General features: G+C 44.1%; 7 protein-coding genes and 1 non-coding gene across 15 annotated transcripts; 4 read left to right on the top strand and 4 right to left on the bottom strand.

Annotated features, from left to right (window-relative positions):
• Window positions 1–24,887: 24,887 nt before the first annotated feature.
• On the bottom strand, window positions 24,888–98,380 carry POLR1A (RNA polymerase I subunit A). The gene is made up of 34 exons (XM_045979335.1): window positions 98,231–98,380; window positions 95,783–95,987; window positions 93,766–93,915; window positions 91,358–91,465; window positions 90,301–90,386; window positions 90,089–90,192; window positions 84,536–84,622; window positions 83,003–83,108; window positions 82,553–82,715; window positions 80,013–80,183; window positions 79,741–79,863; window positions 77,235–77,465; window positions 70,418–70,672; window positions 65,447–65,638; window positions 53,120–53,269; window positions 51,793–51,976; window positions 49,282–49,364; window positions 49,007–49,165; window positions 47,325–47,423; window positions 46,106–46,258; window positions 44,738–44,820; window positions 42,213–42,378; window positions 41,134–41,355; window positions 40,036–40,250; window positions 38,136–38,303; window positions 37,220–37,355; window positions 36,603–36,760; window positions 31,889–32,015; window positions 30,133–30,243; window positions 29,088–29,384; window positions 28,129–28,329; window positions 26,847–26,964; window positions 26,144–26,308; window positions 24,888–25,821 (listed from the first exon to the last, which is right to left on the bottom strand). Exons 1-34 carry the CDS (start codon window positions 98,305–98,307, stop codon window positions 25,721–25,723), a joined length of 5,154 nt encoding a protein of 1,717 aa, XP_045835291.1. The 5' UTR covers window positions 98,308–98,380; the 3' UTR covers window positions 24,888–25,720.
• On the top strand, window positions 80,932–129,691 carry PTCD3 (pentatricopeptide repeat domain 3). Of its 2 annotated transcripts, XM_045979340.1 has the most exons (25): window positions 80,932–80,936; window positions 98,744–98,856; window positions 100,809–100,861; window positions 100,966–101,002; window positions 106,787–106,832; window positions 110,247–110,315; window positions 110,717–110,821; window positions 112,377–112,500; window positions 114,524–114,639; window positions 116,250–116,317; window positions 117,472–117,559; window positions 117,957–118,017; window positions 118,681–118,766; window positions 119,640–119,784; window positions 120,441–120,491; window positions 122,525–122,614; window positions 123,116–123,144; window positions 123,990–124,096; window positions 125,474–125,552; window positions 125,645–125,735; window positions 126,540–126,625; window positions 127,092–127,240; window positions 128,480–128,521; window positions 129,120–129,278; window positions 129,540–129,691. In XM_045979340.1, exons 1-25 carry the CDS (start codon window positions 80,934–80,936, stop codon window positions 129,610–129,612), a joined length of 2,070 nt encoding a protein of 689 aa, XP_045835296.1. In that variant the 5' UTR covers window positions 80,932–80,933; the 3' UTR covers window positions 129,613–129,691. The 2 variants fall into 2 exon arrangements, with proteins under 2 accessions (XP_045835296.1, XP_045835295.1); XM_045979339.1 differs by lacking the exon at window positions 80,932–80,936 and having other exon boundaries at window positions 98,745–98,856; window positions 100,791–100,861.
• On the top strand, window positions 128,016–128,152 carry LOC123926278. Its single transcript, XR_006815206.1, has one exon. It is a non-coding gene; the product is annotated as a small nucleolar RNA SNORD94 (small nucleolar RNA).
• Window positions 129,692–130,111: 420 nt separating the features above from the next.
• Window positions 130,112–177,824, bottom strand: IMMT (inner membrane mitochondrial protein). 3 transcript variants are annotated; one of them, XM_045979336.1, is made up of 15 exons: window positions 177,647–177,824; window positions 162,742–162,815; window positions 161,514–161,703; window positions 156,498–156,609; window positions 154,645–154,782; window positions 154,187–154,282; window positions 150,205–150,341; window positions 147,377–147,480; window positions 145,989–146,124; window positions 144,751–144,880; window positions 142,859–142,873; window positions 141,312–141,535; window positions 138,642–138,773; window positions 137,527–137,656; window positions 130,112–136,343 (listed from the first exon to the last, which is right to left on the bottom strand). In XM_045979336.1, exons 1-15 carry the CDS (start codon window positions 177,689–177,691, stop codon window positions 135,730–135,732), a joined length of 2,277 nt encoding a protein of 758 aa, XP_045835292.1. In that variant the 5' UTR covers window positions 177,692–177,824; the 3' UTR covers window positions 130,112–135,729. The 3 variants fall into 3 exon arrangements, with proteins under 3 accessions (XP_045835292.1, XP_045835293.1, XP_045835294.1); XM_045979337.1 differs by having other exon boundaries at window positions 154,645–154,749; XM_045979338.1 differs by having other exon boundaries at window positions 154,645–154,746.
• Window positions 177,825–182,075: 4,251 nt separating this feature from the next.
• Window positions 182,076–192,033, top strand: MRPL35 (mitochondrial ribosomal protein L35). The gene is made up of 4 exons (XM_045979341.1): window positions 182,076–182,152; window positions 187,626–187,815; window positions 188,470–188,614; window positions 191,688–192,033. Exons 1-4 carry the CDS (start codon window positions 182,110–182,112, stop codon window positions 191,874–191,876), a joined length of 567 nt encoding a protein of 188 aa, XP_045835297.1. The 5' UTR covers window positions 182,076–182,109; the 3' UTR covers window positions 191,877–192,033.
• A 5,378-nt stretch (window positions 192,034–197,411) lies between these two features.
• On the bottom strand, window positions 197,412–300,922 carry REEP1 (receptor accessory protein 1). Of its 2 annotated transcripts, XM_045979901.1 has the most exons (9): window positions 300,769–300,922; window positions 252,113–252,185; window positions 237,277–237,353; window positions 230,314–230,434; window positions 227,446–227,559; window positions 211,031–211,208; window positions 207,038–207,073; window positions 201,763–201,914; window positions 197,412–199,509 (listed from the first exon to the last, which is right to left on the bottom strand). In XM_045979901.1, the coding sequence occupies exons 1-9, from the start codon at window positions 300,798–300,800 to the stop codon at window positions 199,438–199,440; spliced, it is 855 nt and encodes a 284-aa protein (XP_045835857.1). In that variant the 5' UTR covers window positions 300,801–300,922; the 3' UTR covers window positions 197,412–199,437. The 2 variants fall into 2 exon arrangements, with proteins under 2 accessions (XP_045835857.1, XP_045835856.1); XM_045979900.1 differs by lacking the exons at window positions 201,763–201,914; window positions 207,038–207,073.
• A 66,092-nt stretch (window positions 300,923–367,014) lies between these two features.
• Window positions 367,015–423,091, top strand: KDM3A (lysine demethylase 3A). 4 transcript variants are annotated; one of them, XM_045979330.1, is made up of 28 exons: window positions 367,015–367,082; window positions 367,692–367,907; window positions 375,252–375,407; window positions 376,498–376,608; window positions 379,737–379,839; window positions 380,545–380,669; window positions 380,959–381,031; window positions 381,144–381,232; window positions 383,907–383,959; window positions 386,312–386,372; window positions 387,226–387,389; window positions 389,281–389,801; window positions 395,625–395,829; window positions 399,167–399,381; window positions 403,528–403,680; window positions 403,817–403,912; window positions 404,300–404,427; window positions 406,035–406,230; window positions 408,440–408,612; window positions 408,989–409,225; window positions 410,491–410,662; window positions 413,055–413,142; window positions 414,039–414,169; window positions 417,727–417,846; window positions 417,928–418,067; window positions 419,712–419,888; window positions 419,967–420,101; window positions 421,265–423,091. In XM_045979330.1, exons 2-28 carry the CDS (start codon window positions 367,722–367,724, stop codon window positions 421,343–421,345), a joined length of 4,089 nt encoding a protein of 1,362 aa, XP_045835286.1. In that variant the 5' UTR covers window positions 367,015–367,082; window positions 367,692–367,721; the 3' UTR covers window positions 421,346–423,091. The 4 variants fall into 4 exon arrangements, with proteins under 4 accessions (XP_045835286.1, XP_045835287.1, XP_045835285.1 ...); XM_045979331.1 differs by lacking the exon at window positions 367,015–367,082 and adding an exon at window positions 367,254–367,417 and having other exon boundaries at window positions 406,083–406,230; XM_045979329.1 differs by lacking the exon at window positions 367,015–367,082 and adding an exon at window positions 367,255–367,417.
• Window positions 400,350–401,023, bottom strand: LOC123925801 (trafficking protein particle complex subunit 1-like). Its single transcript, XM_045979333.1, has one exon. It carries the CDS (start codon window positions 401,016–401,018, stop codon window positions 400,536–400,538), a length of 483 nt encoding a protein of 160 aa, XP_045835289.1. The 5' UTR covers window positions 401,019–401,023; the 3' UTR covers window positions 400,350–400,535.
• Window positions 423,092–429,216: the final 6,125 nt, after the last annotated feature.

The following is a 429,216-nucleotide window of genomic DNA, read 5'->3' as shown; positions in this document are numbered from 1 at the left end:
TAACTCTGCTTGGCAACAGATGTCAACTAGACTACTGTTGGATCATTTCTCCGTATGCGCAAATATTGCTTCACTATGTTGTACACCCAGAACTAATTTAGGCCTCAGTTAAAAACTTCAAGACAAGGCAAGAGCACGAAGTCCCAAACGCAGAAGCATTCTGACTATGGGGCCTGTGGGACTGTACTGGTCTCCCACACATAGGTCCCGCCCTGCTTTAGATTATATTTATTAATGCACATTGTGCGTGTCGAATCTCCTCACAGAGTTGACGTTTCCCCACCGCAGGCTGCTACACAAAATGCCTTGAGGTGACAGGTGGACGGGCATTTAAAACATTTGAATAGCGTAATAGTTTATATTTATTGTGAGGTGTATTAGAAAAAATCATGACTATCACAATCCATAATCTCGCAGCGATGCTCTGTCAGTTCGAGCTGCTATGACAAAACATTGTCAACTGGCTGGCTTACCAAAGACTCATCTCTCACAGTTCTGGGGGCTGGAAGTCTGAGATCAGGATGCCGGCACAGTCAGGCTCCGGTGGGAGACCTCTTCCTGGCTGTGAACTGCCCACCTCTCGTCGTAGCCTCTGGGGGTGAAAAGGAAGAAAGAGAGCTCTTTGGGGTCCCTTTTACGGGAGCACTGGTCCCATTCCTGAGGGGTCCATCCTCATGACCTAATCACCTCCCAAATGTCCCACCTCCTCATACTAGCAACATAAGAATTTTGGAGGGGCACAAACCTTCAGTCCTAATAGATACATAAGCTCTCTTAGAAACAAATTTATTAAAGGGAAAAAATCAGTTGCTCTGAAGAAAAAATATTAAGTAAACAATTGTAAATATGATACTCAGATATGGAAAAAAATGAGAACGGTCCTCGGAGTTTGAGAAACACCACACTGGACTGTGAGTTCTTCACAATCATATAAAGCTTGTCACATATGTCATACGGGCCTAGATATCCCTCTACTTGCTCCTCAGTCTCCCCGAATGTCCCCTTTAGGGCCAGCCAATGCCAAGCGAATGAATCAGCAAATCAACCAATGGCAACCTCGGCACCTGCAGCCTGAGCCTCTCTTTGAAAATTTCATTTCTAGGACTTTTTTTTTTTTTAAGATTTCGTTTATTTATTTGACAGAGATCACAAGTAGGCAGAGAGGCAGGCAGAGAGAGAGGAGGAAGCAGGCTCCCCGAGGAGCAGAGAGCCCGATGTGGGCTCGATCCCAGGACCCTGGGATCATGACCTTGAGCCAAAGGCAGAGGCTTTAACCCACTGAGCCACCCAGGCACCCCCTTTCTAAGATTTTTTTCTGATTAATCAACTTACTTGGGATTCATTTCTACACATTTTAGAAAAAAATGGCTAAAGAAATCCATTCCTTTAAGATATATAGAGCTCGTTTGGGAATACACTGCTTGCCTTTCGTTTTCAGGGCCTCTCCCTGATCCCTGGGGAGAGGGATCCCACTCAGAAAATCAGACCCTTAGAGCAGGATGCAAAGTGTCGTCTCATCCATGCCCTGGCTCCCAGTTAGCCTGGAGGCTGGGTCCTGCCTGTGGTCTGAGAGGACACTGGGTGACATGTATTTCCCCAAGAGCTCAGCCTGTAGGATTATCACGACAAGAAGACACTGGTTGATATTCTTGGAAGGTCCTGGATGAATAAGCAGCCAGAAGTTTTCATCAAAAAGTTACCAGCCCTGGGGCGCCTGGGTGGCTCAGTGTGTTAAAGCCTCTGCCTTTGGCTCAGGTCATGATCTCAGGGTCCTGGGATTGAGCCCCGCATCGGGCTCTCCGCTCAGCGGAGAGCCTGCTTCCCTTCCTTTCTCTCTCTGCCTGCCTCTAAACAGTCTCCAGCGTCACCTTTCCATCAAATTTTACCTTATTAGACAACAGAGCCACAAAATTTTAAAAAGGACAAAGACTGAAATGTTACCCATGACAAACATTTTGGAAGCAAGTTTCACTAAAATGGTGAAAAAGGAGAAACACAGATTTTTAAAAATTTAATTAATTTAATTAACATCTAATGTGTTAATTTCAGAGGCAGAGGTCAGGGATGCGTTAGTCTTATATAACACCCGGTGCTCTTTACATCACCTGCCCTCCTTAATGCCTGTCACCCGGCTACCTCCTCTCCCCACCCCCCCCACCCCTCCAGCAACCCTGTTTGTCTCCTATGATTAAGAGTCTCTTATGGTTTGTCTCCCTCTCTGATTTCGTCTTGTTTCATTTTTCCTTCCCTTCCCTTATGATCCTCTCTTTTGGAGAAAGACGGATTTGATGATTACAGGCCAAAACCACCATCTCCAGCTTCACCAGTGTTTGTCAGGTGACACTTTGTTTCTTGAATAATCATTAACATACATTTAAACGTGTTGTTTACTGTCGCTATTTAATGAATGACCCAAGAAAGGATGTTTCTCTCATGACGCTTTCAATCTACTGAAACATATCCCCAGTGTTTTCTTTCTTTCTTTATGAGAAATTATTTTGCAGGTTTGAGGCAAGCATATTGAATGAACTGACACATTTCCGGACTTATCCATCACAGAAATCGAGTATGGATGTACGTGCTCATGGTAAAAATTCAGACATTACAGGGGGATGGGTGACTCTGAAAGTGAGAGTTCCCCTATAGTTATGGTTTCTGAAAATAAGCAGTGTTTCCAGTCCTTGGTACATTCTTCCAGATTTTGTCCACGCTTATGTACACACAGCAAGAGGCTGTTACTTTTTGTGCTGTATAAAACTGCCTTTCCCTTGACTCTGCCTTGGACATCTTTTCACATCAGTTCATCAAGAGCTATGATGTGAGAGGACTCACATGTGACTCCTCAGACACGTATCTGTGGTCAGACTCAATAGAGCATCATAATTCCAGGGGATCTGCTGAGCTCGACTTTCTCCCCAACACCACAGACCAGGAGGGATGACATTCACCAATGCTTGGGAAATGGCTGACTCTTCTCGGAGACCATCCCTGCTCATCGCCCACAACCCATGACCTGTCCCTCACAGAGGAGCTGCTGGGGACCGCCATCATGCTGGCCAAACCCACCCACTTATCCCAAAAGGTGACTTTCTAGGCAGATCTAGTTTGTCAACGGGACACTCTCCTCACAGGAAAAGTCTGAGTTCTCGGAAAGAAATACATTTATTGGAAAGTATGCAGAGAAAACAGCGTAATCAGAATGACTACATGTTTAACGAAATGCCTACACAATAAACCATTATGTCACCTTCATTAATTGGTCAATTTACTATTTATCATCATTTCACGACATTTAAAAAATGAATTGAAAGTAACATTGGCCCATTTGCAAGAATTCTTGGGGAATCCATGAAGACTGCCAACAAGTAACATGAGTTCCTCATATCCTTATTATTTTTAAAAGCAAAATTATTAAAGGGGTGCCTGGCTGGCTTAGTCAGTGGAGCGTGCAACTCTTGATCTCAGGGTTGTATGTTTGAGCCCCACATTGGGTGTAGAGATTACTTAAAAAATAAAATCTTAAAAATATATATTCACACCTATCTGTGTATATGTGTGTGTGTGTGTGTGTGTGTGTGTGTGTGTACATAATAGTGAGGGCTGTGCTTGACATATGGATTACTCCTGGGCCAGAGTCTTTAGAAGTAGGAAGACCTAGGGCTGCATAGGACCCCAAGGAACCCTGTACTCAGCCAGGATCACCTTCGGCACACACGCGATAGGAGTTGTGCTGAGTTAAAAGGAAGTTCTTCCTCAACAATTTCTAAAAATGGTCCCTAGCATGAGGGCAGGAATATTAGTGGTCTGGGAACTAGGAGAATCAGAGGCAGAATTTAGAGAGTCGACAAAGGTGGAAACCCATGGCCTAAAAGCTTTCTTCAAGGCTCCCCTGGCCCTCTAGAAAAACATAAAATTCTATCATTAGACCCAATGCCTTTACTGGCCTAGATCCCCACTGAAATACAACTAACTTCAGGAGTAAGGTGCTTGTTTTCTCTTCCTTAAAAAAAAAATAATAATAATAATAACAGAAGTGGAACCTATATAATAAAGAGCACACATCTTCAGAGTCTGGCCCAATAATCTTTTAAATATATATCCCCCCAGTTAGCACCACTCAGAAGTGCATGAAATATTTCCCATCACTCCAAAAGGCTGCCTCTGCTTCCTCCCAGGTCAATTCCTCCTTCAAGGTAACCACCATTCCGATTTCAGTCACCATAGATGAGTTTTGCCTGTTTTTGAACCTCATATAGATGGAATCATACAGGATGTACTCTCTTGTGTCTAGTGTCTTTCTCAATATTGCGTCTGTGAGATTTATCCCTGTTGCTGAGAATGGGAATCGCTCTTTCAGGTGTTAGCAATGATGGATTTGCGTATGGCCAAACAGGTCTATCATTGTACGTCCCACAGTCCTCTTCTGCATCATGCGATCATCATCTCTCCCCCTCTTCTCTCACAACCCTCCGCTGTATAAATGGACAAGTAAATGTCACGATGTCTTACAATTTAGATGTGACTTTTTTTTCCTGGTTACAAAAGTTACATATGCTCATAGAAGAAGAAGAAGACAACAACGAGGAAGAAGAAAAAGAAGAAAAGGAGGAGGAAGAAGAAGAAGAAAGGGAGAGAGGGGAGAAAGAAAGAAAAAAAGAAAGAAAGAAAGAGAAAGAACGAAGGAAGAAAGGAAGGAGGGAGGGAAAGAGGAAGGAAGGAAGAAAGGAAGAGAGAGAGAAAGAAATTCTAGCTCTTGCATGGTTCACCCAGACACAGTCAATCCTTGGGCTGGTCAGTGGCCTTTGACCTGTAGTCTGGCTCAAAAAAATGAATTAGGTCAGTCACTTCTCCCTCTCAGGAATGTGACCTCTAGAACTCGGAGGGAAGTGGCACTTGGTGGAGACACTCACGTGGACTGTGTGTGGTGCCGCCCAGAACCTCCTCCAGGAGGGCAGGGCCTATTTTCCCCAGCTGCAGCCTTTTCGTCCCACCTGAGGACAATTCCAAATCCAAAGCAATTCCAGAGCTCCTTATGGGGCTGGCTGACGCCTCTGTGGAGGCTGTGCTGGTGCCGGATCTCCCCTCCCCCCAGCCCACTCCCCCTTCTCCCTTTGCCTGCACCCCCCATGAGCATGAGCCCCAGGGCCCACCACCATAAACTTTCTGCTCACTAGTCTCCACCTCAGTCTGTTTCCTGGGGGGACCAACCCGCCACAGGGCACGAAGAAAGGGTGATGAACGGTATCAGGTCTGTCCGGCACAGGTCCTTCCCTCCTGCTCCGAGTCCTGCTACATTCATATCCCACATCCGGACTTCTGTCCTCCTGGAGAATTGCTTACCTGACACTCAGTGTCTCCAAAGAAAACAAGATGAGTTTTGCAGAAAGGTAAGGCCAGATCTAGTATTCCCTAGCTGAGCCTTAGTTTCTTCATCTGTAAAATGGGCCTCCACCGGGGCCACTTCACTTCCTGTGTCTTCCCCCAAACCCCGCCCCACCATTTCCCTCCACAGCCCCCACTTCCACCATCCCTTAGCTGGTCTTTCTGATGCACCCTGCACAGTTCACCCAGAGCACTCGTGGTGGGACATGCAGCCGGCCACAGGTTCATACTGGGTTGACATTTGACTGAGGAAAATCAGAGAAACAGCTACTGTCACAATTAGCCATTTCATGAAAATGAGAATTCATGAAACTGAGATCATGGTTGCTGTTTGGAGCACTTTAGCAGGCTGGGCTTTCTGAAGCCCCATTTTAATTAAATAATGCCCTTCCCCTCCTCACTTCCTCCCACCCCTACCCAAAGTCAAACCTCCAGAGGTCTCCACCACCAAAGAGAGTCTAGATCTGTAAGCCTAATCCGGGGTCCTGTGATCTGTCAGCACCTCGTCCCCCAGCACATGGTACCAGGAACCCAGGCCCCCCACACCCTAGACCTCCCCGCCTCTGCGCCATTGCCCGGACTGACCGTGCCCACGGAAGTCCCGCTCCTATCGCAGCTTTTAGACAAAGCTGCAATTCTGAGAACCCCCAGGTCAAAAGCATTTTGCCTGTACACTGATGATAACGTTTGTCATTAGCTGCCTTGGGTTAAGGCTTAACTAGGTTAACTAGCTACAGTGCTTCTTTAGTTAAAGAGTTACCTGTCCTCCTGACGTGGTCTGTTAGCAATCGCCTCTCCTACTTCTCCAAACTTAGCCCCAGCACGTATCATTCCTACCGATGTGTCAGCGGAGGAGAGAGTTAATTTATCGGCTTAGCTTTGGGAAAATGCACAAAAGGGATTTGTGTCACCTGTTTGCCCCCGCCCCCAGATGAACATCTGAAGAATGCAGGCCTAAGTGAGGACCTTGTACAGTGACCACACAGAAAAGCCCCAAGTCTCCACCCTTTCCTGGAGTGGAGGGGGCGGTGAGTGGGCTTAGGAGGTCCCATAGCACAGCCCTTGGGGGTGTTTGCTGGGTATTGGCTACCCAGGGGAGAGGCTGGGACTCAAGGGCTCCCACGTACTGTCTCCATGGACACTTGTGGCCAAGTCAGTATCTGGGTGCCATGGAAACTGCTGCTGGGAGCAGAGAGGAAAAGCAACAGCCAGGCCACCCACACTAAGCCCATTGTCCCCCGAGCTAGCCCCTCCCTGAGAGGCTCCTTATCAGGCTCTCCCAGGCCTCCAGCTCCCTAACCGCCAGCCACACCAGCTTCCTCTTGCTGGCCCAGCCTGGGAAACCAAGGGGAGTCTCATCTGCCTCAGGACCCCCCACCCATCCTGTCCGCCCCAGTCCTGGTGATCTCGAAGGCAGCCCAGCAGGAAGGCCTGAGAGCTCATTTCTTAGCTCCCTTAGTGGGGAGCAGAGGACACCGGGCAGAGAGAAGGCCTGCAGGCAGTCTGTTCACAGGAGCACTGCAGCCTCTCTTTTGAAGCCCAAAAGGTGAAAATCTGTTGTATGGTTGGGTGGCTTGTGCCCTGACTGTGCCTCCTGGCCGAGAGGACAAGGCCAGGTTCTGGGAAATGGCTCTGGAACCGGCCTTAGGGCCCAAGAAGAAACTCATCTGGGTTCTACTCTAAGCCCCACCCATTCCTTTGTCCTCCTCCAAGTTCTGGAAGCTTCCCTGGAAGGCCAGGGCTCTCCAGTACCCCTCCTCCTGCCACCTCCCTCACACAGGCTCCCCGAGCCAAGGCCTAATGGCACAAATCCGCCACCAAGCAACATGGGAGCCAGAGAGGGACAGAAGGGGCAGGTGACTCTGAGCTGGGACCCCTCCCCCTTCTCATCTCCATTTACCATTTTAGCCAGCAGGAGCCAAGGCTGGGGTAGGGTAGGGCTACCCAGAGCCCGGGAGCCTGCCTCTTCACCACATGAGCTGTCTGGACCTGCTTTGAGCCCAGACTTGATAGTCACAGGTCAGGAGTCCAACAGATGCCCCAGAGCAGCAAACCTCATAGGGATTGGAAGCCCCCAACTCACCCCGAAGCCAAGTGAGGATGTCAACAACTAGAAGGGCTTATGATTACAGCACAGCCTCCCACCAGCGCCCCCCCCCCATTTTCCCCAGAGCACCCCCTGCCCAGACACCCGTAGGGCCAACAAGGGCACCTGCCTTGAAGAAAATACCTGAAGCTCCTCGGCCTCCTGGAGGGGGCGCTGGTCTGGATGGCGCCTGAGAGGAGCCTGGGCTTTGGACCCAGAGCTTGGGGGGAGGCTCCAATCCCAGCTGGGTGACTTGGGGCAAGGCATGTAAACTCCCTTAGCCTCAGCCTCACCACCTATGAAAAGAGCAATAGAAATTTCTATACACCTTATCGGGGTGTTGTAAGGGCTTGACTAGAGAGTAACTAAGAAGCATTTAGTGGAGCACACAGAGAGCGCTGGGTATACAGATCACACTGGGGGAGCATGTCGCCATTAATATCTATATGACAACCTTTTACCCCTAGAATTCTGGCAGGGAGTAAAGGAGCCATAGGGGGCAAAGGGAGAGCAGTACTCGCTGAAGCAGGAACCCCCCCTCCCCCATCCCCAGAGAGACCCAGAGGCCTCAGAAGGGCAGAACTGCGGGCAGCATGCACCCCCAGTGAGGGGCCGCCCTAACATTCCTGCTGGGACTTAACAGGGGGTGGCCAGTTAGTTCCTGGAATGTCCAAGAAAAACAAACTGGTTATTCTGAGTGAAATTGCAGCCTGGCTAAGGCGGGCTGGGTCTGCTTTAAATTAAACACAGCATTTCTGAGATTCTTTTCATCTCCTGGCCACTGTGGGTTAGTGGAGACATTACCTCACCTCACCTTCCTGCTCTGAGGTGAGGAAGCTGACAGGTTGTGAGCCTGTGGATGGGATGAGATTGTGGTGGTGGGGGCCGGGGGGGCGGTTGCTGAGAGCCTCATCCCGGGTTCCCAGAGGGGTGCGAGGTGAGCAGGCCTGGGGTACCGGATACTTGGGAATGTGGGGAGATGTATGAGGGGGAACTCCCATGCACAGTCAACCCTGTCCTTGGTATTTATGTAAGGAATTCCAGCATTTGCTAATACATTGCTTTCCTAGGAGTTCTTGAAACAAACAAACAAAAAACTTGGCAGTAGTCTGGCAAGTCCAGGCTTGGTCCCTTTGTCAACCCTTCGAACATTTAGGTACAGGAAGTCATAGCCACGACTTCCAGTTCCTCAGCAGAACTCCCACATGTTTTGCTTTCGCTGGCCCACTGAGACAATCAGGCCTGCTTCCCCACTGGGGGGCCTTGGTCAAGGGTGGAGCTCCCTTCTGGTTTCGGAAATTGCTTCTGGCCAGCTTTGCCAGCTTGTAGAGTCCTAGAAAATTCCAAAGTGTGGAGTCAGGCTGACCCAAGTGTGAGTCCCAGTTCCCTCAGTGAAGATGATCTAATCTTACTGGGACCTTCAATAGTCTCATCTTTAAAACGGGGGTTGTTATGTGGAGGAATGAAATGAAGTGTATTCAAGGTGCTTTTGTTTCAAATAAAGTATACCCAAAGTTCTTTGGGTGTAAGAAACTGAAACCTCCTGGGCGCCTGGGTGACTCAGTCGGTTGAGTGTCTGTCTTGGGCTCAAGTCGTGATCCCAGTGTCTTGGGACCGAGTTCTGCATTGGGCTCCCTGCTCTGTGGGAAGTCTGTTTCTCCCTCTGCCTCTGCCTGCTGCTCCCCCTGCTTGTGATCATATGCTCTGTCAAAAAAATAAAATCTTTTTTAAAAAAATTGAAACTTCCTCAAGCTGTTTTATGTAAAAGGGAAATTGTGTGGAATCAAGGGACTTTCATAAATACAGGCCACAAGGCCTCTCCAGAGAACGGGAACCAGGACCCCGAAAGGGGCTGTGCAGTCTCTCTGCTCCTGCTCTCCCTGCCTGGGGTGCCTGCTTCCCTCTGGGTCTGGGCACCAGTCTTCTGTCCCTGAGGACCTCCTTTCACTTTTCCCTCTACTCAAAGCCCCTCCTTAGCTTGACAGCATTTCCTCGTGCTAGGTCCCCAGTTAGCAGTTAGTGCTCAGTAAATGATGGCCGGATTCTAGTGTGTTCCTTTGTCCTGTGTATCGGTGCTGTTCTGTATATTGTTTGTCCCTCCAGATCTGCTCCTCTTTCTTGTCCGCCTTGCCCCGTCTCTGGAGGCTGAGCTGGATAAACTCTGCCCATGGAGCTTCCTCGCCTTCCGGTGCAGGTGGATATCAGTCCACAGTGGACACCAGCAGGAAACAGGAGCACAGGAGGGAAGAGCCGCAGGGCGTGCATTGTTCTAGGGCCTGTGGGGGATTGGAGGGGCAGTGGCGTGGCTGGTTCCCTTGTGGGAGGCCACAGCGACCCCCCCTTCAGCTACAGTCCTCGCTGGGTTCTTGAATCACGTCCTCTCCTTGTCTCTTCAAGTTCACGGTACTGGTGGCTCTTGCTCCATCCTCCCCTCATCTTTATCAATCATCCGTTCATTATATTCTTTCCCGTCACAGACTGGTCAGGGAAACACTGAGTTGCCATCTCTCTCCTGCTGGGACTCGTGATACAATCAGACTGTGGGGGAAGAGAGCTTTGTGTCCTTGCCCCACCTCCCACTCTGGCTCCTGCAGAAAGCAGGCCAAGAGCTAGAAACTCTTTGAGATAAACATTAGAAATAAGATGTCCAGAACTGAGAAGATAACCGGAATTCTGCTAGAAGTAAAAGGGAATACATGTGCAATAAGAAGAAATACTCCCATTGTAAGAAACTCTCCGTTTTCCTGGGAGAACGTGACCCCCATAAAAGAGTCAGAAATTTGCTACCAATTCAGTTACGGCCTCTCTCTTTCCTACGACCAAGATGCCTAAGGCCGAGCCTCATACAGGTTGTGAATAGAGGGTAATTTTGAATTGTCAATTTCTCTGCATTTTTCACTCCCAAGTTCATTGGATTGTTCACCAGAATCTGTCTTTTCCTTTCCTTTTCCAGTTTGGACTCTGTATATCTCCCTTTGGGCTTTGACCATGAGGTCTTAGCCCCTGACAGACATGTCTGGCTCTCTCGTCTAGGCTGCTCCACAGCTCACTGTCAAAGTTCCCGAAGGCTTTCCCTGGAAGAGGGCATTTTATCCTAAGACCTGAAGAACAGGACACTGCACTGGCCAAACATGGAGATCAGGAAGAGGTGAGGATCCCAGGCCCAGGAAAGCTAGTGTGGCCAAAGGAGGGCCAACAGTGGGGAGTTCAGTATGAATGAGGTCAGAGGGAGAGAGGCGTAGAGCTCAGTCGTGCAGGGAGCCCACTGTAGACCACACCTAACAGGCAGAAACGGAGGTACAAAGACTCCATGTTACTGCACAATAAACACTCACCAACATTGCTGGCGGGGAGAAGCCTCATTGAGAGTGAACCCCTTGAATTTTTCTCATGGAAGCAGCGCTGGTCACAGGATGAGTTTGACTGTAGACTGGCCCCATCCCAGGGTACTTCAGAGGACACTGGGCCCTCAGCAGGGAGGCCACTTCCCACAGAACGCAGGCGGTGTCGGGGATGTCCTCACCTCTCTGTGACTCCACTCCCAGGGCTCAGCGGCCTTCTTGCCTAGACGGGTAGGACCTCCAGGAGGACGGTGAGGAAATGGAAAGGCCAGTGGCCTCCCAGTGGTCCTCCTGGGAAGGTCTGCCAGGGTCCTGGGAAAGGACCACAAACTCTATCCAACCTTGGGAAACTCAGCGGGGCACAGCCTGGTTGAATGCTGGCCCTGTCTCCCAGCAGGCGCGATGTGAGACGGTGTCCATGGGTGAGGGGACAGGACCCCAAGTGAACCAGCTGCAGGAAGTCTTTGCTCTCTTCTCAAGGCTGCAAGCTCAAAGCAGTCGACTCTGCTGTCCCGTATGGCCCAAATACCCCTCCCTCTCTGGTCTCCTTCCCTGTGGCCCCTGCTCCTGCCCCCTGCCGTAGGCAAACAGGGGGACGCATGGGCCGAAGCCCCCACGCAGCCCGAGGCCTGCTCGCCTGTCCCCCAGCCCCACAGACAGGGTCATCACCGCCAGCCCTCCCAACACACAGCTGGCCCCAAGGGTGCTGCCACCACCACAGGCCACAAGCCCCTCGGGAAGAGGAGCACATCTCACAGGGTGAGGCGTGGGGCTGGCTGCATATTAGGGCCTAGTGGGGACAGAGGCCACAGCAGGCGCAGAGCAGGAGCGGGGCCAGGGTGGGCCGCCATCTACAGCAGCCTACAAAGGGCCCAGCCACAGGCCACACGGCCAGGCTGACAGAGGCAGCGGGGCCGAGCATGGAGACAGGGGTGACTGGCAGGGGAAGAAGCAGGCCCAGGCATATCCACTCAGATGCACACTCCCATTTTCCTGAGCTGAGTTTTAACAGAGGTGAGATGACTCCCCCATTTCTGGCCTGGACGGTGGGCTGGATGATTGGTCTTCGCTTTGACAGGAATGTGACCTCCTATAGGGAGAGCAACTTCTCAGCCTGGACAGACCTCAGGTTGCAAGCAGAGCAGAAGTCCCTGAACCTCACTTCAGCCCACATTCTATTGGTCAGGGCTAGGCACTGGCCAGCCCAGATTCAATGTGGCTAGGGACTCCTAGAGGGTGTGAATATAGGGAAGTGTGAGTCATTGGGGCTTTGTCATGTCCAAGTCCAAGTAACAGGCAGGAAGCAAGAAGAAGAGCAAGGCTCCAAGCCAGATTCGCTTGCCACTTGGGCCTCTGACCTTTGACAAGTTCCTCTGCAGCCTGAGGACTTCCTCTGAGCCAGAGATAGGGCTGGGTCATGTGATCATCCTCAGCTGCAAGGAATTCTGGGAACCTAAATATTTTAACCTGAGCACACTACAAGAGCCTTTAAAACTTGGATTTTTAGTAAGGAAGAAGGGAAGAATGGCTCTTGAGGAGTCATGAAGGGTGACTAGCGGAGTGTACTGCAGAACCTTGGAGGGGTGAGGAGGAAATAATGGGCACCGAGCACCTTTGTGGCAGAGAAACCACACACAGCCCTTTACACAGATCCTCTCAGAAGGAAATGGAAGATCTGGTTTTGTAGGTCAGGGGTGGGGCCCGAATGTGCATCTCCCACTAGTGCCCCAGAGATGCTGAGGCTGCGGAAGGAAAACCGCATTTTGAGTAGCCCAGAACAGGGGTACACCGAGCAAACAAGTAACCTCAGAATCTCAGAGGGTTAAATGACAAAGGCGTGTCTCTTCCTCAAGCTACATGTCCACTGCATGCTGCTGGAGCTCTGCTGTGCTGGTGACCAGGCCAGAGGGAAAGAAGTTGTGACAAATCACCAACTGGCTGTCACAGGCATTCGAGTCGAATGGCCATGACCAATGTCAATGTCAGGCGGGGAAGAGAAGCTCTTTCAGAGAACGATACTGCAGATTACCACAGGCTTCACTGAGGAGGTAGAATTTGACCTGATTAAGGCCCTGAGGGAGGAACCTTCTATAGAGAATGTGGGGAGAACTTTCCAATTGGGGAGAACTTTCCAGGTGGAGGAAATGCCGTAAGTCTCTACCACTGATGGAACACCTGTTAGGTGCTAGAAGCTTTCAGATTGTTTCCTACTCAGCCCCCACAAGAACCGGAGATATTTTTAGCCTTTTTTATGAGCAAGGAGACTGACGGTCTGACATCAGCTGAGCTGCTTGCTGAAGGTTACAGGGCCAGAAAGTCGGAGGCTGGGAAAGCAAACCCAGTGTCCGGGGCTTTCTCTCCCAGGCCACAGTGGACACGTGGAGGCATGTGTTTGTGTAGGGTGTTTACAGGATGGTCTGTATGCTACCATTGCCCTGGAAATGGTCCCAACATCTAGAGGATGGGTGTTGTTTTTCGAGGAGGAAGGATCATGAACAGATTGCAATTTTTATTATGGTAAAATACACAGAACATGAAACTTACTATTTTAACTGTTTGTAAGTCTACAGTTTCCATGGCATTAAGCACATTCACATTGTCGGACAACCACTGCCACCATCCATCTCCAGAAATTTTTCATCTTGCGAAACTGAAACTGCCCCCCTTGGACACTAACTCCGCCCAGCCCTTGGAAGCCACCATTCTACTTACCTGTTTCTATGAATCTGACAACTCTAGGAAATTGTCCTTGCGTGTCCACTTATCTCAGGGCAATGTTTCAGTGTTCGTCCATGTGCTAGTAGCATTGACACGTTATTCCTTTATATGGCTGAGTAATATCCTATTGCATGTACGTACCCCGCTTTTATCCACTCATCCACCGATGGATGTTTGGGTATTGTGATGAACACTGCTATGCCCATGGGTATGCAAATACCTCTTCCGGTCTTTGCTTTGAGTTCTTCTGTGTATGTCTCTGGAAGTGAACAGCTGGATTCAGAGGAATTTTTGACATAAAGGACTATGGGTCGGAGGTACTGGCGGACCTTGCTGGGGTCCAGAAAAAATGCTGCACACCAGCACATAGGGAGATGCCAACCCCCACCAGGCAACCCCAGCCCCCTCAATGCACCCCCCCAAAATGTTCTAGTTAGGGCCTGTTGTAGGGGGACAGGGAGCCCCACCCCCACACTATCTAGGCACAGGAAGTCTCTCTGCCTTGTTATTTAACTGTCCTGCAGGCGCAGAGATCTTGTCCCCAAGGAGACTGGAAGCTCTGGAGGGAGAACAGCCATCAACCCCTCTGAGTCTCCCTTTCCCTCATCTATCAAACTGAGGCCATGGTATTCGCCCGCCTACCTCACAGACTGACGGGAGGTTCCAGTAAACACATGCATTGAGGCACGTGGAGTTGCCGCTGCCTGTGGCCTTCCCGCCACCCCCGCCCAGGCTGCCCTCCAGGCTCCCCTCTTGCTGGATCAAACAGGGGCACTGCAGGGGTGATGTCTGGGAAGGCAGAAGGGCCTCTGGGGCCATTTCAATAAGGCCAGAAGAGCCCTAGGGCTGAGATAGTGAAAAGGAGGACAGCAGAGGTAAAATCATTCCCTGGTGACGGTTCTAGGGCAGTGGTTCTCAAACTGGAGCAGGACGGAGGAGCCTCAGGGTGCGCATTTGAGACACAGAGGCGGGCCCACCCGCGAGTTTCGCATTCAGGAAGTCTAGGGGCCTAAGAATCTGCATCTTTCCAGTTCTTGGGCATGCTGATACCGCTGGTCTGGGACCTAGCTTTGAGAGCCACCACTCTAGAAAATGGAGGAGAAAAAGCTGCTCGCTTTGAGGACCACGGACACATGAGTCCCTCCAGCCTCTTACCTCCTGACCTCCCACACTCCCTCCCTTTCTGGTTTTCTTCCTTCCTGGTCCCACATTTAATATTAAAGTGCAGCATCCGGACTAGGCTGACCAGATGGCCACAGGCTGCCGAGGGCCCCAGGCCTGTGGTGTGACCGGATGTGGCAGGGTCAGAGTGAGTCAGATAGCCAGCAGAGGGAAAACACCATGTTCCAAGCAAGGGGCCAGGGCAGCCTTCCAGGCCCTGTAAGAGCGCAGGGCACTGTGCAAAGCTGGGATAGCCTTCCCCTGGGGTCGGGTGTTCCCCGGGCTGCAGGACGCCGGGTGAGGAGCTGGTCGGTGGGACAGGCTGTACCCGGGGCGTTCACTCAGGCCAGGCCTTCAGAGACAGGGACGGAAAGCGGGCCAGGAAGCACAGTGAGTAGGGGCAGAAGTCCTGTGTGCACATGAAGCAGCCAGCCCTCGACCCTTAAGATGGCCAAGCTGTCAAATTTCCCCTTTGAATGCTCCCACATCCTTTGTCCCACCAGTAACCCAAGGTGAACCCTGCAGTCCACCTTCCCCTGGGCTCATCCACCAGACTTCTGTGGACCTTCTCTCCCCTCCCTGACCCGGGAGGGCCCCCGTTGCTCTTTTCCAGAAGATTGCTAAGCTCCCTGATGAGTGGAATCCAAGACATGTCACCCTCTGCCATCAGAACCGGGTGAACATGCCAGGAGGTGCCCCGTGCAAAGGCACAGCTCTAAGAGGGACACCAGCCCTGGGTGTCTGCGCTGGGATTGGATCTGACTCTGGGGCACTGCTTTCACATTCTCTAGATCTATTTCTTTAACCATGGAATGGGGCCAATGGGACGCGCACAGCAGGATGGAGGGAGTCACGTAAGATGACATCACAGAGGCCTCTTGTAACTGGTACCGGTCTCCTCTGTAGTGAAGAGTCAGCCTGGACGTTCTGAGAGTCCACGTGGTAAGGCGCAGACTTACCACATCCCAACATCCTGGGATGGGTCAGGCCCTCACCACATCTTAGATCCTTCAAGATTTACCTCTGCGTTTCTTTGGGCCATCGAGTGGAGCTCTTAGTTCTTTTAAGGTGGCTGTTGGTCGTTGATTTGTTCCAGTTTCGGTTCTTGTGAGTGACCAGTCCCCAGCTAGGCTCGCCTCTCCCAGCAGTTCCATCTAGACCTCTGGGAGGCACAGTCGAGAAGCGCCCTGTGGCCCGGGGTGGCATCTGGTGTCCTCACATCGACCGGCCACGCTCCACTTGGGTAGCGTCTTATGTGAAATCTCCTTCCGCAGGGTCCGAGTGGGGGTGGGGGGCACACAGTGCGGAGACTGAGACCCCAGACTCTGGGGCCACTCGCCCAGCTTCAAATCCTTATTCCTCTGCTTGTTGGCTCTGTCCGTGGACAAGTTACCACGAGAGGAGCCAACGGCACTCTGGTGGGGTCGGCAGGGGGGTTGGGGAATTAACGCACCTAAAGGAGTAGCTCATTGCCTGTGCTCAGTGAGCCCCCGCTGGGTGGACGGAGCAGGAGCTCAGGGTTCTTTGTGCTCTGCTTCCGACCCTTAGTGACTTTCTGCTGTTACCATGGTCCCTCCGGCACGTGGAGACTATGGTTACAGGCGGGAGGTCACAGGCGTAGTGTTCTTGAGAGTCCCCTTTTTCATCTATGGACCTCAGAAGATGCTCCAGCTGTCCCAGCTAAAATCTAGGGGTGAGCTTGGCCCCATGTGGCCTGCGGCTAACCCCCTTAACTACGGTGTTCTGCACTAACCTCTTGGCCTGTGTTATCTTATTCATTTAATTTGGGGGGGGTATTTAATGACAAAGAGTTATCTATAGCTATAATAAATAAGAGTTCTTTAGAATAGACAGTGAATGTCAATAGAAACAAACCAATTTAAAAAATGGGGAAAGGACACAAATAGACAGTTCCTAGAAGTGCAAATCAGGGGGCACCTGGGTGGCTCAGGTCATGATCCCAGGATCCTGGGATCGAGCCCCAGCGGGCTCCCTGCTCAGCGGGAAGTCTGCTTCTCCCTTTCCCACTCCCCCTGCTTGTGTTCCGTCTCTCTCTGTCAAATAAATAAGTAAAATATATATATTTTTAAAAGTGCAAATCAGAATAACCAACAAACGTGAAAAGCAGCTCAGAACTGTTAATAGAGAATTGCACATTAAAGTAGCAATGAGGGGCGCCTGGGCGGCTCAGTGGGTTAAAGCCTCTGCCTTTGGCTCAGGTCATGATCTCAGGGTCCTGGGATAGAGCCCCGCATCGGGCTCTCTGCTAAGCAGGGAGCCTGCTTCCTCCTCTCTCTCTGCCTGCCTCTCTGTCTAGTTGTGACATCTGTCTGTCAAATAAATAAATAAAATCTTTAAAAAAAAATAAAGTAGCAATGAGATGCTATTGTTTACCTATCAGGATGCCTAAGATTTAAATAATTCTCTTTTGTAAAAGATACATTAGCCCCTCCATACCTGTGTTTGGGGCAGGGTTTGTCAACTTTGCTATCACTGATATTTGGGCCCCGATAATTTTTGATTGCAGCGGCCTGTCCCGTGTGTTGTACACTGTGTAGTAGGATCCTAGCCTCTAGCCACTCAATGACACTTGCATTCCTCCCATCCCCCGTGCCAGTCTTGACAACCAAACATGTCTCCAGACATTATCAAATGTCCAGGGGGGCAAAACTGTCTCGGTCGAGACCTGCTTGGTATATAGATAAACACTTACAGCCGTATATGACTTTATGAACATTTACTTAATTTTAATCACTATTTTGCAAATAAGGAAACTGAGGCACAGGGATGCCAAGTAAGCTTTCAGGGTCACGCTGTCAGTTTAGGACCCCATGATGGGAGGAGGAGTCTGATTGCAGAGCTCAGCTTCTCACCGGAACTGCAGCCACACTGCTCAGCCACATTCTTGAGCTTTGCCTGGTTGACTCATGTAGAACTTCATGTTTCTAGGCAAGATCATGGGTGAGGGAGTTTTTATTGTGGTCCTGCCGAGGCTTGTGTCTGATACTGTCACCTGTCGCCCACTACTGGGCAGCCAGTCCAGAAAGCAGCATCCGGCAGGGCCAGCCAACCACATGAGCAAGGCTGACGGCAACTTGCAAGGAAAGATTAGGGCAAACAGCACTGGGCTTGACCCACACAGTGGCCTCTCCTATACTCGGGGGGAAGGTGGAGCAGCAGAGGTGGGGGTGGGCCCATAAGGAGGGGTAATGATGACTGCACTCCTGATTCTTTCTCAGTGTCATGCCCTTCCGTGCTCTTCCCTTTCCTCCCCACTCTGCAGTCTCCCCAAACCCCTGCTATAGCCAGCTGGGGGGGGGGCACGATCTTACCCAGACTGGTGGGGTGTGTGGGGGCGCATGTCATCTGGTGGGTTCCTCAACCTTTGGCCCTTGGTCACAGTGAGGCTGTGTCCAGCTGGCTTGTCTGTTGGGGAACGAGGCTGTGAGCTCTGTGAGGGCAGGGCCGGTGTGTTTCCTCCATCTTTGCCAGCAAGGTGCCGTGGGCATCAAGTTCCAGCCGGTGCAGGCTGGCGAAGGAGCGGCACAGTCAGGATATTTAGATTGGCATGTGCCTTCTGGACCCCTGAGTCCAAAGCCCTTGGCTCCTAGAGTCGCTCAAGGGGAGTCACCTGAACAGCAAAGGGGAGCTGAGGAGCTCAGCCCTGTTCCCTGTAACCGGGTTCTCGCTTTTCCCTGGGCCTGTGAACAAACCCGAGTTGTAGGGGGTTCTGGGCCGGAGGGAGCTCCCTGATTACCGCTCACAGAACGGGGAGGCAGTGCTGCTTAGAGCAGGAGGGGCAGTCCTCATGGAGGGGCTTCCCTTTGGACGCAGCTTCTTCTCAGGGTGTTTCTTGTAGGAGATATTTTCGGCTCCAGCGTCCCCTCTGCCGCCCCTGGGGGCATGCTGCAGGAAGGAGCTTCTGCTGGAACAGCAGCCTCCCCCACGGGCTGGGGGCACGTGCTCAGCTGTAGGCCTCCTGTTTGTGCCTGGAAGCACCACCTCTCTCTGCTAAGCCCCAGGCAGAGCAGATTGGGGCGTCCTTTGATCTTCACTCTATCGTTGCAGACACCTATCACCCATGGCGCCATAACAACTTGGTCACACATGCGCACACACTCTCCTACTTTCTGAGGGTAGAGAGCAGATCTTAAGATCTTACTTGGGAAGAAACTGGGGAAACTGGGTCTCAATGACTTGCGAAGTCATCCTGGAGACAGAAGGTGAGTGATCTGCACAATTTAGGGCTTATTAGGGCTTATTCTTTTTTTTTTTTTTTTTTACATTTTAAAATTTTTAAATAAACATATAATGTATTTTTATTCCCAGGGGTACAGGTCTGTGAATCACCAGGTTTACACACTTCACAACACTCACCATAGCACATACCCTCCCCAATGTTCACAACCCCACCCCCTCTTCTGACCCCCTCCCCCCAGCAACCCTCAGTTTGTTTTGTGAGATTAAGAGTCACTTATGGTTTGTCTCCCTCCCGATTCCATCTTGTTTCATTTATTCTTTTCCTAACCTCCAAACCCCCCACATTGCATCTCCACTTCCTCATATCAGGGAGATCATATGATAGTTGTCTTTCTCCAATTGACTTATTTCGCTAAGCATGATACCCTCTAGTTCCATCCATGTCATCGTAAATGGCAAGACTTCATTTCTTTTGATGGCTGCATAGTATTCCATTGTATATATACCACATCTTCTTCATCCATTCATCTGTTGATGGACATCTAGGTTCTTTCCATAGTTTGGCTATTGTGGACATTGCTGCTATAAACATTTGGGTGCACATGCCCCTTCGGATCACGTTTGTATCTTTACGGTAAATACCCAGTAGTGCAATTGCTGGGTCATAGGGTACCTCCATTTTCATGGAGGTTGAGGAACCTCCATGCTGTTTTCTAGAGTGGTTGCACCAGCTTGCATTCCCACCAACAGTGTAGGATTCCCCTTCCTCCACATCCTTGCCAGCATCTGTCATTTCCTGACTTATTAATTTTAGCCATTCTGACTGGTGTGAAGGGGTATCTCATTGTGGTTTTGATTTGTATTTCCCTGATGCCGAGTGATGTGGAGCCCTTTTTCATGTGTCTGTTGGCCATCTGGATATCTTCTTTGCAGAAATGTCTGTTTATGTCCTCTGAATTTAGGGCTTATTCTAAGGCAGTTGTTCTCGACCTGCTGCACGTTAGATTTTTTTTTTTTTTTAAGATTTTATTTATTTATTTGACAGAGAGAGAGCACAAGCAGGCAGAGAGAGGTGGGGAAGCAGGCTCCCTGCTGAGCAGAGAGCACGATGTGGGGCTCGATCCCAGGACTCTGAGATCATGACCTGAGTCGAAGGCAGAGGCTTAACCCGCTGAGCCACCCAGGAACCCCATGTGGACTCTTCCAGAGATCTTCTATCACCTTCTATAGTGCAGGCCACACCCCAGACTTGTTAAATCAGAATCTTTGGGACAGTGTGCTGGAATCTTTTTTTTTTTTTTTTGGTGTTCCAAGATTCATTGTTTATGCACCACACCCAGTTCTCCATGCAATATGTGCCCTCCTTAATACCCACCACCAGGCTCTCCCAACACCCCATCCCCCTCCCCTCCAAAACCCTCAGTTTGTTTCTCAGAGTCCACAGTCTCTCATGGTTTGTCTCCCCCTCTGATTTCCCCCAACTCACTTCTCCTCTCCATCTCCAATGTTCTCCATGTCGTTCCTTATGCTCCACAAGTAAGTGAAACCATACGGTAATTGACTCTCTTTGCTTGACTTATTTCACTCAGAGTAATCTCTTCCAGTCCCATCCATGTTGATACAAAAGTTGGATATTCTTCCTTTCTGATGGAGGCATAATACTCCATTGTATATATGTACCACATCTTCTTTATCTATTCATCTGTTGAAGGGCACCTAGGCTCTTTCCACAGTTTGGCAACTGTGGCCATTGCTGCTATTAACAATGGGGTACAGATGGCCCTTCTGTTCACTACATCTTTCTAGTAATTACCTAGTAGTGCAATTGCAGGGTCATAGGGTAGCTCTATTTTTAATTTCTTAAGGAATCTCCACACCGTTTTCCAAAGTGGCTGCACCAACTTGCATTCCCACCAACAGTGTGAGAGGGTTCCCCTTTCTCTACATCCTCTCCAACACATGTTGTTTACTGTGTTGTAAATTTTGTCTCTAACTGGTATAAGATGGTATCTCAATGTGGTTTTGATTTGAATCTCCCTGATGGCTAATGATGATGAACATTTTTTCATGTGTCTTTAGCCATTTATATGTCTTCTTTGGAGAGTGTCTGTTCATGTCTTCTGTCCATTTTTTGATGTGATTATCTGTTTTTTGAGTGTTGAGTTTGAGGAGTTCTTTATAGATCTTGGATATCAGCCCTTTGTCTATAGTGTCATTTGAGAATATCTTCTCCCTTTCTGTGGGTTGCCTCTCTGTTTTGTTGACGGCTTCCTTTGCTGTGCAGAAGCTTTTGGTCTTGATGAAGTCCCAAAAGTTCATTTTTGCTTTTATTTCCTTTGCCTTTGGAGACATGTCTTTGAAAGAAGTTATTGTGGCTGATGTCGAAGAGGTTACTGCCTAAGTTCTCCTCTAGGATTTAGATAGATTCCTGCCTCACGTTGAGGTCTTTCACCCATTTTGAGTTTATCTTTGTGTATGGTGTAAGAGAATAGTCAAGTTTCATTCTTCTATACATAGTTGTCCAATTTTTCCAGCACCATTTATTGAAGAGACTGTCTTTTTTCCACTGTATATTTTTTCCTGCTTTGTCAAAGATTAGTTGACCATAGAGTTGTGGGTCCATATCTGGGCTCTCTATTCTGTTCCACTGGTCTATGTGTCTGTTTTTGTGTCAGTACCATGCTGTCTTGGTGATCACAGCTTTGTAGTAAAGCTTGAAATCAGGCAACGTGATGCCCGTTTTGTTTTTCTTTTTCAACATTTCCTTAGCAATTCAGGGTCTCTTCTGGTTCCATACAAATTTTAGGATTATTTGTTCCAGCACTTTGAAAAATGCCAGTGGAATTTTGATCAGGATAGCATTGAAAGTATAGACTGCTCTAGGCAGTATAGACATTTTAACAATGTTTATTCTTCTGATCCATGAGCATGGAATGCTTTTCCATCTTTTTTGTGTCTTCTTCAATTTCTTTCATGAATATTCTGTAGTTCTTTGAGTACAGATACTTCACCTCTTTGGTTAGGTTTTGGAATCAGTTTTTTAAAAAGGTTTCCAGGGTCCTTTGTGGCTCAGTTGGTTGGGCAACTGCCTTTGGCTTGGGTCATGATCCTGGAGTTCCAGGATTGAGTCCCACGTCAGGCTCCCTGCTCAAAGGGGAGTCTGCTTCTCCCTCTGACTCTCCCCCTTCTCATGCGTGCTCTATCTCTCTTTCTCTCTCTCAAATAAATAAAATCTTTAAAACAAAAACATAAAAATAAAAAGGTTTCCAGGAGGACCCAATGCGGAGAATTGAAAACCTCTGTTTTAAGTGGATGTTGGCAAAAAGGGGGGCTTAATGGTGTAGGAACTAAACTATTTTTGACTCTAGCTACTTTGGTGGTTGCAATTGAAGAACCCTGTGTAAACAAGGCAGGAGAGAGAAAATGGCAGAAGGCTGGGAGACCCATGGGGGACCAGCAACCCCATCAGCTGACCGGCATGGCCTTGAGCACAGACAGCTACTGCCCTCCCCACCCTGCAGTCCCAGGCAACCCCAGTCAGAAGTCTGCAGGCCTCTCACACCACCAGTCTTTTAGAACCAGTCTTTCCTATTTCAGGAGCATTTTCTAGACTCCTATAGCCCCCCATTCAACCGTCAACTCAAAGGTTTAAGATTGGCAAGCAACAGAGAGACGCTTCTTAAGTGGTTCCTAAGTCTGCATAGGTACAGACCCCCCAAGCACCCCAGCATCTGATTAAGACACGACCTAAGTGAATCACTACATCTGCTATATAGCACAAAAGAGGAAAGAACAAGTATTGGCAAGGGGATGGAGAAATCGGAACCCTTGTGTGCTGTTGGTGGGAATGTAAAATGGTACAGATGTCATAGGAAACAGCACGGCAGCTTCTCAAAACATGAAAAATAGAACAGTCACTGCCAATGATCCAACAATTCCACTTCCGGGTCTAAACCCCAAGGAACCAGAAGCAGGGTCTCCAAGAGATCTGTCCATCCATGTTCACGGCAGCATTGTTCACAAGAGCCAAAAGGTAAAAGCAACCCAAGTGTCCATTGACAGATGGGTGGATGAACAAAACAGATACACAGTGGAATGTTATTCACCCTTAAACGGGAAGGAAATTCTGACACACACAATACTGAAGAACGTCGAGATTATGTCAAGCAAAATAAGCCAATCACAAAAGAGCAAATACTCTTTCCACTTAACAGAGGTAGGAGTCAAATGTGGAGACGCAGGAGGAATGGGGGGCTGGCCAGGGGCAAGTGGTCACCAGAGGAATGGGGGAGTTGGTGTTTGATGGTGACACAGATTCAGTTTTCTAAGACGAAGGGCTCTGTGGATGGATGATGGTCTAGTTACATAATAATGTAGCTACTTAATGCCACTGAATTACAGACCTAAGAATAGTTAAGAGAGTACATTTTATGTCATTTCACCAAAATTAAAACAAAATCACACAGCCTAGAGAAGTGAGAGGGGCACACAGTAAGAAGCCAACCTTTCACAGAAGGGGTTTATCAGAGTTGTGGACTGGAAGAGCCTTGACAGGGCCAGGGAGGAAACTGCTTAGGTTTTGTACATCTATTTGGGACCGAGGACAGTGGAGAGACGAAAATTCAGATCCAAGCTGGGAACAGGACAAAGCGCTTCACCCCCCCCCCCCCCCAGTTTTCTTCCTGGTTCAGATAGAAAATGTGGAAGCTTCATAAAGGAGGGTTCTTGTGGGAATGCCGGTAGTTTCTTGTGAGAACCCGAAAGAGAAAGATTAAAAAGAAGCAAAGTTATAAAGCAAGCAAGTAGGGAGGACATTGACACATGATGGGGTAGTGTGGGGAGGACACCCAAGAGCAGTGCCTGGGTCTGGCACCACAGGACTCTGAAGAAACTTGCAGCCACCATGAAGTCTGTGAACCCCACCCTACAGTCGCTCCCTGTTCTACTTTGATTAAAAAATGATTATGCACCTTGATCTACCCTCTTCATCAGATTTGGCTTGGACCTACTTGTGGTGCTTTCCAAATCATTTTCAGTGCACTGCATATTCTGAAGAACGTGCCATCTGAAACAGCCCAGAGCCCCCAAGGATGCTCAGAGAGAACCAGTGAAGAGAGCATGTGATGGCAGATGGGGAGCCCGCAGAATCCTGGCCTGCCGTGACCAACAAGCTCCGCAATGCCTGCTTACAAAGCATGTATATCCTGGAGCAGAAACACATGGAAAACAGAGATGCCGGGAAATGCACGATGGATCGGATAGAAGGGCAGGGGGTCATTGCCTCCCCTCCCAACACAGGTCAAGAGTCTAACTTCAGTGTGCAGTGTCCGCACCGTTTCTGCTCCCCCTCTGTACCTGCCACGTCCGAATGGGGCCGAGCCAAGGAACTTACCCACTTATGCCTAGCCATGGGGGCCAAGCAACCATGTGCTCCTTTGTCCAGTGGGTTATCTTATGATCTCCTGAGGAACCCTCTCCCACAATTCCAGTGGGAGTGGAAGTTACAGAGCCACAAATTGGCCCACTACCCCAAGCACACACGGCTTAACCTGTGGCACAGGATTCCTCTGTGACCCTTCTTTCTGGGCCTCTCAGAAGCTGTGCCTACTCCTCTGTACCCAAGCCCTAGTCAGCTGTTGCTGCCGCTTTCCCCAGCGTGGACACAGGAGGCCTCGTGTGGACCGGTCACAGTCTAGAGGGAGCAGCGTGGTCATTCTCCCCAAGCAAGGCCTCTCTTCCCACCTGACACACACGGGGGACCTTGCCACTGGCTTCTACTCTCCTGGCCACGGGGGCAGAAGCTGGCTCAGGAAAGGGGATGAAGCAGGGGCTGGCGGGGGTCACAGGCGGAGGCTGCAGGGGTGAGCTCTCCCCCACATCCTCTGACAGGAACAAAAGGGACCCAAGACATGGCTGTGCTGAGAAATCACAGTCCTGGGCTCTCAGATCAGAAATGGAGAAACCACAAACCAAGGGAAAAAAACCAAAAACTCAAGTCTTTTTAGTTTCTTTTTTTCCCCTCCCAATAGCTAGTTCCAGTGATGTTTATTACTCAGCCTGAGTTGGAATAACATTAGACAAAAATAGAAATGGCCTCTGGTTTTACAAAGCGTTTGTACAAGTCCTTTGATTTTCTGTTCATGCCAGGGTCCCCTGCTGTGGCGCCAGAGGTCAAGGGAGGCTGGAAAGCGCGGAGGCTGCAAGGCCTGCAGATTGCCAACCGGGTTGCGGCCACAATGCCAACAGCAGAGCTGGGGAAGATAAACCAGGCAATTTGTTCAACAGCCCGACTGGCGACTTAGGGCTCCACACATGGGGCTGAGCGGCTGGGGTCCTGCACCAGGCACAGAAGTTGGGTGGGTTGAGGCATGGGCTGGGCTTGGGCAAAGAGTCCTAGGCAGAGACTCTGTGGGAACTCTTACCCCAGGAACTGGCGTAGCCGTGAAGAAGAGGCCGTGGGGCCACGGCTCCAGGTTCCCTCCCAAGAGCTCCTGTACCCAGGACTCCTGCCTGTGGTCACCAGCGGCCCACAGCAGCAGGACATCACCTCCCTGCTTCAGTGCCCAAGAGGGAAAGGGCTGGCCACCTGAGAGGAACTCGGGATTCAGTGAATCTTGCTCCTATCCCAAGACAGCACTGTCTAGTTGAAGCTGGTCCACCCCAGAGGCCAGCTGCTTTCACGGATGCCCAGCGTCGCTGCTGTGCCCTGCACAGCCACTCTGAACCACCTTGGATTCTGCTTTCCCAGGCCTCTCAGGGGACGGGCAGGCCAGGCCCTCCCCCACGTCCTCCTGGCTGTCCTCCAGGCCGGGCAGATGGTATGTGGCAGCCACTATCTCAGGGGCTGCTTGAGCTCGAACAGGCCTGTCCCGCCCCTGACGACTTTCCCGACCACGAGGCAGGCAGAAGGGGACCTCAGCTCATCGTGCGATCCTGGAGACACAAGAGCTCTTGTTAGGCGGTTGACGGAGAAGTTGGGGTAGGTGAGGAGACAGATGGGGCATCTCAGAGGCCAGCAGGAGGTCCTGAGTCCTGGAGGCCGATGAGGTTACATGAGGTAGCACTGCTTTGCAGAGAGGAAGACCCTTCTCCCTTTCCTTCAAAAGGGCAGAGGTAGCTTTCCTTCTACTGCCCACCCTCCCCAGCTGCTTCCCCAGTGAGATTCCAAGATCTCACTCGAGTGAAAGACATGTAGAAAGGGGCCCAGAGCAGACTTAGAAGAGGGAAGGCCCAGGGCACCTGTCCATGCACTGACCCATCAAGGTGGCCTGCTTCAGGAACTGGAAGCTGGTTTCAAACGTCATCTGCTGCAGAGGGGAGGAGTTTGAACGAATCCCAAAGCGATTCAGCGGCTTGTAAACGCCCTCGAAGCACATATAGTCGGCGACCAGGGAAAGATGGCGGGGATCAACGGCAATGCCTGTCACATTGGCAGCAATAGCGGAAGGATTACACAATGACAGGGGAACAGCTGGGACAGCATCACCTGACACGAGCCAGCGCACAGGCTCAGATGTCAGACCCCCGGGCTCCACTTCCAGCTTGGTCACCTATTCAGTTGGCTACTTAGCCCCCAACCTCGGCAGGGCAGTCCCCCCTCATCCCTGGCCACTATCGGTGCAGCCCACTCTCCACCTTTAACCACTAGCCCAGGACACAGACTCCAGACCTGCAGGACACGGAGAACCTAACAGCATCGTTTCACTTGGGAGCCCAAATGTTGAAGGCAGGCTGGGACCACGTCATCAGGCAAGAGCTTCCTCAGAGGCCAGATGAGAGGTCGAGGGGATGGCGGTGGTAGGGGGGGAAGCCCTCAGTGATGGGACTGAAAGTTGTCCTCCCAGGTCACTGTCAGGGTCTCTCACAGGCCACATGCTCACTGTAGCCACATTTTGGCTCCCTATAGAGCTGGCCCGCCACACCAGGACCTTCTTAGCACTCCCCATGGCCCCTCTTACCGTACACAGCAAACACGTCCCTGATCTCCTTCTCGATCACCCGCAGTGCAGCCTCGATGCCATAGGTGCTGGCCATGGCGTGGATGTCATTGGAATAGAGACGGCGCAAGTCCAGAACCTAGGTAAGAAGGTGGGGCTGAGTGGGAGGGCCTGGCCTTCTGCTCCCTTCCATTGGCATGACCCACCCTGACCAAGCTCACTCCTTTTCTGGTAGTTAACCACAGCTGACGATGAGATGATCGAGAGGTGGCCCAGGATTAGTGAAGGGGAACAGTGCACGCAGAGCTATGGGTGGCCAGGCCCCAAGATTTGTCTCGCTGTCACCACCACAGCCCAGAGATAACTTGGTACCCGCTTCAGGTCAACAGGAAGAAAGATATTTCCTTGTTTATTTAATAGACAGACATGTTTCCTAGGATTGAGACTTCCTTTGGTACCTGAGGGAAGTTCTCCAGCAGACACTGAAATCCCTCTCCAGGACACAAGGGGCAGCGGCGGGGCAGCTCCGTGGGGGAAAGCCGGGCTTTGTCGGGGGGCTTGAGGCTCCAGCTTAGCTATGCTGGGGGCCCCGAGGGGGCCCGCAACATGGCAGGTCATCCTGGACCTGGTGGAGACCTCGACCTTGTTTAAACAAACCTCATGATCACAACAGAGTTCACCCTGCTAGGGGCTGACTCCCAGGAGGCACAAGGCCACCCTGCCCGTCCTCAGGGGCAGCAGGGGCCTTTGCAAGGCAGCTGTTGTGGGAGCAGTGTTCCAGGAAGGAAGAGCTTTGTCAGCTGGGTGCAGACCTGGGAGAGTGGGCTACAGGGGTCCCAGCACCTCAGTATTCTCTGGGGAAACTCTTGTGCCCAGGGGTTGAGAGCATCTCAAAAGGTTCTGAGAGACACAGCGAAGTGGGAGAATGAAGCAGGAACAGCAGGTGGGACAAAACATACGGGGCAGCTGTTCTGGGCCACCTCTGCTCCTAGGGCCTCCTTTGTCAGATGAAAGGAGCAGCTCCCAGCCAGTCACTCAGCAACTATTTCTAACAAATCGACTTTGGGGAAGTTCTAATTTCAAGGAAAAAAATGTATAGCCACAGTGGTTTGAGAAACCTTAGGTTAGATAACGTTAAACAGGTTTCTATACTACAAGTCCCAATGAGGCTCATGCACACGGTGGATCCCAAGAAGAGGGCCTGCGGACGGTGGCTGGGGCCTCATCCCTCAGTGGCCAGGCTCTGAGAGAGCGTACGGACCTCGTTCTCAGCCAGCAGACCATATGAACAGGGGACACGAACCTCCGCGTACTTGAACAGCTCCGGCAGATTGATTCCTTCTGTGTTTAACACAAGCTCCTTCTCGTTCTTCTTGTTGGTGGTTTCATTCAGGAGACACCTTGTGATGCCCTTGGTCGCATAGACGACGGCACTCTGGGCCAGGGACATTACCAGGGAGCTCATGTCAAAGTTAATCTTCATCAGAGGGAGCTTCACTGTCACCTGCAAGAGGAGGGCGGTTTGAGTCAGGGGAGGGGGCCAGCCTTAGCCCCGAGAAGGAGGCAGAGGCCCCCCAACTGGTTCCCCAGTCACCAGAAGCTGATACCTTCAAAGCCTGCTCAGCCAACACCTTGGGGAGGCTGGGTCGGCACCCGCCGACACTGGGTGGCAAACGGACGACACAGCGCAGCCATCTGCAGTCACCCAGACAAAGGTCACACCTTCACAACTGCTGCTGAAAATCGTTATCTGCTCAACAGCACCCGCGAGAGCCTTTTGATCACCACCACAAAGCGTCACAACTGCCGTCTTGTGTGGGGAACCTGCTCAGCGACTTTTATCTACCTTGCCATTTGCGAACCACTGGACTGGATCAAAGCAGGAACAAAAACATCAGTGAGTGTGCGGCCGTAAGCATCCTAACCAGCCAGCCTTTCAGAGGGCCCAGAATTCGGCGACCAGAGGCCGTGGGTGTGAGGAGCTAGCGCACTCCTGCTGGCCTCCCCAGCTCTGTACACTAACTGGTAGTGCTGAAGATGGAAGGACGGCGGGTGTTTACAAGTACCTACAGGGCCTGGCCCACCAGACTCACATATGCACACCATTCTAGAAGACTCTGAGAGAACTGGCCCATAGGGGATTTGAGTCAAAGGTGGAGGGATGGTGATGTGGAGCCCCCACATGCCCCCCGGCAGGCTTGGGGAGGAGCTGGGCAGCAGGCTCCTCGCTGGGGGTCTGCCAGGGTCGCGCACAGCACCCACCTGGCACCACAGGCTCTCTTCAGTGTCATACTCGTAGTCCTCTATGAACTGGTGAGCCTCCCGCACGGCCCGCACCCGGCGCTCCACGGCCTCGGCTCCCTGGGGCTCCCTGGGGCGGGCGGATTTCCGGGGCCGGCTGAGGGGGGCAGAAGCAGGCGAGTCCTCCTCCGGGCCTGAGCCCACCTCTTCATCCTGCTCCTGGGCCTCATTAGCACCGTTTGCAGAGATGCGCCCTTCCTCCCGCACGTCCTCCTCATCATCCTCCTCGACCTCCTCTTCCTCGCTCTCATAATCGACCTGGCAGGGTACAGGGCACAGTCTGTGTCACAGGATCCCGCATCTGTCCAGACTTTGCCTGCAGAACAAGCACCCCTGCAGAGGCCTTATTTGGCTACACCCATGTCTCTACTCCACCGGCCTGGGCTGCCTTCTCCTCTGTCCTGTCCCTCCCCTGCCAATGCCAGGGAGGGATAGTCCCAACTCCCAGCACCTCCCACCCTCCTCGAGCTCTCTCTCTCGCCTGTCAATTTCCTCAGCCCCTCTAAACTGCCCTCGGTCCTAGAAGCAGTCATGAGGTTGGTTTTTTTTTAAAGATTTATTTGTTTGAGAGAGAGAGTGAGAGAGAACAGCAAGTACAAACGCAAGCAGGCAGAGGGAGAAAGAGGATGTCAAGCACATTCCCCCTGAGCCGAAACCAAGTGTCAGAAGCTGAACCAACTGAGCCACCCAGGCGCCCCCACAAGACTTTTCATTAGAAAAACAAGAGGCAGCCTGACTTCACCTCCTTGCAAAAGCCTCTGGTCCCTGACTCTGATTCGATCCAGAGCCAAAGGGCAGCCCTGGGATGACCCTCGCCCAGTTCCTGTCCTGTGAACTTTATCTTCTCCATGGAGACATGTGCTGGGCAGGCCAGATTTGCTTCAAGGTTTGTAATGAGTTCCAGCATGATAACAAAAGTGGGGCCTTATGTGGCAAGCGATTATCCTGCAGGTGTGACAGAGGAGGGATGTGCCCACAGCCCCTTCACCCTGGCCAGTCCCCTCACCTCCTCTTCTTGCTTCTCCTTGCGTTTGGCATCAGAGGCATCGGCGTCTCCCTCCTCAGCTTCAGCATCCACAATGGGGCCCTCCTCTTCCTCATCTCCTTCCTGTTCTCCCTGGGGTTTGGGGACAAGGAGGGAAAGATGGGCTCCAATACCCAGTGCCTGGTGAATCCATCCACCTACCCATCCATCTTTTCTGCTCAGTCATCCACCCAGCCACCCACCTGCCTGCATATCTCGCCATCCATTCACTTTACCCCCACCTGCCGCCCTCCCAACCACTCCTCTAGCCATCCTTCCTCCTGGCCAACTCATCCATCCAATCCCTGCTCTGGGCCGGCCCTACACTCCCTGCCTCCTTCTCTTTAAGCATCGGTTTCACATGTACCGCTTGCAAAATCCTGCATTTTAAAACAATGTCAGAAAAGTAACAAGGCTTTCTAAGTCATTACAAGAACAAGTTATAAAATATTGTTCCAAATATTTTTGTTGCAAGTGGCGATGAAGATAGAGGACTGGCTTGGCGGACTATTGAGTATTTTAAAAACCAGACATTTATACCTTCTGACCCTGGCTCCTAATTTCTTTTTTTTTTTTTTTTTTAAGATTTTATTTATTTATTTGACAGACAGAAATCACAAGTAGGCAGGGAGACAGTCAGAGAGAGAGGAGAAAGCAGCCTCTCCGCGGAGCAGAGAGCCCGATGCGGGGCTCGATCCCAGAACCCTGGGATCATGACCTGAGCCGAAAGCAGCGGCTTTAACCCACTGAGCCACCCAGGCGCCCCTGGCTCCTAATTTCTCATAGTCTTCTGGGTGCCTTAAGGATAGACTGAGCAACAAAACCAAAAGACGACTGACAGAATGGGAGAAGATATTTGCAAACGACATGTCAGATAAAGGGCTAGTATCCAAAATCTGTAAAGAGCTTATGAAACTCAACACCCAAAGAACAAATCCTCCAATCAAGGATAGACTATGCAGCCTTTCAAAGACCATCCATGCCCCTCTGTGCTCTGGTTACCCAGCTGGGAGACCTGCCAGGCCAGAGACAGAGCATTCTCTCTGTTCTCAGCCAGTCCCTCATTGAAGGGGTGAGGAGAAAGGCCAGAGCCAGGATGCGACACAGCTGAGATCACAGAGCAAGGTGGGGGCAGCACTGAGTCTTCTCGGAGGGCCCTAGCCCCACACCACAAGCCAGGCTGGCTGCATGTAGCGAAAGCTGCTGTGGGCTCAGGCGACGCTGGGGAACCTGCCCCACACCGCCCCAGGGGCTCCTGGCAGATGATGTATCATCGGTCCTGCACTGTTCTGCCTCCAGTAGCTTCTCTCTGGCTCCTTCCTTTTTTATTCCTGCAGCCCAACTTCCCTGCCACTACTCTGTGGGCCCCACTTTACCTGGTCCAGGGAAGTTAAAGACAGAGCCCATGAAACCAGGAAAAGAATTCGAAAGCCCAGTGGGTACCGACACTTTGAGCCCATCCTCGGGATAAAAATCACGTATAGAGGGGCCCTTGAGAATACCCAGATGGATGACCCTGGGCCCTCACCTAAGGCCAATCAGACCGGCCCCCACCGTGACTCTGTCAGCACAGCAGATAAATGAAAACAGTACATGGAGAGAGGGGCCGAAACCAGGAAGGGGTTTGAGGAGTGCTGAAAACAACCCCAGAGTCTTCCCAGGAGAGAAGACTAAGGCAGTGGCCACCCTATGGGCTTCCCAGGCCTGGGACCCTCCCCTGTGCTGGGGACTCACTCACCTGACTCCTCTCTGACTCCCCAGCATTGTCAAGATCTCGCTGGGTGGCTCTCCGAGTGTTAACGCTTCTGAAAGCTGAGGCTTTATTATTCTTCTTTCTGAGGGATTCCATCAGAATTTTAAAGAACCTAAAATGAGAAGAATCCCGCACAGACCCATTCAGTACCCTCCTTGCAGGGGTAGGAAGTTCTGTCCGAGGGTCTCACAGCCATCTAAGGGCACGCCAGGGATTTACACGTGAGACAGAGATACAGCATCTCCTCTCGGCTTACTCTCCCCCATCCTGCTGCTGCTGAAGGGCAGAGAGCACATCAGAGAGAGCACTGCTCCACGGCCCACTGGGCCTGGTCAGAACACACGTCCTGCCACCCCTCTGGTGTGTGCCCTCCAGCCTGACAGTCGCTGGAGCTTGAAGTCCGTCATCTATAAAAATGTGTGTCGGAATCTGTGCTGTGCAGTCTTGTTTGAAGGCTTAGACCTGACCCCTGTCTGAGAACGGTCACAGGGTTGGCCGAGTGGGTGGTCCGTAAGCGGAAGGTGCTAGCGTGGCTGGGGCCGGTGTCTGATGAGGACAGCAGACTCTGTGGCAGGACTGGGGGTCTGGGCCACGGCCAGGACTGTTCCCCGGCCTGTTCCTACAGCATCTCCAGAAAGTGGTACAGCTTGGGCCTGACACCTCTGTCTCCTTGGGGCAGGAGACCTGGCAATTTGACGGGAAAACTAAGATTACAAGAGTTTATCAGAGTTTTGAAGACAATGAGGACTTAGTTTGTGGCCATAAATCATGTTGACAGGTTGGAACCAAACCAATTTAAAGGAACCAGCTTACAGCAGGGGCTAGGGGGGCCTTTCCTGGCCTCTCCCCTCTTCCTTCTGACTTTTCCATTTTTAAGCTCCCTTAAGGCCTCAACCCGTCCCCCACCCCTTGCTTCTTTTTTCACATAATCTCTTGCCTGTCTTCTTCTTCATGCTAGAACAGCATGCCAAAATGAGTTGCTTTTAATTATATTAAGTATCAGGTCCCTTACTTAGCCAGCCAGCCAGCCAGCCTGTACTGTCTCAGTGCCTATAATGTGTGTATCATATGCCCTGGGAGTAAATCAAGGGCGAAAATACAGAAAATACAGAAGTGCAGTCTTAATTTAAGTAGGCAGGTCAAATATTTACTGTTTGGCTTATTAACAGCAAAAGACAACTGTTCTTCCTCCTCGTTTTGTATATATATACATATATATATATATATATATGTATATATATATATATATATATATATGTTAACTTTTTAAAGTTGTGCGTGGTTTTGCTGAGGTTTCCACCTTTGGCAGAAAAGTCTCCTGGCCCTCCAATCCGGGGAAGAGTCTGGTCACCGAGTGCTGGGGATGGGGACAAGGGGCCAGACGAGGGAAGGCCAGGCTTGACTTGAGAAGACACAATCCAACTGAGAAGAGGGGGCAAAAGAGAGGTTTCTAGAAGGCTAGGCTCTGGTTCAAATCTGCATTCAGCCAGAGAATGGGGAGGAAGGTCTTGATCTCATTTGTATAGTGGGACATTCCTATCCCAACCCTAGCCTATCGCACAGTGAGGAGAGGAAATGGGACTGACAGGCATGGGGAAGGCCCAGGCCTGCTGCTTCCCTCCCCACAACAGGAGCTGCTCATCTCCTTCCATGGCTTTGGGGCTGCTACTCTGACTGCCCAGAATCTCCAGGCCAGCAGCTTTTTGGCCGGCTGTGTCACCCCTCCAAGTCTCCTCGCCCCCCTGCCTTCCACAATTGGCTCCCACCCCCACATACCCATCTGCTCCCACCACCCCCAGTGCATCCTCTGCCAGCAATTTCCCCAACCACTTCTCCACCTGCTGGAGCCGCACCCAACCCCCAAGCCTGGATCTGAGTGCAGAGGAAGTCCCCAAGGAGACCACCCCTCACCGCCATCACTGGGAATCCCTCCTGCCCAGCGAACAAAACCGTGGGAGAACACGACAGAAGGTGAAGAAGCAGAATGAACCCTGACCAGTAAGTAGCAAACAGGTTACCAGTGTGCCAGAATCCTCCTGAGGGCGCAAACACTTTGCCCTTCTGTGATTCTGCCAAGAGCAAGGGAGCCAAAGGCCCACAGTGGCTACTCTGTGCAGGCTTTGCTGTTTGTCAGAATGTGGCAACCGAAAGGGAACAGGAGGGATAGGCTGCAGGGAAACCTCCCATCCCACATAAATAATTGCAAACAGAGAATATGACCCCTGGCTGTCTCCAAGAGTGCCTGGCAACAGCCCCACCACCTGCTGCTTGTGAAGTCGGGTTCACAGGAGCTGTAACTGCACACCGCCAGCTTGGTCGTCTCACGGCCGGGACAGGCGGCCAGAACTTACCACCCGACTCCTAGCTGGGTGCTCCTTCTACTTCACCAGCCAGGGCCCCCTTTCCAGAGGACAGACACTAACATCCCAAGTGACAGATGCTGGTACAAATACTTAGAGAACCATCAAGACTTATGCTTCTCCATCTAGGACTGTGCCTCTGTGTTTTGTTTTGTTTTTGTTTTCTTCTCCAATCTACTCTGAGAAGAGTCTCATGATCTATCGCTGGGACAAGAAAAGGGAAGGGGAGAGGAGAGAGAAAAGGAAGTGAAGGAGGTGGGGGGAGGGATGGGAAGAAGGAAAGCGGGGGGGTTGTCACTCTTGGGAGCGCACTGACATTTCCTTGTGGTCTGTGAGAGGCCTTAGTGTGGCCGCTGTGCCGCCCAAGGCTGTCCAGGACGGTCCAAACCACAACCTGCTCACGCACTGCTCCTTCTCTCGTGCTGGAGTTGCAGAGTAGCTCCTCGAGACCTACTGCCGGTGGCTTTGTTTATCACAGCTTCTCAAGTGCACCAGCAAATACAAACTCCCGGAGCTGAAAAAGTACTTCACTTCTGGGAAGAAGCCAGGGCAGTTCCTCATTAAGAAAACATTTTTTTTTTTTTTTAAAGTGATGGATTTTTCAAATCCCTGAGATAAGGTAAGTAAAAAGAACTCTAAGCACAGCCTGGTACACGCCTCACGCAGACCTACCTGCCTGGCAGGCAAAAGCCCTAGGTGGAGAGAAACCGGGCAGACCATCCAACTCCGCCCGCTCTGGGTAATTCTCGGGAGGCCACGTGATCCTAAGTCCCATTTCTCAGAAAAGGGCTGCCTGGACGGCACAAACATGCGGCGCTCTTGGGAGCTATGCTCCTCCACGTTAATTAATGAGCCGGCAGGCTGGAGACGCATCTCCTGCGACGTGGCCCAGCATCACGAGAGCACTGGGTCTGCCTGGTAAAAGGACCTTTCTCCACCCAGGCGGATGGCAGTGCACGTGTTCCCCAAAGCCCAGCCAGCCATGATTTCACCCAGACTCACGTAAACTGGGGCAGGAGATGCCTGGCTGGGGCCCCTTTCCAAGAGGACGGGTTCTCATGCAGGCTCACCTGCCATAACACCCACCATCTTGACCACCACACGTTCAGAGGGCTGGCCTGAAGCCAGCTCACATCTCCAGGTGAGAGGAAGAAGAGGGTCAAGGGCAGAGCCCTTGCTGTCTCCTGGCCACGTTGCACCTGTGACTCATCTGTGAACGTCCATCACTCAGCGAAGGTTGGTGGGGTGACTGGACGCAGCGCACTCTGACTCTCTGCTGCCCCGGTGGGTCTCCATTTCAGGGAGGCTCCGGGAAGGCCCAAGTGCTCGTCTAGATTAGAGTCAGTGGTTGGTGGCCTGTGACGGAATCCTGCTGACAGATGGGATCTGTCTGGGCCTTACCAAGTTTTTGAAAATGGACAAATTAGTTGCTGGTATTTAAAAATTAGGAGACTTTTCTCATTTATAAAAGCAAAAGTAAGCAACCAAATAGCCAAAGACAGAAAACAATGGGAGACAGGGAGAGAGGCTTCTTTCTTTTTGGATCAGAAGATCTGGCCCCCTTGACTCACTCCTGTCTGCAAGTCAGGTTCTGCACTCTCCAGCGTGCTGGGGGTCTCCTGGCCCGCTTCCTGCGGGCCCTGCAGCCTCGAAGTCTGCAGCATGATCTAGGGTCAGCTGACGAGGCGGAAGTGCTTCCCTGGTTCTTCCTGGCTCACCCGCCCCAGCACGCCCAGCACCCTACGCTGTGTACTCCGCATGGTAGCCTGTGCGTTTCAAATGCCCAGCAGGAATGTGCACTCGAGAGAAGAAGGACGTTCATTCTCCCTACCAGAAGAGAACCAGAGTTTCTCTGGAAGAAGCTGCCAGGAACCCCAGGTACAGAATTGGGGTTTAAAAGCAGCACACCGTCGGCATACTGCCTGTTATGAAATAGAATATAAATGTACTGGGAACCACACAAAGCAGCCTGGAACGTTTTGCCAAAGATCACCCCGACGAGCTGGTCCGCCCTCACAGCAGCACTGCTGTGCCCCTGGGGCTCCCTCCTTCTTCCAGTACACGTCCTTCCACATCTTAAAGCCTCCAAACCCGAGAAGACAAGCCTCGTCAACCAGAGCGAAGAAATGTCTCAAGGAGTGGCGTGGTGAGTGTAGTCACACCCACAAGCCAGATCCGGAGGGAGGTCTCCAATCTGGGCTGCAGGACCTGCTGTTTCCCCCAACACTGCCCTTGAATGACCCATTTAGACAAATGCACCCAATCTCCAGGAGGCCTGTGGCCCGGAGGACTCAAGGCCCCGGACGGAGCCGAACCATAAATGCAGCCAGAGTCCTCACCTTGTTTCCACGAAGTGCAGGATGTCCTCGGGTCTCAGGCACTTCTCCTGCTGGTAGTACGCATGCGGCAGGAACTGAAACCGCAGCCGGTACATCTGAAACTTGTCCTGTTTGTCTCCGACACAGAACGACTCCTGGACATCAATTTTCTCCAACACCTTGAACCAGACAGACAGAGAGAATCCAGCTTGCCTAAGTCCCAGGGGACTGTGCGGGACAAATGGATTTTAGGAACTCAAGGGTTTAAAGGAATAGGAGTAGGGGCCACGGGCCAAACTCCCAGCCCCCAGAGAAACCCCACTGAGCTCTGCCACTGTGACTCCTCAGGGGACAGGGGCCCACAGCCGGTAGGTCACTGGCAGAGATGGCCTAAGGCTGCAGGCAGCGGGTTCTGGTGGGGCTGGTTAGCTACAGCAGGAGCATTTTTAAGGCACTCGATAATGCTGCAGAACTGATGATTGTTTACTGGTTCCTCCCTGCTCGACACCTGGCAGAGAAAGCTCCCTCATTCATGGGAGTCTGAACCTGGAGCCTGAACAGTCAGCAAATTCTATTTTTCACAGATGAAGCAGGTAAGTACCTCCACCACAGGCCAGCTGGATCCCAGAGACAGTTACCTCCCCTAAGCACACTCTGGTGAGCTGCTTCTTCAGGCTTTTCACTCTCTTCAGGGCTTTCTTGGTGTTGAACACAGGCACGCTCATCATGGGCGTCTTGATGTTGGCACTCGCCACCATGAGGATCTCCCTCAACCTGTCACAGAACAAAGGCACATCTCATCACAAGAGGTGCCTGGATTCCCTATTTGCACAAGGCCTTTCTTCTCAAGATGTTGGAGCTCTTCTGGGGTCTGAGAAGCCTGGGGATCTTGCAAGGAAATATGCTGGATCAGAGAGTCCCAAGCGCATCAGTTTAGGACAAGCTAAACTTGTGATGCGGGGATGGATAACCGTGAAGCTCCTGGTCTTGCCTGTGAGCTCTGTCAGCCCGCATGGCCCACCTGCATGGTGGGCTCTGGCCTCCTCCCCTCCACAGATTGAGGACCCTAGGGTAGGGAAGCTGTCTCTCTGCTAGAAAGTGGAAGAGCCAGGTACTGAATGCAGGTGGGTCTCCCACACCTTCCTCCTGCCCAGCGGCCATCACGCTGCTGTAGGTGAACACAGTTACCAGAAGGGCCACTGTGGGCCACAGTCTAGGTGAATGGTGCCCCCGGAACTGGGCAACCAGGTGCATGGGGCTTGTTCATAACCTCTATTCCTGAGTCCTGACCCAAGGAGTGTGACTTCACAAACATCCCAGGTAGCTGATACAGCAGTTGGCAGAGGGATACACAGAGATTCTAAGAGGCCTGGGCACAGATCCAGCCAGAGAAACCAGCCGGGCTCCAGGAAGTCTGACCCTAATCCCCATTTTTGACGAGATGCCTGTTTCTCTCCTTTCCACCCTCTCTCTCCCTCCTTGTCATTAAATGACTTCCTCTCCAGGAGTGGGCTTAGGACAGACCCCATGCTATGCACCCCTGCAGCCCCGCACCTCGGAATGCCCAGGGTGACGTTCATCTCGCCTCTGCCCGCAAAGTGGAAAGTGTTCAGGGTCATCTGCGTGGAGGGTTCCCCAATGCTCTGGGCGGCCAGCAGGCCCACGGCCTCACCCGGGTCACACAGCGAGCGCTGCCACTTCAGCTGCAGCAGGGTCCTCAACCTGAAATGGGGCAGGGGAGGGGGACGGCATGGGTTAGGAGTGCAGACATCACCTGTCTGTCAGGAGCTGTCAAGGCCACCCAAGAGCAGGGTGCAAGGCGCTATGAGCTCTCCTTCTTTCTGGGCTTGTTTTTCCTAAGCAAATCCTGCTAATCCTTAAAATCCCACTACCGACCCTGGGATGACCTAAATGACACAGTACAGATCCCAGCTGGGGGACTGAAGCTCTAGATGTCCCCGCGCAGACTATGCATGTCTGCCCTGAGGACGGCACGCACCTGCTCTGCACCAGCCACCGTGAGCCCCCCGGGCAGTGAGAATTTCTGAGCCTGCTCTTCATGTTTTCCTCTGTTAATTCTTTTTTCCCCACCTCCCACCGTACAAATTAGAAAGAGGCTCACTAAGCAATTATGGGGATACGGGGTCAGGGAGGAAAGGGGAGGTGTCTGTTTTCTTAATTGGTGCAAACGGCTGCAGGCCCCCTGGGAAACGTGCACACTATGCAGCTTTGTGATCTCTGAACCATTCTTCCTGTGAAAGCTGGTTCTCTCAGAACAGCTACGGGAATGCTGCACTATACAGCACATGGAACTTCACCCTGGGCTTGCTGCTTGTTAAGAGGTCCCCTGTGAGAGTGACTGAGAGGAACTGGCTCCCCACCTTGGCCCTGCGAACCCAAGGGATGCTCCGAGGGCTGACCTCTCCCCACTCCTGCTGCAGAACCAGCAGTCCTTCTGAAGGTCGGTGGCCAGTGCCCGGAGCTGCAGGGAGCCAGGTGAAGGGGGCGGGGCATCAGGGTCTTGGTTACAGGGAAAGCCCTGCCAGCCTCTGTGACATCCCAGCATGATTTAGTCTATCTGGGCCTCTCTGAGGCCTGACTAGAGGAACCATGTTAAGGGGCAAAGATAGAGCGTCTTCCTCCCCTCCAGTTCTTCCACTCCCGCATTTGCCTTGACTGATTTCCGTCTTCCGTCTGCAGTCCCCCTCCTGGACCCCGTGAGTCTCACAGGGTGCAGGACGAGCGGCCAGGCCAGGCCCATACTTTGGAGGTCTTCCAGCTCCGCAGGCCAGGCTTACTGAGCTGAGTGGAAAGGATCCCCGGACTAGGGGACTGCTCCAATTCCAACCCCAGAGCATGCCTTCCCTTGGGGGCACTTGTGATGTTTTAAATCCAGTGTGGCTTGGTGTTAGTACATGGCTGGCTTCCCACCCACCCAGACCACAGGATTTTCCCACTTTTTATTTATTGGTGAACAAGTCCAAGTTGAGGACTGCATGTGGTCCTTCTTGCTTAAGACTTTAGAATCCAAAGCTCAGAGAAACACCGGAGTCCTCACATGAACCCCTCAGGAAAGGCTGAGCGATGGTGTCACGGGGCCGTGAATGATTTGCCCTGGGTCACAGTCAGAAGCTGATGAATGGGGAGCAGACTCCCTGCCTCTCAGTTAGTCGTGACCACCACACCAAGCTCAAGAGAGAGGTCATTTCTGCAAGCTCCCATGCGGCAGAGCATGTTCCTGTCTCAGACCAGGCGGGGTGTCCACTCCTACCTCCCTGCTCTTGCCTGTCCTGGAGCCCTCTGGGCCTGCAAGGTTCCCTTTCCGTTTCACTTCCCTCCCTCCTGCTGGAGGCTCAAACCCAAGAGGCTGCCCTCCCTTCTGGAGTGGGGAAGGAAGTGCCCGGGAGGCAGTTTCTCCCTCCGCACATGCCCTGTAACAAGTCAACGTCATTACCTGTCAAGAGAAAGCTCTGATTTCTCATAACTCTTCTCTGCTTGAGATGCCCACTCAACACTGTAGTCATCCATCTTCTTTTCAAATGTTTCTGACACTGATGCAAAGTAGATGTCTGGGCGCCAGACAGCCAGACTGGGGTCAGGACAAGGAGCTGCCTTTTTCTGGTATTTTCTCCGACTCTGCTCATCTAACTCACCCCACATCTTCAAGATCTGAAAGGAAGTACAGGCCTCAGCCACATGGGAGGAAACCAGGAAGGGGCTTGTCTCCCTGGGACATCCAGTAGGATAAGGACGATCATAGGCATGGGCTCCAAACAGGAGCAGGGGAATGAGACAGAATCAGACGGCAATGAGAAATCCTCTCAACACTGAGGACCGGTGTCTTCCCAGCACGTGCTGCCTGACCATGACTCTCTGAGCTCTTTATCCTGGCTGTTCAAACACAGGCAGGGTGACTGGGTGACCATGAAAGTTAGCATCCAAACTGGCATTCTTTTTGAGTAGAATGGGGAACTGTCATTGATAATGTTAGCGTGAAGGGCAAAGCCAGGACATTCCTAGGCCAACCAGGACCTGTCTGTCCCTCACCTGGGCTTTCACACGCTCGATGCCTCAAGGCTATCCCACAGCACTGCTTCAAAATGTTCTCCTTGCCTCCTGGCTGCCAGCTTGGTTTGCTGACTGGGACACCCCAGCAGCAGAGGGAAAGATGGGAGAACAGCGAAGCTGGGCATTTATCCCCTGCCCTCTCTAAGAAACCTCTGAGTAGGCTGTGCCTCCCTACTGCCCACCTCATCCCACCCTACAGCCACCCTCTCCATTCCTGGCGGGCGCTCTCCCTGTTCCTGCCCACCTGGGGTGGCTGAAGACCCAAGTTACCAGCCCCAGTCAGTTTTCCCAAACCTTGCCCACACCCTTGTGAAGTCCCCTCCTTAAATTCCTATTTGAGGAATTTGTTTCATTTTGTTTCCTAACAGTGAATACAGCCAGATTATACTATGACACCCACTATTAGGAAACTACCCTGTTTCCTCAACCCCTGACTGAGGCCTATACGCTCCACACACTGAGGACACAATCACCCCCAAGTCACCTGGTGAGTCCCAAGGCTGCGGCCATTCTGGTTCCCACCCTCAAGGTTCAAGGCTTTCACAGCTGCTTGAATTTTCTGCGAATAATTCAAGAAGGCGCCTTTTCTCAGCAGGGTGTTGGGATGCTTGCTTTGCCATTTTTTGATGGCTCTGAAGTGACGGAGAGCTTTCTGAGGATCTGCTCTGGATAAAACCTCCTGGAGATGCTTCGATTTCATTATCACCTAAACAAAAACACACATACGAGATCCACGTCACACAACTTCACAGGACCACGATGGTCTGTGTGGGGCCCTCATGACGCCCCTCAGTGGGGCTGAGCACCCACTGCTGACCAGGGCCCTTGCTGTGTATCCTGGGCTTGGGAGCTAGCCGTTGGTTTCCGGAGCTGCAGGGATAAGAGGCGGGAGACCAGCATACTGAGAGCCCCTCCAGAAGCCAGGTGGGGGTGGTTTCTAGGGAGAAACGAGGAGAGGAAGTGATGGCCAAAGCTTTGGGACAGGCGCCAGGATGGGAAGGAGCCAGCGCCGGACCACGACCTTCAACTCTGCCATCTGCTGCCTGGCCATGGTCATGACGGCTTCAGTACTGGGCCACAAAATGGGGTGACCACTCAGTCACTGAGGACGGGCATTTCTGAGGCGGTAGGTACTTTATGCAACCCCCCCAGCCTGGGTGTCAGCCAGGCCTGCGTGCAAACACAGGCTCTGCTGCACGCCAGCTGGTTCTCACGCTCCGCTCCCTGCGGCCTCGGCTGCACAAGGGACAGAACACGTACTCCCCCAGGCCGTGGTGCAGATAAAAGCACACGATATCCATGGCGCACTGTAGCTTAGGGCCCAGCACCCGGCAAGTGGCCCCGGATGGCAGCTGCTATGCCACAGGCACGTGTGCCCTCTGCCATCTTGTGACGAAGGCCCCAGAGCGGGTATGAAAACATCAAGCACTTCAAAGCATCAAACGGTGCGTTATAACCTTTCCCCACCCTGCCTTGCAATAGCCGCCCTCACCGCATGGAAAGCTCAGGGTGCGAGGCCCACCACGCAGCTCGGGGCCCCACCACTGGGGCCGGGCCTACTACCTCGTAGTTGCTGGCGAGGAAGGGGAACTGCTTGGGCTGCAGGAACTGTGTCTTGGGGATATCCAGGCCGTCCTCCCCATACAGAAACTGGACCACGCTGCCATCACTGTCACGCACCGTCAGATCATACTGGACCACCAGCCCCTCCAAGTGCTTGATGATGCACCTGTGTGGAGACCAGGGCAGTGGATGACGGAAACAGGGACTATTGCTCTGCAGGTGGCTGAGCCAGGCTCTCACATTCCAGGTTCTGAGGTATGGCAGCTCCGGGCCAGGGTCTGCGTTTCCTCACGGTTCTCTGGGAGGAAGAAGCTGCAGCCACGTGACTGAGAGCCTGGGTGCCATTCCTCCGCCCTGGCTCCAATGTCCAGCCCCAGCAGCTGGGACTGCTGCCTGCCTTTCACCGCCCTGCAGCGAAGCACTCCCCAAAGACCAGTATCTTTAGGTCCACGAGGCAGGTAAGGCAGGAGGGATGCCACCCCACCCACTGCTTCCCCAGCATGGTTAGCCCGGAGATTGACCAGGGGAACGAAGGGGACATTGGGAACTAAATGCTGATGTGCTCACTGTAACCTGGCGCCCCTTTTCCAATGTTCCCAACGGTAGGCCGTCTCCCTCAACCTCTCTCCCTGCTACCTGGCGCTGGCTGCTTAGCTTTCTTCTGGTCATTCTGCCTCGGACTCTTCCAGCCATCTTACGAGGAGGTTTTCTAGTAATCACTGCTCCCCCAAGCTCCAAGCACAGACCTCAGTGTTAGTCACCACCATCTTCTTGGCACCCAGCCCGAGGCCTGGCAAGGCTGGTGCTGAAAATGCCGGAGGGCAGGCTGTGCCCTCTGCTCCTTACCCCAGGGCTCCAGCTCTCTGCACCAGCTATGGCCCTGCAAGGCTGCATAGCCAGGCCTGTCCTGACCAGCAGGCTTTGTCTTTAAAGGTCCACTAGATGCGGCTACTTGAATATCCTGCTGCTGACAGCCCCCACCACCCGTTTTCTCTCTCCTCTCTGTCCGCCGTGCCCTGGTGCTGTCACTCAGGCCTGCAAACTCAGCCGGGTCTGTCTGACACCCTCCTGCCTCATCTTCCTGCGTTTCAGCCCATGGCTCTGTCTTCGCCCCACTTGCTTCTTCCTTTCCATCGCTACTCTTGGGGGACAGCCTTCCGACGTCTGGCTGGATCTCCACCACAGCCCGGCTGGCTCCCTCCAGTCCATCCTGTCTAAAGCACTGCACATGACCTCTGTCCCAAGCCCCCACGGGCAGGTGGATCCCGGGGAGGCTCGTGCCCTTCCCCCCAGTGGCTGCCGCCCTTCCGTTCCAAGCGGGATCCCATACATCCTCCTCCTTCCCCAACTGCATTTAATTGGCCTCAGGGACCCCTGCCTCACACAGGGATCCCCCAAACCCAGACTTATTTGATCATTTGTTTCTTAGCTTTTCCTATGTTACACAAGTATTGTTGAGTGATTACAGAAATGGGAGGTGGGGTGTAACCCCTGCTCATGGAGGGAAATGGCCACGTGATCCCTGCTCCTGAGAGGGGAGTTCACCCAGCTGCCCCGGCTCCCCACCACCGACCAGCCACCCAGGGCTGCCCACCCCAAACCCGCCCTTCCCTTTCCTAGACCAACCCCATGGGCTGCAGCCTTGGGAGTCAAGGGGAAGGGGATCAAAGCATGGGATGCAGCTTTGGGGACTGTGGGACACAGAAGCAGGCGAGAGGACAGGGCTGGAGCAGACAGGGAAGCCTCTGAGGGCAGGATAAAGAAGCTCTGCCTCCTTGTGCGGCAGTCACCCGAGGTCCCAGAGAATGAGACTTCACACCATGCCTGAGAGGCATGGGGATTTCCTGTTGCCATCTCCTCCATTTCCTACCACCACTTCTCCTGGCACAGGCTCTCTGGGCTCACGAAGAACCACAGGCAGAGCTTCCCCAGGCTGCACTCCAAGAGAGGGGAGGCTGGTGCACAGGGACCTGCCATCCTGTCCTGCCAGCCACTCCGGAGTCAGGCCTTGTTCAGCTTTAAGCATCATTCCTTCCCACCTGCCCAACGGGTCAGTTAGAGAGGCTATTTACTCCCTTTCCTCCCACACAGGAGAGAAAACAAGCAGGTCTGGGCCGGGACCCCCCATGTGACACCTGCATCTGGGGAGACAGTAACACTAACTATAGACTCAAAGGCAGGGCCCCTGGGACCGGAACCCTCTCTGCACTGTCCCGGATGCTGAGCCCTCCCAGGGCAGACGACGAACTCCTCACTGCTCCAGGCCTTTCCTCGGATCCACAACCTCCCCTGGGGAAGCGGGGGGTGGGGGCAGAATGACGCACCTGCAGAACACAGGGACCTTCTGCATAAACCTCCGAGCTCATGTTCTATCGATCGGTTAGAAGGGGAAGAATGTCCACCATTTTCTATCTCAGGCACCCATGTTGGGGTCTTTAAAAAGTTTCTTCATCCAAAGTGACTGTAAGTGAACTGTCAGGGACAACGCACGAGATGACAGAGGTGACAGAGTAGGGTCTTTTTACCTTTGGAGGTAGCCGGAGCGGCTGGTTTTCACAGCAGTGTCCACTAGCCCCTCTCGCCCGGCCATGCAGTGGAAGAAGAACTCCTGTGGGAGAGGCGGGGCCGGGCCCCACAGGGGCAGTGAGGGCAGGGTGCTTCTGGAAGCAGCCACGTCTGAGATCCCGCAGCCCCCGGCACTGATGGGCCCACCGGCCCTGGTGACGTCGCCCTCCCCCATGGTTTCCTGTGTCTCCCCTTGCCCGGGAGCGGAAGGAAAGTGGAGTCTGGGTACAGGAGCCAGGAGCTCTCCCTGCACTCGCGCATTCCAACCCTAGCCCCGCACCTTACTTTCCAAGTGGAAATGCCACCAGGGCCTCGTCACTCTTCCATGCAACCCACATCCCTGAATTCTCCCCACAGTGTCACTGGAGGCGCACGGTGCTTTCCAAACGTTTTCACCCACCCACCGCAAAAAACACACTTGCAGTAGTCATCTGCAAATGTAGAGATACACACATGCACAGAGACAGAAAACTCAAAACGATAACTTTATGAAACTATCCCATCCGTTGGATGCTTTCTTCACCACCCCGTTCTGTTTTATTGCTCAAAGAAATGCCAGTCACTATCTATTACAGTGCTTTCATGATTCATTAGGGACCAGAGTTTAAAAAGTTCTGGTCTAGATCCTCTCTCCTCCATCCTCTGCCAGAGGCCATGGGTGATCACAGCCAATGTGGGACCGGCGAGGAGCAGTCGGTGGCCTTGAAACCAAGGGCCGGTCTGTTCACAACCTGGTCTTAGTTGTCTGACCTTACAGAGATGTCCCAATCAAGGAACAAAAGTTACTAACATCCAGAAAGCCATTTCTGACAAATACGAGGAGAAAAGCTTTTTCTAATGGGAGAAGTCTGTTGTTGACTGAGAAAGAACAGACATTTGTCACAGCTACTGCATTTTCCCACCGTGAAGGAGCCATGGGAGGAACCCCACGGTGGGGGTTCGTGAAACCAATCTCTATGATGCTCCCTTTGGCAACAGAGAGTACCCAGGTGAGGGGCATCCCCTTCTCTGGCTGCCTTCCAAGTAGGTGAGAAATGGTTTCGAGAGGGGTACGGCAGGAAAAAGTGGAGCTGGGATTAGTCTTACTCATCTCTCCACTTCTTGGCAAACACTGAGCACTCACTATTGCCAGGTCCCGTTAAAGCTCAGGTGTTACAATGGTGAACACACAGGGTTCTCGGGGGCTACAGGGTCTAGTGCGTCAGCAACAAATGGCTCGACATTTATTACTCAGTAGTCCTTGCTCAAAGTTGTTGGTAAAGGTCACGGGCCTCCTACCATTGAGCCTGGCAAAGAGAAGAGACATGAGGAAAACCCAGAATACATACAGGAGGCTTGATGCCAGTGAGGAATCTGCCAGTGACGAAACCGCCGGCCCTGGGGGTGAACTCATAAGGCTCAAAGCAGGGCAGTGACTTGCCAGATGCCATTAAGGGGGGTCTCCGACCTTCCAATTCGATTTGGCCCAGCAGGCATGAGATCTGGAAGAAAGGAAGCCCAAAGCAAACTCGAGATCCACACGTGTGTTAAAGCTTTGTCCTAGCAAAGGAGGGAAGGCCTGCTCTGGAAGGAAGGCTGCGTGGAAACTGGTTTGTGAAGTCCACGCTAGATTTTCACACAAACCAGAGGAGCTCGTGTTTCAAGAAAAGAACTCTGTTTTCATTTTGTTGACTCATCAAGATTTGACATGTCTGGAGTCACTTGTAAATGGGCTATGTTGGTTAAGGAAGCCATGTCTCAAAATCATCACGTTCTACCTGTAAGGGTCCCAAGGACCCCAATGGAGAAACTGAGGTCTGCAAGAAAAAGGAATTTATTGTGATCCTTAAATTCTAAGGCCAAAAGGGAATAAAAGCACTTCTTGATATTCATGGGGGTGAGGGGATTTCACTTCAGTCAAGGGGGCTTCCTGATGGCATTCAGCCTTTTAAGCCCATTCCTATATGGCTCTACACTCACCAAGGTCCTCAGGACTTTAAGAAGAAATATTAACATCTGTAAACACGCAGCCACCTGAGGAGGTGACAGGACTCGGATCAGGGATCAAGAAACCTCTAGGACAATGCCCATAATGTAATGATAAATGAAAAAAGCAGACCATGACAGGATCTCAGAGAAGACTGACCATACACATGCACGCATTTGCATTGGTGCTTGTTCCTAATGTTGAGGTGTTAACAGGGGTTGCCTCCTGTACCGATTTCTATATGCTTTTGTATTTTTTAGTACTTGTCCTAGTTTATATGGAATGTGGATCCTTTTAAAAAAATCAGAAAGAGGGGCACCTGGGTGGCTCAGTGGGTTAAGCCTCTGCCTTTGGCTCAAGTCATGAACTCAGAGTCTTGGGGTTGAGTCCCACATCATGCTCTCTGCTCAGCAGGGAGCCTGCTTCCCCCCTCTTCTCTGCCTGCCTCTCTGCCTACTTGAGATCTCTCACTGTCAAATAAATAAATAAAATCTTTTAAAAAAAATCAGAAAGAAATCTGAATTGCCTCCTGCCATGACCCCACCCTTCTGGCAAAGCAGCCAGCCTGCCTTTGCCCACACCTGCATGGTGTTCACAGTCGACCCTTTGGCTCCAGACTGCACCATCATCTGCAAGTTGTTTTCTGGGAACTGTCTGTGCAGGCCAAATGGCATGCACGCCTGCAGAGGAGATAAACACAGCAAGTCAGTGACTTCACGCCCTTCTGAAGTCCCAACGTAATCCCTAATCACAAGATAAACCCAGGATGCGGAAGCAATAAACTCAGACTATTTACCCAGAGATAAGTGTCAATCCCACTCGAGGTAAGAAGTCTCATTTGGCAATGATCCTTTCGCTAGACCCTCTAGAGAGAAGTCTAATCAGATGGCCCCACATGCCGCACTGTGCTGACACCCTCCGCCAAGAAGCCGGAGGCTCTTATCACTGGCCAATGGGGACAAAGAGGGAGAAGCAGAGGGGCTAGCATATCCAGTTTGTGATCCCACAAAGCAGTGGGTTCAAGAGAAAATCTGAGATGTACCCTTGTGAATCTGCCCGGCAGACACGGCCTTGGTTCCTGCACCCCTGGCAGGGAGGACCAGTGTCCATGTCACACTCACATTCACCAACACGCTGTCCGAGCACCACACGGGAGCCTGGCCTGGCCTCCAGGGCCCACAGACGTGAGCAAAGCCCTCTATGTGGAGCTGGAGGAGCTGCTAGGAGGGGCTCCAAGTCTATTTCAGCCTCTGCCTAGGGATACAGAGATCCAGAACAACACAGGACACGTGTGTGTTAGGGGAGGGGGTGGGGCGTGGTGCATGCGGTGGGAAGAGAGGAGCTGGAGGGACAAGAAACAATCCTGAGATGCTTCTGAGACAACGTCCCAGCATTCTCAGTCAAGCCCCGAAGCTGAGCCTCCTGGTTCTCTGAGAGGCACTAGGAAGCCTCCTCTGAAGAGATCCTCTCAAAGACGACGAGAGGGCTCGTTCTTGGCAGCCTAAGGGATGCCCAGAGCTGGTGAAGAGGACACCAGGCAAACACTGACTCTTGTCTAGCACTGGCCTTGCCTCCCCCTCCTCTTCCCCAGCTCTGGGACAGGAAGGTGCAGAGCCCAGGCTGTGGTCTTGGCCTGTCCAGGGACTTCCCTCTCCTTTCTCTGTTGCCCAAGAACTGGCTTGATGGAAAAAGCAGACGGGGACTCCAGAGTACTTCCGGAGTGCTCCCGCTGGGCAGAGAGTGTGGTGTAGATTAGCTCCTTAATCCTCGCAGCAACCCTATGAGGTAGGTGATCCTCATATCTCTATGTCCTGGTGAGTGAACAAAAGCACAGACTGGTTGTATCACTTGTCCAAAGTCACACAGCAAGTACATGGCCAAGCCAGGACTTGAACCCATACCTCCACCCCTGGCTCACCTATATAGCAAGCACCAGTGGTACTTTTGGTCCTCCATTTGGCTCCTCCACTAAATAGGGGCCCCAGAAGAATGATTTACTCCCCTTTGATGCAGTCACCCCCAAATCCAAACATTTGAAAAGAAAAAGTGCAAAGCATTCCCTCTCCTCATTAACTGGTTAAGAGAATGAAGTCCTTGATTCTTCAAAATAATGAATTCTACACATCCCACCTCACATCTCACCTAGTTAACTGTCAAACAGCCCAATTACTCCAGAGAGCCCCAAGTGAGAAGCAAAATGTAATTTTTTAAAAAACCAGCATTCAAAATGGTGGCAGTAAGTGCACACACTCGCTGGACTAACCTTGTTAATCTCATTGCTGTAATGGTTCACTTCCTCCTTGAACCTCAGATCAATCATGTTAAAATCCCTCTGGTCTTTGCCCAGATGGGCATCCTGCCATTTCCCTCGGACCTCATCACATGACGCAGCTTCTGGCAGGTTTAACGCAGCCCTGACAGCCTACAAGGAGAAAAGGCACAGGTCGGAGGCAGCAGCCAAGGGAGGAGGGCATGGGTTTCGTTCCATGGGAGCCCCGATCCTCTGCCACAGGCCGTAGCCTCCCAGGCCCTTCTCACCTGTGGCCCGCAGTGGGTGGACTCTTCAATGACCCTGTGTCTCTTTGCATCCGCCTTCGGCTTCACCAGAATGTCTTCCACGCCTGAGGAGTGAGACAGATAAGTGTGGGTAGGACTGAAACGGACCTGTCATAAGCTCAGTGAGGTCGTGGCATGGTGGGCACTGCCATGAACGCAGGCAGCACAGGGACAGCAATACGGACACGGATCTCCCTAGGGAGGGCCCGTCACCAGCTGTGAAGTGCTTCCCACAGGCGGAGCATCCTAATCACCGTTTTACACATGACCAAACGAAGGCTCAAACTTCAACTACCTGCCTTGTGTTACGTGGGCAGTGAGTAAACCCACAGCCATCTCACAAACCTGCGCTCTCAGCCAGCAGCTCTATGAACAAACACTGGATGAATGGGCTGGGGGTGAAGACGAGGTTTTGGGTAAAAAACTGGGAAGGAAGAGAGACAGGGAAGGAACAGCCTGGTTTTGATTCCCAGAAGTAACAAGTCACAGGGCATGTGGGCACAGGCACGCACCTGAGCCTGGGTGACAGGGACCACCACTGCAGGGTCTGCCCCAGGACAAATGTCATTGCAGTTAAACCTTCCTCCTGGCTCCAAAGGGCTGAGGAAGTCCTCACCTTGGGCAGGACATCCTTCTACTTCATCCTGCAATCAATTATTTCCTGTCTGTATGTGTGAGAGCCGCTGGACTCTAGAACTCCCTCAGCCACATGTGCATGGGAGGAAAATCAATGGCTTCACTGTTTAGAAGCTGAGCTAACATATCTGAACTCCAAATGCCACATCCTGGAGGCCTGAGGGACTCTAACGAACGGGTACGAGTAGGAGGGGAAAGAAACAGTCCCTTTGTGAGGAAGCTGTCATCACAGAAGTGGGTTCTTCCATGGGGTCGGCTCCTGGTGGTCTTGCTGTCCCTTCGCTGACCCCTGGCTGTAAAGGCTGGAGAAAAGGCGACTTCCCTTGGCCGCGCTTTCCCCAGAGCTGTGTCCAGCTTGGCCCCACTCCCTTTCTCCATCTCGTGGTCTCTGGAAGGCCTTGGCACTCAAGGGCTGATTTTCCCTGCACCACGTGCTAAGCAGAGCTGCAGGCAGGGCTGGGTTTGTTGGGTGTGGTCTTTTCACGCCCTGGGTGTGGCAGCTTCCTCTACTTCTCATTTTTAAAATTGTTTGTTCAAGGGCCCTCTTCACAGTAAAGTGAAAACCAGGAGACAGCCTAAATGTTTAATTATAGGAACTGGTTAAATAAACCGCCGTACCAGTACACCACTAGAATAATCCGTAGCTGAGCATGTAGGCTTATATTAGGAAATTTACAAATGGACATTTATAAATATATTCCATAATGGGGAGGAAAAGATCACCAAACTGTGCAAGGTAGGATCTTACTTTTTGCTGAATATGTTTATACTGGCAGGTCTGGAAAGACACACATCAGATCAAGAGAGCGGTCATCTCTGATGACTGAATGCTGGGTGACTTTCAACTGCTATTGGGTCTGTACTTACTTTTATTTCTCCACAATTTACCTATATCCTGTAGTTAGCAGGCCCCACTGCAGCGAGTGCATGAGCTCCAGCTGAAGCAGGCCCAGGGGTCACCTGGGGGGACTTCCACCATGTCCGCACACACACAAGTCTGCAAAGCGGAGTCCTACTCCCACTACTACAGTACTATGAACCTGACAACTCCAGCACTCGCCGCGGCTCATGCTCGACATGCAGCAGGTCCCCTGCTCCTCCCGGGAACACCGCAGAAAGGCTCAGAAAGTGACAGCACACTTGCCATCTTTCTCAAGTCCAACTTGCTAAAATGGTGTGTGCTCAAGCGCCTGGGTGGCTCAGTTGGTTGGGTGACTGCCTTTGGCTCAGGTCATGATCCCGGACTCCCGGGATCAAGTCCTGCATTGGGCTCCCAGCTCCACAGGGAGTCTGCTTCTCCCTCTGACCTTCTCCCCTCTCATGCTCGCTCTCTCAGCTAAATAAATAAAATCTTTAAAAAATAAAATAAAATAAAATGGTGTGTGCTCATTTCCAGGGAGGAGAGAATGTAGCTCCTCTGCCTAGGTTAGGATCGCCCCACCAGGTCTACCCCAACATGGTGTTTTTGACGGTGCCGACGGCCCTGTGCTGTGGGGAGGTGTGGGCAGTTCTGACAATAGGGAAGGCCCTTTGTGGAGCACAGAGTGCCCAGGGTATTCTGGAAACATACTCACAGGAGAGAATGGAGGTGGGTTTGAGTGTGAAAAATCAGTCTCAGGGACAGAAAACCATAGAGGTTGGGGTGGAGAATGGAATGGGGACTGAGGAGCAGGAAGAAACGTTGGGTGGGGGAAGGCACAGGAAAGGACCAGGTCTGTGACATGGTGGTGGCAACCGAGAGAGGACATGGTTATAGAAGGAGCCTGTCCCTCCCCCAGGAAGCTGCTAGTAGAGTCAGGGAGACATCCCAATGGCCGTGCTGGCCAGGAGAGGGGGGGGACCCCCAGGGCCACTCACCCAAGGTGAAACCTCTGTAGAGCTGCAGGTAGGCGGTGAAGAGGCGGGCCAGGCAGGTGAGAACCTTGCCGCTGGTCTCCCCACCATAGATCTCATAGCAGCAGTGGACCAGGCCATAGGCGGAGCTCCCATAGTGCGCCTTGTCCAGCACCCCACACAGCAGCTCCCCTTCTCTGATGATCACCTGTGGAGGGGACAACCACCAGTGCTGGAATGGAGGAGACCCCTCTTGTGTGAGCCCCTCCCTCCTTTTCCTATGTTTTATTAACCTTACTGTGTATGTCCCTCCACGGTAACCTGCCTCAGGTTCTTGATGGAAAGGAAGATGCAGGGAGTGATGAATCACTAAATTCTACTCCTAAAACCAATATTACACTATACTAACTGGAATTTAAATGAAAACTTGAAACAAAAAACAAACAAAAAAGAAATATGTAGCTTATAAGTGGAACTAATATATTTTTTCTAAATAAAGGAGAGGAGGACATAAAGACCAATATTTTTCAACTATGTTTGCTAGGGACTATTACCACCCCACCCCCCACACACAGATATTTTGCTTGTTTTCTTGTCCCCCTGCAGCACAACCCCACCCATACTGACTGGAGGTCAAGTACCCTTTCCAAGGACCTTATGACTAGAAATGAGAGCATCTGGAGTATAAACTCCATGAGCACAACCTTGGCCTAGGTGCTTCCTCCCTTGGACTCTACAAGTAAGAACAACATAAGCTTTCTAACATCTTCTCAGGCGTTTGCACTTTCCAAAGTTGGGTTAAAGCATCAGAAGCTAATTAAAGGAAGGACTGCTAGCTGCATAATGTAGCACACATTAAGCCCTTGATCTCTAAAGGGAAAGAAAAGTGGCAGCTTTAGTTCTAAATGGAATGTCTGCTACATCCTGTGACAAAGCACTTGTGAGCTGGGGACTTAAGGTTGAAAGTCTTTAGTGTGGGGCCACTATCTGGCTGGCTTACAGGAGCACTGTTTCCCGAGGGCTGGAGCTGGAAGGTGTGGAACCTCACAGCAGATCTGTGAACTTGAGCTACCAGGGGTCTCAAGGGAAAACATGGGTTCTGCATTTCCAAGTTTTGCAGAATTGAGTCCAGAGGCCTTCTTCTCCCCAAGTGGTTGGGAGGTTTATATGGAGGGTGAAATGCCACCAATCAACTCTGACCCTTTCTCAAACCAAGTGACACCCATTTGGGCACAACTCCCTCTCTTGAAAACCATGACGCCTGATTCTCCCTTTCTCTGTCTCTGTTTTATATCGATTTGTCTAAACCTGAGACTAGATGTCTCCAACCCGCACAGCTAGGCAGCCACACCTGGGACTCGCACATGGAGTCAGGGTTAAAGCCAGGAACAGGCCGAGGGGACTCCTGCACCCAGGCTTTGCCGCTGATCTTCGCCTTTCCTGATAAGCTCAGTGGGACATGGTCTTCCGGGATTATGTTTATGAGCAGCGTTGACACAACCTGGAAAGAAAAGAAAGATGATACTGATTGTGAGGAGAAAAGGGGAGCTCCCTTTTAGGACCACCTGTTCATCCCCAAAAGCCAGACAACTCCATTCTGATGATCTGTAGGTGGAGCAAGAAAACCAGACATTTCCACCTCTGTGGGACAAGGTGATCTCAGTTGTTCTCCACTTACATGGCGTAAGAGGGGGCTTAGGAACAGAAACAAACATACACCATTAAGAATTTCACTGGCACTCTCATTTCCTGAAATAAATTCTTTTTTTGAGAGAGAGAAGCAGACCCCCTGCTAATCAGGGAGCTCCACTCAGGGCTCGATCCCAGGACCCTGAGATCATGACCTGAGCTGAAGGCACATGCTTAACCGACTGAGCCACTCAGGTGCCCCTCCTAAAATAATCTTTAAAGTGAACAATCTTCTAGAACTGAAGATGAAGTCCCTGAATAGACCTAAAGGACGGAGAAGAAAAAAGTAAACTGCTGTGGGGTCACAGTAGAGAAAGATTTGAGTACGTAGTAAAAAAGTAAAAGCAATAACAGCAGGGTTGAGAGATGGTGGGGGTCACAGCGCTGTCCTCTGCCAGAGGTCAGCCCCAGCATGATGTCAGTTCCAGGACTGAGGCAAAGGCTGAAGAACACTCTTCAGAGGCATCCGTATCTCATCTTCAGGCCACATCAAAATGGATGAGTCACCAAAATTACGGTCAATAACATCCTCCCACAGAAGAGCTTTGACCTTCCGGTGGGTGCAAAGGAAGGAAGGAAGGGAGAGCTCTCCCTCTGAAGGGCTTCACACAGGAGGCCTGGATAATGTGACTGAGAAGCTTCAGGGATGAGAGGATGTTCCAGTGTCTCTGGTCCACCACTGACCGGTCACGTACTGAGGGGCAAAATGACTGTGCTCTTCGGGTTAGCATCACTCATTTGCAGGAGAGATAGAATCCACCTGTTCTTTCAGCAATGCTCTACTGAGTGCTTACAACAGGCCCGGTGCTGGGAAGAGTCACGAATGAATCAGTCTGCCTTCACTGGAACCTTCATTCCCAAAGGGGATTCTCCTTGGAGGAAAACAAAACAGGGGAGGAGAACCCCAAGGAGAGCAAGGGGGGAAGGGGACGCAGTATTCAGGATTTTCAGTAAGATGGGCAGGGAAGGCCCCGCCAACAAGGTGGTGAGGAAGTGAACCGTGCAGAGATCAGACCATGCACTTCAGGCAGGAGCTTTTAGTCTGAGTGAGAAGGAAAGCTGTTCGGGAGGTTCTGATCACAGGAGTGACACGCTTTGATTTTACTTTTAACAGGCCCACCTCTTCCAAACATATTCCTGGTCTAGACACGGAGGCCACATAAATTTCAGAGAATAAGCCTGCCGAGTGACACTGACAAGAAGGACCGGGACTTTAGAAGTGATTATTAAAGCTGAGTGAGGAGCTCCATGGGATAGTCTTTACGTGAGGAACACCACAGGATCCACTGATTATGGGACGGGCAACCTGATGGCTCCCACCCAGTTAGCTTTTACAGAACTAATACCAGAAATAAAGTCATTTGACTGGGATTAATCACGGCTACTGAGGGATTGGGGAGTCTTTCCTTACTTTGCTCCAGCTGGGTGCATCACGGTGGCCACCCACCCAACAAGCGGCTGCTAACTGGAGGTTGGGAGGGGCGATTTCTCAAGCAGCTGCTCCACTGAGAACCCAGGCGGGGGCAGCTGTGCCTGGGTACAACCATGACTCCAGAGCGGGGCAAAAGCAAACATTCCCAAAGATGTAGCAGGCAAGGTGCACAGAGGCCAGGGCAACAGGCATGCGGGTTAAGCAGGCATCAATAAATAGTTCTTTGTACACCTGCACCAGGCCCAACAAAGTGGTGTCTTTATGTATCATCTTTAAAGAAAGCAGACAACAGTCTGCCTCAACAGAAGATGACCAGTAGGGCCATGACTGCGCTCTCCAGAAGGGTAGCACTGCCAGGCAAGGGAGAGGAAGTAAAGGCAGGAGGGTGAGGCTTCCCTGCAAGGCTGACCACAAGCTGCACCTCAACTAAATCACCACAGCGTGGACTGGCAGGCTGGGCACAGTCGGGATAGGAAGTCTATGTGCAAGGTGCAAACACACATATCCAATCATCAGAGGACAAGGAAATACAACCCGCCATTTTGTCTATAAAAACAAGAATGCAGAAGAAGCAAAGCACTTGACAAACTCCAACAACCTTTCATGATAAAAACACGCAGCAGAATAGGAATAGAAGGGAATGGCATTGACCTGATAAGAAGGCACCTATGAAAAACCCACAGTTAATATACTCGGTGGTTGGGACACCTGGGTGGCTCAGTCAGTTAAGCATCCAACTCTTTTTTTTTTTAATATTTTATTTATTTGACAGAGAGAAATCACAACTAGGCAGAGAGGCAGGCAGAGAGAGAGGAGGAAGCAGGCTCCCCACGGAGCAGAGAGCCCAATGTGGGGCTCAATCCCAGAACCCTGAGACCATGACCTGAGCCGAAGGCAGAGGTTTTAACCCACTGAGCCACCCAGGCACCCCAGCATCCAACTCTTGATTTCAGCCCAGGCCATGACTCACAGGTGTGGGATCCATGCCCAGGTCGGGGTCCATGCTCAGTGGGGAATCTGCTTGAGATTCTCTCTCTCCCTCTGCCTTTCCCCCCACTTGCAGACTCTCTTCTTTTCTCAAAATAAATATGCTTTTTGAAGATTTTATTTATTTGCCAGAGAGAGAGAGTACAAGCAGGGTGAGAAGCAGGCAGAGGGAGAAGCAGACTCCACGCTGAACAAGAAGCCTGATGTCGGTCTTGATCCCAGGACCCTGGGCTCATGACCTGAGCTAAAGGCAGATGCTTAACTGACTAAAACACTCAGGCGTCCCTAAATAAATCAGATCTTAAAAAATGCATACATATATACTCAACAGTCCAAGACTAGACACTTTTTGCCTAAGATCAGGAACAAGACAAAAGATACCTACTCCCACCACCTGTATTCAACAATGTACTAGAAGTACTGGTCAGGGCAATTGGGCAAGAAAAAAAAAAGGCAACCAGATTGGAGAGGAAGAAGTAAAACTACCTTGGTTTATATATGACAAGATCTTTAGATGGAAAACTGTAAAGAATCCACAAAAAAGTTATGAGAGCTAGTAAATTACTAAGCAAAGATGAAGGATGCAAAGGTCAACATAAAATCTACTATTTCTATACATTAACAATGACAATCTGAAAATGAAATTAACAAAATAATTCTGTTTTAAAAAGCATCAAGAAAGAAAACACTCAGGAATAAATTTAAAGCAAAGAAATATAAAAGTCACACGCTGAAAAGTCTAACACAATGTTGAAAGAAATTAAAGAAAATCTAAATAAAATGGAAAGACATCATGGATCAGAAGACTTAATATTGTTAAAATGGCAAGAGTCCCCAAATCAATCTACAGGTTCAGTGCAATCCCTACTGAAACTCCAGCTGCAAGTTTTGTATAAATGAACACGTCAATCCTAAAATTCACAAGACCCTGAATAACCAAAACAATCGAAAAAGAAGAACAAAGTTAGAAGACTCACACTTCCAGATTTCAATACAACAAAGCACACAATAATGGCATAAAGATAGACATATCGATCAATGCAAGAGTACATAATGTGGAGCAATTAGAATGCTCAGGCATTGCTGGTAGGAATGTAAAATTGTACAGCTGTTTGGGAAAACAGTTTGGTAGTTCCTAAAAAAGTTAAAAATGCTCAGGCATTGCTGGTAGGAATGTAAAATTGTACAGCTGTTTGGGAAAACAGTTTGGTAGTTCCTCAGAAAAGTTAAAAATAACATTACCATATGACCCAGCAATTCCACCCTTAGCCAAGAGAACTGAAATACATCGTCACACAAAAACTTGTGCATGAATATACATGGCAGCTTTATTTATAATAATCAAGAGAGGAACAACCTATATTATCCATTTATCACCTAACAAAATGAGCTATTTCCATACAATGGAGTATCATCCAGCCATAAAAAAGAATGAAGTCCTTCTTCATGCTACAACATGAGTGGATTTTGAAAGTATTATATTAAATAAAAGAAGCAAGTCACAAAAGGCTACATGTTGTAAGGTATCAGTTACATGAAATGTCCAAGAGAGGCAAATCCACAGAGAAGGAAAGTAACTACCTTGGAATGAGGGAGGGAGGAATTAGGACTGATGATAATAGGTACGGGGTTCCTTTTAGGGATGATGGAAATGTTCTGGAATTAGGTAGTAGTGATTGTTGTACAATACAGCAGACATACTAAAAATCTTTGAATTACACCCTTTTAAAAATCATAAATTTGGGGCACCTGGATAGCTCAGTGGGTTAAAGCCTCTGCCTTCGGCTCACGTCATGGTCTCAGGGTGCTGGGATCAAGCCCCACATCAGACTCTCTGCTCAGCGGGGCGCCTGCTTCCTCCTTTCTCTCTGCCTGCCTCTCTAACTACTTGTACTCTATCAAATAAGTAAATAAAATCTTTTAAAAAATTCATAAATTTTATGTTAAATATGAATTACACCTCAATAAGAAAAACAGAGAAGTCAGACAAGTGGATTTTAAGCTTCTTTCTGTGATAACATTCTAGAAATGTTTAATTTACTTTCTGGTCATAAAGTATTATGCTAGGGAGAAAAGACCACCTGCAATGTGTTTTGTTTGTTTGTTTTTTTGTTTTTAGATTTTATTTGTCAGAGAGAGAGCGCACAGGTAGGCAGCAGAGGCAGAGGGAGAAGCAGGCTCCCCGCCGAGCAAGGAGCCCGATATGGGACTCAATCTGAGGACACTGAGATCATGACCTGAGCCAAAGGCAGCCACTTAACCGACTAAGCCACCCAGGTATCCCCTGCAACGTGTTCTTAAACTGAAGGGAAGGTAGCAGTATCTATGAGAATTATAAGTGGATTTTTTTAATACTAAGACTCCACTGAACTTTAAAAATGTTTTTAAAATTAAAAGGATTTCTTAAAAAAAAAAAAGTTTTGAAATGTATATATCCTTTGACTTGGCAATCACACCGCTCGGAACTCATCTCAAATACAAACCAAAGAAAGTGCATGAGTGTAAATGTAAGTGGGTGCTCACCATAGCACTAGGTAAAATAGTAAAAACTAGGTAACAATTTAAATGTCTGCCAAAAGAAAGTCAGTTAAATCAACTACGGTATATCCATATCACTGGATACGATAGAGAACTGGGCTAAAAAGAATGATGTGGATCTACATGGACGGATACAGAACAAGCCCTACAATATGTCATTAAGTGAACTAAACACATCACAAAGCAATTTTAAGAAAACTCCTGCCCATTAATTTAGCACACGAAGGCAGTTAAATGAACTTCTTGCCATATTCAGAGTAAGTTAGGGTGGTCCGAGTGAAAATACAGACTGCTTGAAATAATGGAATTCCCTTTCCTGGTGGCTCATTCAAAGTAAGCCATGTTAAAAATCAGTCAAAAAAGGTACATGTGGGGCGCCTGGGTGGCTCAGTGGGTTAAAGCCTCTGCCTTCAGCTCAGGTCATGATCTCAGGGTCCTGGGATCGAGCCCCGCATTGGGCGCTCTGCTCGGCGGAGAGCCTGTTTCCCCCTCTCTCTCTGCCTGCCTCTCTGCCTACTTGTGATCTCTGTCAAATAAACAAATAAAATATTTAAAAAAAAAAAAAAGGTCCATGTACTTGGTGGTCACAAAACCTCGTGCCTCAGGTACAAGGATGACACGGATAAAGAGGTTTAAAATACAAGTTCAAAACTGAATGTCAAATTTAATCATGACTCATGGTTCTCCTGAGTAGGTATAATATCTCATTCTTAATTACTTTCTATGAGAGTATGTGTGGACATGGAGAATAAGGTTGGGGAGGGAGGGAATTTTTCCTTTTTCCTTTCACATTACTGTGTTCTTGTTTAACAACAACTTCTGTTACTTCTACAGTTAAAAAGAATTTGAAAGGCACTTACCTAATAACTGAATTCAGGAAGGTTGCTGAATACAGGGACAATATACACAAATTAACTGTATTTCTACATCTACATAAATAATTAGAAAATTTAATAAACAATGCCATCTATAATAGCAATACCTAGAAATAAATTTAATAAAAGAAATACAAGATTTACATAATTGAAGGACATACTATGTTCATAACTTGAAAGAGTCAATACTGTAAATATGTTGATTCTCCCTAAAGTGAACTAAAGGTACAATGTAATCCCAATAAAAATTCTAGCAGGTTTTATTTTTGGGGAAATTTACAAGCTGACTTTAAAATTTATACGGAAATACGCAGGGCTAAGTATATGCAAGACGGTCTTGAAGAACAAAGCTGGAGACTTTTACTGTCAGAAATCAGTATTATAAAGCTACAATAACTAAGATAGTGGTACTGGTACAATAGAATCAAACAGATCAGTGGAACTAAACAGAGTCCAGGAAGAGACCCACATTTATATGACTAGTTGATTTATGACACAAGAGATATACTAAAGAGAAGTGGAAAAATGCTGGTCTTTTCAACAAATGATGTTATATTAACTGGAGAGCCATATGGGGGGAAAAAGGAATCCCCTACCTTATATCGCACATACCCACAAATACCAATTCCACGCAGACAAGTAAACCTAAGTGTGGAAGTAAAACAGGAGAGCTACTAGACAGTGACACAAGGGGATATCTTGATGCCCTCAGGAGAGGCACTTATACAGGATTAGCTTTGAACAGCACATGCTGGTGAATTATATTAATAAAATAGCTCTGATCATTAGAAAACAGCACTGGGTAAAAAGGCAAAAATTTGGCAATGGACAAACATAAGAAGATATATATAAAAAAAACTCTTATTAATAAGAAAATGGCATGGAATAGAAAACAAGAAAAGGACTCCAATAAGCACTTCACAAATGATGATCCCCTAATGACCAATAAGCATATGAAGAGGTACTTAACCTCACTTATCAGTAAGAAAATGCAAGTTAAAACCATAATAAGGTGCTACTACACACCCATCTGAATGGCTGAAATTAAACTAATGGAAACAAATGGTACAATAATTCAACTTCCGCTGAGCAGAAGTTACAGGAAGTAACGAGAATTCTCATGCCCTGCTGGTAGAACTGTAAAGTGCTATAAGCACTTTGGAAAAATGTTTATTAATAAATCTATTAATGTTAAACATAGATCTGATGATTCAGCAATTTGATTCCTTGGCATCTAGTCTACAAAATGAATGTGTATATTCAACAAAAGATATATACAAGAATGGTGATAACAACCCTATTTGTAATAGCCAAATGAAGACAAGCCACATGTCGCTGGAGAGTAAAAGAATAAATACATGATGACAGAGTTGCATAATGGAATACTACACAGCAATGAAAATGAATGAACTCCTGCTATGTGATACCATGAATGACTTACACAGAGATATGACTGACCATTCCATTTACATACAGTTCAAAAAAAAAAAAGACAAAAATGTAATTATAGTGTTCAAAGTCAGCTTAGAGGCCACCTTTGGGGAGGGGTAAAAATGGACTAGTGTCTGCAGGGTCTTCTGGGAGTGCTGGTGAGATTCTACTTTCTGGTCTGGGTGATTTTACAAAGGTGTATTCACTTTGTGAATGTTTACTGAGCAGGCAAATCCTTTTCCTTTATATGCTCTTTCAACAAATGCTGAGACCTCAGATTCTTAAACGGAGAGTAAAGCACTCAAGAGGCTGCCTGAAATGCCCTTGAGAAGGAGCCTAAAACTTGATGTTGGGGTACAAATAGAGCGCCTAGGCGAAGCTCCTTACCTCCTATTTCTAACATGGCTTTTCTCTGCAGAATCAGACTGAGCCAGCATCAAATTCTTGTGCATGGCAGTCATTCTTTTCTTTTACACCTACTTGTGAAGAAGTAACAGCCTGCGGCAGCCTCGCAAAAACACCAAAAAACCTCAACTGTGACACAAGTAAAACCTGGGCTTATTCTCTAGTTTTACCTAATTAAATGGTAATAATCTTGGCCCAGAAACACTGTAAGATGAAAATTATTCCCAACATGAACCAAAGTATTCCATCATTCTAATCTTTTCCATGCCACAGTTTTTCTCACTTATGTGCTTAACATGGTTGTGACAGTGAACACACAGAGATTGCTGTACTCTATTTTTGTTTTCAACATTAGGTCAGAAAAATTTCCCAGGCCACTCACTATACGGTCTTTTAAAACCACTATTTTAAACAGCTACATAATGTCTTCACAAACGGGTGTTCCACAATTTCCTTAGCACCAATGTTAAATATCCAGCTTTTTCTAATTTTCTACCGCCATCAATGATGGTGTAACAGGCTACTTTTTTCAAGTAGCTTTTTCTACATTTCAGACTGTTTCCTTTGGCTGGATTCCCAGATTGAGGGGAATCAACATATTTATGGCTCTAGATATATATTCTTTGTCCACTATTTAGTTCTATTTTGAACACATAGCTTAAGTTTAAACAAAATTCTAATAAATTCTGGACAATTACTTAAAACATCATCATTCACTTCCAAGAGAACTTCAGATGGCTTATAAGATGAAGACAAATAAACAGAAATAATAAAAATAATAGAAATAGAAATAATAAAGCAGACAAATACATACAGCCAACTAAGTCAGGGGCCAGCAAACTATAGCCTGTAGGCCTCATCTGGTCTACCACCTGTTTTTGTAAGTAAAGTTAATTGGATCACAGTCACGCTCATTCACTTATGTTTTGTCTATGGCTGCTTTCATGCTACAATGGCAGAGCTGAGTAGTTGCAACAGAGACTGTTATGACCTGCAAAGCCTAAACTATTTATTGTCTGGCTTACAGAAAAAGCTTACCACTCCTTGAACCAAACAATCCATACTTATAGATTTTAATCTTAAATTGCAAAATTCCCCATCTATTCTGTTAAACTGACTTCCACTTCTGGCCAAGCTAGAGCAACAGTGACCCAACGACTCTTCCACCAAAAACAACAGCAAAAGCAGACATGATCATGAAACAATGGTTTTTAAGACAGTGGACACCAGGCAATGAAGGACAGTGATCAGCAAAGACAGCAGACTTGAACTATTTATTAACTGACATTTTTAGAGCACTTCATTTAACAATAGCCAAGTATACATTATTTTTATGGGCTCACAATATTTACCAAGATACACCATAGTAAACATAATCTCACACACGAACATCGATAAATTTAAAAGAATTCTAGACACCCAACATATGTTTTCTTGCCACAATGAAATTAGATTGGAAATCCATAACAAAGATAACTGGAAAATCTCTAAGTATGTGGAAACTAAATAATGGACTTTTAATTAGCTCATGGATCAAAAAGAAATCAAAAGGCAAATTAGCAAGTATTTGAATGAAAATGAAAATACAATATAATAACTTAAGTGATGCTGCTTAAGCAGAATTTAAGGGGAAAACTTATGAAATGCCTATATAAAAAAAAAGGGAAAAAAGGTCTCATATAAATGATTTCATCTTCAATCTAAATGATGAGACAAATAAGGGCAAATCAAACCCAAAGTAAACAGAAGAAAAGAGAAATTAAGATCAAAGTGAAATCAATGAAATAGAAAACAGAAAAAGAGAGAAAGTCAATGAATGCTGGTTCTTTGAGAGCAAAACTAATAAATCTCTAAGCAAACTGATCAGGAAAAAAGAAAAAAGACACAAATCAGGGAGCCTGGTTAGCTTCGTCAGTGGAGCATGTGACTCTTGATCTCAGGGTCATGAGATTGAGCCCCACATTGGGCATAGAGATTGCTTAAAAAAAAAAAAAAGGAAAGATTTAAATCACCAATATCAGAAATGAGAGAGCCGACCCACCTATAAATTCTGAGGATAGAAAAGAATAGTAAAGGAATATTATAACTTTATGCCTATAAGTTTAAAAACTTATGAGAAAAATTCATCTAAAACACAAAGTACTGAGGCTCATTCAAGAAGAAACAGATAACCTGAAGAGCCCTATATGTATTAAAAAGATAGAAATCTAAGTTAAAAAAACCTTCCTATGAAGAAAAGTTCATTCCAGATGGATTCATTGGCTAATTCGACCAAACATTTAAGAAAAAAGATAATACCAATACTATACAAACTTACAAAAAGTTGAAGAGGAAATATTTCCCAACTCATTCTACGAATCCTGCATTACCCTATACCAAAACCAGGCAAAGATATTATAAGAGAAGCAAACTATAGATTAATATATGCATATCTTAGAGATATTGTGGGGTGAGTTCCAGACCACCACTATAAAGCGACTATAAAGATAAAGTGAGTCAAATGAAGTTCTAGTTTCCCAGTGAATACAGAAGTTATGTTTACGCTGTACTGTAGTTTACTGTGTGCAAAAGCATTGTGTTTAAAAAGCCAATGTATATACCTTAATTAAAAAATACTGCTTCACTCCTATGTGGAATTTAAGAAACAAAAGAGATGAATATAGGGGAAGGTAAGGAAAAATAAGATAAAAACAGAGAAGGAGGCAAACCATAAGAGATTCTTTTTTTTTTTTTTTTAAATATTTTATTTATTTATTTGACAGAGAGATCACAAGTAGATAGAGAGGCAGGCAGAGAGAGAGAGAGAAGGAAGCAGGCCCCCTGCCGAGCAGAGAGCCCAATGCGGGACTCGATCCCAGGACCCTGAGATCATGACCTGAGCCGAAGGCAGCGGCTTAACCCACTGAGCCACCCAGGCGCCCCCCATAAGAGATTCTTAACTATAGGGTACAAACTGAGGGTTGCTGGAGAGGAGGTGGGGGGGGCGGGGTAACCGGGTGATGGGCGTTAAGGAGGATACGTGATGTAATTAACAAGCACTGAGTGTTACATGCAACTGATGAACCACTAAATCCTACCTCTGAAACTATTAATACACTATATGTTAACTAAATTGACTTTTTAAAAAATACTTTAGTGCTAAAAATGCTAACCATCATCTGAGCTTTAAGTTGTAATCACTAATCACAGATCGCCATGACGAACAAGATAATGAAATAGTTTGAAATTTTGTGAGAATTACCAAAATGTGACATGGAGACATGAAGTAAGCAAATGCTGCTGGGAAAATGGCACCTATAAATGCAATGAAAAATGAAACAAAGCATACAAAACTGCTTGAATGCAGGGGAGCCACAAACCTTCAAGGAGTAAAAAACACAGTACCTGTGAAGTTCGATAAAGCAACGTGTAATGAAACGAGGTATGCCCGTATCCCTCACAAACACAAGTGCAAAAATATTCTCAACCAAACTTGAGCAAAGTGAACTAAAAAATACACAGATGGGGTAATATCTCATGACAAGTAAGGGCTCCCCCGGAACTCAAGGCTGGGTAACAACGAAAAACCAGTCAGGCCGCAGGTGCGCAGACTTAAAGAACTACTGAGCAGGAAGAGACCTGAGAGATTATCATCCTGAGCCCTTTGTATTCTAGATGAAGAAAGGAGGCCCACAAAGCCAAGATCACGCAGCTGATGAGGAGTTAGGCCTTAAGGCTAAACCTGGAGACCCAGACAACAGTAGAAACACACACACTGCTGTATTTCATTATTTGATCGCCACATACACCATTATTTCATTACTTCGACAGGAAGCACAGCATGACCTCTTAGGAGATAGGAATCCTGCATCTGAATTCCAACTCTGTCTCCTATAGACTTGGGCATGCCATTGAAGTTCTCTAAGGCCTCAGTACCCTCGTCTGCTGAGTGGGGATAATAATGGTCTCCACAGCACGGGCTGGCTGTGAGGACCACATAACGTAACAGATCTACAGAGCTCCAGTAAGGTCCTCGGCCCCTCCCAACAAAAAAATTACTACTACAGCCACCAATACCACCGCCTCTTCCCACCGTATCTGCATTATGAGGACATCGAGGACAGACACTATGCAGTCCACTCTTAGCAGACACTCCCCTGAAACCACCCAGACTCAGGAAACCCATCAAAGAGAAAGTCATATAGATCATACAGGCATACCTTGGGTTCAGTTCCAGAACACCCGATTTGCCATTTCTCTACGTCTGGTCTGGACTCTACTGGGAATGAAATCTTTTATATGAGTGGCCTGTTTTCCTTTTTTTATCCTTTCTCCCAATTACCTGCTTTCCTGTCCACAGTGGAAAGGGCTTCAGGATGGCAGGAGGAAAGAGCTTCACACGCCCCACCTTGTCTATGAGTCCTCGGTACAGCAGCTCCATGTACTGCTCCCGAGTGAAAAAGCAACCTCGAATGGTCATGTTTGCACCCGAAACCATGTGATCTTGGATCAACCCCGCCAATGGTTGGCCATCCTGCAAACCAGAACAGGTAAGAAAGAAGGCAAATGTGAAATTACATTTCTAATTCTTAATCATCCGCTTGGAAGCCATGTACCAGCAATAGCGCTCCCCTCTACTCCTGTATTGTCCTGCCCACAGCCTCACTAGGCCCCAGGCTTGAGCCTCCCATCTGGAGAGCAAACTGCCTCCCAAAGCACGTGACCTGGGCTTCCTGACCAGCTTCCTCCTTTACCAAATGCCCACTGTTCTAGATCAAAACAGCTCCAACTCATCCAGTTCCCCAAGCCTTCTTTCCATAACCCCATCTGGTTCTAGTTACTACAGTGTTATTTTTGGCATCTTTGCATAAATTTGGCCTCACTGAAGTTTGCTATGTTCTTGCTTTTATGTTTTGGTTTTATGCTTTAGTATTTTTCACACATTTCTGGCCTGGTTTTCCGCTAAATCAGTCATGCATTCAGTAAATATTTATTGAGAGAATACTATATGCCCAGACATTTGGGCTAGTCCTCCAGTCTACTCTAGTGGACCAAACAGATATGATCCTTTATGGTGAGGAAGAACGAGAGAGTCAGCAAATGACTGGACAAATACATTATCGCAAAGAATTTTAAATATCTTGGAGGAAAATAACAGACGGGTCATCATATAGATTAGAGGTAGGGGGATGATCAGAAGGATCTTTCAAAGGGGCAGTATTAGAACCCTGAGTATTACCGATGTAAGCGTCAGCTATCTAAGGGGTAGGGGTTCAGCCAGAGGAACCTCAAGAGGGTTGAGAGGCCTTGCTGTGCCTGATTATGGAAAAAAAGAATGTGTCTCTTTACAATGCAGCACATGGTCATGGTGGGGTCTTTAATAAAGGCTGTTATCTACCAGATGCCCAGACAAGGGCTTTAATGTAAGCCCCAGTGTGTTCATCTCATTTGGAACTTTTTAGAGACTTTCTGAACCCCAGTCTCCTGCAGCTTATCTGGAGGTCTGTGTTCATGGCAACGTAAGGCAGACTAATGTAAAAATAGCTGCGCCCACTGACATGCTCTAAGCAGCAGTGTTTGCAAACTTTGCAGTGTTTATGAGAACTTGAGAAAAATCTGTGCCTGGGATCTAAAGATTGTTATCATTTGATTACTCGTTAAATACTATCCAATGTTATGGCCAGGTTTCATAACTAAGGCTAAAGGAACTCACAGATGCAGCCATGGAGAAGTGCCAGGAATTTAACCACATGTACTAATTCAAAGGATAAAAAGGATGCTTGTCAAATAGCATACATACTGTGGCAAGGCGCTCCACATGAACTCAAAGACAATTATTACAGACAGGCTGAATAGACAAAGCAAGGTCAGATGGTGCACACAGCCTCTCTTACAAAGGCTTTGAGTTAAGAACATAAATAAAAAATTATACTCTGCATCTTGTTCCAAAGACAAGGTCTTATTTTGCTTAGTTGGGGTGAGAGGGGTTTAACCCAAACCAGTATTACGCATTTGCCTCATCCCACAGTCTTTGGGGGGCAGATATAGATTTTTCTTTTTGTTTTCTTCCTTTAAGAACATAATTACAAGTTATATGATCTATTCAGTGCCTTCCCTTCTCTCCATCCAGATTTTTCCATGACTAGAAAATCACCTTCTTGGCTAAATTGCTTTCAATGCAATAATCATGAATCGTAGGGAGGAATGCTGATTAAAGCAATTTACGAAGGGACTACTTATAATTCTGGATTTCCCAAATCCTGCTTAGGATCAGAAAGACCATCTCTCAATCAAAAACCCAGATAACTGTTAGCTATCCTATTCCACCTAATATCACAGCAAAATGACATTACAATTAATGCCTTTGGTCAGGATGCTTTGAGAATTAGAGTATTCCAGGACTTGAATTTTCTGGGCTAAGTGGATGGAGCCAGGAGACTCTCAAACCTTGTTAGTAAAAAAAAAACAAACCAAAAAACTTTCCACAAGGCACTGGCCCTCAAAAAATACAAAAAACAGAAGAAAAAACCCACAAAGAAACACATCAATGAAAAGTTTAACTGTTTTCTCAGGAAAGAAAGAACTGGTATCATTCACTTCCTATTTTAAGTAAGAAAATACCATGCAACTCTACTAAACACATAAACAATAAAATAAAATGTACTTTAATCAGGTACTATGGTTAATCAAGGAACAGAATCTGGAAGCAGAAGAAATAGGTTAATAAACAAAGGGAAATACAAATAAGGGAAAAAACTACCCCCTCTCTCCCAAAAAGTGTCAGTTCCTGTTCTCTTTAGGACTTTATCACCAAAGTAGTTTAAGACATGTTGCTTTTTTATAAACATGAGCAAAAATAGATCCCATGCCTTGGCATTTACACTAAGGATTAAATGAAATTTATCAAGAATCAAGAACTCTGTGCCTCTGACTAAAGAAAACTGATGGAAAGTGAAGTGAACCCTTGGGTCACCCCTTGGAAGTTTCTTCCCCCCAAGAATGTAATCCATTGATGTAAGCTTACTTATCTGTGTTCTGCCTATCTCTTGACCTAAAATCCGTGGGTAGGCAAACATATGCTGAGGCACATCTGGATTTAAACAGCTTAGCCCTTTGAAGGACGCGGTGTAAGCATGAAGTCCTTGTAGGACTTTATTCAATCAAAATGAAGTATGGAACATTCAAGTTCATTGGTCTGAGAACCTCAGAGCACCCCAAATCCCCACTCCAACTCTCACTGCGTCCAGTGCCACAAGCGAACTATCTGGCGCTTCCTGGTGGTGTCTCCCGTGGGGAAATGAGGCCCTGCCACTCCAGTCAGAGAGCCAGTTCGGTCCTGGCATCCACTTACTGCTATGTGGCCTCATCCCCCACCTTGCCTGGTAAGTGAGAGTAATGACCCATGATGTACATGGACTTGGGAGTCAAAGGTGCTAGGTTCAAGTTCCTGCCTCATCGCTGGCTGGCAAGTTACTCCTCTGTGTTTCCTCTTCTGAAAATTTCCTCTTCTGAAAATTCCTCTTCTGAAAACCTATCTCACCAGGTTGTTGGGAGGGCTAAGAGAACGTCTGCAAACAGCTTAGAGCAATGCCTGCTGCTCGGGAAGTGCTCAATGGATGGTGGCTTTTTTTTTTTTTTTTTTTTTTTTTTAAGATTTTATTTATTTATTTGACAGCGAGAGATCACAAGTAGACAGGCAGGCAGAGAGAGAGAGAGAGAGAAGCAGGCTCGCTGCCGAGCAGAGAGCCCGATGCGGGACTCGATCCCAGGACCCTGAGATCATGACCTGAGCCGAAGGCAGTGGTTTAACCCACTGAGCCACCCAGGCGCCCCTGGATGGTGGCTTTTACTGCTGCCTCAATGACAGCCACAACTCTTATTTGTGTGAAAAGGCAAAAAATCGGGGCGCCTGGTGGCTCAGTGGATTAAAGCCTCTGCCTTCGGCTCAGGTCATGATCTCAGGGTCCTGGGATCAAGCCCCGCATCGGGCTCTCTCCTCAGCAGGGAGCCTGCTTCCTCCACTCTCTCTTTCTCTCTCTCTCTCTCTCTGCCTGCCCCTCTGCCTACTTGGGATCTCTGTCAAGTAAATAAATAAATAAATAAATCTTTAAAAAAAAAAAAAGGCAAAAAATCAATTTTCAAGTTACGAAAATTATTATTCTAACTTCCAAGGGACCTCAGTGGGCCTTTCATCCCTCCTTCCTACATTAGCCCCTTCACTAATCCAGTGTTGGCTGAAGTGGGCAGAGAAGGGAATGAGAGTTAAACTCAAACAGCAGCTTCCCATGCTCAACTGTGTGGAGAAGTTCCATTTCTTCTGCAGAAGCGGGGCAAGACCCACGGAGGTGGAAAGCAGCAAAGCCCCAAGTAGCTGGGAGCTCCCTGTAACTTTCTCTGCGTTCTCAGCAGGGTCCTGCTGCAAGTTCAGTGCCCTTTTGTCTTCTCCACGTGTAAACATGGACACTAACAGCACCTACTCCAACGGCTGCATGACAGTGAAAGGGGAAGCCTCCCAAGTACTTTGCTAGACAAAGTGCTTGGCAAATGGCAGCCATAACTCCATGTTACTATTACTACTGGTTCTTTCACATTCTACCACAACCCAAGTGAATGACGTATAACTGTGAATCACTGTGATGCAAACGGCTGATAATTTGAAAGGCTCCAGGCCTTAGGATGGGTAGTGAGGAGTAAGTGATGTCCGGAACATCCTCTATTCTATTTCCTGCAGTCTGGCTCTATCCCTACTCTGTTGTTCTCATCAACACTCGATGGCTCAGGCCACTGCCACTTAACAGAATGGGTCAGTTGGCCAGGCAAGGGGCAGGGAAGCTGAATCCTTCCCACGTACCCCACCAGACAGCCATGACCACATGGGTCTGCTTTTAAGGATCAACCTCAGAGAGAGAAAGCAGGCATTCAAAGAGAAGACACTTCTATGGGCTAGAGGGATCTCACTGTGGGCCTTCGCGATTAAGTTGTCTCTTAAAACTCATGCTTGTCAGAACTCAAAGGATCAAAGTCATCTGGGGATCAGGAGGACCATCACTGCCGGGATGCTAATGCTTGTCGGTGGCTAATACATTTCAAAATCCAAACGTAAGTCCGGCAGATAAGACCTATTACACAACTACTGGTTTCTACCCTCTGAGCAGCCAGAGAGCTGAAAGCCCCACCTGGAAGAAGCCAGAACCCTCTATGCCATGGGCCCCTGGCCCTAGAGCTACCCACTGACCCCAGAAGCTGGCAAGAGCCCAGACCTGAATTGCCAAGTTGTGCGATGACCACGAAACGGCCTCAAGGTCAGACCTACCTTGGGGACTAGGTACTGCTGATCTGTGCAGGCCAGGACATGGGCCTCAGCCCGGCCCAGTTCACTCTGGGGGAAGTGGGCATTCATCTCATCTCCATCGAAGTCAGCATTATACGCCTTGCAGTTAGCATAGTGGAGCCGTAGGACTTTCTCGTCCGGCAGGATGCGGGCGTGGTGTGCCTGGATAGAGGGTCTGTGCAGGGTGGGCTGTCGGTTCAGCAGGAGGATGTCCCCATTCTTCACATGCCGGCACACCTGCGGGCAGAGCGGAGGAAAGGGGGCTGGTCAGTGACAACTTCAGTATCCTAGAGCTCACCTCGGCCTGCTGTGCATGTGACTTCTGTCCATCTCATGTTTTAGTCAACCAAATCAAAGCGGCATTGTTAGTCTGGAGTGAGGCCCTAGAAATCTCTGAGAAATAGCTAGAAGCTCAACCTCGCCCTGATCCTGGCTCTGGGCTCAGAGATACAGCAGGAGAGGAAGCTCCAGACCCCTGTCTCGGAGTCTCTGTCTTCTTCTGAGAGACATGGCCTTTCCAGAGTCGTGGATTCCTCTGGCTATTAGGTCTTGGGAGACAAAGGGACACATGTGAAGACAGCACATCTGTATGTTCAACTGTGAAACCCCTGGTCTGAAAAGGCCTGGCAGACCTCTGGATCTGCGGGCAGACCCACAGTCCCACGTGGGTACGTGATCCTAAATGCAAATCCCACGTTTTAGAACGACTTCACCCAGCCTCAAATGGTGGAGCCAGCACTGGAACATAGGGCTCTGACTCCCAGTTCAATGCCTTCTGAAGACTTTTTTTTGCACTTAAGACATTAATAAGAAATTTAAATTGCCACAGTCTTTTGGGAAAGCCATCTGACAACAGATTTAAGAACATTTAAAACTCATTTCCTTTTGGCATTTCAGAGGGAAAAAAGTGACAATGTAAGGTTATACAAACATGTATGATTAGGCAGCAGTGTTTACAGTGGAAAAACCTGGACTAACTCGGGCTGCCCCACGGAAGTGGCACGGGCATATACACACTATGTACATAAACACACTACGGAATGTTATGTGATGATGAAAAAACCCGAGTTAAATCTATACTAGTCCCGAAGTGATGGCAATAACATATTCCAGTAAAACAACACCATCAACAAAAAATCCACGTGCCATCTAGGGTGACAGGATGAGGTAAATGAAAACCCAACGCCAATTCCATACATATCTATATCCATCAGGGAAAAGGCTCCTGGGATCCTTACCCAGCCGTGACCATGGATTCCATTGGGCAAGAGCACATGGGGAAGTAAGGCATAGAGTACCTACCACCTTTAACCTCCACCCATCGTAGTGTTCCTGTGACAATGAGCATGTATTACTTCCACACTTTTTTTTTTTTTTAAAGAGATCTTCAACCATTTTTAAGGAGAGCAAGAATTACTGCACAAGTGCTATGCTCACTGTGGCGGGAATTAGAAAATACGGACAAACTTAGAGGACAGATGGGGCGCGTGGGTGGCTCAGTGGGTTAAAGCCTCTGCCTTCAGCTCAGGTCATGAGCCCAGGGTCCTGGGATCAAGCCCCGCTTCGGGTTCTCTGCTTGAACTCTCTGCTCAATGGGGAGCCTGCCTCCCCCCCTCTCTCTGCCTGCCTCTCTGCCTGCTTGAGATCTGTCAAATAAATAAAATCTTTAAAAAAACAAACAAAATCTTAATCTCACAAAACAAACTGGGGGTTGCTGGGGGGAGGTGGGGTTGGGAGAAGGGGAGGGGGTTATGGACATTGGGGAGGGTATGTGCTATTGTGAGTGCTGTAAAGTGTGTAAACCTGGCGATTCACAGACCTGTACCCCTGGGGATAAAAATACATTATATGTTTATAAAAAAAAAAAAAATTGGAAGGGGAGGCGAACCATAAGAGACTATGGACTCTGAAAAACAACCTGAGGATTTTGAAGGGTTGGGGGTGGGAAGTTGGGGGAACAGGTGGTGGGTAATAGGGAGGGCACGTATTGCATGGAGCACTGGGTGTTGTGCAAAAACAATGAATACTGTTACGCTGAAAAAATAAATAAATTAAAAAATAAAATAAAATAAAAACAAACAAACAAAAAAAGCAAAACAACTTAGAGAACAGAACAAAAACCACAAGGAATTCTATTTCATAATGATGGCCACCATTCACACTTTTCCCCCTTACCAATATGCCACTGGTCATGGCCTCCTGACAGGACAGCACTCCCCACAAAGCTGATTTCAGTGGAAGGCTCATTAAGCCTCATTTTGCCCTTCAACTCCCCTTGTATCAACTACCAGGTTTCCTAAATGATGAACATGAATGTTATTTTAAAAAGCGAACGCACGAAGGCAGCTGCTGCCCCAACGACTCTGCAGGCCCCCTGAGCAGCCCAGAGCAGTTATGGGGCCTGCTCAGACCCCTCTCACTCAAGCTCCCCCAAATCACAGCAGGCAACAGGCTGGGAATAACAAATTATTCTGTCTGGTCTCTTCTTGTGTTGCCCATATTTATGAAGCTGAACCAGAAAGGCAGCCACAGAGAGAGGCCAGAAGTGAACAAAGATTCTCCCCATCCTACACACACACACACACACACACACACACACACACACACACACACAAACACACAACACACACACTTTCAGCTGAGCTGAAAGTTTCCTCCAGGTCAGGAAAGTAGGGAGCAAAACACTGGAATTCTAAAACGCAGTCCTAAAAGCACTTAGCAATGAGGCAATCTTCCCGCTCCCCAAGGAGTTCAAACCTACCCCTCTCTGCTCCCACATCCATGTTTCCAAGGAGACCCGAACTCCTGTGGACTCCCATGAGGGTCTGCCCAGGGCACATCACAGAGCCTGAGCTGACTTTCAAGGTCTTATTTCTTTAGCCTCTCCAGAGAGAAACTGCCCAGACCTGTGGCCCAGGCCCAAAACCCCAGGATGGGCCTCGGATTTGAGTCTCGTAAATTCGAGACATCCTCCAGCATAAGCAAACCCCACAGCTGGGAAGGCACGCAGGCCAGTCTAGCAGGCAGCGGCCAATCCAAACAGAAGCCCTGGAGCACAGAGAGCTCCGCTCGCCAACCCAAACCTGAGGCCCTTCCTTTCTCTGCTCTCTAAATAAATACTGCAGTGAAAATTAGCATGCCCCAGTGCCCGGGTCAGAGTTTGCAGAGCCAAAGAGCAGCTTCTGGCAGGCTGCTGCGCTGGGAAATGAGACTCAGCCATCCTGGCCACCTCCTCCTGACTTACAAGGCCCAGAGGAAGGGACAGAGGTTTCACACTCCCAGGGGAAATGGGTCCTGTCAGTCATCCCTTCCCTTCCTGCCTAACCTGCGGTGTGTCCTTCCGGGGACCCTGGCTCTCTCCCTCCTGCTCACGTCCTCCAGCCCTCGGGCCGGTGCCAACCTACAGACAATGTGTTAACCAAAGTCTTCTAAATACACAAATAAATTAGAAGTATACGTGCATGTGATTACATAAGTAAGCACTGTGTGTAATGTTATTGGAAAATAAAAATAATCATCCTTAGTCCCTAGGTCCCTAGGTCTTGATGTAAGAACTGCTTTTCCTTCATGAAGTCCCTTCCTGTCTTTGCCCATGGGATTACCAGGTCTAACATGGCCTTCCAACCTCAGAGCCTCCTGCACCTCAGCCTGGATCCATTTGCCCCACGGGGGTGCCCTGGGCACCTCCTCCACATTGGGAGCTGAGCAGAACACCCGGCCTGCACCCTCACAGCATTTAGCCACTGGAGGGAGGATGAATGGTGCACGCACTGTGACAACACAATGCGGTGAGAAGGGGGGGGGGGGGCTGAGAAAGGCTGAGGGTGTGGAGGGAACACAACGGGGACCTCATACAAGTTTTGAGAGCGGCAAACTATAGCACACAAGTGGGACACCTGCTTTCGGAAACAGTCTTCCGGGCACACGGCCAGGCCCATTCATTTGTGCACTGCCCATGGGGGCTCCAACACTACAAAGGCAGGCTCATCAGCTGCATCAGAGCCTAAAATATTTACTACCTGGGCCTTTGCTGGAGAAGTTCACAGACCCCTATCCTAGAGGATGAGGGCTTCACAGAGACCTGCAGGACTAGCGAGGATTGGCCGGGGAGACGGGGAGGACAAAGAGATGCAGACAGGGACACAAATGCACATGCGCACAGCCCCGACAGGGGCCAGCTAGAGTGTGAGGGGCGAGCTGAGAGGTGAGGCAGGAGGAGAGAGTGGGGACAGTGTGCCTAGGGCTGGAACTTAAGTTGGAAGATCAGCGACCGAGCTGACCACATTCGACCTTGCTGCTCTTTTCAGACACTTCCCAGGCACTGAGCCATGCGGGGCAGCGGGCCAACCTTTCCTCTCCTAAGCCCTGGATCTCCAGTCACCTCCGACCCTACAGACGTAACTAAGGCCATGTGAAGTTCTCCTTGCATTTGCCTCATCCCCACATCCCAGTTACATCAGAAACCTGGGATCGTTCTGCTTCTTTCAAATGCCCTTAGCTCCAGGCTTCGCTGCCTCATGAGAGCTCCTCATGAGAGGGACCTGGCTCCTCCCGCTGTTCAGACTGCTTTCCTGCGTCACCAGTGACCTTCACTAGGACAACTCAGATGCCCCTTCCCGTGGTTTCCTCACTCTTCTCAAATTTCACAAGCATCTAACAAGTGCCCCTTCGAGCTGAAGACACCCAGGGACTGTTCTTGACCTGGAAGAGCTGCACAACCACGTGTGGGAAACAGATGCTGATGTCAAATGAGGTGGCCCAGCCCCCCACTCTCTTCTCCCTCAGCTTCCCTGGTCCACCCTGCCTTCCTCCTGTTCCCGCATTTCAGCCCCAATGAGTCCCCCCTTTTTCTCTCCATTGTACTTTGTGCTCAGAGTTTAACACTCTGAAAATCCCATTTTCCTAACTCTCCGGCCCTTAAGTCCCACACACCCACCTTTCCCAAGACATGGGCCTTCAGACTCCCTACCACCTCACTTCCCAGGGGCTGCGTGCATCTCCTTCCAGGGCACTCCAGGGCTTCGTTATCCCCTCTTGTGTCTTCCACAGCCCCGACTCCCAAACTTTCTAAGTCCCGTCTGGCTCTCTCTCTGAAACATCCCTGCCATACCTTCCCTTCCCTACAGTCCTCAGGCTGGCTCACCTGCCTCCCGATGACTCCAAACCCTCCCGGCCTTCCCACCCTGCACATTCCTCTCAGCCACCTTTCTTCCTGAGCACCAAGCACAGAAAGCCACAGGCCTCTGCCACTAATTCCCTACTAAAGCCGCCACACCACTGAGCCGTGGGGCCGAACATTCCCTGTCCCCACCACGCCATAAACTCCAGAGTCGTGGGACCTTGTCTGTGGTGAATGCCGAAGAGCGGCGGTGGAGAGAACAGGATGAGGGGAGGGTCCTCCATGCCACCTGACCCCACTCTCCTCTCCTCTCAGTCTGTCTGACTTGGAGACTCTTCGGTATGTTTGGCTTGAGGTAATATGAAGACTACATGTTTGTCTCACTCCACCCTAAGTTACGTGAAGTACGCCTTGAGTTCTCCTGCATCTCTCACAAAGCTCCTACCCAGACACCAGGCCCTTGAGAAAGGCAGAATGATCCCCGTGAGCCTGAACATAAACCTACTTAATGCACTAGAAAAGAACAAAGTAGGTGACTTGATCTGTGTCCACCCATGTCACCTACCACCAAAGTGGAACACAGGCAGCGAGCTCCTGCTCCGCCTTGGCAAAGCTCTGAGACAGAGAAGCAGCGAGACAGCAGGCTGTGGGGAGGAACCAACGGTCACCACAGCAAGGCCTCCCTAATCCTCTCTGTTCCTCCTCTGAAGCTCCATCCAGGCTGAGAGAGACTCTGCAGAGCTCGGACTCATGAAAGAAGATCTTGATCCACCACTTGGTGTGCCCAAGTCAGAATGCAAGGAGATGTCGCACAAAGGCACAGAGGAAACGTGCTGAGGAAAATGCACTCAGTCAGCCCGATGCCGTGCACTCACCCACCAACCAAACCTGAATAAAAATCCATTTCACCTCAACAACTTCTTCTGCTACTGCCTGGCTAGGGGTCATTTGTTATGCTTCCCCCACTGCCCCCCGTATAAATGGCCATCTTTAACAGGACACAAATGAGCTCACCCACGGATTTCACACCCCCAGCTCATCAGTCATGTACTCTTTCCAGTGGAGCCCAGCAAAGCCTTAGGATCCCTTAACACTGTCCCATGGACAGCCACCAGCAATCGCCAGAAAATGAGGCATCAGATGCAACCTGTGGGTTATCAGTCATCACGGACAGACCACACAGGACACTTCCTTCCTTTAGGGCAGTCCTCCAACGCTAGCATGTAAAGAAAGCCCCCAAAGCGCTTGTTAAAGCCCAGATTCCTGCGCCCCATTCCCAGAGAGTTCTAACCCATTTTGCGGGGGGTGGGGAGGAGAGGCTCAATGTGCATTTCTCACAGGCTCTAGGGATGATACGGCTGATGATCTGAGAACCACCTTTGATTCACCCTGCTTAAAGACAGCAAAGTTGCCTGCCCCAGGATCATAATTGAGTTATTATTAGAGAGCATTTCTCAAACCTTGATGGGTAACCAGCACTGTGCTGCATGACATGGAAGAGCCAAGTGAATTTAATCATGGGGTCAAGATCCTGGGAACTCCAGCTCCAGCTGGGGAGGTAAAGCAAGCACGATGAAGCCCCGAAGAAACACCCACATGCGGGGAAAGCTTCATCCGGGGATCAGCACACGTGATCTGCAGTCATAGGAGAGGCCCTGATCAAATCGGCCCACTACTCACAATTTTTGTCCCCTGGGGCTTAGGTGCCCCCGTGGCTGGTGTCAGGAGCTGTTTGGCCACGGCCTCCCGCTGGGTCAGGTCAACGGCACTCAGGGCTGTGCGGCTGCCGTCCTCGTTGATGACCATGGAGGCTCCTGGGTGCACATTGGGGCCATTGATGACGGCTTGCCTCAGTTCCTGAACATTCCAGGGGGTGACTGGCTGAGGGTAGGTCAGTTTTGTGGCAAACACCTGGAAATGGAATGGATATGAAAATTCAGGGGAGGCAAAAAAGATGATACGGATTCAAAATCTGACTCGACAGGCTGTGCAACTTCTTCCCCAAGACACGGAGGTGCTATCCTTGCCACAAAGGTCCTTTGGGGAGAAAGCAACATCCTGTCTGTCTTGTCCACAGAGCCATTTTTCTAGACTTGAGGTCTTTAGAGAATAGAGAGTGGGCCTCCTTTCCTAGCAGCCTGTCTGAAGAGAATAATCTGAGTGTTGCAGTGTTCACACTGGAATGTCGGTATCCCGTTTTAAAACTTCATCATTTCCTCACCCACTGATCAATTCACAGTCCCCACAGGGAACCCAGGATGGGACACCAGGTTGAGAGAGGTGGCCAATACCACCCCTCAAGTACCACACCGCAGCCCTGCCCACTCCCGCAGACCTCACTAAGTGATCGTGGCCCTTGCCCCGAGCCCAGACATGGCCTCAGAGCCTCTACCCGGCAATTTCAGCTGCCTCTATGATCAAGGTGGTGCTTGAGATGAAACTGATTCGGTCTCCTCATACACGGTAAGATGCAGTGTTCCACTTAATGCTAGACCTGCAATATACTCCAAGAAAAACGAGTTCCCTGGTTAAGTGAGTTTCTAAGCTACTGAATATCACAAACCCTCTGATGCTTCCAAATGCACTTAACTACATCAGAGCCTCTCAGGAGTCTGACGTAAAGAACTGGTTGGATTCTGTCCAGGTCTCTGCTCAGATGCCACGGTCAATAGCCTTACCTGCCACCCCAGGCGGCGCTCCCTTTCCCTGTCACCTGCCCCACTTTTGCTAATGCACTGACCACTGCCTGACAGAGGGTTTATGCTCCTACATATTTGTTTATTCGTCTCCACCACTGGAACGTGAGCTTCTCAGGGGACGCTCTAGTCTGTCTGGTTCACTGCTCAACTCTAGCTTATTCGCCAAACTTTACTTCGGTTCCTTGCTCCCATAACACCTCTCCACAGTGCTCTCTGGGAAGTGTGTGCCATAAGGGACCAAGAGGTAGCCTCACAGTTAGTTCCTCACAGCCATCCTGTGAGTACCACCCCCTGAGACCTGGAACAGGCTAGGGGTAGGCAGAGGAGAAACTCCAGAGTCCCTCCTTAGGACCAGCCATTATGGAACGAAACCAGATCCAAGAAAGGGAGGCCTGGCACCCTTGAAGGTAAAAAGAGGAGGTAGCACCTACGGTCTCTCCCAAAGCTGGGATGCTTTAGGCATCTGTGAAGCCAAAGCCTGGTGGGGTAGCCCACGCCTTTGGTATGGAGAAAGCAAGGAACGCCAGTAAATAGCCCTTTCTTCCCAGGGCCTCAGACTCAGGAAGGTCACCACTGGGCTTCACAAGGCCTTTCTCTGCCACCTGACCCAGCTTCTGGGTGGAAAGACCTATGGTTCTAGGAGGCGATGGACACAGGGCTAAGCTTTCTCTGACTCCTGTCCTCTCACATTTGTGTCCTTGCCTAGGGAGCCAAGTGTGCCCCAGAGAGATGAGGCAGTGGCCTTGCCGGAGGCCATCAGAACACTTGAGCTCCACTCATTTCCAGCACTCCCCTGAGAGCAGCAGAGGGGGCAGCATAGGAGGAAATGAGACTCTCCACAAAGGGAATTAAACCATCTTCATATTTGACCTCAAGGTCCATTAAGGAGGAAGCCGATTAAAGCGCTGCTGCTAATGAGCACCACAGCTTGAACGGGTGGGGAAGTGAGAGGAGGAGGCCGGCTCCCCGAGGAAACACTAATGGGTGGATGGGGCAAACCGCTTACCCCGGAGGAACTGAAGGATGGATGACACGCACACAGCCCTCTCTGGGGGGGGCGCTCTCCCCTTCCCGGGTCTGGCAACTAAGGGTACACATTCCTGACTCCTAATGCCAGGCAACTGCATGGGGGGCAAATCCCCGTTTCCCTCTTCATCTCTGTCATACACTCCATTTGACCAGGAAGGTTTAGACTAGACTCTGAGAAGTTGGGGGGAGACACATAGGCAAGGATGTGGACCGCCCCGCAGTCAGCTCCCTGCCTGCCCACCAGGAAGTGCGTCTTCCTTGGAGGCAGGTGTTTGGAGACTTGGCAAGGAGTGAAACCAACACCATCACACAGCCTCGTGCCCCCTCTAAATGGCTTGTTCAGGAAGAAGCATAAAGTCCCCACCCAAGCCACCATAGTCTGCTATACCCCTTCTCCCCAGCCCTCAACATTCCCATCTGCCACCTGACAGTAGCCGGGGAGGCCCCTCCACACACACCATGGGAATTCCAATTTCGTTGGTGTTTATGTACATGTCTGGGCAGATGACTGAGCGGGCCGCGTAGTCTACTCGCTTCCCCATCATGTGCTTTCGGAATAAGCCATCCTTCTTCTCCAGGATCTTTATGCAGGAAAAAACCCACAGAAAGCATTGTTAAGAAAAAAAAGAAAGAAAGAAACAAGAGTCAAATATACTTATTATTTTCTTGTTTCGATATGTTTATTATTTAGCCCCTCCACCTCACAATGGGGATCCAACTTTCTGCTCACCTGTCTGATGCCGGGATACTTTTCCATCATTAATTTGTCCATCTCACTATCAAACACAATATTGACATGGCTTTGAAGACGAATCCAAATGTTGTAAAGTTTGTCTGTGAGGGACTGGCCTGGAAGCAAACTCAAAAAGGATCGGTCCAGAACAACAGAAGAGTCTTTTTCCTGGCAAGATACAACCAAGAAAACAGGCACGATGGAAAAACCTCAGAAAGGCCAGGCTTGGTTTTATTTTTCTTCCTTACTCTCTCTCTGACAAATGATGAGCTCTGGAGTCTGCCTTCATGTCTTCTGAACCTGACAGATCAGTGGCAAAAGCACTAATAAATCAATCTTCTCAGTTTCTATCAACAAAACATCTGGCCTGTTACACATTTACTAGCCTATCTTTTTTGGATAGTAAAATGAACTCAATTTTATAAGCAAGCTCCTTTTTTTTTTTTTTTTAAAAACCAATACACATTTACTACTTCACAGTTTCTCTAAGTCAGGAATCTGGGTACAGCTCAACTGGGTTCTCGGCTTCAGTCTCTCCTAGGCTGTAACAAAGGAGTCAGCCTGAGCTAGGGTCCCATCTGAAGGTTCAGCTGGGAAGGATTCATCTCTAAGGTCACATGGTTGATGGCAGGGGCAATTCCCTGAGCTGCTAGACTGGGGGCCTCAGGTCCTAGTAGACTGTTGCCCAGAGGCCACCCGCAATTATGTGCTTTGTGGGCTTCTCCAACACGGGAGCTTGTTTTGCTGAAACGTATAAGCCAAGAAAGTAATGGAAGGGTGTGCTAGCAGCAGCTGCTAAAGCCCGTTACCATCTAATTCTTTAGGCCACCCTAGAAATTCTCCCTCCATCTACACTCTTCATGAAGCTCTATTATCCCACCAGATAACTGATTCTCGCATGGAATTTCACCTTTATTTATGGTTTTGGAAAAACTTAATCCAAAGCACTTATGGAAACACAAGTGGATTAATTTTTTTAAAAGGAAAAATGCAGCCATACTATTTTGTATGTTATCAAATAAAATGTGGGTCCCCAACTGAAATATGTCAAGGGACTGGCTGAAATTCAGGCCTCCCTGGAATATTTAACCAATCCTTTTAAATATTTCTGTCCCCGGCTCTGCCTCCTCCTCTTCTCTACCTGCCCACTAACCTGACTTATAATAGCACCATCTACTGACATTGTGTGGCCACGAACTAGCCACATCTGGCTGGCTATGTCACAGGAGTTAGAGGCCCCCAGTGTGAGTGATGAGAGAAGAAACCTGTCAGTGTGTTGGGGGAAGAACAGGGGGAGGGGTGAAGATCTGGTAAATAAGAACGCCATGAAAACCACTAGTAAAGTGGGTTTGTCCTCAACCCTGAGAAAAAGAGGGGTCTTCCTTAGTTATAGGGAGGACAGATGCATATTCTCTCTGTGAGGGGAGACTCACAGGAAGAGACGGTCACCTCTATGACAACAGGGGCCCTGTCGGCCTAAATCACTGCTTATGACATTACTGGCTCAGGGCTATGTGATTACTCTTGTAATGAGACCTATGAGAGGGCTCTATTTCCAAGGAGCATCAAAATAAAAGTTCTCAGCCCTGGTCATCCTATGTCCTTCCCCCAAAATGGGACCAGGACCTACAGCTGGCACATTTCTCTTAGACTGAAGGTTTCTAAATGCACACTACCCGGACAGACCAGAAAACTTTAGCAAAGCAAAGACAGTGCAGAGCAGAGTACGGGTCACCCACAGCACACGGGTCCAGGCAGACAGTGGCGCCACCTGGTGATGGGCCTGGCTCCCAGCGGAACTGCTGCCGGCAGCTGGAAGGGAGCCCCAGAGCCCGGTCCGCTGAAGGCTGAGACAGCCCTTCCTGCTTTCATCCAGGGAGCATCACAGCTGGGAAGGACCTCAGTGATCTCAGCAACTCCTCTGAGTGCCTGATTCATCTTTATATTCACTGAGGACCTGGCACACTGAAGGGACTCAGAAAGTTGGCTGAAATGGGAAAACTGATCTCACGCTATCATTTACTGAAAAGGAAGCTGAGGCCTCAAACAGGGCAGTCCTATTCCGGGAAATTCCTAGAATCGACAATAGCACCCTCCTGAACCCAATGCTAGAGGTCTTAATGAGCCAAAACCAGAGCTGGATGACTCAGACTCTGGTACTGTACCCAAAAGGGACATTCTTAGAGCCCAAGGATGCAGACTCCTCTTTCTGGAGCTGCCAATCACCACTAGTGAAGGCAGGTGGTCCAGAACTGCCTGTATGTAAAATCTTACCACTAACCCTACACATTTTACAGTGGAGACAGACCCATGAAACTAAGCAACTCAACAAAGGTCATTGCGGCAGGACCTAGATCTTTCTATGCTCGTATCATGCTTTCCCTCGACGTTACTTAGGTTCCCCAAATGACGCTCGCACACAATTGTACAGAATTCCCAACCAGCAGCTCCCTGCACCCCCAGCGTTCTGCATCAGCCCTGCGGGCCTCAGAATGAAGCAGACAGGCTGATGACATCAGCTCCAAGGTGGCCCTGACCTCATCCTTGGCAGATGCTGCCACCTCACATGGCAGCTCCTGTTCTTGGGCCATCAGTGCCAGAAGTTTTCGGATGAGAACCATGTCCTTCATGACAGCCTGCAAGTTCACCGTCTGGCCGTTGGTAAACATCTGGTCCCCCAGCCGATTGACAGGGCGATACCTGCAGGGGGACACAGGGAATCAAGGACTGCTGAGCATGAGGGAATTGTCAGGTTCTTCAGCCTCTTGCCCATCCCTGCTATAAGCAACTCACAACCCACCACACTCGGAATCCAGCCAACATTCCCACTGCAGTCAGGACGAACACTCCCACCCATGGGCAACCCGGGTGTGGAACCGCTGCTTGGCTTCTCGGTGCGCTAGGCCCTCTGAGCCTCTCCCATGGGTCATTATTCCATCGCTCTGTAAGCCTTTTCCAGTGAAACAAAGCTAATTAAAGGGCATTACCTTGAGGGTGGCACCACCAGGAAATCCAAAAAGAACATACTGGGATTGAATCTAGACTCCACGTCGACATCTTCAAGTCCCGAAAAAAGGTAATTCAGAAAGAATCCTGCATTTGAAATTAGCCAAAAGGAACATTTACATCTATGTGTGAGGGCAGGGATGAATGACCCCTAAAATTCCACTGGGTGACGAAAAAGAAAAACAGAACACGTGATAATAGGTAGAGTAGAATCACATTTTTCCTTCTAAACACAAGCAAAAAAGAGCCTTTGTGTGTTGGGAACCCACACACATGTGAGATGGTGGTTTAAGGACAGGTGCCGAAGGGGGGCTGAGATGGACTAGGACAGGGAATGAAAACCTCCTCTTGAGCATAACAAATAACATGGAGGACATGAGGAGATGGAGAGAAGGGAGTTGAGGGAAATTGGAAGGGGAGGTGAACCATCAGAGACTATGGACTCTGAAAAACAACCTGAGGGTTTTGAAGGGGCAGGGGGTGGGAGGTTGGGGGAACAGGTGGTGGGTGTTAAGGAGGGCACGTATTGCATGGAGCACTGGGTGTGGTGCAACAACAATGAATACTGTTATGCTGAAAAGAAATTAAAAAACAAAAGTTTAAAAAAAAAAAGAAAAAGAAAACCTCCTCTTGTTTCTCACTACCTTCCTGGACTATCAAACTTACACACACACACACACACACACACAGCTTTGGTAACTATTAAAAAACATATCTGAAATAGGGAAAATCAATTTAAAAAAGGTAGCCTTCTTAAAAATAAAACAAAACAAAAAATCCTCCATATAGATGCTACCAAGAAGGCATCGTTTTTGTGGATCAAGGCTGTATTTTAAATTTCCATGAACTTAGCAGAAAGCTGCTGACAAAACGAGTAAGTGTTAGGGCCTGCCGCAGAAATGATCACACTGACTTGAGTGCTCTTTTTTCCCTGACATCATCTATCCCTTCAGCAGCACTGTCATTTTTAAGCGCCCATCATTACACAGTAGCAGCTTTCAGTGTTCTAGAGGAGCACTTTCTGAGGGTGGTGACACGGAGGCCTAAATACAGTGCCTAGTTTTTGTTAGACATGCAGAAGGAATGAATAACTTTCCTTTTTGTAGGAAATTAAAATGTGGGAAAATGCTAATTTAAAAAAAAAAGACATGTTAGAGTTCATTTTTTGAATCACAGGAGGAATTCCCTTAGAATCCTTTTCTGAAGAAGTTATTAACAGGCATTTAAAGTAAGGCTGAGTTACACTATACCTTCTAGAAATATGTCAAACTAAGCGAGGCCTACCCACAGCTGTCATTTAATGACCAGGTTCAGTTAAATAGTCGTGAAGTTCATATTCTTGCCTACTCTAGACCGTGTCAATGACAATGTACCTGAAGCCAGCCCCAAACCTATGAACGGAATTCAGTAGAGATCTATAATTATTACATCTAATATAATTATCAACAGAAATAATAAGGCAGGATAAAAGAGCCCAGAGACTCATTTCGATTTCTTTTAAGTTGGTACAGCACCTTCATTCTTCCAAAGGGCGGTAAGATGCTCTTGGGCGCTGGCGGGTGTCAGGTACCCTCGTTTTCCCATCTGAGCTTCCTCAATTCCTAGAACCAGAAGGGGGGATCAAAGCACAATAAATCAATAACAGGCACTCCTTCCGTAATGGGAGTTATCAATGCTTTCTCCCCACCCTGCCAAGCCTGCAATTTGACCACAAAAATCAATCTCCAGGACAGCTTCTTCTCAGCTCTGGATTTTTTTTCCCCCTTAACCTAATTTCTAAAGTAATGGAAAGAGTATAACTATTGCATAAAACCAAGAGAGCAAAAGAAAAATAAATCACACGCCATTCCATTAGCACTACTACATACTTTGTTCCAGTCTTCTGGTTTCTATGGTATCTAAGGTAACTGTAATCTTTTTTTTTTTAACTATTGTTTTTAACCTTTTTTTTTTTTTTAAGATTTATTTATTTTAGGGAGAGTGAGAGTGCATGTGTGCACAGGGGAGGGGGAGGCGGAGAGGGTGAGAGAAAGAATCCCAAGCAGACTCCCTGCTGAGTGTGGAGCCTGTTGCGGGCTCGATCTCACGACCGGGAAATCACGACCTGAGCTGAAACCAAGAGTGTGATGCTTAACCGAACGAGCCACCCAGGCGCCCCTAAGATAACTGTAATCTTAAGTGTACACTGCTTTGCTCGTTTAGTGTCCTCTTGTGAGCATTTCTGTACGTTGTGACATAACATTTTTAGTGACTCCGTGATATTCCACCAAGAGGATGTTTCCTAGTGAGCTGACCATACTCTTACAACTGGACACAGGGAAGATCCCAATTTTCTTACTGTTGTAAGTTACGCTATGATTTAAAAAAAAAAAACCTACAACTTTATGCACCTGACAGTGTCTCACACACAGCAGATAAAGTCACTGGCTCCAATATTACCATTCAAAATATTGTACAAAAATTTATACTTACACGCCTTACTCTTATTTATTTATTTATTTGAGAGAGAGCGAGAGGAAGAAAGCACAAGCAGGGCAGGAAGGCAGACAGAGGGAGAGGGAGAAGCAGACTCCCCACTGAGCAGGGAGCCCAATGTGGGGTTTGACCCCAGGACTCTGAGATCATGACCTGAGCCAAAGGCAGATGCTTAACCCACTGAGCCACCCAGGCACCCCAAACTCCACTCTTTTGCCTTTTTCTACACTTATAAAAAATCCAGCTTCGAATTCCACCTCCCATTCTCCAATTAAGTTTACCATCTGCAAAGGATGTGTCCTCACAAGATTTTAGGGAAATACAAAACTTGGATAATAATTAAAAGATGTACCCAAATTTAACTAGTCTCTACTGATAGGCACTTAAGTCATTTCCCATTTTAAGCTATTTAAATAATACTGTCGTGTGGGTATGTCTAATTCTCAAAATAGTCATAAAAGTGGAATGGGTAGGTCAAAGAGTCTACACATTTAAAATTTTGATTCCTACAAAAACAAAGCATTTCAATCAGTTAATGCAATTCAAGGAAGCATGGGTAAGCAATGAAGAGAGGCTCTGACCTTCAGGGATAACCACAGCATTAGAAAGCGATGTATATTCGGTGGGAAAACACAGAGTCCATTAAGCTAAACACAACAATTTGTGGGCATGTCTGAAAATGGCAATCTGAACTTCCTCTCCTACTCAAATAGGTTTGAAGGGCTGAGGGAGATCAGTTGACTCTGTCAATACTCCCCAGCTCCTGTCCCAGTAGCTCTCAGTACATGAAATGCCCTACTGCAGTTTCCTCACTGTAAAGGCAGAGTGGGGTTATTCAGTCACAGGGCTACAGTGTCAAAGGAAACCTGGGGGATACCACCTCCTTGCCTGCACTACACCCTCCTGAAAAAGATTACTTGTACAACCAGCGAGAATGGATTCTGCCTGGGTAGGCTTTCAGAACACTGCTAATGTGGGTTTCGTTGAGCTTCATGAGCTGCTATGTGACAAAGGAGGTCAGAGAACTTGGGGAAGGCTGGATCGCAGTGGAGTATCTTGCCTGGGAGGACCCTCATTTTATTTTATTTTTATTTTTATTTTAGGATCCTCATTTTAAAATGCTGGGGCACCTGGGTGGCTCAGTGGGTTGAGCCTCTGCCTTTGGTTCGGGTCATGATCTCAGGGTCCTGGAATGGAGCCTCGCATCGGGCTCTCTGCTCAGCGGGGAGCCTGTCCCCCCGCCCCCCCCCCCCCGCCTCTGTGCCTGCCTCTCTGCCTACTTGTGATCTCTCTGTCATAAATAAATAAAATCTTAAAAAATAAAAAAATTAAAAAAAAAGATTTATAAAATGCTGATGTGCATTATGGGGCCTGAGGGGCCCTCTGGAGCATCTGTAGAATCTCACAAGCTTATGGTGCTCACTGTGGGATCACTGGCCTGTACCAAACACAGAGGCACAGGCCTCGTTGCTTGGCTTCCTTTGGCCAGGAACACAGCCTGACCCTTGTTCAGAACATATCACCTGCTGCCTGGAGTTACTGACCTGGGTCACCTGCGGCCTCTTCTGACAGAAGAGGCTGCATGGTCTTCACCCTGGTGCTCTGCTTGGTCATAGGCACTGTTGTTGGCACGAGGCTCAGTGCCCACCAAGTAAATGTTTGCTAAATACTAAAATCGCAATCCTGGAACCACGGGAGCCCACGGTCACTTTATTCCTTATGTGCAGAATTTTGGGTGGCACCATCATACGCTCATAGCCACAGTGAAAGGTTACTTCAGAAGAACACATTTGGCAAAGGCACTGGAAGGCTACTTAACTGCTAGACATTTACTCCAAAGAAACAGTTATCTTTCAGAATTCTGACCATCTTTGCTCTCCGTCATGAACACTAAGGTGCACTACGGGCTAAGGCAGCAATTCCCAACCTTAAATTGTTTTATGGGCTATTTATAGGTATATGAAAAATCCACCTTTGTGGCTGACCATTAACCATTAAACAAAATTAAACAGGCTTTTTTAAAAACAGGATCAGATCCCCGCACATAAAAAGGACATCACTGGAAAATCCGGAGAAACTCAAATAAAGCCTGTAGTTCATTTAATGGTAGCATACTAATTTCTTAACTTTCTTAACATGGTGGACAGGTATGCCGTGGTGACGAGAGTGCGTGGGAACTCTCCGTACTATCTTCCCCACTCTTCTGCAAGCCTCAAATTAGTCTAAAAGGTCTGACCCAGAACTTTAATAACTTTCAATAAATAAGTATTTCATAGTTATGTGAAAAAAAAAAAATAAAAGGTCTGAACATCTGTGTCCCCTCAAGTTTCATGTGTTAAAATCCTACCTTCCCCCCATATGATGGTATTGGAAGTGGGACTTTTGAGAGGTTATGAGATCAGGAGAGCAGAACTCTCGTGACCAGAACTGGCGCCCTTATAAAAAGACCCCAGAAAGCTCTCTTGCGCCTTTCTGTCGTGTGAAGCTACAGGGAGAAGACGGCTGATGGTGAAGAAGCAGGCCCTCACAGGACACCAGACTTGCCAGCACCAAAATCTTGGTCTTCCTAGCCTCGAGAACTGTGAAAAATAAACGTGTGTTGTTTAGATGTCACTCACTCTGTGATATTTTTCTTATGGCAGCCCAAAAGGACTGAGATAGTTAATCTACTCCAAGACTTGCCAGAGTCCTCAATGTAAAAGATTTATGCATCACTAGGAAGAGAACTTATTTCCCTGCCTTGTCCATGTTCTCAAGCTCTGGAATAAGGTTTAGTAACAATATGCTATGGACTTTCACTCATGAAATCTTCCCAACTCTGGGCAAGAAGTTTGGTTGTTGTCACTAGATGGAGTTGAAAACAAAACTCCAGTGACCTTCTCTAAGCCTCTGATGGCAGAGTGAGGGGTCAGTCCCAGGTCATTCTCCCCGGCACCAGCACACTGACTGCATCACACAAAATCAACAGTTAACATCTACGGACCACATATTATACACGGCAGGCACTGATCTCAGTACTTAATATGGACTATCTAACCTCATCTTCACCACCTCACAAGAAAAAACAAAAACCATACTTAAACAATCCTATGGCTACAAAATTTTAAAAGAAGAAGACATACAGACAGATGGCCAACAAACACATGAAAAGATGCTCAACATCACAGATCATCAGGGAAATGCAAATCAAAACCACAATGAGATACCACCTTATAGCTGTCAGGATGACTAGAATCAAAAAGACAAGAAATAACAAGTGTTGGTAAGGATGTGAAGGAAAAAAAAACCCTTGTACACCGCTGGCAGGAATGTAGCTTATTATAGTCATTGTGGTAAACAGCGTGGAGGTTCCTTAAAAAATTAAAAATAAAAATACCATATAACCCAGTAATTCCACTATTGGGTATTTAGCCAAAGAACAGGAAAACACTAACTTGAAAAGATACACACACTCCTATGTTTATTACATCATTATTTACAATAGCCAAGATGGGAAAGCAACCTAAGTGTCCATTAACAGATGAACGGGTAAAGGAGATATGGTGAAAATATATATACAACAGAATATATATATACAACAGAATATTATGCGGCCATAAAAGGGATGAGATCAAGCCACTTGCAATACCATGGATGCACCTAGAAGCTATTATGCTAAGTGAAATAAGTCAAACTGAAAAAGACAAATACCATCTGATGCCCTTCATAAGTGGAACTTAAAAAAAAAAAAAAAAAGGAACAAACAAAAAGTACAATCAGAACTATAAATACAGAGAACAAACTGATGGTTGCTGGAGGAGAGAAGAGGTGAGGATTGAGCAAAATGGATGAAGGAGATACAGGCTTCCAGCCATGGAATGAGTAAGTCGCAGGAATAAAAGGCACAGCATAAGGAATATGGTCGAGGATACTGTGATAGCGTTGTATGGTGACAGACGGTAGCTATACTGTGGTGAGCACAGCACACAGTGTATAAACTTATCAAAGCACTGTGTCTTACACCTGAAACTAATGTAACACTGTGTGTCAAATAAAAAAAATTTTTTAAATATATAAAACATTTAAAAATAAAAGTACTAAGTCTCTCAAATTTTTTCCCAAGTACCCTATTGGTAGAGCAGAGCTGAGTAGGGGACACTCTACTCCAGGAATCTGAGTGGACAGCCAGGAGCAGGCTGTGGGAGGTGCTGACGTTCTTTGAATGCTCAGTTTTCCTTTAAAACTCACCTGCATTTTACATTTTGCTTCAAAATAAGCCCACACTTATTTGACAGTAAAATGGTTCTAAGTATTTACCAAGTAGATTTCTTGACCTCTTTCTCAAGAATCTTCTAGAAAGTTGACTACCTGAGGCAAGATGCACTTCATTCAACTCATGGGTCACTGCCTCATAATGTAGCTCAGCCTGTCAGTTCTATGAGAGGCCAGGGCTGGCACTCACTAGGGTCCTCTCCAACCGTCCATGGCTTGGACCCCACCCCACTGTTGGCCCACCACAAACACAAAGGTGAGAAACATGATAACGACCAGGTATTCCCCAGATTCAAAACACATCTGTTGGTCATGGACCTCCCAGGGCCCAGCCTGCTCACCCAGGGGCTCTGTGTCCTGCTGGCCAGCCTTCTTGTGAACCATGGCTGGGTATGTGACTGTCAACTTGCTGTTGTGCTCCTTTCGGACAACTGACCGCCCGGTCCTATATGTGAGAACAGTTGTGACTCAGAAAAGAGAAACCTCAACAAGACATCAAGTAACTGGCCAGAGGCTTCTGGGAAAAGGGAGAGGTAAGAGCCCGGTTACTCACTTGCAGTGGGGACACCGCTTAGCAGTCATATGTGCCTTCCAGAAGTAAGCAATGAGTTTGCTCCTGCTCTCACAAACATTTTTCACCTGTTGAGAAAGGGCAAAGAACTTGCGGTACCATCTGAAGAATCCTGGGGTACACATTCACTTTACAGTTTTTACCTTTTTAAAAAAAAAGACAAAGAAAGCGATCCTCTTTCTGAAACAATATTCCCCACAGAACCCTGATACAGCCAAACTCTGCTGATTACTGAGTGACTTCTTTAAGCCTTAACTTTCCTCAACTGTAACACGAGAATGAGATTAACTCCTCATAAGCTCCTCCTAAGAGTTCATGAATGAAGTGGGGGACTTGGAATACAGCGAAGTCCTCAAGAAATGCTAGTTAATTTAAAACAAACCTCTCCGTACGCAGCTAGCATGCCCTCCCAGCTGCCTCCCTTGGAAGGCCCTCAGGGTCCTAACAAAGGCACATCCACAGTAAAGCTATACAAATGGGTCTGAGCTTCGTTGCAAATGAAACCTTCCTGAGAGATTCTGTAACTTCCATTGGACTCTACCCCAGACCAATGAAATCAGAATCTCGGGTGTGGAACTTGGGCATAAGGCGAACTCGACTTTAAGATGAGCACCTGAAAGAGGAGTACAGGCTGATTAGTATGCCATCTGTCCATCCACTGAACAAATACTGACACACGTGCTGTGGGGGCGGGGGAGGTGAGGAGGTGGCAATGGTTTACAGGGGTGGAAAAAGAAGAAAAGGACACGGACACCACTGTTAGTGTCCACCATAACCTTGCTGGACACTGGACCTATACCACCTGACTTCATCGAATCCTCTCATCGGGCCTGCAGGCACGTTAAAGCAGAGGACACAGAGGCTCAGGGACAGCAGGTAACTTGTGAAGTTGCAGGCCTCTAAGAGGCAGAACTGGGATTCAAACCCAGGTCTGCCTTGGGGCAGCTGAGGGCACACACAAATGACAACATACAAGGATCTGCGATAATTACGCTAAAAACCAAATGTTAGAGGAAAAGAGAGAGACAGGATAACTCACATGAGCACCATGGGATCCCAACAGATTGTTCTGTACGATTTTGGCCGTATACTGTTCCAACTCTTCCTGAATTTCGAAGGCAGTAGGATCAGCATTTTCTTCCAGAAACTGAGGAACAAAGAGAAAAACCATACTACCGGAGTAAAGCAAGCGTACGACTGCTAGCACCACAGGGGTCAGCCTCTCCCAGGGTGGGAGGGTTTAGTTCAAGGGAAGAGAAGGAAACTTCACGCTGTGCTGCATTTTTAAAATAGCGAAGCAACACTGCTGTTAAAAATATATATATATTTATCAAAAATATCTTGCTTCTGACAATGGTGAGCAAAGTTATTCAGACCAAACCTAAAGCTGTCAAGAACCAAGATAAGCGACAATACTCAAAATACTTAAATACTTTAAAGCTCCAAAGAGCTGACAGGACAGTGAGGAACAGGCAGATGGAACTGAAGGGGAGTCAAGAAACTAGGAGGTCAAACCCCATGGGGGTCATGTTTGCTCTGATGCAGGGCTGTGGCGCGGCAGGTCTCCAAAGTGGCCCACAGTGTGGTTATGCTCCCCTGCAGAAGGCACTGCCAGACTTCTGATCCTCTCTGGAGGACAGCAGTATTATCCTAGGCCTCACATTAGTCCCACTGAGAACTTCCTAAGTACAATGATTAAAAAACCCAAAACACTGGTCAAAAATAAATACACAAAGACAGGGGAAAGAGACAAGGTTTCTTGGGATTTGGACACTATCTTGACAATGAAGGTGACTATATGGGTGATGGTTACTTTGTAACTATTTCCTAGACTATAGGATTAATGTGCTTCTGTGTATATTTTACCCAAAAAAAAAAAAAAGAATGTTAAGGTAGTAAGCAGCATGAATCTTATGTCAACAAATCTGAAAGTTTCCATCAAATGTACTAGAAAAATACCTAGAAAAATAGAATTTACTCTGAGTAAAGCTTTAAGAAGATCCTCATCTCTCTCTCTCTCTCTCTCTCCCCCTTGGACAAATTTGACTTTGGGTTCATTTTTTGGCTCTGTTCCCCGGAAACCACATATGCTTATATGTACATACCAAACTTCTAATTCCAGTCCAACACCATAGAATTAATTCTGGATCTTTTCTCTTTCATGTATTTGTAACTCCCTTCTCTAATAGTGTGAAATCTGGCTTGCCTTATCCTTAAAATTAAGACTTATTGGATCAGTCCCCTCCCTGTATGTAACCTCTCTCCCATCACTGCTGCTACCTCTCCCACGCATGACTCCCTCTCACTCGACTTGGGCACCCACCCCCTATGCTGAGCTCTTATCCCTAAATGAACAGCTTCCTCATCCTATGTGAGCTCTGATGTTCATGCTGGGTTGCCCACACATGCAGGGGTGTTCTCCTCTTGCTTGGGCTCCGACAACCCACCTAAGGCTATACCTCTGTATAGAATCCTATCAGCTCTGTCCACCTAATGTCTTTAAGACTAAATTACTCAGGAAAGGGAAGTCGAAAGGAAAGGTGAAAGGTTCCCCTTGTGACAAGAAATAAGACAAAGATGCCCGCTGTCTCTTCAACAGAGTAATGTAGATCCTAGCCACCAAAATAAGGTAAGAAAAAGAAAGAGAACATATAAGGCTTGGAAAGAAACAAAAGTGCCATTAGTCACAGATGATAAAATGGTGTTGAAAATCAACAAGAATCTATAGGTAAAGCATTAGAATGTTAGCTATGTTGTTTCAGACAAAAATCAATACACAAAAATTACTCCTATTTTGATATACAAACAGAAGACGAATTTTACATAAGACACTTAATACTAGCACCAGAAAATCTGAAGGAATTTTGTATTGTAAAGAGAAAAAGGTCTCTATGATAGATTTGGTGGTCCCCATCTTATCCAAGTAATCACACTCTTAGCATTACCAATAATAAAACCAGCTGGCAGCCTGGGCCTCCTGAAATGACACCATACAGTGTAGCTCACGTGGTATAGGCTCCATTCTTACCAAAACATGAATCTAGTGAGGGAATAATCAGACAAATCCTGAATGTGAGAAGTCCTACAAGACAATTGGCTTTGAGTCTTCAAAAAAGTCAATACCATGAAAAACAATTTTCTGCATTAAAAAAGACCAAAGAAATGTACAATCCAAAGCAATGCATAAGCCTCCACTGGCTCCTACATCCAGAAAAAAAAAAACCTCAGATAGGTAAAATGGTATTTCAGGGTTATTTTCCCTAACAGTTCTTCAATTTCTCTTATGGCTTCATGTTTTCATACTGAGCTATTGGTATGTAGTTGTAAGACGTAAAGATCAAGCATTCTGGTGACTATTAGGATGACAAGCCTGGGGACAACACACAAAGAGGCCTGTTTTCACTGCTTTGGCTCGCCTGGTTTTCACACCAGTCAGCACCCACCTACCCTGTTCAGAATTCTCTCAAGCTCGTAGACTGCCTGTAGGGCACCCACTTCCAGAACTCGCAGCTGGCACACTAAGAGATGAATCACAGCACGGGGGCAGGTCAGCATGTGACAGTTCAAACAGGAGCCCCGGAGCAGCAGGTAGAGTTTCTAAAGAGAGGGAAGAAAAAGCAAGATAATTAGAGACAGAATAATCAAAGTAATTTTCAATGTATTTAAGATTTTTGTTTTTATGTAGCCAGTTTATTCCTTTGAGAATTCCACTTCCAGGGTACCTGGGTGCCTGGGTCAGTTAAGGGCCCGACACTTGATTTTGGCTCAGGTCATGATCTCAGGGTCATGGGATCCAGCCCATGCAGGCCTCTGTGCTCAGCAGGGAGCCTGCTCAAGATTCTCTTCCCCTCTCTCTGCCCCTCTCTTGGCTCACATGCAGTCACACACTCTCTAAATAAATAAAATCTTAAAAAAAAAAAATTCCATTTTCCCTGATACACCTGGAAAGGTCTCCATGACTCTACGAACTAAATAAATATTCCTGTGTATTTCTTCTTATCATTTCATTTTAATCCTTTAAAAGTTGAAATTTATTCTGGGTCTGAGGCAGAGAGCTACTTTCATTTTATTTAACTAAGTACCAGATACTAATTTTCATATTTAAATATTTAATTTAAAATATTTTATAGGGGCACCTGGATGGCTCAATGGGTTGAGAACCTGCCTTCTGCTCAGATCATGATCTCAGGGTCCTGGGATCTAGCCCCACATTGGGCTCTCTGCTCAATGGGGAGCCTGCTTTCCCCCCGTCTCTGCCTGCCTCTCTGCCTACTTGTGATCTCTCTCTCTCTGTCAAATAAATAAATAAAATCTTTAAAAAAATAAAAAATAAAACATTTAACAATTAAGGGCACCTGGCTGGCTCAGTTGGTGGAGCATGCAACGCTTGATCTGGGGGTTGTGAGTTCCAGCCCCATGTTTGGTGTAAAGATTACTTAAAAATAAAATCTTTAAATAAATAAAAAATAAAATATTTAATAACTAAGGGCACCTGGCTGGCTCAGTTGGTGGAGCATGCAACTCTTGATCTGGGGGTTGTGAGTTCCAGCCCCATGTTTGGTGTAAAGATTACTTAAAAATAAAATCTTTAAATAAATAAAGGAAATATTTAATATTCAAAATATTTAGTTTTTAAACACATACCAAACTTAAGTTTAGTTAAATATTTGGTATGTAACTGAACACTGTATTTAAGACAATTCTTTGCTCAACACGGTTAACAGATAAATATCACGAATACTGTCATCATGGAGGCTAGGTTAAGTGACAGAAAAAGCTGAAAATACACAAGTAGGACTCTAGACAGGACCCTCATTCTTAGTTCACTGTCTGCCCTTTTGGGCTTTGCTCCTCTTCCAACCAAGTAAAAGCCTACAAATCCACCGGAAGAGCTCAGGGAAGGCTCGGAGAACTCCCGAAGTCCTTCTCTTATCAGGAAGGGCATGAAGCCCCTGAAATCTAAAGTGTAGGGGACGAATTCCAAAGCTTTTTCCCTATGTGAACAGAACCAAGCTGTGGCTCTTCTTAACTGGAAGCAAATGGAAATTCATTTAGTTAGGTCTAGAGGCCAAGTTGAATTTATTGGACTTGGCTCCTCCAGATCTTATTTTATTTTAAAGATTTTATTTATTTATTGGACACAGAGTGAGATAGTGAGAGAGGGAACACAAGCAGGGGGAGTGGGAGAGGAAAAAGCAGGCTCCCCGCTGAGCAGGGAGACCTATGTGGGGATTGATCCCAGCACTCTGGGATCACGACCGGAACCGAAGGCAGACACTTAACGACTGAGCCACCCAGGCGCCCCTGATCAAGATTTTAAAGCTCACGGTAGAGAGCACTTTAACTCCGTGTCTAGAGCTAACTTTCTTGGACACCTGTAGTGAGGCCAGCGGTGGCACTCACAAAACCCACCAGCAGCCCCGAGACCCCCACACGTACAGAGCAGCCCAAGCCAAGAACGTACATCAAAGAGGAGAGGGTTGTACACAGTGAGCGGAAGGTCAATGTGGCCCAGGTGGCCAGAGCAGTTGTTGAAGTCCTGCACGCAGGTGGAGCACACCTCTTTGGAATCTGCAGGGCCCAAAGCTAAATCGTACAGGCCATTCACCGACGGGTTCCCCAGGCTGTCCAGGTAACGAGGGTTCGTAATGGACTTAACACTTAATTTCCTAAAGAGGTAAAAGAAAAATCAAGGGGAAACTAGGTTACCCAACTTCTTGGATGTTTCTTCTTTGGTGCTTCAGAGTTAAATGATGATTTCATGTTAGTTTCCTCAGACATGCTGACAACTTGAGCCTGTAGCATCTGTGTATGCCTTGCTCACCCTGCAGCTCAACACTTAGCAGAGTCTACATGCAATAGTTGCTGGGAAAATACGTGCTTAACAGACAGGAGTGGTAAAATATTTAAATACAGGTTTAGTGCAAATCTTGCATTGAGTACAATGGAGACTGTTTATAAATAGTCAAGTACCTACACATGTTACATGCTTTACAAGCAGCACTTAGTCTGACTTTAACCCTCCGAGAGGCCATCACTATATGCATTTTTCTGAGGAGGAAACTGGGGGAGAGAACAGTTAAGCAATTTAATCCAGGTAACACAGCCAGGATTACAGGGAGGATAGAGGCAGGATACGGACCATACTTAAATCCAAAACCCACATAGTTTAATAAAGAAAAAATAACCCAATAATCCCTACATGCAGCAATAGTAAACTGACGTTAAACACAAATATGCAAAACTTTGAGAAGTGTAACCTGTTTCACTAAAAGTTTTATTACAGTATCTTATGTTTGGTTTTAAGGGGGCTCCCATAGGACACCTAACTACTTTTACCAAAGTATATTCATGCCAAATTTGCTTTTTAAGTTTTTGTGTGTTTGTTTGTTTTTTTTTTACTTTGGAAATAAAGACAATTATCCAAATCTCACAACCTAGAAAAATAACACTGATAACATTCATAGACATAGCTCTATGGATATATTTTTAGAAAGATAACTGGGATCATTTGGTATTTTTAGCATTGCATTTGTCTATTTTCATTTAGCAGTAAATGAGTGTTTTTATGTCACTAAAATTCTTTGGAAACATAATTCTTAAGAGTTATAAAATCTTTCATTAGGTGGCAATTAAGAATTCATTTAACCAAATGCTATTTTAAATGAGCTTATGAAACCTATCTGCATAAGGATTTTGCACCGGATACTTCAAACCTGACTATGTCCTAAAAATATAATTATTTTCTCAGTAGAGTGGAATCCCTGAATCAAAGGGTGCAAAATGTTTTAAAACTCCTGATACATTCTGCAACCTTGCATTCTAGAAAAGGTGGGCTAATAGTAGATTGCCTGTCTTTATTATCACTGATTCTTAGCACTTAAAAATCTTTCCAGGGGCTCCTAGCTGGCTCAATCAGTACAGCAGGTGACTCCTGATCTCAGGGTCCTGAGTTCGAGCCCGATGTTGGGCATGGAGCCTACTTAAAAAAAAAACAAAAAACAACTTTCCAAATTTCAGGTGGAAAAATGCTACTCCACTATCACTTTAATTTTTTATTATAATTATTTCAAGTTGTTTTAGTCCTTTACTTACTTTGAATTTAAATCTTAATGTTTTCGTTACTGTACTACATGTGCCCCTCACACATAAGGACATTAATCTTTTACTATAACGGTGTCAAATACTTTTCCCAGTTTATGATTTGGCTTTTGTTATTTTTCACATTAAAGGTTTAAAAATCCTTTAACACCTTCGTTGAGATATAACTCACTACACAATTCATCTTTTTAAAGTGCACACTCAATAGTTTTTAGCCTATCTAGAGTTGTACAATTATCACCAGTCTATTAAGAGTATTTTCATCCCCACTAAGAGAAACACTGTACCTATTAGATGTCACTCTTTGTCACAGAAATAAAAGAACTTGCAAACAGTTAAGGTCCCGCAAATAGAGTTCCGAGGGTGTGGTCAAGACCGCCAAATGTTATGGTGATCAAAATGAGGATTTAAGAGAGTCCCCTTGATTTACTAACTAGGCAAAGAATATAGAGGGTCCTAGCAAAGAGAAGTTGTCGCTTTCAAATGAGTCTTGAAGGATAACCATTTTGATTATGTGTTTAATGAACCACCTCAGGGACGTTGCCACTCCACAGACGCTGGTTAATTACCAAAGAAACTGATGGACGCTAACATTGCAAACTAGGTCCCGGCGCAAACTCTAACCTAGCCCACCCGGCTCTAGACAGTCCGTGCCAAACCAAGACTTATCTAGAACTACGAATCCCAAAAGGCCACGCGCCGGACAACCACTAACTCAGAGGATAAACAGAGCGCAAGACATTTTGGGAACTGTAGTTTACAGCGCCGACCTCAACAGGCAGGCTCTCCATGCTTCCCACCAACTCCTTACTTGAGTTCTTCCGCCGAATACATCCCGAAGGAAATGCCCTGAAGCCTCCGCCAGGGCATGTTCTTTGAGCCCAACATCTTCTAGGTAATTTCCGAGTTCTGACACCCAGAGAGAGATTCCAATCAACACCGGCAACTTAACTCAGCTTCAAGCCAGCAGCCACCATGTGATTTAAAATGCGCTTGCGCGCGAGAAAGCTCGCTAGTTTGAGATTTACGTGGACGAGACCACTTTCACTGTAGGGGCGAAGTAATTTGACGACTTTCGATCTACCTCTTATTTTGAAAATATCGAAGACATATAAACACTGAAATAATAGTTCCTGAAAATTTCTTCGAGGCAAGTGGAGCGTTTTGAGTCTTTAACTTCCGTAGCAAAGTCTTTCAAACCATGAGCTTTTTTAACCCCCTAATTCTTGATCGCTTTTGTCTTGTTCCGTCTCAGCCAATAGCCGAGCCCCCTCTTGGTGATCCTGAAGGTCGAGGTCACGCTTTCCCAGGATGTTTCGCGAAGAAGCCAAGGATGGCGGCGGTTACGGCGAGCCGGTGGCTGCGCTTTCGCTGCAAGGTTTGTCTGACCCTGACGGGTCAGCGGGCAGGTCCGTGTGGACAGGCCTCCAACTGCAGGTAAGACACGCATGGAGAACCCAAGAGAAAGACCCTTTAGCCATTCGTCCTCTGTGTGGGGAGGACGAGAGCTGGGGAGCTAGGTACAATGGAGTGAGACGCGCATGCGCAGTTTCGCGGCCGCGTGCTTAACTCGACACGCGGAGCTGGAGTCCTGGGAAAAGGGCTTGAAACTCATTTGTTAGACGTCACTTATTGGGCGGCTGGTTAATCCTCGAATTAAGAACTGTCGTTAAGATTAGGATCCTGCTCTCTTGGAGCATGCGTTTTAGTGGATGTGGCTGCTAACAACCCCGTCCCAAGTTTTTAAAAATAGAAAAGTATGCGCCCTTCCTCATCTTTATCAAACGGGGAACTCTGAAGATTTTCCCAAATTAAGGGCAGTTTATGAGGGCCAGTGTGTGCTGGATGCTTTCGGGATGGTTGGCCAAAGAAATTATCTAGGTCTTCATAAAAACAAAGAAGTGTAAAAGATTGGAGCACAGCCTTTGGATTGCTGTGATTGTCACACCTGAGAGTTGTATTATTTAATTTTTTCACTAATTACAAACAGTGGTGGTGTGGAAGTAGTGTCAGTAGTTTGTAATGAAAAGTTGGGAAAACCCCAATTTTGAATTCGACGTTTGCCAATTTTTTAGTTGGTTAATAGATTTTCTCTTTTGTAGACTGCAGCTAGTAATAATTGTCCAAAAAATGGTGAGGAATAAGTGAGCTGTGTAGCTTGAGGTATACGTCTTATATGCGATACCTGCACGCAACTTATCAAAAAAGGAGAAAGTGCTTCACCTGATGCTCTAGAAGCCTTAATGCTGCTGTCTATCCCGGTCCTTTTCCTGGTAGTGCCATTGTTGACATTTTTCTACTCATTTCCATTGTCTGACATAGCATCTCTCCCACTGCATTTATCCACAAGACAGCAGTGGTCATTATATCCTGATGTCAGGAGATACAGATAGCATGGTTTATAAGAGTTGATGCCTCTCTAAAGTTGATCCTTAGCAGAAAAGTAACGTTTTAAAACGATGCCTGAGACCAGATGCCAATAGAGGAAGTGAATTTTATACCTAATCACGTTCTGGCAGTTTTAGGAATGGTACCAATGCTGTGTAGGAAGGGAATACATAAAATAATAATGCACATGGCTATGTGCTATTTTGATTGTATTTCTTAGTGTTATCAGAACATTTTAACTCAGTCATGGGTCAGTGACTCTGTATTTTGGATGAAAATATCAGCAGTTTCAAGTTTAAATGAGCGCATACATATTTGGCAAATTACTGATTGTTCAGTGACATGGGATGAAAGCCTGATGATCTTAGCTTAATAATTTATCGTAATTGGTGTAAGTGGGATACTCTTATCATCATGAGTGTGTTATTCATATAAAATAAGGAGCTCATTAAATTATCCCTCTTGGGGTGCCTGGGTGGCTCAGTGGATTAAGCCGCTGCCTTCAGCTCGGGTCATGATCTCAGGGTCCTGGGATCGAGCCCCACATCGGGCTCTCTGCTCCGCAGGGAGCCTGCTTCCTCCTCTCTCTCTGCCTGCCTCTCTGCCTACTTGTGATCTCTCTCTCTCTGTCAAATAAATAAATAAAATCTTAAAAAAAAAAAAATTATCCCTCTTGACCTTAGTCAAGATTAACAAAGTTGAAAGTCCCTTATGTTTCAAATCTGCTACTTTAAGTGGTTCAAATGATATTGAAAATTTTTCCCTGATTTTATTTAACGAGATTGACTAAAAAATATTGACCATATTGTGTCCTTATCTTGTATCTGTTTTGTAATGGTTTTGAACTTGCTGTCAGGCCATGTCTTCTCAGTATACATTGACATGAATCATTCAGTTATTTTGATCCATGACAATTGGGAAATTCGGTTCAAATGCACATAGGTGAAGGTGAGATGGAAACTTCATTAATGGGTACACTTCAGGGATTTTATTTTTTGCAGATTTTATTCTGGAAGTGCAACTGTCCCAAAGGTTGAAGGAGCTAATGTAACAGGTACGTAAAAATATATTGAAATGGTTTCATTTTTGTGTTAACACGTTGCACTTATTTGTAGTAGTAGTATTGGGAAACTGATTTACTTTTATTTTTAAATTAAGGGATTGAAGAAGTCGTCATTCCAAAAAAGAAAACTTGGTGAGTATTCCATGTTCATTCAAGTGATTGAGGGCAAAACATTTGTAGGTAAGGAACCAGTGACATGAAGAACGATAGAGAGCATTCCTCGGGACAAAACAGTGTGGGAGAAAAACTTGGGATTTGAAAAGAACATAAAGAAGAAGGTGGAGAGAAGTGAGTGAATGGGGCATGAGATTTACATAAGGGTTAAGAGATCTTCTGAACTAAGTTTGGGTTAAAGTTAAATAATGGTTAATTTGTGAACATCATTATTAGAATAACTTTTCCCCCCCCATTTAAGAAAGTTCTTAGAAGGTTGGCAGACCAGACAGAAGTTCTATCTTTACAGTCTTTAATGAAGTAAAATAAAATAGTGTGGACAGAGTTTAGCCTTTTTTAGTTAACTAGGTAGACCTTTGAATACATTGCCTTATTCAGCATTTGTTGAATATGTGAGAACTGAAACTTTCCCATAGAATTCTTTTTTTCTTTTTTTTTTTCCCATAGAATTCTTATAGTAATGATTTTGAATGCATTTTATGACCCTAAAAATCTAGGTCTTCTCCAAGTAAGACTTGAAGATCAAGTCTATTTAAAAAAAGAATAAACCTTTTTAAGTTAGAGAAGTAATTGACTATTGTGGGGGGGGGGTGGGTTAAGTGCAAGAAGGCAGTAAAATTACCAACAATCCCTCTATTCAGACACCGTTTACTTAATCTGTCTGTCCTACAGTAAAATGTGGATAATGACAGCACCAGGCCTAAAGGAATAAAGGAGCATTTGTTTTTTGTTTTTTGTTTTTTTCCTTTTTTTTTAAATTAATTAATTAATTTATTTTTTCAGCGTAACAGTATTCATTGTTTTTGCACCACACCCAGTGCTCCATGCAATACGTGCCCTCCCTATTACCCACCACCTGTTCCCCCAACCTCCCACCCCTGACCCTTCAAAACCCTCAGGTTGTTTTTCAGAGTCCATAGTTTCTCATGGTTCATCTCCCCTTCCAATTTCCCTCAACTCCCTTCTCTCCATCTCCCCATGTCCTCCATGTTATTTGTTATGCTCCACAAATAAGTGAAACCATATGATACTTGACTCTTTCTGCTTGACTTCTTTCACTCAGCATAATCACTTCCAGTCCCGTCCATGTTGCTACAAAAGTTGGGTATTCATCCTTTCTTTTTTTTTTTTTTTAATAAACATATAATGTATTTTTATCCCCAGGGGTACAGGTCTGTGAATCACCAGGTTTACACACTTCACAGCACTCACCATAGCACATACCCTCCCCAATGTCCATAGCCCCCTCCTCCTCTCCCAACCCCACCTCCCCCCAGCAACCCCCAGTTTGTTTTGTGAGATTAAGAGTCATTTATGGTTTGTCAGGAATAAAGGAGCATTTGAATAGCGCCTTCCATGTAGTCAGCTCTCAAAGGAGCACTCTTTTTAAAGTTCTGGGATATAATTTTTTTATATAAGTTACAGTTGATTCTTGAATAACATGGATTTGAACTGTGTGGGTCCATTATATTTTTCCATAAATACAGTACCGTATTCTTATGCTTGTCTTAAAAATTTTTTTTTCTGGCTAACTTTGTTATAAGAATACACTGTGCAGTGCACCTAGGTGGCTCAGTTTGTTAAGCAACTGCCTTCAGCTCAGGTCATGATCCCGGGATCGAGTCCCTCATCTGGCTCCCAGCTCCATGGGGAGGCTGCTTCTCCTGACCTTCTCCTCTTTCATGTTCTCTCTCACTGTCTCTCAAATAAATAAATAAAATCTTGGGGGGAAAAAAGCATAATCTTGTGTAACGTACTTAATGTACAAAATATGAATTAATCAGTTCATGAAGTGTGCATTAATCAATTGTTCATGTTATCAGAAAGACTTCAGTCAATAGGCTATTACGTTTGGGAAGACTCAAAAATTAAACATGGATTTTTGACTCTGCAGGGAACACGAGAGTTGGTTGGCACCCCTTGTTCAAGGGTCAGCTGTATTCATTTAGTTTGGGAGAATTGATTTGTATCTATGAACGAGGCACTTTCTTGCGGCATTCATGTCTAAAGCACATTACCAACCCACTGTGCCTCTGTCCCTAAAGGAGGTACTACAGAGAATACGAAAGGGAAAATTTGGAGGATGTGCTCAAGTGGTTTACGATATAGTTGAGTCACGTGCATGTTTTAAATCTTACATCTTAAATTTGTGTAAGTACTAATCTTACACGTGGCTGGAGGCACACAAGATATGATAAAATCAGTAATGATTATATTACATTAATCAAGGGGAGTTATATTGAATATGTAGAAATTTACCTGTGCCTTAAATGAGTAAGATTATTTTATTGGAATCAGAATCACCAGGGAGGGCACCTGGGTGGCTCAGTTGGTTAAGCATCTGCCTTCAGCTCGTCTCATGATCCCAGGGTCGTGGGATCAAGTCCCGTATCCGACTCCTTGCTCACTGGGGAGCCTGCTTCTTCCTCTCCCTCTACTGCCAGCGCGTTCTCTCTCTCTCCTGTGTCTAATAAATAAAATCTTTAAAAAAAGAATCACCAGGGAATTTTGTTTAAAATGCATATCCCTGTAGGTAATTCTTGTGAGCCCTAAAGTATGAGACCTACAGATACACAGAACAGTAAGGTAGAATGGGACATGACCATGACATATTTGCTGGTAGGAAGAGGCCAAGCAGGCAGTCCTGTGAAAAATGGTCTTTCAGAGTAAGGGAAATAAGGTAGCTAGTAGAGAGCATTGGCCAGTAAACTGAGGCCCAATTATTTATGGCCCAGGAAATAAGAATGGTTTTTACATTTTTTTACACTTGAAAAAAGTGAAAAGACTTTTTTTATTTGAGAGAGAGAGAGAGCATGAGCAGGGAGGGTCAGAGGGAGAAGCAGACTCCCTGCTGAGCAGAGAGCCCAATGTCGGGTGCAATCTAGGGATTCCAGAATCATGAACTGAGCTGAAGGCAGTTGCTTAACCACCCGAGCCTCCCAGGCTCCCCAGAGAAAGTGAAAAGACTTTCATGGTGAAAATTATATGAATTTCAAATTTCAGTGTCAGCTAAAACTGTTTTGGAGTGTAGCCTCATTTGCTAATGTTGTCTGTGGCTACTTTTATTCTATACTGGCATAACATACAACGGAGTCCCTGTGACCTATAGAGTAAAAAATACTATTTGTTTCTTTAAAGAGAAAGTGATGATTTCTGTGCTCAGGAATTTAGGGTTTTAGACCTGGAAGAACCATAAGGACTACAAATTCTTGTTGCCTTATTTTAGATATCACCTTTTAAAGTTGTGATCTCCTAGGTCACTCAGGTAACATAGAAGACGTCAACAAATTATACAGGGTCATTGTGAGTTTTCATAGGTGAATGTGATGTGATAAAGGCAGTGTTGTGGGCACCTGGGTGGCTCAGTTAGTTAAGCGACTGCCTTTAGCTCAGGTCATGATCCCAGAGTCCCTGGATCGAGTCCCACATCGGGCTCCCAGCTCCATGGGGAGTCTGCTTCTCCCTCTGACCTTCTCCCCTTCGCAGGCTCTCTCTCACTCACTGTCTCTCTCTCAAATAAAATCTTTTAAAAAATAAATAATGGCAGTGTTGTGAACACGTTAATCTGAATTGTGTAGTGATTTTAGGGATGACAGGGAGTCCATTTATGATCAGTGCATTGGTAACTCGGTCCTAAAAGAAATAGATACTAAAACTTACTAGAGGGGCACCTGGGTGGCTTAGCTGGTTAAACATCTGACTCTTGAGGGGCGCCTGGGTGGCTCAGTGGGTTAAGCCGCTGCCTTCGGCTCAGGTCATGATCTCAGGGTTCTGCTCAGTGGGGAGGGGATCCTGCTTCCCTCTCTCTGTCTCTCTCTGCCTGCCTATCTACTTGTGATCTCTCTGTGTCAAATAAATAAATAAAATCTTAAAAAAAAAAATCTGACTCTTGATCTCAGGGTCATGAGTTCAAGCCCCATGTTTAAAAAAATATATATTAGATTGGCACAGAGAAGATGTGGAGAAATGGATGCCCAGATACATTTGTTGATCGGGCACTCAATTGAAATAATACTTTGGAGGAAAGTTTGCAGTCATAATTTAAAATGTGTATACCTTATTGAATAGCTATTCTGGGGGAGCACTTGCATAAATCCAAGTACTTATGTGTTTTTTATAACTTGGGAGTAATAACAAGCTGAGACAGTCTAAATGCCTGTAGATAAGTGGGTAATGAGAACTGGTTTTCATTTAAAGAACTAGAGTATATGTAGTAACATGAATAGTACAGATTTACATAAGCAAATGTTGAGAATGACGGTGTGTGTTTTTTATGGCTGTGTGTGTGTGAGAGAGAGAGAACTTGAAAAGTTCTGGAAATACAAAAACCAAACTTGCAACGCCTGGCTGACTCAGTCGGTAGGGCAGGGTGTAGAGAATTAAATACCAAACTCCGTGGAGTAGGAGGCGGGGGCCACAAGATGACCCCATAACCTGTAATGTTCTCATTTGTATTTTAGGGATAATGTATCCATTGAGGTTGCTTTTTAAAATTACTCTTTTTAGAAAAGAGAACTAGTGAGTACTCTGAATGTCATAATCTTACTGTCATTTGTTCAATATGTTAGGAAGATATGTTGACTTGCTAGGACATACATGCTAACGTAGGCTTTAGGGGATGCCAAGAGATGTGAGGATGTCTTCGTCTTGAAGAAATTACATAAATGTGTGGGGTTTTTGTTTTTAAGATTTTATTTATTTATTTGATCCCAGGATCCTGGGATCATGACCTGAGCTGAAGGCAGAGGGTTTAACCCACTGAGCCACCCAGGCGCCCCCATAAATGTGGTTTTTAAAAAAGGATAGAAAATCCAGTGGATTTTATATACATCAGGACATTATTCAGTCTTGATGTAATACAAAATTTCCTGTATGTTTTTTCTATTTGAGATGATTTATGTTTATATAAATGTTACATTAAACTTTTTCTTGAAAAATGCTTTTGGTTTATTAAATTGATCTCACTGTTGGAAATGAAACACAAAATGTAACAGAAGTAAAAATATATTTAGAGACAAATTACCTTGGTTTGTCTATTCAGTGAAATCTTCTTTTCTGGTAGTTAGTGAGGGTCTCCACTCATAGCACAGCAGACAGCTGGCCTGAGATTTTTATAAAGCTTATATAGTTGAGAGGTTCTAAATGAGGAGAGTACAGCGGAGTCATCTGGGGATTCAGTAAGAATGTATGTGACAATTCTCTGTGGAACTTGGAGTATTTGATTCAGGGAGTCCAGAGTGCATCTTGTGATTTATTCTCATATGTAGCTGAGTTAAGAGCCACCACTTTAGATAAAAGAAGCCCAGAAAGTGCAATGAGAATGCCTAGGAAAATGGGGCACCTGAATTTGAGCCCCATATGGGTATAGAGGTTATTTAAAAATAAAATCTTAAAAAAAAGAATGCATAGGAAAATGGGTAGGGCAAGATTAGACTCAGGATAGATTGTTTCATGAGCTAGGGGTGGAAATCGCTAGGCCTTTGGAGATGGTATGATGACCATGCCAGAGAGGGTAGGCAGAGTATAGTAGGAACATGTACTGCCCACCTTTAGGCAGAAGCATAGGACAGGTCTCTCATTTTCTAGCTTGTTTTTCTAGCGATCTTGAGGAATAAGAGCTGGCTTTATTTGAGACCTAAACTTTATTATTGGCCAGTCCATACTGAGAGTAGAATCAGTCACTTGTTCGTTTGTGAGTATGGAAATCCCTGCTATGGGGTAACTTGTGCTTCTTGTTCTTAGGGACAAAGTGGCTGTTCTTCAAGCACTTGCGTCCACGGTGAATAGGGTAAGTAGACTTTTAGCTTTTTGTTGTGGATCTTGAAAGTTTCTTAGAAATGATCTAATCCAGTCCCTTCATGTGATAAATGGGGAAACTAAAGCCTTTAAAGGAACTGACTCTAAAAGTGCTTGACTTAGGCCCTTGTCTTTTATCTCCAAATTCAGTGTTTTTATCCTAAACCAGTAATCCTTAAACTTAATTCCCTGAAGAGCTGTTGAAATGTCCAGCCCTGGGGATGGTTTGGGTGTGATACTGTAATGCAAGTATCTGTGGACCAACTTTGAGGAATATTGTGTTTACAGTGCTGTAAATAATGCAACGATTAAGAACGTGGGTCTGGAGCCAGTGTTTTGTTTCATAGCTGAGCAACTAGCTTTGTGATCTGCATCAAAAAGTTATTTTATTTCTTGATGCTTCTATGTGTTTATAAAGTGGGGATTAATTATGGCATCAAACTTTAAGGTTACCGTGTGAAATAATTTAGTACAAAATAAAAGGATTTAGGGCAGTGCCTGGCACAAAAGAAGTGCTCAGTAAATGCTGGCTCTTTTATTATTACTGCAACTTATTTTAGTGAAATATTTGTCAATAACTTGTTCTGTTGACAGTTCACAGAGTTTATAGTCTGATAGGTTAACTAAAATCTTGGTAAATGCCTCCAAAATGGGAACTTTTTTTTTCCTTTGAAGAATCTCTACACCCAGATCTTAAAACTAGCATATCCGAACCGAAACCTTTGCTGTCTCCTCAATAGCAACTCCATTATTCTAAATGCCAAAGTCAAAACCGTAGGAGTTATCTGTGACTCCTCTTTCTTTCATGTTGCACGTTAATAAATCCTTTGTTTCTTCCTTTAAGATAACATGTGTGTGGAGTCCCATCATCTCTCCAGGTTAATGACTGGCTGGGAGAACACTCAGGACTCAGGATATATCCTACAGCTATGATTTATTATAGAAAAGGCACAAAGCAAAGTCGGCCGGGGCAAAGTCACACGGGGTAAAATCCAGAAGAAACCAGGTGCAAGTTTCTGAGAGTCTTTTCCCAGTAGAGTCACACAGGACACTTTTCATTCCTCCAGCTGAGTTGTAACAGCATGTGTGAAACGTCTACCATGAAAGTTCATTAGAGACTAAGGGCCCAGAGGTTTTTCTGGTGTCTGGCCACATAGACACCCTGTGCCTGGCACATACCAGAATTCCAGACTTTCAGAAGGAAGTACAAACAGTTTAGGCACAGCGAGCCGTTTCATCAGTCCCGGGGGTGGTGGGAACCCTCCCCAAATCCAGGTTTCCAGGTGCCAGCTAAGGGCCAGCCTTGCAAGCAGGCCTTTCTAAGGACAGCAGTCTCGGGCCTGGTAACTCTTTCTGCACATCATCAGATTCTGCACTCATATCATCACCACAGTTGCTTTCCTCGTGTAAGTTATTAACATCTAATACTCTGGACTGATCCCAGCAGGCTCGGTCTCTTACACTGCACCAGCTCCCCACACACTGCTTGCAGTTAAGCAGCCGTGATGATCCCAGTAAAATGTTGGATCACATCACTCCTTCCTCAGAACTCGAGTGGCCTAATTTGTCATAATTGGGATAAAAACTGAGGTCCATATGAGGGCACCTATGGCCCTCCCGCTATCCTCCCCACCCCCACATTACCTCTGACAGCGTCTCTTGCTATCTTGGACACCGCAAGCCTCCTGGGCCTCCTGGCTAATTCTGTTCCCAACAGGCACAGCTCTGCCTCAGGGTCTAGTGTTTGCTTTTCCTTCTGCCTGGACTGGTTCCCCAGGTACTCTCATCACTTGCTCCCTCACCTGCTGCACTCGACGTCAGTGTTGCTTCTTCAGTGAGGCCTTTCCTGACCACCCGACTTAAGTTGTAGACCTGCTACTTTCTTGTCCCTTTTTGTACTTCATTTTTCTGCATAGCAGTTACCTGTTTTTCATTTACTGTATGTATATTGTTTATTTTTACTTTCTGGAGGTTCCCCCCCATTAGACTAAGCTTTATTGGGGTAGAGGGTGATTTTATTGTCTCCCTGGAGCGAGAATAATGCCTGGCACGTAGGTGCTCTGTAAATAATGAGTAGGACGGCACTGAACTATGGCTGTGGCAGTTGGGGTAAGGGACAGTGGAGTCGGTAGGGGAAGTTAAGGAACTAGCATCGGCTGGATCTGATGATATCTCAGTTGACTAGAAGTAGTGGGACAGGATCTACAGGTTGGACTGCAGATTGGTCAGTACCATTCACTGAGAGAAGACAGGACAGGTGGTAGCTTCGGGGAAGTTCACTTTAGGGATCAATTTGGCTTGAGGCATCTGAGCTACAGGGCCAGAGTGGAATTGTTTCACACAGACGGTTGGAGGACTTGGAAATCTTATCTAGGGAGGGAAGTTAGGAGATAATGGGAAGAATAAATCTAGTAAGTTAAAAGAAGCCCAGCATGTCACCAGAACTAGAGGCCCCAAACAGGTTTCTGACAGGGGTGGTGCAGAGGGTCAGAACCAGAGCCAGGCACTAGTTTGAGTGTAATCAGGGAGTGAGCAGTCCGGGGCAGCTAACGGAGAACCGCCACCTCTGGTTTACCATTACCTGACTGCCTCGTTCAGTAGAGTGACATGACCACATGAAATGAGCCTCCCATGAGTATGAAGGGATATCGGTTTGGAAAGTGGCAGCAGGAAGCAGAGACCCCCCAAAAAATCCTACTTCTACTTAATCCTACTTAGGTATGAGCAGCCTTCTCTTGAGAGGTGCCGGGCCCGCTCTCCCCTGGAGAGTCTGAGTCAGACAAGGCATCAAGGGGACAGTTAGAGATTCTGGATGTAGGGTGAGTTTTCCCTATGGCACAAAGGTCCCAGAAGACCCAGGAAAGTAGGCTCTAAGGGAGAAGAGAGGAATAGAGGAAGTAATTGGGGGCCAGTTTTCAGTGAATGGTACTGAAGAGTTGTTCAGGGTTCTCCCTAAAACAGGGTAAAGCAGTATGTAGAACGTTCGACAACAGGACACAGGAGAAGCTGCTGCTATTAGCTCCTTCCAAGAGGGCACTGCACTATCTTCTATTTGGGGAAGGGACTCTTGGTGGGTAGTGGCTAGGTTTGAAGGTGTGCAGGACATCGGTGCCCATATTGGTTAATTCAGAGGATCTTTCATTTAAAACAGCACTAGTTCCTGGAAGCACCCTCAGATCTGAAGAAGCAGTCGCGGGAGTTTGAGTCATTGTTTGCTGTGTGTGTAATGACAAATGCGTATTACAGAGCTAAGAGTGTGGTATAGATGTTAGTGTTTTTCTGACGACAAACACACACATATTTCTGTATGTGTTATGTATCTAATACTTATTTTACAGTGTTTTTGGTCATCAAAACTCAAGGTCTTAATGAAAATCTAACTAAAGAGACTTCTGTTTCTTCACAGGACACTACGGCTGCCCCTTACGCATTTCAGGATGATCCTTATCTCATACCAACATCCTCTTTGGAATCCGTGAGTATCTTTGTGCACTTTTTCTAGCATCGTTTTATCTTGTTCGGGTATAAGCACGGATACAGAATTTGACTTACATGTAAAAACCTTTGAAAAGTTAACAGTTCAGAGTTTTGGAGATTGGCTGTGGGAAGGATTTGGGATTTAAAACTTAGGGCTCCTCACACTGGAGCAGTCCACTCGGCTTCAGTGCGCTGGTTTCATATACCCCCAGCTGTATAAGATGTGACCTAAAATGTCACACTCAGTAGCAGAGGGGGACATACAACAGCATGTAATTTAACTTCTGATTGGGCTTCTGTGTATTGCTGCATTCTTGGGTGGGGGGTGGATGGTACTTGCTAAGAGTGTCATTTTGATCTCTTGAGTCAGTTTACATCTAAATCCTTTTCTTTATATAGCGTTCGTTTTTATTGGCAAAGAAGTCTGGGGAGAATGCAGCAAAGTTCATTATTAATTCATATCCCAAATATTTTCAGAAGGACATAGCTGAACCTCATATACCGGTAAGGAGAGGTAATTGTGATTTTTCAGGTATTACTAAGTAAATGTAAATGAAACCAAGTTTTAGGGCTAATATTTCAGTAGCCACTTGAATGGCCTTAGTATTTGGGTGAAGTCTTTTGATGTATATGGTTATCTTTGCTTCAGTAGTAACCCCCCCCCCCCCCCAAACACCTGTCTGTGTTTGCTCCTCATTTTGTTTTCCCTGTTTGGCTTCTGTGACACCAGAATCTTAGGTCTTTACCTCTGTGACTGTTCTTCTCAGTTTTTTTGAGTAGCTTTTCTATCTACTACTTAAGTGTGGAGGTCTTCTTAGGTTTCCAGGCCCAGTCATTGTCTTTTTCCTGTCTGCAGTTTTCCCGCGGCAGCCCTTCTAGTCCGTTTGGCATTCTTGTAGACCTGGCCCAGATCCTTCAAGCTTTGATATTTGATAGTCCAGTGTCCTGGTTTCTCTTCAGTGTGTGTCAGCCCTTCGGCCTTTCACTTTGAACTCTAAATTGTATTTCCAGCTACCTCTGCATTGTGTCGTCATGGAGTGTGAGTGTTGTGCGGCGTGTTAGCTATTGTGCTCTGTGCCAGTGTTACCGTGGCCCAGTGGAACAGAAGCACCTCTGCCCTCCTGGGTTTATTAGTGGAAATAGGAGCCTCAGACCCATGTCCCAGACTCCTTGCTTCCCAAAAGGCACGCATCCAGGCACAGCCTCCTGCTTCTCAGGGAGCTTCTGCCAGTGACAAAGTAGGAGGTCAGTGTGATTGTGTAGGTGATGCTGCTGGAGTCCTGTGTGGAGACAGTGGCAGTGATGGTCCACTCGCACCCCTGGATGTTTCTAACCAGTAGTTCCTCTTCTGTGCTGATGAGTTGACCTCTGCTTGAAGCCTTGTGTGAGTCCCTGCCTCCCTGGTAGACAGCACTGTCACACCTTCTAGATGTCTCGTCATTTACATGCACATTGCTGTTCTTTCCTTCCTTGCTCTGTTAGATGGGGAGAACCTTGAAAGTAGAGAAGGCCTTTCACCTGTGCCTCTAATTCCTCGCTTTGTGCCTGGCAGAAAATGGTCAGCATTCAATAAGTAATGAAATAAACTAGTGAGTGAAGTAAAATCAACCGATCTTGGTGATGGTCAGTGTTTTTAGAGTATAAGAAGCATCCGGGCTGATGCTCCTTTGCAAATCAGATATACTCTGACACTGGGGAACAAGATTGGAAGGAAAGGAGAAAGGATCGTTTTGGCAGAGGATGAAATAAATTCAGCTTGAAGTTGGGGATTTTTTAGATTGAAATAAATATTTTGGGGGGCTTTTCAATTCTCCCTGAGCTAGGAGATAGCTAAATGATCTTGTTTCGAATCCCTGAGGGGTTCTTTGATCTTTTTTTTTTATTTAATATAATTCTTTTAAGTTATATTCCCTACAAAGATGTGTATATGGTGCCCCATGCGTGAAACATGAATTGGGACCATAAAGTTTTATTTTGGTGTGTTGGTGATAAAAGTTTAGTCCTGCTTGGTTACTGCCCTTTTACCTGTTTGTGGTAATTAGCCATCTTCTTTTCCTAGTGTTTAATGCCCGAGTACTTTGAACCTCAGATTGAAGATATAAGTGAAGCAGCCTTGAGGGAAAGAATCAAGCTCAAAAAAGTGAAAGCATCTGTGGACATGTTTGATCAACTCTTGCAAGCAGGTGACTCAGTTCATTTAAAGCACCCCTAGGAGGGGTACCTGGGTGGCTCAGTGGGTTAAAGCCTCAGCCTTCGGCTCGGGTGGTGATCTCAGGGTCCTGGGATCCAGCCCCGCATCAGGCTCTCTGCTCGGTGGCCTGCTTTCCCTGCCTCTCTGCCTACTTGTGGTGTCTGTCTGTCAAATGAATAAATAAAATCTTAAAAAAAAAAAAAAAGGCACCCCTAGGAACGTGGGCTTGGAAGTGGGCTATGCTTACGTGATCCCGCTGGTTGTGAGCAAAAGTTAGAAGGATCGCTGCTTGATGCTGTGGTTATGCTTTTAAGAGTTAATATTTCAAGTTCTGCTGCAGCTTTTGTTTTTTTTGGGAAATGTAAGCGAGATGGAGTCGCAACTTAGTTTACTGTGCTCTGGACTGTATTGTGCAGCAGGCAGAGAAATGAGAGAACCATTCTTCCTTGGCTTCTGTTTTTAACCTTAGGAATGTACATACTGTATTCACATTTCTTGCACTTTTTAAGTATGTTTGGAGGCATAAACAGACAAGGAATATTTAAAAAGGGAAGAGCACTAAACTGGGATATTGATTCTAACTCTGATACCGATTAGCTCTGTGGCTTTGGAAAAATCACTTAAATTTCTCAGAACTTCTGTCTCTAAAATTCTGACTGTCTGACTTTGATCTGGATGAACCTCTAGCGAAGTAGATCTCAATTGCATGGCCTGTAAGCTACCAAGACAACAGCGTACCTATAATAACATCAGAGGCAGTGGGATTGTAAGTTAATGGACTGAACAGAATGCTGTTCAGTGATTTAGGATAATAGTCAAACACAGAAGAGAGAGGAACTGGGCTGAATCACTCAGTACATTTTTCAGCACAAGAGACCTTTGCAGAAAGCTGTGTTTGATTTGAGAATATTGATGTATTGTCTGCTGGACATTGAATATACAGTTGAATTGCTGAAGCACATTATACTTTAGGGAGGCTTTTGCCTCTGCTTGTTGCATATGGTAATTGGTAAGTCTGCATTCAGGTACTCAGTGCTCAGACCTGTCTTCCTCTAGGTTCATACCACTATGTGCTGTAGGCACATGCGGACACTCCATACACGCCTCTAAAGACGGCGTGTCAGCCCCACAGCTCAGAGTAACAGAACAAGCCAATATGCCATGGGGGCGGGGGCGGGTAGAGGAAGCTTTACTGTCAAGCCCCTCATAAGTACCAAACACTTTGCTTGGCATTTCACATGCTGAATTTAATTCTATAATGCCTCAGGAGTTGCTGTGTTTTATAATCATTCTATAAAGGAAGCTGGTTATTAAGTAAGTTTCCAGGGATACAGAGTTCTGAGATAGTAAGATCCAGTCCAGTTCCCCTCCACAGCCTCTGTTCTCGCCACTGCCATGCTCTTTTATGAGCTTTTAAACGTCCCAGTTGGCATTTTTTATTATCAGTATATTTTCTTTAGAAAAAATACTGTATCTTATACTTCCTGTTCCCTTTTTTCCCCTAGTGTCAAGACGGGAACATAATGTTCTTGAGTATTGCTTTTTTTAAAAACTACTGTAACTAGACATTTGTGCTCACATATCTAGACAAGTATTCCAGTGAGGGCCTGGATCCAAGTAGAATAGTTCTGCTTGCATTTGTAGAAATGGAACTGGGCCAGGGGAACTGAGTGGCAGTCATTTGCTGAGTGTTCAGTTTGGAAACGATCATTAAAACCATGAGATCGTTTCCCTGGGGACATGAGCATGTAAACTAAGCACAGGGTCAGGCGTTGTCTTGTGCTTTAGTCCCTCCTGTCAGACACCACAGTTAGTAGAGATTGTGTCCCTGTCTGCATCCCTTTAGGTGTTGGGGTTCATGTGGACTGCATCCTCATCCATGCTGAGAATGGTGGATGACATGATGTATGCAGCCAAGAGCCACAGCCTGCAGAAAAAGTGAAGAATTTTAATGCAGTGAGTTTCAGTTCTTTATTGTTTCAATGTTTCTTTCCCTTTTTTTCTCTTACCCACAGGAACCACTGTATCTTTGGAAACAAGTAATAGTCTCTTGGATTTGTTGTGCTACTATGGTGACAAGGAACCCTCAACTGATTATCATTTTCAGCAAAGTGAAAAATCTGAAGAGTTGGTAATGGTTTTGGCAGTGATTTTTTTTTTTTAATTTCTTTTGCCAATAATAACCATTTCAAAGTAAGATGGTTCTTATGCCCTATGTTAGGATAATAGAGGTTTGTTCTGAGGTGCAGTATGGTATAGTAGCTTTGATAAAAAGTGGTGTGTAGGAGGAAAGATCTAAACAATTGTTTTAATTCTGGTTCCCTTAAAAATATGTTGATCTTGCCTAAAAAATATGTTGACCTTACCTACCACATGCAGGCAAAGCCTTGACCAGAAATGTTTAGACAAACTCCTCTGTTGTTACTTACACTTACCATACGTAAGGAACAGGGAAAGACTCCGCGGCCCCAGCCACCCCCCCCACCAAAATATGCATACATAACGTGGGCAGAGAGGCATGAGCTCACTGTGGGGTGTAGGGCAGTATTGTGCCAAGGGCCGGCCTGTAGATAGGGAGCGCTATCTTTCTCAATCTGAGAGTTTTACTTCTGGAAAAAGATCCCGAGGACATCTTTGGGTCATGTGAATAAAGAATATATACATCATTTTCGGGGCGCCTGGGTGGCTCAGTGGGTTAAAGCCTCTGCCTTCGGCTCAGGTCATGATCCCAGGGTCCTGGGATCGAGCCCCGCATTGGGTTCTCTGCTCAGCAGGGAGCCTGCTTCCTCCTCTCTCTCTGCCTGCCTCTCTGCCTACTTGAAATCTCTGTCCGTCAAATAAATAAAATCTTTAAAAAAAAATATATATATATATATATACACATCATTTTCATAGTGTTGGTGCATGTAGATAGAAAAATGTGGAAAACTGGATGTCCAGTGACAAATGATTGGATTATGGTAATGTGGTTGACAGGACTAATGTAGGTCTGTTTGGCTGTGGAAAGATGCACCATATATTGAAAAGTGAGAAGATAGGCTTGACAATATTATTTCATTTTTATAAAGTATTTCCATATGCATGAGAGAAGATGAAAAGTGCTTTTCCTTCTATTTGTCTAATTTTCCTCCATTGAATAGGGGTTATTTACATACAGAGTAATTAAGTCGTTTAAAATGTATAGGCAGGTGATTTGTTTCCCTGGGGCTCAAGCTTGATAGAGCCAGCTTAAGCCAGGTTGTGTTTGGATTTGCAGTTCTTCTCTCCCGTTGAGGCTGTGCAGGGTACCGCTTCATCTGTCTCCAGGCTGTCAGTTCTCATTTCAAGTGCTAGCTTTACTTTCTGTCTCTAAGTGAGCTGATTTATGCTGAAAAAATTATCAGTTTTTTAAATGAACATTTACTGGTTTTCTTTCACTTTCTGTTGGATCTGTATTTTATTTTTACAAAGTTTCCTTTGCCTTTTTTTTTTTTTAAGATTGTATTTATTTACTTGACAGATCACAAGTAGGCAGAGAGGCAGGAAGGGAGAGAGGGGGAAACGGGCTCCTCACTGAGCAGAGAGCTCAATGCTGGGCTCAATCCCAGAACCCTGAGACCATGACCTAAGCTGAAGGCAAAGGCTTAATCCACTGAGCCACCCGGGTGCCCCTCCTTTGCCTTTCTGGTTTTAAGTATCTGAGTAGGAGAATGCATTGCATTGTCATTTTTTTTTTTTCTTTTTTTTGATGGTTCATTTCAGGAGGAGGCCGCAGAGGAAAATAACAAGAAATCAAAGAAGGCCGATCATCAGTTTGGAAACCTGTGGAGGTACGTTACACGTCAGGAGAACCTTGTAGTGTGGTTTTTTTATGGGGTATGTCATGTTCCCCAGCACCCCCTCAAGAAGATGTGCTCCTGAAGTTTCTAAAGTAGAATTTGTTTTCAACATACAGTACAAGTGTGACCTTGGCATGATATGCATTTAGAGCTCGTTCCGTAAGAGCTTTACTTCCAACGAGCAATACTCAGTTCTTCCTGTGCCTGTTCGTGCCCCCCCCCCCCCAACGCCCCATTTCATTTCGTGTCACCTTACATAGTGTTGGTTCCTTGGGTAGTGCCATCAGTGCTCCTACTCTGCAGTATATAACTCACGTTCTGAAAGATTGGCTCATTTTGTTCGTGTAAGAATACACATCCACTGGAATATAGCTCTAAATTAAGGCAACTGGCCAGCAAGCAGAAGTACTCAGCATTTCTAGACAGAAGGTGAATAATGTTTAACTAACATTTGAGAATTGAAGTTAACCAAGTAGAAATGTCTAAGAAATATTTCATGTGGACGTCTGGAGAAGGAGAGCTACCATTAGTATCTGAAGTCTTTTAAAGTGCTAAGTTGAATTTAATAATAGTAGATTTTAATAGTAGATTTAATAGTAGATTTTAATAATTTCGTGTAGTGGTTAAGAGCTTGGACTTTGGCATACCGTCCTGGCCCAAATCCTGCTTCTGATTTCCAAGACCTCTTTGTAAGATGGTTACGTTAGGTGAGTGAGTGGTTGATAGGGAGGAAGGAAGAAGATGCCCCAGAGTGTGACACGTACACACTAGACTGTGAGAGAGATTTTGGAAAAACTGCTTGTCCGTGGGGGGCTCTGGGGAGTTGTATATGGTTGAGAGAGGGTGGGGAAACTTCAGTGTGTACCCTCTGTACACTTTACTTTTTGTTCAGTGTCGTATGTATTTTTTGTAAAAATTTTCAGTCCTGGTTCTGTCGTTAACCACGAAGCTGCGGACCACTTGAGGTGTTTAAGCCTCAGTTTTTCCCACTTTTCAGAGTGCTAACCATCTCTCTCTCTCTGGATGCTAGGAATTGTGTGTATGAAGTGCTTGGCAAAGTGCTTGGAACATTTTGAACTCTCAGTAGGTGTGGTAGCTATCGGTTTTTCCTGTTTCCCCTGGTTCATTTACTCTTCTGTGTCTAGGCCAAAAAACAATGCAGAGAGAATCTTTGCTCTCATGCCAGAGAAAAACTCACACTCCTACTGCACAATGATCCGAGGAATGGTGAAGGTAACATTTATTTTTATATTTCTGTCTTTAATGTCCACTAATTCCTGGTTTTTCACCCTCAGAATTGTTGACAGTTGGGCTGCATAATGCATTGCGGTGGGGGCTCTCCACTGCACCGTGGAGTGTTTAGAAGCTCCCTATTCTATACCCACTGCATGTCAGTGTTGCGTCCTCCCCCCTTCAGTTGTGACAACTAGAAATATCTCCAGGAATTACTGCATGTCACCTGGGAGGCAAAATTTCCACAGCAGTGGAGTATAAACTTCTTAAAAACCAGGACCTTGTCTGCTTCTTTTGCAATTTACTTTGTATTCCCAAACCCTAAGACAGTTGCTGTGCAAATATTTCTCAAGTCAACATATATGATGATGCTTAATGTTTATGCTCTGTCTCCCAGCACCGAGCTCTTGTGCAGGCATTAAACTTGTACACTGAATTACTAAACAACAGACTCCATGGTAAGTGTGTTTGTGGAGAATTTCCTTTTCTTTTCTTAAGAATCTGTAACATTGGGGCACCTGGGTGGCAGAAGCCTCTGCCTTCGGCTCGGGTCATGATCCTGGGGTCCTGGGATCGAGCCCCGCATCAGGCTCTCTGCTCAGCGGGGAGCCTGCTTTCCTTCCCCTCTCTCTGCCTACTTGTGATTTCTATCTGTCAAATGAGTAAATAAAATCTTAAAAAAAATCTGTAACATCTGGAATGCCTGAGTGGCTCAGTCGGTTAAACATTTGCATTACACTCAGGTCATGATCATAGATAGGGTCTTGGGATTGAGCCAGACATCGGGCTCCTTGCTCAGTGGGGAGCCTGCTTCTTCCACTGCCTGCCGTTCCCCCCTGCTTGTGTGCACACGCTTTCTGTCTCTGACAAATCTTGCAAAAAGAAATCTGTAACATTTTTGAATCTGCAGAATATTTGGATCTTGCCTCAATTATGAGCTCAATTTTCATCTTTTCATGTGGTATTGGTGGTAGAAGCAGGAGGAGAGATCCAGAGCAGGGAATGATTGTCTGGTGTCGTGGGCACATGGGAATGAGCTAAGAGCCACATGCGCGTTACTGCTTTGCCTTCAGCTGAGGCATTTAGGGGTTAAACTTCAACCTAGACTGTTGTTTTTACAGCTGATGTGTACACCTTCACTGCATTGATTGAAGCAACAGCTTTGAGTGTGCATGAGAAACTGGAGGACAAATGGAATAATATACTGGTAAGGAGGAACCCTCCTTTTGTCTTCTGATGGGCGGAAAATACCTTTTCCTAGAAATAAAAGGGGCGGAGACAGCATTTACTGTGCATTTTCATGGCAAATACTACCACGCTGGGCGCACAGCGGTTGCATGTTTACACCCTCCCAGCAACCCTGCAGTTTAAATGGCTGTGTCTGACATGTGCGTAGAAAAAGTTACCTGACCCATTGTCCATGGCTAGAATTCATAAAGACCACAGTTGCTTCATTTCTCACAGTGTTTTCATTACAAAAATAATGTGTATTTATGGGAACATTTTTATCAGGTAAGTTTGGAAAATTATACTCACTGGCTTGAAATAACTTCAGACTAGAAATGTTTTTATTTTTACACCATGCAGTTTGTCTTTATACCATACTGCTCATTTTAAAGGAAAATACTCCATTCTAGTCTGTTCTTTTGCTTTACTAGGCAGGGTGAAGACAGTTGTATAACTTGATCAAGTGAGGTGGGGTGACTTCTCTAAAAGGCAAAGTCACTGGTCCTGCTAATAGATAATTTTTAGATTAGGGATGTTCAGACTTAGCTAGAGAACCAAAATCTTTTTTATTACTTTACTTACTTATATTTAAAGGTCTTATTTGACAGAGAGAGCCACAGCAAGAGAGAGAACACAAGCAGGGGGCTGGTGGGAGAGGGAGAAACAGGGAGCTCAATGCAGGGCTTGATCCTAGGACCCTGGGATCATGACCTGAGCCGAAGGCAGACCCTTAACAATTGAGCCACCTAGGTGCCCCCCTTCCCCCAAATTATTTTTTAGTGTGTGATATTAGTTAATTGGACAAATTATCTATCCAGGCATAAACAAGACTTACTGCTTTTGACTCAACTAGGATCTGCTAAAACAAATGGCTGTTCAGAAGGTGAAACCAAATCTACAGACATTTAATACCATTCTGAAATGCCTCCGAAGATTTCATGCATTTGGAAAAGTGCCAGCCCTGCAGACCTTCCGTGAAATGAAAGCCATCGGAATAGGTGAGTATGTGTCCTGTCCCTTCCTGGAGGCTGAGCCAGTGCTGACCAGAGGTCTTAGATCCAGATAAGTGAAAAAGAGATGGTAAACTCTTCTTGCTTTGTACAGAGCATACTGAGAATTTCAAGTCCACCACTTGGCACAGTTAATTACTAGTATTGAGTAATGGTGGGAACTCCTTTATCTTCATGCTCTTTATGGCAAATTACAATGTTCTTTTAATACTTTAGTTTTCTGTGGACTTTTAGGGAGAACTGTTCACTTAAGAATTAGTTTTAAATCCCATGACATTTGCTGGCACAATTAGGTGTTTGGACCTAAATGTGCCACTGTGTTGTATAGTTTGCAGTAATTATTAAAGATTGTTTGGGAACACGTTCACTTCAGTATGCGTTAGTATTCTAGAATGTAACATTTAGTAATGACATGTCAAGGCTTTCTAAAAGTGATTGTTTTTGATCTCTTTCCACTTAACATTAATTCAAATGAGCTAGGAAAGGTCTTTGTTCAGAGGAATAGGAATATATCATCTCTTACTTAAGAGATACCAAGGTTGGTGTGTTTTTAGTTCATTGCGCCTCAGTAAACACTATTTTTGGACAGCCGCGTTTGACTTTTTTTTTTTTTTTTTTTTTTTCCTGTCAACCTGGTAATTTAGAACCCTCACTTGCAACATACCATTATCTTATTCAGCTGTTCTATCACCACGGTATGTATGATGTTATGTATTAATTCATGTAGAAAGCTGATCCATTCTCTTAAGTTTATGTGATTGTTATAGTCTTCTTTCCCTGTGCAGGATTTAAGAATAGAGAACACAAATTAACATTATCCTATAGCCTGAGCGGAAAGTTACTCCAGGTAGAGAGGACAGGGCCATTAAATGTCCTAACAGTGTTGGTGTACAATTACCAATGGTCAAAAGGTGGGACACTTGGGTGGCTCAATCGGTTAAGCATCTTCTTTCAGCTCAGGTCATGATCCCAGGGTCATGAGATTGAGCCCCACATGGGACTACCTGCTCAGCAGGGAGTCTGCTTCTCTCTCTGCCTCTGCCCCTCTCCACCATTCTAACAAGCTTTCTCTCTGTCAAATAAATAAATGAAATCTTTAAAAACAAAGAAATAGTCAGAAGGTACATTAGTCTGGAGTTCTTTTGACTCTCCAGAGCTGTGTTTTCCAGTAAAATAGCCATTAGGCACACATGCCTATTTAATTAAAATTAAACGACATTTAAAATTTATTCATTGCTTTAGTGCTAGGTAGCCACATGTGGCTCCTAGCTACTGTATTCAGTGATGCAGCAATAGAACATTTACATTTGTACAGGAAGTTGTTGGATGATGCTGCTCCACAGTAACCTTGACCTTATTCTGAAGTCTTGTCGGAGAACCTTTTGGCTCTGTTTGTCACCTGCTTTAGGCCCGCCAGTTCCTGTAGGAGCTGTGCTCTGTTGAATGGACTTCAGAGCAAGGCACACCTGAGTTGAAATTTCACCTGTCACTTATCAGCTTTGCCAAAAGGGACTGAATACCTTACCTGAGTAAATACTGCAGGCTGTGACGATGAAATGAACTCTTGGCTCGTGCTTGAAAGGCATGCAGTAAGCACCCCTAGTCTGTCAGTTCTTAGCCGTTTGCCCCAATCTGAGAAAGAACCCCTTCAGAAATGACTGTTCCAGTCCTTCTCTGCTGTAGTAGACTTTACACATATAAAAGAGAACTTGATTGTTTTGGTGGGCTGATTTTACAAAATCCACATCCTCACCTATGGGGAAGATTCTGTCTTTTTTAGGGTGGTGGTAGGGGGAAGAGGTAACAGACTCTATCTTGGAAACAGATAAACAGTTTCCACAGTAATTATATCTTCTAAAATTTTACTTAACCCTGATGACGTTATAGTGAGTCTAGTGTTTCTGACCCTAAAGCCTGTTGCATTTCTCTTCTACCATTACATACCACTTTGGTTCAGTTGCGAAACAAAGTCTGGTCTTGCTTCCTAAGTAACACTCGGGAATATGGGAGCAGGCTCAGAGGGGGAGTGTCCATTTGCCTTACACATATGGAAACTGGTTCCCTGTAGTAATGACTTTTAGGTATTTACTCAAAGGGGAAAGCCTAAAGAAAGGATACATATAAAGAGAACTGTTGTGTAACTACTAAAATGATTAGAAATGCCAGCAAATGGAAACATGCTTGAGGAAATTGTAGAAATACATCTGTACTGTCATTAAAACTACATTACCACTTGTGTGCTGATAAGGTAGCAAACAGATTGTATGAATAAGGTGAGGTGTTGGAAAATTGTGTAGGTGCATTTTATACCTATTAGTACTCAGTTCATGTGATTTTAAGAGGATTGCCTCATTCCATTAATTCTACAGTTCTCTTTTTTCTTGGCCTTTTCATCCCGATCATACATAACACAAATGATTACTGCCAAAATAAATATTTGTTTTCTGAGTATGCAGATTTGGTGAGGTTGTTTGTATCTCCCACTTCAGTGAAAGATAAGCTTCAGACAGACTAAGGAGGAAGGGGAAGTGTGCTGGGAGCACATAGACCAAGAGCTGGACTGTCCCAGATCGTATGAAGAGTTGCCCCCCATGGTGTGTGCACCTGCTCCTTCAGCGGGCACGCGCTCCGTAGGCTGTGTGCCGGGTGGTACGCTGGGGGGTGGAGGGTACAAAGGGGTGTAAGGGGGGGACTCCTTATAAAGCCTGATTGCTTTTTTGTTCTGCAGAAAACCGTTCGAAAGGATCATCCCTCATAATCTATGATATTATGAACGAATTAACAGGACGGAAATTTTCCCCAAGGGACCCAGATGACGGTAGGCATAGAAATTGCTTGTGTGAGACAAAGAGCCTGCTCTCTTTTTTTTTTTTTTTTTTTTAAAGATTTTATTTATTTATTTGACGGAGAGAGAGATCACAAGCAGGCAGAGAGAGAGGAGGAAGCAGGCTCCCTGTGGAGCAGAGAGCCTGATGCGGGGCTCGATCCCAGGACCCTGAGATCATGACCTGAGCCGAAGGCAGCGGCTTAATCCACTGAGCCACCCAGGCGCCCCAGAGCCTGCTCTCTTGATTGCCAGTTATTAGAGGCCTAATGATAGGACAGGGTTTGATTTAGCTTACTTGTCTTACAGGTGATTATTCTGAAGAGGCCAAAATATGTGTGGCCCATTGCTGTGTGCTTTCTCTACTAGAGTTTTTATTCCTTTAGGTTTAACTTACACATTAACAGTTTTATTGCTAGGATATTTATTAATGTTGCTCACTTGAAAATGTATTTTATCCATTGTAACCAAGACTTTGTGAACTTTGATTTTCAGATATGTTTTTTCAGTCAGCCATGAGAGTTGTGAGTACGGATTCTTGTTTAACTTTTCTTCTTCCTTTTAGTCATTTAAATCTATCTTTAACTGGGGTGAGTGGGATCCCCTGATTTTTTCATTTTCTCTTTTGTCTATGTCTTTGGTCCAAATTTTCTTTCTTTCCTCTTAAATTTCATGCTAATTCACATAGCATCCCTACCCTTTGTTTATTGTATATGTTGTCTTTTTTCACACCTTTGCTCAGATAAGGTTAAAGAGTATTTCATATTTACCTATTGGTGATTTTTTTAAATTGATAATGGTTGTTTGGGATTTAGGTTTTTCATTTTATGTTAATTAGAAGAAGTTTTAGGCGGCTTCAGGATGGGTTAGCATACCCTATTCCCTAAGGATAATTGCTCTCCAAAAGGTTAGTGTGTACCCTTGCAGGTTTTCTCCTCCAGGTATTCAGACACACACAGCCAGGCCCGTTTCAACTGTATTTTGTTTATTGACAGTTGCATAGTATTTCATAGGAGGGGGGGACTGCAATTTACTGGAGTCTTCTACTGTTCGTGTATTTTGGAGTTACTGCGTGGGGTTTTTTTTGCAAATATGGTGAGGCTGAAATGAGCACTCCTCTCTTTTATGCACATAACCAGGTGTTTTCATAGGATTGATTTCTAAAGCTACAATCACTAGATTAAAATTCTGTTTTAGATTTCACAGAACTTGGGGTTTGCCTCCCTCTCACCCCAATCTTAAAACTCTTGCTGTCAACTAGTAATACATTGAATCAGCGTGAATATTTCCACAAGTAACTCTTTTTAATGTAATGAGCCACTCTTTGACTGGTAAATCTGGGTGATGCTTACTGCTTACAAATTTTCAGTGCTCATTTCTCAGAGATCTAGAACTTGCTTATCAAGTACATGGCCTCTTAAACACTGGAGACAACTGGAAATTCATTGGACCAGATCATCGGCGTAATTTCTATTAGTAAGTGTGTTGGAAATGTATCCTTTTGTATTATTGGAGCCTCTTTAAGCAACCATTAGTTCTGCAAACGGGAGACTGTTGGTAGGCTTCCTGTGTCAACCCTGGAGGCAGCAGGCCCCGGACTTAAAGTACAACTACTTTCAGTACATGTTAACTGAGCACTTGGGAGTTCAAGCAGTGGTACAACTGATTTGCCTGACTGAGATGTCTGGTATAGTTAGATCTTTTAGATTGTTTTTCTCTGTAACAGTTTAAATGTTTTTTTGTTTTTTTTTTTAATTATTTATTTATTTGACAGACAGAGATCATAAGTAGGCAGAGAGGCAGAGAGAGAGAGGAGGAAGCAGGCTCCCCGCTGAGCAGAGAGCCCAATGTGGGGCTCGATCCCAGAACCCTGGGATCATGACCTGAGCCGAAGGCAGAGGCTTTAACCCACTGAGCCACCCAGGCGCCCCTCTCTGTAACAGTTTAAATCTACGTATCTTTTCCTCTAGGCCCTATTTTATATTTTTGAATATATAGTAGGGTGGGTCCCTAACAATTTCAACACAGCCTTTTTTTTTTTAAATTTTATTTAAAGATGTTATTTATTAGAGAAGGGGCAGGGGAAGAGGGAAAAGCAGACTCCTGGCTGAACAGGGAGCCTGATGCAGGGCTCGATTTGAGGACCCTAAGATCATGACCCAAACTGAAGGAAACGCTTAACCCACTGAGCCACCCAGGCACCCCAACCTCGTTTTTAAAAAGGAGGGTACAAGATGAAGCCCAAAGAGGCTCCTTAAATGAGTTTGACTTCAGGTAGATAAAAACAAACAAGCACTTAAGGAGGCAGTCTGTTAGTAGGCATGTAATGACTGTCTTCTGTGTGTCTATATCCTTCACATTGCGTGCTTTTAAAATGAATGGATATTAGGGGCGCCTGGGTGGCTTAGCGGGTTAAAGCCTCTGCCTTCGGCTCCAGTCATGATCCCAGGGTCCTGGGATCGAGCCCCACATTGGGTTCTCTGCTCGGTGGGGAGCCTGCTTCCCCTCTCTCTCTGCCTGCCTCTCTGCCTACTTGTGATCTCTCTCTGTCAAATAAATAAATAAAATCTTAAAAAAAAAAAATGAATGGATATTCACTGTCTGCTCACAGTGAGCTGAGAACATATTGAGGCAGTCATGAACGGCCAGCTGTGGGTAAGAAGGTATTAATTAGGAAGTCCAGACAGCATGGTTAGCACCTTCTGGTCAAGCATTGGCCCATGCAGTTTGACACTGTTTGTAACTTATAAGTTGATTTTAAAGTCTGTGTAACGTATCATATAGCTGTGCTGTAATTTAATTATTCTGTTGTTAGGGATCTGCGACTAAACCCATCTTTTCTCTCCATTACAGTTCCAAGTTCTTCAGTTTGCTTTGTCTAATGGAACAAATTGATGTCACCTTGAAGTGGTACAAGGACCTGATACCTTCAGTAAGATGATCATAACCTGTCATTGTAGATGAGCTGGTGGGTATCTTTGCTGACTAATACCTTAAACATATATCCCTGTTTCTCTTAATCAGGTGTTCTTTCCCCATTCCCAAACTTTGATAGATCTTCTCCAAGCATTGGATGTGGCCAACCGGCTAGAAGTGATTCCTCAAATTTGGAAAGGTTGGTTTCAGCTTGTGAGTTCAGCACCATCTCACTTCATCACTTCATTGTCCTACATTTTGATTATCAAAAGTACCAACATTGTTAGGGATGGAAATTTCCATTTTTCACTAAATTGAATATATTTTAGTCTGCTTAATGGGTGCTGGCTCACTTTGCATGTTGGATTGCATAAGTAAAGATGCATTGAAAGTGACCTAAATAAGTTTTTGTGTGACACACCCTAAATCAAAATTCAGATCTCCACCCACAAGTCTTTGCGATTCCTCTGTATCATGCTGCATTCTTGTAACTCAGTTGTTAACCAGTCAGTGATACTTAATGCTTCTAAGAAATGGGCATGATTGTGGGTTTCTGTGTATAAACTGGCTGCAGAAGATGCTGCGTGTCTTCTACGAGGTGACTGTGATCGCTTGAGTTTCTGTCGGCTGCAGGTTACCATATCTGAACACTGAGACTCTAGCCCTGACCTGTTTTACAAGATTGCTCTAATGATTGTTGCATTAAAGATCGTTGACAATCACCAAGTGCTGTAAAATCATGTCTTGCCATATGGAGCTGGTAGCTGCTGCAGAGTAGCACACCTGCTGTGTCTCGCCCTTGACTGGGAGCAGGTCACTGCCTTCCATTGCTCCTTCATCCATTCTTAGCATGAATTATCCTGCTGATTGCCTGGAGTCCTAGAATAAGTAGTGTCAGCACCTGACTTTGACCAGCCTGGGAACTGTGACGGTGGACAAAGGTCAGCTGAAGAGTTTTGGTTTTACATATCTGTAATCACCTCTGTGTTCTTTTTGTTTCAAGATAGTAAAGAATATGGTCACACTTTTCGCAGTGACCTGAAAGAAGAGATTCTGATGCTTATGGCAAGGGATCAGCACCCAGCAGAGGTAGGTAGGGTTGTATCCAGAGTCAGGTTATGTTACAGTGATTAGATGGGTACTAGCCAGTATGTTCTCGAACACTGTGGACTTTGTAACGGTAATTTCCTTGGTTTCATCTAGGGAAACCTTACAGAGAATTTTGCCATCTAAACCCAGATTTAAATTCTGTATCTAAACACCCAGCCATTAGCAGAATCCCATTTTTGAAGTCCAAAACAAGTTTCTTTCTGTCTTGACAGTAGTAGCTTTTTGAAAAAAATTCCCATCTAAAGGATGTGGCCAACTTGCAAATTATTTACCCCAGAGCAGGGCAGGGTGCCCTTTTTTTTTTTAATCGTTCATGTACTATACCTGTGATGGGTTTCAGATGGTAGAATGCATAGCTCAAAAATGTCACGACATCTGCAGAATCTCCTCAACTTAGACTCTCCTCAGACCAGCTAGGCAGTTCTGCTGACTCTGAGCCTCTCAGCTTCAGGTGGCGTTTGCCGACTGTGCTGCAGATATCAAATCCACTTACGAGAGCCAGGATGGCAGACAGACTGCTCCTGAGTGGCCAGCCAACTCTCTGAACTATATAGCTGTCCTCTTTTTAAGGGCTGGGAGAACCCAGGAAGCCTGGTGAGTACAAAACCTCAAGCATATAGTAGCAGTATTTGTATCTGGATCTCAGAGAACATCTTCCCTGGTCACTGTATGACGTGTAATTAGAAAAGTGAGTTTTTTCTGGGACTGCAAATACTGACTGAAAAGGAAACTTTCGGAAGACCAGCAGAGTATAAACATTGTATTTAAGAGAGGACACAGTTTAATGGGCAAATTCTCTATTGTTCTCCTGTTTTCTGTATCTATGGGCAAGTAGTCTCTTGTCTGTCCACTTAATAGAATGATGAGAGAATCTTACTTTTGAAAATGTCTTGGGCATTTGGCTTATCCAAGTATTATACTTAATGCTTAAAGTGCAGGCTGTACACTTGGGACTTCAAGAAACTGACATTTACAAACTTAAACCATCTTTGGTTTTTGCCACTGTGTGCCTACCAGTTAGGTGTTTTCATCAGCACTTCCCTCACATACTTAGTGTTTGTGAATGGACGCTTCACATGCATTCCTTTTTCGAAAAGCAGAGAAGTCAACAAAAGAATACTTTGTAGGAGTAGTCCTCATTAGGTGATTTTGTTCAGTAAGTGGGGTACTTGTTTATGGCCTTTTCAACATAAGAAAGTGACTTGAACAGAGTTTTCAGCCCAAAATGTAGAAGAGCTGGGGAATGAAGGCTTTGCTGGCCTAAACTGGTCTTAGGAGTATGAAATCACACACATGACCTGCTACACTGCTAGTGACCAACCTTTGATGCTCAAATTTGTTAACGGGTTGACACACATGCGTTACGAGTCAGGCTGTGATGATTGGCGCAGGGGTACGGACCTCAGCTGAATCATGGGAGCTGAATGTATGTGTTTCGCCTTTGTCCTGCATGTGGCAGGATGCTGGTGAGCACTTACAGGAGACTGATGCCTCAATCTGAGCCTGCTCTTCACCGCGTATCTCTAGGACACTGCTCTTGTTCCGGGATTGTAAGAAAATAGAGATCACACTCTGTTGCATCCTTCTCTAGAAGAGGGTGTACCCCCCTAGTAAATTTCAACCCTGGCAATGAATAACACTTGCCTGGGAAATGCACGTATGTGAAGTCTGGGAGGAGGGAGTTGAAGCACCCACGGTGATTTAGATGTAAACAGGGCTGGGAAATCAGCTCACAGGTGCTGTCTTCAGCAACTTAACAGCAGGAGAACGGCTATGATCATCTGCTCACCTTCTGTGCTGTTAGTAATCTTTCTCATATCTCGTGTTGAACAGGAAAATGTTGGGGCTTTTCAAGAAGCATAATAAGATCCCTGGGTAAGTTGAAGTTAACAGGCTTCCCTGGCTACATGTTGGAATTTGCAGCATATTCTTAACTCTTAGCATGGGGTGATTGGAATTTCTTTACATACCTCATTCAGTGATTGAGCATCCTTCTGCTAAAGCAAATGGACAGTTCTTCTACCATCTAGGGCGTCCTGAAGCAAGCAGTGTTTAATCTGTGCTTGTTAATTGCAACACACTGGCGATACACTGAACAGATCCTTAATGAAGGCATACTAAACCAATGTTCATTCTTTGACCCTTTAGTCTTCATGGCAGCACCTGGGTGGCTCAGTTGGTTAAGTGTCTGCGTTCGGTTCAGGTCATGGTTTTAGGGTTGAGCCCTGTGTCTGGCTTCTCCTCAGTGGGAAGTCTGCTTCTTCCTCTGCCCCTCCCCCCACCCGTGCTGCTTCTCTCTCAGATGAATAAATTTTTAAAAATCTTTAAGAAAAAAAAATTTTACCTGCAAAACTACTGTTGAAGATTTCATGACTCAACTTTATAGGATGCTAGGTTTTACTTTGCATATAAATCTTTGAGGGGGTCCAGGGGTTTAGGTGGGGAATGTTGACATTTTGTCTTTCTTTTACAGAAATGAGTTGCTGAATGAGTTTATGGACAGTGCAAAAGCATCCAGCAGCCCTGCCCAGGCCATTGAGATAGTGAAGCTGGCGGGTGCCTTCAGTTTGCCTATTTGTGAAGACCTTGCCCAGAGAGTGATGGCTGACTTTGCGATCAGCCAGGAACAAAAGTGAGCCCTGCATGGGTAACATAAAAGAAAGTGATAGAAGTAGAGCAGGCCATTTGCCCATCTACAGCGTTTATAGTTTTCTGCCTCCTTAACTTTCTTTGCAAAAAGGACATGTTAGCTATTTCATTTGTCATACAAGTCAGAGGCCTGTAGATTTGACTCTTGGAACCGTTTCCCTTTTCATCATAGTTCAGTGCAGCTGCAGAGTCCCTCCCCCACGCCTGAAATGCAGTGTAACCCTCTAGTTTATTTTCCTTATAGGGAAGCCCTGGGAAACCTAACATCACTGACCAGTGACAGCGACAGTGACAGCGACACCAGTGAAGGCAAATAAAAGTGGGCAAATCAGGAGAAGCTGTGGCCTGGAATAGCTGTTAAAACTACACTTGAGAACTGCCATCTCCATCTAACCATATTGTGAAGAAAACAAGAGAATTCAGACTTGAACTTTGAAGAACAATAGATACAGCATGGACTAAATTCCTAATTTGATACTTACTAAGCCACCCTCTCAGGGCTGACCATTTAAACAGAAGCAGAGCTACCATTTCCCTTTCTTTGGACATGCAGTGTGAGGACACAGCTCCTAGCTCTATGGACCTACAGTGTTTGTTCCGCCGACTTCACACTGCTGTCCAGTGTGGTCTGCCTTCCCCTATCATGGATTTGGCCTTTGTTGGCGGATGCTGTGATGCTGGTACCTCCTCAGTCTTTGAGAAGGTGGCTAAAGGAGATTTGTAGTACAAATGTCTACTGATACTAGATGAGTAGCCCAATTGCAGGGGTATTGTAGAGGTGAGAAATTTGCCATTGTTTAATCATTTTGAAGTTGCTTAGGGTTTAGGCTGCACATATGGAAAAATGGAGGCTGTAATTAAACCCTAGTTAATGTGCATTTGTATGCATTCCCATTACTTTTACACAGCCTTTGTTTTGCACAAGTTCCAGGGCTGGGGGCGGGGGGAGGTGCTCCATCTCCTTTGCTTCCCTCTTTGCCGGCCAGGACCTTTAGTTGTACTCAAAGTGCTCAAGAGTGAGGGCTGCTGGGCACCTGGGTGGCTCAGTAGGTTAAGCATCTGCCTTTACCTCCTGCCTTCAGCTCTGGTCATGATCCTGGTGTCCTGAGCCCTGCATCAGGCTGCCTGCCCAGTGGGGATCCTGCTCCTCCTCCTGCTTGCCTCTCCTCTACCTGTGCACTCCTTTGCTCTATCACATAAATAAAAAATTTGAAATATAAATAAAGTGAGGGCTGTTACTCAGGAACTTCTAGTTCTGGCATTTCTCTTACCACTCTTGAAATCCTGTTGGAAGCTAACAGGAACCTTCATGGTTTACAAGAGCATTCTTACCCTTCGTAGGGTTTCCACAGGCTGCTTTTGCTCATACGTAGTTCAGATGTACTGAGTTCCCACAGAGGAAGACCTTCATCTTAACCCTGCCAGGGCTGCCACTGACGGCCTACTATATCGTACCATTGTCTATTACATGGATCTGTTCCAGCTCCGCTTTCCATCCTCTCTAGGCCTGGACCCAGCTTTAGACCCTCAAAAACCTAAGTAGTGGTTCATGGTTTCTCCTAGATGGCTGGTTTAAGCCCTCTAATTGAAGGACAAAGGGGGCAGAGAAATAATAATTAGCTACTTAAGCATTCCCATGTGGTACTCACTGACCTAACTAGAGCAAATGAACAAAAGGACAGTTAAGGCTGATTAGCCTTTGATCTTGGTTTACAACTTCTAGGGAGAACCTGGCTTCCTGTTAAGTTTCTGTTCACTCTGATCCTTCCCATCTCACCTACAGATGCCTGGCTCTCTTCTTGGCCAAATACTATACTCATTGTAGTCCTTATAAATGTGGTACATTTCTCCTTGCCAGGCCCCAGCTGAACCCTCACCTTAGTGCTTGGCAGCTACAGAGCTGATGGGACAAAGTCCCATCTTGGCTGATGTCATGAAAATTTATAGTGGATTTCAATGTAGTTCAGTTGTTTTAACTTCTGTAGTTTACTCCAAATACCTACTCTAGGCAAGTAAATGTTTGGAAGTTTCAAAAAATTAGCCCTGTAGGATTTGCCTCCATTCTCTCATTTTTATTTTTAATCTCTACACCCAGTCTGGGGCTTGAACTTAATCCTGAAATCGAGTTGCATGCTTTACTAACTCAAACAGCCAGGTACCCCTCCATTCTCTCATTTTTAAAATATTTATTCACTAATACTAGCCTCTAATAGTGAAAGATGTTGCTTCTTTATACCAAAGTCAATATCCTACAGTTTTTGCTTCTGGTCCCTGGCTCTCCCCTCAATTTTGCTGTCTTCCTCCTCACAAGAGTCTCTAATGCACCCAAGTACTGCATGCCTAAAAGGCAGTTACTAAAATGAGTGGTTTCTCAGTCATGTACTAGAATGGCTCATTTTTAAGACCACTCTTAACTTTTCATAGATGTTTAAATAGAAATATTTACATTTACAACCTAAAATCAGCGTTTTAATTCCTTTTAAAGATTTTTATTTGACAGATCACAAGTAGGCAGAGAGAGAAGAGGAGGAAGCAGACTCCCTGCCGAGCAGAGAGCCTGACGTAGGGCTTGATCCCAGGACCCTGGGATCATGACCTAGGCTGAAGGCAGAGGCTCTAACCCACTAAGCCACCCAGGCGCCCCTAAAATCAATGTTTTAAACAAAATGGTATGAGGAGAAAGATTTGAGTTCTAAGTCCAATTAGGAGCAGAATCAAGTTATGAAAAGCTTTGAGCATTAATGGCAGATAAAGCAACCATGTTAAAATAATCCAAAAATAGCCTTTTGGAAATTGAGGACAGTTTGTTTTTTAGAAACGTATCAAAAAGGAACAGGAGAAAAGAGAGGAACAAACTGTGGAGTCAGAACCCATGGAATGGGAAGGGTCTAGGGAGGAGGCCTGCTACATATGAATATACTTGTTCAGGATGCCTCAGATCACCAGTGTGTGGAAATTAGGAACTAGCAGATCTGAGGTTCAGAAGAACAATTTGAGGACTCCAGCAATAAAATGGACTGTCTGATGTTGGTCTTTAAACTATAGGATCTGAAGCTGAATTTCGTGGGTGGTGATTAGAATACTGAAATGATTAGAAAATCAAAGTACATCACATGCAATAAAGCTGTGATATATTTTACAGCACAGTAAATATATGCATATAGATACACGTGTGTTAAGTTCATCTGGTCATGACACAAATTATTTTCCTGCCGGTGACAAAGTTTTAAAAATATTGAAATAGGACATGCTCGGAGACAGCAGTCACTGGAACAAGGCTGCTCAGGGCAAGTTCAGGGAATCATTTAGATCAGCTCTTCAGAGCAGAGTGGTGATTTACCAGAGAAAAGTATTTGATTTGGTTAACAAAAGGCAATGTGCTAATGGAAGGACAGAAAAGTAAGGTATATACGGTCTGGGCAGTGAAGGAACATCCAACCTGGCCCAGGAAGGAGCCTAACCTGTCAAACTGCTGTCCATCCAATCTGCATAGCCGAGAACTGACAGAATTCAGGACTGGAGATCAAGCCCAAGAACAGTTTACAAAGCTTGGGAGGATTTCAGACTCTTAAAAACTAAGAATGTCCAAGAGGAATAAAGGTTATGAGAATTTATTCCCAGGGAAACCTAAACTTTGCCACCAATACCAGTGGAATTTGTTCCTACAACAATGGCACCTCTGCTGGCTCTTGCCTCTTAGTCCCTCTAGAAAACCTCTTCCTGAAAACCCCAGGGCAGCGTCCCTACAGCCAGCGTGAACTAACAAGGCAGTGAAACCACATGACCTCCCCATGTTTTGGAAAGGGGCAGAGTGGCCAGTTACCCTCCTCCTCTTCGACCATCTCTTCCTTTCTGATACTCTCCTGCTAACCTCAGAGTCCCTAAATGCATCGGGGGGGGGGGGGGGGGACAGGGAGCTGGAAGACATGGGGAGAAGGGGGTTCAGCTTTGCACTGGAGCTGATGAAGAGTGGATTTGCCTGATAATGAATCCTTTTTATTTCCCATTCATGTTAGATTATCTGTTCTTCTGCATTGAGTTCAAGCAAGTTACTTTAAAACTGGTGGGATAAATCATTTGGGACTTGGAGACTGCTTTTATCCAGAACCTGTTAAGAAAGAGCAGAGGATTTAAATTAATGCTAAGGAATAGACTATGTGCCTTAAAGAAACTATCTAAAACTGCATTTTAGTTACATTATTGATTTTGAAACATTAAAGCAAGGATCGGAGTTTTAATGTTGTATCTGGAGATACGAATTTAAAATACTGAGGAACACTTCCTATAGCATGCAAGAGGGAGACAGTAAGGTAACCCAATTTAAGGCTCGAATAGATTGAGACAGTTAAAGCAAGACAGAAATAATGATTTGCTTCACACGATCAAGTCAGAAGTGGCAGAGATGTAACTTACCACCTACAGTTGAAGTAAAAACCCGCTGGAGTGAAGCTGCCAGCCTCTAACGGTCCAGGGTTATAGCCATCTTCCCCCAAACTTGCCCTTCTGGGTTCCAACTTGCCTTCAAGGACAACTGAGAACCCAAGTAAAGGCCCTTTTTACTTGAGGGCTGCTGCGTAACATCTCAGGAAGATGGGAGTCTCGCTACGCATAAGGAGAGAGAACCAAAGCCTGACTGAGCGTCCTCTTTCAACATCACCCCGTTTTCCCACAGGCAGAAGGGGTAAGGAGGTTTGTTAATGAAACTACTAAAACTTGAAGGCCAGTGGTCTTCATTATTTTGAATGACTGAGCTAAAATAAACCATTGCTTGCTTCTTACGAGCTCAGAGAATCACATCTGATGAGTTATTTCCCAGCTCCTAGAGACATTTAGATTTCCTCATAACTGGTAATTACATTTTACATGCTACATAAGTAGAACAAATGACATGCACCTTTACCATGACAAACAGGTAAGCAGCTTTGCAAGTTAATGTATTCTGTAATTCCATGCCATTCCAAAGGGAAGAAAGGCTGAATTTAGAATAGCCTCATTATCTTCTGGTAAAAATAGCCCACTCTAACTGCAGAAATTAAGGGCATTACACAAAGCATGTGTTCTATCAGAGACACTATATATTTTGTATATTTTGTTGATTTAAGAATCTACTCAGGAAGAACATAAGGAATATTAGCAGTATCAACCAAGGCCAAAACAGGACCAAAAGATCTCCACATCAAAGGTCAAGTGCCATGCAAACTCAGTGTAACAATCCAAATTTGGGGTCTGGCACACACCTGCAGAAATAGAAAATAGAATTCCTCTCTCCTTTAGGATTTGTAGTTACTTTGCTCAGATAAAAGTGCCTCCTCAGTCTCTTTGTGAACACACAACTCCAACAAAAATTAAAATTACAAAAAAAATTTGACAGTATTTTCATGGAATAAAAACAAAGAGGGAATTTGTTAATGTTTACCCAATATGGCGATTGTCCTAACCTTCAGAGCCATGAACTAAAAAAGTTCTCTGGGTTTTATGGCAATCCAGTTTAAATATACCACAAAATTATTCAATCCTGTGAAGTTTCCAGGCTCAACGTCCCCACTTCAATGAAGAGATTCAGTCCAAGTACTAGAAAGGAGCAAGGTCAATTACCAGTGTTTCAGAACCAAGAGCTGTGACCTGTTTTGAGGGCTGCTGAATTATTTTGTGCATAAAAAAAGAATTATTATTATTTTTTAATGAAACAGACCAGAAAACAGTACATCACAAGTAGAAAGGGGCTAGCAGTGGTTTGGAAAAACTGTTTTATGTATGCACACAGGTGTGTGTATATATAGGGTCCCAATGTAAAATAAAAATTTTTCCTGTGGTAGCAACTTTAAAAGTCTCAGATACTATTTCTAGTGCCTTTTAATCACTAGAAATGCTTTATCTCCCATTATAAATATTTTGACATTGTGCCTTGTACATCACTCTTGAGTTTGACCAGCAGGAATCAGTTCACCAGAACCTTCAGAGCCTTGCACTTTCGGAACCCAATTCATGACAGGGAAACTCAGTGCCCAGGACTTCCTACTTCTGCTGTTGCCACTTGTCAAGGAACTTGTCTACACATACAATGAACTAGAAATGGTACTTTTTGAAAAGGGATAAGCTACTCAGTTTTCATCTTTTTGTTTTATTCAGTTTGCTCCAAGGGCAGAATCAGTAGTCACAGGGATCACAAACATTATTTTGACTGGCTCACAAGCCTGATCAGTAAAACCTGAAAAACAGAAAATGTTACACAAGTTGCAAAGGAAATACTCCTGGAGTTCACTGACATGATAGCAAGTTGAAATAATATAAATGCAACAGGTGTTAACATTTAGAACAGTACTTGTAACCTGCTCCTTTCTAGACAATTCTGGGACCCTGTTGCAAACCCTTCATGTATCACTGCTGATTCCCTTTCACATAAAATACGACTTTACAAAAACTCTTCCTAGACCTTACTCTTGCTGTACTTGAGTGGTTCCTATTCCTACGGCGCTGGCGTATGCTGTCAGGATGTCCACTATCTGTTTAGTTTCTAGGGTCATTCGGGCTTCCTTCAGCCAGTCCTGTGCCACTCGTCTGGACTCCCCCTTCAGCTGATTGACAAACTTGGCTGCCAGCTCCAGATCACCATGCTCAATGCAATAGGAGGCATAGGACAGTAATTTGAAAGTGTTTATATCCTCAGGGCTGAGCTCCGCGGGTGGCTTCAGTTGCTGAGGCGGGAATAAGAGCAAGGACTGCAGGTAGGAGAGGAAGTATTGGTATAAGCTATTTCTGGTTTCATCAATCATCGCTACCCTTCGGGCCAGTTTTTGAACAGTGTAGAAACGGGCTCTAAGGGTCTCTTCACTGTACACCCCACGAGTCAGGGACTCTGGAGGGATAGCTGCGGTTAAAGCTTGGGCAAATTCACTATCGCCACAGTTGACTCTGATGGCCTCGACCGCACTACCAAGCGGCACGGTGGGCAGGTCTGCAGACGCAGTCTTCATGCTGTACTTGAGCGCCTCCACCGACAGCCAGAGCTGGTGCGCTTTTCGGGCCTCCTCTTCAGCCACTGCATGACCTATCAAGGGAAAAAAAAGCAAAGAAAAACATTTTTCTCTCCGACTACATGTCCTCCTCAATACCTCCAGAGATCTGATGCACCCTGCGCCTCCAACAGGTTAAAGCCACATGTGTGAACAACGGGGCCAGAGAGCGCCTCTTCCAACCTCACCCACCACCATTTCTGGAGTGTTCTTTCCTAGAAAGCTGGCCTCTTCATGAGGCAACACTGCAAGCCTAATTTGAGCACTTCTTTTCTTTTTAAAGAGAGAGAGCAGGGGAGGAGCAGAGGAAGGGACAGAATCAGGAGCAGAAGATGTAGGGCTCTATCTTATGACTGAGATCATGACCTGAGCCGAGATCAAGAGCCGGACACTCCACTGACTGAGCTACCGAGGTGCCCCAATAAGGCCTTGCTTTTAGTAAAACTATGGAGAAAACTGAAAGGATGTATGTGTACAAGCACAAATGAGTCTCTTTTTCTGTGACATCTAGGACAATACATGGTATCTAATTCAGGTATTTATTTTAGAGTGTTTGAGAAACATACTTAAACTAGGCTAAGACTTATGTTAATGCCAACAGAAACTTCCTGCAAAGGAAGACTTCAAGTAAACATAATGGACTACTGGATCTTGAAATTTCATGAGTAGTTTATTTTTATACTTATCTGACAAAGATGGCTCTCTAACACTCCCCAAAAAACTCATTTTATCAACATCCTACCAGGACATTTCCCTTTCAATGTGGCACATGGAAGCCTCAGAATAACTACTGTCCATTTGGTCAGTGGAATCAGCAAATCACCACCTCCAAAACAGGACCGGAGACAGGTCAGCAGAGCCAGAGGGCGAGCATGGGAAATACACCGGCCTTCTTCTCTTCTCAGGACACGTAAGACATAACCAAAGTGTGCTGGGTAACCTGCCTTGTAGATGGTGATCTCCATTCTATGATACACCGAGTAAAACTTCAAGTATTTAGATTTAATTTTTAGATTCTTTTGAATTTCCTCTCACAAACTCTCTATGTTCCAAACTTATCAAATCTGGGCTAATTTTCACAGAAATGAATAAAATTTAATAGCATGACTTCAGCATCGTTATGCCCTAATGCTGATGGATGTATCTCATTGCCCTGCTACCAAGAAATTATCCTAAGAAGTTGGACTGAATAAAATTGTAAGAGGCCCATGAGCTCACTCTGAACAGCCTGTTCGATTCCTCTCAGTCTGGCATAGGCAGTGTTTATATCCAACGTAAAGTTGTCAACTTGCTCTTGACTGAGCCGACGAAACTGTAACTCTTGCTCTGCCAGTTTCTCAGACAGGTCCTGAAATAAAACATAAACAGTGTCCGGAAAAGAGTGGTGCTACTTCAGTGCATGGCATTTATTAGGACACTACAGTCTTCCAGCAACTGCCATCTCCACAAGCAAGAGGGCCTTTAAAATCTCCAAACATTTGTCGGGAAAACTCCTCCATTATGTGTAAGGTTTCAAAAATTTCCTAAAACTCATAGCAGATGTGATTTTCTACAAATTTACTGATAGAACCTAGTATTAGAGGAAGCAGACCAGGAGGAGGAGAACTCAAGCTATTACAAAAGGGGAAAGTGCCAACCTGTAATAAAGTAACGTACTACCACCCCAACATAATAAACTGTATTCAATATTCCTGATTCAAGAGCTTATATACTCATTCTTTTCTCAAAAAATACCCATCAAATAAATTTAAAGTAAAATACCTTTTCATATTGGCATAAATTTCAATTTTCTGGAAGATCTCCTTACGTGGAAAACCTCATTCTCTTCTTGTGAGACAAAATAAGTTAGTATATTATAAATGGCTTGCTGAATAGAAACAAGTTATGATTAAAGATAGCTTGTCTTGCTGTGATTTCCAAACCTAAACTCTAGGAAGTTTCCTCAGATATAAAAACCTGAGCACTACCACATAATCCGTAAGAGTTTGTGGAGAGAAAGCAGGAGTTACACCTGTTAAGCACCATCCGCATTCTTGAAACCCCCTGTACCAACCCTCCCTAAAGCTCTGAAGGCTCCAAGTAACTAGGACACAGATAAAAAAACACATGTGATAAATAACACACAGGTACATCTTCCCGTAAAAAAGAGCAGTGCTACAAATATACAAACGCCCCAGTGCACCAAGGCTGGGTGCCATTAGCAATCTTTCCTCACTCCTCCATACCCTTGGGGGCAATGACATCCAGAGCACATGAAAAGTAAAGGACAGATTGTTCATGTAAAGGGGAAAAGGAGGCTGAAGGGCAGCTGATGCTCTCTCGCAGGTCCTCACCTGTTCAAATTCATATTTCAGTTCCTGCTCCTGTACCCTAAGCACATCGCGTAAGTGATCAGTGTGGGCAGCAGCCTGTCGGCGAAGCTGGGTTCTCATTTCATTCTCCATGGCATCTCTGACTTCCTCTACCTGTGAAACCACAGGAATTATCACACTTGCTTTCAGAAAAAGAAAGAAAAGAGAAAGGATGACAGCAGCTTCCATATCCTGAGCTACTCCCGACGTGCCACGCATGTGGACATGGTCCTGACCTCTCTGACATCCACCAGAAAGCTGAATGTTGGAAAGTGACTCAAAAACAAGGTCACACAGCTATGGCAAAAATCAGACCTCAAATGGGGTCTCTCTGGCCCCCATTTCTGTTTCTCCCATATCACCAGGCTGCATCTTACACAAGGCCAACACTGTCATTTCCTGAATGACACACTCCTGTGACAATGAATAAATTCCAACTCATGGAAAAAAATAACTACAAAGACTTGGGATCAAACACAGCTTCACTACAACCATCTGTGTAACCTATGAATAATAAATAATGCCTATTATAAAGAACTATTAAGAAAAATCAATAAATATTTGGCAGTTACTTTACACAATTTATTCTAAACAAAGAAAACTACTCTGAAACTGCTTACTTTAATATGAATTTAGATTCACAACACAGCCCAGATCTAACTAAAAATATGAAAAGCCTATTACAACTCACCTAACAATTGGCCATTGGATAATTATAAATTATTTAATACTAATTACCTGGAATTCATAACCTACTTTTCCTCAGAACAAAAGTAATGAATAAACCCATTCAGTCAGTACATACATATTTATAAAGTGCCAATCCTGGGCTCGGTAGTGCCTACCATATACTCGGATACAGCAGTGCTTGAGGCACACAAACTTTTTGTTCTCATATAATGTACAATATAGGGATTGGACAGTAAGTAGATAAACTGGACATCTCAGATTGTGATACTTACTTTTAGAAAATAAATAAGGCAGTATGAGGGAAAGGAAGACAGAATCTACACTGTAAGAACAGGAAAAGTCTTGCTGTTCTAGAAGGTAACATCCAAGCTTAGAACTATGGTTTAAAGAGAGGAAGTGTAACAAAGCACAAGGCAGAGAGCAAACAGTCCAGGGCAGAATAAGTAGTGAAGGTACAAAAAAACCAGGGCACCTGGCAAATACAGGCAATAAGGGAAGTAAACATTAAGGCAGGCAATAAGGAAGTAAACATTCCTGTTTGCTCACAGCAAACAGGAATGAGATCAAGAGGCCTTTTTGGTACGGGCTAAGAATTTGGATTTTTTATTAAAAGCAGTGGGCCGTCAGTGCAAAGTTTTCAGCAGCCTAGTATCTGATCTGAATGGGTTTTAGAAGAACCAACTGCCATGTAAATAGACACAGAAAGATGGGTATGAAAACAGAACCTGGGGGCTCCTGGGTGGCACAGTCAGTTGAATGGCTGACTATTGGTTTCGACTCACATCATCATCTTAGGGTCCTGGAGTCAAGCCCTGCTATGGGCTCTGCACTCAGCAGAGTCGGCTTGAGGATTCTCTCTCTCCCTCTTCCCCTCCCCAAGTTTGTACTCCCCCCACCAGAAATTAAAATTTATTTTTTTAAAAAGGTGTGGGGGGGAAACTGTTATGGGAAAGGAAACTTATGATAATCTGGACTTAGAGAAGGGAGACAAAGTTGGGATTTACTTTGGATGCAGAACTGGATACGTTGATGGACGGATGTAAAAGTTGACAGAGGAACAACTAAGCATGTTTCTGGCTTGAGCAACTCGGTAGATGGAGATTTAGAGAGAAACAGGCTGAGGGGCTGGGAGACAGGTTGGGGAGAGTCAAGAAATTTGCTTTGAATAAGCTGAGTTTGAAACAACTGAGTTTGAGTTTCAAACAGCTACTGAGAAGTCAGGTAGAGACATCAAGTCAGCTGCCGGATAGGAGGAACCTGAAGGTGAGGCAGAGGCCAGAACTAGCAACATAAATGTCCCTGTGACGGACAGGATTTAACCTTCTCAGTCCCAGGTCTAGATAAGATGCACCTGGAGACAGTTTAGATGGATAAAAGGTTTCAGAACCACGGCCAGTACATGCTCCGATTTGGGAGGCGGAGGCAAGAAGGGGGCAAAGGAGTGGCCAGCAAGGTGGGAGACAGGCCAGGAGAGTGTGGTGTCCTGGCAGCCTAGCGAGAAAAGAACCTCACGGGGGACGGAGTGCTCACGAAGGGAGGTAAGTACTCAGGTGCCCAAATCAACCCAGAGACACCTATTTAATACATGACATGTACTGAAAGAAGACTAAAGGAGCGATCTCATCCATTCTTAACCAAAACACTGGCAGAGAAAAAAGACACTCAATCCAACAGAGATTATTTCAGCACCGCTTTAGGGGACAGCAGCTCCACCCGGAAAAGATAAAGTAGATAATCCCAGATACCAAGGGCTTGTAACTTCCTTTCACTTCAGCATCTGCTCAACATAAAGGAATTCCGCTACAACAATCCTTCCCTAGAAGTTCTGATTAAAACAAGGGCCAGTTCAATGGTGGGTCAGCATGATTTACATCTAATATTTTAAAGTCAATGACTGTTGATATTATTATGTCTAGAAGAGCTATTCGAGTGGATTCACGTTCAGTATCTCATTTCCTCTACCTTTCTGTCTTGTTCGGCCTGTATCTCACTTCTGTGATGTTCTAATGCTTTTGCCACTGCAGAGTCAAACGCCCGCTTTTCTTCTAGCTTTTGTTTTTCCAAGGCTAGTGCAATGTGCTGCTTCTCTGTGGCTTTCTGTTCTGCCAGCTCTCTGTTCAGCTGGTCAATGCGGCGATGTGCATGAGCAATCAGAGAGTTCAGGTCTTCAGTAGTCAGTTTGTCAGCTAAATAGAAAATGACATTAAAATGTTAATGATTTCACCAAAACTGAACATCTACAACATACCTGCTTCAAGTGGCAGTAATTTAATTTTAATAGCTATAAAGAAAGCAAAGGGTAGCTAACCCTTTGAAGCAGATTTAGATTCTCCACTGCCCTCAGAAATTCACAGCCTGTGTCCAACTAAGACATGTTCAATCCCAAGGGAAGTAATTTAGGTAGGCCTTCAAGTATATTATCAGTTCTTTTCCAGGAACCCAAATTAGGACTTCCGATCTGAACTAAATATAAACAGACTTTATCATTTATCCTAATTTTGCCTCTAAAAACAGTTTATATATGCACAATTCTGTATTTTCGCTCATGCATAACTGTGAATAGTCATAACAGGCATTCTAATATTCTTTTATGTTAAATCTCAAATTCAGATTCTCTGACTTTTCTCTTACTAGTAAGAGTTTTTATACCTTTTCTTAAACAGATGGTGTTACCCAGGACCATGATCTGCAACCAGAACTGCCCATAAGAATCACTTGTCAAGCTTTTTAAAATACACATGCCCAAAGATTCTCACTTAGGCTTATGCATGTATTTTGTTTTCAAATCTCACACTCCAAAAGTAGTATTCTGACACATTACTGTAGGTTAAGAATTACAGCTTTAACAGCAAAATCCAGAGGGTGGGAAATACTACATGATGAATGACTCAATTCCACAGTATAAGAACTGAGAAGCAAAAAAAGCGAGGATAAGAAACTTACTGATCAAATTCAACACATGCAGCTCCTTTGGATACTGGTTCAAATAAAACTAAAAAAACTCATTCTATAAAATGATTGGGGTTAACTGAACACCAAAAAGACATGTGATGATATTAAGGAATTACTGTTTTAGGTGTGATAATGGTACAGTGATTATTTTTTTAAATATGGAAATTATTTGTAACTGAAAAGGATATATGATATTTGGGATCTGAGTCCATAGAAGATGGGGAAATAAATGACAAAAGCCATGTGTTGATAATTCCTGAAGTTGGGTGATGAATCCATAAGCTCTCCTACTTGTTACTGGAATTTTACATAATGAAAGCTTGAAAATACATATAGATATCGATCTACCTATCTACAGATTTCCAATCACTTGGTGAAACATTTTTGTTCCTGAGAGCATATGGATGCCCAAAATATTGAAATCAGATTTATCACATGCAACATAGTTGTTACAAATTATTCAGATGCTTTAATAAAAGAACCATAGACAAAAAGACTTCAGTATTTTAAGACACAAAACAAAAGCCTCTAAGTTTAAGACACACAAAATTACTCACCTAGGTCAGAAATACCTACAAAGGAAAAGAAGTAAAGTTTGAAAAAAAGAACTTACATATTTCAGTTATTAATCATTAAATAGGAATATCCAAAAAGAAATAGGGAACCAGAAACCAGTAACAGAAAAAGCATACTTTAGTATTAGAAAGCAAAACAATTAGTTTATTTCCTAAAACATAAAAGGACATAGAACAATACAAATCAAGGTAAATTCTAGCATTTTACAAAATAAGAGAGTCGTTCATATTAAAAGTAGCTTTGGTTTCCAGGGACTCGTCTGTATTTTTGCTGAAGCAATCAACTTAGTTTTTACACAACAACTATCATTCTCATTTACTCCCGAGCCCTCCATTTACATTGGTTCATCGCATATTTCACTAAGCCCCAGTCTGGACTCTGTTCTCAGTACAGGCCTCTCCAGACATTTCAAATACTTAAGAAATCAATATTCTGTCACAGGCACCACCTTGATGACACAGTGACAGGGGAGGGAACCACAGCCAGTCTCCTGCCTCTCAGCGTAAGCTTAACATCATGGACATGACCCTTAAATTCAAAGACAGGCATTTTTCACCCAAAAGGGCTTTAGAAGTCAACTATGTAATCTGGTATTAGACACCCCCCACCCTCCCCGCAAAAAACCAAAAACCAAAAAACAGGAATCTGTTCCAGTGTTGCAGGAAAAATTGGCAAGATGAAGAAACTGAGATGTCAGTCTCAACAAAGCACACAGATGAGACTTTCTACTAGTCTACAGCAATAAAGGAACTGTCCCCTGGAAACAAAGACAATCTACAACCTGCACTTCATTTTCCCATCCTGGCAATGTCTACCTATGCTCCCCCTAAAGGTTCCTCCTCCCTCCTCCCAACAGTGCTAACCACTAGCTCTAAATAGGGTGTTTACCATTCATCTTGTTAGATTTTATATACATATGCATCCTAAAACAGCACATTGTTTTGCATGTTCTTAACCTTCACGTAAGTGGTACCCTACTCTCTGTATTCTTTCTCAACTTTTTTTCTTAACATTTATGTTTGAGAGCCATAGTTTTAGTTCATTCACTTATACTGCCACATGGGAGGCCCATTTAGCAGTTTCTGATTTTTCTGCTCTTACAAATACAGGGCTATGAATATTTTATGAGTCTCCTTGAGCACCCATGTATCTTCTTAAGTACATACCGAGGAGCTGACCAGTTGGATCAGGTAGTACATGCATTCCGACATAGGCTCAGAGAGGCCTAAAACACCAGTTCAGTTCCTACCTTACATTCAGCTTCTAACAGACAGTAGCAAACGTATTTTGAATTTGTTGAGACTGGTAATTTATGTGACTATTAGTACTCTCTGGGTACTTCAGGAAGAAATAACAATCCTCTGCAGTTACACTGTATAAAACATGGTTAAAGTTCCCTGCAGTCTGAGCTATCTGCAAGTTGATAGTCATACAGATGATTTCCTTCTCACTAAATGAGTTTTTAAACCATAATGTCATCAGACCAGTCCTGAGGCATGCCTCAATTCATTACAAATATTTTTAAAGTACCAAAGGCTTTGCATAATTTTACATATATATACAATATTCTAATAGATTTAAGGTTAAAATGCCATTCTGAATTACTTGGATTCTAAATTATTTTTTCCTAAGTAGTAGAGATCTGAATAGAACCATTGATTCTGGAATCAAACACTGGCTGGAACTAAACCACAGGAGCACTGTCACCTATTATGGCTATGACAAATAAAATGTGGAAAACATTGTACTGTTAACAAATTGAGATAAGCATACCAGAGGGGTTTGGATTAGATGAATGGGGTTGAAGCAAGTTTAGCTGAACAGTTTTTAAAACACAAAAACAGTAAAGTACCAACACTTCAGTTGTACTTACTCATGCCTTTCCACCCTGGCAAGACTTCTGGAGTAATACTGTCCAGTTCTCGTTTAAAGTCATCCCGGGCTTGGACCACCAGCTCATGATACTGAGATACGACCTTAGCCTCAGACTGAGCTGCTTTGACCTGAACAAATACAAGGGGTATGGGTTAAAGTGAACAGAAATTATCATTATCATCCAAAAAAAGGGAGGCATTATAGTCATGTATTTATATGTTGGCTGAGAATATATAAATAATACATATATATAAAGCTAGAGCTCAGAAAAAGGAACATAAGCCATGTAAAGCAGACAAGCCCTTTACCATCTTTTTTTTTTTAAGATTTATTTATTTATTTGACAGAGAGATCACAAGTAAGCAGAGAGGCAGGCAGAGAGAGAGGAGGAAGCAGGCTCCCTGCTGAGCAGAGAGCCTAATGCAGGACTCGAATCCAGGACCCTGAGATCATGACGTGAGCCAAAGGCAGAGGCTTATTAACCCACTGAGCAACCCAGAGGATGTACCCTCTACACCCACAGGGTAAAGCCAAGCCCTTTACCATCTTACTATGCCCCTGTCCCTCTTTCTCTGGTCACAGGAAACTACCCATGTAGACTATGTAAGTGCAAACAAAGAACTGCTACAAAACGAAAATTTTCATTTAACAACCATGACCAAAAATATTATCTATTTTAAAAAGTATTGACAAGGGGCGCCTGGGTGGCTCAGTGGATGAAGCCGCTGCCTTCGGCTCAGGTCATGATCTCGGGGTCCTGGGATCGAGCCCCGCATCGGGCTCTCTGCTCTGCAGGGAGACTGCTTCCTCCTCTCACTCTGCCTGCCTCTCTGCCTGCTTGTGATCTCTCTCTCTGTCAAATAGATAAATAAAGTCTAAAAAAAAAAAAAAAAAAGTATTGACAATAATGGATAATCCAGTTTGTGTCCAAGATCAGTAACAACTTCTATTCTTTGCAGGGGAAAACAGAAAAAGAAAGGAATCTTACTATTTTCCTGAATTCTTCAAATTCTTTGACTAAAGGATTATATTTAAAAATCTCAAAAAAAAAAAAAAAAGCCTCTGCCTTTGGCTCAGGTCATGATCTCGGGGTCCTGGGATTGAGCCCCGCATTAGGCTCGGCTAAGTGGCAAGTCTGCTTCTCCCACTCCCTTTGTGATCTCTCTCACTTTCATGGTCCCTCAAAAAAATATTTAAAAAAAAATTTTAATGCTATAAAAGACCTAAGAAACATACCTTTTGGACCACATTATCCAGATCAACTATCATGTTATGAAGTTTCCCCTCAGCGGCAGTTATATGAGATTTGGCCCCAGGAACCTCTTCTTTTTTTGCATTTTCAATTACACTTTTCATCTTCTCTAGCTCTTCTCTAGAAACCAATAAAACAAAACAAAGATTTAGTATTATTCCTCATCAACTTTAGCAAAGAGCTTGATGTAAATACAGCATACAATTGTTAAGAAGCTATGAAAAAATGTAATTTGAAAAAAATTACTCAAGTGTTTTTTCACAATATATACAGACAAAGCAGCTTTCCTTACTAACTGAAAACAGTGTAGTCAGAAGCTAGATTTACCAGCATGAACCAGACAGGGAGCATGGTATACATGGAATACACAGGCTTCAGAACCAGGAAAACCTGGATTCAACTCCCAGATCCACCTCTCCTTTGTTGTTCACCCTTATATGGGGATTAGAAGAAATCAATGAGAAGTACCTGGCACAGCGACTGCCACATCCAGCGCACTGAATGAACGGCAGCTTTTGCACAGATTATGCCAATTGTCCTTCTGCTGAGAGAGTGCTTAATACGGAAGGCAGAAGCAAGGGAGGAAGCCAAGGAGCTCACTGAGTAAATACACATGGGTCTCGAGGAGCCCTCATGATTCAGAATGTTTCACAAACTGGATGAACTGCAGCCTAGCCACCACAAAACACAGAACTCAAGAGCCCCAACTCAAGGTTTAGTGATGTGAGCATAACGTCTTAAAACTCCTACAAGATATGCTGCCGTGAATTAGAAGACTTCTCTTTCTCTATGAATAATAAATACTTTATCAAAAATCACAACAAAACTTTGAATGAGTGATTCCAAGTTGAGAGGCTGATGAGACCCTTTAGTCAAATGTAGGTTTCCAGCATCAGAGGTTGATTTTATATTTGGCTTGCTTGATCCTAGTTTTAGCCAAATTCCAGGAATCGAGGTCAAGGTGGCATAAAGCTAGACCTACTATTTACTAACTACTTTGATAGTTAAAACAAAGAGACTGTGACATACTCTCAAAATTCTGATAAAACTGCCTAAACCACCCCTGAAAAATCTTGAAATTATGGCAGAATCTCAGTAAATCTGTAGAGATACATCACCTAAAAGAAAAACTGCTTCTTATACAAGATCCTTTATATAGGTTTCTGCCAAATTTACGTTGGCCTAATTATATTTTATTCCCTCTCTCCTTTTCAAGCCTCTGTGTTTCTGATACCGATACAGATCAAGGAGAGGTGAAGGGAGGGAAGGGTTTCTCTGCCTCGTGTTTGTATACAGGCAATACAAAGAAAACCCAGCCCAAAGAAAGCCACCAGGAGGCCCTAATTACTTGTTAAAGTCCATGAGTAATTACTTGGCTTTGAGAAGGGCATCAGCAGCCTCATCGACTGCCTTTCTGCGTTCCTTCAATGCACCCTCCACTGTGCGCCACTGAGCCGACTTCTTCTCACCTGCAATCTAAACAAAAGGTTTTACTTATGTAAACATGAATTATCACTATTACAGTCACAGCATACACCACCGTGGCTAAATTTAGAAACAAGGGCATTAAATTCAAAGGTAAAAACTTATATATGGCATTTCTTCAGAGTAGGGTCTCTTAATCTAAGGTTCATGGTTAGAACCAAGGAAGTCCATGAACCCCATCAAAACCAATCACTAAAACTGTAAAAGACTGTGTTCTAGTGCATATAAGCATCTTCTAAGGAGAGATAATATTTTTATTAGATTCACAAAAGGAGAATATGAAGCAGAAAAGATCTGTAAGAACAGTAACTTTATGAATTGTTTATTCTTCAACAAAGCATCACTATTTAAAATTCTCTTAATGCAGGTCTGTCTACCAAAATCAGTTTAAGGGTAAGCAGAATGTTTATACAGCTGTACAGTCCTTACTCATCCAAAACATTACCCTAAAAAATGACCCTCTATAATTAGTAAAGTGAAAATCAACTACTGTCAAACCCACGCCGAATTTTGTAAGATGTTAATTTTATATATATACAAAAGTCTTCCTTGAAAATCCTTACAGAGGTCCAAGGATAAGCTGTTCTGTGGAATAGACACTACATTTCCCTACTATCAACGGAGTCCAACTGTTTCCAAACTGTTTCCAAACACGCTTTGAGAAAGTAATTCTGTATCTATTTTAAGAGCCTTTGTGCATCAGCAGTTTTTTTAAAGAAGTTGGAATCCATTTTTAACATTTCAAAACTTGTGTTCATTCATGTTTCTGATAATTTTGTAACACCAGCTAATACCCCCTAATCTAGTTAACCATTACCATAAGATGTCCTTTAGTTGTAAAATCTTGATTTCAACAGATTTCTTACTATCTAATGCACATGCATTACATGCTGTGCATTCATTGGGAAGAGGAAATACCCTCTTATGGAGCCCTTCACCAAAGTAATACCATTGATATTTAAAGCTTCTAATCAATGTCCTTCTGAAACATACCAGTCTACTTTGGTTTGAACCCAAATTCCTGATATCCTACAACATACACCCTTCCCACACCTGTATAACCGAAATACTAAGTATTCTCTGTGTGGTTTCCACTTTCCTGACTGAACTTTGACTGAAATCTATTTTCTTGGACACTGAATAAACCAGAATTTTCTTAAAGTTTTTTAAAAGGTTCTAATTTCTAGTTGTTTACATCAGAGTTCTAACATTTCTGTGATTTATGTGCCTAGGACTAAAGCAACGTGAAGCATGTTTAAATTCTGTAAAAAGCCCATAGTTGTAGTGGCAAAGTAACTTTACTTATCACACAAGGTATTGATCCGAGATTCACAGTTCATGTACTTATTTTTAACTCTTCGAACAACTTGGTGTCTAAATACATTTTTATACACTGAATAACTGAATTTAATTATTTAAAAAATTTATTACGCCCCAGTACTACTGTTTTAATTTATTCTCTGATGTGCTCAATGTAAGTTAAATAATCAACAGAAGCATTTAAAATAGCTGGTTTGGGGGGCACCTGGGTGGCTCAGTGGGTTAAGCCTCTGCATTTGGCTCAGGTCATGATCCCAGGGTCCTGAGATCGAGCCCCACACTGGACTCTCTGCTCAGCAGGGAGCCTGCTTCCCCCTCTCCCTCTGCCTGCCTCTCTGCCTACTTGTACTCTCTCTCTGTTTGTCGAATAAATAAATAATAAAATCTTTAAAAAAAAAAAATAGCTGGTTTGGGGGCACCTGGATGGCTCTGTCAGTTAAGCACCAAACTCTTGATCTCAACTTACATCTTGATCTCAGGGTCACGAATTGAAGTCCTGTGTCAGGCTCCACACCCAACAAACAAATAAAAATAATAAAACAGCTGGTATTTGGTGGTACGTGGGGTTTTTGTTTTCTGAGAAAGAGAGTGTGAGAGGCAGGGTGAAGCGGGGCGGGGGGGGGGGGGGGGGCAGGCAGAGGGAGAGGGTGACTCTTAAGCAGGCTGGCTCCATGCCCAGCCCAGAGCCAGATATGGGGCTCCATGCTGGATCTCATGACCCTGAGATCATAACCTGACCCAAAATCAAGAGAAAATCCCTAACCAACTGAGCCACCTGGGCGTCCCTTGTATTATGTCTTATAACTGTGTCAAACTAAAAGTATCTTAAAGTAAAAAGTTTATTTAAAAAAATGATTGGCAAAAAAATTAAAAATTAAAAAATTAAAGAAATTTAAAATGGTTGGCAATTTTTTTTTTTTTAAAGATTTTATGTATTTATTTGACAGGCAGAGATCACAGATAGGCAGAGAGACAGGCAGACAGGAAGGGAAGCAGGCTCCCTGCTGAGCAGAGAGCCCGATGTGGGGCTCGATCCCAGGACTCTGGGATCATGACCTGAGCCGAAGGCAGAGGTTTTAACCCCCTGAGCCACCCAGGCGCCCCAAAATGGTTGGCAATTTTAAAGCAAAAAAGAATGAACAACAAAATAATACTCAAGCACTATTAAGATATGAGAGCAAATATGAATGATTATTGTACCGTATCACTGTTGTGAGATAAAGCACTATACGAAACTCATTAAAAACAACATGCAAAGATCTTTCCTGTCTTATTTATTTAAAAAAACAAAACAAAACAATTACTCTCAATGGTCTTCACTTAGTGGGAGAAAGCCCATACTAAAAGGAAGAAATCAGTCTTAAATACTACATGGCTACCCATTCTTTGGCTCACCTCCGAATTGTCCATGGCTGCTTTCAAAACGTTGGAGTGCGCATTGACAGCCTGCACCGCGGCGTTCTGAGCGATAATGGCCTGTTGAGTGATGTGAGCAGTTTGGCTCAGAGCATCTTCTAAGCTCCTGGCTACAGCTGAAATACAAAGAACAGTAAAAAACAAATCCCTCCCTGCTAAAATAACTTTATTGTAAACTTCCCTGCTTCTCCTACTCAGTCTTCCTTTGCATTTTCTCAAAAATGTAAAAAATAAAAACAGATTTAGAGAATCATTTCATTTGCAAGTATGGTAAAATGTTAGTAATTACTAAATCTGGTGGACAGACCTATGGGGGTTCATTATACTATTTTTGCTTTTATATACAACTGAATTTTTTCAAAATAAAAAGTATTTTGGTTTTTTGTTTTGTTTTGTTTTCTCCAAGACAAAAAATTGCTTAAAGAAGGCTAGCATACAAAAAGAATGAATACTGTTATGCTGAAAAAAAAAAAATATTATTAGTATATTAAAAAAAAAAAAAAAAAAAAAAAGAAGGCTAGCATATACTTCAAATGGGAGGAACCAAGTTTAAGGCACTGTTAGCCTATTACAGCTACTAGAGGCTATAAATTTAGCATAACCATTAGCATTGTTCAGTTTAAATAATGGTCCCATAGAGCCACAGGGAAAAAGAGATGCCCATTTCACCTCAGCATGAAGGGATACTCACAGCATCTTATATCACCAAGATATAAGGAGATAACAGACAAACAAGAGAAAGAAAATGATAAGGAAGCAAGGCAACAAAAAAGAAAACAGTGGTTTGGAAAGGACAGTATTTTCTGTAAAAGAAGTCAAGAAATAGCCAGATACCACGATGCAAGAGGATACAACCTACTAAAATCATACTTCTACGTGTTGCTTCAGGAATCAAAAAGAAACCTAATTAAAAATAAATAAATAAAGCAAGGGATGACTCCAGATGTAACACTAAAATGGCAAAATGGTCATCTGAAGAAAGCAAGCCAATGAGAAGACTAATTTATCACGTATCAGATGATTAAAAAAGGGAAAATATATTTGGCAGGTAAAACAAAAACAGAAGATGATTTTGAGCAAAAGCAGCATAAGCTAGAGATGAACAAACAGAACCTAGGAACCACCTGTGGTACCTATGCAATAAAGATGAAAGGAGAAAGGTGATGAGAAAATACCACACCATGAATGTGAGACTGAGGTTCACCTGAAGACACATGGGGTATGAAGAGAGAGGAACAAAGAAAAAAAGAGGCAGAGAGGGAACGTGAATGAGTTAAGGGGGGCAGGGGTAGCCTGGGGGGAGACCCCCGCTCCCACACATGAGAGCACAGATAACAGTAAACCATTCACAGTGGCCCATAGGCTCAAAGTTTTCTTCAGGTCTATTCACTATACTTTGATTCTTCCTTCTCCCTCCCTTTCTTTCTTTCTTTCTTTCTTGTTTTGTTTTGGCTATTCAGTTGTAGGAGTTCCATATATATTTTGGGTATTAACCCCTTATCAGACTTAAGGTTTGCAAACAGGTTGTCTCTCCTATTCTGCACAGTGCCTTTTTGTTTCGTTAGTTGTTTCTTTTGTTGTACAAAAGCTTTTTTAGTTTGATGTGGTTCCACTTGTTGATTTTGTGTTTTGTTTTAAGATTTTATATTTGAGAAAGAGTGAGAGAGAAACAGAGAGTACACAAGCACGGGGTAGGGGGAGGGGGAGAAGCAGACTCCCTGCAGAGCAGGGAGTCTGACTTGGGACTCAGTATCATGACCTGAGCCAAAGGCAGACACTTATCCAACTGAGCCACCAAGGCTGCCCCTGGTATTTTGTTTCTCAATAAGAATTACAAACACAGGGGCGCCTGGGTGGCTCAGTGGGTTAAAGCCTCTGTCTTTGGCTCAGGTCATGATCCCAGAGTCCTGGGATCAAGCCCCGTGTCGGGCTCTCTGCTCAGTGGGGACCCTGCTTCCTCCTCTCTCTCTGCCTGCTTCTCTACCTATTTGTGATCTCTGTCTCAAATAAATAAATAAAATCTTAAAAAAAAAAGAGAGAGAGAGAGAGAGATTTAAGAATTACAAACATACACATTTTAAAAGTAAAGCCTGAGAGGGGCGCCTGGGTGGCTCAGTGGTTTAAGCCTCTGCCTTTGGCTCAGGTCATGATCTCATGGTCCTAGGATCGAACCCCGCATCGGGCTCTCTGCTCAGTGGGAAGCCTGTTTCTCCCTTTCTCTCTGCCTGCCTCTCTGCCTACTTGTGACCTCTCTCTCTGTCAAATAAATAAATAAATTATTAAAAAAAAAAAAAAAGTAAAGCCTGAGAGAAAACTAAGAGGTGATAGAAAAAATCCTTAAAATTCTCATTTTGCCCAAAATGAAGGATAAGAACTGGATCCAAAAGAAAAAAAGGGGGGGGAGGGGGAAGCATTACGCAATAGCAGACATCACTACCTTAAATGTACAACTTCAGGGCATCTACATTATAAAAGGTGAAAAGTGAAAAATAAAAACATGAATAAAAAATTGATCTTGATTTGCTATAGAAGAGAATTCAGGAAAAACTACGAAGTGGGAAAAATATAGAAATATTTCACTTATTTAGAAGTCTTTATTCAACATTCCCAATTATTTGTAACCATGGCCAAGAACTTAGAACACAAAATTATCCAAAAACAAAATCCAAGTAGTCAACTTAAAGCCCTGCACCTATGCTCCTTCTGTCCCTTCCACTCTTTGCACAATTCCAACAAACCTGCCTCCTGAGAGTAGGGCAGAACCAAAGCATCAGAAGGTAAAGAGGAACCACTCAAGACAGACAGACAAGCAGAAATAAGACATGAGGAGAAGCAATAAAAAACTATAAAGAGAGGCACCTGCGTGGCTCAATGGGTTAAAGTAAAGCCTCTGCCTTCCACTCAGGTCATGATCCCAGGGTCCTGGGATAGAGCCCCGCACTGGGCTCTCTGCTCAGCGGGGAGTCTGCTTCCTCCTCTCTCTCTCTCTGCCTGCCTCTCTACCTACTTGTGACCTCTGTCAAATAAATAAATAAAATCTTTGAAAAAAAAACTATAAACAACTGCCATAAGACTTTAAAATAAACACCTCTCAGTCCAGCAAAAAGCTACATATCTGGGGCGCCTGGGTGGCTCAGTGGGTTAAAGCCTCTGCCTTCAGCTCAGGTCATGATCCCAGGGTCCTGGGATCAAGCCCCACATCGGGCTCTCTGCTCCGCAGGGAGCCTGCTTCCTCCTCTCTCTCTCTCTGCCTGCCTCTCTGCCTACTTGTGATCTCTGTCTGTCAAATAAATAAATACAATCTTAAAAAAAAAAAGCTACATATCCCCTACTTCCACAGACATCATTATACAACCCAGTACAATAAATGATGCGCCCTACACCTTGTTTAAGACAAGAAAAAGACATTTTTAGATATATCTCTTTTAAAAACCATCAAAAAGTTTAACATAAAATCAAAACTTAAAAGGGAATATGCTTCAGTTAGCTGGAAACCAGCCATGTGTAGAACATTTCACCTCCCACCACTGTCGGATAAGGGGGCTACTAGACAGAGTCCAAAGGCTGGTAATAAACCACAGCAGGCGCCATTTTGACCTATACAAATAAATTTATGAGTTAGACAATTAAAAGGCTTTCAGGGAAGTCGCCAAAACGTAGACAACTTCTGTTCCACAGAACACAAAGAATCTTTAGCACGAACCCTAATAAACACAAATGGATTAAGTACAAGTATTATTTGGAATTTTCTCCAACTATACACTAAGAAGAGCCTTTGTTACCCAGGTAGAACGAGGTTAAATGGAAAGAATACAAATGATGAAATAAAGGTGGTACACAGACAAATGCCACTAAAGAAACCAAACTAGCTGATGGATCAGAAATGTTTGCCGATGGCTGAAGAAGACAGCAACTGACAGAGATGACGCAAAGTGCTTAAGAAGCCGTCTGGTTTACATACACTCAATCTTAACTTGTTCTTGCTTTTCCTGTTGTGCAAGGCGAGCTGCAACTTCTTCGGGTGGTCGCTCCCGTACAGAAGTTGAGGATGCTTCCTCTTGCAGCAAAAATAAATAAGAGGAAATCAAATTTCAGCACAGAATTTCAATAGCTCAGAGGGATATAAAAACACCATCGTTTGTACTTGCCAGTTCTATCAACTGAAGGCATTTTTGTCATTATGATTCTAAAACCACATCACCAGTCAATGATTCCAACATGACGAAATAAGGGATCAGCTCTTAAACCTCTTGCTTTCAGAGATTTATTCAGACTCCAAAGTTTAAAAAAAATTCCTTAAGCCAGTCTGTGAATAAAACCAGTGTAAGCAGGTACTTACATACTGTCTGGAGGTTGCCTAGGCATTAAATAGTTCTGATGGACAAATCATTTATGAAACCACAAATATAAATAAACTACCTGAAGCTGCAGGCTTGGGTTGCCCTTCACCAATTCCAGGGTGCTCAGTTTTTATAGATTCCTCATGCTGAACCGCAGGGGCTGGGACTGATGGTGTATCACCTGCTGCAGAAATAATTTGAGCTGCCTCTGTAGGTCCTACAAATATATGTTACTCATGGTATTTGTAATCTCCTGGGTTAACACAGAAGAACATAGGAATCTACTATGACTAGCACCCACTTCACATCTGTCTCCTTACAGACACAAATGCAGATACTGCCACTACTCAAACGTGCAAGGAGACTATGGCCCAGTCCCCCAGAGACACAAACCCACACAAGATGGACAAGGGGGGAAATGTACAAGAGATCCCACTTGCATTTTTAAGCACCATGGTTCTCAGGCAGGGCTTCTAGTAACATACTAAATGGTATTAAATATTAACATATGAGAAGTGGCCAGAAGATTTACATAACATGGAAAAGTAGTAACAAAGGAAAAACAGACCTGTAATGAAGAAGGTAAACAAAACAAAGTAATCAAAAGATATTTTTTAACTGCTTTGAACAGTGTAGAGATGATAAAAGAGGTGTGAGCAAGAACAGTATGACAGTTTTAAACACAAAAGAAGGAAGGAAGGCTGAAAAATATCAAGAGCTTATAAACAAGTGCTGGGAAAGAAAATAATTAATTCGAGAGGCAAAATAGAGGAGAAAAAAAGAGGAACATAACAGAGAAAAAAAAAATAAACTGTAAGTCCCATTTAAGAGATGAAGCTGGATTACTGCAAGGCCTATTAGCTGGTTTCCCTGCTCTGCTCTTGGTCCCTTTATCTACTCTCTGCAATAGCTAATGATCTTATTAAAATAGAAATCAGATATCAATCCCTTGGCTCAGAAGCCTCCTAACACCTTTCCATCTCACTCAGAATATAAAGCAAAACGCTTATAACGGCCTCCAAAGCCTGCCGCAATAGGCTTCCTGCTTCCTCTCGACCTCAATTTCTACTGTTCTTCCACTCCTGCTTCATGTGCTCCTTACTAGTTAAATATACCAGGCCTTAAAACGAGCTAATCCCTCTGCTTGGGATGCTTTTCTCCCACCAGCCTTGTAGACCCACCTTAATTCCTCATCGCTTTCTAGTCTTTGCTCAGATAACACCTTTCAGATGAGACTTTTTTTACCCCCCCCGTTTTAAATTGCAATATTTCCCCCCAACACATCCCTTCTGACATCCTATATATTTTACATAATTTATTTATGTATGATCTTCCTCCCCTTATCCCACTAAGAAATATTTGCAGTTTGTGCTTGTTTTTACTATTTTGTTCATTGCTATAGCCCCAGTGCCTAGAATGTGCCTACTATGTTTGGCACATAGTAGACAATCAATGAATATTTGCTGAATGAAAGTCAAGAGGTTTAATCAAAGACAGAAGTGACTAAGGAGAAACACAGAAGTTGAAATGTTTACTGAGCAGGTTAGAGTTAGGTAAGTGTCATAAATTGGGACAGAATTACTGGCAAATCATGAATTGGGGAAAAAAATCCGCAGACCACAGCTAGAGCACTGAAAAGAGAAGAGAAAAGCTAGGAGTCAGGGGAAAAATATAAAGAAAAAGTGTTGGAGGCAAGATAATTCTTGCCATTATCCTCACTGAATAGCTATTCACAATAAAGTCCAACTCCATATCCCACTCGACTCCTAAAATGAGTGTCAAATGATAGGTGTAAACACTCCTTCCTTGGTAAGAACTAGGGACCAGAAGAGTGCTTCCTGAGGTAGAGGCCCCCTCTTGACCCTGGGTACAAATTCATTAAAACAATCTATTTGTCTATAATTTTAAAAAAACTGATTCTAAGTATGGTACCTGTTGTTAAAGCTGGAGTGTCTCCCTTCTGTTTTTGGAGTTGTGAGGCAGGCTGTTTAGATTCTTTCATTACCTCTGATACACTGGAGATTTTTAGTGGACCAGACTGAATCTTAGAAATAAAAAACATGTAACATTTCAGATATAATACTGTTTGTTTTTTTTTTAAGGCAGCATACAATAACTTGTATTATTTCAAAAGTCAAGTAGCTCAGGCTTTTCATATAAAGTTAACACTTCACAGTATTACATATTTTATTAATCACAGTAAAGTAAGGTAAGTCCTCATTTTAGAAAAATGCAACCCAAAAACTGCATGCCAAATGACTGGCCCAGTTTTCATAGTAACAAAGGCTTCTCTTAGGGCAACTAATAAAGTATATGTTGCAGAGCCTTCCCTTTAAACACCATTTCTTTTATATATACAACATTGAGAGCACCATTTCCATCTGCTTCTTAAATCCAATTTTGTTGCCTTGTATATACATTCAGTTAGAAACAAATAATTTTCAGAGGCTCTGAGTAAAACCACGTTAGTTTTTGTTTCCTTAATCTCCCAGATACATGCAACTGTACACTGAAAAACAGGAGCCTATTGTAATGCCTGATTTTCTCTTTCTCAGTTACCACCTGCCTCAAGTTTAAGACCCTGTTCATTAAAGGACTGCCGTTATGATGTGCTGGCAAAAATTACTGAGTAACAGAAATATTTTCATTTACCACCTGTGATGTGCCATTTTTTGCCAGAACTTGGTAATGGGATTCAGATATCTCAAAGAATACTCAAATATAAGAGCAATAATTTTGAACTTAGTCACTACCAGAAATTAGAAATATGTGCATTTTCTTTTAGTAAAATTTTATCATTTAAATCATGAAATACATGCTCCTTATAACAAGCAAAATAATATCAAGACATATTAATGGTTTTATTTTGCTTCTTTACTGCTTTTTTCCTTTCCAGCACTCGGAATGTAGCCACTGCCAACAGCCTGAAATCTATCCTTCCATGCCTGAGCATAAGCTCAGGTATATACACATTTACAACTTTTCATTTTTTTAAACAAAATAGGGTTAGTTATATTATACAAACTACCACATAACTCAGTTCTTGGTTTTGTTTTCATTTAATAATCTATCATGGACATTCTCTTCCAGATCAAGAAATTATTTTTAGTTCCACAACATTCTAATTTAATTGTGTATCTTAATGTACCTACAAACCCCAAAATTTTATCAATTACTCTCCTATTTTTGGAAAACAAGCTTGTTTCCTGCTTTTTTCATTGTTAAACATCCTTGTCCAGGGTGCCTGGGTGACTCAGTCCGTTAAGCATCTGTCTTCGGCTCAGGTCATGATCCCAGGGGCTTGGGACAGAGTCCCTCATCCAGCTCCTTGCTCAACTAGGAGCCTGTATCTCCCTCTGCCTGCCGTTCCCCCTACTTGTGCATGCATGCTCTCCCTCTTTGACAAATAAATAAATAAAACCTTAAAAAAAAAATCCTTGTCCATGCAACTGGAAAGCACTGCAGTGGTATCTGTAGCATAGTCTGCCAAAGAGGAAGTGCTAGGTCAAAGAGGTTATATATTTTTATTTTTTATTTATTTATTTATTTTTAAGATTTTTATTTATTTATTTGACACACAGAGAAATCACAAGTAGGCAGAGAGGCAGGCAGAGAGAGGGGGGAAGCAGGCTCTCCGCTGAGCAGAGAGCCAGATGCGGGGCTCGATCCCAGGATCCTGAGATCACGACCCGAGCCGAAGGCAGAGGCCCCAACCCACTGAGCCACCCAGGCGCCCCCAGAGGTTATATATTTTTAGCAGCTACTAACAGATCGCTTTCACATAAGGCTCTAGCAACTCACACTCTCCCAAAAAATGTGTGTGTTATGTGTGTCTGTGTATAAATAAGACTTATTTCCAGACTAAGTTTTCCTACTCTAATTTCTAATCCTGTGTCAAGACCTTACCATTCTATTAAAGTATGATTATAACAAAGTCAATTACCTGGAAAAACAAGTGTCCTCTGACTCCTCCCTAACCCAACACTGTTTTGAAATGTGCTTGGCTAGTTTAGTACATTATTTATCCTTTCATATGAATTTTAAAATCATCTTATCTGATTCCTCAATCTCTAAAAAAAATCCATTAGAATTCTTATTAGGTGTATGTGTATATGGTATGGGTATATGGTATGGGTTGTGTGTCTGTGTCTGTGTATACAAATGTCATTTCTGTCAAATATATACAAATTTAAGGGAAATTTAAGAGAAATGCATATATTTGAGAAAAATGACATTTTTATGATAATAACTCCTTTCCAGAACATAATATTTGTCTCCATTTAGGCAGGTCTTATTCCATGTCCATCAAAAAGATTTAAGTTTATCCTCTCTCAGTATTTATTATCTGTGCATAAATAATCATGTTGGCTCCAAAACGATTATCATGAAATAAAATGCACAGTTTCTAAAAGCAACAAGTTGGTAACAATGCATAAGAGTAGAGAATGAATAAATGGTTAAAATTAAAAAAACAAAAACACTGGGGCGCCTGGGTGGCTCAGTGGGTTAAAGCCTCTGCCTTCAGCTCAGGTCATGATCCCAGGGTCCTGGGATCGAGCCCCACATCTGGCTCTCTGCTCCTCGGAGAGCCTGCTTCACTCCTCTCTCTGCCTCCCTGCCTACCTGTGATCTGTCTCTCTCTCTGTCAAATAAATAAATAAAATCTTTAAAAAAAAAAAAACAAAAAAAAAAAACACTAACTGCTACTGTAATCCAGAGACGAGAAAATACACTTTGGTGTATGTAGTGAAGGATGTAGGTCTTGAAGAGAACATTAGTAGACAAAAGAAAAGAAGCCACTCTGGATATGAGCCCATAAAGGGAAAAGTTGTGCAAGCTGAAGTGATCTTTGTTTAGCTCTCTGCTTTAACACAGGCCCTCAAAACAGTGTCTGGTATATAGTAATCAACTTGATTGACATTTGCTGAATAAATGAATGGAAAGCACAAGGCATATTTATAAGGTAAACTGACATGAAGCTAAGGATTTATGTGCAAGACCATTTAGAGATAAGGCTGGAAAGGTAAACAAAGAGCCAGACTGCCAAGTTGTGTTGAATGTCAACCTATAAACCAGCAAAAACCACAAACTACAGAATAAAGTAACAAACAGCTAGCTCCTAGGCTAATCTTCAACCACTCCTGACTTTACTCTCTTCACTCAGAACATGAAACAATGTCTAAAGTCTCTATGATCTGCCTTTCAAATAATAATAAATATATAAAAATCAATGATAAGTGGTATCATGAAAATATCATAAAAATGTGATAGCACTTATTTTAGAAGATTCTCTGGTATTGATATGAGGATAGCCTAGATCATGGTAGAAGAAGAGATCTCAGGGGTGGAGACTGGGAGGAAAGTCTTGGCGGGGGCAGGAAGAAACAGGTCTAGTTTGGATACAAAGTGACAGAGGTCAGAAATGGGATGACAGTTGTAATGCAAGAAAAAAATAGGGGCAGCTGGGTGGCTCAGTGAGTTAAAGCCTCTGCCTTCGGCTCAGATCATGATCCCAGGGTCCTGGGATGGAGCCCCGCATCGGGCACTCTGCTCAGCAGGGAGCCTGCTCCCCCCATCCTTGCACATGCCTGTCTGTCTACTTGTAACCTCTGTCTGTCAAATAAATAAATAAAATCTTTAAAAATAAATAAATAAACATCAGAGATTAAACAAAATATGGTTGCTAATGAAATATAGGCAACTATGAAGATGAACCTAAGAATTCTAACCTAACTATGTGACACCATGATACTATCTATAACACAAAAAGAGCAAATCAGAAGAGTTTAACTTGTGAGGTGGTGCAGTATGGACCTGCCAAGGAATCCAAGTGGAAATGTTCAACAAGATAGCTGAAGTAGAATGAGAAAAGGCCATGACTCTGAGAGAGATAAACAGGTAATCTACAAAGAATGACACCTGAAGTCATGTCAAGTAAGAAAAGAACACTACTCTCAACTGTCAGCCTTACTCCATGCTCCTAGAATTGTTCTCAGCTATCTCTCCTGGGTCATGTAGGCTAAAACAGACCCAAGATTTTAGAATGAATCCACAGAATTCCTTTCCTTGACTACTGAAGCTACAAAATGGTCTCTCTTGGCCAGCACAGACATTTTAAAGTTCATATGGAAGAATAAATGATGTGGAAGACTATTCTGAAAAAGCATGACAGAGTAATGGGAAGGTGTCACAGGACACTTGCTTTTCTAAGTATTAATGCTGTTACAGGACTGACCTCTAGACTATGCTAGCTACTAGAGAAAAGAAGTTCACCCAATTTTTAAGAAAGTACTGAACAACCATGTCCAGCTTCACAGCATAAAGAAATACCCAAGACCAAATCAGCAAAAATCCATGATCTCCTCTGTAAATTATTTTTCAAGGGGTTTGTTTGAATGAACAATTATTTAAGATGTTTAAAAAAATGTTAGGCCTGGGGGGCGGGGGGTAGGTTCAAACTCTGAATATGTACAACGTTCCAGAAATATCAGAAGATATTTCCGTCAACCCATCAGTAAGCAGCTGAAAATTCTTTGACTCTTGTTTTGTGGTCTAGAAAAAGCCACTACTAACTATAATGCCTTGGGTTCTGTGTCATGACCATTCTACGTTTACATTTTTAGTGCTGTAAGTCAGAACCTCAGAACTACAACAGTGTAGGCTGTCACAACCATCCTCCATCCACGGGACAGCCACAGTTACCTCTGCCCAAGCAGCCTCTTCCATTTACCCTCATGTGCCACACAATCATTCTATGTAGTGGGTACTAAATGAGAACACTTAACTTGGAAGGGATGAAAATCCAACTCTGCAAATTAATGTTAAAGGAAACTAGTAAACACATATCTGGCCAAGTTCTACTGAATTATAAAATATGTTCAAGATGAAAACCACCTGCTTTTACTAGCACTCCACAGGATAAACTGAAATATTGTTTAAAACTCTTACCGGCTTCTTTGGCAATGGAACAGGATAAGGTGGGGAACCAAGAACCATCTCAAAGAGTTTGTCTGAGTAAGGTATGGTTTTCTCTACACTTTCCCGGAAATGGGAATCCCATTTAGCATACAGGATAGTGCCACCAATACCTCCACCAACAAATAAAAGGCCAGCACCAGCAATTTTGCCAGGAGACAACCTAAGGGAAAGAAACAGGAAACACATTCACACTTCTTGCCTCTCCCAAACCTACTTCCTTAGACCAATGTAAGAATCTCAAAGACCCCTACACTCTACCCCTCTACTGCTGACTCAGATGACAGCAGCCAAGTTTATTACTACAGCTGCACATCACCTTCCCTTCATTTGCTTTAAAACAGGTCTGCAACAGAAAACAACATTTACTTATGGATAACTAGATTTTTTAAAGTACAGTAATATCTAGAATAGGAAGAATGAAGTAATCTACCTTGTAACAGTTAAAATTAAAGATGTTCACAATCATGAGATTTCCCTTGAATCCAAAAAAAAAAGCATCACTTTTTTTAAATCAACATATAACGTATTATTTGCTTCAGAGGTACAGGTCTGTGAATCATCAGGCTTACACACTTCACAGCAACTCACCAGAGCACATACCCTCCCCAATGTCCATAACCCGACCGCCCTATCCCTACCCCCCCAACCCCCCAACAACCCTCAGTTTGTTACTTGAGATTAAGAGTCTCTTATGGTTTGTCTCCCTCCCAATCCCATCTTGTTTCATTTTTCCCTTTCCTACCCCCCAAACCCCCCACCCTGCCTCTCAAATTCCTCATATCAATCACTAACTTTTAAAGCTCCTCTCCCCTTAATAAAACATTTCTGTAAATAAAACAAAATAAACCCTTTACAAAAGAAAGACAATAAAAATATCAGATAAAACAAATACTTTTAAAATTACAATATGCTGAGCTCTGGATATAAATCTATTAGCCACAGAACGGAAGACAGCACATGAGGGAGGGAGGCTATCTACCTTGTATGCCATCTAACTACAAAAGAACCAAAAGGAGCATCATAACAGATTTTCACCTACAGATAAATAATGCTCCAAATATTAGAGCAAAGCTCCAGTGTTTGTACCCCTAAACAAAAAAGATTTTAAACAGCTATTCCCACATTCATGCAAAACAGATACACAAACGTCTCTTTACACACAGTTAAAAGCCCATTCACAGGGAGACACACCACATACCTAGAACCGCCTGAAGTAGAGTATCTACGGCATGGTCGTAGTGGACGGAGGACAAACTTCCCACAGAGACAACTCTAGAGAGGAAGGAGAAAACATCACAACCAATGGAGAAGGAATCTGGAAAGCTTTTAGGGTTGTAACTCAGGTGTAATATTTTTATTACACATGTCTTTGTTAAACAAAAAATTATTTTCAGAAATCAATTTACCATGGAACATTCCTATAGGCCCTTAACAATGACGCTTCCAGTACCCCAAGGCTCATATAAGATCATTTTTAAGATTAAAAAATGATTATCAGATTATGATCAATTAGCACTTTAAAGTGTTATATACACTAATTACTTCTTGGATATGACTGAAATTTGTCATATGTTTTTTTAATTGGCAAGAAAAAATAAAACAAAAGTATAAAATATCTATTTTTACTTGGTAAGCTTAATTTAGACATCTGAAAAATTACCCACAGGAAACACTGCACTGTAGGATGTGTGTAAATCCACTCGGGAGAGATCCAATCTTAGCTTAATTTATCTAGAAAACCAAATTTCCCATCTGTAAGATAACTATGGGACCAGCCCATCATTTCCTAGCAGCAGTCATTCAAATCTAAAAGTTCATCTTGGGGGGAACCTGGGTGGCTCAGTCAGTTAAGTGGCTGTCTTCAGCTCAGGTCATGATCTCAGGGTCCTGGGACAAAATCTTAAAAAATAATAAATAAATATAAGTTCATCTTGGTTTGCCTTAAACTAAAAGTCAAAACTTTTTTAAAAAGATTTTGTTTATTTGAAAGAGAGACAGAGGGGTGCCTGGGTGACTCAGTGGGTTAAAGCCTCTGCCTTCAGCTCAGGTCATGATCTCAGGGTCCTGGGATCGAGCCCTACGTCAGGCTCTCTACTCAGTGGGGAGCCTGCTTCCTCCTCTCTCTCTGCCTGCCTCTCTGTCTACTTGTGATCTCTGTCTGTCAAATAAATAAATAAATAAAAATCTTAAAAAAAAAAAAAGAAAGAAAGAAAGAAAGAAAGAAAGAAAAAGAGACAGAGACAGAGCATGAGCTGGGGGGTGCGGGGTGGGGGGGGAGGCAGAGGCAGAGGGAGAAGCAGACCCCTTGCTGAGCAGGGAGCCTGGACTGGATCCTAGGACCCGGAGATCATGACCTAAGCTGAAGTCAGACATTTAACTGATCGAGCCACTCAGATACCCCAAAAGTCAAAATTTTTAAGACAAAAATTTTAACATTATAAATGCTCAAATAAATACTTACCTCCATATAACTAGTCCATTTACTCAAAAGCAAATAATCAAACCAATACTTTGAAATTTGTTTTAATCAAAGTAAAGCACATAAATGCAAATGTTTCTTAACAGTACGTGAATCCCTTAAATAAAACAAATGAACACCTACAGAAATACTATGGGGGAAGGTTTTGATAAACTTAAAGTCATTCACAGCAATTGATCTGAAATTTCAAATTTATTCCATCAATATCATCTTTCTTTATACCAACTAGAAAATCAAACTGCAACAAGGCAAGAGGGAAAAAAAATGCATTCTCTGGGTTCCCTGATGAAACTGCATTCAAAGAATATCAGAAAAACACAAATTTCCTTTTAGAAATAACTTCAAAGAAACTTGATCACAGGATCAAAGGCCACATAAAATTACTTTGGAATTAATTACATTTGCAATTTATGTTCTATGCCCAAAGGTAAACATTAATATCAACACATTTAGGGGGGAAAAAAACACAAGTTAGCTGTTTTACAACACATAAAGAAGTTACAGTTGGTATTTTAAAAGCATTTTGATTATGTGTAGAATTCTCAACATCTTTCAACTATATTTAACAGAAAAGCATGTCTTCCTATTGTTCTGTAAAGTTGGTTATAGGACATTTTAAACAGAACTGCAACTACTTTTGTAAGTCAACATCTCCATTTTGTTGACTTAGAAATTTTTAGGAAACCATTAAAGTTGTATTTAAGATTCCATACTTTCATAGGTACAAAGAAGTAATCAAGTCAAAAATTAAGACACTGTTCACAGTGGATAACTGCTAACTGGAACATCAAGCAGCAAACATTATAGTGGAAAACCGAACCCAGGAAGTACAAAACCGTATTAATGCTATAACGCAAAAAGACTTTATTTCACATCAGTATTTATTTTTTAACCTGTTTCTTTTTCCATCTTCTACTTTGCTTCATCTTGACCCTCATCCCTCCCTCGACAAAATATATCTGATGTTGACTGTAAGTTTATAGTTCCTAGTACGAAGAAAATTAAAACATAAAATTTAAAATAAAAATTCAAAAGATAGGGGCGCCTGGGTTGCTCAGTGGGTTAAGCCTCTGCCTTCGGCTCAAGTCATGATCTCGGGGTCCTGGGATCAATCCCCCCCATTGGGCTCTCTGCCCAGCAGGGAGCCTGCTTCCGCCTCTCTCTCTGCCTGCCTCTCTGCCTACTTGTGATCTCTCTCTGTCAAATAAATAAATAAAATCTTTAAAAAAAAAAATTCAAAAGCATATAGTGGTCTCCCTCACAACTTCTGTCCCTCAGCCACTCAGATCCCTTCCTCTCCATAAGCAACTAATGCTATCAGTTTCTTGTATATCCAGAGATGTTTTGTGAGAGAATTCCCAAAACTCCCTTAACACAAATACCAAAATATACACCCAGTTCTGAAGTTCATTCAACAATATGTATCTGTGATCCTTCTGTGTCAGTAAATGAACTCTTCCTAGAGGGTTTTACGGAGATTCATTATTCCACTGTACGGACGTTATTTAATGTACTTAACCAGCCCCCTTTTGATGGACAGTGAGGCTCAGTCTAAATTCTTGTTATAATAAGTAATGCTGTCTGGGAAGTACACATCAATCATCGACTTAGGTGAATTCTTAAAGTAAAATTTGCAATTTTGATAAATATTGCCCAAGTAGTCAAAAAGTCTGCTAGTAATGTATGTTTTCTCACAACCTGCCAAACACTTTTAGTAGAGTCTTAATCACAATCTCTTTTATTATGACTCAGTATCTTTTCATGTATTTATGATGTTATTTCCCTTTCTATGATTATATGGTATCCTTTGACCACTTTCATTATTTACTTTTATATTTATTATCTCGGGGTCCTGGGATGGAGTCCCGCATCGCGCTCTCTGCTCGGCGGGGAGCCTGCTTCCCTCTCACTCTCTCTGCCTGCCTCTCTGCCTACTTGTGATCTCTCTGTCTGTCAAATAAATAAATAAAATCTTTAAAAAAATAAATAAATAAATAAATAAATAAAATAAAATAAAATAAAATAAAGGGACGCCTGGGTGGCTCAGTCAGTTAAGTGTCTGCCTTCAGCTCAGGTCATGATCCCAGGGTCCTGGGATCAATTTCCACATCAGGCTCCCTGCTCAGCAGGAAGTTTGCTTTTCCCTCTGCCTGTTGCTCCCCCTGCTTGTACGCACACACACACTCTCTCTCTCTCTGGTAATTAATAAAATAAAACTGTTTAGTGAATGTTTCCCTACACACTGTTTCACTTTTTTTTTTTTTTAAAGATTTTATTTGGCAGACAGAGATCACAAGTAGGCAGAGAGGCAGGCAGAGAGAGAGGGGGAAGCAGGCTCCCCACTGAGCAGAGAGCCCGATGTGGGGCTTGATCCCAGGACCCTGAGATCATGACCTGAGCCGAAGGCAGAGGCTTAACCCACTGAGCCACCCAGGCGCCCCTTTACCACATGATCCTGTCTTCTGTACTTCCTGCAAACCAGAGGTAGATCCTGACACCTGCTTAAACTCAGGTTTATTGTCTCTGGCAAAACTTTAGTTGGTGCTGTGTTCTCTCACCAGAAGGCACAGTTTCTGGTTAGCTCTCTTTTTATGTTACCAACTGCATTGATGTTAACAATGTCTAGATCCATTAATTTACTGGAAGTTGTAGAAGACAGTGTTTCTGTTATTTTTCATTTATCTTGAGGCTCAGTGGGTTAAGCCTCTGACTTCGGCTCGGGTCATGATCCCAGGGTCCTGGGATCGAGCCTCGCATCGGGCTCTCTGCTCAGCAGGGAGTCTGCTTCCCTTCCTCTCTCTCTGCCTGCCTCTCTGCCTACTGGTGATCTCTGTCAAATAAATAAAATATTTTTAAAAATAAATAAATAAATATAAATATATATAATAAATATATAAATATATATATAAATAAATATAAATAAATTCACATACCTTGTAAAAAGACCCTTCCCTCATCTACAATTTGGTTACCCAAAATATAGGTCATACAGGAAAGGCAGGATAAATCCCTGTTACCTTTCTATCCACTTATCCTCTCATAATGACCAATTGTGGATTTTTTCATTTATTAATTGTGACAAATTGTATTTCCTAAAAATTGTTACATTTCCCATCCCACCTGGTTTTCCAGAACCTTGCAACTGCATTAAACCTCAAGAACCTCCTGACAGAACCAGAAATCCTTAGACCTAAGAGATAATTTGTTTAGGTTATTTATATAATAAATGGATTCATTTATATAATTTTTACGTATATGATAAATGCTATTACTATAAAATAACAAGTAACAATGCTGTTATTTAATACCATTAAGTTTGGGGTGATCTGTTATACAGTTACAACCGAACAGATAACTTGTACCTAGAGTAAGGCATTTCCACAATAAAATATAAAGCACATGGGGAAGAGGGTGAAAGTTGGAAAGGCCTTGAAGAGACTTCACAGAAGCCTCATGTCATCCATGGAAAGTGTTGGTTAAGGGCTTCAGTAAGAAAAATGTTTTTGGAAACATAGAGGAAAAAGGGATCCTTGTTATACAGTGTCAGAAGTTTGTCAAAATTGTCACCTGTGGTAACAGGTGACATGGAAAATAGAAAATCAGAAGTTGTACCTAATGGACTGATGGATTTAGCTAAACAGAATTCCAAGCAGAATGCTCAAAAGTGCCAACTAGTTTCTTTGAGCAGGATATAAGGGTAAAAATGAGCTTCAAAACAAACATACAAACAAACCAACCAACCAAAAGACCTATCTAGTTTTCAAGTACAATTTAAAGGAAATATTAAGGAGCCAGGACTTTATAAGCTCAAAAATAAAAACTTTTTCTCATTCTCAGCCTCTCCAGTTGGCAAAAATCCTTTAAGACCTCAAAGTTCTAAGGAGGTGCTCCCTACAGAATCTTTTCACACAAAGAAAAGGCCCCTTGGGGATAGTAAGGGTGTACCTCCCGTAGTCTTTTTGTTTAAACAACAGGGCTACTGAGAATCTTAAGGGTCTTACCCTATAGCAGCTCACAGGGAGTCCAAAACAGTAAAGGTAAGCTTACCCTGATATTCATGGCTGTGGCTTTTTTGTCTAATGGAGAAAACCCCAATACAATCCACAGGAAACTAAAGTTAAGATAACTACATTTTCTGGAAAAGGAAGGCTAATTCAAGGGATGAAACCAAGAGCCAGAGCAGAACTGAGAGTTATGAAGTATCATTACCAATCAGTATGAATTAAGAAATTAGCAACATGTTATAACAATGACTGCTATGTGTGGTCTTGTTTCCTGCCTTTTTGAATGGAAGTGTCTAGAATGCCTGTCACACTGTACTGTATCATGGGTATACAGGGAGCAGATACTTGTCTCTTTAGTTCACAAGTTATTAGACTGAAAGGAAAAGTGCTTCCGGAGCTGTACCCCAGGAACCACATACGCATCCAAGACATCCTATCGTCCAAGACACTGCATTGCAGGTATTCTAGCCAGCCGTCCCTGCTTAGGTTTCAGCTGCAGCCAGTATCAACTAACAGACATGAAAGTGAGAAAGACTTTGAGATGACTCTATTCCTAGCCACTGTCTGATTACAACCTCATTAGGGACACTGAGTAAAAACTGCCCAGCTGAGCCCAGGCAAACCCCAAAACTGGAACAAGGCAACAATCAATTATTATTCTACCCCAAGCTCAAGATGGCTTATGTAGCTACAGCCAACCAAAACAGTATCTTTATGAACTCATGAATTTAAACACTTCTGAAAAAAAAGTCCCATCTTTGGCCAATAGACTCCACTTCAAATTTAAAACATATTATTTTACATTATTTTAATTTTACAATGTACATAAAATATATATTTTATATATGTATGTATGTAATATATAACTTTGTACTTTAGGTCATCTGCAAATACCCGGTGTCAAAAAAATTTTTCCCCCATCTGTAGTAAAATTCAATTATAAAAATCACCATTTTATATACATATTTTTTAAGATTTTATTATTTGACACAGAGAGAGAAAATACGCAGGGGGAGTGGCAGGCAGAGGGAGAGGGAAAAGCAGGATCCCCACTTAGCAGGGAGCCTGAGAGGGCTCCATGTAGGGCTCCATCCTAGGACGCCAGGATCATGACCTAGGATGAAGGCAGACACTTAATGGACAGCCATAAAGACACCCCAAATTCACCATTTTAAAGTATACAATTCAGTGACAATAGTACATCCACAGTGCTATACAACAACCATCACCACTATTTAGTTCTAGAACATTTGCATCACTCCAAAAGGAAATTCCTGTACCACCAACTAGGCAGTCTGTCCATTGACCCCTCTCCTCAGCCCCTACAAACACTACTTTCTGGCTCTATGGGTATTTGGTACAAATGGAATCATACAATATGTGTGTTCTGTTGAGCCTGACTTCTTTCACTTGGTACAATGTTTTCAAGATTCACCCAGGTTGTAACATGTACCATGTATGTATCATGTATTTTCCTTTGAGGGCTGACTGGAATATTTCATCGATGGATACACCGTATTTTGTTTATCCAGACATTATTAGCTGATGGACATGTGGGTTGTCTCCATCTTTTGGCTACTACAAATAATGTTGTATTTCTCTGTAAGTTTCTATTTCAAAACCTATTTTCAATTTTGGGGGGTGTAGAACTGCAGGGTCATTTGGTAATTCTATGTTTAACTCTGCATCATTTTACATTCCCACCAGCAACGTATGAGGGTTCCATTTTCTCCACATCCTCACTAACACCAGTCATTTTCGGTTTTTATTATAGTCTTCGCAGTGAGTATGAAGTGGCTATATCACTGTGGTTCTGATTCGCACTTCCCTAATGCCAATGGATGTTTATTATCTTTTCATGTGCTTGTTGATCATTTACATATCTTCTTTGGATAAATATCTATTCAAGTCCTTTGCCCATGTTTTATTAGGGTCATCTTTTCTGTTATTGAGCTATAGGAGTTCTTTACCTATTCTGGATACTAGATCCTTATCATATATATGGTTTGAAAATATCTTCTCCCAGGCTATTCACTCACTTTAGTGTCCTCTGATGAACAAAAATTTTTAATTTTGATGAAACCCAATTTCTCTTTTTTTCCTTTTGGAGTCCTATCTAAGAAACCTTTGCCAAATCTAAGTCAGCCTCTAAGAGCTCTCTTTATTAAGCACCAAGCCAATCTATTTATTTATATAAACGAAGTCGCCTACTTTAATACACTTCTTAGTTCTGGAATTCCTTTTTATTAATAATAACCTATCATGTAGGGGCACCTGGGTGGCTCAGTCATTAAGCATCTGTCTTCAGCTCAGGTCAAGATCCCAGGGTCCTGGGACTGAGCCCCACATTGGGCTTCCTGCTCCATGGGAGGCTTGCTTCTCCCTCTCCCACTCCCCCTGCTTGTGCTTCCTCTCTTGCTGTGTCTCTCTCTGTCAAATAAATAAAAATCTTTGAAAAAAAAAAAAAACCTATCATGTAGAAAAAACTAAACTGTTTCAAAGCAATCTGCCTTGACATATATTACAAGGTTAGCATTACTGTATCTAACCTATAGAAACATGATTTTTAAGAACAAAAAAGAGGGGTGCTTGAGTGGCTCAATCAGGTAAGCATCTGCCTACAGGTCAGGTCATGATCCTGGGGTCCTGGGATGGAGCCCCATGTCAGGCTCCCTACTGGGTAGGAAGTCTGTCTGTCCCTCTCCCTATGCCTCTGTCCCTCCCTCTGCTTCTGCTCTTGCTCTCTCTCAAATAAATAAAATCTTTTTTTTTTTAATTTTTATTTATTTACTTGACAGAGAGAGATCACAAGTAGGCAGAGAGGCAGGCAGAGAGAGAGGAGGAAGCAGGCTCCCCGCTGAGCAGAGAGCCCGACGTGGGGCTCGATCCCATGACCCTGGGATCATGACCTGACCCGAAGGCAGAGGCTTTAACCCACTGAGCCACCCAGGCACCCCTCAAATAAATAAAATCTTAAAAAATAAATTAAATTAAAATAAAAACAAAAAAGATAAAACCTACAACTCCCACATTAAGTTCTTGCACAATCTATTCCTTAGCTCCAAACTAAGGTAAACACACAAAAAGAAACCAAATTCTAGCATTACAACCTTGAAACAAGAGAATATAATAAATAATCTCCTCACATGAACCCCATCTGGAGTTTCCAGGCTTCCCCTCTAGAATTTGCGAGTCGCTATAACTGATGGTGTTCTGGTGAAGTTTTGTCATAAGGATTCCTCCCACGCAAACAAAAAACACCGAGAAGTTAATGACCAGTTCTACATTTGAAATGCAGATTAGTATGTGACAACTTAACTTTTTCTACAGCTAACTTAAAATATTTTATAAGAATAATGAAATAAGGGGTGCCTGGGTAGCTCAGTCCATTAAGCGTCTGCCTTCGGCTCGGGTCATGATCCCAGGGTCCGGGGATCGAGCCCCACATCAGCAGAGAGCCGGCTTCACCCTCTCCCTCTGCCCGCCTCTCCTCCTGCTTGTGCTCTCTCGCTCTGACAAATAAATAAAATCTTTAAAAAAAAAAAATGAAATGTAGATTAGTATGTGTCAACTTAACTTCTTCTACAGCTAACTTAAAATATTTTATAAGAATAATGAAATAACGGGGCGCCTGGGTGGCTCAGTGGATTAAGCCGCTGCCTTCGGCTCAGGTCATGATCTCAGGGTCCTGGGATCGAGCCCTGCATCCGGCTCTCTGCTCCGCAGGGAGCCTGCTTCCTCCTCTCTCTCTGCCTGCCTCTCTGCCTACTTGTGATCTCTCTCTCTGTCAAATGAATAAATAAAATCTTAAAAAAGAATAATGAAATAAGGGGTGCATTGGTGGCTCAGTTGGTTAAGGATCTGCCTTTGGCTTAGGTCATGATCTCAGGGTCCTGGGATCAAGCCCCACATCACCCTCCATGCTTAGTAGGGCATCTGCTTCTCCCTCTCCCTCTACCCCTCCCTGCTGCAAGTGTGTGCGTCCACGCACACTCTCAAATAAATTTATTTATTTCAAATAAAAAATGAAATCTTTTGGGGCATCTGGGTGGCTCAGTGGGTTAAAGCCACTGCCTTCGGCTCGGGTCATGATCCCAGGGTCCTGGGATCAAGCCCGCATCGGGCTCTCTGCTCAGCGGGGAGCCTGCTTCCCCTTCTCTCTCTGCCTGCCTCTCTGCCTACTTGTGATCTCTGTCAGTCAAATAAATAAATAAAATCTTAAAAAAAAATAAAATCTTTTAAAAAAATAAAAGAATCATAAATTAAGGTTAAAAATATATTACACGAAAAAATCTAGGAAATTTGGCCTTGAGGCAGTATTATCTCTCAGTATAGACACACTGTGTATCTTAGAAAAAGTACCCTTCAGTTAGACCAAGGAAACAGCAGATATTAAATATAGCAAAACAAGAATTTAATACTTCTTTAGTTTTCCCTGCATATATGTGTGAATATCTATAACTCATATATTCCCACTCACCTGTCTTAAGTTATGATGTAAAATTTATTCCAAAACAGTTTGAAAGCCAATGGCCTACAGAAATGAAAATAAGGAATAATAAAAAATGATTCTAGCATGGGTAAAAGCAAAGAGCAAGCTGCATGACATACTAAAGTACCTTTTACCATGGACGCTTGGCAGACATTACTGCTGAGTAACATACTATTTTACAATCCTAATGGAGAAAAAAAAAAAGAAGAGAATTCCAGAAGATGACAACTAAAAATGTCCACGCATGAATTCAAACCTAAACTAGTCCTGCTATCAAACTTTGGCCATAAACAAACTGGGTTTTCAATCTCCTGGAACAATGCTTCTTTCTCTTCTTTCAAGTGATAAACAGTTAAGATTCTGCACGTGCAGATGACCATTACCAAATCCATAGTTAACGAGTTGGCTGGGCTGAAAGCTCAGGCCCTCCAAACACAATGTCCAACTCAAAAAGGTTGGGCCTGGTGATGCAGGCAGTACTGGGACTAAGAAGACAAACAGTGTTAAGTCTGGGAAATAAACTGAGGAAAAACTTGAGTCCTGAAGGACATTTCTGGAAAGAAAGATGACACATATCCACATGCAAGGAATTTAAGGATGATGAGTCCAAAGAGTTAGGCAGATGCCATTTGTGATGATTAATTTTATATTGATTAATTTTATGTCGGAGATTAACATTTAAATCAGTGAACTGTGTGACTAAAGCAGATTCCCTTCAATGATGTGGGTGAGCCTCACCCAATCAGCTGAAGGCCTGACTAGAACAAAAAGATGAGCCTCCCCAAAAAGGGGGAATTCAGCAGACTTTCATTCTGGAACTGCACATCAGCTCTCCAGGCCATCAGCCTTCAAACTAAAACCATACCACAGGCTAGTCTGGGTCTCTGCATACCAAGCCCCCTAGCTCCACGCAGATATTGGACTTGATAGTTTCCACAATTGCCTAAGCCTATTCCATACAATAAATCCTTTTATTACATATCCTATTGGTTCTGTTACTCTGGAGAACCATAATACACCATCAGAGAGTCTAAATCCTATGGGGCTTGGGGTACCTGAGTGGCTCAATGGTAAGTGACCAGCTTGTGATTTCAGCTCAGGTCATGATCTCAGGGTTGTGACACTGGGCTCCTGCTGGGCATGGAGCCTGCTTAAGATTCTCTCCCCCTCTCCTTCTGCCCCTCTCTCCCTCTCTGCCTCCCTCTTTCCCTCTCTGCCTCCCTCTCTAAAAAAAGTAAAACAAAACAAAACAAAACCTATGGGGCTATAGGGAAGATCACATCCACTTATAGAGGTTAAGAAAAATTAACAGAAAATAATTTATTTTTTAATTCAAACACAAGTATTCACTGAGCATCTATTAGGAGTCAGTTACTAAGATCAGTACTAGAAATAGAGCAACAAAAAATAAAGCAACAAAAAATAACGGACACAGTCCCTTTGTGGAGCTCACATTTTAATGTGGCAAACCCACAACAAATATACATTATGTCAGTAGTAGTAAGAGCTACAAAGTAAAAGTAGGGTAAAGTAAGTTCAGAGTGATGCAAGGAAGAAGAGACTGGTCAAAGGTTTATGTTACATAAGGAAGGCCTCTCTGAAGGGAAGGTGATATTTGAGAAAATATTAGAATGAAGTAAGTGAGCTAAGCAAAGGTGTGGGAAGACTTCAGGGCAAAAGAAATGAAAAAAAAAAAAGAAAAAGTAATGAGATTAAAATAAAATAATAAAACAGACAATGCAATGAGCTAAGTGCTAGAGATATCAAAACAGAATGAACCAGAGTAGAAAAATGAAAAAAGCAAAGAGCAGATCATAAAGGGCCTGGAGGGTGTGGTAAAGAGTTTGTATTTTACTCTCATGTGACAGGATGCCAATGAAGGAAGGTATGACACAATCTGTATGCTTTTAAAAAAGACTTTATTAACTACTATATAAAGAACTGACTCTAAAAGAGCAACAGTAAAAGCAGGAAAACATTTAAAAAGATGAAGTTTGATGAGAGTGGAAAGAACTTCGACAAACAATATTCTGGATAAAGTTGACAAAATCAAACAAGGAAAAGAAAATTTGAGTACAAAGCTCAAAAGAAGCTAAAGAGTCATTTGCTTACGGAATACAGTTCTGAGAACTGATATAATCCCAAGTAATAGTATGTAAAGAGACGGGACAACAATGAGGTATCACTACACATTTGTTAGAACTGCCGAAGTCCCTAACACTGACAACACGAAAAGCTGATGAGGATGTGCAACAAGAACTCCCATTCATCACTGCTGGGATGCAAAACAGCAGCCACTTTGAAAGACAGTTTGGCTGTTTCTTACAAAAGTAATAAACATATAATACTGCAATCATGCATCCTGGTATTTACCCAAAAGAACTCAAAACTTATGTCCACACAAAATCCTGCACATGAATGTTTAGAACAGGCTTTATTCATAATTGCTAAAACTTGGAAGCAACCAAGATATACTTCAGCAGGCAAATGGGTCCACTGTGGTACATCCAGACAATGGAATATTATTTGGTGCTAAACAAACAAACAAATTTTTTTAAAAAGCTATCAAACCATGAAGAGACACAGAAGTTAAATAAATGCACATTACATGAAGTGAAAAAAGCCAATGTGAAAAGGCTAAATACTGTAAGAATCCATCTATATGAAATTTTGGAAAGGCAAAACTATGGAGATAATAAAAAGATCAGTGGTTGCAAGGAGGTGAGGAAAGAAGGTGACAAATAGAGAACAGAGGGATTTTTTAAGGCAATGAAAATATTAGGATACCATAATAACTTGAGTATGTCATCATACATTTGTACAAACCCAGACAATGTACATCAAAAGTGAACCCCACCGTGAACTATGGGCTTTGGGTGACTATGATATGCCCATTTAAGTTCATCAGTTGTAATAAATGTAACACTCTGGTGAGGGATGTTGGTAATGGGGGAAGCTATGCAGACAGGAGGTATATGGGATAATTCTGTACCTTTCCTGCAATTTTGCTACAAGGCTAAAACTGCTCTTTAAAAAGTCTTAATTAAAATAAAAAGGGAGAGAGATGGGAAGAGTGGACCTTGGGGATATATTTGGAGGTACAAGAAGCAGCAGATTCAACAAAGGAAAAAGAGGAGAGATGAAGGGAAAACAGGCTCCTAGATACTACATAAGCCAAAATAGCAAAAAGTGTAACAATATCAAGTGCTATAGAATGCCTGAGAACAAACCAATGAATTTTTCAAGAACACAATTTCGAGACCATAAGAAAATGTGGATATAAGCTAGAAAAGGGTTCGTATTTAGTATTAAGATTTGATCTCTTTTCTTCTAACCTCCTAATTGGGATCCCAGTTACTAGAAGTATCTTACTAAAGATAAGGAAAAAGTAATTTTGGGCTTTATGGCAGAAAAGGAGACCCATCAGTGACAACCATGATATAACCAGGAAAAAATCAGAACAACAGTGTGCCATGAAAGGAGGGCTTCTCAAAGACAAACCAAGTTTTGCCCTGAAAGGCAGCTCTACTTCCTCCATTCTTCTAGTCTCACTTGGGTATTACATTAGGAGGGAGTCTAAGATGGCCCCCATTATCTCTGCCTCCTACTAAGTCCACGATTAGGGTTACAAGGCAAAAGGGATTTTACAAGTGTAATTCAGGTAACTCATCAGTTGACTCTGAGTTAATGAAAAGGGAGGTTTACCAGGTGGGCCCGGCCTAATCTTAATGCCCTTTATCACTGGTCTACAGATCAGAAACAGGAAAGAGAGACTTCTGAAGTCAAAGAGACAAATTCCTGGTAGCCTGCAAGAAAGCAAACGTCCATGTCACTGAAAAGCCTCTGAGCAAGACACTTTATGCAGTCTCTAAGACTTGGGTGAGAGCAGGCAAGAAAGCAGGGACTTCCGTCCTTCAGCTGCAAGGGACTGAATTCTGCCAAATGAACTTGGAAGAGCTCCAGATGAGAACGACAGCCCCCGTCAACACCTCGACTGCAACCTTGTGTGGCACTGAGTAAAGAATCCAAACCATTCATAACCACAAAATGTAAGATAATATATGGGTGTTGTTTTAATCTGCTAAATTTGTGACATTTGTTATGCATCAATAACTAATACAGACCCTACTTGCCTATAGAAGAGGCTGCTTCTATGCTGGCAACAAGTGGGGAGACAAACAAACTTGGAAGGAAAAAAAATTTTTTTGACAGTTATGATTTCTCACTCACTATGACTAGGGATTTTGTTCAATTACTACTTGAGTCACAGTACCTGTTTTGCAATACATTTTTCCAACATATCAATATTCTGAAAATTATGAGCAATGGAACAGGTTTATTTTTTCATTTCCAATTGTAGAAAATACTTTTGTACTTTTTTAAAAATTACTTTAATAATCGTGCAGAAGTAAAAGTCACTGGGCGTTTAGGCTTCTTGGATGTTCTGCCACAGTTGTCCCAGCACCTGGAGCGATAGATCCCCAAGCTAATCTCAGAAATGAGCACAAGGTCATGACTCCTGTCCTTCCTCAGAGAGTCTTTACTCCATAAACTACAATCTCCCGTTTCTGTTTAGAGTAAGAATAGCTCAGAGGCGCTCTCATCTACAAAAAAGGCCCCTCTCGAATAATTATAGCCTTGATCCCTAAAATGCGGACTCTTAACTGTTCAAACACCTCCTTATTAAACATGCAACAAGCCAAAGCTAGCCTTTTCCTCCTGGGAACTGTAGTTCTCCTCTCGACCTTCAACCACTGGCTGCGCGAAACCTATCACGAGCCCAACCGGCGACCCGAGCGGCAGCGGCCACCATTGGTCCCTGACTGGGGCAGCGCCGGGCTGATTGGATGACAGGTCCCCGAAGCCCTGCCGACCGTCCTGTGCCCGCCTCCCCGCCACCTTCTTTCCACACCCCATCCCGCTTCAGCAATAACCCTCAAGTCATCCTTCTTGGGCAAACTCCCCAATTAACTGCTTCATGGGTCGGCTCAGGACTCTCGCGATGAAGGCGACCCTGAAACACGCCCTCTCTCCCAGGGCCTAGCCAGAGCGAAAGCCTCTCCCATTTTCCGTTGGCTGCCCGGAGTCAGCCTCACCACGCGCTCTCTCCCGGCGCCCCCGCGCTCACCTGGGCGGCGGCGGTCACACCCGATAACTGACAGGCCCGCAGCATTTCGACCGGGGGGACGGCAGCGCTGGTATAGGCGGGAGCTTCCGCGGCAGAGACAGTAGGAGAGAGTGTGCGTGAGTGCGTGCCTGCGTCGGAGCAGTCTCCCCGCGCCGGTCGTACCGGAAGGGCAGCCAACGCCGCTGCGCACGCGCAACCCCCTTTCTCGACCCCGCCCAGGCCGCTCGGTGAGGGTGGGCCCTCCGTTGGCGGAAAAGGCGATTTCTCCTTCCGGGTCGCTCTCGGAGTTCCAGTGTGTAGCCCCAATAAGGGGTTAGTAGGTGAATCGGGAGGCGGCGGGGAGTGTGTAACTCGGGCTTTGATCAGTGCGGAAAGCGGATGTTATTCTTCGAGGAGTTCAAGCAAGGGAGAAGTTCAGCCTCTGTCAGCTGGATATTTCGTAGAAAGCAGTTTGGCGAAAGTTACGTAAACAATGGTGTTGTCTTGGTTTGCGTGTTTGTTTCATTTGACAGCCTTTCTTCAGGGAGTCGTCCTGATTACGGAAGGCAGGGTGAATGAACACTGGAGAGACCGTTGTGTGGAGTGTATCTAATAATGTATCTAATAAATGGCAGAGCAGAGCTAGAAATCCAGATTCTTCGGGTTCCACCGCTTCTACTCCTTCTAGATTAAACCACACTGATTTTCCTACCACGTTTTCATTTTACAAAGATAATTTTGGCTGCAGTCTTTGGGATGGGTTGGAAGTTAAGGCGGTCAGTGCAGAACTGTTCAAAGTATTCCACTGAATCTGTAACCAAGGTTTAGCATGTATATGTTGAAAACAGTATTCAATATTATGAGTACTAATAATGATCTTATCACCATCACACCAAAGAAACTAAATAACGTGTATACTTATTGTGTTTGCAAAGTTTTTTCAGGTCTTAACTAGATAATTTATTAGAGTATGGTGTTCCTAGAGTTACCGTTTTTTACAGTATGGTGGTATTACAGTATGATACTATTCCCACTTGTAAAATGGAGAAATGGATTTGAAAATTGACTAAAATCGAATACTTATGTTTGAATATGTTCACTGCTTTTCAGTGTACTTTAATAATTACATTACCCTCTCTATTTCCTATCACCATCACCCAACAGCCTCCAGAGCAGTCTCCCATTTTTTAAAAGTAAATTTAACAATTAAATTACAATCTCGCCACCCCACTCCTGACCACTGCTGTTATGCTGGGTGATGCCAGTGTGATGACTTTTCTAACATCTTGGCCATAAACCTCTCAACACCAATACCACAATTTCAATCTGCTCTAACCATGTGTGGCCCAGCCACATTTTGGGACTGAACATCGTTACCAACTTCTGCAGCTTCCAGATCTCAAACTCCAAAATTAAATTCTCTTGTTTCCTAATGTCCCATTTGACCAAATCCTTAATCTTCAACCTCCACATGCAATTTATGGATTTTTTTTTGCTTTAAAATGGACTCCTCTAAAGTAACACAACTTTAAATCACTCCTCTGTTCAAAAATGTACAATGATTCCCACTGCCAATTCAAAGAATATTTATGAAATGTCTCAGTACTTTTCCAGCACATGGGAATCTTTTTAAGGCTCAACTTGGCCACCTTACGTGAGAGATTAAAAAAGCAATGATTGGCGGGGCACCTGGGTGGCTCAGAGAGTTAAAGCCTCTGCCTTCGGTTCAGGTCATAATCCCGGGGTCCTGGGATCGAGCCCCGCATCGGGCTCTCTCCTTGGTGGGGAGCCTGCTTCCTCCTCTCTCTCTCTGCCTGCTTCTCTGCCTACTTGTGATCTCTCTCTGTCGAATAAATAAAATCTTTAAAAAAAAAAAAAAAAGCAATGATTGGGGGCACCTAGGTGGCTCAGTGGGTTAAGCCTCTGCCTTCGGCTCGGGTCGTGATCTCGGGGTCCTGGGATCGAACCCCGCATCGGGCTCTCTGCGTAGTGGGGAGACTGCTTCCTCCTTTCTCTCTGCCTACTTGTGATCTCTCAAAAAAAAAAAAAAAAAAGCAATGATTGATCATGGTAGTCAGAGCTTATATACTTACAAAGCTTATACCCACTTCCATACCCTAAAACCCAGAAGAACTAAAGGATAAAACATTCTCAGTTTGTTCTCAGGTGTGAACTGGGATTACCAGGAAGTCTGAGACCCTTTTTGGAAGATCCATATAAATCAAAACTGCCTTCATAATATTAAGATATTATTTGCTGTTTTCACTCACTATCTCATAATTATACAGTAGAGTTTTTCCAGAAGCTAGGTGACAAGTGATGTCACAACATTGACTGCATGAGCAAATTCAATCCAACTTTCTATTAAATCAGACCTTAAAGAGATTTGCAAAAAAAAAAAAAAAAGGTTAATAGAATAAAACTCTTCTCACTAATTTTTTTTAATCTTGGAATAGTTATTTTTATGAGTGTATTTTTATTATAAAAATAATTGTTTTTAAAAAATAAGAAATAAAAAAATTTTTTGTCATCTAAAAAAAAATTGTTTTAAAATCAATTAATATGGGGCGCCTGGGTGACTCAGTGGATTAAGCCGCTGCCTTCGGCTCAGGTCATGATCTCAGGGTCCTGGGATCGAGCCCCACATCGGGCTCTCTGCTCCGCAGGGAGCCTGCTTCCTCCTCTCTCTCTGCCTGCCTCTCTGCCTACTTGTGATCTCTGCCTGTCAAATAAATAAATAAAATCTTTAAAAAAAAAAAATAAAAAATAAATAAAATCAATTAATATGATAGGCAGAATAATTATTCCCAAACATACACACATATTCCTCATCCCTGGAACCTGTGAATGTTACCTTACATGACAAAGGAACTTCACAGATGTGATTAAATTAAGACTCTCGAGATGGGGAGATTATCCTGGATTATCTGCATAGGCCCAATGTCATGACAAGCGTCCTTATGAGTAAAAGGTGAGGATGGGAGGGTCACAGTCAGAAAAGGATATGTGACAATGGAAGCAGAAGTAAGAGGGATGTGACTACTGGCTTTTAAGATGGGTGGAGGCACAAGCCAAGGAACGCCTGCAGCCTCTAGAAGCTAGAAAGGGCAAGGAACCAGATTCTCGCCTAGAGCCTCCAGAAGGCACCCTGGATATTTTGAAGATTTTATTTATTTATTTGACAGACAGAGATCACAAGTAGGCAGAGAGGCAGGCAGAGAGGGAAGCAGGCTCCCTGCTGAGCAGAGAGCCCTATATCTCAGGACCCCGGGATCATGACCTAAGCTGAAGGCAGAGGCTTTAACCCACTGAGCCACCCAGGCACCCCAACCCTGGATATTTTGATTTTAGTCTTGTGAAACCCATTTTAGACTTAAGACCTACAGAACTGTAAGGTAATTTGTGATGTGTTAAGCCACTATGTTTGGGGCAATTTATTACAGCAGCAGTTGGAAATATAAGGACACTTTGGAGTCCTCAGTTTTTAAGTACCTAAAGAGGTTCTAAGACCAAAAAAAGTTTGAGAAGCATTCCCATAAATAAATCCTGTATCTTTCTGACTTGGCTCCCTCTCTTTTCATCTTAGCTCTTCATGTTCTTACTGCCAAGAATGACCTTGGCCTTGTTAAAACCCTCCCTGTTCTTTAAGATTCATATTATATTCTACCACCTCCTACCTGATCATCTCAGTCAGAAAGCCTTTTCTCCTTAACTTTGAACTACTCCTGTGGAGTGTTTATCTGCCTTGTGTTTATGTTCTATGCTTGTTTCCTTATTAAATGTGAACTCCTGGAGACCAGTCTTGATCCTTAACCATTTCAACTAGTATATGGTGTCATTTAATATATATGCATGGAATAGCTTAGCCAACAAGCATGAGTGAGAGATTTGTTGTTTTCTGTTTGAACATTAGAAAAAGTATATGATCACTAATTATCAAGAATAAAATAAGGAACATAGAATTATTTAGGAAGGATTGAGATGCTATTCTACCAAATGACAATCAGTGTTAGTGATTAGAAAAAATGTTTGTGATAGCCTTAGGATATTACATCATTTAATTATGGTTGTCATTCAATTTATAAAAAATTTTTAATAACATTGATATATCCCACTCACTTAGCCTATCTGCTACCAGCTTTGGAAGGAAAGTAAGTTGTTTTCTCAAATTTAATAAAATGAGCGAAAAGAAATTGTGTTTCAAATTGTGTACTTTAAATAGATCTGTCAATCAAATGCTCATTAAAAATTCAAGAGCCCACTAATATGCCAGACGCTCTTCATAGGCACTTGTTTTGGAGTGCTGAAGAACAGCCTGACATAGAGAAGAGAAGACATTCAATAAAGGTTGCCTTGACCGTTCCTTTATTCGTTTTGGGGGTTTTTTTCCTCCTTCTTCGACTCCACCCAAATTTCTTTTTCTTAATTCCCCTTTGCCTGGAACTTTTAGAACCAATCCGGCTGCCGTAGGGCGGGGCCACAAGATGGCGGTCCCCGTTTTTGCTCGTGCAGTGAGAGCGGCGTCAGGTCAGTGGAAAATGCGGTGTTCGATTTATCTCCTTACGGGAGGTGGGACTGGTGCAGGATGGAATAGGCGTTTAAGCGTAGAGGTTAACAGGGGGAAAAAAAAAGGCCAAAGGATTGTTCCGAATTATCTCTGGGACTGCCTGTGTTCGGCCGGTCGCATCGGAGGTTCCGGACACTCTTGGACCCTGGCGGACCTGGGTGTCCTCGGGTTTCTGCTTCCTAACCGGTTCCTGACCGTTCCGCCTTACCTAGAAAACAGACCAAAAGGACTGGGGCAGAGGAGGTGTGCGGAAGGAGACAGAAAAGTCCCTGCTAACCTCATTTAGAGGCTAGAACTCGTCATTCATGACATTTGGCCTTGAAAAAGTAATTTCTCTGAACCTCAGATTCTACAGCTCTAAAATGAGGTTGACACTGGCTGCCTGAGGACTAAATGAGCTCATGCATGTAAAGTGCCCTGCATAGTGTCTGGCACACAGCAAGCTTGTATGTATGAGGTTCACGCAATGTGCAGGAAATGTGGCGGGTTTTTTGCTCACTTAGTCCCCCGCACGGAGGCAGTCATAAGGATTTCTCAACCGAGAGAGATGACAGGAGTGAAGGCAATTAAATTGTTGACTTCGCTCTAAGGACTTCTGCAAAAATATATTTAAATATGATAAGATTATCGGTAAATTACATATACACAAATTAGGATAAAACTCTGTCTAAGAATAGAAATAAAGAAAAAAGCTACAGTGTAAAATTTCCAACTGTTATGGAGGAAACATGTTTATGGAGGTATTTTTTAATTGTGAAAATAACATATAAAGAAAAATGTATGTAACATACATGAATGGTTTAACTCTAAAGAAAACACCTGTGTAACACCGAAGGCAGGACAGAGAACACTACCGGGAACCTCTTCCCTATCTCTCTGTGCTTCTAATCCAAATTCTCTCTTTCTGGGACTCCTGGGTGGCTCAGTTGGTTAAGCGGCTCCTCTTGGCTCAGATCATGATCCCAGCGTTCTGGAATCGAGTCCAGTCTCAGGCTCCTTTTAAGCCTTCGTCTCCCTCTGCCTGCTACTCTCCCTGCCTGTGCTCTCACTCTCTTTCTGACAAATAAATACAATAAAAATCTTTTTTAAAAATCCCTCTTTCTGCTAAATATAGACAGCAGCTTCATTTCATTCTTGTCTTTTTTTCTGTAACAGTTTTAACATCTATATAGGCATCTCTAAATAATAGGTTGTTTAGTTTTGCCTGTTTTTGTACTTTACATGAATGGAATCACACAGTATGTACTCTTGTGTCTTTTACTTTGTGAAATTAGTTCATTTTGGGTGTAGCTGTAGTGCTTTCTTGTTCCTATATAATGGTCTCTTATTCGATCACCCCACAGTTCTCCGTTGGGGATTGCTGGGCATTGGAGTGTTTTCAGTTTGGGGCAGTTAGGTCCAAAGCTGATACTCCTTGTGTCCTGGCACATGAGTGCAAGAGTTTCTCTACAGTGTGCTAGTGTATATACTTATAAAACTGGCTGTGGAATTGCTGAATTAGAATATGTATATATATTCAGGATTGCCTGATACTGTGAAAGTGATGTGCTTCTTTAAAGTCACCTCAGGGGCACCTGGATGGCTCAGTCAGTCAAACATCAGACTCGATTTCAGCCCAGGACATGATCTCAGGGTCATGGGATTGAGCCCAGAGTGGGGCTCCACACTCAGTGGGGAGTCTGCTTGAGATTTTCTCCCTCTCCCTCTCTAAGATAAATAAATGTTTAAAAAAAAATAGGGATGCCTGGGTGGTTCAGTCAGTTAAGCATCTGATTCTTGATTAGTTCAAGTCATGATCTCAGGGTTGTGGTATTGAGCCCTATAATTTTTCAGAATGCTTTTAGAGGGTAAGGGATCAAAACAGCTTGAAGACCACTACTTTAGACAGCCATGCTCACTTCCTTCCCTAATCCCTATTGTTTTGATTCCTGCCACACAGAGCTGTTTGTAATTCCCCAAACATACTATCCCATTTTTTTGACTCTTTACTATACACTCCTTGTTGCCTCTTCCTCCTCTTATTCCTTCAAAACTCTGGTTTTGTTGTCACTCTCTTTGTTACAATATCTGTGTTCTCTATATAAGAATGTGTTTAGAGAAAGCCAGTGTGTATTAAAATGCCCGAACAGAGCAGAAGACTGAAGGAACAGTTCATTACTGCCCTTGATTTGTATGCTACCCTTTTGTCAATACATTCTGAGTTAGGCTGTGTTAAGTTTTTACAAGCTAAGTGTTTACACCCCACATAGGGCTGGTCCACCTGAGGGTATGGTGGATAAGGCCCTCAAGTTATTTTCTCAGAAACTGCTATCAAGCAAGATTCATCTTTCCTTCATTTTTTTCTAACCTCAGTGTATTTATCCTGGACTTTGTCTTATTAATTTTGATCTGTTTTACCAAGATCACTTCAAGTCCAGATAGTCTTTGGATTTTGCTTTTATGCAGATTTGACAAATATGCTTTATGCAGCTTCAGGACCTTCATAAAAATTGAGGAAAATATAATCAGTTAAGGACCAGGAAGAGACTTTCATCAGAACAGCAATCAACTAACTGGGGGCTAGTTTCTAGTCAGCTTGGAATTTACCTAACTACTATTATCCTGCCCACATTTATTTCTTTAGAATATAAAGAAACCTTTCACATGCCTTCCTAAAATCAGGATACACTGAGTCTAGACATTCCCATGATTTCTCAGGCTAGTGACTACATCAAAAAATGAAATGAAGTTCTTTTTAAGGAACAATCACTCCCAGGTGACAATATAGATTTTTTTTTTGTAAGCACTTCCTGTTTATCCATTCTCTCTCTCTTTTTTTTTTTCTTCCTATAAATGAGCCTGTAATTTACCCATTTATATGTTCTAGACTCTTACCTGCTCATTTCCTTCAGGAGAGGTTTCTAAGAATTTCTGAGAGTTTTTTGTTTTGTTTTGTTTTAACCAAGAGACCAAATTCTGAGGACCTTGTGAAACTGATACATTTTCTTGTCTACTGTCCTCCTCTTCAGTTCACTTAATCTTTCAAAGATTATCTCTTAGTTTGTACTCATGTCTGCAAATATTTACAGTTCTTTGAAATACAAGTTATTTATATCTGGAGACTTGAATGACTGGTAGTAGAGAATTTCACTTCCAAGCTCCCAGAGGGGCTCTCTCAACAGTCTCCTGAATCTTGGATTTCAACTCACTCATTAATGTTTATATTACCCTTTCTAGTTTGAAAATTGTTACCTTTGACAGAGCACAAAAAAAAAAAAAAAAAAATGTGGGATACCTGGGTGGCTCAGTCAGCTGAGCAGCTGCCTTTGGCTTAGGTCATGATCCCAGAGTGGAGGCCCTGCTCAGTGGGGAGTCTTCTCCCTCTGACTTGCCCCCATCTTGTGCGCTCTCTCGCTCACTCTCTCAAATAAATAAAATCTTAAAAAAGAAAAAGCTGTGGGTGCCTCGGTGGCTCAGACGGTTAAGTGTCTGCCTTCGGCTCAGGTCATGATCCCAGGGTTCTGGGATTGAGTCCTGCATCAGACTCCCTGCTCGCTGGGGAGCCTGCTTTTCCCTCTCCCTTTACCGTTTCCCCTGCTTGTGCTCTTTACTCTCTCTCTCTCTCAAATAAATAAATAAAATTTTTAAAAGAGAGAGAGGGAGAGGGAGAGAGAGAGAGAAAGCTAAAATTTGAAGCTTCAGCTCCTAAAACAAAACAAAAACAAAATATGGGGGCACCTGGGTGGCTCAGTTGGTTAAGCAACTGCCTTCAGCTCGGGTCATGATCCTGGAGTTCCAGGATCAAGTCCCACATCGGGCTCCCTGCTCCGTGGGGAGTCTGCTTCTCCCTCTGACCTTCTCCCCTCTCATGCTCTCTCTCACACTCTCTCAAATAAACAAATAAAATTAAAAAAAAAAACAAAATATGTGTTTTAAGGATTCACGCTTTCTCCTGCCATCTGTTAATATGCCATTTTTGGTAAGCATTTCTCTGCTCTTTACTATCTGCTGTTAGCATTCATTAAATGATTTCTCTGTGCCAAGTGCTCTTCCTTGCGCTCTTCATGTTTTCTCTCATTTAATTCTTGTCACCTCCCCATGACTAACCCTACTTAAATATGGGGAAACTGGGGCATAGAAGGGCCAAATAACTTGCCCATGGTCACAGAGTTAGTGAGTAGACAGTCCGACTCAAACGCCAGCACTCCAGTCCCACACTACGCTGCCCCTTGTTTGTTACATGAAATCAGTGTAATGGACAATAAGGCAACAGTTCTAAGCCCTGGCTGAACTGCAGTCTCAGTGGTGGAACTTTTTTTTTTTGAAGCAACTATTGAGGTGTAACTTACATACCATAAAATTACCTGTTTTATGTGTACAGTTTGATGATTTTTAGTAAATCTAATGGGTCATGCACCCATTGCCACAGTCCACTTTGGGGGCATTTCCATCATCCTGTGGCACTTTTTCAGTGCACATTCTTGAGTTCCACTCAGAATCTGAGTCGAGGCAGTGCCCTGTGAGTGATTCTGCTTTGTAGCCCTGGACTCTTACTTTGGCACAAATGTGAAGAATCGGTAAGGAGGGATGCCTTCCGTCTACACACCTAGGCCCCCCCACCTCCCACCCCACGAGGTGCCTCTGAGCCGCACCCAGGCATTGCCATACTGTCAGGCAAGCAGTGCTCAGCCTCTGGCAGGTCCCGTTCTCGCTCCGGATGTGTATTTGTTTCAGCACCCCCTTGCTTTTGTGGGTATTGTTCATCCTACCTGGATTCTCAGTACCTTCTCCTCTCGTGGCCTGTTCATTTTCTAAGGAGAGCTCAAGGACCTCTTTTGTTTTCTTTATGACTCCTCTTGCCACCCCGTTGCCTCTGCAGGGAATGGCCCAGCTTTCTCGTCTCTGCCTTGCTGTTGCACTATGTGCTAGCGAGCCCTGGCTCATCAGAGGGTAAGATCTGGCAGATGGGAGTTACTGTTCCAACCGTTTTGGTCCCTACTGTTGAACACAGAGCTAGGATGCATCAGAGTGGATTGTGGTGATGGTCGCACAACTTTTTTTTTTAATTTTTTAAAAAAGATTTTATTTATTTGACAGACAGAGATCATAAGTAGGGAGACAGGCAGACAGAGAGAGGGAGGAAGGAAAGTAGGCTCCCTGCTGAGCAGAGAGCCCGATGTGGGACTCGATACCAAGACCCTGGGATCATGACCTGAGCTGAAGGCAGAGGCTTTAACCCACTGAGCCACCCAGGTGCACAACTTTCTAAATTTATTAAAAAGCACTGAATTACACAAATGGGTAATTTTGTGGTATGTAAGTTATAACTCAGTAAAGTTGGTAAAAAGCTCCACGAGGAGCCTGATACTCACCTTGTTTCGACACATTCGTTTTAAATATCTGGATGCGTATTTTGGAGTATTGTATTAAATAAGTATGCTTCTCTCTTTACAGGAGCCTTAAGGCCCCTGAACATTGTGGTGTCATCAGCCTATCAAAACTGTGTCAGGAATGCCTGTCTCGGTTCTGCACTGTCCGCCCAACATTTTCGTTCTCTTCCAATGCCAACTGTTTCCTCTACTCCCCGACTTAGTGCATGTGTCAGAAACCTGCCGTGTGGGCATACTACAGCAATCCTCAACAGGTAGGGTGTATTTCAGTAAATGGGATGCTTAGACACAAATTGTAAAACGTTCCTGCCTGCAAAGAAATCTTAGAAGCAGATGGTACTCTCGGCCTACCTGCAGTTTATTATGTAGACTTTGCCTGCTGGGGTGGGAGAATATGATTGATAGCCCCATATGCCTACGTGCCAGCAGCAGGGACTACGCTACAGAGCACACGTCCCATGTTCTAGATGTGGTTTCCTGGATGGAAACTCTCAGCCAAGGCAGAGAGTGAACGAGGTGCTCAGCATGCAAGGCTGGTATTCATTTAGTCAACAGATACTTAGTTAAGGACTCCTGGGTGCCCAGTTCTTGGCAGAAAGGATATAGAGATAAACTGAAGTCCTCAAAGGCTTGATAACCTAATGGGCAGATAAGAAATCAGGTGATTAAAATAGATAGGATAAATTCTCTCATAGGGAATTGAGGGGCTACTTGATGGAAGGTTTACAAGTTGGTGATTGTGGCTATTCTTACTTATGCTTAGTGTCATGGGTCATTCAAAGTAACAATGTGTATTAAAGTCGGCTTTGTTCCAGTGGAACTGCACTTATTTCAAAGTATGGAAATGGTTTTTATCCTCTAATGAGTCTTATCGCTGAGTTTACTTTTTTTTTTTTACTATATTTTAGAGTGGCTCCCTTGCTTCCAAATGTCCTGAAGCCACCAGTCAGAACTGTGACGTACTTCAGCTCCCGGAAGGGGAAAAGAAAGACTGTGAAAGCTGTCATCTATAGGTTTCTTCGACTTCATTCCGGCCTGTGGCTGAGGAGGAAGGTGAGTCTTCACACCGTTTATTTGATTGAAAAAGGAGTGGGAGCACCTATTCTTTGACGTCTCTTCCTCCCATTTACCAGTAGCTTTTACAGTGCTCTGCTTAAGTACCAGCTTGGCAGGCATCCCTTAATGTAAGTGAATTTGTAAAACACAGTGTCACTCACAGTGGTAAATCCCCTCACTGCAGGATGTCTTCATCTCAGGTCTTTTACATGCTGGCCTAGCTGACAGTCACCGGAAGCCACATGATAGCCCCCACCTGTGCCGGCCTGTGGGGAGGCCCTCTCCAAGCCTAGAGTGTTTCAGGGGCAGAGTCGCCTTCAGCAGGGACTTTGTGGTGTGGCTTAGATTGGGGGCTGATGGGCTCTTCTGCCTACTTTGGATTGGATTCTCTAGGTGGTTTAGTCTTTTTTTTAAAAAAGATTTTATTTATTTATTTGACAGAGAGAGAGAGAGATCACAAGTAGGCAAAGAGGCAGGCAGAGGGGCGGGAAGCAGGCTCCCCACTGAGCAGAGAGCCTGATGCAGGGCTCCATCCCAGGACCCTGAGATCATGAGCTGATCTGAAGGCAGAGGCTTAACACACTGAGCCACACAGGCGCCCCTAGGTTGTTTAGTCTTTATGACAGGGTATTAACCTCATACACATTTCTTTAACTTCATGATTTTCTCTCTCTCGGTGTGTGTGATTGGGGTCCATATCAGACAGAACCCAAACACTTACTCTGGCCTGGGATCACAGCCTCTAAGAGGCCCTCTGACAAACTATTACTGCTCTGTCCTCTCCCATAGTACGTTGTGAGCATGCATCTGGGCTTTTCCACTCCCGTCTTTTATTCTCGGAAACAGAGTATCTGATAATTAGAAAGCAGCTGAAGACTAGAGTTTTGTAAAACCACCTTTGAGATTTGATAACTATTTAATTTTGCTACTCGGAAGGAAGTTAAATGATTCTTTAAAGATGAAAATTAGTTTCCCCATAAAAATAAAACACTTAGTTGGTAGGACTTTCGCTAGTTGAAAGGCTAAAAGGATTATCTCCTATCTTATAAACAATCCTAAATTTAAGGTAAATATGTTGACTGGAACTCTTAGCTCATTCCTCCTTTGGAACAATACCGTGGTTGTTCATTTCCTACACTAATAAACAGAAGCTCATGTAATCCCTAAGTAGCTGAACTAAGTCATTCACTGAATAGTTCTGAATTTTGTGAATTTTGGACCATTGAAAAATTTCTTCCCACTTGTTATCATAATGATTATTTCCAGGTCTTCATCTGGCCTTAGATAAAGTAAGCTGGATGGGGTTTGTTTGTTTGTTTGTTTTGCCTTCCTCTCTCCATCCCTTATTGGGCCCTGAAACCCCCATGTTATTAAAAAGGACCTGATCAGATTCTCCAGTCATAACGCCTAGTCCCCACTCAAGACCCCAAAAGGTATTCTATATACAGAATGGCCTGCTTCATCAAAATTTAATATTAAGAGGAAAACAAAAAAGCTGGGTAGGTTAATTTATATTAATGTATAAAAACTGAAAATACTTCCTGCAGCACAGTTTTATTCCCTCCCATTTCTGAACCTAGAGAGTGTCTAAAAAGCTTCAAGCATTTTCACAGTGGTTGTATTCCACAGAGTAATGATCAGAGGTTACTAGTAGTAATAGGCAGGACAGCAACTAACCCTAACCCTAACCCTAACCTGTAAGTCAGAGATCCACAGGGACCCAGATTGGCTTGCAAGCTAGAAAATTATTACACAGATATGGAGATTTAGGTTTGAATCTTTCCATTTAAATTATGAGCAAGGAGTAGAAAAAATCTATTCCCTGGCATTTTAAAACCAGAACTCTTAAATAACATTTCCTTATTTCTGAGGATAACTGTACTGTAGAAGTTGCTGGTCAGAGTGATGACACCAAGACATGTCAGAAATAAGGTGCCTTCTCAGCCCAGGGCTGTGGTTTAGGGCTCTTAGCAATAGTTTGAGTTCTAGTCTCTCCTCCCCTATAACTTTCTGTGTGGGTTTTGCCACCTATTAATCTGGGTCGCACCTAAGGTCTCTTCTAGTCTAAATAGACTATGATTATAGATTTTATAGTCTATCTAATTTTTCTTCAGAAATTAATTTTTTTCTTCCTAATTTAAAAATTGATTCTTCAGGGCGCCTGGGTGGCTCAGTGGGTTAAGCCGCTGCCTTCGGCTCAGGTCATGATCTCAGGGTCCTGGGATCGAGTCCCACATCGGGCTCTCTGCTCGGCGGGGAGCCTGCTTCCCTCTCTCTCTCTCTGCCTGCCTCTCTGCCTACTTGTGATCTCCTGTCTCTCGCTGTCAAATAAATAAATAAGAATAAAAAAAAAAAATCTTAAAAAAAAAAAAATTGATTCTTCAAAATTAATAATGCGTGGTGGTGTATATGGCAGTTCTGGGTTAAACAGACGAGTTAACCATTCCTTCACCACTCCCTTGTATTCGTTATTCCTTAGAAAAGTACTTAGTACAGAAATTGGTCTTCAGTGTAAACAGAAGAAATGAAGCAATATACTTGAGAACTGGGTTTTGTCAGCCTTTGTAATACTTAGTCCCCTTAAATGAACATGAACATTATCAACTAGCCAGGAATGCCCTTCTTCATCCTCCATATTTGGAAAAATCAGTGGTTAAGAACTCTTACTAGTTCTGTGACCTTGGTCTGCTACCATTAACTTCTTTAATCAATGGTTGTTTCTCTTTAATCTGTAAAATGAGAATAATAGTGTATTATAAAGTTAGCGATTATAATTATTTATCATTGCTCTGTACTTCGCTCACCACAAAGAGTCATTTGGCTTTATTTTCTGTGGTTCTAATTGAAATAATCTTTTATCAGAGTATTAAATTATTAATATGTCCTTTTCAAACTGCATGTGCTTTCTGTATCTACCCCTCACTGAGAATCACATCTTTCTGAAAAACATACCAGCCCCAGTAAGTCTCATCTTTGTTCCCACTGGGCCTGTGAACCATGAATAGTGAAGATATCTGTTGTTTCCTATATAACATCATGTTTTGAATGTCTTTATAATATCATTTAACAGGCTGGTTATAAGAAAAAATTATGGAAAAAGACGGCTGCAAGAAAAAGGCGCTTGAGGGAATTTGTGTTCTGCAATAAAACCCAGAGTAAGCTTTTAGATAAAATGACAACGTCTTTCTGGAAGAGGCGAAACTGGTATGCTGACGATCCTTATCAGAAGTATCACGATCGGACAAACCTGAAGGTGTAGATCGGAAGTTTTATGACTGCCTACCTACTGAATAGGTATCTTCACATGTATGATGTCTTTGCAAAATGGAATAAGTTCAAAACTTGATGTAAATTGTGCCAATTGGTATGGAAATACACAGCTCCAACATTAAACTTATTAAAGTTTTAACACTTAATGATCAAACATTTTCAAATTTGTTCAAGGAAATAGTTTAAAATTGTTGATTATTTTTAACAAATGGTAATGGCTTAACTGGTTCCAATGAGGCTAGTTAGGGCAGGCATAAGAAGACCATAAAGCTAACATGTGAGCTCTAGCACTGTGACATCATTCTAAGTATATATGCCTGGGAACTCAGGAACCACCTCACCAACCCCACTCCACCCCCCAACCCACATCTAACCCCCAGGCCTTAGGAAGAACAGAAATTTTACAGTGTTCCAAAATCCAGTGCACCTCCAAGGGCCTCAGCAGCAGAAGATGCTAGATGTTTAGGCTTGGGTCTGCCATATATGCAGCTCAGTTTCTGCCCCAATAATAACTCTGGCTTACACCTCTCGGGTTGTTTTCTGCATCCTAACCGCCAACCCCAATCTCCAAGTTCTAAATGCCAAGAAACTAACTGGGCCAGCCTGTCTCTTTACTTAAGACCAGTCTCATCAGGAGTCACTGACCCATGTCAGGAGCCCACCCTGGCTCACTTGGTTGTGTTAGGCAGGTTCACATGGAGCAAAAAATAGTTAGGTGAGCAGTTTTGTTTAGAGGTGAGCGTGGGATGGCAACACACAGAACAGATCTAGTATTCTAGATTTAGTATGTTCATAACAATTCTCAGTTTATTGGAACTGGATTTTTATAGAGAGACGAGTAAATGACATAGCTTTTCAGTATGCCCATTCACGAAACAGAAGAGGCTTTAGAGGTGCAGACACTTTTTATCCAAATGTTGAAGGGCACTGTATTTTCCTTTTTTTTTTTTTTAAGATTTTATTTATTTATTTATTTATTTGAGAGATAGAGCATGCAAGCAAGGAGTAGAGGGAGAGGGACAAGCAGACTCCATGCTGAGCACAGGACCTGATGCCGGGCTCGGTCTTGACCCTGAGATCATAACCTTAGTCTAAATCAAGAGTAGGACACTTAACCTACTATACTACCCAGGCTCTCCCAAGGCACTGTATTTCCTAAAGCTAGTTTATCCCCCTGAGATTTCGTATTTTAACCATGAGGATAAACATTTTCCAAGGACACTTCGTAGAACTAAGGGAAAACAGTCATTTTGGAAATGATGCAAGAGCTAAGCATGGTTCATTTGAAGAGGGTTGGATGAGAGGCTTTGAGGGAAATTCTGCTCACCGTGTGGTTAAAGCCCAGGGCATTGGTCCTCAGCTATCCCATCAGAGTCATCTGGGAACCATTTCAAACAGCATATGAGCGCTTGGCCTGGTTGAAAAACCATTACAGATCTTAACCAATTTACAGTGGGGCTACATTCCAATAAATCTATTCTAAGATGAAAATACCATTAAGTTGAAAGTGCATTTAATACACTTAAACTACCAAACATCATGGCTTAGGCTAACTTACCTTAGATGTGCTCAGAACACTTAAGTTGGCCTACAGTTGGGCAAAATCACATAACACAAAACCTATCTTATTATTTTTTTTTAAAGATTTTATTTATTTGACAGACAGAGATCACAAGTAGGCAGAGAGGCAGGTAGGGAGAGAATGGGAAGCAGGCTCCCTGCTGAGCAGAGAGCACGAGATCATGACCTGAGCCAAAGGCAGAGGCAACCCACTGAGCTATCCAGACTTACAAGCCTATCTCGTAATAAAGTGTTGACTATTTCATGTTTATTGAGTACTGTACCGAAAGTGAAAAACAGGAAAAAGGTGTGTGTGCAGAATATTCGACTGTTAATCTGTCAGTTGTCTACCCTTGTGATTACATGGCTGACCAGGAGTCTCAGCTCATTGCCACCAACCAGCATCACAAGAGAGTGTCCTATTGCCTATTGCTAGCCCAGGAGAAGATCAAAATCTGAATTTAAAGTACGGTTTCTACCGAATGTGTCGCTTTCACACCATCGTAAAGTTGAAAAACCCAAGTCAAACCATCATAAGTCAGGTACTATCTGCATTAAGTAGAATTATGCCTCAATTACTACTTTAAATCCTTTAATATAGTAGTTGATTATGATAACATGAAGTTTCTCTATTGTTAATAGAACAAGGTTAAAGATAACCAAATTGAAATTCTATGGCAAGTCAGGCTAGGGTTATTAGAAGAATTTCTTGAAACCAGAGCATGTTCCTTAGAAGAAAAAGGGTGACAATAGAGGGTTCTAAAATTGAAGGCCGCCTATATGTCTGTTTATGTGACCATTTAATAAAGAACAGACTGGATTTGAGATGGGGTAGGACTCTGAAGCATGCAGTGGCATTCTGTCGATTGGTTTTCATTTCCTCATACCTTTTTTTTTTTAAGATTTATGTATTTATTTATTTGAGAGACAGAGATCACAAGTAGGCAGAGAGACAGACAGAGAGAGGGGGAAGCAGGCTCCCCACTGAGCAGAGAGCCCAATGCAGGGCTCAATCCCAGAACCCTGGGATCACGATCTAAGCCGAAGGCAGAGGTTTTAACCCACTGAGCCACCCACGCGCCCCAATTTCCTCATAATTTCCAAGGTGGCAGAAGCCAACCACTCAAAAGGTTTCCACATCTTTTTTTTCTTAAAGAATTTATTTATTTATCTGAGAGAGCTCACGTACAAGTGGGAGGGGCAGAGGGAGCGGGACAAGCAGATTCCGTGCTGAGTGCAGAGCCCGACGTGCGGCTCAATCTCAGAATCCTGACATCAGGACCTGACCTGAAATCAAGAGTCTGATGTTTAACTGACTGAGCCACCCAGGTGCCCCCACATCATCTCTTAGCCGCCTGGCCCCTGCCTCTCCCGCTCACCCCTGATAGCAGGATGGAACTGATACCTGAAGAGGTTGAGGAGGCCACTTTTCCACTACCTCCATGACTTCTCTAGTGCAGTCATGGACAACAAAGATCTTTGTTGTAGGGGCCTCAGAGCACCTTGATTTTTCCTGTAGACCTCTCCTGTAGGAGAGGTAGAGACAAGGACTGGCAACCAGGCCTTAGCATCCAGACACGGACTGAAGAGCAAGGGCTGATAGGCATATGATTTCGGAAAGAGAGGATTTTCATATATATAATTTTTGTTTTATGGATAGCAGGGCTCATCATCAACACTGATTTTTTAGTTTGACAGCCAAACATCTTTCATTAAATGACATTGAAATTTATGTAAAAATATAACTTATTAAAGACCAACTATGTCCCAGCATAGGGATGGGTATATATACCCACAAAATGGCTAATCCTCATACCAGCCTTATGGGGAAGATACTCTTTTTCCTTTGAGTTTATTATTATTATTATTATTTTTAGTAATCTCTACAACCAACATGCAGCTCAAACCCACGACTCCAAGATCAAGAGTCTCATACTCTGCCAACGGAGCCAGCCAGGCGCCCAGGAGAGATACTGTTTATCTGGGGTTTAGATTTGAGGAAACCGTAGCTTATACAAGGTTAAATAAATTACCCAAAATATAGCTAATAAGTCACAGAACCTAGGTCTAACATCTTGGGATCCTGAGCATTTCCTGGAGTCTTTCAACATGAAAATTCATATCTAAATCAACAAGTGACTATAATCTAGCATTATACATATGCAATACTTTTTCCTGACACCGTACCAAGTCAGTCTTTGAATCCTAACTTTGCTTTTCTGTTGTCAGCTCTTAATCCGGTTAATCTCAGTTCTGTTGCCATTGGACTTGGCTCAGTAAATGAATACATGAATGGGTTTTCAGCCTTTCCATCTCTTCATCTTCCTTTCAGCTTTCTGAACTTGCTTCTTTACCTGCTGCTGCTTTATTTTAGAAGACTATACAGGCAAAGAAAATGAGTGTTTCATTTTAAGTGTCCAAGTCTTCGTGAGCACCCAATGAAGCTTATGTGTACCTGTTCACATATGCATATTTTTAAGGAAATTCTGCACCCAGCCTGGGGTCAAACTCAGAACCCTGAGATCAGGAAGAGTTGCATGCTCTCCTGACAGAGCCAGCCAGGCCCTCAGCCCATTCATATTTTAAAGGCAAGGGCTGCAGTGGTCAAAGGGCATCCACACCACCCTCTTGACCTCACACATACTCCCTCACTTGCTGGTGAGGGAACGGGTACCAAGAAGGGAAATGACAGACCGGATTTTCTGTTTGCAGAATGAAAACTGCCTATCAGATGAACTGCTCTGTTTTTATAGCTACACAGTTTCCACTTGTGGCTTTTAAAACATAAAACATACTACCAGGTTTACATTTATGTGATCAACTGGTTTTCAAAACCGTTTGATTTTTCTTCCCCCGCAACAATTCAAGGCAATAGGCCTGGGGCAAAGGCACCAGGGCCGGTTAAGTGCCTGAGCACTCAGTTTCTCATCTTTGCTACCTTTCACATTTTTTTTTAAGTGTTTTCTCTTCCTCATAAGCTCAACATTACAAAGATGTTTTTTAAAAGAAAAATGTTAAGACTTTATTCAAGATATAGATCAGGCATTATAACAAAACAGCAGAACTTCAACCTTTGGAATACTGTAATTTTACACCCCTTTGATGCACAGTCCAGTATACTATTTTATTACAGATCATTCTACAGGGACTACAGGAGTAAACTAGGGAAAATGCACAGGGACCTTCCGGAAGATCAGCTCTCTGAGCGTGCGCCATTGGAGAATGAAGCACGTCCTTTGCAGGTCAAACACTGTGCAAGGAGAGGACTAGGGAGATACTCCGCTGTGATCATGGTGGACAAGCACTGTTACCACAAACGTACAGTTTACTGGAAAGAACATACACTTCAGAGGCCAGTGGAGTGAGCAAGCTAATCACACAAAGCCTGGAGGGATTATGACAAAGCTCTCCGGGGTCTAAGTATACCGCCCCGTCTCACCTCCTCAGAAACAGAACAGGTGCCCAATGACAAAGAACTAAAAGTTATAACGTGAAAATTACAGACTTTTGAGCTAGCGTTTTGTAAACAGCCTGTGTCTGTAAATCAGCAAATTAAAGGTGTTCAGTTATGCCCTCTAGAAAGAGCAGCACACCACTATAGGTACACTCAGAGGCATTCACATTTCCTGTCAGTCCATACACGAATATGCAGCTCGTTGGGGGAGTAAACACATTTTGCCAGAAATAGGACAGTGGCTGTCATTTGTATAGTGAGTGTTTTTAAGAGAGAAACCAACTCCCTCATCAACACTTAGAGAAAAAATAGTTCCATTTACATTAAGACAGCAGTTTGGATACCTTTCTATTTTCTAAATCTTGAATGAGAAGTAATACAGCGTGTCTGAAAGTAGAGTGCTTCAAACTTGTTTTTGGCATAGTTGAGTGCAAACTTGGTAGCTTGTCCTTGTTAAAACTTTACATTGTAAAATGGAGAAAATACAGTTTGTTCATGAAGGCTCTCTGCTGCTAAAGGCATTTATTGTTTTGGCAAAAAAAAAAAATTTTTTTTTTTTTTTTTTTTTTTTGCTAAAAAGCTGCTTAAGTGAAGCTGTTTCTGATAATTCTGGGTACTCCCAACTAACAGGTAAATACATTTAAAGCATATATTTTTCTTCTGAAACTATTCAGTGAGCCTGAAGAAACAGACGTTCTGCCTTCCCTAAGGGGTTTAATTATTGGTGGGTGTGGGGCACAAACAATGAAAAGCCCTCTGAACCACGAATTTGCTTATAGGTTTGTTTTCTTAAATCCTGTTGTAAATTAGAGTCACCTTCAGGGGCATTGTGGGAAGAAGGGATTTAAATATGCATATCTGGCAACAACCAACTTCAGGTAAAACCGTTTCTCAGGTGGCTAAGATCCAGCCAGCATGTCATCAGTCAAGACTACTGACGTGTGTTCGCCGAGCTCAGTAATGCAACAGTCTTGAACCGGGTCTGCTTATAGCTGGTTGACAGTAAGTTCTATGTGGTACATAACACTAATTCTCTAGTCTTAGAGCATATCTATGAACAAACACAATCCAAGTATTATAAGTGACTGCGTTGTGACCACTGCATGCATTACACTGAAAGAAAACACCAACTCTAAGCACAAATATACAAGTCCTACGTTTAGGCTCAGCTCTCCCAGAAGGGAGGAGCTACCTTGGGCCAAAATGCTACCTAAACCAGATTCTTCTTTTCAGATAAAGTTCTCAGTCTAAGTAGAGAGTCCCCTCAGCAGTGCTCTACTCTACTAAGTGATCCCGGCCTGCATCAGACGTCCAGTAAGACATGGAGTGCCCATGAGTGCGCGACTTCTCACTCACATTCTGCACAAGCCAGGAAGGGAACAGAAGGGTGCCGCCCAGGGCGCTGAGCAGGAAGTCAGTCTGTAAAGATCTCAAGCTTTGAAACCTTTCTAGAACCCAGCATTTTGACAGGTGTCTCAGGCGTATTTGATGGCATATCTGAAACATAGCTTTAGGTTTGGTTTGGTTTGGGTTGACTGGTTAGCTTTTGCTTAGTGTTCTCTTAAGATGTTCAGATTATAGGCTCCTCTACCTGGGGAAATAAGTCACAGAACCGATCACGATGAAGGAGAAACAGTCATTCTTCCAGCACTTTTGGAACACTCAAAACGATTCCCCTCAACAGTCCTGTGAGTTCACATCCCCAGGAAGTTTCACCAAGGGTGAGCCACCTGCCTAAAGCTTTGGTAAATCCCTTGAAATTATTCAGAAGCTCTTAATCCAGAATCCAGGGGGAGACAAGCTTCTTGTGATTTCTCTTATTCTGGACTGCTCCCCTGGCCTCATTACACTCATTTCTGTCATTACAATATTGTCTCTTCATGCTAACCATCTCCGGCGTTTTGGCTAAACATCTGTCTGAAGAAGATGGACCGTCGTCCTGCTGGAAAAGGGATGTTCTACTGGAGTTGTGTTTAGAAGCTTCAGAAGCACATCTGAGACATTCTCTAGAATCAAAATAATTTTTTACACATCTTGTAGTTTTCTTACATATTAGAACCTCTGGCAGCCCTTGCGAGTCCATCTGATTAAGCCAAAACTGATAAATATGTACATCATAGTCCAAAGTATTAGTACCAAGAACAAAAAAAGTTTAAAAAAATCGCTCTGTTTGCATTTACAGGACTGAAAACGAAGTATGCGACAAATAAATTACAAATGTACATCTTGGCAGTGTGAGGGTGATCTCTTATATTTCTAAAAACACACTGCTGACAATCCAATTGTGGAAAATTACTAACCTCAGAAGACTTAAAGGTCACCCCCCACACTACCTTTCCCTTTAGCCTCTCCCCAGCAACATAAAGAAAAGGAAAATGAAAGTCTTTCAAGTGGAAGAGGGGAGAGAGAAAAGGCTGTATCTGTGAGGCTGCATACTCAAAGCACGCCAGCTTGCGGATTTCTACGTTATTAGTGACTAGCTCTTTAAGGCAGAGAAGAAACATTCTGTGGGTCCGGTGCTGTTGGCTCATCTCACTCACGTGGTTTCAGTGGCTGAGGATGAGGTACTTTTCTTCCTAAAGCGGGATCGAAGAACTCTAGGCGGTGCCTGGCAGAGGAAACAGAAAAAGACATCCCTCAATGTGGCGTAAGCGTGGAAACTTTGGAGGCAAGCACCTGTGTGGATTTGTGTTGAGACACAGGCACAGTGTGAGGAAGCCGGCTGGGAATCTGGGAACCGGGTCACATCCCAAGCATCCCATGCTGAGCCAGTGGAGAAGGCAGCCGCCTCCCCCGCGCTTCACCCTCTCCTAAGTTCCTGGGTGTCCCTAGCGAGCAGTTGCGCAAAAGGATGGCACACACCTTTCTTGTTTCTGCCTTGGGAGCAAAATGATCCTAGCAAGTGACTCAGCACAGAGAAATGCCTCCCCATCTCTTCCCTTATCTTTGTTCTTTCCTTGAGAAAGGAGTCTTATGTTTCCAGGTACGTGCCTAAAATTCCTATCACCAAGTTCCCAGTCCTCCTTCTGGATGTGAAATCCTTGAAAGCACCGCAAGCCCCACAGCAAAGGGAAACACTGTCCTTAAGGATAAAGGGTTCCACCTCATCTCCCCGACAAATGGCTATCAAGGCGGGAAGCCCTCCTTCAATGGAACACATAGATCACAGAAGTTACTTCTACAATGAAAGAAAAGTAAGTTTTTGTCCTGGCAGAGCCCTCAAGGCCAGGGGCAGGAAGGGGCAGGGGGACACTAACACAACTGACCCAAGCTACCCCCCATCCCTGTCCATGTCCGCTTCTCTCCAGTCACTTCTTTTTCTATGGCATCCTTCTACACCTCTATTCCTTCGGACCTGAAGCCCCGCCCTCCCTTCTCTGTCTTGCTATTTATAGTCCTCTTTAGGACCTAGTTCAAAAGTCCCTCCTGAGCCCCTCTCCCCACAGCCCAGACACACAGACGCAGGGTCACTTTCTTTGTTCTCCTAGTGTTCTGCACAAGAGAGGACATGAGAGGACTCTGCCCTGTCTCCCCCCTCCTCACTGAAAACTTTCCGGGGGCACACCCACCTCCATTTCCCAGAAAGTAGCTCAGTGCCCAGAAGGCACACAGAAGGGAGGGAGGGAGGGAGAAAGAGAGACCACCCAGGGGGGGCAGGGGCGGAGCTAGAAAGCTCTGGCCTTCCACCTCCTGAGTCCTCAGGACACCTTTTTGATTCGGAAATGTTTACCAGCTGCCTCTGGACACAGAGTAAAAGAAGAATCAGAGAAACCTAACTCTGTCTCAGGCTGTTTGAAGTAAACAGTAAAGCAGCTCATGCAGTTTTAACAAAACAAAACCCAAATGGCATAAACCCTCAGACCCTACGGTGTTTGGGGCACCTTCCTTGGGAGAGCTGAGCCCCTCTCCCCGTCACAGGGTGGCCCCAGCTCTGACCGACTGCTGCAACAGAGTCTAAACCCAGAACATCTTTTACCAAAACCTCCAACTTCAGAACTGACCCGTGCGTGCCCCACCCTGGAAAGGACTCTGATGAACTCAGGTTTGCCCAGTGGTAATAACCACAGTCCTAGTCTGAAAGGGGTCCATTGGCCACGGTGCTCGGGTAGGGGAACATTTCAGTGCATTGCCTCATCTAAGTCTCACGGGGGTCTCTACACTAAGGACAGGGGGCCTCCCAACTTGCCTCAGATGAACGCTCAGGCCACAGTATTCAGCAGATGGGGTCCAGGAGAGGAGACGAGAGGGGCAGAGAGGAAGACTCGGGAGTCCCCAGTTCTGCCAGCCAGCCCTATACCTGGGCCCAAGGCTGGCAACTCCCTATCCTCATCACAAAGCAAGGCCCCTGAGGCTCTAGGCTTGGCCCTCTGGCTGCGACCACTCCACCCACATCCACAGCAATCAGGTACACTTGGTTTGGGTCTTTGTAGAGGGCTGTGCCCTTCCAGTAACGTTTTCTCAGGATCTGCTTTGTACTAGGCACTATTGCTGTGTCTTAAAGATACAGTGATGAACAGCTTCCGTTAAAAAACGTGTCAAATAACATATTTTCTTCCCCCTAAAACACACATTTGGGTTGCTTTTCATTCACATATCATCTTAGGTTAGTGCTTGCAAATTTTTAAGTTTTATTTTAGGTACTACATCACCTCTCCAATTTCGAAATAAAACGAGCAGTCTTTTTGCCCCTAGGCAAGGATCTGGATACTACCTAGCAGTCTGTCCTTTTTGTTTGATGGAGAGAGCGGCACTTGAGAGATGCTGGGGGTCCCAAGAGCTGCCACTCCCAGGACCCCAGATCTCCAGGGCAAAGCCCTTGTGCAAACACATGCTCCAGCCCGCAGCCCCAGACACCTTGTACCTCCAGGGGGATTTCCGTCGTTCGAAGCGCCTTATACTTGTACATGAAATCCAGCAGATCTTCCTCCTCCTCGTCGGAAAATGCCAGTGGGTTTTGGACCTGGTGGGGGTCCCAAGCCTTCACACCACCCTCATTCACATCTCCCTCAACCACTTAATGTCCATTTACAATCTACACAAAGGAGACAAAGTACAGCAGGGAGGGATCAGTATAGAAAGGAGCCAAGAAGGGCAGGCAAAGTCAAGGTTAGGTACACCACACAACAAGCCTGTTAGGACAGCCAAGGTCCCCAGTGTGTGAAGCAGCAGCCTGCATCCTCTGGGCCTCCCTGCAGGGCAGTCCTGGGCTGTGAGTGTGCTGCTAGAAACTGGCAGGCACCATGCACAGGAAGTAGCAGAGGTTCCAGAACCTACTGGATAAGCTGCCAAGGAATGTGGGGGCACTGCTGCCCTGAGAGAAGGAGGACACTGCCTTAGCTGAGAGGTGTCAAACCCTGCGGCTGAGACCTGTGACGCCACACCAAAGGGTGCTCAGGGAAAGAACGTCCTCTGGAATGGATAAATGCCGTGATGGCAGAGGGGCCTGGCGGCTTCCTCTAATCCACGGACAAGCTGTGTTGAAACTGCCTTATACTTGCATGTTCAGCTCCAAGCCTTCTTTGAGACAGGATGTCAAATGCCAGGAAGCTTTCAGGGAGAACCTTAAGCAAAGTTACATAGATTGTTTTCCTTTCAAAGGCCAAGCCCCAGAGAAGCAAAGATGCCCAGTGGAAAGAAAATCGAGGAATACCCTTCCCCCCACATGACAGCAAGATTCCTCTTTTAGTCTACCTTGATTCAATCCGCAAGTAAAATTCCAGAATTAATTCATGTCATTGAATGTGTAGTGTTTTTTTTAATGTTCAATTCTTAAACATATTCCATGTCATCTGGCCAGGTGGTCAGCATATACCCAGCTTATCTGACACTCAAAGAGATAGCTTTCTACCATCCATATATTGTTTTTACTTAGAATCACAGACTGTAGACGTAGGGGACCTCAGATCATCTGGTCAACCACCCCACGGCCTGCGTAAAGAAAACAGAACTCCTTCTGGAACGCCCTGCTACTGCTCCTAAAAACACAGTGAGCCCCCAGATGTGTTCTCCGCATCAACAGGGGACTCACTAGACTATAACACAGCACCCGACTTAACCAGGTGTGGGTGAAGCAAAACTAACAACAGACCCTAACCTTGACTGGGTTTTCCAGGTACTGCTGCTGTACTCCCCAACAGCCAGCAGGAGGCAGCACGAGAGCTAGTTGTCTTAACTGCCAGTCGCAAGGTAGACCTGTAGGCTGGGAATGGCCTGCTCTGACAGTGAGCCCCTTGGTAAGGGCCAAGATTTTGATCATTAATCTTCCTTTGAGTTTTTTGCTCTGTGCATCCCCCAACCCAGGGGGTCAGGTGGGTGGGTTTAGGTTATCCTCTTGTTCCACCCTAGGTGGAATCCGGAAGTCATCCGGGAGCCTCATCTCATCTCAAGTCAGACCTTGACACCATCACAGAGAAATTCCTTCTGGACACAGATACCCCTTGTCTGACGGGAGGGAAAAGAAACGCCTTCCTAGAGCACAAAGGCCTCGGACTAGGGCAGAAACCACAGACGCAGCCTGGCCAGCTCAGCCCCAGTGCAAAACTGCATCCTGGGAGTGGGCTTGGGGACTGGTTGGAATCCGTGCCTCTGTTCCCTCCAAATCTTGATCCAGGGCTTTCCCTGTGCTGTCGCTATCCACTCCTTAACAGTCTGATCACTTCCAGCGACGACCCCTGGGCAGGGAGAGTGACTCTCATGCAAGTTCATGGCCACAGCCTCCACCTCCAAACCTCAGGTGATGGCGGCCAAGGCCTTGAGCCAGCAGAGCGGCTGTCCTATTGCCCAAGGCTGGGTGGCCTAGAGGGAAGTGCAGGAGCCCCTGCTGTCTGCCCTAGTCTCACGACATTCTATATTAGCAAATGTGTCAGCAGGACTAAGAAGGCTGGGGAGCGGCCCGACCTCCTCTCTCTGTGAGGTGGGCAGGGAGGAAGAACACTTGGAGGCCACAGTAGATGCGTCTGCACTGAGCCTGAGGCCCACCTCCCTCCCCCGCTCCTGTAGTGGCAAACAACCCCCAGGTTAGCGAACACATCCCACACAGCACACATCAGCAGGGGCCATTAGTGGAAGTCCGCAAACATGTTGCAGAAGAGCACGCCCGTCCGGAACACTTACATCCGCGTCCCCGACAGCCACCGAGGAGAGAGAAAACAAGATTCCGTTAGGGAAAAGGTCTTTGGGCATGAAACTCACACACGTGTGAGCATGCATGCCTGTGGACAGGTGCACGCCCGGACAGACACACCCTCCCTTCTCACGCTCTAAATCTAGGACAGCTCCTGCTGCCAGAGGAAACACGCAGCGCGGGCCACGCTCCTGACCAATGCAATTCTCTCTCTTTCAAAAGGGTGAATAAAAGACATGACTTTGCTTTTTAAAATGATGTCCCATGCACTTGATTTTTTTTTTTTTTAAGAAAAAAGTACATCTCTATGACTAATTCTGAGCAGTAATACAGACTTCAGTTTTATATTACATCGAGGCAGGTCGAGAGAAGAGGGAGGAGAAAGAGCAGCCAGGCAGGAAGGAGAGGAAATAATAATAAAAATAAGGAGGGGGAGGGGAATAGCTGTGCCAGAAACAGCAGGAAATCGACTGACAGGGGCAGAAATGGAGCTGAAGTGGGGAGAGAATGTTCTACTGGGGTCTGAGATGCACAGATGAAAATCATCTCAAGGGACCAGTAGGGGCCCTCTGACCGGAGTGCCTGTGATCCCCTGAAATCTTCTCCCACAGCGTCAGTGGCCGGAGCTAGCCTCCACCTCCCCCAACACCATCTGCTGACTCTTCCCACCCGGCACCCTTCACTTGCAGAGATGGCCACACTTTATGGAGGAGGGGACAGAGACCTGCACAGCTCAGGGACTTTCCCACCAGCACAGAGGGCCTGGTGTAGACCAACCTGGTTCCTTGCGAGCAGACCCTGGGGAGACTTGGAGGTGTGGGGGAGAATTCCGGGGCACTGGGTGTTAGAGGGCCCGAGAAAGGGAGGGCTGCGGCAAAGTCCCAGATCATAGCTCTGAGCAGAGTCACCCCAGCCCAAGGCCCCACCCAGCCTGGCCTGCTACCCAGTCCCCAACACCCCCATTCCTGTAGGTCCTGGGGAGAGCAAACTTGACTAAATCCCTACAGTTGACTGAAATTCTACTTCAATGCAGCCTCTGATTTGGAAACCATCAGCGGTCACGAAAAGGTGAAGGCATCCCAGACAACAGCACAAAGCAGTCTCGTGAGGAAGGAATGGAGGAGAAGGCAGCTGTCTTCTCCCTGGTCCCCCAAGGAATAACATGCCAGAATTAGAGGCTTTCAGAAAGGCTCATGGAATTTATGAACTCAAAACTGGTGAGTAGTTAGAAATAACCACAGTTGCCTGGGGTTGCTGGAACCTCAAGATCACCATGAACCATGAACCAGTACGCCCACCAGGTCCAAGCACTAGCCTCTAGCACTGCAATGCAATTTTCCTTCATAAAACTGAGATATAACTGACATATATATATATATATATATATATACAGATATATATATATATACACATGTTTATATATATATATGCTTATATATATATATATATATATGTTTATATATATATATAAACTGTTTCTGATGCGGACTGGGTGACCTCTGAGACATGCAGAGCTGGTCAGAGTTAGACCCCTGGGTAGGACACTGGTCTCCACCGTCCCCCTGCTCAGAACTCTTTTGACTGTCAGTTCACACTGGGTTTATGGTCTCCAAAACCCCCAGGTCTTACATGGACTTTCAAAAGCCTTAGAGAAATCTTACAAATGAAGAAATGAAGGGAAAACAGGACACTTCCTAAAACCAGCTCACGCCCTCTGTTCTCACCACTATGGGAGGCATGGCCATGCCTTGGCCGCCCCAGCACCGGGAGCACAGGCAGTAGGGAGGACCGTGCTTGCCTCCTCCTCCCCTCATGTCAGCTAGATGCTGTAGGCCTGGTGGTCTTTTGCCTTGGAGCCAAAGGCAGTTCCTCCATGGGGGACACCCTCCATGGCGGGTACAAGGGGAGCTGAGCCGGTCTAGCACCACAGCCAGTCCCTCACGTGTCTACTCAGGGTCAGGGAGACAGCAGGAGCAGGTCAGGACAGAATATGTCCATCCACGGGGCGGCCACGGCTGCATTAAGCCATCACTTGCTCACAGGAAAGGCAGAAGCACGAGTCCCTGTCCAGGACTGGGGAACCCTGTTTTCCTCCCTGCTCCCTGAGGTTTCCTGGCTGCTCCGGGCTGAAATACAAAGCCTTTTCACAGACATTTTCACAACCACACAGTGAGATGGGGAGGCGGGATCTTTACATCTATTTTACGATGGGGAAATCGAGGCTCAGAGTGGTTAGGTGGTTCACGCACGGTTACACAGCTAGTAAGCAGCAAAGCAGGGCCAGGGCTCCCTTGGCTGCACCTGGACCAAGACCCCTGGAGCTACGGGGCTCTGTCACTTCCAAGGACCAGGGTAAGTTCCCGTGTCCTCATCACAGAGAACCAGGAAATATGGCCCTGCAGTGGTCTCAGAAGATCTCCACACATTCTTTGATACACCTCCCTTCAAGAGGTGGAGATTAATTCCCCTCCCCTTGAGTGGGGACTGGACCTAATGACTCTCTCCCAACAAACAGAAGAAGACAGAGGTGGTGGCGTGTGACTTCAAAGACTAGGTCCTAAAACCTACTGCGGCCTCCCGTGTGTCCTCTCTCTACCGGATCACTCACTCCAGGTGAAGCCAGCTGCTATGTTGTAAGCACGCTCAGGCAGCCCCAGAGAGACCCATGTGGTAAGACCCGAGCCTGCAGCTGGGAGCCATGAGAGAGTCATCTTAGAAGCAGATCCTCAAAGCTCAGTCAAGCCTTCCGATGACTACAGCCCCTGCCAGTATCCTGACTACAACTCTTCATAGACCCTGACCTGGAACCCCCTCAGTTCAGCTGCTCCTGAATTCCTAGCCTGCACACACTGTAAGATAACCCAGGTTTGTTATTTCAGGGAGTTAACCTCCTGAATTCCTCACAGACTGTGCAGCTGGAAGGGAGCCCCAGGGTCAGGCGCCAGCTTCTGGTTAGAACCTGCGCCGGAGGCCAGAGCCCAGCACACTGCACAGAGGCTGGCTGCTTACTCACCTTTCCGGGTCCTGCAGGTGGAGCAGCAGGTACACACTGTGGGGATGGGGGACATCATCAGTGATACCCTCACTCGACAGGAACCAGCCCCAGGCAAGCGGGGAGGCCCCAGTCGGTTCAATATAGGGGTCCCAGGACTATGCGTCTCTGTAGAGACACCAAGGTGGTGGGAGGAGATCATTCCAGATTCCGCTTCTTCTCAGGGGCTAGAAAATACTCATGCCTGGCCCACAGAGGCCAGTCCTTAAGTCCTTCAAAAAATAATTCCCACTGCACCTGCCCCCACATCCCTGCTCTTGATGCCTTCCAGTTCAGAATGGCCTCCAGGAAACCTTCTCAGACTGACCTCTGGCTTTCTGGAGTGCTTAGTGTCAGTCACTTGACTGTTGCTTTGCAAACTCCTCTGGTCTCGGTGCCCAACTGGGCCTTGGTATACAGTAGGTGCTTACTAAATACATGCTGAGTGTCTCCAAAATCATGGAAGGCAAGGATCATTCTTTCAATACCCTCTGCACCCCTCCTGGGGTTCAATGTCAAGCTTTTAATAAATGGTGTCTAACAAAATTCTGTAGGGAAGGCAATGTGTTCCTGGAAAGTCTGTATTATTATTTCACACCAGGGATATGTATTTTTATTTTACATACACTGTTCCATATTATCTCACTCTGTTTTGTCCTTTTATCACTAGGCATTGTGTTTCGAGATCCGCGTGGATGAACATTGAGATGCTGCCTCCCACAGCTGCACACATCTCCATGGGGTCCAGCCACCGCCTCTTACCTGTCGGCTGTCAGGCTGCCTTCAACAGCTGCTAGCTGTCCGGGCTTGGCAAATTCTGTGTGCTCTCCTCCCAACCCTAAGACATAGGCTGTGCAGGGATTACAGTACCCTCTTCTCAGAGGAGAGCACTTGAGGGAACTGTGCTTGTCTTCCGTGCCCAGGTCGAATTCTGCAGTAGTGACCGCCTGGGGTATCATTTCGAGAAGGGGTCGGAGGCCCAATGAGAACAATGTGGCAAGTGCCTGACAATGTCTGCCTTGCTCACACTGTGCTGCTGCTCTTCGCAGGCCCACGGTCACCCTGCCGGAATGGGAGTCCAGATGCTGGCCCCACCCGACCACGCCCAGTGTCCAAGGCCCATGAGGCCAGGAGGGAGCCCTTCGTAGCTGGGCCTCCTCTGCCAGACTTCCTTCAAGGCACCTCGATCCCCAACTGCTCTGGGGCCTCTGATCTGGGTGCTTTTGCCGCATGCCCAGGCCCCGGGTCATCTTTCACCTGTCTCTCTTCCTGAGAGGACTTTTATTTTAGGCCCCAGGACAGCTGGAGTGAGTGCCACATGGTCCCTGCCCTTCCTGCTGGGTCAGCACCTCCCTCCTCTGCCCCCTGGAATCACAGGTGCTGTGGCTGAGGGGAGCAGCAGGGAGAGCAGGCGGCATCCTGCGGTAGCATCGTAGGTTCTCTGCTTCTCTGGGAGCTCCACAGGCTCAGCCTGTGTCCCGGCATGCCACAGAGTGCATCACAGCTAATGGGAGGCGGCAGGACCAGCACCGAGACAGAGCATCCCATCTATCTAGTGCTGGTCTGGGAAAACGGTCGAAGCCGGGCACATGTTTCCCATTGCCTTCTGCCCTTACCAGACTTCTCCCTTTCCCACGTTCTGAGGCTGCCCTGAACCATCCACCAAGGAGCAGTCTAGGCAGGACGCCTGGATCTGGTCCTGGGTGGCCTTGGCACTGTACATGACCTCTCTGAACCTACTTCTTCTACTTGGTTCACTTTATAATGACAACATAGAATCTTAGAGGGCAAGGGACGGTGGGGCCGCCAAGGCCCACCTGCTAGCCAAAGCAGGAAGACCTTCTTAGAGCCTCAGTACATGACCATCCAACTTTGGTTTGGTCCCTTCCGATGTCAGGGACCTCTCAATGCAGCTCATTTGTCTCCTGGACACTTTCCCATTAGAAAGTGTTTTCATGGATGGGTTAGATAACAACAGAAACAACAGCAGCTACTACATAAAATGTCGAGCATGATCCTAAGCATTCTTGCACGGATTATCTTATTTGAATCCTCAAGACACCCCTACAAGTGGGTGTTGTCATCCCTCGTGTACAGATAGGGAACCTGAGCCCAGGTCACAAGGTAGTAAGCAGCTGCCCCCTTGGGACTTTATCCAACTTTATCCCATAGGTTCTTGCTCTGCCCTCTGAGCCTCCCAGAGGAAAAAAAACTGTTTTTCTTCCGAATAACAGTTTTCTTTGAGGTTCTGTAGCCCATGAGCAAACTGAAGGTGGAGGTGATCCCTAATTCCAGTTTCTAGCCCTCTTTCTGAGACAGTGCCCAGTAGGTCAGAAGCTGGATATGCTCGAGGACATCTAGATGGTGGAGGGGTAAGCACCTGGAGGGCACTGGCCCAGGAGTCAGGAGGCCCAGGAGAACGCCAGTCAGTAGAGTTCCAGTCAGTGGTTACCGTTCCCTTCCCTGGAACTCTGTCTCTTCATCGGTAAAAACCGAAGGTCATACTGAATGATCCTGAGGTCCCTGCCCACTGTCCTTCTGGGATTCCATTCTGAACTCTCCTGGGGGAAGGTTCACTTAGGAGATAACCCCCGACCCAAGATGATCCTCACCCCTACGGCCAAGCTTCAACATTCCCAACCCCGCCGGAGTTAAACCGTCTTCCTTCCAAGAATCTTGGAGGAAAGTCACAATCTTCACACCCGGGGCCAGGGTAAAGTGGACTCTTCCTCAGAAGGGAGGAAACTGATGGACACCGGGCCTGGCTCTGAGCTGTTCCCCTCTCCCTGGCAGGGCACATGAGTCTTTATTCCTAGGGCAGCCGCAGGGCCCCTTTGTTCCCAAACCTGTCCATGACTCCCAAAGTCAGGTGGGGTCCCTGAGGCTTGGCTGCACCTCACAGCACAGGGTCAGGGCCCTGCTCTGTGTTCAAGAGCAGGGCTGCTACCAGGCATATGTCACAGACCAAGGCTCCAAAAGGGTGGTCCGTTTCCCATCTGTGAGGCTCGATTTCCCACCAAGGGTGAGGAGTCGAGCTGGCAATCCGGGACTGGCCCCTGTACCCTCTTCACCATTAACCCGGCCGTGCTCAGCCCTTGAGAGCCAAGGGTCATGGAAGCTCCCCAAGAAATGGCCTGGGAAGATATGAGTCCTGGCCCAGTGCCCTACCCCCTTATAAGCTCCCAACCCATGCCCCCCCTCAATAAGCCTGAAACCCACTAATAGGTCAGACACCTGTGGGTTCTGAATTTGGCTGTACCTCAACACCATCACGTATGTGAGTCTTGTCCCAGACTTGCTGACCCCTCCGGACATGGATGCAGGACTCTGCATGTTTAACGTCAATGCTAATACAAGCAACCTGAGACACTGGGGATACAGGTGGGGTTTCCCTAAAGCCGTGGCCTCTGCAGGAATCAGACCTCGGAGCTAGTGTGGCCCTTGGCACATAGTGGCTGAGGGTGTGCGTGGTGAATGGGGGCTCAGGGCTGGGAGGAGATGGTGGAGTGAGGGAGTACAGGAGACATTCAGCCAGGGAAAAGGGACCACAGGAACCGTAAGCTCTGGGTGGGGAGGAGGAGACATTCAGGTGCAGGTAAGCCCTCCTGGGAGTGCTGGATCAGAGAGGAAAAGAGGGGGAAAAAGCTGCCTTGGCTGAGGGCCAGCTGTGCCCATGGCCTCCAGGCTTGGTTCAGGCACTATTCCCCAACCACCCCCAAACCCTCAGATCATCAGATGGAGCAGGCAAGACCCTTTGGTGCAGGTGGTCTAATCCTGCCCCCTGATCAGAGTCCCCAGGCCAGCCTCCCATGCTGGCCTGAGTGGTGCTCTGCCTCTCAGCCAGCCTGGCATGATCTGATGGACATCTATGTGGACGGCAATGCCGGGTTATATGCCACGTGGTGTGGACTGGGCCGCTGGCAACAAAAACAAGGCCTCTGAACTGGAAAGGGGGAAGAGGGAAATGACACCTACCTGAGCTGCTAGCACTCTCAGAAGCGCTCCTGGACATCTTGGGCTGGCCGTGTTTGCCGGTGGCTCGCCCGGATCCCGGTGGTGGGGGGCTGGCGGGAGTAGGGGCACCGTCACCCCTGATGGTGGTGAGGTCCTGCATGCTGAAGCTGCGAAGTCTCTCTGATAAGGCACCCTGCCCCTGGAGACAACACAGAAGGGGGCCCAGGTCAGAGGCCTGCCCCACACAGCACAGGCTGTGGGGCAGGGGGTGGGCAGACACCACACAGGGGGCTTCTGGCACTCAGCCAGGTGGAACTCAAGAGCGGGAATGGCCCTGCAGAGGGCCCGGGGCCTGGTGTACTTGCTGGAAGCACCGAGAGGGTCAAGGTCTAGAATGTTCCAGGGCTTTCTGTGGGCCCCAGCAATTGTTCCTCTGGCTCCTGGCTCCTTCCTCTCCTTCAGACGCCCACATCACAGGGTGAGCTAGAAGCAGAGACAGACTCCGGGCGGAGGAAAGGACGGCTGCCTGCCGTTGCCGCTTCTCTGGCTTTACATGAATAAAAATCCTTATGTAGTCACATTTTGCTCAGTTCCCAGGACACAAGGATCTGGTCAGAAAGAGCAAAATCTAATAATCTGTGTGCTTGGGACTTCCTCTTTTCCAGGGAAATAAAATTCAGCCCGTGTTTTTTTAAAATGTTTGACAACAGCGATTTCTCTTATCTGTTCATGTTGCTGTTTATGAGGTGCATTTCCTTCCACTCTAGCATCTGAGCTTCATAAAATACACAAAAGGCAATGAATCAGGAAGGGGGGGAAATGATATTAAAAAAAAAAAAAAAAGCCCTGCTGACTATAACCATTTCATATTCTGAGAGAGTCACAGAATTCATCTCAGGGGAAAATTGTTCTTTTGTTTAGGAAAGCAAGACCAACCCATTATACTTATGAAAGGGAAGGTCCTTGCTGTCTGGTTGAGAGAATCTGTGTCAGAGTGAAAAGGATCACAGCAAAGGCTCAGGGAGAGCGGTATTGCCCCAGGGGCACCTCAGGGGCTGGAGAGGGAGCTTGTGTTTGGGGGAGAAGGACCTGAGAGGGAGGCCAGGGTCTGGTAGGAGAATGGGGATACTGAGAATGGGGTTGGGATTTGAAGAGAAGGAGACGGCCAGTAACCACCAGGCAAATGGATGAAGGTGGGCGTCGTCAGAAATACTGGAGGGCCTATAGACTTCCCACAGGGGCAAGGGACCGCAGGGGGTAGGGGAGAAGATATTCTACTTGGATAAGGAAGGAAAGAGTGGTTCTAGAGGGCTGGAGGCCTTGGGAACAATAAGGCACAACAGATGGAACAGAACCAACAAGTAAGCACAAAATCAGTGGGAACAGCTAATGAGAGGGCTCTGGTTTGGGGGCGGGATGGATGAAACAAACAGGGACCACAACGGTTTAGCGGGATGCTTTCAACATGGCAGAGGGTTTGGAGGACTTTTTTCATTTCACTTGAGGAGAATAAAGAAAAAAAAAAAAAATGAAAATGGCCAGCAAAGCAGAGCAGTCCACAGAAGTGACTAGTCAAAGAGCCAGTTACAAAAAGGAGCAAATGCAGAATGAGTTCATTAGGGCGAAGGTGGGAAACAAAAGGCGCTTGCAGACAGGTCTAGAAGAAACGTCAGAGTAAAACAACGAGCATGAAAATATGAAAAAGACCAGTTCTCAACCTACCAAAGATATAAAAAATGTCTCTAGGAAACTAACAACAAAAAAGAAAACTATTTTAATAAAAATAAAATTAGAACTGTATATCCAGGCAAAGGGGAGTCTGATGTTAAGAAGAGATGGAAATCCCCCTGTTAGCCTCAGATACCACTCTGTACAATGGCGGCCAAGGGGTCACCTTCTAGACATGAACAGCTGGGTGGTCTGTGCCATGAAAACCAGGTGGGACTAGCTGCCCACTATAATCTCCTCCAAGAGTTATCAGCCAACGACCCACGATTATTTCACCTGGAAGCATTTTAGGTGACATCGAGAACTCAGAGAAAATGAGAGGACTGAAGAACAAAAATGGATTCTGAAAAGAAGGGGGGAAATATTGTTACAGATAATGCAATAATTCAGTGTTAGTTTCACGCCCAGGAAGACCATTCACTGGCTTGCTTTCAGTCTTCCTCCTGTTCAGTTACTTTTGTCCAACAAGAAACAATTTATCAAGGACGTTCTCTGGGCAAGACACTGTGCTAGGTGTTATTAGGAAACACCAACAATACAACTCAATTTCAGACGAAATATAAAAAGACAAATGTACAAATAACCACACAGAGCTGCCGGACCAGAAGGTTCTGTAAGCGAGGATGAAGAACAAGAGTTCTAGAGTCAGACCTAGAGTCTAATTACAGTCCTATCACGGATCGCTGGGTGACCTTAACCCCTCCCCACCTCAATATTCTCCTCTGCCAAGGAGCATCCACATGGCGGGATACGGTGAGGGTTACATGAGATTATGCCCATACAATATCCATTACAAAGCCCAATGCCTAGTAAGTGTTCAAAAAATGCCAGTTATGATGATGGTGATGACGACGGTGTTGATGATGATACTGCCTCCTGAAACACACAAATTGCTGTTGGAATAAAAAAATGAAAAGACTACACCCAGCCAAAAGGACACAGAGGGGCTTCATGACCCAAGCCCAAATAAATGGCCAGGAATTGATATGGTGCTCTCATTTGTAAACCTCTCAGCCCCGTTCAGACTCCTCTCCAAACCTCATTCCCATTCACTTTCCACAAACCCCAATCCACCCTGCCACTTGGGCTCTTCTCTGGAGAACCTCCATTTTATTATTCTGGGAACAGCCAAGAGTTGTTCACTGGTATCCCACAAAATTGGGCTCCCTATTTTGGGAAAATTAAGTTGGATCCCCTAAGTTTGTTAAAGCTTAATACCAGGGGCACCTGGGTGGCTCAGTTTGTTGAGTTCAAGTCATGATCCTGGAGTTCCAGGATCGAGACCCACATTGGGTTCCCTTGCTCAGCAGGCTGGGGGTGGGGGGTCTGGCTTCTCCCTCTGTTGTTCCCCCTCTCATGCTCTCTCTCCCTCTCCATCTCTCTCTCAAATAAATAAATAAAATCTTTTTTTAAAAAGGCTTAATACCATATTCTCCATAATTCAATGAGCCATATTACCATATTAAAGCCTCTGAGAAGTCCTACAGTGTTTCAGGTTAACTCACTGTATTTCAAATGAATTTGCTCACAGTGGGGTATACTGTTAGTTGGCCATCCAAAATCATCCCCCACCCCATTCTTGACATGGTGGAAAAAATACCCAGATTCATTCCCCAATCTCCCTTGTAACGATGGAGGGCTATGTGATCCAATTCTGCCCAATGGAAGGAGAAATCTGCTAAGGAATTTCTGGGAGAGGAACTTTCTTGTGCTAAGAGAAGACAGGCCCAACCCCGCTCCCTGTTTTCTGCCTCTGAGCCTGGTGGAGCTGCCATTTTGTGACTAAGAGACTCACAGAAACATCCATCCAGAGCCTCGACATCACTCCCCCTCCAGAATAATGACAGCCCTCTCTTGCGCCCAGACTTCCTATAAATGATTTTCATCAATTTCAAGACATATATTCTTTTTTCATCATTGATACAGGAGTGTGTCTTAAAATTATCGTTGCCTTGACATCACTGTCATTGCCTACATAGGAATGCATTTGGTTGTCATTCCCCATGGCACGGACTGGACACCCGAACTGAACTGAGTGTTCAACTCACAAACCGTCAAGAACCACCCAAAGAAGAAATATGGGTCCCAGTTGTCTGAAGCACATTCCACAGAGACCTCTGGTAAGATCAAGAAAGTGGCAGCATCCAACCTGGCAGAATGGGTAGCAGCAGCATGGATAAAAGTCCCAGAGACAAGAGCTCTGAACCACCAGTGCTCCGGAAGGCAGAGAGTGATATGGCGTGGTCGTAAATGGATACAGAGGAGCTCAGGGGAAAAGTGATTCAGAGGAGTCAGACTCAGAAAGTAAAAAAGTGAGGTTAGGAAGACCTCAACCAACCGATCGTGCTTCTAGGTTCCTTTTAATGTGTGTACAAAAGTGAAGATTTGATGTCCAAACAAGTCTAAGAGAGTGCTTTGGATAAGTAGAAGTAAAAAGCTTTCTGTCCTAATTTAATTGGAGATATGTTCTTCCTTATAAGATAACAATGTATTAGGGTGCCTGGGTGGCTCAGTGGGTTAAGCCTCTGCCTTCGGCTCAGGTCATGATCTCAGGGTTCTGGGATTGAGCCCCTCGTCGGGCTCTCTGCTCAGCAGGGAGCCTGCTTCCTCCTCTCTCTCTGCCTGCCTCTCTGCCTACTTGTGATCTCTCTCTCTGTCAAATAAATAAATAAAATCTTTTTTTTAAAAAAAAGATAACAATGTATCTTAGAAACCACAGCATTTTAAGCTCAATGCAATATGGCTGCACGTCTCCACAAAGTTTTCTCTGGCCATCTCAAGCTCCCTGACTGGGTGCTCAGGGCCATCTGGGATCCTCTGTAGCACCTCACACTATTATATTTAACTATTGCTATTGTTTTTGGGTTTGTCTTGCCTTCCAGACCGTCCATTTCATTTACTAGTACAGCCTTGGTGTCTGTCACCTGATACACATTAGGGGTCAAGGAGCTGAATGAAGGAACATGCGGCCGTTTACCCAGCAATCCCCTCAGTAAGGGGCAGCAACAGGAAATCCCCGCCTCCACCCAGTGCATGGGGTCAAGGGGCCACCGTCCAGCCCCTGAAGGAGCCCCCAGCTGGGCAGGGACTCTAGCTCTGTCCTCAAGGAGTATAGGAGAAATGCTGGAGGGCTGGAGGGTGCAAATATCAGAGAGGCCAGGCTCCCCACAGGAGACTGCACGTGAGCTGGCCTTGGAGGATGTGCGTGGGTGAAGACGCAGGCCAAGTGGAAGAAGTAGATTTCTTAGTCAGCCACCACCCCGAGCTGCCACTTTATTCCATGCCAGATGAGATGCTAAGGACACACGGGTACCACCTTCACACTGGGTTAGTGCCCAAATGAACGCTTTGGTGGAAGGGCCTGCTAAAAGGCCACAGGTTTCTTCCAGAACAGCTGGCGGGTGGAGGACAGCGGCAGGGGTGCGACCTACTCTTTACTGCATGCCCTCTTTTGTGCTTTTAGGACTTTATACCATAAACGTGTATTACCTTGCAGAAATCATTACTACTTCATTTTCAGAAACACTCATAGAACTTTCCCAAGTTCACCTTGAGGATCCCATTTTTGTAAATACAGGGCTTGCAGGATGCTGACAAATGCCATCTAGACCAAAAAAGAATGACACGGAACCTTTTTTTTTTTTTTTTTTTTTGAATAAACAAATGAGAACAGAGAAGGAAGAAGTGGTGGCTCTGGACACTGCAATGCATTCGCTGTCCAGCTCTGAGAGCCTAGTCTCAACTCTGCTATGAGGGGCTTTGACCAAGCCACATTGGTCCTTCTCAGCCTTGCAACCTCATTGGGAAGTTAAAACACTGAACAAGATTTCCTTTGAACTACGAAACTCTGAGTTCAAGAATCTATGACCCTCTTCTGTGGTTCATTAACTGGCTCTGATTGCAATTCCAAAATAAGCGTTTCTAGAATTATTTGAAAATCTCTAAAATAAATGTTGGGTCTCCCATAGTAACTCTGATGGTGGAATAGAGTCTAGCATGTATGTGTGTGTGTTGTTTAAAGTCCTGTATCAATTTCCTCCCCAGCCAACACTCAGTTCAGAATATGAGCCATAGAAAAGCGTAGAATGCCAGAGCCCTTTCATGAACCAAGGTCAGCCTACTCTGAGTACATCTGAGCCTGTTCTGGGGCTATCATACGACATGCCAGTAGTGTCCTTACCAACCTGCCTCTGGAAGACCCTCTCCACAGCCCCCCATCATGGGACTGGGAAGGGAGACATACTCATCCTTCTACAAGAACAAATCTGACTTATAATCTGTTGCCCTCCTGACCTCTCATTCGCTATGGTGTCAAAAGCAAGTCTACCCAGCTTTGTTATTGTTCTTTCTTTACCTGTTGTTTGTTTTCACAGACCCACCAGTGCTTTCTGGACACATCAACACAGCATGGCCTGGGGGTTCTAGAACCCCCAGAAATCCTACAGATGTACCTGGGGACAAGGGAGGGTAATCCATTCCTGATTCTTTAAATTTTTTTTTTTTTTTTTTTTTTTTTTTTTTTTTTTTTTTGGCTAAAACTCTTTAGGAAATTGGACTTGAAGAGGTAAACTGTGTCACTGAACTTTCTATTAATCTGAGATCTTTACTTTCTTCCTCAGCTGGTAAGGAATGAGAAAGCCACTTTGCTAACACACACCAAATTCTGTATGTTTTGATGTTTTTAAAAAAGAAAAAAAAATTTAAAGTAAACTCTACCCCTAATGTGAGGCTTAAACTCATGACTCTGAGATCAAGAGTTGCATGCTCTACTGACCGAGCCAGCGAAGGGCCGTTTTGATGTTTTTCCTAGTTGGGGGAGGGGGGTGGTGTTCCTGGAAAACCCAGACCTTTAATAATCTGGCATTCCAAGTAAAACAATTTACCGTTAACAGGATGCCTGTCATTAGGGCCCACAGAGCCCGGGCTCAGCACAGCAGCTAAGCTTGGCTGCAAGCCCTTGATGAGGTCCTCTTTTCCAGAGGGACACACCAAGTCACAGGGGAAGGCTCCAGCAGAGCCTTCCCAGATATCGAATGCTTGTAACGAATGACAAAGAGAATAAAGACAACAGGTTTTAGTGAGCCAGGCAATTGATAAGAAAGCCACCAGCATAACCACATTTCCCACTGGTTATTCAGAACGAGTTAGTGCCTCCTTCTAAAGAGCTACCCACTTCGCGGACAGAGTTAACCCTTCTAGCTACACATGCTTCACATCAATGCCAAACAGGCTCCTTTTCAACATGCTGGATGGAGATGGGGGGCCTTGACTGTGACATAACATCAGATTAACAATCAAAGGAGAAAGAAAGAAAGAGACAGGATTTCTCCCACAATAGCATCAATTATCAAATTCAACATTCTCCAGGCATTAAACAAAGAAAAAAAAAAAAACCCAAGTAAGTTAATCACATGTTAGATGCTACCAAATTAACACAAAAAAGAGGCTCTGGAAGGACACCGAAGAGGGACTGGCTCTGGGATTAACACACACATACACACACAGGTGTCGGGAGAAGAAACACCTTGCTCGGATCCAGACCATGGGCTGGTGGGTGGAGGGGGCTGCTGGCCTCTCCACCCGACTGGATCTGTTTGGAGTTAGTCACACCTCTCCACGGGGTTACCTGCCCTTCTCTGAGGTCCAAAGAGGAGACAAAATGAAAGAGTCGAGCCACCTGACAAAGGGGAAAAGAAAAAAAGCCATGGGCACCAAGCCTACAAAACAGGGTTGAAGGGCGCCACGCTGTCTTCACCTAGGACACTCGCTCTCTCATTCACTCACTCAACTTTCTTCCTTCCTCCATTCGCAGCGGATGCAGAGGGAGTGTTTCCAAAGCTCCGTGTGAAGCCCCCACAGAGGAACAAAGATGAATATGAAACACGATATGGGATTCCTACTCCCAAGGAGCTCACAGTCTAGCCCAGGGCCTCTAGGCACAAATGCACACAGGTAGCAAATGACAAAGATGACACAGTGTGGGGCCGACTTTCAGAGGAGGGAGAGGGGGCAGCTGGCTGACACCTGGTAGCGGTCTTGAGTCTCAGACTCGTGTGAGAGCTCAAACCTGAGTGAAGCCAGGGCCGCTTGTCTGCTTCCTCCTTGGAGAGCCAGAGGCTCTGAGGGGAGGCTGATGTGGTAGCAGATCCCTCTTCCTGGGCGGGTGGGGGGGGGTGGAGGGGATAGGGGAGGGATGTTGCCAAAGGACAATGAGGGAGAGAAAGGACTAGGGTCGGAGGGAGGTGGGGGGACAGCATCCCCAAAGACCCATGTGTTCCACCGTTAGTGAGAAGTAGAGCTACAGTACATTTGCAAATATGCCCACAGTATCATAAGCGATGAAGCTTTAAAGGAACTAGATCTTACAGTAACATGTATCTGTGATCCAAACTCCTTCAGCCTAGTCCGCACCATATCCCGCATTTAAGTGTTGCCCCAGCCTTGCCTCAGGGCAAAGAGGGAGCCTGCCTTAGTGCCATTTGCTGGCCGCCTTTGACAAATAAACGTGCCTTCTTCATTCCGAAGGATGTCTGATACTAAAATGGTCAAAAGGAGCATGCAGACAGCCCAAGAAATATCCAGGGCTGTGAATGACTCTAAAATTCTCAGTGGCAGACAGTCCTCTCTCGGTGACTCAGCCATGGGTTCTCGGGGACTGGTGATGTACCCCAAGCACTAATGGTCAGGAACTGGCAGCCCGGCGTGTGTGTGTGTGGGTGGGGGGGGGGGGTGGAGTAGAGGGTTTGGGGAGGGGCCTGGGGTGCTTACAGTGATGCAGGGAACTATGGACTGGGAACTAGACAGTCTCATTCTGCACAGTTTGGCGCATCCCATCTGTGTGACCCTGGGTGAGCCACTCAACACCCAGGCCTCAGTGTCTAGTCCTGTGAAGTAAGGGGGGAGGGGCAAAGATGGCATCTAAGTCCTCTGTCTGCTCTAGTAACCCACAGGTTTGACACTCCTTCTCTCTTGGAGGAGGGCAGGTGCTCACTGTTGTAAGCTGAACCCAGGGACCCACTCCCCCAGGCACGAAGAGGAGAAGGAAACAATGGTATGGAAAGTCAGGCGGAGAGCAATGAGGGACCTGAACTTGAGGGCTGGAGGGCTTGCCCTGGGGAGACCCAGTGCAGGCAAGGCCAACTGGGATAAGAGCCCAGGTAGCACCATGATACTGTGTTCACTACCACACCTTAGAGAAAAGATGGGGAGAGTCTAGATCCACATGAGAGGGAAACTCAGCTTCCTCTCCAGAAGAGTCTGAATTGTAAATAGCTTCCCAATGCCAGCATCTGTTGTTTCTTTTATTCTGCTCAACAGAATGACGATCAGCTTCAAGATGAAACCAACATACAGGAGAAGTGAGTAATATGCAACCTTCATGAAGCATGTAGTATGAGCTCTGCATTCTGTGAAGTTTCTAGGTACACTGTCCCATAGATGTTTTATGGCAAGCACTATGGTCATGCCCATGTTGCAGATGAAAAAACTGAGACGTACAGAGGTGAAGCTATAAGTGTGGGAGCTGGGGTTTTTAATTTGGTTCTGCTTACCTCCCTGACCCACCCGTGATGTGAAGCTTTGCTCTATTAGCTGAAACAGCTAAAAATATGTACAACAGCCCTTCATTCCTTTAACATTGACTGAGCACCTACTAGATAAGACGTAATTATAATGATCACAATAGAGTGCCATATGGTGACCAAGACACAAGAGAACAGTTCCACCTGGAATCAGAAGAGGTTTCCAAGGAGAAGGTGGCTTTTGACCTTAAAAGATGGACAGGATTTCAAACAGGTGGCAATGGGGACAGATGAAGGCCGAGGGGAGGAGAGGCAGGAAAGAGAAAAGTCTAGAAATAGCACACAGAGTTGCTATTTCTGGAATAGGACAGAAGATGGTGCTGCGAGTATAGTACAAGAGGAGCCAGAAAGGTAAGGAGAAATCAGACAAGGTGGAAGAGCTGGGATCAGGGCTCAAAGAGGAAGGGAGAGGAGTAGGGACTACCTGCGCGGCTACTGCAATAGTCCAAGCCCTGAGGAAGAGAGTGGGGAAGAAGGTCTGGAAGAAGGGAAGGGATGCCAAATGGGCAGGACTTGAAGAGTAATTGGGAAAAAGGAGGACATCAAAGATGACTGAGATCTGGAGCCTGAAGGCCTGAGAGGGTGGATGGTGATTTCATTGTCATCAGAGAGATGGGACACAAGAGGAGGGCGGATTCAGGGTTAATGAAATGCTGACTAAAGGTATCAAGGAGCCAAGGGGAGGAGAGGTTCAGCAGAGAATCAGAAACACTGTCCTTGAGCCCCTGGCAGAGAAGTCTATCTGAGAACCGGTGCATTAAGGGACAGCTGAAGGTGAGGGAAAGAATGAGATGATCCTGGGAGGGAGAGGAGAATGAGGTGGGGTTCTGGAGAAATCCCATGCAGCACTGGGGGCGGGGGGCGGCTACGGGAGGACGAACAGAGTGAGCAGGAGAGTAGAATCAGGGAGGAGGAGGAAACCAAGAAGGTGCCACATCACCACAGCTAAGCAGCTCCTTCCTGCTCACAGGTGATCTCGAAAATGCTTTCTCAGACCTCCTCTTGGAGACCAGGTAAGTGGGCAGGCTTTTCCTTCCCACTTAGACCTCTGGCTGCATATGGCCTCCACAGGGAAACCTAGAACAGGGAGGCGGCAAGAGACATCTGCATGAGTTCCTAGCCCTTCCTCTTCAGCAGACTGGTGGCTCTGTGTCTTTGGTTGGTTGTCCTCTCCCTGGCCAACTACCAGGTGCAGTGAGGTGACAGGCAGCAGCTTTGGTAGAAACAGCAGAGAAGAGGAATTCAGGAAGATGGGCTGTTGCGTGACGAAGGCCAAGACGGTAGACCCGCTCTGGCGGGAAGTCTTGAGTGGTTCTGCTCTGACAAGTTGCGGAAAGCTCATCTGGGATGTGAGTCCATTTGTTTGGGAGACCTAGAGGGCAGGCAATACTTCCAGACTTTTTCAGCGGGTTGTCCGTAATAGTTTAGATAATCTTCGTGTTTAACACCGGTTGCCGTGGTGAATTCTAAATATTAATTTTATGTCACACTGTCCTTGGCTAAAACAGAAGGAAGAAGGCTAACTTGATGTAACCCTAGCACAGTGGCTGGGGAATGCTCCTCAGCTACTTGGAGGGTGTGACAGTGAAGTGAGACACGGGGACCTGAAGGGGACAGCAGTCTTTTCTTCTTTCTGGGAAGAATCTTCTGAGCAGGAGCCCACACAGGGAAGTTTTATAAAAGGGAAATCAATACCTGCCCTCCGATTAATTGTAAACAGGTAGTTTACAACTAATTAGTATACAAAGGTAGCTAGGGAAGCAAAAAAAAAAAAAAAAAAAAGAACGGCAGGAAACAACTCCAGTCTGGCCAGAAGCCCCAAGTCACTAATCTTATGAGCTTCTGGGAATGAGCTTCTGGTTCCAAAAATAAAGTTTCTTGGTGGATTGAAAGCAGTATTTTTTCCAAGCAAGAGGTTTAGAAAAACCAGCGATGGATAAAAGATAAGGATAATTGAGAGAGGACTTTAAAAAAAAAAAAAAAAAAAAACTATAATGAACTGTTCTGTAGAGTTTTATTTTCAAGGCAAAATTGAGTGGGGATTTAAAAAATGAGTGGGAAACACTATAATTTGTCGCTCTGTGTCTTGTGCCCAACTGTTCAGATGGTAGGACTGTAACCAAGGCCTGGCTCTATCTTGGTGGCTGTTGACCATGACTATAACTGCAGGCAAAGTGAGTTCTGGCTGGCAAATTGGGGAAACAGAGTCATAGCGTGAAAGTGGGGCTGGACCAGGGAAGACGTTGGAGAAATGAGGGTGACGTTGTAAGCTGTTTCCTTCTCCTTATTTTGCCGCTGAACCTCCTATCAGCTGAGTGGATAAGGGAGGGGGCCTGTCAACGTCAGGGCACTGCAGGTAGAAGGGTGAAAATAAGGCAAAGGAGAACCCAGAAGGCTTCAGAGAGGGCTTGGGGCAGGGCTGCCCGGGAAAACATTCTGTGATGTTGGAAACATTCTGTGTCCGTGCCAGCCATCTGCTACCGTGGCTGCTGATGACTGGGAATGTAACTTAGTCTGACTGAGGAGCTGTATTCTAAACGTACTTACTTCTAATTAATTCGCATGGAAAGAGCGGCATGGAAAGAGCAAGACTAGAGAATCAAAAAAGTTTGCTCTTGAGATCACTCAGCAAGGTTTGGTGGGTAGCTACACGTGCAGAATACTTAACAAGTAGGCACTGCTGGGTTCTTTATTCTGTTGTTGTTGTTGTTTCCCTAAGCAAGAAACAAAGGAAAATAATCTGGAGCCTCTCATCTCCAGAAGCTAACAATTTAAATAGGAAATATTAGATTCCGGGGAGAAACGCGTGCATATAATCTGGGGCAGAAAAACCCCGAATTCACAGACTGTCAGCACCACCTGGAGCAGGTGTGTTACCAGGTAACTTTACCAATGGTATGGGTACCAGTGGAACTGGTTTAGGGATAGGATCTCTAGGGGAGGAAAACAACATTATTTTTCAGGTTATGAGACAAATACAAGCAAGGCTGGTTTACCAGGTCTAAGAACCGGGCAGGTGGAAGAAACCTAGATGTGCTTCCAAGTTCAAAAGCCATAGGGTGGCCTTGGACACCGCACTGTTTTCCAACTTTTGTTTATATTGGTTTTTCTCACTATGGTTTCTCTTCCATGTGAGGGTGTGTTTCGCTTATTCTAGAGTATTATTTTTAAAGAGAGAGAGAGATTTCCAATTCTAGTCTTAAAAAAACCTGGAGCTCACTTTTCCCTCTGGGTGGAATTACTGGCTAGGAAACAACCCCCATCTAGGCACAGAGCCAACTTGGAGAAGAGGGACATTCAGACAGATGGTCCCAGAGAAAGGTGTCCTCAGGAAGAAGACAGAGCAGTTTTCATAGAAAGAAAAGATGCATACACACTTCCAGAGAGAGGGATTAGACCCTGGGGAAAATTGGGAGTGGATTGGCAATGAGATGGGGGTTCATGGGCCTTGGGGGGGGGAATCTCCCATGTGTAATTGTGTTGTTTTTGTTTTTCCAGTTCTAAGATAAAATAATGTTAACATTAATAACAACTTGCATTGGTACAATATAGTGTACAAAGTTTCTTTACTCTTTCTGATGATGCAAAAACTCTGCAAACTTTTTTTGGGGGGGGGGGGGGACAGGGCTCAGGGCTCAACCCTACAAGAAAAAAAAAACTATTAACTCAAAGCATGGCCACATTATGTTGTATACCTGAAACTAATATAACCTTACATGCTGATCACATTTCAATGAAAAAAAAAAAAGGAAAGAAAAAAAAAGCATAAATAAAAGATCTTTTAAGTTCCATACTTCCTCTTTGGGGAGTCTTCAAAGGATGGAAAAGAGAGCAGAAGACAGGGGAGGTGTGAGCCCTCATCTAGGTACCTGAACCCTAATCTGTCTGAAGTAAGAGAGTCTTTCATGTAGCTCACACTCTTTTGTGTGTCCATTTGGTTAAATGTAGTAGATATTTAGAGTGAAAATTGATTTGTGAATTGAGGGTGTTTTCTAGGAGGTGAGAGGCAGGGTCCAAGAGTTGTAAATGGGGGCCATGAGTAGGGTGACCCCAAGTCCTGGTTTGCTTGGAACAGGCCTCACGTATACCTATTCCTGCTGTGATTATTCCAGCACCCCTTTCCTTCTCAGATGTGTCCTGGTTTGGACATTAACCCATACAGTCACCCTAGTCGTGGGAGACTTGGCAGGCTGTCTTTTTTTTCCCCCATAAAATTATTCTGACTATTCCCCTGGTGGGGGGGGGGAGGGGGTCACCAAGATTGGTCAGGGCTCAGCTGGGAGCAGCGCACTGTGCTAGGCTCTTAGGAGCGTTACAAAGAAGGAGAGGAATTTGTCTTCCCACCATAATATTTCTGAACTAGCATGAAGTCATAAGGAAACGAAACACACACACACACACACCTCTCACTTTCTCATTCTCAAGGTTAACGCTTCTAAGAAGCTAATTCTGCATCCCAGGAATGTTCAAGTGAAGTGCTCGAACCCTAGTCACTTGTGTGCTTCTGGCTCTGGAAGGGGCCTCAGGCAGTGACCTGGGCAGAGCTGCCTGTTTAAAAATCATCTGGGGAACTTGTTAAAAATAGAGATTGGGCCTACTGCCTGAGATTCTGAATCAGCACATCTGAGAATCTATTAAAAAATGATAACAAGGCTTCCCAGGTGGTTTGGACATGAAAGCCAGATTTGGACTCACTGGTTAGTCATCATCCTTTGACCCCTGCCTAGAGTAACCCTTTGTTGCTGTGGAAACCACTGATTTACCCCTCAGCCAGACTGGATTTTACTTCTTCTTCTTCTTCTTCTTTTTTTTTTTTAAGTATACATCTGTTTCAAAAATGGAGGGCATTATTTTTGGAAGAGAAGATGTGCTTTCCCTCTCAAGATATTTATATTTAGAGAGGAGAAGCAAAGCCCCCAAAAGGCAGAAAGCCTTCCCATTTGAAACCAAATTCAGCAGGAAGCGGGCATCCCTCACTACTGTAGCACAACTAGAAAGAACTAATGAGCAGTTATTTCCTGAGGCAAGTTTCAGACCATCTGGAGCTTCCTTGTTATGAGACACCTGGCTGGAGGCTTGGGCTCAGACAGTGGTCTGAGGGGTTGGCGAATGGTTGACCAAGAGGGCATCAAGAGAGGCTCCAGCCTGAGGCAGACCTGGAAAAGGATGGCTCTGCCAAATTCCGGTCAGAGTAACATTTGCACACGCTGCTGTATGGCCAGGAGACCAACACTAGCCACCCTGATGAATACCTCACATTTATGCCCTGAGCAGAGACCCATCTTCCTTCAGGCTTTGGAAGCAGAGGAGGTGGGGCGGAGGGGCCAAGAGAAGGTTTCTCTGTAGCTTTATGTTGCGAAGTTGGCCTGATGAATTAAAGAGTCCAGCAATGCTGAGTTCTCTTATCTTTTAGCTTTGAAAAGAAAAGCACGAAATGGTTACATCTCAAACAGAAGGATCTCAGCGTTCACTGCTCCTTGTAAATCCTGATACCTCTCCTTAGTATACCAAAGCGGAATGTCCCCTCCCAGGATACTCACTGGGATCCATCACCTCACCAGCAGCCACTGGAGTATGGGGGACACCACACTACAGTTCTGTGTTATAGAAGGAGCTGGTGCTTCTCTGAATAGGGATCATTCCTTTTGGGTTTTCCTTCTCTCTCTTTCTCAGCCTTTGTCTGCAGAATGCCTTGGCTTCAAGTGGATGGTACTTTTCAAACAACACTCAACCCCAAGAGGTAAGTATTTTTTCCAGAAATGCTTCTAAATGTGCTTCTTGGTTCAGGGCACAGAAAACCAGGCTTGGTCCCCTGATCCAGCCGGCTGTTGATACACTCCATCTGACCATCCACTCAGGGCCCATGGACCACCAAGGTCTGTATCAAATGTCCTCCTCCGGGGGCACCTGGGTGGCTGAGTGGATGAAGCTTCTGCCTTCAGCTCAGGTCATGATCTCAGGGTCCTGGGATCCAGTCCGGCATCAGGCTCTCTGCTCAGCAGGGAGCCTGCTTCCTCCTCTCTCTCTCTCTCTCTCTGCCTGCCTCTCTGCCTACTTGTGATCTCAATCTGTCAAATAAATAAATAAAATCTTAAAAACAAAAAAAAGTCCCCTTCCAAAGCCTTTCACAACTCTGCTCCCCCTTGCCTAAAACCCTCAGTCACCACCTAGGACATAGGGCTTCCCTTTGCTCACACAACTCACCTCCCAGCCAGTGGGTGTTCCCAAATATTAGTATAACTGCCTCTCTTCCACTTCAGCTGAAGGCAGACCCCTCCTCCACATTTGGACTGGGGATAGGGACTGTCACCAGGAAACACAAGGCAATCTGCTGGATTTACTCCAAGGGAAATGTCTACCAATTTAATTTTTCAGGGCTGAGCACATGATGAGACACGGACACAAGGACAAGGAGAACGTGATGTGAGACAGATGAAGCTAGAAAGGACCACAAGAGGACATGAACGGGGCTGGATGGAAAGGGAAGGAAGTGAGGTCTCCATCCCAGCCTCCCACGCGACCAGTCTTTACTTCAAACCTCCTCCAGCTCTAGTTGCCGCTGCTACACACATCTTCCCCCTCCGTGTCTGAACCACTCACCTCCCGTAGGACCCGGGGCTCCTCCCTGGGCTCGGCTGTGCCACGTGTGCATAGAGCTACCCACTCATGCCAGTAGTCTCCCACCTGGCCATATTTGATTTAGGGGTCTCTCCCAGTGCACCCTGGGAAACTGTAGAGAAGAGCTCACTCCTCCCTTTTTGTTTCCTCTTTCCCCCAGGCTGCAGCTCCAAGTAATTCAGAGGTCTTAATCTGGGACCCACCATGAGTTTTAGGAGCTCTGGGAACCTCTTAATACTGCACACATCATTTGTGTGTGAGCGTGTTTGTGTGTGTCTGTGTGCATGTGTGTGTGCATGTGCACAATTTTCTTGGGGTAAGATGCACCAATTTTTTCTATCAGATTTTCAAAGGGACCCCCAAAAGATGAGGAGCCAATGATTGGTCCTGGTCCTGAGCCTGTCCTGTGCAAGTTGCGTGGGTGATAAACAGTGTGGGTGGGTGGGCTGGAGATGGTCACACATTGTGATGCTCAGCAGTGGCCCCCCACCCCGGCCCCCTGCACAGTACCTTGGAAGCAGCCATCACTGCCGCTGTGGCCGCCACGTTCAAGCCCCGCTTCCCAAAGTGCACAAGGGCATCGTAACTTCGGTCTTTTGCTTGGACCAGGCAATCGTCAATTTCCTGTTGAAGGAGAAGCAGAGGCACACTGAGTTGGAAGGTTCAAATAAATCTCTGTTCTTTCCTCCCTTCTGAGCGCTGGGCTTGGCAGCGTGCCCAATCACGGATTCTCGTTGAGACTGAAAAGTCACAGGCACTTTGGGGTGTGTGTTTGGAGGAAGAGTCGACAGGAGGAGGCGAAACAGAAGAGATACAGGGAAGTGAAAGAGGAATTAAAAAAAAAAAAAGGCGACTTACTGATCTAGGAAGGTTTTCTTTGAGCAATAGCCTAGGATTGTTCCTAAAGTCCTCTAACCTTCCAGCAAGGCTCCAGGGGTTCTGGATGTGGACGGTCCTGCATTCTACACACAGCTACTCTCCTAAGACACTGAAGGAATGGAAGAACTGAAGGAGAGAATGCCAAGAATCCAGCATCTAACCTCAGACCTGCCACTAACTGGCTGTCAGGGCTTGGCAAGTGTTTAGCTTCTGAAAAATGAGGACAGTGACAGTATCTAACTCATGGAGCACAACAAGGATTACACGAGACCATTTTAGTAAAGATCTAACACAGGGGCTGGTTTCAGTAAGTGAGGACCACTGTCATCTTCCTATCTCAAGAGGGTCAGGCCCTTACAGCTCTGAAATTCTACGATTCTGTAGCTATTTCATACTATATCCAAATCCCTCCCGTGTAGGTATCAAGGGGAGAGATGACACAAAAAGAGATGAGTGCTATTTTTGTTGATAAGGGAGATCATTTTATGGATAATGAAATAAAAGCAGAAATGAGAAGTCATCCAACAATATCCCCAGGGTCAGGGGAGAGGTTGGAAAGAGGTTGGAAAGAGGATTGAAGTCTCTTTCCTTCAGGGACCAAAACAGTGGTTTACTTCAAATTTTGCATCGGGTCTGGCTTATTCTTTTCTTTTGTTTGGGCTGGGTTGTTTTGTTGTCACTGTTTAAAGAACAGCTGTTTTGCACATCACAGTAGCTCATTTCAGAGTTCAGCAATACAGTGACACTTGGCCTTGGTCTCCTTTGAAGTTCAACACATCAGTGCATTTCCTTTGCTTTGAGGTATCAAGTGGGACAGTCAACCCCTGTGCATTCCTTGTTTAAGACTTCCCCAGGAAGTCCCCACACTAAGTTTTCATTGTGACCCCTGACTGACTCGGTAGGGATTCCTGGCGGCTCATAAGAGTCAGTCACCTTCACTTTACTGGAAATGGCATTGGTGGCTTCAGGGTAAGCCCAGCATCTGGGGAAAGGGAAGTGCCAAGAGTAGGGATTTGTCAACCAAGTCATGAGAGAGTTCCCATTCCCCAAAATCCACCCTTCTGAGACAGGCAGTGCTGTATCCTGGTTCCTAAAAGCGTTCTCAGAAATGTCTATAGTAGTCTGCTCATCCAATTACTATGTTCCCCTAAAATCTTCCCCCAGAAGGCCAAAGTACTCAACTTTCAGAAACAATAGAAATTTATATATAAAGCCACCTACGGGGCTCCTATTTTATGTTAAGAATCATATCTCAATCAGATTAGAAGATCATGTAATAGAATTAATGAATTATACAGTATTGGACTCAGTAATCCCGCTCTTGGCAATTTATTCTAAGACAATAAGTCAAAAGAAGAAATTAATCTCGAGGTACTGTGGGGTTCATGAATCTTTATGAGGATCAAGTACAAATCAGTTATGTGCAAACATGTTTAAGATCTCAGAATTTAAATGTCGTATCTATATTAAGGGTTTCTGTTGTTTTTTGGTATTTGGGGGGTTTTTGGTACACTTAAAATTTTATTTAAAGAAAAGACTGGTATGCATAAAAAACAAAGTTATCAAAGCAATTTAGGAAGACAGAGGTAATGCATTTATTATTGTATGAAATCTTAAAAAAAAGCGACAATAGAGCAATCCAGTGAAAGCAAATCCTGCAAATTAAGTTCAGTGGAGATGTTAAACAAAAAATCATTTTATGGACAGTGCCATTATAAGTAGCTTATAATTAAATTTCTCTTCAAGAGATATAAGTTGTAATTCTTACTTGAATTCTTAGTTATTGCTGACCCTTTCCTGCAATTTTTCCCTGTCTTATTTTTCCCATCTCTGGCATTAGACAAATTTATATTTTCATTGCAAAGATGTTTGTGAAGCAATTCGAAGCAAAATAAACACAAAAGGTAAATAGCATGAAACAAATTATTATGACTGCTCTCACTAGTCCTTACCAGCTGATAATTACCAAAATAGCAGGGATTCCATTGGTAGGCAAGTATTTATCATGAAACAATAAAGCAAACACTGCACAAGAAATTTCTTATCTTCCAGTGTCTGTCCGTAGCGATCTGGGCATCAGTTCAAGTCATTTAATCTCATTATGGTTCTTTTTCCTACCGTACGTTTTAAAAGTATTTTTCAATAGTCTATGTAAAAATCATATCTACAAAAGGGCAGGAGCTGAGCATGATGAAAGGAAGGAAATTCAGCTCGGGGAGTTGAATTATGAGTGAATCTTCTGTTGTTTATTGTTTCAATTTATGGAAATGCTTTTCAATCAGTAATGATACATAACATCTTTTTGAGGATCTCACCACGATTTCTAAACATGTCAGAAAAATACAGTTAAAAAAAAAAAGATTAGAAGTAACAAATTGTTGGAGGGAAATAAGAGACAATCAAGGGTCTCCTACAATAAAACACTTTGTCCTTTTTACTGATCACTTTTTAAATTTTTTACTTGCCGGAAGGAGTGAAAGCCTGAGCAGCATAAATTACCTTTTCTTTTGAAGACAGCGTGGGATGTACAAACTTCCTGTATAGGAGGCTGGAGCCTTTTGTGTAGGGAGACAGCAGCCAGGCTACAAAGGCTATTTTTAGTTCATAATAGAATGGAAACCTGGAGAGAGATGAGAAAATACACATTCTGTTCGGTTCTCGGCAACACAGCCCCGAGACCCAGCTGCACAGACACCTCTTCTGCAGGCCTCCAGATCCCTCCTGCCACCACCGGTAAAGGGTGTGTGTACTTGCAAACACAGAGCAAAAGCCCAAAGCCTTCTTTTTTTTTCCTTCCTTTTTCTAAGATTTTATTTTTATTTTTATTTTATTTTATTTATTTATTTGACAGATAGAGATCACAAGTAGGCAGAGAGGCAAGCAGAGAGAGGAGGAAGGAGGCTCCCCACCAAGCAGAGAGCCCAATGTGGGGCTCGATCCCAGGACCCTAGGATCATGACCTGAGCTGAAGGCAGAGGCTAAACAACTGAGCCACCCGGGCGCCCTTAAGGTTTTATTTTTTATTATTATTTTTATTTTTTAAAGATTTTATTTATTTGAGAGAGAATGAAAGAGAGAACACAAGAAGGGGGAGAGTTAAAGGGAGAAGCAGACTCCCCATTGAGCAGGGAGCCCAATGCGGAACTCGATCTTGGGACTCCAGGATCATGACCAGAGCCAAAGGAAGAAACTTAACCGAATGAGCCACCAGGTGCCCTCAGATTTTATTTTTTTAAGTAATCTTTACACTGAACATGGGGCTCAAACTCACAACCCTGAGATCAAGACTTGCACGATCCACCAACTGAACCAGCCAGCACCTGCTGCCCCTCCCCCGTGTCCTCCCTCTTCTCACCCAAGGCTTCTTTTCAAAGCAGGTTCTTGTTTTCTCTTTTTGTCAAAACAAGCCAAGGACCAAGGTTCTCTCCAGCAACCACCCTGCGGCCATGCCTGGCAACTGCTGGGGCTTCCTGCAGGGTTCCACTTGTTGAGGTGGGAGCCGGGGCTCCAGCCACAGCCTGCGGGGTCAGATGGCCATGGCCCTCTGAGCCCTACACCCAGTCACTGACTCTTCACTGGTCGCCAAGAAGGCACAAACCCCTGGAAGATTTAGAACAGGGAGGAGCTGACCAAGAATCTCCAGACAGAATCAAAGCTTCTCCTTCTTGGCTGTCTTTTTGGTGCCAAAAGAGGCAGGGACAGGAGCCAAACTCTTGCCAGCAAAGAGGCTATATATCCTAATATAACCTACGGCACATGACAGATTCGTGCCAATAGAAGACTTCAGAGCACAGGTAACCTACAATCCTGGAGTCAGAAGTCCTGCTTACTATTCATTCATTCATCACATGAACACTTACCCACCCCAACACGTGTTAGCTTGTACTGAGCACTGAGGACACAATGGTGAATAAAAAAGACTGATCCCTGCTCTCTTGGGGCTTTGTTTAGTGGTAAACAGATAAGAGTATCTTGTATCTTTGGAACTGATGGTCCAGGCAGAAAAACAGAGACTGATCAAAGAACTGCAAATGACACAGAACAGTTACCAGAGACAAGTGTCAAAATGGGCCTCTGCCAGACCATGTGGTGCCTTTGTATGTATAAGAAAAGGCCAGCCCCTTCAACTGGAGGCAGTCCTAGGAGCATGACTAGTGAACAGGGCTTCATTTGAATTTCAGCCCCGCCTGCCACCTTGGCCAGATACCTTGTGCTATGTACAACCTGTGCAACAATACTTGGCTGTTCTGCTGTGTACTAATACTATGTATTTTTATTTTCTTTATTCTAATGCTTTGGCATGTTGGGGCCTTCCTGACTCTGAAGAGACTGCCCCTCCCTGGGTTAGCCAATTCTGAAAGATAGGAAACAATTCGCCCACAAACAAGCCTTTCAAATGTAAACCAACCAATCCGGAACCCATATCCCAACCACCTCCTTTAGGAGCTCTCACGCTCTGGGCCACTCTCCAGCTGCTCTAATCACTCAGGGGCCAGGTACCAGCCAACAAGGGACAGCCCCAATACCCCAGAGCCCATAGAAATTATTCAGACTAGTTGGTCCTAAACATGTTTACTCTGCCTTGCCTGTTCCTTCCATGGAAACCACCATAAAGATTCTTGCCCATACTTCCTACTCTGCTTCTTGACTGACCTCACACGTGCTGTGCCTCCTGTTTCTAGGGACCTGTGCATTTAACAACCCGCTCCCTTCATGACAGTCACTCCTGAATCTATGCGTCTTACCAGACCTGATTAAAACAAATTCCAGGTACCCTTGGAAGATGATCCCAAGAGGGAAAAGGACACCCGCGCTAGTCTGAAGAATCAGAGAAGTAAATTCCTCCCACGCATGCTCTCACTCCCCATAATGCAGTTGAAAATAAAGAGTGATTTCTGGCAAGTCAGTTCAGAGCCTTCAACTCTCACACAGACTCCCAAATCAGCAGCTCCAGCCACTCTGCTTTCCTCATCGAGGTCCCTGGTCCGCTGCCTTTTGCCTCTGGCAGGTTCTTGCCCAATATTCCCTCTGCAACTCCAGAACACCGTCATGTCAAGACTGCTGAATGTTTCACAGCCATCAGAGAAGAGGCTGAAGGAACAGAGGCATGATTCTCCCACACTGGAACCATCCACTGATTATTAATGAAGGAAATTTTGTCTTGAAAACAACTATTTACCAGCTCCCAGGGGAAGGCAAATGAATCTAGCAAGCTCAGGCATCAGTACAAGATACACAGTCCCAAGGGATCTATCGCACAGCACTGCTTTCGCTGGCTATGTGAAAGATGTTTTTGTAACAGGTAATACATGCATATAGCTTTAAAAAATTCAAATATCCAAAAGAGTATACAACAAAGAGTCTTCTTTACATCCCAGACTTTTAGTCCCTTTTCCAAAAGCAAAAGCATTATCAGTAGTAGACTTCAGACACCTAAGGTAGACAATCACATGGGTATATGTGACTCCTTTAGCAGCCCCCAAACACACATGGTAATATTCGATAATCCCTTTCCCACACCACACTTCCCCCATCAAGAACACACACACACACACACACACACATATACATATACACACCCCCCTAACAGTATACCTTGGGGAATCCCAAATCGAGCTGTCCCTGGAATCATCACCCCAGGACCAGGCCCTTGTGAGGTATCATAAGGGTCTCCCAGTTGAGCCATGGAGACCCTGTACCCAGAGGTCTTGGGTTCACTTGGCTCTACCAATGCAATTACCACCAACCAAGTCACCTTCACCTGACCTACTACCGTGCCAGCCTCACCCAAGAGGAGGAGAAGAACCATGCTCGTTCCTTGATGATAAGTCCCTGAACTGTCCTGACCGCTAGGATATATTTATCTCCCCAGATACAGGTGCACAGCCCTGGAGTGCATGGGGGAGGTGAAGCCTCCCACCCTTCCAATGATACACCTTCACACTCCTGAGGGGTAACTGCTTCCTCAGAGGCTTGGACACGTGATGAAATTGCCAAAACACATGCAATTAATGTGCACAGATAATTTCTGGAAGAACACACAAGTAACTCTAACAGTCGCATCCCTGGGGAGAGAGAATGAAGGCCTGGGGGAGGAGGGCCTCACTTTTTAGTGTACGGTTTCAATTTCATTTTGCCATGTGATACAGTATTTTGTAAATGTTAAAAAACTAGATGAAATCACCTATGGATGTTGTGAGGCAAGCCACCATCCTCTGTCTCCTGTGACCATATATGACTGCTGTTTACATCAATAGAAAGTTTAAAAGAAGTTAACTATGAAGAGAAAACTGCCCTAGGGGAGTGGTAGAAAGAGGGCAGCAGGGATGAGCGAGGAGGGAGGAGGAGAGGAAGATAAAGGCGAGGGGCCATCTCCAATCCTGGAAGTAAACCAATGTTAAAGATGCTTCCCAGGAAGCCAGAAGGTGCCTCCAGGAAGAACAGAAGCTTCACTCTCTCAATCTCTCTCTCTCTCTCATTACAGAGAGTGCAGAGCTGCCAAGCTGGTGTCCATGTCCCTGGAAGGGTGGAAATAGGGCTCTGTCTGTCTGATCAGCCTGTTCTGTGCCACTCCCTGAGCAAGAGGCAGGAGGGAGTGGGAAGACTCTGCCCAAAGACAGCTGTGAACTGTAATACCTTCGGGTTTGCGGAGAAAGAGAAAGCAGGCTGAGGGCAGGACCAGATTGTGGGCTAAAGCAGGGAGTGAAGGTTCCCAACCTCTTCCTTGCAGAAGACGGACAAGACCCTCACTTCCCATACATAAACCGCTGGACAGCTCTTGCTAAGCCAGGCCAGCTGAGGCCTCCACACGGAGCAGGAAGAGGGGGAGTCCACCTGTACCTGCACACAGGCACCCAAACCCCTATCAGAGGCCCTCCAGCAGTGGGCAGAGTTTTGGTCCCATGATCTTCTGATCCTCATGTTACCCTCACAAATATGCTCCCTTCCCATGGCAGAAGGGATCCTGAAGACATAAATGAGATTATCAGCCAGCTGGCTTTAAAATAGGGAAATTATATTGGATTATTGGAGGTGGGTCTAATCTAATAACATGATCCCTTAAAAGCAGAAGCCGAGCTCTTTCTCTGGCAGGCAGCAGAAGGCAGAGATTTGAAGTTTGAGAAGGCTCTGACAGGCACTGCGGGCTTGAAGCTGAAGTGGGAGGCGCTTGTCAAGGAAATGGGGACCTCAGTCTTAGAGCCACAAGAAACTGAATTCTGCCTACTCTCCAAATAAGCCTGAAGTGGCATCTCCCCCAGAGTCTCCAGAGAAGAGCCCGGGCCGGCCCACACCCTGACTTTGGCCTCGTGGGTCCCTGAGCAGAGGACTCAGTGGATTCTACCTGGACTTCTGACACACAGAAACTGAAACACTTAATTTCTGTGGTTTTAAAGCTCCTAAACCTGTGATAATTTGTTACGGCAGCAACGGAAAGCTCATATGCTCCCCGCAAATCAAAATCAAATCAATTCCAGAGATAGCTGATAAGCATTTATGAAGTATGAAACTCTGAAGTCCCAGGGTCATGAGTAAAAATATATTCCAATTACCAGGGACAGCACACCCATCACTAGACCAGATTTCCACTTGGCCAGGAGCAATGAGACAGAATACTAATACCCCTGCAAAGAGTATTAGTTGTAAGACTAACACTAGTCCCCATGATATTTATGAGGAGGGACAGGAGGACAGCAGGAGGCTTCCCAGCAATGCACACAGGACATTGTTCAGAAGGAAGACCAGAGGACGTGAGGAGCTGGCCATGATGTTTAATTGATGACACAGTCCTCACTGGGCCTGGCCTGTTTCCCTCATCTCCCCATGGGGCACAGGAACCTCCCCAATGCAGCTCTACCCAATATGAGGCCTTACTCCTGGTACCAGACCCTGCAGCCTGTGGAAGACAAAGGATGGCTCAGCAGAGCTCCTTCTCCACTCCTGGAGACTTCTGGAGACTCAGCCCCATCCTGAGTTTGTGGTTTATTGGGGTGCAACGCACCAACATTATACATTAGGTAATCCACATTTCTTCCCTACACAATGGCTGAGACATCTATGTCTCCTAGTGGGGATGAAAGCCAGCCTCCTGTGGGGGGAAGACTATACACTAAGGTTTTTAAGACCATTGATCCAAAACAAGATTCACAGAAGTGGTATTCGGGTCTCATTCTTGGCCTATGACATCCCAGAGGGTAAGTTCATACTGAAGCTCTTTGGGTAAGGAGTTTCTCCAAAATGGAAATATTTTTATTATTCTTTCTGATGATAATTGATCATGGTGAAACATTGTTACAACACAGCCTAATACAAAACCAACCCCATGATTCCAAGTTGTAGAAATAACTCTGGTTAACAGATGAGTATTTCTGAACTACTTTTAGTACTATACGTTTAGTACACATTCCCACGTGTACAGAGAAAGTTAGGCCCTTTAAAAAGGAGAAATAAGATGCTACACTTATCTATAGCTTCGTTCACCTTCAAAGATGCAATATATTGGGGCGCCTGGGGGTGGCTCAGTGGGTTAAAGCCTCTGCCTTTGGCTTGGGTCATGATCCCAGGGTCCTGGGATTAAGCAGAGAGCCTGCTTCCTCCTCTTTCTCTGCCCCGCCTCTCTGCCTACTTGTGATCTCTGCCTGTCAAATAAATAAACAAAATCTTAAAAAAAAAAGCAATATATCAATGCATGGACCTAGCTTGTAATTTTTACTTGCTCCATTGCTATAACAGTGGCATTGTTTATAAGGAAAGAAATTTTCCATCGAAAGGGGATTGATTAAATTATGGTCTGTCTATACCATGAAATTCCATGTGGCCATGTAAAAAATAGGGAGATCTAGGGCACCTGGGTGGCTCAGTGGGTTAAAGCCTCTGCCTTCGGCTCAGGTCATGATCCCAGGGTTCTGGGAGTGAGTCCCACATCGAGCTCTCTGCTCAGCAGGGAGCCTGCTTCTCTGTCTCTCTGCCTCTCTGCCTACTTGTGATCTCTGTCTGTCAAGTAAATAAATAAAATCTTTAAAAAAAAGAAAGAAAAAAGTATATATGTATGTATATATGTACATACATAAATATGTTAAAAGTATATACAATGGTGAACAGTAGTTATAGTGAGAGTGAATGGTGCTTGAGAGAAACCTAGTTTTATTAGTCAAAGGGAAACTTGTGTGTACTGTTTCTTCCCTTTGGTGTTTTTGTTTTGTTTTGTTTTGATACATAAATGCTTTCTTACCAGCTACATTAGTTGAGGAACTTTATTTATTTTGTCCACCATTATATCATTATAAGAACAATACCTGCTCTTATAAGGTCATTGAACAAATATTTAGTTGAAGAGCAACTTTATAGATTTAATTTATTAAAACTATCCCAGTAAGACTGAGACTGCTTCTAGAAATTTCCCACCTCTCCACTGATACTAGGCAACATCTTCCCTTGAAAAGTCCCATGTCCTAGAGTACTTACCAACAAAGGAAGATGTCGGTGAATGTCTCTGCTGTGGTAAAAAGTGCAAATATAATCCAGTACATCATCCATTTGACCTGTTGAAAGAGAAAACAAAAAATCTAGTAGATAAGGTCAAGGATAAATGGCTGGCTGCCCAACATCAAGGACAAGAGGCTCAGACAATGGATGCTGAGGCATGCCCAGGCAGTATATCCTGCATTTGTAACCCCTTCTCCCTGTCCTTCCACAGATTGATTTCCAGTTCCACTCCAGACTTTGGGGCTGGAGGCAAACAGGCTACTTCCACAAATAACCCAGGCTCAAGGTCAAAGCAGATCCTGGTGACAATCTAGGCTTCACGTGAGCCAGGGAGATCAGCAGACCAGGAGGGACTCAGGATCCAGTTAGGTCATTTTACCAAGACTAACACCACATTAGTAAACTCTCCAAGTCTTAACAGAGATATACTTTGGAATGACCTTTAGTCAGGCCAGACTTTCTGGAATGTGGTCACTTAGGAATGCTTTCCTGTGGAAAAGTCTCACATCCCCTCACAGAAACTAGATCTTTTTTTTTTTTTTTTTAATCTCTCCCATGTGACCAACCTTATGCATTTCAACTGCCTTTCTCCTCCAGTAGAGCCCTTGGACCCCTGTCTCCCAAACCACTGCAAGTCTTCCATCTGCTTCCTTTGTCTCCTGGCTTCCCCCACAACAACTCATCCTATAAACCACCCCTATGCTAATCTTCCCAAACCAAGAACTTATCAGACTACTCCCTGATTTAAAACCTTCCAGCCTGGAGAATAAAGTCCAAATTCCTTAGTCTGCTCCATGTAGTGTCTGGTGATGGTGGAATAGGGCATTTGACTAACCCTCCTGCTAACAATGATAACAAACTCTGAACAAAGTATTTAAAAACAACTCCTTGAAGCCACTAGAAAGCTATCAAAATTTGGTAGAGATGCAGGTCCATATCTGGGCTCTCTACTCTGTTCCACTCGTCTATGTGTCTGTTTTTGTGCCAGTACCATGCTATCTTGGTGATCACAGATCTGTAATAAAGCTTGAAATCAGACGATGTGATGTCCCCAGTTTTGTTTTTCTTTTTCAACAATTCCTTAGCAATTCGGGGTCTCTTCTGGTTCCATACAAATTTTAGGATTGTTTGTTCCAGCACTTTGAAAAATGCCGCTCTATGGTCAACTAATCTTCGACAAAGCAGGAAAAAATATACAGTGGAAAAAAGTCTCTTCAATAAATGACACTGGGAAAATTGGACAGCTATGTATAGAAGAATGAAACTTGACCATTCTCTTACACCATATACAAAGATAAACTCAAAATGGATAAAAGATCTCAACATGAGACCGGAATCTATCAAAATCCTAGAGGAGAACATACACAGTAACCTCTTCAACATTGGCCTTAGCAACTTCTTTCAAGACATGTCTCCAAAGGCAAAGGAAACAAAAGTAAAAATGAACTTTTGGGACTTCATCAAGATCAAAAGCTTCTGCACAGCAAAGGAAACAGTCAACAAAACAAAGGGGCAACCCACTGAATGGGAGAAGATATTCACAAATGACACTACAGACAAAGGGCTGATATCCAAGATCTATAAAGAACTCCTCAAACTCAACACTCAAAAAACAGATAATCACGTCAAAAAATGGGCAGAAGACATGAACAGACACTTCTCCAAAAAAGACACACAAATGGCTAACAGAAACATGAAAAAATGTCCGTCATCATTAGCCATCAGGGAAATTCAAATCAAAACCACATTGAGATACCACCTTACACCAAGTAGAAGGGTCAAAATCAACAAGACAATAAACAACAAGTGTTGGAAAGGATGTGTAGAAAGGGGAACCCTCTCACACTGTTGGTGGGAATGCAAGTTGGTGCAGTCACTTTGGAAAACGGTATAGAGATTCCTCAAGAAATTAAAAATAGAGCTACCCTATGACCCTGCAATTGCACTACTGGGTATTTACCCCAAAGATACAGACGTAGTGAAAGAAAGTGTCATCTGTACCCCAATGTTCATAGCAGCAATGGCCATAGTTGCCAAACTGTGGAAAGAACCAAGATGGCCTTCAACAGACAAATGGATAAAGAAGATATGTTTCATATATACAATGGAATTATACCTCAATCAGAAAGCATGAATACCCAACATTTGTATCAACATGGACAGGACTGGAGGAGATTATGCTGAGTGAAATAAGTCAAGTAGAGAGAGTCAATTATCATATGGTTTCACTTACTTGTGGAGCATAAGGAATAACATGGAGGACACTGGGAGATGGAAAGGAGAAGGGAGTTGGGCGAAATTGGAGGGGGAGACAAACCATGAGAGACTGTGGACTCTGAGAAACAAACTGAGGGAGGGGGTGGGGGGTTGGGTGAGCCTGGTGGTAGGTATTGTGGAGGGCACATACTGCATGGAGCACTGGTTGTGATACATAAACAATGAATCTTGGAACACTGAAAAAATAAAACTATTTTTTTTTTTTAAAGTTGGTAGAAACTGGAAGGAAAGCACAGCAAGATAGATCCACGTTGATATGCCTGGGAATAATCCCCAGCCTACAAATCAGGGGCAGACAGAACTCAAAAAGAAACACATAGTCTTTTTGCCTGCAGAACTGGAGAATGAAGTTGGAGATTGCTAGAGAAGCTGGAAATTAAGAGGGAAAAATCCCAGAGAAGGAAGCTATAAAGGGGAAGTCCCCCAAATCCACATATAAATTCCCCTAAGTATTTGCCTGGCCCCTAAGTTGCACAGAATCAGGTAATACTCCAAGGTGGCTGAGGAAAAAAAAAGTTGGAAAGCTGGAAAAAATTGAGAAGACTAGTATCTTCTCATTGTAGTAGAAACAGAGTTTAGATTTGAGTCTTACCAAGTGGGGGAGCTTGGTAAATATCTGGGAATTTTCACTGAAACATCTAAAAGACCATACCTTAATAATAAAAATTACATCCCAGGACTAAGAGATCAGCTCTAAGACTAGGACAAAACTGAAATACTCCTACCCCAGTAAATGTAAAATTTAACTGCCACAAGGTCAAGATGGTCTACAGAAGAACAAAACTCAATATTCCTTACAAGAATGTAACATAACCTTGTAACAAGATTGCAGAATATTAGATTAATATATAAAAGTCAGGGGCACCAGGCTGGCTCAGTCAATAGAGCATCTGACTCTTGACTTCAGGGTTGTGAGTTTGAGCCCCACATTGGATATACAGATTACTTAAACATAAAGTCTTTAAAAAGTCAAATGATTTCCTACATATCTGGACATCTGGAATTTGAAATTAAAATACCATATACATTAGCAGCAAAAAATAATTACTGAGGAATATATCTAACAATATATGTAAAAGTTGTATGTGAGGAAAACTATAAACTTTGATAAAGGAAATTAAAGAAGATGTAAACAAATGGAGAGATATTCCATGTTCATGGATAGAAAGACTCAATATTGTCAAAATGTCAGTTCTTTCTTCCAAAATTAATCTATAGACTCAATGCAATCCACATCAAATTCCAGCAAATTCTTTTGTGGATCCCAACAAACTGATTCTAAAGTTTATGTGGAAGGGTGAAAGACCAAGAATAGCCAGTATAATACTGAACAAGAATAAAGTTGTAGGCTTGGTGCTATCTGCCTTTAAGATTTAATATAAAGCTACAATAATCAAGACAGTGTTATAGCTGAATGAATACATAAATAGATCTTAGAATAGACAAATAGAGGCGGGTTCCTGGGTGGCTCAATCAGTTAAGTGTCTGGCTCTTGATTTTGCCTCGGCCATGATATCAGGTTGTGAGATCAGAGAGAGACTCTGAAGCAGACTTCCCACTGAGTACAGGGCCTGTACTCAGTGGGAAGTCTGCTTCAGAGTCTCTCTCTACCTCTCCCTTTGCCCCTTCCTCCACTTTCTCTCTTTCTCTCTCATAAATAAATAAATCTTGGGGGGAAAAAAAAGACAAATAGAATAGAGAGTCCAGAAATAGACCCCATAATTATAGTCAACTGATCTTCGACAAAGGAGCCCAGGCAATTCAAAGGAGAAAGAATAGTTTTTTCAATAAATGGTGCTAGAATAACTGGACATCACATGCAATAAATAAATCAGTAAATGAGTAAGAAAATGAGTGAATGAATGAATCTAGACACTGGTCTTACACCCTTCATAAAAATTAACTCAAAATGGATCATAGGCATAAAAGAAGATATAAAACTATAATACTTCTAGAAGATAACATAGAAGAAAATCTAAGTGACCTTGGGCTTGGGAATAAGTTTTTTAATACAACAGCAACAGCATGACCCATGTAAGAAAAAAATTGATAAACTGGACTTCATTAAAATTGAAAACTTCTGCTCTGCAAGACACTGGTAAGAGAATGAAAAGTCAAGCCACAGGACAGAAGAAACTATTTTCAATACATATATCTGATAAATAAATAACATCTGAAATACACAAAGATCTCTTAAACTCTGTAATAAAACCAACAACCTAATTAAAAATTGGGCAAAAGATCTGAACAGATACCCCACCAAAAAAAGATATATAGATATATAACAACTTAATAACAAAGCTTTTGTTATAAAAGCTAAATTTTCTTTTGTCACCACTTAACAAGACACTTATCCTAAGAACACAGGGGCAGATTCAATATTATTTTTCTTGAAAAGGTATGAATATGTTAAAGAATCTACAGGAAAAGATAGACATATAGAGTGAAGAGATGGGAGATTTCAAGAGAAAGGAAACTTTTTAAAAAGATTTTTAAAATTTATTTGGGAGAGAGAGGGATCATGAGCGGGGTGAGGGGGGAGGGTAGAGGGAGAAGCAGACTGCCTTCTGAGTAGGAAGCCCGATCCAGGACCCTGGGATCATGACCTGAGCCAAAGGCAGACACTCACCCAACTGAGCCACCTAGGTACCCAAGAAGGAAACTCTTTAAAAAGGACAAATGGTATCCTAAAATTGAAAAACACAATATTTTAATATTTTTAAGTTATTGAACAGAATTAAGAGCAGACTGGATGCAAAAAATAAAAAAATGTACGAACTATAAGACAATAAAGTCAATAAGACAGAAATCTAGACTGGAAAAAAGTGGAGATGCTCAATACCCATGGAATAGCATCAAGCAGTCTAACATATGTGGAATAGGAATTTCACAGGAGAGTAAAAACAGAATGGTACAGAAAAAATTTTTGAACAAATAATGACTGAAAATTTCCAGAACTGATCAAAAATAGCAAATCCACAGGACCAGGGAGTTCACCAAATCCCAAAGAAGATAAATACAAGAAAAATGCACCAAGGCATATCACAGTAAAACTGCTGAAAAAGAAAGAAAATCTTGAGAGAGAGGGAGGAAAAAATATATTGCATACAGGGGAATGACAATAGATGACTTTCATCAGAAATGATGAATATCAGAAGAAAACAGAATAACATATCTAAAGTGTCAAAAGAAAAAAACATGTCAACCTGGATTTCCATTCCCAGCAAAAATATCTTTCAAAAGTAAAGGCAGTTCTGGTGAATGCCCATTGTCTTTGTAACTCTGAAACATGGGTCTGAACAGATTTACTCAGAGGTCTTCTTCATTCAGAAAAACAAGACTCTCCCTTGGGAGCCACCTTGTTTTAATCCGTCGAAAGTAACTGCTGTCTGAGAGACCATATGCTGCCAAGATTACCTACAGCAGAATGGGCTCCTCAGCAGGGGGCAAAGAAGGTCTTTCCAACTGTACCTTTCATGGGATGCTGGGGCCCACGACCCAGGAATTCCAAACTGGTTTCCAGATACACAGCCAAGAGCCTGAATTCCTACTCTACTGTCTTTTTCTTTTTAGTATTCAAACCATGCTCTAATATCTTCAATTAAAAACAAAGGATAATGATGGAGAGCCTGAGTGGCTCAGTAGGTTAAAGCAACCAACTCCTGGTTTTAGCTCAGGTCATGATCTCATGGGTCAGGAGATGAAGCCCTGTGATGGTCAGGTCAAGGGAGAATGATGGACAATTTTTCATTTTTTTAAAAAATTTTGATTTGTTTGACTTTCAGATGGACGTGAAACTATCAATTCCTGAATAGCTCCCCCAACACCACAGCGGCTCTGGTTTCCCTCTTGATTTTCTAGCTACCTCTGAGGTTCATCAATTCCTCCACAAGGCTTTGTTCTAGACATTCTCTCTCTCTCTCTCTCTTTTTTTTTTTAAGATTTTACTTATATACTTGAGAGAGAGAGAATGACAGAAAATGAGAGGGGAGAGGGTCAGAGGGAGAAGCAGACTCCCTGCCGAGCAGGGAGCCTGATGCGGGACTTGATCCCAGGACTCCAGCATCATGACCTAAGGTAGTTACTTAACCAGCTGAGCTCCCCAGGCATCCCTAAACATTCTCTTTTAACTCCAGACAAGACATTTTCCCCGGGAAAACTCTGTATTCCTCATCAGTAACCAATTAACCAATCACCAAGTTCTGTCACTTCTACCCTGTTGAACCTGTCTTCTTCTCTCCAACCTTTCTGTCATTTACTTACTTCAGACCACCAACATCTCCTATAAAATAGAACTACAGCCTTTAGCTTAGTCTCTAAACCTCTGACCCCTTACTAATCTGTCCTCCATATTCCATTCAGAACGATCTTCTTAAATCTAAATTTGATATTCTCCTTTCCAAAGTCTTCAACAGTTCCTTAATTGTTTTTAAGATGAGGCCCAAATTCCTTATATTGGCTTTCAAGTCCTTGCATGAATGAAACCCTAATTATCTGTATAAAAGCTTTCCCCCACACCAATACTTTCTTGAATTTTTCACTCAAGTTAAAAGGAACTTCTTTCAGTTCTATGAACAGTGTACCTTCTTTTGCCTCCAGGATTCAGCCCTCAGATCTCAACCTCAATATCATTTTCTCCAGGAAGTATCCAAAGTTTGGGTAAGTACCTTCTCCCTCTTCCTCTTATCGGGTCTCACACATGCTCCCTGTCATAACACTTGTTACTCTGCTTTGACAGTACCTGTCAACTCCTATGCTTTTCCTACTAGACTGTAAGCTCCCTGAGAGTGGAGACAAGTTGTTCTTACACATCGCCGTATCTCTAGTACCTAAAACAATTATTGGCACATAGCACGGACTCAAGGGATATGTTTTGAATGACTCAATTAGAACATTGACATTGTAAATGGGAAAGAAAGGATGGATTTCACATGTTGAGAAAAGAATATACTTTGGGAAATACTGGTTTAGGTGGCTTTTTGAGAAGAAAGGCAAAATTAGACAGCTTGCAGGGCAACAGATGCTCCCCACAGGTTCTGCTGAATGGATGGCTGGGTATATATAGGAGGAAAGGGGCTTACTGAAGTCAGGGCATGGTGTGATATGGAACCACTCACACCAGCAAGAGGGTAAAGAAAGAGGCAAGTTAGGGAGAAGAGATTGAGCACCATAAGGCTGAGGGGAGTCTGAGGGTTCAGAACATCCATGAAGAATGTCTAACAGGTCACTGAAAAGATAAGACCAATTCTCAGAATGGAGGTTAAAACTATGGACAAAGATGAGGGAGCCATGGTAAAGAGGAGACTTGAAGTGTTCACCTAAAGAAGTTTCTATCTTCTGTAGATAGATAAAGTGTGCTCCTTCACTTTAAACACTGTCATGCAGGAGCATCTGGGTGGCTCAGTGGGTTAAGCCTCTGCCTTCAGCTCAGGTCATGATCTCAGGGTCCTGGGATGGAGCCCCATATCAGGCTCTCTGCTCAGCAGGGAGCCTGTTTCCAACCCTCCCCACCCACCCCTGCCTCTCTGCCTACTTGTGATCTCTCTCTTTCTCTCTCTGTCAAATAAATAAATAAATAAATACTGTCCTACAGAAAGAAGGGTTTGAGAATGGTTTGCTGAGCCCAACAGGGTAAAGGGAATATGTGACTCAGAGATGGAAACCATAAATAAATTACCAGGAAATGGTTTTCCCCATCATGCCACACAGAAACCAAATAATGCTCATTTTTCCCCCCAAGTTTGAAATAGAACTTGCCAAATTTGAGGGATTCTATGTAATGCTTCCTGTCAGATGAGGGGGAGCTTGGGTAGGTGAGCACCCAGGATAGAGAGAGGAAGCTATGGCTGATTTGAGGGGTAATACCCAGGAGCAACGTCAGAGCGGATAGTTGACCACATGACTGGGAAGTACCTCTCAGCCGGTCAGGGGCAGGATCCAGGAGTGAGGAGATAGAGAGAAGCCAAGTCCCTAAACCACAGGTGGGAGGCAGAGCCTGGAGACTTTTCATGAACCCCAGAAATTATCAGTCATCAAATTTCAACCTGTAAAAACCTTCCCCATGGGCTGGGGAGCCAGCAGGTGTAGTTACCTCCTTAGCCTCACTCCCGCCTTTGGATCCTCTCCTACGCCAACCAAGCTAATACCACTTAAGTCTTTCACGTTCTCTTCAGCCTCTGAGTCCTACTTCAGCCTCACAGAGAATCACCTATGCCTATGACTGAGAAGGAGAAAACATGAGCCTGGTTTACAGATGGCTCTGCACCATCTCCCAGGGCGAGCCCAGTGAGGACCGCTGCGCAGTCAGGGGCAGCCCGGAGAGAGCAGCTGAAGCGACAGTCCCCTGCAGGCAAAACTTTGAAGAGTGCACTTGTGCCTTGAGGTAATGCCTTCACACTGTCACCAGGTATAGTAACTATATTTTCTTACTTCCTGTGTTCTTGACGTTCTGGCATCTGTGGCTTCGCTGGCTGGGGAGAGACTGGCCCTCCTAGGACTAACCAAGTCTTAGAGAGAGCAAAGGACAGGCTCTGCAGCACACCTTTCATAGGCAAACGGATCAGTCCAGAGCCCATACTCTTAAACTCCCTCTTTCATGGGGCTCTCACAGGTTGAGCCAATATTCCCCAGCCCTAATCACCCCAGAGCCCGCAGAAGTTATTCAAACTCACCAGTCCTAAACCTGCTTGCACTGCCTAGCCTTGACCTTCCTACAGACACCACAATGCAGAGCGTCGCTGCCTCTGACTCCTAACAGACCCACGTGTTTCCCCATACGGCCGTCGGCGGCCTGCTGTGCCTCCTCCTTCTGGGAAAACTGTAAGAAGTTCTTCCTTCGTGGTAGTCATTTCTGTGTCAGCACGCCCTACCATACCCGATTAAAACAAATCCCAGGTACATTTCAAACCCCAGGTAAGGACTGGCTAGATGGCGAGGTCCTTGGAAGGGACAAGACTGAGAGACTGGTGTTGAAGGGGTTTGGGAATGACGTGAATAGGCCCACGGAATGTGGACCTGGGTGGCGCCTGTTCCTGCTCACAAGGTCCCGTGGCACAGGAGGCCTTTGGTAATCAAGTAGATGAGGTGACCAGGCCTGTGGATGTCAGCTAGACACTTTCCTCAGGATGACTGTGCGTGTCCAATGTGCTCACCTGCCAGTGGCCATGTGCGAGGGACAGAGGGAGCAGGTGACCTTGGCACTGTGGAATCCCTCTCAAAAAGGCTGACCTGGCCGCAACCACCGCTCAGAGCCCAAGTCGCCGGCAGCAGCACAAGCATGTCTATGATGATACCATGTCTCATGGCCCCAGCCAGACTCCTTAGAGCAGCCTCATCACACCAGGCCCCTTCCCTCACAGAATGGGCAGCAGCGTCTTTTCTGGAAGATTCACTGACTCTGCATGCGGACTTGCTTTTCCTGCTGCCATATTTCCGGCAGCCTGTAGAGTAAGCTGTGGGCTCCGTGTCCTTTTTATTTTGATGCCTGACACCCAATACTCCTTCTAACCAAGGACCTTCTTTTATAGGAAAAGAAACCCGAGACAAGAGGCTGAGGGGCTGGGAAGTCTCAATCTTACCGTGCCCACACACCCACTGCTCTGAGGCAGCGGACTTTAAAGTGTTGCAACAGCTACAGGAGAATTCCAAAAGAGAGCCAGCATTCTGTGGGGTTGAGGCATTGACCTGGACGATGCAGTTTCTTCCGTGAACCAGGAAGCAACACATGCTTCTGCAGCTTAGCCAGAATCTAAAGGTTCAGGGACCAAGGAACTGAGAGCGGTGTTGCTTATGGGTAAGCCTATTGCCAGCTTTGTGCAGCTCCAATTGTGGTTCATGGGCCAGCACCACTGGAATCACCTTGGAGCTTCTTAGAGATGCAGCATCTCAGAAGTCACCCCAGACCTAACGAATCAGCACCTGCATTTTAATAAAATCCTCTAGTCATTCTATGTGCACATTGCAGTTTGAGAATCACTGGACTAACAGACTCACAACATTTTTGTGTTTTACCTTTAAATCTCTGAGTTCTGCTGTTTAATTCTTACAGTACCTGAAGGGTGGGTACTTTCACCAGGAATACAAAATGATTCCAGTGATGTGGAAGCAGAAACGACACTCCTACCTGGCCATTTCAGGACCATGATGTCCCTAGGAAATAGGTGGTAAAGGGACTGATCCTGATTACCGGGGGGACAGGATTGCTGCTACACAATGTGGCAGGAAGGAGGGTAAATGGAAATTAAGGAGCCTCTGGAGGGATCTGGGTGGGATCCCTTATGTGAGCGAGTATCGCCTTGCTTGGAGGTAAGAGTCAATGGATCATCACTACAACCTTACACAGGCAAGACGTTTGCTAAGGCCTCTGGCTCCTCACAAAGGAAGACTCAGGCCACAGTCCTGGGTAAGGAATCCCACTTGCTAAAACTCTAACTGAAGACAAAAAGAACATGAATTAGATGGTAGAAGAGGGAAATAATAGGAAAAATTGTGGAAGAGTTTAGAATGGATGATCTGTAGAATGCTAGATGCTGTCCAGAGCCTCCTTCTGAATTATCTTGCTTCTATAGTTGTCTTGTTTTTCAATATCTTTGAGCTATAAACAACTTTGTAAGTTATAGAAAACTGATTGCAACGCAACTGATTTTGTCTAGAGGTACAAATAAATTTTGTCCAGTGGAGGTGCAATTGATCTCCCCACCCTCCTCCAAAATCAGCTGAATATCTATTAACAAATTCATTTAGTCATTCTTGATTCCTTAGATACATCTGCTCTTTGGAGTCTCCTTTGAATTTTTTTTTTAAACACCTTACTGGTTCCCTTATTAATTAATGAGTTAAGTAAAACTTTCAACATGTGTCAACTTTATTTTTGTACAAGAGTCATGATTTGACCCTTTTAAAAAATCATCTTTTAACAAAAGACATGAATACCAGCTATGAACTCAAGACTACTTGCATGACTAAGAACTATAACTTCTATCCGTATTTTCTTCCTTTCTGTATCATGTATAGATTTAAATATTTTAACTAGTTTTATTTTTATGTATTCTCTTTCTCACCCTCATATAGCATAGGTCTACTATACTACATACTACTATAAGGTACTACTATAAGGGTATGTCAGTGTTGGTTCACTTGACAATTTAATTTTTAGAGTGCTGAATATTAAGATCAGAGCCAGAGGAGGAGAGGTCTTTGCCAGAGATACTGGACTGGTGCTGGACTCAGCTGAAAAAAAGTGGATTTGCCAAGTACATAAATCATACAGAATTCTTGCTGGAAAGTTTTTTAACGCCAAAATATGGTCAAAGGAGTGGATGTGGGTGCGGAGCAGCCAAAGATATAACTGCAATCTACATCTGTATCTATATTTATTTGTTTTTACTACCAACGTCCAATGCCATTTAATTTGGAGACAGTCTTCTAGCATAAGGATCTTTGTGGGAGACAAGGTCAGTTATATAGGCTTAGAAAAGTCAAATGCTCGTATTTAGGATTTTGAATCTGCAGGGAATGTTCCAAAGGCACAGACAGCTGGCAGCCAGTATCCCTAGTGGGGTCCTCGGCAGCAACTTCCTAACCAGAGCCTTCCTGTGATGTGAACTTGGCTGTCACCAAGAGGCTGTCATCTAAGTGAAATGTGACTATGGAAGCATGCTCAGAGACGCTACCCTGGCTCTGAAGATGGAGGAAGGGGCAGGAGCCAAGGAACGCAGATGGCCTGTAGGAACTGGAAAAGATAAGGAAATGGATTCTCCCCCAGAGTCTCCAGAAGGAATGTGGCCCTGCCTGATTTTAGCCCAGTGAGACCCATTAGACTTCTGACCTCTAGACTAAGAGATAATATCTTTGTGTGTTTTAAGGCACTAAGTTCATGGTAATTTGTTACAGTGGCAACAGAAAACAAATACGGGAGGCTACTGTAACATTCCAGGAAAAACCTGATAAGAACAACATTTAAGAGAGTGGCAGCACAGGAGGAGAGACCTGGTCTGAAGGACCATTAAGGGGATAGAGATGAGGGACACAGTCAGGAACCAGGAGTGTGTATAGGGCTGGGTGGTGAGGGCCAGACAGAAGCTGAAGGCAATTCCAGGTTTCTCTCTTGGACAAATGGGTTTATTGGTCAAAACGAGGGAGAGAGGCAAGTGTAATGGTGAGTCTGAATGTGTGCAAGAGTGCATGTGAAAGTGTATGAGAGTATGTGTAAGTGTGAGTGTGTGTGTGAGAGAGTGTGTGAGTGTAAGAGTGAGAGAGCATGTGTGAGAGATAGTGTTGTGTGTGAGACTACATCGGGTGAATGAGAGAATGTGAGTGTGAGAAGTGTGTGGGGTATGTAGGTGGGAGAACATGTGTGAGAGAGTATGTGAGTGTGAGTGGGAGAGCACATGAGTATGTCTGAATGAGAGAGCGTGTGAGTGTGTGGGAGTGAGAAGTGTGTGAGACTGAGAGTGAGAGCATGTATGAGAGAGCATGTGAGTGTAGAAGTGTGTGTGGGTGTGTAAGTAGGAGAACATGTGTGAGAGAATATGTGAGTGTGTGAGAGCACGTGTGAGCAAGTTATGGTTGGGTGAATGAGAAAATGTGTGTGAGAGCACATGAGTGTGAGAAAGTGTTGGAGAGCATGCGTGTGAGGGTGCGTGCAAGAGCACATGTGAGAGCATGTGTGACAGAGTGAGTGAGAGTGTGCACGTGCGAGAGCAAGTGCAGGAAAAGCAGGCAGATCTCTTCGCATACTACTCAGCTCCTTTCTTTCAATTCCATTTTTACCAAGAAACCTTCTAATCTTAACTCTCAAGCTTTCCCTACTGGGAAAAACTCATGCTCACCAGCCAACACAAACAGCTGCTCTGCTTGTCAGTTATATTTTTCAGTCTAAATTAATGAATTGCCATTTTAGTCATAAACCAGGCTCCTGTGAGTTTGGTCAGACCAAAACAATTTACCAGGCTCTGATTTCTCCCAGATGAGCTGTCAGAATTGAGTTTCTGCCCCTACAAAGTGGAGGATCAGACCCTGAACCATGGTGACCCCAATTACGCCTCCTTACATGGCACAGCTTCCCTGCACCCGTGGCTGGAAGGGGTCGGGAGAAAGACTGGGAGAGAGGCTGCCTCCTGCTTTACCCCTGCGCCAAGCCAGTGGAGAATCAGGAGGTTGTGTGCTTGCAACTCAACAGCTACTTATAGTTCACACTGAGATTCCCTTAGATATACCAGGGACCCTGTCTCCAGAGAACCCAGCCCTGTCTGGACGCCCTGCTTAGCAGATGCAAGCCCAGGAAAGCAGTTCAGGGAAACTGAGGGAATGAGGGGGTGAGTTCCTGTTGCAGTTGACCTGGAGGTGGGCTGGTTTTCGTCATAAAGACATCCTGGAAAATCTGAGAAAGAAAGTGACTTTCAAATACGCTTTATTTCTTTACCTGTGGCAAACTTCCAAAATGAGTTCTGAGTAAAAGAGGGAAAGTGAAGAACCTTTGTCCCTCTCAACACTAGGGGCCAAGATTGCTGATATCCACCCTTCTGATTAGGAAACCAAGGCTCTTGGAAGTTAAGCTTTTTTTTTTTTTTTTTTTTTTTTAATTTATTTCAGAGAGAGAGTGAGAGAGAGAGAGCATAAGAGGGGAGAGGGTCAGAGGGAGAAGCAGGCTTCCCACTGAGCTGGGAGCCTGATGTGGACTTGATACCAGGACTCCAGGATCATGACATGAACTGAAGGCAGATGCTTAAGCACCTGAGCCATTCATGTGCCCAGAAGTTAATCTTCTTGTCCAGTATTGCATCCATCAAATGTCAGAGCCCGCACTTCACTTCAGACTCCTGATGCCCTAATCCACATCCTCTGTAGTTTGACCTGGGCTTCTGTCCTATACGACCTGGGCATCCTTTCCTCATCAGCCACCCCATGCAGGTGTCTGATGATTCTCCTGCTTAGAGGAACCACCCAGCAACAATACAATCCTTCAACGATAAGTACTCCAGATTCCCTTCCCACATGCTCAGCCCTCCGCTGGGTGCTGGGGAATCGGATGAAAGACGATGACCAGCTCTTCTTCTTGAAAAGCTTATAAAGCAACAGAGTTTAAATCACGGGGTACTCAGGTCACACAGCTGGAATGGGAATCATCACCAGAGTCACAGAGGCAGGAGGGCCCTGTGGGAGCCCTCTATGGTGGACTATCTCCCAGTAACTGTGGTCTACACAGTGTTTTCTGAACAAGGAAACTGAAGCTCAGAGAGGTAAAGTCATTTGTCTTAGGCCATACAGTGGTATGTGGCAGTCTGGGTGGCCTGTGATCCCTGATTCCATTTCCTTTTCCTTTTGACATACCTTCCTTCCATTCTCTGGTTCTATAAGGGTCTAGATATGGAGAGGACTCCTGGACCAAATGAGGCAAGTCTCATGAGATGAAGGGTAAAAGAAGGGTTCCTTTGCCCTGCTACTAGAGTGCCTGTACCACAGGCCATCCTCCTCCTCCCACTACTTCACACCCAGCTTCTCCAGGACCATCGGGACCCCACCAATAAGTGCTACTTACATATTCTTTAATGTCCTTCGATTTCACAGCCTTGTAGGAATAATATGCAGGGTAAAGGGTGCCAAATATAAGCCTGGAGGGAAAAGAGAGAGAAAAGAGAACTGTGATTTTCTTTCACCCTATTTGATGGAAAATGTCTGTCTTCAATGCCGAAAGCAGTTCTCCAAGTTACAGAAGATGCTGATTTCTGGCCTGATCTAGCTTTATGAATGCCCTGAAGGTTTCTTCTTGTGGCTGGGCCGTGCTTAGGAACCTCTGTCCTGTTTCAGCTGCACACCCATCTTCCTTTAGTCTGTGATTTGGCAACATAAAAGAGTGATTCGGGGTCATGGAAGCCAAAAATGGGTGTGAGAGTGGGGGTGGGAAGCCAAGCCAAGCAGCCATGGCCTATGAATTAAAGGTCAAACTCTCCTCTCCTGCTGCTAATCCCCACTGATGCTCTGTAAAGCCCACCCACACCTTTGGCTTCCTTCTCCAAAAAAAAACATTTCCACTTAAAGTTCCTTCAAAATTTCCCTCCCCTCACACTGGATTCCAGCATCCTGTAGCCAGAATCAGCCTTTCAAATTCTGAATGCAGTCTTCCCAAGATACTCATCCCCACCCCACGTTAACCCGCTTTTCTCACTGCTGTTAAGGAGGAGGAAATGCAACGACAGCACATGACTGTCTAGGTACCAGCTCTCACTGGCCATGCCCATGGCTGCACAAGATCACTAAATGGTTTGACTCTCAGCCGGCCCCCAGAGTTCTTGCAGCCCTCATTCTCTCCACCTGGCCCCATCCCCTCTCAAAGCCTTTGCTTCTGCTATTCTTGCTTTCTGCAATTGTCCCCTTCCCTTTCTTTGCTGGTTAGTGCCTGTTCCTCCATCAGATCCCAGCTCCATCATGCCTTCTTCATGGAAGACGTCCCTGACCTCTCCGTCTAGGTCAAATCTCCTATGACACAAGGTATACATAATCAAAGTGCTCTTTTACGACTAGCTGTGACACACTCGGATTGACAACCTCTCCCAACCGAACTATCAGTGCCTTCAGAGCGCAGAATGAATCTGCTTTGTTCAACAATGTGTTCTCAGTGCCTATCCAATGGAAGGCTCTCAATGGATTTTTTTTTTTAAAGATTTTACTTATTTATTTATTTGTCAGAGAGAGAGAGAGAGCACAAACAGGGGGAGCAGCAGGCAGAAGCAGAGAGAGAAGCAGGCTCCCCGCTGAGCAGGGAGCCCAATACAGGACTCCATCCCAGGACCCTGGGATCATGACCTGAGCCAAAGGCAGACACTTAACCGAATGAGCTACCCAGGCGCCCCTCAATGGATTTTTTTAAGAGAATGAACTGACAGAATGTTAGAGCTGGAGGGGTTTAATCCTTTCATCTGACAGATGAGGTCACCTCCCAGGTGTAAACTGTCTGGGAACAGAGCCACCTTGGTCCCAGGCCCCACAGGAGCCAACATCTCCTGTAACAGCCCCACAGATGGAGCTTCTAGGATTTTTGCAAGGAGGTCCCTGCAGGGAGACACCACACTCCGGAAGCCCAAACCCATGGCTCCTCATCAGGTTATTTAGAGGTCATACAGAGAACCCAGTCCAGATTCAATGTACCAAGCAGGGGTCGGCTTTCCCATAAGATCTGTGGCCAGGTGACACCTTGACCTTCCATATTTATCAGGTTTCCAGGGAAAAACAGAAAGTGAATGGAACTGAGTCAGTTTCTGATGCTGAATGAGAAAGGGTTTTGTAACCTTGACTCACACGGGCCTTTCACTAAGTGCTGTATAGGCATCACTGCAGTCCTCAGAATGGCCTGGTAAAGGAACCTCTTTTATAGACAGGATACCAACATGTGGAGCCCTTAGTCACTTGCTTGTCTAAGGTTGTGGGACCATAAGGAGAAAAGCAGGGGCTAGGACCCAGCCGGCTTGGCTTCATCCAAGACTGGCTTCTCACCACCGTCTACTGCTTTGGAGAGCGAGGCCATCCTCTGGGAAGGCCAGAATTATGCCTGGGGAGCAAGAGAAGCCAGCAAAGGAGACAAAAGAGTAGTCTGAAAGGAATGGAGAAGGAGGAAAAGAATTTAAGAGAGAGAAGGCAACAGTGTCAAAGGCAGTGGGCAGGCGGAGGGGGAAATACTTCACGGAGGAGCCTGATGGATTCAGTCATGAGCCAGCTTGGTGACAGAGGTCCTTCCAACCACTCCACCCTGCCGCAACCCCAAGCATTCTCGAATATCAGGAAGTCTTCCTTTCCTAGGAGGCCTTTCCTGACCTTGTCACACCACCCACCCAAGACTAGGTTCCTCTCGCTGTTCCATAGCATTGTGACTCTGGATGTCGCCCTTTCCTAGCCCTGATCCATACCACTTGCCATGGTTTATTCGATGTCTGTCTCTCCTATAAGAATATATGTTTCCCAAAGCTAAGGATGGCATCTTTCTCATTCATAACCGCCCCTGGGGGCCTGGCAAATGGTCAGGAAGTACATATTCACTGTGTGACATTTCAGAGAGTGGTAAAGCAAAAGCCAGAGCCCTCCAGGGGACACCTGTGACCTTGGGACTGAGGTCTGAGCATCCGGGGGACGCCAGACGGCACCAGGCTGATTCAGCAAAGCCTCGGGCACCGTGCCACAGGTTCCGGAGAAATAAACACGCTGCTCCTTGGCACAGATGCCCCAGTTATTAGCACGTCTGCCAGGATGGTTCTCAGCCCCTGCCCTGAGGCAGCATGTGAGCTGCTGAGAAGAGAGAATTGGAAAATCCATCATGACCCCAGGCTGGCTGGTTGATCAGTGCCTCTGTGAGCTCCGGTGAGTAGACAGGAACACCAACACCAACAGAGCGGTCACATAACTGGAAAGGCCCAAGAGTGCCCAGACAAGAGAGGGCATGCTCCATCTGCCAGGCTCCTGACATGAAGTGGCCGCCCGTGTCCCCCTGCATGCCACCCCACCCCATATATGACAGCACGGGGACAGCTTCTCAGTCTCCAAAGGCTCAATAATGCCTCCTGGGGAGCTTAGCACTTCACTGCTCAGGGAAAGGAGAATGGGATTCAAATGGCAAGTTTTTCCTAATCTGTTCTGGAGAAAAGAAAGAACAAATGAAGCACATCCAGGCCAAAGGGTATGGGCACTTATGTCCGTTCAGTCCAAGTCCCTTCTCCAGCGGCCCTAGCCGCCTTCCTTCTCAGCCTGACAGCCCACCCCTGCCCGAACCTCCGGATCTCATGGCCAGCAGCTGTCCCCTCTAAGCCATGCTGCCTTGCTCACAATCTGTGACTTCCTGCCCGTGTCTTAGTGCGTGATCTTTCCACAACTCCACAATGCTTTTTCCTGATAAAGTCCCACTAATCCTTTAAGACCCAGCTCAAAAACGACACATGAATCACTGGTCAATCGTCCCTCAGGATTTTCTGGGCGCTCTACTACAGACTTTAGGTAGGAGTTTTAATAATAAATTGTTAACAATAGTGATGGCAATATCACTGAGTGCTCACCAATGCCAGGCACTGCTGTACGGGCTGGACACGTTCTCGCACATCAGCCCCTCCGTGCCCAATTGGGGTAAGAATTCTCACTACTCCATCTCACAGACTGGGACACCGAAGCCAAAGGAGACGGAAGAGGCAGGAACACAGGTGGGATGTGGACCTGACGAGAGGCAGCCTGACAATAGGGCTCTCCTCCTTTCTCCTCCCAGGGTGGCCTGTGCTGGCTGAGTCGTCTCCCCGGCCAGACCATGCAGTTCTGGTCTGACTGGTGGGGTCCCTAGTGCCTGGCACAGCCCCTCCCTAAGTGGGTACCTGCTAAGTGTCTGTTGAGTGAATAAAGATCAAAGAATTGCAATCGCTCTCCAAGGAGCTTAACCCACTTAACAGATTCACATACCTCTCTCCACAAGGTCAGGAGGAAGGCAGTGACATACTTAAGAGGATCTAGAGTACTTAAGCGCTCAAGGCTGACCCCAGAAGAGGGACAGTGGAAGGTTTGAGTGCCTCCCTCTGGAGAGGAGACCAGGCTCTGGCTAACACACTCCTCCGAGTTATTACTGGACAGAAGCTCACACCGCACCCCCCAGCCTCAGAGCCTTGCACCCACCCTCCCTTCTCACCACTGTCATTTACTGCTTGCCTAGAGCCCTCACCCTTACTGCCTCCATTTACCTGCCTTTACACTTCTCCTGTCTCTGCCCTTCATTCAGTCTCTTGCTCTAAGTTAGGGGTCTTCATCCAGGGGTTGCCTCCCCAACCACTTCCACAGCTGTCATATCTATAAGGGACCAAGAGTCTCATCTTCTAAGGCAAGCGTTCCCAGCCAGGGTGACTTGTTTCTCCAGACATCTGGGTGATGCCTAGAAATACGCTGGTTCCCACACTGAGAGAGTGTCCGTGGCATGTGGTGGGTGGAAGCCAGTGATGCTGTTAAGCATCCCACATTGCACAGAAACCCACCCCCCCGACCCAACAAAGAACAATCCAGCCCCCAAGCCAAAAGTACCAGAGTGGAAAAACCCTGGTCTAGCATGCTATTTCCCAGTCCTTCGTCATGGATTCTCCACCCAGTAATCAAGGACAATCCACTCCCAAGAGTTTTATTTTATTTATTTTTTTAAAAAAAGATTTTATTTATTTATTTGACAGACAGATCACAAGTAGGCAGAGAAGCAGGCAGAGAGAGAGGAAGGGAAGCAGGGTCCCCACCGAGCAGAGATCCCGATGCGGGGCTCGATCCCAGGACCCTGGGATCATGACCTGAGCCGAAGGCAGAGGCTTTAACCCACTGAGTCACCCAGGCGCCCCCCAAGAGTTTTTTTTAATGCCCAGTGTCCCAGGCAAGACAAGAGATGCTCAGATAGGAGGAGACAATCCCAATTGGCAAAGACCACATACCTATCCCATTGTCAATGTCAGGGGAAAACGCATCTCTGAAGCTACTTATCAACTACCTGGAGCTCTGGCCAAAGGAAGAGAGGTACCGCTCACAGGAATAGACCATAACTACGATGCTAGTTACAGTCACCAAGGAGGAGTGCTTACCATTCCCGGAGCCGCAGGGCGGCAACTGCTGGCCTGCAGCTCAAGTACAAGCTGTGACACAGGTGGCTGCTAACCTGGGCCAAGACTTCTGCAAACAATGAAACGTGGTGTTTTTCACAGGCTTCTCAGGCATCCTAGTGTTGGAGTGACATTTCGCAATCCCAAAATATGATGAAGAAAATTTTTTAAAAGATTTACTTGTTTTAGAAAGAGAGTGAGAGAAAGCACGAGCGGGAGGGGCAGGGGGAGAGGGAAAGTGAATCCCTAGCAGACTCCGCATTCAGCGTGGGGCCGGAGGTGGGGCTCTAGCTCATGGCCCTGAGATCACAACCCGAGCCGAAACCATGATTTAGATGTCCAACTGACTGCACCACCTGGGAGCCCCCCTGAACTGTGTTGAAAAGTTTCAAAATCAATGTTAGGAACATTTTTTTCTAAAATTAATTTTTTAATATAAGAAAAATAACAGGCCTACTGTACAGTTATTCGTATCATGATAAAACAGATTGAATTTAAGAAATGGCACACCACTCAGGGGCTTCTAGAAAGCTGAATTTCTCGACCTGGGCAGTAGTCACCTAGAGTTCTGCTTTGTAATTACAAATGTACATTAAACTGTATACATATGTTCTATGCACCTTTTTTTTTTTTTTTTTTTTTATTTATGACAGAGAGAGATCACAAATAGGCAGAGAGGCAGGCAGAGAGAGTGAGAGGGAAGCAGGCTCCCTGCCGAGCAGAGAGCCCGATGCGGGACTCGATCCCAGGACCCTGAGATCATGACCTGAGCTGAAGGCAGCGGCTTAAACCACTGAGCCACCCAGGCGCCCTATGCACCTTTTTTTGTATGTGAATGTTATATTTTATAATTTTTAAAAGTGATGTCCCATATCTGAAAAAAAAAAAAAGAATTTGCACGGAAGGTCTTCTAAGTCATGAAGGTATACTATTTCCTTTGAGCATTAAAAGGCTATTAAATTTTTTTTTAAATTTTATTTATTTGACAGACAGAGATCTCAAGTACTTGGAGAGGCAGGCAGAGAGAGAGAGAGGAGGAAGCAGGCTTCCCGCTGAGCAGAGAGCCTGATGTGGGGCTCGATCCCAGGACCCTGGGATCATGACCTGAGCCGAAGGCAGAGGCTTAACCCACTGAGCCACCCAGGTGCCCCAAAAGGCTATTAAATTTTACCCTGATTACATTTTGTGTTTTCTGTTCCTAATTTTAAAAAAATGTAATTTCTAATTGCCATTCCCTGAAGATTTTTTCTAAAAGCTTATGAATCAATTTTTATTACTCTCTATGAGAATTAATCCCCAAGATCATTTCTAGTAGTCCATTCTAATAGAAGGATGTTCCTTTCTTTTTGAGCTCCTACTGGTATTCAAATAAATACACTATATTTTTTAATATGAAAAACTTTAAGACATGACATATATTTGAAGTCTCCTATATATTCTTTCCTGATATAGCCCCCCTCCCTCCTTCCCTAAAATAACCACCAACCTGAACCTGGTGTTTATTATTCTCACCATGCTTTTATTAACTATGTAAATGAGGCATAAATGAAAAAAAGTTATACTTGCTTACACATTATATAAATGGAAACATACTCCTTGTATTCCATTGAAATATGTTAATTTCACTTTGTGCTTTTGAAATTTGGTCCATGTTGATGCAAATATTTCTAGATCATTTTAAACCACTATATGCTATTTCACCATGTGAATATATCACAACTTGTTTATCCATATATAAATATGTACCTATTCAGGCATATTTAGGTAGTTTCCAATTTTTTTTTTTTTAAGATTTATTTATTTGACAGAGATTACAAGTAGGCAGAGAGGCAGGCAGAGAGAGAGAGGAGGAAGCAGGCTCCCAGCTAAGCAGAGAGTCCGATGCGGGGCTCAATCCCAGGACCCTGGGATCATGACCTGAGCTGAAGGCGGAGGCTTTAACCCGCTGAGCCACCTAGGCGCCCCTCCAATTTTTTTTAACTATTTCAAACAGGGCTGTAATAAACATTCTACTACATGTTTCCTATGCACATGTGAAACTTTCTCTAGGGTAGATACATACTGTGAATCGTGGGGTACAACACTGTGTACCATGTACCATAAATGCAAATCTACTCACCGAGGAAGTTCTTCAAGTTCTGACTTGAATTCCTCCAGTGTAGAAGACTTCCAATGTTCCCCTTCTTGCCAAACAGAGATTTAAAATTTTTGCCAGTCTGAAACGTGGGAAATGGTATCTCATGCCTTCTGTTAGCCATTTGGGCTGCTTAACTGACCCATTTCTACCCCCCATTAGCTTATATTTTTCTTACTGATTTTTAGGACTCCTCTGCAAATTCTGGGTATAAATCCTTCCCTCCATGTGCATTGCAAACATCCTTCTCTAATAAAAAATCTTTTAACTTGGTTTGTGGCACCTTCTGCTGTATAAATTTTAAATTTTACATGGACAAACATATCAATCTTTGATTTTATAGCTTGTTTTTATAACTTGTTAAGGAAATCCTGGTCACATATATTTTCCCATAAATTTGTATAACATTTGCTTCTTCCTATTAGGTTTTAATTCATCTGGATATATCTTTATGTATGTTGCGAGTTCAGGATTCAATTTTATTCTTTTCTGTATGGATCCCAATTGTCCTGGTAACATTTACCTAATCTTTCCCATTGGGTTTCAGTTCTGCGCATCACATGTAAGGTTTCCCAACATGGTCAGGTGTTATTTCAGCTCTCCATTCTGTTCTACTGGTCTACCACCTGACTATGCACTTTTACCACAGTGTCTTAATTCTCAGAGCTTTAAAATAAATTCTAATGTTCTTAAAATCATCTGGCCTATTCTCAGATTTTTTTCTTTTCTTTTTTTAAAATTTTATTTATTTTATCTTATTTGTTTATTTGACGGAGAAAGATACAGCGAGAGATGGAACACAGCAAGGGGAGTGCGAGAGGGAGAAGCAGGCTTCCCATGGAGCAGGGACCCCAACATGGGGCTCAATCCCAGGACTCCGGGATCATGACCTGAGCCGAAGGCAGACACTTAACAACTGAGCCAACCAGGCACCCTCTTAGCTTTTTTCTATATAAATTTCATAATAGCTTGCCAAATTCCATGAAAAACTTTACTCAGATTTTGGTTGGAATTGCAATGTATTTATAGATTTACTCAGGAAGAAGTACCATCTTTGTTATCAGGTTTTCTCTCTATGAACATCATCTTTTCATCTATATTTGTCATCTTTAATGTTTTTTCATGGTATGTTATAAATTTTTCCATAAAGTTCTTGGACATATTTTGTTTTATTTATTCCTAACTACTTCTGGGATTTTGGGTGATATTGTGAATTTTTGAATTAGATTTTCTATTGGTTACTAACGGTATACAGGAATGTTTTTGATTTTCCATGTTGAGCTCAGAACTACTAATCTTGCTGTAATCAAAAACAGTTGGGAGCCTCCAATGCATCACACTAAGTGAAGAAAGCCAAACTCAGGAGTCAACATGCTGTATGATTCCATTTATATGCTATTCTGAAAAAGGAAAATGTATGGAGACAAAAAAAACAGATCAGTGGTTGCTGGGGCTTGGGGTGGGAGGAGTTGACTACAAAGGAGAGTGAAGGAATTTGGGGGATGGAACTATCCTACACCTTCATTGTCATGGTGGTTACACACTGTATGCATTTATTAAAACTTAGAATTCAAACTCACAATTAAAAGAAAAATCATGCCAAAGAGTGACTTTTACTAATTATATCTCAATAAACATGGCCTTTAAGAAGAAAAAAAAGAAGCATTTGGAGGAAATTTACACTCATAAGTGTGTGTCTCCAAAAACGACTAAAGCCAACCTGGGCATCAGCCTCCCAGCTCTAAAACAACTTCCTGATAGCAGAAGGTCCATATGTAATGAAACAAGGACTCACATAAACCATAATGCACCTCCAGTCCTTTTACTACTCTAGCCCTGAAAGATGTACCATGGGCCTGGGTTCTAAACACAGCTAAGCAAGTCTGATCTTTACCATGGTGCTGCAGAGAACATCCTCACTCACAGTGTGATCCAGAAGCTTACCTTGGGCACAGTTGCTCAGGTTGGGCACACAGCTCAAGATTCCCATGGCACAGCAAACCACCTGGGCTTTGGTTGCCATGGGTCCCAACCTTTGGGCCTCTGCTTCTGCTTACCCACTGTGACCTTCTAAGAGGATAGAGGAGAAAATATGAAAACAGCAGAAGTGGCCCATTATGCATTTTGGCTTCTTGGCAGTTACATTTTTAAGATGTATAAGTTACCATTTACTTACTGAATGTCCATTATGTGCCAAGATCTGTGCAAACTTCATTATAAGTATTATCACTTTTAATCTCTGTATAAACTTATGAGACAAGTATTACTGTTTTTCTTGTATTGCAGATGAGGAAACTGGGATTTAGTGAAAACTGAATAACTGAGTTTAACATTAATCAGGGGAGGAGGCCAGACTCAAACCCAGGTCTATCTGATTCCACTGTTCATGATTTGCTGCCCTATTGACCTGACCACAACGCATGGCTCAGAGGCTGCAGTGATGCCTGAATGGATGGACGGATGAATGGATGGATGGGGACCAGAGAGAAAGAAAGAGTGAACGTTGCCTGCTTTCTTGCCTAAGAGAACTCAATTCTGGCCCTGTATTATATATTTATTGACACAGGTGACAAATATAACTACAGGGTTCCAAGTACATACACTGTTTATACAAACAAGGCACTCTCTTGTTGATCTGGGCAGAACAGAAACAAGCCACATCTGCCTTGGCACGGGATTCTGCTGACCTCTCTTTGCAGTCTTTCTTTCCCGTGGTGCTCCACACCCCTACTCCTGTCCAGATTTGGAACAAATGACATACACAAAACTCCTCCTGGGGTTATGCCTCTCACAAACATCTCATTTTCATATTTGCTCATTTGCCGTACACCGCAACTCTCTGAGATCATCGGGGTTCCTTTCCCAATGAACATGAAGACAGAGAAACAATGACAAACTGAAGTTTAAAGTGCTTCAAGGTCTGCAGAAGGCCCTCCTCATCCAAAAGGACTTGAACCCAGGCCTCCTGCCTCCACGTCCACAACCATTTCCCAGCCCACACTGCCTCCCTTACACAGAGAAGGGGTTTTACAGCTTGTTTAGAGCTGTTTGTAATCAGTGTGATAAAAACCCCAATTTAAATTGCATTACAGAATTACTCCCAAACCCAATTTAGAAAAGCACAAAATGGAATAAACACTCTGCAAATTTTCAATTCATGCTATTAAGCTTTCAACTCTGCAAGCCAACCCACTCAAATCCTGCTCAAGTATCAGTCTGAATATTTTTTTTAAGTCTAAATTGTAGAAATTTCCATTCTTGAAAAATCTAGAGGCTGAGCTTTGGCATCAGATCTAAGATTGACTCCAGCTCCATGACTGACCACCTGCGGGACTGCGGGTACATTTCTCAATGACTCTGAGCCAGTTTCCCTAAGTGGATAGATCAAAGTACCTACTTCCAACAGCCACCGTGCAGATTCAATGAGGTTGTAGGTAAAGATTTAACAAGCCAGAAACACCACAGATGAATGACAAATATTAATTCCCTTCTTTTCTATAGAAATTGTAATTTCAGATGCCAATTCTTCTTCTTCTTTTTTTTTAAGATTTCATGTATTTATTTGACAGAGAGAGAGATCACAAGTAGGCAGAGAGGCAGGCAGAGAGAGAGGGGGGAAGCAGGCTCCCCGCTGAGCAGAGAGCCGGATATGGGGCTTGATCCCAGGATCCTGAGACCATGACCTGAGTGGAAGGCAGAGGCTTAACCCACTGAGCCACCCACGTGCTCCTCAGATGCCAATTCTTAACCACAAAATATTTTTCATTCAATATTAAATATTTGTTGAGCACCTAGTACATGCCCTGGGTCCTCTGGTAGGGAAGGCAGCCAGCGCACAGGTAATTATACAAATAACTGATTGATAACAATCACTGTGTTGAGTTATGCTGAGTATGTTTTGAAGGAGAAAACAAATTTCTTCACAATAACTGCCCTGTGGCTGCTCATCTGCCAGTTCATGCCCCTCCCCCAACCATGGGTCTGAGAGCCAGAAACCGGACACTCAGCCAGAGGGTTCCCGGGTAAAGGGTTATGGTTTTCTCTTCTTGTGAACTTCCTCGGAAGCCCCTACAAGGAACGTATTTGGTGAGAGGAAAGGATCGATAGAGTCCAGGAATTAGTGGGAGGGACTCTTTGAGGGTGGACTTCCGGGGTTGGCACCTGAGGAGTACCTGTGGGGTTTCCTGGGACTTCTTTGCTCAGCTCATGCCCTTCCTGGCTCGCACACAGCAGGTGCTGGTATCATCCTGCCTAGCCCACTTGGAGGTCTGTACAATGCGCATGGACCTGCCCAGGGAAGGATATCATAGGGCTCTAGGGACAGAGAGGGAAACAAACCTTTAGTGATGCCTGCCAGGCACTGTACCAGACACTGATCCCCACAGCAATCAGATGAAGTTGAGACTACTTTTCCTTTTTTACACAGGAGGGACCCAAGACTTAAGGAGGTCTCATTCATTCATTCAGTAGATTATTCAGTATATTCTATGCCAAATTCTAAGTTCAACATAAGGTCACAGAGCTGCTTAGTGGGTGAGCTGGATTCAAAGTCCATGTGGCTTCAAACCCCATGCTCTTTCCCCTCCAATACAGTACCTTGAGAAGGTCAGAGATTTTATCCTCAGGATGACCACAAAGTGATTGGGTTGACAGGTATATCAGAACAAGATAGGCAGTAGGGCAAAGTTGTGTGTATACTACAAATAAAGGAAAAGCCTGGGATGATGGGCCCAAGTGCCTCTGCCACTAGACTAAGAGCTCTCTGAGAGCAAGGATGGGGCCTTCTCCATCTAAGTATCTCCGGTGTTAAACACAGAGCAGGGAGCACTCACAACACCACGCACGAAATTCACATGCACTAGTCTAAGTGAAAGAAGCCAAACTCAAAAGGCAAAAGGCTACATGCTGCGTGATTCCATATATACAGCACTCTGGAAAAGATAGAACTGTAAAGATAGAAGACAGGTGAGTTGCCAGAGGCTAGGGTGGGAGGAGAAGATGACTACCAGAGGGCCTGGGGCATATTCTGGGTGCAGGGATGGAGCCTTCAATACTTCATTGTGACAGTGCCTACATGAGTATATGCATTTGTCAAAGCTCACGGAACTATGCAATAAAAACAGTGAATTTTACTGTATGCAAATAATATTCTAACCAATTTTTAAGTTTATTTATGCAAGCAATCTTTACACCCAGTGTGGGTGGGACTCTAATTCACAACCCCGAAATCAAGAGCCGCATGCTCCACTGTCTGGCCAGCCAGGTGCCCCCTCCAATTTTTAAAATGGGGGAAGAAAGAGGTGCGGGGGAGGAATGAATACTAGCAGAAGTAGATTTACAGGGAAGTTAATCAGGTTAAAGCTTCAGGGCTCCTCAGCTGCCTGGGCCCTGGGAGGAGTCCTAGCAATATGCTCATCAATTTTTTTTTTTTAAAGATTTTATTTATTTATTTGACAGCGAGAGAGAGAGAGATCACAAGTAGGCAGAGAGGCAGGCAGAGAGAGAGAGAGAGGGAAGCAGGCTCCCCGCCGAGCAAAGAGCCCGATGTGGGACTCGATCCCAGGACCCTGAGATCATGACCTGAGCCGAAGGCAGCGGCTTAACCCACTGAGCCACCCAGGCGCCCTGCTCATCAATTTTTTTTAAAGATTTAATTTATTTGTCAGAGAGAGAGAGTACACACAAGCAGGAGGAGTGGCAGGCAGAAGGAGAAGCGGGCTCCCTGATGAGCAGAAAGTCACACACAAGGGGCTGGATCCCAGGACCCTGGAGATCATGACCTGAACTGAAGGCAGATGCTTAACTGACTGAGCCACCCAGGTGTCCCTGTGTTCATCAAATTTTTTATGACTTTTTCTGAAAAACATCCTGCTCTCCACTGTAAAAGCTTCAGAACCCATGAAAACTAGACCCACCCCTGAAACAAGTGCAAGAAAATATCCAGAGAGGAAGGATGGCAGATTCCCAAGGCATTGGACTCAAGTGGAACCTGACAGAAAAGAAAGAGCTGGTTCTGGTTGACAGAGGTAGAGAAGACAACCCACAGAGAGGAACCAGCATGGACCAAAGTGCACAGGCTTTCCAGGGTTTCCAGAGATGACACGAGCACCAGGAGTTTGGTGGTCCTACGCTATACATCTGCTACCCCAGATCCATGTGTCATTGTGTGGTCTCCTCAGCCACACCAAGCCATTCTAAGCAAGTGGGAAAGCTGTGACATAATGTGTGTGAAAATTCTAGATGCTGGTAAGCTGGTGTAACAAGCATTTATCATTCTTCTGGCTCCCTGAGTAATAATGACCCCCACTGCCTTGTGTAGTGACGTTGTTACCTTAACATACCTGAAGCCTAAAATGGTTAATGCTCACTTTTCCAGTTTCCCTTGCAGCAGGGATGGGGGCCTGTGGCAGATACACCTGCTCAGGTATGAACCAGATCCTTCTGACTCTCTCGTTCAGCTACACGGAGGCTGCGTTCTTCAAGCTCACAATCCCACGATGCCAAGTGCACACAGACTGCCAGAAGAGGCTGGCCCTATACGTCAAGTTACTGAGGTTTTTTTTTTTGTTGTTTTTTTTTTTAAAGATTTTATTTATTTATTTGACAGACAGAGATCACAAGTTGGCAGAGAGAGAGAGAGGAAGGGAAGCAGGCTTTCCGCTGAGCAGAGAGCCCGATGCAGGGCTCGATCCCAGGACCCTGGGATCATGACCAAGCCGAAGGCAGAGGCTTTAACCCACTGAGCCACCCAGGCGCCCCGTGAGTTTTTGATGGTTAAAATAAGCCAAGTTAACATAGTAGAATGCAGCTAAGATTAAAAACGGTTCTGTGTCTAAGAAGTATTTGCACACCCATGTTCATAGCAGCATTATTCATAATAGCCTAAGAGATGCACACAAAACAAAATGTGATTTTATGTGTGACAAGATGTGTGAGACTAATAAATATAAATATGATGACATATTATTCAGCTTTAAAACCAGGGGCACCTGGGTGGCTCAGTGGGTTAAAGCCTCCGCCTTCGGCTCGGGTCACAATCCTGGGGTCCTGGGATCGAGCCCCACATTGGTCTCTCTGCTTGGCGAGGAGCCTGCTTCCCTTCCTCTCTCTCTCTGCCTGCCTCTCTGCCTACTTGTGATCTCTGTCAAATAAATAAATAAAATCTTTAAAAAATAATAAAGGAAATCCTGATACATGCTACAGCATGGATGAACTTTGCAGACATCAGGCTAAGTGAAATAAGTCAGACACAAAAAAGACAAATGTTGTATGATTTCATTTACATGAGTAGACTCCCTCTGATAAATCTACTACTTACATAGATACTACTCTAGATAGGTCAAATTCGTAGAATCAGAAAGTAAAATTGTGGTTGCCAGGGGTTGGTGGGGGGAGAAGAAATAGGGAGTCATTGTTTAATAGGTACAGAACTTCATTTTTAATTTTGCGAGATGAAAAAGTTCTGGAGTTTGGATGAGCATAATGCAAATATACTTAACACCACTGAGCTGTACACTTAAAAGTGATGAAGATGGTAAATATTGTTGTTTTTTTTAACCACAATTAAAATAAAGTAAATGTATGATGCTTATGAACCAAAAAAATCTTGACATGAATATTTGTTAAAATCATCCATATTTGAACATTTAAAAGAACAGAATTTACTTTGTATAAGTCATTAGTTCATTTAATCCACAAATGGTTCAGTCTAATAAATTCTAACAAAAATTCTAACAAATTTAGAAAAAATGGAATAAAAAATGGAATATATAACCTTTCAAGTTACACCTGTTCTGTTTCATGGTACAAAGCTATTTATTTAATTTACTGAAATTGTCAAGCCAAAAAAAAAAAATACCAATTTTAGAAGGCACTGTCATCTCTCAATTTATTAGAGGATATCATGACATAAAATGAGTGAAAATTAGCAAGCAATGCAAATATTTTTTTTAAGTGGTCTGCTGGTACAGAAAGAAAGAAAATGCTGTATATTATGTTCTTTCCAGAAGTTACACCACTAAATAGGTTCCTGCTGTGGATATCTTAAATATTTATTTTTTTATACCTTGATTTGTTCCAGAAAGGAACTGAGGAGGCTCAGTTATAAATAATCAGGTGATTCATAAGAAATTATGATTCCTGGACACTGGGCTTGTCCAAAAAAAGTTTTGGAGCAGCTAGTATGGTCACTGCTGTCATCCCACCCACAGAGGAGGGAGGAGCTAGAGGAAGGCAGACCTTGTCTACACCTGACTCCTACGCTCACGGAAGAACAAAGATCGTCTGAAACAGGGATGTTTGGCTCCTGCCCAGAGTGCCTGCCTCCCTGATTCAACCCCAACAGCGCAAGAAAAGAAAGCAAGCTAGAAAGCAGCCAGGTTTCCTTCGGGGAGAGAAATTTAAGCTTTGAGAGGAGACTCTACAACACATGTCTTAATTATGAGGGAGTTACATTAATTATGAGGGGCAGAGAGGGAACAAACACAGCGGATGGCTGTGAGACACAGGTCCCAGCTGGGTGTTCTCCTAAAGCGCCTCCAGACTGGCCAGCTTGCACCCTGCACGGAGAGCACCTGCATTGCCTGTGACGCAAGCGCGGCGCCTGCTTCCCTGCGACCTCGCCAGCGAGTGTGGACCCCTTGGCTGTGCTGACTGCACAGCTCTAGGGGCTCTGCCCACCACCAGATGCAACCAATCCCTGGTGAGGACGGTGAGGCCCTGGTCTGGGTAATAACTGTTTTTGATGCTTGTAAAAGTAATCTCTGGTACTGTTCTACAAGGTACGATGGAATACCACCTAATAGTTAAGAAGTTGGAATATAAGGGGCACCTGGGTGGCTCAGTGGGTTAAGCCACTGCCTTCAGCTCAGGTCATGATCTCAGGGTCCTGGAATCGAGTCCCATGTCAGGCTCTCTGCTCAGTGGGGAGTCTGCTTCCCTCTCTCTCTCTCTGCCTGCCTCTCTGCCTACTTGTGATCTCTCTCTCTCTCTGTCAAATAAATAAATAAAATCTTAAAAAAAAAAAAAGAAGTTGGAATATAAGAAACAGTTTGCTTTGTTTAGAAAATAAAGATACGCCTCCTAACCACATAATGAGTACTACTGGGGGTTTTTTTTGTTTTTGTTTTTTTTGTTTTTGTTTTTTTAAGATTTTATTGATTATTTGACAGACAGAGGTCACAAGCAAGCAGAGAGAGAGGGGGAAAAAGGCTCCCAGCTGAGCAGAGAGCCCGATGCGGGGCTCAATCCCAGGATCTGGGATCATGACCTGAGCCAAAGGCAGAGGCTTTAACCCACTGAGCCACCCAGGCTCCCTGGGTTTTTGTTTTTTAAGTAAGATCCATGCCCAACATGGGGCTCCAACCCATGATGCTGAGACCAAGTCCACCAACTGCGCCAGCCAGGTGCCCTGAGAACTACTCCTGAAGGACTGTACCATTTGTTTCTGCAGATTTGAAAAGAACAGATAAAACTAGGTCACTGAGAAGGAGAGAAAGATTCCCAGAGTGGGAGAATTGGCTTTGAGGCTGGAAATAGAAGAAATTTTGTTTGCTTCAGAATGAAAGCAATATGCGTTCTTTCCATTTGTGGGCTCCCAATCATAGGTCAGGCCTACTAAGGAAAGCTTCATAGTTGGGAGAAACAAGTTAACGTCACATAGTAACCTGTGCCCTACTGAATGCTCCCGGCAAGCTGGGCACGGGTTTAGGCACTGTAGGAGAACTCTGTGAAGCAGGCATGATTACAATCTCCATTTCACAGACTGAAAATAAGGATCAGAGAAGTTAAACAATTGGGCTAAGGTCACACAGCGAGTCTGTGGCTGCCCTGGGACTTGAATGTGAGATTTCAAAGCCTGGGTGCTAGAATCAATGAGGTCCCCACTTTTTTGATGCCACAAAATCAATAAAATATTGAAATCACACATTACTTGTATTACATTACTTTTGGGCTTTGCTGAGGAAATCTTTTCAAATGATCACGAGCACTGGTCATTTAAAATGAGATCGTCCAAGCAGAGGTCCACATACCAAGGATCCTGCCAGCAGTAACATAATTTGGTTCCTGCTGCAAGCAAACAAGGGTGAGGGACTGTGTCAGGGACAGCCACTTCTCCCCCAGGATGTCCCATGGGAGTAGGTGCCACAAGCCTGTTGGACATGGAGGCCCAGTACCTGCTCTGGGTGCTGCATTGTGCTACAAAACTCTCCCTTGCTCTTCCATACTCACAGTCCAGTGGCCTTCTGTGATCACACAGCTGGTCAGCCCCTGTGAAGGGAGGATTGTGGCCTGGTTGTCCATTTGCCTGCACCCTACGTGGCCCAGAAAGCAGGAACCACCTCTCAGGTTCAGGGCCCTCAGCACTGGGAGTTATTTAACTAGCCCTGGGTGGTGCTGGGTCAAGCTCTCAGGCCTATAAGACCCAAGAATGCCCTGTAGCCGGAAGACCAAGAACAGCCACTGCCCACAAGGCAGATTCTCCCTGGGGGTTGGTGTGGGGAAACGAACACTGTCATTTCAACGCAGACCTTTTTTGGAGGCTGTGGGGAGGGGTTCCACTGTCTCAGCAGAATCATCAAAGTATCCTGCTCCCCAACCTATTCCTTGGTTCTGGGTGTGTGACATCAGGGAAAGGCCTCTTCCCAGAAGGTTCTGGGGGTTCTCAGAGGACACCAGTCTGGGTGCCTCCCAAAATAAAGAGAGAAAATGATTCGCAAGTCCACCCCACTCCCTTTCCGCTGGAGATCCAAGACGGCTTTATTGTAAATGGTAGAGAAGGCGGGAGCCTCAGTGCTTCTAGGCTATTTACCTCTCACCCCCACCCCAGCTGGTCTGTCGAGAAATGCCTGGGCTGAGGCATCCCGGAGAGACCCCTGAGGGGTGTAACTCAGTAACCGGCTGTCTGTGACATCTGAGCATACAGTGGCTCTCCAGCTCCTCTGCCTTGGCAGCAGGTAGAGAAGGCAAGTTGTTTCTTAGGGTGGGCTGGCTGGTTAGTTGGTTGGTTTGGGGAACTGTGGAACTCAAGGAACAGGAGGGGTTTGGAGCATACACCACCGGGTAAAGGGGCCCGGCCTCAGGAGAATCCGGAGCCACTAGGCCTCAGGATAACCCCTCCAGGTCCCTGTGCACTGAAGGGAGGAAGTGGCATAGAAGAAGGGCTCCCAAGCGCAGGTCAGGAGCCCTGGTTCTAGGTTCGGCTCTACTCCCAGCTGGCCGAGTGATCTTGAGGCATCACAACTCCCCACAACCGTGTCCCAGACCTGGGGCTCCTCAATCTTTCATTCAGAAGAACGCTGCCCTACTGCCCTGGTACGCATCATACCGACCTAACACTAGGTGTCCAGCACTGTTCTGTTGCTGGTGAGCCAGCAGTGAACAGATGGGGAGAGCATGCTGTGGCCTTCTGGGGTACCCCGTCCCCTGGCTCAGGCATTCTTTTGTCCCGTGACTGCAGTCTGACCCAGGTCCAAGCCCCGGTCTCTGCTTAGCTGCTCACACAGTCCAGACACCAACTGTCTCCGCACCCTAACTCTGCATCCTGAGATAGTCTGAGCATGTTAGCCACACCCAATGCATGGTGATAAGCCAGAAACCGGAGCGGCTTAGAGGGCCATCAGGACAGAACTGAATGGTCACTTCTCACTATGGCATATTCCTGGAAAACTGCAGCAAGAAGGAGTGTGGTCAAAGGAGGATCTTCTTTTTTCCTGTATCCCTTTGTCACCAGCAGATGGGAACCAACAGTCAGCAAGGCAGAGTGCTGACAGAGCTGTCCTTCAGATGGGAGGAAAACAAAGAATGGACGAACTGGGGTGGAAAACAGGAAGAGAGGCGTGTGTTAGTCTCTGTGGATGTGCAGATGAGCAAGGAAGTGAAGCAGGGGTGATAAGAACGGACACCGTTCTTGACCGAGCACCTGCACCACTCACAAACCTTCTGTGGCTCCCTGCTGCCTTCTGGAAAACAGCCAAACTGCTCACCTTGCAAGTGAGGGCCTCCACCAACTAGCCACCGCCCACCCCGCCCCAGCTCCACGTGCCCTCCCGGAATCCCTGAGCACACCTCCTGCGCTCCCGCCACTGGGCCCTGCCATCACGCTCCTCCCCGCCTCTGTCTGCCAGCATCCTACACGCTTCTAACACACCGGATTAGAAGCCCTAGTATTACTGACCTTCAGGGCCAGATAATTCCTTGTTGGAGAGGGCTTGTCCTGAGCACGGTGGGATGTTCAGCAGTACCCCGAGGCTCTGAATGCCAGTAGCTCTGGATGCCAGTAACGTTCCCTCCATCCCAGATGTGCCAATCAAAGATGTCTCCAGACACTGCCAAATGTCCCCTCGGGGCAAAAGAGCCTCTGGTTGAGAACCCCTGTTCCACACCCAGATCCAGGGCTACACTTTTCAAGAAACCCTTCTCTTGAGGTGCCTGGGTGGTTCAGTGGGTTAAGCCTCTGCCCTCAGCTCAGGTCATGATCTCAGGGTCCTGAGATCGAGCCCCACATCGGACTCTCTGCTCAGTGGGGAGCCTGCTTCCCCCCAACCTCTGCCTGCCTCTCTCCCTACTTGTGATCTCTCTCTGTCCAATAAATAAATAATAAAAAAAATTAAAGAAACCCTTCTCTGAGCTTCTTAGAAAGAGGGTTGTATCATATATGTGTGCCTTCCACACACATTGTTATATTCTACTAGCATTGAATGGGGTCTCCTGTCAGCCTGACTTATATGCAGTTCTATCAGCCCTTCCCCATTAGGCCATAAGTTTCTTATGGGCAAGGAGCACATTTTGTTCATCTTACGCAAGCAACGACACCATCCAGAGTAGACAATACATACTGGTCTAGGGAAATTCAATCACTGGGTTTAACTTGCTTACTGCTAACAGAAACGTAACTTGTTTATGCTACTTGCTTATGTCTACTGTAGAAAAAAATTAATTATAGAAAAGAATAAAATAAAAATAAAAATCACCCACAATCCTATCACTAGCAATAACAGTAGCCAAAATACTGCTATCCTGGGTACATCCCTCCAATACTGGTCTACAGATAAAACACTTGTGTATGTCCCTCTAATCTTTTTCTGTACACAGAGAGTAGTAGAGGGGAAGCCCCTGTGGCAGCACTGACCATTCAGAGCCAGACCGTCAAGACCACAGGGGAGCCTGAGGGCCAACTGCCCCTCCCCCCTTGGCATAAGCTTGGATCCTCTGCAGGATGCTACTCCTGACTCTCTTTGAACTGCTGCAAATGCAGGAACTCAGCTATCACCCAAAGCAGCCTGTCCATGCTAGAGCTCTTTCATCTCACCCGGGAGCTTCCATTTCTTGGTCCAATCCTGATTCTACCTCTTTAGCCAAACTGGTCTACTCAGTCTATTTCCCAATGACAGGCTGTCATCCAACCCCCCTTCCTCCCTTCTTTTAAGAACTTCCCCTCCCAACTGCTGGCGTGGTTCCCGCTATCTGCTTCTCCCAATCCTGAACAGTCAGGTTCTATCTCCCAGGGGCTGGTATTAGGGCTGAGAAACTTGAGTAAGTCGTTGCTGGACACTTGGAGAGGGGACTGACTACCACGGTGGGGGCCCATGAAAAGTAAAAATCTGGAGACAGAGAGACACACACACACCACACACACACACAATAAAGCAGATGTGGCTAGAGAGGCAGAGTGGTGAGACTGGGGTCTGGGGGCAGGGACAGGAAGTAACAACACCAGCATTCCCAACAGCTTCCCAGCCCGGGTTCTAGTACACCACGCAGTCTAGCTGCAGCTCTCTGACTCTTCATAATGAAGAATTCCCCTTCGTCCTGTTGGTTTTGCCTATCCTGGTTCGTGAAACAAGAACAAAAATGGGAAGAGGCCTTGACTAAGATACAGCCCTTCAGACCTCTGACAACTGAGGCTTGAAGGCTTAGACCCCTTTAGCCTTCATTTCTCCAACCTGAATGCACATCCATCGGGACTGACCAGGGCCCCTCTGATGGTAGGTTATGCATCTGTGTGCACAAAGCCCTTCACACCTCAGCAGCACCAATAAACCCGATTTACGACGGAACCGAAGGTGAGGATCTCCAGTCCAACACTACCCGGGACTGAATAAGGGTGCCACCAAAAGTGTATGCTTGCATGAAAATTCATATCACCCCAAGCACCCGCAGGGAGGATCTCAGGCCAGAGAAGCTGAGAGCTGTTCTACTTCTCCATCCATCTTCCCTTTGCAGCAGGCTCTAAGCCCCTCTCAGAGCGCAGAAGTCATGCAGGCTTTCTTTCCCAAGGGTGCACAGCCCTGCCTTTCCTAGGGCTGCAGAAGAGCAGCCAGCTCACACCGCCCTTTCTTCCAGCTCCTGCATAAGCCAGATGTAAAATCATCGCCCACCAACCCCCAATACTGAGAAGGACAGGGGCTCTGAGGCAGACAGATTCTCGTCTCATTTCTACCACTTATTGAAGTTATGACTTTGATCAAGTTACTTAAGTTCTCTAAGTCTTCCATTTCCTCATCTACAGAAATAAGAAATGACAGTAGTTCCCACTTTAAGGATTAAATGAACTAGAGAATTTTAAAGGGACCAGAGTATTAACACAAGAGAGTTTTACACTCACTGGGTACTAGTTTACTGTCTCCCGTTCTGTTCACATTACATATCTTTTTTTTTTTTTTAATAGATTTCATTTATTTGTCAGAGAGAGAGAGGAGCGAGAGTGAGCACAAGCAGACAGAGTGGCAGGCAGAGGCAGAGGGAGAAGCAGGCTCCCCGCCGAGCAAGGAGCCCAATGTGGGACTCGATCCCAGGATGCTGGGATCATGACCTGAGCCGAAGGCAGCTGCTTAACCAACTGAGCCACCCAGGTGTCCCGACACATTACATATCTTCACTCATGTTTTCAATCGGCTAAGTGACAATACAATGTCACTCAGTTTTACAACATACAATTTTAAAACATAATTTATGAGAGATTGCCCCCATTACATACATCTGCTGGAAAATACAACCTTGATAAGGATCCATTTGACTTTATTTCCTAAGTGCCCTCTAAGCGGCACCTGTGCCAGGAGTATGTCCCCAGGAATAAGCAATACCAACAGAGCAGGCGTAATACTTCAACAGATGTACAAGCGTCCAAGAGGCTGCAAGTTCAGTTTCCAGTTCCCTGTCAGGCAAATAACTGATCTCTTAGAAACCACATTTGCTGCCGGGCTTCACTGACCAGATGCAGATGAATGCACAACAGTGATCTCCCTACACGGGACAGCAAAAAATGCTTCATCTACACTCCGTTTTCCTTTCATTCCTGATAGGATTTACAGAACCAGACGCGCTTTCCAAAGCTTGAGTTGCTCATTAATGGATGTGTGGCTAATGGAGTCTTGCCTCGAGCCTGGTGCCCAGAGGCCAGCAAGCAGCTTCTCTCCCTCCGTGCTTCAGAAACCTGTGCTGTCCCTCCAGGAGGCTCCTGAGTCCCAGCGTCCTGCCTGGAAAGGAGCGACTGTGCTGACAGCATTGGCCCTTGTCACAAAAGGCCAAGCTCCCAGCAAAGGTTCTGCACGGCAATAGACCTTGCTCCCCAGTTCAGCTCCTGAAGCAGGGAGAGCTGTCATTTCCTCCAAATTGAAGCCATAGACAATTACAAGGCCATCAGTGTCTTGTTTTTTGCCGCCATGTTCTTTAAGAATTTAAAGCCTAGCCATCAAAACCTGCGGATGGGAGCAGAGATTGCTACAATCTTTCTGGGAGGCAAGTTGCCATTATATCTCAAATCTTAACAGCTGTTGCTACCCTCTGACCTAGTAATTGTACTCCTGGGAATCCATTCAAAGAAATCATCAGAGGCAAACAGATTAAGGCACAAGTACATTACATGGGTTTTTATTATGTCAAAAAAATGAAAATAATATAAATGCCCAACAATTTAAAAAAAAAAAGGGAATCGATTATAAGATTTTAAGAGGTCACTAAAATCCTCTTTAGAAATCTCCCGGATGGGGCACCTGGGTGGCTCAGTGGGTTAAAGCCTCTGCCTTCAGCTCAGATCATGATCCCCGGTTCCTGAGATCCAGCCCCGCAACAGGCTCTCTGCTCAGCAGGGAGCCTGCTCCCCACCCCCACCCCCCGCCTGACTCTCTGCCTACTTGTGATCTCTGTCTGTCAAATAAATAAATAAAATCTTTTAAAAAAAAATTTCCCGGACACGAGAAAATATTAATATATTAATGTCTGTAGAGAAGCAAGATACACTGTACCTCATATATTATTTTTTAAGATTTATTTATTTTAGAGAGAAAGTGTGCATGTGTGCATGCATGATGGCGGGAGGGGAGGAGGGAGAGCGAGAATCCCAAGCAGACTTCCCATTGAGTGCAGAGCCCCATGCAGGGCTCAATCTCATGACCCTGAGATCATGACCTGAGCTGAAATCAAGAGTTAGATGATCAGGGGCGCCTGAATGGCCCAGTGGTTTAAGCCGCTGCCTTCGGCTCAGGTCGTGATCTCAGGGTCCTGGGATCGAGTCCCACATTGGGCTCTCTGCTCGGCAGGGAGCCTGCTTCCCTCTCACTCTCTCTGCCTGCCTCTCTGCCTACTTGTGATCTCTCTCTGTCAAATAAATAAATAAAATCTTAAAAAAAAAAAAGTTAGATGATCAACCAATTGAGCCACCCAGGCACCCCTCACACAAAATGTTTATGCTCAAAAACTCTTTAAGATCCCCCCAGAATGTATCTCTGGGTGATAGAATTATGAGTGGTTTTTATGTTCTTCTATATCCTTTCCTTTTTGCTCCCATCCTACTGCCCACAGTAGCATTTGATCTCTTATCCACTAGTTTTATGATATAAAGATGACTGGGACAGTCCTAAACATCGCCAAGTTCAAGTCTAGCTGGACAACCCTCAAGCAAACCATCATACCCATAATCATGCTCTGTGAGCCAAGGCTAAGCTTCCAAATCAGCAACGTCCCCAGGCAGAGGATGCTCCGGCAGATCCTGAAAAATGAGCAGGGGGTTGGTAGACTTGGGGGGAAGAAAGGGGTGGGGAGGCATTCCAGAAAGGGAGAACAGCATGAGCCAACCCCAGAAAGAGGAGACAGATCATGGGTTGGGGGCAGCTGGGAGGAGCTACCTCTCCCCAGAGCACATTTGGCCAGCATCCATCCAAAGGCTGGGGGATGAGGGGAAGGAAAATTACAGAGGGCAGTGGCAAACCTGAGTGACTGAAGATGTGAAGTGGAAGAACTCCACTCCTAGAACAGTGCCTGGCATACGGTGCACGTGCACTAAATATGAATGAATGAATGAATGCTCAGGGGCAGAGAGGAGGTTAGAGCAGCAGTTTAAAGACTGAACGAAACCAGGATGTCTAGGTGGCTCAGTCAGTTAAGCATCTGCCTTAGGTTCAGGTCATAATCCCAGGGTCCTGGGATCGAGTCCAGCACTGGGCTCCTTGCTCAGTGGGAAGCTAATGTCTCCCTCTGCCTGCCGCTACCCCCCTGCTTGTGCTCTCTCTGACAAATAAATAAATAAAACAAAATTTTAAAAGCCTTAAAAAAGAGAGAGAGAGAAAGACCGAAAGAAATCAGTGAGTAGAAGTTCCCCTTCTAAGGAAGGTGGGTAAAGATCCAGTCAAACATTTGCCCTGTGGCATAAATATACCAGTGGATTCCAACATGACAAAGATGATTCCTGTAAAATCATTAGCAACCAAGCCCCAGATTTCATGGTAAAGAAAGATGAATGCATCCAAACTCACCAGAGACAGCACTAACTAGATGAAAAGTAAGTCTGCTTTAAGAGGAAGGAACACAAAGCCACTGTGATACCCTTCTCTCCTCTCTGAGCCAGGAACCCATCCTTCAGGCTTGGATGCCCAAATGCTATTATTTCAATCAGACTCCAGGGCAGGGGGAGCAACTGAGGCTATCTACCCACCCCCACAGCAATCCTGTTCCTGAGCATTTAATGAAATGAAATGAAAACATATGTCCACACAAAGACTTTGCTTGACCATTCACAGCAGTTTTATTCGTAATAGCCGGGGGTTATAAGCAGGATCGTGGCCTGGGGAGCACCATGAGCCCGGCAGATGAGTCTGGCTGGGATGTATAAGGTGAGCTGCTCTTGGTCAGAGCAGAGGGAAGGAGAGATGGTTACAAGGTTCTCAAAGTCCCCCAGATGTGATGAGGAGAGCAGGTGGTGTGGCCAGACGAATAAGAAAGGACTGAGGATAGTCACATCAGAGGATAATGGGGCGCTTGGAGCCTACTCTGTGTGGGTGCCAAGGGAGAGAAAGAGAAATTCTGAATGAGTGGTGGATGGTGGCATCGGCGTGGATGGAAATAGGGCAGTGGTCTTCAAAGCACGGTCCCTGGGCCAGCAGGAACAGCACCACCTGAGAAACTGTTAGACATGCGGGCTCCCAAGCCCTACTTCAGACCCACTGAATCAGACGCTCTGGCTCTCTACCATCCCAGCGAAAGAAAAAAAAGCAGGGCATCAATGTCCTCCGTGCCAACAAGCTCCTCCCCAAAAAGGGTTTCTAATTAGTGTAAACAAATCCGCAATGGGCCTTCCCATCCTCCCTCCAGAAGCTGCCGCATCATTGCGGGAGTGCTGTTAAGAAGTTCATTATGAAAGAAAACAAAAATCATCCCCCCCCCCCCCCAGTCACACTAGTACAGAGGAAAACAATGGAGCAGATACAGTTTGGCACAGCAGTGCTGTCCCCCAGCCCCTCCTAGGACACTCAGCCCCACCCCAGGGCACGTACCAAGGACCCTGCCTCCAAGCAGGAGGCAGTTTAAAGCATCTCAGATGCTTTCCCCCAGGAATTCAGAACCAGGGCTGGGGGGTCTGCAGGTTACTTAAAATGAAGACTGTGGACAAGCAACTGCCGGGTGGCCATACCTGGCCAAATGCTCACCAAAGCCAAAATGCATGTCCACTGAGACAGAGAGAGGAGTGGAGCACAGAGAAGCAGAGACAACATTTCATGTGAAGAGAGGCAGACAGACAGACAGACGTGCTCTATAAGGGCAGGAGCTAAAGTCTTTGTTTTTTGTTTTTGTTTTTGTTTTTTTAATTTGTCATTCTAACCTAAAATTGGCATACAGTTAGTATCTGCTGGGAGATACGGATGCCATGAATTAAGAGAGAGGAGCTGTCCACATTCTCACTAGTGTTCAGCTCCTGATTTCAGTCCCTCGTGAGATCCTTATGATGAAGTTCTAGAACATAGGTGAGGTTCGATGGGGTGAAGTCTGGAGCCGATGACCAAGAAAGAATTCTTGAGGCATCTTTGGTGCAAAATGGTGGTTTATTAAAGCACGGGGACAGGACCCGTGGGCAGGAAGAGCTGTTGCCCCGCTATCCTGAGGAGTGGCTGATTATATACACAGGAGTTGGGTAGGTGAGGACAAAGGGGGTGTTCAGAAGGGCTATCAGGGTAAAGAAGACTGCCAGGATATTGGAGGCCTGGTTATTGTCAAGCCAAGGCCATTTTTCCCTCTAATGAGGCACTAACATGAAGACAATTGGGAGTTTCCTGGTGGAATGTCACATTCCTCTTATCAAACATCCTTGTTAGTGAGATTTAGGTTTAGAAGAAATTTAACTTTATTTACATTTCCTTCTGCCTCAGCCTCCTTCCGTTTTTATGGAGGGGAGGGCAACATTAGGGCTTGAGGAACTGAGTTATTTGCCTCTGGAAATTGGGCTATTGATAAGATAGCTTCTTTGTTGTAAATCACTAGGACATTTGTAGACCGAGGGAGACTCCTGCCTTGCAGGATTTTGATCTCTGCAAGTTAACTATTTTTTTTTCTTTTAGGGCAGCCAGGGGTGCCTGAGGGATGTCACACATATTACCGAGGGGAGCAGGTGGAGAGAGGGTGCAAGGTGCCAGCTTTTGCTTTGTCTTCAGCCAGCCTTCTGCTCCCTCATCACTTACGGACTCTGTACCCTCATATTCCAGGAGCTGCTGAGGCATCCTTCCCATAAATGTCCTCTCTCGCTAAAGCTGACCAGAAGCAGCTTTCTGCTTCTTTGTTACCTGCAACAAAGGCGTTTCACTGAGACCTCCCAAGATTGCCTTTCCAAGAGTCACACCTGTTTATCCATAATTCCACTTTATGAAACCTAGCGTAAGAAAAACATCTGAAAAACCAAAGCAAAGACTGGACCATTACCTACAGTCACACACACACACAAAATCAGAAACAAACCAAACGTCTCCCAGAGAGGCATCTCACAGTATTGTCCATTCGTGCCAAAAAGGATTTGCTATACCCTTAAGTGAACTGTGCCCAACTTCCTAGAATAGATACAGCCATTAAAAATGATACTTACAAAATGTGTGAAGTAGAGCGCTTGGGGGGCTTGGCTGGTTAAGCGACTGCCTTTGGCTCAGGTCCTGATCCCAGAGTCCTGGGATCAAGTCCTGCATTGCGCTCCCAGCTCCACAGGGAGTCTGCTTCTCCCTCTGACCTCTCTCTCTCTCGCAAATAAAATCTTTTAAAAAGTGTGAAATAGCATGAAACTGTTTACATTATCATGTTGAGGGAAAAGTGGAATACAATACTGTTATTATCTGTAATTGCCGCTATACAGTTTTACAAATTAAGTTCACAGGTAGAAAACTATTAGTCCTTGACAGTTGTGCTGAAATGGTGCACCTAGTAACAACTTTTCCTTTCTATCTGAAGTTATTTTCCAATTAATGATGAGCTCACTTTAAAACTATATCATAAGACAAATATAGAAACCAAACAGGGCACAGGTGTCAGGCACTCCCTGTCACAGAGCTCAGAGAAGATCACCAGCTCGAGACAGACACGTGTCTCAGATGACAAGAACAAAAGGAAGACAAATGCAAAGAACACATGAAGGACTGTCGTCAGCCAGTGTGCACCGCTAAGAATTTCCTAGACGCAAGGTTCAAAGGCAAAACCGCACGTGGTGACAGCCCTGTGAGGTCACAGGGTAAAAAAGGGACAAACACATGTGATGTGTCCAGTATGACACAACACAAGTCTCGTTGTAAAAGGCTGGCGGCAGAAGAATAACAGCACGTCTCCTTAGGGTCTCAGAACCCCCTGGGTCTATTGAACAAGTTCTCTGTTAGCCTGGGAGGACCCAAAAGGCAGAGACCTGGTCTGAAGACCTCAACTGCAGCCCCAACTCTGTCATTCGATAGTGTAGCCCTGGGCCTCACAGATCTCATTTACATCTCATGTAAAATGGGAAGGTAGAGGTTCTTTGGTTGTTAAGGATCAGGAAGAGACTGAGGTGAGCATTAGCTAAAGGGAATCTGTGGGGAGGAAACGGGGGGGGGGGGGGTGCAAGACCCCCAAGGCAGCTGGGCCTTGTAAGTGTCTGGAACCAGGGACTGAAGAGTCCTCAGAAGCCATCTCTGCCACTTCAGGTCTCTGAACATCTCCGTCTTCTTCCTTCTCTGCTGGCCCACCTTCCCCATGGCAGAACGCAGCCTCCACACCTCCTCACTCTTACTCTTACCTCTCCTGCCTCTTGAGTAACTGGTGTCTTAGCTCAGGCTACCATAACAAAATACTACAGATTGGGTGGCTTAAACAAGGGCAATTTATTCTCCCACAGTTCTAGAGCTGGAAGTCAAGATCGTGGTGCTGGCATGGCCCGGTTCTGGTGAGGACGTATGAACATCTGCCTTCTCCCTGTGTCCTTGCGTAGCAGAGGGAGAGCTCTCTGGAATCTCTCCTCATGACACTGCTCCCACGATGGGCGGCTCCACCCTCATGACCTCATCAAAACCTAAGTATCTCCCAAAGGCACCATGTCCAAATCTCATCACACTGGGGTTAGAGCTTCAACATATGAATTCTATGGGAGCACAGTTCAGTCCATAGCAACTGGCTACCTAGAACTCTCCCTCCCTACTGTGTTGCCAGGGGAGGAAAAATATAATTGGTTCAGCCTGAGTCAGATGTCTACTTTGATCCAATCAGCCACAGCCAAGTGGAGAGGACAGGTCATTCAGCATAACCATGGCTGCTAGAGCCTAGCATGACCTCCAGGACTAACCTTGACACCTGAACGAAACACTACTGGCAGCAGGTCAAAAAGTATTCATTTCCTTTTTTTAAAAAAATATTTTATTTATTTATTTGACAGAGATCACAAGTAGGCAGAGAGGCACGCAGAGAGGAGGAAGCAGGCTCCCTGCGGAGCAGAGAGCCCGATGCAGGGCTCGATCCCAGGACCCTGGGATCATGACCTGAATGGAAGGCAGAGGCTTTAACCCACTGAGCCACCCAGGCGCCCCCTTTTTTTTAAAAAAATATTTAATTTATTTATTTGACAGAGATCACAAGTAGGTCATTTCCTTTTTGTCAGTATTCCCACAAAACGAAAAACTAAACACTCGTTGAGGATAAAGGTTATACCTGTCTTACTTACTATGACCTCCTCAGGACCCACCACAGAACCAGGCACACAGGAGACATTCAATGACTTTGTTGTTGCTTTCTGGTTAAATGAGGCTGGACGTGCAGAGAAAAGGATAAAGAATTTGTGCTCCAAGGATATATACAGACATATCATCACCTTCTAGGACCCAGAATATGTTTTCTACCCTAAAGGTCAGAAGATTTCCCTTCAAGTCAACCTTTCTTCTTTTTAATCTTTTCCAAACAAAGAAAACTATCATATGTCATTGGTTAGAAACACTTCTATATGTACACTGAGTTAAAAAAACAAAAAACAAAAAACACGAAGTGTATAGAGGACAAAAGGAAGCAAAAGATAAGCTGCCTGCCTTCAAGGAACTGAGACCTGAGCCCAAGAGACAAGTCATCAATACTGGTGAAGTTAAAAAAAAAAAACAAATTTATGAGCTTAGAAGTACAAAAACGTGTCTCAGGACATTGGGGTAGGATACTGTCCAATGACTGGTGATAGCTATTCGTGCATGCTTTGAGCTTACAGGACCAAGAATCTATCATTAAATGGTCTAGGAAGAAAAAGTGGGCCTTAAAGACAGACAGGATATAGCTGGGGGCCGGGGAGTGTCATTCAGCAGAGAGGAAACAATGACTCAAGTCAGAGCATGGGAAGCTCACAGCACACGGTCATGGGGAGCAGTGAAAAATAAGGTCATGGGGTGCCTGGGTGGCTCAGTGGGTTAAAGCCTCTGCCTTCGGCTCGGGTCATGGTCCCGGAGTCCTGGGATCGAGCCCCGCATCGGGCTCTCTGCTTGGCAGGGAGCCGGCTTCCTCCTCTCTCTCTCTCTATGCCTGCCTCTCTCCCTACTTGTGATCTCTATCTGTCAAATAAATAAATAAAATCTTAAAAAAAAAATAAGGTCATTCAGAACTACATTATGGAGGGCCTGAACACCAGAGCACAACTCTACATTGGATTATTAAGATGATGTACTAGAGAGAAGAGACAAGAACCTGGAGACTGCACGGGTGTTCTAAGGACAAGTCATGCTGGGTAGCCATTGTTTTGTCTTATGCTGGGAGGCCAGCAAGGGACTATGCATTATCTGAGGTAATGGGCCCTGCATTCATTTCCTAGGGCTGTTGTAACAAAGTCCCCTGAACTTGGTGGTTTAGAATAACAGAAAATTTATTCTCTCACAGTTCTAGAAGCTAGAAGTCTAAAACCAAGGTGCTGGTACAGCCATGCTCAAAGACTGCGGGAGAATCCTTCCTTGCCTTCTCCTAGTTTCCAGCGATTGCCAGCAATCCTGGTGTCCCTTGGCCTGTAGAGGCATCACCCCAAAATGCTTCCATTGTCACATTAAATTCTGCCTGCGTGTCTCAGTCTGTGCCCAAATTTCCTTCTCCTTATACGGACACCAGCCATTGGATTAGAGCCAACCCTAAGCCAGTATGAACTCATCCAAACTTGATTACATTGGCAAAGGTCCTATTACCAAATAAAGTCCTATTCTGAGATCTCAGGTGGACATGAATTTTGGGAGGGACACTATTTACCCCAGTGCAGACACAGAGCAACCCTCACCCTTACATGCTGGCTTTAGAAGCTAACAGCCACACAAGGAACTGTCCCGCCATCACACACTGGTAGTGCCTTGCTGCACAGCTGTCAGAGATGTCACCAAAGCAGTCCTTGCACCAGAACAGGATAGGACCAGCTGGCTTCCAGAACTCCTTCTGATTCTGCACGTGTGTAGTTCAAGGTCCCATCAATTATTTCTGTTCTCCTGATTCACCGATTTAGCCCTTTTCTTCCCATTCCCATTGCCAAGACTCTGCTTCCACCCTTGCTGTGACAAGCCTGACTCCAATACAGGGCTCTCACATCACTCCCCCCCACCCCACGCTTACAAAAACCCTCCCTGGCTCCCCACTGCCTAAAAGCAAAGTTTTGTATTTTGACCTCCAATCTACCTTTCCCCTCTGACCTCCCAAGACGTCACGGCACTAGTTCTCTACTCAAGCCAATCTGGTCCTTTAAACACGAGGACATTCTCACCCTCCACCTAACCTCATCCCACCTGGGACATGCCTCCCTCCCTGCAGAAGGATATCCAAAGTGCATTTGGATGACCATTTGTTCTCTTTCTGCATGACCATTCTCTTTTATGCCGTCTCCCCAGACCAGCCCGTCCAGCCCACAGGACCTCAGAGTTTCCCTGAGTCTCACTGGACCCTTACTCTCACTGCCTTCCACTATGAATGATTCTTTCACACACAAGGGGATACAGCAACACTGAGCAAACACAAAGGCTGTGAGACGGGACAGATCCAAGGCTCTAACATTTAAGAACTGGGCATTTAAGAACTTTCTTCATCTTTCAAAACCTCAGATGGCTCATCTGGAAAATGGAAATAATACTTCCTCCCCCATAGGACTGCCGTCAGGAGTAAGTAAAACAATGCATGCACATGGCCAAAGCAACATCTGACACAGAGAGCGGGCATGTCAATAAAAGCGCTTATCTGTATTATGGTAAAATGGATCTAAGTTTTACCTTTAGGTTAAGGGAACAAGGCACAGATCTGCATCCCTCCAGCACCTAGCAGCAAAATGTCGATGATGACTCCGAGTGACAGGTGTCAGGGCAGGTGGGACCCCAGGAAACATTTATCTACCTGCTCCCCTCCCCCCTCACACACTTCATTTTATGAATGGGGAGACTGAGACTCAGGCAGGGCAGGTGACTCACTCAAGGCCACAGAACTATTAAGTGGCATGACTGAACGGGGCCATGACTATTTTCTTGCATCACATGCTGAAACCAGTTTGGGCCTTGGTTACCTCACTGGCAAAATGGGGATACTAATACCCACTTTCCCGGCTTGCTCTGGAAATACTGGGGATGGAAATGAAATAACCAGGTGTAAGATGAGAAATGGTAACTACCGGCAGCCTGTAGGAACTAGGCCAAGCAGAGACTGAGGAGATGTGGGAGCATGAGGTCCACATGCAGGCCCCTGCTCAGCTCAGCTGTGGGGCTGAGTGACCCCAGCTGAATCATCTGGGGTGCCAGATCTCCTGTTTCTTCCAACAGAAGACAGAAATCTAGATTTAAGTGCCTCATCTCTCAACGTTAAAGGTTGGTAACGGAGTCAAATCTAAAATACTGCAAGGCAAAAAACTGAAATAAAATAAAATAGAGTAAAATAAAATACAACACAACATGTAAGGCAAACGAGCACATGCAGGCTGCTCTCAGCTTGGAAGCCACCACATTTAGGACCCAATATCCGACAATGGACATGAGAACAGGCTGAAAACCATCAGGTAGCACACTCATGTAAAGGAAGAACCGACCTTCAGGGACTGGTAGAGCTCAGTTACCCAGGAAGCTGTCTTCCAGTCCCCCCCTCTACCCCCCCTGAGATCAGAGCTCCCTACCAAGTGACGTCAGCTAGCCCCACAGCCTCTTGCCTGTTGTGGGCATGCTGTGACCATAGCTGACCTCATCCTGCCGCCAGCCTGCCAGCCCACGGCGGCAGCTAGGCTCCCAGGCATCCATGGCAGCCGGGGAGTGGCCCATGCCCTGCCAGGAAACCACCTCCCCACCCAGAGCCTCATTAAGCATGATGAGCTACCTAAGGGAAGCGCTAAGCCTCCATCAGGCAGGAGAGGCCACTTCGGGGCTGGACTAGCCAAGGCTGACCTCAGAGTTTGGATCCCGGCCCCTCCTGAGATGAGGCGGACACAGGTGTGGTGAGCAGGTGGACCAGGCCAGGCTGGCCAGAAAACCCAGTCGCCGGGCTAGACTGCTACCAAGGAAGGACAAAAGCGTATCCTGCAGCTCCTTAAATTGATTCTCTTGGGTTCGGGTGGACAGAAGCCACGCTCACAGCTCACCAGCCCGTCCAGTGCTCCTCATCCCCACTTCTCTCCCCTCACAGGGGTGGGAGGAGGCAGTTCCTGAAGGTCCTGTCTCTTTCCTCCTTAGTCTCTTGTCCCACAGCTCCTCATCATAACATACAGGTCTAATATTGGTAGTGCCTCTAGACACCCAGCAGAAGCAAATGCAAACCTCTGGAGAAACCTACCTTTAACCCAGGCCTCAAAGTAGTCCTACAGATAAAGTCCCAAAGAATACAAGCTTATGGGAAAAAGGAAGGAAGGGAGGGAGGGAGGAAGGAAGGAAAGAAGGAAAGAAGGAAGGAAAGAAGAGAGGGAGGGAGGGAAGTGAAGGGAAGGGAAAGAAAGGAAGATTGATTTTAAATTGGAAAACATACAATGTACCTTATACAATGTAGCCAAAAGAAACAATAGATAGTTGAGTTAGACCTAAAAAAAAAAAAAAAAAAAATTTAGATGCTGGAATTATCAGACTCAGAACATAAAATAAATATGTGTAAAGGAATAAATTTGAATTTAAAAGATGGAAGGAACACAGACCATGAAACATGTCCACACCCTTCTGAAACAACTAAATAAAATTTTGAAAATATAATAGCTGAAATTTACCAACTAATGGATGTTTAGCAGCTGAGTAGAAATGGCTGAGGAGACAGACATGAAGTTATTCATAATGCAATGACAGAAGGAATCAGAAATAAATGAAGACATACAGGGATAGAGTAGGAACATGTAACTTACATCTAATGAGTGTGCTAGAGGAGAGGTCAAAAGTTATGGGATGCAGAAGCAATGTTAACGACAACTTGGAAAAATGTTTTAGATGAATGAAGCCCTCACCTAAAACTGATTCAAGAAAATAGAGAAAATCTATAATCATTAAAGAAATGGAATAACTAGTTTAAAATCTTCCCACATATAAAGCACCTAGCCCTGATATTTTCACTGGTAAGTTATCCCAGAAAGAAATCCAATCTTATAAAGACTATCCCAGAGCATAGAAAAAGAGGATACACCCTCAACTGCATTATGAAGCTAGCATAATATTAGTACTAAAACCAGACAAGGACAAGATAGCCAATACCACTCACAAACACAATTTTTTTAAAAACCTAAATATTAACTAAACTAAAATATTAACAAATTGAATCCAGGATTGTTCTAACAATACAAAAAAAAAAAAAAATTGTGTGACTGAATTCAGTTTATTCCAGAAGGCAAGGTTGGCTTAATGGCAAAAATAATTATTACAACTTGTCACTTAATAGATTAAGAGCCAGAAAAATATATTGTCATCTTAATGGAAGCATTAGAGAAAATACAGTATCATTCATTATAAAAACTCAGAGGAAACTAGGAATAGAAGGAAACTTAAGAGTGATAAAGTTTATTTCTGAAACTCCTACAGCAAGCACAATACTTTACGCATTCCTTTTTTAAAATCAAGAATAAAAAAAACAAGTCTGCCTGCCTTCACCACTTTAAGTCATCTCGCATTAGAGAGTTTTACTACTGCAGTAAGGGGAAGGAAAAAAGGGAATAATTGCTGCAAAGACACAATACTGTGCTATAATCTCAGATGACATGACTATTTATCTGGAAATCCTAAAAGAATCTACAGTTTAGCAAGCTTTCATTTTTCTAATAAACAGCGGCAAGATGAAAATTTTATTAAGATGCTAAATATACTGGCATCAACAAATATCAAGTATTTGGGAATAAATATAAAAAACAACATAGAAGACACAGCAAAACTCACAAAATTTTACTGAATATAATTAAAGCCCAAAATAAAGAGATCGGTACCATGTTTATGGATTAGAACACTTATTAACTTAAGAACATCAAATTTCCATTGGCCCATACATTCAACGCTATTCCAATCAAACTCCCAACAGATTTTAGAGCAAGTGTGAGTGTGTGTGTCTACGATAACACATAATTCTAAGATAATTCTAAACTGTATAAAAAAGAAAGTACGGGACACCTGGGTGGCTCAGTTGGTTAAGAGGCTGCCTTCAGCTCAGGTCATGATCCCAGAGTCCTGGGATCAAGTCCCACATTGGACTCCTTGCTCAGCAGGGAGCCTGCTTCTCCCTCTGCCCTCCACTCCCCCTGCTTGTGTTCCCTCTCTCTCTCTCCCTTTCTCTCCCCTCCTGGCAAATAAATAAATATCTTTAAAAAAAAAAAAAAAAAAGAGGAAAGTGCTAAGGCACTCTTGAAGGTGGGGGCTTGCCATTCCAGACACCAAGTCTTTTCGCAAAGCTGGGGCCATTAAGACAGTGGTAGTGTCGCAGAGCCAAACTGTTCAACGGAACAGAAGAAGGAGCTCAGAAACAAACTCTCACATCTTTGGAAACTTAATTTTTGATAAGGCTGGGCATTGCAGATCTGAACAGAAAGGATGAACTTTATAATAAATGGTGCTAGGACAACATTCTGTTTATTGAAAAAAAGAGAAAAAATTCTGGCATCCTTCATCATATCATATACAAAAATCATCTCAAGCTGGAGCAAGAAATTAAATGTGAATGACAAAACAATGAAATTGCTATGAGCAATATAGGAGAATATCTTCATTATGTCAGGTAGGCAAGGTTTTCCTAGGACATAAGAAGTCTAAACTATCAATGAAAAGAATGGATAAATCCATTATTTAATATTAAGAACTTCTGTTCATCAAAATACATAATAAAGTCAATGGAAAAATAAACCACAGACTGGGAGAAGACATTTGTAACACGTAAGTGACAGAGGATTAGGGTCCAGAATATTTAAAGAACTCCTACAAATTAATAAGATAAGGACAAGAGAAAATTTGGCAAGACTTGAACAGGCCGTTCACAGGAGAGAGAACATGAATGGGCAATAAACATATGAAAAGATGTTCAGTCTCATTAGTATTCAGGGAAATGCAAATTAGAACCATGATGAGATTCCATTTTGTACCCACCAGACTGGCAAAAATTCTAAAGTGTGACAATATCAAGTGACAGCAAAGCCTTGGTGCATCAGAAATTATATATATATATATAATTATGCATAATATATATAAAAATATGAATACATATTGAATATGAATATATATTGAAGTATGGAATCGATATATAATGAAAAATATATATGTACATCTATCGCAGAAGGAAAACCATCTTGTAAAACAATTTGTGAAGAACAAGATGTGGAGGGGCCTTGCCAGGTTAGATATCAAGAATTTTCATGAAGTTATATAATTAATACAGTGTGGTCCTTGTGCGGGGTCAGACTGGTTAATGGGACACAACGAAGAGCCCAGAAATAGATTTATACATCTATCAAAATTTAATTTATGTTATTTGGGCAAGTGAAAAAAGCCTATACCCTATGCCTCAATCATTCTGTTCCTAAAGAAATTTGTGCACAGGTGTACCTAGAAACAAGAAAGTTCACTGCAGCACTCTTCACAAGAATGAAAGAGAAAAACAAAAATCTAGAAAGAACCCTAACGTCCATCAAAAGCTGGGTATACTGAGACAATGAATGTAATGTTCTATTTCTTCAGGAGGCACTGAGTAAAGTAATGTTTACTGCATTGTTACCCATTATACCCTCACCATTTATTAACAGTCTTTCCTGTTGCATTTTACAAGTCAAGGTAAGTCTGGAAAAGGAGACAAAATAAGATCTTAGAACACCAGAGTGTTCACCTTTCTTTAGTCTGTTTTTAGATGAGCTTTCATCAGCTTAGTGGGAGCAGAACCAGCAGCCATGGGAAGCTGAACAACAACCCCTCTGCCCAAATATCCAGGGCCTAGTCCCTTGAACCTAGGAATGTTACCTTATATGGCAAAAGAAACATGGCAGGTGTGGGTAAGGATTTTGAGACGGGAGAGGATCCTGGATGATCTAGGTGGGCCATAAAGGTAATCACAAGGGTCCTTGTAGGAGAGAGGCAGGGGAGGATACGAAGACAGAGAGAAGGCAAAGTGACAACAGAAGCAGAGACTGGAGGGATGTGGTCACAAAGAATGCCAACAGCCACCAGAAGCTGGAAGAAGCAAGGAATGGATTTTCCCCTGGAGCTTCCAGAACTCCTGCCAACATCTGGATTTTAGCACCAAAAGACTCATTTCAGAATTCAGGCTTCCAAAACTCTAAGAGACTTATTTCTGTTGTTTTGAGCCACCAAGTTTATAGCTCTTACAGCAGCAATTACAGACTAATATAGTGGGTGAGCATGCTCAACCTCACCCATCTGTGTGTCCCAGCCTGTCTTCACTTAGTACACCCTCTCTCTCCTCTGCCTCTTCTCTCCCAACACTGGATGCCACAGAGTTCCCCAGACAGACAGATGCAGCAGTGGGTCAATGCCTTTATAGGTCAGATGCACCACTTCCCCTGTTGAAGGGGCTCCTTCTTACAATTTCCAACCAAAGCCAGAAAACTCATTCACACGTGCCCATAAAAGACCCACTTGATGGAAAGAGTGTTGGTTGGGCGGGGGGACATTTGAATCCAAGTCCAAGTTTCCCACTGACTGGCTATGTGACCTCATCAGCTTCTCAAAGATGGAAGTGGAATCCATTCATCTTTATATTCCTGGTACCCAGGGTAGTGCTTGGCACAAAACACATGGTCAATAAATAGACAGTGAATCAATGAATGAATGAATCACTCAGTCTTGTACAAGGACAGAAGGCCTATCCACTGAAAAAGATAATCTTTCCAATAACTCTTATCCCTCTTCCTCTACCACTGTAAGGGAAAATATTTAAATCACAGTCTTAAGAGTTGGAAGGTCTTAGGGTTGGAAGCCAAGAACTTGTTGCCTCACACAGCAAAAATTACTAGAAATACTGTCCTATCAAACCAAATGTTGGTCTTCTAGTCACCACTGGTCAATCCAACCCCTGTTAACAACATAAAACTAAGCACTTTCAGAAACTAAGACCTGGCCTCAAGTCTTGGTAAATGACCTAAGCCCTCTGGTTCTGTCTTTCTTCTCAAGCAAACAAAAGCCAGAGTCACTAAAATGCCTTCCAGCTCTAAGATGTAGTGTAGAAAACATTCCTCCCTCGGTGTTCAATCTCTCATTATTTAAAACTAACCACTGAGCTTTTATTTCAATACTTTATTTTCCTTTTTTTTTTTTTTAAAGATTTCATTTATTTATTTGAGAGAGAGAGAGAGAGAGTACAAGCAGGGGCAGAGGGAGTGTGAGAAGGAGGCACCCCACTTAGCAGGGAGCCTGATGCAGGACTAGATTCCAGGACCCTGGGATCACGACCTGAGCCAAAGGCAGATGTTCAATGACTGAGCCACCCAGGTGCTCTATTTTCTACTTTGGGAATTGCTTCTTTTCCAGTGGGTCCACTCCTCTCTCTTCTCAGCCCCAGGATCTGTTGTTTTCTTGTATTTTCAGCTCTTTATTTTTTTCACTTAGGAAGGCTTATTCAAAGGATTCTAGGTAATAGTTATTGTAGATAAGTTATATATATATATATATATATATATTATATATATATATATAATTAATACATGTGTGTTATTAATTTATTTATGTCTAGAGGGCTAAGCCTGCTGCTGGTAGTGTTTAACTCCTGCTTAAGGGTGGCTGTGACTTCAGGTGTTTTGTAATTTTGAAGTGTGAATTCATGGTCTTTGAGCTAATCCAATGTATACTGTAGACCCTTAAAGGGGCTGGATTAATCTGCAAAATAATCCAGGAGTAACCCTGGCCAGACTAATTTTTATGTTACTCTCTCAGCCATGGATATTCTGACCATGCAGGATGCAATCATTTAAGACCCCAAACCCATATGAGGACAGGTCCATGGATGGTTTCAAAGTCCCAATGGAGATTTTTTTCCCCCACCAAGAACCCAGGGCAAGACAGACAAGCTTCTCTGTCAATTTCCCTGTACTTGTGGGTCTATCCTTCTACTCAGAACTTCACTGCAGAATAGTGCTTCAAATTTCAGCTGTATGCAAGTGGTCAGTTCTGACTTATTATCTCCACAGACCCAAGGGCCCCTCTTTTCTCTATGTTGATATTAAAACCAAGCTAAGCCAATCCTCCTGATTGGTATATTAAAGTTGGTTGCAAATTATTTGCCATCCTTCCCACTGAAAGGTGGAGTCTAGTCTGCCTCCCTTCAAATCTAGGTTGGCCGTAGTATGTGCTTGGCCAATAGAATGCAGAAGTGTCATCCTGGGACTTCCGATGCCGGGTCATAAGAAGTCCGGGTTTCTACTGTTGCTTCTTAGATATTCACTCTTGGAGAAGAAGTCTGAGGTCTTCAGGCCTCTGTGCTGGAAAAAATCACATAGGAAGACCACATGAAGAGGCCTTGGAACACATGAAAAGGAAGAGATGTCCAGTCTGCCACTGCCATTTGCAGCATCCCAGTGAAGACCGAGACATCATGGAGTGGAGAGGAGTTATGTGTCCTGCATCTTGTTCCAAATTCCTGACCCACAGAGCCAGGGAGAGGATAACAAAATGACTGCTGAGTCCAGCTACATTCAGGACAATCTGGTAAAGTCTGGTAAGCCCCTGTTGCAGCACTAGCTTACACTCCTGTGAAATGATTCCCCCTCTGCTCTGTCTTTTGGCAAATTCCCTTACTTACCTAAAACCTCGGCTATGCTATTGAGAGGAACACTTATATTTTATCCAACACTTTTGTAAATTTTTAAATTCAGTTTTATTATGAGAGGACTTCCAAACCATTTAGTTTTTCATCCTGCCAGAAACAGGAATCCAGTCTTTCATTTTACAGATGAGAAAACGGAGGCTTAGAGGGTCAAGTCACTTGCCATAGTCACAAGTCAAGGTCCTACCAATGTGGGTGTAAAAAAGGATCTTCTCACCCCAAAAGGAATACTGAGTCATCATTATCTCAATCATTTTTTTTTTATTTTTAAGATTTTTTTTTTTGACAGACAGCACTAGTAGGCAGAGAGGCAGGCAGAGAGAGAGGGGGAGGCAGGCTCCCCGCGGAAGCAGACAGCCCAATGCAGGACTCGATCTCAGGACCCCGGGATCACGACCTGAGCTGAAGGTAGCGGCCCAACCCACTGAGCCACCCAGGTGCCCCTCAACTAGTATTTTTTAAACACCCAGTGTGAGCATGGTAGTACTTTAGGCACTGGGAAAACAGCTGTGAACAAGATGAGAGTCTCAGAAGTCGTAGAGATCAAATTCTATGTGAAGAGACAGACCACAAACCAGTAAATAAATGAATTAAAAGCATAATTTCAGGGAGTGTGAAGGGGATCGAGTGGTATGTGAGATGTATTTTGGAGAAGAGGGTCAGAAAAAGCCTTGCCTAAAGAGGTGACATTTGAGCAGAGACCTAAATGGAAAGAGGGTGACGACCATGGACCATCTAGGCGAATGTGTCCTGGGCAGGGGGAACAGCAAGGGCAAAGGTCCTTGAGTGAGACAAGCCTGCCGCCTTCCAGGAATCACAGGGAAGCCACAGCTGAGTGTGGGGAGAGCAGCACAAGGTGAGTTCAGGACAGTGGGCAGGGCCCAGGCCTTGCTGACTCTCATGACATGGTAAGGAAACTGAATTTTATAATTAATGTCACAGGAGTTCTCTGGACAATTTTTGAATGGCAGGGGAATGCTATGAGCTGTCTTATATTTAAAATAAATCATTGGAGGGACAGGCATAGAAGCAGGGAAAACAATTAGGAGGGTTTTGAAATGGTCCGGGAGAGCAGAAATGGGGTTGGAACATGATGGTGGCAATGGAGGTAGGAGTCAGTTGGACGGGGGGAATGGTCTGAAGACAGAGCCAAGAGCACTCCCTGTTAAAATTGGATTCCACAGGACACAGGCTCAAAGAGGTTACAGATCCCGCTGTATCCTTGCAGCTTCCTCAAGAGGGACACATGGGGACCACTGGTTCTCGGCCTCTTCTGCTCGTGAGAAAAAGTCCTTGCCTGTTCCTGAAAATCCACTCTAAGTCCCCAGCATCAGCTGACTGTGCTTACCGTGCCTCTTTCTCAAGGTGGGCTGTATCCCACTCTCCTCTGAGTAGCACGATCTGTTCAGCATAATATTATGTCTGACAGGCATTATCTGGGCAGTCTGAACCGAAAGTCGGGCAAACTAAATTCTACACAAATCACAATTAGGTTGCCCATCCGTGAAAGGTTTGCAGTTGGGCACTTGGTTGGGGGAGTCCAATGATGCCATTCAGAATGCATAAAAAGTCAGGGTTTTGACCACTCAGAACCAGGAAGGATGAATCATAGTCCAGCACAAATGGCTCATTTGGGGTTGAATGCTGGTTCTACAGCCAGTGATGGGAACCTCAGACAAGTCCTTTTCTTTAATTTCACAGTAGAGATGATGATATCTGACTCAGCGATTCCTGAGCTTCATGAGAATCTTTTTTTTTTTTTTTAGAGATTTTTTTTATTTATTTGACAGACAGAGATCACAAGTAGGCAAAGAGGCAGGCAGAGAGAGAGAGAGAGGGGGGAGGAAGCAGGCTCCCTGCCGAGCAGAGAGCCTGATGCAGGGCTCGATCCCAGGATCCCGGGATCATGACCTGAGCCGAAGGCAGAAGCTTTAACCCACTGAGCCACCCAGGCGCCCCGCTTCATGAGAATCTTGATACGAGGCAGATTCACTAGGTCTTGGTGGGACCTGCATTAGGGATTCTGCATTCCTAACCAGCTCCCAAGGCTGCCAGTGCTCTTTAAGTAGCCAGGTCCTCACTCACTCACTGGCACCCACTACACATGAAGCAAGGTGTGAGGGAGACAAAGAAACAGACATGATCCTTCAAGGAGAGGAACATACACAAACCAGTATCTCCTCTCCATTTACCTGTGCATTGCCAAATTCTCTCCTTTGGCCTAAAGGCCTTCTCCGTGTGCCAGGGGGTTTAGCCACCAACAGCCCCACCTCCATGTCTTCCCAGCTCTGGACCCTATAGGCAAGGCTGTTTTCTTTTAGCTCCAGATCAACAAACTCTGGGGAAAGACCGGGCAGCTCAGTTTAGGTCACACACCCACCTCTGGACCAATCTCTGTGCCCAGGGAAATGTGCAGCTAGGCCTGGGTCACATGCCCACTCCTGTGGCTGAGCAGAGGACAGCAGGATGGGGTATGTTGCCAAGAAGGGAAGGGGAATCTCCTTTTGAAGCCTAGAGGATCATCCGCAGACTCTACAAGGAGGTAGAAAGGATGTGAATGCATGAGCATCCAAGAGAAGGCCAGGGTAGAATTTAACTGAGCTATGACTGGTGAAAGGCAAAGAAAAAAAGGGAAAATGTGGCATAAGAATGATGGTCCTAAGAGGAAAGAGGCAGCTGAGAGAGGCTCCAGGCTGGATAGCCCGGGGACTGGCAAGAAGAAGGCACCTTTGGCCTAGAACTGCCAGTGACTGACAAGGCCTACTGAAGGTGGGATGTTTAGGAGGGGATGCAAACTTAGGTAAAGAATGCAGCTTTAGGGATGTCTGGGTGGCTCAGTGGGTTAAAGCCTCTGCCTTTGGCTCAGGTCATGGTCCCGGGGTCCTGTGATTGAGCCCTGCATCAGGCTCTCTGCTCAGCAAAGAGCCTGCTTCCCTTTCTCTCTCTCTGTCTACTTGTGATCTCTGTCAAATAAACAAATAAAATCTTAAAAAAAAAAAAAAAGAATGCAGCTCTGTTTACTAACTGAGGACAGTGTATAAAATTCTGACAGTGGGGTTCTCAGATCAGAAATGGATTAAGTCTGGGAGAGCCAATACTGAACCAACAGGTGTGCCCCCCATTATCCTCTTCCCTGCACAAAACATTCACGGGACTCCTACCCCATGGAGTCCCACCCAGAGTCCTACTTGCCAAGATAGCATCCCAGGCAGCCTCCTATCAATCATGAGATGAAACTCATTTGCAATTCCTGGTCTAGGTACACACACCATGCTTGAAGGCCTGCACCAGATTACCTGCCAAGATCCTTCAGACACCCCGACTGGGTGCCAAGTACTTGGTCCTTCATCTATATTTCTTCTTCTTTTTTTTTCTTTTGTAATCCCAGAAAAGCCCCTGGGTGCAACTAAAGAAAACCCAAAGAGAAAACAATGTGCTTCTGTGTGAAGACAGATGAGATTTGAAAGTTCAAAACAAACATATAGAACAATCTATCTTCCAATCCATCGGGGCCAATCCATCCAAGGCCCAAGGCCCAGAAGTGAGAGGAAAACATCCTCATACCCAAATCCAAACCCCCTGGGTTCTTGCTGGTTCTTGGAAAAATTCTCACAGACACCAAGAATCCTGACAACCAGTTGGGCAAGTGCATGGCTCATCCCAGACAATGAAAATCCAAACAAGCCACGTGCTGTGACTACTGTCTTCCCATCCCCACCGGCCTCTGGAACCTCCTTGAAAAATACATGTGCGCACGCGCGCACACACACACACACACACACACACACCAAAATGGCAGCCTCACTAGGTGGCCACTGAGGGCCTGACTCCCTCTTCTGTCATTCTCTTCCTCTTGCAAATAATACATGCTCCAAAAACGATAGCTCACTTCAGAAGGAAGGGGAAACTGAGCCAGTCATAACCAGGTAAGACCCTCACTTGTCAGCTAACCTTCAAAGAAGACACAATGGAGGAAAGTGCCCAGAAGCAACTTCCCAGCAGGCAGGCAGGACTAATAAACAAAGACCAAGGCAGCAGAATGGCGGTGAAATTGAAGTTGGTATTTTTCAGTTCCTGAGGATATTCCTCTTGTTTATAAACACGGTGCATGTGGGCCAGCTGGGGGAGAAGGGGACAAGGAAAGGGTCTAGAGGGGCACCAGGACCTCCAACGTGATACTGGTCCACAGCCTTATCTCACAGACCAGGAGCAGGGCTCCAGGGTGGGAGCAGGTACCCTCCGGATTATAACAGTGGGTCAGTCCCGTGCTGGGACTAGATCCCAAATCTTTCTGACTTCCAGCTCAACATTTCCCCTCTTATGATTCAACTGAAAGATTTACCCAGCTCCTACCCTATACCATGCCAGAGTGCCAGGAAATAAATCCTCATCCAACCTAAACCTCCAATTAATGGGATCATTTTTCTGCATTCTACTTTTTAAAAGCAAGCTCCAAAAAAAGGCAAGTCCATGTTTAAGGATGTATGGCCCTTTCATTTATTTCCATTTGTTTTGCAACAGTTGGAGAATATCTTGAGGACAACTCACATTCTTTCTAGTCTTCTTTATTTGTACTTCCTTGACTGGGACAGATAGACTTTATGCTCCAAATCACAGTCCTGGGACATAGCCAGATCTGTAGCCATTCAACTAAGACTGTCTTAAACATCAGACTGGACCTTCTAAAAACTGACATTTTTTTTTTTTAAAGAAGTGCACTGTGAAAATAAGGGTTTCTTCTGTACAGCTTTTAGTTATTTGGAGAATTGTTAAAATTAGAACTCTCTCTTCCCCACACAGCAAACTGGAGTTTTGGTCCAAGAACCAAAGGGGAAGCTCTGGATTTACTTAGCCAATATCCAGGGACTCAGCCAAAATTCTGTCCAAAGACAATGCGACCAACACCTGCTCCTTGGAATAAATGCTTCAAGATAGTGCATTCTCCCAAGAAGGCAGAAAGCAACCTCTGTGTGAATCCTCCAGGGCACATAAACCTACTCTCCCCAGTTTAAAATTCACTGGTGCCTAAGGCTTCAGTTCTCTGTAAAGAAAACTAAGTCTTGCAAACAAGGCAAGCAGGCCAGTCATAAATGAGCCCCCAAGTTCCATGCAGATATCAGCTAGAGTCTAACAAAGCCAGCTTTGCCATTACACTGAATATTTCATCTTTAATTCTTCTTAGGCTGAGCCAATGGAGTTAGGAGGAAGACAACTAGCAAAAAAGCAGCATCTCCAGTTGGTTCTCACTCCAAGAGCTTTGCCCAGTAGGCGCAAGCCTGTCTTGATGCCCACTAACCTTCGTGCCCAGGGGATAACACTGGCTGGCTCCCCCGCTTATCCCAGGACCTCTGAGCTCCTGCCACATAACCAGCCTTAACTGAATGAACGCAACATGCCAGGAAATTCAGAGAAGAGCCTTGGGAGCAGGCGAGGGGTCAGAAAAGGAAATAAGCCATGATTACAGTCCTAAAAACACTCGGAGCCAATGGGAAGAGAGGTATCTACAAGAACCATCTGGCTCTGCCTGGACGCCATCAGCTTGTCTTGAGGGCTCTGGTTGGAAGGAAGATACTCCCTCTCCATCCTCAGAACACAGGGATAGGTCTTCCTTAAATGTTCTTTGATGTTACAGAGGCTAACAAAGCCTTGAAAAAGCTTCTTATAGGAAACGGGACTGATGGACAAAAATCACAGGATGCCAGAGCAGAGGTCTTGGGAGCTTGAAAGAGGTCAATTTCAGACAACTGTCAAGGACGGGCACAGGTAGAAAGGGCATTGAACCAAAAATCCGGAGCCTGTTTTCTTCATCAGCTCACCTTGTGTCCTTGGGCAAGACACACTCCCTCTATAGTTTTACAGATGAGAGGGGAGAAGGGATGGGTGGTTTTCATTAGTGCTAAAATCCATATATTTCTCAAATTATTTTTTATTTAGAACCCGAATATACAAACCAAAGAAAGGGGGGGATCGCTTCTCGGCCTTTTGGCTGATCAAGTGCAAAGAAAGGGGAGTTACTCACATTGATCAAGGCTGGGAGCCCAGAACCCACCCACTCAGGCTGGAGGGCCCTCAGGGAAGCCAGTTTGCAAAACACAGGAGTAGATTAAGCCTGAGAGCCCCTTCCAGAGCTCTTACCTCGGCCCTCTCTTAATTATCTGGTGTGTGTGGGAGGAATGGAAATGCTCCGCAATTTAGGTATCACTTGTTCTTGAAATCTTTCTAATGGCAACATGAGGTTAACTAGCTCCTGAACTAGGATCTCTTGTGAACTGGCATCTGTTGGCAAGAGACAGAACTGGGATTTGAACCAAGGGTTTTCTGACTCCAAATTCAGTATTCCTATTCCTTGCTAAGAGGGATGCGGAAATTTGGGCTGAATCAATAAATTCCTTGAACTAGAAATATAAATGTATGTGCATATATGCATAGGAAAAGCATCCTGAAGACGAGACCTTTCACAATTACCATTAACTATCTCTGTACGGTGATAATGTGGATGATTTTCAATCTATTTATCTATACTTTCTGATTTTCCTATAACGAGCAGGTTATTACTTAAGTGAAACCGGTACTGCTAACTAAATTGGTTTTTAATAATTGACACCTGACACTTCCATGTTGGGTTTCTATAAAGACGGTGATCAGGAGATAGGAGGTATCCCTGACCTTTTGGAGTTGATGGAGGAAATAACACCCCCAAATCCCACAAATCCTCCCTTGGGGCAGAGGGTCCTGGGCTGACCTGAGGGGCAGTTCTCCTGTCATTTAAGCTCTCTGAAGCTTCACTTCTGGGGAGCATGGTTTTAAAAAATAACAGCACCACTGAGACCCCTCCCAAGTGATGCCTCTTTTCTCTACCCCACTCAACTGCCTGTGTAGTAGGGGAGGAGGAATGCTCATAAAATTAAAGATGGTCACATGGACCCCAGACTAGAAGCTCTCACTCTCCAGGGGGCCAGGCCTAGTGCAGTAGGACCTATAGAAACTGAGCTCTCCAGCCAGGCCAATGGGAGTCTCCGGCCACACCCTGAGGGCTCCCCAGAAGTCACTGCCAAATATGAAGATCACACACTAGTTCAGGAGAAAAAAATACCACCCTGAAGGCAAGACAGGCCTTGGTCAGGCATGAGGTGGGGCAAGGCGTTCCAGTCGCTTCCCTGTATTATTCATGCCAGCTCTGCCCTGGGAAATCTTCTAAATATTTAACATGCCACCTCAAGGTACAGCACAAACCCCAGCAGTCCGCAACAGCTGTGGAGAGGGCTGCATAGAATGGATGACTTGGGGGCCAAGAAGCACAAACACTGGCTTTGGGATGAAAGCCCAGAATGGTGGCAGGGCTACAATGCTGAGAATGACTTCAGAAGGCTGCCTCTGGTCGCTTCTTCAAAAATCAGTAAAGAAGGACAGGAGATGGGAGATATTTCACAACGTTGGGAGTGATGGTGCACAATGAACCAGAGTCTGGAGCCCCTCTTTCCCAGACAAAGAAAGAGCCCGAGGTGCACCTCCCACCCGCACTCTCCAGGCCAATTTCAGCCCTGGCTCCCCTGAGCAGGTGGCAAATCTGTCCTGACTCAGGCAAAAATGGTTAGGGAAGGAGAGGAACTGCTACAGCCATGTGTAGCTCCAAAGGGAAATAAATCCACGAGGGAAGGAGCTCTTCAAATGTCTACTCAGCTCTGGGGCTTGACAGAGAAAAACGCCCCCCACACCCACCCCCAATGACTTCACACAGGCCTCACCCCAGATGACTCTGCGCTCTCCTACAAGGCCTGGGACGTGTCATTGCCACCACCTGAGCGGCTGTCACTTAGAAATTTCCCGTGAATTTCTGGAGATGCCTGCCCCTATCTCTCCCTCAGACCCCCGCCAAAGGAATCAGACATGGGGTCGGCCAGGCGTCTGCCCCAAGATTCCTACACGTCCCCGCTGTGTCCTACTTGCCTTTACCGCTGTCAATCTGAGAAAGCGAAAAAGGAGTATTCTTTCAAGCCCAGTAGGAGCCCCGCCTTCATCTCTCCACCCTTCTCCGCGCCGACCCCTCCAGGCAGCGCCCCAGGCTCCTCTAGGCTCTGTCATTTTCACCTGACAAAAGCGCGGCGGCGAGGCGCGCCGACGGAAGACCCCGCTAGCGCTTCTCCCAAAGGAGACAGACGCGTGTCCCCGCGGCGCGCCCATTCGGGGCCTCTGCAAATCCCACCCACCCGGGGAACAAAAGCGGCCGGGGCGCTGCGGGGGCGCAGCCAGCGCAGCCCCCGCGCACCCCCGCCCTCGCCGCCCCGCCCGCCGGTGCCCCGCGCTCGGGCCCGGGCCCGCAGGGCAGCAGCCGCGTCCTGTGTCGCCCGCTTGCAGGCGTCCTCGGCAGCTACTGTACCTGCTAAATTTAGCGGCCGCCGGGTATTAATAGCAGGAGCTAACGGGGCCGGGCGCTGCAGGGGCCAGCGCAGCCCAGGGGCCAGGGGCGGAGAAGGAGGGGAAGGAAGGGGCGCGGGGAAGGCCACTTACACCACCAGCCTGGAGATGATCCATGACACCATGGCGGGCGGGCAAGCGGGCGCCGCCGGGGTAGCGCGGCGCGGCTCGGCTTGTCTACCGGCGGAGCGGGCGGCTGCGGCGCTCCGGGCACGTCTGTCCGCGCACGGCCGCCGCCGCCACCAGACTGAGCGCGCCCGCCGCCCTGCCCGGCGCTCGCGCGTCAGCGCAGCCGCGGCACGTTCCGGCGGCGGCGGCGGCGGCGGCGGCGGCCCCAGCCCCCCGGGGCTCGGCGGGCCCGCGGCGATTGGGCGGTGAGCGGGTCGGGCACCCGCGGGACCCGCCCCGACCCCATCGCCCCAGCCCGAGGCTGAATTTGGGCGGTTCCTCCGCGCCCTGATGCAGGGGGCGCTCCAATGGAACCCCGAGGTGGCCCCTTTGGCATGGCACCCGGGTGCCGCCCCACCCTCAGGGTTGTGGTGGGGGAAACCAAGGCCTGGACCTGGACCTTGGGAATCTAGCTACACCTGTTCTGGTTGGGGATGCGGTCATACCTCCCTTGGACCCTGCGCTAGGCTCCTAAGGGACTTAACCTGTATTCAGGCCTGACCCCTCCAATCTGTCCCCCAACAAAGCATCATATGCATAAGAAACAAATCTGGGCATTTGTCTCCCCTAGTTAAAATACTAAAGAATTTCTTCATAATCTGGTCCTTGCCTGCAAAATCATTGCCACCACCATTCCCCAAAGAGCCATCTAGCTCTTTCCAACTGAAGCATTTTGGATTCACAGATATGCTGTTCCCTCTCTCCTGTTCATACACTCCATGCCTCACCTCCTTCTTCAAGACGCAGATAAAAGGTTATTTGTTGAGGAAGGCCTTTCCTGGGGGGCCGCTCCAGCATTGCTTTGTAGAATTGGCTCAGGGACACAATCTGGCCAGGAAGAAGCTAGAAGCTGCTACGGCATAGCGCCAGTACCCTGCTGAGGCATTTTGGTGCCTTAAGCAAAAGGGAAAATGGTATCCTATACACAGGTCCTTAGATATTTTTTTAAATTGCATTAAATATTATTTATCTTGATAACTGCATTTTATGGCACGCCCTTAAATTTTGCCCCTAAGGCAAATGCCTCACTTTCCTCACCTGGGTCCTGGCTCTTATTATATAAATTCTGATACATTATTCCCTTATGCTTGGAAAACCTTTGTCCACTTTGTTCCTCTGTTCTGCCTCTGCCTTCCTCATCCCCCTCCATGGTGCTCTCCCAGAGCACTATTCCCCTTTACAGATGCTCATGTCATGTATAATTCAGTGTTAGATGTGAGAGGCACCAAAGAGAGCTAGCTTGAAGCTTTCTTTAAAGGAGCCCTGCCCAACATGGCTTGCTTACTGGCAGAGGCAAGGAGACCTCAGATTTTGACAGAAAGAGGCTGGAAATGTGCTAGCAATGTGTGTGTGTGTGTGTGTGTGTGAGAGAGAGAGAGAGAGAGAGAGAGAGAGAAACAGAGACAGAGATTGCAGGAAGAAGAAAGACCTTGCCCATAATAAAGGGACGGAGGTGAGACATCTATGACAAGGGGTTTCCAAAGGACCCATAAAATAGCTGTAGTTTAGCTTAGTTTAGTTGTTGTTAAATGCCGTCTTGACCCAGTTTTGAGGCCCTCGCTAGAAGCTGGTGGGTTCCCCTTCTTGCAAAGCCCATTAAATCCACACCGGCAACTACCTCCTTATCAGGCTCTCACACTTCAGGCCTAATTGCTCCAGGGTCAGGTACCAGATTACCAGAGACAGCTCCTTGCCCTAGAGCCCAATGAAATCATTCAAAGAAGCCAATGCTAAGCCTGCTTGTTCTGCCCTGCTCTTCACTTCCTGCAGAAACCACAGTTCCCCTCTCTTCCTCTGACTTATAACCTACTCCAGGGTTTACGCCCTTTATGGCATGCTGTGTTCTGTCCAGGGAACTTACAGGGTAACAAAACTCTAAAACTTTCTGGTTTCTCTCTATCTGTGTTAGCCTCACTATGCCTTACCCAAGATAACACAGTTAAAATAATACCCTACAAGAAAAAGCTTGGAATATCTACGAGGTTAGATCAGGACAGTAACAAGTAAATAGGACCTTCGTGAGACCCCCTCTTCTCCATCCATGCCCTTCACCTCTCCACCCCCACTCCCTGGAAAGGTCAAATGTCAGTATATGCTGTTAGCTATCTTAGGGAGTTGGCTATTATGGTTCAAAGATATCCTTTTGGTGGAGAAACAGAATCTCTCCGCATACTGTTTTTCTTCTGAAGCAGGTCCCCTATTCCTATAAATGGAATTCTCCTATAAATGGAATTTTACTATTACACAGAACCAGACAGTTTAATTCATGAAATGAGACCATTCATGGGAGTAAAATATCTGAGGTCTCTCTGTTGTCTGAAAAAGACCAGAAAAGTAATGGGACAAACCCCAGAATTCAGTCAAGGTTTGGGAAAAATGTTCCACACAGCAAACTTCAAAAGGCAGTGGAGGGGAAAGATTGGAGAGAGAGGAAAGTTGTGTTTTTACTTCATTTTATCTCAGGCCAACTGTTACACATATTACATCTCTCCTCCCTAGCCCCGCTCCAGTTTGTCCTTGACCCTGGAATGCACAAGGCCAGGGATTGGACACAGCCTTCTCAACAACGGAACTCTTGGCCTTATCAGTTGTTTCACTTTTTGTTCTTTTTCACACCAACTGTTGTTACGATGGATGCTGCTTCTCTGTTTTTGCCCCACACCCTTCCCCTTTCTTCTGAGAAGATCTCTCCATTTTGTACTGGAAAAGATTCTCCCCATACTTCAGTCTTAAAAAGCATCATTTTCTTTCATAGTCACTACTTTGATTGGCTCATGGGTGATCACTGAACATAAGCTGGGCAAAAGTTTTCCCCCAGGATTTGTAAAGTTGAAAATAGGAAAAAGAGACTCCACTCTCATCCATGAAGCATTAACTGCCATGGGAATGGTCCTTATATTGTGAACAACTAGAAAACTAAGGAAAAAAAAGTATACCAAGCAACTGTAATCATTGGACAACAGGCAGCCAGGGATTATGAGAGCAATGATAGGGGAAACTAACTTATGTGAATCCTACAATTATTCTAGTTTGCTGTCTCAATGCAGTTTCCAGGTACTCCTGCACGGGGAGGGTTGGGGAAGCGGGGGGACCTGAACAGAGAGTCCAGCAATCTCAAAGAGCTCAAAAGACAGAGATCAGAGTTCAGGATCTATAGCAGCTAGAATTGGGGGAGCAGAAGATCAGAGAGGAGGGAGTTGGAGTGGGGGGAGAGAGAGAGAGAGATCCAGAGAGCCGTAGAGGGAACTCCTCAAGTCTTTAACTGAATACTATTCAGAGCACGCATGGGTGAAATTACAGGAAGCCAGGGGAAGAACCACCAAAAAGCAGTGTGCCGGATAATTCCTGGAGCTAACACAGAGCTGGGAATATATTACCTGCACACAAGCCAAAATGGAGAGACCTCTTAATACATGAAACACTGGCTAGAGCTCTCTAGAGGGGACTTAGTATTAGGGGCAAATTAGCTCTAAGCCTAAAAACTGAGTTGGACTTTCCTTAACACAGCTTAAAAGCAAGAGCCAAAAAGATCATATTTATCCCAACTGTGCTCTAGCAAAACGAACCAACCAACCAACCAGTTCAACACTATTTAAAGAAAAACAGAAAAATCCAGTACTCAGTATGGTAAAATGTATAATGCCCAATATGCAAACGAAAATTACTAAGCATGAAAAAGAACATGACCAGGGCGCTTGGGTGGCTCAGTTGGTTGTGTCTACCTTTGGCTCGGGTCATGATCTTGGGGTCCAGGGTCCAGCCTGCTCTCAGGCTCCTTACTCATTTGGAGATCTGCTTCTCCCTCTCCCTCTGCCTTGCCCCCCCCCCCCACTTGTGCTCTCTCTCTTTCTCTCTCAAATAAGTAAATAATATCTTTAAAAAGAGAAAGAGAGAGAAAAAAGAAAAAAAAAAACTTGACTCATAAGCAGGAGAAAAAAGATCAATAGAAACAGACCAAGAAATGATAAAAATGATGGAATTAGCCAAGATCTTAAAATACATAGTATCTGAAGACATTTCACTGAAAATATACAAATGACAGAAAAAGAAAAAAAAAGACATGAAAAGATGCTCAACATCATTAAGGAAATACAACTTGAAACCACAGTGAGATACCACTACCCAACTACAATGGCTAAAACTAAAGACAGTTTTGCCCAGTTCTGATGAGAATGAGGAGAAACTCTCATACACTGCCAATGAGAATGTAAAATGGTTTTTCCAAGATGGTTTGACAGTTTCTTTTAAAGTAAAACATACGCTTTATATATGACTCAGAAATTCCATTTTTTTATTCAGCAAAGAGTGCTGCATACACATGTCCGTAAAAAGACTCGTTCATTGTAGCTTTATTTATAATTTACATTCAGACTTAATTTTGCATGTATAGTTTGGAGGACCCGGCTCCCAAAAGTTTCAGGCCTGAATATGCCCTTGCAGGTTTTATTGCATTTAATTTGCATTCCCTACTGTGGACAGTGAGACTGCATTTTATCTGTTAGTCAGCTATTTATGTTTCTTCTTTTGAGAATTGCTTTTTCTTATTCCTTACCGTTTTTCTATTGGAGTGATTTTGCCATTTTCTTACTGGTTTGCAAAAGTTCTTTGTGTAAGAATACCAACCTCTTCTCTGTCATGTATGCTAGAATTTTCCCACTCTGCCAGTAGCCTTTTACATCTACCGTATTTTTGACAAACGTAATTTTATATATATTATATATATGTTATATGTATAATATATATTATATTCATTTATATTTTATGCTAATAAAACAATTAATCTTTATCTCTAATGCAGAAACTTTACATTTATCTCTGTTCTATTTTGTCTTTTTTACTTTGGGCAAGGGTTTCAGTCAAATCAAATTATTTTTAATCTAATTATTGGTATTATTAACTATTATTCCTAGTGTGTCTATTAGATTGCTTTCAGCTGCAAGTAGAACACCCAACCAAACAACAGGAGTTCATTTTTTTCACATAAGAAGAAGTACAGCAGAGGTTAGGGATTTAACAGCTCAGTGAGATCAGAGCCTTAGGTCAGCCTCTCTGCAATACACTTGGCCTTTCTCATGGCTAGGAGAGGGCTGCAACACCATCAAGGAATATGCCTTCACACAAACATGTCCAAAGGTAAGAAGGAAAGTGCAGAGGCCTCTCATCTTTTTAATATGGAGGAAATATTTCCCAGAAGCAGCCTTATCCACCCCAACCCTGAATTCCCCCTTACACTTCAGAGGCCAAAGCAGGGCCAGATGGTCATTCTAACTAATCCCTAGCAAAAGGGGAATAAATGTACTCTGCTTCTACTCATTCGTTATTTTTTTTCAAGAGCCATCTTCTTTGAGCACCTTGCTCTCTGACGTTGAACAAAATTGGGGTTGGGATAGGCAGAAACAATGGTGAACTGGCAGTTTGGTGGGCAACCAACAGTGTCTTAATCTATAAGATTGATAAGATCACCAAAATAGCTTGCTTGGGCTGCCATAACAAATTATCATAGACTAGATGGCTTAAAACAACAAAAATTTACTCTCTCATAGTTATGGAAGCTGGAGGTCCCAAACCAGGGTGTTTGCAAGTCCATGTACCTTCTAAAAATTCGAGGGTACAATCCTTCCTTACTTCTTCCTAGCTCCTGATGGTTGCTGGCAGTCTTTGGTATTCCTTGGCTTGTAATGGCATCATTCCAATTTCTGCCTCTATCTTCATGTGATCGTCTTCCCTTTATGACTGTTTATCTTCACATGGCCTTCTTATAAGGAAACCAGTTATTGAATTTAGGGTCCATCCTGATCCAATATGACCTCATTTTAACTTAAGTAACTTCATCTGCAAAGACCCTATTTTCAAATCAGGTCATATTCTTAGGAACCATGGGTTAGAACTTCAAAACATCTTTTGGGGGAACAAAATTCAAACTCCAACAATAAGCATCTATACCTACATCCAAATCTCTGATGCAGTGCTGGGAGAACAGAGCCTAACACACACTGCCAGTGGCCTCAGCTCTAACAGTCATATACCCTACTCCACATTATGGCAGCCTTAATAATTCATGTTCTAAAAACTCCCCCTGCTTCCCTGAAAGAAGCTCTGTTATTGCCGGTCTCCCAGCCTCCATCCTCTCCTGGAGCCCCCTCTAGAGCATTTGACTCACCCACGTGTTACATAGCTTAGCTCCTGTCAACTTCCTTACCCAATGGCAATTCTGAAACTTCCTTGAAATAACCCCACTCTGCCTGCCAATTTATACTTCTAGGTTCAGAAAACAGTTAAGAAGATACATCAAAGTTACTTGTTTAAGGGCTACTGACAACTTTAGACAGAAGAAAGGAAGGAGTTTAGGAGGGAAAGGAGGAAGGGAGAACAGGGAAAATTAAATGGTTTGGGTGAGCATACAAAAAAAAGAATAAGAACAAGAAGGGTAGAAAAGAAAGAAAGAATGAAAAAAAGAAAGAAAGAAAAAGAAAGGAAGGAAGGAGGGAAGGAAGAAGGAAGGAAGGGAGGGAGGGAGGGAGGAAGGAAGGGAGTAAAAGGAAAGGAAAGGAAGAAAGATATAATAAAAAAGGAGTGTCAGAGGAGATGGTCAGTGGTTTCCAACAATGGTCTCAGCTACTCATTGTATTCTTGGCTTTACCTAGAAAGACCCACATCAAGGCACTGACCATAGGGACAATCCCAGGGGTGTGGTAGGGAAAGGAAATGTGGAACAAACTTAATCCTGAGCCATTAGCTCTGGCTGAGACATCCCTGAAATCCACCTCGTCTGCTTGAACCACATCTCATCTTCTCAGTATCTTGACTGAGTATATAAAGAACTCAGTATTGAATGTGCCCTCAGTACCCTCAGATCCAACAGTAGCCTTTGTCTCCAGGCTCTTACAGGGCAACTCTGGACCCATCTGAGCCCAGGAGACAGCAGCAAGTTCAGCACCATCTTCCATAGGACCCTCCTTGATACTGAGTTCAGAGAATGAAGCAGCCACAACAACAAAACAGTTGCTTACAGGTCAGCCTTGTGAATGTGGGCAACAAGTTCCTCTCAGCACTTTGGAACTAATCTTGAGTTCGCTGCCTAGTGGATTAGAAAGTGGGTATATCTCAAAACAGTCAAGATACAGAGCTGTCTCTACCACACCAAACACACTGTGGGACTTCTTCTCCATTCTATTAATGGATTCCTGCTGAAATTACTGAACAGAGGTCCATGTAAGGTGTAGACCACTGGGTCACTGACTCCATTCACATTCCATTTACAGTGTTCTGAGGTTATACCCAGGAGCCCTGGACACCAAAATGACTATAGTATGAATTGAGAAACAGTCAACATTTCTTCAGTGCTCAGCCTGATACTATAAATCAATGTCAGTGGTCTCTGCCTAAGGATACCCATGGATTTTGGTCATATCCATGGTATGCTGGTACACAGCACATAGAGTGCCTGTCTGACTCATGGGAAAATACTCAGATATGCAAGGGTGGAGTTCAAAAGGTCAACTCTGGGTGATTGATATCTCCTTCCTGTTTATAGTTGATTGGTCCAGAGCTGGATACCTGACTCAAGAGAGGCCAATCAGAACACTTCCTGGAGATTTTTCAAGCTGGAATAAGGGAAATGTGATTATCCCACTATGATGAAGGATGCATCAGAAGCTGCTCTCCTCATTTTTCTATTTGGGTGGAAGAAGACCATCAGAATTAGGAGGAATTTAAGCTGACACACAGAAACAAGAGTAAGGAAGAAATGTCTGCAGCATTTAAAACCTGGTTCTAGAGCTCAGAGTCCAGCTTTATATCTGCCCTTTGCATGTTATGGAAGCTTCCTCACCACACATCTCACTTTGGGCATACGGTGGGCTTCTGGCACTTGTAAGTAAGGGTCCTGAGAAATAAATGCATTACCCTGGTTCTAAGGCCCTGCGTCCCAGGCCAGCCCGTCTCCTCGGGGACTTCTGCGAAGAATGGCCCAGTAATCACTGCCAACTCTGAACATACCTGTCATGGCTGTTGAATGTCTCAAATTATTCAAATCCCCTGGCCACAGACTAGTTCAGCGTAGACCTAGGTGCCAGCCAAGAGGGTCAGTCCCATGCGCCAACCTGCTGAAGGCAGAGGAACAAGTCAGGGCAAAGTCCTTGGAGGCAAACAGATAGTTAAAACTCAGAGAGGCCAAACCCTACACCAGGCCCAAAGAGCAGCACTGGAGCCCAAGAATGGGAAGTGGAGCTGGGAGCTGGGCAAGCCAATTTATGGGAATAGATCAGCCAAGTTGGAAGGTGGGTCCCTGACCTTTCTTCAAGCGGTGTCAGCACCTGCAGCCCCTTCACCAGCTAGGTGAGAGGGTTGGCTAAAGGTTCAAGGTGAGAGGCCACGAGCACAAGAAAGGTCAGGGAGTCAGGTATTACCTCAGTACTTTACTAGTTTGGAGTGAGTTTCTTGGACCTTATGATCCACATTTTTTTCATCTATAAAACGAGGATAATGATACATACCTTGTGTTATTGTGAAAATTAAATGCAGTAACTTCCATGAGGTAGTTTCAAAAAAATGGTTACAAATTCTTTGGCATGTCTACCATCAATGAGTGGGGTCTGTGTCCCATTCTGTTGGATCGGGGTGAGGATGTGAATGATTTGACCACTATTTTACAGAGAAAATGACACCATCTAACTTCCAAGGCCAGGTCATAAAAGTCCTTTTATGTAGTTTCTGCCTTACCTACTACTCATTCTTGGAGCACTGAGCTCCCAGGGTCATAAAAGAAGTGTGACTACCCTGAGGCCACCATGCTGTGAGGAAACCCAAGTCACACGAAGAGGCCACATATAGGCACTCCAGTTGTCACTCCTTCAAGTCATCCTACCCCGGTCACCAGAGATGTGAGCAAAGAAGCCTCCAGATGATTCTAGCCCTTAGTTACTAGATCACCCCAGCCATCTGAGTCTTCCCAGCTGAGTTTCTCTATATATTGGAGCAGAGGTAAGCCATCCTATGCCCTGTTTAAATTCCTGACTCACAGAATATATAAGTGTAATAAAATGGTGGTTGCTTTTGCCACTAAATTTTGGGATAGTTTTTTTTTTTTTAATATTTTATTTTTATTTGACAGAGAGAAATCACAACTAGGCAGAGAGGCAGGCAGAGAGAGAGGAAAGGAAGCAGGCTCCCTGCGGAGCAGAGAACCCGATGTGGGGCTCGATCCCAGGACCCTGAGATCATGACCTGAGCCGAACGCAGAGGCTTTAACCCACTGAGCCACCCAGGCGCCCCTGGGATAGTTTTTTACACAGCAGTAGATAGCTATCCAGAATGCCAGGTAGAATCACAGAGTTGGGATTTGAACTTACCTAGTTTCTTCGGACCATGGACTTTCTACTTCACTAGCAGATCCTGAGAACAAGCACCTGGCAGTGATAGCGCTTTCATTAAGAAAAATCAGGAGAGTGTAGTGAATTTTTCATAAAGCTAATGTATCCCATTTAAAAGGCCATCTCTTTTTCTGAGATAATCCTTTTTAACTTCAGGGTTATTAATATGTATTTCCTTTTATGACATAATGGTGATAGCAATTAGTGATTGTTGCTTTATTAATGTCTTTCTTGGCAAAGTAAAAAGATACCAAACTTCTGTTTGGGTTTTTGGAGGGTTTTTTTTTTTTTTTTTTTTTAAGCCTCACTGGTGTTTGAAATTCAAAAGTCCCGGAGCCACTGCTCTGTCCTATTCCTTGAGGGTCACAGAATCAGAGGTGGAAAGACTGGAAACTTGCAACATTTTCTATTTTCTTTTCTTTCTTTTTTCAAAAAGGATTTTATTTATTTATTTGGAAGAGAGAGAGCACGAGCTGGCGGGGGGAAGGGGCAGAGGGAGAGGGCCAAGCTGACCCCTTACTGAGCAGGGTGCCTGCCCGACACAAGGCTGGACCCCATAATTCCAGGATCATGACCTGAACCAAAGGCAGAGGTGTAACTGACTGAGCCACCCAGGTGCCCCAGGTTTTAAGTTTTCTTTGGCTGTTCCCTAGTCCCACATAAGACTAGCACATGTGTTCATTTATAATTTATACCCCACCTGTTTCCAAGAAGGATTCAAAGCAGGATAGTCTTTCCCCTGTCACACCCCAGATGCCTATAACTGTTACTGAGTCAGACAGGGCCCCTTCCCCAGGCGCCAACAGGATTCAAACAGTAGAAGGGGGGGGTGGCACTGTACTATCTGTTGAAGGCAGAGCTGGCATGTTGCCCTTTGGCAGGGCTCAGCATGGAAAGGCAAGAGATTGAGACTCGGGGGTCTTGGCTCTGATCCCAGCCCAACCCTCACATGTGGACTGGGAGGGGAAGTTTCTTCTGTTTTCTGTTGTGTGGCTCTTCAGGCAACTATCTTTAGGCTGTTAACTTTATCTTAAATAACATCGTTTTTCTTCAGGTGACTGGCTGCTCTTTCCAGGTCTCTTTATGAAGGACCACCCATGGTGGAGACCAAGAACTTCTTGGGGATGTTAGTGGAGAAGAGAGGTTAAGAGTCTGACCCCTAGAGCCAAAGTACCTGGATGGTATGTCATGACCTTGGGCAAACTATTGTACCTTTCTATGCCTCTGTCTCCCCACATGTAAAATGGGGATGAGAATAATAATAGCACATATTTCATAAGATTGTTGTGATATGTAAGTTAATGAAGCACTTAAAACAGTACCTGGGAAAGGAAATTTAAAACCACAATGGGATATTCCCACCCATGAGAACAGCTAAATATTAAAAGGCCGACCATACCAAGGCAGACAAGCATGAGTAACAACTGGAACTCTTATATATTTTTGGTGGGAATAGAATGATATAACCACTTTGGAAAACAGGTTGGCGGTTTCTTATAAAATGAAACATATACACAAAATGCTTAAATATGAAAAATGCACATCTTCACAAAAATGAAATGCATACTTACTGTGTGGCCCAACCACTCTACTACCAAGTGAAATAAAAATATAAGATCACAAAAGATAGGTACATGAATGTTTGTAATAGCATTATTCGTAAGAGCTAAAAAGTAAACAACTCCCAATGGCCATCAACGGGTGAATGAAGAAACAAAATGTGGTGGGTCCATGCAGTGGGACGAACTATTTTTTTTTTTTTTTAAAGATTATTTATTTATTTATTTGACAGAGAGAGATCACAAGTAGACAGAGAGGCAGGCAGAGAGAGAGAGAGAGGGAAGCAGGCTCCCTGCTAAGCAGAGAGCCCGATGCGGGACTCGATCCCAGGACCCTGAGATCACGACCCGAGCCGAAAGCAGCGGCTTAACCCACTGAGCCACCCAGGCGCCCGGGACGAACTATTGATACATGCGACAACATGCACGAATCTCAAAAAATTCTATGCTAAGTAATATCTCCAGAATTCTGGAGGGAAAACACAAATGTGGATGGAAGAATGAACTGCCATTTAATATTTGCAAGAAGTTCTCTGTCTCTAGAGCTCTATTCTAGCATAGGAACCACACAAGGGCAAGGCTCCTGGTTGGTTTTTCTCTGTGATGGATCCCAAGTACTGACACTTGTTTGGAACTCTAGTAATATGTACTGAATGCATGAGCCTTTGGGACATACCGTTTCTTTGACTTGATAAAACACAAAGACAGGCTTTTATATTTCCTAAAGGTATAGCAAATGTGCATACATTGTTCTTGGGGAAGATGCGGGCATCACTGTCATATGGATCCAAGCTTTTGAGATTGCTGGTTGGGAATGTGAAATTGCGTGCCCTTGTACCCTGTTACTGGGGGAAGTATGTACCTTCTCTCCGTCTATCTGTAGGTCTTTTATTTCAAGGCACGTGTGTAGCTAAATGTTATTTGACTGTGAATGAATGTAAAAGACATTGAGAAATTGTCTCTTGCTGTGGTGATGAGGGTGGAGTCCAGTTTTAGTTTAGTGAGGGGAAGAGTGTTGCTTCCAGGATCTGAGGGGTGGGTGGGACAAGAGGAAGGGCCTGATTTAATGAGAGACTATGTGGGACCCTAGACATAGCTGGGCTGCTTTGGGACCAAAGTAAAGATGTGTGGTGTTGAGAGGGAGGAAAGGACATCCTTGACCTCTTCAGACAGAACCAAAATCTGCTCTGGCATGTGGACGAATGAGCAGGGAGCCAGGGAGGGAACATTTCTGGTAGGATGCTCATGGTCTCCAGGGGCACCACTGGCAGCGGCCATGGTGATACTCCCTCAGGTGTTTGGAACAGGAAGTGAAGGACATGGCAGATGTTGTAGGGAAACCTTGAATTTTAGTCCATTTTCATAGAAGAAGAACAGATCCTAAGGAATTTGCTAGCATCATTGAGAAGGGCCCTACACCCTGAAGACTGAATCAGAAGGACTGAATTGTGTGCCTGAATGGTGTGATTCCAGGGACGTTCAGCTACAATGATGAAGCCCCTATTATCTCCTCCCGTGAGGACTCCTAGGGCAACCTCCTACCCTTCTATGGATCCAGATGTATCAAACAAGAGGGGCTAGATTTTGCCACAGCAACAAACAACCCCAAATTCTCCATGGCTAGTTACGCAAATTTACTTCTGACTTGTCACTATAGTCAACTACTGGTTGGCTGGGGGCTCTGCTCCATGTCTCTTCACTCTGGACGAGGCTGACACTGGTCTGCTGCTCAGGAAGGAGTACTCCGAAGAGTCTCACACTGATGACCACTGAGCTCATATCTCAATGAACAGACCCACTCCTATCTCTCTACCTTACCACAGAGCAGCCTAGAATCACCACTGTATCATAGAGCCCAAAGCAAGACGCTAGAAATAATCATCACTGCCATATCAGGACTCTCCACCTGCCATAACATATTCCATTTCCCCCTCTCTGACAATGCCCTGGCTTCTCCTAGTCTCCTCTTATCTATTAAAAGGCAAAACTAACCTGTCTAGTGTCCATTCTCCCAGGATCCTATGCTCTACTCTCCATGGTGACATCTGACTAAATTGATCAACTAGTTCGGATTGGGTTAATAAGTACAAGTGTCTCACAGATTAGGTTGCTGTGACCGAATTGTGTGCTCCCCACCTCCAGATTAACATGTTGAGATCCTAACCCTTATGGTGTGGTATTTGGAGATGGGGGTCTTTAGGAGATAATTAGATTTACACGAGGTCATGAGGCTGGAGTCTTCATATGGGATTAGTAAGAAGAGACACCAGAGTTTACTCCCTCGTTCTCTCCACATTGTGAGGATACAATGAGAAGGTGGCCAGTGCAAACCAAGAAGAGAGTCCTTGGGGCGCCTGGGTGGCTCAGTGGGTTAAAGCCTCTGCCTTCGGCTTGGGTCATGATCCCAGGGTCCTGGGATCAATCCCCGTATCAGGCTCTCCGCTCAGTGGGGAGCCTGCTTCCCCCCAACCCCGTGCCTACTTGTGATCTCTATCTGTCAAATAAATAAATAAATAACATTAAAACAGGAGAGTCCTCACCAGGAACCAAATGGGCTGGCACCTCAATATTGGACTTCCCAGTCCAGAGAAACAGAACTGTGAGAAATAGAACTGTGAGAAATAAATTCTTGTTTTAGCACTCAGGCTATGGTACTTCTATTATAGCAGCCCAAGCTTTGGGATCTCTAAGGTAGGAGCCCTGCATTTAAAGAAGGGCTACTTGGAGACAAAAACTTGAGCTCAGACATGGAGGGAAGCTCTTTGAGGATAACGGTTCAGAGTGCCTGGGTCCTCTGAGGCTCTGAACTCCCCCGACACAAGCTCAGCTACAAACACATGCATCGCAAGTTATATGCTGCAAAAGCAATGTGGAGGAAGCAACGGGGACTGCCCTAGGAATCAGAATTTTCAGATTTCTGCCTCCACAACAGGTGAGCTGTTGACCCAGGAACAAATCACAAGCTGTCTGAGCTTCAGGTTTGTATTTCCCGCCTGTAAAGTAGGAAAACTGCCTTTGCCCTGCTTCCCTGTGAAGTCATTGTGAAGCTCAAATGAGATGTTCTGAAAAGTCCTGAATATAATCCCATTATTCCCACGAGATGTTTATTCATTCTGGGAGTAGGAAGGAAAACAGGACCATAGGTGGACATAAACAGGATCACAGGTGGACATGCAAAGGGCCAACTATTCCCATCAAAGGCTTTCTGACAATCGGGGACCCCTGGAGGCTAAGGGGTATTCACCAACAGCCAACTACAGGCATAACAAGCCGGTAATGCCAGTTCTCTGGCACGGGAACCCTGATGCCCACACCCTCAGCCCAGGCCCCTCAAGTTACCCCCCCCCCAACTCAAACAGCCCTGCAAGAGAGCTTTTTTTGCCTTTATAACTTGTCACCTTTTGGCACACAACAGACAACTGATTCTCATTATTTGCAGATGCCATATTTGTGAATTCGCCTACTTGCTAAAAATTTATAACCCCCAAATCAACACATGTAGCATTGGTGTGGGGGTTACAAGTCATTTGTGGACATGCACAGAGTCCTGAAAAACTGAGTCGCCCAAAGACAACATTCCCAATGGAGTTCAAACAAAGCAATGTTTTGCCTTTCTATTTTTGTTCTCCTTCTATAGACAAGTGTCCTTTCTGTGATCTACTTACTGCTGCTTTATTTACTGAGTTTCTGTGCTTTCTGTTGGTGATCTCATTGTTTAAAATGGCTCCAAGAGTAGGGCTGAAGTGTTGCCGGGTGTTCCTAAGTGCAAAAGTCTGTGATGAGCCTTACAGAGAAAATATGTGTGTTGGATAAACCTCATCAGGCATAAACTCTAATGCTGTTGGCCATGAGTTCAAGGTCAACGAATCAGTAGTATATATTCAACAGAGTGTCTTTCAATAGAAACACATATAGAACAAGGTATATATTGATTGGTGGATGAGTGTTGTGACAGGCTCCCAAGAACCTAACCTTGTATTTCCCCTAGAAGCTGCTGCTAAGTATTTGCCAACTCAGTGTTTGGGGCATCTTTATCAAACTACCACCAATAAAGAAAACAGACTGTACCTTGTTCTCTTATTTGCTGTCTGTCTCCCCCACTAAATGCAAGCTCATGAGGGCAGAGATTTTTGTCTTTTTAAAATTCAATCTGCTATGTTCTTAGCTGCATCCCTGGTCACTCTGTGCCAAGCACAGAGCAGGTACTTGGTGAATATTTGTGGAATGAGTGAGTGAGAAGGGAAGAGTGGGGCTCAAATCTATAGCACGCGCCCACCTGTAAGTAGAATGTATTCCTGCTTTCCCTATAACTGGCTTTCTCCCCACGACACACAGAACAGCAGCCTCTGCCTGGTACTTATCCTGGCTGTGCTCCGTGTCAGGAAGACACTTTCCTCATTTCCCTGACCTCTTATACATCCTGTTTGATCCTGTCTATAGTATATCTAATTACTCCCTACTTCGCCCACGTAACAGGTGGGGGTGAGATGGGTTGTATTTGATTACATATCTTTCAATCCTAGTACATGGGGAGACTGAGAGAGCATGAGCCTGGCTAATTCATCTATGGTTTTTGGCTCCTTGGCTCATGGACCTATGGTAAATATGTGGCAGTTGTTACATACAAATGTGTTCTATGAATGAATTAACAAATGAATTAAAAAAAAAAAACAGACAAACTCCCAAACTATGCCTATTTTACCAGAATAGGATTTCTCTACTCAAATCATCCCCATTGAGCTCTGTCTCTTGCCTCTCTGATATTTGTGTCTGCATGGAAGTGGTGGCCACAAGAACAGCCAAAGACAGATGGCCCCAGCAGCCCCAATCTAACATCTCCCCAGATTGGCAGTCTCAGAAGAAAGAACCTCTATTCCTCCAGGTACACATATCAAACCCAGAGAAGAAGCTGATTGGTCTTCTCTTCCCATGTCCACCTTCTACCCAAACACTTTTTAGCTTTCTGATGTCTTTTTAAGTGCATCTACATCTCCCTGGTGACCATCTAAAGAATTCATTCATTACTCCACAAAGCTGGTGCTAGAGACTGAACGTTTGCATAACCCCCAAATTCATGTTGAAACCTAATCCCTGGCATGATGCTACTTGACATAGGATCTTTCGGACGTGATTAGGTCAAGAAAGTGGAGCCCTCATGAATAGGATTATCACCCTTATAAAAGAGACCACAAAGAAATTCTACCTCTTCTGACCCTGAGGGCATAGCAAAAAGACAGTCTACTATGAAACAGGAAGTGGGCTCTCACTAGACATGGAATCTGCTGGCCTCTTGGTCTTGGACTTCCCAGCCTCCAGAACTGTGAGAAATAAAGTTTTGTGTTTTAAGCCATCCCCTCTATATTTTGTTATGGCAGCCTGAACGGACTAAGACAGCTAGGCTGGACAAATGCAGAGCTCACTGCACACACTTCCTTTCCCAAGGGTCCAGGATCCTCTGGGTGAGGGCCTAGAGAGAGCTGATTACGTTTCATGGTAATGTCCTACTGAGAAGTGTGAAGGAAGTTCATGCTTCCCTGCAATGCCATTGTTCCAGAAGACCTGGCTGACAAGTCCGGAAAAATAAGCAGTTCTCGCTCCAAATGAGAGACCTATGTGAATTACACAAGCGGAAAATTGCTAGACCAAAAGAAACCTGGTTCATCCCCCCACCTTCAAGAGCTAGTAAAATTTAGGCTATCCAGGAAAGAAGAGCCTCCATAAGAATTATCCTCATCCTCATCATGATAAACTGTAGCTTTTGAAAAGTTCGGTTCCTTACCCACAAGATGAGTATCCCCCCCAGGGCTGTTTACAAGGTAAAATAAAATTAAATAAATAACAATATGATTTGGGTAGCAAGTATCAGGCTGAAACAACGGAGGCACTCCCCAAATTTCAAATTTCAAACTGCTCTGCCATAATCAGCCTCTATCCCACCACAGTGGGGCAGAAAAGTTCATGAACAGTAGCTTAAATGAATATAAACACACACATTTATTCTGGATGTTGCTATTCTTTTCGTTCAACGATCAGGTGCTATTAGTTTAACATAATAATCTTTTGCTTTCATAGTTTAGTGGATTCAGTTTAAGATGGTCAATTCAAGGAGAAGATCAACATTAATCAGTTGAGCCAGCTGAGTGTGTAAAACTGGAAATTCTGGCTTCTGCGGCTAGCTTTATTTTCAGTTTGCTTTCTCTCCTTGGTAGCCTGGAGAGATCTTTTTTTTTTTTTCTCTCTTTTTAGTCATTTTAATTCAGAATTAATTAAAACCATTTCTTTCTCTCTCCAGGCAGAGGCAGGTTCTGTGGAAGTTGGATGAATTACTACCATAAACTCTAATGAATCCTCCCGGAGACCAGTTACTGTGATGAGCTCAGGCTAGCCACAGCACAGGAGGGCAAGGCTTCCAGAAGAGTTGGATGTGGAGGTGGGAAGCATTTAAACTCAGAGCCAGGCCCATAAGAAAAGGCCCCGAAAAGGCCGCTTTGTCTGTTCTTACTGTTGAGCTCATTAAAGTGGATTACCACCAGCACAAGCAACCCCCAGATCACGAACTTTGTTGCGCTGCAAGATCCCTTTAGAGTCTGTTGTAGAAGCAAGCTTGCATTTCCCCATGGAAACTGGGCTGCCTGTACGCGGTTAGGTCAGGTCGGGATCAGCACGCCTTCTGATTAACCCACAAAGCTGCTCCTGAGTGCTTGCAGCCTGAATTCTGGAAGCCGGGAGCAGGGAGTCTGCGTGGTCCTGGTACATGGCTGTTCTTTTCCAAAGTACGTTGCCAGCCTGGAACAGAGAGTGTTAACTGGGGACCCACAGATGCTTTGTTGACCCTCAAAAGTTTGGGTCAACATGGGTTTATGTGTGCATCTGAGCACTGTTCCAGGGAGTGGATGTTAAGCTTGCTTGTGACTCAGAGATGCCACTGACAACTCACCAGCCCTACCCTCCCCCACCCTCATCCGGGAACATAGTAGAGTTAACTGTGCCACAGTCTGGGCATATCTGTCTGTCCAGATGCCCCTCTAGCCTTTCATGCCCCACAGCTCCCCATTCCGCACCCCCCCCCCCGCCACTGCCACCCGAGCTAGGGCAGCAGAGCTGTGTGCCTTAGTGGGGCTTCACCACCACTTGATGGGGGTAGTCAGGATGCAGATTTCTGGCCCTACTCTTTGGATAGATTTGGAGCAAGAGTTGGGGGGATGCACCTGTCTCGGCCCCCCAACCCCAAAACTTGGTTGTTAGTTGTTAGCCACTGAAAGGGGTGGGGTGGGGGCCAGGAGGGGAAGCTCAGCCCAGCCTCGGCTGCAACTTGGCCACGGTTAACCTGGGGTCAGCTCTGCCCCACCCCTGCCACTTATTGGTTAGTTGGGAGCTGCGTTAGTCTGAGGGACTATCCACATACCATGTCCATTCACATTGTTTCTTCTTCCTGAACAGAATCTTCTCTCTTTAGGAAAGCATCTCCTGACTTCCAGATAGGAGCAGTGCTCCTGTCCCTCACACACTCTCTGAACTCCCAGAAGTTTCCTTGGGATGGAAGTTTCCATGAATGATTACCTCTTTGTGATATTGATGAGCTCCCCAGGGTAGGGACAATATGTATTCCAAACAGCCCCATTGGCTCCCTGCTACCTGCACGTAGTAAGTGCCCATTTGTTGAATGAAAGGCTGACTATATGCTAAGGACTGGGAAATTTTCTTTTCAAGTCCCCAAATTGGGACAGCAGTCCGAGATATATATATTTATTTATTGCTTTGGCTATTGGGCAGATTTTTTAAAAAATATTACTTTTATTTATTTATTTGACAGACAGAGATCACAAGTAGGCAGAGAGGCAGGCAGAGAGAGAGGAGGAAGCAGGCTCCGTGCTGAGCAGAGAACCCAATGTGGGGCTTGATCCCAGGACCCTGGGATCATGACCTGAGCCAAAGGCAGAGGTTTTAACCCACTGAGCCACCCAGGTGCCCTGGGCAGAATATTTAAAAAGGGGATCATATCAGAGAATACAGAAGGCAGAGAGGCCTTAGTTATAAACCTCAAATATTGAGGCAGCATCTCAAACACCCAGTCTTTGAAAATATTTCAGGCCAAGACAGCCCTCTTCACATCTTATCCTAATTTCCTCTATCTCTGGCTTTGGCAAACTTCTACAAATATCCCTAAACACTATCTGGCATTTTCTCAGAGATCACTGGAAGGCCTTCCTGTCAGCACTGTGAGGTTTGTGCAGAAATATCTGAAGTGAGGACCAAATTTGTCACACGATACTGGGTTGTTGTTTTTTTTTTTTCCGATTTCATCCTTAACACTGTTCTCCCGTCAATCAATGAGTGATAGAATTAGATCGATTCAAACATGATATTCTAGCCTAGCAAAGATTTCCCAATTAAAAGAGCATCAATGTGTGTTTCTTTGAATCTAAGCAGAGTCTTAGCTTTGCAAACCATATATCTCTTTCCTCTCTCTGAGGGACAAGGACACATCCTAGCATCAGTAGCAGCACCACTGGTGGGATGGGGAGGTGGGGGAGTGTAGTGGCATGAACATTGTCCCCCAGAATCCATATCTACCCAGACCTCAGAATGTGACCTTAATTGGAAATAGAGTCTTATAGATATAAGTAGTTAAGATGAGATCGTACTAGATTAGGCCAGTCTTAGGACTTAGGACCAAGGACTGCTGTCCTTAGAAGAAGAGAAGACACACAGAGACACACAGGAAGAAGGTCACGTGATGGTGGAGACAGGGATTGGAGTGAGGCATCCAGAAGCCAACGAACACCAAGGACTGCCAGCCACCACCAGAAGCTAGGACAGATTCTCCCTCAGAGTCTCCAAAAGGAACCAACCCAGCCAACACCTTGATTTTAGACTTCGGGTTTCCAGAACTGTGAGAAAATAAATTTCTACTGTTTTAAGCTACCCATTTGGTGCTCTAATTTGTTATAACAGCTCTAGGAAACTAATATGAATGGCTGCCTTGAGAATTCCCAAGGAGCTGCCTTGGTGTCTCCATGTTCTCTGTGGTCTGGGCTCTTCCTGCACCATGTACAGGACTCTGGGTGGGAATCACAGTCGTATGAGCAAAGCACACAGGGCTGTGGGTTTGTGACAGCTAGCCACAGGGCAACCCTCTGAAAATAACTCTGTACAAAGTCCAATCATGGGCCCAGGGATAGGATACGATGCAGATCTAGTTGCCCCCTCTACAGTGGAGATGATAATATGGCCCCGGTATGCAGGTAATGTTAGCAAATGAGCAGAATTTTGCTAACCATAGGCAAGGCTGGATGTCAGGGAGAGAACAAGGACGCAAAAGCATTTGGAGGTTATGATCCAGTTCTTATTACTAATGTAATGATAAAAACTATAGCATTTATCAGGCACATAGCACACCAGACACAACGCTAAGACTTTACAAGTCTTGTTTTAGCCTCACATCAGGCTTTTTGACATAAATAACATGTTCAAGTTCAGAAGGCATAATAAGTAACAGAGAAGGTCAGAGAAGACATGTGCACATTGAAAGAAAGAAGAAACAAGAGAGCTAAAGATGGTATGTGCTTAGGATGCGACTTAGCAGAAGCAACATGCAATGGAGAAAAGTCTGTAAAATACAGGCAAAAAATAGTTCCAACCTCTGGGGTTGTTCTGAAGCCCAAATGAGCTGTTTCAAAGGATTTTTTTCTTTAAGTGTCCAGCAGAGAGTAAGCTCTCAATGAGCTTACTTATTGAGTACAATCTAATTATTAGTCGTATGGGTGAGGCAGAGAGCCTGAGGCTTCTAGACAGAAAGACTATCTCCAGGAAAGTAGAGATATTGGAGTGGGTATATTTTATTCCGGAGCCAGAGATCTACACTGAGCAGGGAGATGAGGAAAGCAGATACGTGGGTCTAAATTAAATAGAAAGTGATGATCTGTGATCTTCTGAGCCAAGGGGTCCACAGAGTTGCTGGGGGAGTGGTGTTCCATCCAGTGGTGGATGTTCTAGGCTCTTCCCTATTCCCCCCTACTCTGAGCCAAACTGAACTGTATTCACCCACAGACTTCCTTATGGGATTATGTCTGAACAAAAGGACTCTGATTCCTAGCTTTGGCCCTCCTAGCCCCGTGAAGTTAGGCCATCACCTTTCAAAGCCTCAGTGTCCCCCACTGTGAGATGAGGGCAATATTAGCAATTATCTCCCAGGGTAGTCAGGAGCAGTGAATGGTTCTACACGTCAAAATTTAGAATACTACTGACAGCTAGTACTAGCGAAAGGATTCTGCCACCACCTTACAGAGGAGGAAGGTGCTGTTCAGAGATAGGAGGTGACTCCTTGAGGATCCCAGACTGGCTCATAGCAAAGCCAAGCCAAACTGATCTTTGACCAGTTAGATCCAGTCCCATAAACCTGGACCCACCCTTCCTCTATGCTAGACACTGTGCTAAGGGCCTTAAGAATAAAACTCACTTAAGCTCCCGAGAGTCCTAGGAGGTGAGTTTGTTATTCTCCCATTTTACAGATAAGGACACTGAGGCCCAGAATAGTAAGTAACTTGCCTGGAGGGGGTCAGAGCTGGTTAGCTGGCAGAGCTGGGAGGCAACTGAGGCAGGCTGGTACCAGACTGTTAAAGTTGGCCCAGCCAAGTGACATATATCTATATGTAATGAGGAGAGCTGAAATATAAATTCAGGGACAGAGAAAGGTGGTTTGCTGGGATGTTTGTAGGACAGGCTGCCCTGGGGCTGTCTTGGTGAATCAGCTCAGCGAGAACAGCGTCCTCATAGACTGCCCTTGCTGAGTCTCCTTTGCCGGTCCCCAGGTGGCCCTTACCGGGAGCATCCTTCCCTGGCTTCCACTGGATGAAGATCAGCCCGGCTTCTCAAGTCCTGGGTTCGAAGCCCAGCTCTGCGTGCTGACTGTGGGCAGATTATTTAACCTCCCTACTCCCCAATCACATCAGGGGAGTGTTTCACTCCCTCCCAACATCAAATGTTGATGTGATCAACATTTTTCCTCTAAAATAGGAATAGCTTTCTCGTTTTGTTTGCTAGTTTGTTTGCATGCTTTGTTTTGGTTATTTTTTTGTTTTTGTTGTTTGGTTTTTGTGTGTGTGTTTTGTTTGTTTGTTTGTTTTTGTTTTTGCTTTACTCGGAGGATTACACTGACAGTATCTTTAAAGCAAGGGGCATGTAAGTATTCCCTGAATTCCCGCTGCTTTTCTGCCAGCCCCACCCTGCTAAGCCCCTCCTCACGTACCCACACCTTCCCTCTAATTGCAGAACCCTGCGCCCGGGCTCTTTGCTGCCAACAGCCCTCCATCAGATGAGAAAATACTCGACTCAAATGGAAGTTAATGGATCCAAACGTAATGACAGCAACTAGCATTTAGCACACTGTTACGTACCAAGCTGGAGGTAAGCGCTTTAAATGCATCTTCTTGTGAAATCGTGACACTAATCCTGCAGTTTCCCGAGGTTTCAGAGTCGGTGAGTAGCTTGCCTGAGGTCACGCCAGCGTCAGAGCCGGACCCAGCAATCCGACCCCCAGCGGGCAGAGGGCCTGCGCCCCCACGGTGGGTCCCACCGGGCGGCCGGATTTCCTCCCCCAGCTAGCACACTCTAGCCAAGAGGTGGGCGATGCGCGGCCCGGGGGACGAGACTCCCCCGGGACTGGCCTGGGGCTGGTGCGCCCCCTGGGGGAGCCGGCGGGGAGAGCCCAAGAAAAGCAACGGCGGCGGGTGGGGAGGAAGCCCCGAGGCTTGGAAGCCCCTGCTGCCTTCAGCGGGGTTCGGCTCTTCGCGAGGGACGGCAATTAAGTGAGGTCCCCAAGTTAACCCCAAGTTCAAACCCGGACTGTCCGAATACTTGGGCCCTGTGGGTCAGGAACAAGTGGGTGAGAATTTCAAAACGAGAGAGTCTCGGAGCAGCCGGCTTTACAGGCGACAGGTCATCCCCTGGTGCTGGTCCCCTGACATCACCTTCAGTCCTGCGCTGCTGAGGTGAAAGCTGTTCACGTCCAACTCAGAGGTTGTCCACGAGAGGAACGGGACGATGGACTATGCAGAGAAAAAAATTGCAAGTGTAGAGGACTGCTTGATGCTCAAAAGCATTCCTGCTTAGGACACAAAGTTGGAATTAAGAGAAAATTCTGAAGTTTCTGTGTCAAGAATCAATGATACTATGACAGGTACCTCTCTAGGGGAAAGTGCCCTGTGGGAATCTTCCCACACGTGGGGTTTATCTAAGGATTACAGAAGCACATTTGGAGGGAATATTGAGAAAGATAAGGGTGAGCTAGCTTAGTGGTTCTCAAATTATGGTCCCTGACCAACACCTGTAGCATCACCTGGGATCTTGTTAAAAACGCAGATCTGGGGATCCTATCTGGATCTCCTGCATTAGAAACTCTATGGATGGGGCCCAGGAATCTGTATTTTAAAAAGCCCTCCTCTCCCAACACCCCATACCTCCATCCTCCCTACCCCCACCTCTGGATTCTGATGTAAGCTCAAGTTTGAGAAACACTTGTCTGAGATCATCGTATTCTGGTTGTTTTTGTCCTCTGTATGTTTGTCACACGGTATTAGTTTTATTACTGGTACTATCACAATACAGCATTCCTTAATTAGGCACTGGGGAGTCAAAACAAAAATGAACGAGACATGGTATCTTCTCAGTAGAAATTCACAGTCTGGCGGGAAACCTGATTGTAACCCAGACAAACTGTGATCTGCTCTACAGCTAAGGGATAAACATAATAAGGGCACAGAGGAGAGAGGGGATTCATTCTTACTGATAACCTGAGAAAAAGTGTTACTGAAACAGTGACATGTGATCTCGATCTTGAAGGATGTGTGTGATTTCCAGCAAGCAGAGGAGGAGGAATTTACCATTACTCAATAGTATTTCAACTACCCTTAAACGGAGGGTTTGTTTTGTTTTGTTTTGCGCTTGACAGAGCAGAATAGAAGTTATCCTTGGTGTCTCTTGTTTACCCAACAAGTCAGGCAACCTCATTTGCTGGTGATTGTGGATAATAACATGAAAGGGAAAATAAATGATGTTCATTAGTTTCCAACGGTAGTGACCACCCAAGGTCATGGCTGGGGACTGTTAACCCAGATGCCACTGGTTTGGAGTAGAGGAGTACTATGCAGAAAGAATTACCTGGATCAGATGCCTGAAAGGGAGAGAGGGAAATGGAGACAGCAACAGAGAGGAGAGAAGGAGTAGAGAAGGAATTGACTGAACAGATGGCTGATGCATAGAAGCCAGCGGAAGAGAAGAAGATGCAATGGTCCAGGAGTACCTATACTTTGCCTCCTAAATTAAATGTCAGTAAGGCTTTGAACCTTAAAGCTTAAAAGGGAATTTAAGTCAGAGTTTCAGTTATGTAACACTGCAACCTAGGCTGTTTGGGGCTGGCAGAGCTGAGATCCAAGCTGGCTTGAGGAATCAGGCTGCATTAGTCATGAGAGAAATCAGGGCCATCTAGCCCCTGGATCAGTCAGGGTCCATTCAGAAAAGCGAAACCCCACAACAACTTGAACAGGGAAAGTTTAATACAAAGGAGTATTAACTATGACAGTGGATTGGAGTAATAAGGGGTTGGCTAGAAAGGAGCCGAGAGAACTCCAGAGAATCTAGGAATTGTGACTGCAGAGAGCGGCTGTGAGCCCTAGGGCTGCCATGGGGCATGGGATAGCCGGGCTGCTGAGATGCTGGGATTGGCCCTCTCGGGTGCTGGGGCAAGCTGCTTACGGCCAGGTCTCCCCGGAAGTGTGGTGTTGGCACCTTCATGGTGCACCAGGAGCCTGGGGTTGGAGAAGCTTTCCTCCTGCAAGAACCTCCCGAGCAAGAATGTAGGACCCAGAGGCAAAACTCTTTCCTTCTGCAGGGTCTCTCTAGAGCCCCCTGCTGATCAAGCTTTCTCGGGAAAGGAAAAATGTTTCAACGTCCCAGCTCCGTTTTCCCAGAGCAGTCAAAAAGGATGACTCTGAAGCTGAAAAGCAGCAACATGATAACCAGCACGCTCTAAAGCTATTTCAGGATATTCGGGACACTGAAAAATGGCATCCTTTGGTTTAAACAGGGCTCACACGACGAGTAGGAAACAGCCTAAACTTGTCTACAGTTGGAGCTTTGGGGCTGGCAGAGACTTGTCTGATGGACACTTGCCCATGTGTGCATAAAAACTCTTTAGAACTCACGCTCTTGAAGGTAGGGTTTCCACTCCTAAAGACCGGTGATAAGTGTGTGCAAACATCCGATGATTGCTGTGCCGTTAGTAAGAGAGAAGAAAGTCCTTAACAGTCTGACAACAGGAGGATGGTTAAATGGATTACAGAGCGTTTACAAGATGGAATATTATGCGGTCATTAAAAATGCTATTTTAAAAGCAAGTTTTATGGGAATTGTAAAATGCTCATGATAGAATATAAAAAGGGGGAAAAGACCAAAATAATATATCTGTAGGATATTCTCACTTATGTTAAAGTGTGTATATGTTTATAATGGGAGAGAAGAAAGTGGTAAGTGTTTATCTCTGGGTAGTGATTAATTTTTCTTTTCTTCCACATACTTATCTCTGTTTTCCATGATTCCTAGACTGAGCATGTATCACTTTTACAATTAAAAGAAAACACATGATACATTTTAAGGAATATGCATGTCACCCACATTCAGTAGCTGGAGGGAAGCTTGATACCACCCTTCCTTCTGGGAACTTAACTTCAAGATCTAATTTCTCTCCAGGAGCACAATTAACTGCCTATTTACAGCTCTGGGGGAGATGGGGCTGGGGATCCACTATTGCCTTTTTTCATTTCCTCTTCCCCGATCTCTTGACTATTTCCTTTCTTTGTGCAGGAGGAGAGAGAACGAAAACATGCAGCCGTGTGATCACATGATCTTAGGAAACTTGGCTCTAGCCAGCTGGCCACAGGGGATTCCACAGTGTGTTTATGGCCTGTAAACACCTCCCTCCTTCCTCCCTCCAATCCCCCATCTTGAGCTGCTGGATATTTACCAGTTCATTTTTACCCATGTTCCCTCTTGAAACAATCATAGGGAAAGATGAGATGACTTTTTCTTAGATTTTCACTTTCCAGATCCACATTCCATAATCCTGTTTGTTTGTTTGAACAGAACTCAGTTATGGTAGAGAAATGCAAGCTACATAACAGTAAAATCTAATGTTCGTATCCATGATTAAAGTGTATTAATCAATATCCATTTGAATAGCTTCCTGTGTAATAAAAAGGAATCACGTTTTTGTAGGACACTTTGAGTAAATCATCGTGTGACCAACTCCTTCCTCTTCTCATGAGTCTGAGGCAAGACCAGCAATTTTTTTTTAAAGATTTAATTTATTTGACAGAGAGAGAGATCACAAGTAGGCAGAGAGGCAGACAGAGAGAGAGGGGGAAGCAGGCTCCCTGCTGAGCAGAGAGCCTGTTTCTCGGGGCTCCATCCCAGGACCCTGAGATCATGACCTGAGCCGAAGGCAGAGGCTTAACCCTCTGAGCCACCCAGGCGCCCCTAAGACCAGCAATTTAATGACAGATATCACTCAGGAAATAATGGGAAGGTCACAGAGAGAGGTGTTTGAAGCTAGGAACCAGTATGTCCCTGCCCACCGCCACCACACACACTCAAGGAGAGACGGAGATTCCCTCTGGCCTGTGGAATAGAAGACCCTGTAGAGAAGCAGGAGAACTAGAGGCTAGAGGGAGTCCCAGGGCAGAGTGTCATTTCCCACTCGCGTTAGATCCAACTGAGTGGAAACCAATAGTCTAGCACTGTCCAGTGGGGAGCTGAAAGCGGAAGAGCCCTGTTCCTCCCTGCCCTCCAGAACTTTGGTACCTCACAGGAATTTCTCATGCCCTCATGCAGTGGGAGCCGTAGAGTAAAAATGGAGAAGAGGGATGCCAGGGATCTAGAGGCACCGAGAAAGCCTCACCTAATTTCTCATGGCTTGAAATGACCTTGGGGAGCCACCAGCTATGTTTTCCTAAGCCCCTATCCCCTAGAAAGGTACAGAAATTAAATGAAAAGAGAGAAATGCTAACCTGTTGGGTATCTTGGTCATAAGAAGGGGATGCTGTAGAAAGTGGTGTAGCCATATGAAGACCTGGCCAAGAGCCTAACCCTTGCTATAGTGGATACTGTGGTGCTCCCCCATAGTCTCTCTCAAGAGGATGCGCCCACCTCCCAGCTGCTGAGAACACTGGTGGCTGACCATTAGTCAGTGGGAATCGCCCTGGCGTGGGAACTGACCCTTGGGTAGGAGAAGCCTACAGCTAGAGACTGACCGATGCAGGGATCCAAAGCCCAGCCTCCCTGGCTTCCATTTGGAATCATTCTAAAAGGTCATTGCAAGTCCAGACAGAGCCTCTCCCAGCAGGGGCCCAGGCATCAGCTGCAACCACACTGGAGGCCGACTTCTGTCTGCACATTCCTACCTTCCTCATTTCCTTTCAGATGCCTTTTGTGTGGGTAGACAGTGTACAGTTCTCCATCTCAGAAAGGAAATTTATTCTAGGAGAATCTGTGCGAGGAGTGGTCCTAGGAAGCCAACTCTAAAAAGGAACCTGAGAGGTGGATCGTTTGTTGGCTAGCGGGCAGTGAGGACCCTGTTACTGATGGTTGGCAGAATACAGATAGCCCCTGGCCCACTGGAACTGTGCGGCAGTTCACACTCTCACCAGTGGTGAAGTAGAAGGGGCACGCCGGAAGATACAATAATCTCAGCACTGGAGAAGCAGGAGGGAGATGGCAACTGGAAGGACTACAGAATTAGATGACTGTTGCTGGGAGCTCTGAAGTCATTGAAGAGAGAAAATGATCAGCACGAGGGGGTCGCTCACCAACTCAAGGCAAAATGTGAAAGCCAGAGGGCCTCTTCAGCAGCCCTGAATGAGCCTCTTATCTCCTGCAGCCAGAGGGCACACAGGGCAGAAGACCAGACTCCAGCTCCGGACTAGATCAGAATGGTGGAGCATCAGAGAATGCTGTATTCTCCATGTGTTCCATGGCCTTCCTTGTGGCTTCCCCCAGTCAGGGACCTGCAAGGACAGGAGTGGGATCCTGAGACTTGCCATGGGGATATCTGGGTAGATGCAGTTGAGAACTTTGAATGCTCAGATTCCCCTACGTGCTTTGCAGAAGTAGCAGCGAACTTGGGCTAAGCCCTCTAGTGTTCGGTTTAGCAAGAATTTTTATAAACGACATCCTGAGGTGATTCATCCCTGAAAATACCTAGTGGAATGGGCAAGGTTGATATCATCTCTTCCACCCTTCAAAGGAGGGCATCTGGGTTCAGAGAGTGAGGAATTGCAAAGGAAGACTTTAACGTGGGACCCTGACAGCTACTGTAATGCCTTTCTCCTGAGGAAGGGAGGGGGGGTCGAGCTATGAGACCACCCATGTTGTATCTGCTCGTGGGGCTGCAACTAAAATACATCTTCCAGGGGCACCTGGGTGGCTCAGTGGGTTAAAGCCTCTGCCTTCAGCTCAGGTCGTGATCTCAGGGTCTTGGGATGGAACCCCACATCGAGCTCTCTGCTCAGCGGGGAGCCTGCTTCCTCCTCTCTCTCTACCTGCCTCTCTGCCTACTTGTGATCTCTGTCTGTCAAATAAATAAATAAAATCTTTAAAAAAAAATACATTTCCCAGGCCACTCCCCTTCCCCTCGGATTGGAGCCTTGTGACTGAGTTCTGGACCATGGACTATCGACGGAAGTCTGTAGCCATTTCTGGTATTTTCCTAAAATACCACCTCTGTGCCATCTCCACATTCTCCTCTCTCCCCTTAGTTAACCAGCAGATCTGTGTTGAAGTTGGGGCACTTCTGGGTATGTATCCATTTATCTGTACGGTTGTTCCATTTATGATAGAAAGTTAGGCATGGTAAGAAAAAATTAGCAAATCATAGGCAGGCATGTTTGGGGAAATCAGAGCCATGGTGCAAGCATGAGAAACACGGCCTTGTAACCCTTTACATTTTGATTTCAAACACAGGTATCGGGGCTCCTGGGTGGCTCAGTGGGTTAAGCCTCTGCCTTCGGCTCAGGTCATGATCCCAGGATCCTGGGATCGAGTCCCACATCGGGCTCTTTGCTCGGCAGAGAGCCTGCTTCCTCTTCTCTCTCTCTCTCTCTCTCTCTCTCTCTCTGCCTACTTGTGATCTTTCTCTGTCAAATGAATAAATAAAATTTAAAAAAAAATAAAAATAAAAAAAATAAAAAAAAACAATACAGGTATCATCACTGGGGTAAGCGTAAGATTGAAGAGATCAAGGAATGGGGGAATCTGGGGAGTCACCTCGGGAGAGCTCCCCTGGAGCATCCTGTGGAGGATGTAAAGATAATGGTGGGTGGGACGGGAAGAGCAGTTCAGGCTGGTCCCACTGGCCCAGGAATTAAGAACCCATGCAGTTAACGTGCATGTAACTGTTCCACATCAGGCCTGGGCCCCAAAATCTGAGTCAAGTCTCCTTGACGGCAGAACACATACCTCTCCACATCTGTGTCTCCTGGGCTGCACGCCTGGGGCCACACGCTCAGGAGTCCTTCGGGAATACTGGGTTCGGGAATTCTGCGGAAGAGTAGGGGACGTCTGGGTTTTCAGTGCTCCCTGAGCTCTGGGGGCCCCACATTCCCCTGGCAACCTCGGGTAAGCTACCTGCTGGAGTCCCTCTGGGAGGTGACGTTTTAGAGCCGCTTTCTCTGTAGCCCCTGGCTCCTACTGCTATGGGTGTGGGTGGGAGGGGTACGAGTGGGGAATTTCTCGCGGTGGGTCCAAAGGGGAGAGGCTGGCAGGGCAGGAGTGTCAGGGGAAACACCCATCTCTGCCTTCTGCGCCTGGGGCCTCCGGGGCAGCTGCAAGGTGAGGAAATTTGAGAAGAGGCAGATTGGGTTTGCTCCCCTGGCCCTCGAGGCAGTGCTGGGTAAAAAGAGGCAGGTGCCTTTCCCACATAGAGCGACAGCGTTGTCATCAATCTCTCTATGCCAGCTCCCGTGCTCAGCTCCTTGGATCCCTGAGAGGTCCTGAGGAGCATGCAGTCGAGCCAGGGAGGCAGTGGGTGAGCGACAATTACACATCTTAAAGCAAAGGAGGCAGAACAGAGGCCCCAGCCAGGGCCTGTGGGGCATAGACACAGGTGCATTGTTGGGAAGCTGCCTTGTGAGGTGGGGGCCCTGTCAGAACAGACACAGCTCAGATCTAGAGAGGCGGAGCAGGAGCGCCTGAGGAATCCCCCAGCACCCGCAGAGCCAGCCTGGCCCTCCTCTGGCCCTGTCGTCTACTGGAAAAGTGGAAGTGATCGTTTCTTTCTTCCCCCTCCCACCCCTTCCATCTTGTCCCTTCCTCATTTTCCCAGATGGCCAACCTTGGGCACCCCATCTGACTGAGCTTTTCTTGAGGCAGAGACGGTCTTAAGAGAGAGGTCTGTTGCCGTTACAACATGGGTCACCATGGAGGGGGTTATATGTGTGCCCGAGGGGCAGGGCCTCTGAGAATCAGATAGGGGACCCTTCCCCACCCACTCTCAAACTGAACGGGAAGAAGGAGCCTGGGAGCCTTGACATATTGTCACTGTCACTCTGCTCCAGGTTCCGTGAGATGGTACCCTCAGGCAGGCCTCAGGAGGATGATTGAGCACAGTAGAGAGGGAGGTGGAGACACCACTAGGGCTTTCCCCACCTCAGAAAAGATCCTTGGGTCCCTCAAGTGACCTCAAAACCAAAAAGTACCACACCTGGAGAGACACTGTAGGCCTGAACACTGAGGATAGTGGCAACTGGGATGAACTGGAGAGGAGAGACCCTTCTCTGATTCTCAAGGCTCTATCAACATTCTGGGTGCCGCCACACCCCAGCAGGGCAGCTTGACAGTGCCCATGGGGGATCTTATAGAAAGGGCCAAGTGACCGGGTCTTCGAGTCAGAACTAAGTTGATTTAAAGAAAATAAATGTAGCAGGGCGCCTGCGTGGCTCAGTTGGTTGAGCGACTGCCTTCGGCTCAGGTCATGATCCTGGACTTCCACGATCGAGCCCCGCATCGGGCTCCCAGCTCCTTGGGGAGTCTGCTTCTCCCTCTGACCTCCTTCTCTCTCATGCTCTCTCTCACTCATTCTCTCTCAAATAAATAAATAAAATCTTTAAAAATATATATAGCAGACCGAGACTCACACACCATTACATTTGTTTGATTAGGTAGCTGCCTCTTTCCTACCTCAGACTAATTACAAGTGGATTATCATTTGTATAAGCTAATGTAGGTATATGCATAGAGAGAAAGAAAAAGAGAGAGAGAGAGATCCGATAATGTCCTCCCCCACCACACACAAACACAGCCTCCCCTACTCTCCACATAGTGTGCCAGGTGTAACATTTGTTGCAATTAAAGAACCAACACTGACTCATCGTTATCACCCAAGGTCCATGGCTTACATCGGATTCATGTTTGACATTGTCCACTCTATGGGTTTTGGCAAATATACAATGACATCTCCCATCGTAGTGCCCTAAAAATGCTCTGTGCTTCGCCTGTTCATCACAACACACTGCTCCCCCACCCCCACTGTAACCACGGATCTTTTTACTGTCTCCATAGTTGGGTTTTTCCTAGAATGTCGTATAGTTGGAATCATACAAAATATAAAGCCTTATTGGATGGGCTTCTTTCACTTAGTAATCTGCATTTAAGATTCTTTTGTGTCTTTTCATGCTTTGATAGCTCTTCTATTTTTAGTGCTTAAAAATACATCATTGTCTGAACGAACCACAATTTATTTATCCATTCGTCACTGAAGAACATCTTGGTTGCTTCCATGTTTTGGCAATTGTGTATAAAGCTGTTAAATGCATCCACGGGCAGGTTTTTGTGTGAACATAAGCTTTCAGTTCCTTTGGGTATATACGTAGGTGTACTATTGCTGGATTGTATGGTAAGAGTATGTTCAGTTTTGTAAGAAACCACCAAGCTGTCTTCCAAAGTACCATTTTGCATTCCTACCAGCAGTGAATGAGAGTTCCTGTTGCCCCACATTCTCGTTAGCATTTGGCATTGCCATTGCTTTGGATTTTTTCATTCTAATAGGTGTGTAGTGGTATCTTACTGTTGTTTTAATGATGTTTAAATCTCTAAAGACATGATGTTGAACAACCTTTTACATGCTTACCTCTCATCTGTATTTCTTTGATGTTCTTTCTGTTCTGGTCTTTGGCCCATTTTTAATCAGGTTCATTTTCTTAATGTTGGATTTTAAGAGTGTTTGGTATATTTTGAATAATACTCATTTATATGACAGTTCTTCTGCAAATATTTTCTTCAGTCTGTGGCTGTCTTCTCATTACTCTTTTTTTTTTTTTTAAGATTCATTTATTTGAGAGAGAGAGCACGTGAGAAGGGGGAAGGAAAGGGGAGGGAAAGAGAGAGAATCCTAGGTGGACTCCATGCTCAGCACAGAGCCTGATGCAAGGTTTAATCCCAGGACCCTGAGATCATGACCCAAACCAAAACCAAGAGTTGGACTCTCAACCAACTGAGCCACCCAGGTGCCCCTGTCTTCTCACCTCTTGGCATTGTCTTTCACAGAACATTTTTAATTTTAATTAAGTCCAGATTATTATTTAACTTCATTCAAACTAGTTTTTAGTGTACCTTGAAAGTCCTTTTTTGACCTATGTGTTATTTGGAAGTGTATTGTTTAACCTCCAATTATTTTGTGATTTTTCCAGTTCTCTTTCTATTATTTATTTCTAATTCAGTTCCATTGTGGTCTGACAGATTTGTATGGTTTCTATTTTTTAAAGTTGTTAAGGTGTGTTTTATGGCCCAGAATGTCTGTCTTGGTAATATAGTACAGTTGTTGTTTTTTATTATGGGAAGAAAAGTATAATAAGTTGCATTTTCATCACTCAGGTTCAACAATTATTAACACATGGCCAGTCTTATTTCATTACTGATTTCTTGCTTCCTAACCTTTTAATTTTAATTTAATTTAATTTAATTTTTTAAGTAGGCTCCATGCTCAATATGGGACTTGAACTCACCATCCTGAGATCAAGAGTTGTATGCTCCACCAACTAAGCCACCCAGGCACCCTCTGGCCATTTTAAAGCAGACATAAATAGACATAATTTTATCCATAAATACTGCAATATATATTACAGCATAGTCATCGCCTTTGTGAATGTGATCCTTTGAGTTCAACAAAATCAGTCCATACTGAGACCCGCTGGTATCCTGCTTTTATTCACCCCCTTCTGTACCCTTACCCTTGGCCAAAGCTAGATAAATCTAATTTGGCTCTGTCCACTGAGAAGATGCCAGAGGCTGGTGATGTAAACATGGCTTTAGGTAACTATTTTGGGTGGGCGAGGGGACAGTGTTGCAGTTGGCAATCTGAATCCAGCTGTCACCACCAATGAGCCATGTAAACTTGAGCAAGGCATGTAACTTTTAGAACCCTGTCTTAGTTTTCCTCCGATTAAACAGAGATCATAAAACCTACTTCAACACATTGTTGGGAAGCTTAACTAAGATAGAAGTGAAAGCCATGTTAGTCAATATCATCCTGGCTTATGTAGCAACAAGAGCGTGTTAGGGAAGATTTTCCATTAGCGTTTGGTATAAGAACCTCTTTTGTACACAGGAAACTCTGTGTCTCTTTAGAGAAGAGAGCCTCCCCACCCCCATCCCATGAAACCACAAGCTCACAGGGCACTGATTCTCAGAACAAGGCTGAATTTGAGCTGTGATAGAGATTGGATCTTGAACATGGGACACCAGGCAACCCAAAAAAACCATCATGAATAAGGTATTATCTAAGCCACTGAGTCGTAAAGGTGGTTTTGTTCTCTTGGACTGGCTGATCCTTGGGTAAGGGGACATAATCACGGCCAGTCCCAACTTTATGTCTTCAGGGCGTGCAGCCAGAGGGAAAACTGGGCTCTTTTCCGAGTTCTAATGAGAAAAATCCCACAGAAAAACTCTGATTGTCCAGGCTTAGGTCCTGTGTCCATTGCTGGCCCAGTCATGATACCTTAGGAATTAATGCCTACCTTCTGCCACCAACCCTCACTGGCGGCCAGAAGCAGACTCATGGCTGGGATGCAGGGATAGTTTCCTAGAAGAAGGAGGTTGCTGTTACAAGCAGATGATATAAATAATTATATACCACACAGATGGAGGAAATACATGTCTGTGAAATTATTAGTATTTTTAAAGTTCTGTTTGCATGGTATCACTAATAATTATCTTTTACTCAGAATAAGGTATTTGTTTTTTAATATAAATAAGCAAATTATTTAATTCAAAGTTTCAGAATGAAAGTATTTTGATTCAATTATTATCAACAAATGACTGTGATTTTATAACTCAACTCATGCCCATGAGGTGACTATTTGTCTCATTTACTTCATGTAAGCTTCATACAGGACCTTATTAAGCCATGGCTTAGGATGAACAGAATTGAAGTCACCTTTCTTGTCTACTCCATAGTACATAGGGCTTCTTTCTTTCTGTGGTCACAAATGCCTATAATTCTCAGTATTATGTGAGATTGTCAAGTGAAAAAGTATGGATGGAAGAAAATACAAAAAAACTCTGAGGAATACTGCCTTCATAGGTGGGGCAACCAACGGAAGCCAGGGAAAGAAGCAGTGAAGGAGGAGTTAGAGAGGAAGCAGAGGCTGGAGAACACATGGCAGGTGTTACAAAAGTTGTAGGAAGGAGAGTGGCCTGGAGGTTGGCAAGTCCAAGATCAAGGTCCTGGCAGATCCACTTCAGTGTTTGGTCAGAGCCATCTTCCTGGTTCGTGGATGGCCGTGTTCTTATAACCTCACATGGCAGGAAAGGAGAGGGAGTTCCCTGGGACCTATTCTCATAAGAGCACTAATCCCGTTCGTGGGGGTCTACTCTCATGACCTAATCACCTACTTCCAAATGCTATCACAATGGGGATTAGGCTTCAACATACAAATTGGGTGGGGGGTGGGGAGAGAAGAGATACCAACATTCAATCTATAGCATATATCATGGCAATGGGCTCCATTAGTGATGTTGTCATTTGGGAGGGTGGGGGTCTTTTTAGAAAATACACTGTACAACTTGCCTAGAGACCAGATAGGAGACCTTCTGAACTCTAAGTCCTGGAGAGACTTCGATATCAACCAGGTGGCTGGTAGGCTTTTTTGGAGATCCTCTGACATAGAACAGCATTTCTTTGCTTAGAGTTTAAAGGTTGGGTTGGGTTGCGACCTTTTCAGAGTCCTGCAGCAGCAGTAACTGTGGCCCAGAGCCTGGGGTGTTGGGAGTAGGAGGCAATGACAACAATACTTTCCTGCTAAGAATGATGTTAGACTAGGTAGGGACAGCCAACATGGGCAGGAGGGCTGGCTCTACCTTCCCCAAGGGCCCAGTTCTTCTGGAGCAGGGTTTTCTGGTCTAGGGGACAACTGAAGTTTGAAATCACTGCCCAAGAAATTTATACTATGAACTGGGGCCAGGCTACCAGTGGGGTCTAGAGGGAAATGCTGTGCTGTGCCCTGTGGCCACATGGGCATGGGCTGCCCCCATGAAGTCCAAGTGTGTCCAGTGAATGAAGCAGAGAAGAGAACATCACCTTGGGGAAGCCTCCATCCTTCCTGATGGTTGAAGCAGTACCATCTATCTTGAATTGCCAGCAACATAAGACAGGGACAGCTTGTCCTCTATCCTCTTCATATCATGTGTCGAACCCTGCCCCCGTCTCCATAATGTCTGGCAAAGTGTTCATGGAAAGGTCAGAAGCTTTCTGTGACATACTTGGCCCATGAGCCGTATCAACTGTGAGTTGATAGAAAATATGTGTATTAGTCTCTGTCCCTGATTCCTGGCACACGGATCCCAAAACCCTTGTAATTTCCTAAGTGGTAAGAGCGCTAGGAGCATCTTAGTCTTTGACCCAGGTTTATGACACAGAACACCAAAATCCCTTGGAATTTCCTAGGTGATAGGAATGTCTTTTGTTCTAATGAGGTGACTCTTGTTGGGCTCCTCATTAAGAACTGGTCAGCAGAAGGACCAAGTCACGATTAGAAGTTTGGCATTTTCAGCCTCACTCCCTGTCTTCCAGAGAGGGGAGAGAGGCTGGAAATGGAATTAATGATTGATCATGCCTATGTGATGAAACCTCCATAAAATCTCAAAAATACAGAGTTCAGATTGCTTCTAGGTTGGTGAACACGTGGAGATGTCAGGAGAGTGATGTGCCTGGAGAGGACATGCAAGCTCGATGCACCTTCCCATATGCCTGGCCCTATGCATCTCTTCCATCTGGATGTTCATCTGGATCCTTTATCACATCCTTCTAAAAGAAGCTAGTAAACGGTAAGTAAACCCTTTCCCCATGTCCTGTGAGCTGCTCTCACAAATTAATCGAATCTAAGGAGGGTGCCATGGGAACCTCCAATTTATAGCCCATTCATGAGAAGTACAGGTGACAACTTGGGCTTGTGATTGGCATCCAAAGTGGGGTGCGGGCAGTCTTGTGGGACTGAGCCCTCCACTGGTGGGACCCAACACTCTCCAGGTAGATAGTGTTAGAACTGAATTAAATTATGTGACACGCAGTTGGTGTCGAAGATTGCTTGTTGGAGGCAAAGCTCACATACATCTGGGGGCAGAGGGGAAGTGAGTCTTTAGGTTTGGAAGGAATGGGTACCCTCATCTTTTTGGCCGACATGGAGCAGGAGCATATCACTGCCCTGGCTGAGATGACCAGTGACCAGATAGATACCCTGCACACCCATCTCTTGGACACAACTTTACAGATGGGGACACCAGCCATGACTCCCATTAGATTCTTCTGGAAGGCCAGAAACGGAGTTCAAGGTAAGGATGTAGAGGAGGTCAACAGGCTTAGGTTTCTCACATACCTATGTTTGTGGGCTGAATGTCTCAACTACTGCTTTGCTGAAGAGGTGTTTTTCAGGATCTTAGGGGCCAACGATGTGAACGCCAGCAGAAAATAATCGCTGATACACTCCCTCCGCTAGCCTCCATGTGTGGTTCTGGTAGTGCCTCCATGGCTTCATCTCAATGCACTGCTCCCCAAACTCAGTAACCATGTCCATTAAATCCGTGCCCCAACTGATGCACAGCAAGCTGTCTGTGGCAGAAAGGCATTCAGAGGGGTGATGTGTTTCTCATACAGCTATTTTTTAAATCTTCAGAACACTGCCAAAGAACATGTGAAATCTATTTAGAGAAACCAGAGGGACAGCTGTAGCTATAGCTGAAAAGAAGTCTTCCTAGTTTATGTGAAGAGTTTTTGCTGACATATCAAACTTCCCACTGACTTCCTAATTATGAAAACAAATAGTAAAAAGTAAAGAATAAGAAGAAATAGATAAAGCTATTAAGATGAAGTTATCTTCTCAAGCACACAAAGGAATCAATGAAAAGGGGAGGAAAAGAATCATGGTTCAAATGCATGAAACAAATTCAACCCCAACAAAACCAGAGCTTAATAATTCCTAAAGTAATGGCATGACTTAAATATAAAATTATTTTTAAGGAATTTAAAATAATGTAAATATGAAAATGAATTCCAACAGTACAGTACCAAATGACTTTTAAGAATGAATAAATAAATCCCAAGCCAATATAATGTGATCAGATAACAAAAGAGACTAACAGTTTAAGAGTAGACATGAAATAAATAAAAATAAGAAATTTAATTAATTAATAATTTTTTATTGAAGTATATCTGACATACGATGTTACATTAGTTTCAAGTGTACAAAATAGTGATTCCACATTTATCTATGTTACACAGTGCTCACCATGGTAAGTGTTGTTACCATCCATAACCACATGTTATTATATTAGCGACTATACCCCCATGTTGCATTTTTCATCCCTGTGACTTATTTATTTTGTAACCAGAATTTTGTGCCTCTCAATCCCCTTCATCTATGTTGCCCATCCTCTCACCCCCAACCCCTCTGGCAACTACTAATACTCTGTATTAGTGAATCTATTTCTATTGTGAATCTATTTCTATTTTTTTAAGATTTTATTTATTTATTTGATAGAGAGATCACAAGTAGGCAGAGAGGCAGATAGAAAGAGAGGGAGAAGCAGGCTCCCTGATGAGCAGAGAGCCTGACACGGGGCTCGATCCCAGAACCCTGAGATCATGACCTGAGCCGAAGGCAGAGGCTTAACCCACTGAGCCACCCAGGTGCCCTCTATTTCTGCTTTTTTTGTTTGTTTTATTTTTTAGATTCTACAAAGAAGTCAAATCATTTGGCATGTGTCTTTCTCTGTCTGATATTTCATTTAGCATAATACCCTTTAGGTCTATCTATGTTGTCACAAATGGCAAGGCTTCATTCTTTTTTATGGCTGAGTAATATTCCATTGCAAGAGTTCCTGTGCACATACACACACATCTTCTTTATCCATTCATCTATCGATGAACACTTGGATTGCTTTTATATATTGCCTATCATAAATAATGCTTCAATAAACATAGATTGCATATATTTTTTCAAATTAGTGTTTTTGTGTTCTTTGGATAAATACCCAGAAGTGGAATTACTGGACTGTATGGTAGTTCTCTTTTTAATTTTTTGAGGAAACTATACGGTTTTCATAGTTGCTGCACCAACTTGGATCCCCAGTAACAGTACACAAAGGTACTCTCTCCTCCGTATCTTCTGCAGTGTTTGTTTTTTCTTATCTTTTTGACACTAGCCATCCTAACAGGTGTGAGGTGATCTCTCATTGTGGTCTTGACTTGCATTTCCCTGAAGATGAGTGATGTTGAGCATCTTTTCATGTGTCTATTGCCCATCTGTATGTCTTCTTTGGAAAAATGTCTATTGGGATATTCTGCCCATTTTTTAATGGAATGATTTTGGTTTTTTAGTGTTGAGTTATGCAAGCTTTTTTTAAAAACATGTATGTTGGATATTAGCCCATTCTCAGGTATATGGAAACTAATTTATTTAAAATTTAAAGATTTCTTAAAAATTTAAAATGTTAAAAATTTGAATGTAAAGAATTTAAAATTTAGAATTTTAAAAATGTAAAAATTTAAAATGTAAAGAATTTCTTAAAAATTGAAACAAGTAAAACCAAAAGATCAAAAATATTGAGAATAAAATAGTGACTGCTAAAGTATAGCAGGGTAAAAAAAAAAAAGAAAATAAGAAAAAGATTAAAGGGAGGAAAAACAGTTACAAGAAGATTAAGAGGGAGCATCTGGGTGGCTCAATTGGTTAAGCTATGAACTCTTGATTTTGGCTCAGGTCAGGATCTCAGGTCACGAGATTGATCCCCGACTCTGGCTCTGAGCTGGGTATCAAGCCTGCTTAAAATTCTCTCTTTCCAACAAAGATGCCCTTCAATGGATGAATGGATAAAGAATATGTGGTCCATGTACCCTATGGAGTATTATGCCTCCATCAGAAAGGATGAATACCCAACTTTTGTATCAACATGGATGGGAATGGAGGAGATTATGCTGAGTGAAATAAGTCTAGCAGAGAGAGTCAATTATCATATGGTTTCACTTATTTGTGGAGCATAAGAAATAACATGGAGGGCATGGGGAGATGGAGAGGAGAAGGGAGTTGAGAGAAAGTGGAGGGGGAGATGAACCATGAGAGACTATGGACTCTGAAAAACAATCTGAGGGTTTTGAAGGGGCAGGGGGTAGGGAAGTTGGGTGAGCCTGGTCGTGGGTATTATGGAGGGCACGTTTTGCATGGAGCACTGGGTGTGGTGCATAAACAATGAATTCTGGTACACTGAAAAGAAATTTAAAAAATAAAAAATTTAAAAAAATTTTTTTAAAGATTTTATTTATTTATTTGACAGACAGAGATCACAAGTAGGCAAAGAGGCAGGAAGAGAAAGAGGAGGAAGCAGGCTCCCCGCTGAGCAGAGAGCCCGATGTGGGGCCCAATCCCAGGACCCTGAGATCGTGACCTGAGCCAAAGGCAGAGGCTTAAACCACTGAGCCACCCAGGCGCCCCCCAAAAATAAAAAATTTTAAAAAAAGATTCTTTCCCGCTCCCTCTACCCCTCCTCCCCTCCAAAAAAAAAAAGAAAGAAAAAAGAAAAGCAAAAAAAGATTAAAGATTAAACACAATGTTAGAAAAATAAAATATCATTTAAATGCATACAAAGAGAAGTTTAAAAGTCTTAAAAGATTAAAAGCAAACAAATATGAAAAGATCATAAAAGATCATAGAAAACTGATAAAGACTTAAAAGCGAAAAACTAATACCACTTAAAATAATTCAAAGCAACATAAATTGGATTAAAAAAATACTGAGACAATACAAAAGTACACAAGTAAAAGTACTTCAGACTAAATCCTTAATAAGGAAAAACATCCTCATCACATATGGTCAAGGGTAAGTGTTTAAGCAGGAATTTCGGTCTGAAGCAGCTCTTCAGGGAGGTGAAAAGGGGGTCCAGTGTAGGAGCAAAGAAAGGGGGCAGGACCCCCTAAAGGATGCTCCAGGAGCAGCTCACTGAAGTAATGAGCAGCTGATGGCCAAATCTGTCAAACCAACTGGGCTGCCAGGAGGCCCCGTCACCCCCTTGTATGTGCCCATCACAGCTGCAGCAGTCAATAATGGGCTAGCTTTTTACACTGAGCATCACAGACAGTGTAGAACAGTGGTAAATGAATACACCAGCTTCAAATGCAGATTCACTCACTCTTCTTAGCTACATGCTCTTAGGTAAATTTCCTAACCTTTCTCAAGCTTGGGTTTCTTATAAGAAAAGTAAGAATAATATAACTACCTTATAATGCTATTTGAAAGATTCCACAAGCTAAAGCTGACAAATTAGGTTAAAAGCAACCCACAAAGGATAGCCTTTATCATTAGCTCACTAGGAGGAAAAATGTACATTTGCTTTACAGCTATACAGGAAAAAAAATTTTTTTTAAGAGATGTTTAAGATTTCTTAAAGGAGAACCAGAAAAGTTTCAACCATGCCATTTTCTTCCTTCTTTCCTTCATTCTTCATTCCTTCCTTTCTTTGGCTTAAAATAACACAAAATTAAAAAAAAATTTATTTCATTTGTGTGTGTGAGAGAGAGAGATAGAGAGAGAGAGAAAGAGAGAGAGGGGGTAGGGGCAGAGGGAGAGAGAAAATACCAAGCAAACTCAGAGCTGAACAGAGAGCTGTATGTGGGGCTCGATCTCACAACCCTGAGATCATGACCTGAGCTGAAACCAAGAGTTGGAAGCTTGGCTGACTGAGACACCCAGGTGCCCCCAAATAGCACAAATTTATTATCTTACATTTCTGGAGCTCAGAAGTCCTAAAATCAAGATATCAGCAGAGCTAAATTCTTTCTGCAGACTGTAGGGGAGAATCTATTTATTTATGCTTTCCAGCCTTTAGAAGCCATCTCTCTCTCTCTCTCTGTCTCTCTCTCTCTCGCACCCCCATCTCTCACCCACTTCTGTGGTCACAATCTTCTTCTCTGACCCTCCTAAACCAACCCCACCCCATCCCCACACCAAGGATTCTTGATTACATCAGGTCCACCTGGACAATCCAGGATAATCTCTCCATCTCAAGATCCTTAACTTAATTTAATCTATAGAGTCCTTTTGCCATGTAAAAAAGTGTATATATATATATATATATATATATATATATATATATTTAAAGTTCTGGAGATTAAGACATGGATGTCTTTAGGAGACCATTATTCTATCATATCCCCTATAAGGATTAATCTAGTATCAATCCTAAAATGTCCTAACTCTTTAAGCCCTAACTTGTATTAGGGGTGGATTATTCATGTCTACTGCAGAGGATCTTCTACCATGTTAGACCTCTGCAGTCAGGAATATTCCCCTGACTTTTTACATATTTAAATAGGGCCCAGTGCCCAGCACCCAGTCCAGCAGCAAACAGAGAGCCCTCCCAAAAAAAGAGGAGTAGGGTCCAGTGGCTTATGGTGACAGTCAAGGGAACATCGAGCTCTGGGTATGTTACTGCCCTGGTTCTCTAGGAATTTGTAAGAAAGGTAAAATGGTGAGAAGAACCTATTCGAGGGAGGAAGGAAACTCAACCAGCTTCCTCAGCTTCCACAGTTCCACTTACAGAGACTCATGTGTGTGCAGTAAAATTCACTTAACATAAAGTTCACCATCTCAACCGTCTTAAAGTGTACAATTCAATGGCATTAGTATGTTTACAGTGTTGCTCAGCCATCACCACTATGTAGTTTCAGAACATTTTCATCACTGCAAAAGAAACCCTGTACCCATTAAACAGTCATTCCTCATTTCCCTCTCCTCCAACCTTTGGCAACCAGTCATCTATTTCTATGTGGAATGTCATATTCAGGTATTTCATGTAAGTGGAGACATACAATATGTGGTCTTTTGCTTCTTAGTCTTTGCTTCAAAGTCCATCCATATTGTCGTGTGTATCAGTACTTCATTATTTTTTGTAGCCAATTAATATTCCATCGAATGGGCATACCACATTTGTTTATCCATTCATCGGTTGTCGGACATTTGGATTGTTTCCAACTTTTGCTATTGTGAATAGTGCTGCTATAAACATTCATCTCTGAAGTTTTTGTTCAAGCATCCATTTTCAGTTATTTGGGGTTATAAACCCAAGAGCGGGGTTGCAGCATTATATGGTAATTATGTGTTTAATGGGCCACCTTTCAAAAATACAACATAAATAATAACTTGAGTAAATTTAACAAAAACCATTATCATATTCCAGTGGGGAGCACATGCTCTCAAGGAGAAGATGACAGAAGTGGAGAGAGGGGCAAACGAGGAGAGGAGGAGAAGAAAGGAAAGGGGGAAAAAAAGAAAAGGAAAAAAACATGAATTCATTGGGATATAGGTTTGGCACTGTAAGAGGAACCGAAATAACAATAGCCTGAACAAAATAAGAGTATATTTTTCAATGATATGAGAGGGTCAGTGGTTCAATAGCTTCCAAAATGACTACTCCAGTCTACCATTGTACCTACAAGTAGGGTTGCCAACTTGCCCCCATTTGCCTGAGATCTTCCCAGTTTTAACTCTAAAAGTCCTAAGTCTCAGGAATCTGTACAAACAGGGATTGTTTGGCCACCCTATAACAGTCCATCCAGCAGGAAGGGGAGAGGAGGAAGTGGTAGTCATGCCTTCCCTTTAAAGGCATGACCTGGAGGTACACCTATTGTTTCTGTTCATATCGTACTAGCTAACACTTAGTCACATGGCCACATCTAATTATAGGGAAGGATCAGAAATTTAACCTTGAGCTGGACAGCTATGGGCCCAGCTAAAACTTGGGGATCCATTACTAAAAGAGGATAATGGATATGCAGAGACAACTAGCTGTCTCTGCCAACATACATAACAAAGAGAGGTACAGGGACACAATGGAAGTAGAGCTATGCAAGGAAAACACGCAAACATGTCATCAGGTTTGTCATTACTGAGGCTTGTAAATCTAATTGTTAAGAGATTATTTCCTCTTTGTATACTCCATGATTCTACTAACTGGTAGTAGTAACCTAACAGGTGACTATTAAATTTGTATCTCTTCCCTCCTTCCTTCCTTCCTTTCTTCTTTTCTTCCTTCTTTTTAATAAGGAACATCCTTTATCAGTCAAGATCCTGGCAGCTAGTTGCAGGTTCAAGTGGGATCACTGAGGAGCATGTAATAAAGGGGATATTTACAGGGTGAGGACAGGGTTAAGTTTGACCACAAGGACAGTACTGCCAGGCTAGAAATAACTAGAGCCATCATGCCCCTCCGCTCAAGGGGCAAGAGGAGGAACGCGTTACTGGGGCCTGGAAGGGGCAGCTGTGGTTGTAGAAGAGGGCCACCCAGCAGGAGATAGGACCTCCGCTAAAGGAATGTAGTTAAATCAGAGTCCAGCAGGGAAAGAAGAGCCTGGGGAGTAAACACTCCAACTGCTCTCTCCTCCTATCCTCCAATCTCCTTTCCCAAAGGAGGGTCAACCACCTGGGGCATGAAAATAGGTGGCAAATCTGGAGGGGCAGATACAAAAATACCCACCATGTCAACTTTTCATTAAAATGGCTTGAATAGGGGCGCCTGGGTGGCTCAGTGGGTTAAAGCCTCTGCCTTCCGCTCAGGTCATGCTCCCAGGGTCCTGGGATCGAGCCCTGCATCTGGCTCTCTGCTCAGCGGGGAGCCTGCTTCCTCCTCTCTCTCTGCCTGCTTCTCTGCCTACTCGTGATCTCTGTCAAATAAATAAATAAAAATCTTAAAAAAAATAAAATGGCTTGAATGTACAGAGTTAATAAGCATTATTTAAATGAATTAATAAAAAATAGGGGAGTTGAGGGAAACTGGAAGGGGAGATGAACCATGAGAGACTATGGACTCTGAAAAACAACCAGAGGGTTTTGAAGGGGCGGGGGGTGGGGTGGGAGGTTGGGGAACCAGGTGGAGGGTAATAGGGAGGGCACGTACTGCATGGAGCACTGGGTGTGGTGCAAAAACAATGAACACTGTTACGCTGAAAATAAACAAATAAAAAAAAATAATAATAAAATAAATAAATAAAAGTAATAGTCACCTTACCTTTTAAATTAGCTTTAATATTATTAATTGTAACTTCATCTAATGCTGGTTTCATGTAGAGACCTCGATTTTCAATTCCCTTTGAAATTCACCTTCAGTCTTATTTTGAAGCCTGCTCTAAGACTTCTGCCTATCCACCAGGCTCACTGTAGGTTTCTATCTCTGTTTTCATTAGGGTATTTTACCATATTGTGAAAAATATTTTGTTTACCCTGTAATAATCCCCTTGACATGGCTTATGAACTAGGAATGCACCCCCATAATGAAAACAAACAAATAAAACAAAACAAGCCATTTTGTATGCATATTTTCATCTTGGGTCTCCTCAGTGGAGGCCTATGTTTTAAATATGAGCCTATGTTGTCTTTTTTTTTTTTTTAAGATCTTATTTATTTACTTGACACACAGAGAGGCAAGAGAGAGGCAAGAGAGAGGCAGGCGGGGGTGGGGAGCAGTCTCCCCGTTGAGCAGAAAGCCAGATGATGCAATGGGGGACTCCATCCCAGGACCCTGAGATCATGACCTGAGCCGAAGGCAGAAGCTTAACCAAACTGAGCCACACAGGCACCCCAATATGAGTCCATGTTTTAAAATAGACTCAAGCTCCCAGAAGGTCATTGATCTTTAAAATTCTGGCTTTCATTATAAAGAAGGTATGTAAATTAGTATGACAAGGACTAACTCCCTAACTGGTCAATGGAAAAAGGATATGAATAAATGATTTTTAGAAAAAGGGTAAGAAATATTCAGCCTTGGGGCGCCTGGGTGGCTCAGTGGGTTAAAGCCTCTGCCTTCGGCTCAGGTCATGATCCCAGGGTCCTGGGATTGAGCCCCACATCGGGCGCTCTGCTCGGCGGGGAGCCTGCTTCCTCCTCTCTCTCTCTCTGCCTGCCTCTCTGCCTACTTGTGATCTCTATCTGTCAAATAAATAAATAAAATCTTAAAAAAAAAAAAGAAATATTCAGCCTTACCAGTAATCAAAGAAAAGCAGATTTTAAATAATAAGATTCAAATTTGGTTGATAGCAAATTAGAATTTGTAAATCTTATCCAATACTATCAAGGGTGCAGGGGAAGAATATAACTTGTCCAGTTTTTTTGGAAAGTGTTTTGACAATATGTATCAACGCTCTTTAGAATATTAATAATATTCCTAAGCTGGAGCATTTACCATGTGTCAGGCCCTGCAGGGGTTTTCACCAGATTTTCTATAGTTAACAAGACACACATTTCTTCCCTGTCTGGTGTGTGTGTGGGGGGGCAGAGATGGATAATAAATAACTAAATAAATCAACATGGTAAATTCAGGTAATGATAAATTTCATAAGTAAGTGTGTTCCTCGGAGGTGGGGGAGAGAGGACAGGCAGTGTAGAGGAGGGCTAGTCATGGAAGGCCCTTTCTGGAAATAAATGCTAAGTTGAGACCTACTCGAGTAGGAGAAGCCAGTCTTGGGAAGATCAGGAGAACAGAGTTCCAGATTCGACTGCAGGTGGCACCATTCTACTTGGGAGCCAGGCTATGAGTCTAGGAAGTGACTGAAGGCCTGTGTGGATGGTACCCGGAGGTAGGAGAAGAGACCAGAGTGACAGGCAAGTGCAAAGGGATGTACAGGCCATGGTAAGAGTTGGGTTTTACTCAGACTAAGACGAAAGTCAGTGGAGAAGTCTAAACAGGGGAGCGATAGGAATTAGGAAGGTCACTCTGTAAATCTGTATCTACTAACTTAGAAGTACGGCCAGGATATACTGTTTAAGATGCAACCCTGCACTGGAGTTTATAGCACTCTGGAGAGTAGAGGCTTGAAACAGAAATGAGGTTAAAAAAAAAAAAAAATTTTTATGTTGCTTGTCTGAGTTGCTGTGTGTTGCAACTTTTGTGTTTATATAAAGAGGCAGTGTTACTCTTCAGGCTTCTTTTTGCTCAGCTGCAGAAGCAAAGTGATAAAGAGAAGGTAATCATTTGGAAAGCCCGGCAATGAGACATACATGTTGTGTTGCTATGATTTTAAAGTCTTCTATCTTAGAAGAAGTTGACCAGCAGCAAGTGTGGCTTCCCTGCTAAATAGAAGAGAAAGTCAAACTAGAGTGCTAAGGTTGAAAGATGAGCCACCCAAAGATTGCATGCTGCAGATTTAGGCATAGATTCCATGAAGGAATAACACTTAAACCCAAGAGCGCTGGTGTTGCAGGATCCATTACATTTTAAGGATTCCAACAGTTAGTCACAATATGTGTTCTAGTTTAAGATATAATAATAATTATTATTATTATTAAAGAAGTAGTGTTACATTTTGCTATGGGTGCAGTAACTGCAGCTACACTACCCAGGTTTGAGGCCCAGAATCTCAGCAACCCTGCTGAGTGTTTAGTATGTATCACTAAATCCGTCAGGATAGGCTAGGTTCTGCAGTAGTAACAAATGAGTCCCAAATCTCAATGGCTTATAGCAGCAAAGGTTATTTCTCCCTCATGCTACATGTTTTTTGAGGATGAGGCTGTATTCTGTGTTCTTTTCACCTCAGGACCCATGCTGGTGGAGCAGCCTCTATATGGAATATTGTAGGTCACTGTGGCTGAGGGAAAGGAGATGTGGAGAACCATGGGCTAGTTCTTAGTTTCTACTTCAAACCAATCCACTTCACTTTTGCCAACATATTATATTATTCCTCAGTTTAATGGTATGGGGTTGGGGACCTTCATAGAAGAAAGAAAAAGGGGAAAATTCAGGGAGAATAAAGGAGTTAAATATTTCAAAATATTATGTAACATCTAAGAATAAAAGCACCTGCTTCATGAGGGTCATGTTAAGAGGATACAGAACATGCATCAGTTATTTTGTGGTGATGTTAAAGATACCATAATTGGCACCATCAAGCTCAAATTCTCATGGAAATAGACTTTGTGGTGAACCACAAAAGTGAGCACAGGCACCAAGGGAATGCCATTCATGAAGAGCATCTGCAAGTAAGGCTGCTGTGTAAAGATGGGGCAGTAAGTCAGTGTGGGTTGTGTCTGTGACTCTTTTCTTTCTCTCACACCTCACATGCAATCCATCACAAAGATTTCAAAATACATATATCATCTGACTGCCTCCCTCCACCTCCACTTCTACCATCATCTCCCACCTGGACCACAGCAGTCGCCTCCTCACTGGACTCCAAACTTCTGCTCTTGCCCCAAGGAGCATCCTGACCAAACATATGTCAGGTCATCTCTCTCTTAGTCTGAAAACCTTCCAGTGGCTTCCCATTTCACTCAGGCTAAAATCCAAATTCTTACAGTGCCCATGAGGACCAACACTGGCCTTCTGTTACCTGTTAGCCTTAGCCTTCTTTACTCACTCTGCTGCAGCAACCCTGGCCTCTGTGGGACATGCCAGGGACACCTCTGCCTCGTGGCACTTGCTGGTCCCTCTCCTGGGAACATTCTTTCCCCAGGTACTCACATGCATGTTCCCACACATCCTCAGGTCTTTGTCCAGATGTCATCGTCTCACTTAGAACCCCATTCTAGCCCCCTTTCCCTGTTCATAGCAGTTACCATCTTCTGATATTCTGTATAATATACAAATTTGTTTTTCTCTATCTCCCCACTGACATGCAAGCACCAGGGGGACAAGAATTTTTTTCTGCTTTATTTATTACCATACCCTAGGGCCTGGAACACTAGGGTATGGTAACATAGTATGGCTTGGCACATAGTAGAGGTTCAGCTAATCTTTGTTAAACATTAAATGACTCTGCTGTAGCTGGGAAATAAAAAATTAAGTGTCTTTAGATCAACTCATATAGACAGTAACCCAGCTTTTTCACCTGTCTCCCATCTCATGGGATCGGGTCACCATCCACCCCATGACTCAAGCCAGAAAACTTGGAATCATCCTGGATTCCTCTTATACTTTTAGCCCCTCTTTATGCATCACCAAGTCCTACTGATTATTCCTTATTGTTTTCCAAGCTCTTCCATTACTCTCCAACTTCTCTGTCACTAACCTAGTTCAAGCCACCATCATCTCCTCTCTCATTTAAGAGAACAGTCTCCTGACTTATCTTTGCTGCTGCTCTCACCTCTTCCATTTTATAACTCATGATCTGTTCAAGTTTGCTGAAACCATTCAATGGATGCTGTTTGCTCTCAGCATAAAGTCCAAACTCCCTGACATGGCTCAAATCCCCTTTCTATCTGGGCCAGTAAAACTCTTTAGCTTCCTCTCTCTGGGCCTTTGTACATGTTCTTCCCTTGGCATAAAATTGTCTCTCTAGAGATGCCTGGGTGGCTCAGTGGGTTAAGCCTCTGCCTTCGGCTTGGGTCATGATCCCAGAGTCCTGGGATCAAGCCCCGCATCGGGCTCTCTGCTTATCAGGAAGCCTGCTTCCCCCCCACCCCCTCTGCCTGGCTCTCTGCCTACTTGTGATCTCTCTGTCTGTCAAATTAATAAATAAAATCTTTAAAAAAAAATTGTCTCCCCATCCCGTCTTCACCTGGCTAACAGTTGCAGTGTCACTTCTTCCACAAAACTGGGGCTTGGACTGAAGCCAGTACTTGGCCATCCTAGCATTCATCACCTTCTCTGTTGACTATTCCCCCACCCCACATACCCACCCTAATCTCTGAGTCCTGAGGGCAGGAGAATGAAGGGCTACTCTGGGAGGGTCAGAGATGCGGCACTGGATTGATTCAAAGGTGAACAGGAATTATTATTCCACCTTACCAACATTCCCCACAACCATGGTACATTTGTTACAACTGAGGAACCTACACTGATACATCATAATCACCCGTAGTTTGCATTATGTTCACTCTTGGTGTCGTACATTTTATGTACAATGTATATGACACTGTAGAATGTCATGCATCCATCATTATGGTATCATACAGAGTATTTTCACTGCCTTAAAAATCCTATATGCTCTACCCATTCATCCCTCTCCCTGCCCTCCCCCATTCCCAGCAAACACTGATCTTTTTACTGTCTCTGTAGTTTTGCCTTTTCCAGAACACCACACAGATGGAATCATACAGAATGTAACTTTTTCAGATTAGCTTCTTTTACTTAGTAAAATGCATTTAAGAATCTTCCATGTCTTTTCATGGTTGGATAACTCATTCCTTTTGAAGTGCTGATTGTTTAGATATACCACAGTTTATTTATCCATTTTTCTGCTGAAGGACATCTTGGCGGCTTTCAAGTTTGGGCAGTTATGATTAAAACTGATACAAACATCTGTGAGCAGGTTTTCATGTGGACATAAGTTTTCAACTCCTTTGGGAAATTGCTCATCCCAATGGTAACAGTATGCTTCGTTTTTTAAGAAACTGCTAAAGTGTCTTCCAAAGTGGCCATATATTTTTTCATTCCTGCCAGCAATGAATGAGAGTTCCTGTTGTTCCACATCCTCACAAGCATCTGGTATTGTCAGTGTTTTGGATTTTGGCCATTCTAAATGGTGTGTAATGGTATAAAAGATGGTTTTGAAGATGCCATATAGCAGATAAGTAGACCAATAAGAGGATTTCACTTTTCTAGAGCCTCACATCATGACAACTATGTCTTTAAATTTACCTTATTTTTGGTTCTAACAGTCAAGTTCAGCTAAGTCAAATAAGCCAAAATATGATTTTGGGGGGAAATTAGATGATGTTTAAGCAGGAAAGATATTGGGCAGTCTGTTCAGTAATTTGTTTTTTTCATAAATATTTCCTCAATTTTCCAAGGTTAGATATTACTTTCCTACAGCTCTTGTTGAACCAAGAACTGCAAGAACAAAACCTGTGTTTCCCCTAAATATGGAATGGATAAAACCGGTTTTACTTTCCAGAACTTTGTGATAAGAAATGAGGGGAATGGCTCTCTCACTTTAGGCAAATGAGATAGAGTTCTGAAAGGCTATCACTGTTAAAAATCACTGAGAATGAAAACATTTTACTAACTTAATTTTCTTAACTTCTTGATCTCATCAGTTCAACTCTGAGTCCTTGTTAGTTTAAAATGTATGACTCTCTACCTTATGTAATCATGTTTCCTATTTCACAGTGCAAATCCTGTCCTTCTTTTTTTTTTTTAAGATTTTATTTATTTGACAGACAGATCACAAGTAGGCAGATAGGCAGGCAGAGAGAGGAAGGGAAGCAGGCTCCCTGCTGAGCAGATATCCCGATGTGGGGCTCAATCCCAGGACTCTGGGATAAAGACCTGAGCCAAAGGCAGAGGCTTTAACCCACTGAGCCATCCAGGCGCCCCAAACCCTGTCTTTCTTGACCTATCAGAAGGGTAATTTCCCTCATTTTCCAAAGTGTTATAATACTTTGCTATTTTAAAATTAATTTTATAAATACTGTTGAGCATATGTATGCATTAAAGTATACATAATTGTACATATCTCATTTTGTGAAAATAATATGTATTTATAATTTTAATTTTCTAATAATGAATAATAATAAATAATAACAAATGATGGATAATAATTAACTTTCATCAATTAATGAAAATTACATATATAAATACATATGTTATGAATTAATTTATTTTATACAGATACACACACACATAACTGTGTGTGGTAGGTATTACTGCAACAATCTTATCTGTGAGGAAAGGAGACTCACAGAGATTAGATAATGTGCTCAATCATCCAGTAAATGACGGAGCCAGGGCAAGACCCAGGGTTCACACATGAGTTAAAGCCCTTGTTATTTTCACCGTGTCTCTCCTTGTGTCTGCTGTTTGACCAATGTAATTAAGAACTTTCAGCAGCAGTTAGTAATACCACAAGAAAGATCCTTTCACCCCCAGCAAGCTCTTAGAGGCTAAAAAGGCTCCATTGGAAATGTATGTGATGACAAAAATAGAGACCTGAGGGGGTAGGACCCAGAAACACAGTCAATTGTTTGTGGATACTTGTCAAACAGATGAGAAGCTTTGTAGAGTCTTTGGAACACCTCCCAGATGCTATTAATAAAGCCTACTCCTAAAGTAGAGTCATTGAGTTGGATTTATGTTCATTTCATTGGTCATCAGCATTTCATTGATCAATGTAATGTTTATTTTAAATCTTTAAGCTCAATTATTTGATTAAAAGATAGAGATGCAAAAAAATTAGTTACTTTTATTTTTTTTTATTTTTTTTTAAAGATTTTATTTATTAATTTTGACAGAGAGAGATCACAAGTAGGCAGAAAGGCAGGCAGAGAGAGTGAGAGGGAAGCAGGCTCCCTTCAGTGCAGAGAGCCTGACGTGGGACTCGATCCCAGGACCCTGAGATCATGACCCGAGCTGAAGTCAGTGGCTTAAACCACTGAGCCACCCAGGCGCCCCAAAAAATTAGTTACTTTTAAAACTTTAGTTCCTACATTTTCTTTTAGTACTGTTATAGTTTTATTTTTTCATGCTTAAATCTTTCAACTTCTGATATAAAATATGAGGTAGGGATTCAACTTTACCTTTTTGTAAAAACTATCCAGTTTCTGCTGTGGGATCATTTGTCATATTTGTGGCCACCCAGTGTCATTTCAATCTCATTTCTATATTTGGGAATGTTCTTATGTTATATGCTCTGCCTCCTCAAAGTATGAGGCAACATTCAATTCCCCAACTTCTATTGTGGGTAAGAGAAAGACATATGACCTAGACTTCATCAACTAGGCATGTACAAGTGAGGTCTTGATTTGGAAATTTAGAGATTTAGAGAGCATCATGGGGAAGCAGATACTACTACCCAATGTAGTTCCTGAGGAGGGTGATAAAACACAGCAGAAAGATAAGAAGTCAGCAGCAGCAACAGCACATCTATGTTGTAAAGTGTGATACCAGCGCTAGAAATGGTGTGACCTTTCCTGTGGGCAGCTGAACAGGCTAACTTAGTTTTCAAATGCTTCATCTCAATGCCCAACTCAATGACCCTTATAGGAAAAATTTTAATCTACTTAATATTGCTTAATACGTTTCTGTTAAAACTGTCTCAGTTGGTTTCTATGATTGCAAATTAGAACGCTGATTAAGATGTGTTGACAATATTTATTGAATAATTCATCTTTTTCTCCATTGACCTGAATTACATGTTTGGTGAAATTCTGCTTTTGAAAAAATAAAATATCAGGGACCAGATTTACTTCCTGCCTGAAACAAATAAAAGAAACAGACAAAATATATGGAATAATGGGTTTCAAACATAACATTATGTAGTGCAAGCCCACGATTGAGGGGATTGCTGAAAGAGGGGATTCCCCTGAAAGAGGGGAAACAAATGAGATGAGCCCTGAAATTGCCCAAGGTTACATTTTTGAGAGTTTTTAGGCCACAGTTCAGGGAGTGGGAGCCCAGGCAAAACCCTGGGTTTGCTTGAGCTGAACAGTTAGTCTTGGGAGATTGGGGAGGCCAAGGCAGCTAGAATTCATTGAGCTGCATACCAGAAGGAAAAGAGCTGCACAAAGAAAAAGTTCCAGATAACTGTAAAAGGTTCACTTCAAAGTGGTTACTTAAATGCTCTAAATACTCAGGGCATATGAGTAAGTAATCTACCCCAAACTAGGGAAACAACTGTCTGAAAGGAACACTATCACCAGAGCTTGTAGAGAGCCAGGAATAGCCAGGAATGACTGTACAGGGTAGAGTAGAATATAGAACCATTCATGGGGTATTAGGTAAAGATCACAGAAAAACAATATAAGCCTTAAACGAATCGCCTCAATAGTGTGATGAAACACTATAACAAAGCTCAGTACTATTTTAGGAATACAAAAAATATCTAGGACTCAGCAAAGCAAAATTCACAATATCAAAAACCACCAGACACACTATTTACAATGAGAAGAAAAATGAACCAACTGAAACAGACCCATAAATATCATGGATGATAGAATCAGTAGACAAAGACATTAAAACAGTTATTACCAATATATCCATATGATAGAGAAGATAGAGGAGAGCAGAAACATGTGAGGGAGAGACATGGAAAATATGCAAAAGACTCAAATAAATCTTCTAGAGATAATAAAAACCAATGTCTGAAACAAAAAATACCATGGAAGAGATTAGCAGCAGACTAGACCCTTCAGAAGAAAAATTAGTAAGCTGGAAGACATAGCAATAAAAATGATCTAAAATAAAAGAGTGAAAATACTGAAAAAACGATTTAATAGGGCATCAGATAGCTGTGGGATAACTTCAGGTGGCCCAATATATGTTCAATTGGAGTAAGAGAAAGAAGATAGAGAGGAAAACAAACAAACAAACAAGCAAACAAATATTTGAAGTAATGACTAGTTTTTTCAAATTATTTGAAAATTGTAAATCTACAGCTCCAAGAAGCTCAACAACTCCAAGCATAAGAACATGAAGAAGATTATCTCAAGGCACATGATAATCTAACTACTTACACTCAGCAGCATAGTCACACTACAAGAAATGTTAAAGGAAGTTCTACAGGCAGGAAAAAAAATATATATGCCAAATGGAAACCTGGATAGACATAAAGGAATGAAAAGCCCCAGAAATGGTAACTATGTGGGTAAACATTAAGGATTTTTCTTATTATCTTAATTTCTTTATTAAAAATGTATTTGGGGGCTTATGACATATGTAAAAGTAAGATGCATGAAAATCAAAATATCATAAAGGACTGACAATAGCAAAGTAAGGAGGTTTAAAACTCTGTTCCTCTTTTAAAACAATGATGATAGGGGTGCCTGGATGGCTCAGTGGGTTAAGCCTCTGCCTTTAGCTCGGGTCATGATCCCAGGGTCCTGGGATGGAGCCCTGCATTGGGCTCCCGCCTGCTTCCCCCCGCCCCCACCCCCGTCAGCCTCTCTGACTACTTGTGATCTCTCTCTCAAACATACTGTCAAATAAATAAATAAAATCTTAAAAAAAAAACAATGATTATGTTTGTAAAAATTGACTGAATGAACTTTACAGAATTCTAGAACATGTTAGAAACCAGATAACAAACAGAGGAATGCTAAATGCAGAAATAAGCCACTAAATTTTTGTAACATAGCATTGTTTGGCACTTTTACTTACTTACCTACCATCCCCCACTTCCCAGATCAGCAGCAGTCACAAAATGTCTCTATAAATTTAAAAGCATTGAAACCATACAAAGTATGTTCTTTGACCATAACTGAAAAAAAATTATAGATCATTAACAAAAGAAAAACAAGAAAATTAATGAAGTATGAATTAGTAATACTCTTAAATAATCACTGGGTCGAAGAAGAAATCACAAGGGAAATCAGGAAATATTTTGAGGCAAATGAAAACAAAAACACAACATACCAAAACTTATGACATGCAGCAAAAACTGCAAAGAGGCAACTAAAAGATCTCAATAAATGTACACCTTAAGAAATTAAGAAAAAGGGTACAAACTAGATCCAAAGCTAGCAGAAGAAGAAAATAATAGAGATTTGAGATCATTAAAATAAATGTTAGAAAAATAATAGGGAGAGTTAATGGCCCCAAAAGTTGGTTCTTTGAAAAATAGCAACTAATTTGACAAACCTTTAGCTACACTAACCAAGGGAGGGGGGGAAGATGCAATTAATAAAATTAGAAGTGAAAGTGGAGATATTAGTACCAACCTTACAGAAATAAGAAGAAATGGGGTGCCTGGGTGACTCAGTGGGTTAAGTCTCTGCCTTCAGCTCAGGTCATGATCTCAGGGTCCTGGGATCGAGCCCAACATCGGGCTTTCTGCTCAGCAGGGATCCTGCCTCCTCTGCCTGCCTCTCTGTCTACTTGTGATCTCTCTCTTTCCATCAAATAAATAAATAAAATCTTAAAAAAAGAAATAGAAAGAATTATAAATTAGATAACCTACATGAAATGGACAAGTTCCTGGAAACATACAAGCCACTAAAATTGACTGAAGAAGAAATATAAAACCTGAACAGACCTATAATAAGTGAAGAGATCAATTGAATCAGTAATCAAAAACTAGCAAAGAAAACCCAAAGACTAGCTGGCTTCACTGGTGAATTCTACACAGTTCATTTAGACATATAGTCCAGACTTCTCCCTTTTTTCTTTCCAGGTCTCTATGCCCTGTCTTTGAATTCCAAGTCTCTCTGATTTTTTTCTCTTGTGTGTATGTGTGCAGACTTTTCTGTGGTTATGCTGTGTTCACCTAAGAAATCTGCCTGGCATATCTGCTGACATCATGGATCTGCCTGGTATCTCTGGTTCCTCTCAGCCATGCCTGGTCATGTCCACTAAGCTGTAAATGGATCCTGGGCATGACAGAGAAAAAGGGAAGGATTCAGATAACCTGGAGAGAGCTGTGTAAAGGACGTTGGTTCAGAATATACATGGAAGAGGAATCAGCAAGGAATTTGGGAGCAGTAGATTCAAACTGTCAAGGGTCATATCAATATTTATTAAGCAACTGCTAGTAATTAATACTAGTATGTATAGATTCAAAGAAAAATAAGAAAAGATAGAAAAATCCCAGGCAGGATCTTTGAATGAGAAGGTAGGCATGCCTAATTTAAATGCAGTGAATGCATAAAGATTGGGGTCAAGACTAAGTCAAAGGCAGGTGTATCAGAGATCATGGTTATCCAAGGGGCAAAAGAGTCAAACAGTGGATCAGAGTCAGCCCAGTTGTTATTGAAAGAGTAATAAAACAAAAATGAACTATTGGGATTTCATCAAGATCAAAAGCTTTTGCACAGCAAAGGAAACAGTTCACAAAATCAAAAGACAACTGACAGAATGGGAGAAGATATTTGCAAACGACATATCAGATAAAGGGCTAGTGTCCAAAATCTATAAGGAACTTAGCAAACTCAACACCCAAAGAACAAACAATCCAATCAAGAAATGGGCAGAGGACATGAACAGACATTTCTGCAAAGAAGACATCCAGATTGTCAACAGACACATGAAAAAGTGCTCCACATCGCTTGGCATCAGGGAAATACAAATCAAAACCACAATGAGATATCACCTCACACCAGTCAGAATGGCTAAAATTAACAAGTCAGGAAATGACAGATGCTGGAGAGGATGCGGAGAAAGGGGAACCCTCCTCCACTGTTGGTGGGCATGCAAGCTGGTGCAACCACTCTGGAAAACAGCATGGAGGTTCCTCAAAATGTTGAAAATAGAACTACCCTATGACCCAGCAATTGCACTACTGTGTATTTACCCTAAAGATACAAACGTAGTGATCCGAAGGGGCACGTGCACCCGAATGTTTATAGCAGCAATGTCTACAATAGCCAAACTATGGAAAGAACCTAGATGTCCATCAACCGATGAATGGATAAAGAAGAAGTGGTATATATACACAATGGAATACTATGCAGCCATCAAAAGAAATGAAATCTTGCCATTTGCAATGATGTGGATGGAACTAGAGGGTATCATGCTTAGTGAAATAAGTCAATCGGAGAAAGACAACCATCATATGATCTCCCTGATATGAGGACGTGGAGATGCAACATGGGGGGTTAGGGGGATAGGAGAAGACTAAATGAAACAAGATGGGATTGGGAGGGAGATAAACCATAACTGACTCTTAATCTCACAAAACAAACTGAGGGTTGCTGGGGGGAGGGAGGGTTGGGAGAGGTGGAGGGGGGTTATGGACATTGGGGAGGGTATGTGCTATGGAGAGTGCTGTGAAGTGTGTAAACCTAGCGATTCACAGACCTGTACCCCTGGGGATAAAAATACATTATATGTTTATAAAAAAATAAGAAATAAATAAAAATTTTTTTAAAAAAGAAAGAGTAATAAAAACAAACAAAGTTGCCTTTTGCTTTCTACTTTAGATGTAGAAATCTTCAAGAGAATGTTTTTCCCACTGTAATGATGAGAGTGAGCTGAGTAATCCACAGAATCATGGTTAAGTCCATTAGAAGCTCTCAAAGAAACCTCGTAAGTGAAAATCTATGAAGTGGCAAGCCTTCTTAGGAGAAAGGAACCCATGGCTGATTTCACTCATGGTAGAATAGAAGAAACAACAGAAGGGAGCATCTGTGGATGTAGGCAAGAAGAACAAAGCTGAATTTTAAATGAATTTTAAAGGCAGGATGTGGTCTAGAATGACAGTGACAGTTTAGAATTCCTGGAATGTGAACACACAGGGGAGTCTGAACTAAACTGCCAACTCTTCTCCATAGACTTTTTTTGCTGACTCCTCAGAAGAAAGGTTAAGACAGGTCATTAGAGAGACATTCTCTGAGGCCCAGATGTGTCAGCCATGTTGATGTCTGAAGGTGAAGTGAGAGAATGGAGAATCACTCTGGGCCTTACATTGAGTATGCAATCGAGAATTTGCCCACTGGGGAGAGATAAGTTGAGAGATCCCCCCTGAAGAAACCTCACAAGCATTCCCAGCCTTACACTGATTATCAAGCAGTATCTGCTGCTTGGAGGAGTTAGAAAAGCTTTCAACAGGATCCCTGAAATACAGTCATATGGGATCTTCTGACACATGTGGGGAGATAAGAAAAGGAAGACAATCAGAATATAAGTCCTGTTAAATGTTCTCATACCAGAGGTTCAGGATTAAGGTGAGACTAATGAGGCAAATGAGGAACTTATCCTTGGCACAAAAAAGGGATGCCCCCCAAACTCAGCAATTATAATATATAATTATATTTATTATAATTATAATATATAATTATATTATAATTATAATTATATAATAAATAAATTTTAGTGAAGTATTTACAAAACTCAAAGTTATGTGAAAACATCCATAATAAACAAAATCTAAAATTTTAAAATAATGACAGAGATGGTATTACCAATTTTTCCTTCTGCCTCAGGTTCCAAAATAGCTCAGCACAGCATTCATAGATCCTATCCCATCGTGTACTTCAGCAAATGCCTCACATGTCTTACCTTAGTCCTGGTCTTGACCTTCTCTTAAATAATTCAAAGAGACCAAGAGATAACATATTGGCATCTTTAAATGAATTTTAAATGAAAAAAAAATCCTGTCAATCCTGAATTCTGTAGCTAGCAAAAATATCCTTCAAAAATGAGGGTGAAATTAAGAGTTTTTAAACAGACAAAAGCTGAAATAACATCTACGGATCTGTACTGCAAGATCTAAAAGAAGTTCATTAGTGTTAAAGAAGTGCTGGGTTCTATCTGAAGGCTGCAGAAATTAATGATTTGGATATATTTATAATAAACTAAACTTATTCTATAAGAAAAAAATTAAGATCACTTATTTGAAAACAAAAATGAAGCCTCACCTTCCAATTTGCTTTCTATTAGCTCATTCCAAAGTAAGGTCTTAAAGCTGTGACTGACATTTTTCTCGTAATGAATCCTCACAGAACATTCCTTAGCTTGTAGTAAGCACAAAGGGAGAGGAAGACATATTTAAGAGCTTTACTATCAGTATAATCATTCCTGGTTGAATGTTGTTCTCCTCTCATTCCATTAAGTCAAAAAATAAAGCAGCACTGTTACTCAGTTTCCAGTATTTTTGAATGCATTGTTATTTATGAAATGTATTACTCATAAAATGGTGTTTGTATTGCTTCTATGCCTTAAGTTAAATTGATGGCTTTGTTTTACACTCTAAAGCAAAATGAACAATGTAAAAATTAATATTATTAGTTGTAACCATGAGATGAATCCTGACATCAGTGTTAAGTACCATTTTGTATTTTTCCCCTTATGTTCTCTATAGTGTACATACTCCACAGATCATTGAGCTGCTTTTAAAAACAAAACAGAAAAACAGTTTAACATTGTGTACATATTTTCTTCTTGATCAAATCACACACATGGAAACATGTAATGAAGCTAAGTGGAGTATGTATCAATCTTGGCTTAGTATTATAGGGAGCAGAATTGTGCAGTGAACATTATTACATTATTCCTTTGGTCCTTGGGCTATCTAAATCACTAACAAATTGTTAATCTATTTTAAAACTTCATTAGGCTGAAGGTAAATTATATTAGATAGAAAGCTGGCTTTGAAGGAAGGAATGCAGAATAGCAGAGTTAAAATATTAGAAAATATAAAGGCAGAACAGGTAGAACAGACAAAAATAAAACTTAGTGGACTTAAAGTCAAACATATTCATAATTATATTGCTCATAATAAGCAAGAACTGAAAACTTTGGGTATTGATCAACAGACCATGGATATAGAAACTATAGCATATTCAGACAATGGAATACTAACTAGCAATGAAAGGGAATCAACATCTTATAGATGTAATCACGTGGTTGGATCTCAGAAACATGCTGAATAAAGGAAACTAGGCATAAGAATACATACTGTAGGGGCGCCTGGGTGGCTCAGTGGTTTAAGCCGCTGCCTTCGGCTCAGGTCATGATCTCAGGGTCCTGGGATCGAGTCCCGCATCGGGCTCTCTGCTCGGCAGGGAGCCTGCTTCCCTCTCACTCTCTCTGCCTGCCTCTCTGCCTACATGTATCTCTCTCTGTCAAATAAATAAATAAAATCTTTAAAAAAAAAAAAAAAAGAATACATACTGTATTATGTCATTTAAATAAAATTCAAGAACAGGCAAAGCCAATTTATGTGGATAGAAGTTGGAACAAAGATTACTCTGGGCAGGAGTATTGACTTGAGAAGAACACTTAGAATATTCAGGGGTGATGGAATGTTCTTTTTTTTTTTTTAAGAGATTTTTATTTATTTATTTGACAGAACGGAGATCACAAGTAGGCATAGAGGCAGGCAGGGGCGGGTGGGACACAGGATCCCCGCGGAGCAGAGAGCCTGATGTGGGGCTTGATTCCAGGACCCTGGAATCATAACCTGAGCTGAAGACAGAGGCTTTAAACTACTGAACCACCCAGGCGTCCCATGATGGAATGTTCTTATCAGTGTTTGGCAAACCTTTTCTATAAGGAGATGGAGATATTTTAGACTAATAGATATTTTATTTATTTAGGCAGAAGGAAAATATTTAGATATTTTATCTAATATTTTAGATAGTAGATATTTTAGACTTTGAGGCTCATATGGTCTCTAGCACAACGATTCAACTTTACCATTGTAGCATGAAATTATTCATAGATAAAACATAAACAAATGGGTATGACTGTGTTCCAATTTTATTTGGGTGTGGGTTATATGGATGTTGGTCTTGGTAGAACTAATGAAACTGTTCACTTATGATCTGTGCATTTCTCTAAATGTAAGTGAACAGAAAAAGTCCTTATAAAAAAGAAGCAAGGAGCTTACTTAATACTGATGCTCTGCTTGCTTCATTAATTGTCACAGGTGCAGTGCATTAACAAATAGCACAAGATATTTACATTTTCACACAAATACACCATTCTTGTGCTATTTAAGGAAAGCAGATTTTTTATTATTTTTATTTTTTTTAGAGAGTGTGTGCACGCCCATGAACAGTGTGGGGGTGGGGCAGAGAGAGAGGGAGAGAGATCTTAAATAGGCTCCATACCCAAGGAAAAGCTGATGGAGGGCTTGATCTCATGACCTTGAAATCATGACCTGAGCTGAAATTGAGAGTCTGATTTTTTTAAAAGTTTTATTTATTTATTTTAGAAAGAGAGAGAGCATACGAGCAGGGGAAGGCTCAGAGGGAGAAGTAGAGAGAATACCAAGCAGACTCCATGCTGAGCATGGAGCCTGATGGGGGGCTCGATCTCATGACCCTGAGTTCATGACCTGAGCTGAAACCAAGAGTCAGTTGCTTAGCAGACCTGGCCTCCCAGGTGCTCCCAGAATCTAATGCTTGACTGACTGCACCATCCAGGTGTACTGGGAAAGGAGATTTAGACAGAAAATATTGTATTCTAATTGTTTTGCAGTTGAGGAATTAAGGTTCTAACAAATTCCAAATTACTAGTTGTTAACTTTCTTAAAGTCTTTTAGAAGCTTCTGATGTCCTTTGGGGTAAAAGTCAACTCAACTGGTTAGTGACAGGATTTTGTCTGGAATGTATATGCTGGAGCTTATTAACCAGTAGAAGTGATTTCTGATAATACCTCTAGGCTAAAATATATTTGTTGGAAATGTCAATAACCTGCTGCTCAGTTCTTTATCTGCCTTGAACTTAGCACATCCTTTGATCTCTCTGTAGTTCTCCAAATTGGAACTCTCTCCTGCCTCCTTTCCAGAATGGCCTGCTCCCCTAGTTTTCCTCCTGCTTGAAATATCTCTCTTGGTCTTTTCATTGTCCTTTGCAGGTCCCTGTATGAATGCTCTCCTCACCTTCCTTAGGCTCTAATACCCTGTACCAGGCTTTCCCCCAACATGGGGAGTCTCTTCATCCTTGTTGGACTCTCACATACCACACTAGGTGATTCCCATTCAGGGGTGCCCTCCTCACCTCATTTGGGTTCTAGATGTTCTTTTTTGGTCATCTTCTTTTTTCTTTCTCTCTTTCTTTTTTTTAAGATCTTATTTATTTATTTTACAGACAGAGATCACAAGTAGGCAGAGAGGCAGGCAGAAAGAGAGCACAGCAGGAGATGGGGGGGAGCGGGAAGCAGGCTCCCTGCCAAGCAGAGAGCCCAATGCAGGGCTGGATGCAGGGCTCTATCCCAGGACCTTGGGATCATGACCTGAGCTGAAGGCAGAGGCTTTAACCCACTGAGCCACCCAGGCACCCCTTTTGGTCATCTTCTGTGTGTCTACCCTTCTCACCTCACTTGAGCTCTCCCTCCCCATGTGAGGCTACAATTCCTTACTCTTTCTAGTTCAATCATTCCATGCCAGGCAGCCTGTCCTTATGAAAATGTGCTTTGGTCTGCATTCCTACTGCCTTTAGGACTGAAATGTTTAGGAAGAGGAAGGGAAAGAGGAGGGGGAAGGAAAGGGAAAGAAATTTTAATTATTTTTATTTAGCTCTTTGATCCATATAACCAGTAGACACTAAAGCATATATTGAATAGCTTATTTACACTCATTTGAAATATCTGTTAATCATAAAATAATTTTTATATATACATGGATCTCTTTCTGTGTTCTCAACAATTTTATATTTCTGTTTTGAATCTTTCATTCACTGATATTGTAGTTAACTGTAAGAAGTAATGGTATTTTTACAAAGTCATATAAGGAGACAGAACTTTTCAAATCTTCTTTTATGCCTGTCAGGAAAGTCTTACAGTTTTCATCATATACATTTTATTGATTTCATCTTATGTTTTTTTCCTTAGGTACTTTCAGTTTTCAGGGTCATAGATTTTTTTTTCTTTCTATCATATGTTCTAATTGATGCTTAAGAAATAGGAATTCTTTCGATTTTTGTTTGATCTTTTATTGCACCACCTCTTGGACTCTTAGCCCTAACAATTTGGCACAAATGCTCTTGGGTGTTAATGTAGTAGATACTGTTCAGAGGATTTGGAAATTAACTTTCAGGGACACCTGGCAGGCTCAGTCATTTGGGTGGCCAACTCTTGGTTTTGGCTTAGGTCATGATCTCGGAGTCCTGGGATCCAGCCCCATGTTGGGCTCTCCAATTGCAGGGGAGTCTGCTTGTGGATTCTCTCTCACCCTGTGCCTCTCCTCCTGCTCATGCTCTCTAAGATAAATAAATAAAACTTTAAAAAAAATTAACTTTTGAAAGTAACATTTGAATGCATTTGCTTTATAAAAATGAGAGAATTACAAATAATGCTAAATCACTTTTGACCAATACCAGTAACTATTATCAGGAGTTTAAGTATGTTCATAAAACATTTATAGTGTTATTTGTGTACATTTTCAAATATTACCAAATACAACTTTCTTTTTCATCCAAAATGTGTTTGCTAATCTATCCTTCTTGGTACATTGAAATATATTTCATTAAAAAAATAGAAATATATTTCACTTTTTTGCAAATGCTCTACAGCTTTCTATTAGATGTGTCACACTCCATTTATTCATTTCCCAAATGAAGTACATTTAGATTATTTTAAACTTTCACAACCAGAAACAATGTTGAAATGAACAAACTTATGGATGTTTCCTAGTTCACATGCCTGGATGTTTTTCTAGGGTAGATATCTTATATTCATAGGTTTCTGGGAACTTTAACATTATTTTAAAAATAATTAGTATTAAATATGTGTGTCTCTTAACATTCCTAACATTCTAGGCAGTTCAGTGTTCAATATGAATGTATGGTCTTTTTAGCCTCTGTGAAAATGAACATATGATTTTTCTCTTTTAACCTGTTTTGGTGAATTGCAGTAATTTTCTAATCTTGAAATATCCTTGTGTATTCATATAATCCTAAATAACCATCATGATTATTTTTTAAAAATACTGACTTTGATTTGATTTTTTAAAAAATTTTTATTTATTTGAGAGAGCAAGTGCACACACAAACTGGGGAAGAGGTGGAAGGAGAGGGAGAAGACTCCCCCCCCCCCGGGGGGGGGGAGATCCTAACTCTGGGTTCAATCCCAGGACCCTGAGATCATGACTCAAGCTTAAGGCAGCTACTTAACTGACCGAGTCACCCAAGCACCCCAATTTGCTGATATGTTATTTATAAATTTCCATTTACATTCGTGAACCTCACTGATGTAAACTTTTCCTTTTTTGTATTCTCCTGAGTCAGATTTGATAATAGGTTTTTGCAAGTTTTAAAAAATGCTTCAGGGGCACCTGGGTGGCTCAGCTGATTGTCTGCTTTTGGCACAGGTCATGATCCCAGGGTCTTGGGATCCAGTTCTGCAGTGAGCGCCCTCCTCAGCGGGGAGCCTGCTTCTTCCTCCTGCTCTGCCTGCCTGCTGCTCCCCTGCTTATGCTCTTGCTCTGTCAAATAAAGAAATAAAATCTTGAATAAAAAGTGCTTCAGGTATTTTTTCATCTTTCTTATGTTCTGGAACCACAAATACAACATAGCAATTACATGTTCTTTGAACCTTGGTAGAACTTATCCCCCTGTTTTTCAAATTAATGGTTAATTATGTAATCAAAGTCCTCCATACCCCCACTTGTTTTTAAAATCAGAGATGCCTATTTATGGGGTAGATATATTGTCAAAAATTTCCCATAATCCTAATATTTAGTCTTAGCTATGTTCTCAGAGTGACAATAGTATAGGAATGTATATTATCTTTGTGGAGTTTATCCTTTATTAATATAAAATCCCTTTTCTCTTTTGATGCTTTTCAATTATATTAACATTGCTTTATTGCTTTCCTTCTATCACCATTTAATTAGTAAATCTTTTAACTTAATATTTTCAAGCTTTCTGTGTCATTGTTGGAGTTACCCTTCGGTCAAGTTACACCCGGATTTTTTAAAAATTAAGTGTGTCTTTTTAATTTATGAGTAAAATTAACCCATTTATATTTATTGTAAATACTGATGTTTGGACTTATTTTTCTCGTCTTATTTTTTTCTATTTATTATACTCCATCAAGTTTGTTTTTCTTTTCTTATTTTCATTCCTGACTTTTGTTGGACTGGATAGGTTTTCTTTCTTCCATTCCCCACCCCCCTTTATAATTATAATGCAAATTATAAATACAATTTAATTTTTCAGTTTATATTTAGATTTTAAAATTTACTTAGTGTTACATATTCAGAATATATATGTGAAAACTCAACACTGTTATCTATAATCCCTCTGACATTTTTTTGATTCTCAGTTTTCACACTTGTAAAATTGGGACTTTGCATTCTTCACTTAATTTTCATTTAATCTTGAGGATTAAATGTGATGCCATGTCAAGCTCTAGCCTTTAAGAGGTCCTCAATTGCTTCGTTCCATTCTTCTTTATTCAATCAAAAAACTTAAGGTCCAAAAGACACAACCATCTTTTATCTCCTTTGTCCTTCAAAGTCACCTCTTCATATTTCTTGCATCATTATGGCCTTCATCTAGTTTTTCAATTTCTCTAAGACTCAGAACATCTTCTCAACTTGCCTTTCCATTAAAAAAAAAAAATCCCATTCTGCATTGTACTGAACGTCCTCTTCTGCTCTAGATTCAAAGAACGTCATTTCCCAATGACTCCATGCCTTTCTTCATTTTTCCTTCAAAATGGCGGACTTTAGAGGTTCCACGAATAACACCACGTGCGCCTGCGCCTCCCGCGGCCATTTCGCCCAGCAGCCCAAACTCCAGCCTCTGCTTTGTGAAGCGCCTGCGCAAGAGCCTCCAGAGCCCAGTGGCTCCTCCCTCTAGCTGAGTACGCTTGAAACCGCACGTTCCCGTCCCTTCCCTCCCCCGCTGACTCTGCACGGCCCTCACCCCTTTCCTGTGAGATTCTTCCGCCAAGTGGAAAGCCCATTTTCCGTCGACAGCCTACGCAATTGAAGAGCAATCCAATAGGCACATACAATCCTGGGGCTCGTCACTCAGTCTTATCTTTGTACCCCTGCAATTTTTCTCTGGGCGATAAAGTTGATAAGCGATTTCGTGGGACTTTTTTGCATACCGTAGGCAACAAATGGAAAGAATGGCTGTGGCGGAGGGATCTCTCGCTTACGCTCTGTGTACTTTAACCTAATGGGGGTCGTCCGGGAGTCGGAAGGGGGAGGGGAGAGGGAGGAGGCAGCCAAGGAATTGTTTTTTTCTCTCGCCCCGCCTGCGCCAGGCCGGCCAATGGCGATAGGTTATTTACCCACGAGCCTCGCCCAGCTTCTTGGACTAGGCCAATGACGGGCGGAAGCGGCTCCGAGGGGGCGGACCTGAGAGGCTGTGCGTGTCTTGTGAGAGCTCTTGAACCAAGTCAGAGCTAGAGCTGGGCGGCTGGAAACGGCGGCCGCCGCCGGTGACTCAGGGAGGCAGGAGGCGGGGTAAGAGCGCCGCGGCCTCGCTGAGGGAAGAGGAGGAAGAAAGATGAAGGCGCCGAGCCCGCGGCCGTGTCGCCCCCGCTCCGTGGCGCAGGCTGGGGCGAGGGACGCCCGGGGGTCGGCCGCCGGGAAAGCGCTGTATCGGGGCGGGGCGGCGGGGCAAGTGCGGAACCTCGGGCTCACCCCTCCCTCGGGGCCGCCCGGGGCGGGGACGCGGCCGCCCCGGACGAGCTCTCGCTTCTGGCCTTTTCTTTCCCAGGGTGGGGGGCGAGCACTTTAGAATCCAGTTAAGCTGTGAAATAATTCTCCCCTCACTCCCTCTGCGTTCAGGTTTTAAGGTTTTGAAAAAGCGAAACTTGGGAGAACGGGGGTCACGCGGCGCTTGGGCCCGTGTTTGCGGTGGGGGAGGGATTCGGGGGGCGGGGGAGGGCGCCGGTGCAGAGATCGGGTGTTGGGTCCTCCCTCGCACCGACCGCCGTCGCGGCCGCCTGGGGTCTGGTGCTTCGAGCTGGGTTGGGACCCATCCCTCCGCCCCCGCTTCCCCCGCGTCCTCTCTTCCCGGCGCCCTCCCACCGACAGCCCCCGTTGCATTTTGTATTTGTATTTTTGCAGGGAGGAGCCCTTCCTGCAGGCGTGGAAACCATGGTGCTCACGCTCGGAGAAAGTTGGCCAGTATTGGTGGGGAAGCGATTCCTCAGTCTGTCCGCAGCCGACGGCAGCGACGGCAGCCACGACAGCTGGGACGTGGAGCGCGTCGCCGAGTGGCCCTGGCTTTCGGGGACCATTCGAGCCGTCTCCCACACCGACGTTACCAAGAAGGACCTGAAGGTAAAATCCGCCCGGGCTTCAGCTGTCGGACGTTTTGTAGTTACCTTGGTAACGAGACAGTCAGTGGGGGGCCTCCTCCCCTCTTCTGAAAAGGGCGACCAGAAAGTTGGCATCTGATCTGAAGGTGCAGAAAACTAGACCTTGGAAGTCTTTGAAACGGTTGTGTAGAACCGAGGTGTGTTTGTGTTTGGCCTACAGTTGCCTGTGTTTAATGACGGCCTTGGGGTTGCTCAGACACGCTTCGTTACTGTCCGCGCTGTGCCCTACGAGGACTGTATGATTATTTCTGCGAAGGAGGAGTATTGTTAATATTAGGTTGGTCAAGTAAATGATGTTAGGAATCATTAAGAATTGAGGGCTAGCGCTTCCAGGTGGTTTTTTTGTTTGCGCCTCTTAATTTCTTCACCCAACTTGTTAAACTTTCAGACTTGATAGAAATGAAGTGAGTGAAGAGGGAGGAGCTTAGTTCTCTTTGGCATATTAGGGTGGGTACTTTTCCGTATATGGTGGGTCAGGGTGGAAGTGGGTTCCTGGTCGCCTGTGATGAGCCTGTAGGTAGGTGTGGGCTTTGACCATATATGGAGGACAGGGGTGGGCCAACCCCTTATATGGTGTGTTAGAGGAATGGCTTTGAAATATTCCACCTTGGAGGGGGGAGGGAGAGAAACGGGAACAAGTATGGACAGTGATATTTAATCAGAATGACATTCAGAACCTTTTTCAGTTTGATCTTTTCAAAAAGAGATGAATTCTAATTGTACTTCTAGTAGAAGTATTGGTGGCAAAGGATTGTTTGGGAACAACCAGTAAGGGAGCTGTTCTACCAACAGAGACTCCTTTGTGCAAAAAATAGCTGGAGAAAGGTCCCTAACAAAGACTCCAAAGTGGTAATAACTTGAAGGAAGCTTGTTAGGAGAGATTTCCACCCTGGATAGTGGATATGTTTTGTCATCTTCACTGGATCGTTACTGCTTTTTCTTGAAAACAGTGTTCCAATTGGGGAACAAATTTTAGCACTGGCAGTTGCATACGTGTTGATTTCTGACACACTGTTCATTTAGACACTTTGAGGTGATAGTATATGCCCAAACTAGTTTAGTCTTCAAAGGGTTGTTGAAAAAGGATATCTGGTCATATGTTTTTAAAACTTCCAGTGTGCCTTGTCTTCCTGTTGAAAAGGAGGAGTGACTGTTGAGCACTTACACACATGCCAGGCATCCTGCTGAACACTTCATAGCCATGATCTTATCAGTCCTTATGCATCTCTTTGGGAGTAGGTCCTGACACTGCTGCATTTTACAGACAACTATTAGGATTGGGGGAGATTAAGTATTTTACCAAAGTCATATACCTAGAAATTGGCATGGCCCATGTTCTGAGAAGTTTTGATACTTGAGCCCACCATCTTTTCTTTTATGCTCCCTTTGCCACAAAAGGACTCCTGTCATACACTGTGAAGTTTGGTTTTTCTCCTCCTTTTTATTCCTCCCAGCAAACCAGGTTTTGCTGTTATATAAGGAAAGCGGTGTAGTAAAAAGATGGCCAACCTGTTTGTTTCAGGCTAATAATCTTTTTCCGTAAAGTGGGCTTTGTGTACCAGATATCAGTTGTAGTAGTTGTGGTTTATTTCACCTGCCAAGTAAAAGTTTCTCGTGTGTTTGTTTTTATCTGATTTGAATGGAAACAAGATTTAAGTCTTTAGTTCTTTGGCAGACGATGACAGAGTAGAGGTATTTTCTTCCCCAGCAGGACCTAATTATAGACCCGGTGGATTAGGAAGACAGTCCAGGAGGTCCTTTTGGGGTATTCCTTTTAATCTCCACTTTTTTGCCACCCCCAATCTTTGAGGTGGTGGTAGTATCTTCGTTTTTAGAATGAGAAGATAGGTTTTGGAAAGGAGTCTTGTCCAGATTTGTGTAATTAGCTACTCAGTGATGGAGGGAGGATTTGAATCCAGGTTTGACTGTATCTTCTCCTTTGCACTAAGGTGCCTCACCTGAAGATAAACAGGGATTTTCTTTTTCTTTTCTTTTCTTTTTTTTTACGATTTTTTTTATTTGACAGAGATCACAAGTAGGCAGAGAGGCAGGCAGAGAGAGGGGGGGAAGCAGGCTCCTGCTGAGCAGAGAGCCCAATGCGGGGCTTGATCCCAGGACCCTGAGATCAATGACCTGAGCCGAAGCCAGAGGCTAACCCACTGAGCCACCCTGGCGCCTCAAGGGATTTTCATTTGAAGAACAATTTTAACTATATTTTATTTTTGGCTTACTTGCAGACTTTGTAATTCAGTCTTCATGTAAGGTACAAATTACTTGATTTTTTTTTTTATCTAACCATGGCTTGTCATTATTTCCTTTTTTTTTTTTAAGATTTAATTTATTTGAGAGAGAGAGAGAGAGATTGAGAAAATGAGTGGGAGTAGGGGTTGAGGGAGAAGCAGACTCCCTGCAGGGCAGGAAGCCCAGTGCGGGACTGGAGCCGAATGCGGGACTCAATACCAGGACCCTTGGATCATGACTTGAGCCGAAGGCAGGCACTTAACTGACTGAGCCTCCCAGGTGACCTATCATTATGTTCCTTCATTGAGTACCAGATGGTTTAAATTTTAAGGGCATATTGTATTAGCAAAAACATAGAATTTTAAAAAACTGGAACCAAATTGTGCTTGGGCAAATGCAGGCGGGAGCTAGTAAGTAACAAAGACCATGCTTACAGTCGGGCTTAATGTATTAAGTTTTGGGGGGTGGAGTGGGACTGAGGTCTAAGACGAATATAAATGAATAAAATTCAAGTGTATGCAGCTGGTTTGGTATTAGAAGTACAAGTTTGTCTAGACTGATTTGCTGTTAGTTGAGGATGATGTTAATGAGGCCAAGGCTTGTTAACTTTGTTTCACCTCGAGAGAGACTTTATAACAAAGTCACTCACTCAGATACAATGTGTCTAGTTGTTGATTACAAAAAGACAGGATGAAGACATAATAATGATTAAATGCTATTATGTGGCACTTTATTTAATTCTCACAAATATTCTAGATGGTGAACCACATTTTTTAGTGTTAGAAATTGAGGCTTACGGGCACCTGGGTGGCTCAGTGGGTTAAGGCCTCTGCCTTCGGCTCGGGTCATGATCCCAGAGTCCTGGGATCAGCCCCGCATTGGGCTCTCTGCTCAGCAGGGAGCCTGCTTCTCCCTTTCTGTCTGCCTCTCTGCCTACTTGTGATCTCTGTCTCTCAAATAAATAAATAAAAATCTTAAAAAAAAAAAAAGAAATTGAGGCTTAAAGAAATTAAATAACTTGCCTAAGTTTGTCTCTAGATCTTAAACACTGGGCTTTAAAATTCAGTGAGATTAAAGCACTATGTTTTGTGGGCCTTTAAATCTTTAGCACTTAGAACACTACTTGGCATGTAGTATTTGCTGAAATATTTGAATGAATAAGTGGAAGAAATCACAATTATTCTACATTGAAAAGCAGTTTTAGAAATAATCTACTAATGGAGCAGTGGCATCCTCTTGCTCTAGAATAACAGCAAATCTTTATTAGTATGGTTATAAGAATGTCTTTTTAACTTACTTTTCTATTTGAGTGTGAGACAGGTGGCTTCATTCATTGTGCATGTTGGGAATGTCTTTCTTCCTCAACTTGTTACCTGAGTGTTTTCCAGTTTCCTTTCTTTGAATGTAACTTATACTTGAATCTTCTGCCGCTTCTTAGTTCTTAAGGATATCCCTAAGTAGCAGATAAGTAGTACTTGCCACCTCTTGTGTACTATTTCTTGCTGTTAAAATTCCCTTTGCAGTTGGGTGCCTTGACCAATGCCTAGACTTTTCAGCCTTAGATACAATTGGAATTCTGCTGCTAGTCAAACCATGTAAAATGAGAAATCCCTACCTGTGGAATAAAATCTGTTTACCCCTATAATTGAATGTGAGACTGTGGGATTTTAGGTGGTGGGAGGTTTTGAGATTAGCTTGATTAGATATATACTCATGTATTAAAAAGATTTTCTGTTGGGGAAAAATTAACTTGAAATAACTTGAAATACTCATCTGGTCCAGATATTTAATAGGCTAATAAGGTACACATTTATAAAATATCCTACTAAAAGAAGAGTAGGTTTGGAAATTGTAGGGAGCAAATCATAATTGGCCTCTTTTTGGCCTTTGGAATCAGACAGCATAAATAACATCTACTTTGTGTACCAAAGGACCATGAGGGGAATAACACAATTTAAATGAGAACTAGTTACATCAATAATCTTGCAGAAGCTTGGTCAGGTCACTTTAGTTCCTCTGCATTTGAATTTTTATTGGTGTCCTTTTGGGGCCGGGGCGCAGAGAGAGAGAGAGAGAGAATCACAAGCAGGCTCCATGCCTAATGCAGGAGCCCAGTGTGGTGCTCTGTCTCACAACCCAGAGATCGTGACCTGAGTCAAAAGCAAGCAAGAGTTAGATGCTTAACCCACTGAGCCACCGAGACATCTTTTTATAGAAATTTTTGCATAGGAGGCTTGGGGAGGGGGTCCCTTATATATACGCCTTAGGTTTCAAGGCACAAATGAGAGACATTTGTGGTTATGATAGGAAACTTTTGAAAGAATGAGGAGGGCTTACAACTTGTTGGTTTCATTATATTTTTTTAAAAAGTCACCTGTTCTCAAAGTAAAGTTAATGTGAGTATTTGACCAATGCAACCTAATACTCTGAAGTTATAAACTAAGTTATTTTTAAGGAGTTAAACTTGATTTTTGAATCGCTCAAAAATTGGGATATAAAGAAGGGGCCCTGTCTAAATTTTTGGTTTTGGGTTGATCATAAGCTTTCTAGATTAGTGATGTGATAAGAATTGTGATGTTGCTTAAGTTTTGGAAAGCTGCTAAAGATCTTAATTCTTTTTTTTTTTTAAGATTTTATTTATTTATTTGTCAGAGAGAGAAACCGAGAGCACACAAGCGGGCAGTGGCAGGCAGAGGTGGAGAGAGAAGCAGGCTCCCTGCTGAGCAAGGAGCCTGATGTGGGACTACATCCCAGGACCCTGGATCATGACCTGAGCCGAAGGCAGTGGCTTAACTGACTGACCCACCCAGGCGTCCCTAAAGATCTTAATTCATTCATTCATTCTTTCTTTCTGAATAGATCTTGGACAGTCATGTTCAGGATCTTCTTTCCCCCCATTCCTAACCGAACTGATACCCTGATAAGATTTGAATTACCATGAAAGTCTTAAAACTGCCTTATCTCCTTGCCAGATAATTTACTTACCTTGTCTTAAAATTTTACCAAACAATTCAGTGAGGGGTAGGTATTAATAATTTCATTTTGGAGCTAGCAAAACCAGTTTCAAGCTGCTTGGATTTAAGCAAGGTTTCTTAACCTGGCATGCAGACTAATTGGTTTTCTTTGTAATGCTATGTATATTTTTATGCAGGTAAAATCATTCTAAAAAAGCTACAGCATAGCTGGGATTCAAATCCAGATTTCACTGGTGCTGTAGGTTGTATATGCTCATTCCTATTACATCTCGTAGATGGGAAAACTCATCTAAATCTAGTGTGGGATTGAGGTTGATGTGATGTGGGGCAGAAGGACTATCCAGTTTAGGGGAGCTATCAAAGGACCTGTATTCTGTGGCTGGGGAGGCAGGAAGATGAGCAGTCTCCAACCAGTTCTGTGAAGGACCATTTGGTTGGGTATAGTGATGGATGGAATGCATAGAACCAAGGAGAGTGTAACAGGGCCTTGTCGCATAGTAAGTGCTCACCATCTGTATGGATTCTGGGATAACTGCAAGATTAAAAGCCTGCCATACCAAGAAGATACGCAACTTCTCTGGGGAAGTTGCCTGAAAGTTAGGGATGCAGATTTTACTGTTGGGGGAGAAGGGTAGGATGGGTTGTAAATTTTCACTGATTTTTAAAGATTGATATCATAAAGCCATAAAACTGGAAAAGGTTTGGGATTGAAACTAGTGGTATACCAGTTGGGAATGTCCTACCTGCTGAATGGTCGAGAGTAATAGAAAGTAAGAGGCCAGTTCAGAGAGTAATTTATTCATTTAACAAGTGTTTTGAGTACTGACTGGGGACTGGATATCAGTGAAGTACAATGGTAAGTAAAAACAGATTAGATTTTGGGACGCCTGGGTGGCTCAGTGGGTTAATAAAGCCTCCGTCTTCCGTTCAGGTCATGATCTCAGCGTCCTGGGATCGAGCCCCGCATCCGGGAGAGCCTGCTTCCTCCTCTCTCTCTGCCTGCCTCTCTGTCTACTTGCGATCTCTGTCTGTCAAATAAATAAATAAAATCTTAAAAAAAAAAAAAAACAGATTAGATTTTGACCTATTAGAATTTCTGTGAATCAGTTAGACACAAATAAATAATAAGTCAAAGTGTGGGTAAGTGCTAGGAAGGAAAAGTATAGGGATTTGAGTACAGTTAACCAGGGGAACTCTCTTGGGGGGTGGGGGAGTTTGCTCTTTGGTAAGGGAAGGCTTCTTTGAGGAAAGGATTTTTTTTTTTTTTTAAAGGAAAGGATTTTTTAAATTGAATTCTGACAGATGAATGGAAGTTAACAAACCTTTTTTTCAGTTAAAGGTTGGAAAGAGAGATGTGATTGTGAAATTATGAACAGGGTTGATGTGTTCATTAATTCTTTGAAGCAAAAACTGAGAGGCCTCTTTAGTAAGAAAAGGGATTTTAAGTCAAATAAAAATAGTGATTTTTACATAAAAAATTGAAGTGGTTTAACTCTAGGGTCAGTTTATCAGCTGTTTGTTTCTGTATTTAATTAGCAAAGTAGTCATTGACTCCAAACTCCAGTTTATTCAACTGAAAGAGATGTTGAGGATATGCTTTCTACTAGGCCTTGTGAAGCTAAGTCCTAAGCATACCAAAGGGATTCAGAACAAGTGGTGGATTATGCTGATGGAGGGGAGGGGTGTCATCTTAAGCTCCCAGTGTCATTTTAGAATTACAGTGACGCCCAATAAGTATTTTTTTTTAGGGTTTCAAATTTCTTTCTTTTGATTCTTGAAGCTCTGATGTCTGACATATGTAAAAACCTTCTACTTGGGGGTTCTTTGTTGTGTGGGGTTTCTAGAAGTTACTTTTGGGGCAAACCCTTGACTACTGCTTCCCAAAATTATTTGGGAGCCAAAGCTTGATGGTTTGATTAACCTGTTTGGTTGGTTTATTGTGGACGGTGAAGGGAAGTAAGAGTGGGAAAGAGCAACAGCACATTTGGATAAAGATTCAAGTAGAAAATCAGGGCATAATTTAGCTTTGGCATTTTTAGTGTTTATTTTCGTTAACTGAATCTGCTTTTTTTTTTTAAACTTCTGTTTAGGTGTGTGTGGAGTTTGATGGGGAATCTTGGAGGAAGAGAAGATGGATAGAAGTCTACAGCCTTCTAAGGAGAGCATTTTTAGTAGAGCATAACTTGGTTTTGGCTGAACGAAAGTCTCCTGAAATTTCCGAACGAGTTGTTCAGTGGCCTGCAATAGTGAGTACCTCTTGGGTTTATGGGAACAGGGTATTTAATGCATTATGAGTGAAGCAAGGAAGATGTATATGTAATGCCTATATTTGGCTTCTAGAGAATAATAGTACAGACATGTGACAACGTAGAGGAATCAGTCCTGCTAGGCACCGTGTTACTCTGGGCCCCTGACTTTCTCCTGCCTCATTTTCTTCACTTGAAAATTAGGGATGGAGGTAATGTGGGGGCTATCTAGGTCAGAGGTCAGCATATGTATATAGGCATACATATATATGTATGTTTGGTTTGACCTTCATAGAGTTTTAAGAAAATTTGAATTAGTTGTTTGCTTTTAAAATATGGAGAGTATACCTTAAAGTCTGGCTGTTGGCCTGGCTCTCTCAAGGGTTGCCAAGTCTCGGCCTCATGATCTCCATGGTTCTCTCTGACTCATAGTATTCTTTGGCTCTGAAGGTGCTGGCAGTCCATACATGATTATGCCATTTCCACATCGTAAATCTGGTGTAGTTAGATGATGAGAATGATCACAGTGTCTGGAGAGGACAATTCAGGTTTTGTGAGACACAAGTTTTAACTGTAGAAGGGCCAGGTTTAGACAGCTGGGAAGGTGGCTGAAAGGCTGACCAGGTTGTGAAGGGCCTAGCATGCTGTGCTAGCAAAGTAAAGATTTTGCCTGTGGGTAAGAAGAGCTGTCGGAGGTTTTTGAGTGGTATAGGGTTTTGGTTAAAGTTGTATTTTGCTCTTTGTATCCTCCCCACCGCCCCCAGCTATTAAGAATTTGCTAAAAACATGGCCCTATCGCCCCAGAAAAATGTATACACACAATTTTTCACATAAATTTTAGAGAAGTGCTTTATCTCTGAACCCAGACCTATATGTTAATGACTCCCAAATATGTGTCTGGTTTAAATGATTGATTTTGGATGAAAATTGTGCGATCTTGTTGTTGCATGAATCATTGTTATTGAGATACCAGCAGTAAATAAAAAACTTAATGGTTTGGTCTCTCTGCATGTGTGGAAAATTGCTAGTTCCCATTTTCAGAATTATGCTGATGGCAGTTGTGATGCCAGAATGTTTTGTTTTGTTCTAGGTGTATAAGTCTCTGTTGGACAAAGCTGGTTTGGGATCCATAACCTCTGTTCGCTTTCTGGGAGATCAACAAAGAGTATTTCTTTCTAAAGACCTTCTGAAGCCTATACAGGTAAAAGATAAAAATGATATTAATCTCTAAGGATAGAAATACAAATTTTTCAATGAGAACTAAAATACTGCTATTAATTGCTTTAATTCTAATAGATACCTAACAGAGAAAAGGACCCATCTCATCAGCAGTTAGTTGTTAGACATCATCCTTTAGTGTTAGCCATTGGGTTGGTGCTGTCTATTTGGGGTTGGAAGGACAGAGGTAGTACAGTTGATGGTTTGTGTTTATGTATGGAGACACCTAGATGATACCAAAATAATTTTAAAAAGATTGACTGTCATTAGTATATATACATGTACATATATCCATATCCACATATGGCCATTATTATGTATTCTATATGAGACTTTGCCTGCTTGCTGGAATATATTTATAACCCCCAAATCAGTACTTGGGCACTTTTCATGGTCATTCACAGACATTGGCAGAGTGGTGAAAAATTTGAGTTACCTGACAAGTGTTCCCAGATAAAGTCAGATAAGGTAACTCATTTTGCCTTCTTGTTTCCTCTCTCATACTGTAAACAGATGTGCTTTTTGAGTCTATTTAGTGCTGAATTTTTGTGCCCTTTTTTTTTTTTTTTAAATTGGTGGTTTCACTGTACCAAATGTAGTGCTGAAGTGCTGTCTAGTGTTCCTAAGTGCAAGAAGGCCATGATGTGTCTTAGGGAGGAAATACATATGTTAGATAGATTTCATTCAGCTGTGCGTTATAGTGCAGTTGGCTGTGATTTCCAGGTTAATAATGTACCAGTGTATGTTAATGTGTTTTCCACAGACATACACTTAAAACATGGTTGTAGATAGGTTGATTGATGAAACTTAACCAAGAGGCTCAAAGGAACCTAACCCTCTCTTTCCACTAGAAGCAGTGGTTCACTATTCATTAAGTCAGTGTTTGTGGTGACTTAGTGAAATGTAACTATCATGAGTAATGAGAATTGAGAGCACATACATGTTCTTTCCACTTAGTTTGGAAAACTTCCATCCTTTTCTTTGTAACATTTAGGATCTTGAGTCTTGCTAATATAAGTGATTACTTTCTTTACGAAAATGTTGGGAAAGAGGCAGGAACACAGATTATCTCTAGATTACTCCTTGGGAATAATGTTGGTCATATAGTAATATTCATCTTTTAGATGTCATTTTTGAAACTTAATCCTCTTTACCCACTTGCGTTTGGTGATCTGACATGTTTCTGTGGACTGTACAAAAATTAAAGTCACTTACTTGTTAAAAGGCAGTTTTAACAAGTCATGCCATATTTAACAAGCCATCGGGCCTGTGGTCATTGCCATTGATGTGTCTGTATTCAAAACCCAAAGTACCGGCTTTCCCTCTTAAGTCTCCTTTTCATATTGTGAAAATAAGTGAAAACAAAGTCCACGTTCTGAACCTTACTTTGTTTAAGTAAATAGAACAGGGAAGGTGCTATTGCTTAAGTTAATTTCCGATGCAAGTTACTTTGGTCATGTCAAGTCAGTGTTTTGATAGTTTTCCTGCCTTGAAAGGAAGAACGACCTGCTCTTAAGGACCAAGGAACATACAGGAGGGGCTTTGGATGCCTTGTTTTACTTAGTGATAGAGTAGTTCTTTCTTCTCAGCATTGTGTTCTGGACAGTTCTGTTTTACATCTTTTATGTGTCCAAGCCTTTCAGTCAAAGTGGAACTTGTAGAAACAAAGTAGAAACTTGTTTCTTGACATTGGAAAAGCAAAAGCTAGATCAGTTGGTTTTTATTTGTTCTCAGGGTGATGCACTGTGGTTGTCAGTGTGAATACTATTATTAATATTAATTGAGGGAGATTATGATGTGTGATCTTGACTTTTTCTGATAATAGGGGCCAAAGTTCAGTGCTCTGGGGCATTCTCTTGTAGATGTGGATGATTATACTAGGCTTCTGTAGAAACTATGTTGGGGGATGTGACTACTGCAGTATAGAATGCTTGTCCTAAATAATGCACAGAGAACCTGAAAATCATTTGGCATATGTAGAAGTTGGATTTGAAGCTTAAGGTCTGTTTTTTGGATTGAATTTGACTTATCTATCTGTGGGTAAGAAAAAAGACAAAATACTCAGGTCAACTGTTTGTCATTTAAACTCTCCTAGACAGAGTAAAATCATTTTACCTTGTTTAAGAGCCATTTGTGGCTCTTCCCATTAATGTGCTATTTATCGTTTAGTAGGAATTGGAGCACACATTTACATTTTTTGAAATTGCAGCATGAGGGGAAAAAAAAACCAACACATGGCCCATTCTGGTAATTAACGTTGAGCGCTTCTGAAGACCCTGCGTTAAGTCTAATGTAATTTGGCTTAAGAACTGCATTTTTCCAGCATGGCCTCTCTGAAAGACTAGTTAGTCTTCCTAGTGGGAGAAATGGATGAACTTTTTTTGGCCACTATGCATCCATTTCAGTGTCAAGAAAGCGTGCAGGCCTGATATTAGAAGGGCTTCTGTGCTTTGTAGTTTGTGTTTGGCAGGTTATTCCTATTGACAGTTTCTGTATACATTTATCGTAACTTAGTGTGCACACAAAGCCAAAAGACTATGGAATAGTGCCCAAAATGGAGCTGCTGCCAAGAACTGAGTGTTTCAAAACTGACTTGATGAAAACTTAGGCTGTTCTTTCAGATTTTGTCCCTCCCCCTTTCCCCCCCCTTAACCATTTGTAAACAAAAGTGCATTTGGAATTCTAGTTAGGTTAAATCAATCTGTTTGAAGTGATTTGTTAAAAACAGTTTCAGTGAATTGATGTTACATATCTATGTGGTTCTGTGTTTGTGTGTTTTGCCCCTGGGAATTCCTATGGGTTGATCAATTTGTTTCCTTATTGTATTTCCCATAGTCAAAGTTGTGTCGTATTTAAAATTATGCTTGGAGCCACTCATAGTATTTGTCATGCTCTTAGCCTGGGGTGACTTCACTTTAGTCTCCCTTGTACCTGTGGTTTCTAATGTGTTCCTACTGTTTGACCTGTTACGTTCATTGGAGTTGGAGTGGTTTGGTGCCATCAAATGGCTAATGACAGTACTTTGACATTAGGTTGATTGAGATGTCCACTGGAATTTAAACAGCTCTTCTTATTTGTTACCTTAAAATGTAATGCTCTTCTTTTCTTCAGGATGTAAACAATCTTCGACTTTCCCTTATGGATAATCAGAATGTCAGTAAAGAATTTCAAGCTTTGATTGTGAAACATTTGGATGAAAGCCATCTTTTACAAGGTATATAGCTTAACTGTTGGTGACAGTTTATAAGTTGACCAGTGATTAGCTTGTAAGAAGGTATGTTTTAGTCCTCATCTTTCTTTCATTGAGATTTCTAATTTTTTAGAGATTGCTTTTGGTTTCCTTATGCAAATAGATGATTGAAGGACTTTCTATATTCTAAAGCGCCTGAAATTTGGAAAGCTCAGGGCTTATGTGAAAACTAGTAAGGTAAATATTAAAAAAGCTCAGGTGTATTTTGACAAAGAATTTGGTATGTTTGAAATTTCAGTGTTAAAAAATCAGTGAAACATGAATATAGTAATCCTGATCCTCCCATATATTAGTGAGTTTCCTGGTCAATTTCACAGTTGTAAGTATTTTGTAAGACTTGCCAGTTCTTTTGGGGTTCCTGAATTTGGATCCGCTAAAACTCTGCACAGGACAGTGAATTAGGGCTCAGTGAGTTGTCTGGTACTACTTGGTCTTATATAAATGTTGGCATGTATTGTTACTTTTTATTCCATTTTCCTATTAATTTACCTAAAAGTTTAAATTTTCTACCAGCTTTGCTGAAATGCTGTCTTCTTGTGTTTATAGTAGTATCTTTCAATGTTTATTTTTATCTACTGCTTTTTTTAAAGACTTGAGAAGTTACTATTCTGGATGATGGTATGTTGGGAAATAATGCAAATTGCTCTAAGGATTTTTCCCCCCCCTCAGGTGACAAAAACTTAGTTGGTTCAGAAGTAAAAATTTATAGCTTGGACCCATCTACTCAGTGGTTTTCTGCAACCATTGTAAATGGAAACCCAGCATCAAAAACTCTTCAAGTCAACTGTGAGGAGGTAAAAGATGATGCTAATTGCATGTAACATAACTTGACAGAGGAATATAATTCTAAAAAGGAATTATAATATCTTACAGGAGCTAGACAGCTTATTATCTTTATATTAAAATATTAGAGTAGAAAAAGAGAATTGTTTTTTTTAAAGAAATTATTTGTAAGAAGTTTCTTTTGCTTGTTAACAGCTAATTTATGTGTCTGAGCATTTTTAAGTTTTTTAGTATCTTTGTTTTATTTTTAAGTTTATTTTTTATTTTTAAGTTTTTTAGTATCTTTGTTTTATTTTTAAGATTCCAGCACTGAAAATTGTCGATCCGTCACTGATTCATGTTGAAGTTGTACATGATAACTTTGTGACATGTGGTAAGATACATTACTTGATTAAACCCTTAGTTCTCCTTCCTGTCTTTCTTCTTTCTCCTTTCCATGTTAAGAGAAATAGGGGAGTGAACTTACCTATTTTTAAATATTTTAGGTAATTCTACAAGAATTGGCGCTGTAAAACGCAAGTCTTCTGAGAATAATGGAAGCCTAGTTTCCAAACAAGCAAAATCTTGCTCTGAGGTAACCTGACTTAAGTTTGTCACTTATGTAAAGGTTTCCTTAACTCTTACCATGCGTGGCCAGCTTGTTAGTGTTTATAAAGCTCTCTTCTGTGTTATTCTGTGCTGTGTTGTCTGTTCTTCTTTGCTGGTTCCAGATCTTGGCCATAATTTCTGCACTCAAGCAGATGGAGATAATATAAGTTTCTGGTTAACTTTTTTGTGTGTGTAAAACACTTTTTTTTTTTTTAAATATTTGGTGAAAAATTTCAATAGATTTGACAGTTTCACCCATAAGGAGTGTTTTTGAGGGTAAACTGAGTTGTGTGTATCAAACTGAAAGAAAGTGTGGCATGAGAGGAGGGAAAGAACCTTAGAAATTGCGTACCTATTGAAATGGGACTCTTTCCTTCCCCCAGTAATAGGTTTTGGTTGATAGTTAAGATTGGTTAAACAGACATTAGTTTCTTAAAGGAAGTGGTTATTAGCTGTTACTAATTTCTTCCCAGAACAGTATATGTTGGTATGAATGCCACTGTATGTTCAAGTAGTGGATTTAATTCTGTTCTCAATTGGTCAGGATTTAGATCAGGAAACTTAGGGCTGTTCTCTTTTTAGGTGAGTTGAATCCTTAGAACCTGTTACAATATAAGTAACTTTTTACAGCTTAGGTACCCAGATGCATTTGTGTTATGTGGAGTTGAGAATTTTAAAATTGACCAGGCTGGTGTTCACACTGTTAGCAGCACCTGAGAGGGAACTCCGGGGTTTATGGGAGGAAGGCAGGGAGAAGTGATAGGGAGTGGGCCAGAGTTAAGGCACCTAGGGCTCTGGGTCAGGATAGACTAGACTATAACATCAACTAGAACCAACATAAGCACTGTGCTACACAAATGTATCAGAATCTGACTGGCTAAGATGATTGGCTTTCCTTAGTCTTAAGCCTCTGGGCAGCAGGAACTTCGACACTTAACCAACTTTGTAAACCAAGATACCTAATATCTCTCTCTTCCTTCCTGAGGTCTCACCTCAGGTTGTTCAGGCAAGAATGAAGAGGTTATTATTGGGAATTAATATTACTGCTTTCATTTTTATCTTAAAGTTTACAAGAGAGAAGTAATGTGATAGGGACTGTGAAGTGAGGAGGTCAAGCAAGTGATTCTTGTGTTGGAGTTAAGCTCACAGAGGATATTTTCAAGTAATCCACAGTTTCAGAAGCTGAGGGAGAAACAGAGTACAGTAATAACTTGTTAGGTTTCAACATTGGATAAATTGTTAGCAGTAGCCTGTCATGGAGAATGCATCAGTGTAAATAGTTGGTGAGATAAAAAGGAGAACCACATGCTGTGTTTAGGAAGGGGCTAGAGAATAGGAAGTGGCATCCTGATGGATCTTTGAAGAATCATCCTGGGGTACAGGCAGGACTGGGGTCAGGGAAGCTCCAATGGAAGAGGTGCCAGATCTTCACAGTGACGGGTTTATCAGTGATGGAACAGATAATTGAATTGCAAGTAAATGTATAGCCTTCAAGGAGGCATGTGTAAAATGTGGTGATATATACATACATAAGTGATCCTCTCTGCCTGACTCCTACTCTTCAAGGGCAGGGAGCATGTCTTTCTGAACTCTGTCAGCATTTTGTCCAGCTCAGTAGCTTTGTGTGCTGCTGAACTGATTGTTGAGTACAGTACATGCTATTTTGAAAAAAGCTAAACTTTGGCTAGAAGATAAGTCCTATGACCTGTTTGAGCTTAATTTCTGCACCTAAAACGAGAAACCAAATTTGATGTTTTAAAAATGCCTGTTTGAGCTCTTAAACTCTGTACTAAGATTCTCATTCTAAAGGAAACTGGGATGATAGATTTGGCGTATTTGGAGATACATATTGGCATTTTAGAAATTGTTTTATTATTGTTACTATAAAGGTATTCTCCTTTATATTGCACTTATTTGTCAAATAAAGATTCTCACATTAAAAAAAAAGTTACTCTTTAAAATTTTTAGATAATCCAGAAAAACAGGAAAGAAATGTCACTTACTTTTTTCAACTCTCACTATTCACATTTTGGAATACCTGTCCTCCTCCTGTCTTTTTTTAAAATTGTTTTCTCCTGTGTAATCATGAAGGCCTTTAAAGAAACAAACTAAAAAACAAACTTTTATAGCCTCTTTGATTCCTTTCTAGTATGTTGTGTATATTTTTCCATATGAAAAAATACCCCCCCCCCTTTTTTTTATCCTGGGTGTTTCTTGTTACCAGCCAAATTTTGGAAACACTGGCTGGGGCTAGATTCAAAAGACCTAGACTGGTAAAGGAAGAGGTGGGGAAAGAGAGGTCGTTTAAATATGGGAGTGAAAGGTGAGTACAGTGACATACTTGGCACACATCTCACTGTTTGCAACACCAGATGTGTTGGACTGGCACGGAGTCTACTTTTAGGGTAGTCTTTGGAAGACAGGTGTTTGGAATTAGGTAGACAAGACTCTTGATCGCCTTGGTGAATACTTTTGCATAGAATAAGCCTATTTGCCAGTAACATCTGGTTCCTTGAAGGTCTTCTCTGCCTAGCAGACTATTTCTCAGAGTTAGGACATTGCTTGGTTAATTGAGAGAGTCTGCTGAGTAGAGTGAGCCAGCAGTGTCCTTTTTAGAATACCATCATACACTCAATTATATTATCTCCGTCTGCTGGCAGGGAGGAACTATTGCCATGACTGGTATAGAAGACCTTCAGGGAAAACTCTTCAGGTAAGAAGAAACCTTGACCCTTGTCAAGTCAGAGGCCAGTGCAGTGGTGTGCACGTGGAGATGGATTTTGGAATTGGAGCCCTGTCCCTGTTGAGCTAACCCTTAGAAATTTCTAGAGTGGTATGTTTTGTTTCTAAAAGGAAAAGCATCCTAAGTTATGCTGTTTGGAGCACATGGTGACTATACTGAGAAAATTTTTGTATTTTTCTGCTTTGAGTCAGCTAATGTATGTGCCAGGCACTGTGGTAAAGTGCAGCCCTATAAAGTATGCTTCATTATTCTCATTTTACAGTTGAGGAAACTGAATTCAGAGAGCTTAAATAATGTACTAGGAAGTGTCAGAGACCAGATGCCAACCAAGGTCTGCCACCAAAGCCCAGTGCTCTTAACCACTGTGCTGGTGTTACCACTCCTCTCCAAATCTTTTTCTTGGTATGGTGAGTCACCATTGTAAAAACAGTAGATTCCTACTTCCTTCCCTCTATTCTTCCATCCATCTTTGCAGTAAGTATTTATTGAATATGAAATATATGTTAGACATATTGGTGAGCATTACTGCCTGGTGTTGAGGGTGACTTATGGGACTGACATAGCTGTTTTGAAATAACTGTGTGCTTAACAGCATTCATTCATTCATTCATTCATTCATGTATTCCACCAGTCTTATTTGAGCATCTGCTGTATGCTTGCTTTACAAGGTTTAACAGTGGATGTAGAAGCAGGTTCTGCCCATAGGAGTGTGCGATTCATTGTGAGGCAACTGACAATAAAAAAGTAATTTAAATAAAGCATAAGTACAGTATCACTGTGCGATGACCGTTATAAACACAGTAACATGATTAAGAGAAAGGGGATGTCCTGTGGGGCACTGGTATGGAAAGAGTAATCAGATTCTGAGGAGGTGATAGTAGAGCAGATTTGAGAGTAAAGGGATAGAAAGAGCCACATGAAGATGATCTAGAGAGGGAATACCAAGTACAACCGTGCAGGCAAGAAAGAGTTTAGACCATCTGAAGACCAGAAAGGAAGCCACTGTAGTTGAAGCACTGTGAACAAGTAGACTGAGGTGAGTGGAGAGGGTTGGCAGAGACCAGACCACATAGAATTCTTGTAGGCAGCAGAGCTGTGATCTGTAGGCAGCAGAGCTGTGATCTGATTTATATATGTGTGTTTGCAGGGAACACAAACACACATACACAATACACACATACACACCACATATGTTTTAAAGACTTTATTTATTTATTTGACAGAGCACAAGCAGGGGGAGCAGCGGGAGAGGGAGAAGCAGGCTCCCCACTGATCAGGGAGCCCGAAGTGGGATTTGATCCCAGGACCTGATGATGATCTGAGCTGAAAGCAGACACTTAACCAGCAGAGCTAGTCAGGCATCCTGATTGATTTATATTTTATAAAGATTGCTCTGTGATAGAATAAATTTGAGTAGGAGGCTGAACACTTAGGTAAAAATGGAGGTCAGGCCACTTAGGAGACACATGGCAGTCTAGGGGGAAATTGGTGGTAGTGGTGGCATGGAAAGAAATTGGCTAGATTCCGTGAATATTTTAGAAATAGAGGCAGAACTTACTGATTCATTAGAATACAGGAAATGAGAAGAAGGGGTTTTTGACTATAGCAGCACAGTGGCTGTCATGCAGAGTAAAAATTTGTGCGATCTAAATTTCTTCAGTATGTTACTGTAGGTTTGCAATCAAAATTTCTTAAGATTACTCTCAGAAAAGTAATTTAAGAAAAGGTATGTGTTACTGCATCAATTCTAAACATAATTCAGAACAAGGAAGGGGTACAAAGGCTGATGCTTGGTGGAAGTGAGCCTTGAGTGAGCATTTTGAAATAATTTGGCAGTTCAGCTTTGGGAGGGTAATTGTTTTATAGGTGATACCAGAATTCTAAAACAGAGTCAAAAAAGGACTTGATTAGGACTAAACTTCTCTAATTTCCTCAGTTTAAGGATTAAGAAACTGAGTGCCAGAAAGCTAAAGTTGACCATCCCAAGGACATTCTTAGGATAGCCAAAGTCTCCCCCTGAAAAAAATACTTTGGGGGAACAGTAGGTTAATATGTAACCATAATTGAGTTGACTGAAATAATACATGAACTGATAGTTTTGTATTTTAAAATAGTTTGAAGCATGCCAAAACTTTGATAGTGATTAAGTAAATTCTTATTTTTCAAATGTTTCTATTTAACATACGTTAGGCACTCTTTTCAAGGCTGCCAGAGTTAAATGTCCGAGAAAGATTCATGAGTGACTACATGTAATTATACTCAGAATTGTGAAGTTTTAAAAACTTACCAAGTTTTAAGGTCAGGTTCTACCTCAAATTTTAGAAACGAATTCTTAGAAGATGAAGAAACTTTGAAGATTCTTCGGGTTGAGTTTGGTACTAAGGTAAATGTAAAGGTCATTGTGGAATGAAAGGGTTGCAGCTGGGAAGGGCACAGTTCTTAAAGAAGTGTGTACAAAGAGGTGGGCAAAGAGAGGGAATGATTTCTCCTGGTTTAGCTTGAGGCTGCCCATGTGGAGTTGAGTTTAATCTCTTCCTGCTTTTTCCCTGGTGGGAAAGTGTAAATTGGGAAGAAGTGGGATCCATTTTTTATATTTTTGTGAAGATACAACTACGTGAAAAGAGAAGGTGTCCCAACTCTGTCCCATAGGCTCGTCATGACTTGGTATTTTTTGCAGCTTGGAGTGGCCTTTGTGACTTGAAGAGTCATTTAAGAGCAAGAACCATGGTTCTCAACCTTTATTGCATTGTAAAGGCTTCTCTTGGTACCCAGTAGGCACCACTGCCTGCAGGAGTCCTAGATGGTCTTGTCTCTTGCCAGCCTGTACAGTAAGTGCGTGGTAGGCACACAAGTAATGCTGAACTGAATGCCTGTGAAGCTGCTACCATCTGAAGACTGTCAGCTAAAACTCCCTTTCTGCATTGTATTGTTAAAAGAGTTGCCACACGACTGCATTTTCCTGACATAATGAGTCAGAAGTCTGTAAAAGATGGTGATCTTTTGCAGGAAGACTCAAGTTTTGTGAAAAGCTGGCATGATTTATTGAACAGCCTTTGGATAGAAGTCCTTAATTTTGTGATTTATCACTTGTTCTACTGTCCTGTTCTTTTTATTTGGAAATGGTATTGTGCTTATTTAGTACTAAACCAAGCAAATAAATTTGAATATTGCTAGGACTTCATAACTCCCCAACCAGGAATTTTCCTTTTACTGTCTGTTGATTTGATATCTTCTAGGCCACTCCCAGTATGTGTCCTGTGCAGTCCGTCCCCCCAACAGTCTTTAAGGAGATACTGCTCGGGTGCACTGCAGCAACTCCACCCAGTAAGGACCCAAGGCAGCAGAGCACTCCCCAGGCTGCCAACTCACCACCTAACCTTGGAGCAAAAATTCCTCAAGGGTAAGTAGAGTTGTTTGTTAAAGGTGTTCAGTCGCAATAAGAGGAAAAATGATTTTATCCATGGTTCGTGATGTGTGAGCTTACCTCTGCCCTGGAGCCGGTATTACAGAGAGAGATGGTAGTGCACTACGCTTGGTGGAATGACTGGGCCTTCATCACATCTCAGGTTGTCTAGGGAGGTTTTTCATTAGAGTTTTTGAATTGGTCTCGTGCCTTCAGAGGTAAAAAGGGTGATAGGCATACAGAACAATGTAGAAAATGTTTTTAAAAAATGAAGGAGTTGTGAGGAAAGAGCAACTTCTTGATTTGATAAAGTGAGAAGAGTCCATTGGAATGCTGTAGACAGCTGGAGAATAATTATTGTCTGCTTTAAGGGAAAGGGAGCAGGTTGCTTGTATGTGGAAGACTGCGGTCAGTGGAGTGTGGAGAACAGGGAGATAGTAAGTGAGAGTGATAGTGTTCTTATCAGCTCAGACCTCAAATACAGGTGAAAAGACATGGCTGCAGAGAAAATAAGTCATGGAAATGAGGATGCAGTAGCCATAGGAGGAATAGGTTGCTAATTTATAGGTGAAGAAAAGGAGAGAGAAATGTAAAGTGTAACCAGAGATTTAAAGTGGCTACAAGATTACACAGACAAGAGTTTTAAGGGAATACTCTCTTTTAGAAGAGGCGGTGGCCTGTGTAGGTAGTTGATAAAAAGCTTAGGATGTAGGTCAGAGAGACAATGATATGGAAAGGTGGGTTTGGGGCACCTGGGTGGCTCAGTCGGTTAAGCATCTGCCTTTGGCTCAGGCCATGATCCCAGAATCTCAGGATAGAGCCCCACATCAGGCTCCCTGCCCAGTGGGGAGTCTGCTTCTCCCTCTGCCCTTCCCCTACTCATGCCTCCTCTCCCTCCCTCTCTCAAATAAATAACTAAAATCTTAAAAAAAAAAAAAGAAAAGAAAAGAAAAAGAAAAAAGTGAATTTGGAAGAGCACTGCAGTAAGGGGGCCAAGTGGCTGAGCACATTGGTTCACTGGGAGGAAAGTGGGCTATCGGGGGTGAGCTTGGAAGGTAGCTACAGAGCTGTCAGATGGAAAGAGGAACAGTCTTCATAGTAGAAAGAGGGAATAGTAAGAACAGTAATGCTGTATATCCAAGTCTAAAGTGAGTACTTAAAGAAATTCTTGGGGTACCGAGACTGGATCAGTTGGGGCATGTGACTCTTGATCTCAGTTCAAGCCGCAGTTGGGCATAGAGCTCAAAAAAATTGTTTTTTCTTCTCAAGGATGAAATCCTTTATTAGAGGCATGGGAAAAAAAGTTATTTGGGAAAAGGACTTTGTGTTTTGCTAGGGAAACAACTTGAGGATGAATTTTAGGGAAACAAAAGTTCTTCAGGGATATGTTAGGGTAGGTGATAGGAGGAATACCAGATCATCTGTGAACAAGCAAGTAATCAACTGGCTCTTCAGTTGCTTTGAGTCCTGATCACTGACCAAACAGGAACGGAATTACACAGTGTCAGGGCTGGTTGCATGTTGTTCGTAGGCTGGGTTTTGTGCTGCTGGTGGTTTTTTTCCATGTGATGCTCAGTTTGTTTGGTTTTGTTTGAGCTAAGGTTCGTTATGCTGTGATACATAGGACTAACTTGAAGTAGCGAAGGGTTTATGAGCACATATACATAGGATTTAGGGTTGTATTTTCCTAAGTGTTTAAGATGTTTTTGCAGAGCCATTGATTATTTTTAACTCCAGCTCACAGAAACCTATCCTATGTTCTCTTATAACATAAGGATTTTTTTTTCTCTTTCGTATCGGTTGCCTTAGGGTACCAAACAATTTTTTCGAAAGGTAGAGGAGAGGTAAAAGAGACCTAGATGCTAGTTTTTCATATTCTCTGTTTCAGATGTCATAAACAGATTTTACCAGAAGAACTTTCTTCCTCTCTCAATACAAAGCCTGAAATACTGAGAACAAAACCAGACATGGTCTGCAAAGTAGGATTACTGTCTTCAAAGTTCTCTCAGATTGGAACAGAAGACTTAAAACCTCTTAGTGAACCAAAAGATAGCTGTACCCAGCTGAAGACCAACACCGATAAGGAAAACAAATTGCAATCTGTTTCTCAGTCATCAACTGGCCTTCCTGTGGAGTGCTTACCTACAAAGCCTTCTATGGCAGGGCTGGAAATTGCCAGTACTCCTGAACTGCAGAAGCACCTAGAATATGCACCTTCCACATCTGATGGCCTTTCAGATAAGCCAGAAGAGAAAGCAGGTGTCAGTAGTAATAGCCGTAGTAGTTGTGTGGAAAAGAAGTTGATAGAACCTTCAGCTTTAGGATGCCAGTCACAGAATTTGAAGGAATCCTCAGTAAAAATAGATAATGAAAGCTGTTGTACAAGAAGCAACAATAAAATCCAGAATGGTGAGTGTTCTACTTGTCTTTATTAGTAGAAGGTAAGAGATGGTAGTGGGTACATAATATATTTTCTTAACCTCATGAGAAAATAATGTGAAAATGACTATAGAAAAGTTCAGACAGGGGCATGTGGATGGCTCAGTTGGTTAAGCAGCCAACTCTTGACTTCGGCACAGGTCATGATTTTGGGGTCCTGGGATTGAGTTCCGTTTTGGGCTCCTTGCTCACTGGGGAGTCTGCTTGAGGATTTTCTCTCTTTCTCCCTCTCCTCTTCCCTGCCCCTCCCCTGGCTTGTGCACACTTGCATGCATGCATGCTTGCTCTCTCTCTCATAACTAAATAAATCTTCAGAAAAAAAAAGGAAAAGAAAGTTCATACAATTCAAAGGAGAAAGTAACACCCCAAAATCTCTTCAGAAATGATTACTGTTAATATCTTGGTGTACCTGGTTCCACATATATTAGAAGTACAGACAGACTATTACACAAATAGGTTTAATGCCAACAATTTTACCTTGTGAATTAGTGTAGGTGTCTGTGAACATTTTAAAGGCTGCAAGGATTCTGTTATGTATGCATTTATCAGATGACTTAATTGGTTCCTGTTAGAGTGGTAAAGAGGTGGTTCCCAGTTTCTGGTTGTAAAAAAATAATTTTGAAGCAAAATCTAAAGTAATCTGATGATTATTTTTCAGTTTCTCACTGAGTTTTTGTGATAGAAGAGATGGAGGGGCGCCTGGGTGGCTCATTTGGTTAAACATCCAACTCTTGATTTTGGCTCAGGTCGTGATCTCAAGGCTGTGAGATCAAGTGACATTTTGGTTCTGCACTGGGCATGGAGCCTGCTCCCTCTGCCCTTCCCCACTCGTACTCCCTCCCTACCTCTTAAAAGAAAAGGAGAGAGAGAGATGGAAGAGATAATTGATACTTAATGCTCATGCAAGCAGTTCAGATCTGCATTTTTTTTTTTTTTTTTTTTTTTTTTTTTTTAAGAATTATACCACCATCTCTAGAAAAATGGCTTTTGGCTAAAGATTTTAAGGACAGACTCAAACACTGGGCAGAGTTTCTTCACTTAAGGGGATGCCCTACTGCACTCACAATTTAAGAACTGTGTACAAGCATACTTCATTTTATTGTGTTTTGTTTTATTGCACTTTGCAGGTACTGCTTGCTTGTTTTGTTTCAGATTGAAGGTTTGTGGTAACCCTGTGTTAACCTAGCCTCTCAGCACCATTTTCCCAACAATATTTGCTCACTTTTAATCCTTATGTCACATTTTGGTAATTCTTGTACTATTTCAAACCCTTTCATTATCATTATATATTGTGGTGATTTGTGACCAGTGATGTTTTATGTTACTATTGTAATTATTTGGGGGCACCATATACTACACCCATATAAGATGACCAACTTAGTTGATACATGTTACATTTGTTTTGACTGCTCCACCAATCAATTATTTCCTCATCTCTCTCCCTCTCCTCTGGCCTGGCTATTCCCTGAGACACAAAAATACTGCAGTTAGACCAAGTAATAACCCCACAGTGGCTTCTAAGGGTTCAAGTGAAAGGAAGAGTTGCACATCTCTCACTTTAAACCAAAAGCTAGCAATGATTAGGCTTAGTGAGGAAGGCATGTCAAAAGCCAGGGTAAAGCTAGGCCTGTCATTCCAGACAGTTGGCCAAGCTGTGAATCCAAAATAAAAATTCTGCAAGGAGATTAAGAGTACTAGTCCAATGAACACATGAATGATAAGAAAGTAGAACAGTCTTACTGCTGAAAGGAGAAATTTTAGCAATCTGGATGGAAGAGCAAACCATCTCCAATGTTCCCTTAAGCCAGAGCCTAGTCCAGAGCAAGGCTGTTACTTTCTTCAGTTCTCTGAAGGCTGAGAGGTGTGAGGAAGCTGCAGAAAAGTTTGAAGTTACCAGAGGTTGGTTCATGAGGCGTAAGGAAAGAAGCCATCTCCATAACATGAAAGTGCGAGGTGAAGCAGCAAGTGCTGATGGGGAAGCTGCAGCAAGTTAGCCCAAGAATCTAGTTCAGGCCACAAAGGTGGCTACACTACACGAGAGATTGGAAGAAGATGCCAGCTAGGACTTCCATAGCTAGGGAGGAGAAGTCAACACCTGGTTTGAAAGCTTCCGAGAGCAGGCTGGTGGCTTTAAGGTGAAGCAGTGCTCATTTACCGTTCTGAAAACCTTATGGCTTTTAGCTCATGCCAGATCCACTCTAGCTGTGCTCGGTAAGTGGAACAGTGAAGTCTGGATGACAGCATGCTTGTTTACAACATGGTTTGCTGAATATTTTAAGCCCACTATTGAGGCTTACTGCTCAGAAAAAGAAAATACCTTTCAAAATATTACTGCTCGCTAGCAATGCCCCTTTTCACCCAAGAGCTCTGATGGAGATACACAAGATTCTGTTTCCATGCCGGCTGACACAGCACCATTCTGCAGCCCCTGGATCAAGGAATAATTTTGAGTTACAAATCTTATTTAAGAAATACGTTTTGGGGGCCGCCTGGGTGGCTCAGTGGGTTAAGCCTCTGCCTTCGGCTCAAGAAATACGTTTTGGGGGTGCCTGGGTGGCTCAGTGGGTTAAAGCCTCGCCTTCGGCTCAGGTCATGATCTCGGGGTTCTGGGATTGAGCCCCGCATCGGGCTCTCTGCTCCGCGGGGAGCCTGCTTCCTCGAGGCTCTCTCTCTGCCTGCCTCTTTGCCGAGTTGTGATTTCTCTCTGTCAAATAAATAAAATAAAATAAAATAAAATAAAATAAAAATAAATACGTTTTGTAAGACTATAGCTACCATAGATAATGTCTTTTTGATGGATCCAGGCTGTTGTACACTTAATAGACTGCAGTACAGTGTAAATATAACTTTCATATGCACTGGGAAACCAAAAAATTCATTTGCTTTGCTTTACTGTGGTACTCGCTTTATTGAGATGGTCTAGAACTGCATCTGCTCTGACCCCAAGGTTTGCCTGTACTCTTTAGAGGAAATGCTACACTGTATTTCGCACTACTTCTGTTAAGTTTGAGGGTGCATTCCACTGATGGTAGTTAATACGAGTTCACCTATTAGAATTAGTAGAACTAAATGGCTTTGGTATGTCAAAAGGTTCAGAGCTAGTACAATTTAAAAATACCTTTGATAATTGTCATCTGTGTGGGAAAATTAGCATGGATTTTGGTAGCTTTTAGAAAACTTAATAAAAAACACTATGCACTTGGATAAGTAGGAAACAAATGTATCCACGTTTAGCTTTTACTTCAGGCCTCTGAAGCTAGAGTTTAGAAAATGGATAGATTTGACTCTTGGGCTTTGGATGCAGAATTGGAGGAGTAGGAAAACCTGTCTTGGCCTAGTAATACTTCTAGCCCAGCTTCTACATTCTTGGGCTTAAGTTGATAGGGCTGTTAATTTGCATAAAATTAATTGCATAAGATTATACTTTTCCTCTTGAATTACGTAACTCTCCAGAGAAAGTGAATATTGATAAGCATATTTCTGCTCTGTTTTATTACTCTTTTTGAGTCATCAGGCCTTACATTCAGATAGTTTTTGAGACTAATATTATGTAAAGAAACAGTAAAAATTTTACATCAATAAGCACATTATAGGTACATAAATGAGTTGCAGAGTCTTGCTTTGTCTTTATATGTTGTACGACTGTACACCATGTGAAGTTATTTTTAGAGAAATTAAAAACCTAATTAAATGTACTGGTGCATGCTATCTACTGGGATGTCTGGTTGAAGAGTGAGAGAGTGTGATCAGGATCTCTACGCTGTGTCCACTGGTACTGTTTATGGATTTGGAAAGACATGACTGGAAGCTATTTTGTCCCCTGTGTCCTTCTCAAGTTTGGGGCTAGAAAACAAAAGCAGTGTGAGTCGAAAAACAGCTGTCTTCTGTTCGGTAGATGTGTGACTCCTCAGAAGTTGACACGCCTTTTTTCCCTTGGTCTGCTTCCAGTTTGTGAGAATCATTGACTGGGTTAACTATTGCTGTCCTCGCTGAAGAGCTAGATTTTCATAGTACAACTTGCTTACTTACAGATATTTCCTCTTGTAAGTGAGGGCAGACCCGTAATCTTTTGGACTCTTTGCCGATGGTCTGTGAAACCTGGTCCAGCCTAGAGGGGATGTTTTTTCAGCATCTGCGTGATTAAAATGCCATCCTTGAACTGTTGGTCTCTTTATTTTCTGTCCTTTTTTGCTGTACCTTTTCTTTCACTATAACTGACTAAGAATGCTTAAGGGGTCATGGCAAGATAGCATCCATTTAGCATTTTAAAGTGTGCTCGGGCTCTACTTTAAAGAGAGGTAAAATGGGATGCCTGGGTGCCTCAGTCAACAGTTAAGTGTCTGCTTTAGGCTCAGGTCATGATCCCAGGATCTGGGGATTGATTCCTGCGTTGCATTGGGCTCCTTGTTCAGCAGGGAGCCTCTTTCTCCCTTTGCCTGCTGCTCCCCCTGCTTGTGTATGCGCACGCACTCTCTCTCTGACAAATAAAATCTTTTAAAAAAATAAAAGAGTTAAGATTAGAATACTGCTAAGGTCATTCTTAAAGATACTTATTTTATTTAAAGCCTTCTTTGCTTTGAGATCTTTCTCCACAACTACTGACCTCTCTCCCAGCTCTCTCTCGGCTGGTTCCCCAAAATTTGTTTCTTGGGTTTTGTTTTTGTTTTTTGTTTGTTTGCCAAAGAATCCACATCCCTGCTCCTTTGGAGGGAAGGTCTTTTCTGTTGGTTTCATATGAAATACTCCTCAAGGCTCTTGATTTATAAATAGATTTCATTTCTGTGTTGTTTGGGTTGTGCAGCTGACACAAAGATCACTCTTTCCTGTTAAATCTCTACTTTTTCTCCACTTTTTCTTTAGAAACTGTGTTAATGTTTCAAATTCTCTTCCCCATTACAAGTTAAAACTTGAAACAGGCCTTTACTTAAAATCATAATCCTGTCTTTAGTCACTGCCCTTCATCCTGAATGGAACATATGTGTGAAGGAAATTGAAGAAATATCAAGGGTCAAGTGATACTTCTTGGAAGCATTTAGAAGATAGCTCTCATTTTATAGACCCAGGGGCCTGTGTGGGAAAGCTGTTTGGTGTTACTATGTTTAGAATGGTTAGCTTTTGCCCAATCCTCTAGAAAATATACTTTGTATGTTTTGAAACACAGTCTTTGAAAAGTGACAGAATTGACTTGCACATAGATGTCTGTTGAGGTGAACCTATCTCTGTGCATTGTTAATATTGCAGTGAGTCTAAATATCTGATTTGGAGGAGTCTTCCTAAAATATTTTTCGATCTAGGATTGTGAATAGAAGTGTACACTGACTTGGAATTATGAGACTAGTTGGTGAATTTGGGGTTTTAAGTTGCCTTGCTAAATGGATTTACCAGATGAGAATTATTTTATTTTTTAAAAGATTTTATTTATTTTATTTAACAGACAGAGATCACAAGTAGGCAGAGAGGCAGGCCGAGAGAGAGGAAGAAGCAGGCTCCCTGCTGAGCAGAGAGCCTGATGCGGGGCTCGATCCCAGGACCCTGGGATCATGACCTGAGCCGAAGGCAGAGGCTTTAACCCACTGAGCCACCCAGGTGCCCCTGAGAATTATTTTACAAAGCGAGTAAAATTTTCCAATTATTCTGATGGTTTTATGTTAAGCCAGTTTTAGAAATTATAGTTGAATCAGTATTTAAGGAGTTCTCCCTTTGGGAAAGCTGGCCTTTGGAAAAGAATTCAGTCAAATGTTGGGGTGGCTTAAGAATTTGAGGTCTCATTTCTTTAATCTTCTGTTTTTCTAGCCCCCTCCCGGAAATCGGTTTTGACAGACCCTGCCAAACTCAAGAAGCTGCAGCAGAGTGGCGAGGCCTTTGTACAGGATGACTCCTGTGTGAACATCATTGCACAGCTGCCCAAGTGCCGAGAGTGTCGCTTGGACAGCCTCCGCAAGGATAAGGAGCAGCAGAAAGACTCACCAGTGTTTTGTCGCTTCTTTCACTTCAGGAGGTGAGGCCTTTGGGGAAAAGCTCAGATAATCTGGGCCCTATAGCATTTTTTTTTTCCTTCCTTTTCTATCAGCAGTAAATCTAGAACTACAGAGACTGAAGATTGCATGTTTACTCTCTGGCTTTGAGTGTCTAGATCTTATCCCATGTTATTTCCTTCTCAGTCTCCCTTTCAGTTTGTTTTTAAAGTAGAAAAGCCTAAATACACAACATTCTTTTCCTAAAACTAACAAACATTATAGAAAAATGCTGAAATTTCTTTAAAACTCACTACAAATAAACACTGTTAACTTTTCAGTGTGTTTTAGTGTTTCTATGGCCATAAAATATTTTCAGGCATACTTACTTGGGTATATAGTATATATTGTGTTGAATCTTAACTTTCTCAGTACTTAGTAGGAACCCCTTGGACATGTTAGCTTTTTTCTGCAAAAACTTTGAATGACTAGGTAGGAACCCATAGCAGTATTTGAAACAAGTTCACTTAACCAATTTTCTTATTGGTGTTAAGATTATTTTGTTGTTTTTGTCACTAAAAATAATTCAGAAACAATCATCTCCTTGTTCCCATCTCTCATTGTTTACTTTGGAAGGATTACTGGAAGTGGCATTACTGGGTTAGAAGCCATGTGTGTTTTAAGGCTTTGATACTTATGTTCTGCCAAATTGCCCTACAGGAAGGTTGCACCTGTGGCCAGGCCCTCTGGCAGCATTTAAACATTCCTGTCTCTGTACTTTTGCCAGCAGGAGGAGGCATATCTTTTTTAAAAAAATCTTTCTTAATTTTATAGGCAAAAACTTTCATTTTTATGTTTTGTGAAGTCAAATTTTCCCTAAATTCTTCTATCATTAGTGAAGAAAAAGGCTGTTTTTTCTTTTTGGTCGTCGCCTACTTTTTGATAAATGATCAGTGTGTTCTGGATATAGGCTAACTTTAAGTATGATTCACTTTCTCAGAAGTGTAGATATTTTCAGGCTTGAGTAGTCCTAATCATAAACAGAAGTGTTGACTTGAATTTCTTTCTATTCACCTCCCTGCCCTTTGGTTTTATCAAGATTAAGGAGTGCTGAAGAACTCGGTTGAATGCACAGGTATTTTAGGCCATTGATTATATCTGTTCTGGTAACTTTCAAATTTAAGCTCATTTTAATGAACTGTAGAGTTTTTTAGATGGTAGTTTGCCCCATTTGTTCCTGAGTAAATTGCAGAAGCACCATGATAAAATGTCTAGTATTTAGAACTATAATAACAGCATGTTAGCATACCCTTATATTAACATATTTTGAATCACATGTGGTCCAGAAGAAGTTCTAATAAATGTTAGTTCTACTTTCTCTCTGGAGAATTTTTTACACAGATAAGTGTGTTAAGATGCATATGCCATGGGTTCTGATGTATATATGTATATATTTTTAAAAGATTTTATTATTCATTTATTTGACAGAAATCTCAAGTAGGCAGAGAGGCAGGCAGAGAGAGGGGGAAGCAGGCTCCCCGCCGAGCAGAGAGCCCAATGTGGGGCTCGATCCCAGGACCCTGAGATCATGACCTGAGCCAAAGGCAGAGGCTCAACCCACTGAGCCACCCAGGTGCCCCTCTGACGTATATTTTGTAGAGAGCACAAAATGTTATGCTTTGTACAGATCTGTCTATTCCTATTACACATTTGGTTTCCTTACGGTTCCTTGCTCTCAAAGGTATAAGCAGACTGGAGGAGAGAGATTGTTTGATTTTGGGCCTTTTAAGGAGGAAACAATTAGTTTTTTCTTTCAGATATTACTAGAACTTTTTTTTTAACCACTATTTTGTATCCATCTAGAAATCACTGATTTTATGACTTAGCTGTTTCCCATTTTTGACCTCTTTGAAGAGAAAAGTGTCTTGCTTAATGTTGCATAGGAGAAGCCAGTCTAGTGGAAACTAGAATGAATTCACTACTTTGGTAAAAAGAATGTCATAATTTAAAGAATAGAGCTTTTTTTTTTTTCTCCCTGATTTTTAGAGAGTAGATAGCAGCTGTCATTAGCCTCCTCCTCAAGTTTGTTCCTTATTAAATTCTCCTGCAGATAAAACAAAACGGTTAGGGTCTTCTACTAAAGCCCAGTTGCCAAATCCTATTTGCCATCTCCCCCTTTGAAATAGCTTTCAAATTCATTTTTAGTATATGTGCTGCCGAAGCGAGCACATCAAATTCATTTTTTAGTATTAAAACTGTCTTAATTTGGGCTGTCAGTTAACAATTTGCGTCTCTCCTTTGGACTGATTGAAATTAATTTGCATCTGTTAAGCAACTCCCAGTGTCCTTCCAGTTCATTCTACACTCTTCTGGACAGATGGTTTTTCTAAAGTACAACTTTAGGTAGGTGTGTCTTACGGGCTGAAGGACTTGGTAGCTGGCCAGTGACCAATGAAGAAATCAAGATCCCTGCATTTTTCTTTCTTTTGTATGAAATGCAGTTTCCTTGACTTGTTTTTTTTAGCTAATGTCTACCTTTTCTAGTAAGGCCAGTCTTAATCATTCTCACTACCATGAAGTCTTAGTATTAGTCCCACAAAACTCACAGTCAGTAATTCTCTGGCTCCTATAAGATTTAATGATCGTTATGATATCTGTCATATGCTAACTACTTCACCGTGTATTTTATGTCTACTTCTGTGTCTCCAACTAGATTGACATGTCAATATGAATGAATTTTGGAAAAATTCAAAACCAATACTTAGGAAAAACAGGTGTGAGAGATGTTGAAAGAGAATCTTGAGAAAGTATTCTGCCTTTTTGCTCCACTTGAGGTACTTAGGTCTGTCTTAACACGGCCTCTCATTCCAGAAGCTTACACGATAATTTGCAGCTAGGATTCTTATGGGTGCTGAATTCCTCATGGATCTACATGGTCATGGCTTCAGGGACTGTCTAGGGTTAGCCTTCTTTTGCTGAGTGTTATTCTTGAAGGAGTGGTTGTATTAAAATCTGATCAGATTATCTATTACCTTCTGTACATATTCCGTTTTCTTCTGTGGTGACTTGTGATTGTGCTTGCTGTTACATCCCAAGTCTGGAAGGTTTAACAGCTGCCCCTGGAGGCAGTATGATTTGATCTTGGTTGAAGTGCAAAACATCTCTCCCCTGCTTCCCTCCCCAGGTCCTCCGAGGAAAAACGTAAATTTTTAGATTTTTTAAGTCTTTCCACTGACATTGCCAAGTAGTAACAATTGGCTGTAATTGGCCATGGAGATGATAAAAAACTGGGAAGGAACTTGTTGATTTAAATAGTAACTACAAGATGTAAATCAACTTTGTGTGTATGTAACACACTTTTTTTTCCTCTACTTCCTCTAGGTTACAGTTCAACAAACATGGTGTGTTGCGGGTAGAAGGCTTTTTAACACCAAACAAGTACGACAGTGAAGCAATTGGCTTGTGGTTGCCTTTAACCAAAAATGTTGTGGGGACTGATTTGGACACTGCAAAGTATATCCTGGCCAACATTGGAGACCACTTCTGTCAAATGGTGATTTCTGAAAAGGAAGCTATGTCAACTATTGAGCCACACAGTAAGAGCATCTCTTAGGGGGTAGGATTTTTGAGTCCAACTTGATTTTGTTTCTAAGTGACACCCAAGTTCTAACTGCATGGGTTTCATTTGTATCAGGAAGTTTGGATGATTTTGGTATGATGAGGTTGTATTTTCCCTTTTATAACTGCCTGTTGGTTTCATCAGTAACTGTCTCTAGGGTTTATTTTGGGGTAATTACTACAGGAGTGAAACTCCTTTGTTGTTAAGAAAGGTGAAGGTGAGGTAGTGATAGAATTTGCACAGTCTTTCTCAGCACTGTGGGCTCATCAAAAGGGGAAGAGGCCTTAGGTTGTGTTCTTTATTTTTTATTTTTTTACTTATTCATTTTTTTTTTAAAGATTTTTTATTTATTTGACAGAGATCACAAGTAGATAGAGAGGCAGGCAGAGAGAGAGAGAGAGGGAAGCAGGCTCCCTGCTGAGCGGAGAGCCCGATGAGGGACTCGATCCCAGGACCCTGAGATCATGACCTGAGCCGAAGGCAGAGGCTTTAACCCACTGAGGCACCCAGGCACCCCCAGGTTGGGTTATTTTTAAGACAAAGCTTCATAATCAGGAATGCATTTCAGAGAAAATGGAACACACAGGCTCTAGACCTACTGAATCAGAAACTGGTGGGACTGGGTCACAGGCATGAGAATGAGAACAAGCTCAGGTGAAAAGGATTCCCTTTAGAGTCAGGGTTTTAACAGGATACGTGGAGGTTCCACCTGGGTGAATGTCAATGTCTTCTCTCTAAGAGCACTCTCACACTGATCTGGCAGCCCAGTAAACCACAGGGATCAGTGTGGGTGACACATGAGAACCAGACCTCCCTTGTGACATCTCAAGGTATGTCTGGGAGAACACGCCTCTTTTTTATGCCTCTGTAAAAGTAAGGTATCTAGCCGGAAGTACCCAGAAGCAGTTATTTTTTTTTTTTCTTTTTTTTTTTTTTTGAGGGTGACAAAAAGTTTATTCTGTACGTTTGCACCATCAGGTAGAGGATAAAACTGGAGTGGGCCTGGTTTGGAGGCTTCCTTCCTTGGACTGGGAAGGCACCAGGGTAGGGTTTACGCTGTAGCCCTGGGAGGGCTGTTGTGGAACAGCAGGTGGTAGAGGGGCACACAGTGGGACCTTCATATGAAACAGGTTAGGAAGGGGCCCAGGAAGACAGGGATTCTCCTGGGGGGTGAGGTAGGGTGCTTCCTTCAGCCAGCCCGGGCAGAGAGCGGACGTAGGAGTCCAGCCGGGACCGGAAGAGCTCACTTTGTACAGTTTGGCCCAGTGGGCACAGGGGGTTCTTCACCACCAGCTCCACATACAGCGCACTGTAGATATGATGCAGCACATCCCGGATGGGTCCGACACCCAAGTCAGTATTCATGACAACCTTGATCCCAGTGGGCGTCTCGTAGTAATGGAGCTTGTAACGGCCAGTTTGGAAGGCCAGGAAGCCATCCTTCATGTCTAGCGGGGACATCTTGCTGACAAAGGAGCGGATAGAAAAAAGCATCCCATACATCAGCTTGTACTCCTCCTCTTTGGGTATCCCCACTTGCTTCTTGCGGTGCCACTCGCTGTAATGAAGGTACACTCCATTCCTGTCAAACAGGTACAGGTTGTGAAGAGTCATCGGAACTCTTTTTTCTTTTTTTTTTTTTTTTTTTAAGATTTTATTCATTTGTTAGAGAGAGAGATCACAAGTAGGCAGAGAGACAGGGGGAAGCAGGCTCTCTGCTGAGCAGAGAGCCCGATGCAGGGTTCGATCCCAGGACCCTGAGATCATGACCTGAGCCGAAGGCAGAGGCTTAACCCACTGAGCCACCCAGGTACCCCCAGAAGCAGTTATTTTTAAAGTCTCAGGCATCCTTCCACATTTTATCTTTCCCGAATGGTTGAAACTTAAAAGTGAAGCCTTTCATTTCTCCTAGGTATCTTTTCAGACTTTGCACAACCAAATATGTTTCAATACAAGCATCCATACATACCATCTTGAGAATTTTGATTGTAGGTACCAGAAACTAATTGAAACTAGCTTCACAAAAATAATTTACTAGATAGGTATGGATACTGTTAAATTTCCAAGTCTGCAGAATGGGAACACAGGCATTCTGAGGAGCAGGAGTTCAGAGCTTGAAGAAGAATGGGATCGTCAACTCTGGGGGACAGCCAAAGTCATGAGCCAAAGTACTTGGCCAAAGTAAAGAGTAGCTATAGAATCACTCCGTTCTGTTGGAGGAGAAGAGACTCTGACAAATCAAGGATCTTACTGAAGTTTTTTTTCTCTGTAATCTTTTATTTAGGATGAGTGACACTGGTTTCTATTTTTAGTAGAGATAGAGTTTTCTAATTATATACATTAAAGTAAAAGTAGTGAGGCTAAAGAGAAATTCTTAAGTAACTGATTTTAGAAGTACTTAGGTATTATCTAAGTGAGCTGCAATGTAGAAACACTTGGAATATATTAGCAGCTTCACTCCTGAATTAGCAGGGCTTGTTGTAAGCAACGGATGTTTTTCCTTTATTCAGGGGAAGTGTCTGAATAATGTACAGAAAAAGGTACAGATGGTTGTCTTTTAAGAGTATAATTAAGAAACTCTCTTCTTAAAGATTTAAATAGGATTAACCTTTCCTCCTCGCCTATCCTGTTCCTCTCTTTTCTCTGTGACAAGCTGGTCAGTTGAAGAGAGGAACTACTGTGAATGATATTGACGAATGCACTGTAAGATGTTCCTAGAGGGCTTACTCTGATCCTGAGATAAGGAAGCAGGTGTCAACCTTTCTACATTCATCCTGCCTTTTCAATGACAAATAATCACTAAATGGGTGGCTAAGAGATCTAAGAATATCTAATAAAATAGTCTAATCCAAGTGACTAAGGGAAAGTTCATAAAACCTCATTTGTAAAATGCCTAAAGCTCTGTGTATTGTGCGGTGAGCTGTTACGTTACAATGAAATGGCAGAAGTTCATTTGGCAGTTGGATTAATTTGGTAAAAACTGAAGTTGATCATTTGTGTTTTGGTCAGTTCCTGGAAGAAAGAGTGAATAAACCACAGAATGGATTAGGAAAAAGATATTTTCCATAAAAAAAAAGAATGTAACCATATTGATCCAGTCTTGTTCAAGAGAGAGAGAGAGAGAGAGAGACAGCAAAGAGCTTTCTGATTAACAAACATTGGGCTTTTCTCTGACACAGGAAAATGTCCTCTCTTTGTACATACTCTGAAGCTTTCTGATACCTGATTTGGCATTCCTCCATACGGGGAAAGGGGTATGATGTCCTACGCAGTCCTGGAAGGCTCCCCCATCTAGTTATCAGGGCTTGGCCACTGCCACGGAAGATACCACTTTGTAGAATCTTGGATTATGCCTCAACCTGTTGGTTATTTGGTTAGTGTGAGTCAGTCAGTCCTGGATCCCTGTACCACTACTGACAGTAAAAAAGTCAGGTTTTTGGCTCTGGCCCATGAAGAAACCAACTTTGTACTATTATTAAGTTAACGTGCTGCTCCCTCCAGGTTCCCTAACCACCTGGGATTTTTCATAGGCTGTGTGAGTGGATTTAGGGCCTGTGGGAATAATCTGACAATCTGTGTTGGCATTGTATATCTGAGTCATTTTTTTTTTCCTTTGGAGGAAACATGGTCCATGCTGTCTTCAGGTTCTGAAAGGGGCTCATGATCTAAAAGGTGAAAGAACCACTGCTGTGTAATACCTGTGTCTGAACTGCAGCTTCTGTAATCACTGCTGCTTTTTTCATTGATTACTTCTGCAGTACTTAGTATGTACCAGCACTGTTCAGAGTCAGTGGGGACAAGGCACAGCCCTTCAAGCAGGGATTCTGCTTGTACAGAGCTTCCTCTCATAAGGAGAGGTAAAGCCACACCTGACTGTATACAATGTGAAGAAGCCTGAGTCTAAAGCACAAATCCAGGTTGATGAAAGTGCTGAAGGAATCCAGGAGAGCTTTATGGTCGAGTGGGGAGAGGTTGGGGGGCCATTTGAGATGGTCTTTGAAGGCTGAACAGAGTTGATAGGAACTCCACTGAGAGGGAGGAATGACATCAGTTTCCCTCCCCTTTCACGTTTTATCAAAAATTGTCTCCTCCCCAAGACTAAGTGATTTATTGATTTTTGTAGGACAGGTTGCTTGGAAGCGAGCTGTCAAAGGTGTTCGGGAAATGTGTGATGTGTGTGACACCACTATCTTCAACCTGCACTGGGTATGTCCTAGGTGTGGGTTTGGAGTATGTGTAGATTGCTACCGGATGAAGAGGAAGAATTGCCAACAAGGTGAGAAATAACTTGATTCTCCTCCAAGCTCCCCTTTATACTCTTAAATGAAGCCTTTTACTGATTTTGTGGTTGATGCATTTCTGAAGCATGCCAGAGTCCATGAGGAGCAGTTACTATGAATCATTTTTTGCAGGTGCTGCCTACAAGACTTTCTCTTGGCTAAGATGTGTGAAGAGTCAGATACATGAGCCAGAGAACCTAATGCCTACACAAATCATTCCTGGAAAAGGTATTTCTTGTGGTGCAGTGATGTTCTTTCCCCCTTGTTTTGGTTAGCTCATAGGGTCTGGTGGTTTGGTTTTACTTTATGTAGTATAATTACTTGATAACTTATCTTAGTATATGCCGTAAATTGTCCAAAGATGTTTTAAATCATGCCCTAAGAACTTTTTTATTAAGGTTTTATGAATAGTTTTGTAGAAGGAAGGAAAATGATTCATTTGCAGGGGAAGGCATACTTAGTATGAAAAGGAGAGAGAATCTAAGCACCATGTTGCTTAAAAAAAAAAAAAAAAAAAAAGATCTGTTGGAAATAACCAGTTTCTGCTTTGTTATATATTGAGGTTGAAAGTGCCTAATACCCTTGTTGAGATGTTTGTTTCTGTCCCTTTTTTAGCCCTCTATGATGTTGGAGATATTGTTCATTCTGTGAGAGCAAAATGGGGAATAAAAGCAAATTGTCCCTGTTCAAACAGGCAATTCAAACTCTTCTCAAAGCCAACCTCCAAGGAAGACATAAAGCAGGTATATTGTTTTTGTTAGATTCACTGTTCTTGAGATTGTTGTCTCTCTTTCCAAATAACCCAAGGATTTCTGTAGTATATTTGAAAGGAACATGGGGACAGTGTTCAGTGGAAAGAAACAGCTCCTATATTTCATGTGATACTTCATGGACCCATTCTCACTTTTCACATTTCTGTGGCCTCTTTTAGTAGGTTTTAATTTTTATTCCTTGAAAAAGCAAAAATATCTTCTATCTTAATAAGTTGCTGTTGAATTTTATGTGGGTTTGTAAAAAACTTCATGTTTTACAGAGTTAAGATAATCGTTTAAAATTACCAAGTGTATGTCATTTATATAATATATATTTGAAAAGTTAGAGGAAATAATACTGAATGAATTTTAAATACCCATCACTCACCATAAAAACTGTGCATTTCTATGGTGCTCACATGCCTCTTCCTGGTAGCTTCCCCTTCATCTCCAACCATCACATCTACCCTATTCTATCTCTGTTCCTCCCCTTCTCCCCAGTGTCTTCTCCCACATCGTACTTGATAAGCAGAATTCCACATTTTTCATAAAGCTGTGGTGTCAAAGGCAGTAGAGGTAGAAGAGCTAGGCTCTTTAGATTCAGAACTGAATTTGAATTCTTTTTCTGCCACTTTCTAGTTGCATGACATGAGCTGATTTCAATATGCTTCTGCTTCCTCATCAACAACAGAGGAGTGGGGGACACCTGAGTGGCTCAGTCGGTTAAGCGTCCGACTCTCGATCTCAGGGTTATGAGTTCCAGCCCCACGTTGGACTCTGCGCTAAGCGTGGAGCCTACTTTAAAAAAAATAAACAACAGAGGAATAATAAACAATGCTGATCATTGAGTATCGCAGAAATCCATCGCACGTAAAGAAAAGGAAAAAAAAAGAAAAAGGCTGGGACTACAGCAGGAATTTGACTTGTTTTTCTTCTTCTGTTTGTATAAATTCATCAGCTAAGTCAGGGCAGTTTCTAAGTAGCAGAAAAATAAGTGGTGTGCTCTGTCAAGTTTTTTTTTAATGTTTGAGTTCTTTTAAGAGCTGTTTATCTCATTTTTAAAGCCTGCTGCTATGCTATGCTGAAACAAAAGACCATTTTTTTCCCTCTGCATCTCATTTTCTTCTGAAATCAGAGCTGTACCGTTCCTGCTCTGCCTCACTCACTCATTGATTCATTCAGCAACCGTATTGTGAGTGCTTATTCCAGCTACTGTGAGTTCACAGGGGAGCTAAGCACAAACTGGTCATTTTTAAAGCAACATGGTAGGTGGAGTGATAAGAGATATGTATGAGCAGGAAATGGTTGATTAGGGTTAGGGAGGGAAATCTTGCTGTATTTAAATTCTTAACATGTCTTTTGTTTTCACCAGTAAGACTTAAAAGCTAAAAAAAAAAAAAAAAATTAAAATCGCTTCTACTTGATCTAGTTGTGTTCTATTATTTTAAGAGTCCTGCAGTTTTGATGATGTCCAGGGCTATTAGGTGGTTTTGTGTGGGATATTTCTCTCTCACTGGTGAGCTGTTAGGGAAGAAGGTAAGGAAAAGGAAATCTAATGTTTCAGCTTGTGGAAAATTCTCTTTTTAAACTCAACACAGACTTCTTTTGCTGGAGAAAAACCTACTCTTGGTGCCGTGTTCCAGCAGAATCCCTTGGTGGTGGAGCCAGTGCCTGTGGCTGGGGAAGCCGCTTCCAAGCCAGCCAGCAGCGTGAAGCCTGCTTGCCCTGCCAGCACTTCTCCCTTAAACTGGCTGGCAGACCTGACCAGCGGGAATGTCAACAAGGAAAACAAGGGTGAGGGTTTCCTGCTTTCCTCTGGGTTCCTGGGAACTTCTGTCCATTCTCGGAGAGGATTGGCAACCTCAGTTGCTGTGAGAGCAGTGTGATTAGAAGTGTGTGGAGTGGAAAGGAGTGGTTCCCTGTATTCACCAGGGAGACCTGTCACAAATGCAAGTATATTTAAAATGCAACCCCAAGGGGCACCTGGGTAACTCATGTGGGTTAAGCATTCAGCTCTTCTTCAGCTTAGTTCTTGATATCAGGTTTGTGAGTTCAAGCCCCATGTTGGACTCCATGCTGAATGTGGAGCCTACATTAAGGAGGGGGGGTAGTCCCAAAAGGTAGAACTTCTGCTGACAGTTGAACTCTAGGCTGAGATTGTGTTTGGCAAGAAAGGAGTGGGCTGAGACTTGTTTTAATAAATGATTTTGACCTTTCTGTCCTTATCCTGTTTGTTGTTCCTATTTTGTCTAATTAGAATGTTGTGGCTTCAGTTTTATTTTTCTCCTCTGTCCTATGGTCTTAGGATGCTTGATGACAGTGTAAAGAGTATCGGATTTCGGGGCGCCTGGGATGCTTGATGACAGTGTAAAGAGTATCGGATTTCGGGGCGCCTGGGTGGCTCAGTGGGTTAAGCCTCTGCCTTTGGCTCAGGTAATGATCCCAGGGTCCTGGGATCGAGCCCCACATCAGGCTTTCTGCTCAGCAGGGAGCCTGCTTCCTCCTCTCTCTCTGCCTGTCTCTCTGCCTACTTGTGATCTCTGTCTCTCAAATAAATAAATAAAATCTTAAAAAAAAAAGAATATAAGCTTTGGAGTGAGACAGTGAAATTAGAATTTAGGTGATTCTGCTTTTTAGCTATGTTATAAGTAAGAAAAATTGCAAGTTAATTTCTTTTATGCAGAGATCCTAAACAAAGTTTCAGAACTCTAAAGGAATTCTACAGTAAGACCAACCAGGCTTTTGGAAACGCAGGTGTCATTTAACATTGAAAATATAAAAGTCACATGACAAGATAAATAAAGTAGTAAAATTCAATTAACCTATTCATGATTTAAAAAAAATAAATTTGGAACAAAAGGGAACATCGTTAATCATTAATGAGTTTTTACAATAAAACTGACAGCAGACATCATAATGATTGATTTTTTTTTTAATTGTTTGAATAGTTTTTTAATTTTTTTTTTTTTTTTATTTGACAGAGAGAGATCACAAGTAGAGAGGCAGGCAGAGAGAGGGAAGCAGGCTCCCTGCTGAGCAGAGAGCCCGATGCGGGACTCGATCCCAGGACCCCGAGATCGTGGCCTGAGCCGAAGGCAGCGGCTTAACCCACTGAGCCACCCAGGCGCCCCTGAATAGTTTTTTAAACAGTGTGCCTTTGTTCAAGGTTAAGAGGATATCTGCCATCACTATTAAACACTGTACTAGAATTCCTGGCTATTGCAATAAGGCAGAAAAACAGGAAAAGATGTTAGGATTGGAAGAAAATGATAAAGCTGTTGATACTCTAGACAATCTGATTATATATGTGAAAAATAAAAGTATCTATATCTAATAAATACATATCTATCAAGATTTCCAGTTACAATGTTAATTTATAAAAATGATGTTATATATACCAGGAGCAAGCAGATAGAAAATGGAAGTTTAAGAAACATCATTTGCTGCACCATGATTTCACTCATGTGTGGAATCTAAAAAAACAAATGAATAAACAAAAAGTAGAATTAGACCTATGATTACCAAAGGGGGATATGGGGTGGTGGGATGGGTAAAGGGGGTGGGAGATTCAGGCTTCTAGTTATGGAATGAAGGTGACACAGGAATAAAAGGCACAACAGTAGGGATTACAGTCCATGGTATTTTAACAATGTCATATGCTGACAGATGGGAGCTATACTTGCAGTGAGCACAGCATAACAGAGAAATTGAGTCACGATGTTGGACACCTGAAACTAAAGGAATATTGTCAGCTATACTGGGGGGGGAAGAAATTTTTAAAAACCCAATTAATATAACCTTACCTTGAATGTTGTGTACTCTTATTTTAATACCAGTTGGAAATCCTTGTCTCAATCAATGATTTATTGGTATTTATCCTCTTAAGTTTTTTTCTAAAGTAAATGAAATCCAAGTCCCAAAGTAATTCTAATAATAGAAGACAAATAAGGAATTTGCCTTTTGGAATGCTTTTCCATCTGGATGTTTTCGGTTTTGTTTCTAGAAAAACAACCAACGATGCCAATTCTGAAGAATGAAATCAAATGCCTTCCACCCCTCCCTCCTTTGAGCAAATCCAGCACAGTCCTCCACACCTTTAACAGCACAATTTTAACACCTGTAAGCAACAACAATTCTGGTTTCCTCCGAAATCTCTTGAATTCTTCTGCAGGAAAGGTATACATTTGTTTTATTTATATTTTGTCTTGTAAAAATGAATAGAGTCAGAATGGGAAGAGACGAAAAAAACTGAAACAGTAGAAAGAAGATAGGAATCTTAGATTTTCTTTCATGGGTACAGAAGGCTTCATTTGGCAGGTGGGCTTTGCAGGGTTAGTGTACAAGATGGGCCATTTTTTTCCTGTTAAACTTTCTCTTTACCTACTTCTGTGAGTTGTAATGTCAAGTGGGGGAAGGGAACTTACCTATTTGTCTTAGGGTCCTGACTTGGACTCTTCTGGATATTTGATACTTAACGCTGGTGTTGTAGGAATGGATTTTTTGATGGTAGGGAATGACCTATTTAAAGACTTGTGTTCTTTCTTAAATTCAGACAGAAAATGGACTGAAAAATACACCAAAAATCCTTGATGACATCTTTGCCTCTTTGGTGCAAAATAAGACATCTTCTGAATTCTCTAAGAGGCCTCAAGGACTGACTATTAAGCCCAGCATTCTGGGCTTTGACACTCCTCACTATTGGCTGTGTGATAATCGCTTGCTATGCCTCCAAGATCCCAACAACAAGAGCAACTGGAATGTGTTTAGGGAGTGCTGGAAACAAGGACAGGTAAGAGGGGCCTCTTCTCCCCGAACTCAGTTTAGAGCCCCTTCCTCTGTTCTTTCAGTAGGCTTCTGACAGTCCTGCCCCCGCATCCCGCTACCCTTCAGTTGTAAGTAGTATATACTTTATCTGCTCTTTTTGTACTTTATTGTTTAGGGTGAATGTAAAGGCACCGTAGTCCTATTTTTTTTTTTTTTACTGCAGACATTCCTGAGCTCTCTTCCAGTGAGGTTTTGATTATTCCTTACCAGTCATCTTTGGATATTTGATGTATGCTTTTTGGGCTCTGTGATTCTTGGGTGATGAACCTCAATGGGAGGAATGAGCAAGAGTAAGGCTGATGGGGCTTGGGGGATTAGACAGAATACAGTCAGAATCACGTGTCCCTCTGTCCTGAATTAAAACCCTTATGCTGAAGGCAATTTTAGGTGGGTCAGAGCCACGTGGTGTCCTCTTGGAGTGGTGTGTGGTCTCCCAGGGGCCTGCATTGTTTTTTGATTGATGGTTTGGGAGATGCATGTCTTTGTGGGCCTGCTCCTCTGCTTTCTTGTTTTGGGTTTAGTATTCTGGATCTTTGGCTTTTTTTCTGGGCCAAATGGAGTCCTCACTAAAGGAACACTGTATTCTTAGACAAGGCCAGGACTTGGGGAATTGCCAAATAGAGAAATATATGTATTTAACCAAAAAAACCCTACATAATTTATCAGCCCTGTATACTAGATAAGATTTGCTCATGATGATGACAATAGGCTGAATATAATCTACCAGCCATGTTTTGTTTGGATTCCATAATGTTTAAAAAAAAAAATTGAACTTCCTCCGTATTTTAGTTAGGCTATTTCATGTAAAGATTGGGATTTCTGGCTTATCTTGGCAACCGCAGGTCCCCATTCCTGCCTGACAGCAATAGGCTGGAGACAACTGGCAGCACCCCTTGTGGACAGGACAGTCCTACCACCTTTGTCCCTCCTTTGCATTCCCTGCCTGGTCCTGAGCCTTGGTGTTGGTATTCTGTGAGTGATGGCCTCCGAGTCAGAAGATGGGCTCCTTGCTTCTGGAAGCTTACTAATGTAGTTTGAGAGCAAGGAGGAAGGAGTACATGAAGAGAAGCGGTGCTGTGGGAACTCAGAGCACTAAGCTGTCACCTCAGGATCTGACACTGAGGACCAGTCACCGAGAAACAAACAAGCAGCGGTTTGAAAAGGGGCTGCCTTTGGTTTGGGGACAGAGCTGGGGGAGTTCGAACTAAAGTCTTCATTCTCTTCTTTTAGCCAGTGATGGTGTCAGGAGTGCATCATAAATTGAACTCTGAGCTTTGGAAACCTGAATCCTTCAGGAAAGAGTTTGGGAATCAGGAAGTCGACCTGGTTAACTGTAGGACCAATGAAATCATCACAGGAGCCACAGTAGGAGACTTCTGGGATGGATTTGAAGATGTTCCAAGTATGTATGAAAGACCTTTGAAGGGACTTAGGATGTGAAAGGAGGGCACAGGAGTAGTAGGAGTCTGAAGCCCTTCAGTGGCAACAACATGCTTCAGTGGCAACTCCATGAGTTGGAGTTTAAAATTCGCGTCTTATCTCTTCTCCACCCCCACCCCTTTTTTAAAAGTTTATTATGCTTTAGAACCAAAGCAACATTCACTTTGTGGTTCTTTAGGTGAGGTTTTAGGCATCTGTTCTACAGGTGGCGCCACGTCTGTCCTGTGACAGGTGTTCTGTGCTTTCACTTGTGCCTGGGGGGAGCAGAGCACAAAGCCAGGGCTTGTGACTCGAGGCTGGTAGGTTTATATGTGTTTCACCTGCATGCATCCTTTTTTGCTTTAAAAATTTTAACTACTGTTTAACAAGGTAAGTAGACCTGAAGATGCCAGGGAATGTGAATTCACTTAACACGGCGGGGTATCCTGGTCACTGCCTGCTGCGCCTCTGCTGAGGGCTGTTGAGGCAGTGAGAAGGCTTGTGTGTCTGGTCCTGAGGCTTGGCCCTTTCTGTGTACTGGTCCATCAGTAAACTGTTAACCAGGATTCACATCACCATCAGCAGGCTCCCATCCCCACTGGAGGGTTTAGCCAGTTAATTCTTTAGATGCTCAATAATTCAAGTTCACTCATTCATCACTCTTATTTTTTTAGACACACTTACACCTTTAATGCACTGCTTCCTTACCCTTTTTACCCACATTTACAGATTATAGTTCATACCTTCAATAAACTTTATAACAAAGTTATGACTGACTTTTTAATACAAGGCTTGAAGATGTTTTCCACAAGTAGCTGCTGAAATGGAGTTTCAGGCAGAAGATGGTTACTTAGGGATCAGCATCTGTGAAACAAAGGAGGAGAAAGCAGGACTGAACAGGGAGAGGAGTCAGCTTAGTGCAGGCTCCACAGAGCCTCAGCCAGTCTTGCAGGGAGTTCTTGAAATAAGTATTGACCTTCATTGTCTCAGACTGGGCTGAAGTGGGACATGGCAGGGCCTTTGTCCCCCTGTCTCCCTCAGTCTGTAGATACTGGTGTCCTGGGAAAAGGACCTGATCTGGCGTGGCAGTGCTGTGCAGCTGAGGCAGCCCCTAAATGCTGTGTCTGGACAACAGGTCTTTTGAAGCTTTCCACTGAGGCCTGAATTCAAATTCTGTCTCTTGATACATCCTGTTGTGTATAGGAGCTTGGTAGCTTAATTTTCTTGGGACTCAAACTTCCTCGTGCCGGCCGATGGTGAAAACAGCTCCAAGTCAACTATAGCTTGCCTGTTCTATGCTGATGATTCTGTTGCACACATCCCCAGTACCCTACCCACAGTGACATACTGCTGCTGTTCTGAACACACACTGTTACCCTATATTTTTGTTTCCTCCTAGAGTATGCATTTATTTAAACTAGGTTATGGGACAGTACTTGGTTGACTACAAAACATTACATAGATGTTAGTCCTCAAGAGTACGGGGTCTGAAGTCAAACCTGGGTTCCATCCCAATTCTGCCACTTAGTAGCTGGATGACCTTGGGTGGTGGGTCTGTCAGTTTCCTCGTCCCCAAATAGGAATATTAAATGATGCCTAATCTCATTGGGATATTGGGTTTAGTTGTAAGGAGTAAATGGTTAGGACAGTTGGCAGAGACTGGAGCACAGCAAAAAATGAAATAGTAGTTGTCATTGCTGTTGATTGTAATTATCAACATCTTTTTTGATCAGAACTTGGTTCTTGGTTCCTTGGCTTTATTTGCCACGGATAATAGTTCTGACTAAACCGTGTGGTGCTATTGGCCCTACTTGTCCCTGGACAGAACATCAGCTAGTTTCAGTCTCTTTGAGCAAGGCAAGTCATTTTTATTTCATAGTAGCCTTAGAAAACCTTGTCTCCTAAACATTTGTGACCTCTTATTGTTAAAGTGCATTGCTGTTTATTAGGGAGCTGCTCTCTTCTTCCAGAATACTATATATTGGGAAAATACTGGATCTGAGACAGACAACTGTCAAAACACCCAACTGTGTGTAATGGGCAAAAGGGGGTGGCTGAAATCTCAAAGAATGAGGAGGAGCAGTTTAATAAACATCTAGAAAAGATTAGTTTGTAATTTTTATTTTGCTATTTCCGTGCTGCCTCCTAGGTATGAATGGGTTTCTGGGCAGTGTAGAAATATAATAGTTGGTAATTGGCAGGTGGGGAATTGTTAAAGAGAAAAGTATTTGTGTACTAAATGTATCATGTTATGAAGATTTTGCAGAGAAGGATTTTATTCACATTGTTAAGCATAAAATGCTGATTTGCCATTTATTTTGGTCTGTTCCTGAGTTATGAATAGTAACAAATCAGTAATTCTGGTTACCTTTCAGACCGCTTGAAAAATGAAAAAGAACCAATGGTGTTGAAACTTAAGGACTGGCCACCAGGAGAGGATTTTAGAGATATGATGCCTTCTAGGTATGATTATTGGCCAGGGGGAGGGATGATTCTGTCCTCGACTTGATAGGGTAAATTCTTCTTGAGGTGGTGAGAAAAGAGTTTTTCAAAAGGGGAAGATGAAGGCACCTGGGTGGCTCAGTTGGTGAAGTGACTACCTTCGGCTCAGGTCATGATCCCAGAGTCCTGCATTGGGCTCCCTGCTCAGCGGGGAGTCTGCTTTTCCCTCTGACCCTTGCCTCTTGTGCTCTCTCTCTCAGGAAAAAAAGGAGGGGGTGGGAGGAAATACGGAATAGTTTTACTGGTGCTGATATTTTATTTCTAGACTATAGTCTTTGGAGATCTGTGTTTTAAATAATATAAAGAAGTCACTAACTTTGAGATTTGGCCAGTGAAAGCGTCACACATTTCCATTTTAGTGGTTGTGCCAGAAAAGAGGCCAAATAAGGTGTGCAGCCTCTGACTTGGAGGCAGTATAGGGATTGGACCTATCAGGGTTCAGTGTAATGACAGTGCATTAGACAACAAGACAGCTGAATTGGTAGATCCATTTTCCTGGTTTGAGCTTGAACCTTGGAAAAGATCCTTAGAACTAATGAATAATAAATCCCCGAGGGTCACTTCTTAACAGGAAGTTACTGCTCAGATCTTTTGTCTGAAATATTCCAGATCATTTTGATAAAGATGGGTGATGTGTGAGAGAAAGACGATATCTTTGTTCATAACTACTGTAATTCTGCTCTTAAATATTGTTCAAGGAAAGCTTTCTCCATCTTTACAAGTACAGGTATTTTTATTTGTTCCTTTTGGTAAGAAGGAACAAAACAGATGACACAATGATGGATTAGACCCTTATCTAATCCTTCTCCATAGATAAGGCAAGCTTATTTTGCAAATGCTTGGTTCTCTTGTTCCAGGTTTGATGATCTGATGGCCAATATTCCACTGCCTGAGTACACAAGGAGAGATGGCAAACTAAACTTGGCCTCCAGGCTGCCAAACTACTTTGTGAGGCCAGATCTTGGTCCCAAGATGTATAATGCTTATGGTAAGGAAGAAATGGCTAACTTGAAAAAATTAAAATGGAAATAGAGCATGCCAAAATGTTTGGAAAATTGCTCTTGAGGGAGGTGGAGATGGAAGACCGCTATATTCCAAACACTTCACACAGCAGTGGGCTTCATTTTTGCATATTTCCTTTCATTCTTTTTCACGTGTAGGTGTATTTCCTTTTCATAGTTGCAGTTGTAGAGATGTGTGCGATTTTTAATTTTTCTCTTTTCCACGCCTCGTTCTATTGTAAAACCTTTGTGTTGCTTAATAGTTTTTAATTTTGGTGGTTGTATGGTACACCATTAAATTGATCTAACTTTGTTACTCATTTTAAAGTCAGTCTGCTAGCATTCTAGCTGTTTCAACATCTGCCACACTTAAATACCCCCATGTTGGGGGGTAGTAGTTTGTTACTTAAGTTAGTATCAGAAGCACCCTCTGAATTGGATTTTCATTGTGTAGGCATGACTCCCTAAACTATCCAGCAAGGGGGATTGCACAGGATAGAGATTGATTTCCTCAGTAACCAGAGTTCTCGTACATCATTATTGCTGTGACCTTAACGAGTTTTCTGTTGGGTCTTTATTTAGATCTTGACTATAGTTGGCTGTTTTGAAGGAATTGTTTATTGATGGATTGTTGAATGAAGTTTCCGTTGTTTGGATCATTTATTGACTTTGCTTTAGTCTTTTATACTATTTGGACCCTATTTTTCCCAGTCCTTCTAGAAATTACTACTTCAATTTTATTCTGTCCTCCCATAATTACTCTACAGGCCAGTCTCTCAGTCCTGAGGTTGACAACCCTCCTGAAAAAAGGACAGAGTCCTTTGGCATCTTTGCCATGTTCTCCAGAGACTGTTGCGGGCCGAGAAGAGCAGGGCCTTGGATCTCAGCCCCACAGTTCTTCTGTTATGGTAGAGTTAGTCCAGGGATCCACCTGGGGTGGGGTCAGGGAACATTTCGAGAATGGAGTTTATGTTGGGGAGCTCCCACGGCTTAGATGTCTGAGAGCATTCTGCCAGTGTAGGGTGAGAAAATGGTCTGTGAGAGAGAGGACACAGCAGGTGAAGTCCCCTGGCGTATTCCCTTTACATGTCAGGTTTCAGTTTGGAGAGCCCTGTGTACGCTGTGGGCCTGTACCATGTTCACTGACTCGAGTTTCCTTCTCTCAAGCCCTGCAGAGCAGCTAGTTGGTTGGGGTCTCAGGACGTACTCTGCTTCTAGCAGATACTTACGTGAACTTATGTGAATGAAAGTATTTTTCCACTAAAGTAAATGGTATAGTGTTGCATAATGATCATCCATGCTTTGTATGCCTCTTGAAGCTTTATGGGGTAGAAGTGGTTACTTGAGAAGTTTCCAGAATAAATTGTCGGCCTGGTTTAAACAGCTTAGCAGCATAGACAAGAACAGATAGATGGCAGTGTTACTCTCACTCTTGTCCAGAGTCAGCAGGTAGGGATTGAAAATATGAAATATGTTCATTTTCAAAGGTTGGATGATTGAGCTGAGAGGCCTCAGGCAGAGTAGGGTGAAAAAGCACTTTGGAAAGAGAGTCAGCATCTCTCCATCCCCAGTACCACCATCAGTGTTACCCATGGGGGTGGGGACTTCAGCACAGTGGCAGGGACAGTGACCTGCTAAGGACGTACCAGGGTCAGTCAGTAGCAGGTCTGGGACTAGGATGTTGGGTCTCCTGATTTCCAGGCCAGTTTTGCTGCTCTCTGCCCCAAGCCCCAGTGCTGTCACCCAGCAGCCCCCGTTGTGTCAGCTCTTGTGGTCTTCATGACTGTCCACGGTGTTACGTTCAGGAATCCTTTCCCTGGGACCTTTGTTTTTATAATCTTGGTTCTGTTGGAGTTTAGACTCTCCGTTTACAGGCCGATTTAGCAGCCTGCAGTCGCCTGTAGCTGCCTGTGGATGAGTGTTGGGCTGGTAGCTGGGTAGGTGTTGCTTCCGTCTTCATTTGGCACAATGCTTTTCCTCCCTTTGGCGCTGGCCATGGAGCAGGCAGCCTGACCGAGCTCTGAGACCTGTTCACTCTTCCTCCCATCTCGTGCCCGCCCTTCCCAGCGCAGGATTACCTGCCATCCTACAGTTTGTGTTCAGCATGCGTGTACGCTTGTAATGCCACCGTGTGTGCTTGTATTCTCAAAGAATGCTCTTTTCGGTTTTAACCTGTTTGAGCTCTATATAAATAGAATCAGACTTTTGGGTAATCATCCATGCTGTCATTTATAACTGTCCATTTCAATCGTTTTCCTTCTATCCCGTTAATTGCTCTTCCTTCTTAAATCCGCCCAGAACTTGGAGTCTAATACAGTGACTCCTCATATACTTACCTCCAGTTACAGCAGCTATCAGTTTTTTGCCATGATTGTCTCATTATTCCCTCCCGTTCTATTTTTCCTTCACCATTTTAGAACAAATCCCCTTTAAAGCATATCCTTTGATTTTGCCTAAATACTTAATGCTCAGCCCTCTCCTAGGACAGATAGTTTGGCTAAATGGAAAGAAAGGAAATCACTACCATACAGGGCTCCTAAGGCTGCCGCCCAGGTTGAAGTTACAGGGTGCCCTCTCCGGTATCGAGCTGCTCCTCAAACTGCAAGGCTCTGGCAAGCCAGAGGGAAGTCCCTTGGCCTCCTCCAAATAAAACAGAGCTGTTTCAGGGGCTGGTGGGTTAGCAGATGGCCTCTGCTTGCCCCCTATGAGCCATACTTCTCTCTGCTGCCCATGCTTGTCAGGGTGGGCCGTCCACGGTGACCACAGTGCTTGGTGAGCCTCAGAGTGACTGCTGAGCAAGGCAGATCTTTTCCTGGGCTAAGAGATGAAAGTTTCAGACTACGAGCACCAATCAGGACTTCATGTTTTGGCTTGCTACCCTCCTCCTCACCCCCCTTTTTTTTTTTTTTTTGGACAGTTGAGGGAACCCAGGGGAACGCATTGGGCAGTGTTCTCTCTTGTTCTGAGTATATAGCCATTTGAGGTTCCAGCTTTATGCATATGTGAGGGGGCTTTCTGTTAGACTCCCCATCTGGAGTGGGCCCTGGGCCTTATGTTTTGCCCCAGAGCACTCTAGGCTGTGACAGCCAAAGCTTGAGAACTGGTTGAGCGCATGTCCTTTTGGCAGATTCCAGCTTGAGGAGCCATTTCACCATTCCTGGGTCCTGCTTTCTAGTTTTTTGGTTTATGAGTATTTCTTCTTTTCTTGCCGGCACATTGTTTCATTAAAAGAATTTTTTTTCAATAATTTCATCCAGGATTCTTAGTTGTTTTTCACAGGAGAGTCTATCAAGGACCTACTTTGTCTATCATCAGAAACAAGCCCTAGTGTTAGGACTTGGTTTTTTATTTTTATAATTAATTATTTGATGAGATTATTTTCTTGCAAAATTGAAAGGGTAACATAACTTAAATATTGTTCTCTTTTATATGATTTATATAAGAAGCAGCTTTTAAATTTTGTGACCAGGTATCTCCCAGGAAGTGGGGGAGACAGTGGCAGCCTTCATCTCCTCCATACATTTAAGGTGTTTTCTGTTGACAGGATTAATTACTCCAGAAGACAGGAAATATGGAACAACAAATCTTCACTTAGATGTATCTGATGCAGCTAATGTTATGGTGTATGTGGGAATTCCCAAAGGACAGTGTGACCAAGAAGAAGGTAGGGTGCTAAGCATGGAAGTGAGGCTTACTCTCTTGAGTTGGAGACTATGGTCTGATATTTGCTTTTTTCTTGCTCCAGAAGTCCTTAAAACCATCCAAGATGGAGATTCTGATGAACTCACAATAAAGCGATTTATTGAAGGAAAAGAGAAGCCAGGAGCCCTCTGGCACATATATGCTGCAAAGGACACGGAGAAAATACGAGAATTCCTTAAAAAGGTGTGCTTTCTATCCTATGGCTTATGAAGACAGGCATGGAGAATAGCACTCTTAGAAACTACTCCATATCGAGAACTGACTGACTGTTGGGCAATAATCGTAACCTCAAAGTTTAATCTCTGCATGTCAGATTGACTAGGCTGAAGCTGGTTGCTGAGCAACAAAGATTTCTAAATGATTAAGCGCACACCTCTGAGAAGAGGAGGCCTTGTCTTATCACTGTTGTTTTGTTTTTAAAGATTTTATTTATTAGTTTGACAGACAGAGATCACAAGTAGGCAGAGAGGCAGGCAGAGAGAGAGGAAGGGAAGCAGGCTCCCTGCTGAGCAGGGAGCCTGATGCGGGGCTCAATCCGAGGACCCTGGAACCATGACCTGAGCCGAAGGTAGAGGCTTTAACCCACTGAGCTGCCCACGTGCCCCTGTGACTGTGTTTTACGTTATAGTGCATTTGGAGATTTTTGTGCTTCCCCTTCAGGTTTGTTCCTTTGATTGTTTAGCAACTATTTGCTTTTACTGCTTTAAAATCTGAGTACCTCAGAAATTCATGTGTAATTCCTTCGCCCTTGACGCCTGTGTTCTGAGTGATTTACTTAGGTCCCTATGGGTTTTGTCCACCCTCATTTAGTAGTAGGTCAGGAAAGCCTCAGGCATTACTTGTGGCCATTAGCTTGCAAAGGGCCATTGGAAAGAGGAATACAGGGGCTTTTAAGGTTCCAAGTTTCCAGTAGTTGTCAGTTTGTTCAGCAAGGCCTGTGTGTGGAAATTCTAGGCAACTGGAAAGACGAGTGCATTAGGTTTTTATCAGCCAGGGTATCTGTGGCTGACACTCTTTAGTTGTTCATGAGGATCAGATCTGAACACCCTACCCTGTTGCCTGGCATCAGGTAGGTCCTTAACCAACATTGGTTTGAATTAAGGTGTTTCTGACTTAGGATAATTTGACTCTTCCAAAACCTGCTGGTCACCGTATTGTTCCTCTGATAGCATCTCCCTGAGTCTGTGGGTCTCTGCTGCCAAATACTGTGTCTAGAATAAACATATTTAATCTGTAGCTGTCTTTAGGACTGCTCAGTGACTCGGATTGTGAAATGAATATAGATTTTTAATAGCTGCCATACAGGAAGTCTGTATCTGAGGAACTCGAGCTACTTTTATTCAAAAGTCTAGACCGGGGGCGCCTGGGTGGCTCAGTGGTTTAAGCTGCTGCCTTCAGCTCAGGTCATGATCTCAGGGTCCTGGGATCGAGTCCCACATCGGGCTCTCTGCTCAGCGGGGAGCCTGCTTCCCTCTCACTCTCTCTGCCTGCCTCTCTGCCTACTTATGATCTCTGTCAAATAAATACATAAAATCTTAAAAAAAAAAAAAAAAAGTCTAGACCAAACTATTGTCCAGACATAGTATTTAGAAAAATACACAGACTGCCAGTCAGAGTGTGTTGGAAATGACAGAAGGGAAAGCTACATTTTCTTTCAATCTTCTCCTGGTTCTTTCAGTTAATGTCTTTTGAGTATTACTTGTCTCTTTCTGCCAGTGGGGTACCTGTTAAGTCTGCCTATTTGGGGGCCTGGCAGGGGAGCGGGGGAATGCCCTTATTGTGCCTCAATGTGTTACTCAGTTTCATAATATTTCAAATGTATTCTAGGTATCAGAAGAGCAAGGTCAAGAAAACCCAGCAGACCATGATCCCATTCATGATCAGAGCTGGTATTTAGACCGATCACTAAGAAAGCGTCTTCATCAAGAGTACGGAGTTCAAGGCTGGGCTATTGTACAGTTTCTTGGAGATGTGGTATTTATCCCAGCGGGAGCTCCACATCAGGCAAGAAACATTACTTTATTCTCTTTACACTGTAAGATCTTTTGCATGTGTGTTACTGATGTAACTTGTGTTTTCCAGGTTCATAACTTATATAGCTGTATTAAAGTGGCTGAAGATTTTGTTTCTCCAGAGCATGTTAAACACTGTTTCTGGCTTACTCAGGAATTCCGTTATCTGTCACAGACTCATACCAATCATGAAGATAAATTACAGGTAACAGTTTCACTGATTCTTGGCATTCTCTTTCTCTTGCTTCATGGCTCATTATTGACCTAAAGAGAGTCAGTGAATTTGGCTGTGTCACACTGGGTACAGTGAGTTGATGAATTGGCTTCATGTGTAGTTTCATTGTCTACTTAGGCCAAGGAGGAATGAACATAGAGGAAGTCTTACCTTGGTTTGTGATTATTTAAACTCTAAAAGGGACTATGCCCCCAGAGAAACACTTGGGTAATTAAAACAAATAGATCTTTGAGGGACCCGGTTGGTGTAGTCGGTCAAGTGTCTGACTCGGTTTCAGTTTGGGTTATAATCTTAGGGTCGTGAGATTGAGGACCATGGGCTCTACACTGAGGGCAGAGTCTGCTTGGGATTCTCTCCCTCTCCCTCTGTCCCGCTTGTGCTTGAGTACACATGCTCGTTCTGTCTTTCAAATAAATCTTAAAGAAAAAAATACATATTTGACTTCTGACCCTGGCTCAACTGCCAGACATTGGTCTTGAACAAAGACTTTTAGTGCTATGGTGTTCTCATCCTTGAGTAGAGCAGAACAGAATCTCTGGGATCCAAAGAAGATCTCAGAGAGTGGGTTTATTTATTTATTTTTTAAAATATTTTATTTATTTATTTGACAGACAGAGATCACAAGTAGGCAGAGAGGCAGGCAGAGAGAGAAGAAGGGAAACAGGCTCCCTGCTGAGCAGAGAGCCGATGTGGGGCTCAATCCCAGGACCCTGAGATCATGACCTGAGCTGAAGGCAGAGGCTTTAACCCACTGAGTCACCCAGGCGCCCTCAGAGAGTGGGTTTAAAGATGCTTTCAGTAGTGAGTTATGTAACATAGTTTTATGTTTGGAAAACTAGGGGAACATACAAGTTTTGAAAAATTGTACTTTGGGGCTTGCCTCTCCCTGTACTCACCAGGCTCAGGGTCATGGGACATCAAAACCTATGGAAGGGGGAAAAGGAGGCATGAGTTTAAAATGTGTATGAGACACTGGTCTAAAGGAGGCTAGGTCCCTTTTAAATACTGACATTTTGAATACCAAGTTGGAACTTTAGAGAGAATGGTAGTAAAACTGGCAGGGGAAATGTGTAGTCTTAGTGACAGATTGTAGATTTAGTGATAACCTACCGTAATTTCTGCCATTCTTTTAGGTGAAGAATGTGATCTACCATGCGGTGAAAGATGCAGTTGCTATGCTGAAAGCCAGTGAATCCAGTTTTGGCAAACCCTAGGGGTCCCAGAGACGCCTTAACCCCTGTACATTGGAAGTGAATTACTGGCAGCTGTTCAAACTCTTCAGGCAGGATTCCTGTGGACTTTGAGATTCATGTTACCTCATCTTCTTTTTTAAACTGTACCCAACTGGTAAGGGTACTCTGTCTAATGTATATTTCTAGTGTTTACACACACTAAATGTGTATATGTAGGAACTATTTACAGAACATGCATCCTTAAACTGTGACTTTCCACCTAGTGCAGAACTTCTACCATGCTGTAAAAACAAAACCTCGTATCCGCTCGGGAACAGTACCTGCAGTTACTCCCCAGCTGTTGGGTTGGACAGCTTAGTCAGAATGGGTTATTACTATTAGGAATCACTGCGCAGTTTATTTGGTTGTATTTTGTGTCTGTCTGAGTACCCTCTCCCTCACTCCGTAGGGCTCAGATGAGCAACGGAGGAAGTGACAGCTCACGGTGCAGTCCCTGCTGTGTTGCATTAGGACTGGCATTAGATAGCAGAAATCAACTACTGTACGATTCTTGGGTTTAACCATCTTTCTTTAGTTCAATGGAGTTTTAATTTAAATGAAGCTTTGCTAATTTTAAGTGTTAAGCATTTTGCATTAAAGTATTCCTATAATATTTTGGCTCTACTTATTGGCATTGTTATCCTCTGGTTGTAGGTTTAACACACTTTTCGCAAATGTTACAAGTCAAAGAGGTTGCTTCAGGAGCACATCTTAAAAGCAAAGAAATTAGATGCTATAGTGATTTGGGATTATTACAATAATGCTAACATGGACATAAGTTTCTTCCCAGCCAAGTGGAAACCTTTTCAAAACGCTTCTGCAAAGAAACATCACCAGTTAGCGAAATTTGGAGTGGAAGTTAACAACAAAATAACAGTGTTTGGTTAAATGGTTCTAAAAAGGTATTTCAAAGCGATTGAATTACATTGTCTTTCTTTTGGCCTTTCATAAAGTAAGAGTACCTAAAATAGTCCTTTCTGATTGAAGAAATTCATCAAGCCACCTTTCTGTATCTCCCTGATTCTTAGACAGCTATAGTTATACTAAAGAAAAGGAATGAAATTGAAATCAAGTAGTAGAGACAAGGTCTAGAGCGTGGGTTTTTTTCATATGTGCTCAGAGTAGGAGGTCAAAGGTCCCTGCCTAATGCCAGCCCCCTCTTCTAGCTAAAACCTGTAATGGATGAACTTTGAGAAACATAAATTTCCTGGAAAAGATAGGTATACGTATCTGCCCATATCAGTGAAAAATATCTTCCTTGGGAATTTATCAGAAGTTCTTTTATGCAGGTTTGGCTCTCAAATTGGGACCGCTACTTAGAAATTTCCCTCAGCTGGAATAGGAAAACTTGGGTCATTTGTAAAGGAAACCAGCTTTAAGCCAGGCTTCAAGGGAATGACAGTTTCAAGACTGTTATTCACAATCAAATACATTATAACAACAAATACGAAAACTGAAAGCCACCCTGCTGCATGAGTCAGCGAGGGCCTTCAGATTGCCATATTAAACCTGCAGAGGTTTACAGACTGAAATGATCCAATGTTATTTTATATTCTGAAATGCTTGTTGTTAAAAGAGAGTATAGGAATATGATGGAAAAATGTGATTTCCAGAAATGACCAGATATGGGAAGGAGCTGAATGGAATTTATAGAAATGAGACATGATAGTTAAAGTTAGAAACTTAGTAGCTGAGTTAAACAACAACAAAAAGTTCTTTTATGAACTGGGAGATTGGTAAAAATACAGAATACAGCATTGGACAATAGGATTCTATAAAGAGATGTTAACTGATAAGCAGGACACCAAAAAAATAACAGATCTGGTGATCAGGGACTGAAAGCCGAGAGGATGGTGAGAGGGGTATGGTGTTGAGAGACAGTTTCCCAGTACTCACAAAGTCATCAGATTGGAGAAGCCCACCTGAGTGCAGCAAGGTAAATTTTAAAAATCCACATATAATAACAAAAGAATACTCAAACAAGTAGTTTTTTAAAAGCAGCCAGAGTGGGGAAAACCTGATCCTCAAAGAAGTGGCTGACTAACAGGTGGCTTCTCCACGGCAACAGCGGAGGTCAGAAGAAAGCAGACGCTGTTCTCTCCGTGCTGAAGACCAGAGCCCAAAACAGCAACACAGACCCAGCCAAATTCTCTGTACTTTATGGAAACTTTCGGACAAAAACCAGAATTTGTTTTCAGGAATGAAAATTAACCCATAGCATGCAAGAAAAAAAGGAGGACAAGGGAAATTACAAACTTCTGGATACATTTAAACAATTAATAGCATTAAACAATACTTTCAGAAGGCAAGTTAATTTTTCTTAAAAAGTTAAACAGTTACGATCCAGCAACTCCACTCCTAGGTTTACTCAAAGGATTGAAAGCAAGGATTCAGATACTTGTACTTGCACATGTTCATGGCAGCAGCATTCACAAGAGCCAAAAAGTGCAAACACCTTACAGTCCATCACAGATGAAGGGATAAACAAAATGTGGCTTATACATACAATGGAGCATTTTTTTATCTTAAAAATGAAGGAAATTCTGGCACATGCTACAACATGGATGAATAAGCCAGACCCAAAAGGACAAATACGTGATTCCACTTACAGGAGAAATATATTCTTAGAATAGTCAAATTTATAGAGACAAAGTAGACCGGTGTTGCCAGGGCTGAGAGGAAGGGGTAGGGAGTTCCTGTTTAATGGGTACAGAGTATTTGCATCTGTCTGCGTTGATGAAGGTCTGGAGGTGAGTGGTGGTGATGGTTGCACAACACTGTAAATGTACTTCCTACCACTGAACTGTATCCTTACAAGTGGTTAAAATGCTCAGTTTTTCATTATGTATGTTTTACCAAAATAAAAATCAGCTCCCAAATAGGGAAAGCCTTTGAAGTTGAATGAGAAAATGGCCTTCTTGTTTTTTAAAAACTGAGTAGAAAAGCAGGAAAGAAGGAACAAATGGGACTTTCCTGAATACTCCGAATGCAAGATAAAGGTGGTCTGAGTGTGATAAAAGACTCGACTATGTGCTGCTTATGAAAGGTATGGTTTGACTGTAGATTCAGGTGAACGCTAGTCATATGAAAGTAAGTATGGCTATATTAATACCAATTTTAAGTTTTTAAGAGAAAGAGTATTTACCAGAAAGTGTTTTTTGTTTGGTTGGTTTTTAGGGGGGAAATTTTTTTTTTTTTTGAAAATTTTTTTATTTGCTTAGAGTTGACACTGTTACATCAGTTTCAGGTGTACAACATGATTGAACAGCTCTGTCCATTATGTATGCTAACCCCAAGTGTAGCTACCTCTGTCACCTTACAGTGCTGTTACATGGTCATCGACCACATTCCCTATGTTGTACCTTTTATTCCTGGTGACTTAATCATCCTGCAGCTCGGAAGCCTCTTTCTCTCCTCTGATGATCATCAGGGTATCCTCTATATTTATAGGTCTGGTTCTCCTTTTTGTTTCTTCTTCTTTTTTTTTTTTTTTTTTAGATTCCACATATGCATGAAGCTGTAAGGTATTTGTCTTGAGAGAAAAAGTTTTAGCAGTCCTAACAGGGTCGGTCAACTCAGTTGGAAGATACAATAATCCTATTGGGTACACACCTAATAGCAGAGCTTCAAAATGAAGCAAAATTTGACAGAATTAAAGGGGAAAAGAAATTCACAATTATAGTTGGTGATTCTGCCTCTTTCTGTAGTTACTATAAAACCAGTATAAGTACAAAACAATTGAACCTATCAGCCAAATCAACATTTATTCGAACACTAAAACCAATGTTGTAAGTAACATTTCTTTCAAGGGCATGTAGATTGTTCACCCAGGAAGACAAGACTCTGCATGCATTTCAAAGGATTACATAAACTGAAATTGTGTAGAGTATGTTCTTGATGTGATGATAGTGGGATTTAACGAAAAATCAGTAAAAAGGTAACTGCAAAATTCCCAAGTGCTGAGAAAATAGGCAGCATACTTCTAAGTAACCCATTGATCAAAGAAGAACTCAGGATGGAAATTGAATATTTGAAACTGAGTAATAAAAATATAACACTTCAAAAAATAGTAGGATTAAAAAAAATAGCAGGATTCTGTCACAACAGGGCTTAAGGAGGAATGTATAGTTTTCAATGTATGTATTGGAAAAAGAAGGTTTAAATTACACATAAGTAATACAGAATATTTTGGAGATCTTTGCATCTTAGTTAATGGAAGTGTATGGGTCTAAAATTTTGAAATGTTCTTGTAATGTCAGGTTATGATATCAAAGTTATGATAACCTAAAACAAGTTGGGGAATGTTTTCATCTACTCTGAAAAAGATACATACAGTTGGTCCTTGAACAACAGCCTTTGCACTGCACACGCCCATTTGTAAATGGGTTTATTTCAATAGGAAAATTTTTTTGAAGATTTGCAATGATTTTAAAAACTCAGATAAACACTGTAGACTAGAAATATCAAAAAAATTAAAAAGGTATGTCAAATGCATGAGATATAAGTAGGTACTAGTCTATTATTATCATAAAATATACAAATCTATTATGAAAAGTTAAAATTTAATGAAACTGAGGCACCTAGACACAGACTGTACATGCTGCCATTCCTAGTCAAGAAAACATAAAGATGCAGTGTGAAATAACTGCGTAAAATTAATTGTATATATTGTGCTCTTTCAATAATTTCATAACTGCCTCCTCTTGCTGTTGAGGTGAACTCACTTAAAACACCATGTAACATTAGTCATCTCTGCATGAGCAGCTCATGTCTAGAGTAAATTGCATATTGTCATACGAAGTGCTCTTGGAGTTGTCACTTACTTTTGTGTTTAGTGCAATACCATAAACAGAACACCAGGGGACCCATACAAAGTGCCACTAAAGATGCTGGAAGTGATCCCAAGAAGCAAACTTAGGATTACAAGAAGTTGAATTGCTTGATATGTACTGTAGATTGAGATCTGCTGCACATGCCCACCATTTCAAGATAAATGAATCAAGCTTAGGGACTGTTGTTAAAAGAAGAAAACGAAATTCTTGAAGTTGTGGTTGTGCTACACCAGCAGATGCAAAACATTTTTTGTTAAATACCTTTTTAGTGGATTGAAAATAAGCATTTATGTGGGTGCAGGATTGCTGTAAGAAAGGCAATACCCATAGACTACCATTTGGCAACAGCTTAAAGCAAAAGGAAGGCAAAGGATTTAAAGCTGGAAACTTCAGTGCCTGCAAAGGATGGTTTGATAGCAACGTTTGGCTTTAAAAATGTCAAGATCACTAAAGAAGCAGTTTCTACTGACCAAGAGGCGGTAGAGGAATTCCCATGAGCCATTAAAATCATTGTGGAGGGGCACCTGGGTGGCTCAGTGGTTAAAGCCTCTGCCTTCGGCTCAGGTCATAATCTCAGGGTCCTGGGATCGAGCCCCACATCGGGCTCTCTGCTCCCCGGGGAGCCTGCTTCCTCCTCTCTCTCTGCCTGCCTCTCTGCCTAGTTGTGATTTCTCTGTCAAATAACAACAACAACAAAAAATCATTGTGGAAAAAGAATATCTGAGCAGGTTTTTAGTATAGACCAATGGCATTATTTAGGGGGAAAAGTCACAAAGAACATTCATTAGGAAGAGAAGTAAGTACTAGAATTTAAGGCAGGAAGGGTTAGGCTAGTTCTACTGTTATGTGCAAATGCGGTTAGATTTCCGATCAGGACTCCCCTTATCTTTTTTTTTTTTTTTCATTTTATTTATTTTTTCAGTGTAACAGTATTCATTCTTTTTGCACAACACCCAGTGCTCCATGCAAAACGTGCCCTCCCCATTACCCACCACCTGTTCCCCCAACTTCCCACCCCTGACCCTTCAAAACCCTCAGGTTGCCCCAACCTCCCACCCCTGACCCTTCAAAACCCTCAGGTTGTTTTTCAGAGTACATAGTCTCTTATGGTTCGCCTCCCCTCCCCAATGTCCATAGCCCGCTCCCCCTCTCCCAATCCCACCTCCCCCCAGCAACCCCCAGTTTGTTTTGTGAGATTAAGAGTCATTTATGGTTTGTCTCCCTCCCAATCCCATCTTGTTTCATTTACTCTTCTCCTATCCCCCTACCCCCGCCATGTTGCTTCTCCATGTCCTCATATCAGGGAGATTCATATGATAGTTGTCTTTCTCCGATTGACTTATTTCACTAAGCATGATACGCTCTAGTTCCATCCACGTCATCGCAAATAGCATGATTTCATTTCTTTTGATGGCTGCATAGTATTCCATTGTGTATATATACCACATCTTCTTTATCCATTCATCTGTTGATGGACATCTAGGTTCTTTCCATAGTCTGGCTATTGTAGACATTGCTGCTATAAACATTTGGGTACACGTGCCCCTTTGGATCACTATGTTTGTATCTTTAGGGTAAATACCCAGTAGTGCAATTGCTGGGTCATAGGGTAGTTCTATTTTCAACATTTTGAGGAACCTCCATGCTGTTTTCCAGAGTGGTTGCACCAGCTTGCATTCCCACCAACAGTGGAGGAGGGTTCCCCTTTCTCCGCATCCTCGCCAGCATCTGTCATTTCCTGACTTGTTAATTTTAGCCATTCTGACTGGTGTGAGGTGATATCTCATTGTGGTTTTGATTTGTATTTCCCTGATGCCGAGTGACGTGGAGCACTTTTTCATGTGTCTGTTGGCCATCTGGATGTCTTCTTTGCAGAAATGTCTGTTCATGTCCTCTGCCCATTTCTTGATTGGATTGTTTGTTCTTTGGGTGTTGAGTTTGCTAAGTTCCTTATAGATTTTGGATACTAGCCCTTTATCTGATATGTCGTTTGCAAATATCTTCTCCCATTCTGTCAGTTGTCTTTTGGTTTTGTGAACTGTTTCCTTTGCTGTGCAAAAGCTTTTGATCTTGATGAAATCCCAATAGTTCATTTTTGCCCTTGCTTCCCTTGCCTTTGCCGTTGTTCCTAGGAAGATGTTGCTATGGCTGAGGTCGAAGAGGTTGCTGCCTGCATTCTCCTCAAGGATTTTGATGGATTCCTTTCTCACATTGAGGTCCTTCATCCATTTGGAGTCTATTTTCGTGTGTGGTGTAAGGAAGTGGTCCAATGTCATTTTTCTGCATGTGGCTCTCCAATTTTCCCAGCACCACTTATTGAAGAGGCTGTCTTTTTTCCATTGGACATTCTTTCCTGCTTTGTCGAAGATTAGTTGACCATAGAGTTGAGGGTCGATTTCTGGGCTCTCTATTCTGTTCCACTGATCTATGTGTCTGTTTTTGTGCCAGTACCATGCTGTCTTGATGATGACAGCTTTGTAATAGAGCTTGAAGTCCGGAATTGTGATGCCACCAACTTTGGCTTTGTTCTTCAATATTCCTTTGGCTATTCGAGGTCTTTTCTGGTTCCATATAAATTTTAGGATTATTTGTTCCATTTCTTTGAAAAAAATGGATGGTATTTTGATAGGGATTGCATTAAATGTGTAGATTGCTTTAGGTAGCATAGACATTTTCACAATATTTATTCTTCCAATCCAGGAGCATGGAACATTTTTCCATTTTTTTGTGTCTTCCTCAATTTCTTTCATGAGTACTTTATAATTTTCTGTGTATAGATTCTTAGTCTCTTTGGTTAGGTTTATTCCTAGGTATCTTATAGTTTTGGGTACAATTGTAAATGGGATTGACTCCTTAATTTCTCTTTCTTCAGTCTTGTTGTTGGTGTACAGAAATGCAACTGATTTCTGTGCATTGATTTTATATCCTGACACTTTACTGAATTCCTGTACAAGTTCTAGCAGTTTTGGAGTGGAGTCTTTTGGGTTTTCCACATATAGTATCATATCATCTGCGAAGAGT

Source organism: Meles meles, chromosome 15 (genome assembly GCF_922984935.1).
Source record: "Meles meles chromosome 15, mMelMel3.1 paternal haplotype, whole genome shotgun sequence".
In the NCBI taxonomy this organism is placed as follows: Eukaryota; Metazoa; Chordata; class Mammalia; order Carnivora; family Mustelidae; genus Meles; species Meles meles.
Note: the sequence above shows the minus strand (reverse complement) of the source record. Positions and strands in the feature narration are given on the sequence as shown.

What these genes read in the sequence shown, in the direction of transcription:
- POLR1A (XM_045979335.1), bottom strand. Translation starts at nt 98,307, where the DNA reads ATGTTGGGCTCAAAGAACATGCCCTGGCGGAGGCTTCAGGGCATTTCC. An exon ending in CCACCCACTGCGGGCCACAG is followed by an intron (nt 49,166 to 49,281) that starts GTGAGAAGGGCC and finishes TTCTCCTTGTAG; the next exon opens with GCTGTCAGGGCTGCGTTAAA. An exon ending in GCAGCCTTGGGACTCACCAG is followed by an intron (nt 40,251 to 41,133) that starts GTGACTTGGGGG and finishes ACTTCCTTTCAG; the next exon opens with ATCTTGAAGATGTGGGGTGA.
- PTCD3 (XM_045979339.1), top strand. Translation starts at nt 98,753, where the DNA reads ATGGCGGCGGTTACGGCGAGCCGGTGGCTGCGCTTTCGCTGCAAGGTT. An exon ending in CAGTTTGGAAACCTGTGGAG is followed by an intron (nt 116,318 to 117,471) that starts GTACGTTACACG and finishes TTCTGTGTCTAG; the next exon opens with GCCAAAAAACAATGCAGAGA. An exon ending in GGGATCAGCACCCAGCAGAG is followed by an intron (nt 126,626 to 127,091) that starts GTAGGTAGGGTT and finishes TGAGCCTCTCAG; the next exon opens with CTTCAGGTGGCGTTTGCCGA.
- IMMT (XM_045979336.1), bottom strand. Translation starts at nt 177,691, where the DNA reads ATGCTGCGGGCCTGTCAGTTATCGGGTGTGACCGCCGCCGCCCAG. An exon ending in CACTCCAGCTTTAACAACAG is followed by an intron (nt 154,783 to 156,497) that starts GTACCATACTTA and finishes ATATATTTGTAG; the next exon opens with GACCTACAGAGGCAGCTCAA. An exon ending in TGAAATATGAATTTGAACAG is followed by an intron (nt 137,657 to 138,641) that starts GTGAGGACCTGC and finishes GTTTTATTTCAG; the next exon opens with GACCTGTCTGAGAAACTGGC.
- MRPL35 (XM_045979341.1), top strand. Translation starts at nt 182,110, where the DNA reads ATGGCGGTCCCCGTTTTTGCTCGTGCAGTGAGAGCGGCGTCAG. An exon ending in TGCAGTGAGAGCGGCGTCAG is followed by an intron (nt 182,153 to 187,625) that starts GTCAGTGGAAAA and finishes CTCTCTTTACAG; the next exon opens with GAGCCTTAAGGCCCCTGAAC. An exon ending in GCCTGTGGCTGAGGAGGAAG is followed by an intron (nt 188,615 to 191,687) that starts GTGAGTCTTCAC and finishes ATCATTTAACAG; the next exon opens with GCTGGTTATAAGAAAAAATT.
- REEP1 (XM_045979901.1), bottom strand. Translation starts at nt 300,800, where the DNA reads ATGGTGTCATGGATCATCTCCAGGCTGGTGGT. An exon ending in CGAAGGACATTAAAGAATAT is followed by an intron (nt 237,354 to 252,112) that starts GTAAGTAGCACT and finishes CTCTTTCAACAG; the next exon opens with GTCAAATGGATGATGTACTG. An exon ending in CGACGGAAATCCCCCTGGAG is followed by an intron (nt 199,510 to 201,762) that starts GTACAAGGTGTC and finishes TTCCTCTGCCAG; the next exon opens with GCACCGCCTAGAGTTCTTCG.
- KDM3A (XM_045979330.1), top strand. Translation starts at nt 367,722, where the DNA reads ATGGTGCTCACGCTCGGAGAAAGTTGGCCAGTATTGGTGGGGAAGCGA. An exon ending in TGTCAACAAGGAAAACAAGG is followed by an intron (nt 406,231 to 408,439) that starts GTGAGGGTTTCC and finishes TTTTGTTTCTAG; the next exon opens with AAAAACAACCAACGATGCCA. An exon ending in AGTGCTGGAAACAAGGACAG is followed by an intron (nt 409,226 to 410,490) that starts GTAAGAGGGGCC and finishes CTCTTCTTTTAG; the next exon opens with CCAGTGATGGTGTCAGGAGT.
- LOC123925801 (XM_045979333.1), bottom strand. Translation starts at nt 401,018, where the DNA reads ATGACTCTTCACAACCTGTACCTGTTTGACAGGAATGGAGTGTACCTT.